Source organism: Heterocephalus glaber, unplaced genomic scaffold (genome assembly GCF_053883595.1).
Source record: "Heterocephalus glaber isolate CG9 unplaced genomic scaffold, H.glaber_assembly_v1.0 deba00001457, whole genome shotgun sequence".
NCBI classification, from domain to species: Eukaryota; Metazoa; Chordata; class Mammalia; order Rodentia; family Bathyergidae; genus Heterocephalus; species Heterocephalus glaber.
This window is the reverse complement of record NW_028258305.1, coordinates 7,997,865-8,477,289: the sequence shown is the minus strand read 5'-3', so window position 1 is coordinate 8,477,289 and position 479,425 is coordinate 7,997,865. Positions and strand designations below refer to the sequence as shown.

General features: G+C 38.4%; 8 protein-coding genes, 3 long non-coding RNA genes, 3 other non-coding genes and 8 pseudogenes across 42 annotated transcripts; 14 read left to right on the top strand and 8 right to left on the bottom strand.

The window, feature by feature from the left end:
* Nucleotides 1–1,811: 1,811 nt before the first annotated feature.
* On the top strand, nucleotides 1,812–68,584 carry LOC101716900 (intraflagellar transport protein 172 homolog). 5 transcript variants are annotated; one of them, XM_087216041.1, is made up of 12 exons: nucleotides 1,812–4,032; nucleotides 4,263–4,370; nucleotides 6,267–6,351; nucleotides 7,225–7,317; nucleotides 8,087–8,176; nucleotides 8,772–8,869; nucleotides 9,020–9,155; nucleotides 9,235–9,372; nucleotides 30,624–30,723; nucleotides 44,495–44,618; nucleotides 45,002–45,110; nucleotides 68,475–68,584. In XM_087216041.1, exons 4-11 carry the CDS (start codon nucleotides 7,270–7,272, stop codon nucleotides 45,090–45,092), a joined length of 825 nt encoding a protein of 274 aa, XP_087072167.1. In that variant the 5' UTR covers nucleotides 1,812–4,032; nucleotides 4,263–4,370; nucleotides 6,267–6,351; nucleotides 7,225–7,269; the 3' UTR covers nucleotides 45,093–45,110; nucleotides 68,475–68,584. The 5 variants fall into 5 exon arrangements, with proteins under 5 accessions (XP_087072167.1, XP_087072170.1, XP_087072168.1 ...); XM_087216044.1 differs by lacking the exon at nucleotides 68,475–68,584 and adding an exon at nucleotides 48,990–53,551; XM_087216042.1 differs by lacking the exon at nucleotides 6,267–6,351.
* Nucleotides 12,389–14,641, bottom strand: LOC106008920 (spermatogenesis-associated protein 31H1-like). The gene has a single exon (XM_087216037.1). It carries the CDS (start codon nucleotides 14,639–14,641, stop codon nucleotides 13,319–13,321), a length of 1,323 nt encoding a protein of 440 aa, XP_087072163.1. The 3' UTR covers nucleotides 12,389–13,318.
* Nucleotides 18,225–27,006, bottom strand: LOC147826949 (uncharacterized). Its single transcript, XR_015452979.1, has 3 exons — nucleotides 26,178–27,006; nucleotides 19,231–19,273; nucleotides 18,225–18,752 (listed from the first exon to the last, which is right to left on the bottom strand). It is a non-coding gene; the product is annotated as an uncharacterized LOC147826949 (long non-coding RNA).
* Nucleotides 37,484–39,349, bottom strand: LOC147826948 (uncharacterized). 2 transcript variants are annotated; one of them, XR_015452974.1, is made up of 3 exons: nucleotides 39,160–39,349; nucleotides 38,589–38,697; nucleotides 37,484–37,666 (listed from the first exon to the last, which is right to left on the bottom strand). It is a non-coding gene; the product is annotated as an uncharacterized LOC147826948 (long non-coding RNA). The 2 variants fall into 2 exon arrangements; XR_015452973.1 differs by lacking the exon at nucleotides 37,484–37,666 and adding an exon at nucleotides 37,871–38,047.
* LOC147826945 (uncharacterized) lies at nucleotides 54,319–88,283 on the bottom strand. The gene is made up of 4 exons (XR_015452976.1): nucleotides 87,932–88,283; nucleotides 83,995–84,087; nucleotides 59,749–77,771; nucleotides 54,319–56,556 (listed from the first exon to the last, which is right to left on the bottom strand). It is a non-coding gene; the product is annotated as an uncharacterized LOC147826945 (long non-coding RNA).
* Nucleotides 68,501–83,752, top strand: LOC147826946 (intraflagellar transport protein 172 homolog). Of its 3 annotated transcripts, none has more exons than XM_087216038.1 (9): nucleotides 68,501–68,636; nucleotides 68,977–69,030; nucleotides 69,264–69,398; nucleotides 69,568–69,653; nucleotides 72,632–72,703; nucleotides 73,281–73,393; nucleotides 74,477–74,649; nucleotides 77,317–77,683; nucleotides 82,006–83,752. In XM_087216038.1, the coding sequence occupies exons 2-9, from the start codon at nucleotides 69,002–69,004 to the stop codon at nucleotides 82,048–82,050; spliced, it is 1,020 nt and encodes a 339-aa protein (XP_087072164.1). In that variant the 5' UTR covers nucleotides 68,501–68,636; nucleotides 68,977–69,001; the 3' UTR covers nucleotides 82,051–83,752. The 3 variants fall into 3 exon arrangements, with proteins under 3 accessions (XP_087072164.1, XP_087072165.1, XP_087072166.1); XM_087216040.1 differs by having other exon boundaries at nucleotides 68,530–68,636; nucleotides 69,320–69,398; XM_087216039.1 differs by lacking the exon at nucleotides 69,264–69,398.
* On the bottom strand, nucleotides 79,126–79,229 carry LOC147826947 (U6 spliceosomal RNA). Its single transcript, XR_015453308.1, has one exon. It is a non-coding gene; the product is annotated as a U6 spliceosomal RNA (small nuclear RNA).
* Nucleotides 88,284–88,378: 95 nt separating the features above from the next.
* On the top strand, nucleotides 88,379–146,223 carry Sanbr (SANT and BTB domain regulator of CSR). Of its 16 annotated transcripts, none has more exons than XM_021246319.2 (24): nucleotides 88,379–88,530; nucleotides 91,129–91,260; nucleotides 96,132–96,290; nucleotides 100,542–100,728; nucleotides 101,695–101,788; nucleotides 104,806–105,044; nucleotides 107,710–107,768; nucleotides 109,476–109,636; nucleotides 112,791–112,877; nucleotides 112,979–113,089; nucleotides 114,866–114,946; nucleotides 116,030–116,153; nucleotides 116,314–116,370; nucleotides 121,269–121,421; nucleotides 123,386–123,531; nucleotides 125,028–125,127; nucleotides 126,515–126,547; nucleotides 127,737–127,836; nucleotides 135,011–135,102; nucleotides 136,248–136,276; nucleotides 136,357–136,430; nucleotides 137,949–138,037; nucleotides 140,752–140,843; nucleotides 142,020–146,223. In XM_021246319.2, the coding sequence occupies exons 3-24, from the start codon at nucleotides 96,141–96,143 to the stop codon at nucleotides 142,054–142,056; spliced, it is 2,295 nt and encodes a 764-aa protein (XP_021101978.1). In that variant the 5' UTR covers nucleotides 88,379–88,530; nucleotides 91,129–91,260; nucleotides 96,132–96,140; the 3' UTR covers nucleotides 142,057–146,223. The 16 variants fall into 16 exon arrangements, 15 of the variants coding, with proteins under 15 accessions (XP_021101978.1, XP_087072157.1, XP_021101984.1 ...); XM_087216026.1 differs by lacking the exon at nucleotides 88,379–88,530 and adding an exon at nucleotides 88,846–88,956; XM_021246320.2 differs by lacking the exon at nucleotides 88,379–88,530 and adding an exon at nucleotides 88,994–89,213.
* Nucleotides 91,824–92,945, bottom strand: LOC101697460 (lysine-rich coiled-coil protein 1-like; annotated as a pseudogene).
* Nucleotides 146,224–157,919: 11,696 nt separating the features above from the next.
* Nucleotides 157,920–158,511, top strand: LOC101720062 (developmental pluripotency-associated protein 2 pseudogene; annotated as a pseudogene).
* Nucleotides 158,512–167,954: 9,443 nt separating this feature from the next.
* Nucleotides 167,955–170,436, top strand: Dema1 (DPM1 ER membrane anchor 1). 2 transcript variants are annotated; one of them, XM_087216046.1, is made up of 5 exons: nucleotides 167,955–168,201; nucleotides 168,299–168,485; nucleotides 168,707–168,823; nucleotides 168,917–169,088; nucleotides 169,345–169,875. In XM_087216046.1, the coding sequence occupies exons 2-5, from the start codon at nucleotides 168,358–168,360 to the stop codon at nucleotides 169,366–169,368; spliced, it is 441 nt and encodes a 146-aa protein (XP_087072172.1). In that variant the 5' UTR covers nucleotides 167,955–168,201; nucleotides 168,299–168,357; the 3' UTR covers nucleotides 169,369–169,875. The 2 variants fall into 2 exon arrangements, with proteins under 2 accessions (XP_087072172.1, XP_021101975.2); XM_021246316.2 differs by lacking the exon at nucleotides 169,345–169,875 and adding an exon at nucleotides 169,987–170,436 and having other exon boundaries at nucleotides 168,007–168,201.
* Nucleotides 170,437–184,562: 14,126 nt separating this feature from the next.
* Nucleotides 184,563–196,610, top strand: Ahsa2 (activator of HSP90 ATPase homolog 2). Its single transcript, XM_087216024.1, is given in 10 exon segments — nucleotides 184,563–184,784; nucleotides 185,755–185,908; nucleotides 185,910–185,946; nucleotides 189,859–189,944; nucleotides 191,869–191,983; nucleotides 193,124–193,212; nucleotides 194,097–194,213; nucleotides 194,659–194,760; nucleotides 195,961–196,012; nucleotides 196,117–196,610. Coding segments are annotated over 10 exon segments (1,002 nt in total). The 5' UTR covers nucleotides 184,563–184,704; the 3' UTR covers nucleotides 196,287–196,610.
* On the top strand, nucleotides 194,770–195,983 carry LOC110346116 (small nuclear ribonucleoprotein G pseudogene; annotated as a pseudogene).
* A 276-nt stretch (nucleotides 196,611–196,886) lies between the features above and the next one.
* Usp34 (ubiquitin specific peptidase 34) lies at nucleotides 196,887–466,062 on the bottom strand. 5 transcript variants are annotated; one of them, XM_087216017.1, is made up of 80 exons: nucleotides 465,557–466,062; nucleotides 439,804–439,891; nucleotides 410,418–410,835; nucleotides 406,533–406,583; nucleotides 406,210–406,359; nucleotides 398,450–398,517; nucleotides 394,634–394,826; nucleotides 393,374–393,435; nucleotides 388,900–388,981; nucleotides 388,722–388,814; nucleotides 372,133–372,258; nucleotides 371,825–371,954; nucleotides 370,217–370,252; nucleotides 369,574–369,704; nucleotides 368,879–369,489; nucleotides 365,511–365,725; nucleotides 356,839–356,954; nucleotides 356,624–356,751; nucleotides 341,754–341,843; nucleotides 339,946–340,041; nucleotides 327,564–327,646; nucleotides 325,085–325,239; nucleotides 323,065–323,178; nucleotides 321,091–321,190; nucleotides 320,704–320,863; nucleotides 317,607–317,733; nucleotides 317,371–317,518; nucleotides 303,455–303,555; nucleotides 303,064–303,273; nucleotides 299,513–299,638; nucleotides 298,008–298,130; nucleotides 297,793–297,876; nucleotides 297,095–297,181; nucleotides 289,914–290,114; nucleotides 287,286–287,368; nucleotides 282,860–282,900; nucleotides 282,605–282,729; nucleotides 281,119–281,271; nucleotides 280,228–280,332; nucleotides 277,679–277,734; nucleotides 277,462–277,582; nucleotides 265,185–265,368; nucleotides 264,593–264,756; nucleotides 260,590–260,655; nucleotides 258,915–259,061; nucleotides 258,770–258,826; nucleotides 258,608–258,685; nucleotides 257,959–258,053; nucleotides 249,494–249,666; nucleotides 245,368–245,521; nucleotides 243,376–243,454; nucleotides 240,237–240,290; nucleotides 240,027–240,122; nucleotides 238,151–238,215; nucleotides 237,986–238,061; nucleotides 237,851–237,898; nucleotides 237,672–237,737; nucleotides 235,071–235,151; nucleotides 233,714–233,799; nucleotides 232,879–233,047; nucleotides 232,710–232,784; nucleotides 231,177–231,328; nucleotides 227,725–227,773; nucleotides 227,538–227,642; nucleotides 227,414–227,458; nucleotides 226,112–226,216; nucleotides 224,584–224,731; nucleotides 221,490–222,124; nucleotides 218,999–219,156; nucleotides 217,025–217,103; nucleotides 214,478–214,604; nucleotides 213,730–213,837; nucleotides 212,293–212,397; nucleotides 212,050–212,174; nucleotides 210,972–211,095; nucleotides 201,526–201,605; nucleotides 199,618–199,758; nucleotides 199,377–199,520; nucleotides 198,342–198,501; nucleotides 196,887–198,133 (listed from the first exon to the last, which is right to left on the bottom strand). In XM_087216017.1, exons 1-80 carry the CDS (start codon nucleotides 465,597–465,599, stop codon nucleotides 197,526–197,528), a joined length of 10,641 nt encoding a protein of 3,546 aa, XP_087072143.1. In that variant the 5' UTR covers nucleotides 465,600–466,062; the 3' UTR covers nucleotides 196,887–197,525. The 5 variants fall into 5 exon arrangements, with proteins under 5 accessions (XP_087072143.1, XP_004867291.2, XP_087072144.1 ...); XM_004867234.4 differs by having other exon boundaries at nucleotides 264,593–264,753; XM_087216018.1 differs by having other exon boundaries at nucleotides 277,462–277,579.
* LOC110346115 (protein lifeguard 4-like) lies at nucleotides 252,250–255,099 on the top strand (annotated as a pseudogene).
* LOC147826944 (uS5 assembly chaperone PDCD2 pseudogene) lies at nucleotides 269,810–272,788 on the top strand (annotated as a pseudogene).
* Nucleotides 295,682–295,871, top strand: LOC147826943 (U2 spliceosomal RNA). The gene has a single exon (XR_015453320.1). It is a non-coding gene; the product is annotated as a U2 spliceosomal RNA (small nuclear RNA).
* LOC147826942 (lupus La protein homolog pseudogene) lies at nucleotides 347,367–356,617 on the bottom strand (annotated as a pseudogene). Its single transcript, XR_015452964.1, has one exon. The product of XR_015452964.1 is annotated as a lupus La protein homolog pseudogene (transcript).
* On the top strand, nucleotides 374,610–374,799 carry LOC147826941 (U2 spliceosomal RNA). Its single transcript, XR_015453321.1, has one exon. It is a non-coding gene; the product is annotated as a U2 spliceosomal RNA (small nuclear RNA).
* LOC101696363 (GTP-binding protein Rit1 pseudogene) lies at nucleotides 377,860–378,419 on the top strand (annotated as a pseudogene).
* LOC101696719 (small ribosomal subunit protein eS27 pseudogene) lies at nucleotides 444,471–444,725 on the top strand (annotated as a pseudogene).
* On the top strand, nucleotides 465,905–476,436 carry LOC147826940 (uncharacterized). The gene is made up of 2 exons (XM_087216022.1): nucleotides 465,905–466,268; nucleotides 476,238–476,436. Exons 1-2 carry the CDS (start codon nucleotides 465,971–465,973, stop codon nucleotides 476,393–476,395), a joined length of 456 nt encoding a protein of 151 aa, XP_087072148.1. The 5' UTR covers nucleotides 465,905–465,970; the 3' UTR covers nucleotides 476,396–476,436.
* Nucleotides 476,437–479,425: the final 2,989 nt, after the last annotated feature.

The following is a 479,425-nucleotide window of genomic DNA, read 5'->3' as shown; positions in this document are numbered from 1 at the left end:
ATTTTTAATCTTTTCATAGATTTCTGTGCTTCTACCTAATATAATTACTTTTTTAAATTCAATATTCAAGTTGTTCTTTAAACATCACACATGTATCACATTGTATTAACATTTCTTTTAGATTTAATTTACTGAGATTCAAAATACTGACCTATGGTACTTGACTTGCTTTGTGCTTAGTAATAATTTTAAATTCAGCTAAGTTTCAGTACACTGAATACACCCCACAAAATTGGAAGATTCATACACTTTCTGTGGTCATACTGAAGATCTCACTAATATAGTTTACAAAAATACATTTACAGATATTATTGAAAACTGAACTTTTTATAAAGACTGATTTAGTTATTTTTATCTTTCATATAGATTTATGTTTATCAAATAAGTAATTGTAGGAGAGTTCAGGCTAAACTGTATCTGCCCAAATATACACTCAGCATAAAAGAGTATTACTAAAATTCTCTTGGGAAGTCCTTTCTGAAATGGCAATATATCATTTAAAATAAGAATTTTGACCCTATGCATAAAAATAATTACAGTAAAATGTATTTATCTTAGGCCTAATTTTCTAACACCCAGGTATTAACCCTCAAGGTAGTTTCTTGTATTATTACTTTCTATTTGTATTTTGCAATTAAAAGTTCTTAAATCTGTTAAGATTTTATGAAAAGTCTGTTCTTGGAACAAATTTTTGATAACTTACTGTATTTGATCTTGAAACATCTAAATTGAATACTAGAAGTAGAAGGAAAATGTTGAGTCAGCAGTATTTAGTTTTAAAAGGTTGAGTAATTAAGATAGAATTTGTGACTGCTATTAAAGATGTCTGGGCCCGGGAATTTAGCTCAGTGGTGCCATTATCTGCCTCACAAGCGCAAGGTCCTGAGTTCGATCTCCGGTACCAAAAAAAAAAAAAAAATGTCCAGGCAGAAGAATATAGCACAAAATGAAAAAAACAATTCCACTGAAGTGTTTATTATTTGGTTAAGTACACTAAATTACAATATACACTAACTAATAACTATTTGTGGCTGAAAATTCTCTATTAAAATTCTAGAAAAATCAATTTAGGACTAGAATAAACAGACAAATTCTATAGCTTTTTTTATCATGACAGTTTTAATTTTTTAAGATGAAATTAGAAAGGTCAATGATCCAATATTGTTATTTTTAGTAACTTATTTAAGGAGTGCTACTTTACAGAAATTACTAATTGAAACCAAGCATTTTCAATTAAATAAAATAAATCACAGGTTGCAGTAAGAAAACAATTTAATTGTTATTTAACTTTAATTTTTCTGATTGTATTTTATCAGTTTAGAAAAGGTACAAGGACTATAAATTTTCACGTTTTAACGTCTTATTTAGGTACTTGATTTAGTCTGTCAATATATCATAATTATACATTTACTTACATACAATTGTCCTTTATTTTATGCTTGCGTTAATAGAAAAAACAAATTGAATGCAGTTGAATTTTATTTTTAATAGATTGTGAAGTTGCTTTTACTGGAGAAATAAAAATGTTAAACTTGATTGACCTTTTAAAGATAAAATGTTGAACTCTTGCAGGATTGGAATTAATATAGTTTTCATTTTTCTTAATATTGTGTATGTTACCTACTCTAGACCAATATATCTGTTCTGTTTCTTTGTGATTTAAGGAAAAAAGATTAGGCCAGTTGTGGTGGCATACACCTGTAATCCCAGCACTGGGAGAAGTTGAGGAAGGAAGATTGAGAGTTCAAGGCCAACCTGGGCTACATAGTGAGTTCAAGGCTGGCCTGGACTACATAGCAAGACCCTGACTTAGAAACCAAAAGAAAAAAGGAAAAACACAGATTTACATTTATATAAAAATTACCTACAGGTGAGTCAAATATTTATAAGATAAACACTTCTTTTCTGAAAATAATACCTATTTATTCTGAACATCTTATTTATTTGGCTAATTCTTGTGTATTATAATTGTTGCTGCCATTAAAATGATATCACATTATTTCTTTATTAAACAAGTTTTTTTGGCACCCAAAAACATAATTCTCTAAACATTGAAATGTATTTTAATATTTATGTTGTATTTTTCTTTTTTATGCACTACAGTATGAAGAACAAATCACACACACACTTACTCTGGAATAACAAAGACCATAGTATAGATTTAACAAAATCAGTTTTTAAAGTCTCTGTACTATGCTCCTCAAATATCTAGAGTCAGTCTTTGCATAAAATATCACAGCTTTCTCTGTTAACTTAAAATTCTTCAGCAGTCTAGTGATATGGAAGATATACTATCATTTGCTATTTTATTTTTGTTTTTTAGCCCAGGGTGGCCTTGAACACATGGAGATTGTTCTGCCTCCGCCTCCAGAGTGCTGGAACACCATACCCGGTTCTTAAATGTTTTGAAGTTTTATTACAGTGTCTCTAGATGCAAATCTCTGTCTGTCTCTGTCTCTGTGACTTTTTGTCTCTCTGTGTGTGTCTCTCTTTGTGTCTGTGTCTCTCTTTCTCAGATTTCGCTATGCTGCCCAGGCTGGCCTCAAACTCCTGAGCTCAAGTCATCCTCCCACCTTTTCCTCCCAAGTAGCTAGGACCACAGACACATGCCACCATACCCAGCCATCTGTGTGTGTTTATAGATACATTATGGGGGGCAGTGCTAGGGCTCAAACCCAGGGCCCTGCGGATGCTAGGCATGGGCTCTACCCCTGAGCTACACTCCTGGCTCTTCTATTTCATCTTTTAGGTCTTTAAGTATTTCATACATGATTATGTTATATCACATAATGATTACTTTTAAAATTCCAATGCATTAACCATAACTTATTCTTATAAATTTTTCTTTTCTTTTCTTTTCTTTTTTTTTTTTTGTGGTACCAGGGATTGAACTCCTAACTTATTATTTCTGAAATTCTTGAAGGTCTGAAACTGGTTTTATAGTTACTATTTACTCTTTCATGAAGTGGTTTGTTAAGTTTTGTTTTTTGTTGCTGTGAGCGCATGTGGTTTTTTTTGTTGTTCTTTTTTTTTTTTCCGGTACTGGGGATCGAACTCAGGACCTTGTGCTTGCCAGGCACGCATGGCACCATTGAGCTACATTCCTGACCCAGGCTCATGTTATTTTGAATGTAATATTTTGAAATCTTGAAAACCTAAAACAGACATGTTTTCCACCACAGATATTTGTGTTTACTTCTGCAGGAACCAGGCATGTTAAAGATCTGTACCACTTGCTTCTATTCTCTTCTCTGAAAAATGGACCTCAGGTTTAATTAGAGATTCTCAGATTCAACCTCGCCATCCTGCTGAAAGCTTAATGTTTCTTCTGTACTGTGTTTGCCTTCAGAGCAGCTGTACCTCTCCCACTTGTCCATTGCCATTTTTCCTGCTCAGATTTTAGCTTACTGAGTTTCTTTCTATCTGATCTTTTTCTGAGAAGGATGGGTTGGAAATACTGGGAGTGTTTTCAGGTGAGCTCAGCTCAGGTTCAAGTTGTTTTTAACAGAAGAACCCTTAAGAATACCCAGTTTGGGGCCAGGGATTTAGCTCAGTGGTTTCACCACCTGCTGCACAAGTGCAAGGACCCAAGTTGGATCCCTGGTACAAAAAAAAATACCCAGTTTGTGGTACTGCTGGAAGGAGTAGATGCCACACTTTGTCAACATACCTCAGCCACCCGTGCCATCCTGCGTGTACTTTAAGGATAGGATGTTGCCATAGATACGATGCACTTCTTTGCTGGAGAAGAATGAAAATGTTAGGAAATCATGGGCTGCTCTACTTGCCTCAGAGTGTGAGCACTGCAGCTGGGTGAGGGTGAGTCTGTTCTGCAGCTGACTCGGTGGACACGCTAACCTGGAATTGGGGCAGGGTGGGGAAGGAACTGTTACAGGATGACGTCCTAGGTCTGGAGCGTGGCAGGGGAAAGACCCAGGTGATGGTGACAGAAGGTGTGACCATAGCTGCCTACACGCTGGATGAGGGCCTTACTGAGTCTGGACCAGCCATCGATGACGGCAACTACACCCGGTGAGAGGCTGCTGTTAACTGGTGAGGCAGTGGGAGGCCGGGCCTGAGAAGGGCAGCTGGAATGGCTGTAAAACTGGCCACATCTAATCAGGGCCTAGTGCTGCAGGGAGGAGACTAAACAAAGTGGGCAAATAATTGCCCAGCCCCTCCCATCCACTGCCCCAGTACAGATTAACCTGTGTCTTCTGGTTCCTGCCCTCATTCTATGCTTTGCTTTCTTCCCTCTCCAGAGCAACAGCCTTCTTGGAGACCCTAGAGATGACTCCCGAAACAGAGGCCATGTGGAAAACCTTGAGTAAACTGGCACTGGAGGCAAGGCAGCTCCACATTGCTGAGAGGTGAGGCAGATGCAGACCTGAAGCGCTCGGCAGCTGGCAGGGCTGCCCCAGGCCGGCTCACTGTGGGCTGCTCCTGCCCAGTGTTTAGGGGCTGGGTCCCTTCAACTGCCAACAAGTGTGAGAGCCCTTCCCTGGTGTCCTTGTCCCAGATAAAGATCCATCCCAGATTATGGTGTCTCGTATTATTTTTGTTTCCCCTTCTTGCACCTAGGTGCGTGCCCCTTAAGAGTTTATAACCTCATAGCCCTCAGTCCATACACCAGCGAGTCTCTCCTGGGTGTGGTGCAAGAGTAGAGTCAGTAGGACGAAGCTAGGACTCCAGATACCTTGACTTCAGACCTTAGTTCCCATCGCAAACCTGGATGACCTTAGAGAGCTTAGAGCCCGTTCCAAAGCTGGGCCTCGTGCTTTTGCACATCCAGGGCAGATAATAATGGTATTGACTCGTAGGACGGTAGAGAAGAGTGGCAATGGTAGCGGTAGTGAAGACAAGTTAGAGAATCTGTGCCAAGAGCATGTGACTTTCCAGCACTGAGGAAGTGTGCACTGCTGCTGTCTGGCGAGGAGGAGCTGTCCCTGAGCTCTTTTTTCCCTAGCCGCTCACACAGACTCCCAGCAGGTCCCTGGGACTCAGTCTTCTAGCGTATCCCACATCTCACGCCTGTCCCACCCCAACGTCTCCCCCTTAGCGTGGCTCGTGCCGTCCGCTCCCTGTACTGTTGTGAAGCCTCTTAATTAGCCCCACTGTTTCAGTCTTGTCTTGTGTTTTTATGGTGCTGGGCGTGGAACCCATAGCCTTGCACACACCAGGCAGATGCTCCACCACCAAGCTCCATCCCCAGCCTTGGTACCAGTCTTGTACTCCTGCAGTCCATCCACACCATAGCAGATAAGGTCATTTTTTAGAAACACAGCTTGTGTCACGTTTATGCTCAGAACCTTCTAGTAGCTTACTGTTATACTTAGTAAAAGCCCAGACTCCTTGGGGTGGCCTGTGTCCTCTGCCACCTTCCCATGCCAGTTACCCACCTGCCCATAGTCTCCAACCACACGGGCGTCCTCTTGGCCCTTTGAGCACACCAGGCTTATTCTTACTGTGTGCCTTGAGCCTTGCCCCTCCTGGAAGGACTCCTGCCTCATCACATCACCACTGGCTCTTTGTCATGGTCAGGCCTCAGCTCAAACATTGGTGCCTCAAAGAGGCCTTCTCCAACTACAACTTAAATGGATCCCTCCGTTACTGACGAGCATCACCCTGCTGTATCTCACTTTGGTTCTCCCAAGTCATGTTTATTAATTTGTTGGGTTTTTTGTTTGTTTGTTTGTTTTTTGTATTAAATTCTTTTATTGGTACATTGTAGGTATACAACACAATTACATTTCTCATTGGGAATTGTACCTTTATATAATGCATCTTGGTTCTTATTTTTTCCCCATTCCTAGCCCTCCCTTCATGCCCTCCACCCTTCCCTATTTACAAAGACTTTATTTCCATTTTTTCCATTCCTCATCATTTTTTCCTTTCCCTTCTTTCCTTTCCCCTGTGCCTCCCACTACCCCTACCCCTTTGGACCTTTTATTCCTATTTTACATTATCGATTATTCATTCTAATAATTGGTACATTTTAGGTATACAATATAATGACATTCATCATTGGAAATTTGCACCTTTACATAGTCTCTCTTGGTTTTTATTAATTTGTTTACTATTAGTTTGTCTCCACTGGGATGGAAGTTCCCTGAGGGCAAGACTTGCATCTTCCTTATTCCCTGTTGGGCCTCCAGTGATGAAAACAATACTTGGCATCTAACAGTGCACAGTGTATGTTTGCTGAATCAGTGACTTAATGATGTGCTTGTAATAATACTTTTGATATCATTCCCTCCATGCTATAGGTGCTTTTCTGCTTTGGGCCATGTGGCAAAAGCTTGATTCCTGCATGAGACCAATGAGATTGCAGATCAGGTGTCCTGGGAATATGCAAGTATCATTTTGGTTCATTCAGTCTCCCCCAAGCTAAGATTTTTCTTAGTATTTTTTAAGGAGTAAAAATACCTATGTTAGTACGTTTGCAGTACACAGCATTTACATTCATCATGGGGAGTTGGTACATGCACATAACACATCTGTTTTTATAGCAGAACATTTATTGGTGCATTTTAGGCATACATAATGGTAACACTCATCACAGGGAATCTGGTCCTCTACCTGATATATCCCTGCTCTTCCCCTCCTCCCTCCCCTCAAGCCTCCCCGCTCCCTATGTACAAAAGCTTTATTTTCATTTTTCCTTCTATTTTCCCTTTTTTTCTTATCCCTTCCTTCCTTTCTCCCTCCCCCCTCCCTTGTTCCCATTCCCATTTGAACATTTTCTTCCCATTTCCCAATATCTAGTATACATTTTAGTCCTCATTTCCACTTTCAGTTTCTCATACCAGAGAAATAATGTGGTATTTAACATGTGTGTCTGATTTATTTCACTTGAGAGTATGATCTCAATGTCCATCCATTTAGCTATAAATGTCTGAAGCTCATCCTTGTTTATGGCAGAGTAGTACTCCATTGTCTATAAAACCCCACATCTTCTTTATCCATTAGAGGGCATAACACATTTTAAGGTTTTTTTTCTTAGTATTCAGCCCCATGGTTCCTAGCTTTCCAGGCATTCCTAGTTTCTTCTACACCCCCCACCCCTCCTCTACCCTCAAATTGGACCATTTGGGAATTGCTTGTGAATCCTCAGGCCTCTAAGCCCCTGGATGGTTTTCAGCTTTTCCAGTCTGTGAGCTGTCCCTGCCCTTCTGGCCTTCCCATCCCAGCTCACATAGACCAGAACCTCATTTTTCCCTGCAGAGTGGAGAAGGAACAGACTTCTATCAGGTCTGAGCATGTCTGGCCATGCTGGAGAAGAACTACATACTGGCTGAAAGGATCTTCTTGGAACAGGTAAAAGGGAAACAGAGAGACAGGATAGAATAGAGGATCTGATGAGGAGAGGGAGGCAAACTTAGGAGGAAAGAGCTCAGTCCGCTGGACTTCCATAAGCTTCAGGGAGAACTTCTGGAAAGGTTTAGAGTTAGCTTAACTCCTTCCTTAATTTCTTCTTCTTGTGTTAGTCTTTAGGTAAGACTTCCCCTTTGGGCTTTAATATCTTCTTCCTTTCTTTTGGAGACAGTCCTACCATGTAGTTCAGGCTGGCCTTGAACTCACTGTGTAGCCCAGGCTGGCCTCAAAGTCACAGCAATCCCCCACCTCAGCACCCTGAGTTTTGGGGTTACAGGCACACACCATCACTCCTGGCCCTTGTTTTTGTAATTCTTGCACATGAGGTCTGTCCATATTGTGGGTGAATAGGAGGAAAGGGCCTACTGCCCTGGTTTCATCCCTGCATGATACAAACACCCCAACTGCAGATTATAGCATGATCTCTAGCTGTCTTCCTGTGCCAGCTCCAGTGATTCTTCATGGATGACTCTTATCATAACTTCTGTGTAGAATTGCCTTGTCATGCAGAAATACGAGGGCCTTAAAAATTCTGTCGTATTGCCCTATGCTGCTTTGAGCTGGTCTTTGCTATAAACAGTATAGGTGTTATTCACCGATACCCATCTCTTCCTCCCAGGCTCTCCACCATCCCAGCTGGGGTTTGTTCCTCCTGCAAGCTGCTGTAATTCTGTTGCTCTGACCCATTGTGTCTCCCTCTCCTCAACTCCAGATTGCCGAGGAGCTCTACATTAAGGGAGACTGGACCAAAGATGCTATAGACATGTACACCCAGGCTGGCCACTGGGAGCAACCGCACAAGGTAGCAAATGGATGGAGTCCTTACTGCCGAACTCTGCCTTATTCCTCGGCCTCTGACCTCCCTCCTTCACTGACTTCCCTGCAAGCTGCCAAAGTACCAAAACGGGCCAGGGATACAGCTCAGTGGCACTGTACCTCCCTGGCAAGCGTAAGGTCCTGAGTTTGATTCCCGGTAACTGATCCCTCACCACAGGGAAAGATGAGATGAGGAAAGGCACCTGTCCCTGAGCCTTTAAGTCTGAAGAGGGCAGATGAGTTTGGGGGCTGAGCAATCTGAACTACCATTCCCAAGCTTCTGGTTACTTGGTAACTTTGTTCTCACCACTCCACTCCCCAGTGCAGGGAGTGTAGCAGGAGCATGATAATGGGTGTGCCTGCCCCCCCCCCCCCCCCGAGCACAAGGCCTCACATGACCTTCTGCCTTAGCATACTGTGTTCTGCCTGTGGTCCTTCTGGATTTGTAATTCCCTGATCTAACTAGTAGAGTGGCAGTAAGCAGTGTCCCATGACTTGTGGGTGAGTTGCAGTTCCTGAACAGACAGGTTCCCCTGATGCCCTGCCTCCCCTGTGAATTGGTATCTCATGTGTCTGCACAGCTGGCAATGAAACCCATGCGACTAGAAGATGTGTTGGTGCTGTACATCACTCAGGCCCAGGAAATGGAGAGGCAGGGCAAGGACCTTGAGGCTGAAAGGTTAGCTGTGGCCTCAGAGGAGGCATGAAGGGAGGTGAGGCATCAGAGCTGGGAGGAAGGGTGGGGTCAGAAGATGCATTCCCCCTGCCCGGATGCCGTGGCAGCAGGGCTCTAGGTGTAGGAAGCCCCAGGTCTGTCTCCCATCCCCAGGCTCTATGTGACAGTGGAAGAGCCTGATCTTGCCATCACCATGTTCAAAAAGCACAAGTTGTATGATGACATGATCCGGCTGGTAGGAAAGCACCACCCAGATCTACGCAGTGACATGCACCTCCACCTGGACAAGGTGAGCCCCTCCCGGCCCTGCCCATTCTTCTCCCACCAGGCTTCCTCTCCCCATCTCCATCTAGACCCCCTTCCTGCAGGAGCTGGAGGCTGAACGCCGACTGCAGGAGGCCCAAGTATCACTACCTCGAGGCCCGGGAGTGGAAGGAATGCGACCTCTCTTCTGCAAGGGCCTGCGTACTCTCCTCTCTGAAGAACTACAAACTCTCCTCTCTGAGGTACTGCATACTCTCCTCTCCCAGGGACTGTGACCTCTCCTCTGTGAGGGACTGAGAACTCTTCTCTCTGAGGAACTGTGACCTCTCCTCTCCCAGGTACTGCAACATATCCTCTCTGAGCAACTTCAAACTCTCCCCTTTGAGGGACTGGGACCTCTCCTCTGTGAGGGACTGAGAACTCTCCTCTGCTAGGGACTGTGACCTCTCCTCTCTGAGGACCTGCAGCATCTCCTCTCTAAGAGACTGCAAACTCTCCTCTCCAAGGGACTGCGACCTTTCCTCTCCAAGGTACTGTGGCATCTCCTCTCAGAGCCACTGTGAACAAGCCTCTCCCAGGGACTGCTACCACTCCTCTCTGAGGGTCTGTGAACTCCTCTCCTAAGGACTGTAAACTCTCCTCTCCCAGGGACTGTGACCTCTCCTCTCCGAGCAACTTTGAACTGTCCTCTCTGAGCCACTTTGAAGTCTCCTCTGTGAGGGACTGAGAACTCTCCTCTCCTAGGAACTGCAACCTCTCCTCTCTGAGGTACTGTACCATCTCCTCTCAGAGCCACTGCAAACTAGCCTCTCCTAGGGACTGTGACCTATCCAAGGGCCTGCGAACTCCTCCCCCAGTGACTGCATACTCTCCTCTCCAAGGGACTGTGACCTCTCCTCTGTGAGGGACTGTGAACTCTCCTCCTAGGGACAGCAAACTCTCTTCTCTGTGGGACTGGTACCTCTCCTCTGTGAGGGACTGAGAACTCTACTCTCCTAGAGATTGTGACCTCTCCTCACTGAGGGCCTGTGGCATCTCCTCTCTGAATGACTGAGAACAAGCCTCTCGAAGGGCCTGTGAACTCTCTTCTCTGAGCGACTTCGAACTCTCCTCTCCGAGGGACTGGGGTCTGTCCTCTGTGAGGGACTGAGAACTCCTCTCCTAGGGACTGTGACCTCTCCTCTCTGAGGGCCTGCATCATCTCCTCTCTGAGTGACTGGGAACTACCCTCTCTGAGGGCCTGCGAACTCTCCTCTCCTATGGAATTTGAACTCTCCTCTGTGAGGGACTGCGACCTTGCCTCTCCCAGGTACTGCACACTCTCCTCTCCTAGCGAATGCATACTCTCCTTTCCAAGGGACTGGGACCTCTCCTCTGTGAGGGACTGAGGACTGTCCTAGGGACTGTGAACTCTCCTCTCCCAGCACCTGCAGCATCTCTCTGAGCGACTGCAAACAAACCTCTCAAAGGGACTGTGACCTCTCCTCTCCAAGGGCATGTGAACTCTCCTCTCTCAGGGACTTTGACCTCTCCTCTCTGAGGTTCTGCAAACTCTCCTAAAGGAAGAGGTGGCAGATGGAGACGCCTATGGAGAACCCGGGCTCTGTGTCCCTCCTTTCACCCACCCCGCAGGTGGTCTTGTAGATGCACAGGGAGATCAATTATTCCCCCTTTATTTGACTTTTTTTTTGGTACCAGGGATTGAACTCGGATCCTCGTGTTTGTGAGGCAGGCAGCAGAACCACTGAGCTAAATCCCTGGCCTTAATTATTCCCCCTTTATTAATCTTAGAGAAATTGCTCGCTCCCCTCCCCGCAGGTAAAGAGGTGTCAAAGTTCTTTCATTGCCCAGGAGGCGGGAATTGAAGGCAGTGGCTGTGGAGGAAAAAAGCCAGGAAGGGGGAGGTAGATAAAGGGTGAAGGGAGACATCTATAATCTGCCCTGCTTTTGAATTTTTTTAGTGGTGTTCCTAGGAGACACGTTTGAGTAACTTGAGATCTTTAGGCAGACTATGTCTGGGCCTCTCCTTAGGGGAACTGTCCTTGAGCCTCTCTTCAGGGGGGTTGTGATGAGTTTTCTCAGCACAACTGCATTGTCTCCCCTCCCAGTGGCTGTGATGGATTCTCTAAGCTGTACTGGGATGCGTTCTCTCTGAGTGACTGCCACAGTTCCTCACAGGGGGACTGTGATGGGTTGTCCCAGAACTATGGCCTTTCCTCTCAGATGGTGAGTGATAGTTTTCCCAGAGGAGCCAGGGCTCCTCCCTGAGGCACTGCAATGGCTCCTCTCTGAGGGACTGTGACCTCTCCTCTCCAAGAGCCTGTGGTATCTCCTCTCCAAGTGACTATGAACTACCTCTCTGAAGGAATGCGACCTCTCCTCTGCAAGGGCCTGCGTACTCTCCTCTCTGAGGAACTGCAAACTCTCCTCTCTGAGGTACTGCATACTCTCCTCTCCCAGGGACTGTGACCTCTCCTCTGTGAGGGACTGCGAACTCTCCTCTCCTAGGGACTGTGACTTCTCCTCTCTGAGGTGCTACAAACTCTCTTCTCCAAGGGACTGCAAACTCTCCTCTCTGAGGGACTGTGACCTCTCCTCTCTGAGGGACTTCGAACTCTCCTCTGTGAGGGACTGAGAACTCTTCTCTCCGAGGAACTGTGACCTCTCCTCTCCCAGGTACTGCAACATATCCTCTCTGAGCAACTTCAAACTCTCCTCTGTGAGGGACTGAGAACTCTCCTCTCCTAGGTATGGCAAACTCTCCTCCCCGAGGGACTGGGACCTCTCCTCTGTGAGGGACTGTGACCTTGCCTCTCTGAGGTACTGCAAACTCTCCTCTCTGAGTGACTGACGTCTCCTTTCCGAGGTACTGTGAACTCTCCTCTCTGAGCGACTGCATACTCTCCTCTCCAAGGGATTGTGACCGCTCCTCTGTGAGGGACTGTGAACTCTCCTCTCCTATGGATGTCAAACTCTCCTCTCCAAGGGACTGGGACCTCTTCTCTCCTAGGGACTGTGAACTCTCCTCTCTGTTGGACTGTGAACTATCCTCTGTGAGGGACTGTGACCTTGCCTCTCCCAGGTACTGCAAACTCTCCTCTCTGAGGAACTGCAAACTCTTCTCTCGGCGGGACTCTAAACTCTGCTCTCCAAGGGACTGTGGCATCTCCTCTGAGCCACTGTGAACTAATCTCCACAGACTCTGTGGCTTGATATTGTTGCCTTGGGGTCATTCCTAGTGGTTCTGTGATACATGGATATGATTCATTAATCATTTTTAGAATCCATGACTTGAAGCAATGCTGCAGGAGTTATCTTCACATTATCTAGTCTTCAGGCCATCCTGTTAGGCTCTACAACTTCTTGCTGAATCTTGGGGGACCACTTCCACTGATTCGGTTATTTGATTTATGGTTTAGGAGTTACATGCAGTGTTTCCATGACTTCCATTGGCTTTACAGCTTGATTTGGTGCCTGTGGGAACAAATTCACAGATTTTGTCACTTCTGAATGTGATTCTGGGATCATCCCCATTGAAGCCATGACCTGAAGTAATGCCAGTGGAGTTATCTTTATGTTGCCTTTGACTTTATAAGGAAAAGAAGCCTTGGGGTCGGCTTCATATTAGTCACTTGTGTACTAGGCTGCTGAATTCTTTTTTCTACAACACTTTGCTCTGTACTAAGCTATTTTATGATTGCCCATGATTTCTGCACAGGCACTGTTTCTTCCTGTGAACTCGAAACATTCCAAGACATATGTCTTTCTTTCTAGCTCCCCTCTAGCCAAAGGAGAGAGCTGGGCCAGGGCCCACCCTGGAAGTCGTGGTCTTTCATTCAAAGCAGAATTTGGTGGTGGTTCTTGTGAAAGCGCTTCCAAATTCTGAAGGTGTTCCAGTTCCTCATGTTGGGCCTAAATCCCCAACAGCGCTAATCACCCAAGTCACAACATGATGTTAAGTCCGCAGAGAACTTTATTTCCAGCCAGGACCAAATCCCCTGCAAGGAGACTGGCCCCAAACTGAACTTTTGGTCAGTTTTTATAAAGAAAACCCTTTCCTCCACTGCCCTCCCTAGCCCTGAAGTAAGCCTATCTACAGAAGCAAGAAAGAATGCGTGGTTAGCACCTCTGGGTTACCAGATACATAATGTAAAACCAGCCCTTATAAAATGTAAACACACATCCCTGTTATTTATGAAGGGTGGGTTCCATATGCGCCCTTGTGGTTGTTTGTCTAAACCCTATGTGTGTACTTTCTATTGTGTTTTGTGATCTAAATCCCTTTGTGATTCTTTTCATTGGATCTTTTGAATCAGAGGTCTCTTTTGTTCTCACTTTAGCGTGTTTCTCCTTGTGATTGCTTTCAGAATCACTCTCTGACAGGGAGTGAACTTTAGGGAACTCATGGTACTCAGACACTCCAATTTCTGTCTTGCTGACTGATTCAAAGCTCCACTGTTTCCTCCTGATGTGGACTTGGGAAGAAACAGGAGTGTGGGAAGATCCAGCCTGGAAATCTATTGTGGGACCAACACTCTTGGAAGCTGGAGGATAGATTTTAGCTTTCTTTGGTGATATAGGACTTCTTGGTATGGTGTGTCTGTCTCTTCCTTGATATGTTGAGACTTGAGGTCTTTTCCCAGTTTGCAACCTAAAGCCAAGATGCACCTGAACCTTACCATGGCCTTCAGGAGTGCTCACAAGCTGGAGCTGTGGATAGATAAGAAGAAAAGATGCAGGAGTAGTCTGCAATTTATGATTGCAAGTAAATCCTGAACATCGGCCACACTGTAGGCAGAAGGGATATTTCAGGACAAGATCTGATGCTAGAGGTGGAGGCACATTAGGAGGTATTTGACTTCTTATGAGTTTCACTGCAACTTTTTGCTTGAGATCTTCTAGTAGGCAGGACTGTTCTGAGGAGTCATTCTTGGCCTGACAATGATAACTTGGTTTTTGGAAGTGTAGGGGCCCAAAAGTCACTGTCTCTGAATCAGAAAGTGATTCATCTTCCTTGTTGTGAAATATCCCATGGGAAGTTTCTGAGTCTGCACCAGAAAGTAATGATTGGCTGCTCATCTCCTCACACTTAACATCTTTAAGTATTCGATCTGGTAAAACTGCAACAGATTTCACACCATTTAATGGAGACCCTAAAGTGAACACAGGTTGTACAACTTGCTGCTTCCACTGAAGCTGGCTCTCCCAAAATTGGACCCCTTGAAACTTTGTCCCTGGAGTTAACTCAGAAGATTTCATATCTTGCAAGTGTGGTTCAGAGTTGACCATTGTAAATGTATTGCTTTGAATTTTTGTACTTGAATTCAGCTTACAAGATTTCAATTCTTGAAGTTTTGAAGCTGGAGTTAATCCAGAAGGTTTCACATCCTGCAAATGTGGCCCAGGGTTGCACCCAGTAGAATTTACACACTGAGGTTTTGGACCTGGAGTGCATGCAGAAGAATTCACACCTTGTAAATGTGGTCCAGGGTTGCACCCAGTAGAATTCATACACTGAAGTTTTGGCCCTGGAGTGGGTTTGAACCCATGAAGCTGATATTCCTGGAGTGGTGCCAGAGATTGTATACATTGGCACTTTGACCTTGGAGGCAATTCAGATGTCTTCACATCTCTCAGTTGTTCTGAAGGTTTCAACTCTACAGCTGTGACACCTTGAGATTGTGGCACGGATTTTATAACTTGGAACCCTGGTCCTGGTATTCACTCAATAGTCTTCATACTTCCAAGCTGTGGCCCTGGGTAGATCTCTGCAGACTTCCTTTCTTGAAGCTGTGGCTCTGAGGTTGACCCAAATTTTTTCGCTTTTTGTAGCTTGGACCCTCGGAACAACTTGGAGATTTTCCCACACTGTTCCTGTGGCCCAAGGTCAAATCTCATAGATTTTTTTAGTCTGATTTTTTGACCCTAGAGTCAATTCAGATGACTTCACACTTCCCAGCTGTATGAAAGATTTCAACCCTGTAGGTTTGACACATTGAGATTGTGTCTTCACATTTAATGCTGTAGATTTCACACCTTGGAACTCAGGTCCTGGTATCCACTGCAGAGATTTCCTGTTACCAAGCTGTGGCTCTTTGTTTAATTCCACAGTTTCCACACCTGCAAGCTGTGGCTCTGAGGTTGATGCAAAAGTTTTCCTGTTTTGTAGCCACTGTCCTGGGAGCGATTCAGGGGTTTTCACACACTCTAACTGTGGTTTAGGATTGCATTCTGTAGATTTTGCTCCTGGAAGTTTAGGTCCTAAAGTCAATTCAGATGACTTCACATCTCCCAACTGTATACCTTGAGATTTTGATCCAACATTTAGCCCTACAGACATCACTCCTTGGAACTCAGCCCTTGACATCCACTGAATAGTTCTTGTACTTCTGATGTGTGACTCTTTGTTTAACTTCACAGTTTTCATATCTTGAAGCTGTGGTCCTGGGGTCAACTTGGGAGATTTCCTACTTTGCAACTGTGGTTCATATTTGAATGCTTTAGCTCTTATATCTTGAATATCTGGTCCTGGAGCCAATTCAAATGGTTTCATAGTTTTCAACTGTATTTTGGAATTGAGTTGTGTAGATTGTGTATCTTTTGATTTGGGCTCTGGAACGAACTCCGAAGACATTGTACTGTCTGACTTGAATCCTTTCTTCAGTTGGTCTATATTCACATGTTTCCATCCTGGCAAGTTTACAAATACCTGGCCATCCTGTCCAGGATCAAGAGTTAAACTCACTGGTATCACCCCTTGAAAGTGTTGCTTTGGGTCTAAATCCACAGATTTTACTTCTTGAAACCCTTGTCTTCTGGTTACATTCTCAGATTTTGCCTCCTGCCTCTTAAGCCTTGGGGCCAACTTCACAGATTTGTCACATTGCAGCTGTGAATCTGGAGTATCCTTTATGGATTTTAAATTTTGCAGCTCAATTAATGGAGTCACAAGTTTCATATCTTGCATTTGTGGCTCTGAAATCAGTTCCTTAGGTTTCACACTCTGCAATTCAGACCTTTGAAGAACCTCCTTGGACTTAACAACTTGAACACATGGATCTGGTGGAAAAGCCACAGAATCCCCACCTTGCATCTTTGGCCCAAGTTTCAGTTCCGTAACTTTCGTATCTTGCATATTTATACCCCAGACTAACTCATCAGTTTTCAGATCTTGAATTCTTGAACCTGGAGTCACCTCCACAGATTTGAAACCTTGTAGCTGGGGACTTGAGGTTAACTCCATAGATTTCATACCTTGTAGACATGGTCCTTCAGTTAAGATCACAGATTTTTTATCTTTCGACTGTGATCCTAAAGGTATCAACTGAGATTGTAAACTTTGAGGCTCTGAACCTGAGGCCAGGTCCCCAGCTTTTATGCCTCTTGTCTGTGGCCCTGGACTTAACACCATAGATTTGACTTCTCCTGGCTCTGGCTTTGGTGTTAACTTCATTGATTTCTTACCTCCCAAATGTGTCCTTGGGGTTAGCTCCACAGATGTCATATCTTCTGGCTGTGGTTCTGAGATCAGCTTCTCAGACTTTAAACCTGGAAGCCTTGAGACTGGGATATGCTCCTCAGGTTTTATATCTTCCAGCTGTGGAGGTTCAAACATAGGGTCAACAGAAGAGTTAGGTGGTGGTAAATGTGAAAGAGCTTCCGAATATTGAAGTTGTTCTGCTTCTTCAGACCCTGACAGCTGAAAAGGTGGCAGTGATGTGCCTTGGTTCCTGAACACAGATGGTTGCTTTCTGTGGGAAACAGGCAAACAATCGCTCCGAAATTGCCAAGTTGTCCCTTCAGAGGAGGCAGGAAGGTTAGACAGGCTGGAGTTCTTCCTTGCTGAGCCAGAGGAAGTGCTGTGATCAGTGGAATATTTTGCCTGCTCACAGACACAACAAGGTGCAACAGCCTCCTGAGCCTCAAGAAGAGAGGTGGTAGAGGAAGTCACATCCTTTGATTCTTGCGAATCTAATTGGATAAGACGTAATCTAAGAAATAAAGAGAAAAAGGTTTTATTTGCTTTGGAGTCAGAAAAGGGGAAGGGAGGAAATGCAAAGGGAGTGTCCTTTTCAAATGCAAAATATTTTTGGCCTGTGGGAGAGTTGGAAAAGAAAAAAAACTTACTTCCCCCAACCTCAAATAATAGTGCAGGGGCTGGGGATTTCTCTCTGTGGCTCCACACCTGACTCCCAAGCGCAAGGTCCTGAGTTTGATCCTGGGTTCCCAGGAGGTAGTGAGGGGTCCCAAAAATTCCTCCACTGGGCAAAGGTAGGCAACTATTCCTGAAATAATACTTCAACCAAGTTGAACACAGGACTTTCCCTGCTGCTACCTTCAGCTGGGAGTGGTGGCCCACACCTGTAATGGAAGCACTCTGGGAAGCTGAGGCCAGAGAATTCCAAATTCCCGCTTAGCTTTGGGCAATTTAGTGATTTAGTGAGATCCTGCTTCAAAATAACAACCTTAGAGCTGGGGTGAGGTAGGCCTGTTATCTCAGCACTTAGAGGGCTGAGGCAGGAGGATTGCCTCAAGTTCCAGGCCAGCCCAGGCTCCACAGTGAGTTCAAGGCCAGCCTGAACTACATAGTGGGATCCTGTCTCAAAAGACAGAAACAAAAACAAAACAAAACCAAACAAAAAAAGTAATTAATTAAAAATTTTAGGGGGCAGGGATGTAGCTCGGGGTGCAGTGCCTGCCTGGCAAGTGCAAGGCCCTGAGTTTGATTTCCGGTACCAAAAAAAGAAAAAACAAATTTTTTTTTTTTGGTACCGAGCATCGAACTCAGGGACCTTGTGCTTGTGAAGTGCATGGCAGCACCATTGAGCTAAATCCCCAGCCCTAGAAAAACAGTGTTTAAAGGCTGAGGATGTGCCCTAGTGCAAAGGTTCTCAGTTCAATCCCCAGTACCAGAAAAAAAACTATCTTTTCCCCCTTTGCTTCCCTCTTTTACTCTCCCCTTTCTCCCTCTTAAATGCTCTACAACCTTGTCCTCCACCCAGAAACGATGTTCTCTGACCTTGCACTCTCCAGGTTTGGGAAGATCTGTTGAAGACTCCTGCCCATTGACCGGAGCATATATTCCTGGGTCCAGCCCGCAGGGAGTTCTGAAATACTGGGTGCAACAGAATGTGTCAGTGTAATTTAAGTGATATCAGAGTATCAGTAAGCAAACCATAAGGAGAGAGATTTAACTTGGAAAAGAGACCATGTCATAAGGAGAGAAGAGGACCAAGTATTTTACTCCTAACTTTTACAGTTAGGATGGTTTACATAGGACAGGCTGAAGACAGACTTTACTGACCGTGACAGGTTATCTTCACTGCATTCCATCCTGAAGTTTTCTTCTGACTCTGAAACTGGGAATTGGGATGAAGAATCTATTAGCATTGACCACTGGGCTCATCCAGCACAGCCTTCTAACTTTGCACATGAGGAAACAACAATGAAATCATGAAGCTAATTAGTGGTAGAGCTCAGGTCTCAAGTTTAAAAAAATAATTAATACTATGCTACCTTCAGCATGTAGTAGATGGCAGCCTTGTGTAGAGCAGGAATGATCATGGAAATAAGGAGTTGGAGTGGGGAAAACAGGTCCTGATCCTTCTTTTCCTTCTGACATCTATGGTAGGGAAGAAAAGACACTGAAGCTTCCCTTCACGAACTCTTAGTAGTTAATCTTTGTTTTCCTATCTCACCATAATTCTTTCCTTTACTTTGATCTTTGCATAAAAATTGAGAAAAAAAGCATGAGTAAAAGAACCATGGAAACATCTCTTTGGAAGTACAGATGCTAGAAAGAATAGGCACGCTGGGCATAGTGGTACATGCCTGTGGTCCCAGCACTTGGGAGGCTGAGGCAGGAGGATTGCCTCAAGTTCAAAGCCAACCTGGACTACATAGTGAGTTCAAGCCTAGCCTGGGCTACATAGCGAGATCCTGTCTCAAAAACAAAACAAAGAATAGGCATATTTCTTCCATTTACACCCTCTTTTTCAACCTCCCTCCACCTGCTGTTTAAGGCTAGAATTTTAAAGCAGATGGGCAGCTGATCAGCCATTGGCCTTGAGCTGCAGAGTTAAGGATAAGATTGTTCTGACCTGTGCGTTTCTGAATCTTTTTCAGCTTCTGTTGCTTTGAAGTCTAGAGAAGCACAAAAAGAAAAAATAAAATCAGGTTATTGTATTAGTCAGCTTTATATTGCAGTGACAAACTATTCAATTCACACAACTTAAAGGAGGAGTTTCATTTGGCTCACAGTTTCAGAGTCAGTCCATGATGGCTGAACTGGGGGCAGAAACGTCATGGCACAAGGGCCAAGGAAGCTCCTCACCTCGAGGCAGCCAGGAAGCAGATCAAGCAAGGAAGAGCCAAGGAGGGCCAAGGGCCAGTAGAGTCCCCAAGGCCACACCGCACGACGACCAGACACAGGCACCAGTGCATTTTCCTAACCTAGGCATCTCTCAAGCCAGTCAAGGTGATGATCACAATTAACCATCAGAGTTATGTTCTAGATTAGCGACTTATTAACAGCACACCTCATAGAGAACAGAGAGTGACACAGCTGGCATCTATAACCATGGCATTAATTACCACACATTTGTTAATTTATGAATCATTTCTTGAGTGCTAAATTCTAGGTATTTTGTGGGGTGCTGAGACTAAAAAGATTAGTGTGATCCCTGTACTATAGGAACTTACACTAGTAAGGGACAGTTATCTAAACAGGTTAAGTTAAATTACCACATGGTAAAAGCTATAACAGAAAGCAGGGCATGGTGGTGCATGCCTGTGATCCTAGCACTTGGGAGCCTGAGGCAGGAGGATGGCTGTGAGTTTGAGGCCAGCCACTGATACACAGTGAGTTCAATGCCAGCCTGAACTACATAGTGAGACTTTGTCTCAAAAAAAACCAAAGTACTGGCCAGCCTAGGCTATATAGGAAGTTCAAGACCAGCCAGGGCTACATAGTAAAACCTTTGTCTAAAATTTTTTTTTTCTTTTGGTACCAGGGATTGAACTCAGGACCTTGTGCTTGCAAGGCAGGTGCCAGAACCACTGAGCTAAATCCCCAGCCCAAAAGTTTTTTTTGGGGGGGTATCAGGGATCAAACTCAGATCCTTGTGCTTGCTAGGCAGGCATTGGCACCACTGAGCTAAATCTCTGGCCCAAGAGGGGTAGCTTCAGCTTCCTCTTTAGAGGCTGCGATAACCTTGATTCTGAAATCTGGTAAAGACATTGCCAGAAAGGAAAATAACAGGTCCGTCTCTTTCATGGTCACAGATGCAAAATCCCAAATAAAATAGCAAACTAAATTCAGTGACATATATATTTTAAAAATCATGAACATCATGAGTATGTTATATTTATTCTAGGAATTCACAGTTAGTTTATTATTTTTAAATCTCAGTATAATTCTGCATATTGATAGAACAAACAAGGAAAACCATATGACCACCTCAATAGAGGCAGGAAAAACAGTAAAGTTAATAAACTTTAATGCCAATATAAAAAGAGATATAACTTAAAAATTGAAAAAGGAAGAAAAAGCGAAGTGAAAAATCAAATATCCATACATGCTAAAATTCTTAGCAAAATAGAAAGTAACTTCCTCAATGTAATAAAGAATGTTTTAAAAACCACATATGTAGCAAACATTATACATAATGGTGAATTATTTAAAAATTCAAGTACATAGAAAAAATGATAGGGATCTCCACCATACCACTTCTGTTGAACATGGTACTGGAAGTCTTAGCCATGCAATGAGGCAAGGAACAGAAAAGACAAGGTATCAACCAGATGTGGTGCAACACACCTGTAGTCCTAGCACTTGGGAGGCTGAGGCAGGAGGACTGCCTCAAGTTGGAGGCCAGCCTGAACTACATATCAAGACATTGTTCCTTAAAAACAAAATATTTTTTAAAATTTAATTTTACTGGTACAATTTAAATGTACATAATGATCACATTCACCTGTACATGATATATCTTGATTTCTCTCTCTCCTTTTTTTTTTTTTTTTTTTTGGTACTGGGGATCGAACTCCAGAACTTGTGCTTGAGGGGCAGGCAGCAGAACCATTGAGCTAAATCCCCAGCTTGATTTCTCTTTTATCCCAATCACCTCCCTTCTCCTCAGACCACCCCCCCCCTTTACTTACAAAAACTGTTTCCATTTGTTCCCTTTTTTTCTCATTTTTCCCTCCCACCCCCACAGTTTCTCTTTCCTTTTGAACAGTTTCTTCCTATTTCATAATATCTATTATACATTTTTGTCCTGATTTACCCTTTCAGTTTCCCGCACCAGAGAGACAATGTGATATTTACACACCTATGTCCGGTTTATTTCACTAAAGAGAATAGTCTCAAGTTCCATCCATTTAGCTATAAATGTCTCAAGTTTGTCTTTCTTTATGGCTGAGACAAACAAATATTAAAAATGAAAGAAAGAAGGAAGGTCTTAGGATGTAGCTCAGTGGTGCTATGCCTGCCTGGCAAACACAAGGTCCTGAGTTCGATTGCCAGTACCAAAAAAAAAGGAAAAGGCATAAAGATTAGAAAAAGAAAAATTAAATTATTATTTACAAATAATACAATTATATAGAATATTTTTAAACCTACTGATAAATCAGAATTGATAAGCAAATTTAGCATGGTCTTTAGGTACAAGATCGATTTTTAAAACTCTCACATTCCCAACTTTCAGAATTATTTTTAAGTGCCATTTAAAACACTATTCCAAACCAGATATTATGTGCCTCCTGATGATTATGAAATACTGCCTCCCTCCTTCCCCAAAACAAAGACAGATGAGGGCTGGGGATTTAGCTCAGTGGTTCTCCTGCCTGCTCCACAAGCCCAAGGACCTGAGTTCGATCACCGGTGCCAAATTAAAAAACAAACAAAAACAACGATACAAAACTAAGACTGATGAGTCTTAGATGAGTCCAAGGGCACAGTGTCAGTATCTCAGTTTCTGAAGAGGTCCTCAGACAGCTTCAATTCATGGCAGAAAGCAGAGGGCAAGTGAGTGTTACGGAAGAGAAAAAAGGGCCCCTCTTCTGTGATAGCAAATCCCGTCCTGAGAGACTCAGAACTCACACCTGTGAGGATTTAGCCAGTTTAGCAAGAAAAATATTAACCCCCTTTAGCCAGGCATGGAGGTGCATGCCTGTAATCCCAGCATTCAGGAGGCTGAGGCAGGAGGATCTCAGTTCGAGGCCAGCCTGGGCTACACAGCCAGAACCTGTTTCAACCCCCTCCCAAAAAGACAAGACATTAAACCCATCTAAAGTCCCCACCTCCCAAAGCTGCTACCTTGGCAACCAGATTTCAACATGAATTTGAGGATACAACCATCAAAACCTTAGCTTAGCACTCACAGGAAATACACAAAGACAACAGGGCACCTCAACTAACAACATGGGTATTTGATCACCAAAATATTGACTAAAAAAATGTGAAGGAGGGCTAAGGATTTAGCTCAGTGGTTTCACCGCCTGCTGTGAAAGCGCAAAGACCAGAGTTCGATCCCGGGTACCAAAAAACAAACAAACAAAAAAATGCGAAGGACAAATGACCCATTTCCTCAACACATAAATGGAAAAAAATGAAAGAAATAAAGGTGGGGGACCTGTGGATTAGAAAAGACTTTTAAGAAGGGCCAGGGATTTAGTTCAGTGGTTCTGCCACTTGCCTCACAAGCGCAAGGTCCCCAGTTGGATCCCCAGTACCAAAAAAAAAACAAAACTTAAAGAGACACACCCATATGTGACCCTGAGTCAAACAGACTGCAAATAATACCTCGTCATTTATGAAACGATTGGAATTTGAAAACTCATTGGTATTTTATGAGGAAATATTGTTAAATTTCTAGATGTAATAATGGTATTGTGTTGCCAGGTATGGTGGCACATGCCTGTAATTCCAGCACTTGGGAGGCTGAGGCAGGAGGATCACTATGAGTTTGAATAATGAGTTCAAGGCCAGCCTGAACTACAGAGTGAGACCCTGTTGAAAAATCCATAACAAAACAAAACAAAAACCAACAACAACAGCAACAATGGTATTGGGATAAGGCATCTTGCTTGTTTTGAGACAGTCTTGCTATATGTTGCCCAGGCTGGCTTTTAAACCCTGGACTCCAGCAATCCTCCTGCCTCAGCCTCCTAAGTAGTTGGGACTACAGGTGTGTGCCACTACACTCACCTGATTTTTAAAGAGTCCTTATCTTTTAGGTATAATTTCTAAAACATTTACAAATTAACTTATATTATCTAAGATTTGCTTCAAAATAATGTGGTAAGAGTTGAAGCAAGGTGACAGGCCCATTTAGATTCATTATACATTTCTATGTACTTGTGATTTGTTTGAAATTCTCCTTAATAAAAAATTTTAAAATTACTACATAACTATTTTTTTGGGTACTGGGAATCAAACTTGGGACCTTGTGCTTGTGAGGCAGGCGGCAGAACCACTGAGCTAAATCCCTGGCCCTACTATACAACGTTTTAAAACCCTGTATATTGCAAGCTAAATATTATTGAGAGAAATAAGGAGGTTTAAATAAATAAATGAGAAATTCATGGATCAGATGACATTTTTAGGACGTCAATTATTACCAATCTAAACAACAAGTTCAATGTCATCCCAATCAACACCCTGCATGCTTCTGTGTGACAATTAACGGGATGATTCAAAAATTACACAAAAATGCGAGAGATCTAGAAGAGTGGCGGTGAAGCTATGGCAGGCGTGCCGCAGCAGGCACACAGAGCCCCTCCAGCCACGTTGCCCCAGCAGCTGAGCATCGGATGAAGTTGGTTTTTCTAAACTAAAACCTCAGTACTCAGGTTTAATTGCAATGTTGCCACTTTGAGATAAATCAAGTGGGTTTGGGGGTGCAATTTGGGCCCTCGTCTCTAAAAGGTTTGCCATCCCTGATATAAAATAACACAATTGTAAGAAGATCTAAATCAGAAGCCTTATACATTAGCAAATTTCAAGACACTACAAAGCTACATCATTAAAGACAGTGAGGTTTTGGCTTCAGCCCAGATGAATGTGAAAAACATCGAGTCTTGAAATAGACCAGGGATAACATTTATCTGACTTAGGACAGGGTCACCAGTGCGATCCAGTGAGGAAAGCCTTCCGTAAACAGTGTGGGAGGAAGGGACTGTGGTCGGTGAGGTGCTGAGGGCCCTGCAAGTGCAGATCAGATTTAAAATTTTGATATTTTTTCCTTCAGAAATTTTTCCATTAACTGATTTATCAGGAATACTGAAGTAAGCCACATGTGGTGCACACCTATCATGCCAGACTCTGGAGGCTGAGGCAAGAGAATCACTGTGAGTTGAGGGCCACCCTGAGCTACATAGGGAGACAGTGTCTCAAACAGGAAAGCAAAAATAAGTAAATAAAAATTAAAATAAATAAAAAGCAAGAACTTCTGTTAAGATGAAAGGGAAGGCACAGAGTGGGAGGATTTATATTTAAATGGCAGAGGACCCATGTTCATAATATTTAGTTATTTATTTAGGGTTTTTTCGTGTGTGTGACAGGGTTTGCTATGTATTCCAGGCTGGATTGAACTCTCTATGTAGCCCAGCCTGGCCTTGAACTCTCGGTGATCCTCCTTCCACAGACTCCAGAATGCTGGGATTACAGATGTGTGCCACCATGCCCAGCTACCTGTTCATCATATTTAAAGAATTCTCGGAGCCAGGGAGGTAGCTCAGTGGCACCGAACCTTCCTGGGAAGTGCAAGGTCCTGAGTTTGATCCCAGGTAGCAGAGAAAAAAAGAAAGACAAAAGATTTGAACAGGCAGTTCACCAAAGAGAATTTCCAGGGGCCGGGGATTTAGCTCAGTGGTTTTGCTACCTGCTGCACAAGCGCAAGGACCCAAGTTCAATCCCCAGTACCAAAAAAAAATATTTCCAGCTGAGTGTGGTCGCACACCCCTGTAGTCCCAGCACTCTGGAGGCTGAGGCAGGAGGACCACCGTGAGTCAGTGGCCACCCTGGGATACATAGTAAGTTGAAGGCCAGCCAGGACTATAGGGAGACCCTATATGGGGAGAGGGAGGGAGGGAGAGAGAGAAAGAGAGAGAGAGATAGAATGAATGAATTTCCAAATGGTCAATAAACATGAGAAAATGCTCAATATTATTAGTCAGAAACACACATAAAACCAAAGTGCAATACCACATACCAGTGACTAAAGTGAAACTGATTGGCAAGATGGTAAGAATGGAGTACAAATACTACTCATGGGAGTTTTAATTAGTGTAATCACTTTAGAAAACTGGCATCATCAAATAAAATCAAACATAGATACCAAGTGGCCAGGCAATTCTTCTCCTATTGGAAATAAGGATTCCACCAACAATGTGTTGTTTTCAGTTAACATCCTGAAATCTTCTTTGTCACATGGGTATAAATTTTAAATTATAAAACAGTTAAAAAGTGCTCTTTTGGAATTCAATATGCAAGAATTCCAGGCATTGGGCCATGGTGGTACATCCCTGTGGTCTCAGCAGTTGGGTGGCTGAGGCAGGAGGATCCCTGTGAGTTTGAGGCCAATCTGCACTACACAGTGAGTTTGAGGCCGGCCTGAAGTATATATATATCTCAAAAAAAAAAAAAAAAAAAACCCCAAAACCCCCAAAAACCGAGCTCTCTCAAGAGGCCTTTTAGAGCCCACCTGGGTCAGACTGCTCGCCCGCCCGCCCCCTTCCCCGCCCGCCCCTCAGTATTGGCGCCTCGGACTCCTCTATCACTTGCTCTTCCCTGGGGTTCCCTAAGCACCTGTCTGCGGGGTCTCTCCCACCTCCGCCGGAAGCGCTTTATTCACTCTCAGTCTCTGGCAACCCAACAGGCCCTCGAGCTTGTGGAAGTAAAGTGCAGGGAAAGGGCTCACAGGGACGCGTGGGAGGCCACCCGGGCGTGCCCGGCAATGGCCACCCGGGTCCTCCCATAAGCCAAAGCGCGGGCATCTCTGGGTGCAGCGACCCGAGCGGTTTTCAAGGGAGTTTTGTCCCCTACCTCCGAGTCTGTCTTGGCGGCCGGCCGGTTCCTGCCATGACACCTAGCAAACCGCACACAAACCCCACAAACAAGGAGACCGAATGAGAGTAGAAATTTGAGATATGGCAGCAGCGGGATAAGAGGCTCCCAAATGAGTGCCATCACCCAAGCCCTTTCTGGGGCCTTCTGAGCCACAGGCCTGTCCGGCTCAAGGCTGTGGCCCCTGTGAGATCACAAAAAGCCTTATGAGATGAGCCTAGCTTGGCAGCCCAGCCTTGTGCCTGCTCGGATACCACCATCTGCCCTCACCCTCAGCTCAAGAAAGCCTGGAGCAGCACACCCCTGTGATCCCAGTTTCTCAGGAGGCTGAGGCAGCACGATCCCAAGTTTGAGCACAGCCTGGGCAACTTAATGAGGCCTTCTTCAAAATTTAAAAAACTAGAAAAAAAACAACAACAACAACAGTCCCCTCTACCATAAAAACAAGCTCAGGAAGAGCTCACTTACGATTTTTCTAGGATGAGGCTGGACAGCCTGTCATGAAGTGGGGAGTAAGAAGGCAAAGTTTCACAGGGTCAGGTCTTCCAAGTACTTTGTCCTGCCCAGTGGACATTTTCTCTGGAGGCAGTCACTCCTTAGAGGCCCAGTTATGGGGTCATACGTTCCAAACCATAAACCAGAACACAGGGTCCAACATGCTGGGTGGGGAGTGGTGGTGCACACCTGTAATTCCAGCAGTTGGGAGGCTGAGGCAGGAGGATCACCACTAGGTCAAGGCCTGCCTGGGCTATGTAGTGAGTTTGAGGCCAAAAATTATAAGGAATCATTTATGCTATATCAAATTTAATACAATACTCCAGCATTCTTTTTTTTCTAATAGGAAGATTAATGTAGCAAATCAATCCAGAGGACTACTGAATAGACAGATGTGGTAGATGGACATGATGATGAGTGCCTGTTATCCCAGCTACTCAAGGCTGAGGCAGAAGGATCACAAGCTAAAGCCTATCTTGGGCAATTTAGCAAGACTTTGTCCTAAAATAAGATAAAATAAAGGGCTAGGATATACCCTAGTAGTAGGTGCTTGCTGGGCATGAGCAAGGCCCGGGGTGTGATCCCGAGGTAGCCTAAATCAGGTTCTTGAAAGCCAGGCATGGTGGCACATACCTATAATCCCAGCACTTGGGAGGCTGAGGCAGGAAGATTGTGTCAAATCCCAGGCCAGCCTGGGCTACATAGTGAGTTCAAGGCCAGCCTGAATTACAGAGAGACCCGGACTCAAAACACCAAAAAACAAAACAAAACAAAAGTTTCTTGAAGAGACCATCAGGAAGGAAGCAGTTAAATAAATAGGATATGTCCATGTTAGGAAATACCCTACAGTTACTACCAGGATTATAATCATAAAGAATGAGATCTGTTATATAAACTGGGCACACGTCATGTGGCATGTACTAGTTATATGCCAGCCTGGAGTTCTTAGAACTGAATATCCTTCACATCAAGACTGAAGGTATGTATAGTTTGGGGTTCTTAGAACACGTATGTGCGGTTCAGCCAGGTGCAGTGACCCACACCTATAATCTGCGCTCCTCAGTAGGCCGAGACAGAAGGATTGCAAGTTCGAGGCCAGCCTGCACAAATTAGCAAGACCTGGTCTCAAAATAAAATACAGCTTGTGGGCAGAGTGGGTTCAGATTCTCATTTTGCCATATTCTTTCTTTTTGGTACTGGGGATCAAACTCAGGACCTAGTGCTTGTAAGGCAGGTGCCAGAACCACTGAGCTAAATCCCCAGCTGGAGGCTCATTTTGTTTCCTTGAATATTTGAGGGGAGGGTATCCTGGCCAAAAACTCGGTCCTCTTTCTGTGTACCATGTTTTGCCTAACTCGTTTGCAGGTGGTGAGAGAAAGAGAAAGAGGATAAAGAAAATGTGTGCATTTTGTAGAATGGCCAGAACTTTGTGTGACAGTATTAGCACTGCCTCAGTTAAAGGTTTAATTTTTGTTGAAACCTAGACATGCAACAACAATTTTACCACAGTCTGCACTTGCAGAAGAAAAAAAAATTCAACCAACATTATTTTTTGCTCCCTTATCATGTGTAATGCACTTAGAAGTGATTGCATTTATGTTTTGGGGAAACTAATTTTTTTTTTTTTGTACTGGGGATTGAACTCGGGACCTTGTGCTTTCAAGGCAGGCCCCAGAACCACTGAGCTAAATCCCTGGGCCCAGGGAAACTAACATTTAATTTAACCTTCATACCAAAACTATTGGATTGAAATTTGACTGTTACTTTGTCACAAGGCTAAGCAGGCACAAGAAAATCTGTCCTTGAAAGTGGGAAATGGGCTTGTGGCTGACACACCTTTGTTTTCCATGCTTAGTTTTCACCAGTTTACTAATAATGGTTGCTGGGCAAGCATCGCCTACAGTAACACACTGAGATCTCATTTTGTCAGTTGGAGATTTGGTAGCAGACAAGGGGTATGCTAGCTACTTTTCTTTCATTGTTGAGACAAAATACCTGATACCCAAAGTTAAAGGGGAGAGGTTTATTTGGCTCACAGTTCGTAGGGGTTTTAGTCCATAATCAGCTGGCTCCCAGGCAGGGTGGCAGAGGGGCCACAGTTCATAGTGGCAGCAAAAGCAACAAGAGACCTTAACAGCAACTTTCTGCCCCTTTCATCTCATTCAGACTACGGGGATTAGCATGGTGTAGTGGTTTAGTAACCACACGCCCTTAATCCGTGTCACACACTCTAGATTCAGCCATCTCCAAAACAGCCTCACCGCATTTCCATGAGGATTTGGGGTCACATCTAAACACATCAGAATAGTCACAGAAACTGTTCATTGTTACGGGGACCTCTGCTGAAAGTGCAGTGTATTAAAACTCTTTTAAGAATGTAGCTAATTCTATTTATTCATGACGATAGCATCTTCCTGGGTCTTAAGTGTAATATCGAATCCCTGGCTTTTCTTGTTTCCTCACTTCCTGTTTTTTTAAACTAATTTTACCTTATGAATATGTTTGTGACATTTGAAGTAAGTGTCTCGAGTTATTAAAAACTGACAACAAAACAAAAATATAAAAAGGGATGGATATGTAGCTCATCGGTGAAGCATCCCTGTGTTCAGTCCTCAGCACCAGAAAAAAACTAAATGAGACAAAAACAGCCATTTGAACAGAGCCTTTGTCTCCAGGTGAGATGGTCTAATGTGGCTCCAGCATCTCCCAAGGATTCATAGATGGAACTGAATGAATCCCCACTGTGACCCATTAGGAGGATGAAACTCAATCCAACCGTGGGGTTGAAATGTGGGGCTTTGGGAGGTGATTAGGATTATGAAAGGTTTTCAGGGGAGAGGCCCGGGATTGAGGACTGGTGGCTTTAGAAGAGGAGGGAGGGTGACCGAGATAGACACACACCCTCGCCTCTTGCCCCATGTGGCCCTGCACCTCCTCAGGACTCTGCCAGCGTGAAGGCTGTCTGAAGACACAGTCCCTTGGTCTTGGACCAGAACTGTGAAAAACAAATCTCCTTTCTTGCCTGCATCCAACATTTTTTGATAGTAACACAAAATGGACTAATATAACATGCATATAAAATACATTCTCTGGGTCATAAATATGTATTCACCATGCTAGGGAGGAGGCTCCATGGTAGAGCAAAGCCATCGACTTGATCCTCAGCATCACTAAAAGAATAAAAAATTTAAAGAAATACAAATTCTACACATGTTTAAAAGTAAGTTGTATAGGGCCAAGGATTTAGCTCAGTGGTTCCAGCACCTGCCTTGGAACCGCAAGGTCCAGAGTTCGATCCCCGGTACCAAAAAAAACAAAACAAAAAATAAGTTGTATTCTGCAGGTGATAGAAAAGAGTCTGCATGTGTCCATCTGGCCAATTTTGCTCATCTTAATGTTCAAGTTTATATTTTTCCTAAGCTTTTGTTCCACCAGTGATTCCTAAGGCAAGTATGTAGAATCTTCAGTTGTGTGGATTTATTTCTCCTTTGAGATACCTGCCACTTGCCTTTGCAGTGAGCTACATCCCAGCCCCTGTTCCCTTCTCTTTTTGAAACACGGTCTTGCTGTGCAGTTCTGGTCAGCCTTGAACTCACTATGTAGCCCGGGCTGGCCTTGAACATGCAGTGATCCTCTTGCCTCAGCCTCCCAAGTGCTGGGATTACAGGTGTGCACCACCACACCCGGCCTCCTTTTGTTTTAATATTGGACATGAAACAAAATGAAAATATATGCTATTTGCAAGAGACATGCTGAAACAAAAAGATTTTAAATGGGGCATGTAACCCGTTTACCCTTAATGTCATTACTGAAGTACATTTGAATCAAAATCTACCTTCTTTTACTTCCTATTTTGTTGTTATGTTTCTCTTTGTCTCCTTTCTTGATTTTTACTTATAGAGCTATTTTTTATTTGTTTTGTTTTTTGAGACAAGGTCTCGCTATGCAGTTCAGGTTGGCCTCAAACTTGGCGTCGTCCTGCCTCAGCCTCCCAAGTCCTGGGATCACAGGTGTACACTACCTCAACCAGGTAAGATAACTATTTTTAAATTATGTTATTTCCTCCTTTACTCATTGGAATTATTTTTATTTTTTTATGCAGGAGTTTACAAAACCATAGCCTGTGGCCCAAATCTAGCCTGCTGCCTGTTTTTTCAAATAACATGTTATCAACGCACCATGCCCATTTTAAATATCACCCATGGCTGTTTTCATGCTACAACATGACACCTCATTAGGCTTTCACAGACTAAACTACTGTCTATTCATTTACCGAAAAAATTTGCCAACCCCATTTTCAGTGGATATCTTGTTTTAAAATAAATTTTATTTTATCCCTTTCCCCCATTAAACCCCCTCCTTTATTTTCTTTTTTGGCAAAACTGGGGACCAAACTCGGGGTCTCACTCATGCTAGACAAGGACTGAGATACACCCCCAGGCTTGGCAGATGTCTTAAAATCCATATAAACAATTTATCAGAGTTTGTTTATTTATTTACTTATTGGTACTGGGAATTGCCTCACACATTCTAGACCTGTACCCTTTCACTAAACTACAACCCTAGCCCATTTTTTTGCTTTTAGTTTTTTTGTTTGTTTTGTAACTGGTTTGTTTTTTTTTTTGGTGCCAGGGATCAAACTTGGGACCTTGCACTTGTGAGGCAGGCGCCAGAACCACTGAGCTAAATCCCTGGACCCTGTTTTGTAACTTTAACTGCAAGACAACTTTGTAACTTTGACTACACAAGGTTGGCATAATAAAACAAAGGCACTTAGCATCACACAGTCTGAAACACATTCCACCCATGGTGTATCCCAGTCAACTCATCCTGGCTCATGAAAGGCAACTATTATTATCTCCTCCCACCTCAGCTGTCATGTGAGTGGGGTGAAATTGGCCATGCGGGAGTATTTATACCACAGAAATCAGCAAGTGTCACAAAAAGAGCTTCTATTTTCTTCTGGAGGAGAGCTATTGTTAATCCTTTATCAGCATACCACTGGCTTCATCTATTCCTTCAATCATTTAACAGATATTTACTAAACCTAATGTGTGCTAGCTAGGCCTTGTAGTAAGCCCTAAGAATACAGAAATTGTCTGTCATAAAACAATTTATTTCACTAAAATGGGTGAACCAGAAAAAAATCCTACAGTACTATTATCTTTCCCAGCTGAGTTCGATGAGCCATGGTGGTGCTAGCATCTCATCTCCCTTTATATTCCTTTACTGTTCTCTATCCTTAGTTGTTTCTAAAATGTCCTGTATATATATTCAGGGCTACCTCAGATATTACCGTATTCTTATTTGATGGGTGAATCCATCAAACACACTCTAGCAAACTTGAGAGGAAAAGGAAAGATTATTGTGATTTACACATATTTTTGCTTACTGTGCATGTTTTCTTTCTTTCTTTCTTTCTTTCTTTCTTTCTTTCTTTCTTTCTTTCTTTCTTTCTTTTTTTTGTATGGGGGATTGAACCTGGGTCCTTGCTCTTGCGAGGCAGACTGCAGAACCACTGAGCTAAATCCCCAGCCCCATGTTCTTCTTTTCTAACATTCCAAGACTGCTTTTATCATTAAGAAAACTTCTTACAGCCATTATTTTAGGGTAGGTTCGCTAGGGACAAATTCTCTTAATTTACCTTCATCTGAGAATGTCTTGATTTGCAATTCATTACTTTAGGATATTTTCTCTGGGTATAGATGCTGATTGCAGTTCTTTTCTTTCAGCACATGGAAAATATTTTGCCATTTTTGCCTCCATGGTTTCTCAGCAGAGACTACCTATTCCTTGCTGAACCTCTCTACTTTTTCATTTGTTTCAAGAACACTCGTAATTGCTCACTGAAGCATTTTTTATCATGATTCCTTTAAAATCTGTCAGACAGTTCTAACACCTGTCATTTCAGTGTTGGCTTGTACCGATTACTTTTTCATTCAGTCTGAGATCTTCTGAGCTTTTTGTATTACGAATGATTTTGAAATTAAGCCTGGACATTTTTGTGTTATGTTTTCGGACTCTGAATGTCATTTAAAATTGTTTTAAATTTTGTGACATGCCTCTGGCAAAAGAAGTGGAGGGGGGAGGATTGCCTCATTTCTGCAGGGAGTGCATGGAAGTCCAGGCTTCCTGCTTGGGTCTAGCGACAGTGGAGGTGTGGGGCTCTTACTGCTGGGGAAAAGAGTTCTCTGCAGACACCATGGAAATAAAGGGTAGTTACTGGTGAGGATGAAAATCCAAGCTCCTTCGTTGGTCTTCTCCGAAGCGCCCCTAGCAGCAGTGTTGGGCCACCTTATTACTCCACAAGAGTAGATGTCTAGGCTTCCCACCTGGCCTCCGCCGGCAGGGGCAGAGGTAGGCCCATGTCCTTTTCTATTCAGTTGGAGCACAGTGGTCATTATTGAAAGGTTCTTTGGTCTTGGTAGCATGCACCTTTCGGTTAGGAGAGTTTTCTTGGAGGTTTGGGGTCTATGCTGTTGCCATTCCCAGTTGCCCAGTACCTCCAGCTCCAAGACTTGCTGGAGGGACATCAATATTGGAAGAAATAACAAGGAGACAGATGGAACGAGTGTTTTCCTTTTCGTGGTCAAGGACCTGATTGGCTTTTTTGGTGTCTCCCATTTTCATATCTTCCTCCATGGCCAAGGGGAACAGGTGATAGGACATTTTCCTACTGGAGTCACGTTTTAAATCCTCAGCATGAAATGTAAAGGTCACCTCCCGCTTAAGGCTCCCCACCATCATCGTTGTCGTCGTCCTCCTCCTCCTCCGTGCCCCCTCAGGACTTCTCCTCCACGCGCCCGAGCCCCGTGTCGCCGAACTCGTCCTCGTCATTGTCCCCGACCCCGTCCTCCTGGCGCAGCAGCAGCGGAGGGGGCGGCGGCGGCGGCGAGGCCGCGGCCCCCATGGCCCGAGAGGAGCCGGAGCCCGCGCCGCGCGGCGGGGACAGCGGCGGCCTCCAGCTCTCCGGGGCCGGGCCGGGAGCCAGGAGAGCGGGCAGCAGCGCGGCTTCCCTGGCGGGCGCGGGCCGCAGTGGACGTGAATGAGCGGCGCGCTGCGCCTCCCCCGCCCGGCCGCGCTGCGCTCCATTCGGCCGTCCGGCGCACGCCTCTCCCTAGCCCTCTTTTTTGAGACAGGATCCTGTTAAGCCGCCCAGGATGGCCTGGAAGTTGCGGTCCTCCTTCTCCAGCCTCCCAAGTACCTGGGATTACCAGTGTGCACTCCGGTCGAAAGCTCAAAGTCTTGACTATTGTTTTAGCAAGGTGTCCTGGTACGAAACTGTAATCCCAGCTCCCGGCCAGCCTCAACTACATTACCAAGCCCCTATATCAAAAAACAAAACAAAACAACTTTATTGTTTTATGGATAACTCAAGTCTCTTAAAGTGTTTTAATCCCATTTACCCCTTCCCATCAGTTATGCTATTGTAGTTAGGAAACTTCTTTCTTTTTTCTTTTTTGGTACCAGGAATCGAACACCGGGCCTCGTGCTTGCCAGGCAGGTGCTGTGTTGCTAAGCTTCATTTCTGGCCCAGGAAATTTAATTTCAAATAAGCATTTAATTTTAGAATAATTTTATATGCCAAAGACAATACAGTTCATATACCCTAGTCTAACCAAACCCTAACTAACATCTTATATAACTCTGGTGCACTTGTTAAAACCAAGATTAACATTGATACATTTACTATTAACCGAACTGCAGACTACATTTGGATTTCATATTTTCCCACGAATGTCTTTTGTTTTGGTACTGGGGATCGAACTCAGGACCTTGTGCTGGTGAGGCAGGCGATGGCACCACTGAGCTAAATCCCTGGCCTACAGATGTCTTCTTTTTGTCCAGAATCCAGCCTAGGGTACCACTTTATATTTAGGAGTTTTTTAAGAGCTGGGAATTAAACCCAGGGCCTAGCTAATCCCCCAAGCTACACCCCCAGCTCCTAGGCAGGTATTTTTGTAAAATTTCCTTAGATTTGAGTTTCTGTGTTGTTTTCTCTATGCTTAGATGGTTATGTGTTTTGGGGAGAAGAATACCAGAGGTAGCAACCATATCCTTCTCATATCATACAGGAGATACATGATATCAGCTAGTGATACTAATCTCAATTATGTGGTTAGGGTCATGCATGTGAGTTTTCTCCACTGTAAATTTGCTATTTTTCTCTTTCCATACTTTGGTTTTTGGAAGTAAGCCCCTAAATCTAAGCCACATTGGAGGTGTGAGGGGTTTGGAATGATTGAACTCCATTTCCTGGACAGGAATCTATTTATATCTATACCTATATCATCTATGTCATCTATATCTATCTGATTTCTTATGTGGAAAAGGCTTTTCTGCCATCATCATACTCTATTCAACCATTTCTTTTTTTGAGACAGGGTCTCGCTATGTAGACCAGGCTGGCCTGAAATTGGAGGCAGTCTGCTCAAGTGCTTTGATTAGAGGTGTGCACCACCACGCCCAGCTCAGCCATTTATTTTTATTGATATGAATTTGTGCATATTTATCTTGTAGCACATTGTGTTATAGTCCAGTACAGCAATATGTTACTTACTTTGTTGCTCAATTGTTCCAACTTTTTTTTCCAGTACCAGGAATCGAACTCAGCACCTTGTGCTTGTGAGGCAGGTGTGGTGCCACTGAGCTAAATCCCTGGCCCAGCAAGTATGAATCACCCACCCTTCTGCTTCCCAACCTGTGTCCTTGGTGTCTGGACATTCCTTTGGTTACCTCATGCTCTGAACTCTTCTCCCAGTGCTGGGGGATCTGGGAGCTGGTGTGCCCTGTCCAGGGTGCCCTTTCCATCCTGCTCCCTTGCAGGGCTGGGCTATACCAGAGCCCAGGTTGAGCCGTCTGGCCAGCCCCTGGGGTGAGGCTGTCCTCTTGTGTCCGCTCCCTGCAGCTACAGACTACCCTGGGCAGCATGTGATCCGGGAGGCGAACACCACCACCAGGGACTGTGCCCTCTGTGGGGGAGCCTGGCTGAGGGCAGTGACTACACAGTGCAGGTCAGGAGCATCACCCTTCGGGGCGAGAGCCCCTCAGGGCCCCAGGTGCACTTCCGGACTCTCAAGGGTTCTGACCGGCTGCCCTCCAGCAGCTCCAGCCCAGGTGAGGGCCTGTGCTGTAGATTCTCTGGTTATTTTACCTGGCTTTTATTCTCTTATTTAACCCCAAAGCAAGCTGCAGTCTCACTTATATAAATAGGGAGATGATTTAATTCACTGTACTGCTAGGAAAGGAAGGAAAAACAGGTGGGCAGGGGTCCATCATAGACAGACTGCAAATGAATCCTTTTGGGGGAGGGCTTTGATGCTTCCCTCGCCCAGCCTCACATCACATCACATCACATCACATCACATCACATCACATCACATCACATCACGTCCTGTGTGGCCAGGTTCTGCATCCTCTAACCACCTGTCTACCAAAGGTTTCCTCCCAGAGAGGAGCTAACCTAGGGTTCCAGGGGCAACTGACAGGTCCAGCCTGACTCTAACCCCCACATCTCTACCCTGTGACATAGCTTCCAGCAGGTCCTCTTGACCCGGAGTCTGCCTCCTCTCTTCTCAGGGGACATCACCATGGAGGGTCTGGATGGAGAGCAACCACTGCAGACCAGGGAAGTGGTCATCATCGTGGTGGTGTTGCTCATGTGGGCTGGTGAATGAGCAACTGGATGAGCAACTTGGGGAGGGAGCTCAATAAAGGTGGGGGGTGGCAAAGGTTGTCTGTCAGGAGAAGAGGGAGAAACATAAAATGAGCAGTTGTTTGGTTCAGGGAGAATGGTCAGGAGGCTGGTGGGAGCCCAGAAATAAAGACTGCATGAGCGCCCAGAATTCAAGGATTTTATTCTTGGATTTTCTAGAAGTTGTGTGGGTATCTCATTACTCTTCAAGGCTGTGAGTGGAGAGGTTGAGATGGAGGGTCCGATGGTATTGCTGTGTTTCAGCTGTAATTGGGCCGTTCTGCCATCAGTATGACATCATCAAGGACAACGACTCCAACAACAACCCCAAGGAAAAGGGGAAGGGGCCGGAGCAGAGTCCTCAGGGAAGGCCAGTAGGGACAAGTCAGGTGACGGGGGACCTGTGAGGGTGGGAGGGTGATTTGGGCTAGAGGACCAGCCAAGGAAAGTGAGAGGGCAGAGAGGGGAGGAAAAGGGGGAGAAAGATTTGAGATGAAGGAGGCCAAGGGAAAGGGAAGCACCTATTACCTTCTTCAAATTAGAGACCCAGGCCATTCTCTTTTGGTTTTTTTGTTTTTGTTTTTGTTTTTTTTGGCCCTTCTCTTTCACAGAAAAAGTCACCATCCATCAACACCATTGATGTGTGAGTGAACTGTGTTTGAGTGAAGAAACAGAATCAGAAGAGAGCTGCACTAACAACGTGGGGATGGGGATAGGGTCAGGGAGAGCCTAAAGTGGTGATCTGCCCAGGACTCCCGGGGGGTAATGCACTTCCACGATCTCAGGCTGGTGCCCATCCTTGTTCCACTGTGAGTAGGCCCAGAAGGTAGGTCCCCTGGACCGGGAGAATGGATAGCAGATGGGACATCTCTTCCCATCCCCCAGGTCCAGAGGAGAGTCACTTGTTCAACCCTATCCCATTAGGTCCCAAATAGGGGCCCCATTTCACCTGCATCAGGACATTTGGCATCCCCAGCTACCCCGCCATCTTGCCTCTGGGCCTCAGAGAGGGGTGTTGCTGTGGGTCCTCACCCTCCCCCAACAAATAAAAGAATCATCTGGGCCTAGAGGCAGACGTTATAGTGCACTAGTCCAATGTCTTCCATGGAGCCTCCAGTGCTCCCCGTCGCCTGGTAGCCCCCCAGCTGCTGGTGATCTCACACCTTGGACATTTTTCCAATAAAGGTTCTTGAACAAACTGGACTGACTCCATGGCCCCTCACAATGACACCAACTTGAGAGGTGCAGACTCGTAAGGTGTTTGTTTCAACTCTTCAGCCTGAAATGGGAGGGAAGGGACCAGGAAGAAAGGGCAGAGAAAACCATAGCCCTAGTTTCTTTTGCTTTGTTGGGTGCAAGGGGCAGAGGGAGAGAAGAGAAAGGTGTAAGTTCTTCCTGTGCTGGTGGAAACTGTTATGTCACATGAGAGGGCCAGTGGTTTATTTACTGCTTCCATCACTGGCCGAACTCCTCTCCGTTAATTCTTCTGACTCTTCCATCAACACTGGGCAAATGGTCCACAGAAGCAATAAGCAGTGTCTTTGGGATAATCAAAGAGCAGCTACACTAATGGATCCCTCAATCTCATGTGCTTCTATCCTGTGTGTTCTCATGACTCTTCTTCCTGCCTTTGTTTTCCTTTCCATCTCCATCTCTGTCTCTGTTCATAAAAGCAATAATAATTGTAATGCATAAATGAGTTTATAATCATCATACACCACCATATCTAGAAAGATTCTGGCAATAAAATTGAGGGGTTGGAAAAAAGGAACTATAATTTGGCTCTAGGACTATTTGTTTTCTGTGAAAATAGGGCTGTCCTTTTTTCCTAATTTCCAAGAGGGAGTTCGTGGCAGTGAGAGGTGCAGCTGTTAACACTGGCAACTATGCGGCGAGAGGCTTCTGGACCCAGAATCTGGGTTACAGGTCTTCCCAACCTTAGGTGTCCCAGAGAAGGCTTATGAATAACTCCTTCCCTGTGTTTCATTCTCTCTGGTATGTTACAAGAAATAAAACCCCCCAAAAAAGTTAGACCAAAAATTCTGAAAGGACCTCAATCCAAACAAAAACCAAGAAGTCAACTTAAAACCTCTTAAGCAAGCCACGCTATGGTCTGCCCTGCCACCTGGCCCATAAAAGCACCCAATCCAAGCAGCAGTCCTTAATTCACCATTATTCAATGTCCCAGTAGCATACCTTACCTTTCCCTGGCCATTGGTTCCAAAACACTTCTCTCTCGGACTCTGGAAACCATCATTTCTTGGGACAGGAACGTTATGGGCTATAGCAGGCCCGCACGGAGACAGCTAGCTAAGATTTAAGAAAGAATATAAAAAGGGTATTTATGCTCTAGGTTGAATCTCAGTTCCACGTTTTAGAGACTTTGTTTACTTGGGAAAGATCATGTTAGGGCTGAGGAGTTAGCTCAGTGGTTTTCCTGCCTGCTGTGCAAGAGCAAGGACCCGAGTTCAATCCCCGGTACCCCCCAAAAAAGGTCACGCTGATCCTGAGTCTCCCGTCATGTAAATTGAGACTAATGATAAATTTCCTTTTCAAAAGGTAATTGAACAATACAATGCATGATCATCTGGCACAGAACCAGGTAGACACATACTGAATATTCGCTGTAAACTGTCGGTATTAGACTTGTGATTCCATGCAAGTCTTATAACTTATTTCAAGATTGTCGATTGCTTTTGCCTATCATAGCAACGGCTGTGTTTCCCCGAGTTTGAGGAATAAGAGTGCACTCAGCCACACTGACTTACGTACATCAACAAGCAAGAAAGACGATTCTGACTACGTAGTGCCCGTAGTTGGCGGAATACTTTGTGGGCGTGGTTTGGTCTTTGGTTTGCATACAACGACGGGATTGGTCAAGGGGAGATCTCCTCAAGCGTAACGTGGGCCCGCCCTAGTTCTCACTGCGCTTGCGTTCTGTTTGCTCCGTCTTGAACCCAGGAGGTGGTGTGTGTTGCGCTCAGGTCGCGTTTGCGTCAGCGGATGTTGTGGCCGCCGCTTGGCGGGTTGTCCGGGTAACCGCAGGAGTAGTCCCTGTCTAGTAGCACCTGAGAGCCAGGTGTGGGTTCTGCAGTTGAAGCACCTGAGGACCCTGCTGAGCCCTCAGGTGAGGAGTCGCGCGCCGCTTCCCTCCCCCAGCCACCGTACCGTCCAAGTGGAGGAACTGAACTTTATAATGCGGAGCGCCTACTTTGCAGGAGAACGTAAAGGATATAGCGATGATCCTTACTCTGCTGCTTTGATTAAGCTTTCAGTAGGCGATGTAGATTATTGATGGGCGTAGCTTTCATTCCATTTCATGCATCATTTGGGTACTGGGTCCTATGCTGGTGCTCTGGGGGATCCGAAACCACCTGCAAGACTGCCCCTGCCTTCCGGCGGATTGGTCCACAGGGAGAGGCACACGGACGGGGAGCCATCGGATATAAGTCTCCACCGCATGAATTAAGCACTTTAGTACAGTCCCTAAAAAGAGAGGGTGGGAGACTGAACCTTAATTCTGTTGAAGATTTGTTGCATGAGATTCACTAGGGGAGAAGCTCTGAAACACAGTGAACAAAAGGTGGGTTTTGGAGTTGAGGCCAGACTTCAAGGTCTAGTTAACTAAATAACCTGGTATCTCTGACTTTAGCCTTTATCTCACAATCTCTTTCAGCACATTGGAAAATGAAAGTAGTGATAATAGCAACTTTAGAGGACTTGGGAGAGAGTTAAGTGAGGTAGTATATACAAAAGAGCACTATAAAATGAAAAGCATTGTAAAAATTGATAAACAAGAGGGAGGTACATTCAAAATTGAAAGGAGCCAGGGGTGGTGGCACAAACCTGTAATCTCATCTTTCAGGAAGCTGAGGCAGGAGAATCGCTGTGAGTTGGAAGTCATATGGCGCATACTGAGTTCAAGGCCACCCTGAACTACATAGCAAAACCCTGTCTCAAAAAACCAAACAAACAAACAAAAAAACAAAAATTTTTGAAAGAATAGGCAAACACAAAGGTAATATGAATATCTGCATAGTTGAGTGTTTAATATATACCAGGGCAGGATAAGTAAAGACATTAGGATTGTGATTTATGGATTCAGACATACCTAATTTGAATCTTGGTTCTGCCACCTAAAAATTGTGTATAAACATTTGGCACATTACTTAATCTTTCTGTGCCTCAGTTTCCCATCTGTAAAAGGGGCATCATAATAATTGCATCTATCTCAGAATTATGAGGTAAAGTGAGATAGTGGATGTCAAGCATTTATCAAAATGCCTATCATAGGACAGTGCTTGTTAAAGCTTAGTCGCTATTATTCTATTCCCTATCTCATTTCATTCTCACGACAGTCCAACGAGATATATTTTGTGGAGAAAGAAGAATTAATTGATTATAGGACTCAGAAAGGGTTCACAGAGGATGTGGCACTTGGAGAATAAAGGAAATTTGAACAAAAGAGTTGTGCTTCTTGTTCAGCAAGCTGGCCCTGAATCTGTAATTTAAAAATTGCTTTGCCGTAATGGAAAAATTGGAAATGGAATCCTCCTTCAGTCTCTCAAAATAAGATGATGTCATGATGCAGGGAGGCCCAGATGCCCAGGATTGGGCATAGCCAGGAAGCAGGCTGATCAGCCAGAGTTGATGGGGAGCCTCAACCCTTCTCACCCAGTGTAATGAAGAGATAGAGGACGACAGTTGTGGTGTGGTGATTTTCTGGCTCTGGTTTGAGGATTTGGGGAAAGGAGCCTTTTGACTTCTGACTTTGGAGATAGTGGATTCAGAGTATAAAGTGACAATATTTTAAGCCAGAAATCTAAATCCCAGGTGGTTAATCAAACAATTAGTGTAGAAGCTGAATTTTTAATTTAGTAGGGAAACCTTTAGAGTCAGAACCATAGCTGACCAGAGTTGGTGGAGGGAGGGACAGACATGGTTAGCATGATTCACCAGGATAATGATCGCTTCTGACTTGGGCTTATGTGAAGTGGGTACTTAAGTGGGGGGTGCCGTTGCTCATCCTGTCTATCTTAATTATTTTACTCCTCCTTCCAAATCTTTCACTGTCTGTCTCTTTCCTGCTAAATAAGCCAAACTCCTTAGCCTGGCTTCAGAGGTCCTTCCTGAGATGTCCCCAGTCTGACCTCCTCTCTGCTGCTACGTATTTAAAAGGTAGTTTCAGCAAGAGTAAATTACTGTTTCTTGACCAGAGCTTGCCTTTCCTCATGCTATGCATTCAGTTACAGGTAATTCCCCACTGCATCCATTCTTCCAAGCTTAAATTTGATTAGCTGAGGCTTTTCCAAATTATCATAGCACTTTGTACGTTTTTTTTTTTTTCTTTTTTGGAGACAGGGTCTCACTATGTAGTCCAGGCTGGCCTTGAACTCACTATATAGCCCAGGCTTGGCCTCGAACTTGTGATCCTCCTGACTCTGCCTCCCCAGTGCTGGGATTACAGATGTGTACCAGAACACCCACTGTATTTCTGTGTTAAAAACAATTATCAGTACGTGTTTGCAATATATAAAGTGTACATTCTTTGTAGGTAGCTGGTACACACACATCACATCTTAATCCTTTTTACTTCCTCTCCTCTTCCCTTCCCTGCATGCATTTCTCCCTTAGGTCTTTTCCTGTTTTGTACCATCTTATTAGATCGTGGGGCAGGACCTATATTTTTCTCTTTGTCTTTCAGTCCCTGGCCAACTACTTTTCTCAGTAAGGTGTTCGGAAGTATATTAACTGAATGAATAGCATTGTAAAACTTATTAGAACAACTAAATTTATTTCAGTGGCAAACCTGAGATATAAGGGAACAAGGAGGCCACTGCAAGGCTACAATGGTGTGGTTGAATCAGTGGATTTACACTATGAGTCTAAAAGCACACTGTCCTCAGTCCATGTTCTGATGGCTTTGGAGTCCAGGATGGAGCGCAGGAATCTTTTATTTAAAAAAAAAAGACTGTGACAGAAAGAAAATGGAACAGAGTCACAAAGCTAGACATGGTTTTGGGATTCTAGACCAGAATCAGGGTTATTTTATCCCTGAACTTCTGCAGGATGGAGCTGCCAAGGTGACCTGCATGGCCTGGTCCCACAACAATGCCAAATTTGCTGTCTGCTCAGTGAACCAAGTTGTGTTGCTGTATGATGAACACAGGGAGCAGAGAGATAAATTCTCCACCAAACCAGCTCACATGAAGGTGACGAGTACTCAGGGGCACCTTGACCTGTTGATGGAGTCTTACAAACTTGGAAAATGTCTTAACCCACCTTCTAGCAATGGGCACAAGAAATGGCCCACCCCTCCTTTTCTCAGAATAAACCTCTTTTTGTACATGCACCTTTTCTTCTTTTTACTTGCATGTATTTTTATTATCTCTCTCTTTTTACTTCTAGTATGGCAGGGAGAGCTACATGGTCAAGGGCATGGCTTTTTCTCCAGATTCCACTAAAATTGCCATAGGACAGACTGACAACATCATCTATGTCTACAAGATTGGAGAAGATGGGTGAGGATAGAGATGGGGGGATGAGATGGCCCCACAAAGAAGGGGAAGCATGAGAAATGCCTCGGTATGGGAGGAATAGGATGGATGAGGAGCTGAGCTCAGGGATGGAAGGCAGTAGGCTTTCTAGCATCTGTTGCTGTGGCCTTTACTCGTCCCATGTGTTCTGCAGTTCCATCCCTAGAGGAATCAGTTAAGTTCAGCAGAGGTCCCAGTATGATGTTGCATCTTTGCTCTGTTCCTGAGCTGCTCAGGCTCCCTGTCATGGCTCCTTTCGGGCTCCTGCAGAGGGCTAGGAAAACTAGGGCCAGGAAAGGTGGGTGTATCAGGTGCTGGGATGAGGAATTTCTGGGGTGGAGCCCTAAGAGTATGACAGAAACCCTTTCCTTCTGTCTGAAGGGAAGCTGATTAACCACCCATGCCCACCCTATGCCTTGGCTTGGGCAACCAGCAGCATTGTAGCTTCTGGCTGTGACTGGAAGATTGTGGCCTATGGAAAGGAAGGGCATGTGCTGCAGACTTTTGATTACAGCCAGGACCCGCAGGAGCAGGAGTTCACCATGGCTGCAGCGAGTCCTGGGGGCCAGTCTGTTGTCCTGGGAAGTTATGACAGTGGGTACCCTTTCCCTGTAAACTCTCTGCCTGACCAAATTATTCTCAGCAGGAATAGAAGCCTGGACAAAATGAAGTGTATGTTTCAGGGATTCTCAGATTGTAATTCATGCCTTTTCTTCTTCCTACTCCCACCATCCATTGGCAGGCCAGCAGTTGTAAATGCATCATGCTAGTGGTTTGTCTCTGTATTTCTCCAATGATTCCAAGGCAGAATTCATCACCATTGTCTGTGTGTTCCCATTGCCTCTTTCAGATCACTGGCTTGGAGTTTATCACAATACATTATCATTCCTTGCTTGTACATATCTGGCTATATTAAAGAGTCCTTGAGAACAGGGCTTATTTTTCTTTTTATCTCCAGTGCCTAGATTAGCATCTAATGCATAGTATGTAGTCAGTGTTTGAATGAGTGAATGAATGAATGGAAAGCAGGTAAACAGTGAGGGTCTGAGTCCCATCAGTTTTTTGGTTTTTGTTTTGTTTTGTTTTTGAGACATTCTTGCTCTGTAATTCAGGCTGGCTTGGAACTCACTATGTAACCCAGGTTGGCCTCAAACTCACAGCAATTCCCCTGCCTCAGCCTCCTGAGTTCCATCAGTTCTTTGAAGGATGCTTTACCCCAACTTTGTCAGTCCTGTCTTTCTGTCCCCTGCACTCTTATGTTTCATGTTTCTTTCTTCTCTAACTCCTACCATTTCTCTTTTCTTTTCCCATATTTCTCTACTATGACAGTTGGTTTGTCTCACTTGCCCTGATCTTTTGTTTTCTCCACTCCTGTTACTTATTTCATTTAATTTTGCCTTTATTTTCCAGCTTCCTTTGCCCCTTTTGTTCTCTCTGCTAAACTGCCCAGCTTATTCATTTTCTTGTATTCCCTTTCTTCTCTGATATAGCCAATCTAATTTCTGTCAGAAGCTTATTTTCGTGCTTTTGCTGAGCCTCTATCTCTTCTAAAAACCTCTACCTTATTTCAGACTGCGGTGATCAACTGGAGTCCTCGAAGAAGCATCTGGGAAGAGGCGAAGCCCAAGGAGATTGCCAACTTAACACACCGTCACTGCCTTGGCCTGGAAGCGGGATGCCTCAGGACTCTGCACAGTAAGTCACTTGCAGTCCCTTTTGCCACTGGTGACTTAGGGGAAATCCTGCCTCTCTGAAAACACACCCACCTGGCAATAGGGAATCCTGTCTTTCCTTTTGATTCCAAACTGACAATGGAGTGAGTGTTAAATGGAAATTTATACTCAGTTGGAGGCCACACATGAGACAGCTGTACAGGCAGGGCTGACTTCTCCCTCATTCTCCCATCCACGTGTGATGCCCTGGAGTCCTGTGACTGCCACCTCTTTCCTTTCAGTTCTTTCAGAAATGCCCGCTCTTCTTTAAATTCTAGAGCCTAGAATTTGAAGATGTCACTAGATACTCTCTTCATGCCGGAGTACAGTATATGTTCCCTTTTATGCTGTCATTTTTCCTTCCAGGGCACACTCTGTGGTGCAGTGGATCAGTTTGACTGCTGCCTCCAAAGGAGCATTTACAAAAATAAGTTTAAAAGAAAAAAGTTTGAGCTGACCTGTGTGGGACCCACAGGTGAGCTACCCACAGCCTGCTGCACTGAGATCTTGCATGGTCCATTCATCCTTGTAGCACTTTCCCACCTACTGGCTGCAGCCACAGTGTCGAATTTAACTTTCATCCCTCTCGAATAGCTGTTCTGAGGAACAGAATGTGTCAGGGAATCACCCTGGTAGCTTTCCTGCTGATGTTTTTCCAGCCCCTCAGAAGAAGTCTCAGTATTAGGTTTAAGGGGTACAGAGATTCCTGCTTATGTCTCCCTAGTTTAGAACTTTACCACTCATCATCCACTGTCAAGTTAATCCTTAGGATCACACATGAACTCTGTTCTTTTAGGACCTCAGAACTCACTATGCCTGATGTTGCAAGCTAATTTCTCAGTTCTTGAGCCCATGTTTTTTCTTTACCTCTAATCTTTTTTCTTTTTTCCTTGGTTCCCTTATATTTTCCCTCCTCATTTTATTCTCTCCAGGAACATTTATTCTTTCTCTATTATGTGTAAGCACTGTTAGGCATCATGAATACAAAGCTAATTATCTGTAAGACATTGTCCCCTAATCAATAAAATCATCACAGCATGTTAAAAATAGTACCAGGGCTGGGCATTTGGCTCAGTTTGTGCTGTGCCTGCCTCAAACAAGGACAACAAAAAAAAATTTAAAAACAAAAATAGGTAATACGGTCAGGCATGGTGGCACATGGCTATAATCCCAGCACTCGGGAGGCTGAGGCAGAAGGATTACTGTGAGTTTGAGGTCAGCCTTGGCTACATAGTGAGTTCAAAGTCAGCCTGAACTACATAATGAGACCCTGTTTCAAAAAAACCAAATAGGGCCGGGGATTTAGCTCAGTGGTTCCACCACCTGCCTCACAAGCTAAGGACCTGAGTTCGATCCCCGGTACCAAAAAAAAAAAACAACCACAAAAAAACCAAATAAAGGGCCAGGGATTTAGCTTGGTGGTTTCACTGCCTGCCTTGCAAGCGCAAGGACCTGAGTTCGATCTCTGGTACCAAAAAAAAAAACAAATAAAAAAAGGTAAGGTGTTTGGAAAGATACTTCCTAAATGACAACATATGCATGGGAGATAAATACATGCAAAAATGTTTAACATAATTAGTTATTAGGAAAATGCACATTTAAGCCACAGTGAGATACTGTACCACTATCTATCCACCGGAATGGGTTAAAAACAAAACAAGCCCAAGTTCTGGTGAGAACGCAAAGCAATTGGACAGCTCAGACATTGCCAGTAGGAATGGAGAAATACCATACAGCCTAGAAATCCCACTCATAGTCATCTACCCAAGAGAAATGAAGATCTATGTTTATAGCAGCTTTATTCATAATTGCCAGAAACTGGAAGCGACTCAGATGTGCCTTGACTAGAGCATAAATAATATGTGGTACATCCAGACAGTGAAATGTTATTCAGCAATAAAAAGGAATGAACTATTGATGTACAGAGCAACATGAATGAACCTGTGTCCCAAAAGAAGCCAGACTTAAGGCTCCATTCCATGTATGTCCATTCATGTGACTGTTGGGAGAAGGTAAGACAGCAGGGACAAAATGCAGACCAGTAGTCACCAAGGGCAGGGCTAGGGGAAGGCTGGCTGCCCAGAGGGAGGGGAATATTTTGTGGCTGATTGCTTTCATATCTTAACTGGTGAGCAACTGTGGCCCACGCTCACAGCTCCATACCCTGGAAAGGGTGAATTCCACTGTATGGAAACTGTACCATAATTTTTCCCCATATTATTTATTTACTTTTTATTGACTTTGTTAATGTTACAGAGTTCTTGCACTGCTAAACCATGCCTGAGAATCCAAAGAAAGAAATGGGGGCCAGGGATTTAGCTCAGTGGTTTCGCCACCTGCTGCACAAGCACAAGGACCCGAGTTCGATCCCTGGTACCAAAAAAAAAAAAAATGGTAACATGGACTGCCTCATCCACCCATCATACAGTCTATTAAAACTTGACTCATGCATTTTTTGTAATTTCACGATCTTAAAAAATTACAACAAGAGCTGGAATTTATTTATTTATTTATTTATTTATTTTTGGTATTGGGGATTGAACTCAGGACCTTGTGCTTTCAAGGCAAGCGCCAGAACCACTGAGCTAAATCCCCGGCCCAAGAGCTGGAATTTAAATCTGTAGGTCTTCAGATTTCTGGTACAGTGTGCCATTAAATAAAACCTCCTATTCATCTCACTCTACCTCTCAATAATATAACCCACAACAAAATTTTGTGGGACAATCCATACTTTTCAAGGAAAACATGGGATTTGAGGTCCAAGAGATTACTTGGTTTTGGTTCCCAAATGAAGTCTTCAGCTTAACCAAGAATCTCTTATTTTTCACTTAATCATCCAGACTCTCCTGGCTGGCTCAGCTACTCACTCAAATACACTAGAAGACAGGCATCATACCTGCCACCTCAAATAATGTCAACATTACTATCCACAGTGGCCAGCAGGGGCTGTCAGGAGGCACTGTGTGTGCCCTCCTAGGAGTCTGATTTCTGCACCAGCATGTTCATCAAGAATGAACTTCTATAAGAATATGGCTCCAACACCAGGATAGTTTTACTTTTTTTTTTTTTTTGGTACCAGGAATTGAACTTGGGTCCTCAGCTTTCGAGGCAGGTGCCAGAACCACTGAGCTAAATCCCCGGCCCTTTTGACAGGTTCTTACTCTGTAGCCCAGGGTGGCCTGGGACTAGAGATTCTCCTGTCTCAGCCTCTTAAATGCTGGGATTATAAGCATGTGCCACTATGACTGGTGAGGGACCCTTTTCTTTCATATCTTCAACTACTTCTTCCTTGTTCATTCTTGCTTCTTATTTTACAAACCTGACATCTAGTAAATGTTCAGTAGCTCTTTTTAAAAAATCAGGCTACCATGGCTTTCCTCACGATAGCCAGCCCTGCTTTCTCCAGAGTGTGCTTCTATCTCACTTTTTTCTCTTTTACTCAGCCCAAGCTCGCTCTGCAGAGACAGTTTCTCCCCCACTCTTCACTTTTACTTTTTCAAATAAACTTTGCCACTGCAAAAAAAAATCAAATTTGCTCAGATATAATTTACAAACAAAAAAATGCACATTAAAAACATATGCCATGGGGCCGGGGATTTAGCTCAGTGGTTTTGCTGCCTGCTGCATAAACACAAGGACCTGATTTCAATCCCCGGTACCAAAAAAATAAAAAAAAAAAACCCACAAAAAAACATATGGTTTAGGGGCTGGGAATTTAGGTCAGTGGCACCATGGCTGCCTCACAAGCACAAGGTCCTGAATTTGATCCCCAGTACCGGAAAAAAAAAAAAAAAATCCCAAAACCTCAAACACAAAACAAACGAAAGACCAAGAGGGCAGACTTAGCTGGGTGAGGGGGCACATGTCTGTATTCCCAGCACCCTAGGAGGGTGAGGTAGGAGGATCTCAAGTTTGAGTCCACTCTAAGCATTGTAACGAGATCCTGTGTCAAAAAAAAATTAAAGGAGGGGAGGGTACTGGGGATGTAGCTTATTGTGAAGAGCCTGGGTTCAATAGCCAGTACCAAAAAGGGGCGTGGGGGGCGGCGGGGGACGAGGGGCAGCAGCCTCTCCGTAGTCCTGAGGATTTAAAGGTTTGCAGCAGGCTGAGGGAGGCAGAGTGGCAACCTGGAGGAGTGGAGCCTTAGGGAGCTCCGATCCTGCCGTGCCGTGAGTCGGAACCTGGCCTGCCTGTGTGGGACCAAAGCGACTCCATTTTGCTAAAATCCACTATTCCCCTAGTCTCTATTGTCCTCACAAATTAATGGTTAAAATGTGCTTGCTCTGGAACAAAAGACACAATCTGTAACGAAGCAAAGTTCCTAAGTTAATTACACAACCATCTGTTTGCCCAGGAAATGAACGTTCCGGGTCCACTATCTATAGAACAATCTGTGAATCTGCTGACCATCAGTACGTGACCTTTGTCCCTCTTCCCCCCCCCCCCGTAAAACCTACATGTAACCGCCCCTCAAACCCCCCCCGATGGGCCTAGCCAATCAGAAATATACACTTCATGCTTGCAAAATGCCAACCAATCATGTAACTGCTAAGTGAAAAATCTCCAAACCTTGCTGTAACCACAATAAAAACCCCGCTAATTTGAAATTCAGGGCTCTCAATTCTGATCCGCTGCGTCCGTGACAGTTGGGAGCCCCTGCTCGAGCTTGAATAAACGGCCCTCGTGTGCTTACATCGGAATCGGCTTCCTGGTGGTCTTTGGGACTTCGCGATCTGGGCATAACACCTGGTGCTTCCCTCTCAATCACGGAGGTGGGGGTTGGGATTCGGACCTAGGCACAAGCAGCTCCCAAACCCGGTTCCTCCAGGCGCAGGCTGGGGCTGTAGGGCACGGCGTGGCCACCAGAGGGCAGCCCTGCCAAGCGCTTGAGCCTTGCAGGCGCAGGATCCCCAGAAACACACAGCCGGACAGGTGGAAGGAGGTTGTCGCCGGAGCCACAGCACATACAGTTATCTCCAGGTCTCCGCTACACAGACAGCACTCTCTTCAGATTCTGGCAAACCTTTTTTATTTTACTTTTTTTTGGGTACCAGGGTTCGATCTCAGGACCTTGCACTTTCGAGGCAGGTGCAGTACCACTGAGCTAAATCCCCAGCCCTTGGCAACCCTATTTTGGTGTTTTTGTTTTGTTTTTCTGAGACAGGGTCTTGCCCTGTAGGTCAGGCTGATCTTGAACTCACTATGTAGCCTAGCCTGGCCTCAAACTCTAGTTTTCTTGCCTCCGTGTTGGGATTACAATTTGTCACTACACCCGCTTGGATTCTGACTTTCTCCTGTCTCCCACCTCTCTTTCTCCTCCAAAGCAGGTCACAGAAACTGCTAGGGCTCAGAAAATAGCCCAAGGTATGGTGCTTCTGATCTAAGGATGATATAGGGGAAATAGATATAACTCCCAACCTGCTAAATATCCAATATGCCAAGAGTAGGAAATTCTTATTGAGAGAAAAATATCTCCTAAGTGAGATGAAGGAGACCCGGAAAGGACTCCACTTACAGGGGAGGCTTCGTACAGCAAAATCACAAGGTAGGTAGGAAAGAAACCATGAGGTGGGTATAAAGTGGGACAAAACTAATACAGGGCAACAAGTATTCAAAATATGTTATCCAAATAAGCAAAAATAATCTAAACAAGGGAAATATTTTAACTCCATACCTGCTAGATATCCAAGAGAGAGTTGTGTTCTTTAAAATTGAAAAATGAATTCCAGGAACAACGTTGGTTAAGAGTAGGAAAAATCTGAGAGAAAGATAGTTTCTGTCTAAGAGAGACAGAAGAGGGACCAGAAACTGGGTTGCCCACCCACCCCGCTTTTCAAAGGTGTTTTGTAGGGCAAAGCCATGGGGTTAGGTGGTACAAACTGAGACTAAACTATAAGACCCAATGGAGGGCTGGGGATTTAGCTCAGTGGCACCGCTCCTGCCTCGAAAGTGCAAGATCCTGAGAAGACCCAATGGAAAATTACAAATTGGGCATGAGGTGGGACAAAACCATGATCAACCAATAAGATTACAAGTACAGTCACCCAGGTAATATTTTTTTTTCTTTTTTGGTACTGGGGATCGAACTCAGGACCAGGCAGGCACGGTGCCACTGAGCTAAATCCCCAGCCCTGCCCAGGTAATATTGATTGAAAGGGGATCAAATGGGAAAACAATCGTGTACAAGGAATTCCTGGGAGGAAATGGGCTAGGGAGATTGATAACTATTTAGAATACAATCACTGCTATTTATCCCCAGGGGAAGTAAGTGGGTGCAGTACTTTTTCTCTGTGAAATAGGAAAAAAAGGGGCAAAGGGGCAGGGGAAGTGGGAGGGGTAGGGGAAAGGAAAGAAGGGAATGGATTTAATGAGACAATGAAAAAAAGGAAACAAAGTCTTTGCAAATAGGGAGGGATGGAGGAGTTGAAGGGAGGGTAGGGGAATGGGGAAAAAATAAGAACCAAGAGAGTATGTAAAGGTGTGTATCTCCAATGATGAATGTCATTATATTGTACACCTAAAATGTACTGATAAAAGGATATACCAAAAAATAAAAAAATAAAATAAAATAACTTCAACAAAAAAAATCATGGCCTGTGTGAGTGCAAGGGCACACCTGCAGGGGCCCCTGAAGTTCCAGCTACTGGGGGTAGGATGCAGGGCTGAGGCAGGAGGATCCCAAGTTCACAGAACAGGCAATACAGTGAGATCCTGTCTCAAAAAGTAAAAAGAAACGTGACTTTATTACATTTCCTCCCTAGGAAGCGCATCAAGTTGACATAGACAGCTAAGGTAGAAATATTGCAGGAAGTCAAGAGGGCTGAGCTCTTGAAGTCAGTGCAGAGGATGAAAACACATCAAAGCTATGGCTGGAGCCACATCTGAAGGTGATTAGATCACAATTAAATTAAAGTCACAATGGCCAGATTTGCATACTTTCCTAAGGGATGAAGAGAAGCTTCAGAGTATTGGTACCACCCTTTTGGGTTTTCCCATTATCTCTTTGTAGGTGGGCTGTCCTCCTCCACCCACTTAAAACCAAGACCACTAAGACCAAGAAGATTTAAAACTAAGACCACAGATTATCAATGAAGGTTAATGATGTCATCCATACACACGACTATGCAAGGCACCCCAAATGTTTTGCTTTACTCTGTCTAAAGTTTGGTTGGTTCCTTCTTTCTGGTGATGTCTGCTCCACACCTATTCTTTTCTTTGGGAACCTCACCTGGCCCGGCCTCCCTTCAGCCCACCCACCTGACAGCAACTCATTTGGGACTCTTCCTGTCTCCCAGGAGCTATTCTTATCCCCCATTCCTATTCCACAATAAATTTTCCTTTTTTTGGGGGGGGGTACTGGGCATGGAACTCAGGACCTTGCGCTTGCAAGGCAGGTGTGGTGCCACTGAGCTAAATCCTTGGCCCAATTTTCCTCCTCTTAACCTCCTTGTTCCTTAGAATTCATTCTTCAACTTTGGGGAACAAGAACTGGGAATATCTGACATCTAGCAGGTTGGGAGTTACATTTATCCCCCCATATCAAAGTCTCTAAGGAACATTCAGAGGCACTTTGCCCTCTGTTCTGTAAGACCGCTGTCCTTACCAAACGCTCTGAGGAGCTGACTATAATGAAGCACACCCAGGGATCCCAGAGGAGCTGACTATAATGAAGCACACCCAGGGATCCCAGCGGTGCCTCCAGAATGTAAGACCAAGGGCCTTACCAAATGCTCCAAGGAGCTGACTGTAGTGGAGCACACCCAGGGATCCCAGTGGTGCCTCCAGAATGTAAGGCCAAGGGCCTTACCAGATGCTCCAAGGAGCTGACTGTAGTGGAACACAACCAGGGATCCCAGCGGTGCCTCCAGAATGTAAGACCAAGGGCCTTACCAAATGCTCCAAGGAGCTGACTGTAGCAAAGAACACCCGTAGTGGAGAACACCCGGGAAGGAACACACCGGACAAATTGGAAAGTGAAACAGACCTTAGTCTGGCCAGATGGCACTCCCAAAGCAAAGTAGTTTAGAGAGGCAATCAGCCCAGAGTCCAGGCTCTTTTTATAGGGGGTTGCAGGGAAGTTAACAGTCTAAATTTACAGAAGAGGGAACAAAGGTTAGTGGTCTTACATTTGCATGTTAATTAGCCTGACCTGTACTGATGGTCAGCAGATGTTTTGTAGATTGTTCTCTAGATAGCTGTGTCCGACATCAGTTTTTGAACAAAGAGTTGAATAATTATGGCTGATACAGATCTTATCTAGTGTCTGGGAACTAACAAGCATCTTTATCTATTTACTCACATTCAATCATGGTTGGAGCTAGGGGAGTTTTATGATTACAGAGTTATGCAGTCCCACAGTTCTTCGGAGGGCAGTTCTGAGCACCCTGAGAGACTATCCGCCAGCTCCAGATTCCATCCCCAGTACCAGTACCACAGAGAACCAAACCAAAGCCTGCCTCAGTCTCCTGCAACTTGGTGCCCAAAGGAACTTTGTTGTTTGGACCCATTCAACTTTCAAAAAGAATCATTTGAACATGATTGTCTGTTCTTTGGGGCCATTCATTGCCCCTAATAAGCACTTTCCTCCCCTCTAAAACTGCCCACATTCTCACTTCCCTCTCCCACTGAAGAGGCTGCTCAGCTTCAACCCTCTGGCCTTTATTTCCTTGTGCTTGTGAGGCAGGCATGGGGCCACTGAATCCCTGGCCCTATTTATTATTATTATTTTTTTTTTTTTTTTGGTACCAGGGATTGAACTTGGGTCCTTGTGCTTGCGCAGCAGGCGGCCAAACCACTGAGCTAAATCCCCGGCCCTATTTATTATTTTTTAAAGGTAGACTTTTAATAACTATCACCAGGTTAAGTCATGGAAAGTAGTTAGAAATTTCTGAAAGGGCATTATTGTTATGTATTGTTAAAAGACCTCATTCTTACATAAATAATATCTAGTACTTCATTGGGACCCTACAGTTCAAAAGGGCCTGGCCAAATAATTCCCCAGACAAAACAGTCCTCCAGGCCAGTTAACAGGCAGCTGTGGGAGGAGCTCGGCCAGGTGGGCGGGGCCCCAGCAGAGTGCAGGGAGGCCTTCTCTGGGCCTTCTTGGAGGTCATGCTGTGTTGGCTCCTGTGCCTCCTGTGTGGGTGTCACTGAATGTGTGCTTCCCTCCAGATGTGTCCGTGCCAGCTTGCTTCAGCACACTTCAAGACTGGAACCTTAGGAGGTAGGGGAGAGATTCCCTGTATGCCCACCAAACCAGAAGTCCTCTTCCCCAGAACAGGGCATAGAAATGTGAGCCTTGTGCCCCACAGCAAGCCTGAAAACCTAGAAAAGTTGCTCTCTCCCTCTCCCTTCAAGCCCCTAATTCTAGGAGGTCATGTTATTATAGACAGCTAAATTAGACAGAAATTAATAGGCAGTCAGAGAGGGATCGGGCCCTCCAGAGAGTCGGTGCAGATGAGACACTGAATCTGGCCGGAGACAATCTGAAGACAACCACTCCCTCGAGATGGAAATGCAAGAGCCCAGCCTTCCAGCCTCTAGAGATAAACAGCAGTTTGAGATTGTGCTGGGATCAGCTTACCAGGTTGGGGAGCCCAGACAAGGCCTCAGCCACCAAGGTGGGTGACCAGAACGCCCGACCCAGACACCCAGCCCTTTCCAGGAATGCCTTTGTTCTCTGCAAGTACAAGGTTAAACTGAAGTTAATGATACCTACTCTATACCCTTGCTAATGATAAAGGGGGAAGAGATGCAACTCCCAAGCCTGCTAGATATCTGAAGTGTGAGTTTGTGTTTTCTAAAATCAAAGAATGAATTCTAGGAATAATGGAGGTTAAGAGTAGGAAAAATCTGGGCCGGGGATTTAGCTCAGTGGTGCCACTGCCTGCCTCACAAGCACAAGGTGCTGAATTTGATCCCTGGTACCAAAAAAAAAAGCAGGAAAAATTTATTGAGAGAAAGAAAGCTTCTAAGATAGAAGGTGGACCAGAAAATGGGTTCCCCCCTCACACTGATTCTCAAAGGTGTTTTATGGGACAAAACCATGAGATGAGGTGGGTTCAAGGTAGGACAAAACTATAGTCAACTAATAAGATTACAAGTACAGTCACTTAGGTAATATTGATTCAATGAGAAATCACAAGGTGAACAAAAGTAAGAACAACCAATAAGATTATGACAAGTATACTTGCTCAGGTAACATTGATTAAATGGGGAAACAAGTCATGTAGCAAGCATACAAGGAATGAGCAAGGATTTTTCAGTGATAAGGGGTGGGTCAGGGATCTTTCTTGGAAGACCTTGGTGCCCCACCCAGGTGATTGATACCTATTTAGAATATCAATCAGTGCTATTCATCCTACGTGGTGTGGTAGTAATTCTCCTTTTACAACAGGGCCTTCAGTGTATGTGTCTTCACTCTCCTCCATCTTGGCTCCTCATGGCCTGGCCCTGTCTGTCTACAAAATATTTAATTAACTATCTGCAATACTACAAGCTTCCCTTCCCTACTGGATCAATATTAGCTAAGCAACTATACTTGTAATCCTATGGGTTGATTGTGGTTTGACCCATAGTTACCCAAGTTGTGATTTTGTGTATAAATCACCCCTGGACAAAGAGCCTCAGAGACCCCCCACTTTCAGAACCCCTCTGAAAGGGGGGGGGGACACTGTAAGACTGCTGTCCTTACCAAAGGCTCCAAGGAGCTGACTTATAGTGAAGCACACCCAGGGATCCCAGCGGTGCCTCCAGAATGTAAGACCAAAGGCCTTACCAAATGCTCCAAGGAGCTGACTGCAGCGAAGAACACCTGGGAAGGAACACACCGGACAAGTTGGAAAGTGAAACAGACCTTAGTCTGGCCAGACGGCACTCCCAAAGCAAAGTAGCTTAGAGAGGCCTAGTCCAGAGTCTGAGGCTCTTTTTATAGGGGCTTGCAGGGGAGTTAACAGGTGAAATTTACAGAAGAAGGAACAAAGGTTTAGTGGTCTTACATTTGTATGTTAATTAGCCTGACCTGTACTGTTAGTCAGCAGATGCTTTGTAGATTGGTCTATAGATAGTGGTGTCTGGAACAAAGGGTTGGATAATTATGACTGATAGGGATCTTATCTAGTGTCCGGGAACTGAGAAGCATTTTTATCTATTTACTCACATTCAGTCACAGGTGGGGCTAGGGGAGTTTTATGATTACAGAGTTATGCAGTCTTACATTCCCCACTGATTTTACAACTTAAGTAATCTAACTTATAGATGTAGGCATCCATTGTATACAACAGCATGACAATATTAAGCATATACACACAACTGTAATGACCAGAAAAAGTTGTTTTAACCATTGTAGGTTGGGCAACCATTTAGTTAGCCATTGGCTCAAGTCCCAGCCATCTTCATTATGTACCCTTTGAGCCAAGTCTTCCAATTGTTTTATATGCAGGACATCCCTTCCGACCATTTTATCCTCAGACATTTAGTTGTACAATTTTCATACATAGCACATTGGGTATTATTTGACAACATTTTTAGGTTTACGACATGGGGCACATTCCCAATACATGATGGGAATTTACATCAACATTTAGATAGAATTCAGACAAATTAAGCAAGTTTGCCAATTGAATCCATACATTCTTTTTTTTTTTTTTTTGATCTAGTCCTCTTGGGGGCAATAATGCCAGTGTCCCAAATTATATTATCATGAAGGCGAAACATCTCCAACCCGCTCCAATCTTAGCTTTTGGTCGCCTGGTTGGCTGATAACCTTCCATTTGTCCTTTTTGACATCTGCGGGGGGTCCTGCTTTCAGATGGTTTCGATGTATCTAGGCAGAATGTCCAGCCACCTTCACCGCCAAGGGAGTTGACAGGACAACAGGAACCGGTCCCTTTCGACGAGGTTCCAGGGTCTTGGAATCAAACCTGCGAATAAAAACCAAATCTCCCAGCCTATAGGGTAAAGGTTGTAGGGGTTTTTCATTTGGACTAGTCATTTTCTCTTGTAATGTCTCATGTAGCTCAGACTGAAGCTGATGAACTGCTTTTAAGGATTTAAGGAGTCGAAGGTGGGAAAACTTTTCCTTTAATTCTACATCTATTTATGGAATGATTGGGGGAGATCGCCCATAAACAATCTGGAAGGGGGACAAATTGAGGGGAGGCTTGGGAGTGCACCTCGTTCGGAGGAGGGCAAAAGGGAGAAGCTCTACCCAACGTAGTTCAGTCTCCAAGCATAATTTAGTCAGAATCTCCTTTGAAGTTCGATTTGGTTTTTTTTGTTTTGTTTTGTTTTTTTCTACCTGTCCTGAACTTTGAGGCCTATAGGCACAGTGTAGATTCCACTTTATTCCAAGAATATTACTAATTAATTTAGATATCTTAGCCGTAAAGGCTGGACCATTGTCAGACCCCAGAGCTAAGGGCAAACCAAAATGGAGAACTATTTCTGTCAGGAGCTTTTTAACTGTTACTTCAGCTGTCTCCCTCTTAGTGGGGAATGCTTCTACCCATCCTGAAAATGTATCCACAAAAACTAGCAGGTATTTGTACCCATACATGCCAGGCTTCATTTCAGTAAAGTCCAATTCCCAGTGTTCTCCTGGAGTTAGTCCTCTGTGTCGGACCCCAGGGGGCCCGGTTACCAAATTTGCATTTACCTTGAGGCAGGTGGGGCATCATCTCACCATGTCCTGGGCCTTTTGGGCTAATCCCTCACTGAGGAAATGAGGTTGCAGGTCAGCCATCATCCTTTTCTCACTGAGGTGGGTGGACTCATGTAGTTCTCGCAGCAACGTATCTGCTACAGTGGCTGGGAGCACCACCTTTCCATCCTTAGTCATCCACAATCCATGTTTTCCTCGAGTCCAGCATCTTCTGTTCATTTCTGCTACTTCTTTATCTGTGTATTCAGGTTTTTCTGGGAGTACCGGTGTGGGAAGCAGAACCATTTGCTTCCCCACTGATTTTTGGGCAGCTTGTTTTGCTGCCTGGTCAGCAGCATTATTACCAATCATCTCAGGGCTAAGCCCCTTCTGGTGCACGTGGCAATGGATGATGGCAACCTCTCGAGGCAACCAGATTGCTTGTAGCAATGCCAATATCTCAGTCTTATTTTTCAAAGTCCAATCCTGTCCAAAGGTCAATTTGTCAGCCTCTCGGGTTAAAACAGCTGCTGCTGCTGCTCTCAAACAAGTAGGCCACCCTCAGGCCACTGGGTTGAGCTTCTTTGAGGTATGCCACAGGCCGCTTCCATGGCCCAAAAGCTGAGTAATCACTCCCTTAGCTACCCCATTTTTCTCTGCCAGATACAGGGTAAAGGGCTTGTTTAAGTCTGGCAATGCCAGGGCTGGTGCTGATGCAAGTGCAGTCTTAAGCAATTGAAATGCCTGCTGGTGAGCCTCAGTCCATTTGAGGGGTGTATTTCCTCCCGTAGTGGCCTCATGCAGGGGTTTGGCAATCTCAGCAAAGCCAGGAATCCAAATCCTGCAATAGCCAACTGCTCCTAGGAATTCTCGCACCTATTTCTTTGAGCCTGGCTTTGGAATCTGGAGAATTGTGGATACTCTCGATTCTGCCAGCCTTCTCTTTCCCTTTTTAAGAATATAGCCATTCGATCCTCATAAGGATCTCTGTTGTTAAACACCTTCATTGTCACACTGATCAACTTTTCCCTGTTTTCTCCCTCGAACCCCTCCATCCGCTGTAATTTTTCCTAATATCTGGGGCCGACTGAGTAACAAAAACCAAATTAATTGCCTGTTAATTTGCAGGGGCATCTGGGTCAATTGGAGTATATGTACGGTATGCTTCCAACAGACGCTCCAGAAAGGCAGAAAAGGGATTCCTCAGGTCCTTGAAGGACCTTGCTTACCTTGCTCAAATTGGTAGGCTTTCGAGCGGCTCCCCTCAAGCCAGCTAGGAGATGCTGACGGTAGCTGTGGAGCGCTTCTCTCCCACCCGAGGAATTAACTTGCCACGGGGGGGATGGGTGGACGGAAGTTGCGCCTCAATATGGGCCCGCTGTTGTTCATCGAGTGGGCCCTCCATTCCTCCTAACACCAACTTTATGGCTTGCCCTCTGATCCTTTCTCTTTCCTCGGAGGTAAAAAGGGCTTGGAGAAGTTGTTGACAATCATCCCAGGTTGGGTCATGGGTATGAAAAACAGATTCTAGGAGGGAGATCAAAGTCTGGGGTTTTTCTGAAAAAGGGGTATTTTGATGTTTCCAATCACTGGTAGAGAAAGGGATATAGACATAATGACCCTGTTCTATTTCCCTAAGAGGCAGAAGAGGAACTGAACTAGTCCCTTCAGTGGGAGCCCCGCTGGGACCATAATCGGCCCCTGTTTGCATGTGGGAGGGGGAGGTTTCAGAATCCAGAGATTTTTTTCTTCTTTGGGAAGAGGAGGGTAGAAAGGGTTTCGAGATCTGGGACCGGTTTTATCAGAGGAGGAGGATGGCTCCACACAGGGTGGAGGTCTTACAAAGGGGTCTAAGGGATCAGGATCTTGTGAGAGCACCGGCTTGGGAGCCCAAGCTTTGACCTCTCAGGGTTCCCTTGGGGCCATAACCAAAATGCGAGAGTTTGTTCACAAGGAACAACGCTGCAACCAAGCTGGAGGCTCTTGACAAGCCTGAACCCAGATATTTATATATGGAAACTGATCAGGATGGCTAGGGTGCCCGGTTACCCTTTCCCATACCACCTGGCAGAGGCTTGGCTCAAAGGAGCCCTCAGCTGACCAGCCAACTCCAAAGGCCAGCCATTCCAATTGACACAGGGAGCGAAATTTTCCACGAGAAAATTTAACCCCATATGCGTCCTCCTGCTCAGGGGAAAAAGCCAATTTAAAATTAGTGAGGAAACAGTCCGACGGGGTAGTCTTGGAGCAGGATCCTCCCATCTCTGTTCTTGATGGTTTGGAAAGAAATTCAAAATTAAACACACAACAGATAGGACACTAACATATAAACGACAAGACGAACAGACGCCACAACAAAAACAAAACTAAACCTTCCCTTGTTCCTCGTCAGGAACCTGGGGTCAGGGGAGGCTTACCGGCCCGTCAGCCACCTCACTCCTGACAAACTGTTGCAACCAGCCAAAAAACTTACCTCCAGAGGTTTTCTGAGGTCTGTGCCTGAGAGTCTCCTGCTGGATCCCACCACAGAGTCTCGGCTGAACCGGGGTTCCTTACGCAGGGATCTTGCTGGGGCCTCCAAATGTAAGACTGCTGTCCTTACCAAAGGCTCCAAGGAGCTGACTATAGTGAAGCACACCCAGGGATCCCAGCGGTGCCTCCAGAATGTAAGGCCAAGGGCCTTACCAAATGCTCCAAGGAGCTGAAGTGGAGCACACCCGGGGATCCCAGCGGTGCCTCCAGAATGTAAGACCAAGGGCCTTACCAAATGCTCCAAGGAGCTGACTGCAGCAAAGAACACCTGGGAAGGAACACACCGGACAAGTTGGAAAGTGAAACAGACCTTAGTCTGGCCAGATGGCACTCCCAAAGCAAAGTAGCTTAGAGAGGCGTAGCCCAGAGTCTGAGGCTCTTTTTATAGGGGCTTGCAGGGGAGTTAACAGGTGAAATTTACAGAAGAAGGAACAAAGGTTTAGTGGTCTTACATTTGTATGTTAATTAGCCTGACCTGTACTGTTAGTCAGCAGATGTTTTGTAGATTGGTCTATAGATAGTGGTGTCTGGAACAAAGGGTTGGATAATTATGACTGATAGGGATCTTATCTAGTGTCCGGGAACTGAGAAGCATCTTTATCTATTTACTCACATTCAATCACAGGTGGGGCTAGGGGAGTTTTATGATTACAGAGTTATGCAGTCTTACAGTCTAACAAATAAAGTTTTCCCCAGGTCTTTGAGTCTTCATTTCTGAAGACTCCAGCGTCATGAAAACCTTGAGTTAAATACATTTGTTACACTTCTCCTGGAAGCATCCTGGGCTGTGGTCACGCGGCTCCCTGTGGTGGGGGAGGGAACACATCCCACCTTCCCTGGCCCTGTAGCGTGGGGCCAAGTGCAGCAGGGCCGCTTTCTCTCCTGCAGAGCCAGGTCCAGAGCCCAGCGCTCACTGGTGTCTGCATCTGGCTCACCGGGTGGTGCGTTGAGCTCTCCGGCAGCTCAAACCTTCCGGTCCCCTTGTGACCTCGCCTCCCCGGGGCTCTAGGGAACCCGCTGCCCACGGCTCCTCCTCCATGTAAGGATGGTTGGGCGGAGGCAGGAAAGATGGAGTCAAGAGGCGCCCCTTGCCTGTTCTAGGTTGCCTAAAAGCAGGATGAGGATTTACAAGGACAAAAGGCACTCGGGTACTCCTCCTGGGGCGGGACTAAAGTGAACCTCTGGAGAGAGCCGCGGACTCACTCACTGACCGAGAGGTGGCGCCAGAGGAACCTGACTAACCCCATGAACCAGCCTTTATAGGCCAGCTTCTCTTGGATGCTGCCACTCAAAATCCTTGTCCGTCACCTTGCAGCTTCTTTAAAAGTTTACTGTAATTTGTTTAGGCTGCCATAGAAGCTGGAATTCAAGCCAGGCATGGTGGTGCACACCTGTAATCCCAGCAATCAGGAGGCTGAGGCAAGAAGATGGTTGCAAGTTCGAGGCCAGCCTGAATTACAGAGTGAGACCCCATCTCACACACACATACAAAAATCTCTGGGCCGGGGATTTAGCTCAGTGGTTCCGGCGCCTGACTCAAAAGTGCAAGGTCCCAAGTTCGATTCCCGGTACCAAAAAAACAAACAAACAAACAAAATCTCTAATTGAATTCTCCTTGAGGCCCAGTTCTCATCATCTGTGAGCTTTGATTGGATCAAGTTAATGAGGTAGAAACTATCACATCGTTCTGGGAAAATAGAGTATGTAAGTTATTTCCAGAATATACAATTCAATTCTGGGTTCTCAAAGGGGGAAAAAATCATATAGAGTTTTTGAGAAATATTCTGGCCTCTTTCACTATTTCCTGTTAATTTTACAAATGAAGACACTGAGAACAGAGAAAGTTCCACATCAGTCAAGAGCCTGGCTGCCGGCAGGCTCCACAGTCAGGAGTCCTGTGTTTTTAACAAGTCAGCTGAGTGAACATCTGTGTCAGGTTTCTCCAAGGAAGGTGAGAATGGGTGGAAAAGCTGCATGTTTGAAAGCTCCTCAGGATGGACACAGTGGTGCAGGCCTTTAATCCCAGCTACTAGGAGACTGAGGCAGGAAGATTTCAAGTTCCTGTGCCCAGCCTGGACAACATAGCAAGACTTTGTTTTAAAAAGGCCGGGGATTTAGCTCAGTGCAAGGTCCCTAGTTTGATCCCCAGTACCAAAAAAAAAAAGGCCTGAGGATGGTGGTGTGTGGCAGATCTCCTTCCCTGGGCAATCCTCAGCTCTGTGGGGGAGAGGCTCATCTGTCCTGGAAGCAGGAAGAGCAGTGGGCAGAGGGCTTCTCTGTCCCTGAGGTCCCTCTGCTACCTGCTCTTACTGTACAAGCTCAGCCCCACATGACCTCCTGTCTTGGATTCCGGCAGCTTTTCCTTCTGTCTGTAATTGCACCCCCGCCCACCCACTGTGGTTTTCCAGAGCCCTCTTTGGTTGCAGAGGCAGCCTGGATCAGGCATCACCCAGTAAAGAACAAACACAAAAGGAATCGGAAAGGGGTTGCAGCTGGTTGCGGGTGGGGCGGCCAGGCCCCCTCTGGAGAGAGACCCGATAAACAGCGAATGAGTTTTCAACAGCTCATTCATTCCTTCTCTAATTCAGCTGTGAAATATTGCCTAGGTGTGCTTGAATCACCTTCGGAGGCTTCTAAACGCCCCTGAAGAGATTAGAATTGTGGGACTGTATGATTCAAAATTCAATTACTCCCCCAGCCCTTGTTGTGTTTAAAAATTAATGGTTAAAATGTGCTTGTTAGTTCTGGGATAGTAGATAAAATCTGTAACAAAACAAAGTTCCTAAGTAAATTATTCAACCCCTTGTTTGTCCAGAGAACCAATGTTCCCGGACCCACTGTCGGTAGAACAATCCATCAGTGTGTCTGCTGACCATCAGTACGTGACAGTCGACCACTAACCTGTGTTCCTTTTTTTTCGTACATCTACATGTTAAACTCCCCCTCAACCCGCTATAAAACAGCCTCGGACTCTGAGCCAGTTGCCTCTCTAAGCTATTTTGCTTTGAGCGTGCCGTCTGGCCAGACTAATAAAGGTCTGTTTTATTTTCCAACTTGTCCGGTGTGTTCCTTCCCGGGTGTTCGTCGCTGCAGTCAGCTCCTCGGAGCGTTTGGTAAGGCCCTCAGTCTTACAGAATGATTTCCCAGGAGTATTCTGAGACTTAATGATAGCTCAATAAGGGGTGAAACAAACACCATCGCGCTGGACAAAATGATTTCCTGCACTCCCTCAGGCAGCAATGGGACCTGACTGAGGCCTGGCAGTGAGAAATGGACCCCAGGCTTCTGGGAGAAGGGACTAGGGCTTCTTCCCTATCTGCAGGGTCCCTCCCTTGGGGTCCCTGACTTTCATTTTCAGCTCACTGTGAAACTCAGACTTACTTTCCATAGAAAAGGATCCTTGGTTCTTTCTGAAGCAACCCCAAGAACAAAAGACTACAGCAAAGCACGGTGGCTGGATTTTCAGTCCTTTTTTCTTTTTCTTTCTTTTTTTGTGGGGAAAGAGTGGATCCTGGGGAATGAACCCAGGGCCTTTGCAATGAGTTACATCCCCAGCCTTATTTGTTTGTTTGGTTGGGACTCAAACTTGATATCCTCCTTCCTTAGCCTCCCAGAGTTCTGGGATTAGAGGCATGTGCTACCATGCCTGGCCTCAGCTCTCTTTCCTGGTTTGTTTGGGTTTTTTGTGGTATCAGGGATGGAACTCAAGGACCTTGGGCTTGTGGCAGAACCACTGATCTAAATCTCCGGCCCTATTTTGTTTTTGTTGTTGTTGTTGTTGTTGTTGTTTGAGACAGGGTCTTGCTGTGTAGTCCAAGCTGACTGAGAACTCAAAATGATCCTCCTGCCTCAGCCTCCTAAATTCTGAGATTAGAGGCATGCACCACCACGCCCAGCTTTCAATTCTCTTTTCTTACATTTAAAACATGAGGCCAAATTTCTAACTTTTAACCCCAGTGGACCTAATAGCCCTATGTGGACTCAGCTTAGGTGTATTTTAATTATTATTATTGATTTTATTATTTTTTGGTTTTTTGAGACTGAGTCTTGTTAGGTAGCCCAGGCTGTCTTGAGTCAGATGGATTTTTGTTTGTTTTTGTTTTTTGAGATAGGGTCTCCCTATGTAGCTCAGGCTTGCCTTGAACTCACTATGTGGCCCAGGCTGGCCTCGAACTCATGGAGTCCTCTTGCCTCAGCCTCCCAAATGCTGGGATTACAGGTGTGCACCACCACACTTGGCCAGATGGATTTTTATATCTTCCAAAAGTGTGACACTGCCTTCCAGTTCATAAAGGGATTGAAAAAAATCTCAATGAGACATTCTTCCCCTATGGATATAAAACACTACTTGCTCATTGCAAAGTTCATTTTTCTGTCTTCTACATAGCAGGGAGCTCTTGCTAAAGCCAGACCCATAGTTGTCTCAATGGCTTTATTTTTTGTTTATTCTATTTTTGGCTCCATTATTGAGGCAATCTCTATTGGCAGTTATTAATCTATCAACATTTTTTTGAGTAGTTTAATGTATTTTTCTCTCCTTAATGCAATAGAACTGAGCACATTCCTCTCTCAGATTAATCTGGAACCTGGGGCCAGGGAGATGGGGGTATCATGTTCCTAACTGCATTATTTACTTATTTATTTATTTATTTATTTGTTTGTTTGTTTGTTTATTTATTTATTTATTTTTGGGACCAGGGATTGAACTCTGGACCTTGTGCTTTCAAGGCAGGCACTGGAACCACTGAGCTAAATCCCCGGCCCTCCTAATTGCATTTTGTGTTGATCCAAAATATCTAACTCAAACCTGGAGGTGCAGCTCAGCAGTAGAGTCCTTGCTTAGTGCTGCAAAACAACAAACACTCCCAAACCAAATATGTGTTTTCAGATGACCCTAAACTCACATTTTCGGCACAACCAGGTTTCTCTAAAGTGTGGGTATGAGGGACACAGAGCTCTTCCCAATGGGCCTGTCATTCTCCTGGGCCCTCATCTTCAGATGAAGGGAGAGCTGTACTCCTTTAGGATTTTGGCTTGTGAGCCCAGGATTTAGCTCAGTGGCACCGTGCCTGCCCCGCAAGCACAAGGAACCAATTTGATTCCTGGTACCTTCCCCCTCCCAAAGGATTTGGGCTTGTATTAGAGCATTTTGGAAACTATGATGGTAAAAATCTTTAAAATCTATAGGAAAAGACTATGCAACTTTGAGGTAGACATAGATCTCACCCTTTGGCTGTCTCATTGCTGTGGGACAGGTAAAAGTCACCCCTGGGGAGTCCCTAGGGGGCCTGGTGCTCTGAGACTTCATTCTTGGATAACTTGTGACCCACAGGGAAGCAGTTTGCTCTGAGGAGGATTCCCTGATGGATCCAGACCCAACAAATCCCTGACCTCGAGGTATCCCAGGCTAATGGAGGAGAATGGAACTCAGGCCACAGAAGAGGTGGCTAGGCATGGTGTAATCCTTCAGGAGGCTGAGGCAGGAGGATCACTAAGTTCAAGGCCAACCTGGACTATATAGCCAGACCCTGTCTCAAAAAACAAAAAACTGAAACAAAGAAAAAGCCCAGAAGAGGTGCAAGCCTTGCTTGCCTGGCCATTCTGGGGATCATACCCAGAACATGACTTTGGCCCGGAGGTCAGCTTGATCTGGTCTTCCACTACCAGCCACAGTGTATAGCTCAAAAAGCACATTTTCTATAAGATGAAATTTTTGAGAAGGATCAGTTAAAGAGCACAGAATGTCTACATTAATGATCCTCCAGGAGGCTTGGTAGTGTGATCAACTGCTGTTGTATGGCTTAAAAGCCCAAGAAGGGTCCTCAAGAGAAAAATCAGTAGCTCAGTAGTTGATTTAGCAGGAGTATGGAAAGGAGAAAGATCGAGACAGGTAAAGACAATGCAAATACTAGCTAACACTTATCAGGGGCTTAGTGCATGCCAAGCAATGATTTTTGTTTTGTTTTGCTGTGCTGGAGCTGGAAGCCAAGGCTTTATGGATGGTGAGCAAGTTCTCTACCCCTGAACCATAACCCAGCTCCTTTTCTGGCTTTTTTTTTGGTACTGGGGATAGAACTCGGGTCCTTAAACTTGTGCAGCAGGGGGTGAAACCACTGAGCTAAATCCCAGGCCCCTTGGCTTTTTTGTTTTGGGGTGTTTTGTTTTTTTTTTTAGTACCAGGGATCAAATTCAGGACCTTGTGCCTTTGAGGTAGGTGGAGGAACCACTGAGCTAAATCCCCCAGCTCTTGTTTTTGTTTTTTTGAGACAGGGTCTTACTGTGTAGTTTGGGCTGATCTTGAACTCATGGCAATCCTCCTGCCTCAGCCCACAATTGCTGATGATGAGGAAGGCAAAATTTAAAAATAAAACCTAAATCTTACTGTTAGATAAAACCCTCAAGGCCATAACTAATACTTTCTGTCACCTTCCCCTTGAATCTTCCCCCTCCCTGTGGCTGCTGTTCTTTGTCCTGACAACTCTGTTCCTATAGATAACAATTTTATCACATTCTGTTTTTATGAAAGCCTGTTTTTCTTCACCTGACCAAGGACATCCAGATGTGCTAAGTTGCAAACTCTCAGTGCTTAAATAACTGCCTCTGTTCTGCTTCTATAACTTTGCATATTCACCCCTTCTACAGCAGTATAAAAGGAATTATGTAGCTCCTGCTTGTGGTTCAGACTTTGGAGTCACAAACTCCTCTGGGCCTACTGGCATAATAAACCTTGGTTACCCTCCACTTCTCTGAATGTCACTCAGTTCTTTCATGTGCTGTTCCTGCCATTACTGGGATTACTAGAGTGCATCACCATGCCTGGGTCCTGTTCTGTTTTGAATCTGTGAATGGAATCCTCAGAGAAATCCTGTGAAACAGGTATTACATTTCCTCCATTTTAAAGGACAGAAAGTTGAGGCATAGGAAGCACCAGAGGTAGGAGTTGAGACTGAACAGTCTGATTCCAGAGTTGAAGGTTGCACTACCCGCCCCATACATTGTGAATGTTGATGTGTGTCTGACTGCAGCCCCTGTTGACATAGACAGCTAAATTAGGTAGAAATATTGTAGGCAGTCAAACAGGGCTGGGCTCTCAAAGTCAATGCAGAGAATGGGAACACATCAAAATTGTGACTGGAGGTGCATCTGAAGTTAGTTAAAATCACAATGGCCAGATCTGCCTACTTCCTTAAGGGATGAAGAGAAATTTGAGATTATTTGTACCTCCCTTTTGGGCTTTCTCATATAAATAGTCCATTATCTCTTTGGGGATGGGCCATCCTCCTCCACCCACTAAGACTAAGAAGATTTAAAACTAAGACTACAGATTATCAACCAAGGTGAACAAGGTCATCCATTATACCTTTGTTACAATTAGGTCAATATTATCTAAGTGACTATACTTGTAATCTTATTGGTTGACTATTGTTTTGTCCCACTTTATGCCCACCTCATGATTTCATACCCACCTCGTGATTTTGCTTTATAACTTCTTTGAGAAGTGGGGTCAAGGGTAACCCAGTTTTCAGGTCCCCTTCTGTCTCTCTTAGACAGAAGCTATCTTTCCCTCAATATTTCCTACTTGTAACCTCTGTTGTAACCTAAAATTCATTTTTCTGTTTTAGAAAACATGAACTCAACATACCAGACATATCAGACATCTAACAGGTTGGGAGTTACAATATCTCCCTTATATAATTTAGAGGTCCTTATATCATCCCTATATCAATATGACACCAAAAACAGCCCATAAAAGAAAAAAGTTATTTGGGTCAAATTAAGAACTCTCATCCATAATCCTAGGTCTCTGGGAGGCTGAGGCAGCAGAATCACAAGTTCCAGCTATTTAGTGAGACCTTGACTTAAAATAAAAAATAAAAATGTCTGTGGATATATAGCTCAGTTAGAAGGTGCTATCAGTTAGAAGAGTTCAATCCTTGGGACTTCACACAAAAAAGACATCATTAAAAGAATGAAAATACCACAGACTAGGAGAAAATTTTTGTCGAATAGCTGACACAGGACTTGAGTCTAGAATACATAAAGCATCCACAATGATGAAATAATAAAAAGTGAAGCCTCTTTTAAAAATAAGTAATATGGGATGGGGCCAGGGAGTTAGCTCAGTGGTGCCACTACCTGCCTTGCAAGTGAAAGGTCCTGAGTTCAATCCCTGGTTCCAATAAATAAATAAATAAAAATAATAATACCATACTCCATCATAACTGGTGTAAAAATTTGTACAAAGAGCTAGAGGAACATAGTTATTGGTTTCATCCCACTGAACTTGTAGAACAATGGTGGCAAACCTATGGCAACCCATGTGTTTTTTTCTTTTTAGGGCAAAAGATTTTAATGTAGAGTTGTTTTTTCTAAACTAAAACTTCTGTATTCAGGTTTAATTGCAGTGTTGGCACTTTGCAATAAATAAATGGGTTTTGGTTGTGGTTTGGGCACTCATCTCTAAAAAGGGTGGTCATCACAGTTCTAGAATCATATGTATTCTAAGCAGCAAAAGAGATAATACATGAAAATCTTTTACATGTAGTAAAGCCACAGTCCAGAAACAAGGTAGTGTGCCAAACTCTTTGGAAGTGGGCAGAGGGCACAGCATGCTCACTTTTCTTTTCCCTGGAGAGCCTCAGAGTCTCAGACTTGTCCCTTACGAAGGTGCTTGTGAAGAACTTGGCATCAGGGACCCGCGTGGTGCTCAAGTCTCACCATGGCTATGAGGTGGAAGAGGTGAAAATCCTGGGAAAGGAGCATTATTTGACGGCTCACACATCAGATACACTGCTGCTGGGAGACCTGAACACAAATTGCCTTAGTGAGGTAGGAGCCAGGAATAGAAGGGTGGGGAAGGGCCCCTTTGGCTTGCTGCTTCTGGGGACCCAGGGACTTGGGTAAGATACCCACAGGAAGCTCTGACTTTCTCATGTCTGGGTCCTGGTTTCAAGGAATGAGAAGTTTAGAATCCTGCAGGGTGATTCACCATAGTTGGACTATTTCTGTGCCATCTCGGAAACACAGGGACCAAGGCAAAAATCTGACACAGTGTCTCTTGTACAATGCCAAAACCCCCCTAAACTTGATCTGTCTGCCTCCTACCTATAATTCTTTCAGCTTTGTCTTGGGTAATTATCCACATTGTTTCCTTCTCTTCCTTTTACAGGTAGCCTGGCAGGGGTCTGGCAGCAATGAAAAGTATTTCTTTGAAAATGAGAATGTGAGTAGAGCTTACCTCACCATCACCATCTTGATTAGCCCCCAGAAGCTTGTGTGTCAGGAGGGTAAATTGCAAAAGATAAGGAGGGGCTAGGGATTTAGCTCAGTGGTTCTGCCGCCTGCCTCGCAAGCTCAAGGACCCGAGTTCGATCCCCGGTACGGGGGGGGGATAAGGAGGGGCAGATAAAGGGGAGAAATAGCCAGGAGAAAAGTAGGCGTCATCTTGAATTGCAGTCCACCTCCCTGTACCGTTTTTCTTCATGCCTCCTGTATGATCTTCCATGCTGGAGAGCTGACCCTGGTGGAATATGGGAGCAATGATACCTTGGGCTCTGTGCGTACTGAATTCATGAACCCTCACCTCATCAGGTAACCTGACAAGGTTCTCTGAAACCTTGCAACTCAAAACAGTTCCTTTTGACCTTGAAATTCTGTGTCCTTCAGTTAATCTAAAAATTTTATCCCATGTGGCACTTCAGAGCCCTCAGTGAAATCCCAGGCTAACCCCATGTGCTTTACCTTACCCTTCATGTTTCAGCATCCGTATTAATGAGTGGCATCAGCAAGGAATGGAAGATAATAAGAAATTGGCTTATCTTGTTGATATTAAGACTATTGCCGTAGGTAAGATTCTCTCACAGTTTTAATAACAAAATAGATGCTTGTATAGCATTTCCATAGTATAAGTTTGTGTTCAGTGGGGAATCCAGGAATCAGAGAGCCACCAGGTAAATATATAACCCCATTCTTACAGTGGATATATAAAATGTTTCAGTCCATACATGTGTGTCTAAATGTAAATGTGTGATATAGATACATAGGTGTATATTAGAGAGGCCTGTCCATATAATTACCATGTTCTCGAAGCACGTATCTTAGGGCTGGCAAATTGTGAATAGTAGTGAAGAATCATGAGCAAATTTATGAAGTTTCCTACTTAGACTTTATAGAACCATAAACTCTTGTGTTTTGCTTTGTTTTGCTTTGCTTTGTTTTTGTTTGATACCAGGGATCGAACTCAGGACCTTACACTTAAGAGGCAGGTGTGGTGCCACTGAGCTAAGTCCCTGGCCTTGTTTTGTTTTTTGAGACAGGGACTCACTATGTAGTTTCTCACGGTGATCCTCCTGAGTGCTGGGATTGCAGGTGTGTGCCACCATGCCTGGCTTACATATTAATTTTTATCATAAAAAAATTTCAAGCTTCCGGAGCTTGCCTCGCCAGTGCAAGGTTCTGAGTTTGATCCCCAGCACACACACACACAAAAATTTTCAAGCATAGAAAAAAACAGAGAATAGCATAGATCCCCAAAAAGCATACCAAATAATATATAGTTTAGCTGTCAATACTGGGGCTGTGTGTGAGCTGAAATAAACTTTCTCCTTCAAGAAAAAAAAAAAGAATGGGGCTGGGAATTAAACCATCCTCCTCCTTTACTTGTAATCTGTGCGAGCTTACCAGAGTTCCCTAATGCTTCTGTTCCTCCATTTCCTCATCCACATAATGGGGGCAAAAACAGTACCTGTGTCATGTGAAAAGCCTAGACCAGTGGCTGGTACAAAGCACTTAATAAATGCTAGCTATTAACAGCAATGCTCTTATTGCTTGCTTACTCATACTTTGGTCTGTCAGAGCCTAACATTGTGTTATATTTACATTGGATCTTTTGTCTCTTGTTGAGGGACATTTAAGTTATTTTTTGCTATTACAGTGATTCATTTTTCTGAAGTCAATACCCAGAGTGGAATCATAGTAAAGATATATTTTCAACTTCACTAAATATTTCCAAATTGCCCTCTGAAGAGGTTACACCAATTCACACCCGACCCCCAGCAGTTAGGTTTCCTATTGCTCAACACCATCTCCAATACTGAAATTACCTGACCTCATAATTTGGCTCACTGATAGATGTGAAATGTTATTTCATTAATTTTATTTATTTATTGACCACTTGGATTTCCTCTTCTGTGAACTGCTAGTTCCTTTTCCCTTACCCATTTTTTTTTTTTGGTACCAGGGATTGAACTGGATCCCTTACCCATTTTTAAAGTCAGGTTATCTCTTCTGTAATGATTTGAGGTTCTTTGTATCTGCATATATAGCCTTTGATGGTCATGTGTATTGCAGATATTTTGCTCAGACTGTCTTGCTTTTTCTCTCTCACTTGCTCTCTTTTTTTTCCTTCTTTGGGCATCTTTTAGCATTCAAACACTTTGAATGTAGTCCATTTTATCACTTAAAAAAATAGTCTGTGGGTCGGGGATTTAGCTCAGTGGTTCCACCGCCTGCCTTGCAAGCACAAGTTCCTGAGTTTGATCCCCTGTACCAAAAAAAAAAAAAATCCATTCTTCACTCACCAATTTGTAGTGCCATCTCTGACATAAATCAAGTTTCCAAATACATATGGGCCTATTCTTAGGATAATTTTGCATTTTGTGAATATTATATTTCACAACAGGGTGTTAAGCTCAGATATGTAAATGGCTATATGTGAATGGCAGACTGAGAGGCCTGAGATTCTACTGGCAATAATGACCTAGGAGACTTTGAACAAGTCCATTCACTCTGTAGATCTCTCTCTCTCTCTCTCTCTCTCTCTCTCTCTCTCTCTCTCTCTCTCCCCCTTCCCTTTTTTGAGGTACTAGGGATTAAAGCCAGGGCCTTCACACTGAGCTGCATCCCCACCCCTTTTCATATTTTATTTTGAGACAAAATCTCACCCAGGCTGAGCTTGAACTTGCAGTCCTTATGCCTCAGCCTCCTAGAGTGCTGGGATAACAGGTGTGTGCCACCTCACCTTCTCTTTCAATATATATAAAATGGTGAGAGGTCTTCTGTCGACCTTTATGGGTCTGAGTATATCGTAAAAATCACAAACCTTATCACAGGAAGATATAAATACACACATAATTTTGTATATAATTTCAGGGTTCACAGTGGTAAGGATTTTGTAGCTCTAGCATTCTATGATTCTACTTATAATTGGGACATTAAAATATAGCTTGATTGTTTTTATTTTTAATTAAAAGAAAATTCCTTTTTAAATGTATCTTGGCAAACTAGGCATTAGCTGTCATTTGGTCTTTTTGTATAACAAAAGTAGGCACCTTGCTCATTAATAACATGTGTTAATAAGAGTTTCGAATCTCCAAATGTGGTGATACACACCTGTAATCCCATCACTTGGGAGACTGACACAGGGGATTGCTGTGAGTTTGAGGCCAGCCTGGGATATATGGTGAGTTCAAGGCTAGCCTGAACTATGAAGCAAAACCTTGTCTCAAAACAGACAGATAAACAAAAAACAGTTGTGGATGAGCTTGATCAGAAGACTCCCTGAAAGCATTCCACTCAACTGTGAGTGGTCTGCTTTCAATATGGTCATTTTTCTTTTTCTTTTTTGTTTTGTTTTGAGGTACTGGACCTTGAACCCAGGGCTTTGCACTGAACTGCATCTGCAGCCCTTTTTTTTTTTTTTTTTTTTTGGTACCGAGGATTGAACTCGGGTCCTTGCACTTGGGCAGCAGGCAGTGAAACCACTGAGCTAAATCCCCGGCCCCACAGCCCTTTTTACTTAATTTTTATTTTTTACTTTGAGACAGGGTCTTGGTTGCCTCAGGTTGGTCTTTCACTTGGATTCTCCTGCCTCAGCCTCACAGAGTGCTGGATTACAGGTATGTACCACCACACCCAAGACATTTCTTACATTGTCTACAAGATTCAGACAAAACTCAAATGTTTATCCTGTGCACTGATTAGGCTAACTTTAGTCAGAGGCTTCTGCTATTTTGTCAGGGCCTCCCTACTTGACACCCTTCGGTGTTCTTTTGCCATAGGCACCCAAATGTACAGGTAACTCCTTAGAACAGATGTGATCAAGGTCATCTCGTTCATCATCTTCTCTCACCAGTGTGCTGCAGCAACCTCCTCCCTGATGTGCTCAGTAGGAGCTACTTGCTTCTTAGCTCTGATCTTTGAGGCAGATGCAACAGTCTTCGAGAGTCACGTTCCCTGATGGATCTGGCCAAAGTTAAACAAAACCATCTACAATTCTGGATAAGACCCATTTTCTTAAGCATCCCTGAAAAGTTATGCTGTGTTGGTCATATTCATTTCCTAGTGACACACTCTGGACTCATGCAATATTCTTAGGGTCCAACGTATGATTGTATGATCACTTTTACAGACTACCTCAGGCCATTATTTGATGGTGGAGTCTCTTGTCTTAACCCTATCTCCTTTTCTTGACAGTGGATCTGATTGGTGGCTACAATATTGGTACCATCAGCCATGAGAGCCATGTGGATTGGCTGGAACTTAATGAGACTGGGCACAAGCTCCTCTTCAGGGACCAGAAACTTCATGTGAGGATTACTAGGGTCTTAGGCCTTGGCTGGCCCACAGAGGGTGTGAGACAAGCTTGTAGGGGGCTCTACAGAGTATAATTTCTTCACTGTATAGGCCAGTGATGGTGAACCTTTTAGAGCTTTCGATGATACAAACACCCTGCAGTGGCATGTGTGCCGTAGGTTTGCCATCTGTGCTATAGGCCATTAGCATAGTGGAAGGTACAAAAGAATCAATAGTCTATGTATCAGCCCAGGGATTTAGCTCAGTGGTTTCACCGCCTGCTACATAAGTGCAAGGACCCGAGTTTGATCCCCAGTACCAAAAAAAAAAAAAAGAGTATCATCAAATTAGGGCCAGGGATTTAGCTCAGTGGTTCCGCTGCCTGCCTCGCAAGTGCAAGGATCTGAGTTCAATCCCCGGTACCAAAAAAAAAAATAGTCTATGTATCCAGTGTGATAAAACTGTCTTATATTGTCCTCAAGGAGATTGTATTACAATAGTAACAGAGTCAAGAGGGGAGTTTGAGAGTTGATTTCTCTCTTACTGCTCACAAGACTATGTCTTCGAGAAACCTCATTGCCTTGCCTTCCTCTTCCTTGTGCCTAGCTGACCTTGGCCCAGACCTGCTGCTCTAGTGCTGTTCAGCCCTAGTTACCTGAAGTCATAGGAGTTGGCTCGAGGAGTTTCCCCCTTACCCCTTCTCGATTATCATCTCAGTATGCTTTCACCAAAAAGTTCAGCCTTGGGATCAGAGAGACAATCTGATGATTGTTCATGTCAGTGAAAGCCATGTCACAAATTTCCACATCATCTAATTTGTGTGTTGGCCTCGATTTTATAATCCAAGCTGGTAAGTCTGACCTAGAGTCATACTAACAATGACAGGCTGACACAAGTCTTTGTTGTTTTGGTCATCTCTTATTTGACCAGAGTTAAGCTATATCAACTCTGCATAAACTTCAAGGGCTTTGGGTCAGTAAGCTTTGAAATTCACCAGGTACTGGCTAGTGGGTCTTTTTACCATTGGAGAAATGATCAAATTAGAAGACATTCTCTCACCCCTGTCTAATTGTACTGTGTGCCTCCTCCTTTTTCAGTTGCATCTGTATGATATTGAAAGCTGCTCTAAGACAATGATCCTCAACTTCTGTTCCTATGTGCAGTGGGTTCCTGGAAGTGATGTCCTGGTAGCTCAGAACAGAAACAACTTGTGCGTGTGGTACAATATTGAGGTGACCGAGAGGGTCACCATGTTCTCTTCTTCATCAGGGTATGTTGACAACAAGGGACCTCCAACATGGCTCAAGCTAATGAATTTGAGCCCCAAGGAGACTGAAGTTTGCATGGTTTTCTCTGCCCATCACCCATAATCTTTGTGATGGAGTTGGCAAGGGAAGCTTCGACCCCTTCCCCATGGGAGACTGGTCTCCACAACCATCCTTGTTCAGATTCCTGACATTGTATTAGACCACTGGAGGATTGGACTCCATTGCAGTGGCCCTGAGACTTCCCCAAGTCATAAAGTGGCATTCTTTCTGCACTAGAAGGTAGATCCTGATAGTAATCTTCTAAAATCTGGGAGGAGTCTATGAGAGCAGAGAAGAGATGTGGGCCCTGTGTTAGGCTAGTGATGGGTGTGTGTGTGTGTGTTGCTAGGATTTGAACCCAGGGCTTCATGCATGCTAGGCAAGTACTCTTGCATTGAACCAATCCCTCAGCCCTGGTGTGTTTTTTTATGTTTTTAATACTCTTCTTCTTTCTCCTTTCTTGCCTCATTTTAGACTGAGTTCTAAACTTTATTTGTTTTAAAAATACCCTTTTCCACATTTAGAGGTTATATTGTACATCCTATTTCTTTTTCTCAGTTCATATAATTTATTGCAGTTAGCACACAGTTTAAAAATTCACCAACACACCAATAGTACAAAACTAAACAGCATTGTAAGTTATTTCCCCCTCAGGAAAATAAAACATACTATGATTGTCAAAGCTAGATGTCAGCCTAAGTTTTAGAACAGAGGAAGAATGGGAAACTAAGAAAAGGAAGAAGCAATCACTCACAATGACCACAAAAAGAAAATCCAAAAGAAAGTTCATTTTTCTCACAGACATTGATTGTCTTCTCTAAATTAATAAAAATTATTTTAACATAAACTGTATTTAAAAAAACTAGAAACTCTTCTAGTAACTAAAGATAATGCTCCAAGGCCATTTTCACAGCTTTTTTTGTTTGTTTGCTTTAAATGCCATTACAGCCAAATTAACACACATTTGACCAAATATTTCCAAAACAGTCCAGCAACACACAATGGAGTTTTCCATTCAGTATCTTAAGCACAAAAATAGGCTATGTTTACAGTAGTTAAGGCGATCAAATTTTAAACAAAAGCAATTTTTAAAAAAAGGGAAAAACAGCAAACATTTTCCATGCTACTCCCATAGACCTTATTTGTAAATTCAAGACAGGAAAACAAACACTGTGCAAAATGCTTTTGCCCTGTGTGCTGGTCATTCAAACCACACATTGGGCTGCAGCCTCTGCTGCCCATACTCATAGTCTACTAACCCCATCCCAATGTCAATCAAGGCAGTCCAATCCTTTCAGCCTGGGGCTTTTTTCAGTCCATAGAATCTTTTCATGAGTTGGAGTGGGGGGGACAGAAAGAAAGGGGTTGCAAAAAAAAAAGGAGAGAATGACCTATTGTCAATTTGTGCATTAGTTATTCTAAAAATGCTCAACTGGGTAAATGTGTACACCTAAACTTTGAGCTGGCATGGGTTTTGTGCAATTAGAAGTTTGTTATAAATGCACACTGCACATGCAAATCTTTAAGCCATTTGTAAACATGTATATGTTCCTTGATATGTAGTGAAGTTATCAATTTGCAGCTTAAGTTTTTATTCAGCTTAACAGTTTCAACTTAAAGACAGTGGGAAAGTCAATTTAAATTATATAAAATAAAAATAAAAACAGTGCATTTACGTTCTTCATAACACCAGTTTTTTTCCAAATGGTGTTATTTTTCTAAGGAAATTAAATAATTTTAAACTCACTCGTTAAAGTTATACAATGCAAACAAAGACAAAAAATATATTGAACTCATGCATTTCTGTAGCATTAATATTTACTTTTCAAGACTCAACTAAGAGCATCAACACAACCTGTCAAGTTCTTTGACAACCCCCTGCTCTGGCCCATGTAATCAATTACAGTATACAACAACAGTAATTCACATTTTTAAACACACAGTTCAACACTGCTGAAGCTGTGACATCTTTTTCATCCTGAGCAAACCTTCACCAAGACAGTGGTCCAGTGATGCCAGTGTACTTTCAGAATCTCTCACTGGGAATTTTCAGAAAACCAGAAGTTGCCACAGAAAGTTTTAAGTCAACTGCTTGTTTAAAAATAGATAATCCAGCATTTCAGAAATTTTCCATTTGGGTCTAAAAGCATTCAGGTTTCCAACAGCCAGAAAAGGTTCATGTAATTTGAGACACAGAGGCTAATAAAACTGGAGGGAATTTCTACTTTAAGAAACAAAACCAGAAATGTGGGGCACAAAAAAACAACTCCAAAGACAATGCAGTGTTGACAAAATTAAGCCATATGAAAGTATTTTGTGATAGGACAATTTGTTTCGAAGGTTCTTATTGGCTTACTTCACCTATCCTTCAAAGAAAAGATACCTCTCTATTCTCTGACTTGCTCTAAAGTTTCTTTTATCAGAATGTTAAATTAGTGAGATTCTCATGTTATTATTCTAAAGTGCAAAAACAAGTTAAGATCCCAACTTTTTAGTTCCAGGAAACAAGACTGCTTTTAGACTGTACCACAACTACATAGAGATCTATATGTGTGTGTGTGTGTGTATGTGTGTGTATAATTATTTCCAAAATTCTTGAGAGCTATGTTCTAAGGTCCAGTCTCTGACAGCAGGCAAGCTCAGTGCCTCACTTTTGACCGACAAGAAGTTCACCAACTCACAGTGGAACTTGGGAATGTGTCTCTACATGTCTCCCGACTGCGTGAACCTGCGCTCACACCACTTGCAGGCATGCGGCTTCTCACGCGTGTGCATCATGGCGTGGCGGCTCAGGCTGTGCGAGTACTGGAAGCTCTTGCCGCACTGGGTGCACGTGTAGGGCTTCTCCCCCGAGTGAGTCCTCTCGTGGCGCTTGAGAGTGTACATGCAGGAGAAAGTCTTCGCGCACAGCGAGCCCGTGGGCACGTTGACATTGGCCGCTGGCTTGCTACGGATGCCGTCCTGCTCCCGGAAGTGGGTGCTCAGGTGGATCTGCAGGTATACATCCTATCTCTGAGGAGGTTAGCTTGGGAAGTTTAACGGGTACTTAAAGTTTCAAGAAAATCAGCATTTTACTTTGTCTTCCCTGGAAATGATACAAAGACAAACCTTAAAGTTTGCTCAACTCCCTTTGGCATTGTTGTGCTTCTTTCTCTTTCTTTCTTTCTTCCTTCCTTCCTTCCTTTTTCTTTCTGTCTGTCTGTCTTTCTTGTTTTTTCTGAGACAGGGCCTCACTGTGTAGCCCAGGCTGGCCTTGAACTCACAAGTGATCCTACCTCAGCCTACTGAGAGAGCTAATCTTTTTAAGTCCCTAAGTTGGACATTATTATTTTATACAAACATCATTTAGACTTACCTATTTCTTTTTTCACCTTTTCTTTTTGCAGTGCTAGTCTCACCTCTAGAATTATTTTTCTTTGGTTTGAAGAATAACTCTTAGAAATTTCTTTATTGAAAGTCTCTGTATCTGGGCCCAGGGGCACATGCCTATAATCTCAGCTGCTTGGGAGCTGACACAGCAGGATCATAAGTTCAAGGCCAGCCTGGGCAACTTGGCAAGACCCTGTATCAAAAAATAAAACAAAATAGGGCTGAGACATGTAGCTCAGTGGTGGAGCATTTGCTTAGCATGGACGAGGCCCTGGGTTCAATCCTTAGTACCACAAAGGGAAAAAAAGGTCTCTTCAGTGGAAGATGATAAGCTCTCTTTTTAATTATCTGAAAACATTTTTATTAAGCTTTTGGACTTAATACCCAATTCTAGATTGACAGTTAATTTTTCTCAGCCTTTTGTAAATGTTATCCCAGGAATTGACTTTCATTTTTATTCTGAGCAATTTATTAGCATCCTTTGATCTCTCTTTTTTCTTTGGTTGCTTTAAAAAACATCTTTTTTTTGGAGATAGTCTCATTATGTGTGTTTTTTTGGTACTGGGGATCGAACTCAGGACCTTGCACTTGCGAGGCAGGTGCTGGAACCACTGAGCTAAATCCCCGGCCTGCTATTTTATTTTTTAAATAAATTTTATCTTATTCCCCCCTCACACTCACTTGTTACTTTAAAATATATCTATTAACATATCTAACCTAATCAAAGTACCTAAAAAAGTTATTTCTTCCATAGGAGGTCTCTGACAAGCTGCTACTCATTTCCTTGACGTTAGACAAATCTGAGGGCAACCTTTATATTTTAATCAAAAACTTTTTAAAAAATGTTTACTACCATGTTCATATTAAGAACCATGTCTATAGAAGTCAGTTGTACATTTTAAGAGAAAGATGAACATGAGTTTAACTTAATTCTGGCAGACATAAGTGAACAGCTATAGTCCAGTCAGTCATTAGTCTATTACAGAGAGATGAGAGCTATACAAAGGTTACTTTTGCATATTCAGTGATGGTTGTGTCCTATCAGTTTCTGTGCTTTCTACTGCCACTGAAAAAATATGGAACACTTCACAGATTTGTGTATCATCCTTGCACAAGGGCCATGCTAATCATCTCTGTATCATTCCAACTTCATAATATTTCTGCCAAAGCATACATATCCCATTATTTCTGGTGCAGAGAAATATATTGAACTTGATATTTTGATCTTGTATTTACACCTTTGATGAATGTTAAATTCTAATATTAATAATTGTCTTGGGTTGTCTACCTAAATGCAAATGCAAATAATGATAGTTTTTCTCTTCCTTTTCAGTCCTTATCCTCATTCTTTTTTTTTTTTTTTTTTTTTTTGAGACAGGGCTGCTATGTAGTTCAGGCTGACTTTGAGCTCACTATATAGCCCAGGCTGGCCTCAAACTCGAAGCAATCCTCCCTCAGCTTCCCAAGTGCTGGGATCATAGGCATGTGCCACTACACCTGGCCCTACCTCATTAACTTTTAATGATATGGCCAGGTTGTCAGTCTGTATTTTACAGCAACTGCTAGCAAGCATTGTTATCTTATTTTTGCTTCTGAGTCTAAAGTTATTGTATTAAATGTGATACTTATTAGTTAGATGAGTTTATTAAATGAATCCTTGTTAGAAGTTCCCTTTTGGGGGGGGTACAGAGAATTGAACTCGGGTCCTTGTGCTTGCGTGGCAGGTGGCAAAACCACTGAGTAAATCCCTGGCCCTAGAAGTTCCCTTTTATTGGTAATTTAAATTTGCATTTGTTTAGATGATCTGGTTTTTCACCTTTCCTAATAGTAATGTGATGAATGACATTGATTTTCTGATATCAAGCCATGAGTTTTAAATGAAATATTTTATCAAATATATACATACAAATGAGTGTGAAGGTGATTAAAAATTAGGTAGCATGCAGAAACTATATAGAAAAAAAGCAGTATTGCCACTATTGATGAAGTATCCTAGGAGAAGATAACCTGAAAAACTGCTAGGTCATAGTCTGGCTTCAGTTTCTCTCAGAATTTTCAAGTCCTTTTTCTAGGAAAGTCATTAAGCAAGGCCCTGAGAAAATCTTGAGGAACAGTATTATCCATGATTATTGTATTTTGAAAACTGCACTGGTGGCTAAAACTGGTATCTGCCTGTAACATGGTTATAGGTGGCAGGCTGCTTAGGCTTTTCCACTTTTAAGTTCTTTGTGACTATCCTGCAGCTCAGGAGTAGATGAAAGTAGAACACCTGCGTGTTCTCAAGTGTTCCTCAGAGCAGTGCTTGAAGAGCAAGGACTTCTTCAGCACATGGTCCAGCAACCCAAGTACTGATAAAAATCTGGGCCAAGCTCACCCAGACGTTTCAGGTTAGTGTAGTACAGCCAAAGGCAATATGCTGAAGACAGCCCCCATTATGTCTCTTGTGTCTTTTGCACAAGCCTGAACTGGTGTACAACTATTATCCTGGGTTCTCTCCACTTTCTTAAGGAATTCTCTGTTCTTTCTTTTTTTCCACATCTCACACCTGCCTCCTCCATTTACTCCTTTAGAGAGACAGAATACAATTTCTAGGAGCTCTTGAGAAAGTCTGCATGAGCACTGAAGTGTGGGACATTAAATACCTGAAAGGTCTTTAGTTCTGTTTTCACTCTGAAAAGATAGTTTGGGTGTAGAATTCCAAGTTGAGTGTTGTTTTTCTTTAAAATTTTAAAGGAATTTTTGTGTTGTCTTCTAGCTTCCATTGTGCTATGGAGAAATCTGAAGCCATTCTGATTCTTCATATTTTGTATGGGACCTATTTTTTTGTTTTTCCCTCCTGGAAACTTGCAGGATCTTCTTTGACTTCAGCATTTATAAATTTTACAATGTGCCTTATAGGTGTGGTTTTTTTAAATAGCAGCTTTTGCAAGTCTAACAATATCTTCTTTCATCTACCTGAGGATATTAATGATTATATATTGTTTCGATGTTTCTGTTTTCCTGATAGTCATTCTTCCCTGAATTACTTCTCATGTGTGTATTTTCTTTTATGATAGAGGCTTTCCTCAATTTTCTGCTGATCTTTTCAGTATGTTCATAACCAGTACACCAAAGTTTTAGTTAAAAGCCACCACAGTAGGCTTCAGTTGTAGGCCCCTCCTCGTGGGGGGCCATTTAGAGAGGAATCCTTTTAGTTTAGGGGTTCCCAACATCTAGACATGGCCACACACCACAGAAAGTGAGCAACAAGCAAGTGACGCTTCATCCGATTGCTGGCACTGCAGCCTGAGGTCCACCACTTGCCTATCAGATCAGCTGCAGCATTAGATTCTATTCTCATAGGAGTGTGAGCCATTCTCCAAACTGCACATGCCAGAAATCTACATTGTGCTGGTCCTTCTGAGAATCTAATGCCTGGTATCTGAGGTGATGGAATGCTAGTGCTGGGGAATGTAATTATTATGTATCACAAGCATATACTAATAATTTTTAAAACCTAAAAATAACTCCCCCAAGTCCATACAAAAATTGTCTTGCACAAAACTGGTCCCTGACATCAAAAAGGTTGGGGACTGCTGTTTTACATGTTATAATTAGGATTGATACTTTGCCTCCAGCAACTTCATTTTATTTATTCTTGTAATACATTTGCTTCTAGGATCTGTGGATCTTTACCTTCATCTCCATAATCAGTTCTGGAAATTTCACAACTATTTATTCAGTTTGTTCTCTTTGGAACTTAAATTAGACCTCTGTTAGACTTACTCTGTCCTCCATATGTATGTCTCTTTGATACTTTCCGTCTCTTTGTGTGCTGTAATCAATCTGGGTAATTTTTTAATGCATAGTGGCCTATTCACTCAGCTGAGCCTAATTTACCATTTAACTCTCTGAGTTTTCTTTAAATCTCCATAATTATATTTTAATAATTATAATTGGTTCCATCCCAGACCCATCGGCCTCCTGATATGGACTCACTCGAGACACTGCAGTGAGCTCCAGACCTTCAACTAAATCCCTCGGTCCTCACTGTGTAGACAGACCCTCTGCACTCTTCCTCATCTGGCTTCTACAAGTGGTCTCTCCACATGCTACATTGGGCTTCCCTATACAAAGGAAGCCTCAAGGCAATTAACCTGGTTGCATGGCAGCTGAAAGTATTTCAAGTGGATATTTCAGATAAAGGAAGTGCAAACTGCATCATGGCCTAGATTTGGAAGGAAAAGAGATTCCTTTTATGTCATAAGAAGCCTAGTCTTGGGAGGCATGCAGCATCATTTTCAGTACATCCTGTGGGTTATCAGTCACAAACCCACTCAGATAGAAGAGGAGGGGAATTAGACTTCACCTCTTGATGGGGCATAGCAAGATCCACACAAGCATATAGTATGTAAATAATATAACCGTGATTCATCCAGAGCCCAGATGGAAAGAAATATTTTTTTTTTGGTACCAGGGATTGAACTCAGGTCCTTGCGCTTGCACAGCAGGTGGCGAAACCACTGAACTAAATCCGCGGCCCATGGAAAGAACTACTTTATCAAAAGAAGTTTTAGAAAGAGAAGATTAGTAGCTATGAAAAGATTTTCAACATTAGATGTCAATAAGAAATTTCAAATTGGTGGGGGGACCGCAGCCCGCCCGGAGGAAGGCGGCCGCCCAGCCCGCCCGCGCGCGGCCCCGAGGGAACTTTCGCTGGAGGCTGGACCTGCGAGAAGTGGCCGAAGATGAACCCCCAACAACAGCAGTGCATGGCCGCGACAGGGACCGACAAGGAGCTGAGCGACCTGCTGGACTTCAGTGCGATGTTTTCCCCACCTGTTAATAGTGGGAAAACCAAACCAACGACCCTGGGAAGCAGTCAGTTCAGTGGATCAGGCAATACTACTACGTTCCTGTTTCTTTAGCAAAAGGAATTTCCAAAGGATAACAACAACAACAAAGACAAAGCAAACTACACTTAAAGAACAATTAGCTATAGTCAGGGCTATTGTGGTGGGGGAAAAAAACCCTCAGGAATCTAAAAGCTTGATTATTATTATTATTTTGGTAGGATTTGGGCTGGAGCCTATCAGTTATGTGAAGGGGTTAGAGTTAAATTCTCAGCTTGGTGTGCTGGTGCATGCCTGTAATCCCAGCACTTTGGGAGACCGAATCAGGAGGATCACAAGTACCTGCGCAATTTAACAAGACACTGTCTTAAAATAGGATGGGCTGGCTCATAGCTCAGTGGCAGAGTACCAACATTTCCACCAAAAAAATCTGAATACACATCAAGATGAAACATCTAAATAAATAATCAACAGAAGATTGAACCTGGAGGCCATTAAGCTAAACAAAATACATCAAGCACAAAAAGATAAATACCATGCAATCTCACATATATATGGAATCTAAAGAAGTTGAACCCAAAGAAGCTGAATAGAACAGTAGGTTACCAGGGACTGGGAGAAGGAATAGAGATTGGTAAAATGTTGGTCAGAGGATACAATTTCCTTTGTTGTACAACATAGTAACTATATGTTAATATCAACGTGTTGCATATTTGAAAATTGCCAAGAAAGTAGATACTCTTGCCACAGAGAATGTTAACTATGCAAGGTTATGCATATGCTAATTAGCTTGTCTAGCCATACCATAGTGTGTATATATTTGAAAACATCAAGTTGTTCACGGTAAATATATACAATTTTTATATCAGTTTTTAAAAATAAAACTTATTTTCCCCCCAAAAAAAAATTTTTTAAATTTCAAATTAAAGCAACTATGAGGTACCACTATATACCTATTAGAATAATCAAAATCCCCAAAACTCTGGCAATATTAAATACTGATAAAGATGTGAAGCAATAAGAACTCTCATTGTTATGGAAATGCCAAATGGCAAAGCCACTTTGAAAGACAGTTCAGCAGCATCTGACAAAAAGAAACATACATACTATTGCCATAAGATCCAGCAGCTGCAGGGTGTATATAAGAACTCTCTAAACTTGTCCAATTTTGCTGTTCAATTAAAACTGCTCTAAAAAAATCTGAAAGAGAGAGACAACATATCATAAACATATCAATAAGAACACAGCCTACCACTGTCCCCAAGATAAAATTATCAGCTTAGCACAATCTCATTGTCAACTTTTATGAGCTCTTATTTAAAGTTCATCTTGAACAGTAAAATTTTAACATAAAACTTAATCAGAGGCAAAGACTAAAGGGAACTACTGACTTTCTAGGATTAAAGGGATTAACGGGTAAAAGCACTTAGGAAGTGCAGTATAACAAGCACTCAGTAAATGTTAGCTATTCTTATCATTGTATGACTGAAATAATGTTACTCCTAATGCAATCCTCCCCAAGGTAGGTGATAATGAAAATGGCCAGAGGTAAAATATCTGAAGCTACTGTGTAGTGTTACTGTAATGAAGGAAAGGAAATAAATAGCTTAGTAAGTAGAGGGAAAAGTAAAATCCAGAGGGACAGTTTTAAGATAGAAGAAATAAGACTGTATTTGTGTGCTATTAATTCCAATCTGCAAAGAGATAGAAATGATAATATGTATGAGAGTCAAAGGATTATTTTCTGGATCCTTTCCCTTGATTAGGAAACGGGGAATGAGATATATGAGTGTAGAGCACATGGGAGGGTTGGCCCTGGACTAGCAAGCAGTCTATCCCTACTCGAGAGGAAGCAGGCTAGATAGACTCAGATGCTAGTAGTTAGGAGTATGATCAAGCCTACTAGATCAGAATCCAGGCAAGTCCATTCTAGCAAGCTCCCTAAGTGATTATTAATGTCAATAGAGTTTGAAAATCACTGTTCTAAACAAACATATGTATTTCACATATGGGAAAAACAGGTCCAAAGAAACAGAAGTGATTATCCCAGATCAAGCGGCTCTTTTGTAGCATAAGCAGAACTAGCCACCATCCTTTTCACTACACAAAATAAATCCATAAAGTAAAATGAGCTTATATAGAGTTATTAAAGGTCATTCTAGAACCACTCAAGTCATTTGGACTTACAGGGACAATATAAATCAAATGTCCAGCTTCTACAGTTCCCCATAGAACAGTGGTGACGAACCCATGGCACAAGTGCTGCATTGTATCACTGAAAGCTCTAAAAGGTTCACCATCGCTGCTATAAAATATTAAAACTTAGGGCTGGGGATTTAGCTCAGTGGTTTTGCTGCCTACCGTGCAAGCGCAAGGACCCAAGTTCGATCCCTGGTACCAAAAAAAATATATATTAAAACTTAGAGTCACTTGGCTTGGAAACACTCTCAAACTCCAGAAACACAAATATCAACAGTTTCCTACACTGCACATAATTCCATTTAAAATATCTGTTCAGTATGATTCATCTCTCTAAAAATTAAAAATACAATGACAAAAAATTATAATTAAATAATTATATTTCAATAATTATGCCTGGATTTTGTCTTTTTAATCTGTCCATTTTGGATAATTATTATACCCTTTATTTAAGCATACCATGGTATATCTTCAAGAACTCCATTATCTGCAATCCTTAGAAAAATGTTTATAGTTTCTACTGATTCACACATAGTGTCTGGTCTTCTCACATAGTCTCCTCACATACACAGTGATCTTTATGAGCTCTTTGCTTGTTAATCTGTGTAAGTTCTGCTGGCCAATATTGGAGGCTTTACACCACTGAGGAATTGCATCTGCCTCTGCTGATAGGTCATATGGGACTACTTTAGTCCTCCCTTGAAAGTGTTGTGTAAGAATGGGAAACCAGGATCACCTTCCCCTGACTCTGTTTCCTGGCCAAAAGGCTCCATATCTGACAGACCACTACAAGACCACTCACCCTCTAGGCACCCATTCACTGTCCAGTTTTGCAGTTCACCAGTTCTGATTTTGGGCCCCACCCCCACTTCCTCTGAGACAAGTGTTTTAATGTGCGTGGCTCTTAGCCAGAAAAGTCTTGCGTGTACTCCACCATGCTAGTAGAAGTTCCTTCCAATTTCTATACTAATAGCCAATTGTTAGAAATTTACCTTATGGGAAATCAATAAAATCTGGTGGGGGTTATTTTCCCCTCTTTGGAATGTTTTGGTTTTTTAACTACTAAGAATATTTATTTCTAAAATTAATCCTTAGTTTGAAATTAACTGAGCAATATATTCTAAATGACATAGGGAGTGAGACAAGGAATAAAGTATACTAATACTAGAAAGTAGAAAAGACAATTTGAAAGGGAAAGTAAGTGTTAGCAAACTTAATAAACCAGCAGCGATGTATATTTATTTTTCTCATTTTCCCACAGATCCTCACAGGGCCTTAACTGAGATAGACATTTGGAAACTTCTGCTTTAAGACCTAATACTTTCTGACTGGTCAGAGGAATGGCAGATATTGATAATGTGTAGCTTCATGTATTTTGTAGTCTTTGGTAATATCTGAAATTGGTCAACCATTTATAATATATAGCAGCCATGCCCATAAATTAGTTGAAAAAACAACTCCTCAATAATTGTATTAAATGATAAAATGTTCCCTATTTGTATATGGCAACAAACTTTTAAAAACCAACCAAAATGAATTACCTAATATGAATGGTTAATAGTTTCCATTTGAAACTTGTTAATATTTCATAAGTTTAAAATGAATCAAGAGGGCCGGGGATATAACTCAGTGGTTCCACCACCTGCCTAGCAAGCGCAAGATCTGGAGTTCGATCCCCGCTACCAAAAACAAAAAAAAAAACCCAAAAAATGAATCAAGAACGTTTTGCATTTCTGGAACTGGAAGATGAGAAGACTAAGAAAGACGCCAGTAAAAACTAATAAAAATCACTGTGAAGACCAAATTCAGGAGTCTGTGAATTTTCCTTATCTCTATCAACTACATTTTCAAGGGCAGACTATTTCACTTCTAATTGCATTTTCTTTTTTTATCGAACTCGGGACCTTGTGCTTGCAAGGCAGGCGCCGGGAACTGCTGAGCTAAATCCCCGGCCCTCTAATTGCATTTTCAATTCAATTCTGTGTTTGAATTCCAGCTCTGCCACTTCATAGTTTCCTGGGAGAATTTAACCTTTGAATTTCACCTTCCTCATCATTAAAATGAGGATAAAAATCATACCTATTTCATTGAGTTATTGAAAGGACTGAAGGATACTGTGTATTATGCACTTAGCAGAGTACTCGGAATATGGTAAGGACTCAGTATATATCAACTCTTCCTATTAACAGCCACGTGTTAATAGCAATATTACAAAGATGAAGTTTTGAATCAGGCGTGATCTTTATTTTTTCAGGCATGATCTTTAAAGAGTCAAGTCCTGTTAGTGGGATTAAGTGAAACAATATCCTTTAGAAACTGGGATATTCCCCAGTAGCAGTTCAAGCTACCCCGGGAAATTTAGCTCAATTTTTTAAAAAGGGCTGGGGATGCAACTCAGTGTTAGAACGCTTGCCTATCAGGCTTGAAGCACTGGGTTCAATCCTCAGAACTACAACAAAGTCATGGTTGGAAGGAAAGAAAACTGACTTTCTGTATGATCTCATTACAGTAATTATTCATTTGGATAAGAATTTACTTTTTCTGTCCTTTCTGATTCTAACAATTTTGTTTCCCAGGATAGACACATTCCAAGTGAAAATTTGAGATATTAGAGCGTAACATTTGCAATATTGAGCTTAATGCATTTTACTTGATTCCCAGTAGTAGTATTCACCACCATAACACACACTTGCTGACTCTATTAATGTAGAAAACCGAATTTGCAATTCAGAGTTATTTACATTTTGGTGGTGGGGGGGGGGACCGGGGATCGAGCTCGGATCCTTGCGCTTGCACAGCAGGCGGCGAAACCACTGAGCTAAATCCCGGGCCCCTAATTACTTACATTCTTAAGAGACACCTTCTGGTAAAGACAATGCTTCACACAAGATACTTTTGGCCTCCCTCGGATCACATATATTTTCGTTCTTCCTAAGCAGATATACCAAAATGGCCTGCGCCGCGAGTCATTTCATCTGTTTTAATCCGAGTCTCCCACATTATCCCCCTTTCTTCTGGATTTAAGAGTTGGTCATCTAAAACCAAGCTCCAAGGATCTGGTTGCTAGGAGACAAGACGCTAAGAGGGTGGGGACGCTGCACTGCGACAATCCCAGGAGTGAAAGGCAGAGAAGGGAAGGCACGGGGAAAGCTAGGCGGCTCCCCGCCCTGCCGCTCGTCCGGCTCCCTCCAGCTCGGGAGGAGCTCGTCGCTCATTGGCTCCGCCGCCGTGGAGCTGACTCGCGATTGGTCAGATAGCATCGGCTCGGCTCTTTTCCCCGCCCCCCTGCTCCTGGCACTGGTGCCTGGCCGTAGCCTGTAAGCGGACGCCCGGGTGGGCGGCGTGTGCTGGCACCGCGTCGGGATTACGGGCTGGGTCGTGTGGGCTCCTTGGCAAGACAGCAGGTGACAGAGGCGCAGCGAAGCCCTCCGTGGCCCCTTAGAGGTGAGAGAGACGACGTAAGACTCGGGCGACGGTAGGGGAACGGGAAGTGGGGCGAGGGGCGGTACCGCTCGCCGCCAGCCGGTTCCACCGCGGTCCCCACCCCCACTTGGGGTGCCTGGGCCGGGGTCCCGGCCGCCGAACGCCCCCACGCGCAGCCAGCCGGCCCGGCTCCAGCCGCCCGCCTGCTCCCCGAGCCAGCAGCGGGTCTCGCCTGTCCTCCAGCTGAGGGAGCTCGGCGTATCCCCGCTTCTGTCCCGCCTCGCCTTTGCGGGACGTCTTTGTCTGACCCAACCTGCGTTCCGTGATTTTCTGCGCCTACCGGGACTGTGAGGGAGCCGCGAAGGTCTGGGGTGCCCGGAGGAAGCGCCGCACAGGAGCCTCGGGGCCAGGGTTTGAAGGGCTTTGACCTCCACACTCTGGGCATGGGTATAGTGTTACTTTCTCTGGGATCAGAGCCAGCTGCCTCGGTTCTCGTTTGTGGTTAGGGGTCTGGAAGTCCGGGTCCAGGATAACTCAGTGTTACCGCCACCCTCCCTTGTGCCAGAGGCCTTCGACCTTCCCCACCGACCCTCCACCCTCTTTCCATCTTGCCACTACCTGGGGCAAAAAAAAAAGTCCGTCTACAAGAGCCAGTCTGTTTGCACAGAGAAAAAATTCAGATGCTTTTCGTCGACCTCCATCTGGTAGGGAAGTTACAGACACTGTCTTAGTAATACATATACAAAAACCAAGATATGGGAATAAGAGGTGTATTCTTTAGAAGTGTAATCTATTAAATAATAGAATATTTTTTAAATTTTTTATTAGTAGACGTTTGCAGTGCATAATGATTACATTCCTCATGGGGAGTTGGTGCATCATGTACGTAATATCTCTTTTCCCTCTTTTTCCTTCCCCCTCCCTCCATCTCTTCCCCCTCTTCCCATTTGCAAAATACCTATCTCCTCTGTTTCCAATTGTATTTTATTTTTCTCTTTATTAGAATATTTATTTTTGGTTAAGAAAAACTTTTTTTTCCCATGTTGATAGAACCCTTACTAGGCAAGCACTCTACCACTGAGGTACATTTCCAGCCCAAATTCTTTTCACATTTAGATTATTTAAATTATTCTTAAACAGGTATAGCATGAACGAATCGAATATCGTTTGAAATATACATATAAGTTTTTAAGTGTTTGATGTGGACAGTGTTTTAGAATTTCAGTTGAATCTTTCAAAAAAAAAACAAAAACAACCCAACAGGGTCTTCGCCCGGAAATCTGTTTTAGACTGCTTTGTGCTGAGATTCAAACAAATCATAATAAACCAGCCCATTCCCTGCTTCCCAAATCAGGTGGTATGCAAAGTGATGCATGTACTGCTCACATAAAGGAGAACAGTGCCTTTTTCGCTAGTGAGAAACCAGGTCCTTCAAGAATGTTGTGCATTCAAAATTAAATTGACTAATCTGCAGGACACAATTACCATTTATTTTTGCACAATGGAAATACTTAAATCATTTAAATGAGTTGTGGCTCTTCAATTTGAAGTGGATTGCAAAAGATACAATCAGTCTGTCAAGTTTTGTGATTTTCTTATTAATTCAGCAAACATTTTTGGCAATATGTATTTGACTTGTTGGTCACTTCTAGAAATCAGAAACGAGTCTCCTCCCATAAGAGAAACCATAGTCCTGTAGGTTAAAGGGAAAAATAAACAAATTTTTCACGACCTTTCAAAGATTTCTGACGTTCTTCCAAGACCTTTTCCAGGCCTTCATTCCACAGGTTTTCATCAAACTCAGCTAGGAATATATGAAAGAACGTTGCTTTTGGATTCACTCAATTTTTTTACCTGACTTTGAAATGGCTCTTTTTTTTTCTGGTACCTAGGATCGAACTCAGGGCCTTGCCCTTGTGAGGAAGGTACAGCGCCACTGAGCTAAGTCCCCAGCCGAAATGGCCAAATCTTTAAAAAAGAATGAAGTTCTGTAAAATTATTTTCTACTGGGTACAGTTACAGTTATTAAACTAATTACTGGGAATTGTTTATGCCAATAATGACCGAAGTAGGAAGGGGGAAATAATGGTAGTAATAAGTTACTGAGCATATGTTGTGTAGCAGACAGTGTGCTGGGTCTTTATAGTATAATTTGGTTCTCACAATAGTCCTAAACATAGGTATTTTCCTTATGGGTGAGACAGTGGAAGCCCCAGTTTGTACTGCTAGAGTGGTAAAGCTGCTACTCAATTTGTTAGCAACATACTTCATTGAGATATTACTATCCTTTTATTTATCATATTAACCTTTCTTTTTTTTTTTGGTACAGGGGATTAAAGCCAGGACTTTCACACTGAGCTGCATCCCTGGCCTTTTTTTTTTTTTTTTTTTTGAGTCAGGCTCTTGCTAAGTTGCCCAGGATGGACTCAAACTTGCATTTCCCTACAACCTGGTTTATCATATTAATCTTTATGAATCTGCTTAATCCAGGAGCTCAAGAACAGTGATGCAATTACTACAAACATTATATATTTCTCACTGTATGCCGGGTAATACTTGGCATCCAGAGTATCCTCAGAAGTATGTGAGCTAGCTACTATTTTTACCTTTGTTTTACAGATGAGAAAATTGACGCATAGATATTATCTGAACCAGATAATACCTTAAATCGTAAAACTGGGTGCAACGTTGGACAGTCTGACTCTGGAATCTACACACATAACTACTGCATTTCACTGGCCCTTCAGTAAGGTATGTTTCTGGATGATAAGAAGCTATGATTTTAGAATGCTTAATATCCTTCTGTGTCTTTTTTATTATTAATAAAACACTTTATTATAAACTTCTGCAGAATATAAACTGATTTTGTATCAAGACTTTTTGAAACTTTTAAAACTATATGTAACATAAGCTTATCATTATTATAGTGTATTCATTTTCCACTTTCCAGTCTAGAAAATATACTGCAAGTTAACAAGGGGAAAAAAATCTGAATTGCTTTATAGAAAAACAATGAACATAAAAATACCCAACTCAAAGCTAAAACAAATCTAATCAAGAAATAGATTCTGCAAAGCCTATTAATCCTCCAATTAAAAATAAATTATTTCCCAAGGAAAAATAATTCCACCATCATGGCAATCTGAATAAACCAGAGCCACTCTCCTAGAGGGAAATTATATTAAATGTAAGAAAAATGTAATAATCCTTTCAGAAAATGAGGGAAAGCAATTTCCACATTCAAGAGCAAGCATACTAAAATACTTAACGTTCACCTGGCCTTTGTGAGAATGAAAATTCCTGTTCATGTAAGTGATGTGAACATGAATATCATAAAACCAAGCTCCTTAGCTATTTTTTTCAATTTAACCTCAGGAGAACCAACTAAAAGAGGTTCAAAATCCAAGGATAGACTGATCCCAAAGCATTTCTTCCTCTGTTCTTTCTTTACCTTGTTCCTTTTTCTCTTTTTTACGCTTACAGTGGTCTTCCCTCTGAGAGGCTACATCTTGGCTTTTTTCCTCTTTCCGATGCTTAAGCTTTTCTGTGCTGACCTGGGCAGTTTCAGTTTCTACCTATGTTTTCCTTCTTTGGATGCTCTCATGTTCTTCTAAATCCACTTCCTCGGGACTTCTTTTCCTTTTATGTTTGGGCCGTTCCTCCTTTGGTTTTTCTTTGCCTTCCTCTGAGTGCCTTCTTTTCTTCTGATGACTGGCTTGATGGGTACCAGTCTTGGATCCCGAAGAGAGGTGCTCGGGACCTCTAGATTCTACACTGGCTGAACCATGATTATATTCTTGCTGACTGAGGTTCAGGGGTGCTGGTTTTTCTGAGAAACAGTCCCTGGGGAACTGACAGTAGCTCAGAGACTAGTCTAGGCCTGTTGTCATAATCTGGGACCCACTGAGGTAACCGGTTTTCTGTCTGTGAGATATTATGTGATCTTGGGTAGGTCTGGATGGTTCCAGATGGGAGTCTTTGATCAAACTTTCTATACATGGGTCTGGAATCAACTTCTTCCCTGTACCCACAGCTTTCCAAATAGTCCTCTCTCATCTTTCTGAAACAAGTCTTTGGCTCTAAGCCTCTGGCTTTCTGCACTTTAATATAATCTTCAAGTTCATCTTGAAAAGAGTCATATGACTTTGAATTCTTCATTAGGTTGACATAAACGGATTCTCTTTGTCAGTTTGAGGACTTGGTGGAGAAATCTGATCATATTTATCTAGTACTTGCTTCAGGTTTTCAGCATGAACTTTCCCCAAATAGTGAGACTGTACAACAATCAGGGAGCTCATAATGTAAAATCTTTTATTATTAAAACTGTAGCACTGCTCCACAGATGACTTTTATATAAAGCACCTGTAAAAGTTGTCTTTCTTCATTCAATATAGTATCTTCGCTGAGGCAAGGGTGGGATCTACAACTACTGTCCCCCTCCCCGCCAGTGCTGCCGGCCAAAGGACAGGTGGCCGTGGAGGTGGCAGAGAGGCAGGAACAACCACTGCTGCTGCCGCTTCCTCCGCCACCAAGCAGGCAGGGTGGGAGTTCTATGTCTTTTTTTAATGTTCATACAAACACATAGAGGACAACTATAATGTCTACCACCTAATACACTATATCCTTGTTTTATGCAAACAGTTACATAGTACTAATCATAGTTTTGCTTAGAGCTTACAACATTCCAACCCCTGTGCAGTGTTTTAAACATCTCAGTCCTCAGCATAATCCTGGAAAATAGCTAGTGTTATTGTGTGCTGCATCTCCTTTGTGAGGTACTTTTAGTGTCTTCAAGGTGATTTTATAAAATGATTCGAATCTCTCCATGCCATCAATCAATTTTTATCACCTGACTTTCATTCCTGCAGTTGAACAAGATTAGGTGACTTACCTTGACTAGAATAGGATGGTGCTGAAATTCAAACCAGAGCTTCAGACTCCTGTGTATGGGGGTGGGGCTAGTGGTGTAGGAGTGATGGCTTAGGATGGGGGATACACTTTTTTTCCCAGTATATTGGTCTGTTGGTGGATCTTGTACTGCTTGTCCTAAAATAGGCCATATTTTCCCATTGGAACAGCTTACATTTGGAGATTTTGTCCCCAACCAAGAATTCAGTGTTAGTTAAGTCATTGATATAACTAGCCATAGACATTTGTCATCATTTTGATCTGTAAATTTATGTTCCAACTTCAGATACAGTGCTTGGCACATAGTGGGGATTTAGTAAATGTCCGAATCAATTAAGAAGTATCTTGGGTGGGGATTTAGCTCAGTGGCACCACGCCTGCCTCATAAGCACAAGGTCCTGAGTTCAATCCCCAGTACCAAAAAGAAAAAAAAGAAGGAATGTCTTAAGTACATTGACAAAAAATTGTTTCTAAAATATTGTAAGTTTGAATGGGTAGCTTCTTTTTTATTGACTTTTTTTTTTTTTTTTCCATAGAGGGGATAGAACTCTGGACTTTGCACTTGTGAGGCAGGCGTGGCGCCACTGAGCTAAATCCCCTTCCCTGTGTAGCTTCTTTTTATTTGTGATATCACAGCTTTTTCCCTTCCCTACATTACAGGCAGAGCTTTTGGAGCTGTTTCAGTGAAACATAATTAATTTCACAATCTATTAGGGCCTGCCCCCTGCCCCAGCCACTATTCCTAATGCACTATGTCCCTTATACAATACTTCTTACATAGTATGGAAACCATATGGATTTGAGAGTCATTTTTACCTGAGTTTGAAATCCTTGCTCTCTTTTATGAGCTGTATGAGCTTGCACAAATTAATTTCTCTGAACCTGTTTCTTCATCTTATAAAAGGGGAAGAGCACCTACTTTATAGGAATGTGTTAAGAATTTATTGAAGTAGGGCTGGAGATTAAGCTCAGTGGTTCTGCTGCCTGCCCCACAAGTGCAAGGACCTGAGTTTGATCCCCAGTACCAAAAAAAAGAATTTTATTGAAGTAACATAAAAAGAGCAGAGTTCCTGCTCTTTATAGATACTCAGTAAGTAACAGCTGTTACATTTCCCCCTCTGCCCCTCCTCAGCTCTCCTCTGCTTTCTTTGACTCTTGGTCAGATAGTATTATGTTTAAATTTCCTGTTTTTCTGCCAGGTATTCCTTGAATACAGGAAATATATAGCATGGTCATAGTAAGGACTTGTATCCCTGGTGCATGGTACCCAGCTGGGCTCAAGCAGTGTTTGTTGAACTATATGTGGAAAACCACCCACAGCCTCTTTGTGTGCATTATGTTATAGCCTGCTGGGTTCAGACACCCTTGAGTAAGCTGAGGAGCAGTGGATATGTTATTCAGGAGCTCCTGGATTAAACTAGGGATTGTGATGAAAGGAGAGAATGGTGGCACCAAATGAGGAAGCCTGCAAAGCCTCCACTCTGAAGTCTTTTACATATGTCAGGGTGCGCATTTGTGTGTGTAAGTATTAAACATTTTCAGGCCAGTTGTCACATTGCTTCTGAAGATAAGAAAGAACTTTGGTGTTTTTTTGTTGTTTCAAATGTGTAAACATGCCAGTTGTGGTGGCTCATGCCTGTAATCCCAGCACTCCTGAGGCCAAAGCAGGAGGATCACAATGAGTTCAAGGCCAGCCTGAACTGCACAGAGACCTTGTCTCAAAAAAAACCAAAAAAGGGGAGGGGAGGGAACATAATAGTAAACACAGTTGTTGATATAATCTCTCTGCCATTTATAACTAATAACCACAGTAACTGTTATTCTTACTTTTTTTGGTACCGGGGATCGAACTCGGGACCTTGCACTTGTGAGGCAGGCGGTGAAACCACTGAGCTACATCCCCAGCCCCGTAACTGTTATTCTTAACCTAAATTGTCAGATTAACTTTGTTTTAAGTTTCATTTATTGAGTCAATAAAAGGTCAGTATGCTTAGCCCTCATTGATTATGCATTTTTTTTTTTTTTTTTGGTAATGGGGATTGAACTCGGGACCTTGTGCTTTCGAGGCAGGCGGCAGCACCACTGAGCTAAATCCCTGGCCCTGCCCTCATTGATTATGATGTGGACATTTACTCACAGGAAAAAGAAAGGGAATATTGCTTATGAATAGAATGAAATTATAATTCTTTTTTTTTTTTTTTTTTTTTTTTTTTTTACCAGGGATTGAATTTAAAACCTTGCACTTTAGAGGCAGGCGCGATGCCACTGAGCTAAATCCCTGCCTGAAATTATAATTTTTTAAATAGTGATATATGGGTATTTTCACCATTTATAAATTGCTAATCAGTGTATAAATAGATACACTTAAGAGTTTTTTCAGGAAGATAAATTGTATTCACTTCTCCCCCAACATTTTATTGTGAAAAATTTTGAACATACAGCAAAGTAAAAAGTTTAAATATCTATATACCCACCATTTAGATTCTGCCATTAATACTTATTTTAATTTTAATGGCTATCAAGTCAAAATATTCATAAGTATACTTTTATGTTTGAAGAGTTTGGCCTGAATGTTCTGTATTTTAGGTCAATTTTATATTTTCTTTACATGCCATCACATATTTTTTAGGCATGAATTATAATGAATCTATCATGCTCTGAAAACACTTGAATTTCAGATGTAAATAAAGCTGATTTTTCCTCCCTACCCCTAGTTCCAAAAGATGAGTCGTGGATATTCAGAAAACAACAATTTCCTGAACAATAACAACCAAATGGTATTGGACATGATCCTTTATCCATTAATTGGAATCCCTCAGACCATCAACTGGGAAAGCATTGCAAGACTTTTACCTGGATTAACACCCAAAGAGGTAAATAACAGTCCCCCATTTATTTTCTGAAAAATAAAAAAAGTGATCAATTTAAAGAAACAACCAAGTAAGATAAAATATTTGAGTTTTACATATCCATATGCAGGTATGTATATGTATATCTATGATTTGACTAGACACAAACTATATAAATTGACATGTTTAAATTCGACCCCTGTTTAACTTACTGGAAAGTCCTACTTTATATCATGACATCATTTGACTTCACTTGGCACTAATACATCTGTCATAGACCAACTTTCTTCCTTACATGTATCTTTTTTTTTCTTTGCCATGAACAATTATAATATGTCTTGGTATGAATTTAATTATAAACAAAAGCGAATGGGCACTGAAATATTTTGTCATCCTGATAATCTAGGTGATTTTGTTTATGTAATTCTCAGAATCAAAACTTAATTTTTGTACTTGGAATTGATCTGGGGCCTTTGCATTGAGCTACATCCCCAGCCCTTTATAAAAAATTTTTATTTTGAGACAGGGTCTCACTAAGTCATTAAGTTTCCCAGGCTGAGTTCAAACTGTGATCCTCCTGCGTCAGCCTCCCAGAGTGCTGGGATTAAAGGTGTATGCCACCTGCTTGGCTAAAATTTAAAAATTTTTATAGAGGACTCAGTCCTGTAATTTGTCCGTGAACATTAGTGTGAGAAATACCTCAAATTTTTTACTTCTAAAAAGAATCCTAAAGTAGGTGAATCATCTTGGACTTCTAGAAATGGCATTCTAAAATGGCATTTTTTCCCAGGTAGATTTTAAACATTTCCCCATTGCCTGGCCCATCATACATACTCAATAAATAGGTACTGAATCAAAATCAAGTTCCACCCTCTTTCCTTATAGCTAGGAAAACTAGGCCTCAGAAATTATTCCCTTCACCTGTACTGTGGGTCTTTGTGAAATTATGAAGGGATTTTTTTACTGTATATCATCACTTCCTAATTTATATAATTTTTGAAGCAAAATATTTATTGGTACATTTTAGATATACACAATGATAACACTCATCGTGAGGGATTTGTACCTATACATGATATATCAACTTTTTGTTATGAATGCTCTCAAACCTACAGAAAAGTTGAAAGAATAGCACAATCCTATTTCCTTTACATAGATTCAGCAATTCTTATTTGGTTGATATCTTCATAGGACTAATTTCTCTGACATATAAATGTAACTTTCAGACATCATGATGGTTTTTTTCCTATAGGCTTCAGAATATATGTCCTTAAAATAAGGACATTATTGGGCCGGGGATTTAGCTCAGTGGTTCTGGCACCTGCCTCACAAGTGCAAGGTCCCGAGTTCAATCCCTGGTACCCAAAAATTAGATAAATAAATAAAATAAGGACATTATTACATAGTTACAATACTATTATCAAACCTAAGAAAATTAACAATAACTCCATCATTTCATCTAATACAGTATTCACTGTATCTTCAAAATTACCCATTTAGAATTTTTTAAAAAAATATGAAAATATAAATCAAGCATTGTGGCACACACTTGTAATCCCAGCACTCTGGAATACTGAGGCAGGAAGATTACACGTTCAAGCCTAGCCTGGGTAATTTAGCAATACACTGACTCAAAATAAAAAGGGCTAGGGGTATAGCTCAGGGTGAAAGGTCCTTGGTTCAGTCCCCAGTATGGCGGGGTGGATGGGTAAAATACAACTAAACATGAATCAAAGTAGTTTTAGATAATAATTTTTAATACTTATGTCCTAAACAAAACATCTTTAAAGAATATATACATAGTAAAAAATCAGAATTGTACTCAGAATTGTAAATCGGACCTTTCCTAAGGCAAGGTATTGATAACTTATATATATCCTTCCATATTCTTTTTTATACCTATCTGAGTTTTTTTTTCAGCGATGGGAATTGAACCCAGGTCCTCATGTGTGCTAGGCCCACACTGTACCACTGAGCCACATCCCCAGGTCCCTGTGATAATTCTTAAAGGGAGCATACGACATATACTGTGTACAGTTTTCCTACTTGCTTTATTTACTTAGCATATTGTAAACGTCTTTGTATGCCGGTCAGTAGACTTCTGCAATATTCAATGACAGTTTATTTGAACCATAATTATTTATCCAGTCCCTTTTCTTGAGTATTTAGGTTATTTTTTTCCAACTTTTCTCTACTACACTACCACTGTAACAGATATCTTATTATCATTTCTTTAGGGGATAATCACAGAAACAGAATTGCTAAGTCAAGGGCACATGCATTTTTTTTTTTTTTTTTGTACTGGGAATCAAATTCAGGACCTTGATCTTTCGAGGAAGGCGGCAGAACCACTGACCTAAATCCCTGACCCCCGGCACATGCATTTTTATAGCTTTTGTTTCATATTGTCATATTGCCCACGAGGAAGTCATTGTTTTTATATTGTAGTCAACATAGCTGAGTGCCTGATCCTTGCATTTTTTATATCAAGCATTGTTTATGCATTTGTATGTTTTCAAAAGTCTCATAACATATACTTAATTTTAATAAATTATTTTATTGTAGGTTTTTTGTTTTAAGATAGGGTCTTGCTATGTTGCCCATTCTGGCCTCGAACTCCTGGGCTCAAGCAGTCCTCCTACCTCAGCCTCCCAGGAAGCTGGCATTATAGGTGCACACCATGCTTGGGTCTCACTATAGTTTTACTTTTCTTTAGGTTCTGGAGATAAAATTTTGTATTTTATTGTTCCATGTTATTTTTCTAATGTGAGTTACAAATTTAGTAAGTTTTCTGTGTACTAAGTATATTAACCCTTGACCTGTCTTTTCTGTTTTTTTAGCCTATAAAGTTATTAATGATAGTTTCTTATATACAGATGTTTGAAACATATGTTAAAATCTATGAATCTTTTACTTTGTTGCCTTACTTTGATGTCATGTTGAGAAAATTCTTGTCACCTCAGTTATGTATGATACATACTTGCCTACATTCTCCTGATCACTTTCCTTTTTTATATTTAAATCTTGACTTCATCTGGAGTTTAAACTTTTTTGGGTTTTTTTTTTTCGTTGTTGTTTTATTTTGTTGTTGTTGTTGTTTGCTTGTTTGTTTTTTTTTTTTAAATTTTTTTTGGATTGAACTCGGGACCTTGCACTTGTGAGGCAGGGGTCGGAACCACTGAGCTAAATCCCCGGCAATAGAGATTTTAAAGTGGATGCTATAGCAGTGTTTGATGAAGACACACAGAAAGTCATTTTATATTGTGACTTAGAAACAAGATTTTCATAAAGGAGTACTTAACCTTACTGTGTTTAGTACACTCTTGATATTTTCTTTTTTTTGGTACTGGGGATTGAACTCAGGACCTTGCACTTGCGAAGCAGGCAGAGGAACCACTGAGCTAAATCCCCAGGCCACACTTGATATTTTCTAATCTATTGTACTATTTATTGTATTTCTTTTTCTTCCCTTTTATTTGTTTTTTTGTTTTTTGGTTTTTTTTGCACCGGGGATAAAACTTAGGACCTTGTGCTTACAAGGCAGTTGCTCTTTTTTGTTTTTTGTTTTGTTTTGGGTTTTTTTGTACCGGGGGTCGAACTTGGGTCCTTGTGCTTGCGCAGCAGGCGATAAAACACTGAGCTGAATCCCTGGCCCAGGTGCTCTTTTTCTTAATTGCTAAGCTGGGCCTTCTAAATTGGTCATGAACAACTAATGGGTTATGTAAAATACTCTGCTAGAACAAACTCTGCCCAAATCCATGGCCATAGTGTCACCATGGAGTGTTTTGTGTGAGGTGAAAGTGTCAGTAAAAATGAAGACTTTCTTATCTTAATAAAAAAAAAAAAATCTAGTGTTACCAATCTGATACTCTTTGGTTTCTTTTCCATTGAAGGTTGATTTCAGTCTTATTCCTTGTGAAAACATGATTAATATAGAAATAAAAGCCAAATGTTTAAATTGATATCATCACTTGATAATAGATGCATACCAACAGGAAATATGGTTAATAAAGACAGTCCTCATTTTTCTACAGCACCATAAACACATTATGCCTTTGGGTTAAAGAATATTAAAAAAGAATTCTACCCCAAATTTTAAAGGAGGAAAAGTCAGAGGCTTTTGTATGTTGAAACAAGTGCACAGTTTGTAGATGTTACCGACATATTAGTATTCACTTATGAAAAATGATTATAGAAAAATCTTTAAATAGAGGGCAAGAAAATATCTTGGTTTTTAAATTTAACCTCCATTTCTTTTGTTTTATCTTGTAACAGTGTGCAAAAAGGTTTGATGAACTGAAGAGCAGTGGCAGCTCACCTGTTGACAACCACTATAATCCCCTAATGGCTGCTGGAGAGAGTCCTATTGAAACTTTAGCCACATACATCAAATCTTCACTTCTTGACACACAGGGAGATTTTCAGGAGACTCCAGTTGGTCAGGATGCAGTTTCCAAAACAGGTAATTTCTTAAAACAAAATTCAATATGTGTCCTTATGATAATTCTGCAAAATTTTGTGTGTTCCAATCAACTTTTCTTTCTGTGTTTACAGGCTAATAAAAACAACATAAAATATATTCATATTTGTATCTTCCTGAATTTTAAAAATTATAACTATTTTCCGGGGATTTAGCTCAGTGGTTTCGCCGCCTGCTGTGCAAGCGCAAGGACCTGAGTTCAGTCCCCGGTACCAAAAAAAAAAAATTATAACTATCTTTGCTATTGTTAAAAAACTTTTTAAAGTGTTAATTTATAGGTCAAACACTATTTCCAAAACAAAATCTTAACTATATCAAAATTTTCAACTCTAGTCTGTTGGCCTAGTTATTTCATATATTGTTTATTATTTGTTATAAATATATATTTACTTTGTTATAAAGGAAATGTGACCTAAACAATACTCAGTTTTTGTTTTTGTTTTGTTTTTGTTTGCTTTTTGGACTGGGAGGGTCTTGCTTATCTCTCATGCAATCTTTTTTACAGCTACTTTTTACTGCAGTTAAGATTTATGTAACACATTAGCAAGGTAGAAGAAATGTTTTCTGCAATTATATTGGAAATAACTGGTTTTAGAAATCCTCAGGGTACTGAGTTAAATCTCATCAGTACCAGTCAGTATTGATATAAAATTTTGCTTATGCTGTTGGGTTTTGGACATTTAACTCTTGTTGATACATTCCACTTCTGTAGTTTTTGAAATATTCATTGTAACATCAGCAACGTATGATCTATTTTTTGTAGTTTTTTCCATATGCCTTTAAAAATATTAATGTTAAAATGAGAAATGCCACCTAAATACCCTCTTTAGCTAGCCTTGGGAATGATGCACTTACAATACATTCAGTAAGTAAAAACCCATTCTTAGCAAGAAATGCTAACCCCCCACCTTTTTTTTTTTTTTGTATGTGTCTGTTTCTGTATTTAAGGAAGACATAGTATAGCTTCCACAAGGAATTGTTCTTCAGAAAGTGAAAATTGTACTACCCATAATGGTGGAGAAAAGACTGAAGAATCTGAAGGGTAGGAGGCTGGTTGTTTGTTAGATAAGATTTAGTATCAACTTTAAATTATAAAATATCACTCATGTTTATATGCATCAGTTGCCATAATTTTTTTTTTTTTTTGGTTTTTTTGAGTCAGGGACTCCCTTTGTAGCTCAGGGTGGCCCTGAACTGACTATGTGGCCCAGGCTGGCCTTGAACTTGCAGTAATCCTCCTGCCTCAGCCTCCCTAGTGCTGGGATTACAGGCATGTGCCACGACACCCAGTTTTAGTTGCCATAATTTAGGCATTTCATATTATACAATTGCTGAAATAATTGGAATTAGCTTAGTTCATATATTGAATTATAAGCAGTTGCAAAAAACTTAAACATGACTTATCCCTGTTATAATCTAGATAATAGCTTTCCATCTAAAAAATCATTGTCATATTTTTTAAATTAGACATAACATTTAACATAAAACTTTGAAACTTAAGTTTTAATACCCAAAGAAAAATATACCATTAATTTTCCAACTTTATTAAAGAATTTAGATGTTTTAGAACTATTTGAATATAATCATCCAGCAGTTAAAAATTGAAAGAATATATCTTCAGTATGTCATAAGTTTTGGTATTTTGTATTATTTTATGTATTTTGTATAATAAACTGCATGCATTGTATATATTTATTCACTTTGAGTTTTCAAAAATAGGTGTACTATCACCTAAACAAGATACAGAACATTTTTATCATCCCTCAGCAGTTCTTTGTGTACCTTTAGTTTTGGTGGATTTTTAGTAACAGCTTTATTAGTATATAATTTATATATCATAAAATTCACTTTTGGGGTTTTTTTGTTTTGTTTGCAGTACTAGATATTAAGGTCAGGGCCTTCCCCACCCTACCTACCAACTCCCTTTTTTTCTTTTTAAGGCAGGGACTCACTAAGATGCCAAATTTTTAGGGGTGGGCTCAAATTTGCAGTCCTGCTCAGACTCCCAGAGAGCTAGGATTACAGGTGTGCACAACTGCACCCACCTGAAAATTCCCCTTTCTAAAAAAAGTTCTGGAAATGAGTGATGGTGATAATTGAAGAGCAATATTAGTGTTACTTAATGCCACTGAATTGTACACTTAAAAGTGGATAAAAGGGTAAATTTTATGTTATGTGTGTTTTACCATAATTTAAAAAACCTTTGAAAGTATGTAGAGTTCCATGATTGTTAGTTTATTCACATAGATTGGGTTTTTTTGGTGGGGTTAGAGATTGAACCCAGGGCCTTGGGCATACTAGGCAAGTACATCACCACTAAACTATACCCAAATCCTTTTTTTATTTTTTGTCTTTCTTTTTCTTTTTTTTTTTAAATTTTGAGAAAGGGTTTTGTTGTGTTGCCCAAACTGGTCTTTAACTTGCAACCCTCCTGTCTCTACCTCTCGAGTAGCTGATATTATAGGCAGGTGCCACTGCACCTGGCCCACATAGATTTTTTTTTTTTTTTTTTTTTTGTACCAGGATGGAACCCTGGACCTTGTGTTTGTGAGGCAGGCGACAGAACCACTGAGCTAAATCCCTGCCCCATAGATTTTTTTTTTTGGTACCGGGGATCAAACTTGGGTCCTTGCACTTGCGAGGCAGGTGGCAGAACCACTGAGCTAAATCCCTGGCTCCCAGATTTTTTTTTTTAATGTAAAATTTATCTGCATGATACAGAAATTTGCTAGTTACTTTTTTTTCTGGAATTATCTGATAGTTCATTCTATGGTCCAAAAAACCACAGAAACTTTATGTTTCATTATATCAATTATCTGTCTATATTTTTATCATAATTTCTTCGGGAGACAATTTGTGAAAAGTTTTAATTTTGATAGAGCATTGATTATAATTCTTTTTCTGGTAGCACAATTTTATATAAGATGTAATCTTTGTATTCAAAATTTGTGAAGTTCAATTAAATAATAAATTCATATCATAGTACACTTATCTTTCTGTTTATTTTCTTTTTGTAATGACATGAAGGCAGAAGTGGATCATACTATTTGTTTTTGAAGTGATGCAGTTTTGAGAAAAAGTAAATTCAAAGTATATAACTTTTGAAATAGACTTTGATGCATTATCTAAACTTAACTAAATTTTTTAAATGCATAAACATATTGTGGTCCCCAAAATCCCTTTAACTGTATTAGTTTGTATTTGATGAATACCTAAAACCAAATTTTCTTGCTATTAAAAATAAGCCATGCTAATTTTATTTATTTTTTTGTTTTTGTTTTTGCTTTTTGGTACCGGGGATCAAACTTGGGTCCTTGTGCTTGTGAGGCAGGCAGTGGAACCACTGAGCTAAATTGCCGGCCCAGCCATGCTAATTTTAAATTTGACTCCTCAATGAATATTTTTAGCCATTTTTCCTTTTTCAAAAGTAAACATTTTAGTATTTAATCATGGTTAATTCTCTCCCACATCCATAGCAAGGTGAAAGTGCTATCCTATATCTGTCACAGGAATTAAAATATATTATTTAATTTTTCTTTGGGAATTGATGTTTTTTTGTTTGTTTTGTGATACCAGGGATCGAACTCAGTATCTTCTGCTTGCCAGGCAGGCACGCCGCCACTGAGCTACATCCCTAGCCCTATTTTTATTTATTTTATTTATTTATTTTATTTTATTTTATTTTATTTTTTGGTACCAGGGATTGAACTCAGGTCATTCCGCTTGCACAGCAGGGGGCAAAACCACTGAGCTAAATCCCCACTCCTATCCCTGGCCCTATTTTTATAAACTTTATATGTAAGATGTGACTTGAAAAATCCCTTCAGTAATTTTTATTTGCAATTTTACTAAGTAACTTTCTAAAATCAGTCATAACCTTAGATATAGTCACGTTAGCAAGATACTTAAAAATTTCTGCATGTCAAAATCCTATAAAACTCATTTGTGGTCAGAAATATTTTTAAAAACCTGTTCTTTTACCTCCAATAAATGTCAGTATTCTTAGGTCCTCTCCTAAAACTCTAATTATTTGATTTCTGTGTAACATTTTTTATGAAGGCCAAACATGGTGATTCATGTATGTGATGAAGGAAAAAACTTGAAAGAAGATTTTATTTGCCCACGAGATCTTTTGATATCAGAAATGAAGTACTTTGCTGAATATTTATCTATGGATGCCCAGCGCTGGGAAGAGGTGGACATTTCAGTTCATTGTGACGTTCACATTTTCAACTGGTTGATAAAATACGTTAAAAGGAACACTAAGGAGAATAAAGATTGTGAGATGCCCACTTTAGGTAAAAGACAATCTGTTGCTTTGTTTTATGGTGAAATTTCCATGTCAACTGATAGTTGTTTTAGGCCATAAATGAAATATAGAAAATTATTTGAACATTAGTATCTTGGAAACTGATACTTCATATGTTTTTAGAAATTAAGTTATTTACTAAATAAAATTTAGTAGGTTTACTATCTATGCCCAAAAAACAGGTTCCTAAGTCAGCAGTTCTTAACATATTATATGTGGACCACTGCAATCCTGGAGACCATTTTAGAGGATCTACAAGGTTAAAACAATTTGCACGATAATATCAGGATGTTACTTTTTTTACCATATTAAGTTTTGCTCAAGTGATGTAAAGGCAATGATGAGCAAAACTGTTGGAGCCGTAGTATAAATCAAGATAGGGACACCAAACTGTACTAGTAGTCATTGTAGTCTTTAACACCATGCACTCATCATTAGAAAGGAATAAAAGAAAAAAATGTCAGTTCAATTAAGAATGTCCTTGAAGCAGTAAAAATTTCTAATTTTTAAATCTTGAGTATGCACTGTGTGGTGAAGGGGGAAGTACATGTCTTTCAATGTGTGATGGTTGTCTTGAGAGAAAGCATTTTGGAAAACTTACCTGCTTCCATGTGCACGACTGCTTCTCGATCGATACTCAAAAGACTAAACTAGGCCCCAGACACCTGTGATCCCAGCACTCGGGAGGCTGGGGCAGGAGGATCACTGTGACTTCAAGGCCAGTCTGGGCTATATAGAGTTCAAGGCCAGGTTTGACTACATAGTAAGACCCTGTCTCAAAAAAAAAGGACTTTTCTAATGAGATCTGATTGATGACCATATTAATGAATGTGATTTGATTTTTTTTTTTTTTTAACTGAAGGTTGAAAACAGGGCCTTCACACTGAACTCATACTTGGCCCTTTTTATTTTTTTATCTTGTAATAGGGTCTCATTAAGTTGCCCAGGTGGGATTCAAACTTGCAATCCTCGGGCTGAGCATGATGGCGAATTCCTGTAATCCTAGCACTCGGGAGGCTGAGGCAGGAGGATCACTCTCAGTTTGATGCTGGCCTGGGCAACATAGTGATTTCAGGACCACTCTGAACTACATAGCAAGACTCTATCTCCAAAACAAATTGCAATCCTCCTGCCTCAGCCACCCAAGAGCTGGTATTAGAGATGTGCTGCACCATAAGAAATGTGATTTTTTTTTTTTAAGACAGAGTCTTGCTATGTAGTTCAGGGTAGCAATAAAATTGCTATTTACATCAGTTTCAAAATATTTTTAAACTCTTATAGTAAATTATACTGACAGTATAAAAGTTTTCTGAATATAATTTATTATAGTGACCAAATTAATGGGGAAGGTCCTTACAAGATTTCTAAATCATAATTTTCAGCCAGAGTTCAGAGATTCCAAGCTATCTAGCTATGATATGTATATGTGAAACATACAGTATGTAAAGAAAAAAATATCATTTGATCTGGCACATTTTTGTGTGAAGTAATAGAAAAATAGACAGAGAAAATCTAGCCATTCTCTTATCTTTGACCTTAAGTCAGTGATAACATGTAAATTTTTATAAAAATAAACATTATTCTAACCAGGAAAAGTGTTAACATGCCTAATTGAATCTCTAATAATCCAGCCACTGGTTCTTAACTGGATTGTTAATTTTCTAAGGTGCTTTCACACCAGCTTCTTCCTTTTACCATTTCCGTTTGAGAAACTTTAAGCTAGAACTGTTAGGTAAAGATTGGGATCACTTTTTAATGAAGATTTCTAATATATGATTGTTGTACTATAACAGTGAAAAATCACAGTGTTTTCTTCTTAAATATACTTTATGGGCAGTGACAGACTTCCTAAAATATAATGTCAAACAGCATCCCCCTTTCCCTGTCTTTATGTCTGAAGATTCATTCAGTATGCCTTAGGAAGTAACTTCAGCACTTCTGCAGTAGTAATTTGAGTATGTGTGTTTGTGTGTGTGTGTGCGCGCGCGCGTGCGCACACGCGCTACTGGGATTGAACTCAAGGCCTTCACACTGAGCACAATCCCCAGCCTTTAAAAAATGTTTTTTTTAAATATTGAGACAAGGCCCTTCTAAGTTACTAATTTGCCCTGCCTGAGCTCTAACTTGCAATCCACTGGGATAACAGGCAGGCATCTCCGTACCCAACTAGTAGTAAATTCCTTATTACTTTTAAGAATTTTAAAAATTCATAATAACCATTGAACTCTTTTGTAAAATATCTTTCTTAATAACAAATGCTCTTGTTAATTACTTTTTAAAGTTTTCCTGTGGCCGGGGATTTAGCTCAGTGGTTCCGCTGCCTGCCTTGCAAGCGCAAGGTCCCAAGTTCGATCCCCGGTACCAAAACACCAAAAACTAAAGTTTTCCTCTGTGACTTTGGCATATGTCATACCTTTAGCTGGAGTCCTTAGTTACTATGACTTAATTCCTGGGCAGATTTACTATGCATTTTTCTCTGTATTCTAAGTTTTAACTTAGAATTTTCTTCCTTTTGTATATCTAAGCTTTATGATATAAGTGAAGTTATATTAAATTGTTCTTATTAAAGTAACATCTTTTTTGAAGGTAAGAAGGAACCTGTTGTGAGGAGACTAATAAAAATCAAAAGGAATTTTAATTTCTTTTTTTTTTAGAACCAGGAAATGTCATTTCAATTCTTATTTCTTCAGAGTTTTTGAAAATGGATTCACTAGTAAGTATTAATTTTTAAAATCCAATCTTTTCTAGATCCAGGGATTTACCTCAGTGGTTCTGCCGCCTGCCTTGCAAGCACAAGGACCTGAATTCGATCCTCGGTACCAAAAAAAAAAAAATCCAATCTTTTCTATTCACTTAGGGTTTTCTCCCTTCAAATATCTGAGAAATTCTCAGATATTTTATTAGAATAGTTAATTCAAGAGTGTAATTTTAATTGAAATACATTGCTCATGTTTGGAAATACTTTGTTCTGTTAGGAAAAGATTAAGACTGCTAGGTATCATTTATATGTCATGCATATAAATGATGTCATGTGTATAAATAATATATGTTATACTTACAAAGCAAGCAGTTACTCCTCAAAGAGTAGCTCACTGTTGTAGTAGGTGTGACTGAAGATTAGCTTTACCTCAGACAGGATTTTTCTTACCCCAAATTAAATGAAAAATAAAACATGCTTTGCTATTTAAATGGTTTTTTTTTCCTGTACCAGGGATCAAACTCAGGACCTTGAACTTGCTAGGCAGGCGTGGTGCCACCAAGCTATATTAGCAGCCTTTAAATGATTTCTTTAATCATGATTTGCTTTTATCTCTTTATAGTTCATTGAGTGAAGAACAAATATCCAACTATATAATTTTATGTTTGCATCACTGCAACATATTTATTGCTTAAGAGTAGCTAATGAGAGAAAAAAGTACAATATATAGATAAATATACATTTCAAGCTCTAACATTAAATATATTTGCTTTTTTTACTTAATAAATTTATCATTCAAATGATTTTTATATATGTTTGTGGTTGATATTTTCTGGTTAATATTTAAAGAAATACTTACTTTTAGCTCCTGATAAAACTATACAGAGCAGAATACTACTTTGCTATATTGGCAGATGAGAAGTTTGTTTACTTGAATATTTGGAGTTTTGCTAGTTTTACTGGTTACTGTGCTTTCTACCTTTTGGTCCCTTCCTGTTTAGCCAGCTGGTATTACTTTTTTCAGGCAAGGGCAATGGAAGAAAAGCAGAGATTAAGAGTCCTTAAAGAATTTTCACGCTGTCAGCAAAATATTTGGGAGAATATGTGACTAACTTCTCTTTTAAAGTAATAAATAACTTGAGGTTGAGAAGAGGGGAAGAAATGCAGAGAGCAAACCTAGCACAACTGAGAAAGTCCTTAAATGACTTAAAGGTTTGTTTCTGAGACCTAGAGAAACAGAGGCTTAATTATAACTAAGTTTGCTGAGGATGGTGGCACACACTTGTAATGTCAGCACTTGGGAGGCTGAGGCAGGAGGATCACTGTGAGTTTGAGGCCAGCCTAGGCTACGTAGTGAGTTCAAGACCTGCCTGGACTATACAGTGAGACCCTGCCTCAAAAAAACAGACAGAAATTCAGTTAGAGGAATTTACCTGGTATATAGACTAAAATATATACTTGCCCCAACTACAAAAAAATTATTATTATTTGCAAAAGAAAGGTTAGAAAATAATTTTCCTAGGTTCATGTGTATATGCATATGTGGTTACAAATTTGACCTGTAAGACCACTTTGGAATAGGTTACATTAACCCAAATAGATAAAACTAAGTTAAGTTAATACATGGATTAGGCTTTTAATGAATTTTAGGTTTAAAAGGTATTGTTATGACATTATCCTTTGTGCTATCATTTTCAACATTCACTTCTAATTTTTTTTTAGGTAGAACAATGTATTCAGTACTGCCACAAAAATATGAATGCCATAGTAGCTACTCCATGCAACATGAACTGTATTAATGCAAATCTTCTTACACGAATAGCTGATCTGTTCACACATAATGAAGTTGATGATTTAAAAGACAAAAAAGATAAGTTTAGGAGGTAATTTTAAAATTTATTTTTAAACCTAATGTTCCTGTTAAAAGAAATATATTTCTCTATAATTTAGTGAAATTCTGTTTTTAGAATATATTTAGAGCCGAGCAAGGTGGTGCATGCCTATAATTCCAGCACTCAGGAGGCTGAGGCAGGCCTCAGTGAGTTTGAGGCCAGCCTGGGCTACATAGTGAGACTTTGTCTGTGTGCATATATATATATATATATATATTTTTTTTTTTTTTTTTCTTAAGTGAACAGCCAGTAGCCTGTGGTAAAAATTAGTATTTTGTATAGTGAACATATAAATATATGGTGGTAGTGAAATACATAAAATATTTAAAACTAGCTTTAGTGTAAACAGTGTTACGAGGTCAGCAGTAGTTATATCATTTAGACGCTGTTTAGATCAAAGTGAGGAGAATATGCCTTATTCTAGCTGTGAATGAAGAGGGGAAGTGACATAATCTCATCTCTTTTGAAAAGGTGATTCTGGCTGCTATATGAAAGATAAGACTTTAGGGGTACAAGAAGCAAGGAGAACTATGAGGAAGTTAATATAGCACACTTGTGAGAACTGGAAGGGTTTGGATTAGGGTAGAAGCAGTAAAGCTAGAAAAAAGTAGATGGATTCAGTGTATGTTATTAAAAGGATTTGACAGATTTGTGAATGTGATGGTGTGGGAAAAGAGGATTTCAGGATAATTACTAGGTTTTTAGCTTGAGCAACTGAATGGATGGTACTACCACTAATGGAGAAAGGAAAGAGTAGGAGGGGAAGGATTGGAGTGAGGCAAATAAAGAGGTGAACTTGGGTCTTGTTGAAACATTTAATATACTTCTTTGACATCCAGATGAAATAGTTGATAGGTAGTTGGATATGTTAATCATAAATTTAGGTTAGAGGTCAGGGTTTAAAATAGAAACTTGAGAATAGATGAGATTTGAAACAGTGGAACTGAATGAGATTTCCTAGTGAGAGACCATCGTATTTTTTGTGTCCTATTCAAGAAACCTTTGCCTACTCGAAGTCAGTGAAGGTATTCTGTGGGGTTTTTTTTCCCTATTATTTATCTTGAATTTGTGTGTGTGTGTGTGTAATACAAAGGAGGGTCAAAGTTCTTTTTTTTCCCTAAATACGTATCTAGCAGACAGATCACCATATATCGAACAGACCATCCTTTCCCCACTGAATTGCAGCACTTTTACTATAAATCAGCTGACTGGGCTGGGGATTTAGCTCAGTGGTTTCCCCACCTGCTGCGCAAGCACAAGGACCCGAGTTCGATCCCCGGTACCAAAAAAAAATAAAAATGAAAATGAAAAAAAATAAATCAGCTGACTGTGCCTGAGCTGTTTCTCAGTTCTCCATTTTGTTCTGTTGATGGCCTATCCTTAAATTAGTAGCACATGTCCTTACTTATGGTAGCCTTAAAATAATTTTTGGAGTCTACCAATCTAGATTCTCCCTCACCTCCACCTTTCTTCAAGATTGCTGTACAGCCTTTTTAGGTCCTTGGCACTGACATATAAATTTTATAATCACCTTGTCTATTTTCTGTTTTACACACACACCTGCCAGAATATGGGGTTAATATAAAATCAGTTTGGGAGTTGTTACTCTCTTGATAATATTTCGGTACAACCCTTCATTTATTTGGATATTCTGTAATTTATCTCAGTGTCTTATTTGGTGGGGTTTAGAGTAATTCCCCTTTTTTAAATTAAACTTATTCCGGGGCCGGGGATTTAGCTCAGTGGTTCCACCGCCTGCCTTGCAAAGCACAAGGACCCGAATTCGATCCCCATTACCAAAAAAAAATTAAACTTATTCCTAGGTATTTAATTTTCAGTGCTATTGTAAATGCTGTTCTTATTTTATTTTGTAATTGTTAACAAAAGGCTACCCAATATTTAGAGGTTCAACAGAATAGCCGCCAATGAAAGGCCTAGGGACAAGGAGCCAGTGAAGCAAAGAAGGCAAAGGGGAAGAAGGTTTCAAAAGGAAGAAGCAATTAAGTGACCAAAGGTGTAGAATTCTGCTGCCATGTAGAGTAAGATGAAGACAGATGTGATTGATTGGATTTAGAAAACTTTTTTCCCGATGTTTTGCTTGAATAGTTGCCAAAAAAATACAGCAGCAGCTATTTAGGGAAAGGAAGGATATTTTTAAACATCAGAATTTTTAAAATAATCAGGATGATTCATTAAAGAGGAAGAAATTGATAATACAGAAGATTATCCAGAAATTTAGTCTTTAAGGAAAGTGAGACAGTGGAATAATCCAAGAGCTAAATACTTGAATGTGGTAATGGAATCCTAAATCCAAATTTGGCCTTTATGACCGACAGACAGAGGGAGAGAAACAAGTGGAGGGGAATTAAGATGTGTTATGTACAGGTCAGGGATTTAGCTCAGTGGTTTTGCTCCCTGCCTCGCAAGCACAAGGTCCCAAGTTCAGTCCCCGGTACCACCCCCCCAAAACAAAACAAAACAAAACCAGATGTGTTATGTATGTGTACTACCAATAACATTCCATGATGTATGTAATCATTAAATACTGCAAACACATATGTACTAATAAAAATTAAAATTGAAAAAAACACAGCACCAGACATTGCATAAGGGAGACTAGAGATAGGCAGGACATACGTTTAGAGTTAATGACACACTTAGGAGACTTCAAGTTCAGTTATATTATGCCTAATAATAAAGTAGCTAACGTTCGTTTAATTTTAACACTATGCCTGGCATTCTAAAAATACTGTATCATTTAAACTTCATAAAACCTTATGACTTTGGAATTATTAACCACTTTTTTTTTAGAAAAATTTCAGAGAGAAGGTTGCTAAGAATCATATACCTAATTATTGGTAGACTTGGATTGCTAAATTCTCAAAATCTTTTAAATATTCCAGTAATGAATAAAGAGAGGTAGATATTTATCAATCTTATTTTCTGGTAAAAATAGATTCATTATCAAGCAGTTTTTATTAGATTTTTTTCACTTAGTACACCAAAATGTATTATAAACTCCCCAAGAGCCTAAGTATTTATTCATCTTTTGTTACACATGTATAAGTAGAATTTATTTTTATCACTGTAAAGTATCTTTAATAAAGCAAATATAGGCATTAATTTGTTGGTCATTTGTTAATAGTAAACTTTTTTGTAAGAAGATTGAGAGACTGTTTGATCCTGAGTACTTGAATCCAGATTCTCGGAGTAATGCAGCAACGTTGTATAGGTAATGTGTTTTTCCTTTGGTATTCTACATAATGTAGCTGTACTCTTCAAATTGCAACATTTAAATTTTTATTCCACTTTTTTACCTTTTCTTTCTTAAAGATGCTGTTTGTGTAAGAAACTTTTAACAAAAGAAACAGAAAGAAGGATTTCTTGCATTCCTGGAAAAATCAATGTGGATCGACATGGAAATATCATCTATATTCATATAAGGTATACTGAAGATAAAATACAGCTTTTCTATGTGAATTACTAGTGTATTTATAAAAACATAACTGCTTTTATAAGAAATAGGATAGTGTCTTTCCTGCACATGATATGCCTTTTATTTAGAGAGAGATTACTTTCAAAACAAAATTGTTGTAAAAGCTACATTTTATTTACTGGCTATACTTCATAATATCTTTAAATTTCAAAATGGTAAAAATTATTGTATTTTAATCTTGAAATAGATTCTGGTCAGTGACATTAATGTGATTTATTTTCAGCAATAGATTTAGTTACTTATAGAAGTGTTGTAGCTGGGGGTAGTGGCACACGCCTTTAATCCCAGCACTTGGAGGCTGAAGCAGGAGGATCAATGTGAGTTTGGGGCCAACCTGGGCTACATTGTGAGTTCAAGGCCAGCCTGAACTGCATAGTGAGACCCTGTCTCAAAAAACAAACAAACAAATAAAACAAAAGCTGTTAATCAAAACCAGACTGTTTCTGTATAGGTAAGTACTTAGCAAATCTGACTTGAGGCATCAAGGGATACTGAAGATGGTTAGGGTACATTGGGCACAAGAGTCATCCAGATGCATATTAATTATCTATAGGTTCTCGTTCTGAGTTGTAGAAAAGGTGTTGTAAGTTGATATAATGTCTCAGGAAAGAAAAAACTTTAAAAGGTATGTATTCTTAATAATACCTTACTGTTAGGAATTTATCCAAAGAGGTAAGATTGGCTTTGTGAATGCATTTAATAAGGACATTCATTGGTTTATGAAATATATTAACTAGCCAAAAAAAAGAAAGATAATACACAAATGATTAAATAAAATACATCCATGCATGTGTAGCTGTAGAAAACACATCTAATCAATTCTTTTTTTTTCGGTACCGGGGATTGAACTCAGGATCTTGCACTTGCAAGGCAGACATCTAATCAGTTCTTAACGTGCAGCCTTTATGAATTATGTTGGAGAAAAATAATACTTACCTGGGAAGTCATTAGTGGTACATTTTTAAAAATAGGGATAGGATATAAAACAACTGGCAACATGTTCACTTTGTCAACCTTGAAATGTCTTCATTTTTCTCTCAATATAATAATCAGGAAATCTTCATTAGTTATTGTAAGCACTTGAAAGCTTATTCTTTTTTTGTCTTGAAATTTGATTCACCTTTTGAAAATTACTTCCATTCTAACACCAATAACTTTTTTCCTTAGTGCTGGGAGCTGAACCCAAGGCTTTCTCATTGAGCTACATCTCCCAGCCCTTTTTAAATTTTTTTATTGAGACAGGGTCTTGCTAAGTTGCTAAATTGCCCAGGCTGGGCTCAAACTTATGATCCCCCTGCCTCAGCCTCCAAGAGTGCTAGGATTACAGGCATGTACCACATGCTCAGCTCTGACAGCAACAATTATTAATACCGGTAGTAGTATGTGAAAAAAAGTAATTGCTACTACTTAGCAAGGGCTGGTTTCAAAATTAAAAATAAAAGCAGCTGGTAATATAGCTTCAACATCCATTTTTGTTGTTTTATTCAACAATGGTTGATGCATACATTTGAAAAGTTGTTTTCAACTTTAAAAATAGACGTGCTTCCATAATTTGTAATAACATGATGTCATTTTGTTATTTGTTGAACTAAACACAAAAATAGCAGATGTTAATAAAAGATTAAAATAGAGACTTAAAAAGTATAGGAACTTGAGTTATAAATGGTCATAGTAAATACAATTTAAAGTCTTTGCCATATTTAATTTTAAAATGTATTTTACAGCTGGATGTGGTGGTGCATGCCTGTAATCCCAGCAATTTGGGAGACAGAAGCAGGAGGATCCCAAGTTCAAACCCAGCCTGGGTAACTTGGTAACTTAGCAAGACTCTGTCTCAAAATAAAAAATAAAAAGACCTGGGGGTGTAACTGTGTGCAGAGGCCTTCGGATCAATCCTCAATAACCGCTCCCCAAAAAAGTATTTTACTAAGACTTGTTTGCATATTATAGTGTTGCTCAGTTATTAAAAAGTGCTGTTTGGAAATAACGTAAAAAACCAAAACAGTAATGAAAGTCTAGAGTCACCAGTACTGTAACAGTAGCATGTCACAACATAATCCAGTTAGAATAAAGGTTTCATTTAATGCCTAAGTCTCAATTATTGATCTGTTCAAATTTAATTAATAATTAACAGTTAACAAATAGCATTCAGCTTTTTGTACCTTCTTACATTGTTCAAAGAATAAACTTCCAAATGAAATTCTATCTCTGAGGTGTGGTCAAAAGCTACAGTGAATGTTTAAATTTAAAAATAATATATATTACAGAGGAAGATATATTGCCATTAATCCCCCTCGCTTTGAACACACTCATCCCATTGTTTTGCCACTTTTTGAAGCAGTCCTGGAAGTTCTTTTTCTTAAATATCTTTGGTTGTGCTGTCGTGGCTTCCTTGATGTCCTGAATGGATTCAAAACATTTACCTTTCATGATCATTTTGACTTTGGGGAAGAGCCAGAAGTTGCACATGGTGCTAGATCGGGTCAGTAAGGTGAATGAGGATACACCATAATGGATAGACCAGTCTCCCTTTCTTTGGATGTCACACAGCAGCAGCCTTTACTGTATTTTTGATCACACCTTGAAAAGAAGAATTCCAGAACTGCCTCAAAAAGTGGGAAAAATAATGAGATAAATGTGTTCAAAATAAGGGGAGTATTTCGAGGGGAATTAATGATAATATGACCTTTACTGTAATAATTTTTAAAATTTAAACATTATTGTATATTTTGATAGCCCTTGTATTTTTCACTGTAGTCCATACAACACAATCATTTGAGGAATATTTGTGGAAGCAAGCCACAAATTTTTAAAAAGCATTTATTTGAAACCAATTATTTATATTGCTTGTTTGTAAAATAATATAACAATTGAGGCTCTTTCCCCAGAGATAAGACTTGGGATGTTCATGAGTATTTGAATAGTCTTTTTGAAGAATTAAAATCTTGGAGAGATGTGTATTGGAGATTATGGGGAACAGTCAACTGGCTGACTTGTTCAAGGTGTTTTCAGGTGAGATTTCTTTTTTAATATCCTGTTCTCCAAACATTAAAAGCAAATATCTTGGGGGAGCATGCATGGTGGGCTGGGCGGCCAGCCCCTCCCCTAGCGAGGACTCGAGCATAAGAGGCCATGTGGAAAAGGGCAAGTTAGGTGACTGCTGCCACCACAGTTTGTCGCCAGGAGGAAGACGGTAGATCTGGAGGAGCAGCCATCTGATGAGGAGAAGGTATGTATAGCAGCAAAATTCATCATTCATGCCCCTCCTGGAGAGTTTAATGAGGTTTTTGATGATGTTCGGTTACTGTTTAATGATAATCTTCTCAGGGAAGGAACAGCCCATATATTTGCACAGTATAACTTGGGCCATTTTACTCCAATAAAAATTGAAGATTACATAGCTTAGGTATTGATAACAGAACTTGGCAATTTGGGAAATGGAAAGTAAATCCAAAGAACAGAATCTGTTTCAAATGTGATCACTTAAGACAGGAAGTGAGCTAGGTGTGGTGGTGCATCTCTGTAATCCCAGCACATGGGAGGCTGAGGCAAGAGGATCACAGTGAGTTCGAGGTCACCCTGGGCTACATAGTGAGTTCAAGGCCTTACAAACTGAGACCCTGTCTCAAAAAAGAAAATAAGCAACTGATCCAAGGCCCTGTGAAGCAGAAAATATAATTGAATCATGGAGAGCTTCTGTAGAAACTGCACTATGAGCATACATAAAAGAACATTACCTGTGGCTAGGCGTGATGGCGCACACCTGTGATCCTAGCATTCAGGACACTGAGGCAGGAGAATTGCTGCAAGTTTGAGACCATCCTGAACAATATAGTGAGACCCTGTCTCAAAAAACTAAAAAGGAAGAAAGAAAGAACATTACCCAAATTGGGTCTGCACTGTGTATGGTAGAAAAAAATAGATGGCCAGCAAACCATTATTACATGCATAGAAAGCCATCAAGACAGTTCCAAGCAAAACACTTGGAATGGTCATTGGAGGTCAGAGTGGAAGTTTACAATTATTCCTTCAACCACTCAGATGGTTGGCATCTTGAAAATTCAGGTTCATTATGAAGATAGTAATGTTCAGCTAGTAAGTCATAAAGGTGTACAAGATTCTATAACAGTGTCTAATGAAGTAAAAATAACAAAACAATTTGTAAAGATTGTATAAGCTGCAGAAAATGAATACCAGACTGCTGTCAGTGAGAATTATCAGACAATGTCGGACACTACTTTCAAAGCCTTGCATGGAGAGTTGCCAGTTACATGTACTAAGATTGATTGGAACAAAATCCTCAGCCATAAGATGGGCAAAGAAATGCAGAATGCATAAAATGAACCATTTTAGTGTCTTTGCATTAAAAAAATTACTGCAAAAATATTCAGAACTGTCAAGCTGCCCAGATTGCTGGGCTGTTGCCATTTAAAATCAGTGTAATTAGTTTGGTTAGAGCACAAAACTTAGCTAATCAACTATTATTTTCATTACTTTTATTTGAAGAGGACTGAAAAACATGAGTTTAGTTTAAATGTCTTTTACTTTTTATTCCTTTCTTACAATGAAGAGATGATTCCCTAGTTTATGGTTAAACTTTTTTTTTGGTACTGGGGATCGAACTCAGGTCCTTGTATGGTTAAAATTTTTGAGGTATTACAAAAATATTTTGCTTAATATAACCCTAAAATTGTTGTCTTTTGGCTTATGAAATGGGGAACTTTTTATATTCTTTTTATTTTATTTTATTTTATTTTTGGTACCAGGGATCGAACTCTGGACCTTGCGCTTGCGAGGCAGGCGCTGGAACCACTGAGCTAAATCCCCACCCCCTATATTCTTTTTAATCGGGTCAGTAATAGACATTGTAGTATAAGGTGGTTGGTGGACTTAGCCATATATGCTACTAAAGAAATTGTCTGTCTTTACCCTCTCACCTCTTGCATTTAGGTAGGATTGAGATTAGAAGAAAAGCAGTTTCTGGATCAATTGTACTTAAACCTTTCAGTAGGTTATTTAGCTACCTTAGTGTTATAACTAAGGTTTTTTTTAAAACAGGGCCAGGGTCTATTTTTATTTTGAGATTTTGAAATTAAGGAAAATACTGATTTCAGAAATGCATTTAATGCTTTTTTTCTTGTAACAGTTACTCAAATTAGCTTGAATTCCATATGGCCCTGAGTTATTTTTATCATAAAGCTGCAAATTTAGTATAACAAGGCAAATTATAATATATACAAACCTGAATTCATGACCATGTGTCATTTTATTTTTTTCCTTGGATTGAAATGTACTGAAATTCAGTGTGACATTAAAGTGCAAACTTTCCTACTAAAAAAAAGTGAGTATTTTTGATATTTGTTTAAATTACTATGTTTTTATGTGTTTGGACAGTAAAGCAACTAGTGGCTGAAGTAGTGATGCTGTTAAACAGTGCTTTCATCTTTCGTTTCTCTTGCCATGTTTCTTCCTCCTCTTATTTGTTTTTATTGCTGAAATAAACCTTTGCTGGAAAAAATTGTTTTAAAAAACAGGTTTTATCAGTGGCACCACACCTGCCTCACAAGCACCAGGTCCTGAATTTGATCCCCATACCAAAAAACAACAACAAAAAAAACAGGTTTTAAGTGACCAAATCCATAAAATCATTATTACCTTAAATTATTTGCAACCAAATTATTTTCCCATTGGCCCATAAATTCCCCACCCCTTGCTGGGTACTCGGGCTTGAACCCAGGGCCTTTGTACTGAACTGTATCCCCAGGCCCCCCATCCCCGTTTTTTGCTTTTAATTTTGAGATGGAGTCCTACTAAGTCACTAAATTGCCCAGGCTTAGCTTGAATTTGGAATTATCCAGCCTCAGCTTCCTAGAGTGCTGGAATTACAGGAAGGTACCATCACCCTTGGGTTCCATTAATTTCTGTGGAAATTCAAAAGCACCTTTGCAGATAGAGATGGGTTGCAACTGATCTGTGCTCTTTTGGTTATAGCAGTTGTGTTCCCAAAAAAGTTTTGCTCTTTTTTTTTTTGTTCTGTTTTCATTGCTGAGGATCTGACCCAGGGCATTGCCCACTGAGATGTCTCCCCATCCCTGTCCATTTTTTATAAATGAAGTCTGAAATAAAAGTAGGAGAAAGTTTGTTACTTGAAGGAACCTCTGTTTATAGAATAAATAGGTCTTTATAAGTTCCAGTCATTCTTAATTAATCTAATGTACAAATCCAGAGTTTTCCATATCCAATTTATGAATCCTGAAAATTTTTCTTCCCCTAGAAATTTTTCTTTCCTACTTGGATAATGATTTTGAATAGAGGGTTGAAGAGCAGTTTATCAAACCATGAGTGGAATTTCAGACCATAGAAGGCTCCACCCAGTGGGCTGCCTGTGTTTCCACAATTTTTTTTTTTTTTTCGTACCAGGGATCGAACTCAGGTCCTTGCGCTTGTGGAGCAGGCGGCGAAACCACTGAGCTAAATCCCTGGCCCCACAATTTTTAAAATCAGGTTTATTGGAGTATATTTTACATACTGTGAAATTTGGCTATTTTTTAAGTTGATAAATGCATATGGTGATGTTGCTATCACTGCCATCAAAGCACAGAACACCGCTGTTACCCTAACTCCCTATGCTGTTTTGTAGTCAGTTACTTCTTGCCAGGAAGAAGTCTCTGTCAGCATCTTCTCTGTTTTCTGTGTATAGTTTTGCTCTTTCCAAGCAATGTTAGATAAATAGAATCACACAGTATTTAGCTATTTGGGTCTTGCTTCTTTTACTTAGAAAAATGGATTTGAAATTGATATGTGTCATCAGTTTGTTCCTTTTTATTGCTAATTAGCAGTGTATTTTATGAATATATCATAGTATGTTTATTCATCAGTTGAAGGACATTTGATTTTATTAGTGTAGTGTAGTGTAGTGATTCTGTTCTGGGGCCATTATGAAGAAAGCTACTGTAATTGTTTCCATATAAGTTTTCCTATAGGCATAGGTTTTTACTTCTCTTAAGCAATTACTTAGAAGAAGGACTTCTGGGTTATATGATAAATGTAAGTTTACCATTTACCATGCCTAACTGTTTTCCTAAGTTCCAGAATCTTTTTACATCCTACCAGTTATGTACATGAATTCTGGTTGTTCCATATATAACACTTGATATTGACCATTTTGTTTGATCTTTATTTTTGCTACTCTTAATTTAATTTTTAATTTGTTTTGGTCTTTGAATTTTTTACCAGCTTATATACATATTAGAAACCTGATTACTAATTGTATAACTAAACCATAATAATAACTCAAAGTTAATGGGCCACAGTTTTCATTAATACTGATGCTAAATAATTAAAATATATCAGAATAATCAAGTGAGAAGTTTTTTTCATATTTCTTTGAGATGACTGGACAGTTATAAAATTGGATGTGCCAGATGTAGTGGTGCACATCTCTAATCCCAACACTCTTGAGGCTGAGACAGGATTGCCTCAAGTTCATGGCCAGCCTGGGGTATATAGTGACTTCAAGGCCAGCCTGAAGTACATGACAACACCCTGTCTCAAAAAACAAAAATAAAGGGCTGCCCGGGGATTTAGCTCAGTGGCGCCGCACCTGCCTCACAAGCACAAGGGCCTGAGTTTGATCCCCAGTACTGGGAAAGAAAAAAGAAAAAAAATAGAATTAATGCTGGGGTTTTAGCTCAGTGGTGCCACCACCTGCCTCGCAAGCACAAGGACCGGAGTTCGATCCTTGTACCAAAAAAAAAAAAAAAGAAAGAAAGAATAGGATGTATACTAAGGTCAATTTAATTCATTTGAATTTTGAATATAGTGGTTTTATTGAGGTATAATCACATACTGTAAAATTTACTCATCCCAAATATGTGATTCACTGATTTTTCAGTAAAGTTTCACTGTTGTGTGACAATTGCCACCATTCAATTTTATTATATTTCCATTACTGCAGAAAGATCCTCCACTCCCAGTTCTTCCAGTCCCTGGCAAGCACTAATCTACTTTGAGGCTCTGTATATTTTATGTAAATGAGACATATAAAATGTGGTCTTCAGTAAAGCATATTTGAGATGTGTAATTTTATTGTGAGAATAACTGCTAATTTCATATTTTTTTACCCAGGCTTTTCTCTGTATTGAATTTTCACATTGTCAGTACCACTCAGAAATGATAGTTTATCCCACTGCAGCGAGTTCACTGAGTGCTGCTGGCACTGGAATTTACCCTTGCTGTAACCAAAAAGTTCTTCGGTTTGATCCTACTCAGCTTACAAAGGTAAACTGTGAATATTGCCTTTTTTGTAGTTGCAGCACTCCTGAACATTAATGTTTTCTTCTTTTATTGTTCTTAAAGTTTAAAGTAATACGTTCATGTAGAAAAGACTTCAGACAGTACATAAATGAGCATTGGAAAAAATAGAAGTCCCTCTTTATACCGTTCCCCCAGTCTCCCTCTCCTTAGGGGTAACCACAATTCCTTTCAGACCTTTTTACATTGTAGGCACAAATTATTTGTACTATTTGCATATTTCATATGGGATCATACTACTCATTTTATAATTTGCCTTTTTCACTCAACAATACACTTAGGTTATCTTTTGGTGTCATTTTATGTAAGTACTGGGTAATAGCCTGAGCTATGCATGTTCCACGACTTTTTTTTTATGGATACCAGGGATAGAGCTCAAGAACTTGCACTTGCAAGGCAGGCAGTGGCACCACTGAGCTAAATCCCCGGCCCCATAAAGTGTCACAGTGCCATGAATCTATTTTTTTTTTTCCAGTACCAGGGATCAAACTGAGGACCTTGTGCTTGCGAGGCAGGCGTGGCGCCACTGAGCTACAGCCCTGGCCACAACTTTTTTAACATTTCTCTCACTTTTAAACATTCTCCTATTATAAACCTGTTTCCACATCACTGTTGAAATGAACATCTTGGTATAATATGTGAACACTACTATAGGTTAGATTCCTTGATCACTACTATAGGTTAGATTCCTTGTCATGTCATTAAATTTCATGAGTGAATGAAAGGAACCTAAAGTTCATCATCATCATCATCCATACAAAAAATATTTATAAACCACCAAAGGTGAGCCATACACTCTTATGTGTGTGGTGTGGGTTGAGAAATGACCACTTAGCAATAAATCTAAAATACGTCCAAGTACTCCATACAAAAAACAAAACATTATTGAGAGAAAATAAAGAAAAGTTTAAAAATACATCTTTCTGGGCCGGAAATTTAGCTCAGTAGTTCCATGGCCTGCCTTGCAAGCGCAAGGACCAAAGTTCGATCTCCACTACCAAAAAAGAAAAAATACATCTTTCTATCATGTTTGGAAGACTCCATATTGTAAAGATATAAATGCTTCCTAAACTGACATATATAGGTCAAAATCCTACAAATCAATGTGAAAAAAAACCATCCAGTTACAGGCATTTCACACAAGAAAACAGTTGTTCTGTAAATATGAAAACCACAGCCTCATTTGTAACTGGAGAAATGCAAATTAAAACCACAGTGAATACGAATACCCACTCACTAGAATGACTAAAATTAAAATTAGTGACCAAGTGTTAACAAAGATGTGGAATAATAGGAATTCTTGTGATCTGATGATAATATAACTTGGTATATATGAGCAGCCAGGAAACATGTAAGAGAATGGTCATAGCAGTATTATTTGTAATAGCCACAAACTGGAAGCAGCCCATCCACCAACTATAGAAGACATAAATAAATGATATTCATGTAATGGATTATTTATACATTAAAACAAATGTTACAGTGACATGTAGCAACATGGCTAAATTATAAGAACAGTGTTAAAACTCATGAGGCAAAACTGTACTGTAGTGTTTAGGGATGCATCCATAAGTGGCAAAATGGTAAAAAAAAAAAAAAAAAAAAGCAAGGAAGTAGTAATTACCATAGAGTTAGGATAGAGAATAGAGGTTATCTTTTGGGAGGAGAAGGAGAAGGGCAGAATCAGGAGTGGGCTCGTGGGAGACCCCTGGAGTGTTCTGTTTCTTAATGTTAATACTGATCATATGGATCATTTGGCTATTTGTTAAGCTGTACATTTGTGTTTCAGACTCTCTTCTGTGTTTTTTTTTTTTCCTCAAGGAAAAGTTGTAAAATATGATTTGACTAAGCAAGAAGAATAAAAACAGTGATCTTTAAAGGAGTGTTCTATAATGAACCAACTTCTCTAAATTCGTTTTCTTATGTGACAGGGCTGTAAAGTGAGAGACCACATGGTTGCTCTTCGTGATCAGGGTGAAGGAGGGGATCTGCCGTCTTGTCCAACATCTAGAACACTGGATGATCTGCAGAAGCACAAAGATGTCATTGTTGTGCCTTTTTCTAAAGATACAGTTAGGTGAGGAAAAAAATAACCACCAGTACTCTATTGCACCCTTATTAAGTGGTTCCCATCTCAGAATCCCTTAGCTCGTACTATTTCCCCAAATCAGTAATTTCATTCTTCTAATTAGTGTTCATTATTTTGGAAAGCTTAATTGAAATTATATTACCTTACAATGAGAACAACAGACATTTATTTGATAGGTAAAACACTTAAAAGTATTGGAGGTCCATAGGGAAGTAAAATAAGTAAGTCATTGATGATTAAAGAGGTTGGAATCCTTATCTAATTTTTAGAGATTTTTAAAATTTTATCCTCCCAATGCTTAAACCCTTAGTTTTTGCTGGCGTGTGTGTGTGTGTGTGTGTGTGTGTGTGTGTGTGTGTGTGTGTGTGTTTTGTTTTGTTTGTGGTCCTGGGGATTGAGCCTAGGGCCTCACACATAGGCAGGCACTCTGCCACTGAGCTACTTCCCCAGCACCAAGCCCTTTCTCCTTCTTCTCCAGCTTCTCCTCTTCCCTCCTCCTCCAACCCCCACACACTGGGGATTGAACCTCGAGTCTTCATACTCAGCTGCATTCCCAGCCCTTGTTTAATTTTTTGAGACAGGGTCTCACTATGTCACTGAGTTGCCCAGGCTGGGCTCAAACTTGTGACCCTCCTGCCTCAGCCTCCTGGGGTGCTGGTATTACAGGTGTGCACCACTACACCTGGCTATAAGCCCTTCTTAAATACTTCATTCATACAGCTTTCCATAAATTTAAATCCCTTAAATTCAGTAATATTTAGCCAGGCATGGTGGCCCACTCCTGTAATCCCAGCACTCAGGAGACTGACTCAGGAGGATTGCCCCAAGTTCGAGGCCAGTACATAGTGAGTTCAAGGTGAGTCTGAACCACACAGCGAGACCCTGTCTCAAAACAAATTCAATTGCCAGCACTGAAGAAAAAAAAAAAAAAAGAAAGTAGTACCAATAATAGCCCATTTCACCACCTAGCAAGTGTGATGCTTGTGCAGTGGGACTCCATATGTGGAATGACTTTTGCTAGTGAATTAAGAAATGTAATGTTGAAGTGGCATCTTTATACTTAGTAACTGTTTCTTTTTCTTTGGTGCTGGGGATCACACAGGAACTGGGGCTGAACCCAGGGCTTTGAGTATGTTAAGCAAGCACTCCACCACTGAACTACATCCCCAGCCCCCTTTTTTTGGTACCAGGGATCAAACTCAGGACCTTGCGCTCACAAGGCAGGCACCAGAATCACTGAGCTAAATCCCCAGCCCAGCCCTTTTTTTTTTTTGAGACAGGGTCTCACTAAGTTGCCCAGGCTGGCCTTGAACTTGTGATCCTCCTGCCTGAGTGGCTGGGATTATAAGCATGTGCCAGTGTGTCCAGCTACATAAGGAACTCTTTATTAATATTGACTTATAAAACATTTAATTTAAAAAAAATCTCATTAAAATTTTTAAGAAAGTGAACATTTCTACCTAAAAGTGTCTTCTTCTTCCAAGTGGTCCTGTGGTTGGCTCCAGTGATGAGAAGGGTCCAGAGTGTGATGCTTTACTGGAGCCACATACATCATGGGGCCCCCAAACTGGAGAGCTCAATGCTGTGAGTAGCTTGTTTTACTTACTTGATGACTTAATTTTTGACAGGAACCTGGTCAGCTTAAATTGAAATAGAGCTGATTACCTAATCACAGAAAGGTCATATGCTGAGTTAATAAGGCTGCACAGTACAAGTGCTATCACATTCCTTACCCTCAAAGAATTAATAACTAATAGATTAAAATTTGGTAGTAAAAAATAACATAGTCTTTGGGATTTTTATTATGGATAAATAATAATTTGAGAAGTGAAGATAGTATGATCAGATATTTTGTCCTTCCCTTATTCTATAAGCATTTTTTATATGAAATTCTTAATTGTGATCGAGAATATATATAGTTTCTTCAGAAGTTTGAAGACTGAAATATCTCTAAGGTAACCAAAAAGGTTATTCCTTTGAGTTTGTTACTAAGGAGCAGAGAATCTGCTTGTGAACTTCCTGCCTTTGTGTTGGTTGGGGTAGAACTTACTTGAGAAAGTGAAAATCTCCAGGCAGCTATATAAATATTCAGTCATTAAGAATTATTTATTTATATCAGATAATAAATTACATAATTTATAATAAAATATAAACATTAAAAATGATTAAAGTAGTTCAAAAATAATAAATTATCTTTACATGTGATTTTCTTGTCCTTTGGGAATACTGGAAAAGTATCTGTTTTTTTCTTTGAGACAGGATCTCTCTGTAGTTCAGGCTAGCTTTGAACTCGCTATATAGCCCAGACTGGTCTTGAACTCATGGCGATCCTCCTCCCTCAGTTACTGAGTGCTAGGATGACAAGTGTGCATCACCATGTCCAGCTCCTTCTTAACTCCCCCCACCCCCCCAAGCACTGGGGATCAAATCAAGGGCCTGGCTCATTCTAGGCAAGGGCTCTACCACCAAAGTACACCCTATCCGTTTTTCCTTTTTCTTTGGTACTGGTGACTGAACTCAGAACCTTGCGCTTTTTTTCGTTGTTGTTGTTACCAGAGATTGAACCTCGGGTCCTTGCACTTGCGCAGCAGGCGGCGAAGAACCTTGTGCTTTTCAGGCAGGCAGAATGGCACCACTGAGCTAAATCCCCGACCCAAACAATTTTTTTTTTTTTTGTACCAGGGATTGAACTCAGGACCTTGCACTTGCAAGGCAGGCGGCAGTACCACTGAACTAAATCCCCAGCCCAGCTTTTTCCTTTTTGTAAACATCCATATCCTCTAGGCAGACTATTTAAAATACTGATATATTAACTTAGTATATCAGTTTCACCCTGAGTCTTAAATTATTTCAACTTGAAAGGGATCCATAATAGTAACTTTTGCAGCTTTTCTGTAATATCCATGTGAAAATAAGAAACTATAATCTGGTAGATGAAGATTTATTAATCTATTATTTCTCTGTTTTATAGTTCTTGTCATTGAAAAACTGGACTCTGCAACTAGTAAGTGAGCAGTTACATTCAGCTTTCTTCATAAGTGAAAGTTTAGGTTAATAAAATCTTACCAGTCTTATTTTATAAATTGTAGTTAAATTTGAGTTAAAATTTAAGTGTCTTCCCTTTTAGCTTTTCCACTTTTGTATTAACTAAAAATGCCGTAAGATTGTTTAACAGGGACACATACTCCATTATCAGACTGCATAAACCATAAGACTGGTTAAAAGACTTTTAAAAATCATTCTTAAATCACGTTTAGGACAATGAACAATGAAATATCTCTTAAATTCTCATTTGGTTAGTTTATTTATTGGTTGATTTTTTTAACCTGTTTGCCCAATACTATGGCATCTGCTATCATTATTCATAAGAATGTGATAGGAATTTGGGTTAGTGATGACAGACAGTAGGGTACATAGATACAAGACACTAATATAGGTATGTTTAACTGTTACCAGCCCCAGTCACACATATATTAGTTTAGAAACTACCTGGGTTTTTTTTTTTTTCTTCTTTTTTTTTGAAAAAAAGTCTCACTATGGTAGACCAAGCTAACCTGGAACTCACTATGTAGCCCAGGCTGGGCTTGAACTCCCGATTCTCCAGCCTCAGCCTCCCAAGTGCTTTGATTATAGGTGTGTGCCACCAGGCCCAGATAAGAAACTACTTTAATATTAGTAATTGTATTGTAATTTAATCAATAAAAGGAACATAGGTTCAGTTGAGTGATGGAAATACAATTCAACAAATGCTGAGTACTAATTATATGTCTATCACTGTGCTAGGTTCTGTGAAGAAAATATATTTTTAAATTTTAATATCTTGTTCTGAATATAATTTGGTGTTTTTTTTCTTTTTGTGGTGCTGGGGATTGAATGCAGGGTTTCATGTATGCTAGGCAAGAGCTCCACACTGAGCTACATCCCCATCCCTGAATGTAGAACTTATCCTGGCTGTTGTGCTAGGCAGACAGCAGTCATTTTATCAACTCTTATTTGACTCATTTATCCAAAATAAATGGGTAAATGTGTTTTAAAGAATTCATTAAAGGCGTAATAATATATTTGTAATAGGGCTGGGGATTTAGCTCAGTGGTGCCGCTGCCTGCCTCGCAAGTGCAAGGTCCCAAGTTCGATCCCTGGTACAAAAAAAAAAAATTTGGATTTGTAATAGATGTATTTGTTTTTAAATTTAGAAACAACAGTCATTATTTTCAGAAGAAGAAGAATATACCACTGGATCTGAAGTCACTGAAGATGAAGTTGGTGATGAGGAAGAAGTATCCAAGAAACAAAGTACTGGCTTCTGAGTTAAAATCTAATCTCATTGTTTATGAAGAGGTTGTATTCTGAAGCTTTTACTATAAGAGTTGGGGAACTGGCTTTATATATCAACGTGGTAGATTATAATATCAGCCAAAAAAAAAAAAGAAAGAGAAAAAGGAGGCTCTGTTAAGATCCCCCAACCCTGGCACAAATACAGAATGCTCAAAGTTATAAAGAAAATACAGTGTACTGAGAAATAATTCTCCAAATTTTTATTTCAGGTGTAATCTAATGTGTGACTCACATCAGATGAAATGTGATCAGAGATGTTTACCTGGTAATGATTTGGAGTGCCCCTCAAATGAACCATTAAATAACGTTCATGAGTATGATTTTTAAAAGATCAGAAACATGATTACAACTATAAAATAAACTTGTGTCAAAATTTTTTAACTCATTAGTTTCACAAAAGAGCAAGGAATATTGGTTCAAAGGGCCTTTGAAGACACAGCTATTTATATTTATTGGCATTTGAAAAAAGAATGCTAAAAAGAAGATTATAAGTTAGATGCAAAACTGATTAAAGTCCCATAAGGCAATAAATCCATAACCTTTGAGCTAATCTTTTCTACTAGAGAGAAATCATTTGCATTTCTATTAGAGGAATCTGCAAGTTAATATGTAACTTTACAGTGTCTGGGCTATAATCAGTAGAAGGTAAGTCAGGGATAGGGTGTCCCTGTATGGTAGGAGGGCTTACTTAGCATGTGGAAGGCCCTGGGTTTGATCTCCGGCACACATTAAAAAAAAATAGGGCTGGACATTTAGCTCAGCATTCCACCGCCTGCCTCTGCCTTGCAAGCACAAGGACCTGAGTTCAATCCTACCAAAAAATAAAATAAAAGATAAAAGATAGCAAAGTTAGACATTCCCTTAGAGAATCAAATAATACTTGAGTGGCCCTGTTAAGCAGTCCTTCAATATGAGGTTGAAAAGATGTGCTGTTCTCTCTTGGTCTTCAAGTTTTACATGTTTTTGTAATATCGAATCTCCTAATGAAAAACCAGCTCTGTCAGTTATCTTTCAGGTCAAGTACTACTGTGTTGTGTGTGTGTTTTTTACATGTAATAAAATTCACCCATTCTTAAGTGAGGCGGGTGACTTGGTACACAGTCATGTAGCTATGCTCTTTAAATCAAGATCTAGCACATTGCTATAAAATGTTCCCTTTGCCCCTTTAGTTTATACTCATTTCCCTTTCTCCCCTAAAGCAACTACTAATCTGTTTTTTGTCACTAGTTTATCTTTTGTAGGATTTCCTATGAAAGGAATCATGAGTAGTCTTTTGTCTTTGGATTCTTTCGTTTAGTTTGATGCTTTAGAGAGTCATCCATATTGTTACATGTGTCAGTAGCTTGTTCCTTTTTATTGCAGGGTGTAGTATTCCATTATATGGATATATCATAATTAATTATCCATTCACAATTTCATGGACATTTGGGTTGTTTCCAGTTGTTGGCTATAATGCTGCTGTGAACATTTGCATACAAGTCTGTGTGGACATATGTTTACATTTTTCTTGGGTAGATACCTAGGAGGGGAATTTCTGAGTCATATGGTAACTGTATGTTTAACTTTATAGAAACTACCAAACTGTTTTTGCAAAGTGACTGTACCATTTTGCTTTCCCAGCAGCAATATATGAAATTCCTAGTTGCTGCATATTCACATCAGTATTTGGTACTATGAGTGATTTTAATGGGAATTTATTGGGATGCTAGTGGGAGTTTAGCCTTTCTAGTGGGTTTATATTGGTAAGCCTTCAGGTGGTTATTGGCCATTATATATCTCTTTGTTGTGAAGTGTCTAAGTCTCTTCCCCACTTTTTATTAGGTTATTTGCCTTATCACTGAATTATAAAATTATATACTTTGATAAAAGCCCTTTGTCAGCCATGTATTTTGTAAGTATTTTCTCCCAGATTATGGCTTGCCTTTTAATTTTCCTAATGGTATCTCTCAAAGAGCAAACATCTGTAATTTTGTGAACTCCAATTTTTTTAGTTTTTCTTTTTATGTTAAGAAATCTTTGCCTTGGGCCGGGGATTTAGCTCAGTGGTTCTGCCACCTGCCTCTCAAGTGCAAGGTCCCGAGTTGGATCTCCGGTAGCAAAAAAGAAATCTTTGCCTACCTCACAGTCACAGATTTTCTGCTGTTTTCTCCTAGAAGTTGTATGATTTTAGCATTCATATTTAGGTCTGTGGTCCCTTCCAGGTTATGAGTTAAGAGTCTAGCTTCCTCTTTTTCCACAGTCATAACCAGTAGTTCCAGCACTATTTGTTGAGAACACTATTCTTTCCATATTGGATTATCTTGGCACTTTTGTTAAAAATTAGTTGACTTTTATATGTAGGACTATTTCTGAATCTTGTTCTCTTCTACTGATTCTTATATCTGTCTTTACATCAGTATATCAATACCACACTGTCCTAATTTTGGTGAGTTTTTAAATCTTGTGATATGAGTTCTCTAGAGTTATTTAGTTTTAAAATTTTAGCCTTTTTAGATGATTTGTATTTTCTATAAATTTAGAATCAATGTAGATATTTCTACAAATATTTTACTGAGATATTTATTGGGACTGTGTTGAACCTATATATCAATTTGGGGCAAATACAACCCCTCCCAAGGCAATTCTTTGAATTCATGACTGTGAAATACTTTTGCATTTATTTGTCCTTTTAAAATGTCTCTCATCAGTGTTTTATAATTTCAGTGTGCATATGTTGAACATCTCTTGTTAAATTTATTTCTAGCTATTTTATGCTATCATAAATAGTTGGTTTTTCAATTGGTCATTGATGGTAATATTGAAATACTGTTGATACTTTGTGTGTTAACCTTTTATCCTATGAACTTGTTAAATTGAAATTCACTCATTTATCCTTCGCTTGTTAGAGTCCATTCCAATTTGAATTCCTTTTCTTTGTCTTGATTTTCGTCCATGTTAGGACCCAGTGTTGAATGGAATCATGAGAACAAACATCCTTGTCTTGTTTGCTATCTTGGGGGAAGCATTTAGGCTTTAGCCAATAAACATGTATTATTAGTTGTTGGTTTCTAATAAATGCCCTTTCTCAGTTGAAGAAGCTCCTTTCTATTGCTAGTTTGCTAAGTTTTTATAGTAAATAAGTGTTGCTTTTGTCAAATACTTTTTATCTGATCACTGCTAAGCTTGTACAGATTTTCTTCTTTATTATGTCAGTATAATATTAATTTTTTTCAAGTGTTGCATCTCTCTAGGGTAAACTCTACTTGGTAATGAAGTAATGATGACTTCATAAAATGAGTTGGAAAATGTTTCTTTCATTTTTCTCTTCTGTAAGAGTTTGTATAGGATTTGTATCATTTATTCTTTAACCACTTAACAGTTTACCCTAAGTGCCACCTAGGCAGCACATTTGTTTATGTACTATCTCCAGTGCTGCTTGGGCATCATTTCAGTGAGTTCTTGAATAGCATAAATTTGATAAAATTTTTGTTTTTATATTTCTTATTGTATTACAAAAATTAGTGAAAAAATGCAATTTTTGGTCTTCTTGTATTTAAATAATTGGACTGGTAAATGGTTAAATCATGATAAAATTCATCAGTAAAGCTGCTCCAGCTATAACCCATGCTAATTTGTGCTTTTTCCTTTCAGGTTTGTCAGTTTTTGCTTCATTTATGTTATAACTTTGTGATTAGGCACATATACATGTAAGAGTGTAGTGTGTTGACTCTTTCATCTTTGTATGTTCAATACAGACACAGTTTTTTCCCACAATATTTTCAGTCTGCAATGCAATTGGTTGAATCCATAGATGCAGAACACATGAATATGTACGGTTGACTATATACATTATAAACTCAATGTTACGATTTTTGCTTTAAATGGTTATATGTCATTTCGGAACATAAGGAAACAGAAAAATGCACACATTTAGTCTTTTCTATTCACATAGGTACCATTTTTCCCATATATGAGTTACCACCTGATGTCATTTTCTTTTATTTTGTTTTTCTGTTGTTGTTTTTTGGTTTTTGGTTTTGGTACCGGGGATCGAACTCGGGTCCTTGGTGCTTGTGAGGCAGCCCACAGAACCACTGAGCTAAATACCCGGCCTATTTTCTTTTATTCTGTAGGACTTCCTTCATTACTTTTTGTAGTATAGGCCTAACTAGCAGTGAATTGTCTTCTGTTTATCTGAAAAAAAACCTTTATTTCACTTTTAAAAATTTTTATTAGTACATATTTACAGTACATAATTATTGCATTCGTTGTGGGGAGTCGGTACATGCACATAACACATCTTAACTGTTTTACTTGTCCTTCCTTTCCCATCCCTCTCCCTCCCTCCATCTCTTAGTCCTCCTTCCCATTTACAAAAGCTCTATCTCCCTTTTCCTATGGTCCATCTCACTTTTGTTTTTTAACTAGTTTTGCCTGATACACAATATTTGGTTACCAGTTACTTTTCTTTCAGCATACAAATGTGTCATTCCAGTGTCTTCTGGCCACTGTTGTTCCTGATAAGAAGTCAGCCATCAAACTTGTCATTGTCTCCTTTGTGTAATGGGCCCTTTTTTTTTTTTTTTTACTCAGGCAAGTGATGTACTCTTTTTATCCCAGCTACTCAGGAGTCTGAGACAAGAAAATCCCAAGTTTGAGCCCAGCTTGGTCAACTTAACAAGATCTTGTCTCAAAATTAAATTACAAATAAATAAAAAGACTGGGGCTATAGCTCAGTGCTCCTTGGGTTTTTTTCTTTATGATACTTAGAATATGTTAAGCTTCTTGGTTATTTGCCAGTACCTTCAGATTTTTTTTTAATGTTTTTATTTCTTTTATTTGGAAGAAATTGTCCAGCCTCTTCACATTGCCATTACTAGATGTCCTACCTTGTTGTGTCTTTTAGGAACTTTATTTTGTTTTGTTTTGTTTTGTTTTTTGAGACAGGGTCTCACTATGTAGTTCAGGCTGACCTTGAACTTACTATGTAATCCAGGCTGGCCTGGCAATCCTGCCTTAGCCTCTCCAGTGCTGGGATTACAGATGTGCGCTACCACATCCGCCTCAGGAACTTGATAATATTTAATAATATCTGAGTTTAACAGATATGTGTTAGGGATTGAGGGCATGCCAGCAGGCAAATAAATCTACGTCACTAGGAGTTTTTTCATTATAATGTCTTCTAGGTTATCTACATAGCATATTTTGTACATTTTACATTTATGGTAGTGATATAAACTTTCCTTTTTAAATTACAGTAAGTACTTGACTTATGAACATTCAAGTTGCAAACTTTCACAGGTGTACTGTGTAAGACTCACTTTGGGGCCGGGGATTTAGCTCAGTGGTGCCACTGCCTGGCTCACAAGTGCCAGGGTCCTGAGTTTGATCCCCTGTACCAAAAAAAAACAAACCTCACTTTGTCAGCTTACATATGAATCCAATTTATGAACAATTCTACCATAATAGAACTTGTTTGTAAGTTGGGGACTTTCTGTATATAGCAAAACTTGTGGATGTCAAATACATCTCGCCCTCTCCTTTGTCCTCCTGTCAGAAGGAATAGATCCAAAATATTGACTGCAAGAATGCTTTGGTCTAGAATATAGGTAATTTGTCCAAACTGCTTCTTCCCAAGATTATTCTTGTCCTACCTCTTCCCTGAGCAAAAGGCATTTTAAAGATTTTATATATACATGAATTTTCTCTCCCCCCCTTTCTCAAATTGTCTTTCTCTAGATTATACTAAATTTTTTGTTTTGGGTACTGGAGTTCGAACTCAGGTCCTTGTGCTTGTGGGACAGGCGGTAGAACCACTGAGCTAAATCCTCAACCCTAGATTATATTAATTTTTAAAATAAAAAAATTTGTAAAGCTGAGGATGTAGTTCAGTAGTAGAGCACTTGCCTATTATCCACAAGGCCCTGAGTTCCATTCCCAGCATCACAAAACAATTTGGAATTGCAAGATTTTACTGTCAAATCAATAGAGAAATAAATATATAGTTTTACCCAACATTTTTCAATATTTCATTTAGTAGGGACTTTGAATTCAGTGCCCTCACTTTTTCCTCAAAGAAGAAATGTAATTAAACCCCTGTAAAGCAATTTAGTTTGATTCCTCCATATACTTGCTTTTTGTCCAGAGGTAATGTTAGGATTTTTTGTGTGTGTGTTTTTTTTTTACAGTTTTAGGTGCTTTATTATCTGAAGTCTACAAGGAAGATACAAAAGCTGTTTTAATTACCAATCAAGTACACTAGGGCTCTGGAAAGTTTGGCTCCTTTTTGCTAAGCTGCCAGATGACTGAAGCAGTCAATTAGTTGGCTGTGTTTTATATACCTGCTTAACATTTTCGTGGCTGCTGAATAATGTAGATCCTTTTCAGTGGAGCGACCTTCTCCAGAGCAGGTGTAGGTTTTTGATGTGCCACGTGCACTGTTCCTGGAAATTTATGGTTGAGCTTGACTCTGTCGTTCAGGACATCCAGTGTCTGTATTTTGCAACATTTGCAATGGCACTTGTTTTCTCTTAGCTTGTTTCTCCAAGATGCCGATTTCTTGTTTTTTGGAAATTCGCATTCCTCCAGCTTTTTTTGTTTTCCCCCCCCCCTTTTCAGCTTTTATTTTTAAGGATCTAAATTTTTTTTTTTTGGTATGGGGATCGAACTCGGTTCCTTGCGCTTGCAAGGCAGGCGGCGGAACCACTGAGCTAAATCCCCAACCCTAGATTATATTAATTTTTAAAATAAAAACATTTGTAAGGCTGAGGATGTAGTTCAGTAGTAGAGCACTTGCCTGTTATCCACAAGGCCCTGAGTTCCATTCCCAGCATCACAAAAAAATTTGGAATTGCAAGATTTTACTATCAAATCGATAGAGAAATAAATATATAGTTTTACCCAACATTTTTCAATATTTCATTTAGTAGGGACTTTGAATTCAGTGCCCTCACTTTTTCCTCAGAGAAGAAATATAATTAAACCCCTGTAAAGCAATTTAGTTTGATTCCTCCATATACTTGCTTTTTGTCCAGAGGTAATCTGTTAGTTTTTAAAAAACAGTATTTTTTAAAACATTTCTTTGGTTTAGAAGTAGCAAGTACATTAGAAAAGTATGAAACTTATGCTCGTAACATTTTTCTTCTGTTATCAGGGAAAAAAGAGAAGCCAAAGAGGTTCACAAAACAACCAAAAAAGCAGATGTCTTCACCTTGTGCTCAAAAGAAAGAAAAGCCATTGGAGAAGGTAACTCCAAATTATCTATTATTATTCTAAAGTTTCTATGAAGAGATAAGCAAGCAAGTATAGCCAGGAAATATCTACAACAGAAGAGTAGTGAATATCACAGCAGAATGATAGCAGTGCAAAATGATTGAAGTTCTTTGTAGACCGAGATTACAGATCTTTAAGATACGTCAGCAAGGCCGGGGATTTGGCTCAGTGGTTTTGCCACCTGCTGCACAAGCACAAGGACCTGAGTTCGATCCCTGGTTCAAAAAAAAAAAAAAAAAGATAACGTCAGCAAGTGAAGAAAAGGACAGTGCAGGACAGTGTGTAACGCAGCATAGTATACTACCATTTGTGTGAATCAGATAATATGTGAATTTCCTTGTATGTGCATAATATATTTCTGGATAGCTATATAAGAAATTAAGATAGGTTGTCCCTAAGGAAGGGAACTAAATGTGTAGGGGACAGAAGTGCTATTTAATTTTGAACGAATACTACTTATTAAATAAGTAAAGATGGCTGGGGATTTACTTCAGTGACACCACGCCTGCAAGGTCCTGAGTTTGATCCCTGGTACCAAAAAATAAAAATAAAATAAGTAAATGAGTAGATTTTTAAAGTTTAAAATAAATTATATCTTACAACTGTTTGTTGTTGTTGTTTTATAGTTTCCCTGTGCCCTTGAAGGAAGGGGTAAAAAGCCAGTTAAGACTAACAACACAGTAATAGCCACAGTTGGCTTAAAGAAAAACCATAAATTCCAAAACAATGTGTGAAAGTCTCAGGCTGAGACAAAATCCACGTAGTTACATTGGGTGGATTGTACATTCATCTGTGTGTTAAGTACCACAGCACACAAATGTGTTAATTCTAGAAGATTGTATGAGTTTAGAGCTTCAAGGTTGACAAAGCTGGTTCAAATTCTACCTCCATACATCTTTTGAGAAGTTTCTTAACTTTTAAACCTGTTTTTTTATAGAGATTATGAAATACTGCCTGTCTCACATGGTTGTTGCAAGGTTTAAATGAAATGACACTTGTAAGTGCTCTTGGCCACTGTGTCTTGCTTGCACTCAATAAGCATAAATTCTTTTTATAATTATCTATAATATTGATTAGTAAATATGTTCTAATTGGGTCTTAATTTTGTCTACTTTTAGTCAGCTTCTAGAGATGTGTCTCCCTTCATGTGAGTATTGCTCCTTGATCCAGATGCTGTCCACTCTTAGAGCAGCATCGGTGCTGATTTTTGTTGAATTTTTTCAATAGTGTGAGTATGCAGAAGAATAAGTGGGATGCCACAAGATCTCTGAGATTCAACCAGGATGCACAAAGAGAAGACGGTAAATTTTATCACTTGAGTAACATATAAATTGGGTATAAATAACAAGAATGTCTTTTAATTCGTGAAGTAAACTGAATAGCTGTAAAGGTTTCATTCATAATAAGAACCAATATTTGCACATTCTCTTAGGTATCAACTAAAGTTTCATTACTAGACAATCCAGTGTTTTATGTATTTGTGATTTTAAAATCTATGAGACTAGGGCCGGGGATTTAGTTCAGTGGTTCCACCACCTGCCTTGCAAGCACAAGGTCCCGAGTTTGATCCCCATACCAAAAAAATTTATCAGACTACAGACTTTTTTTTTGGTACCGGGGATTGAACTTGGGACCTTGCACTTGCAAGGCAGGCATGGTGCCACTGAGCTAAATCCCCGGCCCCTAGACTAACTTTTGATCCTACTTTTACTGTAAAAACGACTGAATATATTTTAGGGTGTGTCATATACCATTTTCTGTTGCTATAACAATATACCTAAGGGTGGGTACTTTATACAGAAAAGAAGTTTATTTAGCTCCCACTTCTTGAGGTCCAAGAGCATGGCACCAGCATCAGCTTGGCTGTGATGAAGACCTTCTGTCTACATCACAACATGGTAGGTACCAGCATGGTTGGAGCACATGCAAGGAAAGATCACGTGACAAGACGTGAAGCAAAAGAAATTCAAGTGCCCAGTTTGTTTTTATAACAACTTGCTTTTACAGGAACTAAGTGGGACCTCATTTAGCAAGAACTACATTAATCTCTTCCAAGGGCAGTGCCTCAGTGATCTAACTACTTTCCATTATACCACACCTTGTAAAGGTTCTACCACCTCTCAACATTGCCAAACTAGCAACCAAGCTTGCTTTTTTGGGGGGTGGGGGGTCCATTACGGGGGATCGAACTCAGGACCTTGTGCTTGTCAGGCAGATGCAGCGCCACTGAGCTACATCCCCAGCCCAGCAATTGACCTTTGTGTACATGAACTTTTGGATGCATACTCAAACCTTATCCAAATCATAGATTAGTTTTCAGTGATCTAAAAAGCAGCACAGTTATCCACATAAAAGTCATTTTACCACTTGCTACTTGAAATTCTTTACAGATACATAGAGGTATGCATCTGAAAAATAATAGCCAGAGATATTTTCATAAAACCTTATTAATTATAGTGTGTGTATGTGTGTTACTGAGGATTGAACCCAGGGCCTTTGCACTCAACTATATCCCCAGCCCTTTTTTATTTTCTGAAACAGGGTTTTGTTAAGTCATCAGGTTGCCCAGGGGAGACTGGAACTTATGATCCTCCTGCCTCACCCTCCCATAGTGCTGGGATTACAGGCCTGAACCTGCTGATTACAGTCTTCTTTAAGAAGTAAATATTATAGGCCCAGGGATTTAGCTCAGTGGTTTCGCTACCTGCTGCGCAAGCTCAAGGACCCGAGTTTGATCCCCAGTACCAAAAAAAAAAAAAAGTAGTAAATATTATAAATCATCTCCATGAAGAGTAATGTTTCCTCTTTTTTATCTTCAGACCAGCGGCGGATGTCTGAAATTACAGGGCATCTAATAAAAATGAGATTGGGTGATTTGGACCGAGTCAAGTCAAAAGAAGCAAAGGAAGTAAGAAAATTGTTTACTACAATACTATATTTATATAAGATGTTCCTTCCTGTTTTTATTTTTACCATGAAGAGAATAAAGATGTTTTAAATAAAAATTTTAAAGAGCTATATAAGTATTTTATGTTCTTAGCAGTTAGCCAGAATTCACATAAGTTTTCTACCATCTTTTTTTTTTGGTATCGGGGATCAAACTCGGGTCCTTGCACTTGCGAGGCAGGTGGTGGAACCACTGAGCTAAATCCCCGGCCCCGCCATCTTTTATCATCCATGGTCCATAGGTCCTCTACATCACACATAATAAAGTATATGATTACCAAAGGGTGATGTCACAACAGAAGTAGATTAGCTATGCGTTGTTGACAAATGCTGACACTCCAGAGGGTGACTTTCTCAAAGTGCTGATTTTGCATGTGCTGCTTTGATGTTATCTCTAAAATGTTATCTTGCTGAAAATAATGGCTATAAATACCTATATTGGTACTAGAACTACATATTAGTCATAACATTATGATTGTATATTGTATGTGCACCATAACTCTGGCCCTAATCCTGTTATTTAAACTATACTTCCTGCTAGAGGTGTAGCTTCATAGTAGAGCACATGCTTAACATCCACAAGGCCCCAGGTTCAGTTCCTGTCTCCAAAAATAAAGTAAAATTAATAGTAGAGTAGAAAAAAGTTTTACTTCCATATAAAACTTAGAAATCTTAGGAGAAAATCTTTGTGACCTTGGATTAGACACATTTCTTAGCTACAACCAAAAACATAATCCATAAAAGAAAAAAATACACAAGTCAGACTTCAACATTTTAAAGTTTGTGGTGCACACCTGTAATCCCAGCACTCAGGAGGCTGAGGCAGGAGGATCTTTGAGTTTGAGGCCAACTTGGGCTACATAGTGAGACCCTGCCTCAAAAAAAAAAAAAAAAATTTTTTTTTAAAAAAACACTGTTAAGAGAATGAGAATGAAAAGGCAAGCCATATACTATGAGCAAAGTTTAAAACACTTATAAAACATTTGTATCCAGGACACATAAAGACTCTCAAAACTCAGTAATAAAGTAAATGTAAATAAATCAGCATAAGGTTAACTAAACACCTTGAAAGAAGAAATTCAGGTGGCAAATAAAGACATGAAAAAAATGCAAAGTCTATAGAGAAATTTAAGTTAAAACCTCAGTGATCTACCACTATACACCAACTAAAATACCAAATCCAGGATAAGGAGTGAACCAGAAGTCTCATAAGAGCCAGTAGGAATGCTAAAAAGAAAAGCCATTTTGGAAAACAGTTGGGCAGTTTCTTATAAACATTCACCATACAAGTTACTTATTTCTAGTAGTTTTATTCATAATTGCCCAAAACTAGAAATGCCCCAAATGATGTCCGTTAGCTGGTAAATGTGGCAAAAGAAAAATTCTGAGATGTCCTAAATTACAAATGGCTAGGGCTGGGGATTTAGCTCAGTGGTTCCAATGCCTGCCCTGCAAGCACAAGAACCCAAGTTCAATCCTTGGTACTAAAAAAAAAGGGAAATGGCTGGAAGATGGAAAGGAAAAGAGGAAATTAATTAGCAAACAAATGCAGGAATGTGTGTTGAAAGCTTGACTCAGACCCCAGTTTACTGAACATCAGGTGACACTAATCCACTTAGAAAAAAGCTTAACTGTTAGCCTCAGCCGGTCCTCAGGCTTCAAGTTCCTCTGCATAACAGACTTCCACCTGTCCGAAAGCTTCCCCTGCTTCATCATATCCTGCCTCTTTTTATCAACAGCCAATGTAAGCTCTTTGTAAACAATTTATGCCTTGGGCCGGGAATTTAGCTCAGTGGTTCTGCTGCTTGCCTCATAAGCACAAGAACCCGAGTTCGATCCCCGGTACCAAAAAAACAACCAATTTATGCCTTAATTCCCCAAAATGCATTGTAAGAATGCTAGTCCCCAAGTTTAGGAGGCTTGGTCCCAACCCCTCTACAGAGCCTTGCGAGCAGCTCAGCCATGTCCCAGGACCTGGTCCTTGTTTCTGTTCTTAATTTCTTTTTTTTTTTTTTTTTTTTGGTACCAAGGATCAAACTCAGATCCTTGCACTTGCAGGGCAGGCAGTGCCAAATGCCTGGCCCTTCTGCTCTAATTTCTGTAACAGCTTAGTGAACTGTTTTATTTCAGAGAACTCACCATCTAAAGACTTTTTGGTTTAACAAATAGATAAAATGTACTTATTAAAAAAGCACAAACTCCTAATACTGTATATGTAACAACTTGGATAAATCTCCTATACATTATGCTAAGTGGAAGAAAATAGATTTTAAAAACATACATACTGTGTGATTCCATATATGAAATATTCTGGAATATGCAAAACCATAGCAACAGCAGATCAGTGGTTGTGAGAAGTTGGTAATGGATAGATGTTGCTTTACAAAGGCAACAAGGGGATTTCTTGGAGATGATAGAACTGTTTTATGTCTTCATTGTGATTATACAACAGTATGCATTTGTCAAAACCCAGAACTCTGTGCTAAAATGTTGAATTTTACCTCAAAATGTGAATTATGCCTGAATTTTAAATATCAAAAATAAAATTACTGTTTATGTACTAATAAAAAAACTTTAAAATTTTTAAAATTACTATGTAAATTTAGAAGGATGCCATTTTAATAAAGCAGAGATTCTGTTGATTCCTTAAGGTAATTTTACATCTTTATTTTATAGTTTGCAGGAGGTATTTATTCCAGGCTTGAAGCACAAATTAAAGCCTCAGTGCCAGTTAGTACGCGGCAAAGCAGCTCAGAGAAGAACACAAGGTAAATCAGCAGAAACTAATTCAGGATGCCTCTGGCTTTGGAGTGATTTTTTTGAGAGAGTGAGGGAGTAGTAAATCATGGTAGCACTAGAACCACATGATTTTAATTTGGTTGTAAGTTTTCTTTTTATTGGTCTGGCTCCATTCTATGCCAGCTGCAACTATGAATTAGCAAAACTGATATACTGTATTATTTGTAGATTATATATTATATTATATGAGTCATTGAAGTCTTTCCTGTTCCTTGATTTGGTTTTTTATTTCTCTTAATATAACTTGTGGTTCTTGTATCATTTTGCATCACAAATTGTCTTAGTCACTTTAGTCATCGTTCAGACACAACACCTGACACAGCTCTGAGAAGAAGAGTTTTATTTTGGCTCTCGGTTTTTGGAGGGTTCAGTCCACAGTTGACTGGCTCAAAGGCAGAAATGCCATAGTGGAAAGGCCTGGGCAGAGGACAGCTGCTCTGCCAGGAAGCAGAGAGGGAAAGGAGGTCCCAAGGAGGGAGATTTACCCTTCCCAATAACACCCCCAGTGACCTGCCTTTTTCACCTCTTTGACCAGACCCACCTCTTAACAGCACATTCAGCTGTGGACTCATCAGTGTATTAATCCCCTGTTGAGTGTAGCGGCCCCATGATCCAGTCACCTTCTAAAAGCCGAACCTCTCTCTGAACACATGAGGATTTTGGGGGACATTCTAAGTCGAAATCATTACACCAATTTTCTGTTAAAAATTAAGTTACTGAGAATTGAACATTAATATTACAGATTAATCCCTTATATGTAATTCTGAAATCTACAAAGCTTGGAAGGTAAAAAGTTTTTTCATACATTTGTGCCCATTCAAACTTGAACTGACCCTACTGTGTGGATATTTGTATGTTTTTTTATTTTCTCACCTAATGTAAATGTTCATTTGTTTCACTTTGAAGAAACATTAATGTGTTTGATTATCTGTTCCAGATAAATAATATACAATATACATAACCATATTATCTCTGAAAAAATTCTGAATTCTAAATACATCTCACTCCAGGGGGTTTAGAAAACAGATTATGGAGCTATATGAAGTTACTAAATTTTGATATTGTCAGCGAACAGTATAAATCAATAGCAACTTCCTGTTGTTCTAGAAGCAACTCTGACCTTCTTTTCTGTTTGAAAAATCCAGATCCAAAAGTCGTTTTGGTCAAGGGCGTCCTGGATAAACCACCTTAAAATATAAAGACAGAAGGTACTCGTGGACATCTGAAATGCTCACTTCTTGAAGACCTTCAGAATGATGACTTCTGGATGTTTTATTTATTAATTACTCCTGCAAGGCACATAAATCATAATACTGAAGATGCATATAGTTAGGTTTTATGAAAATCTAATTGTAAATATGAATCCTCTTAAATCTAATTTTTAGTATGATTCTAGGCTATGTAGAAAACAATTATTTACAAATTTTGCATTGTTAAAATTCCTAATATTTGTTATTCTTTATTTGAAAGAAAAGTTTCAATTGTTACATCACTAAGTTCTTTTAAGACATTAAAAAAATTAGGGGTACACAACTGCTAGTATTCCTGTGCATGTGCACTAACTGTACTGTCTCTTGGGCTGTAAATCTTGGGGGTAATATTGAGAACCGCAGTTTGTATGATATTACCAGTGATGTTAAGCTTGCATGAATATTAAGGAGTGAAAGAGCTCAAGACTGCATTGAAGTTTCAAGGTAAGTATTTCAATACTGTGTTAGGCAGAAGGATTTTTTTCAGCATTATTCTGTCGAAAGTACAATATTAATCCAACTTTTATTTCTTTCAGTTTTTAATGCTTATGTATAGGTCATCTGAACTGATCATTACCTCTTTTCTCTGAGAAGCTAGTGCTATTATAGATTTGTTAAAATAACTCTTGGTAGATTTAGGATAGTAACTCTCTTCAGTTGTATGGGACACTCACCATAACCATTTTTAGTGTTTTGAGGTCCATCTATATTTCTATAACCATTTATATATACCTTTAAAACACAATTTCTTGTTACTTTAACAGTGTCTGAAAAATTCCCACATACATTTGATGGGTGAAAACTTTCATATATTCAAGAAAAACCAAAATAAAATTAAAATTCTATTTTATAGATCATGTTTTAGTTTTTCTAACCAGGCAGAAAGAATGCTCAGGGAAAAACTGTTCCAAACCATAAGCATATTATAAATTATGTGTTTGGAAGTTACTTATATATAGATCTCTGAAAAACTTTAAGATGCACTGTTTCTTTTTTTGGTCTTCATTTGCCTTGTAGTTGAAATGTGTTCAAATTATTCAGAGAATAGACTGATACTTTGTGACTGAACAGCCATCTTTTGAAATGTTCAATTGTTATATTTAGTTTACACATTCAGAAATCATTGTGGGGTGTTTTTTTTGTTGTTTTTTTTTTTTGTTTTGGTACTGGGGATCGAACTCAGGTCCTTGCACTTGCACAGCAGGCAGGGAAACCACTGAGCTAAATCTCCACCTCCAGAAATCATTGTTTTTAGTTAGTATTTTAGTTGATATTTGAGCTATTGATTTGATATTATAGGTGTTGCTTTGCCAAAGTTTTTGAACTTAGGTTTGGAAATTTTTGTTTCAGCATATATTTATTTCAATTATTTAATATTTTGGAAATAGATTATACCATATTTATTTCCAAAAGCAAATGTTTTGTTGTACATTAAAACCCTGTTAAATACCTTTCTTGTGGTGGTTTAAGATATTCACTGGTAAAAAGATTTGGGTTTATATATGTAAACAGTGTTGTGATGGTGACAATTAGAGAAGGAAAAGATGCGTTTTTAATTTATGATAAAAATGCAAACTGCTGTACCACTGAATTTATTTTTAAAAACCAGAATTTAAGTCTCTGTAGAATGTCCTTTTTGTTTTGTTAATGTCTGTCTGTAATACATGGCACAGGAACCACCAACATTTTACTCAAACTTGTTACACTTCTTTTACCAGATACTTTGAGGTTTTACCTTACATTCTGAATTCATATTTCTTTGACTGAAATAAATGTTAATGACACAACTTTTGGGGAAAGTCCCTTAATCTGAAGCATTTCACCCTCTCAGAGAAAAGTCTAGGTTTCTCTAGATTCCATAGGTGTTCATGTAAAATTAGCTCTGTTACAAGGTGAAATTTTTGTTTTTGTTTTTTTTGTTTTTGTTTTTGTTTTAGGGTACTGGGGATTGAACTTGGGACCTTGTGCTTTCGAGGGAGGCGGAGGAACCACTGAGCTAAATCCCCAGCCCTACAAGGTGAAATTTTTAAGATTATTTTAAATATAGTTATTCTGGTATACATTCAGCAAAGAAATGGGCCACAGAAGCCTCAGTGTTAGAGCAGTGGCATGTGTAAGGCCCTGGGTTTGATCTCTAGCACCCTGGGAGAGGGGGAGACAACAAAAATACTGCAGAAAAGATGATCATGTAACTGCTGAGAGCACACAATCCCGTTAATTTGTTTTTTCCATCTTCAGAATGCTCAACCCTAGGTACTGTGAGATGTGCTAATCACTTTGAAAACTGAAGCTGAAACTCTGTAATGCTTATTTGCTAATGATAAATGGGTTGAGGGGGGTAGGTGTGCCACAGCTCCCAACGCAGAGGAGGCTCCCAGGTCAATGAGCCACAGCTCCCAGAACAAGAGGCTTCTGGGTAGGCATGCCACAGCTCCCAGCACAGAGGATGTTTCTGGGTCAACGAGCCACAGCTGCCAGTGCAGAGGAGGTGAGCTGTGCAGGCGCCACCAGCACACACACCACACCCCACCCCTGTCGAAATGAGAAGACACATAAACAAGCCTCAGAACCAGATTTCCAGATCACCTACAGCAACCCCAAAAGGAAACGAGATGGAACACTGATACTCAACCACCTGGACTCCTTGAACTAGCAACAAAAGAGGATCTGAAAAAAATGAAATCAGAAATAATTTCTCACGTAACAGCAGAGATTGTACCCATAGTGCAAGACATGATTAATCTAGAGAGGACACAGATAAAAAAATAGAGGAGCTGAGGAACATGATGGAATCCCAACATAGGAAACAAATGGAATCCATAAAACAGATGCAAACATTTCCAGGAGATTAAAAACTCCATTGAAAGTCTATGCAGCAGAATGAACCAATGTGAAGACAGAATTTCAGATATAGAAGATAAGATTGCAATTAGTGACCAGGAAAAGAAAAATTGCTTTAAAATAGTAAGGGCCCATGAGAAATCAATCCAACAGCTGCTAGATGATGGAAAGAAGAATAACATAAGACTGATTGGAGTCAAAGAAGAAACAGGAGAGAGTGCAGATGACATAAAAAAAAAACTGTTCACAGAAGTGATGGCAGAAAACGACCGAAGCAGGGGAAAAGAACTTGACATACAGATAACCGAGGCATATAGGACTCCACCTAGCCTTGATAAAAAAAAAAAAATCTACACATAGGCATATAATTGTTAAGGTTCCAGAAACCCAACAGAAGAACAAAATTCTACAAGCAGTGAGAGAAAAGAAACAAATCACATACAAAGGAAAGCCCATCAGAATCACAGCAGACTTCTCAATGCAAACCCTCAAGGCAAGAAGAGCTTGGAGTGATGTATTTCAAGCCCTAAAGGAAAACAACCTCCAACCCAGATTGATGTACCCTGCAAAACTATCTTTCAAAATTGATGGTGAAATAAGATACTTTCATGACAAAGAGCACCTTAGAAACTTCATGAATACCAAACCAGCACTCCAAAACCTTTTAGACAAAATCCTAGGAAAAGACACTGCGGATCACAACCCCAGGAAGGCCAGCAGAATGAATCCCCCAGGCATGACAAATTAAAAGCTAAGAGGGAGAATCCAACAAAAAGAAAAAGTCATGACAATGATAACTCAATATGTATCAGTTATAACCATCAATGTTAATGGTCTCACTTCACCAATCAAAAGAAATGGACTGGCAAAATGGGTTAAGAACCAAGATTCAACAGTATGCTGCGTACAAAAAGTACACTTAATTCAAAAAGAAACTCATAGACTGAAAGTTAAAGGGTGGATAACAATACTCCATGTGACAGGAACCTGAAAAAAAGCAGGAGTAGCTAGTCTCTTTGCAGAGCAAGTGGATTTCAAACCCACACTGATTAAGAGAGACAAAGAAGGCCACTACATGCTTGGAACAATCCAAGTGGAAGAGATGACAATCATAAATATCTATGCACCAAACACTAGTGCACCCAACTATATAAAGCGAATATGGACATGAAAAGTCATGTATGCACTAACACAATAGTAGTGGGAGACCTCAATACCCCATTGTCACAAATAGACCAACTAGACAAAAAACAAGAAATGAAATACTAGAACTCAAACTCTTGAACAAATGAACTTAACATGTTTACAGAGTGTTCCACCCCACAAAATCAGAATACACATTCATTTCAGCTGCACATGGGTCGTTCTCCAAAATAGACCACATACTGGCTCATAGGACATATTTAGGTAAGTACAAAGGAATTGAAGTTATCCCCTATATATTATCAGACCATAGTGTGATGAAATTGGAGATCCATAGCAAAAGAAACTGCAAAAATTTCATAAACACATGGAAATTGAACAGCACACTTCTGAATAACCAGTGGGTCACAGAGGAAATTAAGAAATCAGACATTTCCTTCAATTAAATGACAATGACAGTACAACATACCGGAATCTATAAGGCACAATGAAAGTCTTACCAGGGAAATTCATAGTGAATACTCATATTAGGAAAACAGAGCAAGCCCAATTACACGACCTGATGCTGAACCTCAAGCTTCTAGAAAAGGAAGAGCAGGACAAACCCAAAGCCCATAGGAAGGAGGAAATTATAAAGATCAGAAATCAATGCAATGGAGACTAAGAAAACAATATAAAAACTCAATGAAGCCAAGAGTTGGTTCTTTGAAAGAATAAACAAAATTGATAAACCCTTAGCCAACTTTATCAGAAAAAGGAAAGAAAAGGCCCAAATCCATGCAATTAGGAATGAAAAGGATGAAATTACAACAGACCCAGCAGAAATCCAGAAGATCATCAATACCTACTTCGAGAACTTATACGCCAATAAGATGGAAAACACAGAAGAAATGGACAGATTCCTAGATACATATGAATTACCAAAGTTGAACAAAGAAAACCTAAAAATGCTAAACAACCCAATATCAATCAATGAAAATGTAATTAAAAACTTAGCAACTAAGAAAAGCCCAGGTCCTGATGGCTTCACTGCTGAATTCTACAAGACATTTAGGAACTGCTGCCACTACTGTTTAAACTCTTCAATGAAATTGACAGGGAAGCAATACTCCTGAATTCATTCCTGGAAGCAAGCATCACCTTGATCTCCAAAGCAGAGAACCAAAAAAGAACTATAGGCCAATCTCTCTAATGAACATAGATGCAAACATCCTTAAAAAGATACTGGCAAATAGAATGCAGAAGATCATCCAGAAGATCATACACCCTGACCCAGTGGGATTAATCCCAGGGATGCAGGGATGGTTCAACATACTCAAATCAGTCAATGTAATACACTATATCAATAGAACCAAGGACAAAAACCATATGATCATCTCAATAGATGCAGAAAAAGCATTTGACAAAATCCAGCACGCTTTTATGATAAAAACCCTACACAAAATCGGATTAGACGGTCTCTACCTTAATCTGATAAAAGCCATCTATGAAAAACCAACAGCCAATATCATACTAAATGGTCAAAAATTGAAATCCTTCACACTAAAATCAGGAACAAGACAGGATGTCCACTATCACCACTCCTGTTCAATATAGTTTTGGAAACATTAGCCACGGCAATTAGACAAGAGAAAGAAATAAAAGGAATAAAGATAGGAAATGAAGAAGTCAAACTGTCATTTTTTGCAGATGACATGATGCTCTATATAGAAGACTCCAAGAACTCCACCAGCAGTCTTCTAGACTTAATAACCAAATTCAGTAAAGTAGCTGGATACAACGTCAATACACAAAAATCAGTAGCTTTCCTCTACACAAACAGACTCACTGAGAGAGAAATAGGGCAAACAATTCCTTTCGCAATAGCATCCAAAAAACTGAAATACCTAGGAATCCACCTAACAAAAGAAATCAAAGACCTCTTCTCTGAAAACTATAGCACTTTGAAAAGAGAGATTGAAGACGATATCAGAAAATGGAAAGACATCCCTTCCTCCTGGGTAGGAAGGATCAACATAGTGAAAATGGCCATACTTCCAAAACTGCTACATAGATTCAATGCAATCCCAATTGAAATCCCAGCAGCATACTTCATGGATCTTGAGAAAACAATCCAAAAATTCATTTGGAACAAGAAGGACCCAGAATAGCAAAAGCAATTATAGGTAACAGATATATGGCAGGGGGTATTACAACCCCCAACTTGAAACTGTACTACAAAGCTACTGTAATAAAACAGCATGGTTCTGACAAAGGAACAGACTTGAGGACTAGTGGAACAGATTAGAAGGTGCAGAAACAATTCCAGACACACTCAGCCACCTCATCTTTGACAAAGGAGCCAAACACCCTCACTGGAGGAAAGATAGCCTCTTTGGTAAATGGTGCTGGAGAAATTGGGTTTCAACTTGCCAAAGATTAAAACTAGACCTATATCTCTCATCATGCACTCAACTAAAATTGAAATGGATTAAAGATCTAAATATTAAAATAGAAATGCTGAGTCAGCTGGAACAGAGGTTAGGTAGAATTCTTGAAGACATTGGCGTAGGAAAAGATTTTATGAACAAAACCTCAGTTGCCCATGAACTAGCACAAACAGTCAACAAGTGGGATCTCTTCTTACTAAAAAGCTTCTGCACAGCAAGAGAAACCACCAGCAGTGTGAAGAGACAACCCACAATGTGGGAAAAAATTTTCACCTGCTGTTCCTCAGACAAAGGTCTACTATCTAGAAGATATAAATAACTTAAAAAAAATCAGACCTCCCAAATTTAAAGACCCAGTCCAAAAATGAGCATGTGAAATGAACAGACATTTCTCAGACAAAGAAGTAGAAATGGTAAATAAACATGAAAAAATGTTCAACATCAGTGGTCATTCGAGAGTTGCAAATGAAAACAGGACTGAGATTCCACCTCACACCAGAAAGAATGGCTGCTATCAAGAAATCAACCAATAACAAATGTTGGTGGGCCTGTGGGGAGAGAGGAACCCTGCTCCACTGCTGGTGGGAGTGTAGACTGGTGCAACCACTGTGGAAATCAGTATGGAGAAACCTCAAAGAACTAGTACTGGAAGTCCCATTTGACCCAGCTATTCCCCTGCTGGGTATCTTCCCCAAGAATTAAAAGAATCATACCACAGTGACATATATGCGCCCATGTTCATAGCAGCACAGTTTGTAATAGCTAGAACTTGGAAACAGTCCAGATGCCCATCAACTGGAGACTGGATGAAGAAAATGTGGTGGTTTTTATAAAATGGAGTACTACTCAGCCATAAAAAATGAGAAATTAGAGACATTTATAGCTAAATGGATGCACATTGAGGCGATACTCAAGTGAAATAAATAGGACACACATGCGTAAATACCAAATAGTTTCTCTAGTGTGAGAAACTGAAAGTGTAAATAAGGACTAAAAGGTATAATAGATAATGTGAAATAGGAAGAAAAGAGGCAAAGGGGAAGTGGGAGTGGTAGAGGAAAGGAAAGAAAGGAATGGAATTAATATGAGAAAATGAAAAAAAAGCAAACAAAGTGTTTGTAAATAAGGAGGGATGGAGGGGTTTGAAGGGAGGGCAGGGGAAGGGGGAAATAATAAGAACCAAGAGCGATTATGTAAAGGTGCAAATTTCCAATGATGAATGTCATATTGTATACCTAAAATGTACCAATAAAAGGATATATAAAGAAAAAAAATTTTTTATGGGTTTGGGAAAGACTCCTGTTAGAAAGTAATATCTAAACTAAAATCTGATTTATAGTAAAGACTTTTTTTTTTTGGTGCCAGGGATCAAACTCAGGACCTTGTGCTTGCAAGGAAGGCACGGTGCCACTGAGCTAAATCCCTGACCTGAGGAAAGACTCTTGTAGATGGTGGGAACAGCTAAAGTGAAGGAATTTCAAGGTGGGAATGAGCTTGCTTGTTGGAGGAACAGGTAGGCTGTGACTGGAATGTAGTAAGCGAAAGGAAAAAGAAGGTCTGAGGGACAACCATAGGCTAACTCAGGTTTGTTAACTTTGCAAATTGAAGTTTAAAAAGTTGGATTGTAAAGTTGGATGTGGTGGCTTATGCCTGAAATCCCAGCACTGTGGAGGCTGAGGCAGGAGGATCACCTTGAGTTCAAGGCCAGTCTGGGCTTCATAGTGAGTTCACGGCCAGCCTGAACTACATAGCAAGACCCTGTCTCAAAACAATAATAAAAAAAAGTTGGATTGTATTCAGTTTGATGGAAGCTTTTCCTGGCCCAATGTAAAATAGCCACCTGTATCACTCTCATCACACCATCATAGTGTTTTTCTATGTGATGTGACTACTCTGATATATTCCTTTTTTCATTTGTTGGTTTGTAGTCTATCTCCCATACTAGAATGTGAGCTCCAAGCTCCACAAGAATAGAGACTTGGTCTTCTTGACCATCACTGCATCCCCAGAGCCTACAAAAGTCATTAGAGCAGCTGGGAGTTCACCCTTGAAGGTGCTATCTCCGAGGTCTGGCCTGTCCCCAGCCTGACATCACTTTCATCTGTACCTGCTAGATCATCAATGGGTGGAGGCCTTGGGACAGTCACTTCATGAGTTCTCAAGACCAGCCTGCCACTCTGTAAAGAAAAACATTGACTTAGTCTGAGTAGATATGAACCCAGGTGAGTTCTGCTGAAATCTGTGTCACTTCAGGATCCAAGTAAAATAAAATATTTAAATAAGCTGCCACTTTTTCTCTCAGTGTGCTAAATGTGAACAGTTGAATAAGGAGCAACCACTGTGGCATTTTAGCAGCGACGATACCATGGAATTATGAGCATTTCACAAACTCGTGAAAGTGATTATTCATGTATTTTCCATCCCTATATTTCTCCCACCTTTTTATCTTTTTATTTGTATAATAATATATTACAATCAGAAAAAATTAACAGAGCATCAGGCAAATATAGGATACCATCAGGCTCACTAATATACCTGGTGTGGTCAAGAAATAGAAAAATTTATTATAGTAAAAGATACATTGCCATTAATCCCTGTCTTAGTCACTTTCCCATTACTGAGACACAATACCCAACACCTACAGCCTAAAGGAGAGCCTTGTTTTTGTTCACATTTTTAGTTCTTTGTTGGCCAGCTCCAAGACACAAAGGCATGGTGGAAGGACCTGGGCAAAGGAAAGCTGCTAACCTCATTATTATGGCTTGTGTCTAGATGTCCCCCACACCAAAGCCTCATGCGGTCATAGGTGGGGCTTTTTCAGGGGTGGCTGGAGCTAGTGTGTGTGACACTGATCAATTCATGGTACAGTGCTAGGCTCAAGGGCACTAAGATTAAGGGTGTGAGTGCTACCCACCCTGAATAGCCTAGATACGATAAAGGGGGAAGACAGATACTGTTAAGATCTCTTACTGCTTTGCTACCATATGGCTGTCATGAACTGTTTCTCCTCTGCGAAGCCATATTGCTTTGGAGCCAGCCGATTATGGACTGAAGCTTTTACAAACTGTGAACTAAATCTTTCATCTCTTAACTTGAGTGTGGAGTATTTTGTCTCAGCAATGAAAAAAGTTAACTAAAACACTCTTGGTGGCCAAGAAGCAGAGAGAAAGGAAGGAACCAGGAAGGGAGATATGCTCTTTGGAGTCACGTCCACAGTGCCCACCTCTTCTGTCCAGACCCCCCTTTCTAACAGCAAGTCAGCTACAATGCTCCATAATCTAATTACTTTCCAAACACATGAGGCTTTAGGGGCCATTTTAGATCTAAACTGTAACAGTCTTTCAAAATATTCCCTCTTGCTTGGAACACTTATTTCATCATTCTTAGCACTTTTTGAAACACTCTTGGAAATCCTCTTTCATGAGTGTCTTTAGTTGAGCTTTCATGATTCCCTAAATGTCCTGAATCAGTTCAAAACATTTACATCTCATGGTCATTTTGACTTTGGGGAAGAGTCAGAAGTTACAGGTGGCTAGGTATAGTGAACAAGGTGGATGAAAACACACTAATTTTTTACAAGCATACCTTTCTGTTAGGTGGTACTCAGCAGCAGCATTCACCATATTTTTTATAATACATCATAAAGACATGAAAAAGCCAGGTGTGGTGGCACATTGCTGTAGTCTTAGCACTCAGGAGGCTGAGGCAAGAGGATCAACACAAGTTTGAGGCCATTGTAGGCCACATAGTTCAAGGCTAGCTTGCTCTACACAGTAAGACCCTGTCTCAAACTGAATAAAAACATGAAATAGGACCTCCAGAACTGCTTCAGAAAGTGACAAGAATGATGGGATAAGAGTGTTCTAAGTGAGAAGGGTATTTTGAGGGAATGTAAAGGCAATGTGGTTTTTACTGTAATAATATTTTTAATTTAATCATCATAGCTTTTTATCGGCCCTTGTACATATAATTAAAGTAGAAAAGGTGAGGAAAATAGTCCAAAAAATAGTGGCTGAAACCAAATTTGATAAAAACTTACTCATCCAAGAAGCTGCACAAACTCCAAGAAGATAAATGCAGACACAAATACAGACATTATAGTGAAAACGCCAAAGCCAAGGACAAGGAAAAAAATCTTGAAGGAACAAGAGGAAAATGAATCATCACTTATAAGAGACCTCACTAAGATCCTTAGCTAATTTCTCATCAGATGCAGTGTAGGGCAGAAGGCAGTGAGGTAACACACTCAACGTATCCAAAAAAAATTCTGTTGGCCAAAATCATATATTCAACAAAACTGTCTTTCAAAAATGAAGATGAGGGCCAGGGATTTAGCCCAGTGGTTTCGCTGCCTACTGCACAAGCGCAAGGACCCAAGTTCGATCCCCAGTACCAAAAATAAGATGAGGGTTAGGGATGTAGCTCAGTGGTGCTGTGCCTGCCTCAAAAGTACATGGTCCTGAATTCGATCCCCAGTACCAAAAATAAATAAAGATGAATAGACACATGTATTTGCCCATATGCATATATCCATCTTGCACACGAATGTACTATGAGTTTGTACAGATGGAGAATTGAGACCCAGAGATGGCTACTTTTTTTAAAGTCAGTAACAGAAAAATCTTATTTGATCAGCATACTGTCGATGAGAGCATTGATGTATTAAGCAAGTTGCATACACATAAAACACTTGAAATATTGACACATAAAAAGTGCTCAAAATATATTAGTGTTAGACCACATGAAAGACTTGGCTTTGGCTCATTTTATCCTCCCACCTAGATTGTTGTCCTTTTGCTGACTATTGAAATATTCCCCTTGCTCAAGTCTCTGCTCAAATCTCACCTTCTTCATGAATCTGCCAATCTTTCCCTGTCTGAATTGTATTGTACTTAAAATATCACTACCATTTAGCAATCTGATGTTTCTATACTTTGTTTTCATTGGTCTTGACTCCCTGACCAGCAAATATTCTAATATTTTATTAGAAATATAATATTTTATTCCCTATATATAAAAATATCAATCAAAAATGAGTGTTCACATTAGTTCTGAGTGGTAGATGAAGCTGTTAGTTAAGACTCTACACTTTTCTGTGGATAATATATTTTCTAAAAAAATTTTTTAAAGCTTCAATGAATATAGGCAACTGTAAGAATTATTTCACATCAGGAACAAATACTTGAAGGGATCTTTAAAATGTGTGCACTTTTGGCCATTAATAATCATTGACCACATGAGTGCCTGGACTCCAATACTTGGGAAAGAAAGGTGACTCTTTCCCCAATAAATGATGAAACTGAACACTTTTAAATGGCGTCTAGCTTTGTCCAATAAACCAACATAAATGTTTCTCTGATGGTAGGTCTGGAATTGACCCTACTGTCCACGTACTTTAAAGTTCAACAGATAGCTCTCTTTGTTGTACAGATGAGTTGAAGACCATACTGCTATGAGACAAGAAAAATTTTAAAGGACCAACTCCGTAAACCTTAGGCAGAAATGCATTCAGTAGCATAAAAAATTAGGAAAGCATAAATTCTGACAGCAGAGCTCTACCTTAAGGTGGCACTGAAGTGCAAGGAAACCATACTTTAAGTTTCATAGTACTTTTACATTTAGCCTTAATTACTAAGTATTCATGTGCATTTTTGTAAAATGAAACAAAATATTGGGCTGATAAAAGACATTATAGATGTTATACATAAGAAATCCTAGGAGACAAGAAACAATAAGGAAAGTAGAAAACTAAAAAGAAGACCACTTACAAAATGTTTAAATTTGATGCCCTTCAAATGCCAGAATTACCTATTTTCAGATCCATGATTTTGTTATTGATTCCACAGGTTCTGTAAGTATTTAGAATCTCTAATAGTTCTGAAAAATTGATGGGAGCTGGCCGTGGTGGCACACGCCTGTAATCCCAGCACTTAGGAGGCTGAGGCAGGAGGATAGCCACAAGTTCGAGGCCAGCCTGGGCTACATAGTGAGTTCAGGGCCAGCCAGAACTACAAAGGGAGACCCTGACTAAAAAAAAAAAAAACTCCAAAAAAATTTGAGGAGAAATTTTTAAGTAGTTTGAACAAATCAAAATAAATGATAGCAAGCAAATTAATGAATACCGAAATGTTTCTCCATCTAGGAAATACCTATTCCTGAGTGAAACTGCAGCCTCTAAATGTGTAGATGAAGATCCAGATTGCTTAGCTTGCTAAACTCTGCACACTGTCTTCACAGCATTTACCCAGCGACCTTCAACCCTTGTTCTTCCTATCCAGGTGGGCAGAGAAACAAAGATAAGAGAAAAACTTGGGGCAGATTTATACCAAAATGTTAATAGAAGTTATTTCAGACATGGAAAAAAGAGATACAACTATAGATGCTTTTTTTTTGGTACCAGAGATTGAACTCAGGACCTTGTGCTTGCCAGGCAGGCGCGGTGCTACTGAGCTAAATCCCCAGCCTCCTCCTCCTCCTCTTCCTCCTCCTCCTCCTCTTCTTCTTTCTTTCTTTCTTTTTTTTTTATGATGCTGGAAATAGAACCAACTAAGTCCCCAGCCTCCTTGCTTTTTTCCCTCTCAAGATAGTCTCATTAATTTGCCTAGGCTAGCCTAGAACTTATGTTCTTCAGCCTCCCAAGTAGTTGACATTACTGGCACATGCACTGTGTCCTCCTATAGATGCTCTTTTTTTTTCATTTTTGCTTGTCTATACTTTCTTTTTACTTATTATTAAATATTTCCACTAGACAGAAAAGTAGAACGATAATACAAAACATTTAATTAAGTATGCACTACTCAGCATCTCAACACAATCATTAGAATTTTTTTCTTTTTTGGTACTGGGGATCGAACTCAGGTCCTTCCACTTACAAGGCAGGCGGTGGAACCACTGAGCTAAATTCTCAGCCCTTACAATCATTAGAATTTTTAATAAGAAATAAAACATTCCAAGTACCCCTATCATAGACAATTCTGCACCTTCCTCTTCTTTTCCCAGAAGTAAATATTTCCTTGAATTTGATATTTATTGTCTATGCATGTTGCTATACTACATGTGTTATGCTTCTACTTTTGTGCTCACAATAATACATTTATTAACTTTACATTTATCTAATGACCTCATACTGTAGAAATCTTTCATTTCCTTAGACTCTTAATTTGGTTTTGTTTTACATATTTTTATGTAAATAAGTTATTTATTAGCTACTCTATAGTAATCTAATCTATGAATCTACCAAAATATATTTATCCATTTCCTATCAACAGATATAGGAATTGTATTATTTCCTTCCATTTAGACATAAACTATACACATAACTTCTTTCTCTATTGATTTATAATGCTACCTTCCATATATCAGGTGTCCACATGTAGACTGTCCCTGACATTCTTATTTTGTTGAATTGGTCTCTAATTTTGTTTAGGTATTAAGTGATCAAATGCTCTTAAGGGAAGCTGACTTTTTCCTACCTCCAGAAGATGAATTTTGATTTGTACAAGCTGGTACAGGTGATTGAATTTCCCTTGTTAGTGATTCTTGGCAGAACAGGCATGAGATTATGGACAGTGAGATGGAGGGAAAGTCTGTTGTGCATACGGGTGTTAAGTTTTCCCTGGAGTTTAAAAATAAGCAGGACTCTGAGATTCCACCTCACCCCAGAAAGAATGGGTGCTATCAAGAAATCAACCAGGCCCGGGGATTTAGCTCAGTGGTTCTGCCACCTGCCTCAAAAGGCAAGGACCCGAGTTCGATCCCTGGTACCAAAAAAGAAAGAAAGAACGAAAGAAAGAAAGAAAGAAAGAAAGAAAAAAGAAAGAAAGAAAGAAAGAAAGAAATCAACCAATAACAAATGCTGGTGGAGTTGTGGGGAGAAAGGAACCCTTCTCCATTGCTGATGGGAGTGCAAACTGGTGCAACCACTGTGGAAATCAATATGAAGATACCTCAAACAACTAGGATTAGAGGTCCCATTTGACCCAGCTATTCCCCTGCTGGGTATCTTTCCAAAAGAATTAAAAATCATGCCACAGGATATATGTGCACCCATGTTTATAGCAGCACAGTTTGTAATAGCTAAAGCTTGGAAACAGCCCAAGTGCCCATCAGCTGGAGACTGGATAAAGAAGATGTGGTTTTTTATAAAATGGAGTACTACTCAGCCATAAAGAATGAGAAACTAGAGACATTTATAGCTAAATGGATGCACATTGAGGCCATACTCTTAAGTGAAATAAATAGGACACACATGTAAATACTGAATAGTTTCTCTGGTGTGAAAAACTAAAAGTATAAATAAGGATCAAAATGTATAATTGATATTGTGAAATAGAAAGAAAAGGTCTAAAGGAGTAGGAGAAGTGGGAGGGGTAGGAGAAAGGAAAGAAGGGAAAAGAAAAAAATATGAGAAAAGGAAAAAAATGGAAACAAAGTCTTTGTCACTAGGGAAGGGTGGAGGGGCTGAAGGGAGGGCAGGGGAAGGGGAAAAAAATAAGAACCAAGATACATCATGTAATGGTACAAGATCCCAATGATGAATGTAACTCTATTGTATACCTAAAATGTACCAATAAACTAAATGGAAAAAAAATAAGCATGACTATAGGTTATATTCTTTTTCCCTTTTGAGCCTTTGAGCATCTTACCAGAACATTATGCTTGGAGCTGCTGAAATCATATTGCTTTCTAAGAGGAATCAAGAGTGATAGATAAAGTTGCCAAATTGAAAAATGGAAGGGGGGAAATTTTTAGTGAAATACTTAATCTGGTGAATCAAGTCTCAGGACATTTATGTAAGAAAATACATTTTTCTTATTGTTGAAGAGAGGTCAGTTGGATTTTCTGTCACTTGCAACCAAACCAAAACTCATAGATCCAAAAGGATTTTGACCTAATGGATTCTGGCATAGTTAGTAAAAACAGTTTTGAAAAGTTATCTTCTCCTTCTTCTTCTTCTTTCCTCTTCTTCTTCTCCTTCTTCCTCCTCCTCCTCTTCTTCTTCTTCTTCTCCTCCTCCTCCTCCTTCTTCTTCTTGTTCTTCTTCTTCCTTCTTTCTCCTCCCCCCTCCTCCTCCCCCCTCCTCTTCCTCCTCCTCCTTCTTTTTCTTCCTCTTCTTCTTCCTCTTCCTCCTTCCTCCTTCTTTCTTCTGTCTTCCCAGTACTACAGCTTGAATCTAGAGAGCACTGATTTTATTTTGAGAGAGTCTCATCAAGGGAACTCAAACTTGTGATTTTCCTGCTTCAGCCTCCCACAACAATGGGATTACAGGTACATACCACCTCACCCAGCTGATTATATCTTTCTTAAAAATACAAATTTTCAAAAAAGGTGAAAGTTTCCAATACCCTTAGCATGTGGTCTTTTCTTCTGGGCAGTCTTGAAAATGTCAGGCACAAGTTACAGTCTCAGCGAGAATTTCTTTGAGGAGGAATTAGGTAAGGAAAATGTTATTTTAACACTGGTCCCAGTTATAGAGGGACCTGAACAACTAATGGAACCAAATGTTTGATCAACTGCAGATTTTGAACATGCAGTTCACCTTCCACAAATGAATGAACAGTTCAAACCTTGCCTAAAACCTAATTGTAAAATACTCATCCTTCCCTTGCTCACGATTTTGCCTTTGGTTAATAAGATGTCTCGGGACACTTTATGGAACTGGTGCCAACAATTTAATTTGAGTACCAAATGCCAGAAAATAGAAGTAATACTTGAGGCTCCAGAAGCATGCATACCCTGAACAACAATGTGCTATTCCTAAAACATCAAAGGAGGCCAAATTCCAGCCAAGTTCTAGGAAATGCAAGAAGATAACCAAGAGAAAAAGCTCCTGAAAAGTTTTTGTGAGTGAGAAAGAGGAGACTAATATAGTTGTAGTGATAGCTTCAGCTCAGGAATCCATATTGGCATCTTGGGCAAGAGGAGCTGCAAGAGCCCTTCAGCCCAATGCTGTTCCATTCGTGTTCCATTCCTAGTTCTTCGAAGGCCTTTTTGCTACAAGCCTTGCAAGCTTTTGGTGTCGGGTGATGTGTGGTCCATGACCAGCTTCTCTCTGCAGATGTAGTAGGCTGGGTTTGCCTGCCACCCCATGCAGGCCACACCTTGGTCCCTGATGCTCCTGAGAGGATGACTTCCTTCTGTCTGCTACCAGTCTGTATTTTCTCATCCCAGGATTAGAAGATAATATGCTATACCCTGAATGTGTTTAAAGGAATAAGATGATGATGAAAAGATTAATTATGAGAGGAAAAAAAAGAAAAGGGCCGGGGATTTAGCTCAGTGGTTCTGTCACCTGCCTCACAAGCACAAGGTCCCGAGTTCAATCCCCAGTACCAAAAAAAAAAAAAAAAGAATATATCACCCCAAAGCATGCCACCTCAATCAGTGTTAAAATATTTTGATCTGAAGGCAGCAGAGAAGCAAAGAAAAGCTTTCTGCCTTCCCACTCTTGTCGAAAAAATAAGGCATAAACATACTGTCTCTTTTCCCATCTCTTAAAATGGCACATGGTAGAGACCCCATAGGTTATTAATATGCATTGGGTAACTGCTGTGCCCAGTGTACCCTTACCATCATCAGCATCCCTTGATGCCTTTAGTCAGACTTATTAAGTGGTCTCTCTATAGAGGAACAATTTAGTGGGGTTTTTTTGTACTGAGAATCGAACTCAGGGCCTCACATTTGCTAGCCAAGTGCTGAACTGCTGAGCTACATCCCCATCCCAACAGTTTGGTTTTGGTTTTGGTTTTGGTTTAATTAATAGATTTTGTTTTTGAGACAAGGTCTTGCTGGCTCGTGCACACCTGTAATCTCAGCACTCTGGATGCTGAGGTAGGAGAATTGCCACAAATTCGAGGCCAGCCTGGGCTACACAGTGAGTTTAAGGCCAACCTGCACTACATTAAGAGACCCTGTCTCAAAAAACCAAACCAAACAAACAATAAAAAAAGAGACAGGCTATCGCTATATAGTTCAGGTTGGCCTTGAACTCACTCCATAGCCCAGGCTGGCCTCAAACTCACAGAGATCCTCCTGCCTCAAATCTCCTGAGTGCTGAGATTGCAGGTATGTGCCACTGTGCCCAGCTTAATAGATTTTTTTTCCCCATTAACTTTATTGGTACATTTTAGGTATAAAATACAGTTACATTCATCATTGGGATCTTCTACCTTTACATGAGTCTCTTGGTTCTTATTTTTTTTTCTCCTTCCCTTGCCCTCCCTTCACCCCCTCCACCCTTCCCTATTTGCAAAGACCTTGTTTCCATTTTTTTCCTCTTCTCATATTTTTTCCTTCCCTTTTTTCCCTTCCCCTACCCCTCCCAATTACCCTGCTCTTTTAGACCTTTTCTTCCTGCTACACAATATCAGTTATACATTTTTTAAATTACAATATTAAGATCTAGGAGACATTACTACAGATTTTACAGAATTTAAAAGGATATAGAAAGCATATTACAAAAATCTTTTTTGAAATAAATTTGACAACTTCTAAGAAGAACCTTGGAAGACAAATTAATGAAACTAGCTCTGGAGGAAATACATTTGAATAGCACCTATTAAAGAGAGTATATTCCTAGCTTGAAAACCTACCTATATGACAACAGCAGGCTCATAAACATTTTAACTGGTAAATTATATCAAACAATTAAAGCAGGAAAAAGAAGGAACACTTCTCCCCTCATTTTAGGAACTCAACATTATGCTAATCCTAAAACTGGATAAAGATAATAGAAGAAAAAAGTATGAACATAGAAATTTGTTTAACAAAACAAACTATTAGAAGTCAGATCTGGCAGGATGTAGAAAGTGGTTTTGGTATAGCGACGGCAGTGTTGGTTCAGAATTGAAGATCCACCCCCAAAAGTCATCGTTTTAGCAGAGGAAAGGAAAAAGCCATATGATCCTGTCACTAGTTGGAGAAAAAGTATTGGACTAAATTCTACAGCTGTTCATGGTGAAAGCTATCAGGAGACTAGAAGTAGAACAGAAACTTCTCAACAGATTAAAGACATGTACTCCATACTTCCAGTGAGAACGCCTTGTATGAATGGAAAAGATACAATGCTTTCTCCTTAAGGTGGGGAACAAGGGCAGATATGCTTACTCTTTATCTGTCAATTAAACTTTGAAACCTAGGCCCCACCAAAATAGTCTGGCAATAAAATGACACAACTAGGATAGGATTGGCACGGCAGAAGCAAAATCTTTATATGTAGATGAAATGATCATCTACAGAGAAAATACTAAGAAATCTCTAGGAGCCCCTAGAACTTGTACTTGAATTTAGCAGGATTAGAAAACACAAGGTATATATAAAAATTCAGGTCTGTGTATACTTGCTATAAATGAAGAATTGGATATTGAAATTTAAAAGTTATGTAGGAGTACAAAGGGCCTAGAAAAGTTAAAAACAAAAACAAAAACAGTGTTGGAAGACATTTAGTACCTAATTTTAAGACTTCTTCTAAAGCTACAGTAATCAAGGCAGTGTTGGTGTAAGGAAAGACATATAGATCATTGGAATAAAACAGAGATTCTAGAAGTAGAACCACACATATATGGTCCACTGAGTTTTGAAAGATTATTTAACATTAGCATTTTACAGAATATAAACTCAATTCAAGAGCTGAGGAAGAGATAGTGTTTTCAGCAAATGGCACTAGAACACCTGGTATCTGTATAAAAAATTAACCTCAACCCTTTATTTCCATACATGAAAATAACTTGAAGGGATCTATGAACCTAAATAAGAAAGCCTAAAAGTATGAAATTTTAAGAAGAAATTATAAGGGAAAATGTTTATGAATTCAGGGTAGGCAAGAACTACCTAGGATACAAAAGACATGATGTATAAAAGAAAAAAATTGATAAATGAGATTCCATCAAAATTTAGAACTTTAAATGACATCATTAAAATGAAAAGTAGTCCTTAAACAGGCCATATTTACAATGCATACAACCTATGACCAGAATATATAAAGAACTCTTACAGCTCATTAATAAACAACCCAATTAAAATGTAGACATAAGAGGATGATAAATAGCCACTACAGCACAAGGAATGGTGTGCAACTCTAGAATCAGAAAAATACTAATCAGTACAATAATAAGATTGAATTATACACTCATTAGGGAGGTGAAGTTAAAAGTTTTAAAAGCCTTGTCATGACTTTTTCTTTTTGTTGGATTCTCCCCCTTCACATTTAATTTGTTACGCCCAATGGATTCATTCTGCTGGGTTTCCTGGGGTTGTGATCCTCATTGTCTTTTCCTAGGGTATTGTCTAAAAGTTTTTGGAGTGCCAGTTTGGTATTCATGAAGTTCCTGAGGTGCTCTTTATCATCAAAGTATCTTATTTCTCCATCCATTTTGAAAGATAGTTTTGCAGGGTACATCAATCTGGGTTGGAGGCTGTTTTCCTTTAGGGCTTGAAATACATCACTCCAAGCTCTTCTTGCCTTGAAGGTTTGCATTGAGAAGTCTGCTGTGATTCTGATGGGCTTTTCTTTGTATGTCATTTGTTTCTTTTCTCTCACTGCTTGTAGAATTTTGTTCTTCTGTTGGATTTCTGGAATCCTAACTATTATATGCCTATGTGTAGATTTTTTTTTATTAATGCTAGCTGGAGTCCTATATGCCTCACTTATCTGTATGTCAAGTTCTTTCCCCCTCCTTGGGAAGTTTTCTGCCATCACTTCTGTGAACAGCTTTTTTATGTCATCTGCACTCTCTCCTGTTTCTTCATTGACTGCAATCAGTCTTATGTTATTCTTCTTTGCATTGTCTAGCAGCTGCTGGATTGATTTCTTGTGTTCCTTTACAATTTTAAAGCAATTTTTCTTTTCCTGGTCACTAATTGCAATCTTATCTTCTATATGTGAAATTCTATCCTCACATTGGTTCATTCTGCTGTGCAGACTTTTGATGAAGTTTTTAATCTCTTGGAAATCTGTTTGTATCTGTTTTATGGATTCCATTTGTTTCCTCTGTTGGGATTCCATCATGTTCCTCAGATCCTCTATTTTTTTTTATCTGTGTCCTCTCTAGATTTATTAATCATGTCTTGCACCATGAGCAAAATCTTTTCTGTTATCTGAGTAATTATTTCTGACTTCATTTTTCCCAGATCCTCTTTTGTTGCCAGTTCAGAGAGTCCAGGTGGTTGAGTATCAGATTGTTCCATCTCGTTTCCCTTTGGGGTTGCCGTAGGTGATCTGGAAGCCTGTTTTTGAGGCTTATTTATGTGTTTTCTCATTTCCACGGTGGTGGTGGGGAGTGTGCTTCTGGCACCCTTGCAGCTCACCTTCTCTGCCCTAGGATCCTGGGATGGAGGCAGGGAGCTTCCTTCCGGGTGCTAGGACCATCTGAGCTTCTCTCCCAGCTTAATAGATATTTTTTTTAAATTTTTTTTTCCAGCTTAATAGATTTTAAAAACCAGTTTCAGGTTTACAGAAAAGTTGAGTAGAAAGTACAGGGTAATCCCATAAACTCCTCTCCTAGTTTCTTCTGTTATTAACATCTTGCATTAGAGTTGCACAGCCATTATAATTGATAAATCCATATTGATGTATTATTAACTAAAGCCTGTAGTTCATGTTGGGTTTCATTCTTTGAGTGTTGTTTACAGTACTAGGGCTTGAGCTCATGGACACCCTAGCACTATATAGGCCCATTTAAAAATTATTATTGTTTGGAGACACTGTCTCATTAAGTTGCCCAGACTGTCTTTGAACTTGTAATCCTCCTGCTCCAGCCTCCCAAGTAGCTGGGATTACAGGCATGGACCCCTATGCCTAGCCATTCTATGGGTTTTCACAGATGTTTGATGACATGTGTCCAACGCTGAATCATTCAGGATAGTTTCACTGCCCTGAAAATCCCTGGTGCTCCATCTGTCCCTCCCTCCCCTCATGCCTTGGAAACCATAGATCTTGCCATCTCCATGGCTTTGCTTTTTTCTTTTTTTTTTTTTAGGTACTGGGGATTGAACTTGGGATGTTGCGCTTGTGGGGCAGGCGCCAGAACCACTGAGCTAAATCCCCGGCTGGCTTTGCTTTTTTCTAGAATGTCATATATTTGGAATCCTACATGTAGGTTTTCAACAGCTTTTACCCAGAAATATGCATTTAAGATTTCGTTTTGGTTTTGTTCTTTGGTTTGTTCATTTGTTTTAAGACAGGGTCTTGCACAGTCCAGATTAGCTTTGAACTTGAATCCTCCTGCCTCTGCCTCCTGAGTGCTGGGATTACAGGCATCCACCCCCGTGCTTGGCAAGATTGCTTTGGCTTTCCATAGATCAATTATTCTTAGTGCTGAATAATATTCCATTGTCAAAATGTTCCAGTTTGTTTATTAACTTACCTACTGAGTGACACCTTGGTTACTTCTGTATTTTGGCAATTGTGAATAAAACTGCTATAAAGAAAAAAACTAAGTTTTATTTTGGAACAATCCTACATGCACAGAAAAGTTGCAAAAATAGTGCAAAGAAATCCCATATAAACCCAGAGGCCACATTTAAGTTTTGTGAATTGTCCTATATAAGTTCTTTATAGGTAAAAGATCTAGCTAGAATCTGTAGAGTCTGAAACTGTAGTTAGCTGACACATCTCTCTAGTCTACTTCAATCTGGAACAGTTTCAAAGCCTTTGATCTTGACTTTTTTTTTTTTGGTACCAGGGATCAAACTTGGGACCTTGCACTTGTGAGGCAGGCACCAGAACCACTGAGCTAAATCCCTGGCCCAACCTTGACATTTTTAAAGATTATAAATTATAATTATTTGTAGCATGTTCTTCAATTTGGATTTTTCCAATGAATTTTTTAAAGTTATTGTCTTGTCTGTATCATTTCATCACCCAAGTAATTCAGCTTATGGTTCAACTGAATTGGTAAAAATGGTACCATATGTATTTATTTTCCTGCTTTTTTCACTTAAACAGTGTTCCTAAAATTCATCCACATTGATGCATGTAGCTGTAGTTTACTCACTTTTATAGCCACATTTTGTTCCACTGTGTGATTATTACCAGAATTTATTTACCTATTCTTGGTTGTTTGTTTATTTTTGGTACCCAGGATCAAAGTCTGGTCCTTGCGCTTGTGCAGCAGGTGGCGAAAACACTGAGCTAAATCCCCGGCCCCATCCTTATGTTTTAAACTTGTTTAATGTTATAGCTGTCCCAGCGAACAAGACCATGCTACAAAAATATCCAAATAAAAAGACTCCTTTAATGGCCAGTGACCAAGGACGAGCTCATGCTCCCATCTTCCTTGGTACCGATCAAGCAGGGAAACAGTTTTCATGCCTTTTTTTTCCCCATTAAGTTTATTGGTACATTTTAGATATAAAATACAGTTACATTCATCATTGGGATCTTGGACCTTTACATGATGTATCTTGGTTCTTATTTTTTTCCCCTTCCCCTGCCCTCCCTTCACCCCCTCCACCCTTCCCTACTTGCAAAGACTTTGTTCCCATTTTTTCCTTTTCTCATATTTTTTCTTTTCCCTTCTTTCCTTTCCCCTACCCCTCCCGCTTCTCCTACTCCTTTAGACCTTTTCTTCCTGTTACACAATATCAATTATACATTTTTAAAATTACAATATCAAGATATAGGAGATATTACCACAGATTTTACAGAATTTAAAAGGGTATAGAAAGCATATTACAAAAATCTGTTTTGAAATAAATTTGACAACTAAGAAGTACCTTGGAAGACAAATTAATGAAACTGACTCTGGAGGAAATATAAAATTTGAATAGCACCTATTAAAGAAAGTCTATTCCTAGCTTGAAAACCTACCTATATGACAACAACAGGCTCATATACATTTTAACTGATAAATTATATCAAACATTTAAAGCAGAAAAAAGAAGGAACACTTCTCCCTCGTTTTAGGAATCAACATTGTGCTACTACTAAAACTGGATAAAGATAATAGTAGGAAAAAGTATGAACGTAGATAGAAATTTGTTTAAGAAAACAAAGTCAGATCTGGCAGTATGTAGAAAGTGGTTTTATTATAGGGATGGCAGTGTTGGTTCAGCATTGGAAGATCCCACCCCCAAAAGTCATTGTTTTAACAGAGGAAAGGAAAAGGCCATATGATCTTGTTGGTAGTTGCAGAAAAAGTATTGGACTAAATTCTACAGCTGTTCATGGTAAAAGCTATCAGGGGACTAGAAGTAGAACAGAACCTTCTCAATGGATAAGACACATACTCCGTCCTTCAGCAAAAATGCCTTATATGACTGGAAAAGATACAATGCTTTCTCCCTAAGATGCATACATAAGGGCAGATATGCATACTCTTCATCTGTCCATTAAACTTTGAAACATAGGCCCAAACCAAAATAGTCTGGCAATAAAAAGAAACAATTAGCATAGAATTGGCTAGGTACAAGTAAAATCTTTATATGTAGATGAAATGATCATCTACAGAGAAAATACTAAGAAATCTCTAGGAGCCCCTAGAACTTGTACTTGAATTTAGCAGGATTAGAAAACACAAGGTATATATAAAAATTCAGGTCTGTGTATACTTGCTATAAATGAAGAATTGGATATTGAAATTTAAAAGTTATGTAGGAGTACAAAGGACCTAGAAAAGTTAAAAACAAAAACAAAAACCGTGTTGGAAGACATTTAGTACCTAATTTTAAGACTTCTTCTAAAGCTACAGTAATCAAGGCAGTGTTGGTGTAAGGAAAGACATAGAGATCAATGGAATAAAACAGAATCTAGAAATAGAACCACACATATATGGTCCACTGAGTTTTGAAAGATTATTTAACAATATTTTATAGAATATAAACTCAATTCAAGAGCAGAGGAAAAAATAGTGTTTTCAGCAAATGGAACTAGAACACCTGGTATCCATATGTAAAAAATTAATCTCAACCCTTTATTTCCATATATAAAGATAATTTGAAAGGATCTATGAACCTAAAAATGAAAGACTAAAACTATAAAACTTTAAGAAGAAATTATAAGGGAAAATGTTTGTGAATTAAGAGTAGGCAAGAATTTCCTAGGATACAAAAAGCATGATGTATAAAAGAAAAAAATTGATAAATGAGATTCCATCAAAATTTAGAACCCTAAATGACATCGTTAAGAAAATGAAAAGTAGGGCCGGGGATTTAGCTCAGTGGTTTTGCTGCCTGCTGTGTAAGCGCAAGGACCTGAGTTCGATCCCCGGTACCAAAAAAAAAAAAAAAAAATGAAGGAAGGCTTTTATTGCTGTGTGTTTTTGTTTGTTTTGTTTCGTTTTTGAGGCAAGGTCTTGCTGTATAGTCCAGATCATCCTTGAACTCACTATGTAGCCCAGTTGGTCTTGAACTCATGATCCTCCTGTCTTGGCTTCCTGCATGCTGGGATTATAGGTATTACCATGCTTAGCTTCGATTTTTAGTGTGTGCTTTTGTTTTTTGGTCCTGTTTAAATAACTATCTGTCAAACCTGTCTATTGAGTTCTTAATTTCTGATATTGTATTGTTTTACATAATTTTAAATAATTTCTGAATTTTGTTTTAGTGCTCTGCCAAAGTTCTGTCTTTTTTCCTTTTACATATTAAACATTGTTATTTTAAAATCTGTATTTGATACCTTGTTAGGTAAATCCTATTTGGATTTATATTTTTCCCTTGATTTAGTTTGTTTGGTTGTTTTTGTTTTGTTTTGTTTTTTGAGACATGGACTCGCTATGTTGTCCAGGCTGGCCTCCAACGTACAGTGATCCTCCTGCCTCAGCATCCCCAGTGCTGGGATTGCAGGCGTGCACCTCCATGCCTGGCTTTTGGTTTGTTTTTGTTTTTATTAGTGATACAGATGAACGGGTTTCATTTCGCCAGGTTTGCACAGGCATACAAGATACTTTCATCACTCCTACCCATCCCTCCCTTCCCCCTGCCTCCTAGTTTCACATTCGGGGTGGGAATTTCAGTGTGTAAAATAATTCTAGCTCCATCTTCTCCCTCATTACCATGAGTGTTACCAGCTCTTACTTGAAGTTAGGTTTGGGCCAGGATTTATCTTTACTCTGGTCATCTTGTTCTTCCCCTGCTTCCTCATACCTTGAAAACTGCCAGGTTTCTTGTGTGTCCAAGAAGTAAGTCCAGAGAGTTGGAATTAGAAGAATATGGTCCATTCAGCTGGGAGATAACACCATTAGCAGATGGTGTTACAGACGGGCTGTAGCAGATGGGCTACAGAGAGGGCTGTTGTAAGAAGGAAGTGAACTAATTGTTCATATCTTTTAAAGAAGTAGCAAAAGAGCCAGGCTCAGATTAGGACAGAAAGGATGGTGTTTGAAAGTAGAAAGAAAATGCTTTTCTAAAGAATGGCCAAAATAATGGCTTCCACTCTGGGCTTTTCAGAGGGCAGAGCAGACAATGCTCAGAGAAGCATTTTGTGGTTCTCCTGACTTCAGGTAACCGTTTCTCTCTCTAACTCAACAGTTCCATCATTCTGTGATGTCACTGAGGAGAGAAGAACGGGCACTGGGCTGGGCTCCAGCTGCTCTGATTCCCCTCTCCTCTGGATTCCTGTAGATTTTGGGGTGAGGGGAGGTGACCTGAGTGATCACTGGGACCCAGCTGTCTCCCCTCTGGCTGGCCACCTCTGCCCCCACCACATTTATGGAGAGAAATTAGCCAGTGTGAGTGGCCACCACTGAAACAAGTAGAGCATCTTTATGAAGTTTGCCTGATTGACAGATCAGCAGTGAAAATAGCCTTTTATTCTTCTGTTTCTAGAAAACTTAAAGAAAAGAACTACCTTCAAACTGAGCTAGAAAAGAGTATCTGGGCAGTCTATGAGAATGGACGAGTCTTCAAAAGCTAATCCTCTGAGCTTTGAAAGCACCACAGTCCCTTTCTTCACCATCCTTCTAATTTGCTTCATTTGCATCTTCTTTTTATTGGTGTTTTTTATATATAAATGGTATAAATCCATATTGATAAATTGGAATCAGATTTCAGGTCACACTAGCAAATGTATCTAGAAATAATTTAAAACAGAACAAGTAACACAGCAGCTATCTACTTTTTGCATCTCAGGGTTTTAAAAATGCTAATTTCCTGTACAAAAGTGAAATTCCCACAGGAGACCTTAGACTCATGGCCACTCTTCCTATTCTGAATTTTTTGCATGTTTATTTTCAGTTTCCAAGACAAAAAAGATGAAGTGACAGAAAAAATTCCTTGTATAGATGCTAATGGAGGTGACGATTGCTCATCTTCACCTGCTAATGAGACAAACGAGGCAGGAGACCAAGAAAAGTGTGTACCTGAGGATGGGGTAGGAAGCCACTTTCTGTGATTACACTGACTATTATACATGGAGTTTTAAACCTCTGCCAATTGATTTTCCAGGATCCTGATGCAGATCATAGGCTCGAATGCACCAGTGAGGCCTGGGATTCTCATCCAGAGACAGAATAAGGTGGTGACATCTTTAGGAAACAGAGAGGGCACAGAGGCAGAGAAAGAGGTCAAAATGAAAGACAGGCAAGGGCCTGAGGATTCTGGAGAAGTGAATCAAGAGGTAAGGCACTGTTCTACTTTCAATAGGCAATTTATAATTTATGTTTGATTGTGAAGCAGGAAAATTACTCACTGGTGTTTCCTGTAGGTTAGGTTTGTAGCAGGAAGGAGTCCAACGTCCAGCCATTTAAGACATTTTTCTAAACCTTAGGGTATTAAACCAGTTACATATGCCAAGCCTAGATGTGTGCTCGCTCATTCTGCATTCTTACATTTGTATTTTTCTTAATAATCCCCCTTGGTTTTGTTTCTTTTAGACTCCTGGGATCTTGGAGCTATAAGAGACCTTGTAGGTGATCTGGGGATCCAAATTTCTCGGATGAGAAAATGAGACAGACTTTTCATTCCTCCCTGAGGCCAACCTCAGGCCCATCCCCCATGTCCCTGCAGATACCTGCCGGCCCCTTCCCCAGCATCACACAAACGCTGCTTCATGAGCTCCATATCTGTGGCCGTAATGACAACAGGCATGTGCCCTTCCCACCACATAGCCAGGCTCCACCCAAGACACAAACAGTGGTCCACATGGCTCTTGCGTTTGACTCCTTTACAGAGAGACTAACATGTATCATCAAGTAATATTTAACCTGTCGATGCAGGCTTTTACGGCCATAGAAATATTAAAATGTGACGGTGATGGATTCTCATTGCTTTCCTATATCATTTGGAAATACAGTACTTTTGAGGCCAGGGATTTAGCTCAGTGGCGCCGCACCTACCTCGCAAGCACAAGGTCCTGAGTTTGATCCCCGGTACCAGAGGAAGAAAAAAGAAAAGAAAAGAAATACAGTACTTTTTTGTTTCTTGTTCACAATGTACATAGAACCTATATCTCTAAAAGCTAAGAGCTTGTTATGTTCATAAATTGATCATTTATACTGTATCCCATTACCTTACAGGATGAAAATTTGCAGGAAACACTCATACCTTCAGTTACCGAAAGCCAAAAAAGACCTTTAAAAGGAGTGACATTTTCTAGGGAGGTAATTATTGTGAATCTTGGGAATGAACAACACCCTGCACATCAAAGATATGCTCAAGAACATAAAGAGAGACGAAAAAGCCCAAAAAGGCATAAGAGAAAAGGAAATATAAACACTGAATAACAAGGGAATGACTGAGGATACTAAGTCATGTTGAAAAAGCAAAATACAGTAATAGAATTAAGCAAATACAGATAGCTTTTTACCTTTGGACAGAAAGAAGTGTGCCACATGCAGAACTTTATAAGTGAAATATTCATAGCTTGAATATAGTTTTTTTAAAAACTCAAATCTGAGTTCAATAAATTGTAAAACTTTGCCTATTCACTGTCCTAACATCTAAATAAAGCTTCTTATTTTGGTGCAGATATCTGTTAGGTAAATCATATTCAAGGGGTAATTTTTCCCCCAAGGGGTATTTTAAAGACAGTATAAAACAAAAAATAGAGCCAGGGATTTAGCTCAGTGGTTCTGGTGCCTGCCTTGCAAGCTCAAGGACACAAGTTCGATCCCTGGTACCAAAAATAAATAAATAAAATAAATAAATAAATAAATAAATAAAATTAAAAATAAATAAAACTGTCATTAAGTGCCTCTTGTTGTGATGCAGTGTTTAGCCTGACTCTAGTCAGGTCTTTAGACTCAACTTGCAGTATTAGAGGCTGTTGTTAGATGACACTACAAGTAAACAATCAGAAAAATCCAGAAAGTGGGACACTGTAGGGGGTGACTAGCCTGGTCTTTCTAGGTCAAGGTTGTAGGAAAAATAAATTTTAAAAATCTGTTCTACAGCTGGGCTTTGTGGTACATGCCTGTAGTCCCAGCACTCAGGAAGCTGAGGCAGAAAGATCACCTGGAGTTTGAGGCCAGCCTTGGGTACATAGTGAGTTCAAGGCCAAGCTAAACTACATAGTGAGACCTTGTCTCAAAAAACCAAAAAACACGAAAACCAATGTTCTTGTTCTGATCACAGGTATTCTTGAACAAATAAGGTTATAGCTATCATCATGGACATTTCCAATAACTAGGGCAAGGGTCTTCTATATAGAACTTTCTTGTACTGACAACTGCTTTTTTTTTTTTTTTTGGTACCAGGGATTGAACTCAGGACCTTGCACTTGTAAGGCAGGTATGGTGCCACTGAGATAAATCCCCTGGCCCTTGACAATTGCTTTTTTTTTTGGTACCGAGGATCAAACTCAGGATCTTTCACTTTTGAGGCAGGCGGTGGAACCACTGAGGTAAATCACTGGCCCTATTTAAAATTTTAGTTTAAGAAAGTTCAGACTCATCCGCATCACTATTTATAAAAACCTGTATGTGGCCGGGGATTTAGCTCAGTAGTTCAGCCCCCTGCCTCGAAAATGCAGGGTCCCGAGTTCAATTCCTACTACCAAAAAAATGTATGTTTCCCTATGATTTCATGGTTTTGTTGCTCATGTTTGCCTCTGCATCTATGGAATCAAGTTACTTCATCACAGACTGATAATAGAGGAGGAGTTAATATCTGAGGCATATGACTGCATCACAATGAAGTCAATTTCCTGTGACTGCTAACCAAGGCTTTATAAAAGTTTCAGTTGAGGTAGCTGAATATAGTGACACACGCCTGTAATCCCAGCACTCTTGGAGGCTGAGGCAGAAGGATGGTGAGTTTGAGACCAGCCTGGGCTACACAACAAGTCCCTATTTCAAAAACAACAACAGAGGTGGTGTGGAGGGGGAGATACTGGTAAAGGGATAAAGAGATGAGAAAGGCATTCTCAGGAGATAGAAATATAACTTGGTAAGACTTTCTGGAGGACAAAATTGTATGCACCTTTTGGCTCAGTAAGCCTTTCGCCTGGGATTTACTTTATATATTCTTGCCAAACATTATTAATGTATAAACTTGCTTGCTTCCTGCAGAGCAAAGCTTGGGGGAGGAGAAGAGAGAGTGTGTGAGTGAGTATATGTGCTGTGGAGAAGATGGGCAAGTGTTTGGTAACCCAACCCTAACATCCCATCCCTGTTGGGGCATTCTGTTCCCTGGAAGCAAGGCATCACGTCCAGCCTATACTTGAGGGGAGGGGCTTACACAGGGGCATCAATGCCAAGAGGCAGGAAGAGGTGAGAGTCATCTGAGAGGCTGCCTACCACAGACTCAGGAGGGTCTGCCCCAGTGACTAGGGAGAGCAACTCCAAACCTCTGGGAGTATCTTACTTCCATAGAGGTCAAGAGCAGTTGTAAGACTCCACCTCCTGAAGATGCCTCCTGATTTCAGAGCTATTAAAGTGTCTATGATGTGATGTCCTGACAGGGGGAACTGTCAGGAGAAGTAAAGGAGACATCAAGGAAGTAAAGGAAAGGAGACATCAAGGAAGTTTTGCAGAGAAGTAAAGGAGACATTAAGGAAGTAAAGGAGACATCAAGGAAATTTTGCAGAGAAGAAATACTCAAGCAAAGTCTTGGTGATGGAAATGAGTCTGGAAAGGGCCTACTAGGCAGAGGGCCTTGAGAGCAGGAAGACACAGATATGCTGGAGAACACCAGGGCTGCTCACTGGGCAGGGGTGAAAGGCAGGGTGGCCAGACTCAAGTGACCCTTTCTAACAGTGGCTGTGAGGAGCCACTGAAGAATGTGAAGCCAGCAATTCTCTTAGGAGGATTGCTGTTTGGGCTGTGGAGGATGGACTGAAGGGGAAAGAGACTAGTGGGCATCAAGGACCATTAAGAAGACGTTACAAAGATCCAAGCAGCAAAAGGTAAACAGCCGAAGTAAAACAAGATGGGTGGAACAGAGAATGACTTGAGAAGTCCATAGGAGATGGACTGGACAGGGTATCTGATAAGCCACAAGGGATGAACACAACTGCCTCACTGCACAGCTGGATGTGAAGCACAGACTGGCCCTGGATGGTGCCCCCTAGAGTTGTGCAATGAGGGCCTCTGGATATCACAGGGGGCCAGAGTCACACAGCATCCCCGCCTTGGGTGGCCCTAGTTGGTACTGGTCTATGCAAGGCTTGCAGACACAATACAGGACAGAGACAGGAAGAGAAGCAGTCTTAGGTGTGACCAGAAATTGCAGATTGTTCTCCAATTACTCATTGTATCCTTCTTCCTGTAGAAACATTGCCTTCCCACATATTGTAGCAGACCCTCTGTGACTAAGTTCTAGTCAGTGAGTGAGCACAGAAGTGATGTTTGTAATTTCTGAGTCAGGCCCATAAAAGGAATCAAGCATGCTTGCCTCTCACCCTCCCTTCTGTCTCCAGTTAAGAATATGACCCTTTTTTTTTGGTACTGGAGATTGAACTTGGGTCCTTGTGCTTTCGAAGCAAGCGGCGGAACCACTGAGCTAAATCCCCGGCCCTATGACCCGTTTTTGACAAGGTAAGTAAGGGAAGTATCTCACAAACGGTGGAGCAACAAAATAGTCTGGGAGACAAATGTTCTGGTCCTAAACCTGTAGCCCAGACTATCATGTGGGAGAGAAATGAAATTCCAACTTGCTTAAGTCACTTTTTTAGGGGTTGGGGTGAGGTGGAAGAGAGTCTCTTGTTATAGAAACCCAGCCTGTATCCTATCAGAAAAAGCTATGTAAAAAGCAGGGTGGGAAGTGATGGAAGAAAAACTGCCTCTCATTCCTCCTGGCAGGATGCAGAATCAAGGGAGGACCTTAGCTGCTGTACTTTGAGTTTACTACCAAATTTGTGCCATGACCACTGCTGGGGTCTCTTCTGGTTTCTTATAAATTTTAGAATTTTTTTTCTAAATCTGTGAAGAATAATATTGGTATTTTTATTGGGGTTGCATTAAATCTGTATATCATTTTGGGGAATATGGCCATTCTGAAAGTATTGGTTCTGCCTATCCAGGAAGAGAGGTCTTTCCATTTTCTAATGTCCTCTTCAATCTCTTTTTTTCAGTATACTGTAGTTTCCTTTTCTTTTCTTTTCTTTCTTTTTTTTTTTTTTTAGGTACCGGGGATCGAACTCGGGTCCTTGTGCTTGCGCAGCAGGCGGCGAAACCACTGAGCTAAATCCCCGGCCCCTGTACTATAGTTTTCATTAGAGAGGACTCTCACTTCCTTAGTAGGTTAACTCCTAGGTATTTAATTTTTTGAAGCTATTGTAAATGGGATTGTTTTCTGATATCTTTCTTGATGGGTTCACTGTTGGTGTTAGAACACTCTTGATTTTTGTGTATTGATTTCATATCCTGCTGCTTTGCTCAATTTGCTTATTAGTTCTAGGAATCTTTTGGTGGAGATTTTTGGGTATTCCGTGTAAAAAATTGTCATCCAAAAATAAGGATAGTTTTTTTTTCTTTTCCTATACACATTCTTTGTATTTCTTTCTCCTGGCCAATTGCTCTGGCTAAACTTTTGATTGCTACATTGAACCGGAGGGGCGAGAGCAGATGCCCTTGTCTGGTTTTAGAGGAAATGCTGAGTTTTTCCTCATTTAATATGATGTTGGTGGTGTTTGTCATAAATGGCTATTATCAGTGAGAGATAAGGTCCTTTTATATCTACTTTTTTTTTTTTTTTGGTACCAGGGGTCAAACTCGGGACCTTGCGCTTTCGAGGCAGGCAGTGGAACCACTGAGCTAAATCGCCGGCCCTCTCTTTTTTGTTGTTTTTTTTGCACCGGGGATCAAACTCTGGACCTTGTGCTTGCAAGGCAGGTGCCGGAGTATGTTGGATTTTTTCAAAAGCTTTTCTACCATCTATTGAGATGATTATGTGATTTTTGTCCTTCTGTTTATATATTATATTTATTGGTTTATGTATTTTTGTTTTTTGAGACAGGGCCTTGCTTTGTAGTTTAGGCTAGTCTTGAAGTCAGTACATAGTCCAGGCTGTCCTCAAACTCATGGTGATCCTCCTGCCTCAGCCTCCTGAGTCCTGGGATTACAGGTGTGTGGTTTATGAATTCTGAACCATCCTTGCATCAATAGAATGAGGAAAACCTAGTATCTTATTGAGGGTTTTGCATCTATGTTCATTTTGCCTGTAGTTTTTTCTTTTTTTTTTTTTTTGGTACAGGGGATCGAACTCAGGACCTTGCACTTGTGAGGCAGGTGGTGGCACCACTGAGCTAAATCCCTGGCCCTGTAGTTTTCTTTTTAAATGGAGTCCATGTCTGGTTTTGGAACCAGGGTGATGATAGCTTCCAAGAATGAGTTTGGCAGTGTTATTTCCATTTAATTTTCATGGAAGAATTTGAAGACTGCTGGCTTTAGATGTCTCCTGAAGCTCTGGTAAAATTCTGTGGTGAATTCATCAGGTCGTGGGCTTTTCTTAGTTGGTAAGGTTTTTACTACTGTCTCTGTTTCATTGCCTACTATTGGTCTATTCAGGGTTTTACATCTTCTTAGTTCAATTTTGATAATTCATGTCTATGATTTCCCTATTTCTTCTGGGATCTCAATTTATTGGAATATAAGTTTTTGAAATAGTTTCTTATAATCCTTTGGATTTCAGCAGTGTCAGTTTTGACTTCACTTTTTTTTCTTTCTAATGGCATTGATATGGGTTTTTTCTTTCTTTTGGCAAGTTTAGCTAAGTGTTCATCAATCTTGTTTATCTTTTCAAAGAATCAACTCCAATTAATTGATCCTTTGTATTTTTTTTTAGTCTCAATTTCATTAAAATTTCTGCTCTGATCTTTATAGTATCTTTCCTTCTATTAGTTTTAGATTTGGATTATTTTTCTAGGAAACAGAGGTGCAACATTAGGTTATTTATTTGGGATTGCTCAGTTTTTTTAATGGGTGCATTCATGACATAAACTTCCCTCTTAGGACTGCTTTCATTATGTCCCACAGGTTTTAGTATGTTGTTCCAATATTTCATTTTTTAAAAATCTTCCCTGATTTCTTCTGTAATTCATTGATTATTCAGTAATATATTATTCATTTTTGTCTTTTTTTTTTGAGACAGGGTTTCACTACATAGTTCAGGCTGGTCTCGAACTCACAGTGAACCTCTTGCCTCAGCCTCCCAAGAGCTAGGATTACAAGTGTGTGCCACCATACCTGGCAGTAATGTATCATTCAATCTCCATGTGTTTCTGTGGTTTCTTTGGCTACTGACTTCTAGTTTCATTCCACTATGATCCAGTAGTATGCAGGAGATTATTTCAATTCTTGTGTATTTATTGAAGCTTGCTTTGTGGCTTAAAACATGGGCTATTTTAGAAAAAGTTCTGTGTGCTACTGAGGAAAATATGTATTCTGTTACTGGATGGAAAACTCTGTAGATATCTCTTAAATCCATTTTTTCTCAATGATGTAATTTAACTCTGACATTTCTTTGTTGATTTTTTTTCCTGTGAATGTATTGGTACCTACCTGCCTTTTTATTTCCAGTAGTTTTTGTTTTATGAAGTTGGGTATGCCAACATTTGTTGCATAAATATTTACAATTGTTATCTCTTCTTGTTGAATTGAACCTTTTACCAGTATGTAGTGGCCATTTTTGTCTCCTCTGATCAGTTTTGGCCTGAAGTCTTTGGCATCTGAAAATAAGATAGCTACTCCCGCTTGCTTTGGGGCTCCAGTTGCATGGAGTATTGTTTTCCATCCTTTAATTTTTCAGTCTATCAGCTTCCTTTTGGATAAGGTATGTCTTCTGGACACAATATATGGTTATATATTATTTTTTAACCCAATCTGCTAGTCTGTGTCTTTTGGTTGGGAAATTAAGACCATTGACATTGAGGGTTATTATTATAAGGTGTAAACTAAATGCTGTTATTTTTCCAGTGCTTTTCCTTTACTTTTTTTCCTTTTAACTCTTCTCCTAGTGAGATGTATACTTTCCTTTGGTGCTAGTGGCCTTTCTGTTTCTTTCTAGGATTCCTTATTTTCTGCAGTGCTGGCTTAGTGGTCATTTATTTCTTTAGGACTGTCATGAAAAGTCTTTTCTTCTCCATTAATTTTAAAGGCTAATTTTGCAGGATATAAAAGTCTGGGACGATAGTTATTTTCTTTTAGGGCTTGAAAAACTCCACTCCAAGTTCCGTGGCCTTTAAGGCTTGTCCTGAGAATTCTGCTGTTATTCGGTTAGCCTTGCCTTTATGGGTTACTTGCTATTTTTCTCTAACAGCTTTCAGTATTCTTTCCTTTTTTAAATTTCTGGAATTTTTATTATGATTTTTTTTTTTTTGAGACAGGGTACCTCTATGTAGCCCAGGCTGGCCTCAAATTTGCAGAGATCCTTCTGGCTCCCAAGTGTTGATAGGCATATGCCACCACACCCAGCTCATGATGTGTCATGGAGGGGTTCTGTTCTGGGCATGGCTATTCAAATAAATCAAGTTATTTCCCTAGATTTGGAAAGTTTTCTGCTGTAATTTATACATTTTTATATCCTTGGAGTCATCTTCTAATTTTTCCTTTATTTGCATAATTCTGAGGCTTTCTTTTGCAGCTGTTGGATCTAACTTGCCTGGTATCTTGTTTTCAGGGTAACATTAAGTTTATGATTTACTACATCCATCTTGTTTTCAGTTTCTGACACTCTGTTTTCACACTGGTCATATCTGCTACCCATGCTTTTTATTGAATTTTTCATATCTTGTATTTCTGCTTGGTTTCTTTTCATAATTTTGAATTTGTTACCAGACTGGTTATTCATATCTTGGGTTGTCTTGTTTAACTGTTAGCTTATTGTTTGTTTCATATTTAACCTTGCCAAATATTTTTTTTTTTTTTGGTACCGGGGATTGAACTTGAGACCTTCTGCTTGCAAGGCAGGCGGCTGAACCACTGAGCTAAATCCCCGGCCCTTTGCCAAATATTTTATTGGTAAAATCCTTACTCTTTTTAATAAAATTCTCTCTAAGCTAGCTAAACATATGAATTTGCTGATCTATATCTTCTTTGATCTAATCAAACATTTTGTCACTACTATGGTAATCTCTTTACTTAGATTCTGTCTCCCTGTGATGTGTCCTTGTGTTTGGTTATGTTTGGGTGCTTATATCCCTTTTCAGCCTACTCAGCACACTATTTGAACGCCTTCTCAGGTTCTAACTGCCCTGGGGGCTTGATCCTGCACATTACTGAGAGGGGAGAAAGTGAACTGCAGTAATGTTGATGACACAGAGATAAACCTGATATTGGCATACAGTAAAAACCAATTAAAAGTAACAACTATGCCAACCATTGTCAAGGGCAAAAAAACAGCTATAATAAATTTAAGACAAACTGGACATTGACATATCATAAAAGCCAATAAAATCTACAACTATATTACCCTTAACAATAGAAAAGACATCTACAATAATAATATAGACACAAAGTCACAGCAAATACTGACATATAGCAAATAACTACTAAATGCAACCACTATACCATCACTATCAATAAAAAAGAATTCAGCAATAACAGCACCAAATTAACTATACAGCTAGAAATTAATAAGGCTTAATAGTAATAATAATGAAAATAGAGGTGATGGGGAAAGGGAAAAAATGAAAAAGTAAAATTTGAAAGAGAAATTAAAGATGAGAGAAAAGTGAGATAAAGAGTAAAAGAAAGTTAACAGAATTAGATAAAAGTAACAGACAAAAACAAATAAGAAAAGGGGGGGAGGGATTTAGCTCAGTGGCACCATGCCTGCTTCACAAGGACCTGAGTTCAATCCCTGGTACCGAAAAAAGGGAAGAGAATGGGGGGGGGCATGGTGGTGCATGCCTGTCATCCCAGTACTTGGGAGACTGAGGCAGGAGGACTGCTGTGAGTTCAAGGCCAGCCTGGGCTACATAATGAGTTCAAAGCCAGCCTGAACCATAACAAAACCCTGCCTGGAAAAAGAAAAGAAAAGAAAAGAAAGGAAGGAAGGAAACAAAAATCCCAGTAATCAAACAAAGAAAAAGGGAATCCAAAAATTTCCTCCCCATTTTGGGTGAGTAGTTTCTTTTCAGGGTCTGTAGAATCAGAATCCACCAGATATGGGGGAGGGATAGTGAGTCACAACTAGGGCCTATTTTGTTTCCATGCCCACTTTTCTGTGTGACTGTTGAGTCCTGTCTAGCCTTTCCCACTGGGTGTGGGTCAGTTAATAGTGTGATGTCTGCCTTAGGGCTATATTCACTCCAGAGGCTTTTAGAGTTTGTGCTCTTCTGTGCCAAGTCATTACTATTTCCACCTAACCTGTGAGCTTGTGAGGTGCTCCCCTTGCTCCAGAGGCCCCTCTATCCATACACTCTAAGATATGGGAAACACCCAAGCTAAGGTATATTCCTGATCATGCTGGCAGATGAGGAAAGTGAACAGACCCTTGAGCTCTGTACTGAAAGTAGGTAGCAAGGGAGTCGAGCAGTCTGCTAGACTTATGCACTTTCAGATCCAGCCTCCTCCAAAAACCACATGTGATTAGCCTGGTTTCTCACCACAAAGAGCAGGACCACCATGTCCTTCCCAAGCTGAGTTCTTGGTGATGAAACCTATCAGGGGGTTTGTGACTCACTGGCCCCTCTTGTGACCATTTCCTACCCAGACATTCTGGTAGAGTCCCCAGAAATCCTGAAGTGTGGCTGTTCTGTGACTTCTGATCCCCAGAGTAGCTCAATCTTAAACAATTACCCCCTGCCAAGAATGGCTCCTGATTAATCATGCCCAAATATGGTGGTCAGTGCACTGGATTTCTTCTCCAACTCTAGCCAGCCATATGGCATCACTTTTAGAGTAAACCCTATGCTGTTTTTGCAGCTTACAAGAATTGTGGACTTTTCTTAGGTTTAACACTGCCCAACAGTTGTTTCTTCCTGGAGCTGCCAACCCTATCTGGGCTTGGCTTTTGCCTGTGGAGTCAGATCCTCTCCCTAGAAGCTGGGGTTAGTGTTTCAGAACGCTGTCTCTTTTCTCCACATTGTCTTCCATTTCTCCAGTTTTTCTGTGATTTCTAGTTTTCTTGTCACCTCTTTCTTGGTTCCAAGTGCTCTTGTTTTTCTTTTTCCTAAGTTGTTGTTTTACAAGTGTCTTGATTCTAGGTCCTGGAGAGGCTGTGTTCAAACGGTAAATATTTAAAGAAGTGACAAGACAAAAAATTGTGGTCTGTAGGAGCAGCAACTTGTGGGAAGGCAAATATAGTGAGTAGCAGATAAATCAGTAAACAAGATAGTCATTTATTTACCTCTCATGTAAAACAGGAAGTCTGTAGCAAAAATAGAAGATACACAATGATTAGGGCCTTAGGCTTATGCCAGCTTTCCATCAGGGTCCACCACGGCTTTTCCAGTCCCAGCTACCACATTCACATTCCAACCAGCAGGAAGAAGAAAGGGCAAGAGAAAAGTATGTTCCAAACCTGCAAGACCTATCCCAACACCTCTGCTTAGGTCTGTGGGCCAGAACCTATCACATGGCAACAGATGGTGGTAAAGTTCCTCTGTAGCCATCTCTACCTCATAAGGATCCATAGTTGTCTTGAGTAGTTAACCTTTGTTTTCCCTGATAGAAGGGGAATGGGATACCTTTTGTCTTTGTAAATCTATGTTCTGCTTTTAAGAAAATGGAGGGCCGACAGCTTTCCTGCATCCACTGCTTAACTGTCTTCAGCTTCACAATCCTCCATATTCTGGGGAGGTATATGCTGACCTCTCACATTTACTAATACAGATAGGTAGTGACACTGTCCCCTGTCCCCACTTTATACATAATGGAGTACAAAGAGGTGAAGGAACTTGCCTGAGGTCAGTCAACCAGTAAGTGGTAGAGCCACGACCAGGACCCTCGCAGCCCGGGTCCCTTGCCGTGCGTTCTAACACTGCTCTGGGAGACAGCTCAGTGCATTTGCTTTGCTGCTGTCTTCACATTGGCTTCTACACTTCCACTTTCCTCACATTCCCTCTGCTATGTCCTCATTATTATCTTCTTGCCTGTTTTGTGGCCCTCCTGCTTCTTACCGAGTTACATTCCTAACCTTCATGCTTTTGCTGATGCCGCTCTTCTTTGGCCTGGAACGACCTCTTCTGTATCTGTCTGTTGAAATCCTACCTTCCCAGCAAGGCCCAGTTCTCCATTCATAGCCCTTCAATGATGTCTTCTTTCACTCTCTTGAACCAATGTATTCCACAAATATTATTTATTGTCCCTTCAAAGTGCTAGGCATGGAGGACTCTATGATGTGCAGAACAGTTGAAGAGTCAGTTGTAAACTACTGAACTTTATGTTTGCTACCAGCAGTGGCTTTGAACCTTGAAAAAAAACCCAAACTGTAAGCACATCACACCCCCCCAAGACACAAGCACACATACACAGCCTTGATGATTTAACAATATCTCTCTTAACCATATGTAACCACACTGATCATTTAAATTGTATCCTATGTCATTAAAATAAAAAACGATGGTGGAAGCTGGGTTTAGTGGCTCACACCTATAATCCCAGCAGTAGGGATGCTGAGGCAGGAGGGTCCTCATGAGTTTGAGGCCAACCTGGGCTACATAGTGAGCTCAAGGAGAGCCTGAACTGACTATATAGTGAGAACTCAAAAAAGGCGTGGGGGGGGCCCGGGGATTTAGCTCAGTGGTTCTGCTGCCTGCCTCGAAAGCACAAGGTCCTGAGTTCGATCCCCTGTACCAAAAAAAAGAAAGAAAAAAAAGGCGGTGGTGGTGGGGCTGGAAATGTAGCTCAGTGCTAAGGCACCACTGGGTTCAATCCTCAGTACTGCCAAAAATAAATAATAGAAAATTTGAAAAGGGCTGGGGATGAAGGCCAATGGTAGTGTCCCTAGGTTCAATCTCCAGTACTGTGAAAAAAAAAAAAGACTGATACCTCTTAACAGATTTTCCAGCCCATTAATAGGTTGGAAGAGAGCCGGAGATTTAGCTCAGTGGTGCTGTTGCCTGCCTCGCAAGCACAAGGACCCGAGTTCAATCCCCGGTACCAAAAAAAAAAAAAAAAAAAAAGGTTGGAAGACACAAGTTTGAGAGATAATCCTTCCTTTATTTCTCCCATCATCCAAACAGATTTCCTGGGTGTCGTCTGGGTGCCTGGCCCAGTTCCAGCAGAGGGATGAAGAGGAAGAACACTGTCCCTCCAGAGCAGTCACAGTGCACTCTGTGCTACAGGGGCAGCATGTTCCTTCAGGCAAATGTGCATATCAGTGGCTCAATAAATAGGAATGCAGTTAAATGAGGCACAGACAGCAGGATAATAAAAAGAAATTAGTGACTTCCACAAAGGGAGCAGCACAGCAGCTCACAGGTGTGTGGTGATGTGGAACTAGTTCCACGTTCTAATTGTCTAGTGAGCTCCCTGCTCAAGTCAAATTCTGGACACAGACTGCAGCTGCTTTCTCTCATATGTGGTGGAGTGGTGTTAGAGAGGTAGAAAGTGATTTGGATTTAATCCAGCACAGACTGGTTATGAGAAAAGAGAGAGCATTTTGCATTTCTTGCCCCAAAGCCTGTCAGTGCTATCAACCTGGCTATACTCCAAGAATGATGTCACCTACAGTTGTCCAATTTGCACATCACTCCCTCAAATCAAAACACCACACCTGGCTGAAATTACTTTCTTGATTAAGCATTTTAGGACTTTTTTTTTTTTTTAGTGGCAGTGGTGGTGATGGAGCCAGAGAGCACTGAATTAGGTCCTCAGTCCTTTCTACTTTTTAAATTTTAATTTGAGACAACATCTTGATAAATTGCTCAAGCTGGCCTTAAATTTTTGACCTCTTGTCTCAGCCAACTGAGCAGCTGGGATTACAGGTGTGCTCACCTAATTTAATTTTTGATCAACCATCTACATAAGATGCCTTTTTTCCATTTACATTAATGAAATTAATACACTTTAAGCCAGGTGTGGTGGTGCATACCTGTAATCCCAGCATTCTGGGAAGCTGAGCAGTATGATCACAAGTTCCAACCCAGCCTGGAAAATTTGAGACCCTGTTAAAAAAAAAAAAGAAGACAGAGAGAGAGAGAGAGAGAGAGAGAGAGAGAGAGAGAGAGAGAGGAAAGAGCTGAAGATGTAACTCAGTTTGAAGGCCCTAGATTCAATCCTCAGTGCTGGGGGAAAAAAAAGTACATTTTAATGAAATTTTCATTGTGATCAGTTTTTGTGTAGAGTGGACCCTTGACTTAGGAACTCAATTCGCTTGTGAGGGCTCGTTGTAACTCAAGGTGGTCAACTGAAGGCTCAGGCTCCTCTACACAGCCTTCAAAGTCTCTCTCCTGTACACAGCCAGATCTCAGTGTCCTTAGAGAGACAGAATTAATTTCTCAATTAATCCCATACAGGAAAAGATGTTGTAATGTTCCTTCCAGAACGCTTTAAGGATTAAATCTGTATCTGGGACCATCTGGAAGCACAAGTGGCCAGCATTCGGGTCATAACCCAAGACTTTGTAAATTAAAACTAAAATTCTGGCTGTAATATAAGTTGGTTGTATGTCAGGCTGGTCATAACTTGAGGGTCCACTGATCATCATTTTTGTTCACATACATTTTAGTGATTATAGCATCTGCCTTTAAGTGTTCTAGTGTCTTATTTTCCACTAGGTTCAAATGATCTTATCTCCTACTATGTCATGTTCTATCAGTAACATTCTTTTTGGATTGGATAAAAGGTGAGCAGCTAACCCACAAGAAAATGGTGACCACTGATTGCTGATCAGCTCTTCTCTGACACCTCTGTCAGTGGTCCACACTGGTGAAGTGAAAAGGGAAGTCACAGTATCATTTTGTTCTGGTTTCAAAGCACTGTGAAGCAGGGCTACACATAACTGGTGTTGTTCTTTGGAAGATGTTGGAATGCAGTAGCTCCAGTTAGCAAAAGGAGAAAACATTCTTTACCCACTCCTTTCTTTCATGAAGGAGCAGACTACTGGCACAGGGCAGGACAGCACGGGGTGACCCAACAGTCAGGGACCCCCCCCCCCCGCCACTCTTCCACTGTCCCCTCACTGTCCCTGCTAAATAAATCCATACATAATACCATTTTCCAAAGGGCGCAAAGTTTTTGCTAGAGGTAAAAACCCGCTGAAAGGAATCATGAATACCTATTATTTATAAACTGCACCAAGCTGCAATCATATGGAGCATGCGAGTACAATCTTTCGTTATCGCTAATGGATTGTGATATGAATAAAATGTAAATATCTCGGAAGTAAGCGGCACTTGCCAGGTGTTACAAAGGCGAGATACTTAGCGTCCAGGAGAGAACTCAAGGCACCGTCTAGGCGTGAGCTCTGGGCCAAAATCTGCACAGGTATGGCGAGAGCGCGCACAGGAGGGTCGAGGGCGCGCGTGTCGCCCCCACCCCGACCCCCTACACGCTGGGTTCACCCCAGGCAGGTAATGGACAGCGGCTTCCTCCCCGCAGCGCCGCTCGGCTCGCCGAACCCCTCACTTCCCGCCTCGCTTCCAGACCTTAAAGACGACAGTGACGCCAAAGCACAAGCCAGGAGCGGGAGCCCCCCCCACTTCGGCCCCGGCCCACCCCGCCAGCGGGCTTCCGGCGCTCCGCAGCGGCGCGGGGCGGAGCCGGGGGCGGGGAGTTCTCGCACTTTCTGGGCTCTGGTAGCGCGCCGCACCCGGCGCGGAGGCCAGAAACGCTGCCGGGAGTTGCCGGCCGCCGCTACCCCAGCCGCTCGTTCTTGTTTTTGGCGGAGGCCGCGTCGCCCTCGCAGCCATGGCCAAATGGGGCCAGGGGGACCGGCGCTGGATCGTGGAGGAGCGAGAGGACGGGACCAACGTGAACAACTGGCACTGGTGCGGCGGCGGGCGTGTCCACACGGCTTGGGGTCGGCCTTGGGTCGGCGTGAGGGCCGCCGCCGTGGAGGCTCCCGGGCTTCAGGGCCTCTGGAAGTTGGTCTAGGCCGCGGGGGTGACTTCTAGCCTTTCGCCTCTCAGCCTGTGACCCTAGGGTCCACCACCCGAACTCCAGTCCTCTTGCTGTCTCTGGGAGTTAAAGGGAAGCTAGGAGGTACGCATGTGCGTGGGGGACGTCTCTAGGGGTGGAGTGGAAAGAGCAGGAATTTCGTTCCCCTCCCCGTCCCTAATGTGAGCGCCTCCTGCTAGCCATGCTTTCTTCGAGTTGCGCTCGGTACCCGTTTTTACCTCATCAGGAGCAAGGGATGATGTTCGCCTCGCACCCCCAGAGCCTTAAAGGGATTGTCTTTACCTCCAGGGGTGGAGCACCTCCAGGCCATCAAGGGGATTCTGAGGCAGGGCGCAAGGCAGAGCCAAGGCACCAGCCTATGGAGGTGACACCTTGACTTGGCTCTAGTTTCCTAGGTCTGTCTCCACGGTCAGGGCACACAGTTCCCTCATCCCGTTTTGTCTGGTTTTGTCTTCCAGAAAGGAATACAGCAATACAGTATTTGGGAAGATTGCATGAGATAATGCATATGTGGAAACACTTGACAATTGCTATTTTCGTGATTCAGATTATTCTAATTATTACCACCATTAAATATGGTCTGGGGTTTCTTTGCCTGTCCTTTTCCAAGGGTGAGATTGGTAGACCCTTCCCCAAATAAGCCAGTGTTTTTAAGACAAAATCTAAGTTTGCATGGTGGGTACTAATGTCCTAAACAATGGAGCAGAAGGAGGGTTAAAGGGTATTTGATGGAAAGCTAGTTGGAGGAGCACATTTGTAAATGAGGGTGGCAGGGCTCTGGAGGTGGTGTGAGAGGACTTGGGCTGCCATTCACCACTGTGCCCTTCTGGTCTCTGGCAGGACAGAACGAGATGCCACTAGCTGGTCCAAGGGGAAGCTCCAAGAGCTCTTGGTGGGCATTGTTGTGGAGAATGAGGCTGGCCGCTGTGAGACCAGTGAGCTGAAGCGAGTGGAAGGTGAGGCTTCATGTAGCAGCCGCAAAGGAAAGCTGATTTTTCTTCTGCGAGTGGAACATCAAGCTGGGCTGAAAAGGTGAGGGTCTCAGGTCCCCGTGGGGCTGAGGGCAGCCTGGGGGAGAGTCAGTTCATTCATTTCATTCATTCAGTGACTGTTTAGAACTCCTGCCATGGGTAGGGCACCGACTGGCCTCAGACTTGGTATTTGTAGTTCCTAACACTCAAATGCACTTGGCATTGCTTGGTTCTGGGAGCTGCCCTTTCTCCCTCTACTCGGGCTGCCTAGATCTTAGTGCTCTCAGCTGGGCTCTTTTCTCCACCACCTGTGAATTGGAGCCTCAAGCTGGTTGTTTTTCTTTTTGTTTTGTTTTGTTTTTGAGACAGGGTCTTACTGTGTAGTTCAGGATGACCTGGAACTCACCATGTAGCCTAGGTTGGCCTTGAACTCGTGATCCTCCTGGTTCAGCCTCCTGAGTGCTGGGAATACAAGTGTGTGCCACCAAGCCCAGCTTCCTCCTCATGTTCTTATCCTGTGTGAAACCTTCTCCTCTATCCTGTAGCTAATTGCAGACCTTTCATTGTGCTCTCCCTCCTTTCTTTTTACACAGAGCACTAGTACTTTGTACAGTATATGGTTTCCTAAAGATTCTTTACCGTCTTTGTCCTCCTTCCTTTTCTCCCTCATTCATCAGGGTAGGAATTTTTTAAATAACATTATTGAGCTATAATTCATATACGTTATTCACCTATTTAAAATGTATAATTCAGGTGTTTCTCATTATATTTACAGAGTTATACAGCTATCACCACAATCAATCTTAGAACATTTCTAAATGTCAGCCCAGAAAGAAACCTTGTACTATTAGCAGTCACTCCCCATTTCCCACTTCCCCAAGCCCTTGGCAGCCATTCACTGACATTTTGTCCGTGTGGACTTGCCTCTGGACATGGTGTATTGATGGATTCATGCAGTACACTGTGTGGTATCTGGTGACTGTCTTCTTTCACTTCATGTTTTTCAAGGTTTATCCATGTTTAACATGTATCAGTATTTTGTTCCTTTTTATGGCTGATTAATATTCCTTTTTTTTTTTGGTACCGGGGATCGAACTCGGGTCCTTGCGCTTGCACGGCAGGCGGTGAAACCACTGAGCTAAATCCCCGGCCCAGCTGATTAATATTCTATTGTATGGACTTGCCCACTCATCAGTTAATAGGCATTTCAGTTGTTTTTACTTTTTGGGTCTTTTGGCTGAGTTCTCCTGTGGTACCTAGCTCCTGGCTAGGAAGACAGTATGTGCCTAGTGAAAACTTGTTGAAATAACCAAGGATGCAGAGACATGGGGAAAGGAAGAGGAGGAGAGAGATCAGGTTGTGGAAGATTTTGCAGTGTTCAGGTCTGGGCTTCACCCCTGGAGTCAGCTCCTTTCTGGAGAGTCTGTGAGAGAGCAGCCCAGTAAGCTGGCATGGGCCTCTGTCCTTGTGGCAGCCTTGCTAGCAGGAGCCAGGCTAGAGCCCAGGCAGGTATTCAGCAAGCATGAAAAGCATTCCCATCCCTGCCTGGAAACAGGACCCTCCAGCTGGGAATTTGCTCTCAGTTGTTCCTTCATCACTGCTGCTGGCTGCTTCATAGCAGAGTCTGGCTCCCTGCTCTGTCTCCCCCAGGACAGGGCTCTATTGCCCTGAGAAACCTCTCAGTCTGTGTCTCTTTTCTCCCTGGGTTCAAAGCAACAGTGAGCTCCTTTGCAGGGTAAGACCCATCCTCCCCTTCTGGAATAAAGACATAGTTCCCCAGATCCAGAAGGGAATGGCAGCCCATGGCCATAGCCTGAAGAAAATGGTCAGACATCTAGAGGGGCTCTCTGAAGAGGCCATCGTGGAGCTGATCCTGCCAGTTGTCATGAATTGCATGAGAACTTGAAGCCTGTCAAGCCAATCCAGTTCTGGAGAATGAAGAGACCAGATGGTGCCATAAAGCCGTGGAAGCTGTGGTGTCCAAGACAAGGCCAAGAAGGCAAGCAGGCTGGGCACTGACCCAGGGAACACCCTCCCCTCCATCCCACTTTTCCGTGCCTCGTGCTTCCTGCACATGCATCTGCAGGCATCTCAGGCTGTAGCTGCAGATGAGAACTGGCTCCTCCCATTTTCATGTTAGCATTTTGTCTCTTCCACCTGCTCCCTTCAGAAAACCCAGGCAGAGTAGTACCTTGAGGGCTGTCAGCCTGAGCTGGGGGAGGACTCCTTTTATCTTGGAGAGCTAAGAGTTACTAACTTTGGGGGTTTTGCTAGTGCAAAACGAGCAACTAGAGAGGGTGGGAATCATGCCAAAGCATGACCAATAAGGAGAAGCCCAGAAACCCATGTGTATGCCAGGGGACCAACCTGTACTTTTCTGTGGTCAGGGCTCTGACTGGGCAGCTGTGGTGATTATAGTGGAAGATAAATGAAACCTGTAAACCTTTTTTCTTTTTTCTTTTTAAAATTTTATCCCCCCCCCTTCCCTTCTCTATGTACAGAAGCTTTGTTTCCATTTCTTCCATTTTCACTTTTTTCTTGTCCCTTCCTTTCTCCCTCCCACCCTCCTGCCTTGTTTCCCTTCCCATTTAAGCACTTCCCATTTTCCAACATCTATTATACATTTCAGCCCTTATTTCCACTTGGTTTCTCACACTAGAGAAACAATGCAGTATTTAAATGTGTGCATCCAAATTTATTTTGCTTAAGAGTATGGTCTCAAGGTCCATCCATTCCTTTTAGTTATAAATGTCTGAAGCTTGTTCTTTATGGCAGAGTAGTACTCCATTGTATAAAAACCCACATCTTTATCCACTCATCAGTTGATGTGCATTTGGGCTGTTTCCAAGATTTAGCTATTACAAACTGTGCTGCTGTAAACATGGATGTGCATATGTCACTGTGGTAGGATGCTTTTAATTCTTTTGGGAAGATACCATGAAGAGGTATAGCTGGGTCAAATGGAACCTCTAGTTTTAGTTTTTTGAGAAATCTCCACACTGATTTCCACAGTGGTGTAAACCTGGTTTAAAAAAAAAAAGGTTTCTTCTCTGACTCCAGAGAAATTATCTCCAGAAGATTGGCATCAATCCTAAATTAAATTTATGTGTTGCATTTATGCCCTGTGCCCCCACCAAGCTGCTAAAATAGTCCCACTTGTGGTCATTGGAAAATAAGCCATTCCTGAGGCCCATATGGGATAAGCTCCTTGAGCTCCAAGGGATGAGGAATGCTTTCTGCTGTATATCTTAGCCTTTTCCAAAGTGTGTTGTGGCAGTGAGGTGCCTCCAGACAGTGTCCAGTGTGTTTTCTGCTGTCTAATTTCTGAGTGATGTTCTAGTTTGTTGACCCTGTCACATCAGCCCAGTAATCATTTTGAGCTTGACTGTACTAAATCTTTTATTCTAGATTGATATAATAGTGATGTGAAATTAAAACAAAAAAGACCCAGGGGGCCGGGGATTTAGCTCAGTGGTTCCGGCACCTTCCTTGCAAGTGCAAGGTCCCGAGTTCGATCCCTGGTACCAAAAAAAAAAAAAAAAAAAAAAAAAGACCCAGGCACAGCCAGAAGACCAGCTGCAAGGGCTTGCCAACCCCTGTGCTGTTTTCTAGCAGCAAGTCCAGGTGCTTGGAGTCCACCTGAAGTTCCCTGAGCCACAAACTCCCTCTGCTCATACTTTCCAGGATCTGAGCTTTCTGTCTTCCCATCCCTCTCTCCCTGTCAGGATAGCCCCTCATCCTGCTTTGACACTGGGATAAGAAAAACATGGATTGCTGACCAGCTGAGGACTGCTGGCCCGACTTCCTGTGCCACACTGACTAGTCCCATCCCTGTCTTGGCTGTTCCCCTTGGAGATGGCCACAACCCTGTGACAGAGGTGGGACCCTGTGTGGGCTGTTGGGCAGGGCGGTTTTGCCTAAAACCAGTTTTTGTTTTTTTTTTAAATTGAAGAACCATTTTGTTCATTTTTAGGTACAGTTAAAGAATCTGGTGCAAAACACAAGGGATTGAATGAAATACCCAACTTTTCTGAAGAAAGTGAAGTAGATGACACTGAGGTATCTGATGGAGTTTTCTTCTTCCTTTTTTAACAAACTTTTGCTATAGGCGGCCATTAAAAAACTTTCTCAGGGCCGGGGATTTAGCCCAGTGGTTCCGCCTCCTGCCTTGCAAGCGTAAGGACCTGAGACCTGAGTTCGATCCCTGGTACCAAAAAAAAAAAAAAAAAAACTTTCTCAGACTGATCTCCTGCAGTAGTTGCGGTGATTGTGGAGGGCTCCTTGGCCCAGAAGGATCACTTTACTGTGGGGCAGCCTGGTATGGGAAGCCGAGTGGTATAGGAAAAGGAAGAAGCCCCAAACTCCCCAGGGGCCAGGTGTGGGGTCTGGGCTGGTGACTGTACCATACCCCCATAGCCTTCTCATCTGCAAAGCAGAGTTAGTTCAAGGGTGTCACCAGGTTAAGTGTGAATGTATGTACTGTAAAGTGCTTGGGCTGCTTGCATGGCTTGCTGATTGTGATTTTGTTTCTCTTCCTCTGTACTTTCGCTATTTCCCTTTAATAGTGACAATTCTCAGCTTTAGCTGTGATCTCCCTTGGTTATGTCTCATGGTTTTTTTTGTAAACTAACAATGTGGATTGTTTTTGACTGTCCCTCTTGGGAGTTGGAGCCAGTGTAGATCCCTCCCTGGCTGGGAGTTAGTGGGCTCTTTTTGCTGTAAGCTTGGCTCTGGGCCAAGACCATTTGTACAGCAGTTGTATTTTCCAAGCCAAGGTAGTTAGGCAAAGGGTCTTCTTTGGTTTGTGAATGTATTTAGCATGAAGGCATTCTGAGATAATAAGAATGAAATCCTACTGGGCAGTGTGTCTTGAGACTTGCTCTTTTTGAAGGTTATCAAAAGCCATGCCCAGGAAAAGCCATAAAGGTGAGGCTGTCTCAGACATACCTTTCATACCTTTGCTACACTCGGGCTGTAATTTTACTTTACTATATTCAGATCACTGGCTGAACAGCTTTTCAGCAGCAGTTAACCTGGTCTTCTAGAGTTCATCCCTCAGTAGCATTACAGAACAAAATAGATTTCAGTGGGGCCTGTCTGGGATCAGGCCCAGATCAGCTGAATCACTGGGACCTGAAGTGGTTCCAAGCCAGTGCCTCCTTTTTGCTCTGAGAACACCACTGAGCACTGTGGTGCTCACCTCCTTGGTCTTCTCCCCTGTACCTTGTGCAGTCTGTCTTCCATTCTTCTCTCTCACTCAGCTCTCCTCCCTGTCAAAAGAGTGTAACCCGAGGCCAGATTATGTGGGAACTTGATTTTTCTTAATTACTGTGCTTTGGGGTTCTAGACCAGTGCTGTACAACATGATACGAGCCACATATGCAATTAAAAACTTTTTAATAGCTATATTAAAAAAAATAGGTGAATTTTTTTTTTTTTTTCTAACGAGGATCAAACTCAGGACCTTGTGCTTGCGAGGCAGGCGACGAAACCACTGAGCTAAATCCCCAGCCCATAGGTGAAATAATTTTAACAGTGTTTTATTTATCCCATTATGTAGAACTATCTTAATATGTAACTAATGTAAAAATTTTCAACAAAGTATTTTACATTCTTTTTTTGTACCAAGTCTTTGGAGTCATGTGTATTATTTAGCGCAACACAACTCAGCTCACACCAGGCACTGGTGGCTGCCATACTGGACAGCAGGTTTGTAGCACTTCAGCTTATACATGCCCACAGTTTTGATGCAAATGAAGGGATTCACATTCTGTGGAGTCATTCAGAATTTGGCCACCATCCCCATCAGTGCACCTGTGATTAACAGCCCTTACCTACATTATGCCCAGCTACGTTAGGAAGAACCTGTCTCATTTCTCAGAGCTGCTTCTTTCCTCCCTGTCACAGTTCTTTCATCCTTGTGGCCAAATGTGTAATACATGCAACCACATTTTTCTTAGGTTTGTATTTTTCTCATTTGTAGGTGAACGTGAGTAAAAAGAAAGGAGATGGGGAAATACTGAAGGATCTTATGAAAACTGCAGGCACCGCCAATGTCAGGGAGGCCCTTGGAGATTACCTGAAGGCACTTAAGACCGGTAAAGAAGGCACCATCCCTTGTGAACCAGAGGGTCCCTTTTCTATTTGCCCGAGTTATGCTCTGGACTGTGATCTGGATTCCCAGGTTAGGCTCCAGAAACACCCTTTATGCTGCAGCATAAGTTGTAGTGCAGGGCCGGGGATTTAGCTCAGTGGTTTCGCTGCCTGCTGTGCAAGCTCAAGGACCCAAGTTCAATCCCTGGTACCAAAAAAAAAAGTTGTAGTGCAGATGTTGAAAGCTAGTCATAGGTAAGGCTATATGTAGGCCATCAGTATTGTGCACAGCAGGAACTATTTTGCCTACAGCATCATTAGTTTTCTGGAATGGAAGTCATCTAGTTGGTATGGTAGTTTGTGTAATTTCTTGTTCAATGTCTGTCTTCCCTGCTAGACTGTAAGCTCCTTGAGGGCATGGAAGGTGTCTGTCTTGTTCACTGCTCTATCTCCAGCATCTAGCACAATGCCTGGCACAGATAGGTGTCTAATAAACCTTTGTTGGATGAATGAATGTATGAATGAAAATGACTACAGGTATCACAGTTACCACTGAGATACACCCAGATAATCCCCGCATAGCATGGAAGTGAAGTCATTACCTTCTCTAAATTGGAGAAGTTACCAGCCAGGCAGAATGATGGGCAGAGCCTTACTCTGCACCTTATCCTTGGATCCTGCCCACGGAGTATCCTAGGTGTTGATGCCCACGTGTTTGGGTGTGTCCCTCCCCCTTCCCCAAGGCCTGAAGACTAGAACAAGCTCGAGGTGGTGGTTAGGCAGTGAGAGTCTTAGGTTTTGACAGTGGGTGAAGGGTACAGAGCTGCTAGTAGTTGGTCATATAAAATCTATCTATTTGGAAAAGAGCTTTTGAAAAATTTTCTGGTTTCTAAGAACTTGATACAAATGAGGTATTTGAAAGGGAAAAGAATAAAGGCCTTTGTTTCTGTGGAATTCATGTAAAGGATCAATTTTATAAGGAAAGATATGGAATGGCCTTGAAATCCTCAAAATACTATAGGAATTATTTTGATAAATATCAGTTCTTTTATTTCTTCATACTCTGTTTTGGGTTTTCTACTTTGCTCTTTGTGCTTAACATGAAATAGGCCTTTCTAAAAACCTTTTCCCATGTCTCTTTATAGAATTTACCATGGGAATGATTTTACCAACAAAAGCTTCGACAAACCAGGAGTTGATTGTTAAAAGGAAACTGAGTGAAAATACCTTGCAGGTATGACCTTTGGTGGCCAAAGTGTAGGGAGGGAAAAAGGAAGTGTACAGCCTTTTGATGATGGAAAACTGTGAAAATAGGAAGGGCATTAACCCCCCCCCCCCCCCCCCGCCGTGCAGTCCCTGTAATAATTCTTTTTTTTTTTTTTTTGTGGTACCGGGGATCGAACTTGGGTCCTGGCGCTTGTGCAGCAGGCGGCGAAACCACTGAGCTAAATGCCTGGCCCGTCTGTAATAATTCTTTATTTGCACATTTTGTTGTAGAAATTATAAATAAGATTTATTTTGGGCTGGGGATCAAACCTAGGGCTTCATGCCTGCTAGGCAAGTGCTCTAGTATTGAGCCTATAACCCTAGCCTAAATCTTTTGTTCTTTGTGCAAGGAAATGTATTAACCCCCTTTTGTGGGCTAAATAATGAATTTAAGTCAAGACTGCTGTAAATGAAGTGTTCTTTGGTGGCAAAATTACAAAGCCAGGGAGCTGAGGCTCGCTCACATATCACAATGGAAGAACTTTCTCTCTTAACTTTGGGATTGGGAGATTTTACATCCTCTTCTTGGAATTGGGGACCAGGAATGTGGGTGTAATTAAAACCTATTAGCCTTAAGTGGACTCATCTTTCATTCCATCCTGCCAGTCTTTATTTGCCTGTTCAATTAGAATTGGGGAATTTAGCTATAGCCTGTGAATGGAATAGACTAAAGAGCTAGAAACGGTGAGCTTTGTTCCCAAAGGCCAGGACTGGTGGAGCTAAGAAATAAAAAAGGTTTTTCGTGATGCTTTCATGTCTAGAAGGGGTAGGGTGGAATCTGGGACACTTTTATTGAGAAGACTTAAATCTTGGTATCCTCAACTGTCCTCTGGAACCTTTTGTCTTCTTGAGATTCAGGCCTCCTCTCCAGTGGCATTGGGTGTAAAGATTCCCACTGTGGCTCTGCACATGACAGAACTGTTTGATACAACAGTGGAACAGCTCTACAGCATCTTCACTGTGAAAGACGTTAAGTCCCCAAGCTAGGACCCTACATGCTGATAATGGGGAAGATGTGCCACAAGAAGAGCTGGGTTTTGGTGTTGATTGAAGGGCTCTGGGATGGTGCTGTCAATTTAGCTTCTCAGTAATTCCAGTGAACAAAGATGGGCGCTTTGGGGACTTTATCAGTAATGAGGGGATTAGTTGACCAAATTTTCTCCCTCTAGGAAGAGAAAGCTTTTGTGTAAGCAAAAGCTATATATCTAAGATAAAAGCAAACAAAAAACCACACTGTTGCATTATGTACTTTACAGGGGTGGAGATGGAGCTTAGTGGTTTCTTAGCTTAAGGGCTTTCCTAGTATGTACAAGGCTCTGAATTTGATCCTCAGCACACACATATGTGCATACCTACACACATGAAAGGTAGCAGTAGCATGTGTTGGAATAACATGTTTGTTTTGCTTGGCTAGATGGTGCAAAAATTTTCTAAATCTCCTGCTGTATTAGAAGCTGAAAAGGGAGGGAAATTCCAAATGTTTAATGGGACCATCACTGGTGAATATATAGAACTGGTAAGTAATTTCAGTTAAAAGTAGTAAGCTGGCAGCTGGGCATGGTGGCCCAGGCATATAATTGCAGCACTGGGATTCGAAGGCAGGAGGATTTCCAAGTTCAGGCCCAACCTAGGTAACTTAGGGTAAGACCCTTTGTCTCAAATTTTGTTTTATGTTTTGTTTTTGAGACAAGGTCGCGATGTGTAGTTCAGGCTGGGCTCAAACTTGTGGCAGTCTTGCTGCCTGCTGGGATTATAGGCATGCCCCACCATGCCTAGCTTTTCAAAATTTTGAAAAAGGGCTGGGGATGTAATGCCAGTGGGAAGGTACTGGGCTCAATCCCTAGTACCTCAAAAAACAAAAAACCAAGCTGGCGCTTAACTCTTCCTTCGGTTAGTATTACTCTGTCCATACTGTTTTTAACTTGTTCTGGATTTTTATCTGAGCTCATAGAATCTTGAGAACATTATAAAGTTGGTTGTAAAGCAAAATTAAAAATGTTACTTATAATCCTTTTAAAGGAGCTCTGAGCCTGTGGAGTAAACATGAGCAAAGCTCACCCTCCTGAGCTGAAAATATTTATGACCATGAGTCACTGAAAGTAAATGGTGGCAGACATGTTCAAGTTATGACTGTAGTGATAGATGAGCATGTGGAGATGGCAGTGAGTGGCTAACAGAACAATATTGGAATGGTGGTTATACGAGGAAATGTATCATCATATTGGAAGCCTTGGAAAGAGTTTAATGACTGTTCAGCAGAGAAATCCACATTCCCCTCCAAAGTGCTAGTTTCACTAGGTCACGTACATGTTCATATTAAGTTGTTAAATGAACTTTATACTAAGTAATAATAAAGATGCTTTTGGTTTCTCATTAATTGTGCAAATGCTTATGATTTTACTAGAAACAGGTCCAAGTCCCAGCTCTTCCTAGAAATTCAGGTTTTATATATGTAAAAGCTGTTCTCCTGCCGCTAAAATCATTGAAGTTTGTGTTGCCAAATGTCAGTTGCCTCACCCTAGACATTGGCCCTGTTATGGCTACCAGTACTTTACTGGATGTTAATGCTATTCTAAGACATTTTGGCAGTACAGACAATGGATCATTAGTGGTGCTGGCGTGTAAACTAGAAATCGGGACTCTGTTCACTGATTTTTCTAGTAATTAGGGGTTTCAACTGAAAATGTTCTCAGTCACATTTCCCCTTTGATTTCAGTTAATAAATAGAAAGATCGTCATGAAGTGGAGATGTAGAAACTGGCCAGAAGGTATGTTATGTGCCCTTCATCTATAAATGTTCAGAAAACTAAAGCTGGTATGTATAAATTTTCCTTTTCCTAATGCAGTAATAAGGCTCCTGTTTTTCTTCTAGAACACTATGCAACAGTAGCACTGAGTTTTGTACCTACTCTAGAGCAAACGGAATTACAATTGGACTGTAAAGGAGTTCCTACCTGTAAAGAGAACATGAAATTCTGTTGGCAGAAGCAGCACTTTCAAGAAATAAAAGGTTTACTGCAACTGATCACCCTAAATGGTTGAAGTAGGTTTTATAGGGTACTTTTTCTAATGGAAAGTGTCATGTTTACCTCTTGTGAGTTCTTCCTCAAAAAAAATCTTTATTTTATATTTGATGATATCCATGAAGAGAATTAAAAGCATTGACTCAGACTCTGCATTGAGTTCAAAGTAGTTAGCAACTCAGAATTAAGTATTCACTTTCTATAGATGTTCCTCTGGAAGTAGATTGAATCTGTGCGTGCAAATAGCTGAAGTTTCTCAAGCTAAAGCTTGTGCTAGCAAGCTTACTTTCAGCTGTACTTTAAGTTCAAGAAGATAAAAAATAAATGGCATGATATACTGTTCCTTTTAGTGTTTTTAAGGTGTATAGCTTAGTCAAGTGGTGGCATGTTGTATTCAGAAGCATGTTGGTGTATGGGCTGGTTGGCTGTATTATTACACCCCTCCCTGCCCTCCTTGGTTGACCCTGTGACAGTTATGCACTTTGTGGTGAAGACTGAGAAATCTATGGGTAAGTTGCGGTTTTCGACTGCCACTAAATCTAATGAAACACAGCAGAAAGGGTAAGTGCTTCCCCTACTCAGTTTCTGCATTACTTTCATTGGAGAAGACTGAAGCAAATGAAAAGTCATCACAATCAGTTTAATTAAGTGCACAGAATAGCAATCAGTCATGTCAATAAAAATAAAACAATTATTTTTACATCAAGTGTGCTTTATTTCCTCCACAGGTATTCTGTTAAATAAAGCACCATTTATATACTGCCAGGCCACAGCTAAAGAGGATTCTTTACAGAATCAAATTTCTTGTGGTTGTTCCGTATACAAGTAAACTTAATTTTGATAATAAGAACCACAGCGATTGGAGGCAATTTGCCTCTATTATAAGGTACAAAACTGGCACAGAGGACACCATATTATACACAGTAAAAATGCTGTAAGTTTAAATTACATTGTACAGGGCTGGGGAACCCCGCTTCTCCCAGACAGCCATATTAAATGAAAGCCACTACAGTGAACTTTTTTTAATTACATAAAACACATCCATTATCTGATTGCCCTTTAGAAAGTATACTGAAGATGCAAGTTTTTTCATCTGGAATTCTGCCTGACCAAGAATTAAGCCTATAAATCTATCTTGCCATTCAAGCAGAGAGCACTGGACAAACTGAAGCACAAAAACAAATAAGCAAAACTTATACAAACAGCTTGGGTGGGTGGGTGGGTAGGAGACTTAAAAGTAGACATGCTACATCTAATGTCAAGAAGCAGCTTGGTTTCCTTTGCCAGATATCCTTGTGACCACATGGATTGTAGATTCAATGGTCCTACACAGAGTATCTAAAATGTCATGTTGCTGCATGTGACTAAAGAGTCCTCTGGAATGGCCACAACTGAGTGATAAAGTAGCTTCAGGGTCCTGGGAAGGCAAGCCTTGGCCATCACAGCTTCTCAAATCAGCTAAGTCAGACAGAACTGCAGAGATAGAAGTAGAAGGGAACTCAGATTCTTCCTCAGCCAGGGTGGAATCTTTGGAACAGTGGAGATCTTTAAGTTCTTTACAATCTTCAAATCTGCCATTGTTGGACTGTTCCTCTGTGTGCTGTGACCTAATGTTTGACATGTCTTCTGAAAACGAAGATGGAACTTCCATTCTGTATTCCTTCACAGAACTATTTTCAGGAGAAGGAAGATCTTGCTCAGTTCCTGGATCGATAATTGAGGAGTCTCTTGTCTCATTGTCTGATGTGCTAGTTGGGGTCAGGACCTCCCTGGTTTCTGTTTTCATGTCACTGATGCAGCTGTCTACAGTGTGCTCCTCGTCAATGCTAACACGCCTTCTCTTAACAGGAGTTGCCCCTTCATCGTCTGTGAAGAGAAATATCAAAATTGAAGATTCTCTGAGGGGGTCACTAAGATCACATTGGGGGGTGGTTGTGGGAAGATAAATTTTGTTCTTAGCACTGATATTTTAGACGGCTAAAATAAAACAGAACAGACGGCTATTATAAAGTCAGCTAAATGAGTGTATTATTCCCACCCCCAACCCTGAAGATGAATAGTCCATAAAGCTGACCTTTAGTTTTTCTTTCTTTGGCTTCTTGCTCTTGGAGTGAGTTTCTCTGGTGTAGACAAGTCCTACATTTGCTTAAAAGCTCTTGCAGAGTTGGGATCAGAGCTGGGTTTAATTGTTTGGGAGTGTGTACTGACAGGAGCAAAGCAAGTGCCCTCAGATCCTACAAAAACCCAGACAGGAACATTTCAAATCCTAAAGCCAACATTATTGACACAACTGTTTGCAGTTAAATGCAGATGTTTATTTTCCCAGGAATTCATCTTGGTTTCTCTGGCATTTTAGGAAAAATTGTTAAAACTAAATAAGCCAGTGTATACTACTGTATTTCATCAGTTCTAAGTCATTAATACCATTTTTTTAAATGCTCACATCAAGTAAACCATAGTATTTTTTGAGACTGAAAAAGGAAAAAAAAACAACAACAGGCAGACTTATGTTAGCAATTTTAAATCAGACCTCAAATAATGTATAAGAAATTTTGGTCTTATTAACACAAATAATTTCTCAAGCTAACTTGCGGATGTCAAAATAGTAAGACCTTCCTCACAGAGCTTTATAATCTGGCTTATCAGTATCTTGTTATTTGGGAAAGTTGCTGCTGAACATGTACCTCTCTGGCACACATTTCTGGGGTATTCCAGGCTATATAATATGGCTGTCAGGGAAACAAGGCAACTAATTCCCTAGTTTTAACTGCCTTTATAACCAATAGATCATTAGTCTGATTATGTTGGTTATTGAGGACCCAGGGCCAATAATACAATGTTTCAAAAAATGTAAATAAGCAGAAATACAAGTAATTTTTCTTAATGACATTACTGCCCCTAACATACCTAATGCCATTAGCTCCTATCTTCTTGAGGACATACAAAGTATATGCTACATATAGGAACACATTTAGAAGTCTTTTTCTTTTCTTTTCATCACATGTGACTTAGATTTGAACAGTAAATTGATGGCAGGATAGTAAAATCATGAAGGCCAAAATGTAGAACTAATTTAAGCTAAGTTTCGAAGTTTGGGCACAGTTCTTACCCCATTTAAGGAAGCACTTGCTTTGGAAATTTCAACTCGGTTGGTGAAATCAGATTGTAGATTCTGATACTGATTTATCAAGTTTGTAATTAGGGTGTTGATCAAGTTGGCACAGTTTGCTTCAGAAAACACTTGACTTTGAACCTGAAAAAGATGATTTACAAAAACATCAAAAGACCAACATAATGAAAACATAAATTAACTGCAAACAGTACACTTAAATTTCTGAAGTACTACATACCTTTAGAAGGAAATGTGTCATGAATGTGTAGACAATGTTGTTGTTTAGAAAAGTTCTTTCATCCATTAGGATACATTTAATGTATTCTGCAAAAACAGGATCTTCGCACAGAAGCTTGATGCAGTTTTTGGACATAGCAGACTAAGTGGGGAAAAGAAGCACTGATAGTTGAGCACTGAAGTGATGGAGGACTTAAATACTTAGGGTTGGACATCTGAATGGACTGGACATTTTAAATTCTAAAGCCACTTCCAACTCAATCTATTCAACTTTTGGTGACAGCAACTATTCTCCCCATGCACTACATCACTACTCATCTGGACTTTATAGGCAGGATTGAGGGGAGACACTGAATAGCAAAACTGAACAAAAAGGCTTTAAAAGAAACGCAGCCTTATTACCCAGCATGGAGAGTTAATAAGGACTAAAATAGAAGGCTAATAGGATGAGAATGTTTTCAGGGGACCAAATGATGCGTAATTAATGTAACCAAACCATGTGTAGAGAAAATACAAATTTTAAGGATACTGTATACTCTAAAATAGGCGAAACTGTTTATGGTCTCATTAGCAAATTAAGTTTTTGGCAAATACCCCACCCCCAATAAATTAAAAAGTAAATAGCAACCTCTTTTCCTATCTTACAGAATCAGTGGGTCCCAACATATGGAAATTGTACTAAAATTTAGTTTTCCTGTTGTCAAATGGTCATGGCTCTTAAACACAAGTAGTATGTCCTTAAACATATATACTGTACTCCCTAGATTTATATTTGTGCTTTAATCATGTATTACTAATTTATATGGAAAAAACTGAAAAATGGGGTAAATTTTAGATACCATATATAAATGTCTATTAAAGTGAGCAATTTTAAGTAAATTACTCAAGGTCATCCAAGAACTTAGAAGTAGAGTACAACCAGGGCCCAGGTCTTCAGATTCTTAGTGCTTGGGACATCTCTCTTGTCTATAAAAAGAACAATAGCAGCAGCAGAGGGGGAAAGCAGACCCAATTTACTGAATGGACTATTTAGCTTAAAAAAAAACAACAACCAACCATTATATAATGTATTACAATTTGTGAAAAGGATAGAAACAACCATTAGAGTATAGTGTGACACTGAGCAGAATATACAGAGCTTTCTACTACCTAGTAATACACCAGGCCTGACTTGAATTACTTCAGAAACTATCATGTGTGAAAAGATTTGTGCCCAGGGAAGGTTAACAAACTCATATCTTCCTCTGGCACAGGGCAGATGTAACTAGGCAGAAACAATACTTTTTTTTTTTCTTCTTCACATTTTAAAGGTTTGACTGGGGATTCTTGAGGCCAGATCTAAGTCCCTTCTCCCTCTGCAATTTAACAGGCATTATTTATATGCCCACTTTATTCTAAGGAGTTGGCTCTTAGATATTGAGGTATCCTGTTCTATTAGACTATTGATAAGAAAACAAATGCACGGACCCCTGACAAACGACAGACCAGGAATAGTTAAATGACAACAAAGAGGATGAAGAGGTGAGAGGCAGAAGGGACTGCTCCCTACTATCTTCCTGGTTTGGACTTTTCCCCTACAACTGCTGGTATTGACCTATGGATAAGAAATTCATTTATAAAGGCTGGGGATTTAGCTCAGTGGTTCTGGCGCCTGCCTCGCAAGAGCAAGGTCCAGAGTTTGATCCCTGGTACCAAAAAAAAAAAAAAAATTCATTTGTAAGCAACTTATTATCCTCTGTGATACAAATCTAAAGAAAAAAAAACCTCAAAGGGAAACTAGAAGCTGTTTAATAGCTAACATTTCCATAAACTAAAATATATCCAGTTTTCAACCCTTTGTTTCTAAAATTCTTTACCACTTGGTCAGATGAGATTAAAGACCAAATCATCTAAAATTCATTTGCTTTACCTGAGTCTGGCATAGCTCAGTCCAAAGTTTGGGGAACAGTGCAAGATGAAGTGGCAAGCCTTCATAGGCAACTAGGACACCTGATATTTGAAAAGAAATCACAATAGGTTATACATTATACTACTAAGGCACTAAATTGCAGGTACAACATTATAGCTATTTTTGGTTAAAACTGCGTATTTCCCATATGTTTAGAAATACATAAACTACTTATAGGTAAGAAATCATCCCAAAATTGTAATTTAAAATGCAGTACTTTAAATTTACTTATATCACATACCTCATTCCCAGAAAGATCTGGGGCAAATAAAACCAACTCTGAGTATGAACTTTATCTGGGAAAATTAAAATTACTGCAATTGGCTTCAAAGCTTTCTTGGATTTAGGTACCACTTTGTTTATCGGAGAATCTTAAGGAAATAACTATATTTCAGGGGCAGAAGGGGACAAACAGGAGAACTATATCTCCAAGCCAAGGAGAACTATCTTTTTGATATATTTAAGTCAACACTGCTCTGAGTCTACCAGTTTCTTGTCCCTAGGATCTTTTGGGTGGGCCATGGTCAGAGACTTCACTTGGAACTTCATCTTTTTTGAGGGGGTTGTGCTGGGGATCAAATCCAGGGCCTTGCATATGTTCTAGGTAAGTACTCTGCCACTGAGCTGCATCCCCAGCCCTGGAACCAGTGATTTTAATCTTTTCCTTTTGACTATTTCAGATGTCAAATATATTTCTATGGGATTTGTTTTTCCCACTGTTTTCCTCTCTACAGATGTTTCAATCCTACAGCCCTAAATAAATTTCCCATGCTTCACATCTCTCCACACCTCAGGAAAGTATTATCAAGGACGAGAAATATAATACAGGCCAGCCTCCTTCAGTTGGGCAAAAAACAGGAGTTGGCAAGCTTTTACAGAGGCTAACAGTAAGTATGTTAGGCTTTTTATCCATATGATGTATCTGCCGGAACTACTCAACTCTGTCAAGGTAGTGTGAAAGCACAGCAGACACTGAATGTCTGTGGCTGTCTTCAAATAATACTATGAACACTGAAATTTGAATCTCAGAATTTTTATGTGTCACAAAACACTATTCTGAATATGTTAGCTTTTCTTAACCATTTAAAAATTCAAGCTAAGTGTGGTGGTACATGCCTGTAATCCTGCTAGAGGCTGAGGCAGGAGGACCATAAGTTCAAGCCCAGTCTGGGCAATTTAGCAATTTGGTGAGACCCTGCCTTGAAATAAATTTTTTAAAGGGCTAGGGATATAGCACAATATGAAGGCCCTGGGTTCAATCCCCAGTAATGCCAAACAAAACAAAAACCTATACTCAATTAGCAAGTAGCGAGCTGCTGGTTGTACAAAAACAGGTGGCAGGTGGGTTATAGTTTGTCAACCTCTGGGTTAGACCAAGAATTTTGGGTCTAAAAAAGCAAACCATATCAAGTCACTAGACTTACAAGGAAACTTAGGATCCCTTTTGTGGGTAAACCTATTTATTTTTCTGTCCAGATTAGCCCTTTTGTAAAGACTCAAGGAAATTCTAATTTTTCCCCTTTCCTAACCTAATCTGTTTGAAGTTGGCAGCATTAATGCATAACATCACAATACACAAAAGCAAAGATGTACTATCAAACTAGTGGCCATAGAGAAGAGTTTCTATGATCCCATGTTTCTCTATCATAATTACCCATAAAATGGGGGATGGTGGTGGTGACAGACTATGGCCCTTGGGGCCAACTCTGACCCGAAGCCTGTTTCTGTATGGTCCCATGAGCTAAGAATAGTTTTTACTTTTTTTTTGTACCAGGGATAGTTTTTACTCTTTTTAAGGACCTGGGGGGGGGGGAGCCAAATAATATATGGTAGAGACTATATGTGGCCTGCAAAGTCTAAAATATTTAGACTGCCAATCCCTGAACCAGAGTCTCTTCTGACATTAAACCTCTTGTGGGAAAGACTGTACACTGTAAGTTTTCCTGGTCTTTTTCCCTAATTCTTTCCCAAAGTGAAACAAATTTTATTCTCCACAGCTACCAAAAAGACAGCACTACCGTAACAAACAAACAAACAAAAAATGGGGGCTTTTTTATGATCTGAAAACATTTACAAGTGGTATTCTTTTTTTTTTGGTACCAGGGATGGAACTCAGGTCCTTGCGCTTACGCAGCAGGCGGCAAAACCACTGAGCTAAATCCCCGGCCTTACAAGTGGTATTCTAATGCAAATATATTGTGCTAGGTATGTCAGATAATCACATTTAATTTTCTCATCAACTTTGGGAGATACTATTTTGTTCTCAATTGTTTCATTTTATTGAATGAGGAAATTAAGTATATAGTTATATATAAGATTGTATATAGAGATATAATCTGCTTAGCTTCAATCCCAAAGCCAGTACTGGTAAATGTTGTAGTTAAAATTCTACCCCCAGATTTATCTAATTCTAAAGCTCATAATCTACTAATCAGTGTTTACCCATCTTCATGTATCATTTTCATGATCTTCACATCTGCTCATCACCTGTACTACTGTTTACTTAATACTTTTCTTTAGATTCACTTTGGCTAATACCACATTTTAGGCAATACAACATCCAGAAAATTTGACATATTAGGTTGTAACACAGTAAGAATTACATATATTTACTAATAGGAGAATAGTTTTTCCTGGGCCAACTTATGCAGTACACTCTGGAAAACATTATGCCATCCATGGGGAGCTGATAACATCTCTTTCAAAGTCCTACCTATGCCCTCTCAAGTTGCTCCTCCTCTGGAACACAGGAGGAACTATTCCTTCAGGACCACAGGGCTGCAGTTTTTTCCAGCATCTTCACTGGGGATGCTAAGCCTCCTGGCTCTGTGACCCAAGTTAGAAGCCAGCGCTGTCCTAACTCCACATATTTCTCTACCACCTTTTGTGGTGTCTCACTTGATGGGCGCAAAACATAGGGAGATGCAATCAGTGAAATTCTCAGGTACATGTCTAGACTTTGCCTTTGTAAGCAGGATTGGCGGGTCTAAAGGACACTGGATATCTGTATTACTTCTCTTTCTGCATCCTGTAACTTATTTTCTTTTGGGGGGGCGGTGGGTACCGGATATTGAACTCAGGACCTCATGCTTGCCAGGCAGGTGCTGTGCTGCTGAGGTACATCCCGAGCCCTGACTTAAGGTATTTTCAGTAAGATACATATCCTGCCCATCTGCATTCAAGAAGGAAATAATTAAAAGCTGTTCCAAGTACAATCTTTCCTCACTAGCAACAACTCATACTGAAGAAGCATCTTTCAAACACTGCTGCTGTAGCTAAGATGATTTTATAGATTATTTTGTGCTTCCATGACTCCTGTGAGGATGAAATATTTCATATGTACATTTACTACTTAAGGTTTCTATCTGAATTGTTATGATTCTGTGTCCAATTTTCTACAGGAGTGTCTATTTTTCCAGCATTATCTAGAGGAAATGGTGTCTTTAGCTAATGAATGAAAGCTCATGACTAATGCTCTCATGTGAGACTGAATCATAAAGAGATCCTAAGCCTAAGAATACCACACATTTAATTTAATTCCTCTTTTTGTGACTTCATACCCAGTAAGCAACCTATAGTTGCTTATCTGGCTTCCTTGTAGTTTACAGGAAAAAATTAGCCAGGTGTGTTGGTGCACGTCTGTAATCCCAGCCCTCAGGAGGCTGAGGCAAGACGGTTGCTGCAAGTTTGATGCCAGCCTAGGCTACAAAGTGAGTTGAAGGCCACCCTCAACTATACAGAGAGACTTTGTCTTAAAAAAAAAAAATTCTGATGGTTCTTCTTAGTACAGAATATTCAGATACCTATGCCATTTCTTCCTCTGGCAACCAACTTTGGAATTATAAAGACCAGTATGTCTCTTAAATGTGATTACTGTGTGTCAGCCTAGCATAAATAGATTTGCTGTTGGTGCGTTGGAAAGTCAGCTTCTAACATGCACTGGATACCTAGACTGCTATGAAGTATACTTCACTACCTGAAGCCTTTTGGAAAACAGCTAACCAGACATTCCTCCAATCAATACCAAAGAGAAGTTATGGATCAGCTACTCCTATGTTGTCCCCCACATCCTTGTTCTATTTTTTAAATTCTTTTTCTGGGTACCAGGAATTGAAATTAGGACCTTTCACTTGCCAGGCAGGCACAGGCCACTGAGCTACATCCCTAGCCCCTTTGTCCTATTTTGTGAGACAGGGTCTTGCTTTGTAGTTCAGGCTGGCCTTGAACTTACAAAAATCCTCGTCTCAGCTTCCAGAGTGCTGGGATTATAGGCATGTGACATCGTACCCAGCTATGCTTACTTTCTTTTTTCTTTGGTACTGGGGATCAAACTCGGGATCTTGTGCTTTCGAGGCAGGCGGTGGAACCAATGAGCTAAATCCCTGGCCCCCAGCTATGCTTTCTATAATGAGAATTTTTCATCTCTTTCTTTCTGCTCTTTATAATAAATTTTTAATTCTATAAATTCTGAAGGTTTAGATTTTCTAGGTGTTATCATGATGTTACTTGCAAAAATTTGTGTAGTTTAATATATTAAGAAAATTCTCAAAAACAATGTAAAATGGGCCAGCATAGCACCTGCCTAGCAAGCATGACGTCCTGAGTTCAATCCCCAGTACCAAAAAAAACCCCAAAAGTAAAATACTTAAGGCAATAAAGAGATCCTTGTTTTGTCCCTAAAAATGAAAATTACTTATTTAAATGATGATGAATATAAGGATTTTATTTGAATATCACATCGTTCATGTTGCATGTGAACTGGTGACCTAAAAAATGGTATGCTTATAGCGTTTCTTATAGCACTAGTTTCCTATAGTCAAAAAACTTTTTTTCAAATTACAAGCCAATGTATGATCATTGTAAATAAATTAAACTTTCAAGTATTATTCTTTTTTGGGGATGCATGTATTAAGGGTGATCTCCCTATTCCCCCAGTTTATAAGAACATGGTTATATTGTGCATAGTTTCTCTTTAATTAGTTAAATTATTTATTGTGGTTCTGAGGATTGAACCCATATGATAGGGTCTTGTTTATCATAAAGCTACACCTTCAGCTCATTTACAATTTTCTTCCCTATAATTCAAGAAGATTTCTATCTTATTTGCTTTAAAATTCACAGGACATGTGGGTTGTTGCTAGTTTTTATTTCCTACAAAGTGAAAATGACAGCCTCTGTGTGTTGTACTCCCCCACATTTGTTTGAGACACAGTTGAGCTATGCAGTCTTAGTTCCCCAAATACTTTATGAGTACCACACCCACACTGCATTTCAGTCATTTGGTATTGTTATTTTAAGAGACAAATAAAAAATCACCATTGTCTGCTTTTTTTTGGGTCAGTACCGGGGCTCAAACTCGGGACCTTGTGCTTGTGAGGCAGGCTATGGAACCACTGAGCTAAATCCCCGGCCCTCTGCTTTCTTATTTTGTGGACAACTTCTCACATAGTTACCAAACATTTATTTGGTGTATATAGGTGAACTGCCCATTCATGTCATTTGTGGACTTTGACAGATTTTTTTCATCATCTTAACAAATCCTAAATTAGCCATTTACCTGATATTTTTGTTTTGTTTTTTTGTAGTAGTGGGAATTGAACCCAGGGCCTCACATGTGCTAGGCAAGCATTTTACCACTAAACTGTACCACAGCTCTCATTTATCTAGATTTACAAATACTTTCCCATTAGCTAGTCTGTTTTAATTCAATTTATGGCACTTTTAAAAAAAACACATAGTAGTTTCAGTTTTTAAGTAGTTAAATTTTTTAATTTCTTCTTTTACTGTTTCTAAGTTTTATGTCCTAGTCTTTCAAATCTCAAGATGTTAGCCATATGATCTCATGTTATTACTATTTCCAAGATTTTTTATTTAAATCTTAAATCCTCCTGGAATTTATTTTGGTCCAAGGAGTAAAGTAAGTATTAAAGACTTGATTTACCCCAAGGGAGCACCTGTTCTCTAACTTGATGTCATTTTTTTTTGGTACCGGGGATCGAACTTGGGTCCCTGCGCTTGCAAGGCAGGCGCGGGAACCACTGAGCTAAATCCCCGGTCCTTGATGTCATCTTTATTATCTCCCAAATCCTTATATATTTGTTGGGGCTATTTTTCCACTGTTCAGTGCCATATGGTTTTAATCACTATAGTTCACTTTTGTTAAGAAAGGGGAGAAAATATACATACAGTGGGACCTCAGTTCACGAACTCAATTCTTTCCACAATTCTGCTTGCAAACCAAGATGGACAAGAACCAAATTAAATTCATTGGGTGGGTTCAGTGTTGACCTTTTGGGGAAATTTGATTTGGTTCTCATCCAGTTTGGTTTGCAAACAGAACAGTGGAGAGAATTGAGTTCCTGAACCGAGGCACCACTGTATTTGTTAAAAGGAAATAAAAAGATGAATAAAAGTGGTAGGGGACAGGTCTGTGATATTTTGATATGTAAATTTATATTTTAAATTATGAACTGGGTATATGTATTAAACTTTAAAAAATGACTAGATTTTTAATAAGTATTTTATATATCAGCAGTATTAGTACTCATTCTTTTTCAGAAATTTTCTGACTAACCTCTTTTCTTTTAAAATATCAAAACACTGTGATTATGCATACATGGTGCTTTCTGATGGTAGTTAGCAGCTTTGCACACTCTCTCTAAATTCTCTCCCCACTTCTTTCTGTCTTTGGTATTCTTTTTTTTTTTTTTTTTGGTACAGGGGATCGAACTTGGGTCCTTGCGCTTGTGCAGCAGGCAGCAAAACCAGAGCTAAATCCCCAGCCCTGTCTCTGGTATTTTTTTTCCCTAACTGTACTCACCTTAAAAGTACTACATTTCCTTTTTGTGTACTATTTGTATCTGCAACCCTACTTTCCTCTGCAATTCTAATCTATAATTACTTAATTATATGTTCCCTTTTATCTCCTGATAAATTTTTAAATCTGTTCAGTAACCCATAAGAACCACCACAAAGACTTTTCCTCAAAACCAGAAATCACTTGCAATCCAATATACGTTTTGAGACAATGTTGCCTATTGTCACATTTTAATATTTTGGCCTTTAGAACATTTAAAACTCAAGATTTAAATGAATGAGGATGTAACCAATTCAAACTTACCAAATATAATTTCTTGAAGGAATTATATAACTTAAAAGTCTACAAATACTGTGCTCAACATTGCAGTCATTAACATGAGCTTTTGTTTTCTCAAGCCTTTTCCTAGGTGCCTCTCCTTGGAATTGTCATTTCAGCCAGAAGAGGAAGTAATGTCAAACACTAGGACATAATCTCTCCATTTATAGAAGGGCATAAGGATAGCACTACTTTTAGGTCTTTGTCTAACTTAACATTTAAGACAATATCCGATTTTCTGCATTAACTAAGATGTAACCAAGGAAAACTATTTCCTACTCAGTTTGCAAAGGTTTTGGTTTATATTTAGTTGTGTGGGACCAGCCACATCTTATTATTTGAAGTAAATTTGGTTGTAATTAAGATACAAATTTAGTTCCTTAGTCACATTTCAAGTTCTTAATACTCACATGTGGCTAGTGGCTATCATTCATAGTAATGCAATTAGAGAATATGTCCATCCTTGTGGAAAGTTCCGTAAAATAGCGCTGATATAGAAAACTAAACACTCTAAAGCAGCATCAATAATGCTTTATGGGGGCTGGGATGTAGCTCGGTGTAGTGCTTGCCTGGCAAGTGTGTGGCCCTGCGTTTGATTCCCAGTACAAAAAAAAAAAAAGCTTCATGGTTATAAGTGATATGAGTATAAAATACTGTATGATTTGTTTCAGCACATGTGATGATCAGGGATGTGTCCTTCCCTCCCAGCTTCTCCTCTTTCATTTTCATCTTCCCTGAAAGTAGGCATTTAGGTTGATGAAAAATATAGTCTCATAAAAGGTAAAACATTCATTATTTGGTCAAAGATGTTCATATAGCTAGAACTATTCCTTATATAAGTCTTGGTGTAAATTATATGAACACAATTTACCAGGAATTTTCCCAAAGATCAGCAACTTTGTAAGTCCCCCTCCTTATGTGTACTAGCTTGTGAGTTTTCTCATACCCGATCATTGCCACTGCTAGGTTTTAGCCTTTTACCAAGTGCCACAACCCAGATGCATAATCTGGAAAGAAATCAATTTGAAGATATCCTTACTTCCCACAGCTTGGCATTTCAGTCACATGAATGTATATAAAACCAGCTAATGATGACTGGTGGAGGGAACAACCCTTCAAATATGAATATATTCTATTCACTTACCAATAAGATGTTTTTTCTGAAGAGGAATTATCCCTAATAGCTGTTATCACTTCCTCCTTCTTGGATAATATAATCTAAGATAGGATCACACCTCTTCCCCTACCTGGAATGGATCAGATCTTCTCCACAGGAAGGAGGGAGGCGGGATTGAGATGGAGCACAAGGGGGACTTCAAGAGTATGATAATATTCTATTTCTTGATGTAGGTAATATTTTACTTTCTACCCTATAAAACAAAACTACAGGAACCCTGGGGCCGGGGATTTAGCTCAGTGGTTCTGCTGCCTGCCTTGCAAGCGCAAAGACACGAGTTCAATCCCGGGTACCAAAAAAAACTACAGAACACTGCAGAGGATCCTGGGCTATCCCTAGTGAAGTCAAGAAGATACATGGAGCACTGGGTCACTGGAGGGCCTAAGGTAAGGGACATATGGAGGAAGGCAACATGTCTTCTAAAGACTTATCAGGTACAGGAAAGTCACCCAAAGTGTACAGTTCTCTAACAGCTCTCAGGCACATACTTGAGAGACAATAGTATTATTAAGAAATATTGAGTTTTTCCTTCCTCTACATTGTTCACTGATGGTTGTTTTCCACTGCTCATATTCCCCCTTTCAAATTTTTCCTCCCCTATTTTATGAGACTTACCTCCTAATTACTCATATATGCACCTCTGCTTCACACAAGTGAGCCCACTCAGCTTGATCCTGGCACTGTCAGCTCCAAAGCACAGCTGGCACTATAGATCTCATCTTATCCTCAAGATCAGAGCTAGGGAAGTCCATCTCTAAGCCTGTCTCCCTAGGCAGAGTAGTTTTTTGTTTTGAAATTCTGCTGGGAAGATGGTGGAGGACTTGGGCTTCTATGTACAAAAGTGATCAGCCCTACTCCACACTCCTTCATAGGCCAGCTGAAACTCTGGGCAGAACTATGCAATGGAAACCAGTAAGTTGGTGTTTTCTTAATAAAAATTAAAATGTTCCCAAGAGTACTAATTAATATTTTTAAACATTCACTTTAAAAAAGAAAAAAAAAAAAAAGAATTCTCTCATATTTTTTCTCCCCTTCCTGAGTGGCTAGGGACTTAAAATAATTCAGTGGAATTTACTGCTCATCTTTTATACTTACTCAGCTTAACTAATGTTTCAGTAAATTTTTCACAGTTGATTGCAACTCGGCATAATAGATGGATGAATTGATGATAAGAAAAGAAGTAGTCTAGCAGCATACGATCATAAACGTCATCTTTGCCCTGAAGGTTAAAGATGATAAAATGGTTGCACTTAAATTGTATAATAAAGAGCATATTTTGTGCAAATGTAATAAGTTTAACTAAAAAGCTGATTAAATCTTTAATTCTATAAGAACCTAGTTTTAATTTAAGTTTATTTTCAGTGTGCAAATGTATCAGTTAAAATTACCCATTATTTCTATATACTTTAATAAAATTACTGTAGGATTTTAACATGTGACACTTTAGTTCTACAGACATATCAAGAAGAATGAATTAAATTTGACTTTTGAAAAAGATCTGAAGTTATTTCTGTAAGGGTAACTACAATGTTAATTATTTTTAATATTTTATCTTATGATAATTTCTCAAGTATACTTAAGATCCAGAGACAGTGGGCAAAGACAGGGTGTGAATGAAGTGTAGGTGGAGAAAGATAAAGGGGAAAAATTGTTTTTAAAAGAATGTTATAAACTAAGATAAACTATCCTATGTCAATGTACCTTGGCTCAGTATTTAGAATCAGCATTATTTTAGAATAAGCATTAAAAGAACAGAAACCAGACTAAAAATGATAAATCTGTCAGTCAGTGATAAAATACATAGGTCAAGAAGAATATGGTTTAAGGGCAGAAAAAGAAGTCTTGATTATATGGCCAAAATTTATAAGTACCTAACAACTTTTCAGATTTAGATGTATAACCCAGTTATAATTTAACCTAGTGACAAATACTAAGGCTTACTATTAAGCTATTTTTGAGGGGGGAGAAAACTTACTACTTGTGCCTATTGTTGATTTTGCAAATATTTAACCAACATTTCAGAGCACTAAAAGTAAAAAAAGTCCAAATGAGTCAAATCTTCTTAGGATCCACAAAATGGTCACTTAAGCCTAATATACTCCTAACTGCCAGGGGGGGAATTTCAAATTACTTTGTGCTACAGAAACATGATTTTCCTGGCATCCCAACATACCTTACTGGTTTCCACCATTGTGGGCAAGAGGCACATATTGAGTTCAGGGCGCGGAGGCCGAATATTGCTTTTCCCTCCTATTAGCTTGATATTTTCTCGACAAGGGAAATAAGGTCCAAGAGACACTAAGACATTAAAAGTGTACAATAAGAATAAATGGAAAAAAAATAAATCTCCAAGCTTCAGTGTGCAGAATGATTAAATGCCAACCATATTCAAGTATTGTGCTAGATGGATACGTACTTGGTATATTACTGTGATGGTAAGTACAGTGGTTATGTTGTAGAAATGGAACCAGAGTATGAAGAAAATCGTGGGGACTCAAAAGCACAAGTTCCTTGAGGACATCTGAAAATTAAAACACAATTTGGGTATTAAAGTACTGGAGTTATATCTATCTGCTACTCTGAAACTCACAATCCCTGATGGGGACTGCAGTGTGGCAATATTGAAAACTTTTATCTACTGATACAGAGAAATTCTGTCTGATGTTCAGTCAAAATCTGGATCAGGAGTTACTAACCACAATATATAGGATCTTCTTTCAGGAAGAAAAGTTTAACATATTCATGATGCGGCTGTAATTTGTATGTCTTGCTGCTAGGCGGTTCTGAACCACCCGTGGTACACGCATCGATGTTCCATCAGGCAACATGGGACAGTCATGCATGTAGCCCCAGTAGTTTAAGCCAGTGCGAATGTGTTAAACACTATTCATGTGTTTATTTCAACTATTCAGTGTTTTATTTCAACAAAAGAAGCTTCAAGGAGAAGTAGAGTGAAATATTTAATGCACACTGACTATATGTCTATAAAATCAACTACGACAGCTAGAAAAAACCTAAAGTTTAAAATCTTTGGCTCTATGGGATAATTGATAACTTTGTATTCTACTATTAAAAGTTTTATGATGCTGGCTGGAAGATTCTCACTCTCACATGGGAATAAAGCTCATAATAACAGGGTATTGAGAAAGTTTGTGGTTAACAGAGATTACTGGTATGTGGCCCTCTCTTACTGGAGAACAAAAAATTAGGTGAGTTATTGTATAGGACATCAAAATTACTCACACATTAAAAAAAAAATTATTCACACATGACAGCCAGAGTTATTCATGCTATTTTGAGAAACTGTAAATAAACATCTATACTTTTTAGAGATCATGACTTTATGGTAAAAAATTCACTCTAAATTTATAATGGAGTATCTTTTAACAGACACAAATTTTCATTTTATTATAAATATGCAATCAGCAGTAAGATGAAATACTCAGAGTGTGAGAACAGCTACTGAGAAGTATCTTTAAGGAAAGGAACTCAAAGTACAATAACCATCCCAAACCTTTACAGTGTCAGTTGTACCCTGTAAACATCTACATGATTCTACCCTACTTAGGATCAGAAGATTTTAGAGCTATAAGAAACAGACAGATAACTGAAGGTCAAAGAGCCTAGCTACACTGAGTGACCTGCCCATAATATCACATGGCTAAGTACCAACAAGTTAAAAAACGAAACTTGATTTTCTTAGGATCTGCTAGCCAGTGTGAGTTACACATAAAAATATAAAATGTCTTCTAAACCCTACAGACCTAAGATCACATTTCAAAAAAAACAAAAAACCTCACAAAATGTTCTTCCACTAGATTTTTTAACATAGGTGTATTTTTAAGTAACTTACCTATACAGGCATTTCTTAGTTCTGGAGGGCTATAAGAATTAAGAAGAGTTAACAGTTTATGGGCAAATTCAATTCGCTCTTGCCATTGGATTAATGCTTGTTTCACATCTGCAAATATAAAAGCATACATAAATATGCTTTTAAGAGATCACAATTTTTTTCTACTGTAAACTACAGAATGCTAACACTAAAAATTCTAATTTCATAAAAACATCTTTAGCGAATGCTAAGTGATTATTTTCATGAGATGGGTACTACTCCTGTTAAACCTGCTAGATTTTATAAAGTACATATTCAGTGATGAAGATGTCCCATTTACAAGTAATATATATGAAGGTTAGTGTTCACACTATCATATAGGGACATAAGAGTTTTATATTCATTTCTCTTAAAACTAAAAATGATCTACTCTAAGCCAAAATGATCTACTCTAACTCTGGAAGTTTCCAGCTGGAGAATTTTTACAAACTACACAACTTGTTACTATGCTTGGAAATGTTTCCCAATCTCCAAATTTTTGACACTTACCACATACTTGCCTGTTTTTTAGGCAGGCATAAAGAAAACAGGAGCATTTTAGCTTTGTATAAAGGGATCATGGTGGATATTTCCTGATGGTTAGCTAGCTTAGGCCTCATCTTTTGTACATAAACCAGATGTACAAACAATTTCTTTGAGCCTGTGATTTAAAAATCTAATCTCTCTTTAATAATAGCACTAACAAAAAAAGAAGTAGGAATGACCAAACCTTTTCTCTGAAGATATGGACGTGTAGACTTCAAAACTGAAAGGAATATTGACAGAAGTTCTACTAAGTCTCCAGTCACATGGCAAGCTGTAGCTTCATGATACATCATGTGCAATGTGTTGAAAGACTACAAGTGATTTAAAAAAAACGAAAACTTAAATTTCATTTTAACTTTATTGAGCCACAAAATGGTAGTGCTCAACCCTCTCAGACAGATGCTTTCCGACTTAGATTATGTGTGCATATGTATGCAAGACAAACATTTGCTTTCTATTCCAAAGTCATATGTTTGCATTCAGTTCTTTCAAAATGTACAAGTCCTCATCTTTAGAGCTCTGACATTTTGTGTATTTTAGCCTAAAAAATTAATTTGTTTAATTACATTTAAAAAAAACACTATTTGACCTAAGACTATAGACCTTAGAAAGTACAAAGCAACAACAACAACAGATTAGGGATAACAGATACTGGCTGTAACTTTCCAGGGCCTTTGTAGAAAGACAACTGCCATTGGCTTTTAGCCATACTTAAAATAGCAGGCCTGAATAAGGTAAAAGAGCTCCAAAAGATTAGAATTCAATTCCTTAAATTGTTCTAGTTTATCTTTTAATTCCTTTAACTATGTTAACCTAACCAAATCCTAAATTTTTTCCTATTTCATTTTATAATAAATCATTCTATTTCTAATCTTCTTGCATCAGTTCACCATAGTCTATACATTATTCATAGTTCAAAGTTCAAACTTCTGAGTTTAGAGTCTGTGGCAGTACATAATCTGAACAATTTATTTCTATAGTATTTAATATGTAAGCATTAAAGACAGGAATCATGTACTTCCCATATATTACCAATATTTAGCACTCTGCTTGTCATAATGTAGACATTCAAATGTCTGTTGAATCAAAGAAATTCTCACTACTACTCTTCACTACATGTAACTATATATATATAACTATATAACTATAACTATATAACTATAACTATAAAACTATATAACTATATATATATAACTATATATATATATATATATATACACACACACACTTTAAAGACAGGGTTGACTATGAAGTCCAGGCTGGCTTCAAACTTGGTGATCCTCTTGTCTCAATGTCCGTCCCCAGTGCTGGGATTACAGATATGCACCACTACATCCAGCTAACCTTCCCATACCTTTTCTTTAAGCCAAATATTCTTGTCAACCTTCAAAGAGGAGCAATACTTCCTTACTTCTGGGTTCCTTCCTTACTCTTTGGAGTAATGAACCAAGGGGTGCTCTTACCACTGAACCCTTTAAATTTGCAATAGGGTCTTGCTAAATTGCTTAGGTTGGCCTCATACTCACAATCCTCCTGCCTCAGCCTTGTATTACAAGTGTGTGCCACTGTGCCCAGCTCATGAACATGTTTGCAATAGGGCTGTATAACTTGCTGCCAGGCAGCTTGAACCACTGGTGTACATGCATACCTGCCACACTGGCAGCATTTTATTAATTTTATTAGTACCACTGGTGGCACAAATGGATCTAATCACTTTTATTGGTCTTTTTACTAACATAATTAATAAACAGCCAATAGTATAGTCATGTATGTACTACAGGTGGTTCAAGCCGGTGGGAACACATTAAGTCATTTATTTAAATGTTCTCCCACTTACCTTCCCAGGTCCAAATTCTTCAGAGTGGTTTCAAACATGTTCTGTTTCCACTCTATGATACCATCAACTGGAAATAAAGCTATTTTTTTTAAAGTCTGTTTTTTTGGTGCTGCAGATTGAATCTAGCCTCATGCACATGCCAGGCAAGCATTCTATCTCTGAGCTACAGCCATAGCTCCGTACTTCCTAATTCTTACAGTACTTTTAAGATTTACTGTTTTATCTCTATTACGAAACTAAAGGGTACAATGTACCTCTGGTAGCTTTAAAAGCATTTCACACTTGAAGAATTACAGTGAAAATAACAAAGATTTTAAGATATTCTTTTTTTTTTTCAGCTACCGGGGCTCAAACTCAGGACCTTGCGCTTGTGAGGCAGGTGGTGGCACCACTGAGCTAAAACCCACGTCCACAAAGATTTTAAGGTACTTGTATAATTTGTGGCAATACGGGAGATTTTTACTTGCTTTTAATAGACTCAATAGTTTCCTTTGATGATGCTAATCTTGGTTTCTATGTCAAATAAGTGAGCTCTTGGAAAATACTCTGTGCCCTCGATGAGGGGAAAAGCTATGAATTAATGCATAAAAGAAGTAGCACCCAAAATATTACAACCTAATTACTCTTGGAATTTAAATTAGCATTTACTAGTCTATATAATTAAATCGGCATTGCCAACTGTAAAACAGTTTCCCATGAACTAGTTATAAAACAAGAATTCTTTTTTTTGTTTGTTTGTTTGTTTTTTTTGGTACCGGGGATTGAACTCGGGTCCTTGTGCTTGCATAGCAGGCGGCGAAACCACTGAGCTAAATCCCCGGCCCTAAAACAAGAATTCTTGATGAGAACATTAAAATCAGGTAAATCCATACAAAAAAGCAATAAAATATTTACCTCAGTCATCAGGATTAACCCTCGGTTAAATACAACAAGAAGTCTGTCTTCATCAGATTCTAATAGTATTCTGAAGGCACTAGAAAAATACATAAAATGTGGTTTGAGAACCTGATTTAGAACAGAACAAGTAGGTGATAAAAAATATAAACAGAAATAAAACTGTCACTTAACTTCGCTGCTTTCCTACCTAAAGAAAAGAGACCGCCACAGATGTTTCTTAGTAAACCACGCTAGGATAAGCATCCCAAATCTGAAAATTCAAAATCCAAGGGCTGGGGATTTAGCTCAGTGGTGCCACCACCTGCCTCCCAAGTGCAAGGTCCTGAGTTCGATCCCCGGTACCAAAAAAAAAAAAAAAAAAAAAAAAAAAAATCAAAATCCAAAATGCTCTGAAATCCTGAACTTTTTGTTCATCATAGTGACACTGAAAAATTTTCAGTTTTGGATCATTTTATATTTCCAGATTAGGGATGCCCAACACATAAGTCTATGAAAATATCTCCAAATTAAAAAACAAACTCTGAGTTCGATCCCTGGTACAAAAAAAAAAAATCTTCTGCTCCCCAAGCACTTTGCATAGGGATATTCAACTTATAAAAGGAAATAATATTAAACAAGAAACCCTCAAGCAACTTAGAGAATATTACGTCTATTAATATCTAATCAACTCAATTATTCACAAAGATAGAAGAGTGGTATGGTAAGAATATTTTTTTAAGTTTCAGAATAAGTAATGTTGATACTTAGGATGGGTTTATCAATTAAACTGCTAAGTTCTGGATATTAAAATATAAAATATATATACATTATATCAAATCATCAACTAGTAATTGGGAAAAAAGAGTAAAATGAGGGTAAAAGAAAACACTAAAAGTATACGCTGCCTTGAAAATCACATATGTAATAATCACCAAAGCATTTGTATTACTGTTAACAGACCTTATTACATTAGGATCAGAAAGCACTGTTATAGAGTACAACTGAAAATCCTACTTCCATGAGATGCTTCCTCCTTTCCTTTTTCAAACAGGAATTAAGATTTTAAAGAATTCCTTTCAATGGTGCTATATGCCTGTGATTCCTGGACTTGAGAGGAGGCTGAGGCAGGAAGATCGCTGCCCAATTTGAGGCCAGTGAGTTGAAGACCAGCCTGAACTACATAGTGAGACCTTGTATGAACAAAACAAAACAGAATTTTTTCGAAGAATTTTGGCAAAAGTGTCAATTTCATTCTGTGGACTCAAATTCAAAAGCTTTCTGAGAAAGATAGTATGAAATAACCCTACCTTAAATTTATTAGTTTAAAATAGTATTAGTGAAATCTTCATGAAAATACAAAACAAATGTATGCTTAATACAGGAAATCATCTCTGAGTCTTAGATGTGATATGTAGGTTTTTGAAAATTAGCCTGAATTTTAAAGGGAATTAAGTATAATTTGTAGCAGTTTTTTAGGTAACCATTCAATGATTTCTGTAGCTTTGAACAATTAATTATATAGAACATTTGATTATTTTAGCCAATTCATACAGATAGGGATTTAGCTCAGTGGTGGCATACCTGCCTTGTAAGCACAAGGTCCTCAGTTCGATCCCAGGTACATATCCCCCCCACCCCCCAAGCCAAGGGGTCAGATCTGGGCGAAAGAAAATGAAAAACATAATAAAACAATCAGATCCTTCCAAAGATGGAGAAAGTTTCTGGAAGGCCCTAGACTGAACTCTCTAAGCAGAAGTTCAGATGATTTTGATTTAAGCTTTAAACAGAAAATTATGCATTAACATTTTTTCTAGTCCTGATTCTAATAAAACACAAACAAATACAAACCAAAGAGTTTAAAATCAGATGACTTTCTAAATATAAATTCTTTCAAAGCATAAATGTTTAACCAATAACATTAAATAATTAGTAAAAGGATAGTCCTCATCCTCACATAGACAAACAAAAAGAAACCAAAAACATGTTTTTTACCTTATTAAAGTAGTCCAGCAGGAGCGTCCATCTAAGCAGCGTAAGTAACAACTTATGGTTGTTTTCTTAAACTGTTTAATGTCTTCTAATTCTTCTTCCCTCATATCTGGCCTCTGAGCTATGAACAGCTGCATCAAGTTAAATAGTTCTTCCACTGCCTAAATAAAGTGAATAAGCAATATGATGATCTTTTAACCCTCTAATATTTTAGCATGTGTGCTTCTGATTTCTGAAAGTCAGGCTCATTAGCTAACTCTTAAAATTACAGAAGTTTAGATTACACCAGTAATACCATCCTGGAACAGTTGTAACATTACCAATAAATTCTATCTTAAAATTAAACATATTATACACTGAAAAAAATCAACAAATCTGAAAATCAAAGTCCAGTGAAATTAAAATTGACAAATACAGTTAATACAACTGATTTTTAATCTTAATGTAGTTTAAAGCACTAGGTCCGTAACTTTTTTGGTACCGGCAATCGAACTCAGGTCCTTGTGCTTTCAAGGCAGGTGGCAGAACCACTGAGCTAAATCCCCAGCCCTAGGTCTGTAACTTCAAAGGTGTGTCTAGAGAGACAGGCTACACCAATCCGCTGTTCCTTTTTAAGAATGAGAAATCACTGCTTTGTCACAAAGATTTTTTTTTTTTCCTAAGACAGGGTCTCACTATGTAGTTCAGTCTTATCTTGAACTCACTATGTAGCCCAGGTTAGCCTCAAACTCGGTGATCCTCCTGCCTCAGCCTCCTAAAGTGCTGGGATTATAACCATGTGAAATGATCTTTTAGGCACTTTTTATTTTCCAAAAAAAATTGTCGTTAATATATAAACATCTCATTCTCTCAAAAAATTTTACAACTATACAGCTGTTTGCTCCATTATTTGCATAGGAAATGACCACAATATGTGAAATGATCTTTCTAGTATGATGGTCAGTGTAAGGTCTGATGGATGAAATGTGAAAATTTACTATTTTAGTAAAATCACTAGCTGTGACTTTATAAAACTAACTCATGTGAATGTTAGATAAGGGCTGCTCCTCTCATATATATATTTATTAAAAAGAACTAATATCTTCATCTTCATATTTTTCACAGCAAAAGTTTACTTAAGCACATTTTCATAAAAACCTCCAGGAGGTGAGTGTTCTACAATAAAGAGCATTACATTTCACTGATATCAAGGGCAAGAAATAAAACAGGGAGAAAATCACTCTAGCTCACCTAGTGTGCCTCAACCCTGGATATAATATTTAGTAACTAAATATTTATATGAACTGTGGCACAGACAAGTTTATTGAACTGTAATAAATCCCATTATGAATCCTTCAAAGTCAGGCGGAGTCATTTTTTTTTCTGTATTCTTACAGCTTTGAACTTCCTGTTATACTCTTTGCTATATTATAGGCATTCTAATGGCCTCAAATGGAAATTGGGTTATCCTTTTTTTTGGTTTTGTTTTGTTTTTTGGTACTGGGGATCGAACTCGTGTCCCTGCACTTGCGCAGCAGGCGGTGAAACCACTGAGCTAAATCCCCGGCAGAAACTGGGTTATTCTTATGGGTAGCAGATTTTAAAGAACTCACTAAACCATCTATAAAGAACGATTTAATCTATAAAGGACAGCTTACAACACAGGGTACGAAGCAATAGTAAAAAGTAAAATCCAAGAATAAAAGTCTTATGCAGAGGGAAAAAACTGAATATAAAACCTATGCAGAGCTAAAGGAATCAGTTTTAAACTTTATACAACTGTTTCCTGATTAATTTTTTAGTGGTACTAAAGATTTGATGGATATTTTAATCATTTCATTAATTTCAACATAATCTTGAGAAAATAACGACCCTCTTAAAATACTGTTTAGTGCATAGCTTAGCATATAAATCTTGATTGAACATCTAATTTTTGAATAGTACTTACTCTCTAAAACTCTGCCACAAAAATAACTTTCTCTTTACACATGAAAGATGCATTCACAAAAGCACAAAATTAAAAAGTTCCACAAGAAATAGGATTTTAACTTCAACTTAGGAAAACTTATTCACATACTAACTTTCTAGTAATATAGCATTATATATGTGTATTCAAGAAAGCAAACATTTTAAGTCCTTAAGAAAGACTATCTATCCATCCATCCCATCCATCCATCCCTCTTGTTTTTTTTTTTGGTACCAGGGATCAAACTCCGGTTCTTGCGCTTGCGAGGGAGGCGGCTGAACCACTAAGCTAAATCCCTGGCCATCCATCTCTTTTTGAGACAAGGTCTCGCTATGCAGTTCAGCCTGGCCTTGAACTCACTATGTAGCCCAGGCTGGCCTTGACCTCATGGTGATCCTCCTGCTTCATCCTCCTCAGTGCTAGGATTACAGGCTTGCGCCACCACACCTGGCAACTATTCTGTATTTTGTCATCACTTTTTACAAGGGGAAAAACACACACTGCTAACCACTTTGAGGATACAAATACAAAAGTATCAATTTTACTCACTCCAGGGTATTGGCTGGCATGTGGTGTAAGATTCTTAAAAGCCCACTGGATGTTCTGGTGAGAAGCCAGTTGTCGTGTGAACGCAGGAGACTGCTCACAGCAGAGCCTCAGAATGCCGTAGTAGGCAGGCAGCATCCCACGGTTAAAAAGCACCACATCCTGATCATCATGGTCAGCAAGGATGTAATTGAAGGCAATGTTCTTGGTTACCACTGGATTCTGAACAATAAGGCGGATATTCTCTGGACAGTCAGCACACACATTGTACCAAAATGAAAGCAAAGCCTGTTTATTGTGATTTGTAGCTATTGCTGGCTCAGAAAGTTTAGGCTGGAAAAGGTTCCACAAATCCATGAAATATGTGGAAAACATCAGCTTCTCAGTTTTGGAAATTAAACAGTAAGTCATAAAGCTAAAATAGGGCACTAGCTTTGTAGTGCCATGAACAGCAGCATCAACATAAAGTTTGGCTCTTGAGAGCAAACCAAGGAGCACGTTGTAGACCTGATGCAGGACTACTGTTGTGTCTGGACTGAGTGGAAGGTCACGGGTTGGGATGTGCAAAGACCTTGTTGACCGGAACATCTGGCGGAATGAATTGCTTGGTATAAGGGACACCAGAAGATAAGCTGCAGCTATAAAATGTAAAACAAAACTGTCAGATCTTTATAAGATATAAAATAGACTGAAGAGCAGTCATTAAACACAAAGCCACTCTGCCCTTTAATAATGAAAATGAATAAAAATTAAAGGACATTACATCGCTTTTAATATCCTTGTGGTTTACCCTTGACCCCATTGAAAACTCCTAAGGGGTGATAGAAACAGATGCCTTCCTTTCATTCTGTCACTCTTTTATTTTAATGGCAAGATCACCAAACATTACCAGGACTTGTTTTCAAACCTCTTTTGTTTAGCTTTCCCAAGTTGGAGAATTTTCTCACTTTATTATAACCTTTTGAGGAAATAATATGACTTAAGAAAGAGAACATATAAACATAATAGATGAAGCAAGACCTATGAAAAAAAGGGTTCCGAATATGGTCAAACTGTTTAATGTTTTATGGTCTTAGTTTTTTTTTTCAGACAGGGTCTCAGTATGTAGCCTAGTCTGTCCTTGAACTCCCCCCACCCCCATACTGGGGATCGAACTCCGAACCATCAAACTCAGAACCTTACACTTGTGAGGCAGGCACGGTGCCACTGAGCTAAATCCCCAGCCCAAGACTTTGATGTCTGTCTTTTTTTTGGTACCAGGGATTGAACTTGGGACCTTGTGCTTGTAAGGCAGGCGGTGGAACCACTGAGCTAAATGCCCAGCCCTGTCCTCGAACTCTTGATGCTATTTCCTCAGCCTTTCAAGTGCTGGGATCATCTGACATACACCATCATGCCTGGCTTTGGTTTAAGTTTTCTTGTTATTTAAAAAATAATGGTTATTTTGTAATAATGTACAACAATGGTATACAATTTACTTAAGTTATAAAGACAGAAAGAGATCAATATAAAAGTTGTTTGTAATATATAGGATTATATATGCTAATTATAGAACATTAACTTTGGAAAATCTTTAAAAGTCTTCTAGGGCTAATCTGAAACCCAAAGAGCGAGCCTCTACTTTTAACATACCCGGAAACTCTCATTAAGCATATGATTCTGAGTTTCATGAATTTTTAGTTGAGTCTACTATCTGTAAGTCACTAGGCTCAAACTCCAAGAATAAGGAGATAAGCTCCACTTCCTGGGGAATGTGTACATAAATTATTTGGAATTTTCCTATATAGAATTGTTTTTCATTTATCCAATCATGCATTATACCAGTATGGACTCATGGATGTTTATTTTATACTTCAAATTATAAACAACTATTTTTTTTTTTTTGAGACACGGTCTTGCTATGTATTAGTTCAGACTGGCCTTGGACTCACTGCATAGCCCAGGCTGGCTCTGAACTCAAGGCAATCCTCCTGCCTCAGCCTCCTGAGTGCTGGGACTACAAGCATGCACCACCATGCCTGGCCTATAACTGATTGTTGTATCATTTACTTTGTTACTCTAATTAGTCCAGCTTTAGCCAACAGAAGCTCTTTTAGGTTAATTCTGTGTCACTAATATATCCTCGTTATTTTGTTTTTTGATTGTTTCTTTACTATGGCAATCTCCAGGCCTAAAATCATTCTCCTAGAAGTTGTGAATCTTTTTATTGGGAAATGGTGTTCAGAATCCAACATCTAAAGTACTGGATGTGTTTGTTACTACTTTAGTACTGCTGATTTTAGGTCATCTTAGTGGGCTGCTAGAAAATAGGTTAATGATGTCAAAAGTTAACTACTTTGATTTTCATTTCTTTCAATTCTCAAAAGTAAATATTTTATATTTATAATTTCCTGTTCTGCAAAATATTTAATTTTGATATTTGTTCATCTGTCTGACTTGTATACAACAAATATGTCAGTATTTTCTGTCTTTATTACTCTTTTAGTTGTCAAGAGTTATTTTCAAAACAGGATTTGTTTTTGATCTTTCACTTCTTTTCACTAATGGTGATCACACCTTGCCACTCTACTGAAGAAGAAAACAAGAATGCTAGTAATGATGTTGCTCAAGAAAAACCAAGGCTTCAAAAACAACAGGGCTAGTGATGTAATTCAGTGGTGAAGAGCTTTTTTCGTATGCTTAAGTTCCTGGGTTCAATCCCTGATAGAGGGAGGGAGGGAAGGAGGGACAGGACAGAAAGGAAGGGACACTATAGACATATTTGTATAACACTATAGTTTCTAAATATTAATACAACTTCAGCCTTTAAGGACAACATCTTGCCAGTGTGATGGTACGCTCCTATAAGCCCAGTGCTTGGGAGGCTGATGCAGGAGGATCAGTTTGAGGGCAGCTTGGGCAACACTGTGAATTCAAGATTGGTCAGAACTACATAGGAAGATCATGTTTCTAAGTAAATAAATAAAAAGAATAACATCTCCAAGAACTCTGTGTTATACAATAGGCATATAGATGCCTTTAAAAAATGGTAGGCGCTTTAAAAAAAAAAACTTGGAATGACAATAAATGGTTGCTAAATTCTGAATATTTGACTTACAAGTCCTGACTCTAGGATAATTGTGAGCCAAAAGAAATCGCTCCACCCAGTTTTCCATATTCTGTAGGACCCAGCTGTGTGCCAGTTTATTTCGTGGTGTCTGCACTGCCAACCAATCCAGACATTGAGAAGGATTGTATTCAATCACCTACAGATAAAATGACAAGAACAGAATATAAGGTCAATTTACACACACATATACACCATGGAACATTTAAATGTAAAGCAATTTTTAAAAAACTAGAGCCAAAACACAAGAACAAAAACAAAAACAAAACCCCAAAAAACAGAGCCCAAAGAAGTTTTACCCACATTTCCCACCATTTTTAAATCTATTTGCCTTTATCAGTGGGAAATAGTCAAGATAATGTTGTCAGCAGTTCACTAAATTTAAAATAATCAAGGGCTGTAACATATGACAAACATGAGAACACAATGATTTTTAGTTATTAAATTTATAAGTTTATTTTAAAATATTTTTAATTCTCTAAAGTTTTTCATCTTTACTTTTCTTACTCCATGTCTAACCTACTAATTACTATTATGTGAGAATGTGAAGTAGCTCACCACACATTGCTGTGATCTTCTGTTTCCAAGGGAAAAGGGAATGTTAGAAATGTAGAGCAGGATTTAAATGTACTGTGCTCTAGAGTCCAAATTCCTTTTTTTCTTTTTTTACTGGTACATTTTAGATATACATAATGTACAGTCCAAATTCTGTGGCTGTGTTTTCATTTTACTAGAACATAGCCACGTCCACTCATTTACTTATTTATTGTGTACAGCTACTTTTAGGCTAAAACAACACAGCTGAGTAGTTTGAAAGACTGTATAGCCAACAAAGCCTAAAATATCTATCTGCTCCTTTAAAAAAAGGTTTGGTGCTCCCTGGGGTCCAGAACATTTCTGATAATGATTAGGGAGAAATTTTGTGACCATATCAGTAACTCTAGAACCAAAGGGGCTGGTGTTTCCTTTACTATTTCCGTCAACTGCTGAGAACAGCTGGTTTGTATTTTTAGGGTTTCTAGCTGTCTTATGTAATCTTTCTTGAGGGTAAACGAAAGAAACTTCATGTAAGTGGAAGAAATTTTTTTTAGGGCGGGTATTGGAGATAGAACTTGGGACCTTGCACTTGTGAGGCAGGCAGTGGAACTACTGAGCTAAATCCCTGGCCCAAGTGGAAGAAACTTTTAAAACACTTGAGAGACTAGCTAAAAACTCGTTTTGCTCAAAATCTATGACTAAAGTGCTTCTTATTCCTTGACCTGTGAATGACTCAATGAAACCATTTTGGTAACCCAAATAAAAAACTGGTACAGTCCTTGACTTGCAAAGTGAGTTCTATTCTGGGAGAATTGTTTATAAGCTGACAAAGTGAGTATTACACAGTACACTGTGAAGGTTCATAACTTGAATGTTTCTAAGTCAGGGACATACTCTTACTGAACTTAAGATGGTAGTGACTGTATTATAAAAGTAAAATCCTCAGGAACTAAAAAATGAAAACACCCACACCAACACTTACCTCCCATATCCTCTGCAGAATATATGATGCAAAGGGAGGCATTCCTGGAGGTCCACCAGCAAACTCCATTAGCATAGTCAACAATTTAAAGAAAGGATTGGCTGCCTATAAGACACATACACATGTGCATGTCTTTCAGCAGAAAAAAACCGCATCTATTCTACCACATATTTTATTTAAATCTTCTGTATTATGTTAGCAGAGTTCATTCATACTCTGGCATACAAACTTGAACTACCATAAAACAGGAGGATCAGCTAGAGGATACAAACTACGTAAGAGTTACATGCAGTAGATTTTTCTGGATGTCCAACATGTTTGGAAAAAAGTAGTTTAGGGGGCCGGGGATTTAGCTCAGTGGTTCTGCCACCTGCCTGGCAAGTGCAAGGACCCCAGCTCGATCCCCAGTACCAAAAAAAAAAAAAAGTGGCTTAAAAAATTTATTAAACTGGGCCGGGAATTTAGCTCTGGCACTATGCCTGCCTCACAAGCACAAGGTCCTGAGTTTGATCCCTGGTACCAAAAAAAAATTTTACAAATTAAACTGACAAACATGTATTTACAGTATACCTTGTGATGTTTTGAAAACTGCATACATTGTGGAATGGGAATATCCAGCTAATTAAGTATGCATTACCTCACATATTTATTTTTTTCTTGAGATAAGAACACTTAAAAATATACCCTGTTAGCCATTTTCAAACATATAGTACATTATCATTAACTATAATCACATGTGTATAATACAGCCTTTGAACTTATTCCTCATGTTTAACTGAAATTTTTTATCCTTTGACCAACACCTTCCCAATTTCCAAAATCTGTTAATGAATCAAGCATTGTCTATTGAAAAATCTTAGGTTAAAAGTTTGCTGTAGCAAGCTGTGATCCCTGAGAGTAATTTATATTAATGTTTGACACATACTGTTAAATTATCTAAACATTTCCATATTATTAAAACACTTTTATGATATTATATTCTATCTCTCCACATTGTGCATAGCTCTGGCTAGTCTACTTTGTCTTTTGGACACAATTATGACACATGCTTCACACCAAACAACTTCAAGCTTAGCATTTAGGTGCCACTCTGATATACTGAATTTACATGTGTATTTTTAGTTTGGAAAACTGGATTTGTGATAAAATATGAAGAGGTAAATCAGCTTATTCAAATCATATACTTAACAAGTAACCTACTGTGTTATGGGAGAAACCTAAACAACCAGAAAGATTTAAATGAAAGCATTATCAGTGCTGATACTAGTTTCAAAAGAAATGAATTGAGAAACATTTACATACCTCAGGAGTCAGCTTTGCTATTGAGGTGAAAAGCATGGATACAATCTAAAACAGAAACAGGAGAATGTCAGAATATTCTTTTGAGAACTCCCAAAAATCTTTAAGACTAGTATTTATCACTTACATGTTCTGCAAGTCGATTATTGTACCGACACAGGCTGAAAATCAGATTACAGGTTTGTCTTATATTGATGCCATCACGAATATGTTGAAACAAGAAGGGAAATCCCTGTTAAGAGCAAAATTTGTTCACTTAAGAACCACTGTATTATTTTTGTGATCAAATTTTCTAATATTAGAGAAGGTATTACCTTTCCTCCTGTTAATGCTGCCATGTCAGTCTGTGATAATGTCAAATGCCTAAAAGAAAATATTAGTGGAAATAAATTTTTTCCCTGTGTATTACTTGATAGCTATTTACATCATGACATGCATCAAAACTGTCATTTCTATTTTAACTGCCCACCAATGTAAAATGAATTTCAGATTTTTTTTTGATAGACCTGCTTGCTAAGCATCTCCTAGGGAATTTTCCAAGATTCTAGCATTGGCCAAAGTTTACTTCATTTTCATTTACTTAGCTGTTTTCTGATGTGAGACCCTTTAAAAACCAGATGGATTTCTAAGAAACATTACTTTCACCTCCTGGTTTAAATGTGTTACATACAGTTTTCTTTATTATAGATATTTAAAAAATATTCAGCTTCAAATTTACCAAAATTAGAGCTAGTCTTATTTCATTTTTACCACCAGCCACTCAGTATACATTATTCTTGAGGTAAACTCCAAGTATTTTATCATTTAATCCATAAATCTTAATATATATCTCTTAAAGGTAAATTCCAAAATTGTAAAAATGGTACCATTATTCATGCCTACAATAAATCAGTAATTCCTGTCTTTCAATATCCATTATACAAATTTCCTTAAGTTTCTAAAAATATTGTTTTTTAGTTGGCTTCAATCACAATCCAAATAAAGTCCTTTGTTGCAACTGGTTGAAATGTCTTTTAAATCTTTATCTACTGGTTTCCCCTCCAACTTTTATCTTATAATTTATCTGGTGAAGAAAGAGTCCTGTAGAGTTTCCCAAATTTATATTTTGTTAACTGTATCTTAGTGGTGGTGTTTTAACATGTTTCCATCCCTGAATTTCCTGTAAACCAGTAGGTGGATCTAGAGACTTGATCAGATTTAGATTTGACTTTTTAATCAAGGATATTTTGTAGGTGGCAGCATGGGTTTTCACCAGGAGGAACACAATGAAAGGTTTCTCTTTTTGCAATATTTTTAGCCAGTGATGATCATTGTCTAGGTCCATTATTTAATTCAAGGTCATAAAATAGTGATATTCTAATTCCAACAGTATTGCTCTTCTATTAACTCCAATATCTCTATGATGATAAACTTTCCCTCGTCCACCACTTGGTTGCCATAAGGTTTACTTCCCCCAGGTAGGATAAATAAGTCCTTGATACCATTTCATCACTTCAAAATAACGATTTGATTAGCATGGTTGCCAACAAGTTTCAATTTTTTTTTAACTGAAAAGATTTAAGTATCTCTGATATATTTCATAGTCCACTGCAGTTATTCTTATTTTTGAAGCTCAAGTTGTCCAATCTATGACCAGTAGAAAACACCTTAAATCAGTTGCCGAGTCTGTTCAACATGGCCTCAGTAGTGTTAGATAACCTAAATGTGCTTTCCAAAATAAAAAATTGAAAAAAAAAAATTCTAAGAGCCTCATTTATCCTTTGCCCAAAACCTGGCACGCAACAGCTTCAGAATAACAATTCCAATTATACTACTAACAATATAATTACTAAAACAGCTTAGGACAGTCTTGCAATTCTTTTTTTGGTAACAGGGATCAAACTCGGGTCCTTGCGCTTGCGAGGTAGGCGGCGGAATGGTACATTTATCATATTGGTTTTTTTTGTTTTGTTTTATTTTTGGTACTGGGGATCGAACTCAGGACCTTGCGCTTGCAAGGCAGGCGCACGACCACTGAGCTAAATCCCCAGCCCTTCTTGCAATTCTTTTTGTTCTTCATGTACATCCCACTAGAAATTTTACAATTAGTGTGTTCTAAAGTCACTTTAATCCCTCTAAGGTTGGCTATATCACCTCCTTAATATGTAGTAAGATTTACTTATTTCATTATACTTCTGTTGTTTAAGGATTGCTTATTTATTTGTAATTATACAAAACATTTACATTATTCCAAAGTTAAATCTACAAAACAATTTTCCTTTTCAAGCTTCCATTTCTGTCCCCTCCACCTTGTTTTTCCTCCCACCTTCACTGGAAACCATTTTTAAACAGATATTTTTAATTTATAATTAAGTTGATATTTGTGCTAGTTATGACTTATGTAGTGCTAGAAACACTAAATTAACAAGTATCAAATCATTGTTTCTCTGGGAAATATAGAAGTAGGTTCCTGTGAGCCTCTGGTCACATTTTCATCAATTAATCAATCCATTACCATGCTTTATGAGTGTTTCTGTTTAAGGACACACTTCATGTATGTTATTGATGCATTAACATTGAACTCACAATCAAAAGCATTACAACACATGCCTGAAAAAAACTTGTCTAAGACATGTATTTTCATCCTAAGGCACATAACAGCATTCTTTGAGGTTAGGAAAACCAGACAGCATTTCAGCAATGTGCTTGGGTGCCATTTTAAACAGTAAAATCACCAACAGAAAGCTTAAACATTTGAAAAATGTGGCATACATCATGTAATGTACATTTGTTTACAACATGAAAATCAAAACAAGACAGCAGATGGTCGCCTTGTTTGACCTCAGCTAGGAAAGTGTGTCAGCCAACTTAAAATTTTTACCACTTTGCACCACACGTGTCAGCAAATGATTATAAAAGTTCTTCAAGTATTGATATTGGCATTACAGATAAATTTCAGCAAGTGGGTGAATTTGTGTATAGGAAATACATGAATAATTAGGATCAGTTGTATACAGACACATTCTTTCTACACATACTCCTTTTTAAACAGAGCGTACAATATGTATTTTTTTTCCACTTTGCTGTTTTAAAGTATGTAGTATGCTGCTTTTTAAGAGGAGGTGAGGGGGCAGAGTTATGTACCATAAAGATTTCTCCATGGCAATACAGGTAATTTCCTTTTGTAATGATAGAGGACTCTCTGGGCTCTGTGGAGGGGGAAATACCTTGATTTCTCTATTAGCTCCCTTTCAATGGATATGTGGTTTTTTTTTGTTTTTTTTTTGCTATTAGAGATACTGTTTCAAATAAACAGTTTTGAACATATATCATTCTGTGTTCTGAGACATATCCATATAAGTATATAAGTAGAGTTGCTAGGCTGAAGAATGAATGCACATATAATTTTGTTAGATATTTTACTGTATATTTTTTTCGAGACAGGGTCTCCCTATGTAGCACAGGCTGGCTTCAAACTCATTATGTAGTCCAGGCTGCCCTGGAACTCAGGGAGATCTTCCTACCTCAGCCTCCCAAGAGCTGGGATTACAGGTGTGCATCACCACCACCACCACCTTCCTTCAAAGACTTTCTAACAAGACTCAAGAGACACAGTAAGAGTTTGGTAGAAAGGACTGAAATTCTTAAGCCATAAGAGTTGATAAACAGTGGTGTTATTATTTAAAAGGAATTTTATAATAAAAACTGAGTATCAAATAAAACCATTTACATAAAAAAAGAGTAAAACCAACATGCTTTAAGCATTTTGAATGTTGAAACATTTCACCTTTCTGAGCGAGACTGTTCAACCAAAAGAGCAACTAAAGCTATCATCTTTTCAAGGGCAGCTGGTCTGTATTTTTCTTCTGCCAGAGAGAGGATATCTTCTTCCTCCTCTTCTTCTTCCCCTTCTTCCTCTGACAACACTTCAACTTGTGGCTAAGTGGAACAAAATTCAATTTTGGTGTAGTATTAGTTATATCATCTTGAGAGCAAATGATTTGCCTTACATAATCATCTAAGGCAGATGATGGCACAATAATGTTATCATAAAAAACTACCATTCAAAGGCCTAACCCTAACTTAAAACAGTCTAAACCACACCCGGGACAACTTAGACCAAGTTGGCAGAACTGTAAAAACAATGATTCCCAATACTGTTTACCTCAACTAGAGATAAATCCTTTAAAATAAATTAGAATAAAAAGTTATGAGTAGGACAAAACAATACTTCTTGTTTAATAAAAAGCTAATCACACAGAAAAGGAGATCCTTATTTGTAGCTTTCAGATAAGCTAAACAGTAGGTATTTGAAAGACATACTCATTGGGGCTCTGAAGCAAGAGATTGAAAGGATTTTATCATGTACAACACACCAAGATAAAAGTGATAAAGATAACCCTTTAGGCTAGAATTAGATAATAATAGTGTACATTTTAAGAAGCACTGCAGCATAATGATTAAGCATTTTAGCTCAGTGGCCTGATCAAGGATCAAAGCTCACTCATTTTGATCTAAAACAAGTGATCTCTGTATCTCAGTTCCTTATCTGTAGAATGAAGATAAAAGTAGTAGTTAGGGCCGCAGATGTAGCTCAGTGGCACAGTGCCAGCATGGCAAGTGTGAGGCCCTAAGTTCCATTCCCGGAACAACAACAAAAAAAGTATTTATCTCTTAGAGTTAAGAAAAGATTAAATAAGACAGTGCAAACAGATCACACAATCCAATGTGGGTGTCACAGACAACACAAAATTCATTTGATACTTAATAATTAAGATAATCTAATTAAATTTTTGGAAGACTGTAACAAACTTAATATTAAAGAACTTAGAAAATATGACCACTTGCCAAGTGTGGTGGGTTATGACTGCAATTCCAGCTACTAGGGAGGCTGAGACAGGAAGACCACAAATTGAAGGCCAGCTTGGGTAACTTATCAAGACACTGTCTTGAAATAAAATCAAGGGCTGGGGATGTAACTCAGTGTTCCCTAGCTTCAATCCCAGTACCATAAAAACAAAACAAAACCCCACCAAAAATGTTCAACAAAACAATACACTGTTTATAAGATTTCAAAGCAGGCTGTTGCTAAGTTTATTTGCTTTGCCCCACAGCCTTACAAAGTGAAATTTATTACTCAATTGCTTGTTAGTTTGCTACAGCCATTAAAATTACATTAACAATATCAACCAATGTTAGACTCTTAACACTATCCAATAAATGGGCTAGAAGGAACTATAAAGGGTTTCAAAATTGTATGAGTTGGAATGACACAAACAAGACCTCTAAATCCCTGCTGTAAGACAAAAAGTGTACTTACATTTTCAGGTCCTTTGGTTCCCATGTAAAAATGTACCATTGTAGATATGGCTTGTAATGAAAGCAGAAACTGGCTCTAAAAAATTGATTAAAAATTAAAGTTAAAGACAAATTCTAAATACTGTAAATAGGTACATAATCCAAAAAGAATACACAAGATTCAGCCTCACCTCTTCTTCACCCATTTTGGCAAATTCATACAGGAAGGCAAAATACTCTGTAAGATGTTTACTGTGAGGTTTTACACCATGTTCCATAATTAATAAGAGAGTTCTCACAAATCGAGTGACACATGAACGACCACCAATATCTTCTACTGAGGCATCCATATCATCTGACCTGAAAAGAAAATTGTCTTAAACAGTATACTACATCTGGGAAAAAGCTAGGTGTGGTCGTCACACCTGTAATGACAGCACTCCTGAAGGCTAAGGCAGCAGGATCAAAAGTTCAAACCCAGCCAGGCAACTAGGCAACTTAGTGAGACCCTGTCTCAAAATAAGAAATGAGGCTGGGGATGCATTCAGTGCCAAGGCCCTGGGTTCAACCTCAGCACCTCCCCCCAAAGTTTTAGTTTTAATTTCTGTGAGACCGGATCTTACTATGTAGCCTAAAGTGCCCTTGAACTCACAGTGATTCTTCTGCTTCAGCTTCCCAAGTACTAGAATTATAGGCTGTATGCCGCCACCCCTGGCTTGGAACAAAAAATATTTTAAAAAATCTAAATCTTCTGCTTTAATTTTGTGATAATGCCAACTGTAGTAATCTAAGTAGCTGTAATCCAATTATTGTAAATAACTGTATCAAGTCAAAAAACCTAAGCCATGAAGTTATTTGTAGAGGATTTTCCAGATGCACTTGATTTAAAAAAAAAGTCTTCCATCTTGATTATTATTATAGATTATTTTTAAACAGAACCATAATTTTCCTTGTGGATATTTAAATACACTTTGTGTGCAGATCATAAAAAAAAAAAATTAAAAATGTTCAAAATGTACTTCTTACCCATCTTCCATTCCTGGCTGTAGATAGAGATGAGCATGCACAGGTCGCAGCCTCTGAATCACATGGATACACAAACGCTGAAACATCTGTAAAGAAAAAGATGTAACTTGGCTCAGTGGTTCCAGTGCCTGCCTTGCAATCGCAAGGTCCCAAGTTTGATCCCCGGTACCCCCCCCAAAAGAAAAAGATGTAACTACTTAAGTTAACTCATACTCAGTTAAGAAAGATACTAAGAATTTAACACATTTAAATCTGTAGACATACAAAGTAGGTTAGTAGGCAAAGACTGAGGAGAACAGTACTGGGGTTTCTTTATGGAGTGATTTTTTTCTTGGTACCGGGAACTGAACACAGAACCTCAACGTTGCCAGGCAGTGATGAGTGTTCTAAAATTAGATAGTAGTTATGGTTTCCCAACATTGTGAACATATTAAAAACTATTAAATTTTATACTTTGAAAGGACTGAGTGACTTTTACAGTATGAGAAGTCTATTTTATCTGGGAAGTGGCAAACTTCAGGTTAACATTCTGGTGTTGTGTCATAAGTGATTATACAGCTGTTACAGCTTGTGGCTAGGTGTCTCTTCCAAAGCCTCTTGCAGTCATAGGTGGGGCTTTTTCAGAGGTGGCTGGATCTAGAATGTGTGATGCTAGGATTAAGGGTGTGTGATTACTAAATTAGTCCACTGATTGGTTTGGCACTTGCCCTAAGCCAAGTAGCCTAGATAAAAGGGGCAGAAAGAAGCTGCTATTGTCGCTTGTGGTTCGCTTGCTTGCTTTTGCTATCTTCTGCCTGCCATGAATTGTTTCTCCTCTGTGATGCCCCTCTCCCATGGTGCCCTGCCTTGGAACCAGCCTACTATGAACTGAAACCCCTACAAACTGTGAGCTAAATAAACCTTTACTCCTTTTATCTTTGGGTGTTGGGTATTTTGTTTGCACAATGAGAAAAGTAACCAATACAGAAGCAATACTGAAATTTTCATTGTGTAATTTTTCAGTAACAGTGATAATAAACTAACTCATTTGACAGTTCAGATCCGGTGACAGAAATGAACTGCATCCTATTCATTTAACTTTCCAGACTATTAGAGTGTTCTACAGCTCATAAAGCATCCAGATCTGAAAGATAAGGCAGTTATAGCTTATCTTCCTACATGTAGAAAATGGTCATCATTTGAATCCCTTGACTGGGGTGATAGTTGATGTTAAAAGTGGCTGGTGAAAACAACATCAAAATGATCTTTTAAAAGCATTTTCAATGCAAGATTAAGATGTATTTACAGGCAAATCTAAGTAATTAAATTGAAAGCCATTTCTTTTTCAAATAATTTTTTCAAACACAGTTTTCCTTACCTGTCTCACTATTTGATTAGGGCATTTAATTAGTATCTGCATTGGCCACCAGTCATCATCAGCCATGCGGTCTAAAAACCACTGTTAAGAAAACAGAGCATGATTTTAACATTCAACCACTATTTGTTAAATGAGATAAAAATCATAAAGAATTTATGTCTAGTTGATGTTTAAATTAAGTTCTTAATACAATGGCTTCCTGAGTTGTTAAAAACTCATATATCTAAAATAACAAGGATCACTTCATTACACAGTTCCTTTTTTTTTTGGAGACAGGATCTTGCTTGCTATGTGTTCAGCAGAGTGCCGGCATTAGAGGTGTGTGCCACCATGACTGCCTCATTACACAATTTCAAGAATGTCTTTAATTACAATATACAACTCAGATGATGCTAACCTAAATTACTTTTCTAATAAGATAAAATACCATTTTCCTCTTAGGACTCATAAATTGTGATAAGACTATGGAATCTTCTGTTCCTATAAATAATATGATGACTATAATTCATTTTCTTTCTACTTAAAAATAGCCACAATGAAGAGTTAAACACCCAAAAAATGTAATTAGTCAAAGCTAGCATATAGAAGCACCCTTCAGAGCAGATGATACAAAATGGCATGAAGAAAAAAAAGCAACAAGTGTTTATGGATGAATAATTATGTTTGCTTTAAAATACTTTTGGTGGAAAAAAAAGGCATGGAAGAATAGGAATAGATGAATAAAAATGAAAGAACACAGTAATACCTTGGTTCACGAATGCTTCTGTTTGGAAACAATTTGGTTCGCAAACAAAGCATTTGGCAAAATTTTGCTTCCATTTGCAAACTCAGCATCAGATAACAAATGACCATGGCCATCTTTCCCACACAAACATAAACACAGCCATCTTTTCCAAAACTGTAAAACAAATTATGTTCATAAACCAAGGTACCACGGTATTATTACTTGTTAGAGTGACAGGTATAGGAGAATTCATTACGACTTTCTACTTTTTTTCATGTTTCCAAAAATTCACTAAAGGCTTTAAAAAGTGACACCTTTTGTCTGAAATTTCAGATGGTCAGATTTTTTTATTCCATTGCTACAAGTAAAATTAAATGACTAAGTATGTAAAAATTCAAAACTAATTTCATCTATTGGTCACTAACTAGGCTGCTCTCACCTTTGGAAAATCTTAAGACTTGTATTCCTAGGAAGTTTTCCACCTTGTTGGTTGTTAATCAAAAAATTATATTAAGCTGTGCACAGTGGTACACACCTGTAATCCCAGCTACTCAGGATATTGAGGCAGGAGGATTGCAAATTTGAGGCCAGCCTGAATAACTTAGTAAGACTTTGCTTCAAAATAAAAAATGAAAAGAGTTGAGGGTGTGGCTTAGTGGTAGAGTACCTTTAGGTTATATCCCTAGTACCACAAAACACATGCTTGTTATGTGTGCACACACGTGATTACCATTACTGGTGAGCAGATTATGCTTGGGGATTCATATTCTTAATATGGGGGAAAAAACTGAACATAAAACTTACCTACGAGGATATGTGGATTTTTTTAAAAAGTGGGGGTGGAGGAGATATATATTTGTAAGTATTTTCCACTAACATTCAAAAATTGTTAAGAATGAGGAGATATTAACAAAAGAGTTTCAGGTGTAAGATGGATACATTTTATAGCTTCTGGCCTTTTGGCTAAGATCAAGAGAAGATGGATACATTCTAGATTTTCTTCACTAGCATAATATTAAACTATTAAAACTGAGATCTTAAGTGTCTTCACCACTCACACATACTCATTAATTTGGGGGGAGGGTGTCTGGTAATACTAGGGCCTCTGCATTGAGCTACATCTTATTTTAAGACAGGGTCTAGGCTAAGTTATTAATGCCTGGGCTGGGCTTCAACTTGAGATCCTTCTATGGGCCGGGGATTTTGCTCAGTGGTGCTGCCCACTGCCTCACAAGCTCAAGGTCCTGAGTTTGATCCCCTAGTACCAAAAACAAAACAAAAAAACAACTTGAGATCCTTCTATCTCAGCTTCCCAAAGTGTTGGTATTATAGATGTGTGCTGCACCACCACATCTAGCTTACACAAATCGTTTTTCTATGTGGTAATAGATATGTTAATTTTATTGTGGTAAATAAATCATTACATTGTATATTGTGAATATTTGAAAGTTTTATTTGTCAAATATACCTCAAAAAAAGCTGGAAAAATCCAAAAGGAAAGTAAGTAGTTAAGAAATATCTGTGCTCAGTGATAAGAGTGCTTGCTGAGCATGTGGGATGTCATGGGTTCAATACCTAGCACCACCAAAAGTTAAAGACAAAAACTCTGCAAAAGCCTTTTAAATTGTGTGTGGTTTTTTCTGCTATGACATAAGGGGGGGGGGGCCAAGATTTTAAAAAATAACAATAGTAATTATTTAACTGGCATAAAAGATCTGATACATAAATTATAACTTTTAGCTATCAAAAACTTAGGAACAACTTACACTAGGCTCCCTATGATTTAGAACAAATAAAACAATTCTGATATAGTATCTCAGTTAACAAAACAAAGAGAACTGTAAGCTATGCATTGTTTGTTGAATTATTCACCTTACCTCGCAAGCTGCTTGACTATTATTAAACTGTTTGGTCAGTAGTTCAATCCACTGAAGCATTGTGGGCTAGAAAATAAAAAGAAGTCAGTCAAGGCATAGGGTCTTTTGAGCCAAAAATAAAACCCAGAAGATGAGTAATAACATAAATGTCACAAAAATCCACAAAATAAAATACATACCTTTTCTTTTGAATGTATAAATGTCTCTAGGACAAAGGAAGTGCTTAACTGTAAGAAAAAATACAATTAAGCAAAAATGATTTAATTATTTTAAAGTAATAAATCTGATAAACTTATCTAATGTTTACATATTACCTTTGCTGTCATTAGGGATACAGCTTTAGGATCTGGTAATGTACTCGGAATGCAACTACACAACTGCCACATAAACCTAGAATTTAAAAAGAAGAACTTAAAAGTTCATACAAAAGAGATCAGGAAACATTAAGTAAAAAAAACTACAATATTTACATAACTTACCCGAAGTACGTGTGTTCAAAAATGTTTTTGTCTTGAAGAAATTGCATGTTATCATGCCAGATCCACTGAAGAAAAAATGGTTACATTAGATATCAGTAAGTAGTTTACTTCATTACATTTTAACCAATATATTTATTAGACAAAAAAGATACCCTCTAAAACAACTGTAAAAGAAACCTATGCACTTAAAATTTATGTTGAATTTTTTCCAGGTAAAAGGAAAATAAGGTTACTAAAACTACTCTAATCATTATTAACCTGGAACTGTGCTGCACTTTGATTACAAGTTATTGGATAAAAATTTATGTTTAAATTTAGGAAAAACAAATCTTTAGCTCAGTTGGGTAGACCTAAATGACCCAATTACTTTGTATGCTCTAAAAATCATAAGAAATGGTTATTTCTAACATTAGAATACTAAGATCACTCTATTTTGTGTTCCTCTCTCAGAATACCCTAAACATGTTTTTAAGTCTTTGTCAGACAGCTCCATAAAATAATAATGGTAATTATTATTATTACTTTCATGCTGGGTATCTAACTCAAGGCTTTAGTCATGCTAAGCACATGCTCTATGACTGGGCTATACCCTCAGACCCTTAAAATTATTTTTATTTAGAAAAGATTTATGTTTTCATTAATGATATTATTGGCTTTGTTACTAATACATTTCCATATGCATTTTGAGATCTGAGATAATAGGTTCATCTTTTGGTTTGTTTTATGAGACAGGGCCTCGCCATATAGTTCAGGCTGGCCTGGAGCTCACTCACTGTATAACCCTGGCCTCAAACTCACGGCAATCCTCCTGCCTCAGGCTCCCACATATTGGGATTACAGGTCTGTGCCACCATGCCCAGCTTTGGTAGGTTTATTTTTCAGTAAAGGTTCCAAATCTATCTTTAATTCACCATTAAAGATTTTCCGCTATCACCATCTGCCTCACCAATACACTATATTAGTCCAAAATCATGTATCAAGGCTTCTGCTCTACAGTAATATTTGGGAAATCACTGAAAGGCCTGCTACAGACTTCTTGAGCATTTCCAGGCCCTGGCTTTCTGTATTTTTTGGTGGAGTTTATAATAATGACATAAAACATATTAAGTTATATAATCAATAATGTGCATTTCCACCTCCTACAATATGAAACAAAGCTTTATAAATGAGATGTTATATAAAATATATAAATTGATTTTAAATGTACTGAATGCTGAAGTGTCATATCATAAAACATAAGAGAAAAATATTTGCAAACCTGTCATGCAATCCAATAAAAAGAACATTATTATTATTATTATTATTATTATTATTATTATTATTATTTGGTACCAGAGATTGAACTTAGAACCTTTTGCTTGCAAGGCAGGTGGTGGCACCACTGAGCTAAATCCCCGGCCCAAAAAGAACATTATTAACCACATGAATTACTTGTGAGCACACCTTGATTTCAGCAATCCTTTCAAATCTCTAGTTTTATTTCACTTTAACCTGAAAATTATTTTCTTCTTCTAATCTCATTCACCTATGTCAGTTAACGCTATGAGTATTTATAAATATCCCCCCCCCCCCAGCACTACTGAGGGTTGAACCCAGGGTCTTCACAGTAAGCTATCTCACCAGCCCATTTATTTTGACAGAGTCTTGATAAGCTGTCAAGTTGCCCAGGCTAGGCTTGAACTTGTGCTCTCCTGCCTGAGCCTTCTAGAGTGCTAGGATCACAGATGTAGGACATTTTGCCCAGCTATCTGTAAATATTCTTAAACTCTGTATGGGATTCCAGATCTTAATATTGTATAGCCTGCTCTTGTATAATGGTATTTTTTCCATAAACACAAAATTTTAAACTGTTGCTAAAAATAAAATTAGGTTATACCTCCAGTAACTCTGATGAAACATCAAATTTATATTCTTTGCCATTTTCTTCTTCTGGTTCCATGCGTTTGTAAAACAGCATATATGCACTGTGTGTCTTTAAGAAGCAAGGAAAAAGAGTATATTTTTATTTGTACAAAATATAATTCTAATATTAGACAATGTGAAAGAAAGAAAACATGAAATTACTTTATATGAAAGAAAGAATTACCTTTTCAAAGGAGAAATCCATAAATTTATCTGTAACAGAATCATAGGTCTTCGTCTGTTTAAAGAAAACCATACAAAAATTTTCTTTAAGAAGTAGATTTACTCAGGAATATTTATATATGAATTATTTCATAAACAAGTAATTCTTCAATATAATTTTCCAAATAGTTTACAAATAACATATTCATAAGAATCCTATGTACTTCACAAATTTGGCCAGTATATCCTATTATTATTCGTACTTTTTCTTAGATAAGAGAATTCGATACCACAGTACAAAATTGAGAAAGGGGTATGGTGAGGAAATAGTTGATCTGGACCTAATTTTTGCAATATGATAAGTAGAAATAAAAACACCAAATTGAGGGCTGGGGATTTAGCTCAGTGGTTTTGCCGCCGGCCTGCCTCGCAAGTGCAAGGTCCCTGGTTCAATTCCTGGTACCAAAAAAGAAACAAACAAAAACACCAAATTGATGCCGGGGGCATGGTGGCCCATGCCTGTAATCCCAGAACTCAGGAGGCTGAGTCAGGAGGATTGCCATGAGTTTGAGGCCAGCCTGGGATTCACAATGCATTCACAGTCAACCTGAATCACAGAGTGAGACCCTGTCTCAAAAAAACAAAAGTCACACCAAAGTGAAACTGTATATTCTCAGCAGCACCAATATCACCAACATCAGTATCATCAACTTCATGATCATCATCATCATCATTTTTCAGCACTAGGGACTGAACCCAGGGTCTTTGCATTGAGCTACATCCTCAGGCCTATTTTGTATTTTTAAAAAATTTATTTTTATTTTGTTTTTGTGGTACTAGAGATTAAACCCATTAAATTCTTCAAACTGAGCTACATCCTCAGATCTTTTTCTTTTTTTTTTTTTTTTTAACTTTGAGAAAGAGTCTCACTAAGCCTCTGAGTTGCCTGGGCAGGGCTTGAATTTGTAATCTCCCTGCCTCAACCTTCCAGAGTGGCAGGATTGTAGGAATGGCCTACCACACCTGGATCTTAGCAACATTACAAAAATTAGAAAAGTAGGTAACTGAAATACTTTATAGGCATAAAGCTGTAACTTAAGCTCTCAAAATAGTACCCATATACATCTCCATCAATCTTTGAAAAATCCTTTTTTGAGCCTTAGTGCTATAAATAACTTTTGTAAATAAAATGGATTTGTCAGTATATACATAAAAAATGTTAACTGAGCCTGGTGTGGTGGTGTATGCCTGTAATCCTAGTACTTGGAAAGCTGAGAGGCAGGAGGATAGATGTAAATTAGAGGCAAGCCTGGCTACAGAGTGAGTTCAAGGTCAGCCTGAATTTAATAGTAAGATGCTGTCTCAAATGAACAAACTAAACAAACAAACCAATCAACCAAAAACTGATGGTTAATAAGGAAAGAAATACTAGAAGCTAGTAGCCAAAAACATTATAAGAAAAATGATGGAAAAGAAAAATGGTGATGGAAAAGAGAAGTTAGCTTGGTGTGGTGGCACAACCTGTAATCCCAGCACTGGGGAGCTAAAGCAGGAGGATCACCATGAATTTGAGGCCAGCTTGGGCTACAAAGTGAGTTCAAGGTTAGCCTGAACTACATAGCGAGACCTTATTTCAAAACAAAACAAGGAAGGGAAGGAAAGAGAAAGAGATAGTAATAAAAACATGGGAATCAGTAAAGAGATGAAATTTGAACAAGACAGCAGACCAGGAGACAAAATTTGATTGTGGGAAGGAGATATAAATAAAGGCAATTGCACGTAAAGAATACAAAGAGTTTAGGAGTGAGGCTTTTGAGAACTTGTAAGGGCTACTTCTTAATCGGTAGGAAGATAAAGGTTCCATTGGTAATTCTAGAAAACTATGTTGTGACAGAAAAGATGACAAAAGTTTAAAATGGGAAGTAAACAAGCAATATTGTGAATGATGTAATAACAAAAGGCTGATGTTTTTGAAAACATTCAACATTTCTTCCAAGTACTTTATGAAAAATATGTAGAAGAAAATGAAATAAATGAAAGACTTACAATTTGAAAAACTACCTTTTAAGTGTCTTACAATTATTTTGTTCCTTTTCTTCTGTCCTTTTTTTTTTTTTTAAAAAAAAAAACAACAGGCTTTAAAGTAAATGTCCTAGGAACAACATGTAGCAATGCATTGGTTTAGTGATAGAATTTGTAAGTATTCTACGTATTTAGTTCCCTTTTTTACGCAAGACTACTTTTCCATTCAGAAAGGTAGGCAAGCACACCAAGAAGGAATAAGGAGGGGCTGGGGATTTAGTTCAGTGGTTTTGCCACCTGCTGCGCAAGCACAAGGACCCGAGTTCGAACCCCCGTACCAAAAAAAAAAAGAAGGAATAAGGAAGAGCTTTATCAAAAGATAGAATATTGATATGCAGAAAAGTTTTAAGTACAACAAACCAAAAAACCCAAAGTTATTTCCCAAGATTAGAAAAAAAAAGTCTTTATTTGGGCTTATTTATGAAATAAAAATCACACACAGTTGATTTGTCAGAATTAATGTTTTTTGGGTTTATGCTTTGCAATTTGGGGATGGAATCCTAGGCCTTGCTCATGCTAGGCAAGCACTCTACCACTGAGCCACACATCCAGTCCAACAGTTTTTAAAGTTTCCAAGAAATTGGTATTGTACAATGATAAACTGACTATGGAGAAGTGAAATATATTTTTTATTGTCCTATTGTAAATTATTTAATCAAAGATGATCTCTTTTTATTCTGTAATTAGTATCAACCAAGTTGCTGCTGTTTTATAAGAAACAGCAGCAGTTACAATTCTTTCAAGCCAACTTCCTTGTGCAGGAGGATTTCTCAGATTACATAAAGGTAACTGGTCTAATCCTACAAAATTAATTATACAATATATTCATTATAATTCTCACGGCATTGTTTAATTTCTTCACCATTATTTGGCTATTTATTTATAAGTCTTTATCAGACAGGCTGAAGGTAGAAATAATTTAAAAATATTTCCTAGTGTCTATTGTGTACTGTGAACATACTAAAATTCAATACAATAACATTTAGTTTTAATAGCAAGTATAAGAAATTTAAGTGTCTCTGCTATTGGATTTTATCATATGTGGAGTAATAAACCATTTGTAATTTCTGAATACTTACCGTCATCTCTCCACCAAAACATTCAGAGGCCAATTGAGCAGAGTCAAAAGGTTTCACCTCAGCATCGTTAAAAAGATACCTAAAACAGAGCATATAAGGCTGATGAAGTACAAATGTGGTATTTTTGTATTGTGCCTACTATGTGAAAATATCTATATACTGGTATGTTGTAAATATTTATCAAACTATTATTTCATAAGGTAAATTATAACATGTTCTTCAACTCTGATCTATTAGAAACCAGAAATATTATTTTGTAACACTCATAAGCAACCTTAAAATCCAACAGATCTAGGGTGGGGAGCTAGCTCGGTGGTATAGCACTGGACTAGCATGTGCAAGGCCCTGTGTCTGATCCCCAGCATCACAAAAGGAAAAAAAAAAAAAAATCTGACAGACACATTTATAATCTAACATTAACATAAACAAGGAACATTGTTTAACTATAATATGTAAAGGTACGAGATGAGAAAGAGTATGAATCATGAGACTTTTCAAAGTCATAGACGCCATTTCAAAATTTACAATAAAGATTCAAAATATGTATTTTTTTGTACTAGGGACTGAACTCAGGACCTTGCGCTTGCGAGGCAGGTGGTGTCAAAACATACTTATTGAGGGCCAGGGATTTAGCTCAGTGGTTTCTTGCCTGCTGCGCAAGCACAAGGACCCGAGTTCGATCCCCGGTACCAAAAACAAACAAACAAACAAAAACAACAAAAACATACTTATTGAAATATATTCAAATGGATAAGTAAAAGACATGAACATGATGGCTGAAGGAGAAATAATAGCTGAATGAAATTATTCTGCTCACTGCAAATCAATTAACAACTGTATATTCTGTTCAAAGCAATATCCTCAACACTTAAAAGAGTGCCTACTACCCATGTAATCCCTATTCATGAGCGCCTTCCTGACAACATCTGTAGTCCAATAAACAACCATTAGAGACTAACTTAATAATTCCCAATTATTTACTTAATAAAAGATGCTAAAAAGAAAACGTGTACAGGAGGGAAAAAGCAAGGTGAAGAGTGAAACACGCAGATAACTTCCAAGTAGCATACACAAGGACTCTGTAGCCACCTGATGGAAGGCATTCAGCAAACACCTACTGAATGAATGAATTAATGGGTATGATCTAAGAAGTGCAGTTTTGTCTATGAATTTCCTAAGGTTGTATGCAAAATTTGTGTGTTCACCTTTCTGAAGAAAGTATTCATCTAATTCTCAAGAGTTCAAATATCTATAAGTTTAAGAAGTGATTCATAGTCAGTGGAGTACTACTCTGCCATATAAAGAAGGATAAGCTTGAGTCACTTGTAGAAAAATGGATGTGCCTTGAGATCATAATGTTAAGTGAAATAACTTTATATATAAAGTACAAAGTACAATATACATATATATGTATATGTACTACAAAATAAAAAACAGAGAAAAAGGTCCAGTGCAAACAATGTATCTAAAAGTGTACCTTGATTTAGCACAATTGTCTTACTTTTTTTTTTTTGGTTCCGGGGATCGAACTCAGGTCCTTGCACTTGTAAGGCAGGCGGCAGAACCACTGAGCTAAATCCCCAGCCCTGTCTTACATGTTTTATATGTTCTTTGGCCTTATAGTCTGGTTTTCAATCTGTACATATGATAATTAACTTTATAAGGTCTTAAAAATAAATGAATCTGATGCTGGAAAAATAAAAGGAGAGGTGGAAGGGGAAAAAAATTCAAGTGTTAAGTACATATACTAATTTCCTAATTATATACTGCAAACATGTACTAATAAAAGTTTTAAAAAAGCAATCAAAATAACAAAAAATAAAAGTGATTTATATTCTTTTGAAAGTCACATTCATCAAAACATTCTTTCAATTTTACAGGAAGTTTTTAGAAAACTAAAACAAAACATTTAAAGAGAAACTGCAATAAACTTATACTTTAAATATAAGGAAGTTTTTTTTAAGCCCAAAGAAAATAATATTTAAAACTCACCATTTATTGTTTTTATAAGCATGTGGATTGACTATATCTCTAATGAAGCTATAATAGTGTCCACCATCTGCTGTTCCCGTGTGAACAGTCACTCCTATCAAGTCATACTCATAGCTCTCAGTATCTTTTGAATGATCACTGACTTCCTTAAAACCTGAAATCATTTACATAATGGCAATAAGTTTGAAAACTGCATAAATGATATTTTATGATCATTTTTATAACATTTTATGTTAAGAAACAGACATAAATACTTTATGAATTCAATAGTTACAAAACAACTATTTGCTAGTCATTCACCATCCACAGCCTACCACTTCAAGAAAGCTATTACCACGGGCTGGGGATTTAGCTCAGTGGTTACACCACCTGTCTCGAGAGCACAGGGACCTGAGTTCGATCCCCAGTACCAAAAAAAAAAAAAAAAAAAGAAAGCGATTACCCAGTAACTGTGAAAACCACCATGTGTTAGTATATAATTACAGGCAACCTTTACATAAATACAAAATATCTGATTATTTAACCTTATTAGCCTTTGAAATAGTGGCAAATGCTTCAGTCTGGGTGTTTTCTTTTCGTTTTTTAGCAGTACTGGGGTTTGAATCCAGGCCTTTTCTCTGAGCTGTATCACTAGCTCCCTCCCCACCGCCCCTCCTTAGGTCTCACTAAATTGCTAGGTTGCCCAGGCTGGGCTTGAATTTGAGACTCTCCTGCTTTAGCCTCCCAGAAAGCTGGAATTACAGGCATGCGCCACTGTAACTGCCTCAATTTTCTTTGTTTGGAGTATGCAAACACAATACCTGAGGAGGCATCAGCCTATTTTTTTTAGTGTCATGTTAAGGGGAAACGGGCATTGTACTGGCAGCATGCCTCCAAATTTACACGTGACAGAAAGCACTATAAATGTGGCATGGTGGTACATGTCTATAATCCTAACACTTGGGAGACTGAGGCAGGAGGATCACACCATGAGTTCAAGGCGAGTGTGGGCTATACAGTAAGTTCAAGGCCAACCTGAAATACTACTGTCGCAAAAAAAAGCACTATGTACTAGGATCTTTGTGTATAAAGAAACAAAAGACACATTTCTCAGGTCTAAAGATTTAAAATCTAGGGGCCGGGGATTTAGCTCAGTGGTGCCACCACCTGCCTCGCAAGCACAAGGTCCTGAGTTCGATCCCCGATACCAAAAAAAAAAAAAGATTTAAAATCTAAAGGTAAAAACATTAATGAAAAATATTTTAGAATGGTCTGAGGATGATATGTGATTTATGATCTATATTCCTCCAATCACAGAGAAAGGAAAAGGTGGAGCCAGGAACATTTGGTTAAGTTAGGTAACAGCACCTGAAGAGAATGGATGGGCCTATCCATGTGGGTAGGCCTAATAAATTCTTTTAACGTAGCATAAATTTCTGCTCCACTGTTATATGGAAAATCATGAAAAATATAATAAAGCACAAATACTGTTAAGTCCTATAATTTTTAAATGGTTTTGTAAGAGGTTTAAAAACTAGGATGTATATAAGCAATCCTCACTTCTCAATTTTACCTCTGTTATGGCTTGTATAAAGATGTTTTCCCAAAGCCTAATGTGGTCATAGGTGGGGCTTTTTAGGGGTGGCTGGATCTAGGGTGTGTGATACTGGGATTAAGGATGTGATGTGAGTGGCACCACACAAAAGGCAGGTGGCCTGGATGGGATAAAAGGGAGAAGCAGGCTTGCTTCTGCTGCTCTCTGCCTTCTGCCAGCCATGCCATGGACTGTTTCTCCTCTGTGATGCCCTCTGCCATGCTCCTCTGCTTTGGAGCCATGTAACTATGGACTGAAACCTCTACAAACTGTAAGCTAAATAAACTTGTCTTCCTTTAACTTTGGGTGTCAAGTATTTTGTCTAAGCAATGAGAAAAAGTAATTAAGACACTGTATTTGCAAATATCTCTATGAGGCTATTTCATGCAACTTGTAAACATATGCAAACTATAACTATAAAAATTGCCTCCCATAACTCTATATTGTTTCATAGATGAGCTCTACCTTCTCTCTTTGAAGGAACAGTATGCCCTTCTCTTGAAAGAAAAGATTACTGTTTATATCTTTCATTTCCGATTTAGTAAGGATGAAATACTGGATATTCACTAAGTGTTGGACACTGGAGTTAGATTAAAACATGGTTCTCTTTGCTAAAGCTGGTGTAGCATAACAGCTGCTTCAAATCTTAAAAATTTTAAACACTCCTAGAACCCTAACTGTATAAAAAGGAATATCCTGTTAAAAGAAAAATGGATGAAGCATGAGCTAAATACTTTGTTTTCTTCTCTCATTACCTTATTTTTATTATGGCTGTGGTTCTTAAGGCACATATCCCCAGATTTGAAAACCACTGATCTTTTTGGAAGTAACAATTTAGTGGTTATCTACTTATGAAACAAGTGCCATCTTTAACTCACTATAATCCTTCTACTCCAACAGTCAAATGAAACTGCTCTGATAAAGCAAAGACCTTCCACTAGTTATTTTCAGTCCTGATCTTACTTAAGAACTTCTCTTTAGGGCCGGGGATTTAGCTCAGTGGTTTTGCCACCTGCTGTACAAGCGCAAGGACCCGAGTTTGATTCCCAGTACCAAAAAAAAGGAAAAAGAACTTCTCTTTAGCATTTAATATTTATGATCACACTTTGTCTTCTTTGAGATCTTTTTGAAATACTGTCTTGACTATCTTTTGTCAGGCTAGAAACCAGTCTTTTTCAACTTTGACTCCTCCTCCCTCTAGCAGAAGACCAACTAAGCTGACCTAGCATTGGGAGGCTGAGGCTCGAGGATCAATTAAGAGTTTGAGGCCACCCTGGACTACATAGTGAGTTCAAGGTCAGCCTGGAAAACATAAAGAGACTGTCTCGAAGAATAAAATAAAAAGTAAAAGGTAAGCTTCAAAGAAGCAAGACTTTGTTTTTTCATCATCTTGTTATTCCTATTACTATAAGAATAGCTTAAGTTATAGTTAACAGATGTACAGTTAATAGTTAATAGATGTTCAGTAATTTTTTGTCTTTTATTTACTCAATCATGAAGTCTTATTAACTCTACTGGTACTTGTTCTCATGTAAACCACTATCTTCACTATGGTTTATAAGAATGGCCTCACCACACAGCTTTCATCATCATCTGATTCATTTCAGAGTCACCTTTCCCAAATACCCATCTATTTGTCAGATTCCTGCTGAAAAATCTTCTAATAATGAAATAATGAATAAAGATCAAAATTATTAACATGGCTTTAAAAACAAAAAAATGTCTGGCTACAGTCTTTTGTCCATCTTGGTAGTAACACTCACTCCCCACACTCCCATCACCCAAGAGTTTATTTCTTCTTGTTGAACTCTTACTGAACTTATCTCTGCTTAAATGTTACCTTCTAATAAATCTTAACTCCCCTAGACTCAAGATATATTTACTGTCCTATTTGGTAACACACTCTAGTTGCAATTTTTTGTTTAATATAAGACCTACACACCTAGATCTAAGCTCCATAAGGGCAGCTACCATGTTTGTAGTGTTTGTCATTACATCTTCACTGCCTAGAGGAATGCCTACAACCCTTACCTACAATAGATATTTAATGGTTAACTGAACTAACATGCCACATTGTCTACTTACATTTATTTATTTATTGGTTTTTTTGAGACAGAGTCTCATCATGTAGTTCAAGTTGGCCTCAAACTCCCAGTGATCCTCCTGCCTTAGCCTCCCAAGTGCTGGGATTACAGGCATGCACACATTGCCTAAAAACATTTTTGTTTCTAAGATTCAATTTAATTGTATTAACTGTGTAGTTGAGGAAAACTTTACGCTTTCCTTTTTATAAGGACACATAATAGACAATGGCGGGTGTGATAGCACAACCTGTAATCCCAACACTCTGAGGGGCTAAGGCAGGAGGATAGTAGGCTGACCCCAGCCTGGGCAAGTTAAGTTTAGCAAGACCCTGTCTCAAGTAACAAAATAGGAGTGGTTGTGGTTGGGGACATAGCTTGGTAGGAAGGCCCTGGGTTCAATTCCCAGGTACTGTCTCCACCCACCCCACTCCTCAACAACAACAGACAAGAGAAAGAAATGAAAATTTACCTTCTTTCCTGTCACTCTTTGCCATAAGAAAATCTTCTGTATATGGTGTCATATCCAAACGTAATGGGAAGGAAAAGTGTGTATTCACTTTCTCTTTCATCATTGTGACCATATTAAATGTATACCTCATAGTATTAAAACTCAAAATCCGAGGCAATTTCTTAAAACATGCCCTGAAAGATAAAAAATGCCAGTTATATGCTGTATGTTGAAAATATTTTAGTTTCATTTACAGTTATGCTATACCTATTTCAATATTCAGCTTAAGAGTAAATAAGTGGCACTGTTTTAAATCACATTCTTACTAAAACTGTTTCTAGGGCTAGGAATATGGCTCAGTGGTAGGGCACTTGCCTAACATGAAAGAATCCGTGAGTCTGATCCCTAGCACCACAAATCAATAAATTAAGCATAGTGTATACCATTTAAAAGTTGGATGTGGTGGTACACACATCTGTAATACTACCACACAGAAGGCTGAGTCAAGAGGATTATTGCCAAGTTCAAGGCCAGCCTGAACTACATAGTGAGAGCCTGACTCAAAAAATTAAAACAAACAAAATCGACATTTATCCCCCTCTTACGTGAGTTTTTCCATTCTGAAAAGGCTATCTTATATTTAAATGAGGAAAATAAAAATTATAGTAGACTGTAGATCATAATGAAGACAGGCACACAGTTCAATGAAAGCATAAAAAGAACTGTATCATTCATTCTCCAGGGCCCAATAGGTCTTTGCTTCAGAGTTTTTCTTTCCTCTTCATTTATTTATTTAATTATTCTTTTTTTCTGGTACTAGGAATTAAAACTAGGGCCTTCACATTAAGCCACCTCCCCAAACTTTTATATTTTAAGACAGACTCACCAAGTTGCTAAATGGCTTAAACTTGTGATCCTCCTGCCTCAACCTCCCAGAACACTAGGATTACAGGTATAAGCTACCACACCTAATTTCTTTTTCTCTTTTAATAACCAGAATCAAAAAATTTCTTTTTGTGAACTTGAAATGCAAAGTCTGGTGAAAAACTTACTAAATATGAAACTAAACAAGTTACTTAACCTCTTTGAGATTAATTCCTAATTTTAAAATGAAGATTAAATTGGGCATGGTGGTACACATCTATAATCCCAGAATTCAAGGAGACTGAGGCAGGAGGATTACAAGTCAGAGACCAGCCTGGGCAATTTAAGAGACTCACTGATCTTTGACTTTATCTCAAAGTAAAAAAATACAGGGAGTTGGGCTGGGGATGTAGCTCAGTGTGAAAAGCCTGAGTTTAATCCAGGGAGAGTCTTAGGGGGAGAGGGAGTGAGAGAGGGAGATTGATTCAAGTGCCTACTCCATTTTATCCCTGAAACACTACCTGGCAAATAGACAGCATTAGTAGTGTCACCTATTTATTAGTTACTACAAAGGCAAAAGCAGCAGTGGCAGCAAATCAACTAGTCACCTAGATTTTACAGGGTGACCGACACACTGTTAGTTCAAGTTTTGTTTTTTTTTTTTTTTGAGACAGGGTCTTGATATGTAGTTCAGGCTGGTCACAGACTCACTATGTAGCTCAGGCTGGCCTCGAACTCGTGGCAATCCTCCTGCCTCAGCCTCTCAAGTGCTGAGATTATAGGTGTGCACTACCATGCCTGACTTGTTTCAAGCTTAAAAATACAAAAAATTGAGGATTAAACAAAATACATAACACAAGTCCAAATTTAAAAAATATATTTGTATGTTATTCCTTGTTAGGGAATAATTTCTTACTGTATAGTGCATAAAGATTAACAAGGTTGGTTTAAGGGCTACAGATGTAGTTTAGCAGTTTAACACTTATCTAGCATGTGTGTGGCTCAGGGTTCAAGTCCCCAATGCAAAAAAACCCAGTTGATTTAAATTAGGAGTGGTGGTGCACATCTGTAATCCCAACACTCAGGAGGCTGAGGCTCATCACCATGAGCCTGAACTACACAGCAAGACCCTGTTTTTCTTTTTCTTTTTTTTAAAGATTATTTAAACCAAGGGGTCAGTGAAAATTTAGGGAAACTAGAAATAAGGTATTACAAGCAGAGAGAATACAAAGTTCAGCAAGTTGAAATGTCAGATTACTTGGCAGGGTGGCAAATAATAAAGTTAAAGAAATATAACAGTCAAGATGGGCATGGTGGTGCATGCTTATAATCCCAGCACTCAGGAGGCTGAGCCAGGAGGATCACTTCTGAGTTTGAGGCCAGCCTGGGCTACATAGTGAGTTCAAGGCCATCCTGAACTACATGGTAAGATCCTGTCTCAAAAACAACAACAACAACAACAAAAAGCAAAAATAAGCCAGTCAAATGTACAGTTAGAATATGACCTCCATTCTGGGTGCTCTAAAAAGAGCAAGAAGTGAAATGGGCATATTCCCATGTACAATTTGGTGAGTGCTGACATATGTATATAATCATACGACTTGTTTATTTTTGGTACCAGGAAATGAACTCAAGAGTCTCATGTTTGCCAGGCAGGCACTGTGCCACTGAGCTACATATCCCTGGCCCAACCATATGATTTTTAAGTATATTTATATATACATGACTGTATATTTGTAAGCCTCTTTCCTTGACTTGACTCTAAGTTTCTATTTCATTCCATATATCTGGATCTCTTGACATGTAATAAATTTTCAAGAAATGAAAAAAATAAGAGTCCCTGAGGCATGGTGGCATACACCTGTAAACCCAGCACTTGAGAGGCTGAGGCAGGAAGATCACTGTGAGTTTGAGGTCAGCCTGAACTACATTAGTGAGACCCTGTCTCAAAAACAAAAATCCTTAAAATATAAAAATAAAGAGTCCCAACAGGACTTGTGGGCAGTAAAGTCATGCACTGTGACAGAAGATAAGAAAATGAGAAAAACTGGATGTGGTGGAACATGTCTGTAATCCAGCACTAAGAAAGCTGAGGTAGGAGGATCACCACTAGTTCAAGGCCAGCCTGGGTTACAATAGTGAGTTCAAGGCCAGACTGAAAGTGGCACCTTGTCTGAAGAGAAGAGAAGAGAGAAGAGAGAAGAGAGAAGAGAGAAGAGAGAAGAGAGAAGAGAGAAGAGAGAAGAGAGAAGAGAGAAGAAGAGAGAAGAGAAGAGAGGAGAGGAGAGGAGAGGAGAAGAGAGGAGAAGAGAGAAGAGAGAAGAGAGACGAGAAGGAGAAAGAGATCTGGAAAGACTAGAGTTCACATGATAAGCCTATTGAGTCTAAAACACCCAAATTAAGATGGCAGAGCACAGCAAAGCATTCCGAACTGAGAATGAATGTGCAGATCAATAGTATGCCAGTAGTATAAACTGGTGCTACAGTGGTAAATAAAATTACCTAAGAATTAAAAGACTAAGAAAACCAGAGGTTTAAAGATAGAGAAGAATACAATCCTGTTTAGGATAATAAACACTTTGTTCTCTTCTTCAATCAGCTCATCTTTGTTGAATACTTATAATGTTATTACAGACATACAAAAGCATAGGAGAGCCCAAAGCAGTAACTAACTAATTTGTTTGGGAGATCCAAGACAGATATTCTAGACAAACAGCAGAATCCTACTAGCTAAAAGAAGGGAATGTTTTCAGACATAGGGGCTTATGAAGAATGGCAGAATTATTCAGTAAATTTATTCTAACTAGAAGGAGATTCTTCAAAAAACTTGATTCAGTCCTTTGATTATCTTTTAATGACTTATTACATTCCTCTATAACGGCTAACATTTGACTTACTCCATTTTGTCTAAGTTCAAAACTTGTACCCCAACTCACTTCTCAACAGAGGAATTTGTCTTCTGCTAACTGCCTACACAACTCAACTTTCATTTTACTATACCCACCTACAGCTTTTTTTTTTTTTAACCAGATTGATTTACTGAGAATGACCACAGGAATACCATTCCTTTGAGAATGAGCTGAAGAAATTTTTTCTTAACCAATGTTAATATCTTACTGTACAACAGCTTTTCATTCTCTAATTTCAAATATGCCCAGATCTCTTCATCTAGAAAAGTCCTTTGATTCCAAAGTTCCTTCTAGCCACCACCTCCTTGGAGTATTTTATTGCCAACCCCTACCCCCTAGTACTGGCAATTGAACCCAACACCTCTGCAGGGTGTTTCCAATGGTTTTATTCAGCTGTTTACTTTCACATTTGTAAACTATGCCAGGTGAGTGTCTTCTTGAGTCTTTTCTCATTTTGAAGGGTAGCATCTCATCCAAATTTTCTTTCTTCCATTGTTTGCCTTTTGTCACTTTTTTCTCTGCACTTTAAGGTTTAAGCATTCAGTCCTTTCTAACAGGATATTCTGATAGCTTCAATAAATCAATTATGCAGATAATCCCAAACTATGGATGTCAACTATTTGATGCCATCAGCTGTTACCAATCTAATATTCCATTACTAGCTGATGTGAATCCTTCACATAGTGTAGCCTAAGAATTCTTGCAGATATAAGGTCCTCAGTAATTAACTGTATCAGATGGTCTTTAAATGCTCTAATTAGCATTATTAAGGCTTACCTATAGAATTTTACCCAACCCTTTCTCCCCCCAAACATGCCAAATTATAGTTCTTAAGAACTTCCCACTAGGGTGGGGATTTAGCTCAGTGGTTCCAGCACCTGCCTCGCAAGTGCAAGGTCCAAGAGTTCGATCCCCAGTACCAAAAAACAAAACAAAACAAAAAAACAAAACTTCCCACTGTAGGGTGGAAAGTGTGTTGGAAGTCCATTGTGGTCAGTACGATCCGGCAGGTCGCCCCATGTGTGTGTGGGTTCTGTAGCCAACATGGCAGATCCTGACCCCCACTATACTCGCTCCTCAATCAAGGTTGACTTCAACTACAGCAGCTGTGTAGCCTCTGACAGCCTGCACAGCTGAATGGACTTTCTCAGAAAAGTCTACAGTATCCTATCTCTTCAAGTTCTCTTAACAATAGTAACCCCCCTCAAAAAAGGGCCGAGGATTTAGCTCAGTGGTTCCGGCACCTGCTTCGCAAGCACAAGGTCCCAAGTTCAATCCCTGGTACCAAAAACAAAACAAGAACAATAACCTCTACAGTGTTCTTATACTTTGAGTCTATACATTTGTGCATAAAAGACTTTAGGAAGCTCTGACTGTAGCAGTTGTAGTTACCCTCTCTGATGTATATATTATTCTGCAAGCTTTTATACTGACTACTGCTGTATTTCTTGGTTTGACTGTATATACTCTACAATCTAAGAGAGACTTCAGCAAATGTGAAGCAGGGTTGTTTGCTGTTCTGTGGATTTTATGCCCGTCAGGATTCTTGGAAGTTTTTTCATAGTGAGACAATGGAGTTGGTCTTGGCTGCTGGTGGAGCCCTTCTTTTCTGCGGATTTATCATTTATGACACTCACTCACTGATGCATAATTACCACCTGAAGAGCATGTATTAGCTACTATCAACCTCTACTTGGATATTATCAATCTATTCTTGCACCTCTTATGGTTTTTGGAAGCAGTTAATAAAAAGTAATTGAAAGCAGTATTTAAGACTTTCATTAAGTAATAAAGTTTGAAATTTAATTGTTAAATATTTTTATGGCCTTTATTCATTTTCTGAGCTTTAAAATCTCACTATTCTTTATAGTGTATCTTTTTTTTTTTTTTGGTACTGGAGATCGAACTCAGGACCTTGTGCTTGCCAGGCAGGCGGTGGAACCACTGAGCTAAATCCCCAGCCCTCTTTAAGGTATATCTTATTTCTAAATTCTTGTAAATCAGGTAAGAGATACAAAAATTCTAACTTTTTATTTTTCAATACTTAACTGTTCATTTGTAATTTAAAAATAATTTTATATTACAACATCAATTTATCTTTAGTGATTTAATCTAACTTTCCCTTATGTAACATTTGATTTTGATTCTGAAGTACTAGTGTCTACCATTATGAAGTATGAATCTACTTTCACTAGATTTTAATCTCATAGAGTAAAAATTATAAAAGATAAATTCCAGAGAATTATTTGGTATTGATTAAAATTGTATTCTAATGTAAATGACATTTTTATAAAATGTATTAAATATAAGATGTATTAAAATTTAAGTCTGCTTAAAAGTCAGATAAAATGACCAATTTTTTTTTTTAAGTACAGGGTTCATTTTAAAATTATATAGTATGGTTATATTGTTAAAGGACCCCAAAGAACTGGCTCATTTGACATTAAGTATATATACTGAAAATAAAAATATCTAAAGAACAGAAAAAAAGAACTTGCCACTGTAGGCACTGAGAAGCGGATTTTTCAATTTGTGGATAGAATCTTTGTCATACTCTGATTATTACAGTGGTAAATAATCAGAATTTAAATATATTAATGAATTAAAGAAAAAATCTTAAAAAAAATTAAGGGTGTTTGAAACATACTGAAAAACTTTATCAAGCAGTCTATTGATTTTGTATCAATTAATATACACAATTTTTAAATATCCCAGTACTAGGGATTAAATCCAGGGGCCTGTGCAAGTGAGCGAGTCAGTTTTCTACCACCAAGCTATATCCCCAGCCCTTATTATTTGAGTCAGGGTCTCACTAAGCAGACCAGGCTGGCCTTGAACTATTGATTCTTCTATCTAAGCCTCCTGAGTAGCTGGAATTACAGGTATGCACCATGGCATCCAGTCTACAGTTCTTTTTTTTTTTTTAATCCACGAGAACATTTTTATTTTTTTGAAGCAAAACATTTATCGGTACATTTTAGATATGCATAATCATAACACTCATCATAGGGAATTTGCACCTGTACATGATATATCCTTGCCTTTTCTTTTATTTCCATCCCCCAGACTCCCCACTCCCCCTTTCCTATAAAAAGCTGTTTCCCTTCTATTTTCACTTTTATTCTTGTCCCTTCCTTCCTTTCCCTCTCCCCACTCCCTTGTTCCCCTTCCCATTTTCCAATATCTATTATACATTTTAATCCTTATTTCCACTTTTGGTTTTTCATACCAGAAAAACAATGTGGCATTTAAGTATGTGTGTGATTTATTTCACTTAACAGTATGGTCTCGAGGTGCATTCACTTAGCTATAAATGACTCAAGCTCATCCTTTTTATGGCAGAGTAGTACTCTATTGTATAAAAAAACACAGCTTTTATTTGTAGGTTGATGGGTATTTGTGCTGTTCCCAAGATTTAGCTATTACAAATTCTGCCACTATAAACAGGGATATGCATATACTGCTGTGCTATGATGCTTTTAACTCTTTCAGGAAGATACCTAGATGGGGAATAGCTGGGTCAAACGGAACCTCTAGTTTCAGTTTTTCGAGGAATCTCGAGAACATTGTTTTAAAAATAAAGAGTATTTTCACAGACTAAAAAGATACCAGATAGGTATGGCAGTGTACACCTATAATCCCAACACTCAGGAGGCTGAAGCAAGAGGATTATGAGTCCCAGGCCAGCCTGGGCTACACAGACCTATCTCAAAAAATGAAACAAAACAAACAAAAGATATATTTACATGGATATCTTGAAAGAATAATAAAGAAATGAAAAAAAGATCATAAGATTATCAGTAAACTATTAGGAAAGCAAGTAAGGTAGTTCTTATTTGAAGATTAAAATATTATTTTTCAAGAACTTCCCTAAAAATTCAAATTCAGGAAGACTGAGGATTTAGCTCAGTGGTTCCGGCACCTGCCTCTCAAATTCAGGAAAAGTATCAATACACCAAAGCTTAAGCAACCCAAAACAGTATCAATGTATAACATGAAGAAAAGAAGCACCAGGTAGAATGCAGTATAAAAAACTTATACAACTCTTTAACACAAAAAGTTAACCAACCCCCAATTCTAATTCCAACTCAGACCTCTTTTCAAGCTCCAACAATTGTCAACTGTTTGCAGAACATTTCCACCTAGATGCCTTAAAGAAGATTCAACGTCAACTGGATTAACTATTTCCCTAAAACTGTTCATCTCCATTTCCTATCTTAGGGGCCAGCACTTGGAAAATCTCTTTATTTTTCCTGTGCAATCATGTCGTCACCTGTTAAAACAGAGTAACAATGTTATCTACTACAAAAGAATGTTGTAAGGATTAAATGAAATCATGTAAAGTCCTGAGAGTAGCATTTGCTAAATAAAAAATACTACGTAAAAGTTAGCTATAATAGTCAATAAACCTAGAGATCTGAGAATACAGATGATAACAACAATCATTGCCTTTACCTTCCATATACCTGTTCCTAAAAACTAAATTTCTTGCAAGTTTAGTGAGTCCAACTTTCATTTTAGTGTAATTTATATGTCAAATTATAGTTCACTAAATAATGAATGAAAAGTTGCTGCATGAGATTGAGATTCATGCAGCTGATTTTTACATTAAACAATTTCATAAAAGTTTAATATTAGTTTATCCTTAGTTTGTCTTTCACTTTCACTGGATAATTTATCAAAGTGACAAAAATTACATTTCAAAAAGCATACCTTTTTTCAGCTCTTACTTTCTTCCCACAGTGAGAACAAGTGTACATGTTGTCACCTTCTAAGGTATCCTTAATAGTAACTTCATCAAGAGATTCCTGTGTATAAAACCACAGTTAAAATTTCACGTTATTATTTATAGCATGTAAACACACCAAAGTAGTAATAACAGTTTGGGCAGAATGCAGAGAGAAAAACCAATGTTTCTAAAGAGTGAATTCTTAAAAGTTATTTTCCTTTATGTGAGTCTTACTAAAATATTCAAAGGACTAAAGCGTTTACATTTTGGTTGGACAAAAGCCAGTTTTGTGGTCTACCAGTAATTCTTAAATAGGAATAGAAGAAAATACATGAAAAATGCTAGTTTCCTTTCAAGATGATAAACACTATATACAGAGTTAAAAGTATACTCAGCTGTGGTGGCACATCCCTGTAATGCTTGAATTCTGGAAGGTTGAGGCAAGAGGACTGAAATTTTGAGCCCAGCCTGGGCAATTTAGGGACTCAGTGAGATCCTGCCTCAAAGTAAAAAATAAAAAAGGGCTGGGGATGTAGCTCAGCATCGAGGCCTGGGTTCAATCCTCAGCACGAGAAAAAAACAAAAACCAAAGCAAACAAAAACCCACAAAAAATTATGTACAATATTACTCACATAAATATTCTTCATATCAGCCACCTGGCACCTCACAGTATAAAACTCTTCGGCAGTTTGACTGACATGTTCACAGTCCTGATCAAATAGGCAAAAATTAGTAATTTGTTGTAATAAACTAAAATGTAACTCCAAAAAACAAAAAACACACATAATACTTACCAAAGATACAACATTGTTTGTAATTACGCCTCCAAATAAACTTTTGACGGTATTTTTCTTTAATACAAAACAAATGAAAGTCAATAATGAAAATACAGACAAATCTATATAAATTTCACAGAAATGTCACTTCTCTAGTACTAACCAGTTCTGGAGACATTTCTTCAATTTTAGTAATCAAGTCAGTAAAAAACTCTGTCATATCTTTCTGCTCTCCAGTATTCAGAGGCTGCTTATCCATTGTGTATGTTTTACAGAAAGGTCTAGGATTATATGCTTTGCACTCACTCTCCTATGAAAAGGAGAAAATAAAAGAATCTATCAAAAATAAGAAAATAGCCACAACAAGGTTCTTAAATGAATGAACAACAAAAGCAACAGGTAGTAAATCCACCAAGTTTCAAAATGCCATCAGTACTTTTTTTCCTTTTTGGTACCAGGGACCAAATTCAGGACCTTGCACTTGCAAGGCAGGCATGGTGCCACTGAGCTAAATACCCAGGCCCAGTACTTTTGTTTTTCATGGCATTTTCAACTTAATGATTGCGGTGCTAGAAGATGCTCGAATTAACCTGCAAAACTACTAATTTTAGCTGGGTATGGTGGCACATGCCTGTAATCTCAGCACTCTGGAGGCTAAAGCAGGAGGATTGCCAGGAAATTCTAGGCCAGTTTGGGCCAGAGTGCACTCAAGGCCAGCCTGAACTACACAGCAAGGCTCTGTCTCAAAACACACACACACACACACACACACACACACACACACACACCCCTGCTGAATAAATTTTTCTACAGATTCAACTTTCATTTCCTAGTTTTTAGAAAATACTTTAAAATAGTTTTTCAGGCCAGGGATTAGGCTCAGTGGCACCCATGCCTGCCTGAAAGCGCAAGGTCCTGAGTTCAATCCCCTGTGCCCACCCCAGCCAAAAAACCAACAACCTCCCCCACAAAAATAGTAGTTTTTCTCTTTGTGGGTTCAAAAGACAGGCACTAGCTCTCTTAAAAGGGATATTAAAAACAGAATGGAAAGATGACCAAGAACATCTTTTAAATGTTAAAAACATTCTGTCCTATCATTAAAAAATGAAAAATACAGGAATATAGGAATAACATAATCTTTGTTCCCAAGACTGTAATAGAGAAGATAGGAAGCTTCACTACAAGAGGTACAGTCTGATTAGTCTGTGGAATCTCTGGTATGTCTGAGGGAATGAAAATCAAGGATAACAGAAAATGGAGAAGAGTGCTAAAAGGTACAGTGAGGCAAGCAAGAGGAATGGCAAAAATAACTGCACAGGCAATACAACAACAGGGTAGTGGGCTCCAAAGGGCTTACAGCTGCTGGAGGTGAAGCTAGATATTGATACAGGAGAGGAGACTGGGGGTAGAGGTAAATTCACAGAGTATACGTGGTATATAGATGACCCTGAATACCATTCTGTTCATAATGAAAAGCCACTGAAGAATTTTAAGCAGAAAAATATTCTAAGATTTTTCTATCTTTTAAAAAGACTGATCACACTTTTATGCTTTGTAGGTGAGAATTAAGTGCAAAGATAAATCAAAAAGCTCCAGGTATAAAAGAGGTGATCCTTAAACAGGAAAACAGGTCAGATACACAAATTCTTCAAAGATCAAATTAACACAATATATTTAACTTTAGAGGTGACTGTGAAAAGTCATCAGGACAATTAAGGCAGACAGATAAATTCAATTTGAAAAATAAAAGTATGTAAGTCAAGAAAAAGACAGTACAAACAAACCCCGTGTCAAAGGATGTATCTAATTAGTTTTCTCTCCATGATTCTCAAACATACCATTAAATATGTAAACATTTTCTGAAGCTCCAGCAGAGTGGTTTTGTGCTTCATATCTTCTGAATACTGGAAATCAAGAAAAAAACTTTCGATCAAAACAAACTGATGGTATTAAACTGGACGTTCTAGCAAACAAAGTCTTGCAATATCCTTAACCCTAAATCTATTTCCTTTTAGCTATATATAAAAAAAATACTCTCTGATTTTATTCTTTCTTTAGCAATTACAGCATTAAAAAGTTGGAATAGTTTTCATTATAATAAATACATCATTCTGTTAGGAAACCAAATAGAGATCTTTAAAATACTGCTTTGTAGATTAACACTCAATATAATGTGTTGATTTATAAGAATGCAAGAATGAAGAACATCAGAAGTATGCAATAAATTGTCTTTCATCACTACCTACTCATACTTTTACTGTTTTCTGGAAAAGTACATCCCTTAACACTAATGACTAATATTGGCCAACATTTTTGAAAACCATTTAAACATTGAAATGTCAATGACAGATTCAGATAGCTGGCTAGACTCATTCACTAATGACTTTGTGCTGAACATCAGCCTTATAGGAGAAATCCATATACATTTCTAGGCACTTACTAGATATACTCTATGCTCACTCAAGTATTAAAATAAACCCATGAAATAGGTATTATTGCCATAAAAAATTACTACTTGTCATAACTTTGAGCTCTGATAGAATTGTGGAATAACAGGCCTCTCAGGAGTATATTCCAGTTATTTGTGCCAATCTCGTGGAGAATGAAGTAATTTGGCTCTACTGTTTAGGAGCCTATAATCACATTGAGGTCACAAAGTAAGGACTAAAATTGAAATCTGTTCAGCAAATAGTTACTATAATATTTCTACGATCATACAAGAGGAAATAAAGTGAATCAATAAACTGGCAAAAATAACTACAGTATATTCCTAATACATAACAGGTTTAATAAATCATGAAACTGTAAAAAGTCATATAAAATGACACTTCCCAACATACAACAGGTCTGACATATGCAAACTTCTATGTCAAAATACAAAAACATTCAGGATGACCTATATTTATATTTCTGTTACAGAATAAAGCATTAACTGGCTAAAGAAAATTCTTTAATATCAAGCAAAAACAAGGAAAATTTACTCAATGTGCAATTCCTAAATACCTTACATATGTTTTTATGAATTAAAAAAATACTTGTTCATACCCCATTAACATGGCCACTATTTTAACAAACACAAAAACAAAAAATGGCAAGTGTTACTGAGAATGTGGAAAAACCGTACAGTTCTGGTAGGAATGTAAAATTGTGCAGCCCCTGGGGAAAATGTATGGTGATTCTGCAAAAAATTACAAACAGGGCCGGGGATTTGGCTCAGTGGTTCTGCTGCCTATCCCACAAGCACAAGGTCCTGAGTTTGATCCCCAGTACCAAAAGCAAAACAAAACAGAATTACCTTATGACCAAAAATACCACTTCTAGGCATTTATCCAAAGAAATGAAAGCAGGAACTCTAAAGGCATGCTTTCATTTATGTATGTATGTATGTATGTATGTATGTATGCATGTATTTATTGTACCCAAATTTCTAACAGTTTTAGAAGAGCCAAAAAGTAAAAGCAATCCAAATGTCAATTCAAATGATGAATAAGTAAAATGTGTTATTTATGTATATAAATAATGAAATATTATTCAAGCATAATAAAGAAGAAAATTCTGACATGCTATGACATGGGTGAATTATGAAAACATTATGCTAAATAAGCCACTCATAGTCAAAAAAACAACTAATATTGTATGATTCTGTTTACACTGTATGAGGTACCTAGAGTAGTCAAATTCTGGGATAGAAAATAAAATGGTGGCTGCAAGGGGCTGAGGAAAGGAGGAATGGAGACTAAAGTGTTGTATCAGGTATAGTGGTTTAGTTGGGGAAGGTGAAAAAATGCCAAAGATGGCTGGTGGTGATTGTTATAAAATAATATGTACGTACTTAATGCCATAGAACTGTACATTTATAAAAGGTTAAAATTACATTTTATCATAATTAGAATATGTGTTTTGTTTAAAATGTTAGAGAAGGGAATAATAAAAATAACTGAAGTTCTAATAAAAAGCATCAACTTTCTAAAGTCAGATGTTCATTTCTATTCTTCAAGAAATCTATGTAAGTCAAGTTTTTAACTAAAAGTACCACTTATGGCTGGGGATTTAGCTCAGTGGTTTTGCTGCCTGCTGTGCAAGCACAAGGACCCGAGTTTGATCCCCGGTACCAAAAAAATAAATAAATAAATTGAAATAAAAAATAAATAAAAGTACCACTTAGGAGAACTACTCAAAATTAGCACATCTGAATGTTCTTTCTGTTGCTATTCTTTTTTCTGGTATTGGGGATCGAACTTGGGACCTTGCACTTGCAAGGCAGGCGGCGGAACCACTGAGCTAAATCCCTGGCCCTATTGCCTGGCCTCCCTCCAGCCCTCCCTCCCTCCCTCCCTTTCTCTATTCTTGGTACCAGGGATCAAACTCGGGATCTTGAGCTCTTGAGGCAGGGGGCAGCATCACTGAGCTAAATCCCCAGCCCTTGCCATTAATTCTTAATAGTGTAATAGCTTAAATGTTGTCAGTAACGTGAGGAAGAAACTCAAAAAGTATGGCTAAGTCACTAGCTATAAAGACAATCACTGAAAATATGCTTCTCTGGTAACTACTGATTTTATAAAAACTAAGGAAATAGGTCTACTACTTTATTTTGTTTTGTTTGCTTTTTGAGACAGGGTCTCACTGTGTAGTCCAGACTGCCCTTGCACTCACTATACAGCCCAGGCTGGCCTTGAGGTCCCAGTGATCCTCCTGCCTCAATCTCCCAAGTGCTTGGATTAAAGGCATGCACCACCTCGCCTGGCTTCTCTCATTAGGATGTATTTAACTTGTTTTCCTGGCCACCACTTTTAGTCACAAAAATTTCAATAAAGTAAACGAACCCATTACTGAACTTCTAGTTATAATTTACAGAGTTTATAAACTTACATGTAACTGATGCCAAAAACTCAAGCTCATCTGAGTATACTATAAATTGGAGGCCTTAAAGAGTAACTTAAACATATTAATAGATTCACTGAAGGTATATAAAGCATCTTAAAGCTTCATTAGGAAAAATAAAATCAGGACATAAAGATGATATGATGGAGGAAAACAAAAATCCAAGTGCAAGCATTAAAAATTAAATTATAAAAGTAAAGCAGAAGGCAAACTAAATGCTAGTTCACTTAAAAAAAAAAAGAAAATTAGAACAAATCAACAAAAATAACATAAAGCAGAGAGTACCCAAACAAACTAGGCCTATAAATTTATTTACCTTGGAATAAGTATAAGAGAAACAAACTCAGTGATTCTGGTAATATTTCCCTGCTTGGTTATAGGTTTTGCTTATTTTCTATGTAATTAGAATATGTATTTATTCTTACTGAAAATATATCATTCACTGTATACAGTGAGTGTGCATAATCCACAAATGTGTTTTCATTTGAAAAATAAAATATACAATGTTATTTATTAAAGTTTAAAAATTAAAATATAAACACATTAGCTATTTGCATAATCAAGATTTCTCATTCTTTCTACTCATAAATCCCGTTTTCAAAGAACTCATCAAATTAATCAAGATCTATAAATAAAATTTAAAATTTGGTTTTACAGTTTCAATTCTCGGATGCTTTTTTTTTTTTTTTTTTGAGATGGGGTATCACTATGTAGTTCAGGATGGCCTTAAACTCACTATGAAGCTTATGCTATCCTTCAACTTGCTGTGATTCTCCTCCCTCAGCCTCCTGAGTGCTGGAATTACAGGCATGCGCCACCAGTTAGTTTCCACTTTTTTTGTTTTTTTTTTGGTACTGGGGATTGAACTTTGGTCCTTGTGCTTGCGAGGCAGGCAGTCAAACCACTGAGCTAAATCCCCAGCCCAGTTAGTTTCCATTTTTAAAGTGAAGAAAATTCTACCTTAGCAGTGAAGACAGCTTGTCTTGCCTCAGGTATCATATAAAGTTGCTGAATAGTGGAAGCTAAATAACAAGTGGCTCCAAGGTTAGTCAGACCAACAAATCTGCATTCTGCACGGACATCTTCATGAGGCCAATAGTCCCACTTATATGGTGCATGAGCTGCTGAAGAAAGAGGGAGAGGAAATAGCCCCCAAACAAATTATTAAACATAATATATCTTGCTTTTAGTAACAACATTACCTCCACGAGTTATCCTGTTTAGAGACCATTATACATTAAAAACAATTAAAATTAGGTAACAATACATTCTAAAATGAATTCATTCTCTGAAAATTCAAATAGCAGCCAAAACTTCATTTTACTTGGCACTAAATTATTTAAACAAAAAATTCCGAAGTATTTAAAGTATCATACAAAGATTTTTCACACTTGATTTTTTGGAAAAGTTTACCTTTCTACTTAATAGCCTATAAATACTAATTTATAATGTTAAAAGTATGTGAAGAATGGCTTCTTTTTTAACAAACAATGCCCTACAAAAATCTCATTTTTATGTTTAAAATTTAGAAAGATTAAGGAAGAACGCTTACACTGCATGTGTTGTGCCATAACCCAGTTGTGTATTAGCCTGTAGTTCTCAACAGAACCCTTTACCATCTCTACTAACAAATCATAAGCAGCGGCTCTTGAAGAATGTGATTTACACTTTGGCTGTTGTCGATCTTTCAGACTGGGTAACAAAAAGAGGAGGTTGAAGATATCTCTTAAAAACTCCTAGAGGAAAAATAAAAAAGTCAGGTATGTCATCTGAACTTGGTTGCTAATTACTTTCCCAAGTGCAACAAATAATATGTATAGAATAACCTAGATTACAATTTACCAGAAAGACTATCCAAAATTTTACAACAGTACCACACATTGTCATCTCAAAGTCTTAATATTCATTTGTCTCACAGAAAATAAAATGAGTGGAGAATTATCTTTTCTCCTTCCCTCCCTGTTGATACCTAACAGTTTACTCTTACAGATTATTCACGCACAGTGTTATTTTTCATCCCGTTAGGACACCAAAAAAATTTTCAGGTCTTGTTACTCGCTATATGGCTTATCAACAAGTCCTACAAGTACCTACCCATTAAGTTAATTTTCTTACTTCTTTCTACTAAAAGCTGCAATTTACTCATTCTGAGCATTAACCAAGTGCCAGGTACTATTGAAAGGCCCCAAAACAAAAAGCAAGGAAGGTTAGGAATCTTGCCAATTATCATACAGTAGGCAGATGTCAAAGTAAAGATTCAAGACATCAAGCTCTTTAACCTCTGTAACACTTAAATTAAAACTGAAGTAACAAGGCCCTGGGTCCGAGCCCCTGAACAGAAGAAAAACAAGAATAAGGAGGAAAAAGAGAGAGGAGTAAGGAGGAGAGAAGAAGGAAGGAAGGAAGAATGAAAAAAGGAAAGAACAAGGGAGAGGAAGGGGGAGAAAGGAAGAAAAAGAAGAAACAGGGTATCATGTAATCTAAATTGTTTTAAAGGAATAAATTTCCAGGTCTTCATCCTAACTTCAGCTTGTCTGAATTCAATCTGCTTGAGAGATATGTTGTTGTCTTATCTTTTCCACTTGCTTTCATAATTGCTCTTTGCTATTTTACCTAGTTATTTCTCTCATGTATCACAAGTATTACTGATATATTGTTCCAGGGAATAAACCCTGCAGGGGTACTGCAAAGAAAAAAGGTAACATAGCAAGACTGAAATACTCCTACCTATAGTAAGACTGGCCCTTGGCTGTCATTTGGAAACTTGACTGGTAAACAGTTCCCTATACTGATATAAACTTTCCCTAAATGATAGAAGTGGCTCTTTCTCATTGTATATGTAGTTAATGCTAACGTGTTTCCCTCTTTAGGAGCCCAAATTTCATAGACTGTTCAGTTATGTGTGTCTATGTGATTCATCACATGATAAAACCCCATTCTCCTAGGCTTATGAGAGTTTCTCTAGTAGACACTTCAGATTCATTCCTAGAGGAATTGAAGTTTTAAGATTTTTTGAGACAGGGTCTCACTGTGTAGTCCAGGCTGGCCTGAAACTCACTGTAATCCTATCTCAGCCCCTCAAGTGCTGTGATTACAGATGTGTGCACCGTGCTCAGCCATCTAGGGGAATTAAGCATGTCTGGTGCAACCATTGGGAGAACACTCTTGGAAATAGCACCTGGATTTCTGCCACAGGTTGCTCCCTATGTCTTTTGATCTTGTTGTAATAAATATTAGCCATAAGTACCACTATCTGCTTAGTCTTGTAAGTCTTAGTGAATCACTGAACTGGGGGAACTCTTGGAAACACATGATATAGACACTCATAAAAGGGCAATTTAAAATATTTTACCATTAATGACCTTACTTCTTTGACCTCATTGTCAAAGAATGTATAATTTACAGTTCTGACTTTGTAAAGAAAAGCAAATTTAGCTAAGAAATACAAATGTGATTAGGGGTTTATTTCATAGAACTGACTCACTGGTAATATTTTATCAAAAACCAGATAACTCATAGAGACAAAAGTAACAGATTCACTTGAACTGGGAAATAAAGTCAAACATTCAAACAGGAAGTTTGAACTAGCTAATAAATAACAATGAACTATTCTTGTCAATCAGTTTAGATCTAGAAATTAAATGCGCTAAATACTGTACCTGTAGCTCTAGTGTTCTGATATAGTATATTTAAAGCCTGTGATAAAAGCATTTTATCAGAAATAGTAAAAGCATACTTAAATAAATGGTATTTTTAAAATTCAGAGTTCAGGAAAGCAGGAATCTATTTGTAAGAACATTTATCTATTTGATTAATCAAGGTAAAGCTATTTTGGTAAATATCATAAAAAAGAACCACCTAGTCTAACAGAGAGTATTAAAAATAGCTTTGGTGATAGATCACAACGTAGCTGTTGATATGTAATTTGGAAGAAATTCAAAGAAATAAAAAACACTGTCAGAGCTGCTGCTGCTACTCAGGGGTAGACTGTTTGCTTAGCATGTAGGATGTCTTGAGTTTGATCCCCAACACCAGAAAGAAAGAAAAACACAATGAAAACAACACCCAATTTCTACTGTATTACGTAAACAAGGTTTCTCAGAATCTATACCTATAAAAACACGAAGCAAGAAAATAATAAAAACTTTATTGAGATGAATATTTGCCCACAGCTATATGAATAAGCCCTTGTCATTAATGCCTACATTTTCAGTATAATTTCATTTTTTAGTATTTCCTATTAGCTTGGCAAAACTTAAGGAACATTTATGTTGCTTTGAATGCCACTTCCTACAAATAAGTATAATGTAATGATGATTTAGATTTAGTGTGGAAGATGCTTAAGACAATACTATGTGGGGCAAGGGATTTAGTTCAGTGATTCTGCTGCTTGCTTCGCAAATTCAAGGACCAGAGTTTGATTCCTGGTACCAAAAACAAAAAAACAAAGCCCTATGTGATCACAAGAAATTTGTTTTTGTTGTAAAGAAGTATTATAAGTGAACAAAAAGATGTTCAAAAAGTTTATTACAATTATACTATGTGGAGGAGTCAAATAGAAATACTGTGGGAAAAATTTTTTAAATTAATTTTATTGGTATGTTTTACATGTACATAATGATAACATTCATCATAGGGAACCTGTAGCTGTACATAATATATCTTGATTCTTCTCTTTTTCCGCATTCCCTTCCCCTCCCTTCAACCCCTCTTACCCCAGGAAAATTAAGAAAAAAGGTAGCAAACTAAAATTTCAGAAAGGAGAGCTGAAGTATTTTGAAATCGATGTTGATAGTAAAGTTGCTGTATCACTCAGATGTTAGGTTAATTAAGAGAAACATGATTTTATCTTTAAAAACACTAATTTCAACAATTCCCTAGATATATAGCATTTATAAATGCTTAAAACTTGAAAATACTAGAATTAAAAAAAAACTTAAACTCTGATGACACTTAAATCACTCATTCTTTAAAAAATGTCTGAACAATAAAATGTGATCAGTGCAATCTGCTTTAAATTCATTATTAGACATATTTTGCTCAAGTACAGTTGATATTATTTGATCACAAACCTCAAAACTTCCTTTTTAAAAAATTACTAAAGTAATTGCCATGCTCTGAATGTTTTTTCTCCTAAAATTCACATATTGAAACCTTATACCTAATGTGATATTAGGAGATAGGCCTTCTGAAAATTAGATTAGTACTCTCATGAAAAAGGCCCTAGAAAGATTTCTCACCCTTTCTATCACAGGGGGTCACAGACAGAAGGCACCATCTATGGAACAAAAAAAGAGATTCTACGGACACAATTTGCCAAGACGTTCATCTTATAGTTTCTGGACCTGAGTATTCTCAGAAATACTTATCTTTTTTAACCCACTAAGTTTATGATTTTATTACAGCAGCCCCAAAAGACTAAAATATTAATGCTTCTGTTTCATTTTACACACACACACACACACACACACACACACACACCACACACTCTCTCTCTCTCTCCCCTAAGCCCACAATGGATGGCTACCTAGCTTCCAAAAGTTCTATCCTATACTTCCTCAAACTAAGGCAAAACTGAACCAACCACTCAATTTGTTGCATATACCCAAAGCTTTCCAGTAACTTTCTAGATCGGTTCTGTAACTACTTGTTTGACAAATGTACTATTTGATCGCTAGTTCATAAGAATCAAGACTGAGCTGGGCGTGGTGGTGCACTTCTGTAATCCCACCACTCAGGAGGCTGAGGCAGGAGGATCGCTGGGAGTTTGAGGCCAGCCTGGGCTACATAGTGAGTTCAAGGCCAGTCAGAACTATAAAGTGAGACCCTGTTTCAGGGCCCGGGGATTCAGCTAAGCGGCACAGCACCTGCCTGGCAAGTGGGAAGTCCTGAGTTTGAACCCGGATACCAAAAACAAAAACAACAAAGTGAAACCCTGTTTCAAAACAAAAATAAATAAACAAAAATCAGGACTGAGGTTTAATGCCCATCATAGTCCAACATAGTCTGAGCCACTCCCCATAACCATAGCCCCTGCTAGTACTGGCTCTGCCAAGGAGAAACTGGCCTGGCAGACACCAGCTATTACTTTCCCTAGCAAGGTGCACTATTGACTAGTGTGGTTGGGTATGGCTGAGCTGCCAGACCAGGCTGCTGGTCAAATATCTGGCCTGGCCTATGAGCTTTGTGGCTGGAGGTTGCCTTCCCACTGGCAGGTAGGTCGGTCGGTCGGTCGGTCTGTCTGTCTATCTACCTACCTACATACCTACCTACACCTTTTGCCCGGATCTATTCCTCTTCTGCTGCTATGGTCTGTCATGTACCCAGGAAAAATGAGTTTTACTTATAAGCCAACTTCTCAAAGTGCTCCCTAAGAAATTAGAGAATTTGTGTATCTCCAATTTAAATCTGCTACTCATCTCTAAAGGGTTCATGGTTGCTTTGGCTCCAAAACATGCTCTAGATGTAAAAAAGCACATTACTGCAATAAAGAACATCAGAGGCTAGACTAGAGACTGGGACAAAAGTAGGCTTATATACAATCAGCTCATATAGACCGTACAGGTTCAGACCACAATTTTCTTTTGCAGAATGAAATTAAAATAGAAACATGAGATTAAGCTTGACGTTGTAGAAAAGGAAGATGACTCAGGGAATATAGGGCATAGAGATGAAGTACTTGAGGAAAATGGCAAAACATCAATCCAGGGAAGATAAGATTTTCCTGAAATTTAAAACTCGGCTTTCAAAATCAGAACAGATTCTCAGATATAGCAACAGTATTGCCTCCAACTGGATTTCTGGTGAAAATGTCTCCCCAAAAAAAGGCTATTCCAGGGACCGGGGATTTAGCTCAGTGGTTCCGCTGCCTGCTGCACAAGAAGGGCAAGGACCCGAGTTCGATTCCCAGTAACAACAACAACAAAAAATGCAGCTGTTTCTAAAAAGGCTATTCCAGATCACAGTTTGATAAAGAAAATATCTGAATCCCTGGTTATGTCAAAGCTGCTTAACTAAAGGTCTACAGGCTGCGTAGGAGTGCTAACTGGGGCATCCTGGCTGTCTTCACTGCTGAAATCTATAGTTTGGGCATAGGCTATACAAAGGAAATTACATGCAAGCAGGATGTAACATGTACACCTTCCATACATGATAAAACCTTTAAAAAGTTCCTAATCTCTTTTAGCTTGCAATTCTATTTTTAAGACTTTATCTTAGGGAATTCTTTTTTTTTGGTACCGGGGATTGAACTCAGGACCTTGCGCTTGCGAGGCAGGCAGCACCACTGAGCTAAACCCCTAGCCCCTATCTTCGGGAATGATATCAGGATATAAGTACGCAGATGTTGTCTGAGGCACTGATTACAATATTTAAATAATAGTAAAACAAAAATGTTCAATAGAGGGAGGAATTGGGGAGGGAATGAAAATAAGAATTAAGATATCTTAGATGCATGTACCAGGCTGGGGGTTTAGCTCAGTGGCACCGCACCTGCCTTGCCAGCACAAGGTCCTGAGTTCGATCCCCAAAATCAGAAAAACAAAAAACAAAAAAAATCAACCATGTACCAATTCCCCAACATGAATGTAATAATTACTGCAAACATATACTAATAAAATAATACCAATAAGAGAGAAGTAAACTTTAATATACCCACAGTGGAAGGCAAAAACAGTCTTAATGATACACACCTATATAGACATCAAATAAAACAGAGATCTAAATTGACACCAAGACACCATTATAGATGGTACTAGTCTTATTTTCATTTTTTTTTTTTGGAGACAGGGTCTCGCTATGTAGTTCAAGCTGGTCTTGAACTCACTATGTAGCCCAGGCTAGCCTGAAACTCCCACAGCCTCCTCCTACCTCAGCCCCTTGAGTGTTGGGATTACAGACATGTGCCCCCACACCTCGCCCATTTTATGACATTTTTATATATGTACATGTACATGTGCACAGAAATAAATCTGAAAAAGATACATACTACACATGAACTGGTTACCTATGAAAGGTGAAATTATCTCTGTACTTATATGTACATTCTTCCTAAAATAAATATGAGGACTGGAGATGTAGCTTAGGGATGAAGTACTGGTTTAATATCGCTGAGGCTCCAGATTCAATCACCAGCACCACCAAAATAAACCAACAAAATGAGTTATATCCTTAGTTAAGTAAAAAGAATACATAACAAATGCTATTGAATCATAAAGGGTGAAATCCTGTCATATGCAAAAACTTGGACAAAATAAGAGCTCACTGTTTTAAATGAAATAAGCTAGATACAAAAACATAGGCACTGCACAATCACATTTATATAGAATAAAAATGGTGATCTCACAAAAATGAAGAATAGAATGGTGATAAGCAAAGGCTAGAGAGAGGAAGACAGAAGGATAGGGAAAGTATAACTACTTACCAGTCCAATTTATTTAAATACAGGATGACCAGAAATTGCATATATTTTCCATTAATTTTTATAAGATAATGTAATAGAAAATATAAAAATGGTAATTTTATCAAATTTATTCAATAATATTTCTGTGTATGGTACATTTAAAAAACATTCGATATACAATGCAATGTTAAAATGTGGACCGTAGTATCTAGTTTCTTTCCAAATTCTTTTTGGCATTACTGTCTTTCTTTGAACATACTTTACTCTGTCGTGTTGGCCTTTCTTTTTTTCCTGTGGGTGGTATAATTTCAATAAAATGTCTACCCACTAAACATAATAATGAAGACATCAATGATGGATGTCCTGGTTGGCATTTCAGTATCCTGTATTTTTCTTTCCTATTTGGGGGGGCAGGGGGCGCACCAGGGATTGAACTCAGGACCTTGCGCTTGCTAGGCAGGCACGGCACCACTGAGCAAAATCCCCAGTCCAATATCCTCTAATTTTCAATTATTTGATCTATTAGACCTAACTAAATTGTAAATGACCTCTGAACCCCCTTGTTTTGAATAAATAAGTTCCATATTATTTGGTTCAGAAGGTGAACAATATGTTTTTTTTGTGTGTGGTACCAGGGATCGAACTGGGGTCCTTGTGCATGTGAGACAGGTGGCAGAACCACTAAACTAAATCCCCGGCCCAAGGTGAACAATATTTTATAATAATATTTTCTTCACTTTTTGATTACAGGGTAGCTTATTAGATGTTGGTCAACTCTGTCAACACCACCCATAGAATTAATATAATCACTGACCACTACTGGAATTTTTAAAGTTTTTTTTCTTTCAAGTTCTATCATTTCTGTATTATGAATAGTTGACAATAAGGAGACGTCTTTTTTGTCTTTCCATTTCATAACACAGACCTTTCCTCTCTGTTATGTTAGTATTTCTCCCTCCAATTTTTTCTTTTGCAGATCTTTTGGCACTTCCTATTCAGTTTCAATGTCTCAAATATGTCTGTTTTGTATTGTAAAAGAGAATCACTGGGTTCTGCAAAAGTATAAAAAATTATATCTAATATACTTATGATAAGTTTTTATAGATCGTAGCACAAAATTATAGGTAATTTTTCATAAATAAAATAAACTTGAATTAGTAAAAGAAAACCAAAACTTATTAGAAAAATCATCAAAGGTGAATACATCCTAAATAAAAAAGTATGCAAAAAATAATCCATATAAAACAGATGCACCGCCTGCCTCACAAGCACAAGGTCCTGAATTCAATCCCCGGTACCAAAAAACCCCCAAAAAACCAGACCTAAGAGTGTATCTCATGCAAAGAACAATCAAGTGGTTGAAATGACACCTGCCTGAGCGATGCTCGGGATAATCAGCACGTAAACAAGCGCAGGCTACACTATTTAGTGCTTAATTAACAGATACCAAGTTATAATTAGAAGTTTTTATGTGTTATTGTATAGTAGGCTGACTACAGTCAACAATAATGTACTGAGTATGTTATAAAGCAAAAAGAATTTTGAATGTTTATACCATAAATATACAATAAATGTTTAAGATAGATATTTTCCCTGATTTATATATCACAAAATGCATACATTATCAAAACATCAGCTGATGCCTCATACATACAATTTTTATGGTTTTATGTTTCAGTTAAAAATAATTTTTAAAAGAAAAAATACTCTTAATTTTTTCTTTTGCAGTTATATATGTTTAAACAGGGATGTGTTTTATTCAAACATTCAGGCAATGTGGACTTCATTAATGTTGACAGAAAAGCAGAATAAAACTGCAAAATATCATTGGTTTAACTTGAATATACCCACCTTATTTATTATTGACCAGTTTATGTTGCCAAAAGTACTATTCCTTGGCATTAAAATGGAGCACTTAAAAGTACTGTTAACTGAATATGTACTGATAAAAATAAAACAAAACATTGCTGATTGCATGGTTTCTCTCATATGAGAAATCCAAAGTATAAATAAAAAGCAAACAAAAGAAAAAAAGTAATATACAGGGAGATGTTCTAGAAATGGGAAAGGGACCAACAGACAGCGAGAGGGGAAGGAGCACAGGGGGTAATAAAAAGAATTAACATGTGTTACATACCTGTACCACTTCCCATTATAAATGTAATCATGTCCAACAAACATGTACCAATAAAGATGAAAATTAAAAAACATATTGCTAAAAAGCAAATATCCATGTACTGGTCTTTGCACCAAATAAGGGTATCTACACTTTTAAAATATTTAAGTCCATAAATGGATTAATATACACATCTTGTAAAAAATAAAATTTAAAAACCATTTAAATTCTACAAATTAGTTTAAAAAGAGGCCAAAAATAAGTATACATAATATGAATATGGAAAAAAATGTGAACAGGTTAGATAAAAGATAACATAAATAAATGGTTTTAAACACATAAAAAGAGGTTCAACTATTTTTGTTTTTTAACGACAGGGTCTCACTATGTAGCTCAGGCTAGCCTCAAACTCCTTGCAATCCTTCTGCTTCAAGCTCCTCCTGAGTGCTGAGATTACAGGCATGTGCCAACACACCCAGCTAAGAAGTTCAACTTTAACCATAACAAAAGAAATACAAAATAAAAGCAAGGGTCCTTTTTTCCATACTGGCAGAGACTAACCATTTGAAAACAAAGAGCGTTGGTAGAATGTGGGAAAATAGGAACTTGCTCTCATAGATTGTAGGTGGGATTATATTGGCTCAACCTCTAGGGTTAGAAACAACGGTCATATGAATGTACATATCCTAAAAAATAAGAAATGTGCATACCCTATGAACCAGCAAGTCTACTTAAAAAGTTTTTTCCCTAGGAAAAAGGAAAGAAAGGAAAGGAAAAAATATGAGGAAAGAAAAAAATGGAAACAAAGTCTTTGTAAATAGAGAGAGGTGGAGGGGTTGAAGGGAGGGGAGGGGAATGGGGAAAAAATAACCAAGATACATCATGTGAAGTACAAGGTCCCAATGATGAATGTAACTATATTGTATACCTAAAATATACCAATAAACTTAATGAAAAAAACCTTTTTTTCCTAGATTTTCTAAATCTATGTGCTAAATGAACAATGTATAAAGGTCTTCACCACAGTATCACTTGAAACAGGATAAGACAATATCCACAATTAGGAAAGCTAGTTAGCTATGCTACATATATACAGATAAAAGATTATACAGCTATTTCAAAAGAATAAATAAATACATATATTGACATGGAAAAAAAACTATATGGGAACCTCTCCTTTGTAATGTCTAAAAACATTTTTCTAATAATGATTTTTGCTTTATATTAATGGGATCATAAAAATCAGTATGTTCATATTTTGGGATAAAAGTTATACATTGGTTTGTATGAGATTTCAACTACCAAGTCTATAATTCAAATTATGTCCACTAAGTGTAATGGAAAGGATAAAGGCTCTAAAACACATAGCACAAGAGTCTTCATGATCACTGGTGGCAATGTAAATTATCACAGCCACAGAACTACCACACAATCCAGCAATACCAGCCAAGGGTATATACTGCAAGGAAATAAAATCAACCTGTTAAAAAGACACCTAAAGGCCAGGCATGTGGTACACACCTGCAATACCAGCCAAGGGTATATACTGCAAGGAAATAAAATCAACCTGTTAAAAAGACACCTAAAGGCCAGGCACGTGGTACACACCTGCAATCCCAGCACTCAGGACTGCTGAGCCGAGGGAATACCAACTTTGATCCCAGCCCACGTAACTCAGTGGCTTAGTAAGATCCTGTCTCAAGATAAAAATTTTTTTGCCGGGAATTTAGCTCAGTGGTTCCAATGCCTGCCTTGTAAGCGCAAGGTCCAGAGTTCAATCCCAGGTGCCAAAAAAAGATTAAAAAAATTTTAAAGGGCTGGGGCTGTAGCTCACTGTGAAGGCCCTGGGTTCAATACACAGTACTGTGAAAGAGAAGGGGAAGGGGAGAGAAGGCGAGACAGGAAGAGAAGGGAAAAAAAGACACCTGCAGTATCATGTTTACTGCAGTCCTAGTCACAATAGCCAGGATAGAGATTCAGCCCAACTGCCCATCAACAGAGGAATGGATAAAGACAACATGGTATGAATACATAATGGATAACTGTCCAGCCACAAGGATTTAAATGCATTAAATACTTTCATTTGTGAAAAAATGCATGAACTTGGAGAATACTATGTTAAGTGAAATAGGTCAAGCACAGAAACAGACTGCATGATCTCATTCATATGTCAATCTAACTAAAATAGCTGAACTCATACAAAATGAGACGGGGGGTAAAGGGATAAAAAATGATCAAGATATGCTATATCCATATACCAAAACCCCAAAATGAATTTAACTATGATGTACTGCAAACATAGATTAATTTAAAAAAAAAGAAACTGAGGGCAATAATGCATTCTATATCTCAAAAAGGTTGTCAGAAAGGAATCTGAATGTACTCACCATAAAGAACGGTAATGGATATTCTAATTACCCTGACCTGCACACTCCACAATATATACATGAACACAAATATCTCATTATATTTCATAAATATGTACAAACACTGTGTGTCAATAAAAAAACTTGGAGAAAAAAATAGTGTGTATGTGGATTAGGGAAAGTGTGCAGATTTAAAACAGAGACGACTACCCTGAACTTTTATCTCAATATTATTTAGTCTGTGCCCATGGGGATTGGCATTCTTTTGATTACTGCTTCTATCAATAACCTCAGTATAACAACTTTCCAAACAACAACACAACTTCCTCAATGCAGGAAGTGCCAATGGCAAGGCAATCAGACCTTTGTTGGTATAATCATTAGATGTTTCAGAATCTCAATAAACATATTTCATGTAGTCCTTTATGAGAGATGTGAAACCATTATAACCCTGTAAGGACTACTTATTAATTTCACTGTGTAAATTAGGGTATATATCTATAATTTATGATACTTAGAATTTTAATCCTGTAGAAATCACACTGTTAAAAAAGAGGTTATCTTTTTATATTTAGTAATAGGGACTATATATAGTAATAGGAACTTGTTTTTACATTCTAAAAATGAGTGCAGATTTCCAAAGGTTCAAGTTTTTTTCTTTTCTTTTCAACAGAGTCTTGCTATGTAGTTCAGGCTGGCCTTAAACTTATGGCTCAACTCTTGCCTCAGCCTCCCAAGTGGTGGGATTACAGGTGTGTTCAACCACACCTGGGATCAACTTTTTCAAAGTTTACTACCACCAATTAGATTGCAGCAAAGTTTGTGTTTAGATGTCTTTAAAGATTTAACATATCCCTATACAATATAACAACAAATCTCTATACAATGCAACAACAAAAAATTTCAGTCATATTTTATATATATATTTGGGTATTTTAATACATACCTGTCCTTCTCTTGAAAATTTAAAGGGTGGTTTGTGTTTAATAACACTTGTTGCAAGCCTTAAGAGTCCTGTAAGCCCATCATCTTCTATATTACCATCTTGATGATCAAGGATCTCCCTACTGGCAAAAAAGAAGAACATAAGTAAAACAAGATAGTTTCCCTAATTACATTCTTTATTTTTCCACAATAATCGTGAATTTCACATCAAATTTTACCTTCGAATACAGTCAGCCAAATGTCTTGCCAAAGCATCCAAGTCAAGGAGTGTTGTCTTAATACAAAAAGAAAATACAAAATTCAAATACAGAATTTTATGTTTAGTAGTATGGATTATTAAAACAAAAATTCACTTCTTTATAGTTAGCCAGTTTGGTTTTCCTGAATTTGTTAAATTATAAACTCTACACATCTATCTCACACATGCCAATTAATAGTCCATGCATTAATAGTCCTACAAAATAATCCACTGAATGTTTTTCACAAATTGTGACAGCCACAATAATGTACTAAATGGTAAGGTTGGTTTCTTTTTTCTTTACCAACTTTATTGAGATGTAATTCTCATATAATTTAAGCACTAAAGGTTTGTTTTTAACACCAACTTTAATAAACTAGGCTTTAACAATGAACTAAACTCTATGGTTAATTAAAGAAACTTTAGTTTTCCATCCCCTGCCCACAAGCACAAGGACCTGAGTTTGATCCCTGGTAACAAAAAAACCCCAAAAACTTTAGTTTGCATTATAACTGGGAACAAAATCAAAACACACTTCATGAAATAGAACTTAATTCAAAAGTGTATTCAAAGAGACGGGTATGGTGGCACACTCCTGTAATCACAGCAGGAGGATGGTTGTTGAGTTCTAGGGTACCCTGTGCTACATAGTGAAATCAAGAATCGCATGAACTACATAGCAAGACCCTGTCTCACCTCACCCAAAGGACACTCAAAGAAATAAGACCTCAAAAAGAAAAGAAATAAGACCTCTAAGAAGGAAAATTACTTCGCTGAGATTTGTTAAATTTTAAACAGGTAAACCTAGGTTTAAAAAATTAAAATGATAATCTGGTATTAATATCTTAATGAATAATCAAATGAATTAAAACTTGGTCAGTATTAATTTTTAATTATTACCTTTCAAATGAAAAGTAGATTTTAACAATTCAGATATAAACTAAATTGTAGAAAGTATAACCAACGTAGGATTTTTTTTTTTTTTTTTGTATTAGGGATTGAACTCGGGACCTTGCACTTGTGAGGCAGGCGGTGGAACAACTAAGCTAAATCCCTGGCCCCAACATATAATTTTTTATTGTAAAGTTATATAATTTACTTTCATTTAAATACTCAAAAAAATTAAGAGATGTTTTCCAAATATAAATGGATCTTCATGTGTTAATTTTTCTGAATTGACCCAGACGCATTTCTACTTAAGTAAATATAGATATACATAAACATATAAATAGATAGAGAGTCTGCCAAAAATCTGTATACCCAAGAAAAGAAAAACAGTATGATGTTTTTTCAAAAGATGCTGTAACTCTCTATGGTGGACCCTACAGGATGTCATATATCACAGAAAATCCACTACACTGCTGGCCCTTAGAGAAGAAACTCAAAATGTATGTGCAGCAATCTCAATGACCAAGGTTATGCAAGGAGCAGTTTGCTGTACTAATAAATGTCTGGAAGCTACTGGCTACCACTTTGAGCACCTCTTGTAACTGTAGAGGCCAAAGATAATTTGTATCAATCTCATGATTTCTCAATAAATGTAGTATTAAAATATTTATAGAAGTTTTTCTTTTCCTGAGGTAGTATGTATACACTTTTGGGCAGACTACATCTATGTATATGAAAAATCAAGTCTTTATGAGGCAGATTTGCCTTTAAAATTTCTTTTAGTATTTCTCTGAACAGAAACGTCACTTTAGTATAAAAACATTAGTTGGTCAACAAGTATAGACGGTGTTTCTTTAGCTTAGAATTAACTTCAAATTTGAACTGTGGTCTTTTTTATTCCCCCGGGTACTGGGGACGGAACTCAGAACCGCGCATTTGCCAGGGAGACGCTGTACTACTGAGCTAAATACCTGGGCCTCATTTTACAGATTCAGGAATCTAAAGCCACACACTATTATGGAAAGCTGTATATTTAAGTTTAAAATCTTAATTTTACTTTCCAAATAAGGTTTTGCAATCACAAATTTTAATCAGAAGAGACAGGATACAACTTAGGTAACAGATGAAGATGTTTCAAGTAAGGTCTAAGTAAAAATAAAAGGACTTAAAACAGAAAGGAACAAATACAGTATACAAATTATGATAGTACCACCTAATTTTTTTTTGTTTTTATTTTTTCCCCCAGTACCAGGGATCGAACTCAGGACCGTGCACTTGTGAGGCAGGAGTGGCACTACTGAGCTAAATCCCCTGCGCAAGTACCACCTAGTTAGAGAATAATGAAACAACCCTAAAGGGGTGGGGGATAGAACCCAAGGCCTTCACAGTGAGTTATATCTCCAGCCCATTACTATTTTTAAAATTTTATTAAGACAGGGTGTGGCTAAATTGTCCATGCTGGGCTTGACCTATCCATCCTCCCATCCTCCTGCCTCAGCCTTCCAGCGGCCTAGAACCACAGGTATGTGCCACCATGCCCAGCTTAAGAGCCCTTACTTGTAAGTACTACTGAAATCATGAACATCCACATGCATTAATTCGTATCTATTAACAAGTTAATGTAAAATCTTTTGAACATACCTGACTAGCATCCTTTATATGTATGTTGTCAACTAATTTGCATAACAACCAAAAGTACTCTTTACATCCAGGTTTTAACATTGGTTCTTCCTCATAATCATCTATCTATTAAAAAAATATATATTTTGTGAAAACACTTAAAAACAACTTAAAATAATAATACATAAAAGAAACCACATAGGCTTTATGAAATAAATTAGATCCCATACAAATTAAACAGTATTCAAAATCTAACAAAAAGAGTAAAAATCACAATTACTAGCTGCGAAAGTGACTAACATCAGAAAGTTTTAAAAAATGGTCTCATGTTACTTACATTTGGAAGGACATAAATAAGGAGAAAATAATGGAAATCTTACAAAACATTTTATTTGAGATTATAAATTTTTTTATTAATGGGCTCTAGGTTTATCAGGTAACAGAATTCTTTCACAAGACTATTATTATACATACTGGGGTAAGAAAGTAAACTTAAAAATCAATATCATATAGATTTCTTTAAAAAAACACACAACTGTGTGAATGAATGGAAAAGAGAGCATTTATGATGTTTCTATCGTTCACCTTATTAACACACAGTAATAACCTAGTAAGAACAAATGTTATTTCTGAAACAGAATACACTACTGAAGAGAAAGCCCACACAGGTGAAATCAAAACACTCCCTTCTCTCTCTTCCTTTTTCCCTCCCTCTCTCCCACCTTAGCTTTCCAAATCCTGGGATTATAGGCATGGGCCTGGTATCACCAAATCACTTGAAAAATGATATAATTACTGTGGTATTCTCTAGGTACAAAGTACATGCAGTAACCACAGAGATATAGTAAAATAATAAATGAGGCAAAGCAAATTACAGAAATAGGTATCTCTCCTAAACACAGTATATCTTACCCTGATAGGTTTGAGTGCTTGGGCATCAGGAAGAAATTTCAACAAAGTTGAGGCAGCCAAAAGCAGAAAAGAGCGATGGATTGAGTCTCCTCCATCTAGTCCTGACAGAGATAATTTATAGAGACCATTGCAGGATTCATGACGAACTGCAGTCTAAATAAAAAAGCAAATGCCAGAGACAGTCTGCTTTAGTACTCAAAAGCTAATGCTAATATGTGAATAGAAGTAACTGTAGATGGCGTCTTCAGGAATATATTTTCTTAGTAATATATTTTAAATACAATATTCTGGTCACATACATATAGGCATGTTAATAACACACAATCAAATATAGTACCACAAAATATGCTTAATATAAATATAGATATATATTAGAAATTCTGAATATGGACATAAAAACAAAGCCAAACAAGCCTAACAACAATAGACAAATACAAAAAGAGATTAAGTCTATTAACAAGGTAAACGACAAGATAAATATTTTCAGCCAACTAGAATCACCTTAGAAAAAATGTATTTATATCAGAATATTTCATAGATTGTAAGGGAACTGCCCAAATGTCACAATGGTTACCTAGGACAGAGCTACAACATGAACAAATACAGGATTCAATTCAGTCAAGATCTAATATAATCCTGGCTACAAAAACATATAAGTTTGTGGCTAAGTATGTGTTAGTGTATATTTCTACAATTTCACTTAGGAGTATGGTATGAGCAGTACTGAAATATAGCTAGTGAGGGCTGAGGATGTAGCTCAGTGGTAAAGCACTTGCACTAGTATGTGCCAGGCTCTGGGTTCAATACCCAAAACCACAGAACAACCCAACAGAAAAAAAATATATGACTATTGAAAAGAATATTGTTATCAGTGTGAATATAGGAAGCAAAATATATTTGGTTTATTGATTTTTAGTCTCTCTTATTTCTACTTTTACTAAATGGAAAAAGCAATCGAAACTTTTCTAAAACATATATTTCCAAAATAAATGCTCATGGCCTTTCCAGGTCCTATCAAAAGCTATTAAAAAAGCCAGGGGCGTGGCACACACCTGTAATCTCAGCACTAGGGAGGCTGAGGCAGGAGAATCACCACAAGTTCGAAGCCAGCCTGGGCTACACAGTGAGTTTAAGGCCAGCCTGTACTACAAAGCAAGACCTTGTCTTGAAAAAACAAACAAAAATTTTAAAGAGCTATTAAAAAATTAATAATCATTTTTTTTTTCAGTGTTAGGGATGGAATCCAGGCCCTCTCACATACTATAATCACTCTCCAAACAAATATTTCAAAAAGAGACAAAAAGGATAAGTATGGATGCCAGAGAATATCATTCTTCAATGTACACAGTTCAAAACACTCTAGACTTGAAAGAACTGTGATATATTTATGTAAACATGCACATTTGTTTCTTTTAGCTTTTTGTTATCAATGCTAATAACAAAAAGCATATAAAGATTAATTATTAATTGCCAATCTTTTCCTTACCTCAGGAATAAGGAGGGTTAACTTCTTCAGCCAATCTTGTAAATTGTCACTATCAGCAAGGCTAGATTTCACTAAAGAACAGCAATGAGCCCAACTCACTAAGAGCCACATTGAATAATGTGAAACTAAAAAAAAGAAAGAAAAAAGTATGACTGTAAAGGTTGATGGTAAAAAGACACAATGCTCATTATTAAAGACATTAACATTTAATTATGTTAACATTTTTATTAAAAATTAACTTTGTAGAACCCTTACCTTCATGTCGAGACCTGTGATCAGACTGAGCTTTCAAAACTCTGTGAAGAAAACACATACCACCACCACAAATTAAACTCAGCAATGAATTAAAAACAATTTATTACCATATATCCTGAAAAGTTTATAACTTACCTTCAAAACGATAAAATTTTAAGAGAATTTGTATTTATTTAGTCTATGGTCTTTCAGTATTTATTTTAAAAATCATTGCTAAGTCACACACAGAAAAGTAGAGGGTAAAATGATGGTTTCCACAGGCTGGGGCTATAGGGGGTTGTGTCAAGGGGTACTGAGTTTCAGGTAAGAGGAATAAATTTTGAGATCTATTGCACAGCAGAATAACTATAGCCAATAAAAATGTATTGAGCTGAGAGTTTAATTCAGTTGTACAGCTCTTCTCCATCAGGTGCAAGATCTCAGCACTGCTATACACAAAAAAAGTATTATATATTTCAAAATAAAATAAACATAGCTTTAGATATAATGAGTGAATACAACAGTGAATGAAATACATGGCTCCTCAAAAAAGATCATGATCTGGATACTTAAGAGATGTGTGTACAAAGACATAGACTCTAACAACTCATAGCCTAAACTCTTTTAAAGCCAGGCATGGTGGTACACGCCTATTATCCCAAAACTCGGGAGGCTGAGGCAGGAGTACATCCATGAATTTGAAGTCAGCCTCGGCTATATAGTGAGTTCAAGGCCAGCCTGAAACACAAAGACCTTGTCTCAAAAAACCAACACCAATCAATCAATCAATCGATCAATCGACAAAACTCTTAAAAAATAAACAGCAAGCAAGGAGTGGTGGTGCACACTTGCAATCCTAGGACTTAGATAGCTGAGGCAGAAGACTGCTGTGCGTTCAAGACAAGCCTGGGTTACATAGTAATTCCAAAGCCAGTTTGAACTATATAGCAAGACCCTGTCTCAAATGGATGGATGGATGGATGGATGAATGGAGTGAATAAATAAAACCAGCTGGGTGCAGTGTCCTGTATCCCCAGCTACTCAGGAAGTTGAGACAAGAGGACTCAAACTTTGAGGCCAGCCTGGGCAACTTTGTGAGACCTTGTCTTAAAATTAAATCAAATCATGGTGGCATATACCTGTTATCTCAGCATGCTGGAAGCTCAGGCAGGAGGACTGCTATGAGTTAGAGATCAGTCTTGACTACATAGTGAGTTCAAGGCCAGCCTGAACTACATATGGAAACCCTGTCTCATTAAGTTAGTAACTAACTAACTAACTAACTAACTAAAAGCACAGTGGTATAGTGTACCCCTGGGTTCCATCTCCAGTACCACAAATAGCAAACAAAAACATGTTGACATAAAATTCCCTGCCAACTACATTTTTAATGACAATTTCTATCAGAAAGTTAAACTCAAATTATTAGAAAACTTTATTATTTCACCACTGTTTTTCTTCATGATGCTTTTAGTAACTTTAACAGAAAATTATGACAACTTTAAAAAATCAGATATTAAAAAATTTTCATCTTAACAAAATCAAAATATGTGGATTATTTTCCTTATAAATAAACTTTGTTTCAAAAGAAGCAGCCAGGTGTAGTAGCCCATGCCTTTACTCTCAGCTACTCAGGAGACTGAGGTAGGAGGATCACACAAGTTTGAGGTCAGCCTGGGCAACATTATCAAGATACTGCCACCATCCCCCACAATTTCTTCAGTACCACTAAAAAAAAGAAAGCACTTATTTCTAGCTTTTCAATTGTAACAGTTAACAAAATACTTCTCAAAACTGCAAAACCAAGACTCAACCACTTTATTAAAGTAAAAGGTAATAATATCTACCAATCAAATATTTGGCAATATGTCATGTTTAGTTTTTATTGTACTGATACAATATTTATTTTTTACCAAGTGTAACCTACTCATTTACCTTTTTAATTTTAATGGTCATCTAACCATTAAAAGAATTTCTTTGTTGTTGCTGTTTTGAGACAGTCTCACTATGTAGTCCAGGCCAGCCTCAAACTCATGGTGATGCTGCTGGATCAGACTCCTGACTGCTGGGATTACAGGCATGTGTCACCACACCTGGCTAAGAGTTTAAATAACAGGGCAAGATGTTCATTCTATCTCACTAGAGAGGAAAATTTATCATTGGGTTTTGTGATGAAGGTTGCACCTGACCACAGTATTTTTACCATATGGATGATACATAACCCCCCACCCCGAGTTGAAGTAATTACGGTAATTATGCTTTTCTTATTACAACAAAGGCATAAAGATAGAAATCTGAAAAAGCAAACCAAAAATTATTTTTCAATCTGGTTGTCTTTACATAAAGATCATGGCACAGAAATAGGACCTGAGAAAGCATGGGGATGGGGTTAGGGGAGGGTGGTGGCACAACGGGACATTGCGAAGATTCTAATGAGCTCCATAGAAATAGAACTAGTTAGGGTCTTTTAAAATTGTTTTTTTTTTGGTACCGGGGATTGAACTTGGGACCTTGTGCTTGCATGACAGGTGGCAGAACCACTGAGCTAAATCCCCAGGCCTTAAAATTGTTTATATTAACTTTTATTAATCATGTGACTATAATGGGCAAGTTCAATCCAACATAACATCAATGGAATACTTGGAAATTAAATTTACATAATCTAACATAATTTATGGGATTATATAAAGCATACAATTGCCCTCCCCCATCTTTTCTTTGTGGTGCTGAGAACTGAAACCAAGCCAAGACCTTCACACTGAGTTATGTTTCCAGCATCCCTCACTTTTTTACTTTGAGGCGAGGTATTGCTAAATCACTCAGGCTGCGCTTCAATCTGTAATCTTCCTGCCTCAGACCCCACAGTACTGAGATTAGAAAGTTGTGTCACCATGCCCAAGTTGGCTCTCATATGTTAATCAACAATTACTTTACTTAAATTTCTAAATTATTAAAATTTATTAAAATTGCCAAAGTAGTTGAAATAAATGGGGTACTACTTGGTTAAAACCACATTTTTATAAACAAATTTCTAGCTTTTCATTGACAGCCTAGAAGCAATGATAGGCCAGTAACAATTACTATAACAAACCCCCCACATTTTCAAGGTTCCCCACCAATAAGCATTAGGACTTCTTGAAGAAATAGCTCATTTCAGGACTAAGGCAGAGAAGCTACAAGACGAGCCTAGAAGATATTGTAGTGATGTTAAAAAGGACCCCAAACTGGCCTCCATCCATGCCTCAAATGATGGGGCTATGCCAAAAGATCACATGCACAAGCAAGAGACATCTGTCAGCCAAGAGAAAAACACGGAAAAAGAGCTTTTTCTCATAATAGAATGTCAACTAATAAATGTTTAAGTATAGTAATAAAAAGTCAACATTATGCAAATTTTATATTCACATTTAAAGAAGGCACAAGTCATTAGTGAAATCTAAAACTAATGAATCAAAGTTTTATGAAAAGTTGAAAATTTGTACAGATTCAGAATATCTTCCCACAGATTGCTTATTAATTTACAAAGGAAGAATCATAAACCTTCTAATAGAGAAACCTGTAGAAACCACATTAACTGATCAAAATTCATAAAATCAATAATCTGACAAATAACACATCACCAAGATGTGCTGGGCAAGACACAACATAACTTATGGAATATTCTTGCTGTAAATGCATAATCTAAATCAAATCATGAGAAACAATCGGGAAAACAAACTGAAAAATGTTTTCTAGGAAAAAAAATTGACCTGTACTACTCAAAAATGTCAGTATCATGAGAGAAAAGCTGAGAAACTGTCCCTGATTAAAAGCCAAGGGCTGGGTGTGGTGGCCCATGCCTGTGACTGCACCAGTCAGGAGGCTGAGGCAGGATGCGGGTCCCAAGCCGCCAGCTGGGGCTAAAAGGAAGTTCAAGGCCAGCCTGTACTACAAAGCAAGACTCTGTCTCAAAAAAAAAAAAAAAAAAGAAAAACAAAATGAAAAAGCAAGCCAAGGAAGAAATACGACAACTAAAGGAAATGACTGATCCCGAACTGGGAAAAATATTGTTACAATGAATATTAAAGGGACAATTTGAGTAAAGACCATATATTTGATGACGTATCAACATTAAATTTTGTAAATCTGAAAAATTATAGTTTTTAAGAAAATGTCCTTGATTTTAGGAAATAAGTATCAAAGTATTTGCAGGTAAAAACTCATGCTGTCTACAAGTTACTCTCAAATTCAGAAAAATATGTAAACATAGAGGAAGCATGTGTTCATGAATATATGACAAAACTTGGCATAATGCTGGCAACATCTGTAACACTATATCAAAGATTACGACAGTTCATTAAGAAATGTTAATACATTTTCTGTTAAGTTTTAAGTTTTCAAAATTTAAATTTAAAACATTATATGCTCATTACAAACATATACATAAACAAAACAGGAAAATGTGTACCTGGGAGCCAGATTATCATATGTATAAGCAACAGACATAAGTCGCTGAATCAAACTGGTTCCTTGGACAAGAACAAGAAAGACCTTTAAAACAAAAACAGAAAAATTTTTAAGCATAGCAAAACAAAAAATGTAATTAAAATGCTAAATTACTTGATTTTTTTCTGACATGACAGAATGTCCTCAGTTATTGAAAAATACTGTAAAAAATATCAAATGTGAGAAAACCAGAATTGTTAAGTCACATTTAAGAGCATCAACTTAAAAATACACATAATGAAAATTTATAAATAGAAGCTGAAATAGTCTTTACATTTGATCCATGGATTCTCCAATGTCACTGAACTTGGAGCTGTTAGTCCAGTGTGACAGAAAACACTGTAGCTCAAGTGTACACAATGTGCTGAACAGGCAAATAGAAGGGAGCAGCAACTAAACCTGTCCTTGGCAGAATCAAGCAAGCTTCCAGAAAAGCTTATATTTAGGATGGAATTTGAAAGTTAACCTGCAATATAGCAAGGGAGGTCAAATGGAGCAATGCATGACAGTAAATTCTTAAATTATTCAGTGTTCTTTATTACTATCTGAAGTAAATAAAAATTAGATAACCCAGCCTTCAGAATTTAACAAAAATTTTACTTTGAAAAAGATTTAATATACACACCAAATTATAATTATTTTGGTGAATAAACTAATGCAAAGAAAATACAATATGCATATTTTCTATTATTTCTTTTGTTTTGGTTTTTTAGAGAAAGGGTCTCACTCTAATTCAGGTTAGCTTTGAACTTGTGGCAAGCTTCCTGCCTCAGCCTCCCAAGTGCTGGGATTACAGGTGTGCACTACCACACCTGGCAGTATGCATATTCTCTAAATTACAAAAATGGCATGTGCATGAAAGAAAGCTCTGATAAAGTATCAGGTAAAGATATTAATGTTGCCCTCTGACAATTGAACCTTCCCCCTCATTTATTTTCAATGTGCATATAGACACATACTTTAAAAACAAACTAATTACTCAAAAATTCCATAAATTATATATATTCTACTTATATACTTATAGCACTCAAATCTCCAAAGGATATTATTTATAAATAATAATGAGCATTCAATTTACTGAGTTGAAAAGGATCTCAATCAATTTGATCGTTTATACTGTAACTTGGGAGGGTTATTCTAGAAAAATAAGTACTTGGGACACTGTAGCAAGGCAAGGTTACTAATATAATTCACAATATATAATAACCTGTAATGCATTTAGATTGTACTGCTTAATTTTATTAGATCTAAATGATCTATAATACTGGCAGAGATCACTTTCCCATTTAAGCCCTAAAATTGCAGAAGAGAAATACAGTATGTTTCAGGTTTCCATTAATATCAGTCATTTTCAAATCTTATTTTTATCACCATGTTCCTCTATCTGTAAAAATTTATTACTCTGTTTCTCGAGCAGACGAGGTGACAGGCTGTACTCAAAAAGTTACAGAATGAGACGACTTCAAAATCTCATCTTCATCACTCCCCATTATCGAGTTCACTGACAAGAGATTTTGGAAGGGTAAATCTAATCACATGAACAAAGGAATCTATACTAAAAAAGAATTCTATTTTTTATTGCTGAATATACTGGTTATTACACTATTTTCTTTCAGCTTTTTTTGTTTGTTTTGTTTTTTGAGACAGGGTCTTGCCGGCATCTAACTCAGGTGATCCTCCTGCCCCAGCCCCAAGTGCTGAGATTACAGGCATGTACCACTACACCCAGCTCTTTCAGCTTTAAATTTACTTTTCTTTTCTTTGAGACAGTCACTAGGCAGTTCACATTGGCCTTGAACTCACTATATAGTCCAGGTTGGCCTTGAACTGGTGGTGCCCTTCTGCTTCAGCCTCCCCAGTATTACAGGGGAGGAATACAGGTGTGCGCCACCAACCCTGGCTCAAATCTACCTTTTATATACTTTCTCTACAGTGATAGGGCTAGTATATCACAAACCAAACTCACTCTCTGCCTAGTGGCTTCCTATTAGGTTCTGCCAACCAGGGACACTAGACAACCTGCTTCCTGGCTCTTTCTGTCAGCACTCTTCCACAAATAATTTTATCCAGAAGTACCAGGTGTCAGTCACCAACATTTTTTAGGCGTTCCCATAACCAGCTTTTATCAGATTCCCTCTGGGAATGTGGCAGCACCTAAGCAAATCTTCCCTTTCTCAGAGGCCTAAATTTTCAACCCTAACACATACATATAAAAATCAATTTCCTATTTTAAACTTCCTATGTTGAAGTACCTGGTAGGGTTTCTGTTCTCCTGAATAAAGCCTGATACATTCAGTGTGTAAATTAATGAGTTTTCCAATAATGAACATACCCTTACAGTTAAATAATATTAAAATGGTACATCATGCCTACATTTTAGATGATGCACTGAACAGTATTACTGTTTATCACTACTACCTCTTTAAATCATGGTGTCACTTCAGCTATTAGGACATAACACAGCAACCTAGTACAACTTTTCTTAGGCATTAGTGTATTAGTTTACTTTATAAAAACAAAAATACATGCTTTCAAAATATAAGTGAAATTTATTACTAAAACTTGATGTAATACTTAATGTGTACTTTACCTCTGTCAATCGCGGTATATGAAGACCCTTAACATGATCACCAGCAGCCTTCCTTGATTTGCCAGGCCAGGTTCTTTTCCTATGGCTTTCAGCTATACCAGACCAGGCAAAGACATCATGATAAGCTAAATCCAAATCAGATGGATCTACTGCAAACTGGCATATTAACTTCAGCAAGCAAGCAAGACAGTCAAGCTGCCACTGTGAATGAGAAAAAATTGTCATTTCCCTATTTTCATTAATATAATATAGCCACTGCATTATTTTGAAATGAAAAGATCATAAAATAAAAATAATTATAGCTAGTATTTATTGTGTCACAGAAAGGTTGTTCTTCAAGTATTACGGTAACATTCCAATTTTATAAAAATGAGAAAACAAAAATCTGGATATGAAGAGGGTATACTTAATGAAATGACATTCATTCCTTTCATGGATTTGTCATGAAAGTATTTAATAGACACCTATAGGGTTTTTGGGAAGACGTAAGCTCAACTACAATTTTAAATAACTACTAAAAATGACAACAAGGATAAATTTACTAATAAAACAAACTGAGAGACAAAGTAATATCCATTGCTTCTCCATAGTGACATATATTCTCAATAGTCTGGGGTCAAAATAATTACTGACAATTTAAATAAAAATCTTGCTTTCTATATATACATTTAAAATAAAAGAAGTATTTATTTGGCAAATGACTAAGTATTTAGTATGAAAAATAAGTTACAACTGGGCTGGGGATTTAGCTCAGTGGTTCTGCCCCCTGCTTTGCAAGCACAAGGTCCCGACTTTGATCCCCAGTACCAAAAAAAAAAAAAGTAAAACTTATTTCGAGCTCTACTTTCATAGTTCAAAAGACTTTCTTTGTACAAGAAGAGAGCTGCAGAGCCTTCCCTACAAATCTTTTGCCTCTTATTCCACTGACTCTAATGCCAAGTGATACACCCACATCCATCCATTAGGAAACAATGTTCTTCCCACAATAATACAAAAATATATTACTGAATTTTAAGAAAGAAACCAAGATAATTTTGAGAAGGAAGAAATTCTTTTTAACAAGTAGTGCTAGAAAAACTGGATAGCCATATGAAGGAGCGGGGTGGAGGGGCTGAACCTTATTTTATATATATAGAAGTTAACTCAAGATGCATCATGAAACTAAATATCAAAGACAACTAGGCAGGCATAGCGATACATGCTGTAATCCCAGCACTTGGCAGGCTGAGTTAGAAGGATCACTGTGAGTTCAGGTCAGCCTGGACTATACAGTGAGACCCTGACTCTAAAAAAGATAACCACAAAACATACAGAAGAAAACAGAAAAATCTTTGTGACCTTAGAACCAAGATTTCATAAACTGGACAGAAATTTTATGAATACTAAAAACTTCTCCCCTTGAAAGACACTGTCAATAAAATGGAAAAGCAAGCCACAGATTGTGTATTTCCTGTACATACATCTTAGAAAAGAGCTGTCCAAATTGGTAAAGGAGAAAGAAGTCTTATAACTTTTTCTTTCTTTTTTTAATTTGAGACAGAGTCTTGCTATGTAGTTCAGGCTGGCCTTGAACTCACCACGGAGCCCAGGCTGGCCTCAAACTCACAGCAGTCCTCCTGTCCCAGACTTCTGAGTGCTGGGATTATAGGTGTGTGTCACCTCACCAGCTTTATAATTCTTATATGAAGACAGACTGAACAAAACAAAGACGAAAACCAAATAAAACTGCAAATGAACAAATGATTCATTAAAGAAAATAGGTAGATAGTCAAAAAGCACAGGAAAAGATACTAAATTAGGAAGGACAAATCAAAACCACTGTAAGAAGATATTAAATACTCACTAGAGAGGTTCAAATTCCCCCACCATGCTGGGGACTGAACTCAGGACTTCACCCATGCTAGGCAAGTGCTCTACCACACAGCTACTCTCCCAGGCCCCAAATGCCTCAAATTTTAAACACAAGACCACACCAACTACTAGTGAGAAAGTGGAATACATGATACTTCCATTTGTGGCATGATATATCTGCTCTGGTAAGCAGTTTGGTGGCAGCTCGTAAAGTTAATTTTTCTTTTTTTGGTACCAGGGAATTGAACTCGGGTCTTTGCGCTTGTGCAACAAGAGGCGAAACCACTGAGCTAAATCCCCAGCCCTTGCAAAGTTAATTTTACACTTATATTACTTAGGAATTTCATTACCTGGTATTTACCCAAGAGAAATGAAAACATATGTACACACAAAAAAAACTTGTATAAGAATGTTTATACCAGCTTTATTCATGATAGCCCAAAACAGGAAAGAACTCAAATGTCTATCAATAGGCAAATGGAGAAACAATAAATATATTACTCAGCAGTAAAAATAAAATGCCAATACACATTCATCAATCACAAAATACTTAAGAAAAAGACAGATACAAAAGAGTACATGCAATACTGTTTAATCATATGAAATTCTGTTAGACGAAAATTTATAGTAACAGAAAGTCAATCAATAGTTGCTGGGGCTGGGTGGTTAGGAGAGGGGAAGAAACACTGCAAGACATCATGAACTTCTGAGATAACAAAAATGTTCTATTATCTTGGTTATGCTAAGGATTACACAGTACAGACACGTTTCAAAAATAGAACTATCTTTAACACGAATGCTTTATTTTTATGAATGCATTACTTACTGCATGAAAAGTATACTAGGAACTCCCATTACAATAAAAACTTCACATTAAAATGGATCTAAGAACTAAATGTAAAAGCTAAAAACCCTCTTAGAAGAAATCACTGATCTTCATTCATGACCTTGGATTAGGTAACAGTTTCTTACATTTAACACCAAAAGTATGAGCAACAAGGGGGAAAAAATTCAACTTTGAAAACATTAGAAACTTGTATAGATCATGAAGCAAAAGACAAAAAGCAGCCCATATACCGGCAGGAAATATTTGAAAATCACATCTTCTAAGCCATTAGTCCTTAAACTCTACAAATAAACTCTTACAACTCAACAATGTTAAGAAAACGCAATTAAAAGTGAGCAATAATTAGAATACACTTATCTGCAAAGAAGATACACAAATGGTCCATAAGCATGAGATGTTTAATCTCAATAGTTATTAGAGAAATACAAATCAAAACCACAATGAGATATCACTTCACACACACTAGGATGGCTAATATCTAAAATAAAGATAATAAAGAGTCTTAGCAAGGATACAGACATACTAGAACCCTCAGCCATTGCTGGTTAAAAGTAAAGGGTACACCAGCTTTGTAAAACAGGGAGTTTCTTAAAAAAGTTAAACAGAGTTAACACTGGACCATTATATGCACTCCTAGGTAGATATCCAAGACGTGATTGTTCATAACAACATTACTGACAACAGGTCCAAAGTGGAAACAACACATATGTTCATCAACTGATAAATCTCTGCCTTCCTGGACTCAGCTGTGACTGAAAAGATATTTCATCCAAGAAGATATATAAACACACAGAGACACACATACTTATCAATGGTCAAAAGGCAGAGTAAAATATGCTCAAAATCCTAACGTTAAGAAAATGCAAATTTTTAAAAAGCACAATGAGACTGAACAGCTGACCATCTTAAACTATCATTAAAAAGGACACGGACACACACACACACACACACACACACACACACACACAACATGTAACAAATGTTGAGGCATACCACTCCTACCGGTGTGTTGACAAAAACCAGAAACTTTCATGTACACTAGAGTTGACAATAGCCAAAAAGAACAACTCAGGGCCGGGGATTTGGCTCAGTGGAGCCGCGCTCTTGCCTGCCTGGCAAGTACAAGGTCCTGAGTTTGGTTCCCGACACCAAAAAAAAGAGAACAACTCAAATGCCTTTTAATTGGTGAATAAACAAAATGTAGTACAGTCAGTCATACAAAGGAATGAATTAGGGGCACATGCCACTGTCATGAACCTTGAAAACATGCTACATGAAAGAAGCCAGTCACCAAACTCTGATTTTGAAGAAATCATTTGGGCTAGCTGTTAATGGATATGGTTTGGGTTTTTGTTGTTTTCTGCAGTATGGAAGATGGAACTCAGGGCCTCACATGTGCTCGACAAGCACTCAACCACTGAGGTAACCCTAGCTCCACGTGGTTTCTTTTTGAGGTAGTAAAAATTTGTTCTACAATGAGAAAGTGATAATGGTTTTAAAACTTTGTGAATACACTAAAAAAACACGTAACTACACATTTTAGAGGGAAAATTTTAATGCATGTCAATTATACCACCAAAAAATTTATTGCTGGGAAAATAACTCAATGGTACGTAGAACATTTGTCTAGTATTTCTAAACCCCTGGATTTGATCCCCAGCACTGTGCATGTGCACACACACGCACACACACATACACACACATACACACACAATGGGAAGAAATTTTAGTAGTTATGCCTCAGGTAAGTTTAATTTAAAAGGAAACCTTGAATTTACAAGTATTCCATAATACTAAAAGAGATACATTATAAAACAGAGTATCAGTTGAGCAGAAATCAATCTGTATTTCAGAGATGCTTTTCATCTCTGGCACCTCAGGTACTGTAAGGCTACCATGTGTAATATATAAAAGTGAACTTCTCTTTAGTTATACATAACAGAAGTATCCATAATCTCAACAGAAACAAAGAGAGAAAACCTTCAGCATATGATTCCATGAAAGCTTCAATCACAAATAAACTTAGAGTAGCTTATAAAATTGCTATAGAGGACACACAACTATTCATTAATGAATTTAGTTAAATGCTCCCACACTGCCAAAGAAGTAAAAGGTACCTCATTATTCTGATATTAATGGGACAACAAAAAATAACTACAGTAAAATACAGTAAAAAGAAATCTGGCTGTGTGTGGTGGTACATGCCTGTAATCCCAGTACTTGGGAGGCTGAGACAGGCGGATCGCTGTGAGTTTGAGGCCAGCCTAAACTATATAGCAAGACCCTATCTCAAAACACAAAAAACTTGTGGTAAGATTAACAAAAGCTTGGTATATAGCAGTGATGCAGAACATTTTAGAGCTTTCAGTGATAACAAACAGCTTGCTGCAGCATACGGGCCATAGGTTCACCACCACTGGTGTATAGCAATTTTTTCAAAAAGGTTTTTTTTTTAAAAAAAAAAATAGGGTCTTGCTCTATAATTCAGGCTGGCTTAAATGCACTATGGAGCCCAGGTTGGCTCAAATGTATGACAATCCTCCTGCCTCAGTCTCCTGAGTGCTGGGATTACATGCATGTACTACCACACTTGACTTCAAAATGGTCTGATAGCAAATTGTTAATATATAACTCCTATATTCCAAGATAATTCTAAAACTCAAGTACCAAGAAATTAATACTTGAATGGAATGTCTGAAAATGCTAATCTCCTTTATATTGAGTTCAAACCTAGATTGTGTTGTTCTATGGATCATTATGTAAAATTGTACAAGCAATTTGGTTTTCCTAATATTATAGATGAGAGCTTCTTCAAATTAATAATAATAAAGTACCATTTTAAAATTTCTCCTTTATTTTAGAGAAGCAATACTTTGGTCAATTACTTAAAAAATGCCACAGCAGGCTGGGCATGGTTGTGCACACCTGTAATCCCAGCACTAGGGAGGCTGAGCCAGGTGGATTGCTCTCAGTTTGAGACCAGCCTGGACTACACAAGTGAGTTCAGCCTGAACTACACAGCAAGACCCTGTCCCACAAAAACAAAACAAAACAAAACTACCCTAACACCATCACTTGTTGATTTCTTTGGCTAAGATCAAGTGTAGGATCTCTTCCTATAGATATAATATCTGGTATATGTCCTCTATTCCAGGAAAACATATTAAATGGGTATTTGGAGCAGGGAGAAATAGAAGCTGGTTTGGTCCATTATGCATTGAACTGGTATTGCTACATCTCCAGAAGAGACTGCATGCTTACACACACACACAAACACACACGCACACACAAGAATTGCAACAATTTCTAATTGCTATAAAAATCTCAAAAGTTTACTCAAGCTCTATATCCCACTGAAACCACTCACAATGGTCTAGTTTTGCCTATTACTGCTTATCAAAGAAACAGTCAAAACAGAATGGAAAAGAAAATGATTTTAGATAGTTTAAATGTAAATCAATTTTTCCCCCAAAAAACAACAAAACAGACCATATTAAATTGTAATTTATAATTTAATTAACATAAGGAACATGTTTATGAATTATAGTTCAGAGTAATTAATTTTAGCACTTAATATCACCAAGAAATAAAATAACAACAAATGATAGTGAGGCTACAGCAAAAAAGAAACCCTTATGCACTGTTGTTGGAAAAGGAAACTGGTACAACCACTTTGGAAATCATTATGGAGATTTCTCAAAAAATTAAAAACAGAAATTCCATTCAACTCAGCTATTCCTCTTTAAGGAATAACTCTTTTACCCAAAAAAGTTAAAAGACAACGTATTTTAGTGATACATGCATATCACGTTTATAGCAGAACTACTCATAATAGCTAAATCTTGGAAGCAACCTACATGCCCATCAACAGATGAATCAAGAAATAAACCATGGTTATTTACATACAGTGAAGTACTACTCTGCCATAAAAAAAGATAAGCTTGACTTATTTGTAGGAAAATGGACGCACATTGAGACTATAATGTTAAGTGAAATAAATTAGACACACGAGCTTAAGTACGTGGTTTCTCTTATATGAGAAATCCAAAATATTTAAAAAAATTTTAGCACTTAAGAATTTTTAACATAATAGGTAGAGTCTGGTGGTCATTCTAGCACTTGGGAGGCAAAGGCAAGAGGATCAAGAGTTGGAGGCTAACTTGGGCTACAGTGTGAGACACTGTCACACTGTCTCACAAACTCTCACAAACACACACACACGCACACATTTAATAAGAGCAAGGGAGGTGGCTCAGTGTTGCCTAGGTTCAATTCCCAGTGTCACACATAAAAGAAAAGAATTTAACATGATTGACACAAAGAGCTGTTATTCCATAAATAATCAAAATCTGCATTTTTACTATATGTCAGCCTCTCCTTTATTATAAACAAATATATGTCAAAAGTAACTTTTGCTAATGGAAATGGAAGTGCTTCAAATGAGATAAGTATGGTAATTAATTAAAACAGAATTTTCACTTACCACAGCCCATGATTCCTGTTCTTTAGGTTCTAGAATTCCAGAATTAAAAATTTCTAGTAACTGTTGAAGCCCTCCAGCAGCAACAAACTGTAAGCAATTTTGAAGGTAATGTTAAAGAGAAAAGCAGCTAAATGATATAGTGATCTTTTAAAAAAGATTCTTCTAAAAAATATAGCTTCATATGGTAACAGGCATTTTATCTTGAGACACTGGGAAGTCATAACATAGTATTTCAGGTGGGGCTGGAGGAAAGGGAATCACGGTGTTGTGTTAAAAATAAAAACAGGGATTATTCTCAATTTATCTTACTATTATTTATAGTAAAATAAGATTATAAAACTATGGTTTAAAAGTAAGTAGGTCTGAAAAATAAGAGTTAGAGAACCAAATTTTCCAAAAATGTCCCTTTTTTTTGGAGACGGGGTCTCACTGAACAGTTCAGGCAGGCCTTGAACTCACTATGTAGCCCAGGCTGGCCTTAATTTAAACTCATTGTGATTCTTCTGCCTCAGCCTCCCGACTGCTGGGATTACAGGCATGCGCCACCACTGCCAGGCACAAATTTTTTAAAAAATTTTTTATTCTTGTACCAGGGATTGAATTCAGAACTTTGCACTTGTGAGGCAGGTGCAGTACCACTGCACTAAATCCCCAGCCTTTATTTTTATCAATAAATTACAAAACACTTATGACCAAACCTTGCAACTCCAGGAATTTTTACTATTTTCCACTTGATCCTCACTGGAATCATCTGAATCTGGATAAAGGTCACTATAACTTCCCTGCAAAAAAGAGAGAAAAATAAAAAATAAGAAAGCAGGAGAATAAATAATTCTACAATGAAAAATATACACAGGAATTTTGCTCCAGGGAAAATACAAACATTTAAGAAAAATAATGGAACTACAATTACCGTTGACTCTCTTCTTATTCTTCTGTTAGGCTTTCCTAGTGCTTCAATAATTTCCAGAGCATATAACAGTTTATGTGCACTCTTAATTTTGAGAAGCTCCTTCCAATTAAGTCCATCATTACTCTTAAATTTAAAAAAGAAAAAAGTAAATTTCTCAAGACAAATTCCTAACAGAACCCCAAAAAGAAAAACTACAGAAACCAACACTGTATAAAAACACAAATGGGCCGGGGATGCAGGTCAGTGGTGCCATGCCTGCTTGGCAAGTGTTCAGAGTTTGATCCCCAGTATCAGAAAAAAAAAAAAGAGAAAGAAAAACACAAATATTACATATATTTAGTAATGTATTCAAATACAGGAAGACCAATTATATAAGTGATACAACCAGCCATGCTTAAAACACCAATTATTCATTAAATATTATTAAAATAAAAACAAGTATACAAACAGCAGTGTAGGAAAATGCTAAGTTTTTGAACCACTGCTGTTTCCTGCTTTCATAAAATGAAATAATGTTATTCAAACTTAGTGCACATCTTTGAAATGTTATTACTGGAGGTACTCTGAATCATAACTCCTCATTTTCTTTTCTTGGTTTTTTGAGACAGGGTTTCGCTATATAGTTGAGGCTGGCCTTGAACTCACTATGTAGCCCAGATGATCCTGGGTGATCCTCTTGCCTCAACCTCCCAAGTGCTGGGATTACAGGCACGGATCACACGCCCAGCCTATTCCCCATTTTCTAGAACCCATTATTTTCATATCCAAGTCATCTGACAGATAAGAACTTTGAAATGTCATGATAGTGTCCCACATCTTACATAATCAATAGTCTAACACTAAGACAATTGTTTTTTCATTCATTCCACAGGAGTTCTTTTGGAAAGCTCCAGTAAGAAATTTCTCTCTCCTTTTTTTTTTGAGACAGGCTCTTACTGTGTAGATCAGGCTGGGCTTGAACTCACTACCTCGTCCACATCCTCCTGCCTAAGCCTCCCATATGCTGGGATTACAGATGAGTGTCACAATACCTGGCATAATGTATTTTTTTAAACATTATTTTGTGCCGTCAAAAAGAAAGCAATAATAGCTGGGCATGGTGGCGCACACCTGTAATCCTAGCACTCAGGAGGCTGAGGTTGGAGGATCGCCCTTGAGTTTGAGGCCAGCCTGGAACATAGTGAGCTCAAGAACAGCCTGAGGTAGATGGTGGGACCCTGACTCAAAAAAAAAACCTCCATGAAAAACCAAAACAAAAAAAGCAATATTCAAAATGTATAGTAATAAATTTAAAAAACCTAACAGAGGCAAATTTTTATTTTCTAAAGACAATTTTAGAAAAGCCTCACTAAATAAATGTACAGTGAAATGATACATTTTGCCTACTGAATGTGCAAAAATTATATTCAAATTTACTACTATAAATTAACAGGTGAACCCATATATTGTGAGTAGGAATGGAAACCAGTGACATCCTGCAGGAGAGTAAATAGTTACAGGTTCACCTGTTCATCCGAGATATTCTGGAAAGCCATCAACATGTTAGGACATGTAGGAAGAAGCATCAGCAATTCCCAGACACGCCTAGACAGATTTTCTGCATGAAGATGGAGTTCTTCACATCTTAAGCTCTATACAAATGAGAACAGTTGCTTTAGTAAGACCAATTAAAAAAAACAACCTGAAACTTTTATGCAAAAATGATTAATTTGCTAATTTTCTAGCCTTTTGTAAAAGTGGTAACTAAAATATTTGTTACCTGGTGAGTAAAATGTATTAAAAATAAAATGAAAAAATAGTGACTTTTTTCAATTTCTGATTACTTTTCTGGAAACTTGTCTTTCTTTTCCTTTCTTTTTTGATGATACTGGGTTCTCAATCAGGGCCTTCCATGTGTACTTAATACTTACAGAGGCCCAACTAAGAAACTCTGAATGGAAGTGAAGATGTTTCCTAAGCCTGTTCAAGTATGCTGGTATCTTGGTTCACAAACACTTTTGTTTGCAAACAATTTGGTTTGCAAACAGAAGCATGTGGCAAAATTGTTTTTGTTGACCGGGCCCACCTGGCAAATACAAGCTCCTGAGTTCAACTCCCGGTACTGGGGAAAAAAAAAACAACACTGTTTTTGTTTGCAACTCTGCACTGGGTAGCAAACATGACAGCAGTCATCTTTTGCAAAAAAACAAATGTGGCCATCTTTTCCAAAATCATAGAACAAATTAACTTTGTGAACCAAGGTACCAATTTTAAGACTATCATTTGTATTGTCTTTGCAGGTCATTATTCCAAGTACAACAAAGACTTGCTGAATTAAATATGTGACCTTCCACTTGGGATGAGCAGGGCCTTCCATTTCACTTATTTTGTTAATCTTTAATTTTCAATCTGAGATAAACAAAGATTAAGAGAGATTAATTAAGATTTTTTTAAGAGAAAAAGCAAATTTTATTAATCTATTTTTGCCATTATCATTTGCTTAATCTTAGCTCAATAATATGCTAACACAATAGTAAGCTACATGATGTTTCAGAAAGGTGTAAGAACCACAATTTGTTTTCTTTTCAATTAAAATGTTACCTCAAAGACAATAAACAGCAATAGAAAAAAGTTATAACTTTGGCATTTTCCAGAGTAAAACTTTATTATAATGTTATTTCTGCTATCGTAATGATTCCTTGACATAACATACTCTGAGATGGCAAAGTAATATTCTCTAAGTCTATAAAAAAGTTTAGTTCTTTTGATATGTAACATAGATCACTATGTTTTACAAAGCTAGTAGACAGTGATCCCTCAGTATCTGAGGGATGGTGGAGTACTGGTTTCAGAATACCCCCAACTCTGTACACTTCCTTCCATGGACAGCAAAGTCTGTGGATACTCAAGTTTTGTATATGAAATAACGACACCTAGGATCTATGCACATCCTCACATGTATTCTAAATCATCTCAAGATTACTTATATTAGGGCAGAGGATTTAGCTCAGTGGTTCCGCTGCCTGCCTCGCAAGTGCAAGGTCCTGAGTTTGATCTCCGGTCCCCAAAAAACAAAACAAAACAAAAAAGATTACTTATACTATCCAATACAATGCAAATGCTACGTAAGTAGTTCACATTATATTGGTTAGGGAATAATGACCAGGAAAAAGTCTGTAGGTGTTAGTACCCATATAATTTTTTTCAGTATTTTCCTTTTTCAGTTGGTTGAGTTCACAAATGTAGAACCTATAAATAATGGAGGCTGACTGTGCAGTACTTTGAAGGCAAAGGAATTTTAGAGCTGGAATTTCAAGGTGAATTTGGTCTTTCACAACCCTGGTGAAGAAACTGAAACAACTCGAGCTAGAATTTCTAGCTGGTGAAATGGCATAGAATTTATTCCTTTGTTAACACCCAATCCTTTAAAGAATGGTTAAGACTTTTTGCAAAAGCAGGGTTTGAAGGGGAAAAAAAAAATCTCCTGAGTTTTTATAACTAGATTCTGTTGTGACTCAAAGCCCTATAATATGGGACATAATAGTAAAGGTTGCTGATTTTTATTTTTTTGGTAACTCTGGTCAGGGCTGGACTAGTCTATTCAATGAGGAATCCCCATATCAACTACAGTACATTACACCTGTCACAAACAAGTTTAAATAAAATATCTATTAAATCAATGAAATGTTTCCCCTCTGATTTAGACCATACTCATCTTTTTGGGGGGGGAGGGGCTTCCAGAGATCAAACTTGGGACCTCGCGCTTGTGAGGCAGGCGGCAGAACCACTGAGCTAAATCCCTGGCCCCTAGACCATAATCATCTTAATGGCCTATAGACTGATTCTCAAACCTCTGGTGTTGTTTTTCTAATGCATCCTCTACAGTAACATCTAAATTTTTTTTTTTTTTGTACCGGGGATCAAACTTGGGACCTTGTGCTTGCGAGTCAGGCGGCGGAACCACGGAGCTAAATCCCTGGCCAACACCTAAATTTTTTTTCTAAGAGCTTAAGAAAGATCTCATACTTTTGCTTATGCCACCCTGACACTGATTTATGTTACAAAGAATAAAAATCACATAAGGTTCTTCGTGGTAAGGGCTATAATCCCCTCCACCAAAGTTTAAAAATAAAAGACTATAATCTCCTTTTTTGCACTTGTATCTGAATTATTCTACACTCCTAACTCATCCATGCCATTCACTTTTCGGTATATCTGTAATACTTTTCTTTACTCCTAGTAAGGAGTAGCTAGACCCAATTTAAACAACTTCCCTTTTGAAAAAATTTGCAGATTTTTGTTCCTTTCCTAATGTTCCCTTAGTACACTGCATAAAACACTAAAATTTTCTTCCTGGAGAACTGAGGAATTCTTTTACTTTTCTATTCTTTTAAATCACCAAAACAGTACTGATATGAATTAAAGGGCCAGTAAGTATTTATGGCATGAAGTAAGAGGTGAGGAAATGGTGGTTCATGATCATCATTACTCATTTTCTTTTTTTTAAACTTTACTTTTTATTAGTGCATATTTGTCATAAATTTTTCTACTTAAGGGAGATTTCTTAAGAATGTGTCACAAGAGAAATAAGGCATGGGCATTAGAGGACTCAAGAGCAGCTACCACTACATTAATTATCAAACACACCATGGAAATACACCAAGAGGTCACAGAACATTCTTGGAGAAGAGGAAAAATCACTAGTCTAACAGGAAAAACCACTGGCTACATTACAATTTTATCTGCCATTCAATCTCAAGACTGCATAAGATACATAAATGGACGAGGTCTTAGGGTAAATCATTTTTAAGGGTATCTTAAAATTCACTCGGTTATAAACAACTACTTTACATGATCTCATACACAATTTTAACATTAAATACCATCTTTATTCTGATAACATACAAATGTACTTGTCTAGAGAAACCTCTTCTCTGAGGTCCAAACCTAACTTCAAAAGTTAACAAATAAGTAGGTTACTAGGTTTTACTGCCCTTCAAGAAATTACTGAGAAAATTATTTTCCTCTGAACAAAAAGATGAAACAAAATTATAGAACTGAAATCTGGTATACTCACCTCACTATCATCCACTGCCACTTTTCCTGAGGGTGGTTTAAACGATGCAAGCATTTCCAATAAATCAAAAAGAGTAGTTAAATGAGGTTCTTGTAAAAGCAAAAGCATTGGAATGTTGTCCTTCTGAGGGGGTGGCAGGCAAGATGCAGGCAGCTGAACACCTTCCCCTTTCCGTTCTCTCCTTGGTGCACCCAAAGACACAAATACCATCTACAAAAACAGGAGAAATAGGAAAAAAAAAAAAAAAATCACACTTCTTTGGTTTAAAAATACAATAAACCCAAAATATAAAATAACTCCAAGAACAATTTTAACAAAAACATTAAGAACTTTTTAAACTAGACCTTCATTGACTGACATTTAACACCTAACCAATAATTTATGTATTTACCTGCATATCCTTAAAACCAAGCTCATGAAGTGCTTTTTCATCATAATCTGTTGTTAATTCATGTCCAGATGAAATCATCCTGACAGGTCCCATGAGGCCACCTTCAAAATAGCAGAAAGTAGAAGCAAATTTTTTACTTGTAAACAGAAATACACATGTACAACAATTAAGTTTACAGTAACATTAACCTTAAATATTATTTGAAAAAAGGGCAGTACTAAGCAAAATTCCTACATGTTTTGTGTTGCTGCGGTTAGCTTTATGCAGTAAAAATTACAAGACCATTCTTTTACTACCAGTCTAACTCTAGTAATTCTTACTTTTACAATACAAAAAATGTTTTGAGTAAAAAACACTACAGGGACTGTTCTGGGAACCTACTGTATTTCTCTCACCAATATATATAGAAGAATTAGATTCCTTAAAGCCTACATTACACAAGAAACTGGCATGTACTAATAATAACTGAGCTCTTTCTCCCATATTATTATCCAACCCAGTCCCTATGAAGTAAAAAATAATCTCATGGGAAAAAGATTAACTAATGACCTTTTAGATCTATTAGTTTTTGCATTTATTCAATACACTAGTTTATTTACATAAACTCAATAGATAGAAGCAACTTTTTTTCGAGAACACATAACCTTTCGGCTGCCTATACCTTCAACTTCATTTCCCAACACTTTTCCTACTTCACTATGCTTCAGGTATTATGCCTCCTTACCCTTTCGTGAAAGCATGCTCCCATCTCTAGGGCCAAGAAGCTCTTCCCCAGGAATTCACAGAGTTTATTCCATCATTCCCTTCAAGTAACTCATCAGACAGGAGGTTCCTCCTAATCACTCAATCTAAAAAGCCTCATTTCACCATTAATGTTTCACTCTGCTTTGTCTTTTTTTAAAGCACTTATTTGCACCTAGCATCGTATCTATTGCTCCTCAAAACAAACAAAAAAGTCCCCAGTTTCACCAAGGGTAGAAATTTTATGTTTACATTTGTATTCCAGGTACTACAACAAGGTAGACATTCAAATTAATTACTGTACAATGCATGAATATTTATGTATGTATGTATGTATGTACGTAGGTATGTATGTTTTTTGAGACAGAGTCTTGCCATGTAGTTCAGATCAGGCTTTAACTCACTATGTAGCCCAGGCTGGCCTTGAACTCATGGTGATCCTTCTGCCTCAGCCTTCCAGTACTATGATTGCAGGTGTGTGCCACCATGCCTGGCTAATGCATGAATTTTTAAAGGAACTGCTTGAAACAGTAGCAAAATCATGAAATGTCTGCTGAATAATTTAAACTTTTAGAAGTATCAGCTGGATATGATCACTCAACACTTGTAATCCCAGGCCTCTGCGAGGCTGAGGCACAAGGATCACAAGTCTAAGACCAGTACAGATAACTCAATACTAAGTGAACCCCCCCCCCCATAAAAGGGTAAGGATATAGCTCAGTGCATAAAGTCCCTGGGCTCAATTCCCAGTACTTAAAAAAAAACATACTATTGTACCAGGCACAGTGGTGCTTGCTTGTAATCCTAGCTATTCAGGAGGATAAAGCAGGGGATTTTTCAAGTTTGACACCAGCGTGGACAACTTAAAACTTTCAAAACTAAAATTTTTTAGTAAGTGCTGGGCATGCAGTTTACTCCAAGATTCTGGGATCAATCCCTAGTACTCAAACAAAACTGTTGAATTTTATTAAGTTACTACAAAAAAATTCCCTGGATGGGCACAAAACAACTAGCTATGAGTGAGTGAGGGAGGGCAAATACTTTCCATAACAACATAAAACATTTAAAAATAACCTCTTCATACAAATCAGAAGATTCTACAAGAAAATATTTCAAAGAGAAATGGAAAATAGTCTTTCCCATGAAAATTCATATTGGCAATTTACCCTAAGTGCAATTCTGGGTAGCTAAATCTCTGATTCTTTTCTTTCCCATATTTCTTTCTTTTCTCTTTCTTTCCTTTCTTTCTGTTTCTCTCTCTCTCTGTCTCTCTCTCTCTCTCTTAGTATCGAGAACTAAGAACCTTGCACTTGCCAGGCATGTCTTTCCCATTCTTTCTTTCTTTCTTTTTTTTTTTGGTATCGGGGATTGAACTCAGGACCTTGCGCTTTCAAGGAAGTGCCAGAACCACTGAGCTAAATCCCCAGCCCTCTTTCCCATTATTTCTAATGCAAAGCCTAGAAATCTTGGCCCTTAGAATGGATTGCTAAATATTTAATCCTATATTCTCGTGAATACTCTTATTTTTTCTTTATTTTGTTAATATAGATACTACATAGCAAACATACTTTAAACATACGAGAAAAAGGGTTTCTCTTTCTTCTTCCAAGTTGAACAAGTCATGTATTAATGCACTTTCTCAGTTATTCATTGTGTATTATTTATCTAATAATTCTTTCATCAAAATCATATCAATATAGCTTAAAATGTTCAATAGCTAGCACAGAAATTCAGCTATTACCCTTTTGGGTTTTCCTCCCAGGACTTCTAATACTGCTTAATTTATTCACACAGATAATTTCAGAATAATTTCATCAAATCTTAAGTAAAACACATTGAAAAATAAATTTATTTGACATCTCTTCTTTTTGTTGTTATAGTTGTTTTTCAAATAGGGTCTCACTATGTACTTCAGGCTGGCCTTGAACTCACTATGTAGGCTAGGCTGGCTTTGAACACTTGGCAATCCTCCTACTTCAACCTCCTGAGTGCTGGGACTTCAGGCATGTGCCATTATGCCTGGCAATATCTCTACAATATTAAGGAAACAGACACACTATGCATTTCCATTTATTCAAAGGTCAGTTTTATACTTATACATATCATATTACGATTGCTGTTAACTTTTTTTTTGTATTAAATTCTTTTATTGGTACATTGTAGGTATACAACACAATTACATTTCTCATTGGGAATTGTACCTTTATATAATGCATCTTAGTTCTTATTTTTTCCCCATTCCTAGCCCTCCCTTCATGCCCTCCACCCTTCCCTATTTACAAAGACTTTATTTCCATTTTTTCCATTTCTCAGCATTTTTTCCTTTCCCTTCTTTCCTTTCCCCTGCCCCTGCCCCTCCCACTACCCCTACCCCTTTGGACCTTTTCCTCTTATTTTACATTATCAATTATTCATTCTAATCATTGGTACATTTTAGGTATACAATATAATGACATTCATCGTTGGAAATCTGCACCTTTACATAGTCTCTCTTGGTTCTTATTTTTCACCCTTGCCCAGCCCTCCCTTCAACCCCTCCAGTCCTCCCTATTTACAAAGATTTTGTTCCTATTTTTCCATTTTCTCATATTAATCCCATTCCCTTCTATCCTTTCCACTAGCCCTCCCACTTCCTTCCCCTTTGCCCCTAAAACCATATGATTATCTCCATAGATGCAGAAAAAGCATTTGACAAAATCCAACATGCATTTATGATAAAAACCCTACAAACAATTGGAATAGATGGTCTCTACCTCAAACTGACAGAAGCCATCTATGAAAAACCAACAGCCAATATCATGCTAAATGGTCAAAAATTGAAATCCTTCACACTAAAATCAGGAACAAGACAAGAATGTCCACTATCACTACTCTTGTTCAATATAGTTCTGGAAACATTAGCCACGGCAATTAGACAAGAGAAAGAAATAAAAGGAATAAAGATAGGTAGTGAAGAAGTCAAATTGTCATTATTTGCAGATGACATGATACTCTATACAGAAGACCCCAAGAACTCCACCAAAAGTCTTCTAGACTTAATAACCAAATTCAGTCAAGTAGCTGGTTACAAGGTCAACACACAAAAATCACTAGCTTTCCTCTACACCAATGACACACTCACTGAGAGAGAAATAGAGCAAATAATTCCTTTCACAATAGCATCCAAAAAACTGAAATACCTAGGAACCATCCTAACAAAAGAAATCAAAGACCTCTTCTCTGAAAACTATGGCACTCTGAAAAGAGAGATTGAAGATGATATCAGAAAATGGACAGACATCCCCTGCTCCTGGGTAGGAAGGATCAATATAGTGAAAATGGCCATACTTCCAAAACTGCTATATAGATTTAATGCAATTCCAATTGAGATCCCAGCAGCATACTTCACGGACCTTGAGAAAACAATCCAAAAATTCATTTGGAGCAAGAAGAGACCCAGAATAGCAAAAGCAATTCTAGGTAACAGAGACATGGCAGGGGGTATCACAATCCCCAACCTGCAACTATACTACAAAGCTACTGTGATAAAAACAGCATGGTACTGGCAAAGAAACAGACTTGAGGACCAGTGGAACAGATTAGAAGATGCAGAAACAACGCCAGACACACTCAGCCATCTCATCTTTGACAAAGCAGCCAAACACCCTCACTGGAGGAAAGATAGCCTCTTTAATAAATGGTGCTGGAAAAATTGGGCTTCAACTTGCCAAAGATTAAAACTAGACCTATATCTCTCACCATGCACTAAACTAAAATCAAAATAGATTAAAGATCTAAATATTAAAATAGAAACTCTGAGCCAGTTGGAACAGAGGTTAGGTAGAACCCTTGAAGACATTGGTGCTGTTAACTTTTTAAATTCTAAGAACACTTGATGTCTTTAGTTTCCTACTCAGCAAAATAATAACTAATTAAAAGTGAGTTCTTGCTTTTAGAAGTTATACATTATATATTTCTTCAAATCATTTTGTATACTATCAAATCAGAAGAAAAATTAATGCTTGTTTATTAGTCACTTTTCCATCACTGGGACAAAATAGTCAACATCCATAACCTAAAGGGGGGGAGGCACGGTAGTTTGGCTCATGGTTTTAGAGGATTCAGTCTATGGTTGGTTCCAAGGCAGAAACAGCACAGTGGAAGGGAAAGGCAGAGAAAAACTGCTCACCCTCTGGCAGTCAGAAAAGAAAAAAGGGAGAATCCAGACAGAGAGAGAGAGAGAGAGAGAGAGAGAGACAGAGCACGCGCAAGTGCTGAATCCCTGGCACCCGTGTATGTATTCTTAAACTGCAGTTTTGTGAAACAGATTAGCAATGCAGTCCTAGTAGAGTGAGGAAAACAGGATTGTAGCCACTGTCAAGTGAAGGATGGCAGAAGCTCTAAATCTCTTACATGTTGATCTTAGAGTATCAGTGAAAAAGTTCTCAAGTATAGTTTGCAGCACAGTCAAGATGTATCTTAAGGCTGTAACTTCGATAAAATCCTGGAATATCCAACAGAAATAGTCACAGGTTTTATTTTCTTCTTCTAAACTCTTCATGATCTACCTTAACTCTCATGAGTGAACTGAAGCAGAACATTTTCTGTAGGATGAAATGAATGTCCTCTGCTAATTGAAAAAGGGCATAAAATAGGAATGTCACTAGCACGTTAATAGAGACAGATAAGAATCTGGGCCAGGTTCATTCCTGTTTTTTGTGTTTTTTGGTACTGGGGATCAAACTCAGGTCCTTGCACTTGCGAGGCAGGCAGCAGAACCACTGAGCTAAATCCCCGGCCCAGGTTCATTCCCAAAATAGAGTAGAATGGTGACAGTAGAGGTCTTCATCATGATAGCCCTCATTTCTCTAAGGTCACACTGATTTTATTGATTGTTCTCTAAGTCTGGTGCACAGCAGTGATAGTGAAATATCCTTTACTATGTTCCTGTTGACTTCTTTTGTTGAACATCCCATTTCCAGTATTGGTGCCCTTCTCACTGTTGATCTAATCTTTTGTTTTGTTTTGCTGTAATATAGTGAAGTATCTTATAGCTTCTTGAGAGAAGGTTGCTCAAGTAAAGTTTTTGATTCTTTGGATTAAAAGTATGTCTCTCAAGTGGGCACAGTGACACATCTACTGTGTCTGCTTGGGAGAGTTGAGGCAGGAAGATCACTTAGGCCTAGGAGTTTGAGTCCGACCTAGCAAATATAGTAAGTCCCTGTCTTAAAAACAAAAACTTTATCTCTTGCTGGATGGAACGGTATACACCTTTTTCCCAGCTATTCTGGAGGCTGAGGCAAAGAATCTCTTAATACAAGAGTTTAGAATCAGCCTTGGCAACATAGTGCAACCCGGTCTCTTAAAGGGAAGATAAAAATTATCTCTCATGTTTTCATACAAAACTGATAATTTGGTTGGATTTAGAATTCTAGGTTGGAAATCATTTTGTTTCAGAATTCTTGAAACATTGCTCCAGTGATGTTGTTGAGCATCTAGATGCCTTTTTACTCATCATATTCAACATGAGTTTTGGGTGTGCACAAATATTCAGACCATAGCATATGTCATACACATGAACTGTAGGCCTATCTCTTATCAAATAGAGTTCAAAATCCCAAATAAACTACTGTATTATTCATCTCACTTCTCTTTTGGAAAAAAGTCTTAAAGTTTAATTAGTGTATTTAACAAGACTGGGAAGCAAATCAGCTTTGTATTATCTTAGCAATGCATCATGTCCACAGATACCTTTTTTTAAATACTACTGAGACCATAATGATACATTTGATTATTTTGGTAAGGTAAGGTAGTCATTTAATTAAAATTTCAGAAGTATAAAAGCTTAATACAGAGTTTCTATCCATCCAGTAGCTGAAGTTTTTCTAAATAAATATTCTGTTATATAAGCTGTTGTAGTCTAATTCAGATGTGGGCCTTTTGGGAGGTGAGTGGATCACAGGAATGGGATATTCATCAGTGCATTAATCCACTGATGAGTTAATACCTAAATGTGCGTTAGGAGATGGGGGCCTTACTGAAAAAAAGCATGCCACTGGGAGTGTGCTTTTAGAGACCTTGCAAGTGCAAGGTCCTGAGTTCAATCCCCAGTACAAAAAAAAAAAAAAAAAAAAGAATCCATGCACTGGGTTACACTATAAAGAATAATAGATTACTAAATTTTACAAAATCAAGATGATTTTCTTTTTTTTTTTGGTACTGGGGATTGAACTCAGGTCCTTGCACTTGAGAGGCAGGCAGCAGAACCCCTGGGCTAAATCCCTGGCCCTAAAATCAAGATACTATTAAAGGGAAGCGGAAAGGATGTTACTAGAAAGGGTCACACAAATAGCTTCTACATATGTTACAGTTCTTCATTTGAGAGACAGATACATGGGTTTTCAAATTAAATTTTTTCATTTCACACACTCTTTGGTTTAGCATATTTCAACCTAACAAAAGCAAATACCTTTTGAACTGAAAATTCCATACCTATGTACCTAATCAATATAAATGAAATAATATACATACAAGGATATACACTGCATAATTTATAACAATAGAAACAGCCAAAATGTCCACTAACAGAGAAGAGGAAAAATAAATCATGGTTCTGCCATACAACAGAAAATTCAGATATCATAAAAAATCAGAGGGCTGGGGATGTAGCTCAGTGGCACCACGCCAGCCTGGCAAGCACAAGGCCCTGAGTTTGATTCCTGGTACCAAAAAACAAACTAAAAGAATGAGATAACTTTCTAATGTTTTCTATAGCATTAAGCACTACAAGCAAAGAAGATAAATTGAATAGTACCAAGTATAATACATATTATATATATATATATACACACACAAACACACATCCATAGATCAGTAACAATGTGTATCAGGCAAAAGGAAATAGGTAGTTTAGAGATGGGGTAAGAGGGAGACTTTTCCATATTTATTATTCTCTATGAAATATTTTAATTATTCAAGAAAAAAACTTCATGGAGGGTGTAGTGATACACACCTGTAATTCCAGCTACTTGGAAGGCTGAGGTAGAAGGATAAAAAAATTTAAAACCACTCTGGGCAATTTAACAAGGCCTTGTCTCAAAATAAAAGGGCTGAGCCTGAAGCCAGCTCCATCTGCTCCATACTCTACCAGGGAGTGGTATCTGCTTTTGGCTTAGGCCCAGATGTGTCTTAGCAGTGTCCCCAACTATTCTCTAGAGGCCATTGTGTTTGACTGGGTCTCAGGTTGTCTCGAGCCAGCCATCCTGGGACCTTCCCTTTGTTTGAATCACCAACCTTGACAAATGACCAATGCGACCACTGGGTGTCTGTTCTAAGGGTAGTTCAACTGTCCTTCCTAATACTAAAAAAAAATTCTTATTGTACTTTGGAAAGGAGTGCTCATCAAAAACAACCTTAATGACAGGAGGTGACTGCTCCCAGTGCCCAGGAGGAGGCTTCCGGGCCAACGTACCAACCCTTGCCCCAGTGCACAGGAGGTAAGCCGCTCCCAGTGCCCAGAAGGAAGCTTCTGGGCTGCCGTATCACCCCCTCTCCTAGCGCACAGGAGGTGAGCCGTGCAGGTGTCAGCAATACCACCCCCCTACAGTCAAAATGAGAAGACACATAAACAAGTCTTAAAGCCAGACTTCCAGATCACCTAAAGCAACCCTAAAGGGAAACAAGATGGAACACTCTGATACGCAACCATCTGGACTCCCCGAACTGGCAACAAAAGAGGATCTGGAAAAAATGAAATCAGAAATAATTTCTCAGATAACAGCAGAGATTGTGCCCATAGTGCAAGACATGATTAATAAATCTAGAGGACACAGATTAAAAAAATAGAGGAACATGATGGAATCACAACAAATGAAACAAATGGAATCCATGAAACAGATGCAAACAGATTTCCAGGACATTAAAAACTCCACTGAAAGCTTACATAGCAGAATGAGCCAAGGTGAAGACAGAATTTCAGACTTAGAAGATAAGGTTGCAATTAGTGAACAGGAAAAGAAAAATTGCTTTAAAATTGTAAGGGAACATGAGAAATCAATCCAGCAGCTACTAGACGATGCAAAGAAGAATAACATAAGACAGATTGCAGTCAATGAAGAAACAGGAGAGAGTGCAGATGACATAAAAAAACTGTTCACAGAAGTGATAGTAGAAAACTTCCCAAGGAGGGGAAAGAACTTGACATACAGAAAAGTGAGGCATATAGAACTCCAAATAGCCTTGATCAAAAAAAATCTACACATAGGCATATAATTGTTAAGGTTCCAGAAACCCAACAGAAGAACAAAATTCTACAAGCAGTGAGAGAAAAGAAACAAATCACATACAAAGGAAAGTCCATCAGAAACACAGCAGACTTCTCAACACAAACCCTCAAAGCTAGAAGAGCTTGGAGTGACATATTTCAAGCCCTAAAGAAAACAGCCTCCAACCCAGATTGATGTACCCTGCAAAACTATCTTTCAAAATGGATGGAGAAGTAAGATATTTTCATGACAAAAAGCACCTTAGGAACTTCATAAATAACAAACCAGCACTCCAAAGAATTTTAGCCAATATCCTAGGAAAAGACAATGAGGATCGCAACCCCAGGAAGCCCAGCAGAATTAATCTGCTGGGCGCAACAAGAAATTAATCGCACAGGGGGAGAACGTAACAAGAAGAAAAAGTCATGACAATGACAAGTCAATACATATCTGTACTGGCTATTTATCATCTTCTTGTGTCTACTTTTTAATTGGGTTGTCTATTAATTAGCTGTAAGAGTTCTTTATATATTCTGGTCTTAGGTTATATGTACTATAAATATGGTCAGTTTAAGGGCTACTTTCATTTTCTTAATGTTAAAGTTCTAAATTTTGATGGAATCTCATTTATCATTTTTTTTAATGTTTTTTGTATCCTAGGAAATTCTTGCCTACCCTAAATTCATGAACATTTTCCCTTAAAAAGTTTTACAGTTTTAGTCTTTCATATTTAGGTTCATAGATCCTTTCAAGTTATTTTCATGTATGGAAGTAAAGGGTTGAGGTTAATTTTTTACATATGGATACCAGGTGTTCTAGTACCGTTTGCTGAAAACACTCTTTTCCTCTGCTCTTGAATTGAGTTTATGTTCTATAAAATGTTAATGTTAAATCTTTCAAAACTCAGTGGACCATATATGTGTGGTTCTATTTCTAGATTGTTTTATTCCATTGATCTCTATGTCTTTCCTTATGCCAACACTGCCTTGATTACTATAGCTTTAGAGGAAGTCTTAAAATTAGGTAATAAATGTCCTCCAACACCGTTTTTTTTTTTTTTTTACTCTTCTAGGTCCTTTGTACTCCTACACAACTTTTAAATTTCAATATCCAATTCTTCATTTATAGCAAGTATACACAGACCTGAATTTTATATATATACCTTGTGTTTTCTAATCCTGCTTAATTCAAATACAAGTTCTAGGGGCTCCTAGAGATTTCTTAGTATTTTCTCTGTAGATGATCATTTCATCTACATATACAGATTTTACTTCTACCTTGCCAATCTTATCCTAATTGTGTCATTTTATTGCCAGACTATTTTGGTTTGGGCCTATGTTTCAAAGTTTAATGGACAGATGAAGAGTATGCATATCTGCCCTTCTTCCCCACCTTGGGGAGAAAGCATTGTATCTTTTCCATTCATGTAAGATGTTTTTGCTGGAAGTATGGAGTACATGTCTTTAATCTGTTGAGAAGGTTCTGTTCTTACTTCTAGTCTCCTGATAGCTTTTACCATGAACAGCTATAGAATTTAGTTCAATACTTTTTCTCCAACTACTGACAGGATCATATGGCTTTTTCCTTTCCTCTGTTAAAATGATGACTTTTGGGGCTGGATCTTCCAGTGCTGAACAAACACTGCCATCCCTATAATAAAATCACTTTCTACATACTGCCAGATCTGACTTCTAATAGTTTGTTTTCTTAAATAAATTTTTATCTATGTTCATACTTTTTTCTTCTATTATCTTTATCCAGTTTTAGCATTAGCACAATGTTGAGTTCCTAAAATGAGAGAAGTGTTCCTTCTTTCTTCTGCTTTAAATGTTTGATATAATTTATCAGTTAAAATGTATATAAGCCTGTTGTTGTCATACAGGTAGGTTTTCAAACTAGGAATACATTTTCTTTAATAGTGCTATTTAAAATTTATATTTCCTTCAAAGTCAGTTTCATTAATTTGTCTTCCAAGGTACTTCTTAGAAGTTGTCAAATTTATTTCAAAAAGGATTTTTAAAAAATGCTTTCTATACCTTTTAAATTCTGTAAAATCTGTGGTAATGTCCTCTAAATTTTGATATTGCAATTTAAAAAAATATATAATTGATATTGTGTAATAGGAAGAAAAGGTCTAAAGGAGTAGGGAAAGTGGGAGGGGTAGGGGAAAGGAAAGAAGGGAAAAGAAAAAATATGAGAAAAGGAAAAAAAAATGGAAACAAAGTCTTTGCAAATAGAGAAGGGTGGAGGGGGTGAAGGGAGGGCAGGAAAAGGGGAAAAAAAATAAGAACCAAGATACATCATGTAAAGGTACAAGATCCCAATGATGAATGTAACTGTATTTTATACCTAAAATGTACCAATAAACTTAGTGGGAAAAAAAAACCAAACAAAAAATAAACCTTAATCTATCTTTTATTTCTTGAATAGTTCTCTTCCACTGAAATGCCCTGGTGAGGTTAGTTGCTGGTCTTCCTTCTCTCCTAAATCTGAGTATTTTCCATCTTGGTAAGTGAAAATACTATAGATGTGTTTAAAAGACTGGATGATTTGCCTATACTGTGTAGGAAATTATCTCCTTAGTTACCAAGTGGAACTGTCAGCAGACTTGTTCATGGGATTAAGAGTACTGCAGTTTTAGATTAATAATTTCCAGACTTTTATTTAATGTGCACTCATGTACAGATCATTAAAAGTTTTAAAATAAATGAGTAATCAGTATTTGATAAAAAAATTAATAAAAATAAAATGGCTGAGGATATAGCCCAGTCAGTGGTAAAGTGCTTGCCTAACACTTATGAGCCTAAGAGTTCAATCCTTACAGGAAAAAAAAGAAAAGAAAAAATATTTTCATTTAAGATCAGATACTTTGTGGGCACAGTAGCACACGTTTGTAATCCCAGCTCTCTAAGGGGCTGAGGCAGGAAGATCGCAAGTTTGAGCCCAGCCTGGACAATTTAGGGAGATGCTGTCTTTATAAGAAAAAGAAAATAGTAAGAAAAAGCTGGAGATGTAGCTCAGTGCAAAGGCTCTGGGATCAATTCCCAGTAAACTTTTCAAAATATAGCCAGGCATGGCAGCGCTCGCCTGTGATCCCAGCATTCAGGAGGGTGAGACAGGAGTATCTCCATGAGTTTGAGGTCAGCTTCAGCTACATAGTGAGTTCAAGGCCAATCTGAATGGCATAAGGAGGGAGACCCTGTCCCAAAAACAAAAAAAGAAACAAAGGGCCAGGGATTTAGCTCAGTGGCAATATGCCTGCCTTGCAAGCACAAGGTCCTGAGTTCAATCTCAGTAACAAAAAAGCAGAAAACAAGCAAACAAACAAACCCAACAACAAACAACAACTAAATATATATAGGATGAGTATCCCTTGTCTGAATATATACACATTCAGTAGACATTTTAGAAGAGTTTCAGATTTCAGAATTTTTTAGATTTTAAAATGTTCACATGGATTTGACTGGCTAAAAATCCAAGAACTGAAATGTTCCAAAATCAGAAACCTTTTGAGCATCAAGTAGGGATTAAAAATGGTTCAGATTTCAGAGTATTTTCAATTTTCATGAGGTATGCACAACCTATATGCAAAAGGTTACTTCAAACAAATTATAAGCAAAAATCATTTTCATGATTTTTAAAGGACATTTAAAAATTGCTCATATTCTATGGAAAAGCAGTAAGAAATCCTCAAAGAGTTAAAGTAATGGAGGTATCCAACATATTTTGGAGGTCCACAGGAAACATTTCCTGATGTTTTTTATTTGTTTTTTTTTTTTCTTTGGTACCGGAGATCGAACTCGGGACTTCGCGCTTGCGAGGCAGGCGCCGGAACCACTGAGCTAAATCCCCGGCCCTTCCTGATGTTTTTTAGAAGAGAGGCACAGATTAAATGGGAAAGTGTATTATTTAAAATAAAAGTGCAATATATCAAAGAGGCAGACGCTGAGCATGGTGGCGCACGGCCTGTAATCCCAGCACTCAGGAAGCTGAGGCAGGCGGATCATTTTAAGTTTAAGGCCAGCCTGGGCTACATAGCAAGATCTTGTCTCAAAAAAATAAAAACAAAGAAGCAGAAAAAATCTAATTGGATAAAATGATTAGCATAATAATAACCTGAATTTATAAATGATGATAAAATTCTCAAATGTTTTTGGTGTCTTTTTCTGTTGTTGAGGATTGAACCAAGGGCCTTCACATTGAGCTACATCCCCAGCCCTTTTTTATTTTTTGAGAGAAGGTCTCATTAAGTTGCTAAATTGACCAGGCTAACCTCAAATTTGTAATGCTCCTGCCTTAGCCTTCCAGAGTGCTAGAATTATAGGTCACCATACCCACCTCCAAAAGTTTTTTGATGGTTATATAAAAGATCTAAGCAATTTTTTTTGAGAAACAAAGTGTTTGCAAACAACATCTCAAATACCTATTAGCAATTTTTTACCTAAAAATCAACAGTATCAACAGGAAGGGAACATAACTGGGTATCCTTTGATAGAAAGGTTCAGTGTTAGTTGCATGGTTTTGATATTTTAGTCCCCAGCAGAAATTCTTGTCAATTCCCTATAAAACAACGTTGGGAGGAAGGGCTTTTTGGAAAGTGCTTAGGTCATGAAGACTGCATTCTCATGAATGGATTAATGCTTGCATAAAAGGATTTCACAGAGGAAATTTCTTTTTGACCTTCAATATCCTGCACTGTGAGAGTCTAGCACCATTCGAGGCACCATCTTGGAACCAGAGTACAACCCTCACCAGATGCAGATGTACTGATTTTGTACTTTCCAACATCCAGAACAGTGAGAACTAAATTTCAGTTTTTTATAAATTACACAGCCTGGGGGATACAGTTACAGTAACACAAAATGGACTAAGATTGTTGCTTATATAATAGTATCTTTAAAAAAAAATTTTTTTTTTAACTTTTTGACTTACCAGGAAACTCTCCCTTTCTGCTGCTTTGGCCAAACTCCTGAAGCTGAGCTTGCTGATTTATTTGTTCTTTCTGTAAATTTTCATACCAATGAGTTACTTCAGCCCTAAGATCTGCTACCTGGTCACTAGGGTACATTTCAATAGTCATCTGAAATATGAGATGCAACCAATTTTTAAAAACCAGATATTTGTACTGAGAAATGTTATCAATTTGGAAATCCGAATTCTGTAACTACCTTGTCAGGAAGTCCAGCTGGCTGGCATACAACCCTTAAGGGCAAAGACTGTTTGTCACTCAGGGCTTTCAAATGACTACTAATACCAGTGCCTTCAATTTGCCACTGTCTCAGATGATATGCAAACCTAAAACGAGACAAAAAACACAAAGAAAGGGTACCATTTTAAATCATTTTAATATTATAGAAGTTTTTCATATTTTATAAATTGGAAAGGTCCACTGAAGGTTCAAGCACACACCATTTTATAGAACTGAATTTAAGGTTAAATTAATGACATTGAACAAAACTTAAATATATAAATACAGAGTCTAAAACAAAACTAGTACCTACTCCTAACGAAATAGTCTCCAAGAAAAACTGCTGGGGAAAAAATCCCATTGAGAATTATTTTTTAAAAGATGATACTGGAAATAAAAGGAAAGCAAACAAATAAAAACTAACCCAGTAAATGGAATACCAAGCTGTCATTCTTACATTCAAAAGAAAAAGACATTAAGAAGTCCTTATAAGAGAAATATATTCTGAAGACATATTTTTCAGATGGAAATATATTCTAAAAATTAAGAGTTAATTTCATGATTGTTAAAATTTTAAAATGCATTACAAAGACCCGTATTTCTTTTTTTTTGGTACCAGGGATCGAACTCGGGACCTTGTGCTTGCATGGTAGGCACTGGAACCACTGAGCTATATCCCTGGCCCAAAGACCCATATTTCAAAGGAAAGAGACATCTAGCATGACACTCATTAAATAGTTGTCAATTTTCTAACTCATTTTTGGTTGCTAAATACAGGATCCAGGAATGTAAATTTAGCTATAAAAAGATAATCAATCTCTAAAACTAATCAATAGCTTTGGGATGGAAAGTAAAGGGACAAATGGATTTGCCTTATTCCCTAAAAGTGATCCAGTCTTAATTCTACAACTGAGCAAAAGAGTAATTTTAAAACATGTTTTCTGCTGTATATTTCAAGACCAGGGGTTTTCAACCTCAGCACTGACATTTTGAACCCAGTATTTTTTGTTATCAGGAGAGGGAGGAGAAAAGGGAAGGTATCTCCTGTACTACAGGATGTTTAGCAGCATTCCTGGTCTCTATCCACCAGACACCAGTAGAATTCAGTTCCCAAAGCTGCGATAAACAAAAAGGTCTCCAGCTATTACCTACTGTTCCCAAGGAAGCCAAATCACTTCTGGTTGAGAACCACTGTTTGAGAGTATAACCTTATCTTTTCCTAAAAACAAAACTCTTTAAGGGATACACAAATAAAGTAATTATTTTACAATCTTAAGTCTATAAATGTTAGGCAATTTAAAATTAGTAGCAGCACAAAGCATATTAAGCAGTTGATGTAGTACAGTGGATGAAAACATCTAGATTTGTTTTTAAAATATTTTTTTGGGGGGTGGGTACCTCACAACCTCGCACTTGCCAGGCAGGTGCTGTGCCACTAAGCTAGATCCCCAGAAAACTAGTTTTTAATATTCAGTTTTACCTATTTCTTAGCTTACTAGTTACTCATAAATGAATATATAAATTTAACAGTCAGCATCAAACATGAACAAAACCAAAGATGTACATGAAGACTATCACAATAATTTTGTTTCATGAGTTAGAACAGAATTTGTAGACCTGAGAAGGGATTTGGGAGTTAAACTCATTAAATTTATAAAATGCACTGCTAAACCCTCAGAAAATAATACACTTTTATATATTTTTAAAATAAGTACCCACTACAATGCTAGATACTAGTAACATTGTGCAAATTCTGTGTTTAAAACAGACCCTTTCTTTGGGAGGCTCAGGCAGGAGGACTGGCAGGAGTTTCATGGCCAGCCTGAACTACATAGGGAGAACTTGTCTCAAAAAAAACCCAAAACAACAAAACACCACATACACACAAAAAACCAAACCCTTTCTGGGATTTTTTTTTTTTTGGCAATAGAGAAAAAATTTTGGAAGAACTGATACCGTATCATTAACAATAACCATCTCCCATAGGAAGAGAGCAATTGCAGGAGGCAACTGCAGCTCATTTTCTTTATAATTTCATGGTGTAATATTGGAATTTTATAAGGAACATTTATTGATTTTTATTAATTTGAATAAGACTGCCACATTTGCTTATTTCTTTCTTTAAAGTGGTGAATTTTATGAGGCACTATGAAGTTTCAGTGGGAAGACTCAGGAGATCTTATACACATTCTTTAAAAACACAAGAAATTATTTAAGCAGAATTTCTACAAATTATAATCATAATCAAAATAAAGAATTTCACAATCTCCAAATGTTTCAAATCACAAAGCCGTGTTATTTATAAGGAATGTGTACTTTTCTTATTCTATTTTCCCTGACATTTAAAGTACACTATCAATAAATATCAAATCTATGATTTTCAATATTAAATTAAGATCTGAAGTTGAAACAAAATGATTAAAAGTTTTTTTAACACAGTTCTTGATACTTTTACATTGCTCACAGCTAATGATTTTTAACAAAATTTCTTAATTAAAACTATCTACTTACCTTTCATTTCAGTTGATATATTCATAAATGTTAATTTGCTTTATTTCTGTATTACACAGGGTCTGTCTAAATTAATTATATAGATATTCATTAACACAGAATTTTTTTGGTCATGTTTCCATGGTAAATGGAAATTCAAAATTAAAATACTGTCTCCTAGTCCAGGAAGAAAAAAAAACAGCAAATGAAACAAATGACTCAACTTGATTCAACTTTGAAATATTATCTGATGTTCTTGATGAGAGGTCTTTTTTTTAGTAGTGGTGTTTCTGCTTTTTCAGTCATAATTAATACCTTCTTAGTGATGGAATTTTATCCAGAGAGTCCTACTCTTGCACATTTGCTCAGTCTAATATTTATCAGGAAACAACATAGCTTGTTATGTTGTGAAGTGGTATATGCTCTGAATAAAAATTACTTCTTATTACTGGCCCTCTAGTTTTGGTAAATAATGTTTTCTACTTGCCCTCAACAAAAGCTTTAATCTTATTTTATGAATACATTTGGATATGACTGCGATAAAAAGACTGCAATTCATTCTGAAAGTATAGTAATTAAAAGCTTACCTTCTCCGAAATGCTTCCAGGTGTGTCTTCAGCATAAGCAGTCCTCTTTCTATAATCATGAGACTTGAGTGGGACTCCTGTTCAAGACTGCTAGAAGCTATCATAAGACTTTCCATGCACTTACTAATAAATTCTTGCTCCTTCTCCAAACCCGTTTTACCTGAAAGCCGTATGTTTACAAATGTATTTTAATCTTATTTAGCTATATTAATGAAAACACAATGAATTGCAGTTTAACAAAATACTCTCATAAAAATTACTTATTAGATATACTTCAAAAATCACTTACTGAAAACAGAAGGAAAAAATGGAAACAAAGTGTCTGTACACAGAGAGGGGTTGAGGGGAGGAAAGGGATAAAATAAAAATTTTTTAAAAATCACTTACCATTAATATAATAGGAGTTAATATACTGAATAGCTGCTCGACTCACATCACCAGATTGTGCTCGTAAAGCAATGCCCCAAAATTGGTCCATACCACACAGCTAAGGAAGAAAATGTGATGACATCTCTGAATTTTGCTTGTCTAATGATGTAAATGATCAGATTAAAGTCTTTTTTTTTTTTTTTTTTGGAGACAGTCTCTTGCTGTACAGTTCAGGCTGTTCTTGAACCCACTATGCAGCCCATGCTGGCCTAGAACTCATGGCAATCCTCCTGCCTCAGCCTCCTGAGTGCTGGGATTACAGGCATGTGGCACCATACCTGCCCCATATTAAAGTCTTAAACACCAAACAGTTTCAATATTTTATAAAGTATTAAAAAGGAAATTTCTATTGAAGTATTAAAAAGGAATTTCAGTTATTAAATAGTAAGTGATAAAAAGTCTTGGAAATTTTCTCAGTTAGCAAGCAATTTTTAAAACCAACTGTATTGGTTCCCTAAAATGTATTTATAAAGTAGCCGACAATATGTGATGTTTAATGCCTAAATTATGGCTAAATAGTAGGACAACTCCAAGGTATGCTACAAAGGAATAAAATCAACATATAAAATAATCAACACAACAATGTTTCAATGCTTTCAAGTAAGTTACACTCATAAAACAATCCCTTCTGTGTAGTTACACAAAAAAGATTAACTATGAGATGGCAAAAAAGAATGTTTTCACTAGAAACTATAGAAACAGTGGAGAGTAAAAGCTCTCAAAAGATGGGCAGATAAGCCAGGCATGGTGGCACAGGTCTATAATCCCAGTACTCAGGAGCCTGAGGCAAGAGGATCTCCACTGAATTTGAGGCTAGCCTGGGCCACATAGTGAGTTCTAGGCCAGCCTGAACTATACACTGAGACCCTGCCTCAAACAAATAGACAAAAAACTCAACCATCCCTCCTAAAGATGGGCAAATAAGAGATATCCTTCCACTAGGTGACTGAATAGCTCTAGGTGAAGAATTGATCAATATTATCTACTTCAAAAGAGGTATTTTCTTTTAATTAGAGAATGACCACAACTTAGATAAGTCAAACCTATCTGGCTTTCTGAAATTATCAAACTGAAATTTATCATAGTGATACTGAATTTTTAAAAAACAACAAAAAAGATACTGAAATAAGGTAAAAAAATTAAAAATCAAAACATGAAAATAAAGACAACCACTCACTGTGAAAAAATGAGGTAAGAAACCAAGAAAGCATTCTAGATACCATTTACTATACAAATTAACATTAGTTTTCTGTACCTTCCTAATATAAAAAACTTCGGAAGAAAAATATGAATGTATACTAAACAAATGAAAGTTATTATTAACTACAATGTCCAATAAGAAAAACTTTTCAAGTTAAGAATGTATGCTAGAAGAGTGAATGATAATGCATTCAACAATATCTAGTAGCCACCAAAGTAGGATGATATCCCTAAGTCAAATATAAGACTAGCAATTTGTGAGAGTATTCAGTTAATAAACTGATTGCCATGTCCCACTAACTGTCATATAGTCTAGTCTAGAAGACAGGTTACTAAGAGGAACTCTACAGTTAAATTGTCCAAGAAGAACTAAAAGCTTGGCTATACCAAATGAGACAAATTAATCTTCCATTTCACAAAAAATAACTATGTTATGAAGGAAGTTCTAGAAGACTAAAAGAACATTCAGGTGGCTTCTTTATAAATCAAAGAAAGTATGTAACAGGTTTTCATTCATTACATCCAAGGTTATCTCCAGTAAGGGGGGAGGAGATAACTAAATTTGCTTTATAAAACTTTAAAAAACCAAACGGTAGCTTTTGAAAATTTAGACTAAAAGCATTTCACTTAATAAATTTAGTGCTTAGTAGAAAGATAATCTGGTAACGTAATTTAAGGAAAGTGGAAAATTCAACAAGTTAGCCTAATAAAACAGTAAGTCTAGAGCCATACCTCAGAGTTTGAACCACCATCATAGGCACTGGTAGCCAATCGAGCCAAGTTACAGAGATGCTGAAACAGGTTTAAGCCAGTCATGCTAATGGTTTCAGGTTTTAGCTGGGGCATCTTGGGAAACAAATTTTAAAGTTCCATTAGTGTGGTAAGTGAACATATTTTATTTTATTAGATAAAGGTTAACAAATTTAAATTTACTAAAAACACTGTAGAAGGAAAAATATCAGCTCAGATTTTGTGATAATTTTAAAAATTAATTTATATAATTTAATGAAAAATTCAAGCATAAATGAAACCTGCTAATGTGTTTCAATTTTCAAAATATACATAGAACTGAATTAGAGAAAATAAATAAAAATATTTTGTCATTTGCTGCATACCTATACAGTATACATTTATGATACTATATATGGAGCCTTATCTAGTTTCTGTAAAAAGTCAAAGGCTTCAAATTCAAGATAACTGAAGTTCTATCTGTAGTTAGTCTTGGATCTACTAAGAAATTTAATGCAAATGTTCTAAAACAGTGGTGGTGAATCTATGGCACATGTGCTGCAGCAGGCTGTTTGTAACATAGAAAGCTCTAAAAGGTTCGCCATGACTATTCTAAAACATTTATTTACACAAACTTATCTAAAAACTATGGTGTGTATTTTAATTTTAAAAATGTATTACAGTGAAAGACACATTGCCATTAATGCCTTCAAAAGACCCCACCCCTACCCTACATCAAACACACTTATGCTATCATTTCTGAAGCAGTTCTGGTAGTCTTTAAAGATGTGGCTTTATGAGGTATGATAAACTTATGGTGAATGCTGTAGCTTAGTGTTATCCGCAAGAAAAGCAAGCTCATAAAAAACATTACGGTGTGACCTCGTCCATCTTATTCACCAGATCTGGCACCACAAAATTTCTGGCTCTTCACAAAGTCAAAATGGCCATGAAAAGTAAATGTTTTGAATCCATTCAAGATATCAAAGCTGTCACAACAGCACAACTAAAGACACTCACAAAAGAGTACTTCCAGAACTGCTTCAGAGAGTGACAGAAGGGCCAGGGATTTAGCTCAGTGGTGCTACTCCTGCCTCACAAGCACAAGGTCTTGAGTTTGATGCCTGGTACTGGGGGAAGAAAAAAAAAAACAAATCAGAAAGTGGCAGGAATGACAGCATAAGTGTGCTCAAAGTGGAGGGAGTATTTGAGGAAGATTAATGGCAATGTATCTTATAATCTAATAATTTTACAAAAATTTAAATATTCACTGTATTTACTGATCATATCTCATATACTCTGAGAGAGATAATAAGAGTTCACAGAGAATTTTCATAATCTCTAATAAAAGAAATTAAGTCTACTGCCATTTTTCATTGAGTTTTAAAATTAAAGTGGGAATAGTTCATTTAGGAAATCATCACCTGAACCAACTGTGGCATATGTGGTGAGGAAGAATAGGCATTACATCGTTACTGTCATGAATATGCTTGCTGAAATGCCTTCCCAGGGATCTACATCTGGAAACTGGGTATTTTTGCCCAGAAGATTGATAGGAACCCAGCCATTTAAATAAGGAAGACTCCCCGGTACCCAAAAAAAAAACATAAATAAGGAAGAGTCACAGAAGACAGGCTTTGTACCTGTAGTCTTGACAACTACCTCTGCAAACTGCAAAATATTAAGGATTTTAAAAAATAAATCCCCCCAATCTAAATTTATAATTATGGTTGACTTCATGAGTTATTCTAATTATGGTTAATTTGAGAACTTTATCTAAAGAATAGAACATAGTTTACAAATATAGGCTAAGCATTCACTTAGTTATAAACACTTAGAGCAAAATCTGAGTGGCAAAAAGTTTTAAGGACTGCCAAAACCAGTACTTTGTCTCATTTTTAAAAACCGATGTCAAAAAGGAAAAAGGAAGGAAAAGAATATTACACAGTTGATATTTCACAAGATAAAAAAGGAATATAGAAAACCAGTATAAAAAAATAAAACTTTCAGGAAATGAAATTACCTTCTCCAGAAAAAGATGCTTGTAGGTTTCCATTCCCATAGCATGCTGATCTTTGCTTCGAACTTGATTTAAAAACCAATGAAGTGCATCATCATAACACTCAGAATCTTCTACTAAACAATGCCATAAAATGTCGACTTGCTCTAAACTTAATCCTAGGTAAAAATTATAAATTATACACTTTACCATTGATGTAAAAAATTACACATTTTTTTTTCATTTTCCCTCTTGAGAAGAGGTAGCTATGTAGTCTAGGCTGGTCTCAAACTTGCAGTCCTCCTGGTCAGTCTCCTTAGTGCTGGGATACAACTCTTAAATGAATATGTATATACACACATATACATATACATGTATATACACACATATATACATATATATGCACACAGTTTATTTATATAATATATGTATGCAGTTTTTACTATCTCACTAACAATTCTTATGCCTCCCTGTTTAAAAAATTCTTAATCACAGTACACATATAGGTTGGTTCTAATTCTATGCACCAGAAACATCATTCCGGCCAAAAATTTAATGGAGACATCTTAGAGCATTTTAGAAAAAGTATTTAATAAGAAATTTCACATAACTTACGCTTTCAAAATGTAAATGTAACATATATAACCTAAAAGCATACAAGTTATAAAGTATTTCAGCAGAGTCAGCTGGTCTAAAATATTCTCGTTAAAAAACAAATGTATCATTTTATTATAGTAAAAATAATTTGGGTTAAGAATTTCTCAAAATCTGAGAACTAGTTCTACGATTTGAGAATTACAAATAATGTGAATAACATAAGGCCAGTTTCCATATATAAGAGATAAATGATATTAAGCATTATTTCAAAAAACTATAAGAGAGACTCTTATGACGACCAAAGCAAAACTGACTTCCTAAAACAACAATAGCAAAATCTGAGGCTACAATTAGTTTGGAACCAGATTAATGCGATGAAATCATACTATGACAAAAAAAAGGAATGAACTATTCAGGAGTAAAGAGAAGGTATTATAATCAGTATCAGAAAAGAATAAGGAACTATTATTGAGATAGTAAATACCACATACATGTTTTATATGGATATGAGTATGAGTAATAAGACAATTCAAAAGCCTAGAACAAAAATATCACAGGAGTTTTTAACATCTATTTAAGGAGTTATAAAGCATAGGGTAGTTCTCCAGAATCTAAAGGGACATGTATGCGAGAACCACCATTAACTCTAATTGGAAAAGATCAAAAACCCAAATACAGAAAAATATCTCAAAAAATATACACCTAGTAACAATATTAATCCAAAAAAGATTTATATCAGAAAAAAGTATTCTATTAATTTTTTTCAAAGAATTAGCTATCATACAGATTATATACTCTAAGAAGAATGTGTACCCTTAGGAACCAACATAAATAAAAAATCTTTAGTGCATAATTTAAATACATTAGATAATTAAAATGAGAGATAAATGAAAAGAGGTACCTTCAAAATAGTATCTCAGTTAATCACAGTGAACTACACAGTAAAGCATAACTGTGTTCATCTGGAAAGCCATTAAACATATAAGCACTAACAACCTGGCCTTTTCTTTTCTCTTGAAACAAGGTCCCTCCAAATCACTATGTTGCCCTGGCCTCAAATTTGCAATCTTCCTCCCAGGGTCCTAGAGTGCTGGGATTATAGAAGTGTGTCACCACGTCCCCCTCATTCTCTACTTTAAAAAGCAGAAAGATTAGCTGTTAATGAAACTAAGTTTAAAAATAAACCTGGACCTTCAACTATCTCTATCACTTATGAACCTAAGTAATTTTGAAAAGATTAGCCCTGACAATAAACAATGGCTATTTCCAACTCAACTGTCAGCAAGTTTCTAAAGCAAAAAGATGCAGTCACCCTAAAGTGATATTTTCTATTTCAAGTATTTTGTTCTTGAAATGTCCCTTATCCATTGAGAAACCGGCATTTTAAAAGACCAAAGCAAGAACAAAAACATGAGAGGCATATTCATCATCTAAGTATTAATATTAAGAAGATAGTGTCTGGAAACTTAGGAAACACAATGTGTGAAAAAGAAAATATTTTCAGTATTACAATACAATAAGCCTGCCAGAAAAAAATTTAATAGCAATGTACTCAATGATCTTGGGCCACAGATTTAAAAATTATTATAAAATATCTTATAAAAACAAAACCCTGGAAAAATTTTAATGAAAATATAAACATGAATTTCAACTGATTTAATAAAATGTGTAAATGTTGATATAATTTATAAATACATTGAGATTAATCAAAAAACAGAAATCTAAAGGTAGAAATAAATTTAATTAGATTATTCCAAGGATCAAAACAGATTATAACACATGTATTAAAAACCTTACTGAAGGCAAGGATTTAGCTCAGTGGCACCACACCTGCCTTGCAAGTGCAAGGTTCTGAGTTCGATACCCAGTACCACAACAACAACAACAACAACAACAAAAACCTTACTGAAATGATCAGGTGATCCCAGAGTTGAAAATACACAAGTCAGAAATTGAAGTCGAACTTGAACTTCAGCACTATGACTGTACCTGTAAAAAAAATAATAATAATTAAAATAGTTAACTTCGGTTACACAAAAAATGGTCATAAAGCCAACTGCTATGTTTAAAATATATATTTAATTATAATACTCTCCAAATTATAACAAGTTACTTTCAATTTAAGATGAGAAAGTACATAAGAACTCAACAGTAAAGCAAAAGAAATGTCATTTTAAAATCATATACAAATAAACAAAAATCAATCGCTTTTTAAAACTTACATTTCATAGTTATCCCTAAGTGGTAACACTATGTTCCTTAAACCAGAACATTAATACTGTATCCATAAATCCAGTTCACAAGGAATACAGCTGATATAAAATTGGCATTTTGAATGTTATTTTCTATTCTAAACAATTACAATTCATGTGGACAAAATTCAATGATTAATGTTAGAATTGATACAGAAGCTTAAGTAGATGAGTTTACATTAATTCTGGGGGAATAAAGTTGGTAGTCCTAACATTTTAAGAGACAGGTGTGTTAGTCTGTCCATGAGGAAGTATAGGAGATGAATATGAAGAGGTAGATAACAGCCGAATTGTGGCCAGCCTGACTGCCAGAAAGAATTTGGTACTGTTCTGGATAGAAAAAGAAGTCATTGTAGACTGTTGGGGGACATTTGGGGGTGAGAGTAATAATTAGGTTTTGCATTTTAAGATACCTTTATCAGCCCAGTGAATTGTGTACCAAATGGTGTTTCTATGCTATCAATATTCTAGTTCCAATAAGAACCTGAGCACCCAAGTCAATAAGACTGAACAAATCATGAGTCCTTATCTCTGTCACAGATCAAAAGGTAGACTGTGGACAAACTGCTCAAACTTCTTTGCCAAAGTAAGGCACCCCTGAATCACATCCTATCTTGCCAAGGGCCCAAAGGGCCTCTTAAATTCAATTTCCTGAGCTGAGTGGCGGCACACACTTGTAATCCTGGCATCTGGAAGGCAGAAGGATTTCAAGGTCAAGTTCTACCTGGGCAATTTAGTGAGACCTTGTCTTAAGATTAAAAATAAAAAGGGCTAGGGATGTACACATAGCTCAAAGAAAGAACACTCCTGATTCAATTCACAGAATGAGCAAAAAAACAAAAACAAAATTCCTGTAACCTTCCAGTGCAAAATTTCAAAAGCTTCCCAAAAGGAGCTCCCAAAATAACTTCTCAAAAGTTGTAGTAGGTTCATTGGTAAGGTTTTAACATCAAAGTTTTCTAAAGACAAAGTTCACTTAATATATCTTTGCTTCGCTTTAGTGTTTCTTAGTAATACTGAGGAAAGATAAACTTTGACTATTTAATTTTTAGTATTTTTGTGAAAATGAAAAGAAACGCAATACATGTGAGGAGGTGTTTTAAGAGGAGAAATGTAATAAGCAATCCATAGCCTAAAATCCTATACAGATAAAATTTAAGAAACTCTTAATAGTCTTTAACTAAAAAGAACAGAGTTGGTAGCAGAGACCTTGTAGTACAAGTTCAAATACAAGTACTATCACCCATTATTTTGGTTAATGCACTCTAGTCCCAGGCATAAATGACAAATGAAGTGCCGCCCTTTACAAAATGTCTTTATAGTGTAAGTACTTCTTCCCCTAAACTTTCGTCCTAGAGTAAAGGATTCAAAACTCTAGAAGTCATGGATGAATTCAGTCCCTTTGTCCTCTCTTGTACAGGCTTCCATACTCTAGCCCTTGGCTCTACACTTCAAAATATCCTGCCTGCTTCATTAGGGACCACTGGCAACTGGAAATACCCACCAGGAAAATATCTTGGACCTCTCAAAGTTGATACTAACACTGACAACTTCTCATGGGCTTATCTATGACTTCTGACATTACAGGAAATACAAGACAATAGTCTATAAAGGCATGAAACTTTAGGGATAATCTAATACTTTATTTTTACTTACATATTTGCACAGTACTGTGTATTGAACCCAGGGGCCGACACATAGCATGCTAAACAAGCTGTAAACCACTGAGGTACATCTCCCACACTTCTAATTTTGAGACAGGGTCTCACTAAGGTGCCCAGGCTGGTCTCAAATGTGCAATGCTCCTGTCTCAACCTCCTGAATAGCAAGGATTACAGGAGTGCACCACCACCCTGGGTCAAACTAATGCTTTAAAAATAGTCAAACAGATCATTCTCTTTATAGCCTCAATACTGAAACAATCAGGGGGCCAGGGATTTAGCTCAGTGGCTCTGGTGCCTGTCTCACAAGCGCAAGGTCCTGAGTTCGATCCCTAGTACAAAAAAAAACCAAAACTGAAACAATCAGGGTTTCCACTAGGGGTCAGTCAATTAAATAAATTACGTAATGTGCCCTTTTAAGAAATACAGCATTTATTTTCATGTCCAAAAATACTTTCGTATGTGAAAATCTCAGAAGTTTCCTACTATGATTACCACACAGGGTAGAGGAAATGATACCAATTCATGACATCAGTGTACTTTTGCTTTATAGCCTGAAGGAACATACAAAGTACACTCAAACAGTCCAGGCAACACTACTCTGTTTTAGGCTTTTTCCTTCTAAAATCCCAGGTAACAAAATAGATTAGATGGTTACAAGGATACTCAAGTGCGCTTTAGGAAAATAAAAAACTCATCTCTAAGGAGCATTAAACAGCAATGTTTCTGTGAGGTTCCACTTTTGGCCCCACTTAAGAAAGCAAGCATTTCCCTTTAGCCAATACCGTGAACAACCGCATCTCAGATCTTTGTTTATCTCTGGGCACTAAAATGTTGGTCTTCCTAGTCTTTTTGTTTTGAAACAGGGTCTTGCTATGAAGTTTAGGCTGGCCTCAAACTTGTGGCAATCCTCTTGACTCAGCCTCCAAGTGCTATGCACTTCATCTTTACAAGGATAACTCTTCTGTGTCTCCCATTCCCTGTTAAGTCTGTGGCCCCTGCTCTCCAAATCTACAGATTTGTGGTTGAGCTGAAGTTTTTTGGTAATTTAGTGTTTCTCTACTGACATAATGTAAATTCTGTCTCCTCAAAATGCTGAAGATGGCCGGGGATTTAGTTCAGTGGTTCCACTGCCTGCCTTGCAAGCACAAGGTCCTGAGTTCGATCCCTAGTACCAAAAACAAACAAACAAACAAACAAACACATACAATAGAAATTATGCTTGGGGAAGTGGAAGGGGTAGGGGAAAGGAAAGAAGGGAAAAGAAAAAATGTGAGAAAAGGAAAAAAATGGAAACAAAGTCTTTGCAAATAGGGAAGGGTGGAGGGGGTGAAGGGAGGGCAAGGGAAGGGGAAAAAAAAAAAGAAACAAGATACTCATGTAATGGTACAAGATCCCAATGATGAATGTAACTGTATTTTATACCTAAAATGTACCAATAAACTTAATGGGAAAAAAAAATGCTGAAGATTGAGAATCACATATATTTATATTTCTGTTCCTTGTTTATGTTGATTTTTATGGAGGCTGTTTGGAGATGCTCAGATTCAGGAGGCTGGTTACTACCTAAAAAACACCCCTTCAAGAAAAGCAATTAAGGAAAGACACAGACTTTGAAAGAAAGTTATAATTTTTATAGGGTTTTAAGAGAATGTATCCTAATTACTGAGAACTTTGTAAGTAAAGTGATGGAATGGAGGAAAAATTACAAAAATACTTTGATAGGTAGAGAATAAAGTGTCTTTAAAAATTGTTCAACAGTGTAACTGGAAATGTTAACTCAGTTTAGATCTTGGAGGGCCCAGAATAGTAAGTGAAAGATATTGATGTTTTATTTTTTTATGCAGGGTAGAATCTGAACAGGGTTAAAGTACAGAATTCATATTTGTTTCATACCATATCTAGTTTTAGTAAGGAAACTACAATTTATGGACAATTTATTATGTGCTGGGTACAATTCACTGTATCATTTCATTCCTATGAAAATGCCTAAGGTAAAAACTGAAATTTACTGGAAAAATAAATAATTGAAATAAGGTAAAATAATAGACTCATAACCTAAATCCAAGCCTCAAAGTTTCTCAAAGCCCACGTGCTTTCCTCCAACAGCATACTGCCTTAACTTGACAGGGGTAAAGAATGAACCAGCAAGTGGGCGACTGATACAAACATAATGTGTGGCCTTGGGCAAATGATATATATTTCATAACTTCACTGTTCTCATTTGGAAGATGAAAGTGTCAACCTCAAAGGAGTTGTGTATCTTTAAATAACTTCATACTGATTTTTTTTGGAAGAACTTATCTGCCAATTAATAATTACCAATGAATATTTAATCTTTGACTTGGATATAAGTCTACACCACAGATTTTTATCAACATCCATCACTGGAAATAAAGAGTACAGTAAAGTCCCTAATCTCTTATTTTGAGTTTTAGGGTGGCTGGGAGGATAGTGATATCTAAAAGGATGTACCAAAATCTGGGGCAAATGGGTGAATTCATTTCTGGAAGAATATAACTATGCACTAAAGTCTGTGCCTTTGGAATACTTCTAAATAGTCTGCCCAGTATTCACTTTTGTGATGATTTTCTACATGGAGATTTTTCTCCATAAATAGTATCCCTGTCTTATTCAACAATATGGTGGTACTGACAATGAACTGATATCCTTGACTTGCACGTAAGTCTCACCAATCAGCAGCATAAATCTAAATTGTACATGCATCTCCTACAGAAGTTTTAAACACAGCTGTAGCATTTCTAATTGATTTCTTCCAAATCTTATCCTAAATCACTTATTCCAGTGACTTCAGTATCCAGACAATGTTTTTATATTGTACAATATTCATCACTTATACCACCAGTTTTAAAATCTGCCACATATGTATAAAACATTCTACTGCTGGTATTCAATTATATAATAGAGGAAAAAATGTTTTAAATTAATCACATTAAATATATTATTGGAAGTACATACTTACAAATTTTTTTGGGGGGGTACCAGGGATCGAACTCCGGACCTTGAGCTTGCAAGGCAGGTGGTGGAATCACTGAGCTAAATCCCTAGCCCGATATCTACAAATTTTTAAACTTAATATGTTAAGATAATGATACTATCCTAATATACTAAGAAAATGATGTTGATTTTGAGAAAATGTTTACTTTTGATTCCTAAGAATGACTTTCAGTGGAAATAAGGACCAAAATGTATAATAGATACTGGAAAATGGCAGGAAAATGTTCATATGAAAAGGGGAACAAGAGAAGGGGAAAGGTAAGAAGGAACAAGAAAAAAATAAAAAAGAATAATGACTTTTGGGCCAGGGATTTAGCTCAGTGATTCCGCTGCCTGCCTCCCAAGCACAACAACCTGAGTTCAATCCCCAGTACCAAAAGAAAAGAAACAAAAGAATAATGACTTTCAATAAATCTCAATAGCAAAGGAGATTAAAAATGGCAGAGTAAAGATTGGCAACAAAATCAGCCTCTCCAGCATCTGGAAAATAACAACATGGTAAAGAAAAAAGATCTCTGGGAAGTGGGATAGAGCTGACAAGAAAGCTATAAACTACACAGAAGCAGGAGAAATGGAACACAATGCAGAGAAAAGAACAAAGCAGTTTGGAAAGCTAACCATGGCTCCAGGGGAGGGGGATCTGTCTCCATCAATAGAAGACAAGCCCAGACCTCTCCATAGCTCCAGGAAGAAAAAACAGACTGGGCTGGCAGTAGTATCACCAAGAAAAGCCTATGGTATCTGCAAATTATAAAACAACACAGGGTTTTTGTTACTCTAAAAGCAACTCCTTCCACATGACACAAAATTGGAGGAAAAACCCTGGGCAGCACCTGCCTTACTTGAGTGTTTAATCCGGGGCCATTTTAAGGAGTTAATTGTTTAACAATGAGTTACAGAACAACTAAACTTCAGGGTTTCTAGAGTCACCCTACTACTGCGACTGAATGGGAGCCAGCCAAAAAAGACAGTCGCAGATGGAGCGCAGGCTAGACAAGCAGGCCCCCACCCCACTTCCCCCTGGCCACAAGAAGTTTTAGCCCAAGATAAGAAGTACACAGGAGACCTGCCCTTTGAGCTGAGAAGCCAGGCTGGTCGTATGTGGCTTTCAAAGGAGGCTGAGCCTGACAGCGCAGACTTTGGTTTCTTTCCCTTTTTTTTTTTTTTTTTTTGTACCGGAGATCGAACTTGGGACCTTGCGCTTGCGAGGCAGGCGCGGGAAACACTGAGCTAAATCCCTGGTCCTGTTTATTTTCTTTTACTCCTTAACAGGAATCTTTGTTTTATTTTTGCCTCCTTCTCATCTTTCTTTTCTTTACAGTAAGTCCCTGACTTATATGAATGAGTTCCATTCCAGGAAAATTGTTCCTAAGTTGGATTCATTCATAAGCTGACAAACTGAGTCTTATACAGTATACCTGTGAAAGTTCACAATGCGATTGTTCATAAGTTGGGGACTTACTATATTCTTCAAATTTTACTTCTTTCATTTTCCCCTTACCCACCCCTCTATCTTTACAAGTTTTGCTATTAAGCTTTATTAATCATCAGATATTTAGTCAACCCTGTGCTATTACTGTCGAATTCTTTGCTATTGTTAAGGGTGGTATAGTTATTGCATTTAGTGGACATTTTATTGTATGTCAATATTTAGTTTCTCTGTTTCTATACCATTTTTCTCCAAAAATAAGACCTACCTGGAAAATAATCACCATGAACACTACAGATCAAAAATACCCATTCCAGGGTGGGGGATTTAGCTCAGTGGTTCTGCTGCCTGCCTCGTAAACCCAAAGTCCTGAGTCCAATCCCGGGTACAAAAAAAAAAAAACAGCAAACATTCCAATCAGCCTATCCTTGCCTAACCTGCCTTATATAGAGAGAGAATGGCCACTAAGCAAGATAACAGTTAAGGGAGGTAAGGAGAGTAAGGCTGGCATTTTAATCTCTAGCTTTTATTGGTTCTTATGGTACGTTAATATCAAGTTTATTGTGGTCCTAATATCGCTAATTTGTTGTGATTGCCAAGGTGGCATAGTTGTTGTCATTAACTGGTTTTTACTGTATGTCAATATCTGGTCTTTGTGTCATCAATAGTGTGTTTCATTTCCAGAGAATTGGTATGGTGGCACATGCCTGTAATCCCAGCATTCATGAGGCTGAGGCAGAAGGATGCTGCAAGTTGAAGGCCAGGCGGGGTGACATAGTGAGTTCAAGGCCAACCTAGACTACATAGTGAGACTTTGTCTCAAAAAACAAAACAAAACAAAAAAACACAAGGGAATTATAAATATAGAGGAACTAAACACTGGCACACCCAACTTTATAAAACAAACCCTACTGGACATAAAAAATCAAATAAACATCAACACAATGGGGAAACTCAATGTCCCACACTCAGACAAATCAATCAGACCAAAAAACAACAACAACAACAACAAAAAACCCTAACAAAGAAGAGTTGAATCATACCTTCAAACAATTACAAGATATATACAGACTGTTCCACCTAAGAACAGAATACACATTCTTCTTAACAACACAAGGAACTTTTTCCAAAATAGAGCACATACTAGCTCATAAGCCATGCTTAAATGCAAAAGAATGGAAATTATCCTATTCACATTATCAGATCATAATGCAGTAAAACTAGAAATCAATATCAAAAGAAATCAGATTATGCAGACACATAAAGATTAAATAGTACACTCTTGAATAATCAATGGATCATACAAGTAATTAAGGAAAAAATTAGTTCCTAGAATCAAATGATAATACTAGTACAACATACTAGAATCCATAGGGCATAATGAAAGTCCTGAGATGGAGGCTGATAGCTGTGCATGCCCACATCAGAAAAATAAGAGCCAGCCCCAATAAATAACCTAAGGTCCTAAAAAAACAAGAACAATCCAAATCCAAAGCTAGTACAAGCAAGGAAATTACAAAGATCAGAACAGAAATTAATGATGTTAACAATAAAAGAAAAATTACACTGAATCGGCCAGGGATTTAGCTCAGTGGCTCTGCCGCCTGTCTCACAGGTGCAAGGTCCCTTCGATCCCTGGTACCAAAAAACAATAAAAAAAAATTACACTGAATCAAAGAGCTGTTTCTTCTAAAGAATATAAACATAATGGATAAACCCTTAACCAATTGTACCAAAAAAGCAAAGACACATATCAAAGCAAATAGAAATGAAAAAGGTGAAATCACAACAGACAGTATTCAAATCCTAAAGATTATTACTATTTCAAAAACCTACACTCCAATAAATTGAAAGACTCTAGATGAAATGGACAGATTCTTACATACATATAAATTACCAAAACCGAACCAAAAAACATAAAAACCCCAAACAGACCCAAAAAAAGCACTAAAATTGAAGCAGTAATAAATACCCTGCTAACTATGAAAAGCTCAGTACTAGATGAATTCTACAAGAACTTCAAGATAAGATCTAATGCCAATACTCTTTTCTCTTTGGGGGGTGGGGGTGGATACTCTTCAAATGCTTTAAAACATTCCATCAACCTTAAGCACCAGTGATACATGCATGACTGTTCCAATGGATGTGACTGTCCCATCAGCTTGTAGCACTGCTGGTCCAAATGCATCTCAACACTTTTATTTGTCTTTTCACTAATAAAGTTAGTAAGTCTGCAAATGGACCAAATCAAGTCAGTTGCTTGAATTTCACTAGTTACTGCTCAAATAGTTTATCAATAATTCTCTAAATTTTAACATGAAAGTCATAAGTACTCCATTGCTGGTGTATATAATATACAAATGCTGTACCACAGATTAGCTGTATTACAACTTTTTAATACCATTTTAATGTTTTCCCTAAGGAACTGTAATATGGTGACATCTAGTCTGCCAAATCAGTGCCTCTCTTTGCATTATTGTAATCAAAGACCCCCTGAGAAGAGGTATAAGCCGCCTGATGGTACCACCGGTAAATAAAGCTGGCAGGACAGATCAAATTCAAGTAAGAGTTGGCCAGCAGTGACACATGAATTACGGCCATCATAAGCATGTTAATGAAACTGAAAGTGAAGGAGTACTGCCAAACTCATTCTTGGAAGCTAGCATTAATTTGATTCTAAAACCGGACAAGGACTCAACTGAAACAGAAAACTGCAGCCAGGGATTTAACTCAGTGGTTTCACCGCCTGCTGCACAAGCCCAAGGACCCGAGTTTGATCCCCAGTACAAAAAAACCCCCCAAAAACCCCAAAACAAAAAAACAAAAACAAAAAGAAAACTGCAGGCCAATCTCTTTACTGAACACAGACAAAAAATTATCAACAAGATACTGGCAAACAGAAGGCAATAAATCATTAAAAAGATAACACATCATGATCAAGTAGGGTTCATCCAGGGATGCAGGGTTTGTTCAACAACTGCCAATCTATAAATGTAATCTATCATCCAAACAGAAGCAAGGGGAAAAAAAATCCCAATATCATCTCAATAGATACAGAGAAAAGCTTTAACAAAATTCAACATCCATTCATGATAAAAATCCTGAAGAAAATGGGTATAGTAGGACCTTATATCTCAATCTTATAAAAGCCATGTTACAAATGCATTGCCAACATCATATTAAATAAGGAAAAACTGAAAGACTTTTCTCTGAAATCAAGAAGACAAATGTTTTAGTTACTTTTCTCGTTTTTGAGACAAAATATCCGACACCCAAAGTTAAAAGGAAGAATGGTTTATTTCAGCTCAGCTTGTAGAGGTTTCAGTCCAGTTGGCTGGCTCCAAGACAGGGTAGCATAGCAGAGAAGCATTGCAGAGGAGAAACAGTCCATGGTGTGGCAGACAGATGGCAGTGAAGCAGTAACAGAAGCAGCAGCAAAGCAAGCCTTCCTTTCCCTTTTATGCCATCCAAGTGGGCTACAAGCCTTTTGGGTGGTGCCATCCATCATTTCCATTATTCACACCCAAAACTATGCTAGTTCCAATCAATGGACTAATTTAGTGCCACACACCTTTAATCCCAGTATCATGCATCCTAGGTTCAGCCAGCACTGAAAAGCCTAAGCTATGAGTGCATGAGGCTTTGGGGTAACATCCAGATACAAATCATAACAACAAGGATGTCCACTATCATTACTCCTGTTCAATATATGACAATACTTGAAACTTCAGCAATCAGACGAGAAAGAAATAACATGGATACATATAGGAAAAGAATCTAATGAAGGACACAAAAGACCTCTTATTACTCTGAAAAGGAAGATCAAAAAGGACATCAGAAAATGGAAAGATACACCTTGTTCCTGGAGAAGCAGAACCAATATTGTCAAAATGGCCATATCACCAAAAATGATACTAGATTTAATGCAATGCCAATCAAAATACTAAAAGAACTCCTCACAGAACTAGAGAAAATAATCCTAAAATACATATGGAACCAGAAGGGACCCAGAATAGCAAAAGCAACTCTAGGCAACAAGAGTAAACTGGTTGTCATTATAATCCTAGATTTCAAGTTTATGTTAGAAAGCTACAGTGATAAAAACAGCATGGTACTAGCACAAAAACAGTTATGTGTATAAATGGAACACAATATAGGATGCAGAAATAATCCCAGACATATTCAGCCATGTAGTTTTTCTTTCTTTTTTTTTTTTTTTTGGTACCCGGGATCGAACTCGGGACCTTGCGCTTTCGAGGCAGGCAGCGGAACCACTGAGCTAAATCCCCGGGCCCTCAGCCATGTAGTTTTTGATAAGGGGGCCAAAGAACATGCTGGAAGAAAGACTGCCTCTTAAACTAATGGTACTGGGAAAATCAGCTATATACATGCAGAAGATTGAATCAAGACCCCTATCTCTCAATAAGCACTATACTAAAATAAAAATGGACTGAAGATCTAAATGTTAAAACAGAAACCATCTGCTGGAAGATAAAATAGGTAAAGCTCTTGAAGACAGAAATAGGCAAGGACTTTCTGGACAGAATCCCAACTGCATAGGAAGTAACACCAGGAATCAATAAATGGAATGACACCAAGTTTAAAAGCTTCTGCACAGCAAAGGAAATAAACAACAGAGTGAAGAGACAACCTACAGAACAGGAAAAAAATTTTTTGCAAGCTACTCCTCGGAAGAAGACTAACATCTAGAATATGTAAAGAACCCAAAAAATTAGGCACCCCCAAATTAAAAACACCTATAAAAGGGCTATTGAAATGAATATGTCTCAAAGTAAGTGCAAACAGCCTATAAATATATGAAAAAATTCAATATCTTTACCCTTAGACTCCATCTTACTCCAAAATCCAAAAGAACAGCTATCATTAAGAAATCAAATAATAACAAATACTGGCAAGGATGTGGAGAAAAAGGAACCCTTCCACACTGTCTGCGGAAATGTAAACGAGTAAAAAGCACTATGGAAATCAGTATGGAGACAACATATTACAATGACACAGGCATACCCATGTTTACAGCAGCACAACTCATATAAGAGCTCAATCTTGGAAGCAGCCTACATGGCCATCAACAGATGAATCAATAAAGAGAATACGTAGTATACACAATAGAGTACTATTCTATTGTAAAGAAGGATAAATTTGAGTCATCTGTAGGAAAATGGATGCACCTTGAGACCATAATGTTAAATGAAATAAATCAAACATACAAGCTTAAATACTGCATCATTTCTCTTACATAAGAAACCCAAACAATAAGTAAACTAAAGAGGAAAATAAAAGATTATAGGGGGCCAGGGATTTAGCTCAGTGGTTTCACCACCTGCTGCGCAAGCACAAGGACCCGAGTTTGATCCCCGGTACCAAAAAAAAAAAGATCATAGGAAACGAGCAGATAAATCTTTTGAAAATGACAAGGGGATAAGAGATGGAGGGAGGGCAGAGAAGGGAGGGGAATCTAAAAAATATTAAGATGTGTTATGCACACTACCAACACCCCACAATGAACATTATCACTATGTACTACAAACATGCTAATGAAAAACTTTTTAAAAATCTCAATAGTGAAGGTTAACCAAGCTACTTTCACTAAGAATCCTAAGGGAGCTAGGGATTTAGCTCAGGGGCACTGCGTCTGCCTGGCAAGTTAAAGGTCCTGAGTTTGATCCCCAGTACCAAAAAAAAAAAAAAAAAAAAGAAAAAGAAAAAAAGAAAAAAGAATTCTAAGAGTTACAGAAAAATCTTTCAAGTAAAAAACATTCTATTAGCCTTTGTTTCTCTTATAATTGTATACAAATAAAATGTTCTGTTATGATTATTATATAGAAAGTAGGAATGCTGGAGTATTATTTTTCAGAGTAAAGGCAATCCACACACAAATAATGTTTATCATAGTTGAGAGGTACTTACAGTGCATGTTTTTGTCTTCCTTCTCTTACAGTTTGAATGTAGTATACCAAATTATCAAAGAAAAGCTTCATCATGTTCAGTTCTTTTTCTGCCCACCTGACCCAATTAAAGAAAAAAAATCTTAAAACAAGCAGAGTAAGAAAATAAAATATATGTTTGCATAGAATTTATCTAAATGACTTTTCAATATAAACACTTTAAATCTACATGTTTTATTCATATTTCAATAGAGGAAAGACAAAAAGCAATACTCTCCAACTTCTCTATGAATATTGAAGTATCATTAATATCCAAACACTGAATACCTGTGAAGTGGATAACATGCCTGGTAGTGTGCTATTATAAGTAAGTTAATATTAAAAATAACATACCATTCCATAGGGATAAACTATGCTTCCTTGGTTGCTACATAACAGAATTTAGTAGTATATCTGGCATACAGAAGACATACAGTAAAGGCCGAGAATGTAGCTCAGGGGTACAGTGCCTGCCTGGCCAGCGTGAGGCCCTGAGTTCGATTCTCAGTACCACAAAAAAAAGACGAAGAAGACATACAGTATAAATTGAATGTTTTTTTAAAAATAGCCAATTTTTTTTTTTAATGATCTGGAAAAAAAAAAAAAAAAGAAAAGAAAATGCCTAAGTGTTAAGTTCCAAAACAATCTAGGAACACTAGAATAGAATAAAAATAGTGATAAAGATAATTGGGAGATCCAAGGATCTGTAACTTGTACTGTAATTATTTCACATAATACCTACTAGCAATTTATCTGCTAAAATTATAGATAATTAAGCATTAAAATTCTGAAAGTTCCTATGTAATTTGAATCATATCTTTACCATAGCCATAAGGACAGAAGTTACAATCACATGTTAATAGTTCAATGAAGGCTAAGTGTTAGAATAAAACACAAGGTAAGACATGCGTTTGAAACCAGCTCCCAAACACTTGCTGCATGTCTTCAGTTAAGTAAGCTGACCTCTTTAAGTCTGTCTGCTGTTTACCTGTAGAATTGCTAAAAATTTCTCATTTTAAAATACTGCCCATTATAAAGTTTAAGAAATAATGTGTATTCAAATACTGAATGGGGTGCTATGCATAACAGATTCATAACAAAGAAAGTTTTTGTTATTATTGATAACTAAACACAGGAACTCAGAGTGCTTTCAAAGAAATTCTTTTAAAATTAATTAATGACAAATTCTCTATAAAAATAAAGGAACAATAGGGTAGATTATCCCAAACAGAATGTTACATCTAGAAACAATTCTTAGTGAAGGAAAAAATTAAAGGAATCTAAGAATGTGTGAGTCTTATTCAGGAGTTCTCTGCTGTGGCCACATACATTAAAAATCTTCTTCCTAAAATGAAAGCACTAATTTGTACAGCATAATTCTTAAATTACAAAGAAAAGAAAAGTCAGATTTTTCTACTGACAGGGACATAATCTTCATAGGACTAACTGGTAGAGAAATCTCAGGAAATGCAAAATTCAATCTTTCTTGATACACACAAAAAAAGGTACTTGGCCATTTAAAACCATAATTGAGAACTATTATTTGGGCACTTGCCCATTTATTTATTTAGCACTACTGGAGATCAAACCCAAGGCCCCTCAAATGCTATGTAAGTGGCAGAAAAATTCTTTTAAAAACTTGTATGTCTTAGCTAGGTATCATGGCACATGTCTATAATCCCAGCTACTTTGGAAGCTGAAGCAAGGACATCACAATTGGAGGTCAACATGGCAACTTAGTAAGACATCAGCACTCCCTGGGTTCAAATACCATAAAAATAAGTAACTTACATTGTAATCCAATGTGTATCGTAACTGCTCCCAAACTGCTGAAAAGTACCAAATAGTTTTGGAAGAAGACGAAGTGAAATTACTACTGATCTGAAACAGCAAAAACAGATATTCACAGAATAAAATAATTTTAACTATCACTTACTAGCTTTTTATAGAAATTCAGCTATTTAAAAATATTAAATGTAAAAGGATATAACAAATTTTACATATAAGTACTCCTTACAATTTTTTTCTCTAAAGTATAAATTCATTTTATATATGCTAGGCCAAAAAAAAAAAATCCAATATTTTTGCCGGTGTGGTCACATATGCTTGTTAATACCAGCATTCAAGCGGCTAAGGAGAAGGATCATGAGTTCAAGGCTAATTTGGGCTACACACAGAGTTCAAGGCCACACAGCAAGAGTCTATCTCAATCTTATAAAATATTCAAAGTTTAAAATTTCAATCCAAGACTTTTAAAATAAAACATTGTAAATACCCGGCATCGATGCAAATGTAGAACATTTAAAGGTATTTCTTCCTGTGAAAAGATTCTTTAACAATTTATTGTTACCCACCCCCAATTATCACATATGATTTGCATTCGTGTTGAGAATCATGAACTTTTTTTTTTGTACCAGGGATCGAACTCGGGACCTTGCACTTGTGAGGCAGGCACCAGAACCACTGAGCTAAATCCCCAGGCCTTGAACACATTAATAATAGAAGTACACCACATATCTCAAGTGTGAAGGAACAGAAAAGGGAAAGGAAATCACTGAGAAACCTCAAGAAAATATGTGTGCATATATCCTGTCAAAGGAGCAGGTATGGGAAAGATATTGACTTGTAAATCTCAAAAATAGATCAGTGTTTGACTACATGAGTCTTACAAGAAACAGGACAAATTTTAATGAGGCACTGAGGTTTTTTTTTCCTTTCTTTTCTTTCTTTTAAGCCTAGAAGCCAAATTCCTTTGACACATTCAGAGACCGCCACAGGGACAGAGGACAAACTCCTGAGTGCTTAAGCCTTCACTCATTAAAAGAATGTTTGTGTTTTCTTATAAACCAGTCAAAGACTTAAAAGTGATTTTTGTGAACAATAACAAAACAGTGACACTTCACTTAGGCCTGCAGATGCTCAATAGGTAACTAAAAGCAAAACAAAGCTTGACGTTCATTTTGTAGAAGTTTGAATCCAATCCCTTCTCAGAGCTGGGCATGATAGCACATGCCTGTAATCCCAGCATTCTGGGAGTCTGAGACAGGAGGACTGTAAATTCTAGCCCAACTCGGGCAACACAGAGAAACCCCACCTCTGTCTTGAAAAAAAATTGTTTTTTAATAAGTCCAGGGATGTAACATAGTGTGAAAGCCCAAGGTTCAACCTTCAGTACTAAAGAAAAACAAAAACAAACAAAAACTCTACAAGATCACACCTATCAACTATAAAATGTTACACTGAGTCATCAACTTTTTTGCCCAAATAGTTTTGATATGCTTACAAAACTCTGTAAAAAAGGACTGTTAAATTCAAACTTACATAAATTCTTCCAGTAGCAAAAATGCCAAATACCAAATCACATGATCCTACACAACAACATCAGTCATCCAGAAAAGCAAGGCACTAATTTTACATTCAAGAGAAAAAGCTATTACCCTAAACTTCCCTAAGTATTTACATGAGTCTAAGAACTTCTTTTTAGGAGCCAATCCCAGTGCCCAGGAGGAGGCTCCCTGGGCCATAATAGCACCGCTCCCAGCTCAAAGGAGGTGAGCCAAGTGGGCACCAACAGCACCCCACCGCCCAGCCTGGTCAAAAATGAGAAGACATATAAACAAGTCTCAAAACCAGACTTCCAGATCACCTACAGAAACCTCAAAGGGAAAGGAGATGGAACAATCTGATACTCAACCATCTGGACTCCCTGAACCGGGAAAAAAAAAAAAAAAAGAGGATCTGGAAAAAATGAAATCAGAAATAATTTCTCACATAACAGCAGAGATTGTGCCCATAGTGCAAGACATGATTAATAAATCTAGAGAGGATACAGATAAAAAAAATAGAGGAGCTGAGGAACATGATGGAATCCATAAAACAGATACAAACAGATTTCCAGATTAAAAACTCCATTGAAAGCTTAGACAACAGAATGAGCCAATGTGAGGACAGAATTTCAGATATAGAAGATTGCAATTAGTGACAAGGCAAAAAAAAATTTCTTTAAAATTATAAGGAACCATGAGAAATCAATCATGCAGCTGCTAGACGATGCAAAGAATAACATAAGACTGATCATAGTCAATGAAGAAACAGGAGAGAGTGCAGATGACATAAAAAAACTTCACAGAAGTAATGGCAGAAAACTTTCCAAGCAGGGGAAAAGAACTTGACATACAGATAAGTGAGGCATATAGGATTCCAAATAGCCTTGATCAAAAAAAATCTACACAGAGGCATATAGTAGTTAGGATTCCAGAAATCCAACAGAAGAACAAAATTCTACAAGCAGTTAAGAGAAAAGAAACAAATCACATACAAAGGAAAGCCCATCAGAAACACAGCAGACTTCTCAATGCAAACCCCTCAAGGCTAGAAGAGCTTGGAGTGATGTATTTCAAGCCCTAAAGGCAAACAGCCCCCAACCCAGATTGATGTACCCTGCAAAACTATCTTTCAAAATGGATGGAGAAATAAGATACTTTCATGACAAAGAGTACCTTAGGAACTTCATGAATACCAAACCAGCACTCCAAAAAATTTTAGACAATATCCAAGGAAAAGACAATGAGGATCACAAGCCCAGGAAGGCCAGCAGGATGAATCTGTTGGGCGGGACAAGACATTAAATGCAAAGAGAGAGAATCCAATAAAAACAAAAAGTCATGACAATGATAAGTCAATACATACCCATTATAATCATCAATGTTAATGGTCTCAATTCACCAATCAAAAGAAACAGACTGGCAGAATGGGTCACAAAGCAAGATCCAACAATATGCTGCATACAAGAAACACACTTAATTCAAGAAGAAACTCATAGACTGAAAGTTAAAGGGTGGAAAACAATACTCCATGTGACAGCAACCCGAAAAAAAGCAGGAGTAGCTATTCTCTTTCCAGATCAAGTGGATTTCAAACTAAAATCTGAAACACTTCTGATCTCAAGAATTTGAGATACGGGATACTCCACTTGTATGTACAAATCTATTGTGAACAATGTGTTTTCATTCATCTGAAGTAAAAACTTAAAAACAGAACTGTTGGTTCTTAGCAGTAATACAAGTAATTTCTATATTGTTTTCCAAAATGGTTTCATCATCTTACATTCACATTAGCAGTATTTGAAAGTTCTAACTGGTTCACACTTAAGCTGACATTTGTTCTTTTAAAACTTTTTAAACTTCATCTCCCTAATGAGTGTATAAAACAATCTTGTTATTGTACTGATTAGTATTTTTCTGATTCTAGTGTTGCACACCTTTCCTTGTGCCGTACTGGCTATTTATCATCTTCTTGTGTCTACTTTCTGACTGAGTTGTCTATTAATAAGCTGTAAGAGTTCTTTATATATTCTAGCCATAGGTTACATGTATTATAAATATGGCCTGTTTAAGGACTACTTTTCATTTTCTTAATGATGTCATTTAAAGTTCTAAATTTTAATGGAATCTCATTTATCAATTTTTTTCTTTTATACATCATGTTTTTTGTATCCTAGGAAATTCTTGCCTACCCTAAATTCAAGAACATTTTCCCTTATAATTTCTTAAAGTTTTATAGTTTTAGTCTTTCATATTTAGGTTCATAGATATTTCAAGTTATCTTTATGTATGGAAATAAAGGGTTGAGGTTAATTTTTTACATACAGATAACAGGTGTTCTAGTACCATTTGCTGAAAAAACTATCTTTTCCTCTGCTCTTGAGTTTATGTTCTACAAAATGTTAATGTTAAATAATCTTTCAAAACTCAGTGGACCATATATGTGTGGTTCTATTTCCAGATTTTCTGTTTTATTCCAGTGATCTATATGTCTTTCTTTATGCCAACACTGCCTTGATTACTGTAGCTTTAGAGGAAGTCTTAAAATTAGGTAATAAGGGCCAGGGATTTAGCTCAGTGGTTCTGCCGCCTACCTCACAAGTGCAAGGTCCTGAGTTCGATCCCCAGTACAAAAATAAAAAAATTAGGTAATAAATGTCTTCCAACACTGTTTTTTTCTTTTTACTTTTCTAGGTCCTTTGTACTCCTACATAACTTTTAAATTTCAATATCCAATTCTTCATTTATAGCAAGTATACACAGACCTGAATTTTTATATATACCTTGTGTTTTCGAATCCTGCTAAATTCAAATACAAGTTCTAGGAGCTCCTAGAGATTTCATAGTATTTTCTCTGCAGATGATCATTTCATCTACATATAAAGATTTTACTTCTACCTTGTCAATCCTAATTGTTTCTTTTTATTGCCAGACTATTTTGGTTTGGGCCTATGTTTCAAAGTTTAATGGACAGATGAAGGGTATGCATATCTGCCCTTCTTCTCCACCTTAGGGAGAAAGCATTGTATCTTTTCCATTCATATAAGATGTTTTTGCTGGAAGTATGGAGTACATGTCTTTAATCTGTTGAGAAGGTTCTGTTCTACTTCTAATTTCCTGATAGCTTTTACCATGAACAGCTGTAAAATTTAGTCCAATACTTTTTCTCCAACTACCGACAGGATCATATGGCTTTTTCCTTTCCTCTGTTAAAATGATGACTTCTGGGGGTGGATCTTCTAAATGCTGAACCAACACTGCCATCCCTATAACAAAACCACTTTCTACATCCTGCCAGATCTGACTTCTAATAGTTTGTTTTGTTAAACAAATTTCTATCTATGTTCATACTTTTTTCTTCTATTATCTTTATCCAGTTTTGGTATTAGCACAATGTTGAGTTCCTAAAATGAGGGGAGAAGTGTTCCTTCTTTTTTCTGCTTTACATGTTTGATATAATTTATCAGGTAAAAGGTATATAAGCCTGTTGTTGTCATATAGGTAGGTTTACAAGCTAGGAATACACTTTCTTTTAATAGTTGCTATTTATATTTTATATTTCCTTCAGAGTCAGTTTCATTAATTTGTCTCCCAAGGTACTTCTTAGAAGGTGTGAAGTTTATTTCAAAAAGGATTTTTAAAATATGCTTTCTATATCCTTTTAAATTCTGTAAAATCTGTGGTAATGTCCTCTAAATTTTGATATTGTAATTTTAAAACTGTATAACTGATATTGTGTAACAGGAAGAAAGGGTCTAAAGGAGTAGGGGAATTGGGACAGGTAGGGGAAAGGAAAGAAGAGTAAAGAAAAAATATGAGAAAAGGAAAAAAAAAGTGGAAACAAAGTCTTTGCAAATAGAGAAGGGTGGAGGGGGTGAAGGGAAGGGAGGGGAAGGGGAAAAACTAAGAACCAAGATATATCATGTAAAGGTCCAAGATCCCAATGATGAATCTAACTGTATTTTATATCTAAAATTTATCATTAAACTTAATGCAAAAAAAAAAAAAGAACTTCTTTTTAACCAAAAGCTTTATTACTAGGCAACAGTATGGTGTTCCTATGAAAAATACTAATTCAATCGTTTTTGTTTTTTCTGCGGTGCTGTGGATGAAACCTAGTGCCTCACACACATTAGGCTAGGCAGGGCTCTTCCCAGTTCTTTAATACAGCTTGGTTTGGTTTGTTTTGTTTTGTTTTGTTTTGTTTTGTTTTGTCTTAGAAGAGACACATTCACTAGTGGTCTCCACAGTGAAAGTCAAGTGCGGATGGTTTTGTCTAGTCCTAAACTCCATATTTAAGAAGTATATTTTATAAAACATTAATCATTATAAATTATAAGTAGCTGACATAAAAAGCTGTCAAAATGTGGATATAATAATCCCTAAGGAGAGAAAACAAAATATATACTGCTGTCCATTTCTTAATAAATGAACCTCTAAGCAAAGAAGATCTGTGAAACATGCAGTGATTTTACTCAAGAAATGCATTCTACACATAGGCAATAAATTTGAACATGTGGTTTAACATACCTAGAAATGGCTCAAGAAAAGGCCAAAACTAGTACAATGAATAGATTCCCAGAAGAGTATCAACTCAATTCTTGGGAGGCCAGAGATTTCAAGGGTACCTAGGCAGAAGATATGGACCTACCTTTTATTAAACATAGAATACCAAAGCGAATGATTACAACCAAATGCCTATTTCCATCCTACTCACTGGGCAGCAGTCCTACCTTATTCATCCTTGGTAACAAATACTAAGACTTTTCATTATGGGATCTGCTATCTGTTTTCAATTTATCATGCTCTCAAATTATGGCAACATTCTAAAAGCAAGTCTATGATGTGTTTCTGTGCATAAGTTTAAAACTTTTATGTACAGCTGAAATGTTACTGTGTATCTCAAAAAACAATCAAAGGTTAAATATGAATAGGATAAATGTATCAAAGGAGGAGACCATATATGCATGATATAAAAGTGTTTTAAGTGGTTCTGAATAAGTGATACAATTATGGATGATTTATAGGAAACCATAATTTTCTTTTTCAGATCTCTGCAATTCACAAGTAAGAAGTCTACGTTTTGTTGGTCTTTGGTTTGTTTTGCATTACTGGGGATTGAACCCAGGGCCCTTTGCCCTTAACTATATCCCCAGCCCTTTCTGTTCTATTTTTTATGCTTTGCTGAGGCAGGCTCTTGCTAAATTGCTAAACTGCCCGGAGTGAATCAACTAGGGATCCTCCTCCGAAAGGCTTCCAGCATGAGTCTATGTTATCACTTGACAAAAATCCTTAAGTTCATTTGATAAATGGAATATGGCCAGAGAAAAACAAAGACAGTATAACATAGTGCCTGACAAGTACATGGCCCTCAGTCTGATTCTCAGTAACACACACACACACACACACACACACACACACACACACACAAAACAAAGGAAAAAAAGGGTGACAGGTGCATGAGCCATAGCAAGCAAAGACCTGCAAAGAAAATTAAAATTTACAAAACAAAAGGGAGAAAAATATTGCCCAGCATGACAGTGCACACTTGTAATCTCAGCACTCAAAGAGGCTCAAGCAGGATTGCTTTGAGGTCAACCTGAGCTACATAGGGAGTTTGAGGCCAGACTAAACTACATAGTAAGACCCTATCTCAACAACAAACAAACAAACAAAATCTTGAAGTACATAAAAAATTGGCATCAAAATGGAACAAAAGTAAAATTGTGGTAAACAAATTAAGCTTGCAATGGCCCATTTGTTTGCCTCAGCATAAGGCTAAACTTTCTTATTAATATTAGCAACCTTATGCAACACTGTTCTATTACTGTGATAGTAAACTCAGGGCTAGGTTTGGAGAAAGGAAGCTTATGATGAGTACAAGGTCTCTCAATCTGAGCACCTGGAAATTCACTGAGGAGAACTGTCCTCTCTGTGTCGTAGGATGTACAACAGTATCCCTGGCCTGAAAAAGTAACTCCAGTCTCATTTGGGGTGACAACAAGAAATATCTCCAGGCATTGGCTCAGAAAAAATAACCTGCTGCTAAGAAATAATGGTTTATCATGGAACACAGATTAATAATGTTTACATGAAAACTTCGCTAATCTCATCATCTTCTATGTACTTGACATGCTGCATGTATTTCCAGGCTGTAAATGCCACTATCTTCCAAGTTTGTCATATAAGACTACTACCATTCACAGTAAGATTAGAATGATACAGCAAATATCTAAGGAGCAAAGTTTGAAGACATGATTACATCAATGTAAATTTACTGAATAGTCAAAAATCCATTAAATAACCATTGTGAGCCGAGCATAGTGGTACAGGCCTGTAATCCTAGTACTTGGAAGGCTGAGGCAGGAGGATCACAAGTTCAAGGGCAGCCTGGATTACACAGCAAGCTGAAGGCTAGCCTGTGCAACAAAGCAAGACCCTGTCTCAAAAACAAAACACCAAAAATAAATTAATAACTTGTGGTATTAGGGTACAGGGACTGCCTCCGACAAATGAATAATGCTTCAATTTGGAGGTGGACAACTGGTACAGTACTTAATAAACAGATTTCTGGATTGATTTTTTCATTTTATATACAGATTTTTAATTATGTCTGTTAAACTCTCTTACTTTTTAACAGATAGGCTTGTAAGGATTTGCCCATATCATTATATAATCTTTGAAAACAAGACTTTTTTGTTGATTTGTTTTAAGGCACTAGGGATTGAACCACTGAACTATATTCCTAGTCCTTTTTTATTTTCATAGAGTCTCACCAAGTTGCTCACATTGGGCTCCACCTCACAATCCTCCTGCCTCGGCCTTCTAAGTAGTTGGGATTATGGATGTGTACCACCATGCACTGCTGAAAATAGGACTCTCATTTTGGGGTGATGGTGGTGTAGAGACAAGATCTCTGCCTGTGTGGTCCAGGCAATGCTCAAACTCACAATCCTCCTGCCTCAGCCTGAAGTAGCTAGAATTATAAAAGTACAGCACCATGCCCTGCTGAAAATAGGACTTGGAGGGTGGAGGACATTAAATTAGGGTCTCAACATGTAGCCTAGGTTGGACTCAAATTCTAGATCCTCCAGGGCCAGGGATTTAGCTCAGTGGTTCCGCCGCCTGCCTCGCAAGCGCAAGGTCCCGAGTTCAATCTCTGGTACCAAAAAAAAAAAATTCTAGATCCTCCAGCTTCAGCCTTCTGGGTGCTGGGATTACAGGCATGTGTGACCATGCCCAGGTGAAAAGAGAATTCTTTTTCTTTGGTACCGGGGATCGAACTTGGAACCTTGTCCTTCCTTGCAAGGCAGGTGGCAGAACCACTGAGCTCAATCCCCAGCCCGAAAAGAGAATTCTTTTTTTTTTTCCCTTCGAAAAGAGAATTCTTAATGGCTGCATATTTCACTTTTCACTTGGGGTTAGGTTATTAAAGTATAACAAACAAATATACGCATATAAATCAAAGTGCATAGTTCAAAATTTAAGGTAAACACATTTGTACAATATCACCAACCAGACTATACTCCACCACGTCCCCTTCCATACATGAACCCAAGGTACAACAGTTTACCTGTTTTTAAACTAAGCGGAGTAGAGTAATGGTACTTTGCAACTAGCTTCTTTCACTTAATATTTTGTTTATGAAATTCATCCACACTGCTCCACCACAGTATTTCATTCTATGAACAGTCCCTAATTATCCATTCTATGGGATTTGGCATTCAAACAGCTATACAAAAGTTATTTTGAAAAAAGTGCTGCTATGAACATTCTTCAATATGTCTTTTGGTAGCAACCTGGATGGATTTCTATTAGGTACATACTTACTAGGTACATACTTAAAAAGTACATACTTAAAACTGCTGATCATAGGGTACACAGATATATATATATATATATGAGAGTATAAAGTGATACAACCACTTTTCAAAACATACTTTCACCAAGACTGTTAAAAGAAAACTAACTTTAGGGCTGGGGCTTTAGCTCAGTGGTTTCGCCGCCTACTGTGCAAGCGCAAGGACCTGAGTTCGATCTCCGGTACTAAAAAAAAAAAAGAAAACTAACTTTGGTGGTGGTGGGGGCTGAGACAGGGTCTCGCTTTGTAGTTCAAGTTAGGTCTGAACTATGTAGCCCAGGATGGCCTCAAACTCACAGAAACCCTCCTGCCTCAGCCTCCTGAGTGCTGGGATTAAGACATGTGCCAAAAATTGACATTTTCTAATTAACTGCTACAAAAAGAGTGTTTTTAGGTCCTGAGTTCGATCCCCAGTACACACAAAAAAGCATTTTTTAAAAAATGCCAAATAAAGTAAATGGTCCACCAAAAAAATTCTATTAATGATTTCTCTTAACTACATGAACCAGCAATTTTTTCTATTGTGACTGCAGATTCAAAAGTAGAAAATAAAATATTGTATATATTTTAAAAGTTCAATTATAGAAAAGGGAAAGCGAGGACAAGGGCAAGGAAAATAAAAGGAATTAAAATGTCTTATGCACAATTATCAACTCCCCATGATTAATGCAATCATTATATACTGTAAATATGTACTAATAACTTTGTATAGTACAGAAAAGATACTATAAAGCATTTAGATATTCAACAAAATTATAGCAAGCATAAGCAGATATGAGTTATCACCACAGACACAATTTCATTCATCAGAAAATGGAACATTACAAAAGCAGTCTAAATTGAGTGAAAATTGAAATCATACCAATGGAACAGCACTGAAGAATCAAGAAAATTGTAATCATTTAAGCCTTGATGTTAACTATACATGTTATGTGACAAAAATCAAATTATAGAAAAAATCTAATCTTTAAAAATTAAATTAACTGATAGTTAAAAATTACATATTAACCGGATAATATGACACTTTAGTACATTGTATGCAGGGATAGTGACATATGCTTGTATTCCCAGCACTCTCACAGTGCTGAGAGGAAGATTCAAGTTTGAATTCAGCCTGGTCATTTTAGCAAGAACCTGTCTCAACATAAAAGAGGGAAAAGGGAGGGATAGGGATGTAGCTCAGTGCAAAGGACCTGGGTTTAATGGGGGGGGGGTCCCACACACATGTATGATGCTTACTTAAATCAGATAAAAAATATCTACTTCCTTTAACATTGTATCTGGCTTATCAAAAACGAGAAATTAGAAATATTTATTGCTAAATGGATGCACATTGAGGTGGTACTCTTAAGTGAAATAAACAGGAAACGTGTAAATACCGAATAGTTTCTCTAGTGTGAGAAACTGAAAGTGTAAATAAGGACTAAAAAGTATAATAGATAATGTGAAATAGGAAGAAAAGGGGCAAAGGGGAGGGAGAAGTGGGAGGGTAGGGGAAAGGAAAGAAGGGAATGGAATTAATATGAAAAAATGAAAAAATGGAAACAAAGTCTTTGTAAATAGGGAGAGATGGAGGGGTTTGAAGGGAGGGCAGGGGAAGGGGGAAAAATAAGAATCAAGAGAGTATGTAAAGGTGCGTATCTCCAATGATGAATCTCATTATATTGTACACCTAAAATGTACCAATAAAAGGATATACAAAAAAAAATTGTATCTGGCTTATGTCTTTATAGTAACAGCTTTCCAATGTTTTCTTCTAGGTTTTTTTTTCTTTTTATATAGTATATATTTTGTTATTTTATACTAATACATTCTCATATTACAAAGGCAATTTAGTGGAAGAATCTTCCTTTTGATAATTTGAGTCATTTGAACACAAACAGAACTATACATTTTTTTAAAAATGTGTGTGGATAACAACAACAAAGTGACAAGTTAAAACATGAACAAAATAATTGTCCTTTTTTACAGGTAGACACTGAAGTGGACCTAATTCGTTTTTCTTTTTAAAAGCCTCCAAAGACAAAAAGCAGCTTAAAATCTAAGATGAATAAAAAAATATTCGTTACTAAACTACTGGTCTCCAGCACCATTTTTTGTTTTCTGTTGTTTTGATGCAGGTTCTTTGTCTGTTTCTTCTCTTGCTCTTTTCACTGGTCCAGCTGCACCATTTTCATCCTGTTTTTCATCACTATCAAATTTTGTTTTTTTGCCTCGAAACTGTACTTTTCCTTTAGCAGATCCAGGCTGGGCAGCTTTATCTCCTTTCCCTTTTCCTTTAAATCTGCGACCTTTTGATTTCCATTTGTTTAGGGATTCTTGTTGATCTTCTATGATTTTTTTCAAAGCTTCTTTCTCCACCTCTCCTTCCAGTACTTCCCACATCACTTCTTTGTTCCTGAATTGTAGGGTACCATTGTTTGCATCTTTGGATTTATCCAGTGCTTTCTTGGCTTTTTCTTTAAATAGAATTACTCCCTCTTTTGCTCCTCTGACAAAGTCTATGCATTTTATTTCACCATGATTTGAGAAAAGGACATGCAAATCTTCTCTACAGGTCTGATCATCTAAGTCACCTGAGAACTTCAGCAAGCATCCAATCTTTTCTTCTAGAGATTTCATTTCAGCATCTTCTGCTAACTTGTTTTTCTTCTTGCTCTTGATTTAGCTTCCACTTTATTTTGCTTTCTTTAATTTTTCTTTGCAAAATAATCTTCGTTAGAAAGTATTAGCAAGTCTGTGTCTTTATACTTCTGGCTCGGAGTTTCTACAAACTTCTTAGCAGATTCAATGTTATCAAACACAGCAAATATTGATCCCTTAAATGTTTTCTGTAATGTTCTTCTCATCTGGATATTTAGTACTTGACCTTTATCTTCTAGCTATTCTTTGATATCATCGAGGGTTGCATCCGTTGGGAAGCCTTTAATATAAACTGATCTGTTTTTTACATCATTTTTATACTCATCAGTCACTTCAGGGAGGGGTTTGTTTGGAGATGTTCTGATTTTAGTTTTATCTTCACTGATTTCCATGAGTTCTGCTTTAGATTTGCTCAATGCTTCAACTATTACATTAAAGTCTGTTGTTAGGCGATTGAGCCTGTTGAATATTATTATTCCCAAGGGTACCCAGCCTTCATCCAATTTGATCTGTTCCTTTAAAAATTTGTCCCGTGGCAAACTGAAGTCTTCAAAATATACTTTAAGGCTGTGGTCCCGCATGCGCGCCACAGGTTCACTAACAACTAAGACCTCCCCACTCAGTGCTGCTGGCCTAACTAAAGCACTCAAAGAAGATGGGCGCCCTCCCAGCCTCTTCTAGGTTTTGAAGTGTACAGTTCATTTTTGCCATCTATAGTCATTGTACTGTGCCACAGCACACCAAAATTTCTTGCTCCTAACTATAACAACACCCACCGATGCACCTTTCCCCATCATTTCTTTCTCGCTACTCTTTTCATAGTCTCTTGTACCTACCACTCATGTCTCAATTTCTATTTGTTTAGCTTTTGGAGTCTACACGAGAGATATGTAGTACAGTACTTGTCTTTCTCTGCCTGACATTTGTAACACAGTGATCTCTGGTTTCCTTCATGTTGTTACACAGGACAGGATTTCATTCTTTATGGCTGAATAGTATTCCTTTGCATATATATACTGCTTTTCTTTATCCACTGGCTCATTGATGGACACTTAGGTTGCTTCCCGTTTCTTCGTTATTGTGAACAGTGCTGCACTAAATATGAGAGTGCACATGTCTCTTCAACATATCAATTTTATTTCCCTTGGATACATACTTAGTAGTGAGAATGCTACATATTGTAGCTGTGTTTTTTAATTTTTAGAGGAAACTCCATACTGTTTTCCATAATAGTTGTATTAAATTCACATTCTCACCAACGGCATGCAGGATTCTCTTTTCTCCACATCTTTGCCAATACTATCTTCAGTATTTTGGTTCTTTTTGGTACCGGGGATCGAACTTGGGTCCTTCCACTTGCAAGGCAGGCGGCGGAACCACTGAGCTAAATCCCTGGTCCTCAGTCTTTTTTTTTTTTTGGTACCAGGGATCGGGTCCTTGTGTTTGTGCAGCAGGTAGCGAAACCACTGAGCTAAATCCTCAGCCCCTGCAGTCTTTTTGATACCTTTCTTACTTGAGTAAGGTACTATCTCATTGTGGTTTTTGGTTTGCATTTCCCTTATGAGTAACGAGCATTTTCTCATGAGCTCATTATCCATTTTTTAACCACATTATTTGTTTCTGTGCTATTCAATTTCTTGAGTTTGTTATATTTTCTGGATATAAACATCCTATCAGATGTATAGTTTGCATGTATTTTCTCCCACTTTTGTAACCACTTGAATTTTGAGTAACATATATGAGATGTATGGGTTTAATCAAAGAGCCACTAATCTAATACTTTTATACACTACAAATATTGAGACCAAAAAAATCCATTCACATGGAAAAACAGCACCATATCCAAAATGTTTATACTGTACTTTAGTTTAAATTTAATTTCCTTTATTTAGATTCTTTCATATAAAAAATAAGACAGTTAAAGAACATTTGGGTGCAATCTGAAAACAAACCAATCACCACTGTGTTCCCATAATGAGGAAAAAAGTAAGTACAGACAATCCTCGTTCAATGAACGAGTTCTGGTCCTGCAACTAGCTTGTTAAATGAATTGGTCACTAAATGAGGAACTGTATATAATATGTATGTACATTACAATATTCAGAACAAAGAAATGGTCAAAGAACACTCCCAACTTGATGACTTGGTTTTTACTCACATAACTCTTACATGAAATAAGATATAACAGAACATAAAACTACAGTACTGTATTGTATAGTACAATCAGCAAAAATTACAGTACTGTATAAACAAGGTATACTGTATAAAAGAGACAATGAGGCTCTATAAGCAAGATGCACAGAACTGTAACCAAAAAAAAGGTCATTAAGTTCAAACTAACTATTAAACAGGTTGGTTGTTAAACAAGGAGTATCATATCATGTTTCTGTTAGAGGATCTAACCAAGGGTACTGAAAAGTGAAGAAAGCTGGGCATAGTGGTGCACACCTGTAATCCCAGCATGTGTGAGGCCAAGGCAGGTGGATTGCTCCAAGTTCAAGGCCAGTCTGGACTACTTAGCCAAACTCTAACTTAAAAGACAAAATAAGGGCCGGGGATTTAGCTCAGTGGTTCCGGCACCTGTCAAGCAAGTGCAAGGTCCCAAGTTTGATCCCCGGTACCAAAAAAAAAAAAAAGACAAAATAAAACCCAAGTCCTGAAGAAACCAGTGATAAAATATTAACCCAGTGAAAGAGGTCTTTAAACCTAACAAAAATCACAATAATTAAAACAAAAATATAGATTGAAAAGTGCACATTAAATACTACATCTAATAAGAAGGCACTAAAAGAACTGTTGACTACTTTGTAAAAAATGTTTAAATTCTTTTTTACCTGTTGTTTCCTAAATTTTCAAGGCAACCTTCAATGAATCTCATTCGAATCTGTCTATCAGTAAACCAACATACCAAGGAACAAAGAAGTTTCTCTGCTTCATTTATTAATCCTTCAGAAAGGTTAACCTGTAAGAAATGTATATACATAAAATTACTATTTATCTTGATTTCATTATGCTGCAATTTTTTATTCTTTTGACTTAAATAACTTACGGCATCATCATCTTGGACTATATCCCACAATAACGTGTTTCCTTTTTTACAAACATTGTCCAAATTAATGTCTGTCACAGCACTACTGTTGAACTGATGTTTATGAACTGCAGGTCCTGCAGGAGCAAAGCACAGCACAAGACTGCATGTGAATGTAATAAGGAATTAAAGCATTCATAAAGTTATCAAATCTGAAGAAAAGTATAAAAATAAAGTTTTCTTAGATTACAAAATAAAAACACAACATTAGCACAATTATTTTATTAATGGAAACATAGCATTGTATTATCGTCAAGGCTAAAGTAACAGTTTTCTTTCCACAGTCACTACTATTACTAATGATTAATGTTTTTCACATATCAAGAATACTGTATATAAATATTTAAAACTCAAAGAATAAGGAGGCAATTTATATGAAGCAATTCTTTAACCAACACACATTCCTCGAGATCACCATCTGTATAGTTTGTTATAATCCCTATAGCCAGGAAAAATTACTGGGTGATTTGCCAAAAACAGTCAAATTAAGCTTCTTTTATACCAATGCTTTCTAAGAGGTAGGGAAAATAGTAATTCATTCTATTATCTAAGTTTAAAAAAATCCTTTTTTTCTGGTTTTGTTTTTTGCTGTACTAGTTATTAAACAGAGGGCCTTTGGACCAAGCTACATCCCTAGGCCTTTTATTTTTTTGAGACAAGGTGTCATTAAGTCATTAAATTGCCCAGGTAGGAGCAAATCTGCAATCCTGCTGCTCCAGCCTCCCAAAGCCCCAGAATCACAGACATGTTCCACCAATGCTCCGCTTGGTTTATTATTTTTATTTTTCTGATTTTTAGAGACAAGAGTCTCACTATGTAGTTCAGGTTGGCCTTGAACTCACTATGTTGGCTTCAAATGTGCGGTGACCCTAGCCAGGCATAGTGGTCCACGCCTGTGATCCCAGCACTCGGGAGAATAAGGTAGGAGGATCACCAGAAGTTCGAGGCTAGCCTGTACTACACAGTGAGTTCAAGGCCAGCCTGAACTACATAGCAATACCCTGACTCAAAAAAAATAAAAATAGGGGCCGGGGATTTAGCTCAGTGGTTTGGCTGCCTGCTGTGCAAGCGCAAGGACCCAAGTTCAATCCCCGGTACCAAAAAACTAAATAAATAAAATAAAATAAAAATAATAAAATAAAAATCAAATTTGTGGCAACCCTTCTGCTTCAGCCTCCCAAGTGCTGGGATGACAGGCATGCAGTACCTACCACATCCGGCTAAGTTCATTTTTTTTTTTAAATTTTGGTACTAGGGATTGAAATCAGGACCTTGCGCTTACAAGGCAGGCACAGTACCACTGAGCTTAGCCCCCAGCTAAGCTCATTTTTCAACAACTTACCATGAAATTTATTTATAGAAGTGTACATGTATAAGGATTTCATTAAATTGAGAACTGTGACCATCACTTTTATCAATTTTTAGAATATTTTTACTACTTCAAAATGGTCTCTGTTCCTAGTTAACCTATGATTGCAGACCCCAACCGTAACCTGTTTTATCATCCCCATAAATTAGCCTTTTCTAGAAATTTCATGTGAAAGGAATTATGTCTTTTTTATCTGGCTTCTGTCATTTACCATGTTCTTGTTCTTTTTCTTTTTAGCAAGTTGTGGTACATCCATGTTAACATATATTATCAGTAGTGTGTTCCAATCTATCACTATACGATATTACATTTTATTGATATATTCACCAGGTAAAGGACATTTGGAAAAGGCCTAGTTTGAGGATGTTATGAATAATGCTGCCATAAACATCTGTTTAATAACTCTTTGGATGGACTCATGCTTTCATTTTTCTGGGTTAATAGCTAGGAACTGCTGTGTCTTTTTTTGGTACTGGGGATTGAACTCATGACCTTGCGCTTGCGAGGCAGGTGGTGGCATCACTGAGCTAAATCCCCAGTTGCTGTGTCATAGATATGTATCTTTTTAAGACTGCCAAACTAGGGGCCGGGGATTTAGCTCAGTGGTTTTGCCGCCTGCCTTGTAAGCGCAAGGACCCGAGTTCGATCCCCGGTACCAAGAAAAAAAAAAAAAAAGATTGCCAAACTATTTTTTTCCCCACTCCACTGCCCTTCCTTCATCCCCTCCACACTTCCTTATTTACAAAGACTTTGTTTCCATTTTTTTCCTTTTCTCATACTTATTCCTTTCCCCTACCCCTCCCATTTGCCCTTCTTCTTTGGACCTTTTCTTCCAATTTCACATTACCTATTATGCATTTTGATCCTTATTTACACTTTCAGTTTATCACACCAGAGAAACTATTCGGTATTTATACGTGTGTCCTATTTATTTCACTTAAGAGTATGGCCTCAATGTATATCCATTTAGCTATAAATGTCTCTAGTTTCTCATTCTTTATGGTTGAGTAGTACTTTTTATTTTTTAAAACCCCACATTTTCTTTATCCAGTCTCCAGTTGATGTGCAGTTGGGCTGTTTCCAAGTTTTAGCTATTGTAAACGTATTGTACACATAAAATGTACCAATAAAATTAATGAATAAAAAAAGAAATTATGCAATCCAAGGTATTGATAGCATGGCAGTAAAAACAACAATTAAGTGATTTAATTACATCAAGATAGTTAATGGATGTAACTGTAATGGATTACAACTGTTTTGCAGAGTTCTGGTTCATGTATTTAAACTACAGATAGGCTTATAAAAGGTTCAGGAGTGCTACCAAAATTTGGTCAAATAAAAAACCTTTGCTAAATACTAGATATCTAAGTAAAGTTAAAACGTATCTTTCTTAAAAAAAAAAAACCAAACATATCTTTCTTAATGAATGCTTAATAATAGTTTAATGTACAGCTAAATGGATCCACCTAAAGACCATACTCTTAAGTGAAACAAATTGGACACAAATGTGTAAATATTGCATTATTTTTCTGCTGTGAGAAACTGAAAGGGTAAATAAGGACCAAAATGTATAATACATAATGTGAAATAGGAAGAAATTGTTCAAAAGAAAAGAGGAGCCAGGGATTTTGCTCAGTGGTGCCGCTGCCTGCCTGGCAGGCAGAAGGTCCTGAGTTCAATGCCCTGTACAAAACAAAAACAAAAACCGAAACAAAGAGGAAACCCAGAAAAGGAAAGAGGAACTGAGAAGGGGGTAGGGGGTAAAGAAGGGAAAAGAAAAAAATGAGAAAAGAAGGAAAAAAATAGAAACAAAGCTTTTGTAAATGGAGGGGGGTGGAAGGGAGGCCAGGGGACTGGGAGAAAAAGAGGAATCAAGATATACCATGTACAGGTACAAATTCCCTATGATGAATGTGGTCATTAGGTATATTTAAATTGTACCAATAAAATGGATTTTTTAAAAAATTGCCAGACTAAAGTGGTTTTGGTAGTACATACTTGTGATCTCAGCACTCTGAGAGGCTGAGGCAAGAGGATTACAAGTTTGAGCTCATCCTGGGAAACTTAGTGATTGTCTTGGTTTGTATCTAGAACCACCCCCCACCCCACCCCCGACACGTCTGCCTCATGCACTCATAGATGGAGCTTTGGGGAAGTGACTGGATCATGAGGAAGTGATATTCATCGGTGGATTACCAAACTTATGAGTTTATAGCTAAATGTGATGTTCAGATGTAAAGCCTGGTTGGAGGAGGTGGGTCACTGGGGGCATGGCCTGGAAAGGTATATCCCCTCCCTCCTACTCTTTTTTTTCCCCTCCCTCCTACTCTTAATTGCTGTGCTTCCTGTCTGCCATCCCAAGAGCTGTTTCTCCTCTACATGTGGCCCTCTCTTGGAGCCAGCAGACTATGCACTGAAACCTCTATGAACTGTGAGCCAAAATAAACCTCTCCTCATTTAATTTGTGGCTGTCAGGCATTGTGTCTCAGTGACTAAAAAAATAACAGACAGTGACTTAGTGAGTCTCTGTCTCAAAATAATAAATTAAAAAAGGGCTGTGGATATAACTCAGTGGGAAAGCACTGGGTTCAATCAGCAATGCCAAACAATGGGAGGGAAAAAGAAAGAAAAGAAAATGAAATTGGCAAACTACTTTCCCAAAGTGATCGTGCCATTTTATACCCCTACCAGCAGTATATCAAAGTGCCTCTTCCTATTCACCTACACACTCCACAAAACCTTTGCGTGGTCCCTTTTTAATCTCAGCCATTGTAACATTTGTTTAGCAGAATTATCACCGTAGCCTCAATATGCATTCCCTGCAAACTAATAATATTGAGTAGCTTTTCTTGTGCTTATTCATACTATTATCTTTGGTAAAATTCTTCACCACTTTTTTGAGGGGTACTGGGGATTGAACTCGGGACCTTGCATTTGTGAGGTGGGCAGTGGAACCACTGAGCTAAATCCCTGGCCCCTTCACCACTTTTTAATTAGGTTGTCTTACTGAGTTATAAAAATTTCTATATATTTGGAATATGGGCCTTTTATTAAACACATAATTTTAAAAGTTTTTTTCTAGTTTATCACTTGTCATTTCTTGGAGGGTAGCATTTATCTTTTAAAATTAATTTTATGGAAGTAACATGAATTAAATTGGTACATATACAAAACTTCTAATGATGAATATAATCACATACTGCAAACATGTACAAATATAAAGTAAAAAATTAAATAAAATTAATTTTATTAAAATATAATATGGGGTGAAGGTAAAGTTTTGTGTTAAGACTATGTAGTTACCAAGTACTGGGCCCTAGGTTTAATTCTTAGAACTGCTAAATAAAAATAAATAATCCACATACATAGTCAAAGTGATAGAGAAGTGCTATACAATTTGACAGGGCCTTGCCTTGCCTCCATTTTTTTTCCACAGAATGTTTTGGTTTAGAAATGTAAGTTTGGGGACCAGGGATTTAGCTCAGTGGTTTCACTGCCTGCTGCACAAGTTCAAGGACCAGAGTTCGATCCCTGGTATGAAAAAAATAAAAATAAAACAAAATAGAAATGTAAGTTTGTACAGACAGTCTCCTGCCCAATGTATCAAAATGGTTTGTGACTGTTTGAACTGTGTGACCTCTCAGGAATGTTCTGTTAAACTCTGCTCCCTCACAAGAAAGTTGTTAAGCTCCACCCCTCTCAGGAATGTTCTGTAACTCTGCTACTCTGCTTCAATGAGCATGCTCACAATGGCATGTTTCAGAACTGTTCTGTAACTCCGCCCCTTTGCTTCAGTGAGCATGCTTGCCTACCCTATAGATCCCTATATAAGGAAGCTCTCATTTCTGGTATAGAGCTCAGACTCCTCTGAGCCCGCTGGGGCTTGCTAGCATAATAAAGGGGTTTTTTTTCTACCTCTTCAACTGACCAACAGATTCTTCAAATTAGGAGAGCTGTATGCCACACTGCGCTGTAAAGCTCAGCTGTGCCTCAGAGCTGTGGGACTTGGTTGCAACACTGAGCCGTAACACTCAGCTGTGCCCCTGAGCTGTGACACTGAGCTGTAACACTTGGCTATAGCACAGAGCTGTTCTGCTCTGCCCCAACAAAAGTAAAGAACATTTTTATCACCCCAGAAAGTTCCATTATGATCTTTTATAATGAATCATGACCCCCTACACCCTAGGCAGTGAGTGGATTTCTGGCATTACATATTACTTTTAACTGTTCTACAATTGTATATATGTGATAGACAGTATGTACTCTTCTGATTCTAGCTTCTCTGGCTCAGAATGGTTTTCTGGTATCCATCCATAGTGTACTTTCCTTTTTAAAATTCACTGTGTTAATAAACCAGTTAATTCCTGTTAGGCTCTTATGAATAAATAATTAAGTATAAACATTTACTCTTTTTTCTTTGCAGTGGTTCTGGGGCTCAAACCTAGGGGCCTTCTACCACTGAGCCACATCTCCATCCCATTTATCTTTTATTTTGAGGCACAGTCTCACTAAATTAGCCATGAGGGACTCAAACTTCCAATCCTCCTGTCTCAGCCTCCTTCGGTTACTATCTCTTTATACACATTTTCATTTCTCTTGGATAAAAATCTAAATAGGAACTGCATTATAAAGTAGGTGTATATTTAATTGTATATGAAACTGACAGACCCCTAGTAGCACAAAAGAGAAAAAGAAACAAAAAAAAGTTCCACAAAGTGGCTATATTTTACACTTCTCTAAAGAGGTGTAGAGTTTTGAGTTGTTGCGTATTTTTAACATCAGTCCTTGATAAGCCCAGTCCTTAATTTTACCCATTCTAACAGGTATGCGGTAGTAGCTCATTGTGGTTTTGAACTTCTATTTCCCAGATGGCTAGACATTAAGAATGCTCTCATTTTGAAGAATACTCTTCATGGGCGAGGATACATCTCAGAGGTAGAGCACTCACATGCGTGAGGCCCTAGGTTCAATCTCTACCAGCGCAAAAGGGTGCATGAGGGGTTTCTACTTATCTTCTTTTATAATGTATTTGATCAAATCTTTTGCCCATGCTTAAGAAATTTTTTTTTTTTGGTAACGGGGATCAAACTCGGGTCCTTGCACTTGTGCAGCAGGCAGCAAAACCACTGAGCTAAATGCCGGGCCCACATAAGTAATTGTTTTAAGACAAAGTCTCACTATGTTGCCCCTTCTAACCTCACACTTCTGGGCCCATGCAATCCTCCTGCCCCAGCCTACAGATTAGATGGAATTATAGGCTTTCTATGTACCTAGCTCCCATGTTTAAATTTGACTGACTGTCTTATTGTGATGGGAAGGTGTTTTTTGTTTTTTATGAGATGATTTTCTGACTATGTTGCCCTGGACTTCTGGGCTCAAGTGATTCCCTCACTTCAGCCTTCCACGTGCTGGGATGATAGGCATGTACCACTACACATATCCAGAAGAGCTAAAGTTTGAGTACAAGGTAGATTTGCAGAATAGTAACACATATGATCATTTTGTTCAATTTCTAAATTCATGTTGTAAAATATATATAAAATACTGAACAAAAGGAAAATATGGGTCCAGGAGTGGCAGCACATACCTGTAATCTGAACACTCAGGAGGCTGAGGCAAGAGGATCATACTAAGTTCAAGGACAGCCTTGGCTATATAGTGAGTTCAAGGCCAGCCTCAACTAACTACTACATAGTGAAACCCTGTCTCAAAAACCAAAAATAAAACAAAAAAAATATATACAAGAAAAAATGATGACAAATTAATAAATACAGCATCAACTTCAACCTGATGACCTCAACCTTAACTTAAATATTTCTCAAAACCCTAGTGATGGGGCCAGGGATTTAGCTCAGCAGTTCTGATGCCTGCCTCACAAGTGAAAGGACCAGAGTTTGAGTCCCCGTACCAAAAAAAAAAAACAAACCCCAAAAAACCCCCACAAAAAACCCTAGTGATACAATAAAAATGTTGCTGGACAAGGTGATATACGCCTGTAATCCCAGCACTTAGGAAGCTGAGGCGGGAGGATTATAGCAAATTCAAAGACAGGCTGGGCTACACAGTGAGTTCAAGGCTAGCCTGGGCCATATAAGAATACTTTGTGTCAAAAAAAAAGAATAGGGCCAGGGATTTAGCTCAGTGGTTTCGCTGCCTGCCTTGCAAGCGCAAGGAGCTGAGTTCAATCCCCCCTACCAAAAAAAAAAAAAAAAAAAGAACATGTCAAGGTAACTTTATCTAAATCAGTAACAAGGAACATCTGAAATCACTAAGTTGTTATTGCTGTCAAAGTCTGTTAAGTTGTGTCTCTAAGTCTAATCATGGTCTTTTAGCAAAAGCCCAATCCATCCGGCCTACTGATAATGTAACTTACTGGCATCTTAAAATCTATTTCCTAGGCTAGCATGTGCTGATGGCACTCAAGGAAACAAGAAGCTAAATGGAGACCTATCAACTGCCAGTTCCAAAACTGATTCTCCCTTTTGTTTCTCCCTATCCTCTTTAATATTCTACTACTTTTATGTACTATTTTTTGAGACAAAATCTCCTTATATTGCCCAGACTGGCCACAAGCAATCACCCAGTGTCAGCCTCCCAAGTGTTGAGACTACAGACACACATGACCACGCCTAACAATCTTGTACTACTCTTTAACTCCCTTTATCCTTCATTCTTCCAAGTCTTGGAAGACCTATTACTTTTCAAAAATTGCTTATTATAATCATTTCTGAAACATTTTCATCACTAAAGACAAAACACCTTGCTCTTTGTCAGTTACCCTTCCTACAGAGGTTTCTGTACAACCCTCCCTAGCACGAAGCAACCACAATTTACTTTATTTCTATAGATTTAGTCATTTTAGACATTTTGTATAAAATGAAATCCTACGTCATCTTTTGTGATCTTGCATTACTTTTAGGTCCTAAAATGTTGAAAATAAAATACTCAAAATAAAACCCAACAAAGCCATGTATTTTCTAAACTTATAAATCTGTAATTTTTTAGTATTAGAATGAATTGCCTTTCCCAGCTGACAGCTCTTGATAGAAATGCAGTCTTTAAAAGAACATGCAGGCCTTATTTATATTTATAATGGACTATTTAGAATAATTTCATTCCCTTGGAAAGAAAACAGCATACAAAAGTTGCTTTGGCAAAGATACTTACGTTTCACAATATTAACTGCTGATTTCTTCTAACAGTGTAATATAAATTATTCTTGTTTTGAAGAAAATAATATATTTTACTTACTATAGAATCTTACCTTGACTAAGATGTTCATGATAAATAGATGCTAAATTGGGAAGATGTTGTTGGAGATGAGATGTTAGTTCTGCATGTGAATTAATCTGAACTAGTTCCTCTTCACATCCAGATTCTTCACCATCGAAATCAGCCATATTTTTTTCTGATTTTGCACTGACTTGCGAGCTACTGCAACTAACATCATCTGCACTTAGCATATCGTCAACCATATGCCTATAACAAGAAAAGTACAAAGTTATTACTTATAAACTTAAACATACTTTATGAATCACTAAAAAAAAAAAAAACACCACATCTCTTAAAACACTGGGAAGAAATTACTACACAATCTGTTTATGTCTGTTTATGGTGCCCGGGGTGAAAAATTTTTTTTATTTTGGTAGTACTGACAACTGAACCCAGGGACTCTGCACTGAGTTATATCCCCAGCCCTTCAAAATTTTTTTTCTTTTTTAAATTTTAAGACACTAAGTTGCCCAGAAGGTACTCAAACTTACAATCCTCCCGCTCTCACCCTCCCAAAGTGCTGGGATTACAGGTATACCCCATCATGCCCAGCCTAATGGTTGTAACAATACAGAATACTGACAGTATTACAAAAGCCCAAATGTTAGAATGACCAAGTAATTTTACAATATAGACACATCTTATCCTATTTTATAATATATAGACATTAGTATAACTCACTAAAACATATAGCCGGGGATTTAGCTCACTGGCACTGTGCCTGCCTCGCAAGTGCAAGGTCCTGAGATCGATCCTCAGTACCAGGGTGGGGGGTGGGGGTTCAAAGGGAATAATTTTAGTCAAAATAAGTAATGCTCATTATGATGTATTTTTTATAAATTCAAAGTGACAATGTGAAAAAAGATTTCATTTCATTGTATTTTGAGACAGGGTTTCAATAAGTAGCTGAGGCTGGTCTTGAATTCACTATGTAGCTCCAGCTGGTGATCCTCCTGCCTCAGCTTCCCCAGTGCTGGGATTAAGTATGCACCACCAACCATGGCTTAAAAAAGATTATTTACATTTTTTTATAAAACTACAAAAATCAGTAACTGGGTTGTAGCTACATGGTAGAGTGTTTGTCTAGCATGCACAAGGTCTTGAGTTCAAACCCCAATGCCACGAAAAAAAAAATCAAATGAAAAAACTATCAGGAGGATATTTCAATTTAAGGCTGCAATCTAGGTACAGTTAATATTAACTGGGAATTTCTTTGACTGTGGAATATATGCTGAAAAAACTGCAACAAAACTTTACTACCTAACAAATGGCATTTGCAAATACTCTAGGCATCTGTAAACACTTGGAAGTTGTACAATGTGACTGATCCACAGGTTGGTTTATGTTCACTTTTTTAAAAAATGGAAATGTCCTATAGAAAACTATCTTGCCAGAGATTTTTTACACTTTTTTTTTTTTGGTATCGGGAATCGAACTCGGGTCCTTGCACTTGTGAGGCAGGCAGCGGAATCACTGAGCTAAATCCCCGGCCCTATCTTGCCAGAGTTTTAAAAATAAAAAGGATATTGTTTTGTCTTCTGTAGAAAAAAAAAATTAACTAGGGGAGACTGGAAGTACAGCTCAGTGGTAGAGTTTAGCATGTACAAAGCCCTGCGTTCAATTCCTGAACAGCACAAAAATATATAATAATAACTGGGAGAGTTTTAATAGAAATCCAATCCATAAGGCTTATTTATATTTTAATGTACTGTCATCCCAAAATCTATTTCAAGGCTATCGTGTACAACAAAAGTATACTAAGTACTCACTTCCAAAACATACTATGTACTCCAAAGAATGTAAAGAGAGAAGGGTGAAAACACATGAAAAACGACCAGGGATTCAGCTCAGTGGTTATGCCACCTGTCTCCCAAGCACAAGGACCTGAGTTCGATCCCCAATAACAAAAAAAACCAAACAAAATACCATGAAACAAGTACTATGAAACATAACATGGAAAGGGGATAAACAAACTCTCAAAGCATTATGTCTTGTGGGGCAGACCTGTAACACCTAATAATTTAATTTTTAATTTACTATGGCAGTTGGTGTCAAGACTTAAAGTGACGTGCAATGTGTTTTGAGACAGCGTCTCACTATGTAGTTTTAGGTTGGCCTCGAACTTACTGTGATCCTCTTGTCTCAGCCTCCAAAGTGCTGGGGTTACAGGCATGTAAACATGCCCAGCATGCAATGTGTTAAACAAAAGAGAGTACACTGCACCTCAGTTTTATAATAAAACAACTGTCTTCCCTTCATCAATACAGAGAGGCAACCAACCATCTCATCTCAGGAGGGAGGCAGAGGCAGGAGGATCATGAGTTTCAGATGGACCTAGGTTACATAGTTCAAGTTCATGGCTTAGACCGGCCATGTTTTACATGTATAATGGCCAAATTGGCTAATGGATATTATATTGGAGAGCATAAATTTATGTCTCCAACTCTTTTTTATAAAAATTTCCCTAAAAGCAGATTTAATATTGCTTGTGAAAACTTCTACTAGAATATGATGATGAAAAGGAAAATTTTATGCATCTTGCAATTTTAGGATATTAATAAAAATAAACTCGACTCTAAAGTTTTTTGGTTATGTGTGAATTATATCCATGGTATTTAACAATGTTATTCCAAATTTTTCTTTCAATTTTCTCACCTATAAAAAGGGAACAACTGGGGCCAGGGACACCATGCCTGCCTCACAAGACCAAGGTCCTGAGTTCGATCCCTGGTACCACCAAAAAAAAAAAAAAAAAAAAAAAAAGAACAACTATACCATTCTCATGTATTTATTGTGAAGATTTCATGAAATAATGTGATTGTTCCAAAGTAAGTGTTCAATAAACGTTAACAGCTATTACTACTGTCATTACAAGTGGAAATATTTTGAGTTGATGAAACATAAATAGTGGTCTATAATATACAGAGTATTAAACACGTAGTAAGAAATACAAAATATCTTAACTTTTGCACTAATTCATTTGGAAATATTTTATATACTACTGGTTTAAATAAAATACTACCAGTTTCATTGTACTGTTTAAAAATGTGCCCAATATAAAATAATTATTGAAATAAGCACTTAAAAAAATGGTGTACCCAATATAAAAAACTACCTATGTCTGTCTTATATTTATACTCTGCACTGTATTACTATTAAACAGTAGTCTTCTAGAGGACTGGGGATTGTGGGGTTCCACTGCCTACCCCACAAGCGCGAGGCGCGAGGATCCAAGTTCAATCCCCGATACCAAAAAAAAAAGATACTTTACTGGAATAAATTAACACCTGAATAAACAATAGTTATAATACTTTGCTAAAGGAAATATAAACTGAATATTTATTTGTAATCCAACTTTACCCTTCATGGTGGTGATGGTGGTGGTGGTGGTGGTGGTGATGCTGTGGACCAATAAACTGCCGACAATTAAATAATTCATTCCCAATAGTTTCCCCAAGGAAGTCCCCAGTTCGTGTGATACAAGACTCCTGAGAACCTTGTGCTATATGAGCAGCATTAATTTCCCCTGAAGTATCATGTTCTGGGTCTTCAGAGTGAGAACAGGCATCCAGCATTCGTATTCGATTATCTACTGATGGTAATGACTCAGTGTTAAAAACTAGGTCCTTTCCAGTTCCATTGCTTGTCCCATTTCTTTCAGATGGGCCTTGAGAATCCCCTAGGCAAATGCCTGCTTGACTTTCTAACTTTCTATTCCGAAGATCTGCACCACAACTGCTTTTGGGAGGATTATGACCATGATCATCATCTTCATCTTCTTCTTTAAGGGCTTCAATATCTGCAATATCTTCTGACTGTGCCTCACTTCCAGGGCTTCCAGCTGACTGGCTTGCATGGCTAGAGTTCACCTCATTGCTAGATCCATCACTATGCCCACTACTACTACCAGGACCACTGCTTCCGTCTTCACCACTGTTGGCAGTTTCATCAGAACTTCCCTGCATGGATTCCTGTATTCAGAAACAGATAAAAATTAAACATGGCAGGAATTCTTATAAAAATCCCTCTCAAAGGGGGAAAAATTATTTCCATACCTCTGTGTCTGAAAGTCGCTGCTGCACATGTTTAGTTCTATTAATAAGCTGCTCATCCATTTCAATGTCACTGCCTCCACTTTGATGTGTATCACTGTTATCACTGCTTTGAGGACTTGCTGCGGGTGACCCTATAAAAACATGGAATTTCATTCTTACTTATTTATATTAAGGTAGATCTAACAGAATTATATCATTCTTTGATTCCATGAGCTATTTAAAAAAGCTTTACACTAAATAGCCAAAATTACAATGTCTGAATTTGTTAACATTTGCCAATTTCTAAAGAGGATATATATGACTTCAATTAAAAGTCAAGATACTGACGGGCTGCGGATTTAGCTCAGTGGTTCCGGCGCCTACCTCGAAAGCGCAAGGTCCTGAGTTTGATCCCTGGTACAAAAAAAAAAAAAGACACTGATGGTTTTAAGCAAAATGGGTAAGATGACAGATGGGGGTGCTTGCCTAGCATGCGAGGGGACTTGGGTTCAATTCCAAGCACTGTCCAGAAATTTAAAAGGATGAATAACTAGTTTAAGGGTTATACCTTCTTCTGAAAGTGTATTACATAAAATCAGTAACTCTAAAAATCACCAAAACAAAACTGTAAGTCGTACTGTCATGCTTCTAAGACTCAACTTACAAGGTGATGGAGCTGCCCTTCTGAGCTCTTCTTCCTCTGAAGGAAAAGGAAAAAAAAATGGGGGAAACATTCTAAGTGACTGAGCTTTTTGGGACAGCACATCAGTTGTTCATATTATATAAGACACAGATAGGGAAACCTCAAGTAGTTGTGAGTGCTTGCACAAAAAAAAAGCCTAATAGCTGGGGATTTAGCTCAATGGTTCCATCACCTGCCCCACAAGCACCAGGACCTGAATTCAATCCCCCATACCAAAAAAAAAAAAACCCTAATAGTATATAACATCAGGAGACAAATACTGGGTTTGAATATATAAAATTTTAGTTCTCTTTCTTTTTTTGAGACAGGGTCTCTCTTTTTAATGCAGGCCAACAGTGAACTCACTATGTAACCAACTGGCCTTGAACTAATGGCAATCCTCCTGCCTCAGTCTCCTGAATGGTGGGATTATAGGTATGCATTACCACACCTGGCAAGTATATATAGTTTTAGAAAGTCCTTGGGGACTATGCAAGAGAAAGACACACATAAAGCATCTAATATGGAAGAAAATCTTTGAAATAAAAAACACAAAGATAACTCTACTATGTTTTACCACTGAAATTACTTCTAAAATGATGTTTTTCAAAGCAAAGGAAATGGAAGATTAGAAAATTCATTAACTACTGAAACTCCACTAACTTAAAGGGTTAACCAAAACCAGGAACTAACCACAATTTACTAACCCTTTCATATACAGTCTACCTCAAATCACAAGCTTATCTTAAAATTAAGACTGAATTCTGGGGCACAGTGATGCATGCTTACTCAAAGAGGGCTGAGGCACAAGAATCCCAACATTCAAAAGGGGCTAAGGTAGAAGAAATGGCTTGTTCAAGGCCAACGTAGGCAATTTAGTGAAATTTTGTCTTAAAAAATAAAAAGGTATAGTAGCATATGCTTGTAATTCCAGAACTCAGGAGGCTCACACAGGAGGATCGTTGACTCCAAGGCCAGCCTAGTCTACATAGCAAGTTCAAAGCCAGCCTGGACTACACAGAGTAACCCCCATCTCAAAAAAACCTAAGAGGGCCAGTAATTTAGCTCAGTGGTGCCACTGTTGGCCTCGCAAACAGAAGGTCCTGAGTTCAATCCCTGGTAGCATCGAAACAAAACCTAAAAAAGAAAAGGAAAGAAACAAAACAAAACAAACCTGGATTGTGAGTACAGACTGAGTATCCTTTACCTGAAATGCTTGGAATATAAAGTACTGCAGATTTTGAATATTTTCAGATTTTAGAGTATGTCCATATACATGATATATTTTGGGGATGGTAGGTACCCAAATCTAAACACAAAATTGTTTTATGTTTCATATACACCTTCAGGTTTATACAAGGGTTGAAGATTACAATTTTTTAAAATACATCTATGTTTGACCCATCATGAGGTAAGGTGTGGAATTTTCCACTTGTAGTACACTGACATTCAAAAAGTTTTCCATTTGGGAGCGTTTCAAATTTTGGATTTTCTGATTAGGGATGCTCAACCTGTTTTAGCAGAAAGTACTTCAAATGTCATTCATAAACTTCAAACAACTCACTTCAACATGCAATACACTTTACTAACCTTTCTTATTACCAATGGGAATATTAGTGTTTAATAAAGATGCAAAAGAACTCTGTTTAGATAGTTGAGCCTTAGCTGCTAATGCATTATTCCATAATGCTTTAATTAACATGGATGCCAAGTACAATGTCTGAAAAAGAAAAAAACGACTGAAGTTAGAGGCTTTTATACAACATTGCAATCTATTTAATGCCCTTTTCATCCAACTAAAATGCAATACTCTCAAGCAACAAAAATATCTGAATCATAAAATAAATGGTTACTTTACATAAGAAAATTTTTACATTATGTTCTGAATGTATGATTACCTGTTCAGTATGAACACTTGGCTCAAGAGCTGAGACAAGATTAAGGAGATGTCTAAGTGGTACAGGATCCAAATTCTTGATAAGTGAAGGAAATAAGTCATGTATGTACCGACTACAATGTTTCAACTAAAAAATAAAAGTATAGAAAAAAGTTAAAAATTACCTTACATAAATAAACACATTTGATATAAAAAAGTTACACAGTTTGAAAAGTTAAGAAGTGGGCCAATAAACTATTATTTTATATGCCAGTAAAAAACAAAAAATCCAAAAAAAAAAAACCAAATCCCGTAAATGCCAGGTCAAAACATTGAAAATAAAATTAGACTTAACCACATTTATCTTAACCAAACAAACCACAAGCTTCATTTCATAATCAAAAGAGGGAAGCCCACAATAAATATAGCTTCCAGAATCCAAGTATGAAGTAGATTGAAATGAAACTTATATACATATCATTAACAAAAAAGCAAGTTAAACATTAAAGTGGCAGCAAGTACAAATAAAATAAATTACAATTAGGAGAAAAATATTTCAGGTATATCTCTCATATAAATGTTATTTTAAAAGAATTTTTAAAAATAGTTTAACAGCCAGGTGTAGTGGTGCACATCTGTAATCCCAGCACTCAGGAGGCTGAGGCGGGAGGATCACTGTGAGTTCGAGGCTAGCCTCAGCTATATAGTGAGTTCAAAGCCAGCCTGAACTACATAAAAAAGTTTTAACAATATTTACTGGCTTTATTTTTGATTCTAGAATTCAGCAACACTACATTCATAGAATAGGTGTTCTGATGATTCAAGCAGAGATTGTTTTTATAGTCAAAAAAGGGCTTAAGGACAGCAAAAATATTTGTTTATTTATTTATTTTAGAGTCAGGATCTGTCTATGTTGGCTCCTCTCAGTTTGACCTACTGCCTTAGACATTACACCATGAGGGGGTCAGAACAATAGAAAAATAACCAATTAGGCCTTTTCACCATTATTGAAAATATTTTTATTAGTACATATTTGTAGAATGTAATGACTACATTTGTGGTGGGGAGTTGGTACATGTACATAACCCATCTTAATTCTGTTTATTTCCTCTTCACTCCTACCCCTAAAAACTGTTTCTGTAACACGTATTTTACTGACGTATACAGTAGAAACTCTTAGCAAAAAGTCTATACAATAGGTCAGGGGATTTAGCTCAGTGGCACAGCACCTGCCTCACAAGCACAAGGTCCTGAGTTCGATCCCCAGTACCAAAAAAAAAATCTATACAATAACCAAGCGAATGTGGTGCTGCACATCTATAATCCCAGCACTCAGGAGGCTCAGGCAGTAGGACTGCTGCAAGTTCAAGGTCAGCTTTGGCTAATATTAAGGCCAGCTTGAACTACATAGTGAGACTTTGTCTCAAATAAACAAAAACCACATGACACAAAGACTCCTTTGTTGTAAGAAGTAGAAATACACAAAACCTTAAAGGACACTATAATATTTAGGGAGATGTGACAACTAAATATGTCATGAAAAATAAATGCCTTTTATAACCACAAAGCTGCTAACTGCTAGATCAAGGCAAAGCAACAAAGCTGGAGTGGTGATGCATTCTTATAACCCCAGCACTCTGGAAGGCTGAAGCAAGAGGTTATCAAGTTCAAGTACAGCCTAGGCAATTTAGAGACTTAGACACTAGGTTCAACTCCCACCCCTTCTTGCCAAGACAAAGCAACAAATAAAAGATGACCAGTTTAAGGGCTTTCAAAGGTAAAAAAGCTGAAGTTGATGTTTCCTATTATTTTTAATACATAAAATGTCTATCTGAAGTGTAGAGTTTTATTCTAACATACTGATTTTTATATTTCATAGATGGATACCAGATGAATTTGCTGTTGCCTTTCCTATCACTGTAAATATGTACAGGCTAATTAATTCTTGAAGCACAAGGTAAAACAAAAGTAATAAATACTGAAGGAATTAATTCTATGTTGGTGAGACCTCTTATGAATTGTACTATTTTAATAATTTTTTTTTTGGTACCATGGATTGGACTTGGGTCCTTGGGCTTGCGAGGGAGGCGGTGGAACCACTGAGCTAAATCCCCTATTTTAATAATTTTTACTTCAACACTACTTGGTATCCATTAGAAAACCTGATGAGGTTGGAAGTTTAGCTTTGTGACCTGCCTACTATAATATGTAAGGCCTTGGGTTTAATCCTCAGCACCACAAAAAAGAGGAAAGAAAAAAAAATAATGACACTATTTTGAAACTACAAACATCATTTGATTTAAGGAGAAGTGAACAATTAATAACAAGTTTATCAGTTTTTCAGGTCTTATTGGAAGAATGTTTTGTTTTAAAACAGGGTCTCACTAAATAGTCCAGGTTGACCTCAGCTTCTGAGTGCTGGGATTATAGGCATGCACCATCATGTTTGGCCAAAATGTTTTTTTTTTTTGGTACTGGGGATCGAACTAAGGACCTTGCATCGCTTCTCGGCCTTTTGGCTAAGATCAAGTGAACTCAGGACCTTGCACTTGCAAGGCAGGCGGCGGCGGAACCACTGAACTAAATCCCCCGCCCTAAAATGTTAACTTTAATATAATAATTAACATTATATTTAGACTATATTAATAGTCCATATTTGTTTTGCAAAAACACAAGTATGATACACATTCCATAACTGAAATGTAATAAAATACAGAATAGATTCCTGCCAGGCATGGTGGCACAAGCCTGTAATCCCAGCACTCAGGAGGCTGAGGCAGGAGGATCACCCTGAGTTTGAGGCCAGCCTGGGCTACATAGTGAGTTCAGGGCAAGCATACAAAGGGAGACCCTGCCACAAAAAACCAAAAACCAAACCAAACCAAAACAAAACAACAACGAAACCCAGAATAGATTCCTGGCTTTATGCTAATTTAATCACTAATAAAATGGAATTTCCATAATAAATTTAATTTAGAAAATCAAGTATCTTGGAGCTAGGTATGTAGCATAAGCCTGTAATAATCCTAGCACTCTGGGAGGCTAAGGCGAGAGGATCAAAAGTTCGAGTTCAACATGGGTAACTTGGCAAGACCCTGACTCAAAAAATGTTTTTTAAAGTGCTGAGATATTAGAAAAAAAAAATGCCGAGATACAGCTGAATATGAAAGCTCTTGGTTCAATCCTCAGTATCACCAAACAAAAAATAACCCCTCTCAACTTGGTTAGTATTAAACAACAAGGTCCTTGAGAAAAATTATGAAATCCTGTGACCAAGACAAAATATATATATATATATATATATATATTAGACTCTTTTAGATATGTTTGGTATAAGGCCAGGGATTTAGTGCAGTGGCACCACGCCTGCCTCACAAGCACAAGGTCCTGAGTTCAATTCCTGGTACTAGGGGGGCGGGGGAGATATGTTTGGTGTAGAGCATATTCAGGAAAAAAATCATCAAGATCACATTTCTCTAAGGTCTTGGTAAAGATGACAGTATAAACCTTATTCACAAACCATCCTCTACTAGTTATTGAATAGAAAAGAGAAAAGAACTTTAGGGAAGATGGCAGAATAAAAGTGTCAGGAATCTATCTCTGTACCTAGACAATAAATGTAATAGTGTGAGAACTCTCACACTAACCAGAAGAAAGTTTAGTTGGTAAATTTCCATGTTCAATGCCGCAACAGCTACTCATTCTCCATTCCCTCAGCCTTATGACCATCTACTATACAAACAGCAACACAAGTTTTTAGTGAGCCAGATGGACTAGGGTAAGAAATAAGGATCATGTCCTCCAAATATCAGTGTCTAATTGGTGAGGTACAAGAACAAAGGCCAACTAACACTGGCTGGGAGTTGTGGCACATCCCTATTATCTAAACACTTTGGAGGCTGAAGCAGAAGGATTACTGAGAATCCAAGGCCAGCCTGAGATACACAGTAAGCTCAAGGCTAGCCGGAACTACATACAAGACCCTGTCTCAAAAAAAAAAAAAAAAAAAAAAATCAGCAAACTTGAAAATAGGTCAAGTAGGGCCGGGGATTTAGCTCAGTGGTTCTGCCGCCTGCCTCGCAAGTGCAAGGACCCAAGTTCGATCCCCATACCAAAAAAAAAAAAAAAAGAAAAGAAAAGAAAATAGGTCAAATATAAAGAAGGGGGAAAAATGAAGGACATGCTTGAAATCCCAACACACTGAAAAACTGGGACAGGAAGATAGTTTGAGCCTAACCTGGGCAGCTCAGCAACACAGTGAGACCTTGACTAAAAGTAAGAACTAAAAAAGGGCTGGGGGCTGGGGATTTAGCTCAGTGGTTTCGCCGCCTGCTGCGAAAGCACAAGGACCCAAGTTCGATCCCCGGTACCAAAAAAAAAAGGGCTAGGATGTAACTCTGGGCTAGGATGTAACTCTGTGCAAAGTCCCTTCCTTCAATCCCCAGTATCACAAAACAAACAAACAAACAAACAAAAGAGCCGGGGATTTAGCTCAGTGGCACCGCACCTTCCAGGCAAATGCAAGGGCCTGAGTTCAATCCTCCTCCGTATGGGGGGGAGAATATGAAAAGCCATCCTGAGTGGCACCATGAAGATGAATAAATTCATTGTGAGAATTCCAAAATGGAAAAAAGAAAGAATACTTGAAATAATGGGTAAAATCATTCCAATGTGATGAAAAGACATGAATCTACAAATACAAGAAGTTCAACAAACTCCAAGTAGAGTAAATTCAAAGAGACTAATACTGAAACACAATACAATTAACTAAGTAAGGCCAAAGGAGCTGGGCATGGTGGCGCACACCTATAATCCCAACACTCAGGAGGCTGAAGCAGGAAGACTGACATGAATTTGAGGCCAACCTGGGCTACACAGTGAGTTCAAAGCAAGCTTGAATTACACAGTAAAACACTGTCTCAAACAACAACAAAAAAGGCCAAAGGGAAGGGAAAAATACTGTAAGAAAATACTGTATATATTCCTCACATATGAGAGCTGCAATAAGAGGGCAGGGATTACATACATGTGCCACCAAGCCCAGCTCACATAATGAAATATTACTCAGTTGCAAAAAGGAAGTCCTATAACACTACACTATGGATGAATTTTGAGGATACTATGGTGAGTGAAATATTTCAGTCACATAACAAATACTATATGATTCCACTTAATATGAGATATCTAGAGCAGTCAAAATCACGAAAATAAAAATAAATGTACTAGGAGCAAGGAGAGGGAGAAACAAGAGAAGCTGTTCAATGAGGATAAAATCTAGTTTTACAATATGAAAAATCTCGACATGTTACATAATAGCGTGAATACGCTTAACCCTACTGAACAGTATGTACTCCCCCACCTCTGGTAGCACAGGAGACTGAACCTAGGGCCTTCACAATGAGTTAGATCCCCAATCCTCTGTATTTTTTATATTGAGGCAGGGTCTTGCTAAATTGTCCAGGCTGGACTTGAATTTGTGATCCTCCTGCCTCAGCCTCCCACAGTGCTAGGATTTTGGACATGTGTTGCCATCCCCAGCTTATATGCCTTTTTAAAATCACAACTGCAAAAAAAGCTTTCAAGCTGCAAGCTGGGACCTGGGCAGCAGCGAGGTTCCTGGGGTTTGCTCCTCGCTGCTGCCTGCTCTGCTCCCAGGCGATTCTTGCTCATATGGCCTGGGGTCGGCGGCTGCAACTGCCCGGCTGCGCAGTCCTGTGAGTACAAACTGGTGATGCTGGGCGCCAGCAGCATGGGCAAGAGCATTATGACCATGCAATTCCATCAGCCATCGATTCCCAGAAGACCACAACCCCACCACTGAAGATGCTCATAAAATCCGGATCCGTACTGATGATGAGCCTGCCAATCTGGATATCTTAGATACAGCTGGACAGGCAGAGTTCACAGCCATGCGGGATCAGTACATGAGGGCAGAAGGGTTCATCATCTGCTACTCTATCACAGATCGCTGGAGTTTCCATGAAGGTTGGGAGTTTAAACAGCGTATTTATCGAGTTTGGGGCACGGATAACACACCTGTGGTTCTCGTGGGAAACAAGTCGAACTTGAAACAGCTAAGACAGGTCACCAAGTAAGAAGTGTTGGCTCTGGCCCAAGAATTCAGCTGTCCCTTTTTTGAGACTTCTGCTGCATACGGCTACTACATTGATCTTTTCCATGCACTTGTCTGGGAAATCCACAGGAAAGAAAAGGAGACAGTACTGGCCATGGAGGAAAAAATCTAAACCCAGAAGCTGAGTCTGGAAGAGGCTGAAGTCCCCATTCTGGAAGAAGGATTCAGTGACTTGAGTGTGCTTCCCTGTGTGCTGCAGAGCTTGCTCTGAGTGCCCACCGGTAACCTGCAGCAGTGACTGTGGTGCTTGTTCTTTCTCCTGCTAATGACTGTTGGGCTGGGGATTTAGTTCAGTGGTTCCGCTGCCTGCCTCAAAAGCGCAAGGACCCGAGTTCGATCCCCAGTACCAAAAAAAAAAAATGACCGTTATTCTAAAAGTAACTGATGAGGGGGACGCGGCTCTGTGCGGTTTCCAGTGATGTGGCATTTAAAGTACTGTTTCTTAGTTGATTCTGATTTAACCAGCAGAGTGCTATCTGCTTTGCAGTTGTCACATTAAGATTTGATCTGCCACTGGTGGGGTCATGTTGCTGATATTAATCCATGGGAGTCGTTCATACCAGGAGAGCGCGTGGGCCGTGTGTGTGAGCAAGTGTTCAGTGGGGCCCTGTCTGCCTTTGCCTCAGTTCCTGGGACTGCCAGAGCAGAACCTGGGCCTGCTTCCCGCACGGCCTTCATGGAGACACAAGAGCTCCTAGAGAAATCAGTGCTGAAAAGATCAGGACCCAAGCCCAGCAGACAGCTGAGGAGCTAGCTCCTGCTGCAGACTGGAGCAGGAGGGGAAAGGGGGTTCGTGCTCGAGGGGACTTCCAAAGCGAGAGAAGCCTGAGTTTGCTGAAAAATGCACACTTGCCCAGGCAGGTAAGAGCCATAGTGACGCTTTCTCCTAGAGGCTTTTTAAGGACTTGCCTTTCTTTCCCTTCAAAGGCAAACACTTGGGAGCTGTTACTGGCTTGCTAAGCCTTGTTTGAATCCTAAGCTGGGAGAGCCAGTGCCGTGAGCAGGCCTGTGTCTGCACGGATGCACACTCAGTGCAGACTGCTTCCTAGTGCTCCCTCTCTGTGCTCTTAGAGTTAGGCCTGCCAAAGTGGTTTTCAGGGCCCTCATTTGACTGACTGCATCTTCCATACAGAGGAGAAACCCGGAGCTTGAATATGTTACGGATGTGCCTCCTTGACCTCCAGAGTCATTAGGCTCAGGGTTCTAAGAGAGCATGTGGCCAGGTGGCGCATGCCTGTAATCTCAGCATTGGGGAGGCTGAGGCAGGAGGGTGGCCTCAAATTCAAGGCCAGCCTGAAGAACATAGTGAGACCTTGTCTCAAAAAACCAAAAAAGAAAACAAAGCCTGTGGCTTTTCAATTCACTGGGTCAGTCTTGAAGCTTTAATAGTAACATGTAGTTTGTAACCTGAAGATTTCCTTCGAAGGACCTTACAAAGTTCACCTCAGCGTTGTGTGGCCTTGACAAAGTTTAGACCAAGAGAAAACCGCTTGGCTCTGTGTACGTGTTGCGAGACTGCAGTCCTAGGAAGAAACAGCTTTAACTCGGTGGCAAGTGGTCTGCGATCTACGCCTGTGCCCGAAGAAGGGCCAAGGGTGGCACCTCCCCTGGAATAGCAATGTCACTGAAGCAGCTTTATCTCCTTTCAACTCTCAGGCAACCTGCTGTGGCACCCCTGGAAAAGCACCCAGCCCAACTTGCTCTTTTCCATTGCTATTAAAGGCAGGAGGACAGGGTTACTGTGGGGTTTTTTTAATATAAATCAGTGGTCTAGGGTCCAGATTTAAAGAAAAGTGACTGATAGAACGTTTTTAGCTCTAAGTAGTGGTCCCTTGTGAAACTCCTGAGACACTTGGTAGCGGATCAGCCCTGTGTCTGGTGCTCAAGCCACTAAGAAGTGAGAGCCACAAGCGGAGTCCGCAGGTCTCACAGGAACCACGGTATGGGGAGCAGGAAGCAGAAAAGAAACGCAGCACAATTCCACTGTGCTATTACACCTCATTCAAACTGGTTCAGGACCCTTCACGTTCAGCGCCTCAGCTTCTCATTACCGATGACCTAGGGAATTATCATTAGCACCCAGCAAGGAAGTGTCAGCTATATAATTCTTGAAGATAATCAAGGCAGTGGAGAACATTTCCAGCCCGAAGGGTCTGTAAGAATTGAACTTGTACTGTCTATAGAAACAACCAGTCAGGGATTTTGAGACTGTCACCTGTCACCATCATGTGTTTGCTCTTTGGATGAACTAGTCCCTTGGATGGTGCTGAATAGAACTGCTGGATGGTGTCAGGGTGTAACATGACTTACGATCTGTAAAACAAGATTATTCAAAAAACCAAGCTGGGCGTGGGGGTCCGAGTTCAAGGTCAGCCTAGGCTAAAAAACAAAACAAAACATTGAAAAGCTAGTGTCTAGAATTAGCTGTTCAGAATTCAGAAGGGGACATTTGTTTTAACTTTGTGATGTATTAGCAAAAATGGGCCCTACTGTGATGTTTGGGAAGAAGGGAGATTTTCCCTTATGCACTTGTATATGAAGAGAGTTTGTATGACACAATAAAAAATTTTAAACACACACAAAAAAACTTTTTAAAAAGTTACCAAAGACAAAAAGGACATTTATTAATAAAATGTTCAACACAGAAAGAAAAAAAAAAAAGGGAGGGAGAATTACATTTCAATAGATGCAGAAAAAGCATATGACAGGGCCGGGGATTTAGCTCAGTAAGCGCAAGGACCCAAGTTCGATCCCCGGTACAAAAAAAAAAAAAGTGTATGATAAAACTCAATATAAATTCATGATTTAAAAAACTCTTAAAATGTAAGGAACTTACACTAAACATAAGAAAGAAAACAGGTAAAGATATTTACCCTTGACATTAAAAATGCCACTTATGAAAAGTTCACAGCTAATATAATCAATGGCAAAAAACTGAAAGCTTTTCTTTTCTCTAAGATCTAGGATAAGGTAAGTATATCCCCATCTCACTATTTCCATTCACATAAATACTGGAGGCATTAGGCAAGAAAAAATAAACAAAAGACATCCAAACTGGAAGCAAAGACAAATGTTTATATATGATATGATTATATACAGATAAAACCCTTAAGATACCACAACAAAAGCCTATTAGTCAGGCACAGTGGTGGATGCCTGTAATCCCAGCAACTGGGAGGCTGAGGCAGGAGGATCTTTGTGAGTTCTAGGCCAGCTGGGCTACATGGTAAGACCCTTTCTCAAAAAAACTCCTATCAGAGCCAATACATTATGCAACAATATCAGATACAAAGGTAACATGAAAAAATATCAATGATTCTATATACAAATAACAAACTATCTGAAGAAATTAAGAAAACAACCTCATTTGGCATAGCAACAAAAAGAATTAAATGCTTAGGAATAAATTTAACCAGACAAATGAAAGACTCATACAACACAGAAAATTCTAAAATACTTACGAAGGAAATTCTAGAAGACATAAATAAAAACAAAAGTATCTTGTGTTCATGGGCTGGGAGAATTCATAGGCTTAAAATGTCCAGATTCAATATATTCTCTATCAAAATCTCAAGGACATTCATTTTTTTTTTTTTGGTGCCAGAGATCGAACTCGGGACCTTGCACTTGTGAGGCAGATGGTGGAACCACTGAGCTAAATACCCAGTCCCCAAGGACATTCTTTTAAAAAAAATACTAAAATTCATATTGAATCACAAAAGATCCTAAATAGCCCAAGTATCCTTAAACAGTAAGAACAATACTGAAGGATTTTAAAATATACTACAAAGCTACATGATCAAACATTACTGGCATTAAAACAGATGTACCAGTCAGAATAGAATGAATAATGCAAGAATAAATTCATGTACCTATAGCCAACATATCTTCAAGAAGATTCAAGAACACAATGCAGAAAGGATAATCTCGCAACATATAGTAATAGGGAAACTGAACAATCACAGACAGAATGAAATTGCATTAGCCAAACAGTGACACATGTCTGTAATCCCAGCAGTCAGAGGAGGCTGAGGCAGGAAGATCATTGCAAATTTTTGATTCTTTTTTTTTTTGGTACTAGGGATCGAACTTAGGTCCTTGTGCTTGCAAGGCAGGCAGCGGAACCACTGAGCTAAATCCCTGGCCCGATCACCGCAAATTTGAGGCCAGCCTGGGCTACACAGTGAGTTCAAGGCTACTTTGAACTACATAGCAAGATGCTGGCTCAAAAAACAGAGACAAAAATAGAAACTGGGTATTTTATATCATATTAAATATCAACTCAGAACACAGACTGAAAAATGAAAAGTAAATACTGGACCTAAAGTCATAAGACTATAAGAAAATGGGAAAAGCTTTTTCACATTGGTCTAGGCCAGTGATGGTGAAACTTTCAGAGCTTTCTATGATAACAGCCAGCAAGCAGTGGTACGTGTGCCACAGGTTCACCACCACTAGTCTAGGTAATGAATTTTTGGATGCAACACCAAAGTATGTGCAACAACAACAAAAAAGACAAGTAGAATCACATCAAACTAAAAAGTTTCTGCACAGAAGGAAAAATAATTCAACAAAGTGAAAAAGAACTTACAGAATGAAAATTATCTATAGACTATATATGTGATCAGGGTTTACTATCCAAGAAATATCTTTACTTAATAGCAAAAAAATAAATAAAACCTCAATTTAAAAATAAGCAAAAGAAGTCAGACGTAGTAGTACACATCTGTAATCCCAGCACTCTGGAAGGCTGAGGCAGGATTTTAAATTTGAGCTGACACTGAGCAATTTGGGGATTTAGTGAGACACACTGTCTCCAAAAAATATTGGGGGTGTGTGTGCTGGGGATCAAACTCAGGACCTTGTGCCTGCAAGGTAGGCAGTGGCACCACTGAGCTAAATCCTTGGCCCCAAAACAATTTTTTTTTAAGGGGCTTATAATGTAGTTCAGTGCAAAGGGCATGGGTTTAATACCAACATTGAAAAAAAAACAGAAAGAAAAGAAAAAAGGCAAAAGACCTTAGCAACATTTTCCAAAAGAAACATACAGGGCCAGGGATTTAGCTCACTGGTTCTGCTGCCTGCCTGGCAAGTGCAAGGCCCCGAGTTTGATCCCCAGTACCAACACCCCCCCCAAAAAGAAGAAGACATGCAAATAGGCAACATATAATAAAAGGTGTTCAACATCACTAATCATCAGAGAAATACAAATAAAAACTATGACTTATCAACTTACACCTGTTAAAATAACCATTAAGACAAAAGATAACAAATGTTGGTGAGGGCATGGATTTAAGAGGCCTCTCCTGTACACTGCTGGTGGAAATGAAAATTGGTGGAGACATTATAAAAACCAGTATAGCGGATCCTCAAAAAAAAATTAAAGCAGAACTTTCTTATGATCCAGCATTCTCATTTCTGAACATACTCTAAAAGAAAATAAACCAATCATCTCTAACTGCATAGTCATGTTCATTACAGCATTTTTTACAATAGGGAGGATATGAAAACAACCTAAGTACCTTTCCACAGGTAAACAAAAATGCGTACATACACGTGTGCATAAACACAGATATTAAGACTTTAAGAAGGAAATCCTATACAGCTTCAGGCCATGTTAAGTCAAATAAATCAGACACATGAGCTTATATAGTGCATGCTCTTGTATGAGAAACCCAAAATATAAAGAAAGAGCAAAATAAAAGACAGATAATAGGGAAAAGAGATCTTTTGCACCATGCCTCAAGTCTTGCAAGCGCAAGGTCCTGAGTTCGATCCCAGGTACCGCAAAAAGAAAAAAAGGTAAAAAAAGATCTTTTGCAAAAGGGAAAAGGACTAACGGAGGGAGGAAGGAGGTGATGACAAAGATTAAGATGTGTCATACACATGTATCAACTTCCCACAAGGAACGTAATCTTTACATACCATAAACATGTACTAATAAAAAATTTTTAAAAGAAGATCCTAGATGGTTTCGATGGTACATGCCTATAATCCCTTATCTAGGAGGCTTAGGCAGAAGTCACAAGTTTGAAGTCATCCTAATCAACTTAGTGAGACTCTGTCCCAGAAGAAAAAGGGCTGGAGATATATAGTAAAGCAGACCTGGGTTAGAAAAAAGGAAAGAAAAAAGAAAAAGCCTGCTATTTTCAACAACATGGATATCCCCAGAAGATGATGTTAAATATTAAATGAATTATAACAAATACAGAAATGTAAATACATTAATATATACAGAATTAAAAGTAGTCAAAAACCTAGAAGCAGAGATTTGTGGTTTGGAGGAACTAGAAGGATCTGGATATGGGAAGATGATGTAAAATGGTCAAATGACAAAGTTTCACTTATGCCAAATGAGTAAATTCTGGAGATTTCACATATAGCAACTGACTAGTTAACAATACCGCATTCATTTATTTATTTATAAGACAGGGTCTCACTATGTAGTTCAGGCTGGTCTTAAACTCACTACGTAACTCAGGCTAGCTTCAAACTTGTGCCAGTCCTCCTGCCTCAGCCTCCCAAGCACTGGTTTTACAGGCATGAGCCATCACACCTAGTAATAATATTGTACTGTGATGAGGGTGTGGCTCCATGGTAGAGCCCTTGCCACGCATATATGAGAAACTAGGTTCAATTGTTAGCACTTACTATCTGCTTGAAAATAGGCCAAGAGGAGAAATCTTAAAATTCTAATAAAACAAAACAAAGGAAAAAACAGGAAAAGATAAAAAGGGTAACTGTGAGGTTATGGGTATATTAATTGGCTTGACTATGGTCATTATTTCACAATGTGTATCAAAGCATTAAGTTGTACACTTAAATACACACAATTTTTATGTGCCTATTATATACTGATAGACAAAAAAATGAAAAGACTACATCCAGTGTGGAAGAAAATACATGCAAATTAAATACCTGAGATAAGGGAATAACACCCAGAATAAAGAATTCCTAAAAGTCAACCAAAAAAACCAAACAACCCAATTCAAAAACAATTTAAAGTCTTGAAAGACATACATTTCTCCAAAGAATATACAAATAGCAAATAAGCACATGAAAGGATGGATGCCTAGTATCATGAGTCATTAGAAAAATGAAAATTAAAACCACAACGACACACAAATTCATACCTATTAGGATGGCTAATTTTTTTCATGGCAAATAACAAGTATTGGCAAGTATATGCAGAAACTGGAAACTTCCTGGGCCGGGGATTTAACTCAGTGCTTCTGCCACCTGCCTCGCAACCGAAGGACCCAAGTTCAATCCCCGGTACCAAAAAAAAAAAAAAAAAAAAAAAAAAGAAATTGGAACCTTCCTATATTGTTGGCAAGAATGTAAAATGATAGGGCCACTGTAGAAGTGTTTGGGAGTTTTTCAAAAGATTCAACACAGAATTACCATATGATCCAGATATTTCACTTCTAAGTATATATACAAAAGAAATGAAAGGACTCATATCCAGTACATGGAAGTCTCATTCACAAGACCCAAGAGGGAAAACAATCCAAATGTCCATAAACAGACGAAAAGATAAACAAAGCATGGTATGTACATGCAATGGAAGGAAATTCTAATATATGCTGTAACATGGATGAACCCTGAAAACATGTTTAGTGAAATAAGACAAATACAGGACAGCTATCATACGATTCCAGTTATTTGAGATACATATTAAAGGCAAATTCATAGACACAGAATATAGAACAGAAGAAAAAATAAAGAATGTAGAACAGAGGAAACCAGAGGCAAGAGGACGGAGGAATTGGAAATCATTTTTTAATATGCACAGAGTTTTACTGGAGGTTAATTAGAACATTTTGAGTATGGTGGGGTTACATCATGTATTCAATGACACTGAATTGTACACTCACACATGGTTACAATGGTAAGTTTTGAGTTATATTTTACCACCATAAAATAATGAAAATGGGAGACAAGTATGTATAAATATACGTTAAAAGCCATCATTACAAATGCATAACAAAACAGAAACCCTAAAGGACTAAAAAACACTTGAAAAAACTACATGAAAGAAAACTTCACAAAAAGACCTGAGGAGGGCCAGGATGTAGCTCAGTGGCACCTCTTGCCTGGCAAGTGCAAGGTCCTGAGTTCAATTCCCAGTACTGGGGGGGTGGGGGTGGGGAGATGGATGGGGACAACATGATGGAATTTTTTTTGGAGACTGACACAGGATCTACTATGTAGACCAGGCAGGCCTCAAACTCACAATCCTTCTGCCTCAGTCTGTGTCCTGGGATTATGAATATGCACTGTAACACCCAGGAAGGATGTATGTTTTTTAATTTTTTAGTTATTTGTTCAGGCTGAAAGTATAACTCAGCAGTAGAATGTTTACCTAGTATGCACAAAGCCCTGGAGTCTATCTCTAGCACCACACACACAAAAAAGTATTTGTTCAAAAATAATATAATACTAATCATATAGGCTAGAAAGTCATCAGGTAAAATAAAAGTAGTTTTACTATTTCATATTCAGTCAAGTTCTTAAATCAATAAATACAAAAATAAGTACGCAGAAAACCAAAATATAACATCCATAAATTTCTCTTTAGAAAACAAAAGGCTGGAGAGCCAGGGGTGGTGGTTAACATCTATAATTCCAGCACTCGGAAGGCTGAGGCAAGGGGATCTCTGTGAGTTCAGCCTGGGCTATCCAGTTAGTTCAAGGCCAGCCTGGACTGCATAGTGAAACCCTGTCTCAAAACAAAAACAAAAAACTACATGTTGAAATCCACAAGAATAAATATAAATTAACTCTGGAAAAAATAAAAACAGGATGAGAAAAATAGAAATGAAAAAACAATTTTGTGGTTGAGTTATATTCTTAGAGAATAAAAGTCTAAACTGTAGGAATTATGATTATAATATAGAATTTAAATGTTAAAAATTGTTTTTTTTCGGTATGGGGATTGAACTCAGGTCCTTGCACTTGCACAGCAGGTGGCAAAACTACTGAGCTAAATCCCCAGCAATGTTAAAATATTTGATAAAGTAAAAGTAACAAAATTTTTTAATGGGGAGGTAGAAAATGAGAAATAGGGAGAAAATATTGAGAATTTCCTCTCCTTCAGAAAAAAAAATTAATCATTATTGTACTTATGATTAAAAAAACACAAGCCTTAAAAGAAAATGAGGGGGGCTGGGGATTTAGCTCAGTGGTTCTGCCACCTGCCTCACAAGTGCAAGGACCAAGTTCGATCCCCGGTACCAAAAAAACGAAAAGAAAATGAGGGTCACCAATAGATATGAAATTTTAACAAACTTTTGAAAAACAAAAATGAATGGGAATGCTTTAAAAAAGTAACAAAGTTGAAGCCATACTCTTAAGTGAAAAAAGTAAGACATACATATGTGTAAATACCGAATAGTTTCTCTGGTGTGAGAAACTGAAAGTATAAATAAGGACTCAGATGATTAAAATGAATAATTGATAATTTGAAATAGGAAGAAAAGGTTCAAAGGAGTAGGGGAAGTGGGAGAGGAAGGGGAAGGGGAAAGGGAAAGGAAAGAACGGAAAGGAAAAATTATGAGAAAAGGAAAAAATGGAAACAAAAGTCTTTGTAAATAGGGAAGGGTGGAGGTGGTGAAGGGAGGACAGGAAATAAGGAAAAAATAAGAACCAAGATACATCATGTACATGTACAAATACTCAATGATAAATGTAAATGTACTGTATACCTAAAATGTACCAATACAAGAATTTAAGCAAAAAAACCAAAAAAAAGAAATGTAACGAAGAAAGTTGTAGCTCAGAAATAAGCTCTGACAAAGCTACCAAGGAAATGCCCGACAATCTAATATAAATGAGAGAGTTTGGGATCAAAGTAACTGATTTGACGGGCAGCAAGAGTGAGACATGGAGGGGCTGGGGAGTTAGCTCAGTGGTTTCGCCGCCTGCTGCGCAAGTGAAGTGCAAGGACCCAAGTTCGATCCCCGGTACCAAAAAAAAAAGAGGAGACATGGAAATGAAAGCAGGACTATAATTGTATCTGTCAATCATTTATAAGAAAAACATGAGTTACTAATCTGTACTGCCCAATCCACCAGGACTTTTCCCTGAAGAAAATATTTATATGTATTTTTTGGATTTGAATCATGTGTATGAATATGTCTATTCAAAAAATTAAAGAAAAAAGAAAAAAAAATAGAAAAGAAACAGCATTCAAGATACAAAGAGTGACTATATAAATGAAAATAATAGGAAGATGTCTCTTATTAAACACAGTTTTGTGAAGTTCTAATTTACTGACTCCAATTTCCTTCAAGTCTACTAGTAACACAGTAATACATGGACTCTGAAAGAAACCTCAAGAGGTTCCATTCCCAGCTTTTCTCTATCATGGGCTCCTAGGCTATAAAACTGGAATGATAACAGAATTTACCTTCTAAGGGAGTAAACCACTTAGAACATATAATGAGGAAGCACTCAATGGGAACTGTTAATATTACCTGTGCTGCAGCCCAAATGCAGTCAATATGCTGAGTACTCAGTCGCCCTTCTGCTGCCAAAAAATTCAAAATCACTTGGCATTGTTTGATAATCTGTAAAAGGAAAACTTACTGTAGTTAATTTTAAAAAATATTCTTCTCACTATAGAATACACAGACCATGTAATTATCCACAAACCTCAATATGTAAATTTGGTCCAAATATATGCTCCACTACATTGTTGCTAATAAGCCAGTCTGCAAGTTCTTTTGCAATGGACCTATAGTCAAATAATAAAAATAGCAGATTAAAAATTTTTTAATCATCCTTTCCCATGTCTAAAAGGTAAAACCAGTTGAAAACTTAAATTTGTTATCACAGAAATTACAAAGTGACTATATACAACTCCTTGTTCAAAGTACTACAAAACATAACTGAAATGAAATATAAATAATGCTAATATTCCTTGAATTTATGAAAAAGTAAAAGTTAGAACAAATGAAGGTACCCAGGTGAGAATACCAAGTGTAACATCTAGTTAGTGATGAGTTGTTCTACTCAAAAACATTGCCTTCCCACTTTTTATTTCCATAGTAGACACTGAAGCATCAAAGGGTCTCCAGTATGTCCTCTATAATGAGAGAACATCAAGAAAGTAGATAACCAAAAGGATGAACAAATAATTATCCTCAAGTCAAACTGCAACTTCCCTACCTGACAGAAGATTCTGCTAATGAATGAAAAGGAAAATGATGGATATTATGAAAGTGAGTGGTCAAAAACAGATTAAAAAACAGGAAGTATAGTAAAAGATCCCCAATTGTTTTCTGCAGTATTAATTATATACAGAAAAACTAGAAGTAGTTAGTTTCAGAAAGGCACAGAGGGTACCAGAAAAGAACTTAAAGAAACTTCCCAAATTTGTTTGAAAACATTCATCTACACATCCAAATAACCACAAAACATTCCAAGGAGGATAATCACAAAGAAATCAAAAAAGATCAAAAAGAGACTATATCATAGGCAAATGAAAGCTAAAGAGAAAATATATATATATATATATATATATATATTTTTTTTTTTTTTTTCTTTGTTGTTTGTTTGAAACAGGGTCTTGCCATGTAGTTCAGGCTGGTCTTGAACTCACTATGTAGCCCAGGCTGACCTCAAACTTGCAGCAATCCTGCCTCAGCCACCCAAGTGCTGGGATTACAGACGTGTACTATGCCCAGCTAAAGAGAAAAATCTTGAACACACTGAAAGAAAATCAACTAAGCAAATAAGATCAATAGTTGGCTTCTTATTAGGAAGAGAGTAGTAGTGCAACAGTGGAACAAAGTTTTTGTGTTTGATTATAATTACATTATTACCAATCTTACAAGTTAAATACATACTGTAACCCATAAAAAAAACCACCAGGAAAATAATTTTTAATTATAAAAAAATGGAGGACCGGGGATTTAGCTCAGTGGTTCCGCTGCCTGCCCACAAGTGTAAGGACCCAAATTCAGTCCCCAGTACCAAAAAAAAAGTACATACATATAAAAAATGGAATTAAAGTAGCATACTAAAATAAATTCATATATTGTAAAATAAAGCAGCAAAGGGAGAATAAAAAGACCTAAGACATCAGGAAATAGCAAAAGGACACATGTAACTAACACTAAAGTATAAATAACAAAAACAGTGAATGGATTAAAAACTCCAAGAAGATATTGTTGGACAAGATTTTTTTTTTTTATAAAGTACTAGAAAAGGAACAAAGCAGTGCTGCACTACTGAACTACATTCCCAGTCCTTTTTAATTTAAATTTTGAGACGAGGTATTATTAAATCACTCAGGCTTTTCTGAAATGATCGTCCTGCCTCAGCCTCCCTAGTGGCTAAAATTTACAGGAATGTAGATTTTCCTTTTAAATTCAGGAGTGTATTTTTCTTTTTAAAGATTTAACTAAATACTGCCTCCAAGAGACATATTTTAGATTCAAAACCAAAGAGACCAAAAATTAAAAAATGGAAAAATATTTATCATCCAAACAGCAAGCATAAGAAAGCTGTAGTGGCTATAATATAAAATAAAATTTATTTTAAGCCAAAAAGAAATTTTAAAAAGACAAAGAGGAACAACTTACAATGATAAAAGGATCCAATTATCAAGATAATATAACATTTTTGCACCTAATAAAAGAGCTACAAAATCATAAAGCAAAAATCATTTGAATCAAAGGGATAAAAGTAGTTCAATATAATAGTCAATTCTTGTTACTCACAGCAGTCTGAATTAGCTAATACTGAACCTTAGTCCTGGAAGAAATTAAACAACTTATACTGGTAGATCACATTTCTATTTTACAAAGGAAAAAAAAAAAAGTTCAGAAGGATTTAAGCTGTCTCCTCTAACAAGTACTATAGCTGGGATTCAAGCCCAATCAATGTTGCCCCAGAGTCCAAGTTTCTTGTGCTACACTGTACTGCCCTCCAACCCCCAGTCTCCATCCTCTGTCTTTATGGGAGTTCTGAAACAAGACAGCAAAGTGTCACCTTGTTTAATTTCAGCTCGGAATGTGAATATTTGGACATTCAAATTTTTCATTGCTCTGTACATGTGAGTAGATAACTGTGAACATGTTACAGATACTGGTTCTGTAGTTACAGAAAAATTTCAACAGGTTAATTTACAAATACAGAACCAAGAGTAATGATCATCAACTACAGCTGAAAATTTCAATATCCTACTTTTGATAACACAAAGAACTAAACAGAAAATCAGAACATGGGAGACAACTCTACAAACAACTAGACAACAGATATCTGTAGAACACTCCATAAAACAACAAAATAGAATATTCTGCAGGACAGCCCATATGCAAGGCCATAAAACTGTAAAGACACAATTAGAAACAGTGCAGGCAGGTATCCTGGCATATGCCTATAATCCCAACTATTAGGAAGGCTGAGGCAGGGTGATTTTGAGTGCAAGGGCAGCGCTGGAAACTTAGCAAGGCCCACTGTCTCTAAAAATTAAAAATTTAAAAAAAATTAAAGCTGGGCAAAGTTGTAAATGTAAAAATTACTTAAGAATATGTAGAGCACCCTCTTAGTATGCACAAGGCCCTAGGCACTCAATCCTCAGATAAGCCAGATGAAAAGACCACTATTCATATGATTCCATTCATATGAAACATTCTAAAATAGGCAAATCTATATAAACATAAAATAGATTAGTGATGCTGGGAATAAGAATAAAAACTACAAATGGGCAAAAGAGGTCTTTTTGAAATGAAAATGTTTGCTAAGATCCATTAAATTATACATTTAAAATAAGTGAATTTACACACACACACACACACACACACACACACACACACACACACACACGCCTTAATAAAACTGCTTAAAAGATCTAATTTAAGGCCAGGGATTTAGCTCAGTAGTTCTGACGCCTGCCTCACAAGTGCAAGGTCCCGAGTTCGATCCCTGGTACCAAAAAAAAAAAAAATTCTAATTTATAGTCCTCAACAATACTTACACATAACATTTTACTCCCATTTTCTCATACTGTATGTATCCTCCCTTCCCTACCTAAGCAACTCAAAACCTTTACTCTCCTCTCTATTCTCTTAGCCATGTTCTTCTTTTCTTTCTTGATTGGTTTGGGTTAGGTTTTTAGTCTTTTTTTTTTCTTTGTTGTTTGCAGTACTGGGGATTGAACCCAGGACCTTCAAACTGAGCTATATCCCAGGGTTTTAAATTTTGGACAGGGTTTCACTAAGTCATTGAATTGCCCATGCAGGGCTATAACTGATGATCGTCCTCCCTCAGCCTTCCAGAGTTCTAGGATTACAGGCATGCACCACCACATCAAGCTTAGCCATGTCTTTAGGATGTATATTCCTTTTATGTTTTAAACAACAGAACTCTTTCTTATTCCTCTATCCACTGTTTCTGCACAATAAAGACCTAGTCTGTATGGTACTACTACAGTGAAAATTCCAGTACTTGGGGGGTTGGTGGGGAGCAACAGGAAATCATTAGTCCATAAGGGTGGAGCCTTCATGAATGAGATTAATGCCCTTACAAAAAGACTTCAAGGAACTCACTCTCTCACTCACTTTTAGCCATGTGAAGACAGAAGAAAACAGCAGTCTGCAATCCCAAGGCCTTCACCAGAACTCAATCATATTGGCAGCCTGATCTCAGGCGGAAGCCCCCAAACATAAAATAAATATCTGCTGTTTATAAGCAAACTGATTTACAGCACTTGGTTGTAACAGCCTGAAATAACACAGTGTGCTTTCTGAAAATGATCACTACCATCTTCACTAAGATCTCCTATATAACTGGTATCCTTCAGCATTTTGCAACAAATAATACTGTATGTGGTGTATGTTTTTTAAAAGGTATTTCTCAATATATTGTTCTAAAAGCTAATAAACTGTACAAATAAGACAAAGAATTTCTAGTAAATACTTGAAATCTAATAAAGTCACAATTACATTTACCATATAAACAGGTACACATTAAAATGGTACACTTCTCGGGGATTTAGCTCAGTGGCACCGTGCCTGCATTGCAAGTGCAAGGTCGTGAGTTCCATCCTGGGTACCAAAAAAAACCAAAACAAAAGAAAACAAAAAAATGGTATACTTAAGTATAAATTAATGTTACTTACGTTTCTGTGTCTGATACCAGTGATTCATTATTGCACACATCATTGAAGGTATGAAGTTGATTCTATGATCAGAGAAAAAAAATTAAAGTGTACCCCAAATTATTCTTGAATATGTTACGAAGCGCAAGAAACATACTAAACTGGTTGTTTTATGTATGTTAATTATAACCAGATTAAAGTTATAAAATACTGACAGATAATCAGGTATACATACTTCCCAATTAGTATGACTATTTTCTCTATCATATTAAAATAACAAAACTCGTGCTTGCTTCGGCAGCACATATACTAAAATAACAAAACTCATTCCAAAAGTAGTATCTATCCTTTATTATACTAAACACAATAGAGAAAATAAAGTTGAATGAGGAAAAAACAAATAGCCAATGCAAGGAAGCTAGTAATGTCATTATAGATACAAGGTTTCAGGAAAGGCTCCCATTTAAGATTTATCTGGGAAAATGTCAAGACGTCTTTTCTTTATTTATGAAGACTAATACAGGGGTAAAATTTAGCTAATTCAAATTTGCAATGTAATTGAACAGGAAATGTAAAGGAATAAAGCTAATGAGGACTGTAGAAGGAAACCACAAAAGGTATACTTATCTTTAGCAAACTACTGCCATGCAAAAACACAGACCCAATGATACCTTCCATCCCCCTTCTCCAAGAGAAGCCAAAAATACAAATTTTTACATGACTTCTCATGTAAAAAACATTTAATACTATACAAAACAAGACATTATTATTAGTCAAATTTCACCCATGGCCTAATAATCTGTATCTTCTACCTGGGAAAACGAGTATCTACAATCCTCTCTAGTTCTTTTCTCTCTCAAAACATTACTTTTTCAATGAAAACATAAGAAGTTTTTAAATGGTGACCGGGTACAGTGGCATATGCCTGTGTCAGCTACTTGAGAGGCTAAACTGGAATGACTGGATGAGTTCAGGATTTCAAGGCCAGCCTAGACAACAAAATGAAACCCTAGCTAAAAAAATAAAATATAAAAACTGATAAAGAATTAGACCTTGAAATCAAATACAACTAAGGTATAAATCCTTATAAATCTATATACCTCAGTCTCCTCATATTTAAAATAAAGAAAATATAGAAATTATTTGTGAAGACATTACAAAGTAATCCATGTAAAGCACTCACCCTAATGCCTAGCATAAAGGATTTCACAGTGGGTATTATTATTCCGATAGTCTGACAAGCAAATAAAAATGATAAAAAATAAAGCAAATGTAGCTTACTGTTATCTGACTCAATCCAGCCAACCTCATAGTCAAAGTAGGTGACATAAAGTACTTAAATGCAAGATCTAGGCTTTCTTTATCAAAGCATAATGTTGTATCCAACGGTTCTTTCACTGTGCTCCACATTAAGTCAGCCATATTACGAGCTGCACTCTGCCGTAACTCCTGGTCAGACAGCTTGCATAAATACCTGAATGATTCAAAAGTAGAAAATATACAAAACTTCAAAAAACACTTTTTCGATTTTTCACAAAACACTTGTATAGACCACCCACAAATTCAATAATACTCCTTTTCTCCATACTTCCATAATATTTAGTATAGTACAACCTGGAATCCTTAGATTTATTCTGAATGTAGGATATTTCTATGTGATGCTTAAAGGACTCGACCTGTGGTAGTGTTTTTGGCTCCAAGTTCAACTTGGCAGCAACTGCCAAAAGCCAAGTCATTTAACACATTCCTGCCAACTTGAGCCACCGGTGATACATGCATGACTGTCCCACTGGGTGGCTTGTATCACTGGTGGTAGAGGTGGTACAGTCAAGCATAGCAGAGTCATGCAGGTACCACCAGCAGTTCAAGTCACCCAGCAGCAAGACATCTGAATTATGGCCCTGTCGTGAACTAACATAGGGTTCTATACGCCATATAAAGATTTATTATTCTTTAAGACCTGTCATATTTACAGTTCCTATGTTACTAAATTTTAGCTGACTTCCTAGACAGAGTAGAGTTCTTCCTCTAAAAGTCAAAATCTTTTAACATATGTATGTACATTAAACATTATTCTTTTTGCTTCTAAAATCCATCTAGTTTTCTCACTAGGCCCGGATTAATCTTTTTGGCTGACTCCTTCTCTGAGCCTTTCAACATCAGTGCTTCCTGGGGCCTGTAATAAATAAACTGCAAAATGGCCACAAATTATTCCCATTAATATACATAGAAGTCTCTGCAATGTGACTCTGCTACTTCTCCTAACAAGAAATATCATCTATGGATGGGGATGTAGCTTAGTGGTACAGCACTTGTCTAGGATGCACAAGGCCCTAAGTTGTATCACCAGTGGGGGTACAGGTAAGGGTGGGGAGAAGAAAAAAAAGAAGAGGTGTCATCTGTTTCATTAGCCCCTTGAATTTGGCTTTGTAATGTAACTTGCTTTGGTCAACAAGGTGATAAGAGCTGTGACATAGCAGAAGCTGAAAAGCCTTTGAGCTTGCCCTCCATTATTGGAAACTCTTCCACCACCCAAAGGAGTCTCAGGTTAGCCCATTACACAGAAGACAGATTTGGCTGGTGCTCCAACTGACAGCAAGCAACTCTAGCCTGTACATGAATGAATCTCCCCCAGTCAGCATGCCAATCAAGGAATGTTGTACATGAAGCTGTACTACACCATCAAGTTTTAGCCAAGTCAGCCCAGAACAACAGAATCAGCTAGCCAACCAGAGAAATTATAAATGCCTATTTTTTAACATACTAAATCAGGAGTTGTTTTATTACACAGCAAAATTAACTGGTATGGGGCTCTGCTCTAGACCTACCTATATTCTATTTCTATATTCTCTCCTCACTGGTTTCTAAGTACTGTGTTTAGGCTGACAACTCTTATTAGCCTGTTCTGAACTACAGGCTCATACTCTTTTTTTTGTTTTTGGCACCGAAGATCAAACTCGGGTCCTTGCGCTTTTGAGATAGGTGGCATAACCACTGAGCTAAATCCCTGGGGCCTACAGGCTCATACTCTTTTTCTTTTTTTTTTTTTTTTAGGCTCATACTCTTAATTTGCTAGCATCACTTAAATTTTCTGACATCTCAAAGTCCTGTCTTTAAATTCCCCTAGGCTTTCATATCTTTTACAACAGAGAAATACAGTACAACAGAGAAATATGGGGAGGGGATGACTGTTGGTGTCATCCACAAGGCTATCTTTTCCTTTTACACACCATGAGTACCACTGCTAGTGTAACATAATTTCTTTCTAGGACTGTGGCACCAGCATTTTAATTAGCCTAGTTTCTATTTCAGCCCCACTACAATTTATAATAAACTTAAAAGCCAAAGTGATTTTTTAAAAATTATGACTCATGCTTAAAAAAAACCTTCAATAGATTTCCATTGTTAAAATTAAATCCAAACTTCACAGAGGGACACAAGATTTTGAAAAAGTCTGGCCCTGTTTATCACTTCAACCTTGTATCATAATTTTATCTCCCTTACATATTAGGCTCCACATCAGTCTACTTCTACATTCTTAGATGTCCTACTCTTTCTAAATTCAAAGCTTGCCAGGCATGTTGGCACATGTCTGTAATCCCAGAACTTGAGAAGCTGAGGCAAGAGGATCACTGAGTTTGAGGCCAGCCTGGGTGACAGTGAGTTCAAGGACAGTCTGAACTACAAAGTGAGACCCTGTCTCAAAAACAAACAAACAAACAAAAACCTTTCAAAGCCTATGTTCATATGTTCCTTCTGTATGGCTATGCCAATGTGCATTCTCTGATTATCATCTGATTAACTGATTCAGATGGCACCTTTCAGAAAAGCCTTAGTTTACCTATGATATTATCACAATCTGTGTTTTTTTTGTTTTGCTTTGTTTTTTTGTTTTGGTACCGGGCATCGAACTCGGTTCTTTGTGCTCCTTGTGCTTGCGCAGCAGGCAGTGAAACCACTGAGCTAAATCCTCAGCCCATCACTATCTGTGTTATCTTCATCTTTCTCCAGCAGCTCAAATAGTACCAGAAAAATAATAGGCACTCAAATGTTTGTGTGTGAATAAGAAAAGGTATAAAGAACTCCTGATTTTTTTTATCAAGAAAACTAATTCAAAAAAAAAAAACACTAATTCTTAGAACTCTAACAGTTCATACTCTAAATCCACTCAATACAACCCTTCCTCTACTTCCTTCTTAGATTGAGACCTAAACAAAATTCAAGTGTCTTTTCCTCAATGAGACCTTCCCCATATTTAAAATTTTAACACAGCTGAGTGTGGTGGAGGTCATGTGATCCCAGCACTTGGGAGGCTGAGGCAAGAAGATAACCTGAGTTTAAAGCCAGCCTGGGCTACATAGTGAATTTAAGGTCAGCCTGAACTATACAGCAAGAGCCTGTCTCAAAAATCTACCCCCCTGTAACCTATTCTCTAGAACTCCTACTTGGCTTTTGCTTTTTATCCTGTAGTACTTAGCACTTTCTGATGTACTATATTACATATTTATTTTCTATATACACTGTATTTAAGTCTATTTCTCTGCCATATCCCCAGAGCCTAGAACAGAATACTTAGTATGTATTTGACTGAATACAGGATAACCATTAATCTCTTTCATTTTTATATACTCATGTAAAAAAAACAAGGGCAACCTGGACCAGGGATTTAGCTCAGTGGTGCCGCTGCCTGCCTCGCACAAGCACAAGGTCCCAAGTTCGATTCTCAGTACCAAAAAACCAAAAACAAAAAACAAGTGCAACCTAAATCACTAAAACGTTTTAACATTAAATTGGGTGTGGTGGCGCGTGCCTATAACCCCAGCACTTGGGAGGCTAAGGTAAGAGGATGGCCATGAGCTCCAGGCCAGCCTACATACCAAGACCCAGTCTCAAAAAAAAAAAAAAAAAAAAGAAAAAGAAAAAAAAGTTAATATTAAACATAAAAATATATACATCCTAAAGAAATACTATTCATCAAACTGTGAAATGAAAATTTTTCTTGAGGATGTGACCACAAGAGACGTTCAAATACTGTAATTCTGCGCTATAAATTATTTAAATGTTAAATTAATAATGGGGAAAATTTTATAAACTCACCTGATAACATAGGTCCTAAAGGGTATAATATGCTGCATGACAGCAGGAATATGCAGCCATATTCTAATCTATAAAGAAATGCAAAGATGACATTAATGTATAATTTGTGAAATATGGCTTTCACTAAAATAAAAATGAGCACTTACTATTTTGCTGTCTCTAAAACTATACTGTTAAATCAATTTTGAAAAGAATAAGCTACAAAATAGGATTAGACATATATCAGGTAAGTAATCTAACATATAGACATAAAATCAATCTGAAAAAATTAGATCCTTGCTGAAAGGGAAAACCATCTACTCAAATAATATCTTCTAACTATATGCTTCTCTAAACCTTTTTTTTCTAAATCTTTTTTTAAAAAAATACATTCTACATTCCATTTTTTTTATTTATTTATTTATTTATTTATTTATTTATTTAGAGACAGGGTCCCGCTTTGTAGTTTAGGCTGGCCTTGAAAACATTATGTAGCCCAGGCTGGCCTCAAACTTGCAGCGATCCTCCTGCCTCAGCCTCCCGAGTGCTGGGATTACAGGCGTGCGCCACCACGCCCGGCCTCTATACCTCTTTGTACAGGAACCTCCAAAGCACTAAATTCTCTTGAATCAACCATCTTAGTTTTTAATAAATCACCTCATCGTTCCTTCCAAAAAATATCAATTACATATGATTTCTAGTCACTTCAGTAAGTACATAGGGCAAATATATTTTATAATCACATACTGATTACAATAACTACTTACGAAATAAGCTCTTACTGAAAGCAACCTTCAACTCAGTTATAACAAAAGTTATAATAAATCTGTTTCTTTACTTTTTACCACATGGTGGTTTTTTTTGGTACCGGGAATCGAACTCGGGTCCTTGCGCTTGTGAGGCAGGCATTGGAACCACTGAGCTAAATCCCTGGCCCATCACATGATATTTTGACACATTTCTAAATTCAATGTGCTTACATTATACTATTCTCATAAATAGTGGCGTATATATCATAAAAATTCAAAGCCAAACCAAATTAAAAACAAATTTGGGAACAGAGATTATGTCTTCACTCTAATCAAATAACAGACATCTACAGAAACCCTATAGGAAATACTAAAAAATGGTAGAATGCTGAAACTTTTCCTTCTTAGTCTAAGAGAGAAAAACAAGATTTCAATTTTACATAAACTCAAGGTCCTCGATAATAAGGCAGGAAAACTAAAGATTAAAATGAAAGAATAAAAACTAGTATTATTTTGATTTTTTAAAAAAACTGAGATTTTATTATGTAAACAAAACATTCAAATTAAATTTTTTGCAATTAGTGGATTTATCAAGGCTGCTTAGAAAATATAAATAAATGCAACTGTACACAAATATATATACATAAATCATATATACTATACAGGTTTTTTTTTCTTATATACCAGGAGCAAAGAGCATATAAAGTCTTGAAAAACATTTTTACAACAGCATCAAGAAATTCTAATTCTAGATATATACTCAAATGAAATGCATACGGCATACACATGTGCACCAAAAGACATGCAAAAAGAATGCTGACACATTAACTATAATCAATAACATTAATTGTAATCAATTAAAACGTCCATCACTAGTAAAATGGAAACACAGTGGTATATATATTTGTAGAAAATATACAGCAATGAAAATAAACAGATGAGGGCTGGGGATTTAGCTCAGTGGTTTCGCCGCCTGCTGCACAAGCGCAAGGACCTGAGTTCGATCCTCAGTACCAAAAAAAAAAAAAAAAGAAAAGAAACAGATGAGAATTACAGGTGATATAAATTTCACTTTAATAAAAAGCAACTATGCATGAAAGAAAGCAGAGTATGTGATTCTATTTGCATGATTAACAAAACAAAGCTAATCAGGAAAAATGATAATCATAAAAGCATCAACTGTCAGGCATGGTGGCACACGCTTGTAATCCCAGTTGAGCCAGAACATTGCTGTGAGTTCAAGGCCAGCCTGGGCTACATAGTAAGATTAAGTGCAGCCTGAACTACACAGGGAAACCCTGTTTCAAAAACAAAACAAAACAAAACAAAAAAGGAAAAATATCAACTGTGTTTATCATAAAGGAGAAAGAGATGGGATAGTAATTTGGAGACATAATAAAGGAGAATTGTTTTGTTTCTTGGTGTGAGCAGTGGCTAAATTTACTCTATGAACCATCTGAGCCATGTTATCATTTTGTGTATTATCTGTATTAATACTATTTTTCAAATTTTAAAAAAAGGTCAAAAATTCTAATATCCTTTAGAAGAGCCAGGAATGGTGGCTCATGCCTGTAATCTCAGCACGCAGGAGGTTGAGACAGGAGGACTGCCTTGAGTTTGAGGCCAGCTTGGGCTACACATCGAGTTCAAGGCCAACATGAAGTACATGGTGAGACCTTGTCTCAAAAAACAAACAAACAAAAACAAGATAATTTAGAGGGATGAAAATGAGCACATCCACCTTTTATTTGGAGAAAAAGACACACCAAAAAAGAAAACAAATTAAAAATGACAGAGGGCCAGGGATTTAGCTCAGTGATGCCACCGCCTGCCTCGCAAGCTCAAGGTCCCAAGCTCAGTCCCCAGTACCAAAAAAAAGAACAAAGAAAACCTATTCATATTAAAAGAAAAAAATTTTAATAGAAAAAAGAGGTATCATTTACCAACCCTTAAGATTAACAGTCTGCTAAGAGAAGTGAAACTGGGGCCCAGGATTTAGCTCAGTGGTGCCACCACCTGTCTCGAAAGCATAAGGTCCTGAGTTCGATCCCCCATTTATCCCCCCCCAAAAAGTGAAACTTATTTAAAGCAATGAAATTAAAATTATGTAGTATGCAAGAGAGCTAAATTCACACTCAGAATTACATATCTATAAAACTGGCATGCTTTAGCACAACTATAGATGCAAAAATTACAAGAAGGAAATGCAATGTTATTAATCCTACCATACTGCACTTTTTTCATTCCTAACTGTAGGTTTTGAGTTTCGGGTTTGCTATTCTCCTCTTTGGTGCTAACGGAATTCTAGAAGCCCTAACTATAAGTTAAAAATCTCATTAATAGCAAAATATATTCCCTCTTCTGCTATTACTGCAGAAAAACAGTTTTCTGCTTCAGAGCTGCTTCTGATAAAATGGTAAAATAAAAACCTCACAATACTGTCAACTGACTGTCCTATCTGATATAGAAATATTTGAAAATATATAATCCTAGCCTAATTTCTTATGTTCAAGAGTCCTTAGTACATTGATGAAATCAGTCTTTGGACAATCAAGAGTTCAGAAATTATTGTGTCCTTCCAAGTATTACTTACTATATTCCTCCACAAACCTGCATTTCTGACTACATCTTTTACTTAATAATTTAAGCTGGGGTACCTTTTCTAAAGCATGTATTTGAGAGAGATTTGTTTTTTAAGTCTCATTTGCACTTCTTTTTTCTCCATCCATACAAACAAAGAAATCTCTTGTCTTTAGTGGACTATTTATAATTAATAAAATGGCTGTGTGGCGCACACTTGTAATCCCAGCACTCTGAAACTAAGGCAGGAGAGCCAGTAGTTTGAAGCCAGTGTGAGCTACAAAAGCCTGGACTACAGAAGAATACCCTGTCTCAAATTAATTAATTTTTAAAAGTAAAATAAAAATAAATTTAAAATAAAATGTTTTAGGGCCGGGGATTTAGCTCAGTGGTTCCAGTGCCTGCCTAGCAAGTGCAAGGACCCGAGTTGATCCCTAGTACAAAAAAATAAAAAATAAATAAAATAAAATAAAATGTGTTATGTCTCAGATGGACAAATCAAGGCAACAAGCTGAGGATTTAGGAAGGATGCTGTAAAGCTAGAACTAAATATAACTCAATAAAGGGAAGCAAAATAAACTCCCAGGGTCCTAGTGGAGAAACTTATTTATGACTTTATGTTCTATTTCTCTGATTTGTATTAAATCTTGGTAAGCTGCTCTTGCTGAAGACACAGGGCCCATTTCAAAATAATAAAATAAGTCAGGCAAGGTGGAGCTAATCTCAGCACCTGGGATGCTGAAGTAGAAGGAATACTGTGAGTTTGAGGACAGCCTGAGCTACAGTGGTTCAAGGACAGTCTGAGCTACACAACAAGACTCTGTTGACAGAGAACAAAAATAAGAAAAATCTAAACAACAACAAAAAACAAAATAATAAAACTATAATAAGGTCTTTGTGGTTTTCCTATGGCTACAGCCATTATTTCTTGAATAGATCCATACAATAAGTAGAATAATATTTGTACAAAACTGAGAAATTTGCTAAAAATCAGAACTAGCTAAGAACTGCTGTAGCAAATTTTTAGGACTGAACCTTGATCTGACAGTTTCCTTTTTTGATGATTAATTCAAAACCAAGAGCATGAGTTTTCCTCTGAAACAAGCTCAGGACTGTAGCTTCAGGTTCTAAGAGACAGCATTAATTACCCAATAAAACTACTTTTCCTCAAAAAGAATGAATCAGGGCTGGGGATTTAGCTCAGTAGCACCATGCCTGCCTCTCAAGCACAAGGTTCTGAGTTCAATCCCCAGTACCAAAAAAAGAAAAAAGAAAAAAAAAAAGAAATTAATGAATCATCCTAGAAAACAAACAGAATGGTCTGATTCTCAATAAATGACATAAACATTCTCTTATGAATGTGTAATTTACTATAATCATAAAACAAACAGGCACTTGGTTTATCTTACACCAAAATAAGTATTAACTCATCAATTTTTTTTTTTTTTTTTTTTGGTACCAGGGATCAAACTCAGGTCCTTGCGCTTGCGAGGTAGGCGAGGGAACCACTGAGCTAAATCCCCGGGCCAATTTTTTTTTTTTTTCCCTTTAGAAGGGTTGCTCTATGCCTGCCTCGCAAGCACAAGGTCCCGAGTTCGATATCCAGTACAAAAAAAAAAAAGGGGTGGTTGCTCTAAAGCTAATATATTTTTTCACTGTTAAATGTGGAGGTGTCTTTCATTTGTAATAGTCCATGTAAATTCAGATATTCCCAAAGAAGGATTTTGGCCAAAGTGAAGCCAAAATAGCATAGCTAATCTGTTAGTTACTTTTCTCTCATTTCTGACACAAAATAACTGACACCCAAAGTTACAGGGGAAGAAGATTATTTAGCTCACAGTTTGTAGAGATTTTAGTCTATAATTGGCTGGCTCCAAGGCAGGGATGGCAAATAGGGATCGCAGAACAGAAACAACACGGCACACACGAGGTAGCAAAGGCAACAAGGGAAACAGTTCATGGCAGTGGAAGACAGCAAAATGCAACAAGGGACCTTAACAGTGTCTTTCTGCTCCTTTTATCTTATTCAGACTACCAGAATTAGGGCAGTGCCAAACCAATCACTCCGGTTGCAGTGGTTTAGTAATCACATGCCCTTAATCCTGGCATCACACATTCCAGATTTAGCTACCTCCAAAAAAGACTACATAAGGGTTTGGGGGGAACATCTAGACACAATACTAACCTAGCTGCCTAATACTCAAAAGAGAAAAGGACATAAGATATGATCACACCTATACAATGACCCATTAGAGGAAAGTATTGTCCTCTAGATGAACTTGATGTACCTAGAAAATTCTAAAATTTCTCACATACAAAGAGATACCATTTTAATTGCTTAAAGAGACCATTAAAAACTTCCAGTAGGGTATTCAAGACTCAAAAAAAAAAGGGTCAGAAATACCAAAGTCTCTAAGGTTTTAAAATCACCAGCCTCTATAAAAAAAACAAAAGAACCTCAACTGTAAAAAAATAAAGCACAGGTTTGTTTGGTTTTTTTAGTTGGGTTTTTTTTTTTTTTTTTTTGGTGGTACTGGGGGTTGGACTCAGGGACTTGGCACTAAGCTAACCCCCGGCCCATGTTTGCAATTGTGGAGATCAAACCCACAGGTGCTCTGCCATTAGACTATGTCTCCAGCCCCTTTTCATTTGTGAGACAGAGTCCCACAAAGTTGCCCAGGCCGAGTTCAAACTTGAGATCCTCTTGCCTCAGCCTCCTTAAGTGCTAGGAATATAGAAACTGATTACAAAAAGAACTCTAATTTAAGCTCTTAATTTCCACTAAAGTATTAACAATATTAAAGAAATTGGAATGCAGATAAAGAGGGTCAAATCTAAAATTTTTATTATGAGAAAAAGTGCCAAATGAGAGTTAATCAAGTAAGTTTGGTTAAAGCACTTAGTAACCTAGTAAGACTAGACTCTGGGCTTGATCTCCAGGATCACAAATGTGGGGGGGGACCCTTTGATTATAAAGTATGAGTTAGCTGGGGATATAGCTCAGTGATAAAAGGTTGGCCTACCATGCATAATGCCCTGGGTTCAATCCCTGGTATCACATACCCACAACTCCCAGTAATGGTTATTTTGTGAATTTTAGAGGTCAGTTTTAGGCCTTCTCTAAAATTACCAGTGTATAATTACAACGTCAACACATTGTTCAGATTTCATTTCTTTCTCTCAGAGGAAGCCAAAGTTAATAAAATTTCCTATCAATTAATTAAGGCAGAATAACAATAATAGTTAAGTACTCAATAAGAGCTAAAATGAGTAAAATTCACTAGTCCTGAAAAACTTTCTATTTATAAAGTATTAAAATACAAACTTAGCCAGGTAGGGTGGCACACACCTGTGATCCCAGCACTCATGAGGCTGAGGAAGGTGGACTGCTGCGAGTTTGAGGCAAGCCTAAAACTACACAATGAGTTCAAGGCCACACCAAATTACATAGCAAGACCTTGTCTCAAAAAATCAAAACAAACCAAAACCCACACCCAACTTAAATCTTAAGCTTTTTGGGGTTTTGCTGAAAGAGAAAAGGTTTAGTTTGGCTCACAAACATTTAGCTTTTAATTTTAAACCTCACAACAATCCTTGATACCATCATCACTTTCATTTGCAGATTAAAATTTCAATCTGTAGGCTTCAGCTGGGCGTGGTAGTGCACACCTGTAATCCCAGCAACTCAGGAGGCTCACCCAAGGATTGCTTCGAGTTGGAAGTCAGCCTGGGCTACATAGTGAGTTCAAGGCCAGCCTGAACTACATAGTAAAACCTTGTCTCAAAAATGAAAACAAAATAAACCAAAATTTAAGGCTTGAATTCAGGTTTTAACTGCAACTATAAATACAAAACCTACATCCTTCACTGCCACAGTACAGAGTATAGTATTTTCAGCCTATCAGAAAAAAAAAAAGGAAAAAGAAAATGCGGAATTTTGGAACTAAAAAATGACCTTGATACAGATCATTTATTTTAAATATGGAAATATGCAAGTCTAGATATTCAGTAAACCTGAGTAATCCCAGTGTATTCAGTGTTCTTTCTTTCCAGTGTGCCACTTCAATACAAAAAGAGTATGACTGGAAACAATGCAACAAAATATTTGGGTTTTTTTATGAGTATTTAATCTCAGTGAGAAAAAGTTAATGTCAACATAAGCCTATCTTCAATTTTATCTTCAATTTATCTTTTATATTCAATTTTAGATAAGAGATAATAATGGCTATCTATGCATATTTTAAATTTTAAAACTCACCAACTTACTCAAATTCTAATTTTATTACAAAGATCTTTTCTCAAAACAGTTTCTACTTTCAACTTTTTTAAATATCCAGGGAAAAAGTGTTAATGTACAGGTAAATTATTAAAAATCCACCTTTTCCAGACACAAAATGCATGTTACTGAAATGCCAGACATGGCTGTCAAGATCAATTCCAAACAATACTTACATTAGACACAACTGTAATAAATGCATGTGCTATAAGAAATGGCAAAGTTTCAGGAGTTCCATATTCGAAGCAGTCCTTCATGAGGGAAAGGCCATTTTTCCCACAAAACAAACACACATAACGAAGCAAATGCAATGGTACTTCTACATCCTGTGAAAATAAAGAAAATATAACATTACCTTAAAACTTATGAAGAACAATTTCTTTTTATTAGCAATACTGCAAAGATACTAATCCAACATAAAAATAAAGTTGACATATGAACAGAAAACCAAACATAAAATTTTCTAGAAACCTTAGAATGAAAAGAGATGAACACTTACATTCATATCACAGAATGCCCCTAATATGTTACTTTCTTGAGTTGATATATCCTAATTTAAAAAAAAGTAAATAAAATTAGATCGTAACTACTAAATAACAATTTAAAAAGCATACAATCTTCTAAAAGATGAATTCTATAAAAACTCAATAAACAGAATATTCTGCAATTGTTTAACATCACAGGTGTATTCCTACATTGACCTAATATGATTCAACTCTAAGATATATTTTAACTTTTTCTTTTTTTTTGGTAGCAGGGATAGAACTCAGGACCTTGAGCTGGCAAGGCAGGAGCCGGAACCACTGAGCTAAATCCCCGGCCCTATTTTAACTCTTCTTAAAAGAACATTTCAAAAGTGGGTACTACATAGTATCTTTCTTTATTAAAAATGAAATTTTTCCTTAAAAATCATTTTCATTTTGTGGGGTTTCTTTTTTTCTTTTGGTTTTTTGAGACAAGGTCTTGCTATGTAGTTCATTCAGGCTGGCCTTAAATTCACTGTATAGTTCAGGCTGGCCTGGAACTTGCTGCAATCCTCCTGGCTCAGCCACCTGAGTACTGTGTGTGCACCATCACACCTGGCAAAAAATAAGGGTAATTCTTGTAAAAATACAATTTGCCTAAATGATTTTGAAACTGTGCTCTGGAATTCCTTACAAGACTTCCACAATGTGCTTTCCATAAAAAAGATTTAAATTGTTTGAAAGCACAAGCACACTCATCCAACTGTTGGTGAAGATAAAACTAGTTATGATCTTTCTGAAAGGGAATTTGGCAGTATTTATCAACATTCAAAATGCATACTGCCTCTGAACCACCAATTCATTTTTTGGATACTCATCCTGAAGAATCAATTAAAGAAGTATTGGAAAACATATGTAATAATAATGCTCACTGAAATGTCCTATAACACCCTAAATTTAGAAACAATTGATATCCATCAATCAGATGAGAAGGTTACACAACTCTAAATATTCTAAAAATAATCTCTACAGTTTAATTTAAGCAAATGATTTTCATGCTATACAGGTTATACATTCAAAAGGCTGTTAATAAGGTGGATATGTATGTACAAATAGAGAAAGAAAATTAACAAGATTTATGATCAGGCTCTGATGATCATAATTTTTTAAATCTAGGGAAAGATCTGAACTAATTAGGTAAAAATGGTTTTTTTGAGAAGATAGAGAAGAGGTTCAAGGCTTTTGAAGTCTATTTTGTATGTTGATTTTATAGTCAGAAAGCTGACACATTCCTCTGAAAAACAGCTCCCAAAGGAATCTACTCATTGATTCCCATTATCTATTTTACAGTGGTGCATGCCTGTAATCCCAGCACTAGGAGACTGAGGCAGGAGAATAAATTCAAGCCTATCTCAGACAAAAACCCTGTCTCAAAATAAAAAGCAAAGAGAACCTAACTCAGTGTAAAAGCCCTAGGTTCAATTCCCAGTAACACATGTCAAGAAAGAGAGAGAAGAAACACTGTAACTATAAATTTTATGTCTACCAAAGCAACTATAACCAAGGTCCTTCCTTACTATGTGAGGGGTTTTTAATTAGAATTTTACCTCAAAGACCATATGAAACAACTGCTTTCAACCAAGCAGTCACACAAAATGATTTCAAGACCAGTAATAATGAGTCACTTTATTACAAAAAGTATGGAAGAATATAATTTATGAAAATGAAAAAGAAAATAATCACCAATGAACACACTGATTTTAGGAACAAAATAGATTTAGTATTCATATAGTTCTATCATTAAAAAAGTTAGCTGGGGGGTGGGGGATTTAGCTCAATGGTTCTGCCGCCTGCCTCTCAAGCGCAAGGACCCGAGTTCGATCTCCGGTACCAAAAAAAAAAAGAATCAAAAATGGTTAGCTGGGGCTGGGGAAGTAGCTCAGCAGCTATGCACCTGCCTCGAAAGCACAAGGTCCTGAGTTTGATCCCCGATACCGTACCAAAAAAACACCAAGAAAAAGTTAGCTGGAAAAAATTATTTCTGTATGAATTTCCCACATCGAGGTCCCTAGCCAAACTATTTCTAACAATTTTCAGTAACTAAATTAAGACAATAAAACACTATTTACATGGTGTTCTGAAGATTAAATTTTTCAGGTTTACATGATAGCTTCCCTTTTTGTTGAAAAGATGCAGATATGACAATTTTTAGAATGTTTAATGTATCTTATGTAACAGATTCTTTTAAAAGTTTGCTATGTACATGTGCCAACTCTCCAAAAGGAATGTAATCATTATGTAAAGCAAATATATACTAATAAAAAAATTAAGCACTTAAAAAATTTTTTCTATGAGAAGAGTCTAAGAATTCTAGAACAAAGTACAATCTGATTTAAAATATTCTTATGGACACTTATAGGGAAAATACTAACTCCTTGGGCTATGTTTTTACAATCTCAATTCAGATGAAATTGGCTATGTTCGGAGTGGTATGTCCATAGACCATCATAAATTCAGTACGAAAATACTCTATTAAAAGGACTTATTTTCTAGAACATTGAAGTTTAATGCAAGGCCCTGCCTTCGATCCCTAGTATAAAGAGAGGTAGGGAGAGAAGGAAAGGAGGAAAGGGAGAGGAGAACAGAGGAGAGATGAGAGGAAAGGGAAGGGGAGAAAGGAAGAAAGCAAAAACAGGAGGGAGGAAGGGAAAGAAAAGAAAACTGTAGAGAAGCAAAGTATGAAAGTTACAGAACAAATAATCTGAAAAAAAAGAGAAACTTTAAAAAAAATTTGATTTAAAACACCATGTGGTAGATTTTCTAACGGCCACAATTTGCATCGCAATATGCACAGGAAACAAATCTGCAAAATAGAAAATAAAACTGTACCTAGGGCCAGGGATTTAGCTCAGTGGTGCCACAACTGCCTTGCAGGCGGCAAGGTCCTGCACTTCAATCCCCAGTACAGAAAAAAGAAAAACAAAACAAAGAAAGAAAAAAACTGTGTATCTCCTCATATCCAGAGATTGAGTCTATTTTACAACCCCTTGTGAACTGCTTCAATCACCAAAATATGGCAGAATTCATCCTGTGCCATTTTGGAGGATGGACTTAATACATTCAACCGCTGGTGGTTCAAGCCTCCAGACACGAAACACACAAAGTACAGCCCATTGTGAAATGTGTTAAGAAGTCTTACTGCTTCTACTCTTGCCAGCTTTAAACACTGCTAAAACTACCATATAGGAAAACCAGTTTACCCTAGTAGAGAACAAGAAGCCATGGGGAAAAAATACAAGGCATCTGAAGATACTAGCCAGCACCAAATGCCAGACACACAAGTGAGATCGACCTTCAACCCACCATCAAAGCATAAATGAGCCCATACGAAACTAACACAGTAACTGCCCAACCGACTCACAGAATCATTAGAAACAACAAATAAACTGCTCCTAAGCCACTCATTTTCTTTCTAGAAAGAAATCCCTTTGCCTAAGTCAAAACACTTGAAAATGCTTGTAAAAATATCTGTAGTTAACCACCATAACTTACAAATTTTAAGTTTTTTCCTTGAAAGAGAATTCCAGTCTGTCATCTATGAAATTAAAAATTCTATGTACTTCATTTTCAATTCAACAATTTTTTCAAAGAACCACAATAAGCAGAGCATACATCCACTGCAACAAAATGTTCTTATCACTAACAATTTAATTTCAATGAGTTAATTTACAAACCTTTCATTAATAGGAAATTTTCAACACAAACTGCTACAAAAATGTTCTTGAAAAAAATCTTATGTAACAGTTATCTTTATGAATTTTTTCACCAACATTGTCTTCATATCATTCATAAGTGAGAAATGGGCTGTCAAGCTATGACTTGATAATAACTAAAAATTCAAAATACCTATTTTAACATACCTCTATAGTAGGATGAGTATTATGCTTGTAAGCAGTATATAAAGGAAACTGAATTTGGAAAATTTTTGCTACACACAGTAAGAGTTTTTCCTTCTCATCTGTACTCCATAAACTAAAAGGATCAGAACTCTTTGAAGATTCTTCCTCAGGCAGATTATAAATTCTTGCAGAGTTTGATTTTTTCTCTATTGATTTTTGTCTTTCTGCACTTCCTTCATTACATTCTCTATCTATATTCAGTGGTTCTTCCGCTTGATTACTCTGATCTTGCCACGTAGAATCTACATTAATAGTACAATGTTTACAAAGCTGGTCCCGGAGCACTTGAACTTGAGCAATCACTAAATTAATAAGTGCACACACTACTTGATTGAAAATCTCCAAATGCTTATATTCCTTGAAGCAGCATAGACATTGCCTGTAAGAGAAAATTCAATAAATTAATGCTTTCTAGAGAGGCAACAGTCATTTTTTATATTAAAAAAGAATACAAATACTAAAACACTAGCCAGGCGTGGTGGCACATACCTGTAATCCCAGCACTTGGGAGGCTGAGCCGGGAGGATCTCTGAAAGTTCAAGGACAGCCTGAGCTATATAGTGAGTTCAAGGCCAGCCTGAACTACATAGTGAGACTCTGTCTCAAAAAAACAAAACAAAACCAAACCTAAAATACTAAATTTCAGCTTTTACTTTCTCCCTGATAGGGTAGCACCATATTAACTTATGAAGATCATACGACATCAATTGGAATTTTAGTTAAAAGTCACCATGTTAGGTTTACAGCTGCCGTCGTCTTCTTTTTTTTTTTTTTTGGTACCGGGAATCAAACTCAGGTCCTTGCGCTTACTGAGCGGGCAGCGAAACCGCTGAGCTAAATCCCTGGCCCAGTGTCTTCTTTTATGTAGGTAATTATCTGTCCTCTATACAAAGAATTTTTTTTTATTTGTTTGTTTTTTGAGACAAGGTCTAGCAGTGTAATTCAGGCTGGCCTTGAACTCACTATATGTGGCCCAGGCTGGTCTCAAACTCCCAGCGATCTTCTTGTCTCAGCCTCCAGAGTGCTGGTATTATACGTGTGAGCCCAGACACCTGGCTATGAAGAACTATTTAAGGACAAGAATTATAGCATATTTCTTTGCTTCTCTAGTACTGAGTACGGGATATATGTTTAATAAGTACTAGAAAACTGGCTGTAATAAAATACCTTCTTAGAAGTATATAACTATATAGCTAGTTATATAAATTAAGGTGTTTTACTATCAACTAATAAAAATAGCTACATTTTAAAGTTAATTTAATTGAAGACTACTTGGGATGGTTATTCTGATATGACAAACATGGGTGCAAGCACACACTTTACTTTTCTCTCTCTTCTCCACCCCCCCCCCAGTACTGGGGATTAAATACAAGAGCACTCTACCACTGGTCACCACCCAGTCCTTTTTGTTTTTTATTCTGTAATAAAATATAGCTAAACTGCCCAGGCTAGTCTATAACATGCAATCCTCCAACCTTAGCCTCTAAAATGGCTGGGATTACGGATGTGTGCCACAATGCCTACCAACACACTTTTCAGTGCCAGTAATTAGTTTTTAAAAATGGAAACAAAAGAATCAGGAAGAGGGCCGGGGATTTAGCTCAGTGGTTCTGCCGCCTGCCTCACAAGCGTAAGGACCTGAGTTCAATTTCTGGTACACAAACACAAAAAAGAATCAGGAAGTCCTGTACGAAACTTTAGTTCAATGAACATGTTCACTTAGTAGTGTAATGCCTGCAGATAATTAGAAGTGTCTGGTAAATATTTAAGAAATACTGCACACAACGACGCGAGTCCCGCAGAATGCCTCGAATCAGCCCGCTGCAGACAGGTAGGTCTGCGGACGCCATAGCAACGTCGCGAAACAGCCCGCGCTCGGGCAGCAATCCACTGTACACCCCCCCCCCAGCCCCCCCCTACCCCCCACCCCTGCTCCTCTGTACAGCCACCTGGTTACACACTACAAAGACGCAGAGGACACCAGACCACCAGACCACTGTACTGAGTAAGCTGGAGTCATCTTCACCTCCCATCAGGACAGGAACTATCTTCAGGGAACCTGCAATACAACTCTGCAGAGTTCAACCCTAAAGGAGGACAGGGAGCTCAACTTGGGACTTGCAGCCAAAAATCTGCCTGAATCTCATGGGTCTGCGACTAGCTTGCTGAGACTCATCGAATTATATCTGCACATTGCAACCCACGTTGTCTATTTTGACAACAGAGACATACCCTGGAAGAGGCCCTTCATCTTCATGTTTATTTTTTATTCCCAAAATTAGTTTTATTATTTTGGGTTTTTTCTCTTTTCTTTTGCTCCTCTTATCTTTAATTTTTTTTTTCTACTCTTTGCAAATATTTGTTTTTCTCTCATTGTTTTTTTTCTTTTCTCTTTCCTTTCTCTCTCACACTCACTCTTGCTCTCCCACATTGTTCATCTTCCCTTTTTGTCCCTGTCTTAGTTCTCATTCGGAGTTCTTCTTTATTTTCCTATTATTCTTTTTCCTTTTCACCTGTGTCCTCTGACCACATTGCTAACCTTCCCCTATCCTTCTTCCCATCTATCCCTCCCTCCACAACCCCTTCTAACTCCCCATCCCAAAGGGTAAAGTTGTTATATTGAAGAGTTTATTCATTATATGTTGGGTCGGTCCTCGATCTTGATTTAATTTACACAGCTGAAGGTGATAGATTAATAACTACCACAAAATGTCATTTTCGAAGATGTACTTGATACAATGGTGTTGCTGATTGTATCACTTGGGCTAAGGTGTTGTTATTGATCTAGTCAATGAACCTTCCTAGTATCAGGAAAATGAGATAGCCTTAGAGTCATTAGAGACTCAAAACTTAAAGACCAGCTATATCTGGAAGACACCTCTGAGAAGCAAACATTCCATAAGGGTTCTAATTACAAGCAACAAAGATACCTACAATAAGCAATTTCAAACTATCAACCCAGGAGTTAAACCAAGGACAATACCAAAAACAAAAAGGAGAAGACATTTAAGCAAGGTACAAACTCAGACTTCCACCCCACCAAGGGTAAATCTTGGGGGAAATGAGATGCAAAAGTCCCATAACCAACCACCTGGACACCCTAAACTGATAGCACAGGAAGTAACAAAACAGATCAATGAGGCTCTAGAAAAATTCAAAGCAGAAATAATCTCCCAGATAACTACAGAGATGGTGAGCACAGTGAAAGACATGATTAGAGGCTCTAGAACAGAAACAGATAAAAAAAATAGATGAGCTCAGAAACATGCTGGAAGCTATGAATGCCCAGCATAAGAAAGAAATGGAAACCATGATCACCCAACATAAGAAAGAAATGGAATCCATGAAACAGATTCAAACAGATATTCAGGAGATTAAAAACTCCACTGAAAGCATGCAGAGCAGATTAAGGGAATCTGAAGATAGAATATCAGATACATAAGACAGGATTGCAGTTAAGGACCATGAAAACGGAGAATTCTTAAAAACAGTAAGGGACCGTGAGAAATCAATCCAGCAGCTGCTAGATGATGCAAAGAAGAATAACATAAGACTGATAAAAGTCCACGAAAAAGCAGGAGAAAGTACAATTGACATAAAAAAATTGTTCACAGAAGTAGTAGGAAACTTCCCAGACAGAGGTAGAGAATTGGACATACAGATAAATGAGGCATATAGAGCTCCAACTAGCCATGATAAAAAAAAAAATCTATACCTAGACATACAATAGTCAAGATCCCAGAAACCTAATAGAAGAACAAAATCCTACAGGCAGTTAGAGAAAAGAAACAAAATCATCTACAAAGGAAAGCCCATCAGAATCACAGCAGACTTCTCAACACAAACCCTCAAATCAAGGAGAGCCTGGAGTGAAGTATTTCAAGCCCTAAAAGAAAATAACTTTCAACCTAGACTGTTGTATCCTGCAAAATTATCTTTCAAAATCAATGGGGAAATTAGATAATTCCACAACAAAGAACACCTGAGAAATTTCATGAACACCAAACCAGCACTACAAGCAATTTTAAACAATATCCCAGAAAAATGCAATGAAGGTCACAACTCCATGAGGCCCAACAGAGGGAAGCCACCAAGCAAAGTAAGGCACTAAAGGGAAAGGGGGAAAAAATAAGAAATAAAAAAGCCAACAAAAATAAAACATCATAACAAGGATAAATCAGTATCTATCAATTATAACCATCAATGTTAATGGCCTCAATTCACCAATCAAAAGAAACAGACTGGCAGAATGGATTAAAAAGGAAAATGCAACAATATGCTGTATACAAGAAACACACCTAACTCAAAAAGAAACTCATAGACTGAAAGTAAAAGGATGGAAAACAGTTCTCCATGTGACAGGAACCCAGAAGAAAGCAGGGGTAGCAATCTTATTTGCAGACAAAGGAGATTTCAAACCAAAACTAATTAAGAGAAACAAAGACGGTCACTACATCCTTGTGAAGGGAACAATCCAAGAGGAAGAGATGACAATCCTAAATATATATGCACCAAATACAAATGACCCCAACTACACAAAATGAATATTAATAGACATGAAAAACCAAATAAACACTAACACAATTGTAGTGGGGGACCTCAATACCCCACTATCACAAATAGACAGATCATCTAGACAAAAAGTTAACAAGGAAATTCTAGAACTGAACCAAGGTATTGAACAAATGGACTTAATAGATGTTTACAGAGTGTTCCACCCCACAAAATCGGAATACACATACTTTTTGGCTGCACATGGGTCATTCTCCAGAAAAGACCACATGCTAGCTCATAGGACATATCTAAGTAAATGTAAAAGAACTGAAGTTACCCCCTGCATATTATCAGACCATAGTGCAATAAAATTGGAGATCAATAACATAAGAAACCGCAAAACCCCAACAAACACATGGAAACTGAATAAAACCCTCTTGAACAACCAATGGGTCACAGAAGTAATTAAAGAAGAAATTAAACAGTTTCCACAAGTAAATGAAAATGCCAGTACAACATACAGGAATCTATGAGACACAATGAAAGTAGTTCTACACGGGTATTAGGAAAACAGAGAAAACTCAGATAAATAACCTAATGCAGAACCTCAACCTCCTAGAAAAAGAAAAGCGTAACGAATCCAAAGCTCATACAAGAGAGGAAATTATAAAGATCAGGGCAGAAATCAATGCAATGGAAACAAAGAGAACAATACAAAAAAAATCAATGAATCAAAGAGTTGGTTTTTTGAAAGAATGAATAAAATTGATAAACCTTTAGCTAACCTTATCAAAAAAAGGAAAGAAGGGCCAGGGATTTGGCTCAGTGATTCCGTCACCTGCCTCAAAAGTGCAAGGTACCGAGTTCAATCCCCAGTACCACAAAAAAAAAAAAAAAAAGGAAAGGAAAGGCACAAATACATGCAATTAAGAATGAAAAAGGTGAAGTCACAACAGATCCAACAGAAATCCAGATAATCATCAATACCTACTTTGAGAACCTTTACTCCAATAAAATGGAAAACACAGAAGAAATGGACAGATTCCTAGATACATATGAATTGCCAAAGTTAAATGAAGAAGATATAGAAATTCTAAACACTCCAATTACAATGAGTGAAATTGAAAATGTAATGAAATATTTACCAACAAAGAAAAGCCCAGGCCCGGATGGCTTCACTGCTGAATTTTACAAGACATTTAAAGAAGAGCTATTGCCATTACTCTTTAAACTCATCAAGGAAATTGAAAGGGAAGCAATACTTCCAAATTCATTCCTGGAAGCAAGTGTTACTTTGATTCCAAAACCAGGGAAAGACCCAACCAAAACAGAGAACTACAGGCCAATCTCCCTAATGAACACAGATGCAAAAATCCTCAACTAGGTACTGGCAAACAGAATACAGGGGATCATCAAGAAGATCATACACCCTGACCAAGGTGGATTTATCCCAGGGATGCAAGGATGGTTCAACATACATAAATCAATAAATGTAACACACTATATTAAAGAGTCAAGGACAAAAACCATATGATCATCTCAATAGATGCAGAAAATGCATTTGACAAAATCCAGCACCCATTCATGATAAAAACGCTACAGAAAATTGGAAGAGAAGGTCTTTATCTCAACCTGATTAAGGCTATCTATGAAAAACCAACAGCCAACATCATACTAAATGGTCAAAAACTGAAAACTTTCACACTAAAATCAGGAACAACAAGACAAGGATGCCCATTATCACCACTCCTGTTCAATATAGTTCTGGAAACATTAGCCACAGCAATTAGAAAAGAGAAAGAAATAAAAGGAATAAAGATAGGAAAGGAAGAAGTTAAACTGTCACTATTTGCTGATGATATGATACTTTACATAGAAGACCCAAAAAACTCTGCCAGAAGACTTCTAGACTTAATTGACAGATTCAGTAGAGTACCTGGATACAAGGTCAACACTCAAAAAACAATAGCCTTCTTGTACACAAATAACAGGCTCACTGAGAGAGAAATTAGGGAAACAATTCCTTTTACAATAGCATCCAAAAAAACGAAATATCTAGGAATCAATCTAACAAAGGAAGCAAAAGACCTCTACACTGAAAACTAAAGCACTCTGAAAAAAAAATCGAAGAGGATATAAGAAAATGGAAAGACATCTCTTGCTCCTCAGTAGGAAGAACCAATATAGTGAAAATGGCCATACTTCCAAAACTACTATATAGATTCAATGCAATGCCAATTGAAATTCCAACAATATACTTCACAGAACTAGAGAAAACAATCCAAAAATTCATTTGGAACCAGAAGAGACCTAGAATAGCTAAAGCAATTCTAAGCAACAGAGACATGGCTGGGGGTATCACAATCCCCAACTTGAAACTATACTACAAAGCTACTGTGATAAAATCAGCATGGTACTGGCAAAGCAACAGACCTGAGGATCAGTGGAATAGATTAGAAGATGCAGAAACAACTTCAGACATGCTCAGCCATCTCATCTTTGACAAAGGAGCCAACCACCATCATTGGAGGAAAGATAGCCTCTTTAATAAATGGTGTTGGAAAAACTGGATTTCAACCTGCCAGAGATTAAAACTAGACCCATAACTATCACCATGCATTAAACTAAGATTGAAGTGGATTAAAGATCTAAATATTAAGACAGAAACACTAAACTTGCTGGAAGATAAGTTAGGTAGAACTCTTGAAGACACTGGCATAGGAAAAGACTTCATGAACAAAATCTCAGCAGCATGGAAACTAGCACAAAGAATCAACAACTGGGATCTCATCTTATTAAAAAGGTTCTGCACTGGAAAAGAAACCACCAACAGAGCTAACAGACAACCTTCAATATGGGAAAAAATTTTTAGCAGCTGTACCTCAGACAAAGGACTACTATCTAGAATATACAAAAAATTGAAAAAACTCAGAGCCCCCCCCAAATTCAAAGACCCAATTCAAAAATGGGCATCTGAAATGAACAGACATTTCTCAGACAAGGAAGTAAAAGCAGCAAACAAATACATGAAAAACTGTTCAACATCACTCGTCATTCGAGAGGTGCAGATGAAAACAACGCTGACATTCCACCTCACCCCAGAAAGAATGGCTGCTATTAAGAAATCAACAAATAACAAATGCTGGCGGGGTTGTGGGGAAAGAGGAACCCTTCTCCATTGCTGGTGGGAGTGCAGACTGGTGCAACCACTGTGGAAGTCAGTACGGAGATACCTCAAAGAACTAGGACTTGAGGTCCCATTTGACCCAGCTCTTCCCCTGCTGGGTATCTTCCCAAAAGAATTACAAGAATCATACCACAGTGATATATGTGCACCTATGTTCATAGTGGCACAGTTTGTAATAGCTAAAGCCTGGAAGCAGCCCAAGTGCCCATCAAATGGAAACTGGATAAAGAAAATGTGGTTGTTTTATAAAATGGAGTACTACTCAGCCATAAAGAATGAAAAGCTAGAGTCATTTATAGCGAAATGGATGCATATCGAGGCCATACTCTTAAGCGAAATAAATAGGACACACATGTGTAAATATCCAGTAGTTTCACTAGTGTGAGAAACTGATAGTGTAAACAAGGGTTAAAGTGATTAAAATGAATAATTGATAATTTGAAATAGGAAAAAAGGTCCAAAGAGGAAGGAGTGAAGGGAGGGGAAGGGGAAAGGAAAAGAGGGAAAGGAAAAACTATGAGAAAAGAAAAAAAAAATGGAAATGAAATCTATGTAAATAGGGAAGTGTGGAGGGGTTGAAGGGTGCACAGGTAATGGGGGAAAAGAAAATAACCAAGATATATCATGTACAGGTACAAACACCCAATGATAAATGTAAATGAACTGTATACCTAAAAATGTACCAATAAAAGAAAAAAAAAAAGAAATAATGCACACAGAAATACCTGACTCTAGTAATGTTAGTATCCAATGACAGATGACAGTTAAGCAGCTATTACTTATAATTTGCACCTAGTGGCATTAATACAAACCAAAACACCTTTACTGTAGTCCAAATAGATCACCAACTCCCCGTATGACAATGTAGAAATAATTTCATTTCTACAGGTATGATGAACTTGAAGAATGGCCACAATTCTTTGATAGTCCTACATGTAGAAGGTGAAGCACAACTTTCTTCTCCTTGAATGTGGACAGGGCTCACTTTCTAATGGGTAGAATGTGGTAGAAATAATGTGTGACATCCAAGACTAGGTCATAAAAGACATTGCCATCATGTTATAATAACACTTAAGCAGTCTGCAGAGGTCCACATGAGAAAAAACTAAGACCTCTCATTAACCAGCACTAATTTGACAAGTACATAAAGTGAACCAACTTGGAGGCAGATCCTCTAGGCCCACAAAAGTCTCCAGATGACTATAACCTCGCCAATATCTTGACTGAAACCTTTTAAGAAACCTTAGCCAGAAACAACCAGCTATGTCACTTCCATATTCCTGTTTCATTGAAACATCCAAGACAATAAATGCTCACTGCCGTTAATATATTACTTCTAAAGTAATCTGCACACAAAAATAAATGGTACCGGGCTAGAGATTTAGCTCAGTGGCACCGCATCTGCCTCTCAAGCACAAGGTTCTGAGTTCAATCCTCAGAACCAAAATAAATGAATGAATGAATGAATGAATGAATGGTACATCATGCCTGTTTTTCTAGTGGCAAAATGAAGTTTTTACTTTTAAGGCCCTCCTCTCAGCTTTAAAATTCCATCTAATAATTTCTACAAGAAAAATACATTAGTCCTAAAGTTTTGTTTTTCCTGATGATAAACTTCTTTCTCTGTTTAGGAAAAATTAGCTTTAAACTGGTACAATGGCATACACCTATAATCCCAGCATTTTGGGAGGCTGAGGTGGGAGAATCACAAATTCAAGTCCAGCCTGGGGAACTTAGTGACCTTGTCTCAAACTGAAAAGGGGTAGGGGATGTGGTTCAGTGCAAAGGCACTGGGTTCAATCCCCAGTAAGACATACACAGACACACACACACACACACACACACACAAACACACACACACAAGTAGCTTTAAAGTGAGAAGTAATAAATTTAACTGTTTTTACATAATAAAAATGGAATGAGTCAACATGAGAGGCCATAAGTTTAAGAATGGTCTTTAGAAATTAAAAAAAAAAAAAAAAGTACTGAGTCAGGCACAGTAGTCCATGTCTGTAATGCCAGCACTCAGAGACTAAAGCAGGAGGATGCCAAGTTTGAGCCGAGCGTGGGCAACTTAGGGAAACTCTGTCTCAAAATAAAATATTTTTGTAAAAGGCTGGGGATGTAAATTATATCAAGGCCCTAGGTTTAATTCTCAGTTAAAAAAAAAAACTGAGTTCCCAAAAAATGAGATCAGATCTTAGGGTCAGATCTGAATTAGAAAAAAAAATTTACTTTAAAAATAAGTTGCTCAAAAAATATAAAATAAAATAAATTGCTCATGGGCTGGGGATTTAGCTCAGTGGTGCCACCACCTGTGTCCCAAGCGCAAGGTCCTGAGTTCGATCCCAGTACCAAAAAAAAAAAAAAAGTTGCTCAAAATAGGCATTAACGTTTCTTGGTAACTGACTAGGAAACTAATTTTTCTTTCTTTTCTGGGTGGGTGGGGTGGGGAGTTGAGACAAGATCTTGCTGTGTAGCCCAGGCTGGTCTCACAACAACCCTCCTTCCTCAGCTTCCAGAGTGTTGGGATTACAAGCATGGGCCACCAAGCCCAGCTAAGAAAACTAATCTTTAAAGACAAAAAGTATACAAAGAAACAACTGGAGGGGCAGGGCATGGTGGCCCATAGGAGACCCTGTCTCAGCAAAACAAAAATAAAAACCAGGATCTGGGTCCTTGCAGACTCAAAATATAGTCAAAGGATTAAAGACATGTACTCCATACTTCCAACAAGAACATCTTATATGAATGGAGAAGATACAATGCTTTCTCCTTAAGGTGGGGAACAAGGGCAGGTATGCTTATCCTTTATGTGCCCATTAAACTTTGAAACCTAGGCCCCACCAAAATAGTCTGGCAATAAAATGACACAATTAGGATAGGATTGGCAAGGTAGAAGAAAAATCTTTATATGTAGATGAAATGATCATCTACAGAGAAAATACTAAGAAATCTCTAGGAGTCCCTAGAACTTGTATTTGAATTTAGCAGGATTAGAAAACACAAGGTGTATATACAAATTCAGGTCTATGTGTATTTGCTATAAATGAAGAATTGGATATTGAAATTTAAAAGTTATGTAGGCGTACAAAGGACCTACAAAAGTAAAAAGAAAAAGAAAACAGTGCTGGAAGACATTTAGTACCTAATTTTAAGACTTCCTCTAAAGCTACAGTTATCAAGGCAGTGTTGGTGTAAGGAAAGACATATAGATCATTGGAATAAAACAGAGAATCAAGAAATAGAACCACACATATATGGTCCACTGAGTTTTGAAAGATTATTTAACATTAACATTTTATAGAACATAAATTCAATTTAAGAGCAGAGGAAAAGACAGTGTTTCCAGCAAACGGAACTAGAACACCTGGTATCCATATATAAAAAATGAACCTCAATTCTTTATTTCCATACATGAAAATAACTTGAAGGGATCTATGAACCTAAATATGAAAGCCTAAAAGTATAAAACTTTAAAAAGAAATTATAAGGGAAAATGTTTATGAATTCAGGGTAGGCAAGAACTACCTAGGATACAAAAGACATGATGTATAAAAGAAAAAAAATGATAAATGAGATTCCATCAAAATTTAGAACTTTAAACGACATCATTAAAATGAAAAGTAGTCTCCTGATAGTTTTTACCATGAACAGCTGTAGAATTTAGTCCAATACTTTTTCTCCAACTACCGACAGGATCATATGGCTTTTTCCTTTCCTCTGTTAAAATGATGACTTCTGGGGGTGGATCTTCCAATGCTGAACCAACACTGCCATCCCTATAACAAAACCACTTTCTACATCCTGCCAGATCTGACTTCTAATAGTTTGTTTTGTTAAACAAATTTCTATCTATGTTCATACTTTTTTCTTCTATTATCTTTATCCAGTTTTAGGATCAGCACAACGTTGAGTTCCTAAAATGAGGGGAGAAGTGTTTCTTTTTTCTGCTTTAATTGTTTGATATAATTTATCAGTTAAAATGTACATGAGCCTGCTGTTGTCATATAGGTAGGTTTTCAAGCTAAGAATATACTTTCTTTAATAGGTGCTATTCAAATTTTATATTTCCTCCAGAGTCAGTTTCATTAATTTGTCTTCCAAGGTACTTCTTAGAAGTTGTCAAATTTATTTCAAAAAAAATTTTTGTAATATGCTTTCTATATCCTTTTAAATTCTGTAAAATCTGTGGTAATGTCTCCTAGATCTTGATATTGTAATTTTAAAAATGTATAATTGATATTGTGTAATAGGAAGAAAAGGTCTAAAGGTGCAGGGGAAGTGGGAGGGGTAGGGGAAAGGAAAGAAGGGAAAAGAAAAAATATGAGAAAAGGAAAAAAATGGAAACAAAGTCTCTGCAAATAGGGAAGGGTGGAGGGGGTGAAAGGAGGGCAAGGGAAGGGGAAAAAAAATAAGAACGAAGATACTCATGTAATGGTACAAGATCCCAATGATGAATGTAACTGTATTTTATACCTAAAATGTACCAATAAACTTAATGGGAAAAAAAAAAAGAAATTGAGGGTAATGGGTTTAGAGTGATGCACAGGACTGTTTGGCTTAAAATAAAAGGTGAAAGCTCAAGGGATTTGACAGAGTGAGGAGACTAAAGTGTTCTAGTGAAAGCAGTGGGCTGAGGGAGTGGGAAGAAGCAGTGAGTTAGGAAACCATGCATAGCTGAAGTTAGAGACTGAGGTGTGGAGATGCCCTGCCCTCTGTTGGTTAGTTCAAACATCTTTCCTGCTGGCTCCCAACATGACATCTGTTTGTGGTCAGCTCTAGCCCCTTATGACTCAAGTGTGATTTCCAGACAAAACATCTGTACTATTCTCTCGACATAGGTTCATGTGATTGGGTCTGAATAAAATTATGGGAAGAGTGCAATTCCCTTTTTCAGAAAAAATAAAAATAAAAAATAAAATAAAATATCTCCCCACAAAATATAGTCAAAGGAAGCAGAGTTTAGGTGGGGAGACATAAATATACACACATATGCAAAATATAACTACATATGATATTACATAAATTATATATTTTATTAAGTATAGGTATTTGAATTCTCAATAGCCACAATGCAAGAGAAAAAAAGTATCTTTAAATAAAAAATATCACCTTCAGGTAAGCCCAGTTTGATTTTATATATTTCTGTTCCACACCCCACTACAAATATACCAAAGTGAAAAAAGACATCTGTTCTCCATTGGAACAGAAATAATTAAACAAAAGATGACATGCATCAACAAATCTTGGATAATACAAAACATAGAAATAATGAGTGGCTGGGCCGGGGATTTAGCTCAGTGGTTCCGCCGCCTGCCCGGCAAGCACAAGGACTGAGTTTGATCCCCCGGTACCAAAAAAAAAAAAGAAATAATGAGTGACTTACAGTGAAGGAAATAAAGTTGGAAAGGGATACATAAAGATACACTAACAAATAAAAAAATCTACCACAAAGAACATTAGAAAAGCTCAGGACTCAAAAGTACTAGGTATCTATTAGGGCAAGGATGAAACATGGGCAGAAAATAGGACTCAATGAAAGATACCAAGTATTCCTCCCTGCCCAATGACCATACTAAATTTCACAGCCAAAGACTAAAAGATACTTTTTTTAGACAATATGAATAGTTTGAGAAAAAAGGTCTAAGGTCATTTACCTCCAAGGGAAAAAAAAATTCTGCTCCTCATTTTACTATCACGTAGTGTAGGCCAACATCTGAGATGCCCAACTCTCAGAGAACCTCCAATTAATCACCTTTTTAGTGACCCTCTCTTACCCACGACAGGACAGCCAAGGATACTAAGACTTCCAAGAAAACCGTGCATCACAAAAGGCAGATAAATAACAGCAAGAAGATTCAGGGGTAAAAAGATTTTTAACTGTAATCTATATCCTAAGAGAACATAACAGATACTCAATTACTGAAACAAGAATGAAATTTTTTTAATTATAAATTCAGATTACAAAATTGAGCCCTTTGAGGCTAAGGGATATTGCCTAGTATATACATACAGCCCTGGGTTCAATTCTCAGCATGGCAGGGGGGAAAAAGTTCCTTTATTGTATACAAATATACCCTACATGTATGCTTTTTTATAAGTACATCATTTACAATTTAAAAGCCTATCAAAATTATATCAATTTGTAAAATTCATCAGAAGTTCCAGAAGGGAAAAAAGAAAAAACCTTCTAGAAAGAACAACAAAAATTGGGGAGATTAAAAGGACAGAATCCGTTAAGACTAACAATAAATAGTTCCAGAAAGACAAAAGAGAAAATATGGAGGTGAGGAAATTATGAAATAAAAAGCCCACCAAAACACCATGTAATTTTTGAAGTTAAGGAGAGATAAAGACACTAAAAGCTCTCCTTAAGCTAATTTGCTAAGTGCAACAGGGAAAAGCTCAGGATAAAAACAACTTACATTTCTCCAAGTACTATTGGAATCTATGACACAATGAAGCAAGAGTTCCAAAATTCTGAGAAAAAATAATTTTGCACATAAAATTCTGTATAGAACAAAACCTATCAATAAATACATGCAAGAACAGCTATTTCTGGGCCAGGGATTTAGTTCAGTGGCACCACGCCTGCCTCGCAAGCACAAGGTCCGGAGTTTGATCCCGGGTACAACCCCCCCAAAAAAAACAGAATAGGTATTTCAGGCCTACAAAATATAAAAGTCATTTGTCTCCCATGTATCCTTCCTCAGGAAAGATGTCCTCCTTAAATAAGAAGCAAACTTCAAAACAGAAAATAGTTTGCAGAAAACTTTAGATCCAATACACGAGAGAGAATCCAAAAAATTTAAGGATGGTACCTGAAGGGAAGATTAACTATTTAGCAAACCTCAAAAGCAATCAACACTGACTCAAGCAGGAGGATAAAGCCAAAATGAAATTGGTGAAGGAATGGAAATTACAGACCATCTGATGACATATAACAATGTAAAAACTAATAAAAATGGAGTATCTGAGAAGACTTGGTGATGCACACATATTTAATAAAAAAACAAGTCAGTAAACCCCAGGAAACAATCTATGAGATATGAAATGGACCAAAGAAAAATTCTTTGACTTATCCCTGAGGAGTATTTTCATTTTTACAACTACCTTAAAAAGTAGCAATAACTATACCAAAAGGATGAGGAAGTGTAGAGTGAAATCCCTTATACATAATAAATGGAAATTCATAGGTTATACCTAAAATTGACAGATAAGGCAACACTACAATAAAAATATAATTTAGAGCCAGGTGTGGTGGTACATACCTGTGAGGCCAACTATGAAGGAGTCTGAGGCAGGAGGATCCTAAGTTTGATGCCATCCTCAAGAACAATTTAAGACTATCTCAAAATAAAATAAAAAGGGGTAGGGATGTAGCTTAGCACTCCCTAGGTTCAATCTCTAGCACCACACACAGACACACAAAAATTAACATGAGAATATAGAGGATAGCCAGGTATGGTGATGCATACCTGTAATCCCAGCACTCAGGAGGCTGAGACAGAAGGATCATAGTGAGTACAAGGCCAGCCTGAACTACATAGTGAGACTCTGTCTCAAAACAAAATTAATTAATTAAATATAGAGGGTAATATCAAAACTAATACCTGAAAATGCAAAGGGAGTTAAAGAGACAAGGACAAAGGACCTTTTTATATTAGAGGCATTTTCCTACCAATTGATTTTTTTTTTTTTTTGAAGTGCTGAGGATTGAACCAAGGCCTTTACAATGAGCTACATCCCCAGCCCTTTATTTTTTCACTTTGAGACAATGTCTTGTAAAGTTGCTAAGTTGCCCAGGGCAGGTCTGAATTTTTGAGTCTCCTGCCTCAGCCTCCCCAGAGTGTAGGCATGTGCCAGCTCACCTGGCTCCAACTAACTTTATATGCTTTATGTCCTCTATTTATTCTACAATATCATATATTCCCTTCCAATAGCTGAACTTACCACCTTCTTTTCTTCTCAATCATAAGCTTATTATTTCACACCTGATTAAGACTATATTTTTATTTCTTTCTTTCTTGAGACAAGGTCACACTATATAGTAGTCCAGGCTGGTCTGGAACTCACAAATCTCCTACTTCCACCTCTCCAGTGGTAAGAATACAAGCATGTGCCACTATGCCCAGCCTTATTGCTCAAGAAGAGTTACATGCTGCCACCTGAGTGTTTATATTTAAAAGTAAGATGGGGTGGGGATTTAGCTCAGTGGTTTGGTCGCCTGCTGTGCAAGTGGCAAGGATCAGAGTTCAATCCCCGGTACCAAAAAAAACCTCAAAAAATACCTCAAACACCTATTTAAAAGAAGCCAGGTATGGTGGCACACGCCTGTAATCTCAGCACTCGGGAGGCTGAGGCAGGAGGATTGCTGCAAGTTCAAGGCCAGCCTGGGCTACAGAGTGAGTTCAGGGCCAGTCTGAACTGCAAAAGGAGAAAACCAAATAAATAAAAATAAAAGTATGAAATGATTTTTAAAACTTGTAAGTGCCGGGCCAGGGATTTAGCTCAATGGTTCTGCTGCCTCCCTTGCAAGCACAAGGTCCAGAGTTCTATCCGGGGTACCCAAAAAAAAAAAAAAAAAATTGTAAATGTCTAGCATAAGATATGTAGCTTCAATTAATAAAATTAACAATAAACATTCATAAAGGAAATACATGTCAAGATGAAATTTTTTTCAATCTGGGTTCTAGAATTTAATCAACATATATTCCAATCTAACATTTTCCCTAGCCTCATACTGTTGTAATCATGAAAAGATTATTACTAGAGGATATTTAGCCTCTGCAAAAATTGTTTTATATATGAGCTAATTTCTGAAAAGCACTACTTTAAATAGTAGTCAATATCAATATCCCACTAGTCAAGCAAAAAAAAATATTTTTTTTTTGAGACAAGGTCTCACTATGTAGTCCAGGCTGGTCTTGAACTTGCTGTGTAGTGAACTCAAAGCAATCTTCCTGCCTCAGCCTCCCAAATGCTGGGATTACAGTCAGGCATCAACATGCTCAGCTAGTCAAACAAAATTCTTGATGCCAAAATAAAAGGCAGACTCTTATAGAGTATCATGCATTATACTATTCAAAAGGAATAGCTTCTAAAACTATTTTTTAAAAGTATCACAACAGTGAAAAAATAAAAACAGCTTCAAATAGTAAGCACAAATGACAAACATAAAAGGTATATTTTGGCGATGGGGATCTAGCTCAATGGTACAGCACTTGTCTACCAAGTGTGAAGCCCTGGGTTCAGTCCTTGGCACAAACCAATAACCAAACAAATAGTTCTATTTTTAGCATGAAGATACAAACATCTGCTAAAACCAACAAAAAACAAAAACAAAAGAAAAGGCCCAGGAGCACGCCTATCAACCAAGCACCCAGGAGGCTGAGGCAGGAGGATCACTGTGAGCTTGAGGCCAGTCTGGGCTAGTGAGTTCAAAGCCAGACTGAACTATATACTGGAGACCCAGTCTCAAAAAACAAAAACAGAACTTCCAGGAAGATGCCTGAGTGGTGAGCAGCAGAGAAAGAGCTTCTCCAAGATTTGGTATCCTTATAGTGGAATATAGCAGAGAGAGGAGGAGGAGCAAAGTGGATCCTGGGGACCCAGGAAGGATCTGAGGTGCAAAGTGAAGTCTACAGGGAGTGAAGAGAGACTTTAAAGAGGAGGGAGGAAAAAAAATAAAAGAGGAGGGAGGTACCAAGTGGCGCTCTCTCCCAGAGCCTGGACTCTCTGCTAGGGAATGGCGGGCAGAACCTGCTGACACAGTGACTACTGACAACCTCAAAGGCCTCCACGGAGAAAAACAAAAGTGAAACGGAGCAGTGGACAAACCAAATTGCAACAGCTGGTAAGTTACCCAAGTTGAGACCTCACACAGAAGAGGGTGACTGGCTGGTAGCCATCTTGGAGAAGGGCCTACTAATCTCAGAACTCAACAGCTGCAGGCAGACTCCAACTAGTGGCTTCCGGTGCCTTGGTGTGGGTGCTGAGTTCAAGTCAGCAGGAGGTCAGGGAACAGAGTTCAAGCTGGCAGGAGACACATGGACTGTTGTAGGGTCAAAGAATCTGGTTCTAGCCTCATAGCCAGAAACCATCCTGAACTTGAGAGGAACTAAAGGGGCAGATTGGCTGGGATTATCCACTACCCCACAGGGAAGCTGCAGCTAGCTTGCTAGGATTAATCAGTTTGGCTCTGGACTCTGTTTGCCCACATTGTCTAACAGTGACAGCAGAGACACCCTGAATTGGGCATTTTGGGGTTTTAAAATCGTTTTTATTTCTGTTTTTCCTCCTTTCCCGTTCTTGTTTTATTTTGTTTAGTATTTTTCTTGATTGTTTAAATAGTTTCTAGTTTTTTGTTGTTGTTCTGTTCTTAGTTATTTTTCCTTTTTGCCACCTGTCTTCTTCACCAGTCTCCTTAAAGTCTGTCCTCCAGCCTTGCTTCTGAGCTCTTCCTTTTCTTTTATTTCTGATTTTTACCCCCTAACCATTTTTAAATCTTTTCCCCTAAGGGTAAAAGAGACATAGACATATTAAGGGCTACAATCTGTCATTTCCTAGGCTGTATTTGATGCTGCTGTTGGGCTGGGGATTTAGCTCAGTGGTTCTGCCACCTGCCTCGAAAGCACAAGGTCCCGAGTTTGATACCCCGTACAAAAAAAAACAAAAACAAAAAACCAATTGATGCTACTGTTATTGTTGATTGTACTACTTTAGCCAAGGTGACAAAATTGTGCTAATCAGTTGTTCCTTGATATACCAAGACTGAGATTGCCTAAGGGTCTTAAAAAAAAAAAAAAACCTATAGGCCAGTGCCAAACAATTAGCAACTGGGCAAAGTAGGCAGAAACTTTTTATCCCCAATAAATTGAAGAGCTGGGATCTTGAAACAGACTCAAAACCCAAAAGCTAGCTACACCTCGAAGTTGCTTCTGAGAAGTATTCATTTCCTAAGGATTCGGAATACTGGCAATAAAGCTACTCCCCATAAACAATTTACATGTATCAACTCAGGAATCAAACTTAAAAAAAAAAAATAGAAAAATGAGAAGACACTTAAACAAGATGCAACTCCCACAGACTTTCAGCTCACCAAAGGCAAACCCCTGGGGGCAATGATGTGGAACAATCTGAAAGCCACCCACCTGCACTCTCTGAAGTGGTAACAGCAGAAATAACAAAGCAGATGAATAAGGCTCTACAAAAAAATCAAAGCAGAAATAATTTCCCAGATAATTACAGAGATGGTGACCAGAATGAAAGATACAGATAAGAAAACAGAGGAGCTCAGGAATGTTATGGAAGCCATGAACACCCAGCATAGAAAGAAATAGAATCCATGAAACAAATTCAAACAGATATCCAGGAGATTAAAAACTCCACTGAAAATATACACAGCAGAATGAGCCAATATGAGGACAGAATACCAGATATAGAAGACAGGATTGCAGTTAGTGATCAGGAAAAGAAATTTCTTAAAAATAGCAAAGGACCAAGCCAGGTATGGTGGCACACACCTGTGATCCCAGCACTCAGGAGGCTGAGGCAGGAGGATTGCCGTGAATTCGAAGCCAGCCTGGCCTGCATTATGAGTTTGAGGCCAGCCTGAAATACATAGCAAGACACTGTCTCAAAAAAAAAAGGACCATGAGAAATTAATCCAACAGCTGCTAGATGATGCAAAGAAGAGTAACATAAGACTGATCAGAGTCAATGAAGAAACAGGAGACAGTGCACATGACATAAAAAAAACTGTTCACAGAAGTGAAGGGAGAAAACTTCCCAAACAGGGAAAAAGAATTTGATGTACAGATAAGTGAGAGAATTACAGGACCCCAATTAGCCATGATTAAAAAAAATCTTTCCCAAGGCAAATAATAGTCAAGATTACAGAAATTCAACACAAGGACAAAATATTAAAAGCTGTTAGAGAAAATAAACAAATCACCTACAAAGGAAAGCCCATCAGAATCACAGCAGGCTTCTCAACACAAACTCTCAAGTCAAGAGAACTTGAAGTATTTCAACCCCTAAAAAAAAAACAACCTCCAAACCAGAGTGAGGTACCTGCAAAACTATCCTTCAAAACTGATGGAGAAATAAGACACTTCCATGACAAAGAACATCTGAAGAAATTCATGACCACTGAACCAGCTCTCCAAAGTGTTCTGAAGGAGATTCCAGAAAGAGACAACAAGGATTACAACTCCATGAACCCCAACAGAGTGAACCCACCAGGCAAGGCAAGAATTAAACAGAAAAGGAAATAAAGAGAAACCAGGAAAATAACATGACAGAGATAAGACAATTCATATCAGTCATAACCATCAATGTTAATGGTCTCAATTCACCACTCAAAAGAAACAGTCTGGCAGAATGGATCAAGAAGCAAGATCCAACAATATGCTGCATACAAGAAACACATTTAATTTAAAAACAAATTCACAGACTGAAAGTCAAGGGATGGAAAAAAATATTCCATGTGACAGGAACCTGGAAAAAAGCAGGGATAGCATTACTATTTGCAAACAAAGTAGATTTCAAGCCAAGACTGATTAAGAGAGACAAAGAAGATCACTACATTGTGGTAAAGGGAAAAATACAGGAGGAAGAGATAACAATGCTAAATATATATGCACCAAATAGCAGTGAACCCAACTATACAAAACAAATATTAATGGACATAAAAAAATTATATAAGCACTAATACAGTTGTAATGGGGGACCTCAATGCACCACTGTCACATATAGACAGATCAACTAGACAAAAAAAAAACAAACAAAAAACTAGGGCCAGGGATTTAGCTCAGTGGCACTGCACCTGCCTGACCAGCACAAGGTCTGGACTTCAATCCCCAGTACCAGAAATAGAAGAAAAAAAATCAACGGTGAAATATTATAACGAACCAAACTTTTGAACAAATGGACTTAGTAGATGTCCACAGAGTGTTCCACCCCACAACATCAGAATATATATTCTTCTCAGCTACACATGGGACTTTCTCCAAAACAGACCATATACTAACTCACAGAACACGCTTAAGTAAATGCAAAGGAATTGAAATTATCCCATGTATATTATCAGAACATAATACAATGAAACTGGAAATCAATGGCAAAAGAAACCACAAAAACTTCATAAACACATGGAAATTAAATAACACCCTCCTGAACAACCAGTGAGTCACAGATGAAATTAAAGAAGAAATCAGACAATTTTTACAATTAAACAATAATGACAGTAGAACATACCAGAACCTATGGGATGCAATGAAAGCAGTCCTATGAGGGAAATTTACAGCAGTAAATTCTCACATCAGGAAAACAGCAGGCTCAAATAAACAACCTAATGTTGAACTGCAAGCTTCTAGAAAAAGAAAAGCAAGTTAAGCCCAAACCTCATATGAGGGAGGAAAGTATAAAAAATCAGAGCAGAAATTAATGCAATGGAATCTAAGAAAACAATACAAAGAATCAATGAATCAAAGAGTTGGCTCTTTGAAAGATTAAATAAAATTGACAAACCTTTAGCCAACCTTATTAAAAAAAACGAAAGAAAAGTCTCAAACCCATGCAATTAGGAATGAAAAGGGAGAGATCACAACAGACCCTGCAGAGATGCAGAAGATCATCAAAACCTACTTTGATAACCTGTATTCTAGGTAAGATAGAAAATACAGAAAAAATGGACAGATTCCTAGATACATATCAATAACCAAAACTGCATAAAGAAGATATAGAAATTCTAAATAAACCAATATCAGCCAATAAAATTGAATATGTAATTAAAAACTACCAACAAAGGGCCAGGGATTTAGCTCACTGGTGCCGCCGCCTCCCTCACAAGTGCGAGGTGCTGAGTTCCATCCCTGGTACAAAAAAAAAAAAAAAAAAAAAACAACTACCAACAATAAAAAGCCCTGGCCCTGATGGATTCACTGCTGAATTCTACAAGAAATTTAGAGAAGACCTAATGTCGCTACTCTTCACACTCTTTAATGAAATTAAAAGGGAAGCAATACTCCCAAATTAATTCCTGGAAGCAAGCATTGCCCTGATTCCAAAACCAGAGAAGGATCCAACCAAAAAGGAGAATTACAGGCCAATCTCCCTAATGAACATAGATGCAAAATCCTCAATAAGATACTGGCAAACAGAATGCAGCAAATCATAAAGAAGGTTATATACCATGAACAAGTCGGACTCAGCCCAACGATTCAGGGATGGTTCAACATATGCAAATCAATAAATTTAATATACTATATTAACAGAGCTAAGGACAAAAACCTATATAATCCTCTCAATAGATGCAGAAAAAGCATTTAACAAGGTCCAACACACATTCGTGATAAAGACCCTACAGAAAATTGGTATAGATGGTCTTTATCTCAATCCGATAAAAAGCCATCTATGACAAACCAACAGCCAACATCATACTAAATGGATAAAAACTGAAAGCTTTCACTCTAAAAAAAAGGAACGAGACAAGGATATCCACTGCCACCACTCTTGTTCAATATAGTTCTGGAAACATTAGCCAGAGCAATCATATAAGAGAAAGAAATAAAACAATAAAGATAGGAAAGGAAGAAGTTAAATTATCATTATTTGTGGCTGTCATGATACTCTACATAGAATACCCCAAAAACTCCATGAAGACTTTTACATTTGATAACCAAGTTCAGTGGCAAAGCTGGATACAAAGTCAACACTGAAAAGTCAATAGACTTCCTGTACACAAATAACACTCACAGAGAGAAATCAGAGAAACAATCCCTTGCACAACAGCATCCAGAAAAATGAAGTATCTAGGAATCGATGTAACAAAGGAAGTAAAAGACCTCTACATTGAAAACTACAGTACTCTGAAAAAGGAGATTGAAGAGGATACCAGAAAATGGAAAGATATCCCTTATTCTTGGATAGGAAGAACCAATATAGTGAAAATGGCCATATTTCCAAAACTGTAATACAGATTCCATGCAATCCCAACAGAATATCTCACAGAATTAGAAAAAACAATCCTAAAATTCATTTGGAACCAGAAGAGACCTAGAATAGCAAAGGCAATTCTGGGCAACAAAGGCAAGGCAGAGGGTATCACAATCCCTGGACCTAAAATTATACTACAAAGCTACTGTGATAAAAACAGCATGGTACTGGCAAAAGAGCAGACCTGAGGATCAATGCAACAGACTAGAAGATGCAGAAACAATTCCAAACACACTCAGCCACCTTACCTTTGACAAAAGAGCCAAACACCTTCACTGAAAGAAAGATAGCCTCTTTAATAAATGGTGCTGGAAAAACTGGGTTTCCACACGCCAAAGATTAAAACTAGACCACTATCCACTAACCTAAACTCTAAATGGATCAAAGATCTAAATAGTAAAACAGAAACTCTAAATCTGCTGGAAGAGAGAATAGGTAGAACGCTTGAGGACATAGGAGTAGGCAAAGACTTCATGAACAAAACCCAGACTGCACAAGAAATACTACAAAGAATCAACAACTGGGACCTCATCTTATTAAAAAGGTTTTACACAGCGAGAGAAACCACCGACAGAGTGGAGACACAACCCAGAGTGGGAAAAATGTTTTACCAGCTCTTCAGATAAAGGACTATTATCTAGAATACATAAAGAACTCAAAAAAATCAGATCCCTCAAATTTAAAGACCTATTGCAAAAATGGGCATCTGAAATAAAAAGACACTTCTCAGATAAAGAATTAGAAACAATAATACATGAAAAAGTGTTCAACATCACTGGTCATTGGAGAGACGCAAATTAAAACAATGCTGAGACTCTATCTCACTCCAGAAAGAATGGCAGCTATCAAGAAATCAACCAATAACAAATGCTGAAAGAGCTGTGGGGAAAAAGGAATCCTTCTTCAATGTTGGTGCGAGTGTAGACAGGTGCAACCACTGTGGAATTCAGTATGAAGATTTCTCGAAAAACTAAAACTAGAGGTTTCATTTGAGGCAGCTATACTTCTTCTTGGTATCTTCCTGAAAGAATTAAAAGCATCCTACATAGTGATATATGCACACCCATGTTCATAACAGCACAGTTTGTAACAGCTAAATCTTGGAAACAGCCCAAATGCCCATCAACTGACAAGTGGATAAAGAAGATTTTTTTTTTATACAATGGAGTACTACACTCTGCCATAAAGAAGAAAGAGCTTCAGACATTGATAGCTAAATGGATGGACCTTGAGACCATACTCTTAAGTGAAATAAATCAGACACACATGTTTAAATACTGCATTGTTTCTCTGGTGTGAGAAACTGAATGCAGAAATAAGGACTGAAATGTATAATGGATATTGGGAAATGGGAAGAGTGTTCAAATGGGAAGGGGAACAAGGGAGGAGGGAGGAAGAAAGGAAGGAAGGCACAAGAAAAAAAGTGAAAATGGAGCCAGGGATTTAGCTCAGTGGTTCTGGTGCCTGCCTTGAAAGCGCAAGGTCCCGAGTTTGATCCCCAGTACCCAAAAAAGAAAAAAACCCAAAAACATTTGATAAAACCACATTCTGCCTAGCATTCATAGTTCTTGTTAGAGAGAAATCCTGAGTTTTAAAAAGTAGACAGGCAGGAGACAGCAATGAGATAGGAGATTAGGGCGTGGCAAAAACTAGGGCAGGGGGCAGTGCTGTTCTCTACAAGATCCCAGGACAGGAGCACAGAAGTTTCCAAAGCCCCACCCATGAGCTTCTCAAAGAACTGGAGCAGGCTTTGAATAGCATGTCCTAGACATGACATCAACATGAGGCATGGGATCTCAGCACTGCCTCTCAAGACCTGGATGGAGAAGTTCTCCCGAGTTTCCTTGAGATTTGGACAATATAAAAGAAAGGTAGCCACAAGGAGAGGTCCTATTGTAATTGATAGCCCATGATAAGTTTCTCTGACGTAACATGTACTTTTATCTTTGTTCTCTCCCTCTTTTTTCTATTCACTCAGTCCAAGCTTATTCTGTAGAGCTAGTTTCTCTCTCATTCTTCATTTTTGTTTTTTTGAATAAACTCTGCATTCAATTCTTTGTCTGAGGTGAGAAGAACCTGAAATCCAACTCTAGAAGGAGAGGAGAGCAATCCAGAACTCCGTAACATTTAGTTGGCAAGCCACTTTTTAGAAACAAGCTACCCAATAACAGCAAGCTCTAAATATAGAATTTACAAGATACACAGCTAAATCTATTTTATAACAAGTTTAAAACAAGTCGCCAGATGTTGCGGCGCATACCTATGCTCCTAGCACTTGGGAGGCTGAGACAGGAGGTTCGCTAAGAGTTTGAGGCCAGCCTGGATGGGCTACATAGTGAGTTCAAAGCCATCTTTAAGTACATCGAGACTCTGTCTCAAACAACTATAAATAAATAAACAGTGACACTACCAACATGAAGGACACGCTGTGATATTAATACTTTTATTATACAACATTCCTTTCCGACTCTTAGTCTTTCCCTAATTTATATTCAACTTTTTTACATTCTTTAATTTATTCTCCCTTTCACTCTGTTCTCCAAGTACTTTTTTTTTTGGTACCGGGGATCAAACTTGGGACCTTGTGCTTGCAAGGCAGGTGCTGAAACCACTGAGCTAAATTCTTGGCCCTCCATCACTCTGTTCTCTAAATTAATTTTCTTTCTATCTCACTCCCGATTACTAAGAAAATAATAAATAAAGTAGTTATAACTGTAATCCCAGCTATTCTGGAGGGTGAGGCAGAAGGATTACAAATTCAGAGCCAGTCTGAGTAATGTACCAATACTGTCTCAAAATAAAAAATAAAAAAGGGGTAGATACAGGGCCTGGGAAAATAGCTCAGTGGTTCTGCCGCTTGATCACAAGGTCCCAAGTTCAATCCAGAGTACCAAAAAAAAAAAGGGGAGGGGGGCAGGTAGATACAGCTCAGTGCGCTCCCTCGGTCAATGCCCAGTACAACCAAAAAAGAAAGATGTTATAGCTTAATATTTGATGTAAGATAGAAAGACTAATCACAGCAGCACATAGAAAGTCAGATTATAAAATATATATAATAAATCACATTTATATAAAATTTTAAACTATTAATCATTATCTCAAACCAAGGACATTCACAAAGTCACCAGCTGTTGCTATGGGAAAATGAATGTATTTCATCAAAGTTTTTTCTTACAATATCTCATTCAAATGATAAGTAAAACAAATATAAAATATTAAAATCTTCATAATGCTTATAAATAGTAAATTCTTGTTGACATTATATTTTAATTGAACATTTTCCTTTATATTTTAGTAAATATATCAGAGGAATCTCGACCACCAATGATCTCCATTGATTATCCACAAATGCTTTACCACTGAACTACACTATACCCTCAGCCCCATTTCACTGATTTTTTTATTACAGTTCTGGTGATAAAATCCAGGGCCTCATGCACAACAGGCAAGTGAGCTACAACTGAGCCATGTATCTAGCCCTGTTAATAAATGTATAAATATATATGTGTTTTTTGAGACAGAGTCTCACTATGTAGAGTCCAGGATGGCCTCAAACTCAAGGAGATCCTCCTGCCTCAGTCTCCCAAGGGCTGGGATTTATAGGCGTGCACCACCACATCTAGTTTCCTGTTGATAATTTTATGAATGGTATTACCACTTTCTTCCAGAAAACTAACAAAAATATTAGTGCATTAAGGTCCATTTATGGGCCTGAAGTTAAGAATCTTTTGCAGATCAACTATTGATAGCTATTTATCACCTATAAAAATCACAATCTTTAAAAAAAAAAAAAGCCAGGTATGGTGGCACATGTGTAATCCCAGCATTTGGGAGGCTGAGGCAAGGAGGATGGCCACCAAGTTTGAAGCCAGTCTGGCCTATATAGTGAATTCAAGTCAGCCTTAAACTACTCAGTCAAGACCTTGTCTCAAAATAAATAAAAAGAATTACAATCTTAATTAGGCAACATTTTCTGAAGCTCAAGAAAATAACAAGGGAAGGTGAAAAAGAATGGGAAAGTATTACTTCTATAAAGCCCTAATGTGTGCTTTTTGTTTGCTTAACTGTTTTTTGTTTTAAGGTTTTGGGGGGGGGGTTTGTATTAGAGTTTAAATTCAGGGCCTTGGACATGCTAAGCAAGGGGTCTGGCACTGAGCTATAGGCCTTCTTATTTGAAACAGGGTCTTGCTAAATTTTCCAGGCTAGTCTTGAATTTGCAGTCCTCCTGCCTCAGCCTCCCACTAGATGAGATTACAATCATACAACACTGTGCCTGGCCTCAACTAAATATTTTCTTTTTCTCCCTTCTCCTTTTTACCAACGTAAGAGTGTAACAGCATTCTACTTTTATTACTACCAGCTAAAACATCTCATACTTACATATGAACAGAACTGTAAATGTTACAAACTACACTTTTTAGTTTTGCACTTCAGGCTTTAGTTTATATTACATACTAGTCAATTTATATTTTATTTTCCAAAATAAGCATTAAAATTTTAATTAAAATCGGTGCTTATAAGTTCATCAAATATGCTGAGGAAGCACTGTTTCCACACATCCTCAGTAAAATTATAGCAGCTATATCAGTATTGTCATTTCACAAATGAGGAAATGAGAGCTTACAGAAACTCATTTGTCACAATAACTCAGTTCATAAGTTATGAAACAAGGACTTTAATCCTCCTCTTTCTCACTCCAAGGCCACACTCCAACCACTACACTCTTGGCAGAATGAGATAAAGGAGGGGCTGTCATTAGTTGGTTGGCAAACACTGTAATCTCATGAAAACTAGGAATTACTGCCTAAAACTGTACATATCAAAATATAATTTCATTCCCATCCCAAAGTCTAGTCTAAAAATTCTGAATACTGAGATCAAGATTACGCATCCAGAAGCTGGGTGATGCACACCTGTAATCCCATCACTCTCAGAGGCTGAGGGAGACGTAGGCTGAGGCAAAGGGATTCCTGAGTTCAAGGACAACCTGAACTACACAGCTAGCCCCGTCTCAAAAAAAGAAAAAAAATGCATCCAGGATACAAAATGAAACTACAATACATAATTTCCACTCCAAGTCCACCAGTAACTTTAGGAAAACTATTTTATTTCTCTGGATTTCTTTTTTTTTTCTTTTTTCCGGTCCCAAGGATCCAACTCAGGACCTTGCACTTGCCAGGCAGGCAGTGCGCCACTGAGTTAAATCTCCATCTCTGGATTTCATTTTAACCAGTGGCCTACTTTAGATCTTGAAATTAGAAGTGTGAGTTTTTCCTAGTATATCATGCTGCCACCTAGCTGTAGGTACAATTCAAAGTTAGGACTCAATGTAACATTTCTCAGCAAATATCAATTTTAAATTAAAATGTTAGTATTATGAAAATATCCATCAGCTATTCCACTTACAATGAAAAGATTAGCAACCACTGCTAAACTCAATCAAAAGAAATTTTTCTGATATTCAGAAAAAAGGTATCAATTATGATTTAAATAACTAAAACTTTGGTACAAATATATCTATATATGACATATATATCAAATATATGTCATATTTCATTAACAGAATAAAAGCAAAATTTTTAATGTACAGCAAATGAGATTTGAAACTAAACTACTCTGCTATCCTATTATCAGCTAGACTATATGCCTCAGAACATTCAGGTATGTGTCAGTGCATTTAACATGTTCATTGTGCTTTAAATATTTTTAGAAGGACTAAGTTTAAGTTGGATTGGCACACAGGTGAAAAGATTATTAGTAGACTGGGGCTCTAGCTCAGGGACAGTGCTTGCCTAACATACATGAGACCCTGGATTCAATATCCAGCACTGCAAAGAAGATTAGCAGCCATGACTAGTTAAAATCACTCAAGGGCTGGCCGGGGATTTAGCTCAGTGGTTCCGCAGCCTGCCTCGAAAGCACAAGGTCCCTAGTTTGATCCCAGGTACCAAAAATAAAAAATAAAATAAAATCACTCATGACTAAGAACTTGCAATCCTTTCTATAAAGTTTGGTTACATTAACAATTGTGATCACTGAAGTTTTATTCATTACATTCTCATTATATATACTATTTAAAAATATGTCTGGGCCGGGGGATTTAGCTCAGTGGTTCCAGTGCCTGCCTCGCAAGCACAAGGTCCCGAGTTCAATCCTTGGTACCAAAAAAAAAAAAAAACAGGTCTGGGCCGGGGGGATTTAGCTCAATGGTGCCACACTTGCCTGGCAGGTGCAAGGTACTGAGTTCAACGCCTGGTACCGCAAAAAAACCGGGTCTTATATATAATTACTGTATTGAGGAAAAGGAATAGCAAAGAGCTTCCAAAGTGTTTCCTACCACAATACTGGTATTTTAAAGGCTTCAGTCTGTGACAAGCCTTTAGATCAAAATAATCACTTTTCAAAATTTCAGTCATTCCCATATTGCTAAATAATGAAGATAAGGTAAAAGGAAAGAAATCAATTTTTATATTCATGTCTTAAAAGAACAATCATGATCAGATCAGCTCCATGAGTAAGGGTAAGATTTGTTAAGTACTGATAAACTGTCATTTATGCTAGAAGTATCCAATTCAACATCCTAAAGGAAAATCTAATGACTAGCAAAGGCACTTTAAAACACAACTCACAAAGTTAATTTTCAGAATACCTAAAGATGCATACCTCTGTGTCCAGGAATTGATATAAGCAAATATTTTGAGAGTATGTTCCTTTCTGAGCTGCAGTCCATCACCACCTTCTATATCTGATACTAAAATAAAGAAAACATTTAATTATTAATAAATGCTAAACCAATATAAAAATCAATATTTCAAATTAAAGCCTATATTCCCAAATGCAAATATTGTACTTCAGTTTAATTCTTTTGCTTTCAACAAACAGAATAAATCTTAGTTTATTTAATTACTGATTAACAACAGATTTTTAACATGTGTAGCTTGGGGGAAAGAAATACTTTGCTGGGCCAGGGATTTAGCTCAGTGGTTTTGCCGCCTGCTACGCAAGCGCAAGGAACCGAGTTCAATCCCCAGTACCAAAAAAAAAAAAATACTTTGCCAATTATCTCTCAACTCCAAATCCACCCTTCTGTTCCATGCATTGCAATGCTGGGGCTGAACCCTACAAGCTACATTTTACAATCCCAGCTGACTGGTTGTTAAGATCTTCCTCCAGTGCTGTATTCATTGAACTCTGCTTACAGCCCCACAACTCTGGGAGGTTGAGGTAAGTGGGTTACAATTTGTCTCAAAAAAAAAACAAAGAAAAAAATGGTCAGGCATGCCTGTAATCCCAGCATTCAGGTGACTAAGAAGGATCTCAGCAAGTTCAAGGCCACCCTGAACTACACAGTGAGACCCTCTCATTCAGTCATTCATAAACAAGTAAATAAATTCTTTGTATGTTGAAAGAGCTGGAGATGTAGCTCAGTGTAAAGGTCCTGGGTTCAATCTCCACTATCAAATAAGTATTTTAGGCTTTCCAGGCTTTAAACACTATACTAGTCACAACTATGCAACTGCTATTTTATCATGAAAGCAGTCATAGACGACAATACATAAACAAATGAGCAAATGAGCACAGCCATATTATAAAAACAAGCACCTGACCAGATTTGGTCCATGGGCTACATTTTACCAACTGCATGCTAGACAAATAAAAGCCAACAAGATCACATAAGCCATGGCATTTAAATCTTCACTGTGTCTAGAGGTAATCACTTAAGCATTCATTCCTATCTGAGGAATACTGAGTACCAGAACTTAGTCTAGTGCTAAAAAACAACAAAAAAGTAAATGAAGAGATAAAAACATACAAACATATAGCACATAAAAGCCACCTCAGAATAGCGAGTTAGAAGGACTATGAAATTTTCTTTTTTCTTTTTTTTTGGTACTGGGGATTGAACCCAGGGCCCTCATGCCAAGCTACAATCTTAGTCTTGTTTTATTTCTTTTTTTATTTTGAGATAGGTCTCATTAAGTCACTAACTTGCCCAGCCTGGGCTCAAACTTATGATCTATCTCCCGGATTGCTGGAATTGCAGGAGTGCACCACCATGCCCAGCTAAGGGAGGTAACTTTTAAGCAAACACTGGGTTAAAAAGTCACACATTAAAGAAAAAAAAAAAAGACAGACTACAGCATTCTAAATAAAGAAGTTCAAAGTTAAAAGAAAATCCCTTGGAGCCAGGGATTTAGCTCAGGACCTGCCTAAAATGCGCAAGGTCCTGAGTTCGATCCTCAGTACCAAAAAAAAGAAAAACCCTTGGACAAAATGAAAAGAGAATCTACAGGCATCATCTGATTGCTGTACACAAACCCCAAGAACACTAGAGTTCCGATAAGAGGAATAGAGGGTAATAAAGGGCTCTAAGAATGATGGGTATGAGACAGAGGGACTGTATATAAAGTTTACATGTGATTTAAATGAAAAGAGTTTTACTCTTTCAGATCAAAAGTTTTAAATCTCTAAACTTGCAGAAGAAACAAACAGGGGCAAGCAGAAACTAAACATATAAACTTAGCAACCACTAATTACAGGAATGAAAAAAAAGTACACATCAAAGAAATATAATTACAGTATATTACCTGGTTCAGCAATGAAATATTTATATCCTCCTAATATATAAAGAAGTCAATATTGATTGAGAAAAAATTAGCAGAGTGTGTCAAGGGTAAAAAAGTTAATCCTACCCCACAGGAAGAAGTAAACTGACCACAAGGGGAAGTCAACACTCAAAATGTATTTTGGCCCTGCATGACACGCACACCTGTAATCCAAGCACTCAAGAGGCTGAGAGGAGGGGCATCACTTCGAATGCAAGGCTAGCCTGGACTACATAGTAAGCTCAAGGCCAGCCTAAACTACAAAAGATCCTGTCTCAACAAAACAAAACAAAAAAGTTAAAACATAAAAGAAATAGGGCCCATTATCCAAGTTACTTATGAACAAAACTGATAGCATTAGAACCAAAAATAAACAAAAACAAGAAGAAAAGAAAGGGGCCAGGGATTTAGCTCAATGGTTCTGTCACCTGCCTCACAATCACAAGGTCCCAAATTCAATCCCTGGTACCAAAAAAAAAAAGATACTATTAGGGACTGAGAGAAAATAAGTTTAAAATATCAAACTATTTCTATCCCTTATTCCTGGGTATTTCCCAAAATATACTTTTAAGTAAAACAAACAAACAAAAACAGTTTTTTGAGATAAGGTCTCCCCATGTAGTTCAACCTGCCCTTGAACTCACTATGTAGTCCAGAGGTTGGCCTTGAATTCATGGAGATCCTCCTTCCTCAGCCTCCTCAGTACTGGGATTATAGGTATACACCACCACCTAGCAAAGTCAAAATTTTAACTGAAAAGGTACTTTTTAAAAAAATAAGAAAACGCTGCTTTTAGAGCAATAAAGAACCCAGATTAAGGTAAGTAAAAATTATCCATTAGAAGGTAAATGGATAATTCAGTTAATAAAATGAGTTTCTATGGAGAAAGATGTCTAATATAGCCAGACATAGTGGCACATGCCTGTAATCCCAAGTACTCAGCAGGCTGAGGCAGGAGAATCACAAGTTGGAGGTCAGCCTGGGCAACTTAATGAGACCCTATCTCAAAATAAAATTTAAGAGGGGCTGGGGATTTATCTCAGTGGTGCTGCACCTGTCTGGCAAGTGCAAGGTCCTGAGTTCGATGCTTGGTACAAGAAAAAAAAAGAAAAACATAATAATAATAAAATTGAAGAGAAGAATGGGGTCAGGCATGGTGGTACACCCCTGTAATCCCAGCACTCAGGAGGCTGAGGTAGGAGGACTGTTGAGTTTGAGGCCAGCGTGGGACACAGAGTGAGTTTCAGGCCAGCCTAAACTACATAGCTAGGCCGTGACTCAAAAGCCAGAAAGGACAGGAAACAGCTCAGCACTCCCTGGGTTCAATCCCCGGTACCAAAACAAGGTCTAATACAATGGTCCCCAACTTACAATGGTTCAACGTAGGACTTTTCACTTTATGATGGTTTAAAAGTAATATACATTTAGTAAAAACTGCACTATTATGTTCATTTGGGCTAACAAGTACTAAACGCATTTTCAGCTAATGATAGCTTTATCATGAAGTGACCCCTCATAAACTGCAGAGGATCCTAGAATTTAAATGAAAACGCTGAAAAAAATAAAAAATAAAAATAAATAAAAATAAATAAAATGCTGAATGAAAAAGGTGAGTTATCTAAGAATACAGACTGTATTTCCCAAAAGACTGTTGTTATGGTCTTACATATATTGGCAGTATACACTATACTACAGTATAGTATAAATATACTATAATATATACACTACATATTATATATTAAATATATATGGCATATATATTAATTAGATATAAATTATAATACATAGTATATATTATGTTATATATTATATATATACATACTATAATTTAAATATACTATAACAATGCACAACAGTGAGATGTGGTGGCACATGCCTGTAATCCCAGCCCTTGGGAGGCTAAAACAGGATTGGCAAGAGTTCCAGACCAGCCTGGGCTACATAGCGAATTCAAGGCCAGCCTGCACTACAAAGCAAGACCCTGTCTCAAAAAAAAAAGTGAATGATGTACGGGAAAAGGAGAAAGTTAAAGAGAGGTACTATGGGGCCGGGGATTTAGCTCAGTGGTTCCACCACCTGTCTCACAAGTACAAGGTCCCGAGTTCGATCCCCGGTACAAAAAAAAAAAAAAAAGAGAGAGGTACTATGTGTATCTGCATCAGCCAATTTTTATTCTCTTTAGAAAGCCAATATATGAAACCATTTCTCTTAATGCTCAAAGGTTTGGGCCTGCAGTCGCTGCTCCAGATCTGAGGAACCAGTAGCCTGCAGCATTGTCAGACTTTTCCTCAATGGAGTACCAAGAAAGCCAGTGATGGTAAAACTGAAGTGGGAATGGAGTACAAGGGCAACATGGTATTTGCAGATAATTAACATGGAGATTGTAAATACAAAACACACTGGGCCAGGGATTTGGAGCTCAGTGGTTCCACTGCCTGCCTTGCAAGCGGAAGGTCCTGAGTTTGATCCCCAGTACCAAAAAAAAAAAAAAACAAACACTGTAGCAGGGGATTTAGCTCAGTGGTTTCGCCACCTGCTGCGCATGCGCAAGGATCCAAGTTCGATCCCTGGTACCAAAAAAAAACAACAAAAAACACATTGACAGGGAATTGCCTGAACAACATAGTGAGACACTGTCTCAAAACATACATACAAAAAAACATACATACATACATACATACGTACATAAATGAATACACCCTTTCCAGGGTGATGACCTCCCAAGAGAACATGCCTTTCACAAAAGATCTCCTTCATCCCTCTCCAGAGAAGAGGAAGCACAAGAAGAAGCACCTGGTGCAGAGCCCCAATTCCTACTTCATGGGCGTGAAGAGCCCAGGATGCTATAAAATCACCACAGTCTTTAGCCATGCACAGATGGTAGTTTTGTGTCTTGGCTGCTCCACTGTCCTCTGGCAGCCTATAGAAGGAAAAGTAAGGCTCACAGAAAGATGCTCCTTCAGGAGGAAGCAGCACTAACAGAACCCTGAGTCAAGATGAATGGGAAGCCATCCCAATAAACACATTTTGGATTTTTAAATAAATAAATAATTTAAAAATCAATACAAAGGGCCGGGGATTTAGCTCAGTGGTTCCACCGCCTGCTTTGCAAGCACAAGGTCCCGAGTTCGATCCCCAGTAGGAAAAAAAAAAAAGTCAATACAAAACATTAATATCTACTAAATATGGCAGGTACATGTGTGTCTTTTAGTTTTTTTTTATAGGTTTGATCTCATTCATAATTAAATTTTTCCAGATAAATATGCCAGATTCAATATGACCTTTTGCCTCCACTTCTTCCCAAAGTTTCATTAAAAGCAGCTGGGCATAAACCAGGCATGGGGGCGCATACCTATAATCCCAGCACCTGGGAAGCTGTGAAAGGAGGTTTGTAAGTTCAAGGCCAGCTGGGGCTACATGGTGAGTTCAAGGTCAGCCTGGGCTACACGGGGAGACCTTGTCTCAAAAACAAAAAAATAAAACATAAAAGCAGCTGGGCATGTGTAGGGGGCTGCTGGCAGATGTGTCAAAGCCCAGGTATCTGAGGGCACTTGAGGGCATCTGAGGACACAAGTCTGTCATTCAGCACAGGCCCACGATGGAGTTTCTTATAATAATGAATCAGCATTGATGATCACACATGCACCATGGCTATGCAAGGTCTCACAGTTGTTTTGTATGTGTCTCAGAAAAACTGATAAAGACATGCAGCTCTAGCTGGGCGCAGTGGCACACGCCTGTAATCCCACCACTTGGGAGGCAGAGGCAGGAGGATCACTGCAAGTTCAAGGCTAGCCTAGGCTACATAGTGAGTTCAAGGCCAGCCTGAACTTTAAAAAAACAAAAAAAGACATGAAGCTCTTAAGCTGTAGAGCTGCAGCTCTCTCATGCTCTGATGCTGGGAATTCAGGTTGGTTCCTGCTTTTTCTGTGATCTCTGCTCCATGCATGTTCTTTTCTTTGGGAACCTTACCTGACCAGGCCTCCCTTCAACCCACCAATCCCAACAGCATGGTGGTACACACCTATAATTCCAACACCATGGAGAATGAGGCTGAAGGATCATCTTGATTTCAAGGCCAGCCTAGGCTCCATAGTGAACTCAAGGCCAGCCTGAACTACACAGAAAGACTCTACCTCATAAAAGTCAATCAACTGGGCCAGGGATGTTGGCACCGCGCTTGTCTGGCAAGCGCAAGGTCCTAAATTCAATCCCTGGTACCGAGGGGAAAAAAAACAATCAATCAATATGTAAAAGGAAAAAGCAAGTAAACTTTGGGACAAAATTATACCTGTTTTAGTAAACCACAAAAGCTGAAAAACTAGGCTGATGGTAATAGGGAATAGAAGCAAACTCATTTAGTCCCATGAGATCTCAAAAAAGCTCTGGAACTGGAAACCCTGTTATCTCTGAAAACAGGAATACAGGGAGAGCTAAAAAGATTAGTTTTATTAAGAAACAAATATTGTTGGGTGTGGTGGCACAAGCCTGTAATCCTAGCACTTTCGAGGCTGAGGCAGGAGGACTGCCATGAGTTAGAGGCCAGCTTGGGCTACATGAGTTAAAGACCATCCTGAACTACATGATAAGAGCCTGTCTCAGAAAATTTTTAAAAAAGAAAAGAAATGAAACGAAACTGCCCTTCTACCACCACTACTCCACCTCCCAAGATTGTTTCCTCTCTGAAGATGTTGAACCCAAAGATCTGGTCTTTGGAAAACCATGCAACCTAAAGCCAGAGGTATCTTATCGTAAATGTCATTTTTTGTTCTGTTTTTTTTGAGACAAGTTCTCACTATGCAGTCCAGGATAGCCAATCCTGCCTCAGCCTCCTGAGTGCTAGGATCAGAGGCGTGCACCACTGAGCCCAGCTCATCATAAATGTCTTTTTGTTTTGTTTTGTTTTTTTGGTACCGGGGAATCAAACTCAAACTCAGGTCCTTGTGCTTGTGAGGCAGGTGGCGGAACCACTGAGCTAAATCCCAGGCCATTAATGTCTTTTTAATCGGCTTTTTAATAGGCATTTCTTATCACAATATCATATAACCATTCTTGAGGCTTCTGTTCTGTAAAATCCTGTATTAAAGAATAATAAAGCTAACAGTAAAACAAAGAAACTCAAAAACCTATGAAACATTATACCCAGAGCACTGACAAAAATCAGTAGCTAATCAGATTTAAAATAAAATTTTACAACATACAGCTAGGTATGGTGGCATACACCTGTAATCCCAGCAGTCCTGGGAGGGTGAGGAAGGAGGATCGCAGCAGGTTCAAGTCCAACCTGGGCTACATAGTGCACTCAAGGCCAGCCTGAGCTACACGGCAAGATCCTGTTTCAAAAAAACACCCCAAATAATAATAATAAATAAACCATAAAGTCCACAAGGACAATCACCTCCAACTAAAAGACTGTTTCCTAGCTGGGCATGGGCGTGGTGGTACATACCTGTGATCCCAGCATTCTGGGATGCTGAGGCAGGAGGATTCCAATTTGAGCCCAGTCTGAGTAATGCTAAATATGATACCCTGTCTCAAAAAAAACAAAATAGGGCTGGGGATTTAGCTCAGTGGTGCCGCTGCCTACCTCACAAGCACAAGGTCCTGAGTTCTATCCCTGGTACCGCAAAAAAAATTTTAAAAGACAAAAAAAATGGTCCAGCCACTTGAAAAACAGTATAGTAGTTCCTTAAAACATTTAAAGTACAGGAGTAGGGAAGTAGCTCTGTGGTAGTGTGCTTGGCTAGCATGCTGGAAGCCTGGGTTTGAACCCCAGCAACACACACACACACACACACACACACACACACACAATTTAAATATAATTACCATGAAATTCACACTTCTGGGTGTGCACTTGATACTGAAGGGATGTAGTTGTGTCTAATATGAATCTTAATAATTCAATACGTGGTGTGTTGTAATGGTCATACTTAATGCACTCGTGTGAAATAAAAAAATGTTTTCTGGATTTTAATGCCTACAGTTTTTCATTACTTTTGTGTGTACCACCATTCTTGTCATTATTATTATTATTATTTTGGTACAGGGGATCGAACTCAGGACCCTGCACTTCTGAGGCAGACAGCGGCACCACTGAGCTAAATCCCCGGCCCAACTATCATCATTTTTGTTGCCACTCTTATCTCTTACATCTTCAATTAATATTTGATTTAATGGAAACTTTGTGAAGTCTAGCCTGCAAGAGTTGGTGACTTGGGTGAAGAATTCATGGGATAAAAATCACTGACAGTTGTGTTGCCAATGTACTACAAGCAGGCTACATGGAAAAGAAGTGCTCATTTAAGAAGAGCTCTATTGTTGGACATGACAGATTAGGGCCAATGGTTCTACAGGAAACAGGAGTTCCATGAAATTTGGGCCAGAATTCAGGGTTTGGAGTTATGATGACATTCCAGAAAAGGATGGTATGACTGTACAGTTAATAAATGCAGATTTTTGTATGTGAATAGATGAGTATTGTTGTACATTAAAAAAAGTCATCCTCTGAAAATAAGCCCTATTGTGTCTTTTGGAGCAAAAATTAATATGAGACCTGATCTTAATTTTCGGGGAAATATGGTACATATTAAGACCCTGTCTCAAAACAAAAAAAACAGAATAAATAAAAATTGAAGAAAAATGTACAGAAAAAAAATCGTATCCAGGGCTCAAACATACCACAGCGTTTTTCAACAACAGTTGAGAAAAAGTTGCAAACAGCAAGCTCTGCCACATTCAAGAGAAAATAGGTAATTTCATATATCAGTAAAGACAACTTGGCAGTATCTACCAAAATTGCAAACATGCTAATCCTCTTGAGTTAGTAATTACTTCCCCCCACCACCACCACCACCGCAGGTCTTTCATGTTGAGCTACAACCTCAAGTACTATTCCTCCCATAATGGGGATTGAACACAGGACCTTTTACAATGAGTTATATCCCTGGCCCCTTTTGGAATCTGTAAGGGTTTTTAGGGGTGCTTTTTTTGTTTTGTTTTCTTGAGACAAGGTCTCACTAAATTGCTAGATTGTCAGTCTGGGCTCGAACTTGTGATCCTCTTGCCTCCACCTCCCAGGGTCTTGGGATTATAGATGCCACCACAAGTAGCTATCCCAAGTCTTTTAAAAATTATTTTCTTGCTAAACTGAGCTTGCAAATCTCCTCAGCCTCCCAGAGTGACTGGGAGTACAGGTGTGAGTGACCATGACCACCAGTAATTATTTTCTTAAGTTTTTTTTGCTATAGAACTTTTGTCATTCAAAATAACATTGACAGATATTCAAGGAAGCATTAATTTATATTCATGGAAGACTAGAAAATAACCTTAATGTCTATCAACAGAAAACAAGTTAAATATATCCTAATGAGGGAAGCTGGGCCTGGTGGCACACATCTGTAATCCCAGCACTTGGGAGGCTAAGGCTGTTGGAGTTTGAGACCAACCTGGGCTACACAGTGAGTTCAAGTCCAGCCTGAACTACATAGCAAGACTGTCTCAAACAAAAAAAAAAAGTAGGGCCGGGGATTTAGCTCAGTGGTTCCACCGCCTGCTTTGAAAGCTCAAGAATCTGAGTTTGATCCCCAGTACCAAAAACAAAAATATTTCAAAGAAATAAGTCATAAAGAGAAGTTTCTCCTTATATAGTCCAGTTAATAAAATAAAAGGTCTAGGAATAAAAGAACTAGAACATCATCATTTTGCAACTGCTGATAAAATAAAGGACCCAAGATTTTTTTTTTTGGTACTGGGGATCGAACTTGGGACCTTGAGCTTGCGAGGCAGGCACTGGAACCACTGAGCTAAATCCCCGGCCCTAGGACCCAAGATTATACGTATGGCAGCACATACCTATAATCCCAGCTAATTACTTGGAAGACTGACAAGAGGAGCAAAAGTTTGAGCTCGGCTTAGGCAATTTAACAGGACGCCAGTCTCAAAATTTTAAAAGTGAAAAGGGCTAGGGCCAGGATTTAGCTCAGTGGCACCATGCCTGCCTCACAAGCACAAGGTCCTGAGTTCAATCCCTGGTACACTGTCCATCCTTCCCCCCACCCCCACCCCGAAACGAAAAGTGCTAGTTTACTGGTAAAGCACTCTCAAATTCGGTACCACCACCAAAAAAAAAAAAAGACATTACATGCCTCAACATGAAAGAATACAACATAACCTATGAAACTGTCTTGCCAAGAAACTTAACCTGAATGTAATCAAACCACTAGAGTCAATAATCAAAATAAACGAGAAACTTGGCATCATGATATACACATATAATGCCTATAATCCTAGTACCCAGAAGGCTGAGGCAGGAGAATTCAAAGTTCGAGGCCAACTTTACCAATTTACCAAGACCGTGTTTCAAAGTTAAATTAAAAACAGCAGGGGATACATAACTCAGCAGTAGAGTGTCAAAGCCCTGGGTTCAATGGTGGGGGGGGGGGGTGCAGAGAGAATACTCCACAAGGATAAATCCAAATTAGGAAAAATTTAAGGACTAAATAATCCATGGCATCAACAGTCTCTTCAACAAATATATATACACACACACACCCAAAACCAGTCACAGAGGTGCATGCCTATAACCTGAGCACTCTGGGAGACTAAAGCAGGAGTATTGCAAATTTGAGCCCATACTGGACAATTTAGCAATTTAAGGAGACCCTGTCTCAAAATAAAAAGGACTGGGGATATATATATATAAATATACATATGATATATAAAACATATATATATGTTTATATATTTCAGTGCAAAGGTCCTGGGTTTACTATCCGGTTCTGCAAAAATAGGGGTGAGGGTGGGGCTAAACATTAAAGCATTTGTAAAAGAAAAAAAAATGACCATTAAACTATGCTAACTCGGTGTAATTTTGAGTAAGTGCAGCATAAGAATAACAAAGAAGAGGGCCTGGGATTTAGCTCAGTGGTTTTGCCGCCTGCTGCGCAAGCGCAAGGACCCAAGTTCAATCCCCGATACCAAAAAAAATAACAAAGAAGAAAGAATTAAATATTAGAACAACAAGTGAACTCTGGTATCAGTGGCTACAAAATACAGGGCAACCATAATCCACTGAATTAGTCCAGGCAAGTAACCAAAGAATTAAGGGGATACAGCTCAGTGTGAAGACCCTGGGTTCAATCCCTAGTATGACACACACACAAACACACAATCATTTTTAACTTTTTAGCTATTTAAATCTAAGTAAATAACTATATAAAACAATAACATCTCTAGAGGGTTTTTGGGATTTTGTTTTTGTTTGTTTGCAGTGCTGAAGATCAAACTCAGAACTCCTGGCACACTACCCCAGCCCCTCATAGGTTTAAAAACATTTTTTAAAATTAAAATATACTTAAATAAGACATAAGCAAAGTATATGCAACTGAAGTACTTTAAGGTCTTACTACTTCAAGTTTGTTCCAAGAATCAACAGCATCACATAGAAACCTACTGTTAGAAGAATGCCAGACTGACACAATCATTTTTAGTAAGATATGAAAGTGATTCATACTCAAAAAATTCCAGAGGTACTCTACTACTCTAAAGTCTTGCTCTAAAGACTCTACTACTCTGAAGTAAAAAATAAAATTCAGTTTGAGAAATTCACATAATTACGCAAAATTTGGATAAAGAAGCAAGCAAAGAGATAAATTTTTCGCTTCTGTTGACTATGAGGAAAAAGCAAGATATATAACAGAAAAGCATAGCACTAACAAAGATCAAGCACTGCAGCTTAGAGAACTGGTCAGGGTTAGAAATACTCTTTAAGTTGTCTGGATGGTGATGAAATCATGAGAGTAAATTCTCACTTCTCCTTCTTTATAAAACAGAGAGGAAGCCAGGCAGGATGGAGCTTGACTATAATCCCAGCATTCTGAGAGGCTGAGGCAGGAGGATCACAAGTTCCAAATCCAGCCTGGACAACTTAGTGACTTAGACCATGTCTCAAATTTTTAAAAAGGGCCATGACGTAGCTCAGTGTGAAGGCCCTGCATTCAATCCCCATACTGGAGACAGGATGGGGGACTAAATTTGAGTGATCTCTACATTTAAGGAACTAAAGTTAAAGTTTTAAATTTAAAAAAAAAACAAAAAACAGGATACTGAAGGAGAAATGCTTAAGATTATGTAGCCCAGCAGTTCTCAAACATCTCATTTCCAAGACTTCCTTACATGCTTAAAACTTTAATATTTCAAAGACCTTATATTTACATGACTTATAGTTATCAATATTTACATTAGAAAAAAATAAATAAAAAATATTTACATTAGAATGAAAAACAAATATTTATTCACTTATTCATTAGTTTATACATAATAAGTTCATTATGTAAATGTTTTCCACCCCTCAAAAAATCAGCAAGAGGCCAGAGATTTAGCTCAGTGGTTTTGCTGCCTGCTGCGCAAGCACAAGGACCCAAGTGCGATGCTGGTACCAAAACAAAACAAAATAAAACAATCAGCAAGACAAATGGAACTATTCTACATTTTTGTAAACGTAGAACCTGATTTTATACAAGATAGATGGATCTTTCTAAAGTCTGCATTATGTTGGTTACCACAGACTGCTTGGGGGATTTTTTTGTTGTTTTTTGCATGTGTACCCAGACACATCCCCAGTCTTTTTTTTTTTTTTTTTCTTCAGACAGGGTCTCACTATAGGTACCCAGGTGGGAACCAGGAGTGGTGGTGCACACCTGTAATCCCAGCACTCAGGAGGCTGAGACAGGAGTATAACCACAAGTTCGAGGCCAACTTGGCTATACAGTGAGTTGAGGCCAGCATGAAATACATAGGGAAATTCTGTCTCAAAACACCAAAATAAAATAAAGCACTCAGGCAGGACTCGAACTTGAGATCCACCTGCCTCAGCCTCCCATGTGCTTGGATTACAGGCATGTGCCACCATGCTGGGTTCATAGACTTTTTGGTTGCAATATATGAAGAAAGTTCATCCTCAAAATATCTGAGCCAGGCATGTGGGTGCATGCCTGTAATACCAGTATTTGGAAGACTGAGGCAGGAAGATCTCAGGTTAGAGCCTCACCTGGGCAACTTAGTGAGACCTTGTCTCAAAATAAAATGTAAAAGCCGGGGATTTAGCTCAGTGGTTCCAGAGCCTGCCTCGAAAGCGCAAGGTCCCTAGTTCGATCCCAGGTACAAAAAAAAAAAGAAAAAAAGCACTGGGGATGCACCTCAGTGGGAAGGTTTTGGATTCAAGTCCCAGTAACAACAACAACAAAAATATTGCGCAGTGTTGTGGCAAAGGCCTGTAATCCTAGTACTTGGAAGGCTGAGGCAGGAGGATTATCACAAATTCATGGCCAGCCTGGACTACAGAGACCCTGCCCCAAAAGAAACTTTTTTTTTTGCTTGGCATAATGATGCACACCTGTAATCCTAGCACTTGGAAGGCGGAGGCAAGAGAATCGCCTGAAGTTCGAGGCCATGCTGGGCTACATAGTGAGCTCAAGGCCAGCCTGAACTGCATAGCAAGACCCTGTCTCACAAAACAAAAAAGAATTTTTTTTAAGTTTGTCAAATATCCAAATCTGGACAACTTTCACCTATTCAAATTATGTTCCATGTAATAAACAGGTAGTTCAGCCAAACACGGTGGCACACATCTGTCATCTCAGCACTTTGGGAGGCTGAGGAGGGAAGATCGCCAGTCCAGCCCAGTCTGGGCAACCCAGTGACTTAGTGATACCATGTCTTAAAAATGAACAATTAAAAAGGGTTTTAAGGCTATGGCTTGAGGCAAAGCCCTAGGTTCAATCTCCAGAACTGGAAAAAAGAAACATCTGGTTCAACTGACACCTCAATCTCATGTTCATTGCTCAATGCAACCACCGTCTTGTAATATGCAGGAGAAATATTTTATATGCATTCTCATATTATCACACAGTAAGTGTTCACAAAGACCATGCAGCAAGAATAGTCTTTTCTACAAATGGTACTGAGACAACTGAAACAGCCTCATGCAAAAGGAGGAAAGCAGATCATTACTGTGGGGCAGGCGTTGTGGCACAGGCCTGTAATCTCAGCATGTGGGGAGGCTAAGGCAGGAGGACTGCTAGAAGTGCAAGGCCAGCCTGGGCTACACAGCTCAAGACCAGCCTGAACTACATAGTAAGACTGTCTCAAAAAAAACAAACAAAAAAGGTAGATTCTTGCGACCAGGGATTTAGATCAGTGGCACTGCCATCTGCCTCGCAAACACCTGAGTTCGATCCCCAGTACCAAAAAACAACAAAAGGTAGATTCTCAATTCACTACATACATGAAAATTAACTTAAAAATGAAGCCAAGACCTAAATCCAGGAACCAAACTATAAAAACTCTTAGAAGAGCTGGTCATGTTGAGTTTGTCTGTAATCCCAGCACTTTCGGAAGCTGAGGCAGGAAAATCACAAGTATAAGCCCAGCCTGGGCAGCTTACAGACTTACAAGATCCTGTCTCAAAAGGGGGGGAGGAGGGAAGGGGGCTGGGGATTTAATTCAGTGTGAAGACCCTGGGTTTAATCCCCAGTATAGCAAATAAGAAAAAAACGAAAGGAAAAATCTTTGGCAATCGATTCTCAGGTGACATCAAAAACCCAAGCAACAAAAGAAATAAACCTAACTTCATCAATATTAAAAACTTTGGTGAACAGGGACAACCAAAAACAAAAAACATCCCTAAACACACTGTCAGGTTTCAAGGGACACTACTTAAGAAAGTACAAAAAGGCCGGGGACTTAGCTCAGTGGTTTCGCACCTGCTATGCAAACGCAAGGACCCAAGTTTGATCCCTGGTACCAAAAAAAAAAAAAAAAAAGTACAAAAACAACCCATAAAAAACAGAAAGATCAATCACAGCTGGGTGTGGTGGTGCAAGGTCTGTAATCCAAACACTGTGGGAGCCTGTGGCAATAGAATCCCAAATTTGAGCCCAGTCTGAGCAATTTAGTGACTTATCAAGAGCTTTCCCATGAACTAAAAAAAGAAGGGCCAGGGATGTAGTTCAGTGGTGCCACACCTGCCTGACAAGCCCAAGGTCCTGAGTTTGATCTCTGGTACCAAAAAAACACACAACCAATGGGGATCATCCTCAGTACTGATAAGGAAAAAAAAATTACTGAATTAAAAATAGGCAAAGGATCTGAATACTCATTTCTCTGAAGATACACAAATAAGCTCAGGAAAAGACGTTCACTAACATTATTTAGCCGGAAAATAGAAATAAAAACCACAATAAAAGCCAGCATGGTGGCATACACCTATAATCCCAGCACCATGGACGTTGAGGCAGGAGGATTGCCATGAGTTCAAGACGAGCTACATGGTGAGTTTAAGGTCAGCCTGAACTACATAGTGAGATCTTGTCTCCAAAAAAAAAAAGAAAGAAAGAAAAAGACAACATAAATCCACAGGAAAACATGTACACCAATGTTCATAGAATCATTATTCATAACCTCCAAAGGTGAAAAGCAGTCCACTGTCCATCAAATGATAAATGAGTAAATAAAATGTGATATATCCATACAAAGAATTATTAGCCATTAAAAAATAATGAAGTATTGATACATGCTACAACTTGAAGAACCTTGAAAACATACCAAGTGAAAGAAGCCAGCAACAAAACACCATTTATTATTATTCTATTTACATGAAAAGTTCACAGTAGGCAAATACATAGGGAGAATAGGTTATTATTCAGGGATAGGGCAATAAAAAATAATGGAAGGCCAGTGATTTAGCTCAGTGGTGCCACTGCCTACCTCTCAAGCACAAGGTCCTGAGTTTAATCCCCAGTACCAAAAAAAAAAAAAAGTCTATGGAGATCAAAAAGGGTATAGGTTTCTTCTTGAGGTGATGGAAGTGTTCTAGAATTGAAGGTAGCAATGGCTGTGTAACTCTGAATAGAAGCCATTAAAGTGTACAATTTAATTGAGCAAACCATAAATTATGCAAATTATACCTCAATACAGTTCTTCCATCCAAAAGTAACAAATAATGAAGACATGAAAATCTCATTTCATAGAAAGAAGAAGCAAATATACTGAGGAACAAATGTAAAAAAAATTTTGACCTAAAGGGGAAATAACACAATTTCAAAAAGAAATAGAAATTGTATAAATTAAGAACTATGTTTATCATGCTTTCTCAAAGGAAAGAATCAATACTGGAAAAAAAGGAATCAATACTGTAAGATGTCAGCTCTTGTTCCTTTTATAAACATAAAGTAAGCTCAATAAAAATTCTAATTGAAGGGGAAAATAAATTCTAGTTTTATCTCAATAACTTTTCACTATTTGGTTTAACACTACCATATTGTAAGATAAATTATGAAGCGACTAAATTTAAACCACAACATTAAATTTAAAAAGCTTAGGGCCGGGGATTTAGATCAGCGGTTTTGCTGCCTGCTGCGCAAGCGCAAGGATCAGAGTTCGACCCCCGGTACCAAAAAAAAAAAAAAAATGTAAAAAGCTTAAAAACAGAACTCCAGGAATATACAGCGGTACCTTGGTACTCATCATTTATCAGTTATAGGAAATATGACAAGTACCAAAAACTACCAGTACCAAACAAATTGTTTTGGCTAGAAAAGGTAGCAAGGCAACTGACACTAGCAAGTTCTAGCTTGTATGTTAGGAAACAAGGAGCACCAGGGTATTTTTTTCACATCAAAATCTGTCAAATGCTGAATTTTACCAGTTTCAAAGCAGTCAAATAACAAAGTGTGACTGTGCTCTTGAATTTTATACAAGAAAAATGTGGCATTCTGAAATCAGCTAAGTGATGGATTAATCAAATACACTAACTGATGAGTAAAAAATGAGACTGAGACTAAAATTATGTTAGATCCCACTTCACATCTTACACCAAAATAAATTCAGCATGATAAAAAATTACATTTAACAAACCAAGCCAAGCACGGTGGCATATGCCTCTCATTCCAGCATTTAGTGACGCTGAGCTAGGAGGATCACAAATTCAAGTCCCACGTGGGCAGCTCAGATTTTGCCTCAAAAAGGTTTTAAAAAGGGGCCAGGAATGTAGTTCAGCAGCACAGCACCTGCCTGGCAAGTGCGAGGCACTGAGTTCGATTCCTGGTAACAAAAAAAGTTTTTAAAAAGGATTAGGGATGATGGTGGTGACACAGGCCTATAATCTCAGCACTCAAGAGGCTGAGGCAGGAGAATTACCAAAAGTCTGAGGCCAGCCTGGGCTACATAGTGAGTTCAAGGCCAGCCTGAACTACATAGTAAGACCTTGCCTCAAAAAACCAAAATAAAAGGGCCAGGGATTTAGCTCAGTGGTTCCACCGCCTGCCTTGCAAGCACAAGATCCCGAGTTTCATCCCTATACCAAAAAAAAAAAAAAAAAAGCCAAAATAAAGAAATTAGGTTGTCATTAAATTCTCTTCTTAGGTACATAAGAATATTTGATCATGGGAAAAAAAAGCAAATAGGAGTGAAATATATTCTTCATATATATATTCAGAGAAAAGATCAAAAAGTAAATTGGGGGAGGGGGTATTAGGGATACTGAATGCAGGGCCTTCACACTAAGATACAGCCCCACCCGTTTTTACATTTTGCTGTTTTTTGGGTTTTTATACTTTTTGGGGTTTTTTTTTTTTTTTTTTCCTGGTACCAGGGATCAAACTTAGGGCCTTGCGTTTGTGAGACAGGCGACAGAACCACTGAGCTAAATCCCCAGTCCCGTTTTTTTACTTTTTTGAGATAGGGTCTTACTATGTAATTCAGGCTGGCCTTGAACTCTGGTCATCCTGCCTCAGCCTCCTGAGTGGTAGGATTGTAAGTGTGCACCACCATGGCTAGGTTACTTTTTTATTCTGAGACAAGATCTCACTCAGTGAGTTGCCCAGACTGGGCTCAAACTTTTAATCCTCCAGCCTCAGACTCCCAGTGTGCTGGGATTGCAGGGGTAAATGACCACACCTGGCTGAGTTGAAATCATGTGCATCAAAATTTTAACAATAGAATTGCAAGTGTTTTTATTTACCCATATCATTATTTTCAAAATGATTAAGTTATACTAATAAGCAGAAAAAAATCTGAGTAAAACAGAAAGAAAAGGCATTGATCCATACAAAAAGTTATAGAGAAAACCTCTCCATTTGCTTTAGTAAACAGGAAGCCACAAATGACAATGACTATGGCAATATAGTTCATATTTGTTAGCAGAAGTTGAGAAGCTTGAGAACTTTAGATGCTAGTGGAATAAAGATAGCTGAAGTTCCTAGAGAAAATGGAAAGAGATCAATAAAACCAGAGAGCATTCCTTGTGAAGCTTTAAGAAGGACAAACCAGGGCCGGGGATTTAGCTCAGTGGTTCTGCCACCTGCCTCGCGAGCGCAAGGTCCTGAGTTCGATTTCTGGTACAAAAAAAAAAAAAAAGGACAAACCATATCTACAATTCCTACTATTTTTACTTTGGAGACCATTTCTCCCATTTGAATCATTAAAAGAAAAAAAAAAACCACTTAAAGGTCAACTTAAATTCTATCAATGCCAGAAAGTCTTCTCCAATCTTTTTTTTTTTTTTGGTACCAGTGATCGAACTCGGGTCCTTGCGCTTGCACAGCAGGCGGTGAAACCACTGAGCTAAATCCCTGGCCCGTCTTCTCCAATCTTACCCAAACTAAACTCTTCTGCTATAACGGTATATGTTTAATGTGCTACTACTATATATGTTTGATGGAATTTACCATTTTTCTTTTCATACTGTTGTTTTTGTACATTTCTTATGCTAGTTCTGTGTTAAGTACTGATATACATTATCTTATTTGTCCCACTCAAACATTTTTAGCATCATTTTATTTAATCTTCAAAAATCTCCATGACGGGCTGATTTAGCTCAGTGGTTTTGCCGCCTGCTGCGCAAGTGCAAAGACCCGAGTTCAATGCCCAGTACAAAAAAAATCTCCATGACACATGAATTTATGGCATTACTATCCCCATTTCCTACTAAGGAAGAAGGTACTGAAAGGTTAGGGAAATTTAACCAAAGTCTAAGATTTAGTAAATTGCAAGAGCAGTATCTGAACGCAGGTCTGTCATATTCCAAAAGTCACTATCTCAACTACATCCTATTGCCTCATCTGTATTGAACCTTTAACCTTCCTTAAGGAAAAACATATATCTAAATGTATTTCTATAGCTATCACATTGTAATATATGACAAATACAAATTCATGCTATATATTGAAAAAGCAAGTATTTAAACAAAAACTTAAGGTGAGAGATACTAAAAGTAATTCAGTAAATACATTAATGGTTTTCCAGAACTGTAAAAGAAGTTGTATTAGGGAAGTGGACATGTGGCTCAGTGGTAAGAGTATTTGCCTAGTATGCACGAGGTCCTGGGTTTGACCTCCAGCACTGGGAAAATAATACTGATGATGACTGGTAATAGCCAGACATGGTGGTACACAACTGCAACCCCAGTACTCAGGAGGTTGAGGCAGCAGGATTGCAAATTTAAGTTCCATCTAGGCAACTTAACAAGACCCTGTCTCAAAATAAAAATAGAAACAGCTGGGAATGTAGATCAGTGAGAAGGCCTTGGGTTCAATCTCCCGTACTTAAATAATAATACAGAGTAACATGTAAAGTCGTTAGTTTACATAAAATAGCATACGTGACCAAAGAGAAAATAATGATTGAAAAGATGTTCATCAAAAGGAGTCATTTCTTTCCTAAGCAAAATTTCAGATTCTCCTAATTTTCACTTTTCTTTTTTTTCTTTTGGTACTGGGAATCAAACTCAGGACCTTGTGCTAGCCAGGCAGGTGCAGTGCAACTGAGCTACATCCCCAGCCCACCTTTATTATTTTTTTTACTATTCAACTTTTTTCTTAAAAAGCAAGTAGCATTTCTAAAATGACAACAGAGCTACTTTCATTCTTTTGAAAAAGACCCTCATCGCTGGGGATTTAGCTCAGTGGTTTCATCGCCTGCTGCGCAAGCGCAAGGACCCAAGTTCGATCCCCAGTACCTAAAAAAAAAGAAAAAGAAAAAGACCCTCATGAAGCAATGATTGGGGCTCTTCTCTAGTTACTGAACACGTGATGACATTTGCCCAACATATTCCAAAAACCTAACCAGGATTACAGTGAAGCACTCACAGCTAAAATGTACACTGAATCTCCAATAAAGGACAGCTTATCAAGGGACAATCCTGGAATCAAAACTCTTGGCTAGAGGGCTGCCTTGAATGCGAAAGGTCCCGAGTTCCATCGGGCAGGCATTTTGACGCATGCCTGTAATCCCAGCAACTAGGAGGAGGATCACCACGAGTTCGAGGCCAGCCTGGGCCACATAGAGAGTTCAACACCAGCCTAAACTACACAGAAAAGAACCTGTCTTGAAACGAAAAAAAAAAAGAAAAAAAAATAGATGGGGATTTATTATGTAGGCCCAAATGCAAATGGCTCTTTAAACACTTTATCTTTTTCTTTGAAGACAGGTCTCTGTAGTTCAGGCTGACCCTGAACTCATTATGGAGCCCAGGCTGGCCTTGAACTCACAGCAATCCTCCTGCCTCAGCCTCCAGAGTGCTGGGATTACAGGTGTGCTCCACCACATTTGGCTCAAGTTTTCCAAAATACTGTAACATTTTTAGGGATAATATTCACCACAGGTGAAGATGCTGAAATTGCACACACACTGAAGAATAGAAGTCAGACAAGGCATGGAAGTGTATGTGTATAATCCCAGGATTTGGGAGGTTGAGAGGATCACTTCAAGTTCAAGAACAGCCTGAACTATAGCAAGATCCTGTCTCAAAAAGCCAAAAAACAAAGAACCCCCAGAAGAAATGGAAATCAATGTCCTTTATTGGGGGGGGGCAGTGAAGATGAAGATGAGACTAGGGCCACAGATGTAGCTCACGATAGAATGTCTGCCTATCACGTGTGTGGCCAAGTTCAATCCAAGCATATCCCCCCCCCCAAAAAGAGCTAAGCATGGCAGCACACAGCAGTAATCCCAGTACTCTAGGTTGAAGCAGGAAGATAACAATTTCAAGTCCAGCTTGGACAATCTGACAAGACCCTATCTCAAAATGGCCTAGATTTAATCCTCAGTACCACCAAAAAAAAAAAAAAAAAAAACAGAGAGAGAAAGAAACTGAAAAATGTTTATATTTTTTGACATGACAATCACACAGGAATATATATTAAAGAATCCGAGCTAAACATGGTGAGACACACCTATAATAGTAGGACTTTGGGAGGCTGAGACAGGAGGATTCAAAGTTTGAGGCCCAGTCTGGGCAATTTAGCTAGATACTGTCTCAAACTAAAAAATAAAAATTGGCCAGGAGTAGTGGCATGCTCCTATAATCCTAGCACTTGAGAAGCTGAGGCAGAATTGCTGTGAATTTCAGGCCAGCTTGGCCTAATAAGATCCTGTCTCAAATTAATTAACTAACTAAATGGGCTGTAACTTGATGTGAAGCCCTGGGTTCAATTCCCCAATACCACAAAGGGAGTCAGGATGTAACTCAGTGCTCCCTAGGTCCCATCTCCAGCACACAAAAAGGAAAAAAGTTTCAACTTTCAGGGTATCTGTCAAGATCCTAGTAAAAAAAAGAGTGCCAGGGGGCTGGGGATTTACCTCAGTGGTTCTACTGCCTGCCTCACAAGTGCAAGGTCCCGAGTTCGATCTCTGGTACCAACAACAACAAAAAGAGTGCCAGGCCTAATGAGACATGAATGACTGTAATCCCAGCACTGTGAGAGGCTGATGCAGGAAGAGCTCAAGTCTGAACCTGGCCTGAGCAATTTAGCAAGACCCTGCCTCAAAATAAAAAATAAAAAATCTGGGGATTGAGCTCAACACAAAATCCCTGGGTTCAGTCCCTAATACATAAAGAAAAAAATAAAAAGCCAGGGATGATAGGGGTCACCTGTAACCCCTCCTGAGGCAGGAGGATCACTGTAGGTTATAGGCCAGCCTGGGCCACACAATAAGTTCCAGGTCAGCCTGAACTAAATAGCAAGACCCTGTCTTAAAAAATCAAATACTGGGCCGGGCATTTAGCTCAGTGGTTTCGCCGCCTGCTGCGCAAGCACAAGGACCCGAGTTCGACCCCCGGTACCAAAAAAAAAAAACAAAAAACCAAATATAAATTAAATAAAAATAAACAGAGTGGGTAGAAGTCAGTCCTTACAAGATCCTTAGCCTGGTTCCAGGTAGACTCCAACAGCCTCTGAGCTGTAGGCAAATCTGTGTGCCTTGGGCCAGGGACATAGCTCAGCGGCACAGCACCTGCCTGGCAAGCACAAGGTCCTGAGTTCGATACCCCCATATCAAGAAAAAAAATTTGTGTGCCTATATCCACATGAATGTTTCCACTGAATTTATAGTCTGAGATTCTCGGGACTAGAAGTATAACTGGAAATATTAATATTCTCACCAAAACCAATGGCAAAATAAATGTTCAATATGAAACCCCTATGCTTATCAAAAACTGAGCCTAACATTAAAGCCATATTATCAACATTACATCTATCACTAAAAGACAAAATTTTCAGATTATACATTTACTGATGTGTCCAAGGAGGATTCTTTAAGTTTGATCAATGTTTGTAAATTTGGTTAAGAAACAGGTTTAGGTTTTTATTCTTCGTACTGGGGATTGAATTCAGGACCTTGCTCTTGCAAGGCAGGTGCAGTGCTGCTGAGCTAAATCCCCGGCCCCTAGGTGTTTTTTTTAAATATAATTTTAATAATATCTTTTTCAACATCAACTTGAAACACACCACCAAAAAAATACGTAATTTTATTTCTTCTCCTGCATGATCACTATTATAGGGAGTTACACTGAGAGATGAATTATAAGCACATTATTTGGGGGCTTTAATTCTGAGTTCTTAAATCAAGGTTGAAATGATACTCATCTCAGTACAACCTATAGGGAAGATAAAGGACAGAGAATAGATAATTACTGAGAGCAAGATTACAAGAAACACTTTACTTTGATTAAACAAATTTTTTTTTTTGTACTAAGAATTGAACTCAGGACCTAGGGCTGTCGAGGCAGGTGGGAGAACCACTGAACTAAATCCCCTGGCCCCCCACCCCGATTCAACAAGTTTTATCAAGCTTCAACCATCATGCTCATTATCATGCTTCATTCATCACAGCCATGGAGAAACATTACCATGGTAAAATATACTAATACCCTCGGCTCTCAGAGACTTTCACAATCTTATGGTAGGGATACAGGAACTGCACAAAAGAAAACCATGAAAATAATTTTAAAACAACTACAGAAGGGGATCAGGGATTTAGCTCAGTGGTTTTGGCACCTGCCTTGCAAGCAAAAAGTCTTGAGTTCAATCCCCGGTACCAAAAAACAACAACAACAACAACAAACTATACAAGGGGCCGGGAATTTAGCTCAGAGGCACAGTGCCTGCCTCACAAGTGCCAAGGTCCTGAGCTCGATCCCCAGTACCAAAAAAACAACTATAGAAGGCTGGCAGTATAGTTCAGTGGTAGCACTTACCTGCCAAGTACAAGGCCCTGGCTTCAACACCCAGTACTCCCCTAATCTGCACCATTCCCTACTCACACAACCACACACATTTCCACATGCACATGCAAAATTATAAAAAACAAAAAAGCAACTGGTAAAAGCCTAGTGTAAACTACATGGCTAAAGTAACTTAAAAAAAAAAAAGCATCGCTATGAGATTAGTATTTAAGAGGCAAATTTTTTTAAAAACCCTTGAGAAGCTCAGTACTTTCAAAGACCATTAATTAACTTACACCAAAATTCCAGGGGTTTCCCAGATAATCTTGACTAGGAGCTGTTATTGTGATGGAAATGTCATCTTTTTTCAAAGGACAAGATGAATAAATTTTAGCCAGGTATGGGCGCGCACATCTGTAATCCTAGCACTTGGGTGGTTGAGGCAGGAGAACTGATGCAAGTTCCAGGCCAGCTTGGGCTATATGAGTTCAAGATCAGTCTGAACTACGTAGCAAGACTTGTCTCCCAAAAAAATAAATAAATAAATTTTAATTTCTTTAGATGCTATGGTTTAAATTTTTCCTACTTACTGGGAGGACTAGGGCAGGAGGATCACAACTTTGGGACCAGCCAGGACAACTTAGAGAGTTAGTGACACCTGTCTCAACAACAAAAAATTTAAATAATCTTAACTGGGTGCAGTGTTTAACACCTGTAATCCCTGTAATCCAGCATTCTGGGAGGCTGAAGCAGGAGGACTAAAATTCAAACCCAGCTCTAGTAATCTGATGATTAAGAGACCCTGTCTGTCTCAAAATAAGTAACACAAAGGGGGAAGGCAGAGCTATGGGGATATAACTCAGTGCAAAGGCCCTACGTTCAATTTCTAGTACTGCCAAAACAACAACAAAAAACCCACCAGCATTTCTAACTTGAGAATAAAGTCACAATCACACGACTTATATCTGAGATACAAATTACTCAAAAAAGTGCTGAGGGGGCTGGAGATTTGGCTCAGTGGTTTTGCTGCCTGCTGCGCAAGACCAAGGACCCAAGTTCGATCCCCGGTACCAAAAAAACAAACAAAAAAAAGTGCTGAGGACTTTACTCATCTCACAAGCGACCTGCACCAAAAATAAGTGTCTCAAAATACAATCAACCTTAAAATTCTAAGAAAAATAAAGGATGACACAAATATTGGAAAGTATATTTGGAAGAATCAGGCAAAAGCCTACTTCCACCGGTCAAGGAAGTAAATACACAGAGGGTAAATTAGAACACTTCTACTTTTCTTACTACCTTTGGTAATTAAAGTGAAATTCAAACACAAACAGGTCGGTGGATTTTACAATTGTTTAAATGAACCATAATATAGAAAACAGGTAGTTTGAAAGTCTTTATTACACAAAATACAAGTTCAAAAATCACATGAACTGTTCATAAATGAGCATTTTTCTCAGTAAGCATTTTTTTAAATTGATCTTTTCATCTAATTCACCACTTCCAGGCCACTGGGCCCAGAAGCAGTTAGCTTATTAAATCGTATTTCTTTAAACTGAAATAACATCTTGCAAGACTCAAGAATAACATTTTCTTTAGTCTAGCCAGAAAATATCAATATATGGTCTTTAGTAATAAACAGTATTAAGAAATAAGGCTTTTCATTCCATGAGACAGGTCATGACTGTCTCGTGCAGTGCTCTCTCCGTAACAGATTTTGCCATTAAACGACGAATATATATTTTTTTAAAGGTATGAAGATTCCAATCATCACTGTCACAGTTCATTTTCAACTATTTAAGGACTGGCAGATCGATTTAATACACCCACACGCACCCAAGGGAGGAAAAACCACTACCCTCCTCCCCGGGAATTTAATGAAAACGAGCAGGTAAGCGAGGCCTCGGCAGCACGCTGGGAATCAAAGAGGGCGGCCGGAGGGCTCTGACTGCGAAGAAGAGCTCGTCCTCCGCCACCACCTCCCCTCACCTCCCGGGTAGGGCAAAGGAGACTCATTAGTGCCTTCGTTAATTGACACCTGTAATGAGGAAACTTTCCGAGAGCGCCCAGGCCCTATCGGGCCGAAGCTCCACGGCGGCCGCCTCTCCGGCACCCAGGTAACCGGGAAGGCCGGGCCTGAGGCGCCGCGCCACCACGCACCTTCCCAGGCCACTAGGCCCGCACGCCGCCCGGCCCAGCCCGCCCCGGCCGTGGCCTCCCACAGGCCCGCGGTAGTCTGGGGAAGCCGGAGAGAGGTGAGGGGACCCCACACCGCGTACCCCGACAAGCCGCCACCCCGGCTACTTACTTTCATTTAACACCTCCACCAGGTCTGCGCAGTTCTCGCACATCGTTCGGCCGCCGCCCCCCCCTCCCCCGCTTAGGATCGCACTGACTGATCCCTACCGGCGGGGGGAGGGGAGAGGCGGAGGAGGGGCCCGGCTGGCCGGCGGGGCGGGGAGGGAACGAGGGCGGGCGGCGGCGGCGGGGACGGGGCGGGGAACAGAAGGGTGGGGGAGGGGGGCCGGCGGTCCCCGGGGCGGGCGGGGGAGAGGAGGGAGGGCGAGGGGAGGTGCGCGGGCCGGAGGGGCGCGGAGGCGCCGGCGGCGGGGAAGGGGGGAAGGACGGGGGAGGGGAAAGGGAGGGGCGGGTGGGGAAAGAAGCAGCAGAGTCACTTCACCGACCAGACACCGCGGCCACCGCCGACGCCGCCGCCATTTTAATGGAGCGCTCGGGTTGCGCTCGGCTCTTTCCGCCCAGGCGAAGGAGCCCACGAGAGGTGCCTCGCGCTCATTCCTCCGCCCCACCCCACCCCCGCTTCTCCCGCCTCGCCCTCCGCGCAACACGCCACACGCTGCACACTCAGCCGAGGCCGGCTGCCGCCCTCCCTTTCCTCTTCCGTCCGGCCCCTCCGCCCTCGGTCCACCCCTCCGCGCGCTCGCACACCCCGCCCAGCCCGGATCTCTTGTCAGCGGCCGGAAGGGAAACGCGAAGCCAGCGCGGCCGTGGGGGGAGTTCGGGTAAGAGAAGATGGCGGAGGCGCCAAGCGGGTCGCTGCATTGCCGCGTCGTCCACCGCCGCCCACCCACCCCGGGGGCTCGGAGCCCGGGCTAGCGCCCGGTCACTTGGGCCGCCCTAGTCCCCGCCCCTGCGCGTCGCCTTGTTTCCTCCCAGCCCACGAACCGGAATTGGTGCGGCGTTCTGAAGCTTTGGGCCGAAGGGAAGTAGGGGTTCAATAGGGTGTCAAGCCGGGGCGCTATGGCCCTCTCCCCGCGGAGCTTTGTGAGAATGGAACAGCCCAGGGCCCGCCTTAACCTGCATCCCTGTTTATCGCTACCCTGGAGTTCTATGAGGCGCATCCATCTCGAGCTGGGAGATACCTTGACAGGACTAAATGGAGGGGTGGAGTGGTAGCGCGGCGTCGCCCCGTTTTCACGCAAAAGGGTGCCTGTCACCTCCTCACCTGAGACAGAAAACAGTAAAGGCTCTGACGTAGTGGAACCACAGGAAGGAGACCCTCAGTTGGTTTGGCATTGTGGTGACAATTAGATAACCTTAGGAAAATTTTTCTAACACCTATCTGCATTTACGCTTTCTGTACTAATTCCTGAGTCCAACGTGTCTGTTTAGGGATGTGACTGCAGAATCCAAAAGATCATAATATTCTCAGAACTGTTACCAGAGCAACTATATTAAGGAAGGTCCTAGAAAAACAAAATTTGAAAAGAAAAATAGTAATAAATATAAAATTTAAAACTTTTTTTAAAAGAAAATTTCTATCATAATTTTTTAAATAGATTTTGTCTAGATTATGTCGCACTTATATTCCTGGCCCACCTTGCCCAACGTGCTTTGCCTTTCCGGTCTTTGAAGTTGGTGCTATAAAGTTTCTCCCCAACCTGTTTTTTGTTTGTTTTTGTTTTTTGGTACCGGGGATCGAACTCAGGTCCTTGCGCTTGCGCAGCAGGCGGCGAAACCACTGAGCTACATACTTGGCCCTCCTCACCCTGTTTTAAGTTGTTCAGTGTGAGCAGTAAATTTTGGCACATAGCTATTTTGCCATAGTCTTCCCTTTTTCCTTGTTTTTCCCATGAATCTTGGATTTCTTCTCACTTGGTTTTAGATTCTGTAGCCAACAGTATCCATACAATGTTCATTGCACCTCCACCTTTCTTTGCTGCCAATCCAAATTTTTTTCAGGTGGCATCAGTCAGACCCTGATCTTAAGGGTTTCCCCAAGGAATATGTGTGATTTGTTTAAAACCAACAATCAAAACAGGCATAGTTTAAAAAAAAAAAAAAAAAAGGCATAGTGGCCTACGCCTGGAAAGCTGAGGATCACAAGTTTGAGCCCTGCCTGGGCAACTCAAGTGAGGTCTTGTCTCAAAATAAAAAAGGGAATATGGGGATATAGTTCAGTGTGGAGGGTATGGGTTCAATCCCCAGTACCAGAGGGAGAAAGATCATTCACAATATAGCTCAGTGGTAGACCACTAAAGACCCTGGTTCAATCCCCAGTAACACCACCACCACCACCACCAATCATGGTAATTTGATTTCTCTAGAGTTGACCATGTAATTGAGTTCTTGCACATTAAATTTAAGGAGAAATATGTAGGATGGGTCCTTTGGAAAGAATTGCCCTTAAGAAAAAAAGGAATATGCCGGGGATTTAGCTCAGTGGTTTTGCCGCTTGCTGTGCAAGCACAAGGACCCAAGTTCAATCCCCGGTACCAAAAAAAAGGAATAAACTCAACTGACAGGCCTTTAAACCTTCTTTCTGCCTGAACACATAGTCTTGATGCACAAATTAATAGAATATCCACTATGTAATTTTTTTTTTCTGTACCAAGATTGGAAGGAACCCAGGGCCTTTGCACTGAGATACATTCCCAGCCCTTTTAAAAAATATTTTATTTTGAGGCAAGGTCTCAGTTGCTAAAGTCCAAAGGCTGGGTTCAAACTTCCAATCCTTCTGCCTTAGCCTCCCCACACTGCTGGGATTACAGGCATGTACCACTAGCCCTGCCTTTTTTTTTTTTCTTTTAAGCATTTAAAATGCGGCTGACAAGCCATATGAAACATGTAGCAGGGCCGGGGATTTAGCTCAGTGGTTCCGCTGCCTGCCTCACAAGCGCAAGGACCTGAGTTCAATCCCTGGTACCAAAAAAAAAAAACATGTAGCAAACCAGACTTAGTCTATGAGCTGTAGTTTGTCAATCCCTTACCTATTTCATTTACTTGTTATAAAGGCACAGAAACCAGTAAAAATAAGGTTACCTGGATCCTATCTCTAGACTACTAGTGTTTTGTCCTGGCTTGGTAATGTTTATCAAGAAAGACCTTTTAGTGTTCTAGAAAGGGATGTATACTATAAGGATAATGAAGCAGGTGTTGGGCATGGTACTACACGCCTGTAATCTCAGCACTTAGGAGGCTGAGGAAGGAGGATCACACCACATAAGTTTGAGGCCAGGCTGAACTGCACAGTGATACCCTGTCTCAAGAAAATACTGAAGCAGAAACTCTAGCAAAATTACCCCTAAATTCAACACAATACCGGAGATTGAGCCCAGAACCTTCCCACTGAGCTACATTCCCACACACACCACACCCCTTTTTTGTGGGGCGGGGTATGTTTGGTTTTTTGAGACAGTCTTGCTGTGTAGTTCAAGCAGTCCTTGAACTCACAGCAATCCTGCCTCAGTCCCAGGAGTGCTGGGATTACAGGTGTGTATCACCACCCCTTTTTACTTTTTGCAACAGGATCTCTCTTATGTTTCCCAGACAGGTTCTGAAATCCTCCCACCCCCACCCCCAGCCTACCAGATTGCTGGAATTACTGGTCTGTGTTGCCACACCCAGTACTCCTAACTTCTTTTAAATCTGATTTTAAAAACAGTAATCAGCAATCATCATTCTACCTTTGATAGTTTGAAAAGTGATAAGGATGACTATTTTGCTTAAATGTCACCACCTACTGGTAGAATTAAGCTTTATAAAAAAATACAGTTTGAAATTTCTGATTTCTAAATTTGCACTATAGGTATAATATCTTTCTAAGTATTTGTCTGAAAACCAACTCTAAACAATTATGTAAAATTAATATTTTCATGGAAATTATTTTTCCTTAACATTCTGCTTGCTATCATTGAACATAGGTTTTTGGTGTGGTTTTTGTTTGGGTTTTTTTGGTACCAGGGATCAACTGAAGACCTTGAGCTTGCCAGGCAAGCGGTGGAACCACTGAGCTAAACCCTAGCTCTTGTTTTTGTTTTTTTGGTGTGTTGGTTTTTGAGACAGGATCTATCTCACTTTGTAGTCCAGGCTAGTGTTGAACTCTGTATGTAGTCCAGGCTGGCATCAAACTCGTGATCCTGCTGCCTCAGCCTCCCAAGACCTGGGATTACGGACATGTACCCATGTACCATCATGCTCAGTCAAACAGGAGATATATACTCAGGTTTTTTTTTGGTACTGGGGATGGAACTCAGGATCTTGTGCTTTCCAGGCAGGCAGCAGAACCAGTGAACTAAATCCCCGGCCCCAGGAGATATATTTTTTTTTTGCAGGAGGGGAAGGCAGTACTGGGGATTAAACCTACCTAGAGCCTTTGCACTGAGATACTTCCCCAGATGTCTTTTGTTTTGAATTTGGAGATAAAATCTTACTAAGTTGCTAATTTCCCAAACTGGGCTTGAGCTTGTGAACCTCCTGCCTCAGCCTCCTGAGTACCTGGAATCTTGGCATGTACTATCATGCCCAGCCAAACATAGGAACTTGAGTGTATGAAGTAGAGGTATTGAGAATTGAATCCAGGATCTTTGTACTGAGCTATAGTCTCAGGCTGTTTTTTTTATTACTTCTTCTGAGACAAGATCTCACTAAATTATCCAAATTGGGCCCAAACTTTTCAATCCTGTGCAGCTTCCCAGAGCACTGGGATTTCAGATATGTACCACAAGTCTGGCTAAACATAGCATTTTAACCTTTATCTTATCATCTCTTGAGTTTGGAGTTGAAGCTGGGTGTTAATATTGGAGACCATAGTTACTGCAAAATTTACTTCTCTTACACCACACATCAAAGACTATTTTGGGTAGTTATGGCCTTTATTAGATAACAGGTATGTTATTTTATTCTTGGCATACCAGTTAGCTCGGGGTTTAAATATAAGCTCAGGAAATTGCAGTTTCATTTTTAAATTGTTTGGATTTTTTAAAAATTTAATTTAATTTTTGGTTCCAGAGATCAAACTCAGGACCTTGCGCTTGTGAGGCAGGCAGCGGTACCACTGAGCTAAATCCCCGGCCCAGGTTTTTTTTTTTTTTTTTTTTTTTGAGACAGGATCTCACTATGTTATTCAGGATGGCCTTGAACTCACTATGGAATGCAACTCATGGTGATCCTCCTGCCTCAGCCTCCCAAGTTCTGGGATCACAGGCATGTGCCACCATGCCAGAATGATTATTTTTAAACAAATTGCTTTATATCACTTCCCTATTTAAAACCTTTCAATAATTTTCTCTGTTTAGAATAAACTCTTTAATTAGGTCTTCTTCAACTTATCTTTCACCTTTTTTCTTTTTTTGGTAGTACGTGTTTGTAGTACATAATATTGATTTTACCATGGAGAATTGGTAAATGTACATAACACATCTTAATTCTCTTTTATTTCACCTTTTATTTTTAGAGATAGTGCCTTGCTATTGTTGTCTAGACTGGCCTGAAGCAGTCCTCCTGCTTTTAGCCTCTTAGCTGGGACTACATGTATTCACCACTATTTCGGACCTCTACTTTTTTTTGGTACCAGGGATCGAACTCAGGTCCTTGCACTTGCAAGGCAGGCAACGGAACCACTAAGCTAAATCCCCAGCCCATCCTACCTCTACTTTTAATGTCACTCAGTGCATTCCAGCCACGCTGGCCTGCTTTCTAACATTAAAAAAAAAAAAAAAAAACCACTTTTCTTTCTCTGGGTTTTTGTATATGTTGATTTTTCCTAGAATATGCTCTCTAACTGTGGATGTGTGGTGCTGGGTATTGAACCCAGGGCCCCTCCCATGCCAAGAAAGCACACACCTGTAATCCCAGGTACTCAGGAAGCTGAGGCAAGAGGATCACAAGTTCAAGCCTAGCTTGAACAATTTAAAAATAAAAAGGGCTAGAGTGGGCTGGGGCTTTAGCTCAGTGGTGCCGCCACCTGCCTTGCAAGTTTGCAAGTGCAAGGTCCTGAGTTTGATTCCTGGTACCAAAAAAACGGGGGGGGGGGGGGGAGGCTAGGGTTGTAGCTCAGTGTGAAAGAAAAAAGAAAGTACCAGTGAGCTACCCACCAGCACTTTCTAATTTTGAAGTAGTCTCTCATTCTCAAGGTTTTTTTGGTCTGGTCTGGTTGTTTGTTTGTTTTTTGCGGTACCAAGGATCGAACTCAGGACCTTGCCCTTGGGAGGCAGGTGTCGTGCCACTGAGCTAAATCCCCAGCCCCTGGTTTGATTTTTTTGAGATGGCAGTAATGGTGAACCTTTAGAGCTTTCAGTGATACAAACAGCCTGCTGCAGCTCACCTGCCTTAGGTTCACTACCACTGAGATGGGGTCTTTCTATGTAGTTTAGACTGGGCTTTAACTCACTATGTCGTCCAGGCTGGCCTTGAAATGACAATCCTCTTGTCTCAGCCTCCTGAATGCTGGGATTACAGACATAGGCTACCACCCCCAGCTTCATTCTCAAGGTTTTAAAGTAAACATTACCATAAAATATAACTCCCCATCCTTCTAGTATTTCCTTACTATGTCTTCTCATAGTATATAATTACTTTATTTCTGTGTTTGTTTATATCGGGAACATATTAGACTGCAAGTCCAAAAAATTCAGTCAAGAATGATTTAAGGCATGGTGATTCATACCTGTAATCCTAGCAGTCTGGGTTTTTTGAGACAGGGTCTCGCTCTGTAATTCAGGCTGTTGAACTCAGTATGTAGCCCAAGCTGGCCTAGAACTCACAGAGATCCTCCTGCCTCAGCCTCCCAAGTGCTGGGTCCTAACACTCTGGGAACCTGAGGCAGGAGGATCACAAATTCCAGTCCAGCCTGTGCAATTTAGAGACCTAGAAAAATCCTGTTTCAAAAATTAACAGCACCCAAGGGCCGGCGATTTAGCTCAGTGGTTCTGGCACCTGCCTCGAAAGCGCAAGGTCCTGAGTTCAGTCCCCGATACAAAAAAAAAAAATTAACACCCAGCATGGTGGCACATACCTGTAGTCCCAGCACTTGAAAGGCTGAGGTAGAAGTAAGGCTGATTATTGTGAGTTCCAGGCCAGCCTGGGGTACATAGTAAGCTCAAGGGCAGCCTGAATTACAGAGCAAGACCCTGTCTCAACACCCCCCATTAACAACAACAACAATAAATAATAATAAAATACAAAATAATTCTGTTTCCCCACCTCTGTGCTATGAGAAGCCCTCCTCTGCCATGCCATCCTGCCTTGCAGCCGGATGATGATGGACTGAAACTGTGAGCCAAAATAAACCTCTCCTTCCATAAATTGTGGGTGTCAGGTGTTTTGTCCCAGCAACAAGGGAAAAAACAGATAAATTTTGGTACCAGAGAAGAGGGCTCCTCACTGTGACTGTACTTGACCTTGTGGTTTAGATGACTTTGGAACTGGTTGAGGAGGAAATTTGGAGAGGTTTGGAGATGCTGGACAGAGAAGCCCTAGAATGCTGTGAGCTGAGCTTTATAGGAGATTCTAGTTGGAGCTCAGAGGACCTGAATGCTGATAGAAATGCAGACTGTAAAGACCAGGTTCAGAAGGTTTCAGTTGGGAACAAAGACTCCATTGGCATGTGGACTCCAGGCCATGTGTTATGGTCTGGCAGAATATTTGTCTACATTATGCCCATGTCCTGAGACTGTGGGAAACTGAGATTAAGTAAGGGTAGTGAGATAATGTGGTAAATTTTGGGGTTTTTTTTCTCGTACTGGGGATTGAACTCAGGACCTTGCACTTGCCAAGCAGGCTCAGCTCCACTGAGCTACATCCCTGGCCCTAATCTGGTAAATTTCAGGGCAGCCCAACATTCAGGCTGGGGCATGAGTACTGTTGGAGGCTTTTAGCCAGGTTTATACTGAAAATCAGGAGCAAAAACATTTTCAGTTTCCCCAGAAGAAAAGGGTGGCAAAGTTGGAGCAGAGGAGAGCTTAGTTGCTGAAAAAATAACATTAAAAAGAAGCTAAGTGCTTTATAACAGGACAATAGAAAAGATGGCTTGGAACATCATAGGAACAAACAAGACACCACATTTACAGGCTCAAAGTTGTAAAAGTTAAAAGATTTTGCTTTGAGAAGAGAGCTCCAGGGCATTGTGCTTGACTGTGGCTGCCTAGGGAATTTGTTCCCTGGGATTTGATTCATAGCACTCAACCAGCCAAGCAGTTGGAGACCATGGTACAAAAGAAGTTGGCAGCAGACCTTGGCATCACCCATGTGGTACTGTCTTTACAGTCATACAGAATACAAGAGTTATGAGTCAGGGAAGCTTCCACCCAGATTTCAGACGGCCTGGGAAGCCAAGCAGTGTGCCCCTGAAAGGGCAATATGTGCAGCTGTGAGAGTGAAGATAAAAATGCTCTGGAGACCCCAGGATGTTGGAGAAGCTAGGAATGTGGAATGTCTGAGAAAAGCCAAAAGCAGTGAGCAAAGAGAGAAGCCCAAGAGAGAAGCCATGAAGGCTACAATCACTGGCATTCACAGGGGCAGGGCCACCTAAGTCATTAGAATTTGCATCTTGCCAGAACTTTCTGGATGAAGAACCACAGGATTTAACGTTTTTCCTGCTGGGTTTCGGTCTTGCTTTGGTCCCATAGACTTCTATCCCCCATTCCTCCCTTTTGGAATAGGAATGCCCTGTGCCCTTGTATGTCAACAGTGTTTAACTTTCTTTTTGATATTTACACACTTAATAAGAGTTTGCCTTAAACCTCATAGGAGACTATGGACTTGGACTTTTTAATAATGCTGAAACTGTTAAGACTGGTGGCTGGGTGTGGTGGCACATGCCTATAATCCTGGCACTCCAGAGGCTGAGGCAGGATTGCCGTGGCCAGCCAAGGCTTCATAGTGAGTTTAAGGCCAGCCTGAACTACACAGCGAGACCCTGACTCAAAAAAAGTTTTTTGGGGGGCCCAGGAATTTAGCTCAGTGGTTCCACCGCATGCCTTGCAAGCTAAGGACCCAAGTTCGATCCCCAGTACCAAAAAAAAAAAAAAAAAAAAAAATTTTTTTTTTTGGTAACTCTTAGAAATGTAGGACTGGGCCAGGGATTTAGCTCAGTAGTTCCAGCACCTGCCTTGCAAGCACAAGGTCCCAAGTTCGATTCCCGGTACCAAAAAAAAGAAAGAAATGTAGGACTAAATACGTTTTTGCATGAAGAGTGCAGATGAGTCCTTTGGAGTCCAGGGAGAAATGTTAATGGCTTAGATCTAAAATGGCCCCCAGGGCTTCATGTATTTGGAAAGAAATTGAATTATGGGGACATTATATCACATACCTTTTTTTTCCCCAGTACTGGAAATCAAACTGAGGACCTTACGCTTGCCACTTGCCAGTCAGGCGCTGCGCCACTGAGCTACATCTCCGGCCCTTAGATTATGGGGACATTATAACAACTTACTGTTAGGAGGTAGGGTCTGGTTAGAGGAGGTGAGTCACTGTGGTTATTATATCTCCCTTCCTGGCTCCATTCTTGATTGTGCTTCCTCAACACCACGCTATGAGCAGCTCCCCTCTGCCAGGCAATTCTGCTATGCCATCCTGTCTTGGAGCTGGCCTACTATCGACCGAAATGTGAGCCAAAATCTGTTTAAGTTGTGGGTGTAAGATATTTTGTCCCAGCATGATAGATTCCAGTTTTATTTCCCAGGATTAACAGCTTTCAGTACCCCAAATCATCTAGCATGTACAAGTTTTTATTTTTATGTTTTTTAATTTTGAAAAAATAGGATTATGTCATACAAATCCTGCTCTTTTGTGTGTGTCTGTGCAGGCTACTGGGAATTGAATCCAAGGAACACTGAACTCCATCCAAGCTATTTAAAATATTTTAGCCGGGGATTTAATTCAGTGGTTCCGGCACCTGCCTTGTAAGCGCAAGGTCCTGAGTTTGATACCGGATAAAAAAATAAAATAAAATAAAATATTTTATATCATGTACAGGTACACATTCCCTATGATGAATGATCATTATGTAAATCTAAAATGTACCAATAAAAATTTTTTTGGGTACCAGGAATCGAACTCAGGTTCTCATGCTTGCCTGACAGGTGCTGTGCTGCTGAACTACATCCCTGGCCCAATAAAATTTTTTAAACAATAAATAAATATATATATATATATTTTTAATCTAAGTAGGGTATAGTGGCACATGGCACTTGGAAGGCTGAGGCAGAAGGATTGCCGAAAGTTCAAGGTCAGCCTAGACTCTATAAGGAGACCCTGTCTCAGTCAGTCAGTGAATCAAGTCAAGAGGCATGTTCACTAAATCACTTAGTGGCTCAGGCTGGGTTTGAACTGCCTCAGCCTTCCAGTTTGCTAGGATTACAGGTGTGCATCACCATGCCTAGTCTTTGCTTTACAAAAAAAAAAGTTACAGGCATCTCTCCACGTTAGCAAATGTTATGAGTTCAGTTGTGTTTCCCAAAATTTTATATGCTGAAATCCTTACCCATAAGATTGTATTTGGAATGTAATTATATATATATATATATATATATATATATATATTTTTTTTTTTTGGTACCAGGGATCGAACTCAGGACCTTACACTTTGAAGGCAGGCGCTGGAACCACTGAGCTAAATCCCTGGGCCCAGAGGTTTTTTTTTTTTGGTACCGGGGATTGAACTCGGGACCTTGCACTTTCGAGGCAGGAATGTAATTATATTTAGAGATAGAATCTTTAAAGAAGTAATTAAGATGATGTCATTAGTATAGGTCTCATGATGGGAGTGGTGTCCTTATGGACGAAGCTGGACTCTGATGTGGAGAGGGGAGACCATTTGAATGCACTGGGAGAAGTCAGCCATCTACAAGCCAAGCAGAGAGGCCTCCGAAGAAGCCAGCCCTGGGAATACCTTGTTGTAGATGTCTAGTTTCTAGAACCTAAGAAAATAAATTTCTGTTATTTAAATCACCCAAAGCAGTACTTAATTATGGCAGCTCTAGCAAACTAATTCAGTTAATGTACACATACTTTTTTTTTTTTTTTTGAGACAAGGTTTTTCTTGCTGTGTATTCCAGACTGGCCTTGAACTATGTAACTGCGGTAGCCTCAAACTCATGGCAGTCCACCTGCCTCAGCCTTCTAGGTGCTGGGACTACAGATGTGTAGTACCACACCTGGCTTGTTCTTTTTTAAACACTCCTCCTGGCTTGAACTGTCCCATCAAGTTGGCCAAGGCCCATTGGGACTGTCCCATGCTGCCAAACATTGGTGGTTCAAGCTAGCGGGAAAGTAATGCATTCAAATCACTCCCCACCCCACCCCTAGCCAAACAAAAGAATTAAAGTCCCATTATGAACATGTTAACAGTAACACAGTATTCTTTGACATGGGTAACAGTAATACATAATATATTAAAATGTAACAATTTTTTTTGTATTGTATTTTTTTTTTTGGTGTTGGGGATTGAACTCGGGTCCTTGAGCTTGCACAGCAGGCAGCAGAACCACTGAGCTAAATCCCCGGCCTGTATTGTATTTTTTGAGGTAGGGTCTTGTTACGTAGTTTAAGCCAGCCTTGAACTTATTATGTAGTTAGCCATGAACTCATGGAGATCCTCCTGCTTCAGTCTCCCAAGTGATGGGAATAAAGGTTTGTGCCACTACACCTGGCTGAATACTTCGTGCCACTACACCTGGCTGAATACTTCTATAATAAACAAGCTTATACATTTTTTTTTCTTTTTTAAAATAATGAAAGAGCTGCAGATGTGGCTCAATGTAAAGGCCCTAGGTTCCGTCCTCAGTACCAGAAAACAAAACAAAACACCTGGTACTTTGTCTGTTGGGTAAGATACACTTTCAGGAACAAGGAGTACTTTGTACAGCAGACATTAGTCAGCATGATTTGTTGTTTTGTACTGAGAATTGAACCCAGAACCTTCAAAACTTCACACTGAGCTATATCCTCAGCCCTTTATAATTTGGAGACCTGGTCTTGCTAAATTGCTAATTTGCCCAGGCTGGGCTGGAATTTATGATCCAGAGTGCTGGGATTAAAAGACTGGAGGGGCCAGGGATTTAGCTCAGCGGTTCTGGTGTCTGCCTCGAAAGCGCAGGGTCCCAAGTTTGATCCCCGGTACCAAAAAAATAGAGACTAGAAAATTTTTGGAAAGCATGGTTCAGAACTACAAATTACTCCTACAGATCATGTTGGAAGTTGTTAATATTTGCTACTTGGAACATACAATTAACTTTCAGAATATTGCTATTTTTTGTTGTAAAATTGAAATCAGGTATTTATCATACAATGAAAACACCAAGAGTCAATGAAACAGTGAAAAGCGAGTCCTTTCCCTTCTTGTTCTTCATATATGCTTTGTGTGAAGGGTAGGTGATTATGAAAAGACAGACCTATAACCACATAAGATGATACAGCCACCGATTGCTAACTCACAACACAAATGAGTGCCTATGTGACAAATGAATTACCCAACTTGTTTTTTTTTGGGGGGGGTTTTTTGGTACCAGGGATTGAACTCGGGTCCTTGTGCTTGCGCAGCAGGCAGCGAAACCACTGAGCTAAATCCCCAGCCCCCCAACTTGTTTTTTACCTTGAAGATGAATCTGACCATTCTGAGAATATTTGGAAAATTAAAATTTTCTGAATCTTACATAATTATCTTTGGGTTAAAAATGTACAAGTAGCTCAGTGGCATGTCTGTAATCCTAGCGTCTGGGGAGATTGTAAATTTAAGCCCAGCCTGGGTAATTTATCAATTTAATGAGACCCTGTCTCAAAATATTTTAAAAGGGATACCATATAGTTTTAACACTGATCTTGGCAGAATCAAATAGTGGTGGGAGTTGACAATACAGTAGTATTCTTTACTTCCTTTTGAGTTATGGATTCCTTTATTAATATCTTTTTGTTTTGTACCAGGAATCAAACTTAGGGCCTTGCACTTGTGAGGCTGGCGGCAGCACCACTGAGCTAAACCCCCGGCTTTTTTTTTTTTTTTTTTTGGGAGACAGAATCTCACTATGTAGTTCAGAGACTGGCCTTGAGCTCACTATGTGGCCCAGGCTGGCCTCAAACTTGCAATAATCCTCCTGCCTCAGCCTCTCTCCAATGCTGAGTTTACAAGTGCGGCACACCACACCCAGCCCTATTCTTGTTTTTGGTACGGGGGGGCGAACTTGGGACCTTGTGCTTGCAAGGCAGAGGTGGCACGACTGAGCTAAATCCCTGGCCCTCTATTCTCTCTTTTGCTAAATCCCCGGTCCCCTCTATTCTCTTTTAATATAACTTTTAAGACAAATCCTCAAGAAACCATTGCCTTTCTTGAGGATAATATTTCCAAATAGCATTCTACAGTATTGTTGCAGAGATCTGACATTCACAATGAAACTTAAAGAAATACTAATTAGCTGGGAGTGAGACCCGTTCTGAAAACCAAAAACAACAAAAATAAAGCAGGCGGGCATGGTGGCACACTTCTGCACTCAGGAGGATGAGGCAAGAGGAGTACCTTGAGTTTGAGGCCAGCCTGGGCTACATAGTGAGTTCAAGCCCAGCCTGAACTGCATAGTGAGACCCTGTCTCAAAAAAAACCCACTTAACGTCATTACTTTCTGATAGAATTTACTGTCTAATGTTGAATCACTATTAGTCTATTGCATACATATTCCTTTTAAATGTTTATAAATCTCCCTGTCTGCCTGCATTGGACAGCATTATACCCACCTAAAGATGGAGAAAGAATATATGGGATATGAAATTCTGGATTTGCATCCTAGCTACCCTGTCATTCCATGGGCAAGTGAGATCTCTACTTTTTTTTTTAATTTAAATTTTATTTATTTATTGGGTACTGGGGATCAAACCCACGGACTTTGCACTGAGCCAAATACCCAGCCTTCTTTTTTTTTGGTACCAGGGATCAAACTCAGGTCCTTGG

Excerpts from the sequence above, each read along its gene's own strand:
- LOC147826946 (XM_087216038.1), top strand. The coding sequence starts at position 69,002 with ATGAAAAGTATTTCTTTGAAAATGAGAAT. Across the intron at positions 69,399-69,567 it reads ATGAACCCTCACCTCATCAG|CATCCGTATTAATGAGTGGC; the intron begins GTAACCTGACAA and ends TTCATGTTTCAG. Across the intron at positions 72,704-73,280 it reads CACAGAGTGCTGGATTACAG|TGGATCTGATTGGTGGCTAC; the intron begins GTATGTACCACC and ends TTTTCTTGACAG.
- Dema1 (XM_021246316.2), top strand. The coding sequence starts at position 168,358 with ATGAGAATGGACGAGTCTTCAAAAGCTAATCCTCTGAGCTTTGAAAGC. Across the intron at positions 168,486-168,706 it reads GTGTTTTTTATATATAAATG|TTTCCAAGACAAAAAAGATG; the intron begins GTATAAATCCAT and ends GTTTATTTTCAG. Across the intron at positions 169,089-169,986 it reads CTGGAGAAGTGAATCAAGAG|GATGAAAATTTGCAGGAAAC; the intron begins GTAAGGCACTGT and ends ATTACCTTACAG.
- LOC101716900 (XM_087216042.1), top strand. The coding sequence starts at position 7,270 with ATGCTGGAGAAGAACTACATACTGGCTGAAAGGATCTTCTTGGAACAG. Across the intron at positions 8,870-9,019 it reads AAGGACCTTGAGGCTGAAAG|GCTCTATGTGACAGTGGAAG; the intron begins GTTAGCTGTGGC and ends TCCCATCCCCAG. Across the intron at positions 30,724-44,494 it reads GTGTACACTACCTCAACCAG|ACTGCGGTGATCAACTGGAG; the intron begins GTAAGATAACTA and ends ACCTTATTTCAG.
- LOC106008920 (XM_087216037.1), bottom strand. The coding sequence starts at position 14,641 with ATGAATTCTACTGGGTGCAACCCTGGACCACATTTACAAGGTGTGAAT.
- Sanbr (XM_021246318.2), top strand. The coding sequence starts at position 94,915 with ATGTCAGGGTGCGCATTTGTGTGT. Across the intron at positions 94,939-96,131 it reads CAGGGTGCGCATTTGTGTGT|TTCCAAAAGATGAGTCGTGG; the intron begins GTAAGTATTAAA and ends CCCTACCCCTAG. Across the intron at positions 136,277-136,356 it reads AGAGATGTGTCTCCCTTCAT|TGTGAGTATGCAGAAGAATA; the intron begins GTGAGTATTGCT and ends TTTTTTCAATAG.
- Usp34 (XM_087216017.1), bottom strand. The coding sequence starts at position 465,599 with ATGTGCGAGAACTGCGCAGACCTGGTGGAGGTGTTAAATGAAA. Across the intron at positions 264,757-265,184 it reads TATGGCACAACACATGCAGT|CAGCTCATGCACCATATAAG; the intron begins GTAAGCGTTCTT and ends CTCTTTCTTCAG. Across the intron at positions 238,062-238,150 it reads TTTGAACACACGTACTTCGG|GTTTATGTGGCAGTTGTGTA; the intron begins GTAAGTTATGTA and ends TTTAAATTCTAG.
- LOC147826940 (XM_087216022.1), top strand. The coding sequence starts at position 465,971 with ATGGAGCGCTCGGGTTGCGCTCGGCTCTTTCCGCCCAGGCGAAGGAGC. Across the intron at positions 466,269-476,237 it reads CGGCCGTGGGGGGAGTTCGG|GTCTCATGATGGGAGTGGTG; the intron begins GTAAGAGAAGAT and ends TCATTAGTATAG.